The 445663-nt window shown below is 54.2% G+C and overlaps 3 protein-coding genes, 2 long non-coding RNA genes and 2 other non-coding genes across 16 annotated transcripts; 2 read left to right on the forward strand and 5 right to left on the reverse strand.

The window, feature by feature from the left end:
• Positions 1 to 32928: 32928 nt before the first annotated feature.
• RAB26 (RAB26, member RAS oncogene family) lies at positions 32929 to 224097 on the forward strand. 3 transcript variants are annotated; one of them, XM_044979688.1, is made up of 10 exons: positions 32929 to 33350; positions 38790 to 38900; positions 88637 to 88723; positions 160218 to 160259; positions 163837 to 163903; positions 169239 to 169291; positions 215437 to 215502; positions 218889 to 218945; positions 219529 to 219605; positions 220223 to 224097. In XM_044979688.1, exons 1-10 carry the CDS (start codon positions 33117 to 33119, stop codon positions 220323 to 220325), a joined length of 897 nt encoding a protein of 298 aa, XP_044835623.1. In that variant the 5' UTR covers positions 32929 to 33116; the 3' UTR covers positions 220326 to 224097. The 3 variants fall into 3 exon arrangements, with proteins under 3 accessions (XP_044835623.1, XP_044835624.1, XP_044835625.1); XM_044979690.1 differs by lacking the exon at positions 88637 to 88723 and adding an exon at positions 99619 to 99649 and having other exon boundaries at positions 33228 to 33350; positions 220223 to 224095; XM_044979689.1 differs by lacking the exon at positions 88637 to 88723 and having other exon boundaries at positions 32940 to 33350; positions 220223 to 224096.
• On the reverse strand, positions 194680 to 211538 carry LOC123344001. The gene is made up of 3 exons (XR_006572426.1): positions 211367 to 211538; positions 210719 to 210855; positions 194680 to 195466 (listed from the first exon to the last, which is right to left on the reverse strand). It is a non-coding gene; the product is annotated as an uncharacterized LOC123344001 (long non-coding RNA).
• A 2069-nt stretch (positions 224098 to 226166) lies between the features above and the next one.
• LOC123344443 lies at positions 226167 to 227587 on the reverse strand. The gene is made up of 3 exons (XR_006572553.1): positions 227480 to 227587; positions 226678 to 226709; positions 226167 to 226355 (listed from the first exon to the last, which is right to left on the reverse strand). It is a non-coding gene; the product is annotated as an uncharacterized LOC123344443 (long non-coding RNA).
• On the reverse strand, positions 226511 to 226595 carry LOC123344784. The gene has a single exon (XR_006572664.1). It is a non-coding gene; the product is annotated as a small nucleolar RNA SNORD60 (small nucleolar RNA).
• Positions 226776 to 226858, reverse strand: LOC123344785. The gene has a single exon (XR_006572665.1). It is a non-coding gene; the product is annotated as a small nucleolar RNA SNORD60 (small nucleolar RNA).
• A 296-nt stretch (positions 227588 to 227883) lies between the features above and the next one.
• Positions 227884 to 273045, forward strand: TRAF7 (TNF receptor associated factor 7). Of its 4 annotated transcripts, none has more exons than XM_044979335.1 (21): positions 227884 to 228021; positions 243049 to 243167; positions 243412 to 243469; positions 244975 to 245066; positions 252611 to 252727; positions 254615 to 254707; positions 258706 to 258739; positions 260400 to 260583; positions 261315 to 261449; positions 262440 to 262657; positions 263428 to 263501; positions 264780 to 264828; positions 265070 to 265197; positions 266795 to 266877; positions 267385 to 267424; positions 268055 to 268171; positions 269346 to 269468; positions 270328 to 270447; positions 270794 to 270925; positions 271732 to 271851; positions 272214 to 273045. In XM_044979335.1, the coding sequence occupies exons 2-21, from the start codon at positions 243087 to 243089 to the stop codon at positions 272226 to 272228; spliced, it is 2013 nt and encodes a 670-aa protein (XP_044835270.1). In that variant the 5' UTR covers positions 227884 to 228021; positions 243049 to 243086; the 3' UTR covers positions 272229 to 273045. The 4 variants fall into 4 exon arrangements, with proteins under 4 accessions (XP_044835270.1, XP_044835272.1, XP_044835271.1 ...); XM_044979337.1 differs by lacking the exon at positions 227884 to 228021 and adding an exon at positions 234048 to 234194; XM_044979336.1 differs by lacking the exon at positions 227884 to 228021 and adding an exon at positions 234058 to 234206.
• A 4234-nt stretch (positions 273046 to 277279) lies between these two features.
• Positions 277280 to 431867, reverse strand: CASKIN1 (CASK interacting protein 1). 5 transcript variants are annotated; one of them, XM_044979424.1, is made up of 21 exons: positions 431626 to 431867; positions 333525 to 333576; positions 326414 to 326511; positions 325620 to 325765; positions 324305 to 324400; positions 323279 to 323409; positions 317651 to 317759; positions 316428 to 316536; positions 315462 to 315556; positions 314597 to 314714; positions 310758 to 310973; positions 302701 to 302808; positions 302300 to 302400; positions 301189 to 301276; positions 297791 to 297888; positions 294773 to 294883; positions 293153 to 293254; positions 292043 to 292181; positions 287120 to 289315; positions 283853 to 284246; positions 277280 to 282217 (listed from the first exon to the last, which is right to left on the reverse strand). In XM_044979424.1, the coding sequence occupies exons 1-21, from the start codon at positions 431717 to 431719 to the stop codon at positions 282121 to 282123; spliced, it is 4698 nt and encodes a 1565-aa protein (XP_044835359.1). In that variant the 5' UTR covers positions 431720 to 431867; the 3' UTR covers positions 277280 to 282120. The 5 variants fall into 5 exon arrangements, with proteins under 5 accessions (XP_044835359.1, XP_044835358.1, XP_044835361.1 ...); XM_044979423.1 differs by having other exon boundaries at positions 310758 to 310976; XM_044979426.1 differs by lacking the exon at positions 431626 to 431867 and adding an exon at positions 369348 to 369746 and having other exon boundaries at positions 310758 to 310976.
• Between the last annotated feature and the right edge of the window lie 13796 nt (positions 431868 to 445663).

The raw sequence follows: 445663 nt of genomic DNA on the forward strand, positions 1-445663 counted from the left end.
CAGGGGGAGAAGAGCTGAGGCCAGGCTGGAAAAGGTGTCTGGCCTGTGAAAGAAATGCCAAAAACAACATTTAGGGTGAGAAATTTCTACTTGGAACCAGTTTCTTTTGTGTCTTAAGTTTATATTGGGGTTTTTGTTTTATTTGCTGGGTAATATGCTTTGATCTGTTTGCTAACCCTTATAATCACTTAGAATTTACCTTTTGGAGTTAATAAACTTGTTTTTGTTTATTCTAAAACCAGTTTGTGGAATTCAGGACTGTGGGGCAAAAAGCTGTGCATATCTTCCTCCACATCGAGGGAGGGGGCAAATTTCCTTAACTTAGGGTGTATACTTTTCTGTGCAGTGCAACACAATACAATGTTGGGTTTACGCTCCAGAGGGGGAGTGCACTTGAGTGCTGGGCAAATCCTTAGCTGAGTCTTCCCAAGCAAAGCTGATTTCAGGGTCTGTGTCTTTCTGCGGCTGGGTGTGTCCCTACCTGTGTGTGCTGGAGGAGGCTTGAGAGCCTGGCTCAGCAGGGCAGCGTAAGGGAGCCCAGGCTGGTGGAATAGGCGGGCTCAGTGGCACCCCAGTACATCAGTTGGCACCACGGAGTGGGGCATAACATGTCACAATAGGTACTGCAGGCCATTCTCCAGTCATAGAGTACGACCCCCGAGTTTACTGATTCATTAAAAATCTTTGCTATTGGGCTTGCAATTTAAGGTGCCAGTTCCTTTAATATTCCATGGTCACTGCGATGGGACAGGAGAAATCTAATAGGATATAGGCCCAAGGTGCTCCTGGGTTCAAATTCAGACTTTCCCCAGAGTGAAGGGACTGCTCTAGATCTAGGGTTCTGATTCAAGTTTTCCTCTAAATTTCCCCAGAGACAAAATCAGTTTTGCTTGGAGTTCAGACTACGCTCAAACCAGCAGCAATTAACTGGAATTGCATTTGCAGCTGCAAACTTCTCATCACGGCTGGCTCTTGTCTAGAGAACTGCAAATGGTCTGAGACTGCTGATTGTGGTTGCAGGTGGGTTCAGTGGGAGAGGGCACCAGGGGGGCAAGTGACATGATTTGTGGCCACTTGTCCCACTTCTGGTTTCAGCAAACACCACACAGACTTTCATGAATCCAACCAAACTGAGTCTTGCTGCAAGCTCACAAACAAAATCATGCATGAGACAGCTGGGTTCAAACTAGCTGGAATGTCACGAGGGCTCAAGCCCTGAATCCGTTCTGATGCAAAGCATTTGCTAAATGGCTTCAAATCAAACCTGGGAAGAGTTTGCTCGGCTAAATGAGATCCAAACCCTTAGGGGCCACCGAGAGATTGCAAAGCTTCTGGAACTAAGTCAGGGGGACCCATAGCTCCATCTGGGATGTCTCTGGACGCTTCTGTGGCATCCAAGAACATCTACCATGGGCGACAGAATCCTCTTCCTGTGAAGAGAGGGGTTCCCTCAAGCCATTTCAAGAGGCACAGATAGATAAATATTACTCTCTGGGGCGGCAGACTTTTGTCCCGCCAGCTATGTCCACTGAGCCATATCCTGAAATCCCTACGTGAGACTGGTGCCACTGAGGTCAGTGGAGGTTTGATGACTTGGTGGAAGTCCAGGACTCTCAGCTCCTTGTGCGTTGGCCCTGCCTCCGACTCCTTATCAAGACAAGTCTTGCAATGGGATATTTGACTAGATAAGGACGGCAGTGTCTGGCCTACAGTCTCTCTTGGTTGGTGGGATTCCATGGGTTTTATTGTCCTCCCTATTGTATAGTAAATAATTAACATGAGAGCACCAACGAGCCAGTGACTGATGCACAAAGGGTCGAATGTGGGAATGGTCCCATTGACGTCCATGAGACTGCTCATGTGCTCTGCTGGATTGGGGCTTTTCAAGCGCTTTACAGATGCAAACTAAAGGATCCTCCCAACCCTGCTGTGAGGTAGAGAACTGTATCCCCACTGGACAGATGGGTCTGGCAGCAGATCCGCAGGTGGGGTGTGAATGGGCACTTTTCTCAGTCCATGGGAGAAGGGGCCTGAAAGCTGATTGACACTGGTCCCAAGCCCACTGAAGTCAGTTGGAATTTTTCCCCTGGCTGTCGTGGGCTTTGGATCCTCAGGCCAGCTGTGAGCATACTCCTGCCCTCTGCACGGGTCTGTCCGCCTGGCAGGCATCTCCGCAGAAGTATCAGGAGCTGATTAGCAAGGGATGGGGCCCAGTAAGTCTCTCAGGAAATCTGCCTGGCAGCTGTCAAGAAAAAATCACAACAAAAGAGGGAGTGGGAGGAGAGAAATGCGCTGCAAGCATCCGACCAGTGTAAAGAGCAGGCAGACAAAGCAGTTGGCCAGGATGGTACAGGAAGATATACTCAGAGGAATAATAGGACCGATGCTGCCTCTTTCCAGGGGATAAATTGCAGGGGGAGGGGGGAGATTTCAGGGTTTACCTTTCTCCAGGACTAAACTCCCCTAAAATGGTTGTGTCTCTCTAGGTATGGGAGTAGGACATCCCAACTTCAGGTTTCTTGAGTTTCTGTGCGCAGTTTTGTTGCCAACTCATGATTTTATCGCAAGTCCCATGCCGTTTTGTATCTGTCTTAAAACCCCAGCTCCTGGAGTCAGGTGACTGCCTCCGAATTTCAGGTGTCATTTAAAAAAATAAGTTTCTAGTGCCTCTTCCTTGTAGAGAAAAACTTGAAAATGCAACTCTCAATAGCTTAAAAAAAACAAAACAGAAGGCAAATAAAAATAACCTCTGTGTGTTTTATCTCATGATTTTTTGGGGGCGGGGAAGACTCATGATCTTTGAACCGGTGGGGCTGGCATTAGAGTGTGTGCGTGTGTGTCCGTCTGTCATCAAGCCAGGGCCATTTACACTATATTACTTCTATAATCTATCTATTCACTATCTATCTAATCTGCCTGTTGAGACACAGGGCTCGATCCTGTAAAATGCTAAACTCTGCCCGCTCTCCAGCAAAGCATTTAAGCACATGCTTTATCCAATTGAAACCAATGCAATGCCAATTGACACTGACCGAGATGCTGGCTTTCCATGTCTAAAGCACTGTGCAAACCTTAACTAATGTCACAGCACCCAGTGTCACTCCTTGGCAGGATATTCAATGTATGTTACATTTACTCTGTGAAAACATTTGTGCCTTTTGGCACAAATTCTGCCGAAATACACAGCATCCATCAGTGCTAATTGCATGATGAATTGGGCCATACATAACACAGTGTTTACTACTTTCTTATTTGACTGCAAAATATCTCTGTTTTCCCCAGTTGTAAATATTTCTTTCTCCAACCTTTCCTGCTTTAACATCCATATGTTCACTGTCTCTGCTTTCAGATATCAGCAAGGAAAAGAAATCCCCGTATGGAAGGACTGTATCATTATTAACAGATCAGCTAGTTTGCTAATGTGACCCAACAGATGATGGGCTTGCCAGGCAAATATGAGGATTATAAACAAATAACTACTCAGGAGCATGGGCAGGTATATAGGGAGGCTCACAAAAGTTTCAAGCGGGTAACTCTTCACATTGATTTATTAGTTTTGATATTATAGGAAGGTCTCATTACCAAGTCAGAATATATTCAGGAAATAATGCAAAGCACAGAAAAGTATGGAGGGGAAAAATGCATTCTGGGGCTGGGATGTTATTGCCTATTTACTGCCAGGGAACGGGTGGATGTGGGAAAGGAGATTTTTCTGTCTCCTCACCCTCAACAAATTGTGAATTTCTCAACACCGTTTAAACAAACTAAATTAACATCTGGTTAGATGGACACCATGACTGCTCAGAACTTCACAGTGACAGCATAGCTACAACCCAGAATCCTCTGCTCCCAAAGTTTCTAGCACTCAGACTCTCCTGGCTAGTGAGGGCATATGACACTTAGTTGAGCATTTCTTTTCCATCCAGTAGAGGGCAGTGGCGCACTTACACAGCCTATTCATGATGCTGTTTATATTGCATAAGCTGTTTTTCCTGGCATTTCGCAAAATGTTTCTCTATTAGTAAAGAACGCATACCCTAGAACAGATGCTTCAGCTGTGAAAGAAAATAAATCACCTTAATGCAGTAACAGAGAGATGACATGTAAAACGTAATCACTTTTATCACAAACACAATGCGCATCTTCTTTTGCTGTTACGTGAGGCCTCCCAGAGTTGGAGAGTGGGTTATTTGATAATGGTCACATGGCTTAAAGTTTACCAGATTGCCATCGCTCATGATTTTATCACAAGTCTCATGATATTTGTTGTTAAAGGCCTAGATGTTGGAATCGTGTGATTAGCAGAGAACTCAGCTTTCCTTTTTAAAATAAGTTTTTAGCTGGTGTGGTTGCAGAGAAGAGAGAGAGAACGTGACCCCTAAAGGCTCCAAATAAGGGGGCCAGTAAAAAGAACCCCAAATGGGTTGCCAGAAGGGGAGAAGAATCTAGCACCTGCCTAGCCTCTCATTTGTAAGTAGGTATAAAGCAGGCAGCCTTCATTCAGTGGCTGTGTATGCTGAAGCGGCTATTTTTGTAGGGTGTGATTAGCCAGTGTCCCTGCATTTGGAGCACGGCTTTCTCAGATGAGGACAACTGGAGAAATAATAACAAGGCCAGCAAATATTGCTCTTGGAACTGTGGGAGCCACCTTTATTAGGAGCCAGCCCACAGCTCACTCAATCTGTTGATGGTTATTGCTGCAAAGTGGAAATGAGTTCTGGATAAACACAGTTAATCAGTGTTTGTCATTTTGCTCTAATTTGTCTACTGAGAGTGACCGCGTCATATTCAAGAAGCAGAACTGGTTTTCTAATGCCTCGTGCTTGCTCATTAGCTTTGCCTCACTGTGGTCTGTGACACTGATCCTGCACCATTTAAGTCAAAGGGAGTTTTTCCATTGACTTCAGTGGAGGTTGGTTGGTATGGTTCACACAAGCGAGCTGCAGAGACGTCTGCGTACGCATAAGTGGGAGTTGATACATGAGGCCAGAGAGGAGATCCCTAAGGGTACAGTAGAGGATCCATCCCTTCAAAGAAAGCACCCGGGATCTCATCTTTCTTCCATTCCAAACTGTAACCTCATCATTCAGAGAGCTGTGTGGTTACCCCAGAGTTGCTAGGGTGTATCACCCAGATCTGCCTGGAAAGGTGAGAGAAAAGTGCCAAGATGTCAAGGAACGGCAAACGTCGCATTGCATCAGGATGATGTGTTGCGACATGACAGCCCAGCTTTGTTGTCTAACAGTATACGCTGTGACACATGCAGCCTGGGCAGGATGATAACATATCCCCAGGTGAATCTAGCCATGCAGTGCCTTCCTCGTGCTGCACGTCTCAGGGTGCTGGACTGTTGCACAATGAAGGCTGTCGATGCCGCGTTGCAGCAGGATGATGTGATGATCTGCAGTCTCATAAGCAAGACATGGTGACCGAGGGACAAGCTTATGGCACAGTTCCTAAGGATTCACTCTTCCACTTGGAAAGTTGCTGCACCTAGACCCATACAGATCCAAGCCTGAGCCTGACCCGCAGGAATGGGCAGGATGCACAAAAACGACCATGCCGCTGGGCACGTGATAGGGCCACGCTAGGAGCTGGGCACCAGATGCAACGAGTGTAACTGTCCAGCCTTGTGTGTTAGCAGGGCTGTCGGGGGTGGGGGGGAGTGGGGCAATTTGCCCCAGGCCCTGGGCCCCATAGGGGCCCCACAAGCCCTGGCTGAGAATCCCTTCCCTGGCTAGAGGCGCCTTTTTAATTTTTACTCACCCGGTGGCGGTCCGGGTCTTCGGCGGCACTTCGGCGGCGGGCCCTTCCCTCGCTCCGGGTCTTCGGCGGCACTTCGGCAGCGGGCCCTTCACTCAGTCCAGGTCTTTGGCGGGCGGCGGCGGGCCCTTCACTCGCTCCGGGTCTTCGGCGGCACTTTGGCGGCACTTCGGCGGCGGGCCCTTCACTCGCTCCGGGTCTTCGGCGGCACTTTGGCGGCAGGCCCTTCGCTCGCTCCGGGTCTTTGGCGGCACTTCGGCGGCACTTCGGCGGCGGGCCCTTCACTCGCTCCGGGTCTTCGGCGGCACTTCGGCGGCAGGCCCTTCGCTCGCTCCGGGTCTTTGGCGGCACTTCGGCGGCACTTCGGCGGCGGGCCCTTCACTCGCTCTGGGTCTTCGGCGGCACTTTGGCGGCGGGCCCTTCACTCGCTCTGGGTCTTCGGCGGCACTTCGGCAGCGGGCCCTTCACTCAGTCCAGGTCTTTGGCGGGCGGCGGCGGGCCCTTCACTCGCTCCGGGTCTTCGGCGGCACTTTGGCGGCGGGTCCTTCACTCGCTCCGGGTCTTCGGCGGCACTTCGGCGGCAGGCCCTTCGCTCGCTCCGGGTCTTTGGCGGCACTTCGGCGGCACTTCGGCGGCGGGCCCTTCACTCGCTCTGGGTCTTCGGCGGCACTTCGGCGGCGGGCCCTTCCCTCGCTCCGGGTCTTCGGCGGCACTTCGGCAGTGGGCCCTTCCCTCGCTCTGGGTCTTCGGCGGCACTTCGGCAGTGGGCCCTTCACTCAGTCCAGGTCTTTGGCGGGCGGCGGCAGGCCCTTCGCTCGCTCCGGGTCTTTGGCGGCACTTCAGCGGCACTTTGGCGGCGGGCCCTTCACTCGCTCCGGGTCTTCGGCGGCACTTTGGCGGCGGGTCCTTCACTCGCTCCGGGTCTTTGGCGGCACTTCGGTGGCGGGTCCTTCACTCGCTCTGGGTCTTCGGCGGCACTTCGGCGGCGGGTCCTTCACTCGCTCTGGGTCTTCGGCGGCACTTCGGCGGCAGGCCCTTCACTCGCTCCGGGTCTTCGGCGGCACTTCGGCAGCAGGCCCTTCACTCAGTCCAGGTCTTTGGCGGGCGGCGGCGGGCCCTTCACTCGCTCCGGGTCTTCGGCGGCACTTCGGCGGCACTTCGGCGGCGGGCCCTTCCCTCGCTCCGGGTCTTCGGCGGCACTTCGGCGGCACTTTGGCGGCGGGCCCTTCCCTCGCTCCGGGTCTTCGGCGGCACTTCGGCGGCGGGCCCTTCACTTGCTCCGGGTCTTTGGCGGCACTTCGGCGGCAGGTCCTTCAGTGCTGCCAAAGACCCGGAGCGAGTGAAGGACCCGCCGCCGAAGTGCCGCTGAAGACCCGGAGCGAGTGAAGGACCCGCCGCCACCAAAGACTCTGAGCGCCACCCGGTGAGTACAAGCGCCGCAGCGGGTGGTGTCTTTTTTTATGTCCGCTGCCCCGCTTTGCCCCCTGAATCCTCTGAGTGGCCCTGTGTGTTAGTGAAGCCTGACTTTGTTTCCTGGGGAAATAAGAAGAGATTCTTCCTGATGAACATTGGTAGGTTCTGCTCGCTCAGATCCCGCTTTGGGTGAACACATGAAACAAACTAAAAAGGAACTAGAGTCTCTTGTCCCCTGGAACCTTAAGGGAGGCCTTCCCCTACACACAGGCTCCTTTCATCTCACTGCTCGCAGGTCACCGGCCATCGCTCAGTTTATGAATGGACAGCGCCCTCTAGCACTTCATTGATTTACTGTTCGAAAACATTGTTTAAAAGCCTGGGTCTCAGTTGTCTCCCGGCAAGCATGCAACTGCCTCAAACCGCTGCAAAGTGAGAGTTCCAGGTCTAACAGAAAAGGAGGAGTCCCGACCCCAGCTATCGCTGTTACACACAACATACGGTACGTCACATGGGAGAGGAAAGAGACCCTGAGCTTCGGCCCCATAACTGAAGTCACAGAAATACGACCATGTCCGCCTGTGCACACACACAGAGCACCAAAGAATCCAGGAGAAGTGAAGAAATCATTATTAAGTCTATTATGGACAATGCCACACAGCTCTAATAGATCATGATCAGTGATTAGATGCTGCATTGGCATTTTTACAGCACTCACCGAAGATCGACCTCGGGTCCCCCACCATCAGGTTGAGAGAGCAAAGGATTTCACACCATGCCCTGGAGGTCAACAGACTCTCTCTCCATTGGGCGAACTGAGGAAACCAATTCCAAAGTCAAGGATCCTCAGCTGAGATTGCTCTTTCTGGAGCCCTGCAGATGTTCAAATCTAAGGACCACTAGCATGGGACTGTGGATGACCTGAGCTGTCGTAATGGTGCCTGGGGAGAGAGCTGGTGTCTCTGGTAGCTGAGACCCAAATTATATGGGACTTTAGGGCACAATCTAATTTCTGTTGAAGTTAATGGAAAGGCTCCCATAGGAGTTCAAGTCTCATTGACTTCAGAGGGAGCTGGATTGACCCCTTAAAGAGCAAAACATGCCTTGCGTTGCACCCGGACATGCAGTCATTGGCATGCCGGTATGACATGCTCCTTAGGGACCAGGGCTTTCCCCTAACATTAGTCAAATCCACTTTTATTGAAATGTTACAGGAAAGGCAACTCCAGCGGCACATTATCTCTTCCTTCCATGGTGCCTGAAGTTAAACTTCAGCTGGCAAAGGGAGTGGTTGACTTTCAGCATTGACTTTTCAGATGCTCTAGTCAGGGCTGATTCCATAATCCTCTTTCAAGCCCCTGTAGGGACATTTGGCTCTGTCTGAATTATTTCTGCACAAGGCTTCAGCTCAGGAAGGGAATTAATTCATAGCAATTATTTTTAAGCACTTTTATGTTGTACGACTGCAAAAAGGTTATGGGCATTTAGCCATTTCAGGTGATATCTTTTTATACTCAGTAACTAATTGTTCATGTTCCAGTTTCTATTCACCAAACAACCTTTTTTAAGCAAACGAGTTGTCTTTGATGATTTCCCTGGCTACAGTATTTTGAGCAGTCCAAAATATTCTCCAGCCTTTGGTGCTCAGGTCTGAAGTCAGAACTCCTGGGTTCTATTTCTGACTGTGTTGCTGTATGTGACCTGGGCTGAGAGCAAGTCATTTAAATTTGTATTTTCAAAAGTGGCCTCTAACTGATGCCTCAGTGTAGGGGTACCCAATATTCAACACCTCGGTGTCTAAAGTTGGACATTTAAAATCAGAGTCCAATTTGGGCCTTAACCTTTAGGTCTCAATTGCCCATCTGTCCAATGCAGATGGTAATACTTACCTTCCTCCAGCGATGTCATGAGGCTTCCTCAACTATTGGTGATAAATTGCTTTGAGGTCCTCCAGCTTTACTGGCTGGCATCTCAATTTCTGTGGCTAATTCGCATGTGGTGGACTTCTGAAGGTCTCACTCTGTTTTCACTCAGGTTTCACGCCCAGGCTTTGAACACTGTGGGCCAGATTCTCCATCGCCCTATGCCAGCTATGCCATGTAGCATGTCAGGTGTTGACAAGCCCCTTGTCAGTTGCTTAGTGGCCAACTCTTTGAGGCCCTTGGTCAGTTGTGACTCAGGCTTTACCCAGGCAAACCCTCGACTGAAGTCAACAAGGCCTGGCTGGAAGCTTAGCAAGGGCTTCGGGATTTGACTCGTGGTTAAACCCTGTTTCTCTTGCTTTCAAAAGGCTGGTGGCTGCACACTGATCTGACTGGCTGGGAGAGCTCTGGAGAATTCCTGCACTAGCAGCTCCAGTGAGATCAGTCACTGAGATCACCTCCCAAAGCTGCACTCTTGATCTTGAAGTGAGGGGGACCCGCAGCTCATCCGTCGATGCTGTGGAGAGCACTCAAGGCATGGGTTGCTCCTTCAGGGAACCGGAGAAGGGAAGACGGTTCTGATGAGATGAGACGCTACTTGCTGTCCTCCAGGTCAGACAGCCGAGTGGAGAGCCTCACTTCTGTCATTTAGAGGGGAGCGTCTGCAGTGCCGGGAAATAAAAGGCTGGATTTTTTTCAGACCTAAGGAAGTTGTTACTCTGACACACTCCTTGCTCCCTTGCATGGCTTTCCCTAGCTAACCTGCATGGTCCAGTCAGGACTGGCCTAGGTGGGATATTGACTAAGTCTCCCTGGGAGTCTGAGCAGAAGGAGGGGACAGAGGGAGCTCAGAGAGCAGATTCTTTAAAGGCTCCTCTCGCACAAACTAGGACTGTCTGCTGCATTTAGCCCTTCCCTAAGGACGCCTAGGGAAGCCATATGAATTGAAGGAATCAAAGGCTTCAGTTATCAGTTAGGCCCTGACGGTATGTTCAGTGCTATATACGAGACCAAATGGAGACACCTTGAGTCCTTCAGAGCAGGAGCTATGTCTACACTGCAATGTAAGCCCAGGGTTCGAACACAGGCTTAAGCCTAACACCCCCTTTCATCTACACAGAAATCGTGCTACCCCAGGGTTGGACCCAAGGTCCCAGGACCACGTGGGAGTGGAAAGTCCAAGCCTGAGTCAAGCCAGGATCCAGGGTTCGAGCCCTATTTTTTTGCAGTGTAGACCCAGCCCCACTTGACTTGTGCTCTGGGAGTCAGGCAAAAGTATCCCACAATCCCACGGGCTGACTTCCTGTGTCCTCTGGACAGTCCAGTTTTCCAACACTGGACCACAAACAAAGGGCTGAGTGGCCACATTTTGGGAGGGCACTAGGAAGTCTGGGATGGGGTGGCTGGACTTAGGCCCACATAATGCAGTGTAGACACTGGAGCCTCTGGTTGGGACCCAGGGTTCAACAATTCCACACCTGGGGTTACAAATGAGTGTAGATGCTCAAGCCCTAGGTTAGCAAACCCAGGGTCTGCTAACTCGAGTTCTATTCACTCTGGGTTTACACTGCAGTGTAGACAGACCTTTGGCTATGGAGCCTGAGCTCTGAGAAGCTCCCCCCTCATGGGGTCTCAGAACCCAGGCCTGAACATCTACACTGCAGTTTATAACCTTGCAGCCCAAGGCCTGTGAACCGGAGGCGGCTGACATGGGCCAGCAGCATGTGTTTTATTGCAGTCTGGATGTACCTTCCGAGGAATCTGAAAACCCAGCATGCTCTGAGGCGCCCAGCAGAGGGGATGAGTGGGCTTTTGTGTATTTCATGTATTTCTCGGTGTATTCTCATTGTGGGCACCAGGGAAGAAGTACCGGTAAGTCTTCAGGTGGGATTTGAATGAGGGATGGGTTGGCGTGGTGACTGCCAAGGGGGAAGGTATTCCTTGCCTGGGGGTCAGTGGGGATGTTGCCTCATGTCTGATCTTCTCATATCGGCATCCTCCCAACTGCAGCCCTTGTTCCTGCAGGTTTTGGACACAGGACACCTCTCTCAAAACTGGCACAGGGCAGGCAGCAGCAGAGGAAACAGCCCTCACCCCACCCGGATAAGTGCTTCATCCTGAACTGGAGGGACCAGCTCTGGGGGCAGGGCGCAGCTCAGTCTCCATGGCCCATTCAGACTCTGGCTTCTGATGAGGCTGCCCCCAAGGGTGCTAATCCCAGCACTGCTGAGTGTGGGCCGAGACCACTCACTCACGTTGCCTCGGCTCCCCAAAGCTGTCAGCCGTTGACTCCATACAAGTGCCGCTGAACTGGGTCACGTTCAGGCCATAAATGGTTTCTTAGTCTGCTGCCAGGCTCCTGAGTCAGAAGGCCCCCAGACTTCCCTTGGTGTTGTCTCAGCTGGGCCTCGGGTGGGATAAGGCCCCCATCAGCAGATGGCCACCTCCCTGCAGCACTGGGAAGACATCAGCTCCTTCAAGCCCAGCTTCGCCACACCCACAGAGAAGGGACAGCGCAAACATGGTGATGTGGCACACACTCTACTCTGCATCAAGTCCATTATACAACTGCTCCCATTCCCCTCTTGCTGTGTATGAATAATGAGTGCATATGGAAAGAGTTAGATGCCAGATTTTTATCTTCTATCCCCCTTTTGACAACCGTGGCAGAAGATCAGCTGGCACTAGAAAGGTAGCTCATTATACAGGTTGATCTCCTTAGGGGATAATCTTGTCTAATGTGCTGCTAGCTCAATAAGCACATGTCATCCCCCTACACCGAGGGGTTTTATTTTTGAATCGCTATAAATACAGTTGTCACTGCATGCATGCAAAAAAAGTTGCTTCTACTGAATCATTTAGATCCATCTACAATTGATGTTCTGATTTATTCTCTTTAATGGGAGACTGCAGGACACCCGTGGCTTCTCTGCCTCCACTCTTACTTGGCAAGCCAAACAACATAAGTCAGAAGAGTGTCAGCTACCTTTGCATAAGTTCCTCTCCTCTTACAGGGAGGCAGTGTGGCCTGGTGGATAGCGTACCAGGCTGGGAGCAAGGAGCAATGGATTTTAGCTCTTTCTGGACTTGCTGGAAAAGTCTAGAGTGACAGGAGCCCGCACCAGATTCTTCAGAGGAAGATGCAGAAAACCCCATAATAATGGACAGCTGTGTAATAACCTGCCGTTCGTGGAAGTTTCGCCTAATCCCCTGCAGTTAGCGGCTGCTTTATGCACTGAAACATTAGGCTTTATAACACTTATACATTTTTATTCAGGCTTATTACCATCACTTATTATTTTACAGGGCCCCAAGGTGTGCTAGGTGCATTATGGAACTGTGGATGCTCTTAGCCAGATAAATGTCTAATCCTTTATTGGCTCCTGGTAAGCTCTTGGGCATAATGATATCTCCAGATCTGTGTTTTCTGTGCAGTTTCAAATGTGTTGTCCTTTTTATTCTCACTGGCTATCCCCTTGTTCTGGTATTCTGAGGGTAAATAGGAGCGCCCTATCTTCCTAGCTACTGTCTCAATCGCATTCGTTATTCTGCATACATCTAGCACGTCCCCTCTTATCCCTTTATGCGATTTAGCCAAGCGCATGCTTAACGTTAAGCACATGCTTTGCTGAATTGCACATTGCTGTCTAACCCGTGCAATCTCCCCTCATTTGGCAGTCTTTCCAGGACTCTGAGCGCTTCCCTCACCTCTCTCTGGGCCCATTCGGCTTCTGCCATAGCTTTTCTTTTTTTTGTGAATGGAAGCCTGGAACAAAACGCAGCAATCCAGATGAATTGTTATGGCCCTCTAACAATCTCAGTATTGTCTGTTTCATTTCTTGTACATGCGGTTTGCTTTTATTTTGACTGTCTCTGTGCATTAAACGGCTGTCTTCGCTGAGCTATCTTTCCATGGGGCTTACAGTTAATTTAGCGCGAGCCAATCTCATCCCATGTACTATCTCTGCAGCTGAGCTCAGTAGGGGAAGGATAGACCACTGGTTAGGATGTTAGGATGAGAGTCCTTGATTCAATTCCATACTCTGACAGAGTTTCTGGGTAACTTTGAACAAGCCCCTTAGGGTATGTCTACACTACAAAGAGAAACCAAGTCTCAGAGCGGTGACAAGTCTCAGAGCCTGGGTCAATTGAGGGCTCAGGCCGCAGAGCTCAAAAGAGCAGTGTAAACATTCCTTCTTGTGCTGCCATCCACCCAGGCTCTGAGACGCTTCCCCGTGCCCAGGTTTCAGAGCCCCGTGGCCCTATCCTCCCAAGTCAGTTGAGCTGGGCTCTTGAGACTTGATGCCAGGGGTTTTTCTTTGCTGTGTAGCCATACCTTGAGTCTTTCTGTGCCTCAGTTTCCCAGATGTGCAGTGGGGATGAGAGCACTGCCCTGCCTCACAGCGGATGCTGTCAGGATAAATTTATTACAGGTTGGGAGGTGCTCAGATGTGATAGTACTGGGAGCCATATGTACCACTGATAGCTTTGGTCTCCATGGTTACTAGCTTATAAGGCCCGGATTTTTGGTGGGGGATTCTCAGGTCTGAAACACCCTGTTTGTTTTTAAGTTGATATTGGTTCAGTCATTTTTTTTCCTTTAAAAAAGATGCATCTCTGTGGCCAGAGACAACTGTCATGGAAGTGCTTTGGCCTGGGCTTTGCAAAGGGAGTTAGGTACCTAAATGGCCTTGAATTTCAGCAGGATGTGGGTGCCTGAGCACCTGAGACTCCTCTGAATTTCCCAGCGCTGCAGCAGCAGGGCTCGATCCTCACAAGCACATTGACTGCAATGGGAGCTGCGGGAGCTCAGCGCTTCCAAGAGCAGCACAGGGCCTTGCCACGTCAGCCTCTGAACAGGTATTTGGCAGGAGTCAAATCAAGTTTTTGCTCCAGTTAGCACTGCAGATAGCTGGGCAAGAGGCGGCTGTGACAGGGTGTACTTACCCCGCACTGGACAAGGAGGGGTTAACCCCGTACTCTGAGCAGAGGAAACCACGCCCCCTTGCCCCTGCTGGGCATGCTCCATCTAGAGCCTCAGTATAAAAGGGAGCAGCCCAGCTCAGTCAGGATGGCGGATGCATGTTGCAGGCTCCGGGGCAGATACCCGGCTACCTGTGGACACCCAGGAGGTGTTGGAACCATCAGAAGCTTCACAGGCCAGAGACCCAGGGGACCGGTGGACCATGCCATGGCAAGACAGGGTAGGAAGTAGCCCAGGGGGACTAGCCAGTGATCTGGTCATAGGTCCGGGAACTAAGTCAGCGTGTTTCAGTCTGATCCCTGCTGACCCTGTGGTTAGTACACTCGCCGCTGACAGGGTCTGGGCTGGGACCCAGTGGAGTAGGGAGGGCCTGGGTACCCGACCCCAACCACCCCACCTTGGCCATTGGGCCACACAGCCCGCGAGGGAGGGCAGCCCTATTGACTCTGGCCATTGGGCCACACAGCCCCGTGAGGGAGGGCAGCCCTATTGACTCTGGCCAGTGGACCCTACTGCCATGAGGCTGAGGTTGGTCAGGTGGACTCAGTTGTGGGGCTATGATGCTCCTTTCCCTGCCCTAAAGCGGGGACAGGGTGTACTTGGCCTGTGACGGCGGCCATGATCCCTTCTGCCTTGTGTATTGTAAGCCAGCCGGCTAAGGCGTTGACCCGGCAAAGCACTTCAGCACATACATAACTTTTTAAGCACATAACCAGTTCTGTTCATTAACTTCAGTGCGACTGCTCACGTGCTTTGAGCGATACGCGCCTGAGCTGCCAGAGCTGCTGTTCAAAGTGTCTCGGTTTAAGTTTGGTGGATCTGTTTGAGATGGAAGTGGCTGACTTGCCGATAAATATGAAACACGGAGGTGACATTTTTACAGCTGTTTTTATAACTGCAGCCAGTTAATCCTTCTCCATCATGAAAGGTGCCTATATCTTGCTACCAAAAGTCTCCCGACAATTTTAAGCTATGGTTATATATGTAACGTTTGGTGCCACCGAGACACACGGGGAAAAGCACTGAAAATGCCCCAACTCTCCAGAAAATAACTCCAGCCCTTGCATTCAGGGAGCTGAATAGTGTCAGTTTTCCACTTCCCCAGCAGCCAATATTAAAAAATGACACATTTTAAAGACCTTTTAAATCTCATACTCCAAATCTCTTTCCCTTATTACATTTTTGGATGTCTTAGGTCATAAAAGTGGAGGTGTATTGGAACAGAGTAGATCTGAAGGCTAAGTGCTGAAGGGGTTTTATGTGCTAGCTCCTCACTGATGGAAACTTTGACTCACTTTTGTCTCTGTTCATGAGCAAAATTAGTTTGCTGGCCTCCATCTAATCCTGGCCGCGTTACAGTCTGGCAAGATTAGCAGCCTTTGCTGAGGCGAGCACAAGGAATGGGAGGGTAGAGAGACCAGGCCAGGAGCTACAATGTTTGGAAGACATCTGTGGGGAAATGCTATTTGCACAACCTCCCACCCACAGGGGGCAGCACCTCGCAGATCATGGCACATACTGAAGCACAATGGAACTGTTTTCTTTTGAAAAGAAATCAGTAAAAAGTCAAAAATTTCAGGCTGGCGGGAGTCTTATAGATTTGTTCTATATCAGAAACGATATTGGCGTCCACCTCTGTTTCCTTTTCAATCATCCCTAAGTTGCACTCGTTCCTGACTCGGTACCAAGGTGTGGCCTCTTCAACCTGGAGCCCTGTATCTGGCAAATGGTGATGAACGGCACCTACCATCTGCGGCCGCCGTTTATTTCAGGAGCTTCAGGAGGTGTGATGAGAGCATAGGACTGGGAGCCAGGAGCTCCTGATTTCTAGTCTGCTCCTGACACTGACCCACTGTGTTGCCTTGGTCAAGTTATGTCGCCTCTCTGCCCAGTTTCCCCAGTTATAAAGTAGGGAATAGGCCCAGTAATACCTGCCACACCGGTGTATCGTGACGGTTAATCAATGGCTGTATTTTGTATAACAGTAGCCCCGAGCTCAGGGCTCCATTATGCTAGGTGCTGTACATACACACAGTACAAGAGTCCCTGCCCTGAAGTCAGACAATTAGCTGATATTATTGTCTCCATTTTATAGCTAGGGACCTGAAGCACAGAGCAGAAAAGGAAGTTGTTCATGGTCACAAAATAAATCTGTGGCAGAGAATGGAACTGAACCAAGACCTCCAGAATCCCACTGCTTTAACCACAAGACCATCTGTCAAGTGTTAAGTATTGTTATTAGAAGCGTTTTTAAGGTGTTCTGATGAAAATTGCTATGGGCCCAATCCTGCCAGGTGCTGGGTGCTTCCGAGAGTGTTGAGCACTCTGCACCCCCATGAAAGTCATTGTGCGGAGGGTACGCGGCATCTTGCAGGACTCAGCCATCTGTAATATCGTATGCTTCAAGTGCTCACTCACGGCCATTCCATTCCATGGCTACGGCACTAACACCCTGACTTTGACAACTGCTAATGCATCACCTTCTCTGTGCTGCTCGGAAGGAACCATGTTGGGAACCCTATAGAGTAACACTGGTCTATTTTGTAGCCAAAGGAATGAGCAGCCAGCACGGGGACTGCAGGAATAGAGAAACCACCTCCGGTTTCAGAGGAAGCCCAGCATCTGGGAACATGTGCTAATTCAGCAGATTCCACTGTACTTGGGACGCCTGGAGAGTGATGCGTTGGAAGGAGTGAGAGTGCCCACCAGAGCAGGGACGGGAAAGGCAATTTGCAGGAGAAAGGACGGGCTCTGCTGTTGGAGAGCAATTGGAGGGGAAGAGGGCTAGGCGTGGTGTTTGCTTAATACCAAGCTCTGTTACTATTGACTTCCTGAGACTGTGGGTGGATTTCAGACTTAGTCCTCTAGAGAAGTCATCTCAGGGCAAGCACTATACATGGCGTTCTTTCCACTGACTTCAGGGATCTTTGGATAATGTCCTTGGATTGTGAGCAGTTGGGGTCAGGGGCCTCAGGGCTTATCTGTTTGGGATGTTTCACCGCTCATCTGGTGCTGTGTGCCTGACCACTGTGTCAGTGGTAGGTACTAACGATGCACAAGTCGTGCCAGTGCAGAATCTCAGCAGCACTTAGTTGCTAATGTTTTCATTTCCCCTGCCTAAATGGCAAGAGGAGAACCCCAGGGTGGAATCTAGGTGACCTACTAAGGAGCCCATAATGTGCTGTGCATCCTAAAGCGCGCCAGAGAGTAAACGCTTTAGGTACAAGGACTAAAAGCTAGAGGCACGTCACATGTGTAGTTTTCCTGTTGAACATGTTACAACCAGCCATTAAATATTACGGGTGGAGAATGTAAAATATTTCTCTCTTACCTTGGGTTTTAAGAAGGAAACTCAATTATGTCTCATCCCTATCAGCCCTCCTTAACTGGCGACTAACTCGGCTGGCTTACTCAGAGTTTAGCAGTTGCCTTTAATTGGCTTGACCTTGCAGACATTTCAGAAAGCCCTTACCTCAGAGCTGCTGGTAGAGGCTACTTTACCCTTTGCCTTGTGGCTAGCTTGTTTTTCTGTGTCAAAAACACAGACCTACCCTCTGCAACATCATTCCCTGCACCCTTAGGGAATTATGCATTTAGACTGGAACAAAGCTGTGGTCATTTATGATAGGACTTCATGGCTGTTGCTGCGCTTCGTGCCATAGCAGCGTGGAACTTTGACAGCTTGGCTAGAACTCAGCTCCTTCTGATCGGAAAACCCAGCCAGAGCTTCCATTTGCAGTTTGTGGCATTACTAATCTCTAGGCTCTAAGAGCACGAGCATGTGAGATGCTGAGAGCCCCTTGTAGTCACTGAGCACAGAGCACTCAGCTGCATATCCTCCTAGCTGTGAGTGCAGCAGAGCTGGTGTTCCCTGCTGTGAGTGCTGGATCGCCCCCCTACCTTGCACTTCTCACAGACGAGAAGGCCAGAAAGGACCCTTATGATCATGTACTCTGACCTCCTGCCTCACAGGCCAGAGGACCCCACCCAGCGGTTCCTGCCTCCAGCCCAATAACTATTCTCTGAGCCGGAGTGGGTCTTTTACAGCGGGAGACCCTCAGTCTTGATGCAGAGACTCCAAATGTGGGGGGGGCTCTGCCGCACCCCTGTCATCTCCAGTATGCTCCTGCCATTACGTGCAGGATTTCCTGTTGAATGACGAGTCGTTTCTACAGGGGACACAATCTGTGGATAAGATCGTTTGGCCTTTACTCACATGAGTAATCCTTACTCCCCTGAGCGGTCCCTCTGAAATCTAGGCACCTAGATGCTATAGTGATTGACAGGAGGAGTGGATTGCTCAGAGGAGTAATGTCTGCAGTAATCAGGACATGCAACTATTTAATAGGTAGGTCAATATCATCACCACCATTTCACAGAGGGGGAAACCGAGGCACGGGGAGGTGAAATTCTGTGACCACACAGGGAGTCTGTGGCAGAACCAGGGTTAGATCACAGCACATCTGAATCCCAACCCCAGCCCTTGTGACTCTCATCCCACAGTGATAAATATCAAGCAACCGCCTATTTCTTTACACAGGCTGTCACTGGTGGAGATCTAAGCTCCGGCGTCTCGTCGCCTCCCTGACATTTCCTTTCGCTAGATTCTCTTGCAGAATCCTAGGGCGGGGCCCTCCTTGTGCTTGAGTGGCAGCTGGAGACGGTGTTTATCGAGAGAGATGGATGGTTCTTAGGACACATTATAGCAAGGAATGAAGGCCCAGATCACAAGGGACTTGAGCATTGCGACACTAAGCACGGTGGTGCCTACATTTTAGACACTGGTGTGAGTCCAGTTACAGACCAAGGTGCTGTAGCGCCTCCGGTGCAGTTTCCAGTGTAGACGTGCTGCTGTGGTGCAGAATGGGCTGGGGTTGGGGCAGTGTCTTTGCTCCAGTACAAATACACGGCGGTGGTTCCACTGGTGCACATATCCCTAATCCAGACAAGCCCTAAATGGTGGCACAAGACACAGGCCCACGGTTCAGGCAAAGAGTAATGATTCAGGGAACCGTTAATCCAGCTGCAAGCTCTTTCATGGCTCATTAGGACTATTTATGTGAGTAAACATTTTGCAGGATCGGGCCCTATGAGGGGTGGTGTTGCCTAGTGGATACCGCATTGGACTGGAACTCAGGAGATCTGGATTCTATTCCTGGCTCTGTCACTAGCCCTCTGGCTGGCCATGGGTAAATCACGTCATGGCTCCGTGCCTCAGTTTCCCCATCTGTAAAAGGGGGATAATGCCACTGGCCTTCTTTGTAAAGTCCTTTGAGATCAACAGATGAAACGCACTCTAGAAAAGCTAGGGATGGCTAGCTGAGTCCAAGCCATTTTTAGTTTGTTTCAGGGTTGGATGGGACAGGAGTAGTAGGTTTTTCCTTAAGAGCTTGTCTCCACACACGTTAGACTACCGCTCTAGTTAAAGCAATGGAAATCCCTGGAATGGATGCAATTATACTGGTATAAAGGTGCTTTTACCGAGACAGCTTATTCTTCTGAATGTAGGAGAATACGGTACCTGGATAGTGGCATATAGCTGCATCCACACTGGGCGTTGTACCGGTTTAACTATACTGGTAAAAAAATTACCCCCCCAAGTTACATAGCTAAATCAGTGCAACAATTGTAGCCCAGGACTTGGCTGATTCTTCCTGCCGGAGAAGCTTGTCCCACTGCAGTGCAGCTCTGAAAGGGGGAGCTGGTTTAGTGCGGGCAGATTCCACAGCAGCCATGGAGAGCGAGGGCTCTGAGAGTGCTAGGAAGCAGCTGTCGTACTCGCATACCTCCATCCTGAGCTGGGGTGAGGGGAGTTCAGGCTCCATGACCTCGCCAGTCCCCGGCCGCTCTGCAGCCAGGAAGGGGCCAGTTTTGAGGCAGATGCTTTTATCTATTAGGAAGAGGCTGGAGAACCCAGTGATTCATTTCAAAAGCTGCCCAAAGAAGAACTGAATATTGGTCCGAGCAGGAGTGTTGGTTTAATGCTTAGTGCACCCCGTGTGCTCTACCGCCAGGGTCAGAGCAGGTGGCGAAGGGGGAACGAAAACATCCAGACGTGTGCCTGGGGGAAAAAATCTAGCCTGGAAACACAATACCAGGGGCAGGTGAGCGCGACTGGAAGTTGGTGGGTTGAAAGTTTGAAAACCCAAACGTTCCTGGGCTTGGATTCTGTGTACGGCAGGCGAGAAATAATAAAGGGAGGAGACTGGGGTTGGGGAAGAGAGTAACAAAACGCAATGAGTTGGTGGCAGGAGAATCCTCCTGGGAGGACCCAGTCTGCATCCTCCATCTCAGGCAGCCACCTGTGCCAGCCAGCTCTGGCGTGGTTCTGTATTGACACCATAGGCCTGATTCTCAGCGGGGGCCAAGCACCCTCAGCTCCAAGTGAAGTCAGCTGGAGCTGCAGGTGCTCAGCAGAGCTGAAAGCCCTTTCTCCTTGGCTACAGACACATGTTGTTGCTTTTTTAAAATAGAATTTGCCTTGCAAACAAAATATGTGTCTAAATGCCAGGAAAGGAAGACTTGGCAATCAACCCCCCTCTGCTTTCCACCCCAAGTAGTCTGAGATGTTCACTAAACCCCTCTGATTATCCATGTATCCGTGCTCCAAAGATAACCCGGCAGATACTGCTAAGGACAAAGTAGTGGTGGGGGAGCTTGTAGGGAGAAGCTGCCCTTCAAGACTGATGATAGAAATAAGCCAAGGACCCTAAGATCCAAACCACAGGGACCCTGTGTGTATGAGGGAGACAGAAATTAAAACAGAGACAAAGGAAGGAGGCTTGGATTGACCTGACAAAATAGGAAAGGGAATAAACAGGACAGATCTTCCAGCAAAATTTTGGAATTTAAACATTCACAGCTGCAAAAAGAAAACAGTCAATTCCTGCCTGAAAATAATTGATGGGCTGTGCTTGAGGAGCTGATGTTTGAGGAATTTCAATGAAAAACCAGAGTGACACTGACAAAGGAAATGAGATTGAAGTGTGAAAGGGAAGTGAGCAGTGGGATGGAAAGGGGGAGGAACAATCAATGGAGAAGAATAACGGCAGCTCAGAACTGTGTGGGCTGCTGCATTTCCAAGGAGAAGAGACAAAGAACTTTGTATCATCAAGATGCTAGAGTGCTAGAAAACTAACCCCCTTCCCCACCTTACCTCTGCACAGGCACCCTGCTAAATTCATGTCGTCATGCATATGCACTGCTATACACAGGTACCAATGCACATCACCTTACACACATCTCTGGGCATTTATACACCCCTAGACATACACATATATATCAAGGCACATTTAAAAAATTGCTGCATGAGAAGAACATGTTCCTTCTGGAATATGACTTAGCGCTCTCATCCGCCTGGCAGACTCAATGAACTTGCTTGTCTTACAGACCTTGATTCTGATTTATGGAAGCTGCTCCCAATTCATCTTCATCACCACACACTACGGGAGGATGCACCGGTTAGGCCAGCAGAGTTCACTCTGGCTGTTGCTTTGTGAGAGCCAGGTTAGAAAATTAGCTTTTATTTACAAACTCTCCTCAGGCTGGTCCCAGTCCCAGCTCTCATTGAATTTCAATGGGCTCCTTTGCAAAGCTGAACCTAAGTGACGGATGAATAGATCAAGGGCTACATTAACACATTTATTGGGGAACCTAAAGATGCAGAGAGAAGCCGAGAGGGTCTTACAAAAGTGCCTAAGTGACTTAGGCACCTAGCTCCCATTGACCTTAATGACTTTAAGTCCTGCAGCTCAGGGCAGCCTTTTAACCCGTCTCTTACATTTTGGCCAGAAAGTTTCAATTCAATTGCTAATTGCCAGAAGGAAGAGAGCCTGTTCGCTACAGAATGGTCCACGGGTTGCGTTCCTAGCACTTCTCTGAATGACAAGCCTGCTAGCTCTCAAAGCCATTCACAATGGCAGGTAAAACCATTATCCCCATTTCACAGCTGGGGACAGTGAGGCGCAAAGAAATTAATTGACTGGCTAATGTCACAAAGTAAGTGTAGGACAGAGCAGAGAATATAACCCGGGTTTCCTGAGTCCCAGGCCTAGCCATGCTCACTGCCTACCAAAGAGACCTCTGGAAATAGGAGCAGTGGGATGAAATTTTAGGCTTGAAATTATACGAAGGTTTCTAACCATCAGGGGAGTGAAATTCTGGAACAGCCTACCGAGGGAAACAGTGGGGGCGAAGGACCTCTCTGGCTTTAAGATTAAGCTTGATAAATTTATGGAGGGAATGGTTTGATAGGATAACACTATTTAGTCAATAGGTCAATAACGTGCTGCCACTGGTAATTAGTACGGAGAGTCAATGTTGGGATATTGAAAGTCTTTTTCCTGAGTGTCTGGCTGGAGAGTCTTGCCCGCATGCTCGGGGTTCAGCTGATCGCCATATTTGTGGTCAGGAAGGAATTTTCCTCCAGGGTAGATTGGCAGTGGCCCTGGAGGTTTTTCACCTTCCTCCGCAGCATGGGGCAGGGGTCGCTAGCTGGAGGATTACCTGCTACTTGAAGTCTTTAAACCAGGATTTGGGGACTTCAACAGCTGAGTCAAGGGAGAGAATTATTTCAAGAGTGGGTGGGTCAGCTTTTGTGGCCTGCATTTTGCGGGAGGTCAGACTAGATGATCATAATGGTCCCTTCTGATCTTAAGTTCTATGATTCTATGATTCTATGAAATCAAGAAAAGGCTGGTTAGTGGGAAAGAGTCCTGACAATGAGCTGAATTCGGCTATATTTATCCCTGATCTCATTCCAGTGGAGCCAGGGATGCATTTGGCCCTAAGACTGTAGCAGAACAGGATCCCAAGGGAAGTGGTGGACGGGACATGTGCAGTTAGACGGGGCAGAGCACTAGAGATCATAGGGCTGGGCGCTGGCTTACCTCGTCGAGGGGAATGGTCTGGTTTTCTCCTTCCCAACTCTAACTTCTGCAACTCCCGGGTCTAATCTCCCCACTTGTGTGATCAAAAGGAAGTCGTGTCATTTCAGCCCCTTTGGAAGAATTAAATTCCCCTTCCACACTCAGGTTTAACAAAGAAGTTCACATGGTACTTGCTGACACGTGCAAACCCCTTGTAATGTCAGAGGAAATGAAATTGTCAGTGATTCCTCAGCAAATGAGCTTGCAGTCATGTTAACAGCTTGCTGCCGCCAGTTACCAGCTCAGTTCTGTGCAAAGCTTCTGGCCTGCCCCAAAATGCAAAGGATGTAATAGGATGGATTTGTAAAACCCACAAAATCCCTCCCAGATTTTTACAGACGTGAAATTGAACTTGGAAAATGCAGCCTATGAGCAAGAAGCATTGTCAGCAAGTACAAGGTCTTGTGGTTCCAAGAATTGCACCAGAGCTTATAGAAAGGAAATCAGGAGGGAGCAGCGAGAGGAAAACTGGAGTCAGGAATTACATTCACTGGGTGTGTGGGCTCTTGGCAGTGCCTGTGGCATGTTGCAACAAGGTGTATAAACAATGAATTACCTGGAGAGCTGAACTCTCTCTGCAGAGAGGTCAGCTGTGAAAAGGTATCAGGTTTGTTTACAGCCAGAAAATACTCTACTGCATAGAAAGGGGCCCGGGTTTCTTTTTATAAAGCATTTGTTGGACGATGGGGCTAGCATGTAGCATCACTTCTCTGTGTGAAACGCTCGCCAGAAGCTGTAGCGCGTAGGTTCTGCCAAAGGCTTACGGGGCTGATCCAAAGCCTACGGCAGCCAGTGGAAAGTCTGCACTGACCTCAGCGGGGTTTGGATCGGTAAGAGCCCAGCACCGCGAGACCCGTTGACTCACGTGAGCCTGGCTTGCAGGATCTGGCCATGTGAGGCTATCTAGGCGGGCGCGTAGAAATGCAGGGTAATACGGACTGTCTAAGAGGTGACTTGCTCACCTCTAGAGAATACATTTGACAATAACAAGGAATGTGCCAGTAAATCCTTTAATTCTTGTGTGTGGCAGGACTGACTTGCTCTGGGCTGGCAGGATGGGCTATGGGCCCTCTGACCTCTAGGCCACTCGTTCCCAGCTTAGAAAAAGGAAAAGTGAGAGATTGCCCCAGGCTCCAATAGCAAGTGGTGCTGAAGGTCGGGATTGTACAGAACAGCCAGGCCTGGGCTAATAGGGGGAGCGGCAGGTTAGAGGGAGGTTGGGGCGGAGAAGAGTCTGAGAGGGTGGGGGCTGGGCCTGGACTCGCCGAGTGAGAGCAGGTCACTAGCAAAGCAGTGAGAGAATTAAGGACGAGAAGGGAACCTCAGAGCAGGACTGAAGGGTGTTGTTCGAGATCTCGGGGAGAAGCCTGTGTTACGCTTACACCGTGAACGCCGTTACAGCCACCTCTGGTGCCTTGGCCAGCAACCAAGAAAATGAATACGTCTCAAGACTGTGCAGCCAGTGCCGTGTACAGATGTGTTTGATGGGAATAGATTGTCCTTGAAGCTATCCAGCTGGGAAGTACCACACTCCGCAACATCAGGGCGGGAAGGAAGGAGATCGGTTCTCTTTTTCCACACGTCCCTGTGGTCATGGCTCAGAAGAATGGGTATGTGGAGAATTATACACATTAAGGGAAACAATTGGCTTTAAAATCCTTTTGTTTGTGCTTGTGTGTGGACAGAACAGTTGTCCGTTCCCAAAGTATTAATCAGCAGCTCTCCATCCAGTGCATGTCTCTGCTAAAGCTATGTCGGGAGCAGCTCCCCACTTGTGCCAGAGGTGATGGAATGCCACGCAGTCAGCAGGTGGCACTTGCTAATTAACTGTTTAATAAAGGAGCCAATGAATATTTTAGCTCACACGAGAGACTTCGCTGGTACGCTCAATACTGTGATTGTTATGTGCAGCTGGCCTCAAGGGGGCACCCTCACAATGCGATGCGCCTCTGTGCTGGTCAGGAGATGAAGCAGGCAGGAGTGTTGGACTTATCAAAATCTTTGCTTGGGAGCTGTTGTTGCCCCGCTCTCTAGTTTGCCTAAAATCCTGCCTTTTACAAAGGTATTTTGGCAGTGCCCTGCTTTACATTTGAGGGGATGTTGCTGCACCTCAGCCTGGCAAAGGCAAAAATACCAAATATGGGGCGCGACCTTCGAAACGAAAGGAAAAGCCCCAAAGGGGCTGCTGAAAGCTGCTTTTGAGGGCTCAGTCCAAAGCCCACTGCATTTAAAGTCCTTCCAGGAAGATGCATGAAATTTCTTCTTCAGCTTCGTCTTTATTCCAGCATATTTGTTGATTGTTTCCTCTCCTGTTACACTAGAAAGGTGCCATGTGTTTTCCTGAACTAGGCTGCATTTTTGATCCAGTGACACAGAAGTGAAGGCTATCGTAACATGCAACCATTACGGAACGTCTGGCAACTCTGGTGAGGTCCAGCATATGCATCCCTCTAGCCTGGAAGACTGAGCTGCATTTCCCCCCAGGATTTTTCTTGAACAGAATGCTTCACTTTTGCTAGAAGATTGTACTGTCCACCACACACACACTACTAGTTAATTACAGATGGTCAGTTATGTCATAGGTCTTTGTCATCTAGCGAGACCAAGAATGATTGAACAAACACATTGAAAGCTCCCAGCAATCTGCTCTCGTGTCTTGACAACTTTACCAATCCTTGTTTGACCAATGCTTGCAATAGTGGCTTCTAGGAAAAGTTCCAGGTGATCTGTTACATGGCTGGGGTAGCCAGTAATGCACTTAGGCTGCTCCTGGGTTATGAGCCTCAGGCCTGGGCTCCTGATGTGGGAAGTCTGTAACAAAGCCACCCCTGGCTATGGAGCTCCCCACCTCTGGTAAGGGGAAAAGGCAAGAGTAAAACATGAGACGGCTTCAGTGCTTCCACCTTCGCTGCTCTTGCTAACTCACTGCCCCAGTTGCAGGAGTGTTCATCTGATGTGACTGTGAGAAGCTGCTATCTTTGTTTGTTTAAGCTTGTGAAGCCAGTCAGGTAGATTTACATTTTCCTCTCCTGCAGCTGAGACAACAGGAACATGTACTTGCTGGAGTGTGGACCACACAGATATTACAGAGATGAGGCTCCGGACCACTTTTCTCCGTGGGCTGCTGGTGCCGCTAATTTCTACCGATGTGCTTTGCTGTCCTGTGTCCTACCTTCCAGGCTGGGAAGAGACATAGTCTATTGGTCTGATCACAAGCCTGGGAACCAGGAATGCCTGGTTTCTCATCCCAGCTCTATCATAGCATCCGTTGTGGCCTTGGCTAAATGACCTAATTTTCAGTTCCCTCCTGGTATTAGTTATTTTGCTCTCCTCCCGGGGCGTTATGAGTGTTAAAGGGCCTGATCCTGCAATCCTTTGCTCACATAATTCATTTGAGTTCAGTGAGCCTCTGTGAGCAAGGATTACTCAGGTAAGATTTCTGGGTTCAGGCTCAATGTGCTTAAAGGTGAACTGTGCTGTGTATGGTCTAAGGATTTGTATGCATTAACACGACATTGCATTTCCTGCCCCCTCTTTAAGAACTTAGCCCACCGGTGTGCTACCTTGCACACAGATCTCTGAAACATAGGCCATGATCACTCACTTCCCCGCCTGCCCCTTCTCCACTCGCTACCTGCAGCATGGAATCATTCCTCCTGCTGCTTCCTGCTGCACTGGGGCTGAAGCAGGCTGGGGGGGCGGAGCGGAGTGGGGAGTAGCATCCCCATGCTATGGGCCAGCTGGGGTGGAAGCTTCCTGCAGTACCTGATTGTACCCCTGGCTACTTTGCTGTGGGATAGCTGCTGTGCAGAGGAGGCCACACACAGGAACTGTTCCAGAAATACTAAGGCTCCACAGCTAACTCTGGTGCTGCCTTTTCCTTATGGCCTTGACCTCCAGTGACCTCTCACAATCAAATCTTCAGTGTGACCGAGAATTGGATGGGCCAGGGAGGGATCCGTATTAAAAGCTTTTGCTGAGGCTGCTAAGATAAGGGCAGCGAATCCAATACCAAGTACTTCAGTGATGAAACCCTGAACGGGTCAGCTCGTGGCTTTCCTTCTCACCAGAATTAAAGGGGGGTGAGGGTGGGGGTTCATTGCACAGGAATACACAGAGATACGGTGCTCAGAGTTCCCAGTTTCTCTGTCTTGTTTATGATAAATAATTGCAATGAACAAGGAGTGGTCTGCTCCCCATTGGGAAGCCTCCACGTGGAGTGATCTAAGAAACAATTAAACAGAATATGGTTGCTGGAAATGGTCCCACAAAGGGCTGTTTTGGACAGTCAGTTCATCCCTTTCCATCCCAGGATCTTACAGTGCTCTAAACATACCAGTGATTGGAGCCTCACACCAGCTGTGGGCGGTGAGGCTAGTACCATCCTCCACATTTCACAGAGGGAGAAACTGAGGCAACAAGAGAAGTGATTTTCCCAAGGTCACACAGCGGGGCCCTCATCCTGTGATGTGGCAAGCACCCTCAATGCCTGCTGCTGGAGGCAAGATGATCAGAAGGGTTCAGCGTGTCTGGGGCTGAGCCTTCTTGAAAATCTATCCTGTAAAGGCCAGCTCAGGTGTCTGCTCCCACGGCAGCCAGGGACAAACTTCCCATTGATTGCAAGGAGAGCAGGGTCAGCCCCTTTGATGGGGAGATGTCTGGGTTCGGCACTTTGCAGGATCGGGCCCAAAGCTTGCACTAAACTCCAATTCACCTGCCTGCCACTGTTGCTCTTGACCCATCAGCCCCTGGTGGCCTGATCCAGCACTAATGGAAGCTCTGTTGCTTATTTGCATCATCCTTGTCTGTCCAGTCACCCTTTCACTAGAGTAACTGGCTGGCTGCTGCTGGGGATGGGAACGTGCAGCGGGACCAACTGTGCCAACAGCCTCTTTTCCAAGGGCTGGAAATGTGTCAGGAGGGCTGCACACACTGGCTTCAGCAGGGCTCAGCTTGAGTTCTGCAGCTGACAGTTCAGTTGCACTGTCAAAAGGAGAGAGGGAGAGAAACAAGGCTTTACAGGTAATAATCAGAGACCCAGGGCACACTGGACATCGGGCAGGTTGCCATTTGAAAAAGAAATGTCACCCCAAATAATTATTGTCCCTGGAGCAAGAATGGCCTCTCCTCCACCAATATTCACAGGTTACATTTATGGACAGTGAGAATGGCTTAGGAGCCCCAGCTCTGGGACTTTTCCTCCCCCTTCCTGGGTGATATGCTGCCCGCAGCCCCGGCTTGGTCCTAAAATCCCCTCAGCGAATCAGTACAGAAGGCCCCTGCCCCAGTCTGTCCACCCCAGCGCTAGAGCCTGAGCGCGTTTACATTCCAGCGCCCGCCCACAGGGAGGCAGGTGCCAGTGTGAAGCCAAGCGGATCTCAAAGCAGGCTGGGGATTGCAGGGCAATTGCAAACCCGGCTGCCGCTCCCATCCCGTCGGACTCTTGATCCATCTGTCGGACCCGGCGCTGCGGCATCCTTCGCCTGCTGGACTGTAACAGTAAAACAAACACAGCTGCGCCCTTTGGAGACCAAGAGACTCCGGCTCTCTGATTCCGGGCTGTTTCACCTGCAGGACCCCGCCCCCGGGCAGACCAATCCCAGCCCCATCTCTGCAGCCCCCCCGCCCCCCCAGCCGGTGTCTCACCACCCCTGGAGTTGGCTTTAGGAGTGACGTTAGCTAGGGATTGAGTGTTTCCTCGGGAGGATTTGAATGAAGCCCCATGTTGCTCAACCCGTGTGGAAGGACCCACGTGTGCCTGCCGGGGTGGGGTGTTACATGCAGGGGGGAGGCAATCTGGGCTGCTCTCGGCGGCAGGGTGTGGAAGTCAGTGTAGGATGCACTGCTCCCGGGGGCTGCATGCTCTAGTGGTGGAAGGAGATCCGTGTTACTTTCGGGGCGTGGGGGTTAATGTCATTCTATGCCTTGTTTTCCGGAGGGGTGGGGGGTGTCAATGGATCATGCCCTGTTCCCTGGGAGAGTTCAGGCAGCACGTGCGGCTCTCTGGGGGGCGTGGGGGTGCCTAAGAACATAAGAATGGTCGTACCGGGTCAGACCAAAGGTCCATCTAGCCCAGTATCCTGTCTACCGACAGTGGCCAATGCCAGGTGCCCCAGAGGGAGTGAACCTAACAGGCAATGATCAAGTGATCTCTCTCCTGTCATCCATCTCCACCCTCTGACAAACAGAGGCTAGGGACACCATTCTTTACCCATCCTGGCTAATAGCCATTTATGGATTTAGCCACCATGAATTTATCCAGTTCCCTTTTAAACTTTGTTATAGTCCTAGCCTTCACAACCTCCTCAGGTAAGGAGTTCCACAGGTTGACTGTGCGCTGTGTGAAGAAGAACTTCCTTTTATTTGTTTTAAACTTGCTGCCTATTAATTTCATTTGGTGACCCCTAGTTCTTGTATTATGGGAATAAGTAAATAACTTTTCCTTATCCACTTTCTCAACATCACTCATGATTTTATATACCTCTGTCATATCCCCCCTTAGTCTTCTCTTTTCCAAGCTGAAGAGTCCTAGCCTCTTTAATCTTTCCTCATATGGGACCCTCTCCAAACCCCGAATCATTTTAGTTGCCCTTTTCTGAACCTTTTCTAGTGCTAGAATATCTTTTTTGAGGTGAGGAGACCACATCTGTACACAGTATTCGAGATGTGGGCGTACCATGGATTTATATAAGGGCAATAATATATTCTCAGTCTTATTCTCTATCCCCTTTTTAATGATTCCTAACATCCTGTTTGCTTTTTTGACTGCCTCTGCACACTGCGTGGACATCTTCAGAGAACTGTCCACGATGACTCCAAGATCTTTTTCCTGACTTGTTGTAGCTAAATTAGCCCCCATCATATTGTATGTATAGTTGGGGTTATTTTTTCCAAGGTGCATTACTTTACATTTATCCACATTAAATTTCATTTGCCATTTTGTTGCCCAATCGCTTAGTTTTGTGAGATCTTTTTGAAGTTCTTCACAATCTGCTTTGGTCTTAACTATCTTGAGTAGTTTAGTATCATCTGCAAACTTTGCCACCTCACTGTTTACCCCTTTCTCCAGATCATTTATGAATAAATTGAATAGGATTGGTCCTAGGACTGACCCTTGGGGAACACCACTAGTTACCCCTCTCCATTCTGAGAATTTACCATTAATTCCTACCCTTTGTTCCCTGTCCTTTAACCAGTTCTCAATCCATGAAAGGACCTTCCCTTTTATCCCATGACAGCTTAATTTACGTAAGAGCCTTTGGTGAGGGACCTTGTCAAAGGTTTTCTGGAAATCTAAGTACACTATATCCACTGGATCCCCCTTGTCCACATGTTTGTTGACCCCTTCAAAGAACTCTAATAGATTAGTAAGACATGATTTCCCTTTACAGAAACCATGTTGACTATTGCTCAACAGTTTGTTTTTCTGTGTGTCTGACAATTTTATTTTTAACTATTGTTTCGACTAATTTGCCCGGTACCGACGTTAGACTTACCGGTCTGTAATTGCCAGGATCACCTCTAGAGCCCTTTTTAAATATTGGCGTTACATTAGCTAACTTCCAGTCATTGGGTACCGAAGCCGATTTAAAGGACAGGTTACAAACCTTAGTTAATAGTTCAGCAACTTCACATTTGAGTTATTTCAGAACTCTTGGGTGAATGCCATCTTGTCCCGGTGACTTGTTAATGTTGAGTTTATCAATTAATTCCAAAACCTCCTCTAGTGACACTGCAATCTGTGACAGTTCCTCAGATTTGTCCTTTTCTGATGTGCCAGATTATTTTTATGTGACTGTTTATCATCTGATCCGGCCCTTACATTATCCTCTTCCGTCCTCTGCTCCTGACTATAACCTGGAGATTCTCTATCATCAGACTCTCCCCTAAGAGAAGTCTGTGTCCGATCCACATGCTCCTCTGCAGCAGTCGGCTTTCCCCCATCTTCTAGTTTAAAAACTGCTCTACAACCTTTTGAATGTTTAGTGCCAGCAGTCTGGTTCCACTTTGGTTTAGGTGGACCCCATCTCTCCTATATAGGCTCCTCCCATCCCAGAAGTTTCCCCAGTTCCTAATGAACGTAAATCCCTCCTCTCTACACCATCGTCTCATCCACGCGTTGAGACTCTGAAGCTCTGCCTGCCTACCCTGCCCGTGGAACTGGGAACATTTCTGAGAATGCCACCATAGAGGTCCTGAATTTCAGTCTCTTCCCTAGCAGCCTAAATTTGGCTTCCAGGACCTCTCTCCTACCCTTCCCTATCTCATTGGTACGTACATGTACCACGACCACTGGCTCCTCCCCAGCACTACACATAAGTCTATCTAGATGCCTCGAGAGATCCGCAACCTTCGCACCAGGCAGGCAAGTCACCGTACGGTTCTCCCGGTCATCACAAACCCAGCTATCTATGTTTCTAATAATCGAATCTCCCATTACTAACACCTGCCTTTTCCTAGAAACTGGAGTTCCTTCCCCCGGAGAGGCAACCTCAGTGCGAGAGGCAACCCCAGCACCATCTGGAAGGAGGGTCCCAACTACGGGAAGGTTTCCCTCTGCTCCCATTGATTGTTCTGCTTCCCTGGGCCGTTCTTCCTCCTCAACAGCACAGGGGCTGTCTGACCGGAGGTGGGACAATTCTAGTGTCCCGGAAAGCCTCATCAGCATACCTCTCTGCCTCTCTTAGCTCCTCCAGTTCCGCCACCCTGGCCTCCAAAGTCCGTACATGGTCTCTGAGGGCCAGGAGCTCCTTGCACCGACTGCACACATACGCCACCCACCCACAGGGCAGGTAATCATACATGCTACACTCAGCGCAATAAACAGGATAGCCCCCACTCTGCTGCTGGGCTTCTGCCTGCATTGTCTCCTAGTTAATGGAAGGGTGGTTTAAAGAAAAGAGGTTTTGAAATGTGATTTGGATTATAGGTTTTAAGGGGACTACAGGGGAACAGATAGGACTGATAAGGGACCCCCCCTTACAAAACTCCCTGTTAGCAACCCCTGGTCGCTTGTGTGCTGCTTTATAAAGCCCTGGCCTGAGTGAATGCCCCGCCCACTGATTAAGGCTCAGCCAATTACCAGAGGCTTGGAGCTTTCCAACCTTCCTTTGAAGCTCAGGCCTACAACTGCGGTGTGCAAAGGCAGCACGTGCCAAAGCTTGGTTGGGGGGGGCGTGGGGGTGCAAAGGCAGCACGCGCGGCTCGGTGTGGGGGTGCAAAGGCAGCACGCGCGGCTCGGGGGGGGGGTGCACAGGCAGCACCACCGGCTCGGGGGGGTGCACAGGCAGCACGCGCGGCTCGGGGGGGTGCACAGGCAGCACGCGCGGCTCGGGGGGGTGCACAGGCAGCACGCGCGGCTCGGGGGGTGCACAGGCAGCACGCGCGGCTCGGGGGGGGGCGTGGGGGTACACAGGCAGCACGCGCGGCTCGGGGGGGTGCACAGGCAGCACGCGCGGCTGGGGGGGCGTGGGGGTGCACAGGCAGCACGCGCGGCTCGGGGAGGTGCACAGGCAGCACGCGCGGCTGGGGGGGTGCACAGGCAGCACGCGCAGCTCGGGGGGGGGGTGCACAGGCAGCACGCGCGGCTCGGGGGGGGGTGCAAACGCAGCCTCGCTCCACTGCGCCCCCGGGGGGAGCCCGCCCGGACCAGGGGCATTTTCCCCTCCGAGAGGCAGCGCAGCGAGGCGCGCAGTAACTTTTGTCGCCGCGCTCGCAGGCAGAGCCGGAGCGACCGAGCGAGGGAGGGAGGCGGGTCAGCGCGCAGCGACCCCCCCACCCCCAATAGCCGCCCGGCTCCCTGCCCCGGCGGGGCGCGTTGCCGCTGGAGCCCCGGGGCTGGGTCCCGCCCCTGCCCGGCTGCCATTGGACGCCTGCCCGGACTCGGGCGCTCCCAGTGGCTGCCGGAGGTGCCCGTCAGCGGGAGGCTGCCCGGCGCCAGCCGGGGCAGAGCGGCCGCCGGGGGACGCGCCGGGGCTGGGGCCGGGGCCGGGATGCTGCGCCCGCTCCCCGGCAGGTGGCTGCCCCGGGCTGCGCGCTGAACGCGCCGCTCCCGCCGCCCCAGCGCACCCGAGCCGGCCCCGGGAGCTGGCGCTGCCCGGCCGGGGCATGTCCAGGAAGAAAACCCTCAAGAGCAAGGGGGGGAGCAGCCCCCCGCCCGCCTCCGCGCTGCCCCCCGCCGCCGCCGAGAGCGGCCCGGCCGGCGGGGCGGCGGCGGCGGCCGGAGCCAAGGGGGGCAGCCGCCGCCCCCGCCCCCGCCCGGAGCTGCCCCTCAACGGGGCGGTGCTGCCCAGCCGGCCCTCCCTGAGCAGCAGCGGCGAGTTCTACGACGTGGCCTTCAAGGTAAGGGCAGCACCGGGGCAGCGACCCCCGGGCGGGACCCGGCGGCGCCGGGAGGGGCGCGCGGAGCCCGGGGCTGGCGAGGGAGCCAGGCGGATACCGGGAGGGACGCACCGAGCCAGGGGTTGGGGAGGGGACCCCGGGGCGCTGGGCCAGGGCGCGCAGCCCGCAAAGTTTGGGGGGAGGACTAGGATGCTTGGAGGGAACCAGGGTGCCGGGCAGGGGCGCGCCGAGCCCGGGGCTGGCCCGGCTGGGGAGGGTGGCGCCGGGCAGGAGCGCGCCGAGCCCGGGGCTGGGGAGGGGAGCCCGGAGGGCACGGACCCGCTGCTGCGGGGCGGGTCCCGGCGCGCACAGATTCGAAGGGGTCGGAGACCCGAGGGGTCGGAGGGCCCCAGGGCGATATGAGTGGGAGAGTTTGGCCCCGGAGCTTGGAGCGCGCTGGCCCACGGGGAGAGCCCGACGCAAGTCGCGGGGACCGGGCCGCCCCCCCAAGTTTTAAGGCGCAGGGGCCCGGCGTTGGTTGGCGCGGGCTGTTTGGGGGCGCAGGGGGGCTACAGGAACGACCCGGCAGCCCCAGAGACCAGGAGAGGCCAGCGGGGTTGAGGAGTAGGCTGTAGGCAGCCCGAGGCCAGGATGTCCTGGCACACGGCCCAGCCGCGGGGGAGAGCCCTGCGCGGGGTGCCGGAAAGTGGGGTGCACTCGGGGCCGTCCGGGAGTAGCTTGCAGAGGGTCAGGCCGTGGCTGCAGAGAAGGGGAGCGGGGGGAACATCTCCAAGGGGGAATGGCGGCGGGGTGGCTGGACATGTTAAATGAACCACTCCAGAGATCTCTCCCCCCCCACCCGGCGGTCAGGCCCCTGGCGATGGGTCAGGGGAGGCTCGGGGAAAGGGAGGGGATCCGCACGGCTTCCCAGCCCGGAGTCTCCGCGCCAACTTTGCTCCCAGGGAGGCTGGGCAGGGTCGGAGACGGGTGGGAAGGCGAGGCTGGGACCGAGCCCTGCAGCTTCACTCGGTCGGTGGAATAGAGCCCGGGAGCTCGCATTGAGAGCCGTGGAGCTGCACCTTAGCAGCCGCCGGGAAGCGGGGCGGGAGTTGGGCTGGGTACAGAGGAGGGTCTCCCTGGAACCAGGGGGAAAGGGAGTTAGTGGAGAGGGTAAGGGCAGATCTTCGTGTGTCTTCCCCCCAAACCTAACCCCTGGCACCCAGCCTGCCACTGCTATGACTTCCAACTACAAGGCTCCAGGAAAAGTTCCCCTACCCGGCCCAGAACCCTGGCTGCGGTGAGCCCTGCAGGGCAGAGATTTCCCTTGTTTTTCACCTACGCTTTATTTTACTCTGGACATCTGCGCTAGCGTGTGCAGCAACCCCCCTTGGCTGGCACGGGCGGGGCCCCCCCTTTCCCTGTTAGGCAGTTCCCGGAGTGGTGCCCTACTAACTTCCACTCTTCTGCAGCCTCCCTGGCCCCCGCCCCAGTGGGTCTGAAAAATGGGGTTGAAAAGAAACAGCTGAAGATGTTCCTGTCTTAACAGCCCGGTGACAAGATGACTAGTCAGTTATGTGCCATAGGGACCATGGGCATTAAGGGGTGCAGTGTTACCCTTTGTGATCTTGTAGCTTTCACTGGAACGTTAAAAAGTCAGTGTCCCCCTGTGTACAGCAGCTGCTCTTCCTTTGCCTCTGGAGTTCTGGAAGTGAGCTGCATTCTCTGTAGGGCAGTGGTGCCTCTTGTCCCCAGGCACTGGGCTAGGTGTGGTACCAAGAGAGAATTACAAACCTGCCCACGGTCTCTTGTGCAGGCGGCTACTCCAGATACAGTTCCTCTTCGTGCTTGTGGGGGAGAAGCTCCCTGAAAAACGTACTGGGAAGGGGGGCACTGTTCAGATAATCTCGCCTCTAAACCCCCAAACATGCTCATTTCTCTTCTGATTCTTCATCACTGGGCTGCAGCAGTGAAATTAGATTGGTCAGTTTCGCTCTCTGAGTCTCAGGCACAAGTGACTGGGATCCAGCGGGTGGTTTAAATGCAAATCACTTCCCACCCTCCTTAAAAATCCTCCTTTTCTACTGACCTTTTACAATGACGAATACAAAGCTTTCTGTTCCAATTAGGTATTGGAACCCTCTGGTTCCCCCTTAACAACATCTAAACTTGGCTTCTAAACCAAGATGACAGTGTTCCTCTAACCAGCTGCAATGTGCTGATTCTGCCTGCTGCTGATGGAATTTCATTAGTTTGTACCTTTAGCCTGGTCTGTGTCTCCTCCGTATTTCTGGGGCACCTATCACCACTGGATCTAAGTGTCAATTCCAGTGCAGTCACCTTGGAGCCCTCTGTTTGCCCACCTTGGAGCCCTCTGTTTTTGTTTGTCCCGAATCTGTAATTTCACATGACCCAGCCTGCTCTGAGCCTTGCCTTAACCCAGTTCCCTCTGGCGTTGAGGATCAAGCTGTGTGGAAGCCAGTGCGGGTTGCAGCAAGGTACGAACCTTGGCGCAGTGTATAAAGAGACTCGGTGCCTTTGGCACCCTGTGCAGCCAGGAGTCCAGGACATGATTGAAAATCAGTGTGCGGCCTGACAGATCAATTGCCTTTGGCTGAAGTGAATTCAGTGCTCCTGACACATCCGCAGCCCTGGAGCCTGAACGGTTCTGTTTCCTCTCCAGAGAAGGTGCAGCAGAGGCAGCAGCAGCTCAAGCTTCCCTGCCTCAGCTCTAGCTTGCAAGGCTCCTCTCTCGCTGTCCGTCTCTCTGACCCATCCCGTCCTTGGCCTCTGCCGAGATGGCCAGCAAGGGGGCCAGGGACTGTTCACTGCCGTGTTTTTTCCTGACTGGGACACCTGCTCCGTTAGGAACTGGATAGAAAACTCCAAGATGTTTCAAATAAGCCAAAGAGCTGCCAGCAGGAGCTACCAGCCTCTAATTGAATTTGGTCTGGCTTCGTGTTTGAACGAGTGACAGAGATGAATGGCCCCGCAGCCTGTAAAGAGCTGATTTGTAGGACTCTTATTCCCAGTCGCTGGAGGGCTCTAGTCCTCACCAGAGATCATTGCTGTGTACAGAAGCGCAAGGCAGAGGCTACACTCTGACCTTTAATGCACTAGTGTACAACGGGCCTGACTTCAGGTCAACCGAGCGATGTCAGGATATAACCTGAGATCAGACTCTGACTCCGTGGACCTTCCCCATCTCGCATTCTGGCAGCTGCCCAAGATGATGAGAAACTCAGTGCATCTGTCCAAATCCAAGTGACTTGCTAGCGAGTCGGTGTCTGTGAACCTATAAAGATTAAGGCCCTGTCCTGTCCTGTCCCCAGTTAATGAGTGGGACTGGTGCAAGTGAGATTTGTCCTCCTTGGCCTTTTGTTGTGAATAACAGCCCCGTGGGGACGTTGCTGATCCCACTAAACTCCCTGCACTTGGGCAGACTCAGAATTCCAAGGCTGGAGTTGAGAAATGAACTTGGAGCTGGCCCTCTTGCCAGAAATCTAGACCAGAACTCCCTCCTGCCATGCAAGCAGCTATCTTAGCCGGAGAGATGATTGTTTATTACAGGACACCGAGTGAGACTGATTTGCGGAGAGCTAATCTTTGTAAGGGAAGCCATCTGCTGCCTGGCTGGGTTGACAAGCTCCATTTTTAAGGTTATAATGCATATAACATTGGTGTGTGTGTGCGTGTATCAGACCTTGGAGCACAATGCTTTTGGGTACTGTTACAATTTACACACTAAGTAATAAGAGCGGGCTGGGGGTGGGGGTGGATGGGCTGCTGCTCAGGCACAGAACTCCCAGGATGAAATCCTGGCCCGTCAATGGGAGTTTTGCCACTGGAATTGCACCCCTGGTTTCTAGTCCGTCTTTGCCAGTGTCCCCTCAATAAGTCAGTTGGGGCCTGATCCAAAGGCCACTGAAAGCAAAGCTGGTCAATCGGCTCACTTCAGTGGGCTTTGGGGCAGGCCCGCAGAAGTACTGGGCATCCACAAATCCCAGTGAAGCTGATGGAAGATGCAGGTGCTCAGCACCTTTAAAATTAGCCCACTGACTTCTCTGGGCTGCATCCTGCTCCACTGAAGTGAATGAAACCTGAGTGCAACTGTTACCGTTCCCCTGTCTGTAAAACGGAGACGTGGCCCAGATCCTCCAAAGCTTTCGGGCCCCGTTACTGACTTGTGCACATGCTGCTGTTAATGGTGTGTAGCATCTAGGCTTGAGGACAATATCTCCAAACCGTACATACTGGCTGTACGTCGTAAGAGTGCCCTGAGGATCTTCGAGGGTTATTAATGTGTATTTTAAAAATTGCCGGGTTACATGGCATGTCTGGTTAAATAACGTACCTTTGTACATCCAGAATAACTAGGGGTCAGATTCTGATACCCTGTTACCCTTACTCCTCCTGCAGTCCCAGTGACTTGCATGTAACGTAGGAATTGCCATAATGGATCAGACCCAAGGTCCATCTACCCCCGTATCCTGTCTCCAAGAGTGGCCAGTGCCAGATGCTTCAGAGGAAGGTGGAAGAACCGCACAGTAGCAGATATGGGATAATCTGCCACCCACATTAGGTGTCATCCTGGTCTCTAAATGTCAGGGTTTGGCTTAAATCCTGAACTATGAGGTTTAATGTCGCTAACAAAAATTTTGGAAGGATTAACTTGTCAAAATATCACCGGTCCCTTTTGGAATCTTGCTGAATTCTTGGCCTTAGCAGGTGGCAATGAGTTCCAAAGTCTAATTACATGGTGGGTAGAAAAAAATAGTCACTCTTATCAGTTTTGCATTTACCACCGTTCTATTTCATTAAATGGATCACTTGATGATTACCTCCTCTGTTCATTCCCTCTGAAGCACCTGGCACTGGCCACTGTGGGAAGACAGGATACTGAGCTAGATGGACCTTTGGTCTGACCCAGTGTGGCCATTCTTATGTCCCCTTATTTTTGTGTTATGACACAGGGAGAACAGAAGCTCTCAAAGCATCTCTCTCTAATGAAAGCGATTGAGGTTTGTCGCATACTGTCTTTTGCCAGGGTCCTAAAGTTATCTGCTGTAAGCATCATGTGAACAGCAGCATTTGGCCATTGCAAGGCAGATTCGTGGATGTCGTAGCAATCTGTACAGGGGATTTTTCTTCCTTTGGTCAAAGTCAGACACCACGGGGGTGTGTCTCTAATCTCGGACAAGTGATAATTTTTAATAACTTTTTTTAAAAGTAGAAAACTTGTTCTCACTCCTGGCCTTGAGTAAAAGTGAATCTAACTGTAGCCCCAAGCCTGCAAACATGGAGGCATGTGTTTAACTTTGAGTGCATGAGTAATCCCGTTAACATCAGTGGGGTCTTCGGTGCCGGGGGCAGTCTCGGTAGTTAGGTTTCCCCTAAGGAAAACCCTCCTCCTCCTTTTTACAATAATGTCTAACTTGCATTGCGCTTGTTTTTCTGTCATAGGTGATGTTGGTTGGTGACTCTGGGGTTGGCAAAACCTGCCTTCTGGTGCGGTTTAAAGATGGCGCTTTCCTGGCCGGCAGCTTCATTTCTACGGTTGGAATTGACTTCAGGGTAAGGTGCTGTTGAACAGCTTTATACAATGTTGCTTTTTCGTGGTGTCCCTCCCTCCCCCGACCCTCCTTCCTGTATTCAACTATTCCGTGAGTAGCAAATGCCAACCTCCGAGTTCTCAGGGTGAGGAAGATGTCCTCCACAGCTGCTGCTAAAGCACCATCAGGGTTACACACATGTGCTTTGCACAGCCATTGCTTTCTTTATCTGCTCTAGTGGAGTGTCAGAACGTGATGTATTGCCATCTCAGGGTGTGGGGAAACGGGTTTTCTATTGCCATAGGCTAGTAATAGCCTGGGAAATTCGGATGGGAGAAGCAGAAGCTTCATATTTTCTGTTTTAAGATGCTGCTTTGATGTATGTGTATTGTGATGTCATAATCACAGGCATATGACCTCACTGCAGGGTACAGCATGAGTTGAAAACCTCAGCGGGTAGGAGAGAGCTTCATTCAGACCCATATAGCTACGCTGTTAACAATGGGAGCAGTGCTAGATATGTGCCAAGGCTGAGCCCTGGCACCTCTGGGCTTGGCAGTCCATAGCCCCGGCACCTCTGGGCTTCCTGCATCAGTTATGAATGTAAAAAAATTGCTTGAGCTCCAGCACCTCTTCCATTACAAATTAAGCACTGAATGGGACACAGGAAAATACTGGCGAAGGAATGTTTCGTTTAATCTCCACCCTCCCCACTGTTCTTTTTCGAAGCCTGCTTGAGGGGAGTGCTTCCTTTTCAGGCATGCCTTGTTTCTGTGCAGTGCATCAGCCCCGAGCTGTGGGAAGGACTTTCTGACATGCAAGAGGCCGCATCTGAAAGTGTGTTTTGTTTGTCTGTGTTACAGTGTGGGTTACGCTGCAGCAGCCACACCACTTTAGGCGGATCTCAAAAGCAAAGTAGAGTCAGGCCTGTTCCTATGGCATAGGGACCCACCAGCAAAGCAGACCAGGGCACTGCTGGAAGTGATGATGCTGACACCGGGACATACTTGTCCCTCCGAGCCTGTGTGACCCTGGGTCCTAGCACAGTTCTGGGCAGCCCAGGTGCTGATCAGTACTGGCTTCATAGAAGATCAGAAACAGAGGTCCTGATCACGCATGGTTTAAAGGGCCACATAGCATCCTTTGTTCACAAATTTCTGATAGTGTCTTGGGGAACTACATTCTATGTGCCTGCATCCCTCCTGTTGTTTTAACTTAATACAGTAGTTGCACTCCAATGTCCATTGAACAGCACATGACTTCCTGATCAGTGAAATTTGTCCCCAGATTTAGGTTTTATATTATAAGCTTTTTAAAAAGAGAAAAACAGAAAACCAATCAAAATATTTCTCTCAATATTTAAAAAAATAACTTAAATGGAAACTCCTTTTGCAAACAGAAAATTCCCGTGCAGCATTTGCAACCAGAACTTTGCAGCACTGTGCTAGTGCTCGGGAGTGAAAATTAGTGGGAATTGACTGTGATTCTCCAATCTATTTTCTTTGTCTGAGCTGAGAAATGCAAAAAATAAAGAGGCAGCATAAATAGTGCCTAGTTAATGAGATGTGTAACATTCTTTCAGTTTTAGTAATCTAAGGTGGTGAGAGTAAGAGAGAGGAAGAAATTCCATTCCCTTAATAGTATGATTATTATTTTTAGACCTGACTGTCCTTTTAAACAGCTGCTACATTTCTCCTCAGAGGTGCTTGCATTTGTAAGGTGTGTCTATATCGATTGGCAAGAGGTTCCTGGGCAATGTGCAGTGTTTCCTATTGATATAGTACTTCTCATCCCAATCCAGGATATTAAAGAAGGCCTCCTGTTTTATAGTGGGTCTTCCTCGGGTTCGAAATCGGGAGTTCACAACCACCTGCCCGTCCCATGTTGCTACAGGGGAGGGGAGTCCCAGCTAGAGCCTGCTACATGGAGCTGAACGGCGGCTCTGGGGGACCCTCGTATGGAAAAGGTTGCGCGTCACTGGCCCATCACTGTGTCAGTGGGAGCAAAGCCTGCTCCAGCTCCTCCAGCAGGTCAGCATGAATACAGAGTCTTTCAAGGCTGGAGGGGCTGGGAAGGAGCCCGCCTTGGAAAGGCGGCTGGTAGAGCTTTCGCTTCTCAATGTGCACATGTCCCAGTCATCCGTGAGACGCCCAGCACGCAAACGGAGCTGGGATACTTTGCTGTCCTGCAGCCCCACCTCTGGAGCCTGAAAACAAACGCGCTGCGTGAGCCGCTCAGATACCCTCACTGAGCCCATCCGTATTCCAAACCTGTCGTGTCAACAGGCTGCATACGAATGCGAATAATGAGGGAATGAAATGGATTCGTCTCCCCCCATTAGCATCAGACATAGTGTTTACCTGAATATTAAACGTAAATAAACAAGAACCCAGCAAACCGAGAGAACGGCTGATGGCAGCGCGGGCAGCTCGCTTTGGTGAGATGGAGCTGGAGAGCATGTTGCAGCAGATCCTGTGTCGTTGCTTATGGCAGCCTCGTGCTGTTGAGTTGCACGTTTCCTGAGTTCTCTCAGCATTTCAGAGCCCCTCGGCTCCCTGGTGCATTGATGTGGCGTACGCCAGATCTTCAGCTGCCAGCTGCATTCTTCCCGATCAGGACTGAGAACTGCCACCACGGGTAGCCCCGTTTAACTCAGGCTTGCTGCTAAATTTCAAGGAGCCCTTTCAATGTGCCACCGCACAGGCCCAGCTTTCCAAACTGTCAGCCAGAGAAAATATTTCTCTTTAAACGTAATAGTTTTGTGTATGTTTCATGCTGGTGACAGCCCTGGAGACCTCAGTTGATCTGCAGAACAGTTAAACCACGGACAACCACAGCGCACACGTGCCATTGTGTGTCTGCTGTTACCTGGACGTGACCAATTCAGGGAGCAAGGGAGGTCAGCCTCAGTGGCCCACTCAGCCTGTGGCCTCCTGTAGGCGAGTTGCAGCCTGGACAGGTGGTAGCGGATTCTTTCCAAACACTCCATGTTTCTAAGTGGCAATTGTGTCCTGCGAAGACACTCTCTGTTGTGAAGGGCTTGTTCTTTAGGGGTGACCATGTCACGCCGCTGGTGAGCCGGGATCGAGCTCCTGAAGGCTGGATGCCCATCCAGCATGAAGAGGTGAGTAATTCTCTTTGGCATTAGAGATTTGTGCTGCCATTTCTGGGGGCAGCCCCCAGGACGTCAGCTTCTTGCCACCAGGGCCCTGCCTGTCTCGAAAATAACCTGTTTGTATCATTTCATGTTTTATTTAAGGGACAGCAGTCCAGAGAGAGAATACAAGGCCGTGGAACCAGCTTTTTATGAGAGAGTAAATGCCCAAAAGTAGCCATTTAGTGGCGTTTGGCTCCATGAACATCGCAAGGAAAACTGGTTCATGAAAGTTCCTAAGCATGTTTTTATGTCCTGTTGATGTCAATGAAGTAGATCAGTCCCGCGGACAGCAATTCCGGGCCCCAGGCAGACCAGTCAGTGGGCCCCCATGCACATACTAGCCACGACTGCACGGACGTGATCCACCTGGCATTTGGGAGATGCTGCACCTGTGCTGGCTGGTGCCACTTCCGCCTTGATTCATTAGCACTTACCCCTTGCACTTGGTAAGGCAACTCCCATCTTTTCATGTGCTCTAATGCATATACTGCCTACTGTATTTTTCACTCCGTGCATCTGATGAAGTGGGTTTTAGCCCACGAAAGCTTATGCCCAAATAAATTTGTTAGTTTCTAAAGTGCCACGAGGACGACTCCTTGTTTTTGATAATACAGACTAACACAGCTACCCCTCTGAAACCTGTCATGAATGCCTAACCCATGATGGACTACAGTCATTCATGGACTATTCCTGATTTCTGCAGGGGTATTTGTTGTTCATAAGGACTCTCCAGGCTCTGGATTGTTTGAAATTCATGTTTCTTGTTGTGAGATCGGTTCTCAAACTCACATGGTTTTGTGTCTACTCCTTGATTGAGTGAGCCGTTTTTTTTTAAACAGCAGAACAAGATATAATGAGCTGCTGGTTTGAATGTTCAGACATTTGTGTTAAACGTAAATCTGGGATTTGTGAACACTTTCACAACTATGTAGCAGTCTCCTGAATAGCTGATAGCTCTGTGACCAGTAGCATGTTGAAATTGGTGCTTTATCTGTGAATTGGTTGTTTTGCTGCTTGACTAGCTGTACTAACAGCCTGGATTTGGGGTATATTGCACCTTTCATAGCATGATGTCCCTCCTTTTGCATCACTGTAACAGTAGCTTTTGGGCTGGTTTTTCACATTGCTATGCTGACTGATTTATCTCGCTGAATACTGATTGTGACCCTATAATAAATCAGTGACCTGTTCTTTATCTGTTACCATCCTATAACACCTTTCCTGCTGTGCCTGTCTGCTCCTTCCTTTACTTTTTTTGGTAGGCAGTAGCTCAAAATGTGTAAGAATCTTGCCCCAAGTGTAGATAGAAGTGTTAGGTACTTGCTGTGCCTATGATCCAAACCAAGCAAAAATATGTCCTTGTCAGCTTTGTAGTGTCCTTAATGCCTAGATCCAGCACAGAGCATTTAGATTCATTCTGTAGAAAACATGCACTTTTCCTCTAATAACTTCTTTCCCCCCAGGATTCTTTTCAGTAGTTCCTCAGATCTCTTCCATTTCTTGGAGGATTGCCATGAGATCAATGTTCCTTTCAAGTTGCTAGTAAGCAGGTGTATGAACAATATCTTTCTAGTATTTGGCTTTTTCTGGTACAGTGCCTAGGATAAGAGATAAAAGGATTGGTTCGAAATCTCTGTGGAAATACCAGAGGTGGTGCTACCTGCAAATAGAGTAGGCTTTAGGGACAGAGCAGGTGGATGAGTTTTACATAGCTGCCAAGTTACAGCTGGATTTGTAAAACCAAATTTAAAGTTATGGACTCGGTTTTGCTGAAAGTAATTGCTCAATATTTTATTTTAAAATGGAATGTGTTTTACTACCCAATGCAATGCCTAGAACACTGACTTTTGATACTGAAGTCCGATGAATTATTCATTGGAATGCCTTCTGCATTTTCTAGTACCAGTAGACAATCAAATTATGGTTAACTCACTTCTCCAGCATATCAGTTTATGCAACATATATTGAGTAGTCATGTGGCGAAACAATACAAAGAAAACTATGTAACTCTGCTGAAACTTATTACGGATTTTGAAAAGAACTAATGGGTTTTGGACATGGAGATGTACAGCCAGAAGACTCTTATCTGCAGCAACTGTGTAATTGTACATCTCTTACAGTTTGCATCGCAAGGCTGATGAGTCTGTCACTTGATAAGATGGGAGGTTTTTGCTGCATGAGTGGATGTGGTTTTTAATTTGTGTTTTGTCTAATAACAAAACCATCGCATCACAACTTTGTGTAATCTAGGGATTTGGCATCAAATTTTCTGACTAAAGTAAATTAACTATATATTGTTTTCAGTAAGCTATAATTAAGGGACTTTATACTGACAAATGCTGGGCTATTGCTGTTTAATGAAAAGGGAAATTAATTAATTTTCCCTGTCATGGTAAGGCTGTTGTAAAGTATCTTGAGATTCAGCTGCAAACGTAAAATGTTGCTGCTTCAACGGAGGTGCCAAAACTCTTTGCAAAATTAATCCACTCGCCAACCTGTGAGATAAGTACTGTCTCTTTCATTGCACGGATGGGGAAATCTGAGGCACAAGAGGGTAGGGAACTTATCCATGGTCACAGCTGGGGTCATTGGCTGTTGAGAAGAAAACCTGAATCCCCATGATACAGAGCACCATGCTCGCCTCCGCTAAGGTCCAGAAAACCAGACCAGAGGTCTGCTGGCGGCTTGGTTATACCCTCCAAAGCTCGAGATTCCAAGAGAAGGCAGCAGGTCTGCCTAAGCCATGCCGGGGTATCACCCGGGGGGGTTAAGGCCCTTGGGTTTCTGGGGAATTCTGCATCCCTTTTGGATTGTACTAATCCAGGGGTGGCCAGACTGCGGCTCACGAGCCACGTGTGGCCCTTTAAGTGCGGCTCCCTGTTATGTGTCCCGCCCGCCCCAATCTCCGCCTAGCAGACTGGGGGGGAAGAGGCTCAAGGCTTCCACCCTGCGGGGGGGCTTCTGCCAGAGACGACTGGTACCTGCTGAGAAGGGGCGGGGGGCACAACTTGAAGGTTTGCCTCCCCCCACGCCTGCCCCCTCACCTGCTGCTCCCAGGCGTTAGCGCCGCCTGTGGCGAGGCAGCAGCAAGCAGCTGGGCGCTGCAGGGAGGGGCCACTGCTTTAGCTCTCTCTGCAGCTCCCAGCTGTTTGGGGCCGCCCCTCCCCAGGGCCGCAGCTCCCAGCTTGTCAGCTCCAGCAGCTGCCGTGCAAGGACGGGGGCCTGGGGGCACCCTGTGATCGAGTGGGGCCAGCAACCCTGGCAAAAATATGTGGGGGCACGTGACCCCATGTGCCCCCCCCATGCATTGCCTCTGGCTTCTGCCCAGCAGGGAGGGGGGCCTCAGGGCTCCAGCCCCCTGGGACATGCCTGCTGGGGCTCCCAAACCTCTGCAGATCGTTGTATGTGGCTCGGAGGGCCAGTAAGTTTGGCTGCCCCGGTAAATAATCAATGAGTGACGCACTCGTACATACAGATGTCACGGCAGTTAACTCAGCTGCATACAGGGGAGCAAAGTCTGGGACCGGTTGTTCCAGAATTCCAGGCGTACCCCACGGTCGTGTAACTAAAATCTCCTCCTTTAGGTACCAGTACAATTACGGCTTATGTCCACTCTGCAGCCGGCCCATAGTGAATGACAGAATCGCCCAAACACCGGAGTGGGTCTGAATACACCCAGCAGAGGGAAGAGGCCGCAGCCGATTCCTCAATGGGACCTTTGAGTCTGCATCTCTTTGCAAAGTGAGCGCCCAGTGCGGTGGCAGTTCAAGAAAGGCCTAGTGTAGCCGGGTGTGTCTGCGCTGTCGTGACTGCCCAGCCAGTCGTCCTGATTGCTGCCTCTGTACCGTGCAGGAGTGGTGCAAGGCGCGCCAAGAGCAGCTTTGCAGAACTGCTCCGCTCTGAATCGGTGCTCCCCCTTTTCCCCCCCGTAGGAGAGCAGAGATGCAGGGCCGGTCTAGTAAGCACCAGAGAGCTGCTGTTCCTATGCTGAATCGTACAGCCCTGTCCTCGCTGTGCGTGTGCCAGATTGCGTGTCTCTGCTTGATAAAACACGATGAATAAACAGTTTGTTTATGTCTCTGTCTGGCATGCAAGCCCTACAAACATACCCACGGTGTCTTCCTGTACAGCTCACCCTGGCCAGACCAGCAGCTCGCCAACAGAATGGACAGTCTGCAAAGTCCCTGCCGCTTCTCTCTAAGGAGGAGCGATCTGTCCGAGGTGCTTCCGTGTACCCAGGTGGCTGCCTGTAACATTTTTCATGCAGCATCCAAGGCCCTCTCTGGCATCTGATTTCAACACTACATTGAAAGAGAGGCATGTTGATCCTCTCTCCTCCCAAGGAGGATGAGCTAAGGGGCTATGGTCTAGTGGTCCATGCCGGCCAGAGGAGAGGCTATTAATTTCAAGAATGTTAAACCATTAGGTCTCCGCAAAGCTATTTTGTAATGGTTTACATAATACTGAACAAATCTAAATGAATAGAAGCCCATTTAAAATTCATCTGGCATTGTCATTTCTAATGGACTCTTCGTTTTTCATCATTCTGTCATGTGCACAGCCCCTTTCCCAGGTTTGTGTTTTAGAATAGGCTCTGAGAACAATATCCCTTTGAGTTTATATATATTGTGCAAAGTAGAGCTGTGGTGACGTAGAAATACGAGTGGCCCAGCAAGGATTCAGTTTTTCACAAAATGCATCAAACTGTGTCCGTTAATTTTTAGTTTGGGCGTAGAAATTATTTCAGCATCTTTTCTTTTTTAAGCTGATTTTATGGTGGGAGCATTTTGAGTCCATCAGAAAAGACAGCGATCTTCGCCTTTTAGGTGGGAAGTGCCAGAACGCTCCAAGACTCTGTGCACCCTGGGGTAGCCAGCCCAAGGTGTTTGGGTCTGGACGGGGGCTTATGAAAACTGACCCTTTACCCATCGCTATTGCTAATGGTAGAGCTGCATCTGAAACAAATCCAGAGCAGGAGGTTACGTGTGTTTAGCCTGATCATTTGAAAGGACAAAACCCAGTGGCTTTTATAGATGCCATTGACTTTCATTAAGTGACAGAAATGTCTGTCCAAATTCCTGTGCTGTTTTCTTGGTTTCCTTCCAAAGGATAGGCCTCCCATCTTGTATTCTAGTTCATCCCGATAGGCTCCATTGGCGTCTCTTTAAAAAGAAATTAACTCTTTCCATAATTGAATCTACTGTTTCCTCTTTTTAGCTCAAGCATTTAGTTAATTTTGGGGGTCTTTCCACTTGTTTCTGCTAGGAGGAGAAATTGGCGGTGGTGTCAGGTATTTCCGTGGTGTGATCCTGTTTACTTACAAAGAATGTATGAAGTTCTGTTTCCCTGAACACAGTAGGAATCAAACAGGGGGCAGTTTCCTTATGTACCTTTCCAAGCCTGCCTTTCCAGCCACCACTGTGACCAAAAGCTGTCTCTTTGCTTTCTCTGAGTCAGGCTATAAATTCTTCTGTCGTTGTCTCCCGACTTTCTGCTGCTTTCCACCAACTTTCTGGCTGCCTCTGCCTCAGACACACAATCAAATCAGTCCCCAGCCCTGGCATTGGCATTAAGTCTTGTCTGTGGGTGGTAGCTTCCATTTTTTCAGCTATCACTAACCAAAGGGGCGTTCACTAGATCCCTCGTTTGTGGAAATTGGCTAGCAAACCCAACCGCTCGATAGATCCAGACATGCTTGGTGAGGGCCATGCAGCCTCCAACCTAACAATACTATAGGGGGCAAATCATGGATTTGGAAAAATCCTATTAGTTCTGTTGCTCATCCTACAACTGACAAAATCCTACACCAAGCCCCCCTTTTAAAATGTGTACGTGCTGGACTCTTTCTCATGGTAACTGCTGGCGCGAAATCGTGGAAGCAAAACAAAATCCCAGAGTTTAAATTGGAGCTGAGGTGAATTTAATTACTTGCTTATTCAAGATGTGTCCACACCCACATCTCCCCCCTTTTCCCCCTCTGTAAATTGTCCATGAGCTGATCACGTTCCCCCCACCGTGCATATGTTTTAATGGTTAGTTGATGGAATGTTGCTTGGTTGTTCCGAGTATTCACAGTCTGAGCTGTGTGTGCACGTTCTGTTCTCTGGTGGGTTTAACCTGACTCGTGGAATCCAGTCTGCAATGGGCTCCGTGCAGGAAGTGACTATAACATTTGCGTTCTGGGATGAAATTCCCCTCCGTGCAGAAGGCTAGCAGGAGGCCTATGCACCATTTAAGGCCAAATTGGAAGGCTTAAGTTGTGCCTGGACATTGTGCTATTGCTTTGCACAGAGCTGAATTTCACCCTCTCTGCATACTGTCCAACACTGGCTTAAAATCTGCTGTTTCCATGGACATTCTGGCCTGAAAAGCCTGTTCACTAGAATATTCTGAGGATGTGAATATGAGGATACTGAATAGAAATGAAGCAAATTAATTTAAAAACTGGACTGACCGGTCATGGAATTTTTAATTATTTTTCCAGTTTTCACCCAGCTCTAATTGAAACTCAATTTTCTCTTTTCCCACTGCTTGCAACAATGACACCTTCTCTAATTATGGAGCTTAACAAGCATTGTCTGAGGTTGTTTGTACTCCAGTGGTCTCTGAGATAAGATTTTGTGTGCTCTGTTGATTTGAATGGCCCAGTACTTACCTGTTGCATCTGAAATTGCTGGTAACCATCTTCCAGAAAACCTCTGGGCACTCCGCCCTTCCATCTAGAGGCCCTGGTGCCTCCAGCCCAAATGCTGGCGTGTCCATCTGTTTTCTAAACCTTCATTTGTTTGGGGTTTTTAAAACAGATTGTCTTCTTCCAGTTTGCATCATTTTAGTTATAGACGCATCGCTTCAGAGATTCCTTGCCCCACTGTTTGTTCTGTTTCTGATTAGACTGAAAGGGGGAAGAACGTCCCGAGATTCCAGCACCATTTCCCCCCAGACTTGCAAAACAACATGATCCCAACTCTCCTCCCATAAAAGCTCACAGGGCAGGAGACAGTTCTTCCTCTGCCTTAGGCGTTTCTCTGCCTTTGTGATTTTCACTCTGGGGTTTGGAACTCCAGAGCTGTAGAAAGGGTTTCCGCTCAGGATTTCCAGCCTTCTTGGGAATATACCGAGCTCTTCGATTCAGAGCTGACTGCCATTTCTCTGCGCAAAGCCTGTCTGTAGCGCTTCCTTCTCCCCCAGTTCCTGTCGGACCAGGGATTTGTTCCGTTCCTCTGTGATCCCACCGTCTCTCAGTCACGCGATGCTCTGAAGGGAGGGTTGCACCTGTTCGCGCTCTCCCCCTTGCCTGTTTATCTTGAATTTCTCTGAAGCTCCTGGATTTCTGGCTGTCATATTAATGTCCAAACTCCCCCTTCGGAAGGGCCGTAGTTGGCTTGGTCGGGTTCATAGCAATACAGCATTGTCTTTCCTCTCTAGGTGAGTGGTAATAGGAGGATGTGAACATCTCTCAGCTGTTTGTGGGTCTATGCAAATTGCAGGGGGTGGGGGGCGGGTTCTCTCTTCATAGTGTAGAGGTGCATAGTGCATCCTTAAAAACTCTCAGAAATGTCAGTGATTGGCATCATCTGCAGAGCCCACAGACTGGCTGGGCAAAGGAAATAACCTCTCCTCATCCCTAGACACGAGGCATCTTCCAGTCAGTCTTGGCTGACGCTGATGGAGCAATGGGCTTGTGGTGCCACTGCCAGGGCTGCACTTGTTCTGTATCTAAATAAGACTCTGGCCTCCAGTGTTGTCAAGTTGGCAACCTTCCCGGGTCACTTAATATTCTGAGCAGGGCAAGCCTTCGTCCTGGTGATTAAGAGTCCTGAGAAGATGAAATTTAAGTGCCTCGCTGTAAATCAGAGGCAGGCGTCCTGCACCGCACAGTGACACTGCGCAAGCAGCATCGTGGGGTAATTACAAGAACACAGTGAAAACCCTGATTGAAATGAAAGCTCCATGCTTTGCTGTAGTTCTATTTCATTTTCATCGCCAGCTGGAGGAAGAGCATCATACCAAAGCCATAAAGTCAAAGGGCCAGTTAATTCCCAAGTTTATTCCTTTTTAGCTGATGGGAGTGATGCAAACGTTCTAATTTGGCTTTCCATTGTTCTGTCCGATCCTCTGTCCATCCGAGTGGCTGAATCAAGCCCACTAGCATCTCACTTAACCAGTCTTTGAACTGTTGGCTCCTGGATCATGAGGCTCTTCAGAAACTGTATCTTGCTTCTCCCTGTGAATCTCGGTGCTAATTAGAAGCTTACACCTTTGTGTTTTCCTCATGCATTTGCCAAGTTGTGTAAATTAAGATTTTTGTAACTGGACCTGACATTTTTTAAAAAGCTGCATTTCTTTTAAACTTTTCTCCTTGGAATTCACATTGTGATAAGAAGCTTGTCTGTGTCCTTGCATTAGTGGAGGAGATGCTTTCCATATTAATCGGTGTTCTTCGTCAAGAAGGTGGTGCTCTCCTGGCTGAATTTGGAGCAGAGCTCTTTGGAAGCCCTTGGTTTTTTTGAGCTCTGTAACTGGACGCTGTCTCCTGCATCCTCTTAAAATGTTTTTTGTAAACCAGACATGTCCTGGTTCTCTTTGGTTCTGTGGGAGAATGTAGCTGTGATGAGAGCACTCGGGTGGCCAGTGTGAGCTCATGTTGATATATTTCACTGCAAAACCCTGTCCCAGTGGCACCCCTCTGCACCTGATCCCCATTTTGCGTAGGGATTTAAAGTGCAGTGAAGTGCATGGTGCAGGGCTACATAAGGAATCGGCATCAAACCCAGAATTGAGTGCTGGTGATCCTGACTCCCAGTCCTCGGCTCAAGCAACCGGGCCTTGTTTCTTTCCCAAAAGATGCACCCTTTGCTGTTCCACTCTGGGCCTCTCTGACTTCCTCATGGAGCATTCCCACATGTATACCCAGGACAGCTTGTGTAGGTGCCAGTTGACTTTCTGTAGCTAGCCTGCCTTTGCCTAGACCCAGGAATCCATGTGCCTCCTTTCAAGTAAAGCTTCAGCAGAGAAGTCAGCTGTCGGATAGAGGTGATGTTTCCCAAAGGAGCTCCTGCCCGGTGTCCTGAACAGCCAAGCTTGGTGGCTTTAGCAGCCTTCGGACTTTGCAATGACTCGAGTGAAGCCTGATGGGTGCCATGCTGGATGCTGTATCCTGGCTTTTGTGGCATGGCCTTAGTATGCCCAGAACAGATTGTTGCATGTGAATAATAATTCCCATTGAATTGATCTCTACTCCAGCTTTTACAGCGGAGAGTCCTGTGAATTTTAACTGGTTTGCACGGGAAGCATTCCTGCCTGCGTGCACTGTTGCACCTGGGCAGTGTCTGTAGCTCTGAGAGACACAAGCTGTGCTGTCTCTCCGTGTGCACAACACTGAATCTCATTAAGCAGGCATCTCGGGGCTGGTAAGTTGAATTCATAACGAGAGCGCTCTTTGCTTTCGCCTTGGCTGTGCAAGGGAACTGTTGCTGTACACCATAAATAAAAGCGATTGCTTATGACCCTGAACTGTAAAGGCTGTTGATTTTCACTGCCCCCTTCTCCTTCCTAGAGCCAAAAGAGGCTGCATTTAATGTGACTTTGTTTGTGGATTTAAAAAAAAAAAAGGTACAGTATGTATCTTTCCTCAGCAAAATTGCCGATGCAGTGTGGATGTATGACTGTATCAGAGAGAGAGAGACTAGCATTGCGAGGAACATGGTAGTGTTTATTCCAAGCACACAGGCTGTGCAGACTAGGATTACTGACCTCGCATCAACTAGCCAGAGCCTGGATTTACCTGGGATAAGGGGAAGGGACAGTGTTGGCAGATGAATGAGCAGCCCCAGCATGGATCCACCCATTAATATAAATTCTGCACATTGAGCAGAACTTGTACATTTCCATGGCAGGTGACACTGATCTGTAGTGAATGTTGTTTGATTCTCTCTTCAAGGGCCGTGTCAGGTTATGGGGCTAGCTGCACCTCTCTCCCCATTCTGGTCTCTCCAAGTAAACCCCTTCAGGGCCTCTTGTTCTTACTTGTCTCAAGGTGAGATCTCACCGTTCTTCCACTCTGACCGGAGCCTGGGGGCATTATCCTGTGCACAGCAGCCGCTTGCACCCTACAGGTCTGGGTGGGGGCAAATCTACACTTAAAACACTGCTTCGGTCCTGATGCAGCTGCACTGCTGGAGTGCTTTAATAAAGACGCTCTAGGCCGACGGGGGAGTTAATCTGCCTCCCCTAGAGGCGGTAGTTCTGTCTATGGGAGACGCTCTCCTGGTGACATAACCCCCCGGAGAGACGGTGCTAAGGTTGGTATAACGACATCGCTCAGGAGTGTGAAAAATCCACACCCCTGAGCGACGTAGTTATAGCGATATAGGTCTGTAGTGTAGACCAGACCTGCATTTCAGCATCGGAGTTTTTTCCTCCTTTGGAAACCTGAGACCAGTGAGATAATGACCAATGGCCGCCTTCAACCAAACCGTTTTATTTAATGGTTGGAGCAATGTATTAGAGAGAGAGAGGCTAACCACAGCCAAGCCTGCATGCATGGTTAGTCTCCTCTATTCTTGCACTTCTCCATGAGCTAAGTAAGAGAGGATTTCCTCGTGAGCCACTGGAGCAGAACAGAAGCAATTTATTCTCCTGGCAAATGGACTGGGAGCACAATGTAGTAAAATCTCCTTCTGTGAGCAAAGTAGTGATTGAAAGGCCAGGGAGGTGGCATTTGATTCATAAAAATCTACAGAATCAGAGTTTCAGAGGTGTCATCTTCTGCTGTGTGGCGGGGGAGGAGGGGACTCACCCCCCCATCCCTCTGGTTCCCACCTCCAGGTCCTCCAGTTTTGATAATTACAGTGTCATTGGAAATGGGTCGAGTTGGGTATCATTTGAAAACCCTTTCTCCCACGAACACCGTGGTACAAAACGTATACAATTATGAACAACTACATAGCTGTGTTATTTGAAAAAACATTGAAAAATCAATGGCTTTTTAATTCTACTTTAACACAGGGCTGCATTGTGGACATAAAATTGATTGTGGCTGATCCTAGGGACGTTAGTCTTGACATGTGGGACTTAAAACATTTATTCATCAAAGTCATCATCAGGGTTGTCTCTGTCTAGAGCCCTGCTGCTCGAAACATCACATTGATCCTCGTCCACGCCGCGCTCACACATCTCCAAACAAAGCAGACTGTGCTGGCCGAAGGTTGGCTGTTAGCTCTGTAACAGCACCTGCCACCCGCACTCTGACTTTCTTTGCATTTGAGCACAACTTTAGTCTGTTCTTCTTGATTGGAGCCCCCAGATTGATGGACCCTTGGTTAATTCTTTGGGTTTTGAAGGCATCATACAAGTCACAACTCAAAGTATCCATTTGACTGACTCTTGGCTATTTCATCACCGAAGACTGCTTTTGTCATGATATTAATGAACCCGTGGGTTTTACACGTGGCCCCAGACTAAAAGTCCAGATCCTTTTGTGTCTGGGACTCTGACTCTGGGGGTGCAGATAGGTTTGGGTGCTCTGCATGGGAGCAGGCAGGATCACTGAGGGTACGTCTGCAGAGAAGAAAAAAAAAATGCCCCAGCACCAAGTCTTGGAGCTCAGGTCAACTGACTCGGGCTTGCACTGTGGGGCTAAAAATAGGAGTGCGGACGTTCCCGCTCGGGCTCTGAGACCTGCTGAGGGGGGGAGGGTCTCAGCGCCCAAGCTCCAGCTGAGGGGGATGTCTGCATTGCTACGTTAAGCCCCTTAGCGCTAGTCCGAGTCAGTTGACACAGGCTCTGAGTCTTGCTGCAGGTTGGTTGGTTTGCAGTGTAGCCAGACCCTAAGGCGCCTCGCTCTGGCATTGTTTCTTAATGACCTTTTTAAGTGTAAGTCATTAGGCAATGGTTAGAAGGGGGCCTCCTTCTGTCTCCCTAGGTGCAGGGCTCTGCTACCTGCTCTGACTCTCAGGATGAGAGTCAGGCACACTGTGGTGGTGCCAGGTCCAGTTATGGTGGTAAGAATCCCCAAAGAACACTCCCCTGTTTGTGTCAGTCTGGCCCCTTCATACCTAGCCTCACAACTTCCAAGCTAAGCAGAGCTGGAGCTGCTCAGTGCTTAAACGGGAGACCTCCTCCCAGGAAACCTCTTGTGGGGTATTGAGGGTTCTCCCTGGGTTGCCTTTCCCCTGCTGCCTGCCCTGCACAGCAAAGTTCGCTGTCTGTCAGCACGGCCTTGCATTGTGTCCACACTCAATTTTGAGGCCTGCCAACAAAACCTTGAAGTGTTGCCAGTGAAGTCACACCAGTTCCCTGAGTGACATAAACCCTCCGCCGATACAGTCTACAGCACAATGCCTATGTGGACACAGCAGTACCTGTATGGATACAACCAGTCCTCCAGCAGCAATCTCAGAGTGTAGCATTGAGACCTTCTCCATTGGATCATATGAACTGGAACCATAAACTCCCTGATCATTAAATCTCACCAAATGAGGGTCAGTCCATCCATCTCATCATATCCACTCATACTGTACACCCTGGTCCTGCTTTGAGCAGGGGTTTGGACTAGATGACCTCCTGAGGTCCCTTCCAACCCTGATATTCTATGATTCTATATCTCAATGTCTGTACTTTGACCCATCAACCTTTTACTCCCAATCGGGGATATTGCAGATTATGTATTCCTCATGCCACCCGATCTTAAACCAAACTTTGCACCCTCGATAATCTGTATGTTATTCCCGGATAACCAGAAACTTCTATGCTTAAACTCTGTACCGTTCACTTTTTTTTAACATCTTAATAAAATTTTTAAATCTGCTCTGGCTGAATTTTTGAACTCTGCTGCCCAGGGATCACAGGGACCCGACGCCTGCTCCCCAGTTAAAATCTCTAGCATGTTTTGGGAAGGTTTGTTCCAATTAGTCCAGCTTTGCGAGCGCAGCAGATTGACATAATTTGTGTAGTTGGCTTAGGAACAAATGAAGTTGGCTGCCATGTTTGCAACCCGGCCACTGCAGCCTTTGGAGTCCTCTACTCCCGTTAGGTCTAGGAGGTGTTACCGACTCGTCTGTTTCCTTTGCCCAGAGGAGAGCAGTGCACTAGCAGCCTGACAATGGAAAGTGACTGGATCTGTTTAAGCTTTCCCTTGGAACGAGGGAAGGTGCTAGTGGAAACACGGGGGAATATTTCCTGAAATTCTGACTGTTAAGATGACAGAGTCTTTAGCTGCCCCTGCTTCCATTTTCCAGCACCCCATGATGGGCTCTCAAGGGGTGAACAGGAACCATTCTCCCTCAGGGAGGCCGAGCTCCTGCTTTATTTGCAGCTGCCAGCTCCCACTCCCATGAATACCAAAGCCTTTCATTTGCATGCAGGGGCTCAGTTGCCAAGTGATGCTGAGAGTGGAGAGCTGCTTCCTCCCTTGTTCTCATCTGCTAGGATTTTATTCATGTCTCTTTGGAGCTTGCATTTGGAGAATATCAAAGCTTCTGGATGTGTCTGAATTCTGCAGCATGCCGATAACGTGCCAGTGCGTGTGTGCTGCCTGTAATCCCCCCGAAGTCCTAGTGGGCAACAAACTCGCTTCCTGACGCAGGCAAAGAAGGACTTGAATTCATGTCGCCAAAGTCATAACATGCCCAAGTTGTTCTTGCTGGCTGGTGAGAGTGGGTCCGGCCTGGCAGCCCTGGGGCTAGTGCCTTCTCTTTCCCCCACAAGCTATGGAACCACGGGCAGGGCTGTGTGGGGGGGTTGAACCTCAGTCACGCTTCCCCCTGCCAGTGAGCCTCTCCTCTAGGATTGAATCTCCATGGCCCATTCAGTCCTTGGTCTCCTCGCTGACACGTTTCCAGCTGAGATACTAGACTCTCGCCCATTCTGAGAGGAATGGGTCTGAACGCAATCCCACGCGTCACAGGAGTCATCTGCTCATGGAGACTTGATTTTGGCAACTCCCAGGCTGACCAAGACTTAAATCGCTGTCCAGGAAATGAAAAAAGCTCCATATCCCGTTCCTGAGTCCACCGGCCTGTCCAGTCTTAGCAAACACACTGGCAGTGAGGGGCTCAGAGAGGGAACATTTGGCATATCAGCCTGCATAAAATCACACGCAGTCTGCAACTCGCCACTCTGTGTGGCACTTTGCATTATTCATACACTGAGTGCTATAGGAAACCAAATTGTGTTCTCTTCTGTCTGATTGAATGGGATAGATACGGTCACACCAATGCACACTTGGAATAAGTAAGTCACAAAATGCAGAGAAATCTCTGCATAACTAAGAAACCAAACCCAGGGTGAATTAGATACAAGGTGGCTAGATATTGGGACAATCTGGGTTTGATGTGCACTTGTACCATCCCAAAAACTACCCTTTGAGGAAGCTGAAAGTTTTTTCAGAGTTGCTCTCATGGGGGAGTGAATAGCATGTAGCTGTCACATCAGCAAGCCGAGGTTTGGGCTCTACTCAGCGTAAAACCACAGAGTTTTTTATTGTGCATTTTGTAGGATGTATTACTTTGCAAACTGAGCAAATAAAGCTGGGGAGAAAAAGAAAGAGGAACCCCTATCATCCTGCCAAAACCCAGGTGTATCGGTGCATGGGATGGCCAGGGGATTATCTGTATTAACATTCTCTTGGATTCTATTTATTTTAAAGATGGCCACGTTTTAATCTTACTAAGAATGGCAAACGTTAAAGGCCCGTGCCCAGCTGGCAAAGGCTACTGAAGACCCAAGTCTGGCCATGTCATGAAGTGAAACCTGATTAAGGTGGTTATGTGCTGGCTCAAAGACTAGCCACTCCTCCGCTCCCAGTCATACGCTAGTGAAACGTTGAAGTAGAAACTTCCCATCATAATAATTGACTTGGTCAACCTGAAGCAGATTCCCCAGGCCTTCTGTCCTTGGAACCCAGGGCGGTGATTGCCTGGAGCACGTTGGGAACCCATATATAGGGCCCTATCAAATTCACAGTCTGTTTTGGTCAATTTCACAGTCTTAGGATTTTAAAAATAGTAAATGTCATGATTTCCGCTATTTAAATCTGAAATTTCACAGTGTTGTAATTGTAGGGGTCCTAACCCAAAAAGGAGTTTGGGGGGGGGTGGTTGCGCGGTTATTGTAGGGCGGGTTGTGGTACCGCTACCCTTCTGCACTGCTGCTGGCGGTGGCGCTGCCGTCAGAGCTTGGGGCAGCTGGAGAGTGGTGGCTGCTGGCCAGGAGCCCAGCTCTGAAGGCAGAACCGCGATCAAGGCATGGTATGGCATTGCCACCCTTACTTCTGTGCTGCTGCTGGCGGGGTGCTGCCTTCAGAGCTGGGCCCCTGGCCAACAGTTGCTGCTCTCTGGCCGCCCAGCTCTGAAATCAGTGCAGAAGTAAGGGTGGCAATACCGCAACCCCCCTGAAATAATCTTGTGATCCCCTGCAACTCCCTGTTGGGTCAGGACCCCCAATTTGATGCACACTGGTCTCTCCCTTGAAATCTGTACAGTACAGGGTAAAAGCACACGAAAGGCCAGATTTCATGGGAGGAGACCAGATTTCACGGTCCGTGATGTGTTTTTCATGGCCGTGAATTTGGTAGGGCCCTACCCATATATGAACCCTGTTTGTGTATCTCAGAGATAATGTACAGAACACATTCACTATTCAATCTTGGGCTTGAAATCTTGGCCGCACTGCAGCCATCTGCAGAACTTTTAATAACTTTAACGAGGCCAGGATGCTACCTAAGGTGCTTATGAAGTGCTAAATCACTGGGCTCTAATTTCTAGGCCAGCTGGTTTTAGACATGACAGCATATTCTGTGGTGCAGTTTTGTCTGACTGTGGCAGTCTTGAGAAATGTCCCTCTGAAACGGCCTTGTCCTAGGCGATCTTGAATAAAAGGTTTAATTAACTTTGCCACAGGATGGAAGGCCTCAATCACTGATTGTTTTGGACCCCGGAGGAATTTCAGAGTTGGTGCATAAGCATTTTTTAAAAATTACTCAGAAGCTGCTAGCAAAAGCCAGTCAAAAATGAAAGGGATGGGAATATTTAGGAAACCAAAATAGATTATTTCAGTGGGATTTACCGATAATATTGTACATGGGGCTATCTAGCGATTGACTGATGTGCTCATTAAAGCTCTAAGATTGGTCCCCGTCCTTACAATGACTTTTTAAACAATGTGATGGAAACTAAACAGGAAAATATAAAGGAGAAAATGTGTGCTGCCTATTGAGAATAACAAAGTTAATTTGCTGGTGCTGATTATTTTTTTAATTGCTGCTACTGCTTTTTCTCCTGAGCACTAGCCTGATCCTCTCTTCCACTTTGCAACTCATGAATGCCGGCTCACAAGGTGCAGAAGGAAGTAACTTATTTACTGCCCCCCTGTGGCACTGTTCTGCGTCCATGGGACGTGGCCATTCATAATGGCTGAACCCAAGAGCTACTGAGGTGCCTCCTTCACTAGCCGGGGGAGGGGAGACTGCTCAGCACGCTGCAGAGCGGGGTTCGTAGTGCCTGTCTCCCACTCCGGGGCAAAGGTTCGAGAGAGACCCTGGAATTTGCACGCTACGCTTCATCTTGCTGACGATGCCTGGAATATCTAGTCCTTGAGCTTAGCCAATTCCACGTGCTGGACAGAGAACAGAAATTTCATCCCTTGTGACTCATGGGGGCAGATGGTCCAACCCACAACCAGTGCAGGATTTGTCCCAGTAGCACACACTCCAACATTTCATCTGTATATCAGTCCTACACTTCATAGATAATTCTCTGTGTGTGCGCGTGTTTGGGTCTCTAGGAAGATAAGATTTGCCGTATATTTATTTCCCATGGTCTGATAAAAGCCCATTTCCAATAATGCTTCTAAAAATTGTGGGATGATGCACGAGGGGGTGACTGGAGATTTGGGGTTCCTTCTTGACCTTCCCTATTAAACAACATGTTTTCATTCTGAAGCCTGAGATCTGACTTGCTGGGTAACGTTCCCTTCCCTTCCATAGCTAATAGTCATACGTTTTGTCTAGCTCTTCTTGAGTTCTTCTCTTGCTCAGACCTCATGGACCAAATCCTGCACTGACTTTATACCCGGAAGCAGTTCTGTTGCAATCAGTGAACTTGTACAGACTGTCAGAGCGGGAAGCATTCATCCCCGTGTACTAACTGGAGAAACATTAATCTCCGAAACATATTTCACTTCTCCATTTCAGTGGTGGTTCTGTGTGGCTTCTATGTAATAACTCTGTTTTATATTCAGTCTTGTGGGGCTTTCAACTTTTATTTATTCTTCCCTAGTGTGTCGTAACTGCCAAAGAATTGCAAATGAAAACTCTTTACGTAGGGTCTTAAACCCTGCTTACCAGCAGGGTCGGTGTGCCGGCGTGTTGGGTGCTGCTCAGATCTGGATGTATGGTATAAATATCATGGAGGATGCAGCTGTTGAGCTGATTGGCAGAACCTAAACTCCTTGGCGTGATCAGCCGCTCCACGATCTCTTGTGCTGTGGTCTGGGTAAAGTGGCTCTGGTAGGAAGGCTGCTGCAGTCAGGTTGCTGCGGTTGAGGACCTGTCAGCATTTCTCTTGAGCGTTGGGTCCATGGGTTCTGTACTGGTGGGTCAGGCCCTGTGACGGTTCTTGGGGGAGGCAGGTCTGAGTGTCACCTTGTAACCTGGCCTGCCTCCAGCAAGACATAGACTTGCCTATGGTCACCGGGTGTCAGCTCCCTCACACCACCAGCCTGTCACCACTCAAGCACTCACGGCATAGGCCTTGCAGGTTAACAATAGGGATACCCAGTCCCTGAGTTCCTTTGAATCGTTCCTCTGGGATATCCAGCCCGGGCACTAGCTACTCACAGGAATCCCAGCTCCTCTGCCCCCAGAGGAGCAGCATGCCCTAGTTTTACTGGTTTGACCTTAAATCACCACCGAGAGTCCACTAGAAACAAGGGAGCGTGGTGGAAACAAATGGTTACAATAGAAAGCAAAATCTAAAATGTGAACTAGGACCTACCCTTGATTAATAATTACCTTTCCCTCTAATAAAGTGGATTCCCCCCCCCCCCCAAAGTGCAGTCTGTTGCAGGGCTGGCTGGGTTCACAGGAGCCAACCTTTTCTGAGAGCACCCCTGCTCCACAAGGTGTTCCCCCAGTGAATGGATGCAGAGCCTCTCTCCACCCTGTGACAGACTGAAATAATCTTATCCCCTGTCTGGGTTAATGTTCCTCCTGCCTCCAACTGGGTTTGATTGTTCGCAATTGTCTCTTGGTGGTTTTCCATTGACTAGTGTGGGATGGGGCAAGGGAGGGCAGTAGAACTTTGCATCACATCACTGGCTGACCAGGGAGGGGTGACAACGCCCTCCCACTCGACTGGGCCATCACAGACGCATACAATTGCCTGGTAGTGATGACTAACTTTTACTCCAAGATGATGAGGGCACAGTTTTCAGTACTAAATAGTACCCGTACACACATTTCACAATGATTATGAGTATTGATAAGTTACAAGCTTTCAGTAGCGACCTCGCATGCGACCCATCATGAATAAATGCCGTGAGAGTGGTGCATTAGGTGTAGTGAGTTTGTCAGACAGTTGCTTGTAAAGAACACGGACTGGCACCAATGGGCCTCTGTGTCACACCCTCTTTCACCAGGAACGTATAGAGGTAGCTAGAGTGTCTGTCAGTCACTGGCCTGAGGGGGACCCTCTTCTTCTCCAGAACGCCAGCTGCTCAGAGCCCCCCTGCCTCCAGAGCAGCCCATGTCTGGCATCTCTTCAAAGAGTGTGAGGCTGTAGCATGGGCCAGCCTGTGCTGTGCCACCTGGCCTCCTGCCGTGCAGCATTCTGCGCTGGGCTGGCTCCCTCCGTCTCGCAGAGAAAGGCAGAACACAAACAAGTGGCTGGACACAGAAACCAGATAAATTCCTAGTAGCAAAAAGGCACAAATTGTTAACAGTGAGGATGATTAACCATTGGCACAAACAGCCAAGGCATGTGGTGGATTGTCCATCTCTTGATGCCTTCAGATCCAGACAGGAGGCCTTTCTGGAAGTTAAACAGGCTGTTGGACACAGGACCGAGGTAACTGAATGAAATTTAACGGTCTGTGCTGGGCAGGAGGTCAGAGTAGGAGTATGTCTGAACATCAGCAGGGCGCTGTGACTCCCAGCCCATGCAGACCTTCATGCGTACCTCTGCTTGAGCAAGTGGGCTCAACATACCAGTGTGTCAAGTGCAGTCCTGCCCGACCCCCCTGGTGTGGACTCAGCTGGCTAGCTTGAATTATTCTTAGCATACTATGTTTAGCATGGTAGCGCCAACTGGGAACCAGACCTCCCACTGCAGGGTAGATGTACCTCAAATGATCTGATGGTCCCCTCTGACTCTGACCTTAAAATCTCTGACTCTAAACCTCTCTCTGCTGTGGCTCTCCCTCCTTTCACACGGTGTATCACAACCCATCTGGGTGGAATCTGCATACCAGGGCTGAGCCCTCTTCTGCGAGGGCAACGTTGGTTCTTACTGGCCGATTTCTTTTCCCTGAGACGCTGCATTCAGCTTCTTCAACACGCCCTGTTGCAGGACTGTTGACTGCGACCCTCTCTCTGAGTCGTTCATGTCCTCAAGGTAAGATATTTGTTGTTTGAAATTCTAGTGCAAGACAGATTAAGCTAATGGAATTCTTTTGGGGCCCGTGTGCACGGGGGCAGTTTGTACCACTGGAGCTGTCCAGATGTCACCAGGTCATGTTAACCCCCAGCATATATACCCAGCACTGCCATCAGATGGGGTTCCCCCCCCCCCGCAGCACTTCACCCTGGGGGTTTGCAATGGTGTAGCTGCACCAGTCCAGCCATCCCTCAAATAGAGGGTCTCTAGTTCTGCTTTGGAAGCTGAAGGGTTGGGCCCCTTTGTCTGGAGAGCTCCAGTTCCACCTGCCTCCTTACTCTGTGGGGGAAAGGGCAGATTGGTTCGGGAGGAGCAGACCAAGTACATGGAGAGAAATTTAATGTGCAAGAGAAAAATGCTGTTTTTCTTTTACAAATCCCTATTTCAAGGGCCTCTTGCTCTGCCCAGCATTCAAACGGGGCACAGAGAATTTGGTAACCTGGGGGCGCATTAAACACAAGCTGGTTGGTCTCTGGTATCAAAAAGGTTCAGAAACACTGCCCTAGAGGGCTGATGGTTCCTTTTGGACTGGAACGCTGTTTCAGGGGGTGTCGTGAATTGGGAGGGACTCCCTCCTTGGGGAGGTGCCCAGGCTCCAGTGGCCTGAGGAGCGAGAGACCAACTCCTGAATTTGTCTCTCCTGTGCACCTGTTTTCTTATGAAATTCAGTCTCTGAGGTCCACCCCCCGCCCATGAGCCATGGCACGCTGAGTTTTCACTCAGACGTGACTCCTGTAGTGTTTGCAGATGCACAGTGACATTTTTCAGTAGCACAGCACTTACCAACTGAGATTCTTACTGCTCTGCAGCTACTAAGCCTGCCAGCAGCGGCTGGGGTAGGTAAGTTAGCTCCTTTCTAAAAATGAAAGTGAGAGGAACAGAGGCAGGGAGAGGTGAAGTGACTTGCCCAGGGTCATGAGTGACTCGGTAGCTGGGCTGCGGCTTGGGGGCCGAACCCTGAAGATTCACCTTCCCTTGCCCTGCATTGATGACTGGCCCATGTCCCCTCCAATCAACAGTTGCCTTTAAAGCAGAGGCTTTCAGGCACTGCTGATTATTACCAAGTTGTGGACTTGACTATTTCTCTCCCACAGGCTAATGCAAAGAATCCCTCCTCCACCTTGGTGCTAATGGAGGTCATGAGTATGAATAGACCGGAGCATGTGCCATCCAGCAGGCAGGAAAAGGACTTTCTTTAATGGCAGTAAGGACCAGCCCTACTGTGGAATCGAGTGCTTAGCTGGGAGGGCACTAAATTAAAAAACAAAACCAAGCAACCCCTCCCCGCCAGCACCTAAATGGAAGTAAGAGATTCCTGCTTGCGTTCACCCAACCAGACTCGCAGCAATGCAGTGTGGACACTAGCCAGTTCCAGCAGACCCTGAGCTTTGCACCTTCGTGAAATCTTTGTCTCGGGGTGTCTTGTGTGTGTGCACGTTGTTCCCCCCCCTGTCAAGCCGCGACGATCGTATGCCCAAGTGACACATTTGGGAAATGGAGGCTTTTGCTTTTCCAGCATTGCTTACGCCAGTGTCTCTATGGAAACCACTGAGCTACCTTCCCCTCTCGGTAACAGGCTCTTTAATAGAGTTGCTCTAAGTGAAAAGCTTGTCTAACCTGCACCATTTTACAGAGCTGAAGGCATCGTTAGTGAAGCTCTGCCAGGTCTGGTTTTCTTTTTAAACGTTTCTCTTTTCTTTTTCTGTTTTTAACGAAAGAGAAATGATTGAGCTGCTCCTCAGCTAATTCTACTTGTGCTCGTGCCCTGGTCTAGCGCGGGGGTCCGTCCCGTTGTTACCGATTTCCGGTTGTATCACTCTTTGGCGGCACGTCACAGGGTGTTCTACCCCTTTCAGGGTCAGGGGCCTGTGGCCAGCCAGCCCTGGTAATTATCAGTCCCAGCTGGGAAAGGAGTAAGTGATTCTAAAAGCCAGCAAGTGGCTTCCTGGAGGAGCAGTGCAGGGAACGCTTCAGGAAGGGACAGGCTTCTCCAGAGCAACCTGAGGCAGGGAGACTGCAGATGGCAAGCCCTGGGAGTCATGGCTGGGTCGAAAGCCCCACCTGAAAGTCCTGATTTCCTCTTGTCAGTTTGTGGCCATTTGAACAGGCAGTGGAGCCCAGAACCCAGGGCTAAAGACTTATTTGGTGAGGCCAGTAATTCCCCAGGCTTGTAAGGAAGCCAGCACCTCCCGTACGGCGGGGAATGCAGGCATAGCACTTGGCGCAATACAAGGGGAGAGCACAGTCAGTTGTGGGTTTAAACGAGGAAACTGAGGCACAGTGCTGCATAACCACTCCAGGCTATGAGCGGGTGCAGGGATGGTCCACACATTTACTGGCGAAATACTTGGGGTTGAACTAAAACCAGCTCCTAAGGTACTAACGCTTTGGAAATTGCTTCCTGCGCTGTGAATTCCCCAGCTATCCTGCTTGCATTGGCCATGGCCATTAAACACCCCCTGATTACAGGTTCCTTTTGCTGGGCTGTTCTGCCCAGACTCAGCGGATAATGCTCTGCACGTCGGCTCCTAGAGCCTGTCCTCTGGAGGAGCTCAGAACACGAGATCTTTCAAGCCTCTTCAGCTTTGCGTGGCACAGAAGTGACTCCCATTTTAATGGGAGATTCTGATGTGTTTGCTAACTTTGGGTAGTACCTGACCGAATGGGACTAGTCATGGAGGAAGATATTACTCAGTGCCAGGTTCCAACAGTCTAAGTCATTAAGTGACTTGCCCAAGCCTGCCTGGGGAGTCCCTGGCAGAGCCAGTCGTAGAACCCAGGAGTCCTGCCTCCTAGTCTCTTGATCTGACTCTAAGCAGAAGCTCATTCCACAACACCCACTCCTTTGCTAGTGCTCCCCGGGGTTCCCGACGGAACCGTGTCTCTGGAGGATGGGGCAAACTACCCAGGAAGGAATCTTCTCTGGCCTGGGAGGCCGCGGCTTGTGGAATTGAATGGAGATGCCCAGTGTTGGGTGTAACCAAGTGTTGGGTTTCTCTCCCTGTTCTGTTAGAAATCTCACTAGGTTCGCTGTGCCCAGAGCGCCTTGCTGGGGTGCCACTCCCTCCAACAGGAACAAAGTCAAAGGGAGAAAAGGAATTGCTCCCTGGCCAGATGAATAATAAAGGAAGTTGACGCTCCATGGAACCTGTCCAGGGGCTCTCCCTGTGTGGGTCCCCTCCTTGGACAAATGCAGTCCCTGCCTGGAACTCGGATGGTTTGGGGTTAATGCACAGACCCTTGGGGATCCGGTTTCAATTCCTGGCTGTGCCATGGACTCCCTCTGTGTGACCTCAAGGAAGAGCCTGTCCTCTTTCTGGGCCTGTTTCCCCCCCTCTTGTCCTTTGCCTGACTTCTCCAGGTTGTGAGCTTTGCAGGGCGAGGTCTGTGGGGTGTGCGCTGCCCCGCACACGATGCCTTTTCATTTGGGGCTACTAAGCCCTACTGTACACAGACAACAATAGTGAACGTGGGGTCTGTGTCCCGGGGACGTCTCTAGCGTGTAATGGGGAGAGCCTCCCATGGCTGCAAAAGTCAAACTATCCCCATGCAGCGAGGTCTCCACTGGGGTCGGCTAGGATGCTCCATGGCACCTGGAGGCTGGGAATGCAGCCCTGCTCACAGATCAGGGCACAGCGAGAGCGCCTGTGCTGACCTCCCCTTTGTTGCTGTCTTGTTTAAACAAATAATAATCTGATTTCCAAGCTCTTGATCTAATGCTCATCATCAATAGAACTCCAAGTGCCTTGCAAAGGAGTTCAGGGTCATTACCCCCATTTTATAGGTGGGGAAACTGAGGTACAAATCGGGGCAGTGACGTGCCAAAGCTGGAAATAGAACCCCAGTCTCCTGAGTTCTAGTCTTGTGCTCTATCCCCTAGGCCGTGCTGCTTCCCATATTCTCAAATGCCTCTTCTGCGATCCCGGGAAACAGCTTCCTGGAGAGAGGTTATTTCTCTGGTCCTCTCATCGCCGCCATTATTTCATTTGCCCCGTTCTATGGTGAAAGGGGTCAGCTGGGCTTGGGATGGAGGAAGCTTCGGGGTCTGTCCCACCCACCCACTCACGGCTGCCCGTTTGGGAGGGTTGGTGCCAGCACTGCTGTTTGGGGCACTTCCTTCCCAGTTTGCGCGCCAGATGATCCATGGGGCAGGCACAGCACAGGCGGCACCTGGGCCAGCATCCCCTGCACTGCCCAGAGTGCCTCCACCCTGACCTGCTGGGGTCACCCATTGGCATCTAGGAGAGTTCGCTCCTTGTCTCTCTCCAGGGACTGACTGTAGGGGAACCAGGCATGCAAGCTATGGAGGTCGGTTTACTTTTCAAGTGACGCAGGCCCCTGTCCACTGGGAACTGGACTGAAACAGCCGGGCCATTCCCCTGGGGTCCCTGCGTCGGCTCAGCAGCCGAAAACAGCGTTCGCTCTGTACTGGCCTGGATTTGAACAGGGGGCTTGGCAGTTGGCTCTGGTTCCAGTCCCTGAGCCAACCCCTCCCGTTGTCGCTCCTACAGACCCCTTTGTTGTTTAGCCCCGTTGGCCGCAAACCGTGGCCCCTGGCGGAGGGGCTGGGGGCTGCTCCGTGCATCTCGTCTGGGAGCAGAGCGCGAGTTCTGGCAGCAGAGCTGCCATCCCACACACAGCACAAGAGCGCTCGTCGTCTCTCAGGAAGGACTTGTTGCTCTGCCAGCCTCTAAGGAGAGGGGGAAGGAGGCGGCCACGGGCGCTGCGCAGCGAGGTGGCAGTGTGCCGCCAGGATCTCTCCCAGAGGCACCGGGGGTGTGCAGCAGTGACCCTGGCCCAGGCAGCAGCAGCAAGTCTATCGTGTGCTCTCCGCTTACTGCCGTGGAGGCAGAGAGGGACACTTTGAAGGGCTGTGGCAGTGCCCTGCCTGGTTCTGGCACTGGCGTTTTTACGAAAAGCACGACACTGCCTTAGCTTCTCACCCTCCCGCACTCCCTGCTGCAGTGAGCAGCGAGCTACTGCAGAAGCCTCCTTGCCGGTGTCGTTGTGCCTGTCTACACTGCAGTGTACGCCCAGGGCTGGTAGCACTCAGCTTAGCAGACCCTGGGTTTGCTATCATAGGGCGTGAGTGTTTACGCTCCTTTGTAACCCCAGGTGTGGGATTGTTGAACCCTGGGTCCCAGCCAGACGCCAAAGCCCCAACGCTGCATTATGTGGGCCTGAGTCCAGTCACCCCAGCCCTGACGTCCTAGTGCCCTCCCAAAACGTCAGCGCTCAGCCCTTTGTTCCTGGTGCGGTGTGGGAAAACTGGACTCTCCAGAGGACAAAGGAAGTTGGTCCGTGGGATTGTGGGATATTTGTGGTGAACTCCCAGAGCACGAGTCCAGTGGGGCTGCATCTACAGTGCAACACAATAGGGCTTGAACCCTGGGTCCTGGCTTGACTCAGGCTCAGACCCTCCACCCCAGTGGGGTCCTCGGACTGTGGGTCTGAGCCCTGGGTTAGCGAGATTTGTGTGTAGACGGAAGGGAGAGTCAGGCTGGAGCCTGAGTTTGAACCAGGACTTATACTGCAGTGTAGATGTACCCGTCGGGCTTGTGGGAGGGGAGGGAATGGCCTTGCTCGTGTTGTTAGATCCGGCAGCGCTGTTCAACCCCCAGCTGACTCTCCACGAGGACCTGGCAGGGGCATGCGGAGCACAGAGCTGGCTTCCCCTTGGACAGAGCCGCAGGGTTTGTGACAGGCACAGAGTTCTGCTCTATGGCCTTACGCTCCGTCCTAGCCCCATTGTATTGATTGTCTGTATTCAGTCCCCGGGGGAGCCAGCCACGCACAGGCGGTACACAGCTCCACGTCTCCATCGTATCAGCACCGCTCAGCTCTCCAGGGGCCTGAGCGACAGAAGCCCCCGAAGAGCAGCTGAGCGAGAACTGGAGCCCGTGAAGCCCGGAAGCGTTGGCCTCACGCCTTGGTCTTATAGAAGCCCCCCCCCCCCCCCCCCCGGCTGTAAGGAGCTGGGCCTGCAGCTTGTCGCACCTGTATTTCTGCTCTTCCTGTTAGCTGTCAGTGGTGGCTGCGGTGGCTGCTGCATTGTTACAGGGGCTCGCAGGCGGGATAGTCAGTGACTGACCCAGCAGTTCAGTGGCAGAACCACGAAGAGAATCCGGGTCTTCTGAGTCCCACTCCAGTGCCTTGGCCCTGGGCCACGCTGCTCTAGGCAAGCGTCTGGATCGGCTCAATATCTCTGCTAAATTACCCACAATGACTTACGGCTCGGCCTCTGCACTGCGAGGTTCGCTTTCTAACGATGCGCCTTTAGTTACTGCCGTGATGGATCTTTTATATTGACTACATGATATAATGCCTGGGCGGGTTTGGCCTTCGAGTGGGCCAGATTCTCAGCTGGCGTAAATCAGTATAGCTCCATTAAAGTCAGTGGAGTGGTGAAGATTTACGCCTGCTGATGTGCCTGGCCGGGGGAGGGAGCGAGTGTGTGTGTGTGTGTGTGTGTGAGAGAGAGAGAGAGAGAGAGACAGAGCGCGTGAGCAATTTGAAGGTGTCTGAAAGCATTATGCTTCTGGCGTGGGCTTTTCAGACTTGTAACTTAAATGAGTCAATGATTTCTGAAAACTGATTGAAGAAAATCGTTTCCCAGCCAGAGATCATGCAGTGCAAGTTTCAGATGAGTGGGATTTTTCATTTTCCTTTCGGTGCCAAGGCTCACAATCTGACACTGCCTCTGAGCAGCATGATACCGAGCAGAGACCGAGGTGCTGCGCGGCGTCTCCTCTCACCCTTCAGAACCGAGGGAGGGCAGGGCTGGCGTCCCGCTGCTCCTCCCTCCACCTCACGCTGTGTGCCTGCCCGCCCGTCCCGCCATCATCTCTCACCACTTGCAGTTTGCTGACGTTGCTTGTGGAATGAACCGGTGGAAATGTGGCTGCGTTGTGATGTGGTTAGAGCAGAGGACAGAATCAGGCCCTCTTGGGCTCTCTGACCCTGGCGAGCCCTCACTGCACCCATGCACTTGTGTGGGTCTTTGCCCCAGTTCAGCGAGGTGACCAGCATTCTGCTTCCTAGAAGGCCCTTTTGTGGATTTGGGGCAGCAGATTAAAGCAGGCTGCCCCCGGCAAACCTGCTGCTAGACAGGCGATGTAAGGTGTTGCCCTGTGAAGGCAAGAATGGGGGAAGGATGATGCTGAAAAGGCTGGGCTGCCTTTTCCTCTTGGCTGGAAGCCAAAGTTATTTGATGAGGTGGAATAGGGGATTGCAAACCAAGCACTGATTTAGCAAACCCCTTGAAAATGTGACTAAGGTTTGTGATTGCAGAGCCTCAAAGCCGGGCACAGTCTGAGTGGGGATGAGGCTCTTTGCAAAGATCACGAGTCCTCCATCTTTGGGTCTTTCTTTTTTTCCCATGTCTGTTTAGTTCTCACCTCTTTCTTCCTTGCTTTGCATGCAGGGGCTTGGGATAGACATTGGACTGGGTGCTGGACTCCAAATTACTGAGCAATTTGGTGCTCAGCAGTGGATGCTCAGGAAATTGATTTGCAGAGGTAAAGGGGCCTGATTGACTTCAGTGGGGCTCATGAGTATTAGGATCAGGCCCAGAATCCCTTGCCCTGTGTCTGCCTCAGTTCCCCACCCCAAGAAATGTCTAGTGTGTGTGTATCTCCATGAGGATGCTGATCTTCAAGCCCTTTGAGATCCTGGGATGCGGGATGGAAGCACCAAGTGTCTCATACGAGTTCCTGTCTGACAGCCTGGTCAGGAGACCGTTCTGCTTCAGTCCTGTTTACTGGTACGTTTCTAGCACTGGTAGATGCAGGCCTAGCAATGCTGGCGGCAGCAGCCATGCTCCAGGGAATATTTCCTTATTTCAGCAGGTGTGTCTTGCCTAAAAGAATCTGCCAAGGAACAACTGTGTTGGCAGTTTTTGAGCTGAGACTCCCGCATAACTGTCTGAATTTTGTTTCTTCTCAGGGTACGGTTTCTCCCGTGATCAGTGTTTCCTCTGGGGAGTTAGCTCTGGCCTCAGTCAGGCTGCTTTCAGGCATTGCTTGCTGTGTGTGTCAGTCCCAAGGTAGATTTCCCTTTTCTTAAAAGCAACGGAGTGCGAAACCGGCATTGGGTTGAATTATACTATTTGTAGAATTGCTCATTGTCACGGATCCCCTCTAAGAGAGGGGAGCGTTTTAATCCCTGTATTGTGTGCAGAGAAACCAAGACGGAAATGCTGAGTGACTTGCCCAGGGTTGCACAGCGAGTCAGTGTCAGGGTGATCAAAACTGGTAGACTTCAAAACCAGAAGGAACCATCGTGATCATCCAGTCTGACCTTCTGCCCATCGCAGGCCACAGAACCTCACCCACCCACTGCTGTAATAGACCCAGACCTCTGGTTGAGTTACTGACGTCCTCAAATCTTCATTTAAAGACTTCAAGTTACAGAGAATCCACCATTTAATCTAGTTCAAACCAGCAAGTGACCCATACCCCAAGCTGTAGAGGAAGGCAAGCCCCCACCCCCAGGTCTCTGCCAATCTGACCTGGGGGAAAATTCTCTCCCGACCTTAAATATGGCGAACAGCTCCACCCTGAGCATGTGGGTGAGCCCCACCAGTCAGACACCTGGGAAAGAACTCTCTGTAGTAACTCAAAGCCCTCCCCATCTAGGGTCCCGTCTCTGGCCTTTGGAGATATTTGCTAACAGCAGTCACGGATGGGCCTCGTGCCATTGTAAGCAGTCCCATCGCACCATCCCCTCTATAAACGTATCGAGCTCAGTCTTGAAGCCAGTTAGGATTTTCCCCCCACTGCTCCCCTTGGACGGTGTTCCAGAACTTCACTCCTCTGATGGTCAGAAACCTTTGCCTAAGTTCAAGCCTAAACGTGTTGATGGCCAGTTTCTAGCCATTTGTGCTTGTGCCAACACTGGCCCTTAATGTATGTAATTCCTCCTCCTCCCTGGCATTTACCCTTCTGATGTATTTATAGAGAGCAATAAGTGTTGTTATGCTAAACTAGCCAGGCTCCTTGGGAGGTCCTGACTCCCAGACCTATGCTCTGCCCACTTCATCATGCTGTGCTCTTGTGATGCCCGCTTAACCGGGGACTCTGCTGAGGTCTCTGGTTTTGGTTTTTTTGCAGTAAAACCCCCAAGACTGAATGTTTTATTTGCCCGTTAGCTCCGTGTGTTTGTTTGAACTGAGAATGGGGAAGAGAAATGGGTACAGAAAGTTGAGGACAGACAGCTCCACCGGAAGAGCTCCTGGTGGGGTGTTGGGGACACGTTACTGCATGCAGCCCATCTCGAGATCAGCACCTAATATGCTTAATTTAGCTTGTGACAAGCAGCTGAATTTAGACTGTGAGAGGTCACGCTTTAATGTGGGTGTGCAGTGTACCGTTTTCATAGCGGGATGAATCACGGATTTTTACGGAGTGCGTTCAGACCCAGCTATATAACTACTCAATGGCCCTAAACCCCCAGATCACTCAAACTGAGAGAGGCTTGGATCCTGATTTCAAACATCCGAGACTGGGAGTGCTTGGCTCTGGGATTTTGGTTCAGGCTAATCTTTAATAATTACAACCTAAAAGCTTTTGAAATACGTGACCATACAGTATTTATAAATGTGAGTGAATTAAAATGGAAAAGTGTTTGAGAATGCTTAAAATAACTTGTCCTTGCTCCAGGAAGCACTAATGTGTAGCTTAAGTGAGATGATGTGCTCTCCTCTCCTGAAAAATAGTGAGGTCAAGTGACTTAAATAGTGTTCGCAATTGGACCCAGCAGAAGTGTTGAGGGATGGTGAAGGTGGAGCCGGAGAGGTGCGGGGTATAGCTTTCTTCACTGCATTCTGAAACTTGTCTCAGAATTATCAGTTCTCTCCTAAGGTACGGTTGTCCCTTTTGGCCCAAGCGATTTGCCAATATTCAGGGTCTCGCAGGGTTGTGCCTGCGAAGATGAGAAATCCGAGATACCAGTCTGGTCTGTTCTTTGGTACTATCTGGTTTGTGTGTGCACACGGTCCTGTTTCCCTGAACAGAGTAGAAACAAACAGCAGCAGGCAGTTTCCTTTCTCTGAGATCCCCAGGTCTGCTACTCCGATGAGTCCAGTGCCCAAGAAGCCCTGTGTCGCTGCTTCCTCTCAGGGTCGTGCTCACAGCTGCTTCTCCTGGTTTTTCTGCCTCTTAATGCACCCAGGCAGCATAACCAGTCACCTAGCTCCTGGGTTTGCCGTCTGGTAAACCCTTCAGCTCACACAATTTAGCCCTGACCTGTCATGTGCCTTGGCCACTCCCCCGCCAAGGCAAGGAACTTACTTGCTTGTGTTTGGAAGAGCGCTCAGTGCAGCTATTGACTTCAGTAATGAGGCTGGCAGTTGTCTTTGGGTCAAAGACTCACCTGATGGCAGCCATTAGAACCTTTCAACGTGACCATAGGCGCCGACTTATATGGGGCTCTGGGGCTTTAGCCCCAGGAATATTCCCAAGCAGGGGCTCTGCCCCACCAATGTTTTCTCCCCTGCTTGGAGCGCACCCCCCGCCGCCGCCGCCGCCGTCGCCACGGCTGGAGCTTCCCCCCTCCCCGCCCGGCAGGGGCGGCTCTAGGCACCAGCAAAACAAGCTGGTGCCTAGAGCTGGGGCCCCAGCTCATCCTGCCACTGCGAGCCGAGGAGCGGCCCGTCCCCTGCAGCCGGGGCAGGGCCGCGCTACCGGCTCCGCTTGGGGGAGAGGGATGGCCCCTTACCGGTAGCGCGGCCCTGCCTGGCTGCAGAGGACGGGCCGCTCCTCCTCCGCCCGGGTCCTACACAGCGCAGCAGCAGCAGCTTGGCTGGGGGGGGCGGGGCTAAGCTCCGCCCCGCTCAGAGCCGCGTGGTCAGGGGGCGGGGCTGGGAGCTCCGGGCCGAGCGGCTCCTCCCCTGACCACGCGGCTCTGAGCTCAGCCCCCTCCGGGAGCCATGCGGCTGCCGCGCTGTGCAGGGCCGCTTCTCGAGGCGCGCAGTGAGCGGGGGGTAAGCAGCCGGGGCCGGGGGGTTGGCTAAGGGGCAGGGAGTCCCGGGGACACTCAGGGGGCTGGGAGGGGGCACAGGTTCTGTGGGGGGAGGGGCGGTCAGGGGCCAGGGAAGGGGGGTTGGATTGGGGGGGTCTCAGGGAGGTGGTTGTCAGGCACCCCCCGACCCCATTACCCCCCAGGCCCAGCCCTCACCCCCAGCTCCAAGCCCAGCCCCACTGAGATGGGCACCCCCCCAAACCCATCCTCCCCACCCAGCCCTGACCCCCAGCTCCAAGCCCAGCCCCTCGGACCTGGGCACACCCCCGGCCCCATCCCCCTCACAGCCCTGACCCCCAGCTCTGAGCCCAGCCCCTCTGATCCGGACACCCCCTGTACCCATTCCTCCCACAGCCCTGACCCCCAGCTCCGAGCCCAGCCCCTCTGATCCAGACACCCCCCTGACCCCATTCCCCCCACAGCCCTGACCCCCAGCTCCGAGCCCAGCCCCTCTGATCCGGACACCCCCCTGTACCCATTCCCCCCACAGCCCTGACCCCAGCTCCGAGGTGAGCCCCTCTGAGCCAGACAACCTCCGACCCCATCTCCCCACAGTCCTGAGCCCAGCCCCTGTGAGCCAGGCACCCCCCAGAGCCCAGCTCCCCACCCAGCCCTGGGCAACAGCAGCACCACCTCCAGGCAGTGACAGCCCATTGGCACCAACCATCACCCAGCAACAGCCCATTATGTAATTGCAAATGTAGACAGACCAGTAAAGCAGTTAATGTTTTTAAATAATGTATTTGGTGTATTTTCAAATTATTACAAATTAATTTTCACTAGTTATTTTTTACATTTCCAAATACATGTTACTATAGTATTGCAACTTTTTTTTATGGAAGGGGCCCCCAAAATTGCTTTGCCCCAGGCCCCCTGAATCCTCTGGGCGGCCCTACCCAGTGTGTGTGAGGAGCTGGGGAGGGACGGAAACGGGGTCCCCTGGAGCCGAGCCCGGGCTGCGATGGCGGCGAGGGGCTTCTGGAGTGTGTGAGGAGGTGAGCGGCCGGCTGGGTTCGTCGGTGCTGAGCAGGTAGCCCCGCAGCCGGAGATCCTTGCCTTCCCTCCTGCCGGGGCTGGGCCAGGGCACCGTGAGGCTGAAGAGCAGCAGGTCCAGGGGGCTCTCCAGGTCCTCGGCTGCCAGCAGCCAGACAGTAAAACAGAAGGTTTATTAGATGACAGGGATACAGTCTAAAACAGAGCTTGTAGGTACAGAAAACAGGACCCCTCAGTCAGGTCCATCTTGGGGGGTGGGGAGCCCAGACCCAAGTTCTGGGCCTCTCCCGATTTCCCCAGCCAGCTCCAAACTGACATTCCCTCATCTGGCCTTTGTGTCTCTTCCGGACAAGGAGGCCACCTGATCTCTTTGTCCCCAACACCGTCAGTTGGCACTTTGCAGGGGAAACTGAGGCACCCACACAGTATTCAGAGAAAACATTAAGAACATTCCCACTTTGTCACAACAGGTGCAACAAAATTTAATACTGTATATTAAAGCAGGCAAGTGCTGCTTCTGACTTTCCACTTTTAATTGACCCTTGTAATCTTGTAGTGCTGACGCATTGTAGCTTCATTTTATATCAGCTTACAGGGTGAGAGCGGGGGGAGGGGGGGGACACCACCATTTTGGGCCCCACCAAAAATTATACGAACCTGCCGCCTATGAACGTGACAGTATGTTCCAGGCCACTTATTTTATTGTGCGAACCCTTCATAAAGCCTGCAAGCTTTTCTTCCCAGCGGCCCTGTCAGGGAGGTGATTGTTTGTGGAGAATACCCTCACCCCAGGTAGTAACAACGGCTGAGATGATTTAAAAGAAAAGCAGTTTTAAAGTCGTCTTTCTCACCACTCCTCCTGCTTTGCTTACCTCTTGTGCCTCGCTCTCTGGCACCGACCTGCTTAATTGTATGGTCATTTCACTTTCTGGTTCCCTAGCAACAATGTTGTTTGGTTGGGTTTCTGCCAGTGCAGGGGAAGGTTTAAAATCCACAACCAGGTGAGATGTATTTTTAAATCTTGAAAATGTCTCTACTTGTATTGGGGTTTGGCGCCCCTCTCTGCCCCCCCACCTATCGTGGAATCTGCACTCAGGGCTGAAGCTGCGTGACGATGCCCTGCTCATTTCCCCTTCTAAAAGAAACAATGGAAGGATTTTGTCATTTAATTTTCCCTCAAGGCTCGTCCGCCTCGCCCGCTCTCCTCTGCTGTCCAGTCGACCCGGCCAGAGATTTGATGCAACTGATGCAATGGAACCTCACCCGGCTGCTTGAGAGAATGAGCTGTTAGCTTTTATTTAATTGTAATTACATTGTTTCTTTCAAGGACTGGGTCTCACCATCCTATTTATCCTCGTGTGTCATCTGTGTGTTACCGAAATGTCGAGTCCGCCTAGCTGAGAGCCAATGACAGCCAGACAGGGATAAGGAAAGGTTGCTTTATTTTGCAGAAGAAAGGAGAGTTCTGTACCTTGGTACAAAAAACTCGACTCCATACAAAAACCAGGAATCTTTTATACACACTCACACACAGGCTTCGGCCATGTTGGCATTTGACTGGTGGTTAGCAAACCCTGCACTTCTGCAATCTGCTCAGCAAAAACCGGCTTAGGACCAGCTTCAACTGCCTCAAGACCGACAAGGGAAGACAGTTCAAAAGTTCAGGCTACTGTGTCCGTGAGGTGTTCAATTTCCCCTAATGGTTGCCAGCTATTATAAGCTGCCTAACTAGCTGTTAGGGGGAAACTCTACTGACTGTCACATGTGGAAGGGAGCTGGCTTTGGTGAATGCAGAAGTGAGGTAATCAGCTGCTCTCCTGTTTTACACACATTCAGAGATCCTGCTCCGGCACTCTCTTCCAACCGTCTTCCTCATTTTATTATGGCAGGTGCTGGCTTCAAAAGGGAAACTTTGTGCGGACTTAGAAGAGCTCTTTAAGAACATGGTAGAGCATCCCCTCGTGAGGGCTGGCTTAGAGCTGCCTGTGAAAAAAATCACGTGGAGGAACACGGATGTGTTTAGCTTTGGGGTGCTACATGTGGTGTGTGCACCTAGGTGATTGGTTCTGATATGACTCAAACCTGTTGCTTAACCTAACTAGTGCAGCTTTTACCTATCTAAGAATAGACAGAACAGGTAAAAGATGCCAGAGTTTCAGCTCTGGAGACTGAAGTCTTAATGTGCACAGAACAGGTGCAGAATAGGCAGGAGCAGTATAAGCTCTCTAATGCTAGAGTGGATTGATTTAAATCTAAGTGGGAAATTACCGATTTAAATCAACAAGCAGAAAACCGTGATTTAAGTAATTGATTTTAGTCTTGTTTTGCCTTTGTACTTTTTAGCTATTTTCCTAAGGAAAGGTCGATTCTCATTGGTTGGTAACCATTAAAACATGTTGATTTGCAATTAAATAGAGCCTTACACTAGATTTGGTGCGATAAAACAAACGCAACTGGCCCGTGTCAGCTGATTCACGGGGGTCAGACTACGGAGCTATAAAATTGCTGTGTAGATGTTTGGGCCGGCGCCCAGGCTCTTTAGAGCCCTGCAGCGCAAGCCCCACGAGCCAGAGTCAGCGGACACGGGCCAGCCATGGGTGTTTCGTCACGGTGTAGACGTACTGAGAGAACTCCTGGCTGCAGATTCGACCTTTAGTAATCCCTTTTCCGGACTATTAACAACGCAGGCATTGCTGCAGGAACCTCACCCATCTTCACTGGCCATCAGTAAGCCTTTAGCCAGCGTAAAGCTGAGATGCTTGAGCTGTTAACTCGTTAGCAATGTTATTAATCAGTTTTAGTTATTTGTAAGTGCTAGGTGGGCGCTTCCCTATACAGCGGGGGGCGGGGGAGTAGGGTAGGGGCAGGAACTTGTGTCCAGGGCTCCCAGTCTAGATGTTGCAGTAGTAATTAACCCTTTCAGCAGTGCTGTAGTGGGTAAGTGTGCACTGCAGCTCCCCACGCTGTTCCTGTTGCCTTGTATGTGCAGGGTGCTGTGTACCAGTGGCCCAAGGTTTAGGGGAGTAGCCTGGGAATTGCGAGACCTGAGTTCAGTTCTTGCTCTGCTGCAGGTTCCCATCTGACCTGGAGCAGTTTGTTTAGTCTCTGTGTGCATCGGGTCCCCATGTGTGAGTAGGGAGAACAGCGCTGCCCTGCCTCACAGGGTGTTGGGAGGAGAAGGGGTTAGCGCTCAGCTCTCATGGGAATCGACACTCGGATTAGGCTCGTTTACAAAAAGGATCCCCACCGTGGTCACAAATTAAAGCTGTTCCTGTAATCAGATTCATCCGCGTGGAACCCCATCGCAGTCACTGGGGCACTGCACAGACACGTGAGGATCAGGGCCTAAAACCCATCATCGTTTCTTTTAAAGAATAACTTTTAACACAGTCTTGACAGCAAAGGCTCTCGTGATTCATCGCTGAAGCTGACTCAGTATCTGCCACGTTCCTTTCAAAATGATTGACTGGTTTGGGATTGTTAAGGCAGCATTGCTTGAAAGTCGCAAGCGAGTACAGGACGTTTTTAGCATTGTATATTTTGGAGGGCACGCTGAGGTGCTGGATTGGCAGCTTGGGCACAAACTGCAGCGATTGACAAGATCAAAACAAACCCTGTAATTAGAACTTTATTATGATAAATAACAATATCTAGCTCTTGCATGACGCTTTTCATCAGTCGATCTCAAAATGCCTTACAAAGGAGGTTAGTGTCATTTATCTCCATTTTACAAATGGAGAAACTGAGGCAGTGAGATGAAGAGACTTGGCCAAGGTCACCCAGCAGACCAGTGGCAGAACTGGGAATGGAACCAAGTCTCCTGAGTCAGCCTAATGCTCTACCCATTAGACCACAATGCCTCCCTTTATAATTTATAAATAAACATAATTTATTTATTTATTTAAGAAAAGCTTCACCAGGTACTGAATCAGCCTAGGTTTTGTGCAGCTTGAGGACACCCCAGCTCTCTGGGCAAACAAAAGCTTGCAGATATGCCTGAAAATTGGATAATTAAAGACAAGGGGGATAAGTAAAGGAACATAAGAACAGCCAAACTGGGTCAGACCAAAGGTCCATCTAGCTCAGTATCCTGTCTTCTGACAGTGGCCAGTGCCAGGTGCCCCAGAGGAAACGAACAGAACAGGGAATCATCAAGTGATCCATCCCCTGTCGCCCATTTCCAACTTCTGGCAAACAGAGGCCAGGGACACCATCCCTACCCATCCTGGCTAATAGCCATTGATGGACCTGTCCTCCATGAATGTATCTAGTTTTTTTTAATCCTGTTATAGTCGTGGCCTTCACAACGTCCTCTGGCAAAGAGTTCCACAGGTGGACTGTGTGTTGTATGAAGAAATACTTCCTTTTGTTTGTTTTAAACCTGTTGCCTATTAATTTCATGAGGTGATCCCTAGTTCTTGTGTCATGAGAAGGAGTAAATGACACTTCCTTATTTACTTTTCTCCACATCAGTCATGATTTTATAGACCTCTGTCATATCCCCCCTTAGTCGTCTCTTTTCCAAGCTGAAAAGTCCCAGTTTTATTAATCTCTCCCCCTAGCCAAGAGGGGGTTAAAGAGTTGCAGTGGTCACAGTCTCCCCAACCCGCTGCAGCTGTGGGGCTTGGCGGGTCCCTCAAACAGAGGAGCCCAGCCCAGTTAGTGTGGTGTTGTGAACAAAGCAGACCTGGAGCACGGGGTGCTGGGCTGCTCGCTGAGGAACGGCTTGAGAGTGCCTGAGCCCTCTGAGGAAACGGGCTGAGCAGACGGGCTGGGTTTTGTTCTTTTGTTGGACTGCACCACAGGATTAGCCGAGGCTTCCTTCGTTCAGGGGTCTACAGACTGCTTCCCCTCCCAGCATGTGGCTGCGGGGAACTCAGTCTCCTGCGGGTGGTGAACATTGGACTGCCTTGTCTGCTTGTGGACCCTGTCTGTGATGCAGCCCGAGCGCCTCACCTCAGGCCCCGGCACCAGTCCGCAGGACAACTTCCCATCGGACGGGTGAACGAGGTGCCCGTCCTCTCCCCGGGGGACATCTCTTTTGATACCCCCCTCAAGCCTGCTGTGAGGCAGGGAAGGGTTAAAAATAAGTCTTGTGAATTAAAATACTTGTTCATTAAATATTGTGAGGGGAGGAGATGAGCCTGCCAAAGGAGGACTGATCCCCTGTGGTGCTCAGGTGCTCTGAGCGCTTGCCACTGCCTCCTACAGAACAGCAGGGCCTGCTGGGCCTCTGCCCTACCTCGCAAAGTCAGAAAAAAACCCTTTCCCCTTTTATTTATGAGCAGCTGGAGCTTTTCTATCTGAATGTCAGCGCTCAGATGCCTGATAGACAGGATTATAGCTGTTAATTGCCTTGAGGTTTTCAGAGATGCCAAAAATAAGCACCAAGAATAGGTTGTGGGCGCCCGCTGCGCTGGGTGTGGGGTGTGAGCCCAGCAGAGACAGGACAGTCTGGTTTTTAAGAACACTCCTCCTTGTCCCTCTTGGCTCTAGAGTTGTCTCTCATCCGGCCGCCCGTCGGGTTTTGACCCAGCCTGGTTCTGCAGCAGCTCATAGACATGTGGTTTGGTTTTCAGTTTGATCGGCATGTGTACATAATAACAAACTCTCCCGAAAGCGAGGAAATCCAGCTGGCAGCACCTTTGTGAGAGAGCTGTGTCCGGGGAGATGTAAGGACCTCTGACTGTTTGGAGCCATTGCACAATCCATGGTTGGGATGTTGACTCCTATGCACTGTTAATTCTATGTATCTAACCCCCTTCAGTGTCGGTGGCTTGGGGTGGCTCTTTATTTCCTGTCCTATTGTATTCAACAGTTGCCGTGTTCTTCCACAAAGGTGGCCCAGCTCCACCCTTGGCTCGTTGCACTCTGCCAGCTCTGGCCAGTGATGTCCTGTAAAATGTACTCTTGCTTCCGTTCGATGTGGTCCTCTTCTGAGCAGAGTCTTCTGCTGAGTTGCATTGGATTGTCTCTGGTTGCTGCTGACAGAACAGGGTGGTTGTAGATTCTGGATTAGAGCCTAGTGCAAGTGGATAAGGAAACCTGGGTATCTGTTTTGGGATGTTTATATCTCAGTTAAGCAGAGGGTAGGACTGCTTCTCCTTTACACGATGGCATGGGTGTGTGATGCTTCTGAGTGTCAGTGCATTGCCCCTCTTGGCTCACTCCCATCCCAGCAGCTAGAGCAGGATTGTTACAGCTCTCGGCAAGCAGTGGGAAGGCAGGTCCCATCAGTAGCCTGGACGTCCCGCAGGCCTCTTTTTAAAATTAACTCCATCACTTGGTTTCTCTTCCCTTGTTTTTCCTTCAGCCTCCCAGGATCATGGCAAGCTGCACAACTGAACACAGCCATGTGCAAGCTTGTGTCTTCAGGCTCAGTTGAGCTTACCCAGTCCTGCTTGGAGGCATAGAACTGGTGTGTCTTTTATGAGATCAATATCCTGCGGTGTCAGCTGGTCATTGTCTTGAGCTCACTCCGTGTATGAGAGTGTCTAAAACGTCTTTAATCAGCTCTAGTAATCACTGAATGATTTGGAATTCAGTTATCATTCCTCACAAGTCTGCTCATTCCTGTGGTGCCGCATGCCGTCAGCGATGGATAGATGTCACAGTTTGGGATGTGAGCTGTCCTCGGCCACATGCAAAGGGGCCACATTTTAATTTTTGTTTCCAACGTAGCCTGAGCCCAGAAATAGACAGTCAGCACAAAATCCACACAACAGCAATAACACTGTAAAGTGGCAGTTGCAAGTCTGTGAGAATTTGCAAAGCTCATTTCACGAAGAGGAATGGGTTTGCAGACGTGTTGTTCTGAGCCTGAAATCTAGTTAGGCAAGAAAACAAGATTGCGCATAGCACCAGCTCTTTTACAGGTGCCAGGCGGCCCTCTAGCAGATTTCTCTTGTTTCCAAAAACCTGTTTGGGGCTTGGACTAAGATGTTGGGTAGCCTGGTATCACCTGCTAGCTCTTCCGTGTGCTGTAGAGAGAGACATTTTTTTCTCTTACATATTTTTTTCTATTTCAGTTGCTATTTCAAAAGGGGGGGGAGCTAGTTTTATGGAGTTTTTCAGTCATTCTGTAACCTAATAAAGAATTTGCTCCTATTGTGCTATAAACACATGTGAGATGCAGTTTACCGGGAAGGGGGGGGCGGTTTCTAAAAGATCAAAGGCAGCACTTCAATTAAAATATATCCTGACATTTGATAGTGCGCTGCGCTCAGCATTAGCATTCATGAGAATTCATATTTTCAGGCCTTTTCTTTTCTGTATAATCAGGCGCTGGTATTGAATTTCAGCCTCCGTGGCTTGGCGCGCGAAGCCCAAGACACAGGAACTCTTTCTAATATTCTGGGTTTATCCAGAGATCTGTCTGAGTTTTATTTGGGGCTTGCTCCTCTGTTGTGTACATAGATCTAAAGTGTAAATGGTACGGAGAACACGAACACTTTTGTGCCGTCTGTGTTTTGTGAACTGTCTCGAGCGCTTTGTGATGGATTTACTAGACAGCAGCAGAACACACTGTCCATAGTTTGATGATTAGGTGAAAGCTCAAACAAGCTTAGACATAGGAAAGCATGCTCCAAATAAGCATTTCATTCTAGATGGACAACAGTCTCTTATTTATTGGTTTCAGAGTAGCAGCCATGTTAGTCTGTATCCGCAAAAAGAACAGGCGTCCTTGTGGCACCTTAGAGACTAACAAATTTATTTCAGCATAAGCTTTCGTGGGCTACAGCATCCAATGAAGTGGGCTGTAGCCCACGAAAGCTTATGCTGAAATAAATGTGTTAGTCTCTAAGGTGCCACAAGGACTCCTGTTCTTATTTACTGGTGGCTTTCCCCTAGCCGCCACACTGGCCCCTCAATTGGAGTTAGGCGTCTATCGTCTCGTGACTGATCTGGCTAAAACTCTAACAATATTTGGCTGAAATATTTCTACATGCCTTAGAGATGGATCAGGAGCCCAGTGATGCCTTTGGTATACCGAGATGATACATGATGTATCTTTCACAACATTTTGATGGAACTCTCTTCAGGAACTTGCGCAGGATACAGGAAAATATCTGCTTGGAACTGTTTCAGTATCTTTAATTTTCTGCTTCTCTAAATTCTCCCTCTTGTAGATTCACTTGGCATGGAGCTCTTCACTTCCTGTGTTTAACTGTTGCACAGGAGCTGATAAACTGCTGCTGCGTTCCACTCCAGAGCCTTCTGCGTTTTCAGTGGTGGGTGAAGTAATTTTATGTGAGTGTTAAGCATATCTATATAATACCTCATCTGCTGCCATATAGTAATTTGTTAAAGTGCTTTGGGATTTCTTAGGGATGAAAGGTGCTCTGTAAGAGGGTTGCTTTCCAAACTGCAGTATGTTCAGAGAATTTGCTGATTGCCGGAGACCACTGTTTTCTAGCTATTCAAACCCTGATTTTTAGTTGAGGAGTCAGCCTGACCTCCAAAATTGTAGGCACAATTGCACCCATTTAGATACCTAACTACTGATGTGCAGTCAGGCAGCAGCTTGGTTCCGACGCAGTTGTGATGGCAGGCCTGGTTGATTACAACCACACTGGTGAACGTGTAGGTCTCGGCTGGTAGGCTTTGAGAGCTGGATTCCAAGTTCAGTGGCATCTGCGTCAATGCGGGGTGACTCCATTGAATTCAGTGGAGTGACGCTGCTATAAGGGAGATCACTTCCAGGCCATGTGACTGTCTTCCCAAGTGGCTGGCTTCGGAGCTCTGAATAATATTTTTAATCAGTTTCTGACTTCAGCAGGCCAAATGGAAAATGACTAGCAGGGACTGCGCATGACCCCATGAAAAATTAATCCGCGCTAATTACCTCCAGTGCCTGAAAGCCGCTCGCATGTTTGAGTGCTGAGCCAAGAAATGGGCCAGCTTTGGAGCGGTAGAACAAACCAAAGCAGAGCTACTGAGCCGAAGGTTTTCCACAGCAGGCTGCTGCTTGATGGCTCCTTTCTCTTGGCAAACCCAGCCAATCTCCTGCTCTTTCTGATGTGAGCTCAACAAGACTTCGTATGAACTCAGAAAACAGTGTTTGTGTTTATAAATAGTCCAGATGCAAAAACAGTCCAAGTGTCACTTTCAGGTACATTGACGTCTGTCATGGCATAGATGGGCCAAACCCTGCTTCCGTCCCCCAGACCTCCCTCACACGACAAAGAAAACGGGATTATAACTGTGTTGTGCTGTTTTTATAGGAACGTGGGCCTTGCCACCCAGATGAAACCAGTGGTCCATCCACTCCAGTATCCTGTCTCTCTGATGCCAGCCAGACTCCAGTGCCTTAGAGCAGGGGTGGGCAAACTACGGCCCGCGGGCCAGATCCGGCACGTCAGGGCTTTGGATCCAGCCTGTGGGATTGCCATCCCTGTGGTGCCGCAGGCCCCACACCGCTCCTGGAAGTGGCCAACACCACATCCCGAGGGGGCAGGGAGGGGGCTCCCTGTGCTGCCCTCGCCTGCAGGCACCACCCCCCACAGCTCCCATTGGCTGGGAAAGGAGAACCATGGCCAAGGGAGCTTTGTGGGAGGTACCCGCAGGCGAGGGCAGTGCGTGGAGCCCTCTGCCTCCTCCTCCCCTAGGGGCCGTAGGGACGTGGTGCCAGTCGCTTCCCAGAGCAGCGTGGGGCCAGGGCGGGCAGGGAGCCGCTCCAGATAAGCGGCGCTGGGCTGGAGCCCACACCGCAAACCCCTCCTGCACCCCACCCCCAGCCCCCTGCCCTGAGCCCCCAGCCCCCTGCCCTGAGCCCCCAGCCCCCTGCCATGAGTGCCCTTCCACACGCCGCACCCCTCTGGCACCCCTGCCCTGAGCCCCTTCCTGCACACCGCACTCCCTCACGCACCCCCTGCCCCAGCCCTACATTCATGGCTCTGCTTGCAATTTCCCTACCCAGATGTGCCCTTGGGCCAAAACGTTTGCCCACCCCTGCTTTAGAGGAAGGGGCGTGATACCCTGCTGTGGGCAGTTATGGATTGTCTGCTTCTCGGACATCCCATTTGATCTTATTCATCTTTGAAATGTGTTATGAAAACTTTCTGAGGCTGCCTAGGAATGATCAGAGAATGGGGGTGTGGTTGGAGAGGCTAGGAAGGCAGGTTTCAGATCCCTGGCTTTTCTGGTGGACAGACGTTGTTGGCTCGCTCGTCTAAGCACCCACCAGCACACTCTTAAAAATAGCTTTTCTACATTTTTCTTTTGACATCCCTGTGGTTAACTGAATGATCTGTTCGGGGAGTTCTTCGTGTCCCCTGCCTTGTTAGGATTCGTCACCGTGCCAGATGGACTAGGAATGCCGCTGGCAATAGGTAATTATACCTTGTTAGTTTGTTCCTGGTGCCCCTCAGACGCGCTTTCTAGGCATGTGGTTTCCTTCCTCCTGCGGCTTCTTGGTTGGTTGGTAGAGAGTGGAACTTCGTGTAGCCTCTTGGGTGTTCTCCACGGGAATCAGTAGAGCTGGTCTGGTCAGTTATCATGGCAGATGGTGTCTCCCCCGTCCTCCAGCCCTGGTTCACAAATAATTGGAGCAGGAACAGATGACTAGATGGAACTCAGGAGTCCTGTTGCCCAGCCTCAGGCTCTGAGCACTAAGCCATGTGTTTATCAAGGCCGTCCCTGGGCTCTCCTGGGCGGTGCCTTTTCTTCTTAGACAGGTGTTTATATTGACTGCTAGGCCTTAGTGTAACGCTCAGCTGTCTCAGTTCGTGGAGCAGGAGCCATAGCCAGCTGGGTGACAGAAACCAAATCCAGAGGTGGAGCATTCTCGCAACACCCTGGAAGTTAACCCTTGTGAACGAATCATACCAATTGCTGTACTCCAGCCAACAGAAGGAAACGGGGGCCGGCGACACAGCATAGCCGAGTGACGGGCGCCTTTGCCAGCGTTATCTGCTCAGAGAACTTTAAGGTGTCCAGCAGTCAGTTACTGCCGCAGTCCAGAGCTGCTGTTGCAGTGGAGGAAATGGAAGTGCCTTAATGAACAGATGCCGTCTGCCTGGACAGAAAGTGCTTTCACCCGAACTTCTGCTCTAGTCAAACTCCACCAAGTGTACAGGGAATTTGGATACTTTTTAAAATCTTCCTCTATTAAGGATATGGAGCCCTGACAATTCAATAAGTCCCTGCTAGTCATGGGTCTTGCCTCGTGCGTTAAGACACATTGGTATGTTATTGAGGCCCAAATTTAAAAACAAATGTAGCCTTCCCTAGGCCAGCACAGCTGCAAGCATCAGGGCCACCCAGAGGATTCCGGGGGCCCGGGATCTTCGGCGGCGGGGGGCCCCGCTTCGGCGGTAAGTCGGCGGCAGGGGGTCCTTCCGTTCTGGGACCTGCCGCCAAAGTGTCCCAAAGATCCACGGCGGGGACCCCCCTCCGCCGAATTACCGCTGAAGCGGGACCCGCCACTGAAGTGCAGCCCCCACCGCGGGTCTTCGGGGCACTTCAGCGGCGGGTCCTGGAATGGAAGGACCCCCCCCGCCGCCGAATTACCGCCGAAGACCCGGCTGCACTCCGGCGGCGGGTCCCGCTTCGGCTGTAATTCAGCGGCAGGGGGGGTCCTTCTATCCCGGAGAGGAAGGACCCCCCCGCCAGCAAAGACCGGGAGCGAAGAAACTCTGGGGGCCTGGGCCCCGCGAGAATTTTCCGGGGCCCCCGGAGCGAGTGAAGGACCCCGCTCCAGGGCCCCCGAAAAACTCTTGTGGGGGCCCCTGCTGGGCCCGGGGCCTGGGGCAAATTGCCTCACTTGCCCCCCCCCTCCTCTGGGCGGCCCTGGCAAGCATCAGCGAGTAAAATCGTCAGGGTTTCTGCTGTCTGCATTCGTGCTTTGGGTCCCTCGTGAGGATGTTGAACTCTTTGGTCATATCTGAGGGTTGCTGAAGCATGGTCTGCAGGACACATGGCTCAGCAGCTTCAGTGGTGTTCAAAAATTGTCAGCACCCCCCCTCCCCAGTCATGAGACTGGCTTAAAACCCATGAGATTTCGGTAACATCGTACATTCTGGGTTCGTTACTTACCCTTTGGCTTTTGAGTCTTTAGGGGGTCACGTTTTCAAGGTTTTCCCCCACAACCATGAAGGCTAAAAGCTTGAAAGTGGAGATTCTCCCATCATCACATGACTCCAGGAGCTTGGGCTTTAAGATAAACACCAACTATAATGACTCAGCTGCAGCCACCCTCTTCTTCATCAGAGAACTGTGGCCTATGGGGAGAACAAGGCCCAGCATGCTATGCTATTGTGATCTGAGCACCCTGCAGGTGGGACTGTGAGCTGGGAGACTGGGTTTCTATTCCTGGGTCGTCTTGTGTGTTTTTGGGCAAGCCACCTAACTCCTCTGGGCCTCTGTCTTCCCCATCTGTGACATGGGGATAATGTCGATCTTCCCTCACGGGGGACTGAGAGGCTGAACTTGTAATATTTGCCAAGCGCACGTTGGGATCCTGCTAGGGAAAGATCCAAGTTTCCCCAGCCCGAGAGGCAGCGTCGATGGAGTGAACTAGAGAAGATGTCCCTGAGTGCCTTGTACCGCACCAACCACACTGTCAGCGTAACTGATGAAGCAACAGCATGTGCAGCTCGTTTGGTATCAGTTGCATGTTTACAGGATCTTCCAAGGAGGAAAGTAAATAGATGCCATAAGGCAAAGGAACTGTGAAGCAGGTTATATGTTCTAATATGAGACGAAAACCCCGAGAGAGCCCCCAATTCCCCCCATTAGCACCTCCGCCTCATCTTTGTTTCCAACCCTAGGAGCTGTCATTTGCCCAGTGAAGAGATTGAAAGTGGAAGAATAATTCTGGGAAATTCTGAAAGATTGTATTTTGAGTGGGGGGGTGACGTTAATCATAAAAATGATGCAAGATTTTATTTCCCCTACAGGGCTAGTAAATGATTCACTACATCACATTAATTTATGACCTATTTTTTTTCTTTTATGTAGCATTGATAAACACTGTGTGTACGGTAACTGAGAAATTAGATCAGAATAAATATGCTGTAAAGCTCCTTGTTCTGGCTCTCATGACAGTGTGTCCTTGATGAGGAAAATAAATATGTAGATCTCTGAATTATTTATTCTTTGTATTGACAAAAATCAACACAAACATCCCCCCGCCCCCAGTTTCCAAGGCTGCCTCTTTTAGGAACACATCTTCTCTGTATAAAGCAAATAAAAGATTTCATGAGTGAATAACGCAGCTAGAGCGAGTTAAGCCGCGGTGAGCCAGTTCATGTTCTCCATCTCTGGTGAGGGGAGCAAAAAAGGGGCGGGGGGGGGTGTCTGTTGCTGATTTTCAGGTGCGGGGGGGGGAGCCCTTTTGGGCCAGATACAGATCAATTTAAAAAAACCCCCAAATGTCTGTATTTTAAGTCCCGATCCTGCAAAGAGTAAAGCAAGTCAACGGGGTTGACCACTTTTGAAAAGTGAGGCATGTGTGTCGCTGTTTAAGGATCGGGGCCTTATAGAAGATTGTTCGTCAGGATAAGAATGAGAGAGAACTTTGCAGAATCCTCTTCCTTGACTCTGTTACCTGCCCCCCAATTGGGAGTGTGGGGAGGGGGCATCCAACCTGTGTTAATACGTCTAACTAAAAATCCCCCTCAGCGTGGAAATAGCCTCACTCCTTTAGAAGCTAAGGACATTGTAGGGAAAAGCTATTTGCTACTTTTGCAAACTCTTGCTTTTTAACTCAGTGTATGGTTTTAGCGCCTGGCTCTGTGGGGCCCTGCTTTCCATTGGGGCCTCTGGATGCCCTGGTAGCTTGCTGCTGTAATACAGGTTGATAGATTCTAGTCTGACCTCCTGCATAACACAGCCCATTGCATTTCCCCCAGTCCCTCCTCTGCTGAGCCCGAAATGTAAGCCCCGGTGCTGCAAAGACATACACGCTTCCCCATGGACCAGCGTGGCTACTCAACGTGCATAAAGCCAAGCACATGCGAGGGTCCTTGCAGGATCGGGGCCCTAGTGGTCACATTTCAACAAACTAGCTGGAAAACATTGCACAGCTCCTGCTTAGGGCATGTCTGTGGCACGGCATGCCCATGACGGAGCCACGTTCTACAGCAACAGACAGGGTTTTTCCATGGCTATAGGTATTCCACCTCCCTGAGCTAGGCTGACAGAAGAGTTCTTCCATTGACCTAACTGCATCTACCCGGGGTTCGGGTGGCTTAACTCCAGCCCTGTGGAGTTTGAATTTGTTACGCCCCTGAGCGACCTAGCCTAGGTCAGTCTCCATTTTGTTACGCCCCTGAGCGACCTAGCTAGGTCAGGGCTCAGTGCCTGCTTGCTGCGTCCCTTACTGGGCTGGGCTGGGGGTGGGCAGAGCTCTTGCAAACTTCAGTGCACTGCGGTTTTAAAAACGCTCTGATGTCTGCATTGGCTTAGATGAACCATTCCCTTCATCAGGACCGACGATGTTTCAGCCAAACTGCCCTTGGCGTTTCCCAGCAGTGCTGATTAACTCGTTAAACAGAGCAATTCATACTGGGAATGGAAATATTTAATGAACAATAAGCGCTGGGACTCTTAGAAGTTTTATTATTCCTTTTTTTCCACCCTTTCTTGCACCAAACTCAGCTGAAGAGCTGCACAGACTGCTGGGCGAGACCTGCAGTGGGATTTACAGAGGAGCTGAGTATGACTTTATTTTAAAAAATATGATCCTGAACAGATCCTCTTACTCCTAATCCATCAATAACAAGCGATTCTGTATCTGTTGCCAGAGAACCCGTTTATGCACAGACAGATGGGAATAGAAGAAGATAATTCACTAATATCTTAATCTATCCAGCCTAACAAGAGAATTGACTTTTATCGTGGACAGGGCTTGTGGTCCCGGGAGTTATTAATGTTGCTTTAATGCAGCATATATGTCTCTTTGTAAAGACTAACAGACCTACTTGTTTTCCCTAGATTTTGAGTGCTGCAAACACCACTCAAGGATGCTTGCCAGGTGCTAGAAGCTGTCCGGTTTGTTCTTTACTCCTTTTCTCCCTCCAGGTAGGAAGGTTTTGAAAATGGCTGTTTTGAAAATAAGGATATTGGCAAGGGGCCAGGTGCTGTAGGTCTCACAGTGACAAAGGGATTTTATAGACTCCAATTGTACCTATAAAGCTGCCAGTTTGTGATCCGTGCGGCTTATTTGTATTAGGTCTTTTGGGGAGGCTTGTGCAGTTATATCTAGTCTTACGCCCACGTCCTTTATTTCCTATGAAGTTAGGCATGCGCTGGGACTGACCCCTGGGTCTGCGTTTCCCTTTGCAGAGCACAATGGCAGGGATCTCTTGAGTGCTGTTCTGTAGCACGGCTCCCAGCGAGTTCCTTGCAGTGTGCATTGCTCTACTGTCTGTGGAAGGTGCATTGTCCTGATTCTCGTGGTTGTTCAGACCTCTCTTTTGGGCTTCATGAATAGACTCCATAGATGTTAGTGCTGGAGAAGACCTCGCTGATCCACTAGCCAATGCAGGATTGTTCCCTACTCTCTCTCGAGTTCTCCCAACTATGCTCTGACTTTCAAATGTTGCTCTTTAGCTCTGTTGGCACCTTGGGAGCTTCCACGCTGCCATTTTCACAGGTCTGTTATGATTATCGCCAGGCCGAGCCTTCCAAGAATGAAGCTGTCTCTGCATATAAGTGGGCTTGGAAGGATTAGATTTTTATTGGTAAATGTCAATAAATGTCAATTTCACCATACACACAGAGAGAAAGTGTTTCCGTCAGCAATAACTGAACCGTGCAGCTAGGCAAAGTAAGAAAAATGCTGCTTGCGAACTTATTCAGGTTTGGTTTAAGGCTGTTTACTTTGTGCATCTTGACACATGATACTGAGAGTTTGTGTTTTATCGGTTATAAAACTTTCACTTTTTGAAGCCCAACACTTACTGCTATTAAATAGTTATTGTCTGACCCTCATTTCCTGACTCCCCCCATAATTTTGTGCAACTGTGAAAATTTAAATAGATAAAAACTGAAAACAATTCTTAAAAAGAAACATAGATATCACTTGAAATTCTTTAAAAAAAAAAAAATATCAATCAAATTCTGCCACAGCTGCATATAATCCACCCGCTCTGAAAGCCGTCTTTGTCGTTTCACTGGGCAGTCCCTGGAGAGGACTGTGTGGGAGCAGCTCCCCAAAGGGAGCAATGGGGAGTAGCGAACCGGTGGTGTTTTGGTGAATGGGAAGGGGAGTGAGAATTCTAAGGAATTAGTTCGCCCAGGAAATGACTTCATAAGTAGTTGTGTTTGTGCGGCCTGTTGTTGAGTTGGGTAGCAGTTGTTACACACTTGTTTCTGAAAGGCTCTTGGCACTGGGCATTGGTCAGTCTGCTGCTGACAGGAGTGCGTGGGTTTTTAAAAAACAAAGCCTCTATTTTTAGCTGCAGAGTGCAAGTGCACAATCCTGCTGAGAGAATAAATCAACCTGCGCTGGAAAATAAATGATGCTTCTCCCTGCAGAAAGTTTATTGGAAGAATGTGGGAAATTATCTGATTTATATGTGAGCTGAGAGCACCACCAGTGTGCAGTGGGAATCCATCATTGTACCATGTATATTAGGGCTGTCGATTTAATTGCAATTAACTCAAAAAAATTAATCATGATTGATCTCCGTTTTAATCGCACTGTTAAACAATAGAATACCAATTGAAATTTATTAAATATTTTAGATGGTTTTCTACATTTTTGCATATACTGTATTGTGCATTGTAATTGAAATCAGTGTACATTAGTTTTTATTACAAATATTTGCACTGCAAAAATGATAAAAGAAATAGTATTTTTCAATTCACCTCATACAAGTACTGTAGTGCAGTCTCTTGCTCGTGAAAGTGTAACTTACAAATGTAGATTTTTTTAGTTACATACCTGCACTCAAAAACAAAACAATGTAAAACTTCAGAGCCTACAAGTCCACTCAGTCCTTCTTGTTCAGCCAGTCGCTCAGACAAACAAGTTTGTTTCCATTTACAGGAGATAATGCTGCCCTCTTCTTATGTACAATGTCACCAGAAAGTGAGAACAGGCATTCGCATGGCACTTTTGTAGCCAGCATTGCAAGGTATTTATGTGCCAGAAATGCTAAAAATTCATATGCCACTTCATGCTTTGGCCACCTTTCCAGAGGACATGCTTCCATGCTGATGATGCTGGTTAAAAAAATAATGCTTTAATTAAATTTGTGACTGAATTCCTTGGGGGAGAATTGTATGTCCCCTGCTCTGTTTTACCTGCATTCTGCCATATATTTCATGTTCTAGCAGTCTCGGATGATGACCAGCACATGTTGTTAGTTTTAAGAACACTTTCACTGCAGATTTGACAAAACACAAAGAACGTACCCAATGTGAGATTTATAAAAATAGATACAGCTCTTGACACAAGGTTTAAGAATCTGAAGTGCCTTCCAAAATCTGAAAGGGACGAGGTGTGGAGCATGCTTTCAGAAGTCTTAAAAGAGCAACACGCCGATGTGGAAACACAGAACCCGAACCACCAAAAAAGAAAATCAACCTTCTGCTGGTGGCATCTGACTCATGATGAACATGCTTCGGTCCGCACTACTTCAGATTATCGAGCAGAATCCGTCATCAGTATAGAAGCACGTCCTCTGGAATGGTGGTTGAAGCATGAAGGGACATATGAATCTTTAGCGCATCTGGTACATAAATATCTTGCAACGTCTTAATGTCTTAAGCTTGTAAAAATGCCAGAAACAAGGTTGCATGTGCACCCGTAACTCTGTCCCTTGTGCGTGGGCATTCTGACACAGCCTTTAATTCCACATTTACCTGCTGTTGCTCAGCGTGTACCAAGCAGATGGGGGCATTAGACCGATGACCACATACCTTTTAAAAATGTCCTCAAGTTGTGACCCAGAATGTGACCATCAAAATGGCAGTGGGCCCGCTTGGCAAGTGAGGGCTGCTGGTTGTACAGAACTAGCTTTGAGACGTCCAGTCCAAGCACTGGCCGTTCTTGGCCTTTCTAGGCTCCTGTGGATTGGGCAATGGAGCAACACCACCCATTGACCGCAGGTGTAGCCAGTGGAGTGGACGAAGGACATGTGCTCTTCCTCTGTCTCCATGCCCCTCCCCCTTAGAATCCACATGTCTGCAAGGAGGCCATATATAAGCTCCCTGAAGCCTTTATCAATGAGCTTGGTATTTTTCACATAAGCCCAAGAGTTTGCATGCAGCACTAGGATCGTTTGTTTAACAGTCTTGTGGTTTAAAAATGAAGCCGTGACTACAAACCCAAGTAATTGCCGTTTTATTTCCCCCAAAGGCTCAGCAAGATTTCTGCTAAAAGGCGTATCCCCAGAGAGGTGGAGTACCAGTGCCAATGCACACCAGTTTAATAGGGAAAAAAAGCTAGGGAAGTTTACAGAGGAGATAAAAACAAAATAATCCCATCAGTGAAGAACAGAGAAGCATACAAATCTGTGAAACTTCAGCACAACAGCAACATTTGTCATTATTTACAGCTGCACAATCTCTGTCTGAATGGCCACCATGCTTTAAAAAAGACTCTTACCCTCTTGGTTTTTTGGGTTTTTTAAATAATATAGCCAAGGAGAATGAGTAAATGCCAATATGCCCTCAGTCAGTCAAACAAAAGTCACTATCTGCCTGTCTGGGGAGTGCGCAGTTTCCTCTGGGAAGAATGTGTGTATATGTCGGTGGTCCCATCTCTGGTGCTTGGGGAGTGTTCTTTAAACATCAGCTGTCCTGCCAGGTGGACTAGACCTGATGGCCTTCTGGAAGGGAGGTTGCTCAGTCTCTCTTCGTAACTGAATTCCTGTGGGTTTTTTTATATTCCATAAGACTGTTGCTGTAGGATAAATGTGAAATTAAAGAATTAGGGTTCGGTTAAGGAAATATATGTTCTGTAGAGAGAGGCCCTGGCTAGCTAGCCGAAGGAAGGCCTTGAACATGGAGTTGTAGGGCCAGGAGGAATGGAGTAGGGAGGATGTCTGGTTCACAGAATAACCAATGAAATATGGGGAAGTTTCTGAAAAGGCCCCTGACTGATAGGGGTGACTGCAGATGGTTTTAAATCAGACAAAGAATCAGTCTTGAAATGAATCAATATGGTGCTTGCCAGCCCACATACCAGTATAGCTCCTATGTAAACCCAGGTGCAAAGGAAAAACGGTTGGTCGGCCAGAAGGAGGGGAAGAGGCAGGAAGGAAAAGCCTTGGGGAGAAGGGAGGTTGTAAATCTTGTCTGGATTGAGACAGGAAAAAAGGGCGAACTGTCTGAGCCTTGGTTTTTAGCTGAAGTTGGTAATGGGCAATGACATCACCTGTTTGTTAAAGGGCATAAAAAGTAAACTCTTCAAGGTTTCATTGCTCAGACCAGCCTGAGCAGTGGGAGCTGACCAACCCGGGGGCGGGGGGCTAAGCACCACTGGCTTTAGCCTGTTTGTAAGTCTCTTCACTGAATGCTTATAAATGTTTTTTTAGAGTTTGGATGCAGTAAATTGCTTATTGTTTAGGCTTTGGGGGCATGTTTAGGGCAACTGTAAACATACCATTTGGCCTTTAGATTTAATAAAGGAATTGATGGTTAAACTGCTGTCTGGTGGTTTCCCATATTAATAATTTCTAATATTATTAATAATTCCAGCAGTTGGCCCCTGACGCTGCTTCTTGCTGCACGTGCTCCATTTGCTATAGCACTGGTTTCTATCGTCTGAACTCAAGTCTCTGTCCGTTCTTCTGGCTCACTTCCTACCTCAAATGCTCATTCTCATGTATGAATTATTTTGCTGAATGAATTTTGATTCAAACGATACAGTTTCCTTATAAAGTCCCTGCTTCCTGCTCTTCCTTTCCATTCTTCTTAGCATGAATTCATATGTTCTAAATCAGCTCCTGCCTACCCAGAGAGTCTCTCTGAAAACGATGGGGACTGCTCTTTGTTTTAAGGCCAGACGTGCTTCATCAGTTCCTTGGTTGGGCTGATGGCTTCTGAGCAATCCTTCATACTGGGTGTGATGCAAGTGACGGAAAGGAACAATTCTTTAGTCCATTAGCCTGCATGGTCCTGCTCTCTGTCGTGTCAGCTTTCTGCTCCTGGCGAGGTGATGCCTCTTGGCTCTTTGCAGCTCAATTATTAATTGTTCCTGTACCCGAAAGAAGGCACAGAGGAGGGTGGCGGGGTGAAAATCAGGCTGTGATGTTGTATGAGTGGGTTTGGTGCTTCTGTGCTGTACCCGTCTCATCGTTCTCCTTAAGGACACCTTCCTTCTTTGGCTTTCTGGTGGTTTGTGCCAAAATGGGTTACACAGGTGGTCGTGGGAGGTGGTTGGTGAGCACCTAATGGTGCTGTTCCTCTCTCTGGCTTGTGGCATATTTCCCGTGTGTATCTGCTCTGTGGCTGATCTCTCTATGCACCTCGCGCTCTCCCCTTTTTTAAAAGCAGCAAAGAGTCCTGTGGCACCGTATAGACTAACAGACATATTGGAACATGAGCTTTCGTGGGTGAATACCCACTTCGTCAGATGCAGGTTTCTTTTCTCCAGGAGCAATCCCTAGGAGGAGGAGAATTTTGGCTATGGAAACTCACAGCTCAGTATGCGTCTGATCAGGGAGTCGGCCGAATGCTGTCCCCACTAGCAAGCAGATGTCCCAGAACCAACAGGAAACGTTGTCACTGAGCCCAGAAATGGGTCATTTGGAGAGTTTTACTCTGGTTAAAACCGTCTCAGTCTCCAAGGCCTCTGGGTAACACTCCTTCCCGAGCACTGTGGCACCAAGTGAAGTGCTGCTTCAGGTGGCTGAGGGAAAAGGCCACCTTTCCTGGATACATTCAGACACGCGGTCATTAAGAGCACAGGGCATTGATCGTCGTATTCAGCAGGACCGAATAAGCAGCAAGTGGGCGCTGCTGCCCCGTGACTTTGACTTTGAATTCTCAGAGCAGTTGGGAGGCATCGGAGTAGGAGGAATTTTGAACGTGTGCAAAGGGGCCCTGGATTGATAGCACGGTCGCTGCGCACAATATAAGGAAGGGCTGTGCGCACGTGGTAGGGAGAAAGTGGAGCCAAAAGCTAGCCCTGCAAAATGGTCTGCTTCTCTTGTCACTGGGGCAGTAGTCAAGGCTCCATATATACAGCAGGTGGATTTGGAAGCCTCTGATATCTGTGGTATTACCGGGGAAGCTGTTAGCTTCTTAAAATTTGCTTGAAATCCCAGGCTAATTGATTGAGATATTCAGCTTGATGAATTGCAAACTAGGGGGCTTTCATACATGTATGTTTTAACAGCTGCTTATGGGGTGGGAAAGGTTCCCTGATGTATGTATTCTGTGAAATGCACAGGGCATCAATTGGGGTTCAGCCTAGCCTTAGAAACTGGCTAGCACCTCTGGCTAGCCGACAAACTATACAATCAAATTCTGCTCTCAGCAGAACAGCTCAGTTAAGGGCATTTATTGCTGCAACTCAGCAGAGAGGACCAGGACCGAATCACACATGGAGATGGGACTTTACTATGTCTCGTTTTAGTCTTCCCTAACTGCTGCTGTTGCAAACCTGAAACGGGAGACCCAGGTGATCCTGGGCAGGGTGTCCAGTCCGGCGGAAGCCTGTGACTCCGTTGTAGCTGTTGCAGAACACCTCTCCTCCCCTGCCGCCCTGACCCTTTCCTGTTGCTATCGGTGGCCCACAAATCCCCTTCTGCATCAGGTTTATACGCTCCTCCTGCATGTGATCGCAGCTGTCTGCAGCCTCGCCAGCCCCAGTCACTGCGCTTGCTGTCTCCTGCTGCCCCTGCAGACCCGCTCCCCATGGGTTCCGTCTGTCTCCCTCGCCCCCCCTCTACCGCTCACCTCATAGGTTCATGCACCTTCTCCTCCTTTGCGTCTGTCATGAGCCCGCCTGGGGCTGATCTCCCTGCTGACTCCAGTGCTCTGGCCTCCTGCTTGTGGATCCGTTCCCCTGGGTACTGTAGCTGTCTGAATTAGATTCTAAGCTCATTAAGGCAGGGAACTGCATTGCTGCCGTTGTTGTTTAGCTAGCTAGAATAAAGCCACCTCTCCCGGCTGCATTCGCACCTCTGACCCCAGTGTAGGGTACTCTGAACAAAGGGCTAGAGGGGAGGCTGAGCCTGGACGAGGGGAGGGGAACAGGGCCAGACGACGTCTATGGGGCTGGCAGGCGCAAGTCCATGGAGGGATGTAAATAGAGGAGAAGTGGTCTGGGTCATTGTTGGCCGCCTCTACTTCATGCAAGTTGGGCAAAGACTTAAACAAAAGGGATTTGACTCTTCTACTTCCTTTCTGCCTCCTTTCCCAGGATGCCTTGTTTGTTTTGTGGGGGTGTTTTGCCGATGGCCCCTTTACTTCTGTTGCCTTCGTATCCGAAGCTCCGGCACTGCCAGGGTAGCATGTGTACAAAGCTTATTTGCTGCCCATCCCCAGAGGTCTAGGCAAGGCAAAACGCATCTGTAATCCTTGAACCTGCGTCCTAGTCCAGGTGTCTGCCTTGACCGAAGGATTAGTGGTGTCTCTTGAAAAGCCCAGCGGAATGACACCTTACCAGGCCGCAGTGAGAGCAGATGAATAAGCCGCTTGCTTTCCTTGCTTCGTGTTTGGCTGAACGTTTGCATACGATGTGCTGACAGTCAGAGGTCATTTGTGTAATGGTAGTGTCTACGGGTCCCACTTGGTATCGGGCACCCCCGATGAGTGCTGGGTGAGTGACATGCAGTCACTAAGAGCTCAGTCTAAATAGACAAGCAGGCAAAGGGTGAGAGAGGAAAGGTCTCCGCAGGTGGGCAGAGTTAAGGGTAGAACCCAGGCCTTGAGTCTAGTTCAGTCTTCTCTCTGCTAGACCATGCTGCCTCCCCAAGGTCAGATGTTACGAGACAGCTGGGAAAGCTTTGCGGATGAAATGCAAGCGATGACTGGACCCAGGTCAGAGAGCATGGGATGGAAATCTAGAGAGAGGATGAAAATGTCGCCCACTGTGTGTCACCAGGGATGGATCCTTTAGCTTGCAGCGGGCCGTGTTTCAGGTTGCAGCGACACGAGCTTGTGGAACTGCCTGTGCGGTGACTCTGGTTTCAGGCGCTAGCCCTCTTGAGAGTCTAGGGGGTGAGGAGGGATTGGAGGTGTGAACTGAGGCTGACTCTGCTCAGCATGTTTCATCTGCTCCTCTGACTCTGTGAGCAAAGCCCTAGGTTTGGGATCTGGCAGGTTCTGTTCTAGCCACAACATCATCTCCTCTATCCAGCTAGGGTTGCCAGGCGTCCGGTTTTTGACAGGAACGCCCGGTCGAAAAGGGACCCTGGTGGCTCTGGTCGGCACCACTGACCAGGCCATTAAAAGTCTGGTCGGCAGTGTAGCGGGAGCCCCAGGCTAAGGCAGGCTCCCTGCGGCTTCTGGAAGTGGCTGCCAGGTCCCTGCGGCCCCATGGTGCATGGGGAGCCAGAGAGGCTCCGCGTGCTGCCCCTGCCCTAGTGCTGGCTCTGCAGCTCCCATTGGCTGGGAGCTGCGACCAATAGGAGCTGTGGCGGTGGTCCCTGCAGTTGCGAGGGCAGTGTGCGGAGCCTCCCTGGCCACCCATGTGCCTCGGGGCTGCAGGGTCTTTGTGGTCGCTTCCGGGAGCTGCAGTAAGCGCTGCTGGGACCCCGCAGCCCTGCCCCAGCCCTGGGCCCCCTCCTGCACCCTCCTCATCCCCACTCCCACCCTAGAACCTGCACCCCTAGCTGGAGCCTTCACCCTCCCCCTGCACCCCAACCCCCTAGTCCCTTCCTGCATCCCTGGCCCTACCCCAGAGCCCATACCCCCTCCCACACTCCAGAGCCCCCTCTTGCACCCCAAATCCCTCCAGGAGTCCACACCCTGCCCACACCCCAACCCCCTGCCCCAGTCCGGTGAAAGTGAGTGAGGGTGGGGGAGAGTGAGTGATGGAGCGAGCAGGGGGTGGGGCCTCAGAGAAGGGGCGGGGCAGGGGTGTTCGGTTTTGTGTGATTAGAAAGTTGGCAGCCCTATAACCAGCGTATGCCGGGCTGTGCTACAACTCGTTGGCAGGGAGATACTATGACTTCTGGGCACAGATCGCTGGCCTCTCCGCGCAGACAGGCCGGCTGCAGGCAGGGGATAACCTCGAAGGGGACCATATGTTCATGCCGAGTTGTTATCACACTCTCCGCGCTGTACCAACGTGCCAGGTTTCCACATAGATGCTATAAATAATTCAGCATTGGAGGATTAGACAAAAAAACCCTGTCAGTTTCCTGTTTTAATGATACATATTTAATGTCTGACATTTTGGCCATTTTCTACCTTGCTTTGTTCCTCTCCCTCTCTCTCTGCCCCTCCCTGTGTGTCTTGCAATTTCAGTCCCTTTTTACACCTAGTATTTACTAATTGCAGATGGCAAGTCTAGCACGTTCAGATCTGCCAATCCCCAACCAGATTGCGAATCAGCACCTACTGCGCAGTAATTCTTCTTTCCCTAACGCGGGGGGCGGGACACAAAAGGAACTGAATGGATTCAAGGCACTGGAAGTGGGGTACCCAGCCACTGATTTCCCCCCCCCCCCAGCACGGTTACTAGTTTTAACAGAGAATGGCTTTGAGGCTATTTGAGCTGTCTTCGCATCTCCCCATCATTCGGTGGCCTCTATGGAACGAGTTGGTGCACGCGTTCTGCTGAAACAGATGATCGTGTTGTGACTAAACCCCTCGCAGTTGGCAGTCTCGAGCACAAAGGCCAAATGCTGGGACAGATGCACAAATGGAGTTTTACAGGCCAGATCCTCACGGCTGTTAATTGGTGCATCTCAACTGTAGTCAGTGGAGCTCTGCTCCCTTACTCCGGTTAATGATCTGGCCCTGTGTGCCTCATTTGTTCCCAACGTAGAGCTCCAGCTCACATGAGTCAATCCCCAAATTTACACATTCTATATAACATCATCTGTGCTACAAAGCAGGCCTGGTGCCCTGCCAATCAGAAAGGATTTGGCAGCCCGCCTGGCTTCCAAAAGAGAATGGAGTGTTTTTCTATGTGATGGAACAGTTTGTGCTAGATAACTGGAAGGCAGGTATTACACTAAGAATCAATACTGCATGTGGGACGCTTTTCTAAATGAGGTTTGCAATACCCTGGGGCTCTCAGCCTAAATGGATTTTGGGTCATTAATTAGAGTGCTGAGCAAACTGTACACCTGTGTCAGGAAGGAAATGGGCACGTTCCTCTGTCTTTATTTTGCCTTCCGGACCAGGCATTCCTGTAATCATTCTGCAAACCCGCAATCTTGAGAGGAGCACGGCATGATGCAAACCCTGCTCACCTCCTGCTTGATAAACTTGTACAACACTTTAAGATGACCCTGGAGGGGCCTACTGCATACGATCTAATGTCCTGGGAATGATTTCTCAGTGAAAGGCCCCCTTGTATTTTCCAGGGATTCATTTGTCGGATTGGGGTACATCGACAGTTGGAGGGGTTGTTATTATTTATTTAATGTTTCTTTCATCTGAGGTAGTTCTTGGCTAATATTTTTGTGCTCTCTGAGGCAGGCCAGACTTACCCGAGTCCCTTTGAAACCTCAGCTCAACATGCATGGGGGAAAAGGTCACATAGGATTTATTTCTTCCTTGTAACAAGTATTAAAGAGGCATTGGGGTTAGTGAAGGGGTTTGTGATTCTGCTTATTATACAGCTCCAATCAGGATGAAAGGACATAGCCATTGCAAGAGTCCAGACTAGCAAACTCCTCACCTTCTGCTCTTTCCTCCCTCTGGTTTTCTCTGGCTTCAGAGTTGGTGGATCAAATTGAAGTCAATAGGAATTTTGCCATTGACTTGATTTGGTGTAGGACTTCATCAGCATGGGGAGCACAGGTAGGCAGATACTGAATGTGTGTTTAATTGTTCCCCAGGTTACTGGGAGCATGGAGACTCCATAATGAAGTAAGTAATTATGCTGCAAGCTTTACTGGCTGTCTGCTCTGCATGGGTATCCACACTGTGCTTTCTGAACTCCCCAAACTCTGTCCCAGCATGCACTCGGGTCACCAGGATGGATTCTTCACAGGGCAGGTTCTTCAGCTGGTTGTTCCCAAATGCTGGTTAGGAACCTGGAGGGAGTGTTAGATGTTGCACAGCAGCTCAAAGAGGGACCTCTGAAGAGGGAGACACTATTTCAGGATTATTCAGCCCAGGACAAAGTTATTGGGGGAAAGTCCAGATACAGAAGCTAGAATAGCCAGGTGGGTAGTAGAATACACCTTGCAAAGACAGAGTGGTGGTCACTGCGCAGAGAAGACTTATTGATTTAGTCCTAAGTGGAGCACAGGATCTGGTCCAAGAGGTGAATAGAGCTCAACCACTTGGCAATAGCGACCATAATGTAATTAAACTTAACATCCTTGTAGGGGGGAAAATACCAGAGGAACCCACCACAGGAGCATTTAACTTCAAAAAGGGGAACTACACAATAATGAGGAGGCCAGTTAAATGGAAATTAAAAAGAACAGTCACACGAGTGATATGTCAGCAAACTGCATGGAAACCTCTTAAAAGCACTATAAGAGAAGCTCAAATTAAACGTATGCCCCAAATAAAAGAAAAACACTCAGAGGACACCCCCCTCCAAAAAAGGCCCCCTGGCTAAATAGCAGAGTAAAAGAGGCATTTACAGGCAAAAAGGCATCTGTTAAAAATTGGAAGTCAGATCCTACTGTGGGAAATAGAAAGGAACATAAACTCTGGCAAATCAAGTGTAAAAGTACAGTTAGCCAGGCCACAAAAGAATCTGAAGAACAACTAGCTTAAGAGACAAAAACAGCAACAACAAAAAAGACACCCCCCCCCCAAAAACCCCCAAACCCTCTGTTTTTTAAGTACATCAGAAGCAGGAGGGTCTCATCAATCTGTTAGAATTCTTTCGGGGTGCCAACAAACAGGTGGACAAGAGTGATCCAGTGGATATAGTCTGCTTGGACTTTCAGAAAGCCTTTGACAAGGTCCCACACCAACGGTTCTTAAGCAAAGTAAACAGTCATGGGGTAAGAGGGAAGGTCCTCTCATGGATTGGTAGCTGGTTAAAAGATAGGACACAAAGGGTAGGAATAAATGGTCAGTTTTCAGAATGGAGAGAGGTAAATGTTGGTGTCTCTTTGAGGGTCTGTAGTGAGACCAGTCCTATTCAACATATTCATAAATGATCTGGAAAAAGGGGTAAACAGTGAGGTGGCAAAGTTTGCAGATGATACAAAATTACTCAGTATAGTTAAGTCCAACGCGGACTGTGAAGAGTTATAAAGGGATCTCACAAGACTGGGTGACTGGACAAGAGAATGGCAGATGAAATTCAATGTTGATAAATGCAAAGTAATGCACATTGGAAAACATAATCCCAACTATGCATATAGAATGTTGGGGTCTAAATTAGCTGTTGCCACTCAAGAAAGATCTTGGAATCATTATATATAATTCTCTGAAAACATCTGTTCAGTGTGAAGCAGCAGTCAAAAAAAAAAAAAGAAAGGCTAATAGTGTTGGGAACCATTAGGAAAGGGATGGATACTAAGACAGAAAATATCATAAAGATACTATATCAACCCATGGTACGCCCACAAGTGGAAAGCTGTATGCAGTTCTGGTTCCTCCATCCCAGAGAAGATGTATTGGAAGTGGAAAAGGTGCAGAGAAGGGCAATAAAAATGATGAGGGGCATGGAACCACTTCCGTATGAGGAGAGATTAAAAAGACTGGGACTGTTCAGTTTAGAAAAGAGACGACTAACGGGGGGATAAGATGGGGGTCTATAAAATCATGAATGGTGGGCGAAAGTGACTAGGAAAAAGTTACTTACTCCCACATAACACAAGAACCTGGGGACACCCCATGAAATTAACAGGCGGCAGGTTTAAACAAACATCAGGGAGTACTTCACACAACACACCGTCAATCTGCAGAACTCCATTGTCAGGGGATGTTGTGAAGGCCAAAAGTATAACTGGGTTCAAAAGAGAATTAGATAAGTTCATGGAGGATCACTCGAAAATGCCCTGTTCTGTTCATTCCCTCTGGGGCACCTGGCATTGGCCACTGTCGGCAGACAGGATACTGGGTTAGCTGGACCACTGGTCTGACCCAGTGTGGCTGTTCTTATGTCCTAAAACCAAATTAGGACCCTGGCAGAGAGAAGCCATCCACATTGCTGCTATTATGGCTCCCTGCATTTCTAGTAGAAAATTCTATGTTCTCTGGTTTTTTGCTCTGCTATAAAAATGTGCCCCCTGCTGAAACCCGGCCAAATGAGGATCTCAGCCAGGAAGTGAACTCTCTCTTCACTTGATTTTTCTCCACAGTGTTGAAAATAATGTGGTTGGCTATTGTATTGCTTTTATTTTAGGGATTAATGCTCAGAGGACAATGCTGAGTGCTGAGGTAGCAAGGGAGAGGGGGCTTGGGGCAATATTACATACAACTTCCTTTCACTCCTTTTCTCGGTGAGGACTTTTCTGAAAGTTAAGGGCTATTGTCTGTAAAACCCTGATAAACAGGTGCTAACAGTGCCCAGTCAGCTTCAAAGAGAGAGCACCATACTGTTTCCTAGCCAAACATACATTTAATGCACACACAAAACATTATAAATAGCGCAAAACCTTGTAAATAGTATTTGGAATCCTGTGAATAGCTTTGAAACAAAAGGAGTTAGGCAGTAAATCTACTGGTTTCTTTGTACAGATTTCCCCATTTTGTTGCTGTTTCATATATTTGAAGATCTAGTTCCAACGTAACAGTCTATACCTCTCCATTTTAGTGCACACATCCAAACGTGTTCCCTTCGGATCGTCTCGGAGATGATTTCTCAGTCTTGATAGCATGGCCACACCATGTAGTGTGTCTCCGTCCTCGGCACCTGAGACGCATGGCAGCATCTCAGAGCTTTCAAACAGTCTGCGCCCTGTCAGAGAACAGAGAGCTAGCAGCAGGGAGCCCTTGCCTGCAGAGTGGACTGCTCCTCTTGGCTGCTGATGAGACAGCAGTCGGTAGCCTGTATGCGCCCTGGGACAGGAGTTGGGATCCATTCCCTGGCTCCCTAAAAGGTGCTCGCTCTAGAGGGCTTTGTCTTCTCCCGATAAGCCCAGCTGTCAGGCAAGACTTTATAAACCTTTGCTTTGCTGAGCTCTGCCTCAGTTCTCTCTCTAACCGACCGAATCCCAGTGTAAAGCAACTAATTGTTAATTCTGGAACCTCCCAGCTCTCTTGCGAAGGATGAGATGTTATCCTAACTGAGGAATAGCACCAGCCTGTGTCCGACATGGCAGAGGGATTGGGACTCTGCCCTCGTAGCACACACCCCCATCTTATGGCCTTGCCTTAATCACCAGCTCAGTCCACTGCTGTCTTTAACTCCTGCACTTATAACTGTCCCCCCCTCCCCACGTTCGCGCTCTGATTGGCTTAGCTCTTGGAGGGTGGCTGAGTGTGTGACCTGCCAGGGGAATTGCCCACAATAAAATCTTCTCATACAGCTTCAGACTCTCTCTCTGAATGCTTGTAGGGCCTTCTCTGTGGGCTGCCCTGCCTTCCACATGGGTGCAGAGCCAGAGTATCCCCCTAGACTAGAGCCCATGTCTCCTCTCCGGCGTTCTCACCCTTTTGGGGGCCGGATAAAGTCAATTGCAGCAGTGCAAACCAGGTGGGTTACGCGGACCTAACAGAGCAGGGTTTGCTTTTAGGAGCTGGGATTTGGCAGGGAGATTGGCCTGCCTCTGGGTCGGACCGACTTCCTTTTGGCGTTTAAATGAAATTGGGCAGGATATTGAGGTGTGAACATCAGCCCGCTATGAGGGGAGAGGGAGGGTGTGTAATGGAAAACTTCTTCAGGGTTTTTAGCGAGCAGGTTTTGTGCAGAATCCTCTCTTTTGGGGGCTTGCCAGATGACCCAATAGCCCATTCTGGTATTAACTTAAAAGAAGCCATTTTAGGGGAGCTCCCATGTCAGCACTTGCTGTGTGCACTTCCACGGTAAGCTTCTCTCTGGAACAGTCTAACAGGAGATGCACAATAGAAAATATCCCACTTCTCCTGTGCGATCTGCCTTTTGTCAGCACTAGGTGAAAAGGTGCAGCAGCAAACAGTCTTCAGAAGGGCCACTAATACAAACGTGGTTTAGATACCTAGCGAGATGGAATGTCTTGTTCTTTATGGGATCTCCCAGTGCAGGCAGTTGCTGTCACAAGCATTTTATTGGCACCGACTGTATTGGTTGGTACCCGTGCCTGGGGCGAGGCCTTCAGCTCAGCTTGAGCTGGTGTTAACACTGTTTAATATTTATAGAACCGTAGCTTACAGAGCCCCGGTCAGGATTGGGATCCTTGTGTGCTAGGAACTGGACCAAGACCTAGAAGGATCCTCCCCCAAGAGCTGAGTGGTTTCTCCAGGAAGCCACACACGATGCAGCTGACTCCAAAAGGGAACCCCGCCCAGCGTGAGGGTTCCTCCAACGCAGACTTGCCTGCTGCAAACTAGTGGTAAAGGTTTTTCACTTTGTCATCCCCTCCAGGGACTCTGTGATCAGAGAAGCAGCCTGCCCCTCGCTTCCCTGTGCTCTAATCCATGTGCACGTGAAATGCCAACAAACGAAACATGCGGGTTACAGGAACTGCAGTGCTAACTCTCTGCAGGGTCGGAGCTGGGCTGCCCGGCTCGAGCAAGGCTGGTCTATTACTCTTCCCTCCTCTCCCCCAATGTAAACAATGGAACTTGCCTGAAGCATGGCTGCTAAAGTCCCCTGCATTTAATCTGTGCGCCTCTGCCAATAACTCTGGCATAGCGTGGCTGGGGTTGCTGCTATGTCCCCTTCCCTGGGGTGCGCTATGTACGTCTCTCTGTGGCTAATGAGCCTTTGCTGGCAGATGGTGCAGGGCTGGGGCCTGGCCTCCCGGTTTGGTCTGGGGAGGCGCAAACAACCTTAGCCTCTCTTTATGCAGTGGCTGGTTATAATCTGGCCTTTGAGTGTCGGAATCAGTTGTGGCTGCTTCTCTTTCAGAGACCAGGAGCAATCTTCCCGTTCCATTTGTGCGCGCTCGGAGAGAAACTGGCAATGGCAGACCAGCAAATTCATGTGTTCTTCCTTCCCCTGCATTTCCTTTCTCAGTTCAGCACTGTTTCAGGTCACCCGTAGCTGGAGATCTGAGAGTCGGTGTTTCCAATGGGATTGCTCTGCCTGGGGGTTGATTCTCTCACTGATGCTTATCTGCTCTCGGCAAAGCAAATGAGGCCGATGCTTGACATGCTGTTGTTTTCCACCTGGGTTGGTATTTGAAGACTTTTTCTTGTTTTCTAGAAGGATTAGCAGTGTATCTTCCAGGGTTGTGAACGTGCTTGGGTGCCCCCATGCATCTGCTCCACTAGTGCTAAGGGACAGCAAAAACAGTCATTTTCTTGGTTTGCACATAAACTGAAGCAGCCCCTTCTTGATCGTGCTAGATCAGTGACCGCAGAAGTGGGGAAGCATCTGTAAATTACAAATCATCTCCTGGCTTTTTACCTAGAGTCAGTAACACCTGCTGTGCCTACAACTTCAATGGAGAACCAGGAGAGGCAACTCAATCCAGTTGCTTAAAAATGGCTATTAGATCTTGCTCCTCCTGGATCACTGATTGCTTTAATTAGTTTCAGGTTAAATAAATTGTCTCCATATAAATTAATTAGTTTCAGCGCATGCTAAATCGCCCAGGCAGCCTGGTGCTGTCGTGTGCTTTGAGCTAGAGCATTAAAGCAAAATTAATCTTAACTGTTAGCTGAGTGTGTGGCTCCTCCATTGACAGTCATGGGTTCTGCCCACTGGCGAGAGACGATTCACCCTTTGGAACACGGCCCGTTTGCCAGTGTTCTCTTGCGTGGGCATGCGACACTCCTGCTGAAGGACATTAATATGAAAGGAGAGTACTTAGGATGCAGGATCTTTGGGGCAAGGATTGTCTGTTCTGTGAGCAACGCCTCGCACGCTGGAGTCTTGCTCCATGACTGGGGCTCCTAGGGGGCACCACGATACAAATCACAAACCACGATGATGATAATTTCTCCTTCTGCATTGCACGAGGATACTGCTTCTGTGTAGTTTTGCCTGCAAAACAGAACAGCCCCGCCCCACAAAAACGCCCAAATCTAGTGCACGCATAATGTTGCAGTAGTAGTGAGGTTTGCAACCAGATAGAATATTGTCCCTGTGCTGTTACCTCTGGCAGAGGGAGCTATTGTTACTGGTCATTAGCTCAGCAGCTGCCCCAACCCTCCTTAGCCTCTCTCACCTATGCCGTTCGTGCACCTTTTCTTGTTTTCTCCTTCCTTGGGTCTTGCAAACGCACCCACATTTTCATTCATTAACAAGCTGCCAACACAGATGTAGGATACTCAAGGGCTTTAAAGCAAAGTCATGAAATCTGGCATTTTCCCTGCTTCATCCGAAACAGATGCAGCAGCAGCAGCCATAACGCCACCCCCAACTTTTCGCCTGACTGCCCCAGTTCTCATGGACAAGGCACCGCCATGCTAATGGCAGTAGCAGATGTACAGTGGTTGTGCTAACTTCCTTCTTCCCCTGCTGTCCTGGCTCTACTCTGACAGGGAAATCAATCATCCCAGGATAAACTCTGGGTTTCTGTTTGGTGTGTTTTCCTTCTGTTCACTCTGTTCTGACGAGCCAGGAAATAATGGATATCATTGAGGATCTTGCTCACAGCTCTTGAGCCTCCTTGTACCTCAGGCAGCCACGTCTCTCTTCTGATGCCATCCTCAAGAGGTAGGAGATGCCCAGCAGGTGACAGCACTTCAGTGTCGGGGGGTGCCCAGCACCCTGGTGCTGCAAACTTTGGGTGCAACAGGCAGCCTGTAAAGAAGCTGTGTCTGCAGACAGTTGCTGGGTAAATAGCACGTGCATGGGGAGGTGGGATTAGAGCCCTCCTCCACACAGCTTTCTCCCGTTGTAGTTACAGAAGAACGCTGGTAGCTAGCAGTCCTCGCTGGTGCCGTGTTCTCTCTGTGGGCCTCACCACCAGAGCTCACCATCGTCTGCTCATACACAGAAAAGAGGCGTTTGCAGTGTCCATGAGCTGTGGGTCTATTTCCCTTGTGTCTGCTTTTCAACCCTCCCCCCCCAAGCCAGTGCACTTGGAAATGCTGGACAGCACGTTCACACCTGTGCTCTAAACCAGTGGCTGCAGCAGCTCTCGTTTTCAGACAATAGAAATGCCCGCACATCCGAATGCAAATGGCATTAAAATGGGGTGATTTAATGTGCACAGAAATCTGAAAATTCGATGCTGAGCTCCCATGTCTCGTGTAATTGGGCACGTCATACATGTCTACTAAGGCATTAAAGTTAGCAACAGATCCAGAAACACAAAATACCACATATGTGCAAGGGCACCAGGACTTCCTGACCCTGGCTCATGAAGAACCTCAACCAGCTTATTGCATGAACATAACTTTTTTCTTTTTTGCATTTGATGGAATTTAACTGGAAACAGCTTGGACAATGGCCAGGCGGAAGGCTCAGGCCATAGAGTTACCTGGAACATAATGCTGAACATATGTTTGATTAAAGAGAGATGCTGGAGCAGTAATAAAGTTAACGAACAAGGCTTGGTATTCTGATTTAACTGGCAGTCTTCAGATTTGTTGTGAAGCCAGATTTGATTTTTTTGTTGGCGCCTGAATGGGTTTTTCTTAGAAGCTTTTGATTTGTCAATTTAATTATGAGCCGAGTTAATCCATGTATCTGGTTTAATTCTTAAGGCTTTAATTAATGAGCTAATGTGTGAAAAGCTGTGAAGAGATCCAGAGCCATGAATTCTGGGTCTTCTGTGCCGTTGCTTCTTACATCTTTCATTGGAGGCAGATTTGGTTACATGAAGAGTTAATCTACATGTATCTGTCTCTCTAAAGCACCTGCTCCTGGGGTGTGTATGCAGGTTGCAGTGCTATATACCGCACTGAGTTTGGTTTATTGCTAATGTGAGTATTTTGTGGATTTGTAGAGTTAAGATTAACCAATTAAAACCCTTAAAACTAAGTTTAGGAGAACAGCATTTAAAAATTGTCTGGCAGTTGTGATGGGAATTGGAGCCACTCAGCACCAAAGGAATTGTTGGGTGCCTTCAGTAGAAGCTGGTTCCAAAGTCCAGATCTTTGGGGTGAAGTGGGGAGACACACAGACTGCTGTGGTGGGCTGAGGAAAAGGACCAGTTCCCTGGCTGTGGCACGGTGGGCCGTACGCTGCTGCTCCATTCTGAGGTAGAATTTTTAGACTGTCCCTTACCCATTTTCCACTTACACACACAGAGAGGGTGCCCTGTCCGCGCTAGCGGCTCATAAACTAAGGATCTCTCCCTACAGGACACTCACACAGGAGAGACTAACGAGGATGACTGACTCTCCTACACCTCCCTTCAGCAAAGAGCGTCGGCTAGTCTCTGGGATCCAGTGAGATGATCAGACTGTCAGTAGCCCACACGGAAAGGAAGGGGGGGAGGGAAGATGGGTTCACACATTCCTAGACCCAGGCAGCTTCCTCGCCGGACGATGCCAGGCCGAGTCAGCCCACCGTGGGTCGGATCTCCTAAAGATCCACTAGTTACCGGGCTTGCGTTAGAATATTCCTGATCATTAGCAATCGCTTCATAGGGCATTCTGGGCGTCTTCTGGTAACGAACACTCACACTGGTATATACACACAGACACACACACACACACACCAAGGCCATTATTTCCTATTACCACAATGCATCTTATCTTGCTGCACAGTCAATAAGTTCAGATGGCATGAGCCCAACAGAGAGAGACATTCCCACGGACAGTCCTCCTCCCAGTGCAGCTCTGGGGCATATGATGGGGGATTTTTACAAGAGCTCTCTATACAAACAGCTTCAGAAGCTACCCATTCGCTGACAAAACAGAAGTAATTGAAGGATCGTGTTGTAATTAAGTGATCCTTCTGGTGGCCACCTTTCCTGGTCCTCTAACTGATACTGAGGCCAGTCTACTGTACAAAATCTTTTCAGTTTACTCTTAGTCATTGGATCCAAACCAAATACCTTCCAATTTGCTAGAATGCATTCTAGGGGCGTACACCTTGCCCTACTAACCTTACCCTGTCCTTGCCCCATACCACGGGCTTGCCCTTGACCCACTATAGGACGCTCTCTCGTCTAGCGGGAATTACAACGGCTGGGGGTCCCGAGCCTCGGGCAAAAGTCCACACCACTGGACTGTTCCTACCTTATCCACAGGACCGGTTCCTCACCGTCGCCCACAGCTGCTTCTCCACTATCTGAGTGCGTTGTACCGTTGTGTCCTTCAAGGTCGGCCTGACGCATCTCTGCCGAGGCCCCCGGTAAAGGCACCGGTGCGCGCTGGGCGTCGGCTGTGACCATCATCCACCGGCCATTGGAGGAGTCCGGGCAAGGCACAATTTTGCCTCGAGCCCACCCAGGGACGCCAAAACTGTTGCCGGCTCAAAGAGCCCGAGGCGGAGCAACAGCAGGGTTCGTTGCCCGGTGTCCGTAGCACTGATTGACACACCAGGGTGGAGAAGCAAAACAGGTTTATTTGAGCCCAAATAAGGTGCCAGGGAGACATAGCAATCTCAAATCCTGCACACCCACGCGCAGGCGGGGTCCCAGCATTTATACCCCCCTTGTTTGTGTAAGCCTTCTGTTCGGTTTTCCCCCTCACCCCTCCCTTCCCAGCAGCAGCTACATTAGGCATTACATCTCAGCGTGTAAAAAAAGTTCTCATCCGCATGTTTTATCTGTTGTCCTTGTCAGCTTAGGCACATGAAGCCTTCTCCCCCCTTCCTCCCGCCTTCTCACTACTTTTGCTAGTTTAAGTGGAACTGCAGCTGTCTGCTAAAAAGCTGACTCTTACATATTCTGCTTTTAGGCTGTTAGCATGCAGGTTGGTTAAAATTCACAGCATGTAAGAACTTTGGTTCACTTCAGGCCCAAAGTCACAACTTTGGTTTACTCAGGCCTAGTGACACCAACAGTCTCTTCCTCACAACTTGCTGGGAGAATGGGATGTGCTTTTTTTTAAACTAAGACTGCTTTCTGTACCGTGCCTCTGATTGTCCAGCAGGAGGAGCCGATACCCTAGCGTGCCCCCACGCCCTGCAGTCTCAGTACAGAGCGCGCTCGGCAGGGATCCCCTCTGTCCATGCAGACATACACATAACTCCTTACCTAGTCTCTATACATAATGACCGTGGTTGTCATATGAGACCTCACATGACATTCATGTGACTTGGCATGACATTCTTTGGTAAACCGGTATGTACCGACCAGAGTCAGGACATTCCTGTAACCCCCTGGCCAGCTGGCAGGGAGGGGTTCTTGGGTCACACACTGCCATAGTGTTTGCTGCCCAACGTTGTGTATGTTCTGTCTCTTTCCATGTCTGTGTCTATCTTGTCTATTTACATTGTAAGCTCCTTGGGTCAGGGACTCTCTGACTGTCTGTACAGCTGCTAGCACAAAGAGCCCCATTCCCAGTTGATCACTGGGAGCTACCCGGATACAAACAAGACTGATCATTCAAACTAGGCTGAAGTCCTGTTTCTGATTTGGGATGCCAGCCTGCCTGCTGTGCTGGGTGTACCATAGCGTGGATCTCAGATACGGCGTCTCAGCCTGCATCATTGATCAAAGCAACTGTGTGCCTCAGGGCAGAAACTGACCCTGGAAACTGTGCGTCCACCCTAAACAGGAACAGAGGCGTGTGCTGGTGTAAAAATGCATGGCACGTGGCATTCCAGCAGGTTACTGCGTCTGAGGTTAGTCCCAGTGCAATAGCTGTGAATGGCCTGGTATCCTAAGAGGTTCCTTCATTTCGTTTCATGTAGGAATTCAATTTTAAAGTAAATGAAAATAACTTAGCACCATATGGAGTCCAGCATCTATTTCCCTCCACCCCCAGCTCCCCAACTCCCTAATCCATCTTGTTTCTTTCCAGTGCCACCGCAGACAACGTTCAATAGCCCATCTTTTCCCAGTGTGCTCTCTGCTTTGACATCACAGCACTTCAAAGGAGCAGGATGGATGGGACTGCAACTCCAGGGAGGGTTTTGTAAATCTAAAGGGGTCCTTTGAATATTCATCCCACAGCTTAACAGCTCCACTGTGCAAAACACCAAAGTGTTTGATGCCTTCAGTTGGCTAGAAATCCTCCCGAGTTGCTGCCCAAGCCTCTGTCTTGCTCCTTAGAAATGCTGAGGCATTGCAGCAGAGCAGAGAATTCTGGGAGTGATGTTCCCACAATGCGAAATGGCCTCTCGAAAGGCATCCAGCAATTGTTTGGGGCTTCGTGCATCTGCGAGCCCCACGTCTAGGCTGCGTATCCATAGAGGGGGGCAAGGAGGGACTGGATGGCTCCCACAAGTGTTCCTTGGCAAAGCCTCCTGTAAAAGGCAGCACCGGATCTTGACCCAAATATGAAAGCATGCAAACTCCTTACCCGCTGCAGTCGGCATGTGCAGATCATCTAGCGGCGGTTACGCTGACTTGCATGGAGCTACAAAACCCAAAAGCAATGGTGTTTCAAACAGACTTGCAAAAAAAAAGTTTTAAAGAAATTCTACTGCCTGGGGAGTTCAGTTTCTCTGGTTGTGGCAGTTTGCATGAATAATAATAATTTAAAAAAAAAAAGGCTTTGCATCTCTTCCCCAGACCCAGCTGATTTGCATGAAGAGAATTCTGGGCCATGTTGTTGTCTCTGCTATTGATAGTCTGACCATGACTCTGTTTCTGGAAGATTGAAGCTGGCGGGATATGGGTGTGCTGGGAGATCTGCATGTTAATCGGAACTGAGTTGGAAACTCAGTTCAGGAGCTGTGTGTATCATCTCTGCAAAAACAGTCGTAGTGGCACCTGCAAAAACCTACTGATTAGATGTTAGACGCTTGGATGTTTTTAAAAAAGTCTCATTATGAAATACGTGTGTTCGACAAGATGTGTACATCTGCTTGCCATATTCCATGCAAATGCTTGAGTAATGAGCAATTTCCTTTGCTAATTCTCACCTTTGCAAATTTCCTAAAATTCAGCTGTGTCCCATGAGCTTTGGAGAGCGAAAATGGCTTTAAGTAAACTAAGTGCTCCAAGGGTGGTTGCTACAGGGGTCCCAGGTGCTAATCACCACTTAGCAAGAGTGTACGGATTTGAATGGATTCCCAGGTGCGAAGAAATCCATGTTCAGCATGTTCACAAATAGGGAAATTGCATGTTTTCAAGTGTGTATGTGTAGTATGATGGTAATTCCTTATCGTGATCATACAGAACAGGGCATGGCTTGGCTGAGCCGTCATCCAGGGGTCAGAGATGGGGAGTGGAGTTCTCCAGCGCTGCAGTGGCCGGAAGTGCTGCAAGTCGGTGAGGGGTCAGTTATGTGGCATACCAGTTCCTGCCTCACACCAGCCCTACCCCGCCATGTGTAAACATGATCTCTGATCCTGAGGGATCAGGGCTTGGTAGCTGGCGACACTCGGGCTGGATTATATATACATGCTCTGGGATTTTCTTCCCAGGAGCCAGAGACCAAGATGCCCAGAAAGCACCCGGGGCTACGTTTTCAGAAGTGGCCCGTGATTTTAGATGTCTCCATTCTGGGGTAGCCCACTTGGGACACACAAAGGGGACCTGATCTTCAGAAAGTGCTGAGCACTCACCTTCCAAATATCAGGCTCCTTTAAGGCATCTCAAATTGGGCAACCAAAAGCACTGGTCACTTTTTCAGCTGTGGGGCCCTGCTCATCTTCCTTCAAACCATGTCTAGTGTGAAGACCCTTAAAGTAGCATCTGAAAGTAGCCGTCTCTTTCCAGTGCCATTGAGTGACTGCCCAGTTTTGCCCCAGACGCTGGTCTGTGGCTTTGCAGTAACAGCTAGACACAGGGTGCCAGCCACAGCAGCAATGAAAACAACGCGCTCCAGGATCGGGGTGGGACTGATTTTTCTCTATTTCATAAACCTGCAGCAAGCTCTTCTGGGCTCTTTCTGTTCCACCCACAGCAATAACGGCTGCAACATTCTCAGCAGCTAGTGCCCAGTAAATTACACTTAGCACTCCCCCCCCCCCCGCCCAAAAACCCCTGCGTGTGCTAAAAGTTCTGCTTCATTTACCTCTGTTTTAGGGAGGCACCAGACCAGGGGTGGCCAACCTGAGCCTGAGACAGAGCCAGAATTTACCAATGTACATTGCCAAAGAGCCACAGTAATACGTCAGCAGCCCCCATCAGCCCCCCTGCCCCACCAGCGTCTCCCACCCACTGGCACTTCCCCTCCCTCCCTGGACGTCCCAGTCAGCTGTTTTGTGGCATGCAGGAGGCTCTGGGGGGGGAGAGTGAGGGCACGGCAGGCTCAGGGGAGGGGGCGGGAAGGCATGGAGTGGGGGCAGGGCCTGTGGCAGAGCCAGGGGTTGAGCAGTGAGCACCCCCCGGCACACTGGAAAGTTGGCACCTATAGCTCCAGCCCCGGAGTCGGTGCCTATACAAGGAACCGCATAGTAACTTGTGAAGAGCCCCATGTGGCTCCGGAGCCAGAGGTTGGCCACCCCTGCACCAGATGATCAAGGGCTCAGTCCTGCAAAGGGAGCTGCAGGGATTCTCAGTGAATTCTGTCCCTTTGGATTCCTTTGCAGGACCTGAGCCTAGGGAGCACAGCCAAGTTTAACTGGCACCTGCCTTTTGCATTGCCCGAACCTCCCAGCCCACTCCTCTGAGCCTCCTGCTCAGTCGTGCGGGGGAACCCTCCACCCCCAGCTCATTTGGTGAAGCCATTAAAATCAGATTGTGATACAATTTGTAACCATGCGGCTATTTTAAAAGCTGCATGTTGATACTGCCCCTAAATTTGGACCCAGTACCGGTAATTTAATTTTTCTCTGCACCTGAAAGGTTCTGATTTTAATTCTCCAGACACCATAATAATTGTTTAATGTATAAGGCACCTCATTCCCCCTATGAAGGTGCTCAGGCCACTGTATTATAATTCATGCTTAAAAAGTGGCAGAACTGAGGGTATAATGCAGGAGTCCTGATAGCCCAAGTGCCTGTACTGATCATTAGATGACATTGCCTGGTTGTCCGTCCCACATACCAGTTTCAGAAGAGTGCACGGCTTCCTTTGCATTGTGATCCATCTGTGGAAATGTCCCGGTGTTCCCCTCAATAGAGCAGAGTCTTCACATCTTGCACAGAATCTCAGCTCAGATGCTCTGCAGATGTTCTGGGCTTTTTTCCCCCTCTCCTAATTGGAAATACCCACTTACCAGGAGGGTTGCAAAAACAGATGCAACAAAAGGGTGTTTGGGGCTAGCTCCTGGCTTTTGCACAAGCTGGGGCATGGGCACATGGTGGAGCCATGTTGCAGAAGGGATTGCTGGATTCTCTTCTGGGATCTCCAGAGAGGAGTGCACTCTGCAAGCAGTGTAGAGTCAGCACCGGCTGGTGTGGAGCCCAAACATGTTCTCATTTTGGGGGGCTGGCATCTGGGGGTGCTAGCGGAGGTCAGTGCCTGAATTGTGGAGGAGCACTTGCATCACGTCACTCTCTGCTGAGCAGGGCTGGCTGCCACCTTGGCATTTCAGAACTTTGACGCCATTAAAGCTACATGGACCAGTAGGATCCTCTCCACTGCCTTGGCTCGACTGGCTTCTGAGTGGCACCAGGACAAGACTGTGCTCCATTGCTCCATGATGAGCTTCCTGGCCTGGCTTCTTGCATTCATGGCATGCCCTCGCACACGCCCGACTTAATCATAATGTCCATAAAATAAAGGAGCAAGAGGACCACGAATGACCCTTCCGGGGAAGGGGCACCTGGATAGGATTTTATGGTCAGGAAGTGCTTAACAAAATATACATTATTGACTTGCAGCTGCTGAGTCCAGCCTCTGACTGCGATTTCCCAGTAGTTCTAGCACGACCCTCTCCTCTAATGTCCACGTCTGTGTGGTCTCAGCGGCATGGGAATGGGATCTTGGTGAGACATGGAAGCCCACAGTCGTTCCACCCCACCCTGCAAGTGCTACGTCCCTGCCCTCCAGTCTCTCTTCTTGGCCGGGGGGTGTTGCTGCCCTCCCGCCCAGATTGACACAGGACCTGGCGTTTGCAGGATTGTGCTGTTTCCTGCTAGGCCGTCTGGAAGGAATCCGAGAACTCCCATGCAGCAGGCAGTCCTTGCGACTCCGTGTGCGCCGTGACACCGCGACGGGTCCTTGGGTCACTCTGAAGTGTTGTGAAAGTCCATTTTTTGCCCTGGGCTGCACTGGAACTCGTAGCGGTGAAAGGCTTTGTGTCCTGTTGCCACTCCCCCTTCTCTTGGTACACGACTGGCCCTCAGTTGAGAGCCTGAGTCACTCTGTGCTCCAGTCTGCTCTGAACTGGACCTGTTGCCCGAGAGTCCCGTTGCCATCCTGTCCCATTGCCGTTTATGTGGCAGAGGCCACACTGCTGTAGCCGGACCAGCTTGGTTTCACCATTCAATATTCTAGGAGACCGCCCAGTGTGAGGTCCCCCTGGTGCCCAAGGCAGTGGGGGAGGAGAAATGAGAAAGTACACTATTCGCAGTAGTGAGAGGTGAAATAATTGTTAAAGGGGGAAGGAGAGGGCGCCAGGAATGAAGGAAGAATGAAAGGGTGATGTGATTGCTGCAGAAACCATTTGCAAAGCTGCTTCAATTTTAGATGCAGCCTCTCTGGATTTCCATTCTGAAATGTCATTTTGCCAATGTGAATGAGAATTCTGTCTGCAGAAGGGGCTCTGAGCTTCTCAGGAAATGTACAAGGAGGAGGGAGAGAAAAGAAGGTCTTATTAACCGTTAAGTGATGAGGGATTGTGCCCGTGAAGTTGTGTTTGAAGGCGGATTAGATTAAAAAGCAGCTGCCTTGATAATGAAGTGGCATTAGCTCTCGCACCCGGTCCGTTACCAGGACCCCAAGCCCAGATTACTAGCCCACTCGACATACAGATCGTAATGTCAGAACTGAGATGAGCAACGCCAGTTATAAAGGGCATGGAATGGTGCTTCCATCGGCTCCAGACATGGTTGGCAGAGTCCATAGTCCCTGTGTGATCCTGGCCAGGGCACAATTCTGGATCCAGGGCCTACAGAAACGGAGCTGCGCTGTTGGAATGGGAAACTCAGAAACCTAAAGTGCCGGGCTGTAATCCTGGCCCCCCTGATGTCAATGGCAAAGCTCCCATTGACTTCACCCCACCCGCCTCTGATGTAGCAAATAAAAGAAACCAGCATGTGGTGTGGGGGGATGAGGTGCCCCAGCTCTGACCGATGCTGGGAAAGGAACGGGCTCCCGGAAGGGCCGGTAGGCTGGGTGGACCTCCCAGCAGAGGTATGGGGGACAGAGAGGGAGAGGAAAATGTCCCTTTGCCGGAGCTGAGTCTGCACAGAGAGGCCCCTGAAGGTGACAGCCGGTTAGCGATGCGGTGCCTAATCTAGCATTGCTAAAAAGCAAAGTCACCCCATGTGCAGGCTGCCTGGTCTCCCCTTACCGAAAACACCAGCTGCGGTATTGTACCGTCGGAGCGCACAGCCCCGGGCTCTTGTCCAGCGCTGGAGAGCGCTCTGGGATTTTCCCTTATAAGGGTGAAGACGGACTCCCCTGGCAGGGCAGTTGCACACCAAGACAAGCTGCACTGAACTCAGAACTCCCATGTGCCTCACGTAACCACTCTCAAGCCGTACCGACCTCGCAGGGGTGCCCGACGTGGAGGTCTGATCCTGCAGCCGTGGGTGCGAGGCGGCCCAGCCATCCCCACAGTGGGAGGGTGTTCAGAGCCCAGGGTGCAGCTTGGTTGTGGCTCAGGAGGATGTGTTCCCATGTGCAGGGCAAGGTGCTTGCAGTAGGTGGTGGTTCTTGTGCAGTTTGGCCCATGGGAGAAGCGTGGGCCCTGTGTGGCTCTTCCTGTGTGTTTTGCAGAGCAGACGTTACCTAGGACAATGCAGCGCTCTGCCCTGTGCATTTCCTTCCCCAGCGATGCCGTCACACAGACAGTGCCTCTGGTTATTGCACCCAAATACCATTTCATGGCTTGAGACCCTTCAGTGCTTTAGCTGCCAGGCAGGTGAGGCCACAGCACCCAGCTTTGAGAGCCGTCATCTCTCACAGGCAGCAGTGCAAGGTCCATCCCCAGAGTCGCTCTGAAGCTGACCCAGGCAAAGCACTGGAGGGACCACTCCTGCACTGGCCAGGAAGCTGGGCTGTTGTGAATGATCTGCTAGGATTCCCCTTTGTCATTTTGGTTTCAGTGGAGAATCTTTTATCCTGCTGGCTGGGCAATGAGACTGGTAATTCACTGGCCTTGCAGAGGGTGGAGATAAGTCTTTGTCACTTTCTCATGTTGCTCAAGACTCCAGTACAAAGGGAACCCATATATGACAGGTGCAGACTTCTATCATCTCCTCCAAAGGCAGGTTAACGTTTCCTCCCGGTGGCACATGGGTATCAATCTCTCCGGAGCTCATCTATGATCTAGAGTCCCATTAGATCTAGAGCAGGGCAGACTGGGATCTGGATTTGGGCTGAAACTTCTGGTCAGACCCAGCAATATACAGAAGCGTAGTCATTAGGGTAGAGCACAGAGCAGATGGCCCTAGGAAGGTGGAGATGCTTCTAGGGGAACTGAGATGTCAAAGGGACAGAGGGAAAAACAGGAATCCAGCCCTGCTTGCCCCAGGGCAGACCTCACCATAGTGAAAACCATAGGCAGGCAGGCAGTAAGGATTCACTCTGTGGAGACATCCCTGCTGAGTGCACACCTTGGCAAGGGGTGTCTGGTATGGTGATAACCTGGGCAAATCCAAGAAAGCTAGAGTCTGACAGAGGTGCCAGTCAGGTCTGCAGGGAACACTTGCCTGGAGGGAAGGGGCATTGTCTGGTATGCTGCCAGGCATATTTTCCTTCTTCCCTGTAATGACATGGGTCATACCGCTCTGAATGACTCTTTGCAGAGTGACAGGTGACGTGTTATGCAGGCGGCTTATTATTTCTTTGGTTTTCGTATGATTTTTTCCCCTGGTTCTCAATTAGTCTTGTTTTTCTACAGCCCATGTGTCAGTGGTCTCTGGTTTGGGAGCATCACAAAAATGTCTCCTTCAATCTCTAGGGGTAGGCAGTGAGGAAAGGTGGCCTGACACCTGTCTCGCTTGGGATTCTCAGACCAGAAGGCCGTGGTCGGGAAATTTGGTCTGTGCACATACACAGTTATGCTGATTTTAACCTGATTCAGGTAAGCTGATTTCAGATCCCATGGGGATATTCTTAAATTGATGTAATCCTGGTTTATGTTGGTTTAGTTTGCTTTGGTAAATTTCCAGAGCTCTAACCAGTTTGAAAGAGAGATAAGCGCATCCCTGAGGGCTTACACCTGTTGAACAAAATCAGTTCTTAAACCAGTTTTAGTATAACTGGTGCAATTCCAGTGTGCAGGCAAGGCCTTAAAGGGCCTTTCCCAGAAGGTGCTTCACTGAGCGACGGTGTGGTCTAGTGGTTGGGGCCCTGGACTGGACCTCAGGAAATCTGGGTTCTGTTTCTCGCTCTGTCATGAAACATCTGGGTGACCTTGGCAAGTGACTCCCTCTCTCCTGGCCTCCATTTCCTGCCCCACCTGTGGGGCTATCCAGAAACTATATAACACACTAGTGGGTGCTCCATAATTTTGCGTGTTGGTTTCAGTGTTCCAAGGGGGCGGCTGGATCTTGAAAATCGTCAAAAAATGTGTGATGTAATGTGTGGACAGCCCCTTTTGTCTGTCTTGTCTATTGAGCCTGGAAGCCGTTCAGGGCAGGGGCTGTCTCTTACTAGGCGTATGCCCAGCACATAGCGCAATGGGACCCAGATCTTTGTTGGAGGCTCTAGGCTGAGACAAATAATGAGTAATAATAACCGTGGGCCACAGTTCTAATCCTGCCTAGGAACGCCTGGTAACTGGGATGAGGACACAGTCTGTGGGGCGTAGGATGGTGGGCTCAGTCTGGTGCCTATTGCTGCCACATGGTGAGTAAACCCAGGGAGACCGCGGTAAAATAAGAGTCTGCAAATATTAGTCCTAAAACGCCAATATACTTAACACTGAAAGCCCAGAGGGTCTAATTTTTCATGTCATGGTCCGGTGGCAATAGGATCACGTGCTGCTCATTGTTCTTTAGGATTGTAATTAGGTTTCAGTATTTTTTTTCTCTGTGCAATGTAGGTCAGTGGTAATTAGCGTAAATCCCATCGCTCCTCGCTTCCCTTTTAACTAAGCATCTCTGGAAGACAAATGCTGCAATAGATATGATGCCACCCTTGTAACTCCCATTTCCTGATCGTGGACCGATGCTTTCCCACTGGACGTGTCTGCCCTGTTTGTCCCGCTGAGACAGACAGGAATGCACGAAGTTCTGCTGACCCGGGTCTCTCATTGATTAATTAAATGTTCAAGCAGTCGAAGCCTGTATTTGGATAGCAGGTTTTGTTCAGCCATCTTGTGAATTGTAATATTCTTATTTTTTTTATTAATTTTTACAGGCCATTACGTCTGCATATTAGCTCAGTTAAGTGAGATAAATTGCATCGTCTCCTTCTCCCCTGAAGCTCGTTGGCTTATGTGACGCTAGAATATCCACTTTTTGAGAGCAAACAGGTGCACAGTTTTGCAATCCCAGACTTTTTCTTTACAAATCTAGGCCTGCTCCTTGGGCTGCAATTCACCCCCCCTCCAGGGGGCCTGTACAGTGCTTAGGTGCTTCTTTTGCCTTCAAAATAGGGCTTAAGTGGAACTTTGTGTGCGTAGGGTCCTTGCACAGGGGTGAATTCCATCCTGGGAGAACAGCATCAGAAAACATCCACCCTGGTGTTGCTCCATTGTATTCAGTGGAACCCCACTAGGGATGAAGTTGTTTTATTGTATTATTGCTCTTAGCTGCAGAACCCAGGGTTCTGTTCTCCCCACTTTGCACAAAACACCCATCAACATTGGCTGGGGGTCACTTGCTCAAAAGTCAATGGGAAATTGATCCTCCTGATACACATGTAGGGGAAACCAGCCCCTGGTTTTTGGATTATCTCTGGGTGTGTCATCTTGGAGTTTAAAGACTCGGTGAATTTTGATGCTAGTCTCCTAGTATCTTGAGTCAAACAGTGACACTTTAAATTGGGGTGAACCTGACACAGGAGATTATTTGGACTCCAGGAATGAGACATGATTCTGATGAAAGAAACATCATGAATCTGGGGGGGGAGAGTGTATTTTAGATTTTGGAGCCGTTCCCTTTGGATACAGGGTTAAATCTTTTGGGGAGGGGGGACAGGGGGATTTGTGTCATGCTTAGTTTTCTTTTTTAACATAAGACAGTAAGTCCCTGTGTTTAGCAGCCCTAAATCACTTGCCGCTCCAGAGCTGGAGTAATTATCCTTGTCATTCTATCTTTGTGGCAGTTTATTTCAGTGATTCATTTTTGGTGACTGTTGAGGTTTCCAGCACAACCCAGAGAGCAGCGCACTCCACCAGCGCCGATCTGTGTCTGCAGCATGGAGTTGCTTAGGGAACATGCTTTCACTTGCCAGTTTCAATCGTCTTGATTTGTATGGTGTCTCTTGGCCGAGAGTCTCTCCCAGCCCCCAATTGATTTCTCCCCCCCCCCAACCCTTTCTGGGCCTGGAATGATGTTGTGTGCAGTTATTAAATTGATGGCCTGTCCTTGGAGAGCAGGCTCTAGGATGGAGAGCTTGTCTCTTCCTGCTGGAAGTGGCCTGTGCTTGAGAGGAGCCAAAGAACAGCGCTCTGCTAGATTGGCGCTCAGCAAGCCGCACTGTATCAAATCATGAAAAGCTCCTGACACCGAGCTGGACAGGCAAAGCGTTTCTCTGAACACCGAAGCGCCGCTGAACAGCCAACAAATGGGAGTGGTGTTTGATCACCACTGATCTGGGGATGGAGTCAAACCAGAGACCTACAGGTGAAAGGCCCTATCAGGCCTCCTATTGTACAACAGGCTTTAGGGCCAATGTCTATGTCCTGCCTCCTTATCCAATCTCCAGAATAAGGCACATGATGGCCAAGAACTCATCAAAGTTTGGAGAGGGATTGGACCGTTCCATGGACAGTCACAGGCTGTGCTGGCCTGTTAAGAGAGTTTGGGCTGAGATTCACCTATGCCAGGGTGAAGGGGGTGAGTCCAGGGGTCATGTGAGGGGAGCATGTGGCTCAGAACCCAGCCAGCTGGGAGACACTGCGGCAGTCTGAGCTCTGAGACGGACTCAAAGGAGCAGGAGAGCTGTGGGAGCAGCTGACTGCCGGCATTGGCCCGGTAAGTCCCCTGCCCCAGAGAACAGGACTAGCCGCACCTGTTAGGCTTAACGCTAATAAGTTTTGAAAGGAGGGTGGGGGACTGTGACAGGGCAGGTTCCCTACTGCCGTCTTCCTGCACAAATGGCTCTAACACCACCTGGCATTTGGAGGCTGCAACGCTACTGGAAACTTGCCCTGCCGTAGATTTCCAGATGCTCGATGAGCTCTGAGTAGTGTTACTAAGATGGACACTGGAAATGGATTTGAAACGGAGGGCGAAGATGAGGGAAGAGTCAGGGGCCATCCAGTTTGTCTTGCAAATTGTCCCTCTTGCTCATCTTGGTTTGACCTTTCTGCCCTGAGCCATCCCGTCAGGGGCAATGGCTGATGGGCTCACTGCTTCCATGGCCTGAGAGGCTGATCCTGGTCGATCTCTAGGTGATTAATAAACAATGCCACACTTATGCACATACGCCCTGCTGCCTTCTCCTCAGCGGGGCTGACGGCTGCTCCCCAGCTCCATTCCAGGCGGCAGAGTTAGTGAAGCGCTGTGGAAGAAACTTTAATTTTCCTGATTTAGCCCTGCTCGTTTAAACCAGGCGGAAATCTGTCCGGCTTCTCCTCTGGAGTGACTGGCCTGCTGGGGAGTAGCCTCAGAGCTCATGCTTGCTTTGAACGAGGATGAGAGAAGATTCCCAAGAGAACCCAAGAAGCCTCTGCATTTATCCGATCAAATTACAATTTGAGCAATTCTGGTTTTGACTGTCTGGATGCAGCATGTTCACTCCCAGCCCGAAGCTGTTACGTTGCGGTGTGCTTATTCCGTGGCTGTGGTGGCTGTGTTCAGGGGACAGTGGAGTAATTCCCTTGGATACAGTTTAGAAAGCGCTTTGGGATCTTTGGGGATGATAAATATTTAATTACCTCGAGTTTTATATGGCCCGTCCCCCCCGCACAAGTATCTGAGCACTTCACGCACGTCAATAGCTCCCGTCGCCCCCGCGAGCTAAGGAAGGGCTGTTTGCCCCGTTCCAGGCACAGGAAGATGATGTAACTTGCCCAAGGGGACACAGGGAATTTATGACAGAGCTGGGAATTGAGCCCAGATCTCCTGAGTCCCCGTGGGGTGCTGTAACCACAAAGCCTTCCTCCACCTGTTGCTGCCTTCGCTTTCCTGCCCACCCGAGTTTTATTGATCTTGTACCAGGTCCATCTCGAGAATATTGGCATACCTGTAACCCTATTGCTTCAGTTATAAACTTCTCTGAATCCCAAGCGCCCCCGGACAGCAGGCTCTGAAATAACCAGAGCCATCCCAGATGGAGTATTGGGCACATTCACCCACCAAGACAGAAGAACGAAGAAGGCAAGAAGCGACGCTTGGTGAAATTGAAATTGCCAGTGGAATGAAACGCAGATGTCAGATTTTGTGTCTCCCAGACGCAGTACCTGCTGGAATGGAGTTAACTCCAGCCAGAGGGCTCCTTTTCCCAGCTAGCAGGAGCAGTGGGAGCTCTCCTATGACGTTAGCTCTCAGCTCTAACATTGAATTGAGGATCTGATAGGTGCCAGTGCTTTGGTTAGGAAGATGCTGATTTTCTGACAGCTCTTCATTAACTATGGGGGGGCAGAGGGGAAGGGGAGAGAGCCTGTCATTGGTTCCTCCTCCTAAATGAAAGCCTGGTGCAAACCACTTCTCAGAAGGGGCATGGCTCCGTCCTGTTTGTTCCCATCATGGAAACGTCCCCTGGGAGCTGAGCCTTCCATCTGTATTTAAGAGGTTCAGTAGGAAAGTGATTGAACAGGCCGTAGACTGAGTCGTTCTTTCATTTCTCAGCACCGAGCCTGCTCCACCCAGGTCCTCTTCTGAAAGTGCATGCCCCTTACGTAAGGGGCTCTTCTGGGACCCATTCATTTTTTTCTGCTGCGGGGGGGTTTTTCACCATAAAATAGCCTGTTGCGGGGTTCATGCTGGGAGCGACAGGAGCTCTGAGCCCTGGAGGGGAAGGAGGTGTGCGGAAAAGAATGGCATCAAAATTTAGTTGCTGATTAAGAAATGTCCAATTTAAAGCCCTGTCTGCAAAGACGAGCATGTGAGTTTGGCGGGGGGTGGGGGGAGCATGGGCAGACTTAGTTTACATTAGCAGAGCAGGACCTTCGCCTGACACATGTATCCACTTTGAGAGCAGCCCTGCACTTTCCCCCGAATTCTTGTGAGGCACAATGCAGATTTTTCTAGCTGCATCGGGCATGCACGTTTGGTGCCAGTCAAGCTTTTCCTCGTAGTTCAGATACTTACCACCAGCTGCAGTCAATAATGTCCACTTGCCATTTATTTTTGAGTTCCCCGATGTACATCTGGCATGAGCCCAGCGTGTGTCTAGGGGCACTGAGGTTGGAAAGCATCGAAGGGCTCTTCGCAGTGCCCTGTAATCATAGGCAGTGTGTCATGCAGAATATGCCTCCCTGACCTGCACAGATAATTTGTGCGATGCACTAGGAAGGAGCTGCCGTGTCTGAGTCATGGATAAAAGGTACAGATAAGTTGTTGGTTCCTCCCCAGTTCCTCTTCCTTGGAGAGGAAGCTGTCGGCTGCATTGACTGAGTGGTCTGTACTGCAGTGTAGAGTGCAGGACCAGTGACTTGTTAGGGGGTCTGAAAATGGCCTGCAGCAGGGGTAGGCAACCTATGGCACTGGTGCCGAAGGCGGCACGGGAGCTGGTTTTCAGTGGCACTCACACTGCCCGGGTCATGGCCACTGGTCCGGGGGCTCTGTATTTTAATTTAATTTTAAATGAAGCTTCTTAAACATTTTAAAAACCTTATTTACTTTACATACAATAATAGTTTAGTTATATATTATAGACTTATAGACAGAGCCCTTCTAAATACGTTACAATGTATGACTGGCACACGAAACCTTCCATTAGCGTGAAGAAAGGAAGACTCGGCACAGCACTGCTGAAAGGTTGCCGACCCCTGGCCTAGGGCATCACTTTTACTGCCTTCCAAGTCTTACTCATGTGCCACGAGAGAGCCGAGATGCAGAGTCAGTACAACCTGCCCCGCACGCTTTTTAGATTCTTGACGGCTTGGCTGCAATAAGCGCTGCAGCGGCACGGCATACAGACAGAAAACCTGGCAGCTTTTCAGCTGGGGAGGTGCTGAGCTGCCTGCTGTCCTGGGGATCCCTAGTGCGATCTGGGACAGATGGACAGCTTCCTTGCTTGTCCTTTCTTTAAAGTTTTCCTACCAGTCCCAGCTTTGACAGGATAACTCTCATCCTGTCAAGTGCCGTGGGCTTGCCTGTTGTGATGAGACACGTTAGGGCTGCATTGGGTACTGCACAGACGCCGTGCTCCTCCCTTTCCTCTTTGTCTCCAAGTTCTTGTTGGCCTGTTCCTCACTGCCGATCTGGTTTGCTTGCTGGTGTCTGCACACGATGCATGTTTAACTCCAAGTCGCCTCTGCCCAAGTCACCAATCACATGGCTTTTGCTCATCACTTGCTCCAGCTTCCCTGCAACAATACAACCTCCTGGGGCAACACTTGTATGTGTAGCCTCACAACAAGGACACGGATGGTTTTATCTCAGTTCCCTTGTGTTTCTAGTATTGGTGATCTATGTCCAGGCAGGCAGGGGGGTGAAAACATGACCACCCTTCTGTCGAAATCAGTCTGGAGCCCTGCAGCTTGCAGCAGGCCATCGAACGCAGTGCCTGCCTGAATGGGCCAGATATCCTGACGCTGGGTGAGCTCAAGCCACCCAAACAATCTGCCCTCTCTAGTCCCTTGTGACAATTCTGTTTGAAAAGGAGATCACCGGACAGGACTGGAAGTTGAGACATGACTTCCACTGCTGGCTCTGCTGCTGGTTCCATCATTCCTCGCTGCCTCCGTTCCCCACCTGCATCGAGGGAATACTGCCTGCCTCACAGCAGCGCTCTGAGGCTGAATTAATTCATGTCCGTAGGACGCTGTGAGATCTCCAGAGGGAAGGCACGAAGGAAGTGCAAAGGGTGTTGATTTGATGATGATTGTTACATTTCTCATTTATTAGTGCAAAAACATAAATAATTCACACTTCTTTCTTCCAAGCTTGCTAGGTCAGAGCACCTCTGTGATCTTTCCTCTGAGCGTCTTCAGATTTTGTTTTTTAGCTGTGAGCTTTTATAGTGAAATCTGCTTCACGGCTGTCTGATATTTATCTACACAGCACTAGCCAGTTTAGTATGGCAGCATACCAGGACCAACCAAGCAGGTGACCCCAGTGTACCAGGTGCTGTACAAAACCAGAGTTGTAGATGGTCCTCGCCCCATAGTGCTTCCAATCTACATGGACGAGACAGATGCAGGGTGGGGGACGGGGCATCACATACAAAAATCTTCTCACTGTTCCTAATGACTTTTTTAATGTGTGTTTTCATAGTGTTTCCGCTGTCAGAAAAATTCACTCCACAACTTCATTAACGGATAGTTAGGGTAATAAACACGGACTCTCAAAGCCGGTTAGAGGGATCGGCTAGAAAAAGAGTCTGTCTAGACTAGAGCATCCTTCCTGTTTGCCCGCAGGGTTGCCTTTCTGTTCCTCCAGGAGTCCAGCTCCCTGGGAGAGGCCTGATCTCTGAGTACAATTAATTCTGGTCTCTCGGTGTCGGCATCACGGCAGGTTCTGCTCCGTAATGCCCAGAAGGTAAAACGGCATTCATAGGAGGCGTGTGTATCACTTTTGGGAAGAGCAGGTGTGCAGTGGATACACTGACTCATCTCGGCCATAGACCCACACCTGAGGCTGCCTTTAATCCAGATCCAGTTGCTTCAAAAATGTCTTAATTTCAGTCGTTTCAAGTCAGTGCCTCTCCCTGCATTTTGTCCAAGTGAGGATGGAGCCAGAGTTAAACTGACAGGAAGTCTTTTCTCCAGGAACCAAGTGTGTGATTTACAGTTTAAATATGCAAATGGCCTTTCCTACAACACAGTGTGGGTTAGTTCTAGGTAGCTCCGTGGCCTGAGAGCCAGATCCCCCTCTCACTTACACGGCAGCCGGGTGATGGAGTAACTCAGGGGAGTTGCACTGGTGCCGGTGAGTGAGATTTGTCCTGTTGCAGGAATGCTAAAATAAAATGGCCCATCAAGAGGTTGCCTGGGTTGTCAGGAGTTGTTCAACCAAGAGGAACGCTGGGTTAGCTGCATATACTTGCGACTAGGAATTATAGGCTTCGGGGAGTTGGGGAGCGTGTCCAGCGATTGGAATTGGGGGACAGGAGGTATTTATTCCTTTCCTCACTCTCAATATTGGCCTTGACCTTGAAATGAGGCTGCGATGTGACTGTCAGGGAAGGGGGTTTCTTTTACTACATGCCTCAGTTTCCTCTTCTCTACAGATAACAGTACTCATCTGCAGCTGATGCCCTGGCTTCACCACAGGCTGAAAATCCTGGGTGACCAAGGCTGCTGCTGTCGTTACTACTTACGTTACTGTAGCCTCGGTTGGACTCAGGGGTCTACCTTCTAGACCCCACAGGAGGCACATAGGAAGAGACAACCCCTGCCCTAAGAGTTGACAATCTAAAGAGACAAGACAGACTAAAGTCCTGGGTGATGATCCCCCTTGTACAGATGGGGGAATTTGCCAGCGGATTCCACACAGTGGCTGCTGCCGTTTTGTTTACTAACGGGAGAAACAAACTGGCAAGGCAGATATCACTGTCTGGATGCGGATGGCAAATGAGACCCTTTAATACAGCCAATGATTTTCTGCCATCAACAAGCAGTACTTGTGACATCCGAGCACCTTCTGCACCCTGTCTTGTATTGCTCACAGGCTTCCATGTCTAGCAGAACCTCCCGTAACAGTGAAAACCCCGTAGACACTGAAAAGTTGGCTAATTAAATATCCAGGCAGTTGCCCCGAGACCGTGTGCTTTTTACATTTGAACGCACGGGTCAATAATTCAAACACTTACCAGCTTCGTTCCAGAGAAATGCACTTTCCTAAAAAGATCTTTGGGGATATTTTTCTTTTTAGATGTTAAAATACCAATAACTGTGTTCAAAGGGAAATGCTCAACTTGAGCATTGCATTTCTTGCTGAAGATATTATACTTTGCGAATGGCTAGAATGGAAAGAGATTAGAGAATTTAAAACAAAAGACTCTCTCATCAGTTTGCTTATGTGGGCCCCAATTCAGAATACTTAAGTGCGTTCCCAAACTGGGGCCTGGTGCGTTTGACAGCACTCTGTACGTTGTCAGTTTCTGTGTTGGGGATAGAACAGGCTGGTCCCCAGGGGTCTACCAGGATCCCGCCGCAGCAAAACTGAAAGTGACCATGCAGGGGTGCGCACAGGGAGAAACGGGAGGTGGGAGCAGGACCGAGTCAGAAAATGCTTGGTGTTGCCACAGCCCCTATCCAAAAACCCTTTAAAGCATAAACAGGGGACTCATCTTCCTGCTCCTCGGTGCAAACCTGGTGTTTGCATTTAAAACAAATAGCCTTCACAGCCACCGTATGACAGTGATGCTGTTAATGTGGGGAATATTGTTTAAGGGCCCTTGCAATCTGGAGGAAATCTGTGACTTTGTTGTTACAGCCACTCTAGAAAAAAACTTGGAAAAAAAATTCTTTTTGCGTCCCCTGGAGTCTGGAGATGATGAGAATCGTTCCTAACAGTTGTGCTTTTAAAATCTGTTATTTTTAAATGCAAACAAAAAATATATCTCAACCTGCAGTGTGTTTCTGCCAAGCACCAATCTCCTGCTGCTGCTGCCGGCTGGTAGAAAGAAAACCAGGCCTCTGGAACATATAATCAACTTCACTATGTGACTGACTGAGTCACTGCCGAAAGCTACCCTCGCTCGCACAGTCAGTATGCCGGGGTCAACTTCCCCGCAGCACTCAGAATTATATAGCAGTGAGTGCTGATATCAAATCACTGACATTAAATGTGCTGTATCGCTCTTGCGGTTGTTAGTACATTGATTCCTGGATTATGAGGGACGGTGTGATAAAGGTGTAAGTGGCTAAGATTAGTGAGTGGGCACTGAGGAACAAAGAGCTATGTCTCACTGATAGCCGCCTTGCCGTGTTCAGAACAATCTGCTGCTGATGCATTCCCTACTTGGATATCACAACACTGTGTTTCATGTGTTCTTAAGGTTGGATTCCCTCAATCGACAGCGGCGAGAGGTGATGTTGGTTTGGGCTCTGCCTCTCACCTGGGGGGTGGGTTGAGTCTGACTCCCGGGCTGCGTGAAATCGATAACTTTCTTTTGCTGGGAGTTTGTGGAGAGGGGAGTTTATTCCTGAGAACACACAAACGTCAGTATAGGGACAGACTTCCTAGCTTCTGCTGGGGAGCAGAGCCTTTGATTGGACGTCTCTCCAAAAGATCTGCCCAAGCGAGTTATGGGCTGGAAGCAGGAGTCACTGTTCAGCTTGGAAAAGAGGCGACTTGGAGGAGATCTGGCAGAGGTTTATAAAATCATGCATGGAGTGGAGAAAGTGAATGAGTAAATACAGCACAAGAAGTGTGTGTGTTTTGAAAAGTGCTGCCTCCTGCCCATGGCCTTTGCCTAGATCTGAAGGGACCATGAGGCCTGAAAGAGAATTTTTTCCATAGCCCACTGCTTTGTACTGCCAAGATGGAACAAGAGGAAGCATGGCCCAATGGTTAGGGCACTAGCCTAGGAGCCCCGAGTTCAAGTCCTTCCTCTGGCACTGATTTCCTGTGTGTCATTGGGCCTCTGCGCACCTCAGTTCCCCATGTACAGCCCCGCCTCAGGGTGTGTTGAGAGGGTAACTACGTTAAAGATTTGGATATTATTTTTTAAAAGGGGGCGGGGGGCTCAGATGGTGGCTTTAATAAAGTGGACACTGGCTGACCCCATGTGGCTGGACTGTGACCCCCCCATTCTCATTCGACAGAACCCTGGGGATAGCCACCGCCTGGTGGGACTATGCGGCATTGAACCTGAGCGGCGACAGTTTCCCCCTCCACTTAGGCAGCTTTCAAGGATGCTTTGAGGCCCCTCTAGGGTGGGCGCAGCCACGTCTGGCTTCTCCTGCCACGTCTAGCTTGTAAGGCTTTAGGCCACGTGCCGCCCAGTCAGGCATCCACGCAGGGAGAAAACGAGCAGACCATTTTTCCCCCTGTAACATCAGCAAGCGCACGGATGACGGGGCTCGTGCTTGGGGGCGCTTGTCCTTGGGTTCTGTTCCATCTGTGTTAACAGCAGCAGGTTGGCAGCTGGTGTGTGGCCACAGGTCTAGCGTGCTGAATTGGAGCTGCAGAGAGCGACAGGCGCTATCCCCTGTATTTCCCGGGGAAATGCACCTGCTGTACGTTTGACAGGGCCGGGCGGGACGGGATGGAACCACTGACACAGACAGGGTTTCCTCCGAGACTTACAGAAGAGGAGTTAGGCCCCAGTTCAGCAAAGCCCTCAAACACATGCTGAATCGGGGCTTGAGAGAGACCCTCTGGGATTAGTGAAACTGCTGTCAGAGGAGATGGATGTAGGTAGGACCAAGTGTGTCACCTCCCACAGTGTCAGCGAGTCCGTGATGGTTTGGGCTGTGCAGAGCAGCTACAGGTGGGGTTGACCAGATGTCCCAATTTTATAGGAACAGTCGTGATATCCGGGGCTTTGCCTTATATGCATGCCTGTTACCCCCCCCCCCCCCACTCCCTGCTCTGATTTTTCACACTTGCTGGTGTGACTGGTCACGCTAGCTACAGGGTCCCGGTCACGTTGGCCAGTGCAAACCTGGGCCTCCTTTTGTTTATTCCTTTGTCTCTTTTTGCAAAGTTTGTGTCGCTGCTGAATGGAGAATGAGCAGAAAACATTCGATTTGGGGAGGAAGAGTAAGATTCGCCCACAGCCCTGCCTAGCAAAGCGGGTTTGACGCCCCCTCGGCGCTGTATGATGGCCCTAGAGAGTTAAATTCTTTATCCACGGATCACCTGGTCTTGAGCAGCAACCGTAATGCAAGTGGCCTGCAAACGTGCTTCCGCCCTCCTGTGCAGTAAGATCCTTCTCGAGGGATGAGGAAGGGAGTCCAGCCTCTTTGTACGCTCAGTGTGGGCCTCTCAGGTGAGACTGCCAGCAAAGGGCCCCCTTGTGCTGATGGCTTTCGGAGTGAGCCATCTGTCTCCTTGGCAGTGGTCTGACACAGCCAGCACATTTTGCACAGGCCACCAAACAGCCATCAGATGATGATCATTTTAGGCTGCTTCCAAACTGGGCTAGAGTTGAAAATGAGCCTCCGATGTAAAAGATGCCAATGCCCAGAGTTGCCCCCTTCCCTGGCACCTGGCGCGTACGGGGGTCCTTTGCTGATGCTGAACAGGGGTCCAGAAGGCAAGAGGGTTGCAGCTGCCTAGAGAGGCTTCTGCTGTGCTCAGGAAAAAATAACGGCATAGCAGCAAGCATCCCTCTTCTGAGAAATTATGTTCAAGTGCCAATAAAGATTTTCTTCTCTTCATCGAGCAATTAGGTTTGTGTTGTGAAATATTTAGCGGGAATCAGCTGTCCTTTGTAATTTGTTTACAGCCGTAGTTTTGTTTTGTTACAGATCTGTCTATCTTTTCGTTATTGTTGCAATGACTAAAGTAATTAAAGAGAATACTGGCTGGAATGGATTCAGCAGGGTAATGATTTGTAGGGAGAGAGCCCATTCTTGTCTGGGAACTACATGTTCGTCTGTAAGTAGATTGCAAGTAGTCTGCTCCTGATTCTTCTGGGACTGACTCCTGTAGGCCACCCTAGCTGGCACATTGGTTTTTGTGTATTAGGAGTACGGTAATTCACTAAATACAATGTATATGCTCTGTACAACTGTGCATTGTCATCTCTTGCAGTAGTGCTCATTTAAAAAAAAAAAATCCTTATGGATCCAGACAACAAACTTGCTGCTGATTGTTCCTTCCGGTAAAGGATTTTAAAATAAACAACAATGGTTTGGGTAAAAATGATGCTAAAAAGTAGTGATGGGGCCTAGGTGGAAACTCAAATCCAAAAGCCTTTGAAATGTGCGTGGGGTTGTTAGCGTTCAAATCGCTCTACAGATATAAAATTGCTATAAACGTTGTAATTTTAAAATAAATGTATGTACTAAGACAGGGTGGGAATTTTGTGTGCATGCCTGTTCGTGCTTATTCCCGGAATTCATGAGCGTGAAATGTAAACAGACCGATCTGTAAAGCTCATCAGGTGTTGATGAAATCCCAAAGCTAGGGAGCGGATCATGTATTGGGTTAACGAACCTCCACAACCCTCCCACTGAATGATTCTCTGAGCCGCGCAGGGTGAGGAATTGAGCCCTCTCTTCCTGGGAGTGCTCCATACGTAGACACACTTTGTGTGTTTCATCCTAACTGATCCCGAGCAGTTAATGAGCTACCTACAGATACTACCCCTGAAACGCACCCACCTCGGGGGAAGAGGCAGCAATCAACACAGACTCATAAGAAGGGGAGATTTTGGCAAAGGCCATCATAGAAGATCAGGGTTGGAAGAGACCTCAGGAGATCCTCTAATCTGACCCCTGCTCAAAGCAGGACCAACCCCAACTAAATTATCCCAGCCAGGGCTTTGTCAAGTCGGGCCTTAAAAACCTCTAAGGATGGAGATTCCACCACCTCCCTAGGGAACCCATTCCAGTGCTTCACCACCTACTAGTGAAATAGTGTTTCCTAATGTCCCACCTAGACCTCCCCCACTGGAACTTGAGACCATTGCTCCTTGTTCTGTCATCTGCCACCAATGAGAGCAGCCGAGCTCCATCCTCTTTGGAACCCCCCTTCAGGTAGTTGAAAGCAGCTCTCAAATCCCCCCCTCATTCTTCTCTTCTGCAGACTAAATAATCCCAGTTCCCTCAGCCTCTCCTCATAAATCATGTGCCCCAGCCCCCTAATCATTTTTGTTGCCCTCCGCTGGACTCTCTCCAATTTGTCCACATCCCTTCTGTAGTGGGGGGCCCAACACTGGAAGCAGTACTCCAGATGGACTGGACTTCCTGGATTTTTCCCTCTCTTAGGAGCGTTCAGATCTGGAATAACTGAGGCTCCTTAAAGCACTCAAAAGCACAGCTCGGCTGCCCTTTATTAAATAGCTTGCCAGGGTTTTCCTGCCGATTTTGTGCCGTGGTCCATCGATTTCCACCACTCATCCTGTGAACTGAGCATTGTGTTGTCCCCAGCATTGTTCATGGGCTCAGTGAAGCCCTAGTGGTAAGCTTTAACTTGCGCTCCCTCTGTGCCTGTTTCCTCTGGAGCAGAGGAGAGTATTGGAGCTGCAGGGCTCATGCTCATGGGGACGACAGCTTTGTTTTGTGCTGTTCTTTGCTGTTCTAATTTCTTGGAGGATGTTCCTGGCCAGATTAGATCAGTTCGGCTCTACACGCCTTGACCAGCGTCTGTCCCTTTTAAATCGTCTGATGTTCTACCAACTCATTGCGGTCTGTCAGCAACTAACTCTTGGCACCTAAGATGACATCTCTGTCATGCACAGACTCCAGCTGTCCATTGCTGTGAAAACACTAGACAATACAGGGTACAGAACAATCCTGTTTCGGCAGGGGAATGCACTGCATGACCCAACAGATGACCAGTTGATCTACTTCTCCATGGCCAGCGCAGGGCTTCTAGGGAGGATCCTGTTGCGAAATGGCTAGTCAGAATGGGTGATAGAAGCTCCCCATCTCTTCGCCTTTGCAGTTGTTGGGCAGTAACTGAAAGGGGTCTCTGTAAGGGCTTATTTCCTTCTCCTTCCTGATTATTGTTTTGTGGTCGTGCCCAGGACACGATTGCGCTGGGTGCTGTACGAAGACAGAACAAAACAATCCTGAGCCCAGACAGTTGACAGACTAGGGCTAGGACAAGAGACTCATTAGTTCAAGAACTGCTGCGAGCTCCTGTGGCATTGGGGGTGGAGACGACTCCTGGGCTGAGATTTTCAAAGCTGCCTAAAGGGATGTGGGTGCCCAATTTCCATTTAATTTTGGGTGTCCAACGCCCTGGGAAATGTTGGGGAAATTACAGCTGCTAGGTACGTGTCAGGGAGGGAGCGGGAGCAATTTTTAGGGCTTTGTGGCCCAGTTGGAATGAGTTCTCTGCGGATGAGTCCTCTGGAGGTGGGACTACTTCCTCAGTCAGTTGGAGGGGACATTTCTTTGTTTGGCTGCCTTGAGACACCCGAGCACACGGAAGCCCGGTGGGTCCCGTGCAAACAAGCAGCAGGCTTGGGAAGCAGTTTTGAAAGGCTGCTTTGCTCCAGCCGTAGTCAGGTCTCTCTTGTTGAATTTAATCAATGCGTACAGAAAATGCTGGGGTTGCAACAGTTTCATGTGACTTTGCCCTTGAATTTATTCCATTTTTAATCAATGGAAAGTACCCGGTGCGGCCTGACACGTGGCTGTCTGCACTGATGGCTGTTTAATTGACTTTGGTTCAAGACTTTTTCTGTGATTCATGAGAAAAGGCATTTAGAAGAAAATACATCAGGATCCTACTTTGTCCTGTAGGAGATGGGAGAACAGTGGGCATTAACTGGTCTGTGCGCCCTGGTCCTAGACACTAGGTGGTTTAAAGACAACATTTTGCATCTTTGGGGAACTCAGACTTGTCAGGGGGGTTATTTGTGCCTGCTGTGTTCTCAGAAACTCTGCTCATTATTAGTAATTCAAGCCACCTACCTGCATTTAATCTGAGCATAGTCATCTTTCTCACGTCCTCAGAGACAAAGCCCCAGCCCCGTCACTGCCTGCATGCCAGCAAAAAACTGGCTCGATTTATTCAGCCACAGAGTTAGTCTTTTGAAAGTTACTTCAGGTAACTTGGAGGGAGTCTTGCTGGGGTTTGAGCTGTCTTGGCTCCTTTCCCTGGATGGGGAAGGGTCAAATCTCTGTTGATAATGGAAACCCATCACTTTGGAGCTAGCGCTGACCTGTGCGGGTCTGATTGCTGGCTTGGGACCCTTGTTCTGCAGCTTTTGGTGGCGGGGAGCCCCAAGTGTTTGAAGGCGTGGCCTCTACTGCCAACTTTCTGGCTTTGCCACATGTTCTGCCTCCTGCCTCCCTCCTGCCCTTCAGCCAGCCTCCACTGCTGCATTTAAATCCTTGTTAGCCTCTGGAGTCTGCACTCGGATGGCCCCACGGCTCCCATGCATGTACAGGTAGTAATGGAGAAAATACTGCGCTCTTGAAAAGTGCCTTCCACAGCACCACTGCGAGGCAGGGACAAGTGGGCATAGGAGAGATTAAGAATTTACTTGAGTGCCTACAGCTGCAGAGCTGGAGTCCTAACACCCATTTCCTTATTCTAACTGCTGCAGCCCTCTTTGCCTGGCTGTATAATCTGTGTGTTCTCTAGCCTCCTGCCTGCCTAGCTCTGAGCACATGGACTCTGGTATCTACACTTGAGGTTTTCTGTAGCTCCCCATTGCTCTAGTATCCAAGTGCTGCACAAGTAAATTCGATCTGAACTGGGATCCAGGGGATTTCTGTGCACTCGCTAGCTAGGAACTGAACAACGATTGTGCATTGTTGCAGCTAATGCTGTAGCTTGCACGATGCCTCTTTAATTTGGCTGGTGGCAGAGGTGCAGGAGAGCTACTAGTGACAAGCATGTACCTTGTAGGCGGATGAAACTGCTATCTTTTCCTCTGGCACCTTGGAATTTTCCTCTGTGTTTAAATGGAAGATGACCATTTCTTAAGAGAAGTCAAATGAGTGGCTTGTGTTTCTTCAATACACCCTACTCAGAGTGTGTCTGTCCTGCGAAGACCAAGCTCCTCTCTCTGGCTGAATGTTCATCTGAGAACCTGGGGCTGCTGGGGATCACAAGGACTCATGGGAGAGAGTCTGCTGTTTCTAGTGTCCCAGACTCCTGCGTGTCGTTCCATGAGCCACCACTGGCCCTTCCCTGTCGGTCTCCATTTTTTTCTAAGCATCATTTTCCCCCCCTTCACCACCACTGCATACTTAATTTATCATCCTCGTTTCAGCAGTGCCTTTAATATTTCTAATGCAGTGAAGTATCTCGCTATACTGGGAACGAAGCTGTATTTAACTAGCTAACATAGGAAGGATTAAGTTCCTGTTTCTTGAGGACCCTTGGTGTCTCTTGGTATGACTTGATGCCCATATAGGCATCACAGCTGCTCCTTATGTGTGTGCGTGTGATATGTTTCTTGCTCATATTTGGCTGAAATTGGGTTTTTTTTCTCTTAGAAATCTCAAGGAATGATAAATTAATCATGATCTCATATGATGGATGTGGTAACGGCTTGAGATTGTATTTATTCTGGCTTGACACTGCAGGCAACAGAGTTTAAGTGAGCATTTGAGATTTTCATCAGGAAATGTTTGCAGATAGAAACATCTGCGCAGGGTTTGGTGAAGACAAACTGCTGTAGTGAGTTCATGAGAACACAAAGGAAAGTCGATTACCCAGGCTACATTATTTTTAATGCTGAACAAAGGAACAGACTTGCTAATCAAGACATGCTGCGATGTTATTGACTCGTTTTTCTGCTCTCACTTTGGGTGCACGTTCATTTTCTCTTCAGCCTGTGGAACGTTGTGGGGGCCCTGGAAGTTCTGCAGATGGCAAATGGGATGCAGAATATTTTACACATACAATAGGTCACTGGATGAAGTGCAGCTCAGGGCAGGGATTGAACATGGCTGTCACCTCACGTGGCTTCGCTGGCCTGCGTGACATGGCCTTGGTGGGGATCAGTCCTGTGAGTCAGAGGTTCAGAATGCCAGGGGGAATTAATTTGCATCTTCCGGTAGTATCAGCAGAGAGGCTAATGGAGAAGGAATTTCCTTTCCACCACCCCTACAGGAGGGTGAGAATTGAGATGTGGCAAGGAGGGCGGGAAGGGCAAGGAAGCTTGCACTGCTGCTGCCTGCAGTTATAATCCAAACCTCTGAGGATGTCAGTCTCCAGGGCTGATGCTCAAATGCTTTTGGACTGCGCTAAATTCATGTATGTTTCCAGGAAGGAGAAAGGGCCTGTCTCTTAGAGACCCAAGTTGCGACCATCCTGTTGCTTTCCATTTCCATGTAAAATTTGAAAGTAAAATAAGAAACGGTCTGTTTAGGGAGATATAAAAGAACTGCTCCCTCTTCTGATGTCAAAGCTTTTCTTGTAGCAGATTTCTCAGTGTTCTAGTCTGCAAAGGGCCCAGTTTTTCCTCCCTTACGTTGATAGAACCATACGCTCACAGTAAGGCCTGGGTACAGGCAGCGGGATTGGCCTTCATGGGGTACCACGGGTTTGAGCCTGCATTTTAAAACGCAGTTTCTGGCTTTGTGGTGCTTCCACTTTTAGATGTCCAGCAGAAGATACCTTGAGTCTTATTTCCAGGGGTGCTCTGGTGTCTGGTGAAAATCAGGCCAGAGGGGTCTGGAGTTATGCAGTTAAAATCAACGGTCACTCTTAAAAATGGTTGCTTAGCTCTTGGGTTTTACAGCTGGAAGTGCTTCCACCCTGACAGACACCGCAGGATTTATCGCTGACCACTTCTCACTAGCTGGCTTGGCTGTCGTAGTGACTCTAAAGAGACAAGCCTGTTGTTAATGTCGGCCTCATTTTTTGGTTTTTGTTTTGTTTCAAGCATATCTTAGTAATGGAGAGAAAGCGCTGATGTTAATTTCCTGCTGTGGAGCCTGTCTTGTTGCTGTGCACTGTGTGTGATGGGAAAGGAAGCAGGAGCCCTGCTTGCTTTAGTATCCATGGGACTTTTAGAACGCTGGGAAACACGCTTCTCCAACCGGCCATCTTAGAGGGGAGTTTCTCGAGGGAATCCGGGGAGGGGGGAATCAGCATTCTGGCAAAAAAGAATTAGCTGATATTTAGGAGACAAGGAGCTGAGCCAAAGGACTGGTCCTTGCAGCCCTACCGAGTGGATGGGTCTCCTGGCATTTCCCCCCGACTTTATCTTTGCACACTCATCGCTGGAAGGGCCTCCCACGCTCTCCCATTGCTGTTCCATTGTTGTGTTGCTCTTGCTTCTGGGAACTTAGCCTCCTCCTTCGTTTTAGTCCATTACGTCTTGAAGAATGCCTGTGATCAAGTGTCCAGAACCGCCCCCATCCTCTCTAAAATTGCTGTTTAGCATTTGCATAGAAACCTCCTCAGCAGCAGCGAGACATGATGACCCTGCAGTGATGCAAGTCTGTTTTAAGCAGTCAGATTAATCAGTGTGCACCAGGCATTCTGGCCTTCATCCTGAGCAGGAAGTGGCTACTAAAGGCATATCATGCCCATGCTCCCACACTCTCCATTTCCTTATCTCCCCATCACTCCTACCTATAAGTCAGGGTCCTGGTCCTGATCTGAAAGGCCTTTAACCAGGTCCTAACCCAATGTGTCTGACCCCGGGAAAAGGGAAATCGATGGCGTTATGCTGTCCAGTGACCTGCTACCGCATCAGGGATGGACAGTAATGACAACTGGACATGGGCCCAGCCCCCAAAGACATACAGCCCTATCCTAGCGAGCCTTACCCTACCCAACTGATACTTGTTGGTATCCTGCACTTTGGCAACTCTTGAATGGCTTGCGTAGCCTGTACAGTCTCTTCTTGGATTGGTTTGCCTATATTTCAGGTTCTAGCTGATTAACGAGCCCAGACTTCAGAGGTGATGCGTGGGTGGGGGGCATGCAGGGTCACGTGCCCCCCTCCCCGCTGTGCTGTTTGGCTTGTACGGATAAAAGAGCATGCTCACACGGGTTCCCACCACTATCCGCTGGCCCAGGTCGTCCCTGCCAGACTGACTGTGAATATGAATGCCTTGGTGTCTGGTGCAGACTGTGAATGTCAAGGCTGCAGCCTTCAGAAGAGCTTTGCTTGTATCTATGTGTTTAAAGAGCCATGTGAGACGTCCTTGTAGCCACCCATGTCTGGCACGTGTCCCTCTTTGTTCTACTCAGACCACAGGCTGAGGTATTCAGAGCAGCCTAAAAGACCCAGGCACTCACTTCCCACACGTTTCAATGGGAATTGTGTCTAAATCCCCTAGTCAGCTTTGAAAATCTCCAATGGAGACTCTGACCCTGCTCTCTTGTCCATCCTTCCACTGGAGAGAACAGCGGGAAAGAGCCTTCCTGGAAGGGGTACATTCCCCCACCCACTCCCATGAGAATCCTCTCTCCTGACCCTTCGGGGGGGCAGAGGGGGGAGAGACAGATAGGGATGGCACCAACTCTCTCAGGAGAGCCGAGCCATCCGAACGTTGCCTAACTGTACTGAGAGTGGCTCTGCCAGCTTTGCAGGAGTCTGCAGACCTCATGCCGTTTGCAAAAAGAGAACAGACCCCGGAGTCTGTTACGCTCGCTCGAACTTGAACATGTGGGTCAGGCTCTCAGCTGTGGCCCCTAGGCTCGAGGTGGAGCATTGCATGCTGGGTGGGGCTGGATGCTCTGTGCTAAAGGTGTGGGTGGCCACACTGTAGGAATTAGAACCCGTCACTATGATATAGAGGCTTGGTCCCATGGAGGGATAAGCCTCTCTCCCAGGGAAATCTCCAAGGTACACCTGGCATCTCATGTTAGCAGTAGTGGCAACACTATCCCAAGCAGACAGCGGCTGATCTGTGTTTCCCTTGCTGATAAACCATCTCTCCGGTCCCTCGTACCCTGCCCTGTCTTGTGGCGTCAGAGGGAAACGAGAATTGCTGCTCATCTGAGACCTCAGCCCCAGGGGCTATTTTCAAAACTGTCCCATGTATAAGCAGCCCTCCCAAAACTCACCTTGGCATTTGGATGAAACCTGCCCTGCTTGTACGTAAGTCTATAAGGGGAAACATCAGCTCTCATCCCTGCACAGCCTGCAATGAGAACCTGTGGCAGTAACGCTGCTGTCCCCCATCAGTAATATGTTTAGAATAAATAAATCGTTTTCTCAACCTGCTTTCAGATAACAGAAACTTCCTCACATTCTCCCTGTGTTTTCCATCTCTTTAGACTATAAATCTATAAATACCTTGGAGCCCCAGGCCGTGTCTTGTACAGGGTTAGGGGAGTGTGTATAGAAGAGATATTATGTGTACAGGCAGCTAGTTAATATAAAGAGCACCGTCTACTGGTGCATAACCAGCATTGTTCATGAGTTCGGAGGTTCAGTAAAGCTGTTGTTACATCTGGCCCGCGAGTGGCTTCCTGAGTCCAGCTCCTACAGCTGCAGGCAAACTATACTGACCCATCCTAAAGCCCTTTCCCCACTCTGATTCCTGAGACGGGAACACATGAGCGTAGGACAGCATGGAGCAGCCCTTCTCTGCAATCCCCGGGCACCACTACTAGCTGGAAGAAACTAACTGGACAAAGCGAGTTCATAGGTTCAGTGATACGGTAGGATCTAAGTAAACCGCCTGAGTGATCACAGGAGTCCAGATGCTACACCATCCCCCCACACCAGGGGTGAAAGAAAGTGAAAGGACTTACCCTTAGGCTGGAGTCCTGAGCAGGGGCGTGGCTTCAACCAGAAGAGGCGGGGCCTTTAAATCCCCAGGCCCTTTGAATCAGGATTTAAAGGCCCCGGGGCTGGGGCTGTGGTAGTTGCAGCTGGGAGCCCCAGGGCCTTTAAATCACCCCCGAGCTACCAGCTGCAGAGGTGGCTGGGAGCCCCGGGGCGATTTAAATGGCCCGAGGTTCTGGATGCCACTACTGCAGCAGAGCTCCAGGCCCTTTAAATCGCCAGCCTGGGGAGGCCGGTCCGGTCTAGCACAGCGTACTGGCTCTTGCCAGTAAGCCGTACCAGCTTACTTTCACCTCTGCCCCACACTAACATCTCACTGTATCAGCCCTGCTGCACCACCCCTGTGCGGCACATCTCCCTTGGGAACTGGTTCCTTTTGCTTTAATAGGATTCAAAACTTTCTCCCAATATCTCCCCCAAACTTTTCCTTCCTTTTTAGCTTCAGACCAGAGCTCCTATTTTAACCAGCTTCCGAGACTGAATCATTCCCTTCCCTCATTCAGATAGCCGCTTTTTGAAGGTATTTATAAACTGTGAACATACTCCCCTGTGTCCTCTTTAGTAGACTCTATAAATTTAGCTCTCTCATTCACTCCTTCTACGACTTCTGCTCCCAAACCTTTCTCTCGCTTTTCTGCGCAGGTGTGTTTGAAATAGAAGATGAGATACCGCTTCTGCTCTAATTAAAAAATCAATTACCCTACCGGGTCATGTTCTAAGGGGAATGGTGTTAAATGCCCAATGTAGGGGTGCCAGGGTATCTGTTATTCACTGTCTCTCTCCACTCACCATTGGTTAGGGTGACTTTTCTGTGTAGGAGACGCGGAAAACGTGAAATCTTTTCCTTGGCCTGTCCTAGTACTGTGAGATGTTTCCCTGCAATGATAGGTTACTTTAATCGATGTTTTATTTATCTGTATGTAAAATGCAGAGAGAGAGAGAGAGAGAGAGACTACAGATCAGAAAAGCACAATGAGCAATTCAGAGCAGGGGTGTGCAGGCCTGCACTGGCAAACTGCCAGGAACCGAAATGCTGTGCCTAATAAGCAATTGGGGTAAGTATAATTTACTGAGCTGTATCAAGAATAAACACAAACAGCCCTGTACTTTGCTAACAGTAGCTTTCAGCATTGCCAGTTCTCTAGATTTTATTGTGAGTCTTGTGATATTTGGTGTTTTTTTTCCTTAAAGCCCCAGCTCCTGGAGTCCTGCGGGTTACATGAGACTCTGCTTTCATTTAAAAAAAAGGAAGTTTCTAGCCCTCATGGTTGGGAAGAACAGCTCAAAAACTTGATCCCCAAAGGCTCAAAACCTAGAAGGCAGATTAGGAATACCAGGGGTGCTGAGAGCCATTGAACCAAATTGTAAACCTTGTCTATGATGGAAACCCCATCAAACCACGGGGTGCGGCAGTACCCCCCAGCCCTCCTAGTTCCAGCACCTATGAACAGAACCCCACATTTGTGAAGTCTGCCAGGACACCCCACAGGGTGAAAGGTGTAGGCAGGCTGAGGGCACAGAGGGCTCTATCTCTGGGTCCCGTAGCAGAGGGGCTGCTGATTCTCAGGCTGTGTTATCCATGGCTGCACAAAGTCCTGGGACATCGTCCAGGCCCTGACAAAGAGAGCCATCCATCTGTTCGGGGGGAGGACGCAGGAGTGGGGATTCGCTGTGACTAGGGCCTTTTCCCACTCCCGGGTCAGTGCCTGCATTCGCACTGACTCCTGGACTCCTCAGAACAATGGGCCTTGTCTAGGGGTCTCTACTCATACCCCCTTCTGGTTCTCTCGCTTTGACCCTGTGACCTGCAGCTCGGCCCCTATTTGTTCATTTTTTTTGGTCCCTCTTACTCCATTGATGTCTGAGTTCTGTGGCCCCGCCCTCTCCTCGGGGGCGGGCCTTCTGTTGTTTTGGTAGGCTCCTCCCACCAATCCCAATCACCATCAAATAGGCTTATACAGCATCTCTCCTCTTCTCAGCTGGGGATAGGGAAAGCCGCAGCTCAGGGCAGTGCCTCTTGTAACATCACGGTTCAAGTCTTCCAGGGCTCTCGCCGAGGGACAAAGGGAGACCTGACCGTATTAATGTGCTGAAACATGGGGAAACACTTCAACAAATACAGGCGTCTCCATGAAGCCTAGAGGAGCAGGGAAGGGCAAAATAGGGGGGTGGGTTTTTTTGCCATTGGGACTCAGAGAGACTTCACAGCCCATGTCATAGTTAAAGAGGGAGAAGTTGGGGGTGGAATAAAAATCAGACCTAAGGAGAAAACGAAAAGGAAGGGAGGACAAAGAGCCCTTTCACATCTGGAGCAAGTACCAAACAATGCCTTAGAAACCCTCTGCCCAGCTCAGTCTGCCCCTGTGGGTTTCCTTGCCCGGCAGGAGCAGTGTACTCATTAGCTGTGTGTCGTGTGTTCGGCCGAGAGATGGTGGTGGGATATCTGTAAAGGCTCGCCCAGAACCGAGAGGATTACTCCGATAGGAGGCTTGACTGCTGGGCTCCCAGATGGTGACAGTATATGATGTTTTTTAACCGGTCAGCTTCACATGCTGCAGTTCAGCAGCCTGAAGCCCACAGTACCTAGGGGGAACACTTCGCATTTAAAGCCTTTCACACCGTGTGTAGAAATCCGTCCTGCCCCTCTGCGCTGGTTCCTGTCACCGTTTGAAACACATGAACTTTTCATTCTATTCCTCTTATGGAAAATGCCAAGTGAGCGGTTTCTGGGGGGCTGACAGTGCCCCTGGGTTCCCAGGGTTCAGCTTACTGCTCCAATGTGTGATGTTGCCTGACTAGAGCTGGGTGGCTAAGATTCATTATCAGAACCCCTCACTATTCCATTCCCGTGGACTCCCCTGCAGGCCCAGGCATATTTCCCAGGACGATTTTTAGAGGCCTAGGAAGACTATATTACGCCAGTTGTTCATTAAATGCCAGATCTCACACTGGTGAAGCCACACCAGCCTAATTCAGCCTCCTCTACAGAACCAATTATTGCATGAAAATTGAATCACGAGATCTATGTTTCCTAACTTGGGATGCCAGCGCGTGGGCTGGGAGGTCAGGACTCCTGGGTTCTATTCCCAGCCAGAGCTTGTCCCAGCTTTATCATTCGTTTGCTACCCTGGGCAAGTCACCGACTCTCACTGGGTCTCTGCCCATCTGTACAATGGGGATTACAGTTTATTTATCTACCTCCTAGTGGGGTTGAGGTTTATTAAAGTTCTGTGGGTAAAGCTCTCCGAGATCCTTAGGTTAGAGCTGTTGTTTTTATAATCCTAGAAGCTTCTTAAAGGAGCCTCCAGGAATTAGGTACCCAAATCCCAATTATATTCACTGGTGATCGGGGGCCCCTTTGAAAATCCTAACTAGAGATGTTAGAGCTGGGGAAAAACCCTACTGGCTTCTAGAGCCTGCTCTAAAGCTCAGAGGTCACTGGAGTTTGGTTCAGGCTCCTGGCCAGGGCAGTACTGAGCCCTACATTACTAGTCTGTTTCCCCCCTAGGGCTTTATCCATTGTTACCCAAGCCAAGGAATGGGGCTGCCATCCTGTCTCTGGGGCGAGAGCGCCCCTCACCTCACACTGAACAAATGACGTTTAAATCATGTCACTAATGCGGCATTAAATTGCTATGCAGAACCATCCAGTCCTGTGTAATGAGGCTGGTTCCTTGAGCCGGTTCCATCTGTGCAGGGGGTGTCTCTGTTTGAAGTCAGCAGGGTTACGCCAGTGCAGATTTAGGGTCCCTTGTCTCTTTCCCTTCTGTATTCAGGACTGTGCCTAGCTGTAAAAGCAATTCCATCAGAGCAGTAATAAGACACCTTGAAGTGCTGGCTCTTGTGGGTTTGTGTTTAAATTGCAACCTTAGAAGGTGGAGCATTAGCATGCATGGAACTGCCTAGCTGCTCTTGCGATATTTAGTCAGAAAGAACAAGCAGACAAGACTGATAGCGGTGGACAAACTGCACATGTTGGTTTTTCGGCTGTCCTCGAACCCAAGATGTGTTCCTGGCCACTCGCATGCTAGGTAGACTTTTTCTAACTCAGAAATGGTGCATCGTGATTGCTTAGAGTTTTTTTAATGACACCGTAATTGTTACTGCTACTAATTTGAGTGGATCTAGTGGGTAAATTAATTTCTTTCTGGCTCTTTCCCTTGGGGCTTTTTAATGTTGTTTAAGATTTTTTGTTTGTTCAGTTTTTAGAGAGATACATTTAGCATGTCACATGACTGTTCACTACAAAAAGTAACTGGTTCAGAATAGACCCTCCCATCCCCACTCTCCTGTGAGATAGGGAGTGACTTTCTGGCCCCAAAGAAGTCAATGGGAATCTTGCCTTTGACTTACTTGGGACCAGGATTTCACATTGGATGCTTATTTGAAGCTTAACCCAACCCCTTGAAGATTCCGTCTCTGCCATCTCTTCCAAACTCAGTCACATCCTCCTCCATTTCCCACAACTTCAGTCTTCTCTCCCTTGCATCCCAGATCTTTCCTTGACTCCAGTTTTGCTGATATCACATCTATGGGTTGGGATCTTTCACTCTCTCCAGCTCTTGAGCAATCTGTTTTACATCTTCCTGGGTTTAAAGGTGCCCCAGAATGCAATGCTTCTGCTCCATTCCCACCAGCCCTAGGTCAACCTAGAGCTCCTGTTGTATGCAGAGAACATCTGGCCCAGCCCAGCTTACTTAGATCCAATGTGACGATGAAATGGACTTCAGGGGAGGCTGGAGACCTCAGGAAGGGAAGTTGGGAGGGAAGAGCGTGAGATGGGGACTCAATTTACCTGAACTTTTCCAAATTACAAACAAAAGCTTGGGCTTAGCTCTAGTCCGATATTTTCCCTGAATCCCTTCACTCAGCCCTATAAGTGGGATTTGCCGAAAACCCCACTAATTTCCTTCTGGCTACTTTATGCTTTTTGCCTAGTGGGTCCATATGTTGACTGGGCTCTCTAATGGTGCTGTAAAACAAATAATTAAACAAAACCTAATATGAACAGGAGGAAAGAAAGAAAAGCTGTGTGCGTGTGTGTATTTGTGTGTGTCTAAGTAATTAGAGCACAGGTAATGAAGTTGTTGGAGCAGAGAATTGAAAATTAAAAAAGTTAAAAATCACTTGATCTCCCCTATCAAATCTAAAGCTTTTCATTGACTCCAGGCTTACTCCATAGATATTGTAGGCGACGCACAGTGAGTTAACTATACTATATCTGTGACCTCAATTTAAAAAACACAAAGAAGTCAGCAAATCCAATTCTTCATAATGGGCATTCTCACGAGTTTCCCCATCAGCTCAGGTTGGGCTTCACACACAGTCATTGTTGCAGGTCAAATTGGCCATGCGGTAGGAACAGACCTTGGTTTTTACTAATCTGTTCACTTTCCATAACGGATGGATGGATGGACAGTGGGTTATTCCCCAGCTGCTCACTTCAACGACTCTTTGTGTGATTGGTAACTTAAATCACATGGTATCGTTTCTACTTCCTGATTGGGTGACTGGAACATGTTTTGAACATAAGAATAGCAAATATTCTTCCTTCCACATGAGCAGAGCTGCTCGTGTGAAGAGAAATCGGTTCCCACTCGTTTGTGCCGAGGGAAACCATTCGTGGGAATGAGCACAACAGCAAGGTACAGGAATATGGTCAAGTCGAATACTCGGGAGTGCTTTTTTACAGTATTTAACCTGCTCTAGGTTTACCTTTCCTCTCCCTGACTTCCTTGTGTGCTCAACATCAGCAACTGCCCAGGCCCCACGGAGACTCTAGTATGGTTTAGTGCCTGTCAGCTACAGCTGCCGTGATTGTCCACCATCAGATCCCATTTCCAGTTTACTCTGAGTGCAAAGCAACCTGCCTGGTTGAAAATAAGTCTTGTGGTCACAGGGCCCTTCGCCCGGTGCTCGGGAAAGGCTCTCCCCTGATTACATAGAGACAAACAGAAATGCCATTTTTGTTTTCCAAGGCTGTTTACATCTTGGCATCCAGTCAGCACCAATAGTTGCAGAGCATCGCTTGAGCCCCGTGCTGCACCCTGATGGGGAATGGGAGAGTCAGGCATCTGGGGTGCACAGTAATGAATTCCCTCATGGACTTGGGTTAGAAGAGACAATTCAGTCAGATGCTCCACAGACCTGAACCCACCTGGGCAAACCAAGCAGGAGCAGCAGCTCCCGGTACGCTTTTATTCAAGCCCCGGCAGTTTGTTTCCAAGAGAGCTGCGTGAACACTCGGTACGCAGCCCTTAGGAGTAGGGTTTTGATCCCCTCAGTCACCACAGTGAATTCAGTTTAGCTCCTTGGTTATCCACCAGTATCTGGGAGGCTCAGATGTCTGATATGTTTTAGCCTGCCACATTAGGGGTCCAGACTGGCAGCAGTAGCTGTGCCACTGTAACCCTGTAGCGTAGACACAGCCTACAGTACTGGAAGGCATTTTTCCCGTTGCCGTAGGAACTCCGCCTCCCTGAGCGATGGTTGCTAGCTTGATGGAAACATTCTCCCGACAACCTAGCTGCGTCTGCACTGGGCATAGCTACGGTGCCGAGGGGGGTGGATTTCTCATACCCCGGAGTGCTGTAGCTATGTCAACCTAAGTTTTAAGAATAGATCAGGCCTCAGTCTCTTCTGCAGAGCTGGAAACCCTCTGCACTGGCCAGCTGGGAGCTTCAGCGTGTAGGTACATATGCTTGGAGTGTGTGTGTGATTTTTCTCTTTGCTGTGCAGAGACCACTTGCGTCTACTAGTTGCCCTGGCCTTCCGCACACAACAGGCTGAAGTGAAGTCCAGCAATCAGTTAATAACGAGCACCGCTGGCCACTTAACGTGGCAGGTTATTTGCTGCTCACAGTTCATTGGAGAGGCTGTGATAGGGCAAATAATTTTGTATTTTGTATTTTTTTTAAATAAGGAAAAAAGGGTGCTTTGTTGCCTGTGTAGCTTGGATTTATTACAGCCTTCTTTGCCAAGTGCAGAGGAATCCTTGCGGAAGAGCAGGAGGAGCGGTAGCATGGCCTAGTGGATAGGCTGCTGGCTTGGAAGTTAGGACTCCTGGGTTCTGTTCCCAGCTCTGCAGCTGGGCAAGGCTTTTCCCCATCTGTGCTTGTTTCTCCCCCTCCCAATGTGGCCTGTCTAGTTTATTTACAGTGCATGCCCTTTGGGGTTAGAGGGACCATCTCTCCCTATGCACAGCACCCACACGACGAGGACCCCATCTCAGCCGGGGCTGCTACACACTCCCACAATATACGTAAGAAAAACAGAGGCAAGTCTGGGTTAGGGTTCAGAATGAAAACTCTTGCCTGGCCCCTTTGGGCAGTGAAATTCCATGTGCTGGGGGTGTCTCCCCCATAAACCTTCCCCAAGCAAGCAAACTGAAGTCAACGGAGCTCTGCCTCTTTGTTCACAGGGGGAGGGACTGGGTGACCTCCTGAGGCTCCTTCCAGCCCTATGTTTCTGTGATCAGCTGAGAATCTGGTCCAAAGGCGTGCCAGTGTAGGCCAAGGCGAGCGGACGGAAAGCCAGGGAGATAAGGCCACAGAAAGTATGACCGTGCCGTTGCTTTGTGGGGCAGTAAACGTGGTTACACTGATTTTTACCATATCAGTTTACAGGACTAGAATTAATTAGCTTCCGTAAGTGACTTGACTTTTGTGTGTGGGGGCATATGTGCATCTAAAGGTTGGTTCCATGCGGCGATCAAGGCGTATCTGAAAAGAGTTCAATGGCAAATAAAAGTTACCTGCCCTCAAAGAGAGAGAGAGAGAAACGCTTTTATCCTTCTCCCTGGGGAGACACCTACCATAATGGGAAGATGCAAGAAACTGCTTGATGTAGCACAGGAAGTTTGGCTTTGAAAAACAAAAGTGAATCCAGTCAGTTACAAATGCTTGACTAACTCTATGAATCTTGTCTGGGGCTATTCATCAGGAAATAAAAATTGAACTTTGTTTTCCATAACCTGCTGCGTCTAATGTCCCAGTGAGAAGCAAACTGGTTTTGGATAAATAACTTTCCTCTCTTTGGAGCATGTTTCATCCAAAGTCCTCAACTTTAGTCGACTAAATGCTCACAGTTCCCATGTGAGGTAGGTAAATATTTCCAATCCCTATTTTAAAGGTGTTGACATGGAGGTTCATTGTCATTATGGGACATGCCGAGGGACACAAGGAGCCAGTGGCAAAGTTTGGGACATGTCCCTGGAGTCCTGGTTACCAGTCTGCTCTGCTAACTGCTAGATGTTACTTCATCGTAGACCTGAACTTTCAACCCAAGATTCTGAGTCAAGCCTGGGGCGTCGTCTGAAGCTCAGACTCACTGGATGCGCGTTTGGGGCCATGCCCAGTCCCCGTGTGACTCGCTGAAGTCAGCGTAGCGGTGCTGGAGGTGAATTAGGATTTTATTCATTTTCAGGCACTTCTCCACTTCCTGCCTTTCAGCAAGACGTGAAGCCACAAGGACCAAACTACCACAGTGGGGTAACTGATGCAGTGTTTGTGACCTGCATGGAATGGGAAGCCAGTAAGAAAGGGAAATCAATAAATCTTTGTAAACTCCACTGGCAATGGTTATAAGAATTCTGAGATCCCAACCCTCAAGATCTTAGTAAGATTTGGCAAAGGGCTGTTTAAATGGGTGAGAACATGCACGGTTACTTCGGTTAGGATGAAAATACAGAGCAGGTATATAAACCCTGCCCCTCTGGGGCGTGAGCCAGCTGCTCACTGTCTGAGGAGAGGAAGAAACTTCCGCTGTGGGCAGATTACTCCATAATTGTCCATTATGGGCCAGATTCTCAAAAGGGCTTAGCATTGGAGCGTGCTGAATGCTGAGCTCCTCTGAACATCTAGCCCTGCAAAGCCATCTTTGTCCAGTTCTGGTACCTTCCCTGCGACATCTGGTGCTGGCCACTACCAGAGACAGGATCCCAGACTAGTGAGGCCACTGGGCCATATTCTGATTCCTTTGTTCGTGTGGGAGAATCCGCACCCATGACCAGGGGCAGCTCTAGGTATTTTGCCGCCCCAAGCACAGCAGGCAGGCTTCCTTCGGCGGCTTGCCTGGGGAAGGTCCCCGGTCCCACGGATTCGGCGGCACGCCTGCGGGAGGTCCGCCGAAGCCGCGGGACCAGCGGACCCTCTGCAGGCAAGCCACCGAAGGAAGCCTGCCTGCCTCCCTCGCGGCGACCGGCAGAGCGCCCCCTGCGGCTTGCCGCCCCAGGCATGCACTCGGCGTGCTGGTGCCTGGAGCCGCCCCTGCCCATGACCCTGATGCACAAGTGACCTTGGACAGTCAGGAGTTCTCCTTTAAGAGAACCCCTGAGGACAGCTGCCTGAGAACTCTGCAAGATTCCCTCCTGGCTAGTGCTTTTGTGGGGGATTGTCAGCAAGAGGCGCAGAGTTACACAACTGCAGAGTAATGAGTGCAATCAGACAGCTGCTTGTTCTCCAAGAGAGAAGTTTGGCATTGTGGGATTGTGAATCTCACTTGGACTTGAATACAGCAAATCTGCGGCGAAATCGCCCTGTGCCAAAGACACAGAACAGGAGTTTGAGGGACTGGTTTCTTTGCCAGACGAATACATTTATTCTCTGTGTCATATAAGAGCAAAACAGTTTCCCTGATTAGAGCCAGGAATTGCTGGGAGGTTACATACAGCCTTGCACATGTTGTTCTGCCATGCCAATATCCACAGTGCAGAGTCCCATAAAGCCAGTGCATGAAAACACTCCCATAACCCCGAGGCATGAAATATACAACTTAGTAACGAATAGCATTTAATCTTCCTGCAGTTGCTGACCCGTTCCCCACAAGCAGAAGCTGTTGGGATAAATTTGAGCCTTTTAAACTGATAAAACTGCAAAAGTTGTGAGGCCAATTGATGGTTAAGGTGGTGGCTGGGCTGCATCTCACATGGATGCTGTTTCCAGTGTGCGGAGGAATCCTCCCACACGAGCAACCTTGCTGTGTGCCAGTTCAAAGCATTGCTCCCAGAGGAGGGATTACTTCGGAGAGCTGCTTGGAGCAATAAGGACTCCTTTGCATGCTTGTTACTCTTGCCTGAAAACATTATCCCAGGCCGTGAACAGAGCAGGATTCTCAAAGGCAGCACATGGCGACAAGCTCCCCCCCAAAGCCGGCACAGCTGCAGATTGCTTGGCGGGCCCTATACAAAATAAAGAGTTGGTGTCAGTGAAGTTCCTAGCATGCAGCAGCCCCTGTCCTACAACCACGTTCCCCGCTGGCTGCTTTGCTGTCAGTCTCAGCAGGGAGGCCAAGGACCAACGCACTCTCCCACCCCTCAGGAAGGTCCGAAGTTGCAGGAAAGGCTGGCAGGGGATGTCATGGGGGAAGCTTGCCCTCTTGCTGGGCCTGCTCTCTGGACCCACACGTCTCGAGTGGCACCAGCCGTCAATTTAAACTAAAATGTGTTTAGTCCTGCAGCACCTCGGCACACTGATGCCTAATTACGGCTTCCTTGGCTTTGCCATCAAGGGGTCTGTAATTAATACCAGCTGGGTTCCAGGCCAGCAGGGAGAGTGGAATTGAATCTCCCAGGTTAGTTCCTTTCGGAGAAGGCTTAGTGTAGTGCAGGGGTTCTCAAACTGGGGGTCCGGACCCCTCAGGGGGTCACGAGATTATTATGGGGGGGGGTCATGGCCTCCATCTCAAACCCCGCTTTGCCTCCAGCATTTAGAATGGTGTTTGTTTTTAATTTAAAAGGGGGGTCGCAGACAGAGGCTTGCTATGTGAATGGGGTCACCAGTATCAAAGTTTGAGAACCGCGGGTGTAGTGCAAGGCTCCGTTCAGCAGAGAACTCCAGGGCTCTGTCTCTCCGGGTTCCCTTTGACCTGCCTTCCCCAGCTCCCGTTAGATCTCTGGGGCACACCCAGCCACGTCAGTGCACGGAAGGCCGGGTCTGCCTTAGCAGCATGCTGCCCCTCGACTCGCTTCTCCTCTCCGCCCCCCCCCACGCTAAAGCATCCTACTGGTTCCTGCCTGCCCTAAGGGGGCTTTTTAATGGCATGGATAATAGCTGCCTCCCTGCTGCTGATGGAGATGGCGAGGGGTGGTGAGCTGGGATTAACTGCACACTGGATCCGTGGCGTACGGCTTGCAGAAACGATGCCCGTGAGCGAGGCACAGTGAGACGATAGACATTCCTCCAGCTCTCCTAGGGACCGTGGGGAATAGCTCCCAAGACGGGCATTGCCAGGCTAAGCTAATGCTAACTGGCACAGTACGGGCGCTGAGATCCTGTCGTTCTCCGTAGGCCAGGGGCGCTCAATGGCAGGGCACAGTTCTGACCCCTCTGCCCTTCCCATATGGCTAGATGGGAGGGGGGGGTGGTTGCTGGTGGGGGGAGTCTGTTATTGGAAAGGGGGCCCTGGTGTGGAGGAAGCTGAGAACCACAGTCTTACTAAGTATAGAGGAGGAATGTGGCACTGTGGATACCAAATTGGGCCCAATCCGATATCCCCTACTTGTGCCGTAGCCCTGTTGGAATCGTTGGCTCCTGAGCAAGCCTGCAGGATTGGGCCCAGAGTGCCAGCTGTTGCCTTTTGAACGGTCTGCTCGGGTTCTGCATCCTTTGCGGCTGGAGCTCTGCGGCTGGCTCTGAACCGGGCACTTCAGATCGTGGTCCCCATAACCCCAAGCGCCAGCATCAGGGTCAACGATGGGAACCACCGCTATTATTGTTACTTGCAGCGGCATGCAGGTCACCCCGCCATGCCCATCTGGCATGGTGCTGCAGGTGAGCCCCTGCCTCAGTTTCCCCTCACCTGGGGTATAAACAAGTTAAAGCCGGCCTTTCTCGTATTCAGGCGCGCCCTCTTGAGGAGGTCTCATTTATTTATCAGGAGAGGATAACACAAAAACCTAAACAAAAGTGAGACTCAACTACTCCTCTGGATTAATCAGCTTTCTGTCTCTCCCCGGAGCCCTCGCGGGCTGAATGCCCCACCTGCACCGTGGGCCTTTGCTGGGCGGTCGGCCGGACACTAGGCTTCTCTGACAGTGTGTGGCTCTTTGCTGAGCCAGTCCCCAGCACCTCCCCTGGCGGTGCTGTACCCAGTTTATTCTCCTGGGATGCTATAGTCCCTTGCCTGGGTCTGCTCCTCTCGCCATCAGCCTCTGCTTGCCAGGGAGACCTGGCTTCCCTGGGGAGTCTCGCTCCTCAGGCGTTTCCCCTATTTGGGCTTCCTCGCTGCGCTCTCCTAGGCCCAGGGGTTCCCTGACTAACTGCCACCCAGGCATTAACTACTCACCGGTGGGTCTGGGTCGGCTCATTCTCCATCGCGGAGCTTTTCCCAGGTGGGCTGGGTGCCTGAGCCCCTCTCGGCCAGCAACCCTGTACCATTGTTATAAGGCTGACAAAAGGCTCTAGCCAAGATCGGGCACTGCACGTGCTCCCTGCGAGAGGCAGGGACTCGCCCAGCATCACAGAGTCAGGAATGGAACCCAGGTGTCCTGACTCTAGCCCAGAGCTCAGGCCACTAGGCCACACTGCACCTCGACTAATTGTCTTCCTGCTCCTGGGGCTGGGCAGGGTGGTGATGCCCAGGATGTGTGTGGTGTGTGTAGTGACGAGTAACAGGAGCTCTGCTGACCTCTGCTCTTTCAGAAGCTGGGGGACAGGGGCCCACGGTGTGTTTGTCCGTCCAGGATTCTTGCATGATGAAATGCTGACTGGCTGGCAAGGCCGCGCACATGGCGCTGTGCGATTCCTGTACTGCTCTTCTTCTTCTTCCCTGGCAGGCAGCCTGCTGTTGCCAGAGGGCATTTGTCGAAGAGCTGTGCCAGCATCTTGAACATCTGTACGTCCTCCGCCAACATGCAGCCAGCGGCTCTGCTTGTTTATCAGAACAACACGAGGCTCGAGATTATGGTCCACCCTTGCAATCCATCCAGAAAACAATTGTTACTAGAGTCAGTTAATTTGCCGAGTGGTGTGTGATTGCTTTAGCCGACAGAACCTTGTTACCAACCAATTATATTACAAACACACAGAGAGAAAACACCTTCTCTGAGAAATGAGTGAACTTGTCCTCCAGCAATCGCGGGGCCCGGAACAGACTCTTCCAGAGAGCTTTTCACTGAGGCAGCTGTCTCCTCCCCAGCCACCGTGCTCTCTAAGTGCACGCAGGCCTGAAACTGAGTTCCTGCTGGGTATTGTGTGTGACGCCAGCTTATGTAGCCCTTTGCCCACCCCGATAAAGGAGGCTGCGGATTCACAATTTAAATGGGAAACTTGTCATCTGCCTCCCTCCTGTCTTGGCGGCCCACGTCGCGGCTGGAGAGCGAAGTGGCGCCTTTTCAAGGGGATCCGTATGCTAGCAGATTGCTTCGCCTGGCACTTTGCTGTGGAGCCAGGGGGACTGTTAGAAGGGGCACTCTCAAGACACAGCTGATGCCTTACATTATTAACGAGGAAAGATTTTTTTAAAAATCAAAGGCGCTTCTCACTGGAGCTGAGGTTCACCCTGGTTTTCTATTTGCGAATAGTTCACAAACTGTTCCTACTTTCCATAATGGCATGGCTGGTCGCGATGGTCCCTTCTGGCCCTATGAATCAGTTTTAAAAAGGGGGTACCAGTAGGGTGGTATCCACCAGTGCCCTCCACTTTGGATCCTTTTCCTCCCCTTGGGCTGAGCTCGCCCTGGTTTGTTTCCCTTGGGGGCATGCTCTGTAAACTGTGATATGTAACCCCTGTGCCGGACAAAGACTGACTCCTTTTTGGGGGGTTCTTTTGGAGACTGGGGGTAGATAAGCTGCTGGCTTTGGTCCACTGGGTAGTGCACTGGGCTGGGACTCTGCAGGCCTGGTTTCAATTCCTGGCTCTGTTACTGACCTGCTGTGTGACTGTGGGCAAGTCGTGTCTCCTTTGTGCCTCAGTTTCCCCTCCTGAGTCTGTCTGTCTTGTCTTTTTGGAGTGTTGGCTCTTTGGGGCAGGGGCTGTGTTTTGCAATGCCTAGTGCAATGGGACAGCTTCTAGGTGCTGTGCTACCAGCCAAAGGTGCCCAGAGTAATAGAGATGTGGGGGGGTTTGCATGTTTTTATTATAAATTTAAATAAAATCTATTGACAAATCTCAGTCTGTGGGCTGTTCTAACCTTTCGCTTGGATGTGTCTTTAACTTTTCATTATAGATTCATTCGTTCATTGTGGTCAGAGCCATAAAGGGACCATTATGATAATTTAGTCTGCCCTCCTGCATGCCCCAGGCGTAGAATCTCACCCATCAACCTCATAACTTCTGGTTGAGTTTAATGGAACTTTACACAAAAAAATCCATTCTTGATTTAGAGATTTCAACGGACAGAAAGTCCACGCCAGCCCTTGGGAAGTCATTCCAGTAGTCAGTTACCTTCACTGTCAAAAAAATTATGCTTTATCTCTAGTCTGAATTCATCTAGCTTCGGTTTCCAGCCCTTTGATCTCGCTCAGCCTGTGTCTGCTACATTAAAGAACCTTCTGCTAAATCTTCTCCCCGTGTAGGTACTTATGACCTGTGATCCAGTCACCTCTTAGCCGTCTGATGGATAAACTACATAGATTGAGCTTTGCGGTTGTGTGGGTTTTGAATCATTCTTGTAGCTCTTTGCTGATTCTTCCCAATTTTTCAACAAGGAGATATCCCCACCCGCTTTTCTGTGGGCTTAATGGGATTTTAAGGTGCCAGGTCAGTGCAGAGTCATATTGTGGTGACAAAGATTTTCTGAACACGTTTTTCTGGATTCAGTCTCTGGATACTGAAGGAGATTAGTTTTTTTCATAGTGTGTGATTGATATATCCATGACATAGGTAATCTGGACATAGAACATTCTGCTCCTTGGTTCCAACTGGTTCTCCTTAATCAGGAGAATAATGAAGGATCAGTAGTGACTAACGAGCACCCATCTGAGATGAATCCTTCTTTGGACCATTGTTGGCTGAATGCTCCCAAGCACTGAATAATAACAGTGGAGCAAACCAACCACGCTGTGTTCTATCAAAATCACTTTTTCTGCCACCTCTGCTTCTCACTGGTTAGTCTGTTGATTGTACTTGATAATCTCACCCATCTTGAACTGTGCTCTGCCCTGAGGTGGTTTCCATCTTGGACGGGCTGCTCAGGGGGGCTCTGAATTCTAGGCACTGGTCTCTGTGCCGCTCCCCCCACAACCCCGAGATGCTCCTATCTTCTCTGCTCCTCACTCCCTGCAGCATCTGTGACTTGCTCAGCACTGAAAGTGTCCAACTGAACAGCTGGGGCAGGCAGTGCAGAGGCTGGTGCTTCCCCTCCCCAGAGGCAATGGGAGCAGCGTGGGAAGGGAGCAGAGCCAAGGGGAACGCCCGCCAAGCAAGGGAGGGATGTAGAGCAGGGCTTGGGGTGCTTCCTGGCCCCTTCCCGCAGTCGGCCCATCCTCAGCCAGAAGGAAGAGCGTCCTTTTGCTTCTGAAAGCAGCTCATTCCTTTCATACGTGAGAGGCGGTACTTGGGACTCAGCCAGTCACCTCCAGTCATCCTAACCTCTCACCTCCTGGTGCCTCCTCTCCCTGGGGCTCTCAAAGCACTTTACAGACTGAGTCCTGGGGAGGGGGTGACTTTCCCCAGTGAGTCAGAGGCAGAGATGGGACTAGAAGCAGGTGTCCTGGCTCCCAGTCCCCTGCTCAAACCACTAGATACACTCCCTCTTCATAACCGTCAGGCCTCTTCGCCCTCACCCTCTCCCTGTGCAGAAGTGATCTGACAACAGGCACTCGAGGATTTGTCCTCTTGCTGCATAGCAGCCAGGAGAGACGCAGAACTGCACCGCTCGGCTCCCGTGAGCTGCCCCTTCCCAGCAGGCAGTTTAGATGTGGAGATAAAGTTGTTATGGTTTTGTTGATTTGGTTGATCAGCATGGCACAGGGTGGAAGCAGCAGGGACTGCCATAAAAAGGAAATAGGAGCATTAGAGTCTCGTTAATTGCTAGGATGCATCAAAAAAATGGAGAGCGGTGCTGCAGCCTGTCTGCTGTCGTGCGCAGCAATAATGTTTGTGTAAGGGGAGGGTTGGGACGGTGTCGCTAACCTGCGAGTCAGGAGGAGAGTGGAACTGCTGCTCATCAGTGCAGATATAGCACGGCCAGCAGCAATTCCGATCCACCCTCAGCTCAGCACGTTTATCTACCTTGGGTACCGGAGCATCTGTGCACCTCACAATCGTCCTCCCAGCACCCCTGTGCTGTGCTGTTCTCTCCATCCCCTATGCGGGACAGGGTAGATCGCCTGTCTGGTCCCAAGTCTTGCAGGTCTTTCGATTCCCAAGCTTGCACCATAATCTCTGGCCCATCCTTCATCTCCTTAAAGTTCAGTCCAGCACAAGGGCAGCACGGAGAGACAGTGCAGAAAGTCTGACTGCTTCATCTCATTTTCTTATTGATTTTTATGGTCCAAATGAACAAAAAGGAGAGAGAGAGAGTGTGTGTGTGTGTGTGAGAGAGAGAGAGAGAGCATCTCTATGTTTGACGAAGAAGCAAAATTGGCAGGAAAAGAAGTGATTTTTACGTTTCTAAGGGTGGTTACTAACTGGATATTTGTAAGTAATTGGCTGTATCTTTTTTAAGCCATTAACACCGCATACTGTAGCTCATTAATTTATTGCCAGAGGTCCTCCAGTCAGAGCTATGTGCAATAGTATAAATTAGCACCAGTGATACTGGAGTTTAAGTTGCCAAATATGTACCTTGCAGTAGACATTGACATTGAAAATGATCTTCTAGTTGCACCACAATATAAATTGTTTCCACAGGTGATTTTTATATAACAGAGGAAGTTTTTAAACAAGCGCCTGAGAACTTATGAATAAAAAATAACACCTGCAGCTAGGAGAGCAGTTACCAGGACTCCCCATCCTCATGCTTCAGGGCAGACGTTGATCAGCAGCTGGAATCGGAGAAATTCCTTCCCCCATATGGTGCAGTTAGTGCATTTTAGATCGTTGATATCGTTCTCCAAAGCATTTGTCATTGGCCGCTGTTGGATGCAGGTTCCTGGGCTCGTTGGCCCATTGGTCTGCTCTGGCACAATGGAAAGTGAGATACCCGGGCTTGGGATTTTGAACTAGCGGGTGTCAGTCTACTCAGTAAAACTCGGGGAGAGGGCAGGCTCGATGGACTGTCGGCTGTTCTGAAATGGCAGTTGCTAGGTTTTTAAGAGCTCTGATAGGTGTAGGAGATGGATACGAAGAGATGTTTTCTCATTTGTATTCAGACCTCCATGCCTCCCAGTATATCCATCTATTTGAAGAAAGAATCAGATGAGGGCCTGTCACCGTGGGCATTAGACACAAACGATCCTCTGGGTTCGGCCTGTCTGCCAGTCCCTGGTGCAGTGACACCCAGAAACAGACACTAGTGCGGTCTCTGGAGGGCTTCGGTTTGAAGGTGGAATTTTAAAACTCTGGGATGGGCCCTGCCCCTTGAAGGGGGTCACTAAACTTATGAGCAAACTTTCGCTAGCATTGCCCCACCAGGTGGGGGTCTTTTGAGAGGAGCTGGAGATGCGTATACACAAGGGCAGCACGAGTAAAAGAGAATTGTAGGAACACGAGTCTCGTTGGTGAAACATTTGTGCGTCACCTGGCCCGATGGGGTGGGGGGGGGCCTGTCGGCGCTAGCTCAGTGCAAATACAGAGTAGCATCGCTCTAGGTAGACAGGTCTGTGATCACAGCCTTCAGCAGTGAAACCCGTGCTCCCAGTTACAGCCCCCTGCGGACTCCTTACCCAAATAATGATGGGGAATCGCTCTCTCTGCAGTGCTTGTGGGAAAGAGCCACCTGAAGGGCCGTAGGATTTACCAACTTCCCCCCAACCCACAGTCGAGGGGAGGGTGGAGAGCTGACAGTCCGTCCATACCTCGCTGAGAACTTTCCAAGAGTGAGGTCAGGCCAACCCTCCAGCCAGCGGGCTGGCTCTGCCCTCCTTTACGTGGCTCTACCCCATAAACATCGCTCCTGATTTGCACCCTCTCCAGTGTCCTCTGCCTGCCAGCTAGTGCCCCTCAAGGCGTGCAAAGCCTGGCGGCATTGGTATCTCTGGTCACGGGGGGGGCTGTGGCAGCTTTGAGAAGGGCTGTCAGGGAGGAAATCACCAGTTAATTTCCAGAGCCCTAGAGAGTGGGACCAAATGGGCAGGTTGGAAATGGAGGCCTCTGAGCCCACCAAAGCAACATTTTATTTGGGGCGCAACAGCGGCACGGTTAAGGTCGAGCTGCTGCGTGCGGTCACGCTTCAGGCAACTGCCATCCCCGCAGTCCTGGGGAGCCTCTCCAGAGCAGCAGCGCCCCAGGCTGCCACTGGATTTCAGCTGCATTTTGCTAACTTGTGGTCAGGGAAGCTGCAGCTGGAGTCGCACTCGTTTCCCTTTTCCTGCGGCTGGTGCAAAGTGCCTGCTCCTCGGGGACATCCCCAGGGAGAGGCGCTTGCGTCCTGCTGCAAAGCCTCTTCAAAGGGGATGGTCAGAATTAATCTGTCTCAACAACCTGCCCGTCTGCTTTAGCGGCTGCCAGTAGACTGGTTGGGTTTGTCTGTAGGTGCCCAAGACTGGCACGGAGCTGGGGTTGGTTTCCTCTCCGATGTGTGCATGTCCCTGCTGCTGAAAGAAAGTGCCTGCATTCGGGTGGAAAACGATCATTTTTCATATTTATTCTCTTGTTGCAGTACGAATACCCCAAGTGTGACTGTGTCGCTTCTGACACATCTGTCAGGTTTCCTAATCATAACCAAGAGATCTCTCTACACTGGGAGCTGGACGTGACTTTGGAATAGCTCCTAAGATGGGTCTGTTCCATGGGGGAAGTGCTGATGAGCTCTGCCAGGCTTTTGCGCTGCAGAGGCACATTCTGAGCAGGGCTGGGCGAGTTGCAAATCTTGCTCTATGGCAGAGGAAGACGGAGGCCGTGTCTGCCTGCAGTGCAAGGTGTGGGTCAGAACACTCCCAAGGCAGTGAGAGAGGGAGCAGGGCCTAGCACTGTCTATACAGACCCAACATGGATTATATGCAGCCATTAGCTGCACAGTGCACTCTGCACCTACTGTCATCTTAACCACAGCGGTGGTGACCCGCAGAGACTCCAAACCCAGCATGCAGTGCTGTGTCGTGATTTGAGCAGCCAGGCCTCCTGGCATGCTAGGCTCTGTAGGCTGAGGACCCTCATCTCCATATTAAAGACATGGACTTGTTCTACTGACAGATTTCTAATGCATCCATTGCTAAGGCACCACCATACCCCTTCCTTGGGCACGGAGAGAGCATCCATGCTCTATAGGACAGGAGGAGTTCACCTCCAGGATGTCCATGCAGGCCTAGCCGTCCAACCTCTCCTGTTCTTTAAAGGCAGGTGCTGAAGTTTTTGGATTCCTGGCCCATGACTTGGGGGGAGACTCGTGATTGACACTGCTCCTCAGATGGTCACTAGGACATCACAGCTGCAGGTCTGACAAGGTCATGCCAGTCTCTCCTGTGACCAGACGTCTGAAGGTGTCCTGGGCCTGTACTTATGGAGTAAAAGGAACGAGGAGTGCTTGGGGCACCTTAGAGACTAGCAGATTTATTTGGGCATAAGCTTTCGTGGGCTAAAACCCACTTCATCGGATGCATGCAGTGGAAAATACAGTAGGAAGATATATATATACACACAGAAAATATGAAAAAATGTGTGTTGCCATACCAACTCTAACTCTTACGGAGTGTTTTCACTGACACGTCTCATTCGTGCCCACTTCAGCAGCTAAATTGATACATCTCTGGATCTTCCCCCGGTTCAACACCCCAGCAAAGAACATGCAGCCTCTGACGGTCGTGACCTTGTTTGTAGCCTTGCGTTTAATATTATGCGTTAACACCATGGACTGTGCTGTAGGGGCAGTGCTGGGGCAGGCTTACCAGGAATGGAAGAAAAACTTCCTGTTGTGGCCGCAAGGACCTTATTGAGGATCAAATCTGACAGCTCTGTGTTGGCTGAAAGCTGGTGTAATGCAGATGTATTTGCTGGTGGTGCTTTGAATGCCCTCTAGCATGTGTTCTCCAGCACACAAAGCACGGGAGGAATGTGTAATGACTTCTTCCCTCCTGGGAAGAAGTTTGGTACGATCTCCCCTTTGTCGATGGGGAAGCAGAGGTGTGAGAGCAATGGCCCGGTGGCTGAGAACCCAGAACTAACTCCCAGAATGTGCTGGCAGGAACAGTCTTTCTTTCAAAGGGGTTGAAAAATCAAGGTCCTGACTGCTGACTGCCTTCATAAGTGTCAGTAACCCCACTGCCCTGCTAACTTCCACTCTGAACAATTACATTCTGCCTCCCTAAAGTTCTCTCTACCTTATTGTGTGGGGTTGACGTACACTGCTGAACCATTGCTGTGTTCTTCTCCAGCACTGGCTGCAGCGATCTCTCTCCAGGCATTAGTTGGTAAAGTGCTTTGGATGAAAGGGGCTGCATAACTGAAAGGCTGATGTTTAGTCAACACAATACGGAGGTGTGACAGTTACCCAGGAAAATCTTAAGTATTTGTTGGCCAGTTCCGTACAAACTAATAAAATGTCAGTGCAACAAAACAAGATGGGGTAAATCCACTGCTGATGTAACTCTGTCTAAATCTGTTTTGTACAGAGGATACATTTTTCTCATCATTCTTCTGTTTTCTCTTTCAGAATAAAGTCTTAAATGTGGATGCAGTGAAGGTAAAGCTGCAGGTAAGTCCCTGACCCGTGTTCATCTGAACCTGACCTCGTCCATGTCAGCTTGCTGGCTGTGAGACTAGTGCTGCTGGCTATGGTAACTAGAACCCCATAAATTCCCATGGTTGATCGAGGGCTTCATGAAACCCTTCTGCACTTCCAAAAATGTTTAGTGTTGGTTTGGGTTGGGTTTAGTGTGAAAGGATAGCTTGTTTGGGTTGTTAAACATCTTTATTAATTACCTGGATATAGGACTAGAGAACACACTGATCACATTTGCCGAGGACACCCTAACTAAGCTGGGGGTGTTGATAACACTTTGGAGGATAAAGCTAAAATTCAGAGGGATTTTGATACATTGGAGACCTGGGCTGTAGACAACAAAATGAAATTCAACAAAGGCAAATGTAAGGTGCTGCACTTAGGGAAGAAAAACCTTATCACAAATACAGAATGGGAGATAATTGGCTTGGCAGCACGGCTGAGAAGGATCTAGGAGTTGTGGTGGATCAGAACCTCAACATGAGTCTGCAACGTGATGCTGTTGCAAAAAAAGCAAATGCATTTGTAGGTTGCATTAACAGAGGCATAGCATGCAAGTCACAAGAGGTGATAATACCACTCTACTTGGGGCTAGTTAGGCCTCTGTTGTTTAAAAAGGAACACCCCACCTCCCCTGTCGCCACCACAGCATAGACCAGGAGACCATCAACCAATCACAAGTACACTGGTGGAGAAGGACATTGCAGACCTCTGAACTCATGTAGTGGGGCTGAATTCAGATCTGCTCAGGCTGAAGAATTCCCAGCAAGGTTGGCTTTTGTATCTGTTGGGCTTTCTTAACCCGGTTCCCCAGCATATGGTCTCCTCAGGGAATTTGTAAGGAACGTACCAGAGTGCTCTCTCCCGTCTGCAAGCGACTTTCAAACCTGTGCTGCAGGGTAACGAAATCAGCAATATCTAACACCAAACAAAGCCTCAGCCACACGCTGGGGAGCAGCAGTTCGCGGAATAGCTTTGGCAGTTGTGATTTTGCATTAGTTCCTCTCTGTGTCTATATACCTGTTTCTTTATCTTTATAATAGCTTTAGTGGGAATTTCCCTCAGCGCTGCTGAGCGGCAGCTCTGGAGACAGGCCTCTGTGCGCCATTAAACAAGTACAGCGTAGCTGGCTGCAGTGCAAGCTTCCCCTGCCTTCCCCACTAATGCCACTCAAGCCTGATTGTGAGGGGTCCCTTAGGGAAGGGAGGGGAGGCAAGTCTCCATGATCCTTGACCTCCCTGCTGGTTATTCTTGTGCTGGGGACACTGGTCCAAACCCAGCAGCTCTTTTCATGTTGGCGACTGAACCGCCACCAGGTGAGAATGAATTCTGATTGGACACAGCCCCGATTCAAACCAGTTACTTGGATCTTGTCTATACTTGGAATGAGCCTTGCTTTCAGCTGCTGATTTAATTCACCCACGCAGACAAGGAAAGCCACAACCGAAACTGCTAGAGGCGATCCCGACATGAACTTGTATATTTAAAAACAAAAAGCCTACCTTAAAACTCTACCAAAACAAGACACTCCATTGTACCCACCTCTCCCCCAGGGAGAACAAACAACATGTGACAAATGTGTAGTCGTGTTGCTTAATACACTACTGGAAGATGCTCAGATATTATGGTGATAAGCTTTTGGTATAAGAACCTATATAGAACAGAATAGAAACCAGGGTTCCACTGCTCTAGATCATGTCTTTCCTTGTCTGCAATGGCGGTGCATTATGATGGCTGAAATCCAGACTAATTCCTGGTGCAGACAAGACCCTCGAGGTGAAAGGCTCCATGGTGAAAGACACTGTTACCTGGCCCCCTGATCCATCCCGGCCCCATGATATCTCAACTCAACATTTTCAGTTCTAAAAGAATCTGAGCTGCTGGAATGCCACAGGGTCTGGCTGCCTTCTGTGATCTCTGTGCCGGAAGCTAACTAATAACATTAGCTCTCCTTTCCCCCAGCAGGATTGTGTGTTTCTGCACGAACACATCACTACATTAAAAACTGCTAAATTCAATTAGTAGGTCCCCACAAATCCATCCAGCAAATGGATTTTCGATTACGGAGGCATTGTAGGCCATTTGTCAAATGCCATCATTTCAGTATTCAGACATGCTGAGGAATGGTGACGCACCTCTTAAATATTTATTGCGCTTGTCACTTTTTCTATTCTTATCCCTACAAACATCCCCCTGTTGCAAATTAATCATGTGTGAATAGATCAGACCATGAATTGTTGTTGAAATGAAACGTTAAAGTCATTTTCTTAGGAGTGCGCATTGGCACTGGATTTTATATTTATTTTCCGAAAGAATATCTGGTTGGGTCTTAACTTTTCTCCCTTCGTTGCTGAAACCCACAATGCTTCCTCCGTCGCTCTGACAGCTGGTGTTGCTCACATGTGAGCAGACTGCTGAACTCCCAGCTATGAGTCACTTCAGCCTGCGGTCTGTGGCCTGGCAGGACATGAAGCCATGAGGACCTAAGTGGACCATTTTCCACGGTGCTTTTCTTGGAGGGATGGAGACATGGAACAAGTAGCTTGTGGTGGTAGCATGAGTGAACCAGAACCTGCCTGTGGCCAAGACCTAGCAAAGAAGTAATAACAAATAGAACTAACTGGCTAGATCTGCAGAGGGAGGTGGGCTGAAAGGAAAGAGATTCTGATCGCTAAGTACAAAGAACAAATCTCTGAAAAGGTGGCTTCCATACTATTATGGGTTGGGTGTGACCACAGCCCTTCATTGAATAGAGTGGTAAGAAACAATTAAGTTATCAGGTAGCTGAAACAATAACAACCTCCACCGCATACACAGGCCCATGTCACCACCCACAGCAAAGGCACTTGGGCAAAGGGGGTTCACTGGCTATTGTTTTGTGAAGGCACGTGTGTCTGAGAAAGCGTCAGAAAGACCAGAGAAGCTGGGTGATAAGGGGCAGAAAAGCCAAGAGCAGTCACACTGGGAGTGTGGCACTGAGAAAAGTGCAGAGAGCGCTTTTGGGCAGAGTGTTGTCTGAAAGAGGCTTGGAGCGATGTGCAAAGACATGATCTCCTGTGCTTGATTTCTGCTGTGTTCAAAGAAACAGGACTTCAAATCAGGTGCTTCTTTGATGCAATCCTGTTTCTTTACAAAGGATGTGCAGTCATAATTTCTAACTGGACCAATCCACAGGACCCCAACATTTTTGGCTAACCACTTGAGTCAAAAGGGGTAACTTTATAGTAGAATTAAAACAATAATTAGCAGTCCAATCAGAAGGTGCCATTTTGATAGCACACTGCGGCAGGGATGATTTGGGGACTGCAGGTCCCTTTCAACATGTGACTAAGCAGGAGACTTCCAAAATCCTCATTCTATTACTTCTCTGGAGTCCTGGGATCAGCTCCATCCAGCCCCTCCCCCTTAATTCATCTTAAACTTAAAAGAAACGAAACATCTTTAAAAGGAAACCAAAGGAGCCCGGCGTATCCTCCCAGCTCCTAGAGCAGCCTGGGCTGGTTTGAGCATCTGGCATTGTCTGATGGTGTCCTGTCTTTGCCCTTTTCAGATCTGGGACACCGCGGGGCAGGAGAGGTTCCGCAGCGTCACTCACGCCTATTACCGAGACGCCCATGGTAAGAGTTTCTCTGCGCTTGCTTCTTTCGGGGGGGGGAATAGAGTTTAAAGGGACAGTGTCAGGAAAATGTCTGTCGTTCTGTGGGGCTTTAAGGGCCCCCGAGATCATGGATCCACACAGAGCATCATGCACCTTTCTGGTCCCTGTTGCTGCTGTTTGAGTCGGGCGGGGCAGTGAGTCTAGTCAGCTCTGTGTTACCGTCACTTTCCCCTCCTGGTTTCTGTGCCCCAGCCTGCTGCTAGTGTGTCTGGGGCACAACTAAGGTGACCAGATAGCAAGTGTGAAAAACTGGGACAGGGGATGGAGAGTAATCAGCACCTATAGAAGACAAAGTCCCAAATATCAGGACTGTCCCTATAAAGTAGAACATCTGATCATCCTAGGCACAGCACGGCAGGAAGGGAGGCCATCATTTAAACAAAAAATCTCCCAGGGACATTCAAAATGAGCTTCTCTATACTGTCCAGCTCCTCAGTGACTGAGTAAATCTCACCCCCCTCGCACGTCGCTATTTTACGGAGCTGTTGTTGAAAGAGGACGCTGTTAGCACCTGAAAACACGCTTTATTCCTAGTGTTAGCACTAGAAATGCAGGTGATTTTAAATGGAGAGAATTTTAAAAGATCAAATGGATTCATTTTCGGCCTCATCCTGCCTCTGTTGGAGTCAGCGAGGAAATCCAGGGTGCGGGATCAAGCCCTGTCTGCCCTTCTCCCGGGGCAAGGGACGTAGACTGGTTAGCTTCACGTTTAAGATCCTCTGCTGGTGGAAATCGGTGAGGCTCCGTTGAAGCCTGTCAGGGTGAACTGACCCTTTAAGGGAGCTGGGGCCGGATTACCTTGCTCCTCCTCTGAAGGGAATGAGCCCTGGGGGTCATGTCGTGGGAACACATGACTGCTGGGGAATGTATGGGCAGCCAGGGGAGTCCAGAGAGTAGGGGAGGGACCTGCAAAGAACAGGAGTCTGTTGGGAGATAAACTTCAGCTGAGGGACCTGCTGGGTAAGAAGCCCCGGCTGGGAGCCTGGAGGGAGGGTGCTACTGAGAGGAGTAACTGAACCCAGCGGGGAGGCTTGGAAGGTGCTGAGTGTTCATGGTAACATACCGCCCCCAGAAGGGCAGGGAGCAGTGCTGTGGAAACACCAGTTGTGGTTTGCTTGATTAGTGATGGAAGGTAAACTGAGGCAGTGGCCAGGCTTGAAGCCAGGCTGCATCAGCCCTGCTGCAAAGCCTGGAATTCTGAGCGTTACGGGACGGGGCCGTGTTGAGTTATTGACATGCTCTGTACTCACTGCGTTTTGTTTCTTCTAAGTGGTTCCATGTGAGCAGCGGTTGTGAGAGGGAAGCTGTGGCTGGGTCTCTGTCTCAGACGCCCTCCTGCTGGCATTTCTAGAACGGATAAATCAGCAATAAGCAGATCGGGTGTTTCCCAATAGGATGCGGCCAAAAAGTAACAAATAGTTTGTGGAGCAGAAAGAGACTCCACGAGATGATTATTAAATATCTAATGAGCAGTTCGCTGCTCGCTCCAGAGCATCTGCTGAGTCACAGGTAGCAGAAACGTGGCATTCATCTTCCAGGGCGATTGATTATCTGCCTCCTGATGTCCAGCGTAGCCCCAACATGAGCTCTTAGCTGGCTGGGGTATTTTATGGTTTGACCATTAAGCTCTGGTGACTGAAATGGTCCTTGGAAAGACTCCAGTGCAGCCACCATACAAGATTTTGTCTTTCACACTCATAACCCAGCCTTTGCCAATGGGGCTCTGCCCCAACCCGCGCTGGTAGGGGTGGGTGTTTAACAGCTCCAGTCAGTTCTCCGCGCCCTGTGGGCAGGGCTGGTGGAACAATTGGTAGACTTGGGGTGCTGAAAGCCATTGAACAGAACAGTAAACACCCCATAGATGATGGAACCCAGGCATTCAGCTGCCGTTATTCCTTCAAGCCACCCCCCTAGATCCAGCACCCCTGGCTGTGGGTCTCAGAAGCCACATCTCGTACCATTCTGTGGTGATGAAATCTCTGCGGTAACTAATGGCCAATAGGGATAGACCTGGAAGGAGCTATAATGATTTGGTATGTTCTCCCTTTGAGAGATTCCTCTGTCAGAGCATCCCAGCCCTCCATTAAGCAATCTCCAGGCCAACCTCTTCTCTTCTCTTCCAGTTCTGCCAGGGAGCTCCAGGTAAAGTGAATGGAGCTCCATAGATACATCAAGAGAAGATGAGACCCTGGTTGGGTCCCTCCTGGGAAATGGTTACCGAACAGGAGGTTCCTGTAGCTCCACGTGAAATGAGCTGTAATAATGACAAGAGACATTTATGCAGGTCCTTTCCTTGGGGACGACCCAAAAGTGCTCGACAAACGGTATATGCAGGAATCTCCGGGGAGGCTGGGGAGAATGCAGCTGTTGCTCGACATTTCAGGGAAGAGATGAAGGAGAATCCCAGGTCTTTGCAGAGAGATCTAAGACAGGAAAATGGAATCACCCAAGCGGGAATTTGGGCAGTACTCTGGGCTCTCCTGCCAGAGGATGTCTAAAAAAAATCATATTTTTCACATACACCATCTCAGGCAGAATGCTGGCTTGAAATTTTTCAGTGTTTCACAGGAAAATTTCAAAATGCAACAGCTTTTGTCATTAAGAAATTTTGAAAAACTTTTTTCCTTTTTCTTCCCAGTTCTTGTTTTCCTCTGTTGCCGTGAGTGCAATACAGGGAATGCTGGCTAGTATTTCCTTCACCCCTTTTTCCTTTTTCCACTCTGTAACATTTCCAAAGTTGGAGAAATCTTTGGAAAATTCGACTGGAAAATGGGAAACGTGCTGGGGGGAGGGGAGGAGGAAAGCGCTAGCTATTGCCAGCACTCACTGTATTGCACTGAAAGGTGAAAAAGGAAAAAAGTGGAGAGGGGAAAACAAAAGCCTGAAACTTCCAAAGTTTTGGGATGGTTTTTTTTAAATAATGAAACAAAAATTTCAATTCCAAACTATGTTTAATTTCAAAGTTTCCAAAAAGGCTGATTTTCAATGAAACCCCATTTTTCCATGGGAAAACTTTGGCCCCCTCTAACCACAAATAGTTAAGGCCCCGAGTTGTGTGCAAAAGGTAAGAGGGCGAGTCCCCAACAGTGCTGTGCTGGGGCAATGGCTCAGTACCAACTGGGGGCAAAGATTCTATGATTCTCAAGCCAGAAGGGACCATTATGACCCTCTAATTTGACCTCCTGGGTAGCACAGGCCAGAGACCTGCCCCCAAATAATTCCTAGAGCAGATCTGTTAGCAAAACATCCAAGCTTGGTTTCAAAATTGTCAGGGATCGAGAATCCACCGTGACCCTGGGTAAATTGTTCCAATGGTTAATTACTCTCACTGTTAAACATTTATGCCTTATTTCCGGTCTGAATTTGTGTATCTCCAGCTTGCAGCCCTTAGATCATGCTAGGCCTTTCCCTGCTAGACTGAAGAACCCGTTATTAACTATGTGGTCCCCATGTAGGTATCAATCACCCCTTCACCTTCTCTTTGTTAAACGAGATCCGTTGAGCCCCTGGAATCTATCACTATAAGACATGTTTTCTAATTATGCTCATGGCTCTTCTCCGAACCCTCTCCAATTCATCGACCTCCTTCTTGAATTGCGGGCACCAGACCTGGACACAGTATTTCAGCAGCAGTCGCACCAGTGCCAAATGCAGAAGTAAAATAACCTCTCTGCTTCTACTCAAGATTCCCCTGTTGATGCATCCCAGGACCGCGTTCGCTCTTTTGGCCACAGCATCACACTGGGGCCCCGTGATCAGCTGATTATCCACCACAACTCCCAAATCTTTTGTGCAGAAGCACTTATTTACTGAGCCACCGACACCATTTCCTACGGTTCCTGCTGTTTTCCTTGCAGGTCTTCCACCCACATTCTGAACAGGGCTGACTGCTTGGGTTGCGAGAGCCGACAAGTTCACATCCCCAAGCCAGTGTACCCGCAGGCTGTGGGCTTAGTGTTATCTCAATGCCTCTGGCTGTTAGGTGGTATCTCAGGCGTGCTTTCTTTGGAGGGAAAGCCAGCTGGCTTTAAGTGCATTGATCGCAGCAAACTGGAACGCTTCCTTTGCAACCCAGTGATATTTACAGACGCTTTCCTTCTGTGAAATGAAGATTAACCTTCCCCCACTGAGCAATCCATCTGATTCTAAACAGTCCACGTTTAGTCAGTGCCTTTATCCTGTTCGACAGAATGAGAGTACTCTCGGGGGACGGTCTCCGGAATTAACCGGACTCATGTGCAGAGGGTCCCATGCTGGTGAAAGGGCAAGGATCACATGTAGCCAATGGAAGGCCTGCAAAGATCACGGTGCATTGCAAGGAACATGCCGACCTAATATCCCAGGCATCATCCTTGCCTTGGCATATCATGTACCTGTGGTTCTGGTGCTTTGCTGGCATGTGGGTGGTCTTTTCTTGAGAAAACTCCCCGCTGCGGGTCTTCGGGGCACTTCGCTGGCTGGTCCCGGAACGGAAGGGCCCCCCGCCGCCGAATTACTGCCGAAGACCGAGCTGAACTTCGGCGGCACGTCCCGCTCCGTCTTTGGCGGTAATTCGCCAGCGGGGGGTCCTTCCACCCCGGAGCGGAAGGACCCCCCGCCGGCGAAGACCGGGAGCAGAAGAAGCTCCTGCGCCCGGCCCTCAAGAGTTTTCCGGGCCCCCCGGAGCGAGTGAGGGACCCCGCTCCAGGGCCCCCCAAAAACTCTGGTGGGGGCCCCCGTGGGGCTCGGGGCCTGGGGCAACTTGCCCCTCTTGCCCCCCCCTCTGGGCGGCCCTGATCCCCCTGTAGCTGTTTGTTTTCAAAGCTGAACAGTCCCAGTCTTTTTAATCTCTCCTTACGTCCCCTTAATCATTTTTGTGGCCGTTCTCTTTACTTTTTCCAATTCTAATATGTATATTTTTAGCTGGAGTGACCAGACCTGCACGCAGCATGAAATGTGGGGGATGCTGTGGATTTATATAGTGGCATTATGATATTTTATGTCTTATTATTTATCCCTTTCTTAATGGTTCCCAACATTCTGTTCACTCTTTTGGCTGCTGCTGCACGCTGAACAGATGTTTTCAGAGAGCTAGCCATGATGGCTCCAAGATCGTTCCTGAGTGATAACAGCTAACTATAGGCCCATTCTTTTGGGCTTATGTTTTCTAGTGTGCATTACTTTGAATTTCTCAGCATTCAGTTTCATCGCCCTGAAAACACCTTGGTGTAAAAAGCAAAACAAACCAACAAAACCCCTTTGACCATTCAGCGAGCAATTACCCGCATTAACTGTGTCTTTTCCTCTCTCCACAGCTTTGTTACTGCTGTACGATGTTACAAATAGAGCCTCGTTTGACAACATCCAAGTAAGTTGGACCCGGTCAGGTCCCATGTGGAACGTGATGAGAATTTAAGGCAAATACTTTGTGTTCCTTGAGTTGTTGTATGCAGGTTGGTTGGCTGGTGCTGATGGCATCCTAGAATTGTTTTGCAGTGTTTATAAGATCCTATTGGCTGGTCTGTTCTGCCTCATCTTAAGAGCAGGGTTGGTGAACCAGGTCTCATAAACCAGGACAACTCTCACCTCCCTGCAGCTCACACTAAGCTCTTCAGTCCAAACCTTTCTGAAGTCTGATTCATTGTTTTCAGCAGTTATTTTGGCTGCTGCCTCAGCCTTTCAGGGCTCTAGTCTGGCGTGGCAGGGCGAAGTCTGGAATACCCGGGCACAGGCAGCTGTCATGCTAATTCTGGCCAGACACGAAGTAGGAAGTTCTGGGGGGTCTCACAAGACCCTGTTTTGGCATGATCTGTAGGCTGTTTTTGCAGACCCAAGAGACTTCAAGAATTAGAAGATGCTTGAGCAAAAGCTTGAGTTTTGCATACTCCTCTGTACTGCCAAGTCTTCCTGCTATCTGTGAGTGACTGACTCGGCCTTGAGTTCTGAGCACGTGCTTGTTCTGCTCTCTGCACTCTTGTTTCCCGGATTGCATTCCCGAGGCAAGTGCACTTACAGAATAAATTACTGTGAACAATTAGGACCTTGCGAGACACGGAGATTTCTGTGTAACGCTATGGAGCTTGAAAAAGAAATAATCACAGTCTGGTTACCAGGAGACTGATTCTGTTGACACCAAAGACTCGCTAGAGTATTGACACTTGCTGCTGGGTAATGGGAGCAGCAGGGGAGAATGTCTTCCATTCAGATACAGGAGTCTGATGAGAAGGGGTGTATATATATCGCTATCTCCCTAAGAACACTGCATGCTGCTTCTCCTGAGAACTGGCCCTTGCAACCAACGCAAGTAACTTGCATGGTGATACAATACTGGGTATGATGATCCACATCCCCTAATCCTGCTCATTACTGCCCAATTGTCAGTCCCTCCCGCTATTATTTTTACTGATATTATCATATAGGGTGACCAGATGTCCCGATTTTATAGGGACAGTCCTGATTTTTGGGTCTTTTTCTTTATATAGGCTCCTATTACCCACCCCCATCCCGATTTTTCACACTTGCTGTCTGGTCACCCTATTATCATAGCACCTAGGAGCTCTAGTCACGAACCAGGTGAGGACCCCATTGTACAAACACATAACAGAACGACAGTCCCTGCACAAAGAATTTCCAATCTAAGTGTAAGACACAATATACCAGATGGAAACAAACGGACCAACAAGGGAGCACGCAGAAACAATGAGGCCATATTGGTCAGCACAACCGGCTGCGGTCTCAGCCCACCAGTGGCCTGACAGTTGTCAAGTTTTTTTGTTGCCATCCCAGCAGAAGAGATTTGAAGGAGGGATTTGCAGGAGGACAGTGGGGTGGCTTGGCAGATGTGGAGGGAGAGCGCTGCCCAAGCATGAGGACAAGGCTGAGAGAACGCTCGAAGGTGGTGGTTTGAAAATGTAACATGTGGTAACTTAATTACAAAAGGAACTAAACTTTCTGAGCTGGCATTGAGAAGTGGGTTGCTGTAAATTATTTTATATCAATGGTGGAAAGCTTTCATTTCCAAATGCACGTTCCATTACCTTTCACTAAACGGTACAAGAAAACGTCAGGGCTGTGTGCGAAATGCTGTGTTAGTGAAAATCGGACCTATTTTGCATTTGTAATACAGTACAGAAAAACTCAAATGTTGGGTGGATTCCTGTTTCACTACAAGTATTTCACACACCTGTGTTCAGCTCACACACCAGGGTGTGGGTGGGGGGGGGAAGAGATGCACAAAGACCCTTCACCCTTTGCTGTAATGTTGATGAGCTGCTCTCTGTTACACTGTTGTAGCCCGTGTTTTGTGTTCATGTTGGATCTTTCCGATTAGAGCATTTTCAAGTCCACTTCGTTTTTGGCCTCCTATGTGAGAACTGTTTAAAAAACCCATAAAGCATCACCCACCATCCCACTGACTGCTGAAACTAGAACTGGTTCCATTTCTTCTGCAGCAGAGTATGATGCTAAATGGGGATGGCTCTGAATTAGTACAGAGAATTCTTTCCCTGGTGTCTGGCTGGTGGGTCTCACCCACATGCTCAGGGTTTAACTGATCGCCATATTTGGGATTGGGAAGGAATTTTCCTCCAGGTCAGATTGGCTGAGACCCTGGGGAATTTTCACCTTCCTCCGCAGTGTGGGGCACGGGTCACTTGTAGGTTTGAACTAGTGTAAATGGCAGATTCTCTGTAACTTGAAGTCTTTAAACCATGATTTGAGAACATCAGTAACTCAACCAGAGGTCAGGGGTCTATTACAGGAGTGGGTGGGTGAGGTTCTGTGGCCTGCGATGTGCAGGAGGTCAGACTAGATGATCACAACCGTCCCTTCTGGCCTGAAAGCCTATGAGTCTCTGATCGTCATTGGCCAGGCAGCGGAATTTTGGCTTGGTGAAATTGAGACTCTGCTTGGAAGAAGCACTGGGAAGTAGCGACTGTGGTGGCATCTGATTCCTGCCTCTTGCTTCCCTGAAGGTTCGTGTCCTCCATGATCTGCAGCATTGGATGGATGCTCAGAGTGGGCTGACGGCAAAACAATGGTGAATCCCAGCTGGGCAAACTCCGTCTCCCAGGCCTTTCCATTTATAAGCGCTGAGTGTAGGGCATCGCATTAAAGTCCAGGAGTATCCAAAGCTCACATAATAATGAGGTGCGTGGCTCATGGTGATGTTACTACTTTTATCTAATCATCTTGCGCCTCCTGGGATTGTAAGGAGATGACAAAGGATTAAAGTAAGTCTTGCTCTTACCCCTTCCCTGCTCCAGGAGAGGGCTGCATGCGGCGAGGGGCTCGAGTTGTGGAGTTCTGACTGGAATTCCTGCCTAGCACACAGCAACTACACCGCTCCGCGTATCTTCGCCTTTGCAAAGGTCCATCTAGCCCAGAGTCCTGTCTTCCGACAGTGGCTAGTGCCAGGTGCCCCAGAGGGAATGAGCAGAACAGGGAATCAAGTGATCCACCTTGCTCAGGGCATATCCTGACATCGGCGGGTTTGGCCCTGAGTGAATTCCAGGCTTGATTTGATGGTGACTCCATTTGTTTTCCGTCACGTAACGAGGCTGAGTGAATGGGTGGCCGGCACCCGCCACCATTTGGGATGAGAAGGCCCTGCTGTGTGTGAGTCTGTGAGGTTGCCTTCTGTGGTGGCTGCCTGAGCCTGTGTGGATTGGGCCAAAGCATCCCAGCTTGTTGCTAGAACTCCCGGAGATCCCCCCACACGAGCATGAGTTTAACCCTGCCCCCATGCCCCATCCCCTCACACCCCAGGCCGGGCAGTACCAGCAAGGCTCACTAAGCACCGCTGACAGTCTGGCAGGCCCGGAATATCTTTGCATCGTGTTAACCTGCAGGAGCCGAGCTCTAGCTTCCCCGAAGGGCCATGCAGCTGATACCTTCTCTCTCTCCCACTGCTCCTTGGGGATTTCAGAATTTGTCCCCTCTTGGTGCTTGGTTGCCTGGCCCTTCCCTGGAACAGTGCTATGGTCTCCAAACCCTGCGTTGTGTGGGAGAGTCACCTGTGTTTGGGGCCCTCCCTGCAGAGCACGGTCTGTTGTTTATAGGGACCATGTGGGGCTCGGTTGGGCAAAGGGAACTGTGTAGTTGGACCCGTTGCCAAACCAGGGGCCCAGCCCTGTCTCCCGAGCAGTTGTGCCAGGCTCAGAAGTGCTTCCGCTCAGAGGGAGGCTGGCCAGTGGGGACCCTGCCCCAGGATATTCTGTGGGGTCTGTGTGCCTCTACTGCTCTACCCCGCTCCCCGCACCAGCACAGCATGGCCATGACCCATGGGTCTGTGCCCAGTGAGCATCCACTGAAACCAGGGCCAGCGCTAGACATGCTGGGGCCCAAGGCAGGAAGCTGCAGGCCGAACCCTGCTGCCTGGGGCTGAAACCTGAGCCCCACAGAACACCTTAGCCTTGTGGGGGCCACCGTGGTGTGGGGTCCCAGCGCTGGCTGAAACTGGGCCCACAGGGGGTGGACGTGGCCTGAGTGTGCAGGCAGCCTGGTCGCTGTGTGGGCTGAGATGGGAGGGGGCCATTTCTCCCATCCTGGGCCTAGTCCCTGTGGCAGAGCTCTTTGCAGGCCCCTATCGGGGAGAGGTCCCCAGGATGGCTCTCAGCCGTACTTCCAAAGCCCCGGGAAGCAGCGAGGGAGGTTTTCAGGAAGAGGGAGTGAGAGGCCCCCAGAGAGCTGCTGTTAGGCAATCCAGGAAGGTGCCACGGGGCGCGGGCAGCAGTTTAGCATAGAAGTAAATGCAAAGCTAAATAGAGGAGCTTTGTGTCTGTAATTACTGCGGAGCTGGGTGGGTAATTTGCTTTGGAAGCAAGCGTCCTCTCTCCCACGCAGACCTTGCGCTGGCTGCAAGCCGGGGAGCCGATGAGAGGCTGCAGAGAAATGCAGCGACTCGATCTGAACGAGCCCTGGGGTTCCTTTCTGGGGAAATGGAAATCGCTCACTGGTGGGGTCACTGCTTGCGCTGGAACCTCCCTTTGCTGCTCGGGGATCTGGAGATCTGGCCTCTGCCACTGATGCCCTGCGCAGCTGTGAGCATGTCCCACAGGCCAGGCTTCCCCACAGTGTCCTTGAACCCTGGGCTGGGGGCCGAACTCAGACACCCAGCCCCTGATTTTCACACGTGCCAAGCATCTGCAGCTCCAGCTCTTGCCAATGGGATCTGTCCGTAAAGTGTTTTCCATCCGTCTGGCAGAGGGTGAAGCACTTTTGGTTGGTGGTGGTGGGTTTATTTAGTAGTTTGTGAATGGGACCGAGCCCTCCAGGGTTCGGCGTGTTTGCTGTTTGACTCCCTTCGCTCTCCTGCCAGTGCTCGACCATGCTGCGTCCGGTCACGGTCCCAGACCTATGTCTTAAGCAGGTAGCATGAGGCACCTCTAGCCTGCATGATTGTCTCTATACTGCACAGTTCAGGCCAGGCTGCAGGAATCGCCCCTGGGGAATCTTGCCCTCTGGGTAGCATGGGGCTGGCCACTCTCAGGACATGTTCCTTTGGCACAAACAGCCTCGTTCCCAAGCGGAAGCGATTGCTACAAGCAACCCGCTGGTGCCCATGCTTGATGGAGCCTGTCACCTGCTCCGAAAGCAGCTGTGCCCAGAGAAGGAGCCTGGGATCTGCTGCCCTCTGGCATAGCACAGGGTAACATGGAACCCATTGAAATGCAGCCCCTTACCTCAAGGACCGTCTCAGAACGTGGACTTCATTTCCCAGCCTTTCATCTCCTCTCCCTCTGCTTTCATCCCCCTTTGGAGTTGGCCTCAAAATGAGACCTGTGGGGCATGAGTCAGCCCTTGCCGTGTTCTCCCGGCCACCCTGCACCAGCTGAGCCCCCTCTCCCGCCCCAAACGTTTCCTGGGATTTCTTCTTCTGGTGTCGGATCAGAGACATGGCCCAGGCAGGCTCCTGCCTCCTGGTTTTCTTCCTGCGGATAATCCTCATTGGGATGTTGCTCAAAGGCCGGATGTGCAGCCTGACGGGGGCGGTGTGGATCAGACCCGTAGGAGCAGCTGGCTACACACACAGCGAAGGGCCAACGGCAGCAAAACCCCAGGGATGCTCCCCCCCCCAGTCTCTTTCTGTAAGGAGCCACGAAGGGAGTGGTAGTGCGGGGGTGGGGGGGAATAGACCACCCCCTCGGGATTGTGTCCCCCAGCTAGGCCGAATTTCTGACACACGGACTCTGACTGATTCATTTTTGGCCTCTTCGTTTGGACGAATTCAGTTTTCCTTTCTCGCTTTTCTCCTATTGACGAGTTGTCGTCGTCGTAGGTGATTGTGATGCGCTTCTTACGCTCCCTTTTTCCAGCTGAGCTCACAAGTGGGGTACATCTGTCGGCCCGGGCCTGACACCAGCCCTGTCACGTTGGAATCGAGGTCCCTTCAGGTCAGCGTCTCACCTGCCAAACGTATCTCCGGGTGCCTGCGCGGTAGGTGGCACACGTGACACGAACTGGTGGGGGCTGAGTCCTGCTGTTAGCGGGCAGAAGCCACAGCAGCGCCATTTCAGCTGGCACTAACTAGTCCCTCCTTACCCTCTCCCCGTCCTCATTATGAGCCATCTTGGCAGAGAAGCCAGGAACGAACAGGCCCCTGTCTCTTTAGTAAAGGGGGCCCTGCAGATCAGGTCTGGGCTGGTGACAGGGAGGGGGAAATTGCTCCCTGCTGCTGCTCTTCCTGCACCTGCTGGGTCAGCAAAGGGCTCCCGGCTCCAGAGATGTCAGTCCTGCCCCTTTCCCAGAGCTCCACTGCCGTGCTGATGTCTCCAGCAGGAGCAGGGGGTGATGAGATGAAAGAAGAAGGGAGAAGTCTGAGGACAGGCTGCCGGCAGAGCAGGCTCTAACAGACCCCACTGGAAAGCTTTCCGCAAGGCCTTTCAGCTCCCGAGATGAAGAGCTTTCCCCTCTGGAGCCCTGAGCGGGGCCCAGAGCACATGGTGTCGCTTCAGCCCACTTCAAAGGGGAGCCGCACCACATGCAGTGCAAGGGCTTGGCCTTCGCTGTGCACTCAAACGAGGGGCAGGGAGGTCTCCAGGTGCAGCAGTCGGACCAGCAGGTCGTCCTGCCTCCACCCCGCTCCCCCCGGGGTGCAGGAGCTGCTCTGGGGAGAGAATTCAAAGCTGAGCTCCCTGGCTCAGTTCACTGCGTCCACAGCCCTGCGGTGGTTCCAAGCCAGCCCGGCTCGCCCTCCTGTGCCAGGCCAGCTAGAGAGGCAGAAGCGCTCAGCTGGGCTTGCTGTCCTGCGGATCTTCCCGGCGGGACTGTGAGGTGCTGCATTCTCCTCAGACGCCATTTTTGTTCGGCTTTGCCTGCCACACTGTCAGGGAGCGGCCGGTGTGCGTCTCCGGCTCCTGGCTTTGCTGGGATTCTCTGCGGGCGGCTCCTCAGGGCATTACATACCATGGGAAATCTGGTGTGCAGATTCTTGCTCCCCTGGAAGAGGCTCCCTCTGAAACTGATCTGTGTCCCTGGGGCCTGCTCGGTCTCCTGCCGCCTGCACCTTGTTCACAGCAATTATTCAAACAGCTAATGAAGGTGGATTTTAAAAATCCAGGTTCCTGGTCTGTTCAGCGCGCAAGTCTAGGGGCTCCTGCTGCCGGTGGAGAATAGCCCCATATTCAGAACTCCTGATGCTGCACCAGCCCCCTGCTCCTTGCACTGAGTGGCCCCTGGAGCCGGGGCTGATGGGGGGTGCTGTGGATCAGTCATTCTTGTGAGTAATGCACACAGATTTCAGGCTTCTTATCCCTGGAGACTCCCGCTCAGCATGGGACTATGAGGAAAAACAATGCATGGCAGCCAAATCCATCCCTGGAGAATGCGGTTGAACCCAGTGGCATTCGTCCGGGGATGGAATTGGCCCAGTTAGTTTAAAAGACAAAAGACAGGGCTGTGCTGTGACAGGCTCTCAGAGCCAGGACGTGCGCGCTCCCGCAGCGCTGCTTGAACAGTACAGTGAGCACCTGGATCACCCCCATCCCCCATCATGGGCCCTCCACAGGACATGAACCCCGGACCTTCAGCACCAAAGCACAATCTCTGCCGTTTGAACTTAGGCAGTAACTCCATTAGCAGGGAGCAGTAGTAGGTTGTTATCCTCTGAAGTCAGGATGCACGTTTTGAGTGTTACTCTCACAGATACATGCCCCAATGGGATCAGCTCTGCTGACTAGCAAGGAGAGACAACAGGGCCACAGTCTTATTCCTTCTCTGCCCTTTTAGGGGCTGGTGCTCGCAACCCCCGACTTGAGCAGAAGTTGGGGCTGGACAGGGAATAGGGCTAGCAGCTAGACTCTGAATGGGTGCTTGGTTGGGCACAATCTCACCCACCATAGGAGAGCTCCTCCGAAATGCACACTGCCTTTCCCTGCCTCCCTCGGTCCTACTGGGCCCTGAGGCCCCTGCGGTGCAGCTGACGATGTGCTGGCATTTCATTATGAATATATTTTGGCACCATGTGGCTGTGCTGTTTATTAGTAATGTTCGATGTTTGTCAAGGGGCTGATAATTACAGCTCTCTCCCTAGTAACATAAACATATAAAATAGTCATCTGCTGACTTCAATATTTGTCCACTGCAGAATGAAAATGTAATGACTTAATAGCATCTCCGAGAGGCTCTCTTGCTAGTTGGTTGGCTGGCTGTCCTTGCCTTTCCTACCTATTAACTTTAAATGTCACGGCCGCACTTCCCTGTCATTCTTCCGCCCTGGGCTGACTGTGCAATGCTCGTGGGTTTGGGTAGTGAATATAAACGGATGGTGCCCACAACGTTGGGAAAGGCAGGTCTTTGCCATTTGTACCTTTTGAGTGTCTCAGTGAGTTCCTTCCTCTTGAATGCCGATGTCCGCTCCCAAAACACGTAGCTGGGACCGTTGCATCATCTGGCAGCGAAGGAGTTAAAGATAGAAGGGTTCTTTTTCCTTTTTTCTTTTTAAAGAACATGGTCAAGATGAAATTCATGCCAAAGAAAAAGTGTTTCGCCACCCTCGACCCCCCACCCCCATTCCTAGAACCACCTTTGCTTGTTAAAACGGCCAAACGTTGAAACCTCTCCCTAGAGAGGGCTTCCCATTTTCCCCAGCTAACGCAGGCCGGTTCCCCATTTATCCCCAGATTTACTGACTGGTTCCTCCTGCGCTAGCACCATGCTGCTCCGGTATGTGTCCCCAACACTGCAGGGGAGTGGTTCAATCCAAAGGTTTGCTCCACGCTTTATTTTAAAAGAGCGGTTCACGTCTTATTCCAGAAAGCTGGTGTTTTGGGCGTAGAGCCTGAATTCCAGCCCTTGGCTAATTTTGCCCGTTTGAATAAAAAACAACAACAAAGGTTTTTAAAAGTTTGGTTGTTATGTGACGACACCCCCCCCTCCAGGGAGCCACTTGGAACTGGGGTACCAGTGAGCCTGCCTGACCCACCTGCCCGGGCTCCCTTTACACTGTATTGCTGATGCCCTTCCCCAGGCTTCGGACTGCACTTTACCAGCATGCATCCAGGTAGGGACACACCCAGATCCTGAGATGAGCTCTGCATGGGAAGGCTCAGCTGCGGGATTGCCCAGCACCAAGTGTACACCCCCCTCTAGCGGGTAAACCCAAAATTGTACCGTCTTGCACTGCACAGGGAACTGTACAGCGTCAGCTCCTGAAATTCGCCCCCTCCCTCAATGTGGAGAGAGATGTACACAGCTTTCTGCCCCAAGTTATGATTTCCACAGAGACTGGTTTTAGACAAAGCAAACACAAGTTTATTAAGTACAAAAGGTAGATTCTAAGTGATTATAAGGGATAGCAAACAAATCAAAGCAGATTACCCAGCAAATAAAACAAACACGCCAGCTAAGCTTAATATACTAAAGAAACTGGTTATAAGTAGCGAATTCTCTCCCTAAATGATGTTTTAGGCAAATTGCAGAGTCTTGAAGGCAGGCTACACTTGCAGCTTAAAATTCCAGCTGTTCCTTTCACAGGCCAGACACCCTCTAGTCCAGTCTTTCCATTCTCAGGTTTCCAGCAGTCCTCTTTCCTGGACAGGGAGTCAATGAAGAACCAGGCACAATGATGTCACTCCCCTGCCTTAAATAGATTTTGCATAGGGCGGGAACCCTTTTTATCCCAGTGTGGTTCCCACCCCTAGTTAGTGGAAAAATACTAATATTATCGTGGAGTCCAGTACCAGGTGACTTGGTCAGATGACCCTGCAGCCATAATTCGGAGGCTGTTTGTAGCGTCCCCAGGAAGAGTTCCCTGAGATTAGCATCTTCAAAGACCTATTGTTTTCCCTACTGGCCCTTCCCAACCGGCCATCCAGACTGATTGCATTCTGCCTAGTGGGCATTCTCCAGGTGTAAACCCATTTGTAATAGAGGCATAGACAATATTCCTAACTTCAGATACAAAAACGATACATGCATACAAATAGGATAATCATCTTCAGTAAATCATAATCTTTCCAATGAGATCTCACATGACCCATCTTGTAAAAAACACATCTTAGTTATGCCATAATCATATCATAACCATATCTCTCTGAAGAGTATGGGGCACCGTGTCACAGTTAAGTTGAGAAAAATTAACAAAAATACTTGGGGTGTCTCTCTTTCATCTTCAGTCTTATTTACTTTGTGTTCCTCAGCCTGCATAGCCAGGTGCTGGGATCAGGGAAAACATCCCTTTCTGATGTACTGTAGCAAGGCACAGTGCAGCACGATATTGGATTATAGTGATTTTTTTGTTTACCATCCTCTGAAGAGTCCAGCATTTTCCACTGTTAGAGGCAGGGATCTAGATTAATTGGGGATCTGACGTGCTCTGATGTGGCAGGGTACCATACATGCCAGGCTGGTATTCTGCTCCAGTTCTGCAGGAGGCTGTTAACACCTCAGAGGGACCAAATGATCTGATTCTGTACAACAGGAGACTAGAGGGACCCTTGGTCTGCTCCATGGTGTCAATTGCTTTATTCTTGCCTCTCAAGGGACAAGAGAAGGCGCTGCAGCTTTCGCAGGTTTGCTAATCCTGATTACAGGTAACTGTACAGGAGACTTAAGATTTATCACATGCTAGGCTGAAGTTCGATATGTGTATTCATCAGTTCTCTGAATTCCTTGCTATAAATCATTGCTGGTAAAAGGGAAGAAAAGAGGATGGGGATTAGAAAGCACCTCTACAAGACCACCTGGGATGAATCTGTAATTAGGCACAAGGAGAATGGTTTGCCAGAGGCTTTTCTTCCTTTCTTACAGGCTCTGACCTCCCTGCCGACTGGTTGCTGTTGCAGGTATTTCTCAGAGTGGCAGTTTCAGAACTGCTGGGTTAGAACGCTCTCTTCGCTGCCAGTTTACGTTTCTCAGCACCTAGAGTACAGCTGCCCATGTGGCCTTTCACCCTCTATCCTTTAATCACAGGTTATCAGCGAGCAGCATGTGAGTAGAGGACTTTCCCAAACGAGAGACCTATTTCACTCCAGGGAGTTCCTTCCACTTAGGAGTGGGAATGCAGCCGTTCCCGATGGGAGGGTGGAGCAGGGCTTACTCAGCTGCATAAGGTTACTTGTGTGAAAAGTGTTGGCAGGATCAGGCCTGTGCCTGCATTTTTAGTTCTTGGTGTATTCTAGGGGTTTATCTGGCTGCCCATCACCATAAAATCAATAGAAATAGCAAAGTCCCCAGTAGACAACATGGAGTCTCTGGCAATTCCGCCGTTGGGGGCAAAATCTCTGCTTGGGGAAGGAGTTTTGGTTGAGTTTTTTAGATTTTGCTAATTTCTTCTTTGGGTGTTTTTTTTTTTAATTATTTTTTGCTGGTGGGGGCATTGGGGTTTGGAGGTGTCAGTGTTGAGGTTTGGGGGGAGAAGGGTTGCAGGGGAAAAGGTGGGGGTCCGTGACATGAGCCATTCTCCTAGCAGAAAGGCTTTTTTGAAGAAGCTTTGCAGCATTTTGTTGAGAGGGTCATTACTTGTTATTGTGTCGGGGCACTCTGTAATGTGCTCTTTTGGGATCCATTTTAATTCACAGCACAATAAAAGGGCAGATCCACTGTCATTCTCAGAGAAGGGATGTTGACATATGCAGTACTGCCTGTCCCAAGCATTCAGATATCATGAGGCAGGCCTCAGAAAATCATGAGGTTGTCTTACAATTCATGAGATTAAACAAAGTAATAATAAAATAAAAATAAACTGATGGGTTCTTATTTTCCTTCTGGTTTTTTAGCCTTTGGGATGCAGCTTTTCTTTACAACTAGAAGAGCTAGAAACTTTTTCTTTTTTTTTTTAAATGAAAGTTGAGATTCTCACATAATCACAGGACTACGGGAGCTGGAGCATTAAGAAAAATACCAAATGGTGTGAGGCCTTTGCAATATACTAGTGAGAGCTGGCAATGCGGGCAGACTGCTCATGTGTGTCGGTGTTTGCAGGATCAGGCTCCTAATAGGTAATTACATACTAGTGTCTGGGGGAGGAATTTGAAAGACTGAACTTCCCTTGCGCCTGGGGCATGTTTTTGTGGGCTGTGCGGGGTCCCTGCCGGTCTCCTGGAGCATGTGCTTTTGTTTCAAAGTTGTGGCCAGAGGGAAATTTTACCTTGTTGCACCAAACTTTCATCTGGAATCCAAGGGTTTCAAAGTCACTGGGAACTCGCATGTTGTGAGGGGCTGCACCGTTGGATCCAGACCCAGGATCAGGGCCTAAAATGCCATATCTATAGCCCAGATCCTTCTCTCTGATATAGGTTTGCATTGGCCTGGAAGGCACCAGAACTGTGTGGTTGTGCTGTGCAGGGAGGCAGGCCAGAGAAGGCCCAGGTTGGGTGAGTCTGTGTAGCTAAGTGCTGTGAAGCTTTGCTCTGCAGATGTTCTGTGTGTGTGTGGTGCGGGGGTGTCCTGCTGGGGAATTGACCTAAAGCGGAGGATTCTGTGCTGAGCCCCCCACATCCGTCCTCGTGGTTCCACCAAACAAGCCGTGTGTGTGCAAAACCTCATTTGTGCAGGGAGGGAGGGTTTGGTTGCATTAAGTGGTGGCTGTTGCACACCCAGTGACCCTTGCACACCTGCTGATCAGCACAAATACAAGGCCCAGTTTAGGATACGTCTTTTATTCAGTTACAAACCTGCCACCTCTGAACACCGCGATTTGAAGCCATTGATTGGCTGCTGTTAAATCATTTTAATCCCATAATTCAGGGCAAATCTTTGACAACTGTATCTCCCTGCAGGAAAATGACACCAATTGTGTCCCCCTTCACTCCTGCCCTGTATTGTTAATATCAGCACCATCACCATCTGCTGACTCCTGCCATTGAGAGAACACTTCCTCTCCTTCAGTACGTGCTTTGAGCAGATAGTTAACTGTTGACACTCTAAAGCATTGGAGTTAGCACCCATTGAGAGGAAATGGGCAGTTCATACCTCACAGCTATTGTTTCAGGCTCTCTGCAAACTCAGACATCCCGGTATCATTTTCACAGAGGTCACATTTTTTAAGTTTTAATTTGCAACCAAACTAACTAGACTTATTTTTTTTTAATGAAAGCTGAGACTCTGCAGAACAATTGACAGGTCTACCCAACACCCCATGGCTAATATTTTGTGCTTCCTGACACTGGGGAAATGCTGATTTAGGGCTTTAAATGTATTTTCGATTATTAACCAAAAATATACTAGAAAGCAAGGTGTTACTATAACATGAGCTCCAGTCATTTACATATATACAGTTAATCTTGACTGTGTCTCGTTCCAAGTGTTTATATTTATGAAGATGTTAGAGGACTGACAGTTCACATTTTCTCTCAGCACTGAGTGAAAGGGGGTGACAGGTTCACTTGAGCAGCTAATTTATGCGCTGTGTAATTACAACACGGGCTAGGAAACATGTACATGGTAATTTACCGCAGCCAGCTTTATGGGTGAGGCTGTGAACTCTGGAACATGTCTCATTTATTGTCCACTGCCTCCAAATCATCCTGATTGGCAAGATCTGAAATGACAAACAAAAGCTGCCGCTAACAAAGCCCGTTGCAATCTCTTAATGGCCCCACTGTGGTGTTTTTGGTGACTTGCGCTGGTATATTTCACCCACGTGGATTTGAAGTCCAGAGAAACTCAGGCCCATTCATGATTGTAAAATTCCTGAGCGTGATGGAAATATGAAGCCCTTGGTGGCTCTGTGACCTGTCCCTCAGACGCAGAAGGGGAGAGCTGCTGCCAACTTGATCCTCCGGATGGCAGGAGAACGGGAGGGGTGAGTGACTAGAAGCAAGCTCCCTGGGGGAGAGGGAGGCCGCTGGGAGCCCCTAGGAGAGGAGGGATGCTTCCTGCCTTCCCCGTCTGGGCGTAGTTCCCATTGCCCTGAGAATCAGTCCTCATGCTTCGAGGGGGAGGTGATAGCCAGCTGGGGTCAGGAGGGAATCCTCCTCCTTTCCCCTGGGGCCTTGTCGTCAGTGGTTGGGGGATGGCGTGTTCTTACCTCATGGGAGACACCTCACGGTAAAATCACAGTGAAGACAAGGCAGCTCGTTGTGTTCAGGTGAGTTACCAAGGTGAGTTAAAGCGTAGGGTGCCCGCGACCAGGTGTGGGCAGAGTGGCCTCGTGATTCGAGCAGTGGCGAGGATCAGGGCCAGAGTCAGGAACTGAGCACCGGAGCAAGACTGGAGCAGGGCAAGGAACAAGTGGGCACAGGAGCGATCGCTGCTGTGGGCGTAAGCACTGAGCCGCGAGCGAGCTGCTGCTGCTGGGCTTAACATGCTGTCTGCTGGCTCGCCGAAGCCGGTCAGGCGGGTCAGTCAGTCAGGCGGTTCTGCTGTAGCTCCTCTGGGTTCATGAGCCTGCCTGGGGACAGGTCACTACTCCCAGGCTCAGCGGCAGGAATTCGTTCCCGACACAAGGCTGCCTCTCCACAGAAAGCAGCCTTTCCCTTGAGCATGGCGGTGCTCCTGTCTCGAGTTCCTGGCTCACTGGGGTACAGGCCAAAGCTCCAGTTAGCACAACTCGTCGGCGGTTAACACACCCACTGTGTAGTGTGGACGCAGGCTAACTCCACTCGAGCGCTGCTAGTCCTCCAGCGCCTTCCCACAATTCCCCCCACGTGCCCAGAAAGGTCAGCGAAGCTCTCCCACAATTCACTGGGGAAGAATTCATAGAGTGGTTCATAGTACCCCCCAAAGCTCAGTGTGGCTGCAGCAGCTCCAGGGTTATCTCGCAGTGTGGCTGCTCTCACTCGAGCGGGGCTGACCCGAGAGGAGTAGCCGGAGCACCGATAATGGCAGTTAACTGCTCTGTGCAGGCGTGTCCATCGTCAACTCCACCTGCTAACTCGAGTGAAAACTGCCAGCTGCCTTGTCTTCACTAGGCTTTTACCTGGCGTTAGCTAGCTCTAGCTGAGTGCACCTTTCTCCTTAGTGTCGTGTGTGCATTAATTCAGAGTAAGGGGTCACGTTCTCCCCATGATCGGAGTTTGTCCACTGCTGGAGACAGGATTCCGTGGCACGGGGACCACTCGTCTCTTCTCTGTGACACCCCCCTGGATTTTTTTAGCTAGGTCTGGTTTACACTTAAAAGTTTTGCCAGCATAAATCTGTGGGTTAGCAGTGTGCAGGAATCCACCTCCCCCAAACGAACTTAGCTGTGCTGGCAAAAGCCCTAGTGTTGATGCTGTTTCACTAGCAGAAAACTGCTTTTGCGGATTATAGCTTGTTTTGCTTGAGAGCCTGGTATAAGCTGTATTGGCAAAAGCAGCCTTTCCAGTTTAAGCTGCATCTCCACTAGCAGGTTTGCTGCTACAGCTGTACCGGTGGGACTGTGCCAGCAAACACCCTCTAGTGCAGACAAGCCCCCGTCTGTTGATTGCCAGCTGACTCTGAGATGGCTCAGACACTTGTAAAAGCGAGTAGAGATGCTCACCAAACACCTTGTTCTTTGCCCTCGGCAGGCCGCAAGTGTTAAACGCCAGCGTTTGTAGATTGGGGATTCGTAAGTAATTAACTGGAGGTAAAAAAGTCCAGTGCAGGAAAAGCCAGTGAGGCCAGCACATCGTTACCCAGTAAGCGCCCCTCGATTGCAATTGCACGCTTGCTGCGCTCTGCACGACTATAGCAATAACCGTGACATGTCTCTGGTCCCTGCAATGCCACCAGCCTGCGAGCTCCATTTGTACTTCGCGGCAGGGCAAAGAGAGAAGCCTGAGATAATGAAAGCTTCCCCTTGAAATCCTTCCTGCCCCAGCCAAGATAAGGGGAGCAAGGATTGCCCCTTGGGAATGGCTCTCGAAGCCAAGGGCCCCGGCTTATCCTGCTCCTCTGAGCAGAGCTGCTGCGAACAAAACATGTCTCAAGACAGGTGGCTGGCAGGGCTCCTGGCTGGCTGCAGAGCCCCAGGCAAGACAGCCCTCAGAGCACAAGCATGGTCCAGGCCGCCCGCCACGTGATAGGGCAAGAGGCTTGGGAGGAGCGTGTGCATCTGCAGGAATCCCAGGGCTCTGCAGACCCGGAAGGGAGCAGGAAGCGGCCGGTAGCCAGGCTTTGACGGCACAGGACTGACTGTATGGACAAGGCTTTCGCTGTATAGTGGCCCCTGTTGTCTCTGCGGGGGCCCAGCAGCAACGCCTGCCATGGATCCTATGAGGAACCAGCGTCGCTCTGCACTCTCCAGATGTCCCCTCTCTACTCCTGTCCTGACCAGCTCAGACGTGCAATAGCTTTGTTGTGCTGTGATGCTCCCCTGGGCCAGGAAGGGGTTGTGTCACCACCTGCCCTGGGCCCATGGATATCTCTGCTGGGTGCAGCTTGGGCTCAGAGTCCTGACACCAACAGCCTGTGTACAGTAGAGTGACGAACCCCTGGCGTCCACCAGCCGGTTACTCCTCCCGGGGTGACACCAGCAGCCCCCAGTTCTCCCCCCAGCACGTCTTTCTCCACCATGCTCAGCCTCTCTTCTGTAGCACCCATAAACCTGATCCGGCTCGCTGCACCTGGGTAACGTGCTGGTTACAGGGCACAGAACTGAGCAACTTAACGGGGGTTGACAAAACCTCCACACCAAGCAAAGCACTTGCGTGCTTTCTGGTAAAAGACGGAGGTTTAGGTGATACCAAGGGTAAGGAATCGGGATAGAAATGGTTACAAACAAAGAGACATAAACATCCACTTCGAAGACTAAATTCAGCTTAACAAACTAGAGCCTTTTGTTCCAAGAAGGTTTTCTCCCCACGGATCAGAGGGGGAGCCACAAAAATAACGAGGAGTCCGGTGGCACCTTCAAGACTAAGAGATTTATTTAGGCACAAGCTTTCGTGGGTAAAAAACATCTGAAGAAGTGGGGGGGGTTGCACCTGAAGAAGTGGGTTTTTTACCCACAAAAGCTTATGCCCAAATAAATCTCTTAGTCTTTAAGATGCCACTGGACTCCTTGTTGTTTCTCCCCTAGTCATTCTTCCAGCCTGGCTGGTCTGTTCTTTAGCCAGGACCCAGCGCACGCAGCTTAAAGCACTTGGTGTCTTTGACTCCTCAGGTGAAGGATGACTCAGCGCTTCTCCCCTTTCTTGGTAGCCCAGCAAACATGGAAATGTTTCCTCGGCGGTGTATCGCCTGATGGGCTTGGATGCTGTGCTGGCTGCTGTATATGCCATGCAGGCCTTTCCCTGCTTGTGATTTTTACAATGCAAGCGGTCTTCCTGCAGTCAAGCAAATAGCCACTGTCCTTGGCCACACCTGGCTTAAGGTGCTGGCCCCTTTCTTCTGTCTGGGAAAACCTTTAGCAGCTTCCCCTGACGTGCCTGGTGTAAACCCAGCGGAGTCGCATATTTCCAGCACATCTGGATAATTCTTCGTAGGCTAACCATGGCGACGTCATGCAGGAATGTTAATGATCAGTGAGTTATTAGCTCTCCGGAGAGATGTTACATGCCACCGTTTGGGTCTATAGCAGGACAACAGTGTGTGAAATGCACTGAGTATGTCAGGCCTGATGAGAGCGGCTGAGGAGTGAGCCTCTGTCACAAGGTGACCCGTTGTCTAGATGGGCCCTGGCAGGACTCCTGCCCAATACGCTAGCAGCCCCTCAGTGTGAGACACCTGCCCCGGTGAGTGTCTGTAACGGCCCTAGTGAGGAGCTGCCACTTGCTTTCCAGGACAGCCCTGGGCAGGAAAAGCAAGAGGAAGCCACTTGGGAATCTGCCCCTCTTTGTAGGTTACATTTTCATCGCTACAAAACAACACTGCCTGGGTTTTCCACTGGGTGCCTCAGTGAACTGAGGGCAGCTGTCAATGGGAAGGCTCCTCAGAGCCTCGGGAGACGCATCAGATCCTCACAGCTCGGCGCTTCCACGGAGCCTGTTGTTTGAATAACGCCAGTATCCTTGGATGAGCTGCTGCCATGGACACTGATGACAGGCGCAGTCCTGCAACCCCTACTCACGGGAGGAGAACCTGAGGTCAGTGATTCTAGTAAACGTTACTCGTGTAGGGAAGGGTCGGGATAGGTAACAGTGGGGAAAAACCTGCTACCCTCCAGGGGCGCAGTCCCCAGCAGCTCACAACCAATTAGCCTGGGCACAATTCAGTTCTTCTGGCTTTGTACAATGGTCAGAGGTCGTGTTCATGTTTAGCATTTGTTCCGTTTTATTGAGTTAAATTTTCAGAGTTGCACTAAATTAGGGGATTTACACATCTTACATCTTCACAGTTGAGACATGATCGGGGGGGTCAGGCAGCAGGGGAGCAGGCAAATAATCATTTCATGACAGTAGCCACTGAGATTCAGAAAGTTGAAGCTTTCTAATGGGTCAAACACAAACAGTCACCATCGTATGTCAGAATTTGAGCCTGGAATCAACCTGTAATAAGGCCTGAAGCAGCATTGTTTTCACTCGGCCTAGCTGTACATTTCCATTACTGAGAAAACGTTTTTGTCACTTTGGGTGCATACGATGAAATCAACGTTTATCAGCATTTAGGGAGAAAAATCCTCCCCCCTCCAAACCTACCAACTACCCAGATTTGAGGTAAAATCCAGGTCACCCCTGGGGACCTGACTACGTTTTATCTGAATTTTGGGAGTTTGTTAGGCATCCAACTCTCCCAACGAAACTCCCGCCGGCGTGGGTCAGCGAAATACCAGGGGCTGGGCAGCTGGTGGGAGCTGGCTTTGCATTTCCTGTAGGCTGGTGGGGTAGTCTGGGAACCGATCCTGCCTCAGCAGGGTTCAGAGTGTCACGTCCTGCTGCAGCTGTTGTTTAACCTTGGGGTTTCATATCCCCCCCCATGCCTGATGCATTGACCATAGTTCCTTCCCACGCTGGCCCTGGCGTGTCACTCTGACCAGTAAACGATCTCTCTGCTCATTGCACTGTTTGGTTTCCCGTGCTGCTGCAGGTGTTGCTAGCAGTTCGGTGTTTGCTAATTCATAGCAAACATGGCCTTGGAGCCCGGAGCAGCTGATATTTGCTTAGCAACCCCAATGAAGCACATTTATTTGTTTGATTTTCCAAACAGGCTTCTTTTTTTTTCTAGTTGTGGCTGCTAATGGAGCAGAGGAGGGTTGTGTTTTCTCTCCGATGAGCCTTTAAGGCGGTTAGTTTGTGCAGTTTGATTTCGGGGATGACTGAAGAGCAATCGGGGGTTAGCAAGGCTGTCTATAGACTGTGCCCAGGGAAGCATTCAGAGGTCGCAGCCCCATCCTTGTTTTCCAGCTGTGTTGTAATCAGGTTCAGCTGGCTCCTCGTGAGGCCAGACACCCACTGCTGGTTACAGATTTGCCCTCTGCAGGTGGTTGCTATGACATATGTCTCCTCTCCTTTCCCCTGGTCTGGGCACTGCCACCCCCGTCCCTGCATCTCTCCCTTACTGGCAGCCTCCTGTCTGGTGTCTGTGGTGGTTTTCAGGCAGGTTCGACCAGTGACGGAGCCCAGGGTTCTGTCCTGGAGCACAGACCCCCATCAAAGCTGCTACCTTCCTCCCAGCTGATTTCACTTGGCGTGGAAAGTGCCTTTGAAAGCGCCGTAGTGTGTAGTTCTTCCCATCTGGGGCTCCAAAGGGTTCACTGTCGCATTGGCTCTACGCTGTTGTTAGCAGGGAAGGGAGAGGCTCATGGGTGGGGGTGGGGACTCGGGGGTGAGGAAAATCCTGTCCAAATTACACCCGTAGCCACCCCGCCTGAGGCTGCTCAGAACTGCCCTGCTGAGCCAGGAGAGGCAGACGGAGCCAAGATTTGGAGACCTCCAATGGAAATCCAGGGCTTTCAGGAGCCTGATCCGGGAGGAGGTGCTTTCCCCTGAATCAGTGCTGCCCGGCATGGTGCTAGAGGGCACTATGCCAACCCTCCAGGATTGTACTGGAGTCTCCAGGAATTAAAGATTAATCTTTGTCATATGATGAAACCTCCAGGAATACATCCAACCAAAACTGGCAACCTTACCCTACGCTGTGCTGTCTGTCAGAAACTCCATGAAACTGAAGTGCCAGCTCTCTCTGGCCGTTAAAGGTCCGGAGCCTGTCGGTTAAGAGTATGGATGTTACTGTTGACTTCGGTAACTCGTTCCATCCCTCTGAACTGAATACAGCTTTCCTCCCTTCCTGGCCCAGTCTTGCTGTGTGCTGCCTAAACAGCTGCGGCCGTCCCACCTGAGGTGGCTGCATTTGGATGGGGTGTGACTCGACGGACAGCATAGAAAGGGGGTTTCAGATTCAGCGGGAGGAAAGGTGTTTAGATAGCAGTACAAAATCTGAGCCAATTCTTGGTTTAAACATTGGAACAGAAAGTCGCTACTTCTCTTTGGGAATTAAGCTGAGTGTGAGTCAGCCCAGCAGAGATAATCCTGGTTTCAACCTTCACGGCCAGCTTTGACTTTTTCTTTACTGGATTAGGATAAATCCGAGTAGTTGAGGCATTTGCGGGTGATGTTTTTGAAGCTGAAATTGTACATTTTGTTAATCTGGGCACCTGTGATGCCTCCAGTAACTCGAGGAACAAATCGTAATGTGTAGCTTTGCAGCACCTACGCTTTTCCTGATTAAACTCGTTAAAGTCTCTGCCTCTTTGAGAAATGCAGTTTTCATATCTCTTGACCCCACAGTCATCCTGGCTGTCACTTTGCTACAAATGGTAAATCGCAACATTTACAACCACAGGTGGCAAAATAAAACCTCAAGAGCCCAGCTGAAAGGGAGACGGGCTGGAGAGTGGCAAGCCCAAAGTTTGACCCTGTCCTAAAGTTTGTGTTTTAAAATGTTGCCCTGATGAAAGGGGAAAAGTTAAGAGCCCTTCCAGACCAGGTGGTGGGAGCAGTATAGAAAGCCCAGCTGTACAGATCTGCACCCACCACAGACAGCCCGAGGCATCCTGGCACGTTGGGTTCCTTCACCATACACCCATCGTTAGCGTTTGTATTCCAGGAGCACGGCCAGGTCCCACCATGCGTAGGCCTGGTCTACACCTAAAACTTAGGTTGACTGATCTGCGTCACTAAGGGATGTGAAAAAGGAGATTGCCGTTAAGCTGAGCTATGCCTCAGTGCAGCCACTGCTAGGTCGATGGAAGAATTATTCCGTCAGCCTAGCTGCTGCCTCTTGAGGGCATGGATTTACTACAGCGATGGGGAAAACCTCTTCCGTCACTGCTGCAAGTGAGGCAGACGCAGTGCTGCAGCTCCGCTGCCGTAGTGCTTGTACCGTAGATGTACCCAAAGCAGGAGACGACAGCCCCTGCCCCCACGAGCTCACACTCCAAATGAGCAAGACAAAAAAATGGTAGAAGGAGGGGTGTATTAGATCCCCATTTCATGGGCAGGATCTGGGGCACAGAGGTCTCAGCTCAGCAAAGCACTTGAGCGTGTGCGTTATCACTTTAAGCAAGGGATGGACAATTCTTAATTGCTCTGCTGACTTGGGATGAGCACAGTTAAGTGACTTGTCCGAAACCATACAGAGAGTCAGTGGCAAAGCCGGTTTCTTCCAGTGCACCACTCGTTCAGCCTTGCTTTCCAGCATCAGGCTGCCCTGCGCCAGCTCCCATTTTGCAAAGCTGGCAGGGACTTGGAACTGATGAAATTCCTGCTCTCCCGAGAGCTAGAGTTACCCAGCCATGGGTGTCGCTATGTATCAAAGTCGCTTGGGCGGTTGTGCTGATGCCAGCACTCTGGCATGGGAACCAGCTTCCTCACCTTCATCTCTCCACTGGTTGCATCTTCTCCTGCCCCTCGGTACAAAACTCAGTTTGGCTCAAACCAATCTCTTGCCAATGTCCTTTTAAAAACTAAAATGGAAAGCTCCTTTTCCTAGTGGGGGGCCGCACTTCCCATGAGCAAACCGATGGCCAGCTCCAGTGAACCAGTTGCGAAATGACCATTTTGACAGTGCTCCCTGGGCCAGACCGTACTATAAACAGAGTTTCAGTCCAGAGCAAAAAACGATTTACACCCGACACGTGAATCCCCTTCGTAGCTTTCTAATGGAAGTGCTGAGCTGCATTGGTGCAGAAAGAGGCGCTCGCATTAAAATCGCTAGAGAGGATAACAGCAGATTGTACCCGGTAGCATGTTCCTCGCTGCGGAGCGGCGCAGGATGCAGCAGTGGCATGTTAAAGCAAGAAGAGCCTTGGGAGATCTGCAAAGAACCATCTCTCTTGTCTGCCTGCCTCTCTCCACACTGATATTTGCTAACAAAACAGTGTCTTAAGTGAGGAGTTAATGGCTAGTCTGAAGCAAAACTATTATGCGTTGGTGGCCTTAAAAGACAGAAGGGGCATTCGGCTTATCTGGCCTGACAAGCCGGAGAACTTCCCCCACTGATTTCTGCATAAGTCCAATGACTTGTGCTTTCAGATAGAGCCATCGGCCTTGATTTAACGACCCCAAGTGAAGGAGATCCCACTGGGTCAATTGCGCCGAAGGTAATTACCCTCAGTGTTGAAAACGTGCAGCCCAGTTCCAGTCTGAATTTGTCTAGCTTCAGCTTCCAGCTGTCGGGTCTCATTCTGCCTCCGGCTGCTAGATGAGAGAGCAATCTGCTATCAGAGATCTGCTCATCGTGTAAGCACTTACAGACCACAGTCGAGGTGCCTCTTAGCCGTCTCTTCGATATGCTAAATAGGTCTGTCAGCTGCGCAAGGCACATTTCCGGTCCGTGATTACTTCCTGGGTGCTGAAGAACACAGGAAGATTTGGCTTCAGTTCATGGCAATGGTTCCATTCCTGTGGGTTTGAAGGGCCTGGGCAGAGAGGTTACCACTAGTGAGGGTGGATCTTTAGCTTCGTTTACATGCTGCTTTGGGATTTGCAGGTCACTGGCTCAGTTGCTCGCCAGGAGAGGTCCCTGTAATGGATAGAGCATCTCACCAATTAGAACTAAAAAAGCCCATTTTACCCACCTCTCCAAGCAATGCAGGAGTGAGTGCTCCCGGCGGTATTTTATCCAGGCCGGTTTCAAACATCTCACACAATGGTGCTTTCACTGTTGCCCTGGCAAGACCATGTCCTGGGATAACAGCCCTGCAGAGCTGGCCCTGAGAAGCAGAGCCGCCCCCGGAGACACACGGATACCCCCACGGTAGGTGCAGTGAGAACCCAGGGAGAGTAGAAAATACCCTTCAGTGTCAGCTGTGGGGCTCTCTCTGGTCCCATTGCAGCTAAAACCACTGCCATGCATGGCCATGACTGGGCACCTTGCTGACAGCCCCAGCAGAGAGGTCAAGGGCTGAACGGGCCCTGAGACCTCAGGCCTGGGGGCAGCTGCAGTGGAGTCCAGCACGAAGTGACCCCGGTCAGGAGGCCTGGCTCATTCACTCCATGGGCGGTTTCCTAGACGCAGAGAGGACGCGGCAGGTTCCCCGGTCTGGGGGAGCGCACTGGGAGCGTTCGGGGCTGTTCCTTTCACAGAGGCTGGCAGCACTCGCTGCTGGAGAGGCGAGCCGTCCCACTGCCATTTCAATAAATACAGTCAGACAGTTTTACGAGGCCCCGCTAAGCAGGAGGCATTAGTCCTGAATAAATAGGACATAATTGCTAATGTTCCAGATGTGGAAGTACATTGTGTACGTCTCTGAGGAGACAAGGAGCCGAGCGCGATCTACTTCTGCAAAAACATTGCCTTTAATAGTCTGCGGCTGACTGAAACGCAGTTAATATTCCCGGCCCCAGTGAACTGTAACCGCTGAGGACCTGCAGAGAGCCCTTAGGAGACAATCCCATTGTAAGTCAAGCCGCAGCCTCCCAGCTTCCAAGAGGGTATTTTTTAGCAGATGGCTTCTGTTTCTCCTCCTTAATGGAGAGATTCATGCCCAGAAGTGGCTGAGATGCAGTCATCTCTACGGGCCATGGTTTGTAGAGCGGGAAGGGTGGGATGAGCTGCAGGTGGGCTGTAAGCAGTGAGACGATGCTGCTTGCACAGAAGACTGTAATTACGCCCTGAAGGGGGTGGAAGGAGGGGTGTGACAGGAGGCTGACAGGTAAAGCAGAGCCTGAGTCTGAGCTTACTCCTAATTTACACCCCTGGGTTATGCAGGGGTAACTGATGGTCTGATCTGGCCTGTAGAACCTGTGCCAGATGCGGGACTGAGACCCAGCGAGATTCAGCGACTTACCAGAAGCCACCCAGGGAGTCTGTGGCAGAGCTGGGATTGGACCCAGACAGGGCGGGGCAATTTTAAATCAAGGTAATTAAATAATGATTTAAATCAATCATCAGGCTGAGACGTCGTAAAACTAATCTGAATATTTGTGCTATTGTAAATTCAGATGAAAAGTCACAACAAACTGAATTCTGAATGTTGGTTTTTTAAATGCCGCTGCTGGCGTGGGATCTTATCTGAATGCTACAAAACTCGTTACAGCAAAAAACAAAAATCGGAGAATGAAGGCCCTGATCCGGCAAACACATAAGTAGGTGCCTGACTGAACTCTCATGGAAGCAGTACACACGTGCGTAAGTGTTTACAGCATCAGGGGCTAAATTGTGTTTTTATTTAAAACTTTTCCCTTAGTGGCTCAATATCTTTGTCATTTCGAAGCAAAATTGCTGCAGTGTTGTTCAGAATTGCAAGATGCAGACGCGATGGTGACCTTTTTATACGTGCTGGGCAACGTTTTCAGAAATGGGAGGCTTAAAGTAGGCTCCTAAACCCGTATTTAGGCACCTAGTGGTGGATTTTTAAAAGCGGAGACTTGGGGACACAGCTCCCATTGCCTTCCAGTGGCAAACCTGTTGGAGAGCGTGTCTGTTTGGAGCACTGTGGCTGTGTGACCTTGTGGAAGTTCAGTGTATTGGAAGGCAGTGTTGGTTGCAGATGAATCGGGGCTATTTGTGTATTGACGAGGTGTTGGAGTTCACAGGGAGGGTGATGTCGAGACCCAGGACTTGTCTTTTTCAGCATTACATGAGCATGTTATGTGTGAAATTTCTTACTTGAAGAAATCTCTTTGTGATCTGAAATTTCACTAGCAATTAGGAAACTAACTAAGCAAGTACAAAACATCTGCTTAGCAACTGAAGGCTATAAAACGTGAAGAGTAAAGAGCTAGAAACGTGGCAATAAACCATTGATCTAAGTTTTAAATCATGATTCAAATGAAATCCATTTTTTAATGTTCTTGTTTAATAAATCCTGATTGTTACCCCTCCTGAACCTCAGATCCCCTGAATTCCAGTCCAGTGCCTTATCTGTTAAACCGTCCTTCCTCCCTTTTGTCAGTGTGTGGCTTAGAAGGGCTAAGTCGGGTTCCTTCTCGTTGAGCTATATATCCATAGCGGCGATCTCAGCTTGCGCCTGCTTAGCCGTTATCAGCTCCCAGTTTGCTTTCCAACAGGTGATGCTGCTGTGGCGTCTGCTCCCTGCTCAGCGGTTTCATTCTCCATTCCAGCTCCAGAGTGACATTTAAAAGGACGTGGGAGAACTCTCTGCGAGGAGCTTGATAAATAAAACCATTCTGTCTTTAAATGGTTTGCTGCAGCTCTGCCTAGTTTATTGAATACAATGACTCCTTGAGGGCTATTGTAAAGGGCTTTTATTGACTTGAGAAATGAACCTGAAACTCCACTCTTCACAATTACCCATTTAACTCTTCGTTTTGCCGGCTGGGTGACTGAAGGCGAGTTTTCTAGCCGTACTGATACGGAACCATGAGGACGCCCCATCTGGTAACACCGCTGCCGTATCTGCTGATGGGAAGACGGCTGTTCGGGCAGACTTGGACAGCACAGGCTGTTTTGTGGCGATTTTGGGTTCCACTCCTGTCTATAATAGTTGGCCGCCTCTCTACACACCTTAGCCAGAGTGCGTAAGATCTATGCCAGGAGCTGGGAGGCACGGCTGTAGTAAATCTCAGACTGTCATTGTCTCGTGAATACTGCAGTGCAATCCTGGTCATGCCTCTCTTCACTTCTCTGTGAATAGGGGGATGCTGCCTGCGCTCCTCTTTGGCTGGTGTTTGAAAATTGACCTGTCACTGTGTTTCTCTTTGGCTACAACTGCATGGGGGCCGTATGGTCTCTCATATTTTTCTCTCCCCTGCCTTTGCTTCATGTTCCTTCGTTGCCGGCAGCCAAATAAATGTCCCTGGGAAAATCAATGGTCAGATTAGATTCATGCACACGATTATCGTCTAATTGCTCCCATTAACCGGGGCTCACACGGCAACATCGTAGAGGTCACCCGATGGAGACTGTACGGAATGAGAGAGGCTTTGGCAGGAAATTAATCTGCCTTGGGATTTCTTAGCCTTCTCGTTTTCCTTGAGCCAGGGCTGAGTTTGTAACTTGCCATTTGCACGGCAGTTTGAACGATGCCCTGGGGACTTGCTTTCTTTTGTGTTAGCGTTTTGGTGGTGGAAGAAGGGGCTGGACTGAGACCTGTGGGGTCTAACACCCGCTCAGGGGCCACCAAGCAGGCCGGCCATAGTGCAAGCTTCCCGCACGCTTCACTGCAAATGTACAACCCCTCAGCAACCTGGCAGCAACAGCGCTAGGGCAGATAGCACCACTCGGGCACTGCGACTCATTAGGCCCTGGCTTCTTTGCTACAACAGCCAAGCAGGCAGAGGTGGTGTTAGTGCCAGAGGTCTTTGCGATGTGCACCCCTGGCCCCAAGAGCTGGCCTGCGATGCACCCAGCGCCTGCCATGCATGTCTCCACCCAGCGCTCTGATGGTGTCCGCTCACTGCTGCTGCCAAACTGGGCTGGATTTCAACAGGTGATGTGGAACCATCATCCCCAGTCCCTTCTGCCCACCCGGCCCCACCCCTTGGGCCTCTAGCCTTTCGGCTCACGTGACCGACCTGCTCCGATATTCTGCTTTTCAGGGGGAGCAGTTGTTTAAATCTTTGCGCTGGATTTGGCAGGCAAGGGGAAGCCATGGCCTGGAGGTAGCAGCTAATCAGTTGGCCTTCAAAGCCAGGATAGTGGAGTGATGAGCGAGGAACTCTGCTGAGCCTGCTGCTCATTCCAGGTCAGGAAGGGCTGCCAGAGATGGGAAGGGGAGGGGCTGAGCAGCAGCGAGGGGTGGAGGTGAAAAGAAAGGGGCAGTGGTGAAAGAACAGGGCTTACAAGCTCCTCGAGCAATGGGAGTATGAAATGCAAACCTCTTATCCATCTTATCCTGAAAGCAGCAAGCTCAGCCCCTGGGTGGATTGGGCAGCAGTGAGTGGAACTGGAAAGCCACGGAGCCCCCCAGAGCACGTGGATCCCACGGCAGCGCCCTCTCCTGGGCCTCTGGCACCCTTTCATTCAAATAGAAATCAAAGGAGCACGGGGAAGAACTACACCCCTGCTTCACACGGACATGTGTGAGTGCCGCTCCTGATCCGACCGGCTGTGCAGGGGAGGTAACCCCATCCCAAGTGGCCTGTGACACCTTTGGCAGCACCGACAATCCATGATGTTAATTTGTCCATTATACACTCCTGCCCGTTGCGGCTTCTCCCTGTTGTATTCGCTGGCAGATGTTCCTCTGTCTTCCAGCGGCTCCCCTCTCGCCGTCTCTTGTTGGTCCTTTATTGCTCCGGCGAACTCATGCGTCCCTCTGCTGGGGGTGAAGTAATAAACACGAACGCTGCTGGCTGCATTCACCTGGAGAAACCTGCCTCCCCACCCGCTGTCCCAGTGCACGAACCGCACTCTGAGCATCACTGCACCTGAGAGGTCAGTGCAAAGGTGCCGGGAACCCACTGCTCGTTGTGCACACGGGGCAGCAGGAAAGGCTCTGTTATGTCAGTGATGTCTCCGATTCTTCCTGGAGCAGCTCCTGCTGGCAGGTGTCTGTCTGATTTGGCGCACCAACATCTGTCTGGCTCGGCTTAAGCCCCAGTCCGAATACCACCAGCCTTACTGCAGTCCAGTGAGACCAGTTCTGCCTCCCAGAGCGTCCAGAAGAAACGGTGGACAGGAGCTTTTTGTGCACGCAGGTGGCAGAGCATGAACAGGGCAAGTCGGACCTGGAGTGAATGAACAGTGGGGGTGGGAATGTCCCCTGAATCCATTCAGCTGTGTCCATGGGAGGGGCCGTGCCAGGGGCAGTGCTCGCTACTGCAGCCAGACACCCTCAGAGACCCATGTGCGCCTTTCCTCCTGTCATGTCTCTTGGTGTTGTGGTTAGATGTTGATGGATGTTTGGCTGCATGGGTGTGTGTTCCCTCTGTGTGCTGCCCCAGCCCTCCGCATACAGCTGGCACGGCAGACATCCCAAGTGAACCACCCAATGACCACAAGATCTGTTAAGGGACAAAGGCACCCAGCCAGGTTTATAGTCGACAAAGCATGGTACTAGAATCCCACAAACTCTACCGAATCACTAATACATGTATGTCTATAAGAATGGACTAGCTCAGTGAATGGTGGGACTTTCCATTCCTCCCTAAGGCCAGACAAAGATATTCCCTCTGAGATGCATCTTTATACCCCGATACAAACAAGTTAGTACTGCCCCTCTGACATAGTTACTGCCCCATGACCCATTATCTTGTACATGTTGGTTTGATCAAAACATCTCTATTACGTACTGTTATCCTGACCCTGTCTTTTAGGAGGGGTCGGTATGTTCCTGTTGTTCTTTGGGAATGTCTATGTACCATTTTTGATGTGGGGATGTTCTGGTACCACATGATAGCGGGATGTGTTTGCGTGAGTGCTCTGTGACTAGCACTTCTTAGGAATGTGAATTTCTGCATTATCAGCCCTGTTCTGTGAGCAGGTCCTGCCTCATACCAGGCCTTTGATACAAGGGCTTATGTCTCAAGCTCTCTTCCTACTCCAGGTGTCTCTTCGGAGATGGGCTTGCCTGGAACCCCAGCTGCAGCTCCCTTCACCCTGGCTTTGGGAAACCGGATCCCAGCCCCTCTCTGCTGGACGCAAACAGGAAGAGCTGCCGTATGGAGATGGGTTGGATCAGGGTCCGAGCCAGGTTGGATTGGGGTCAGAGCCGGTGACTTGGGCCCATCTCTTGGTTAAAAGAATGAACTTACATTTCCCATGTCAATTTCACTTCTCGCTAAGAACCCTCCAGCTCATTCAAAGTCTTCGTTTTAGCTAGTAATCACTTTCTGAGAGGGGTTTGTCCAGCGTTTTCCCCGCTGTGTCTAGTTATCCCAGTGTTCAAGTAATTATTAGCCTCTTCTTCAAATTTCTGAGTTTCAGCAAACGTCTGAGTGAATTTAACATGAATCAGTGCGAGAGCCAGGCACTGTGTGCAGACACCAGGCAAACACACACCTCTCCCGACACTCCTCAAACCCGACCTGCAGCCCCTCAGCCCTGACTCCCCCAATCCACGGCTCTGCTGCTGGATCTCACGCCTGAGCTGCATCATCCCTGCTCTTTCTTCCCTAACGCCCCCGGCTCTGCCGATGCCCTTCTCCGCAGCCCTGCACCCTCCCCTCCCCTCCCCAGTGGTGGGCCACACACAGTTTGTCTTTTTACTTTTGTAAAATGTGCCCATCCAGCTCCCAGAGCACCTGCAGCCTGGCTCTGTAGGGCAGATTTTGCTCCTGGTTGCCCCCTCTCCCCCCAACAATCTGGCTTTTCTCTCCCATTTGAGAAACGAAGAGGAGCCTCCAACTTTAGTTTTGTCGCTTTAAAGCAGGAAAGTAACCTCTCCCCAGCTCCTACGGCTCAGGGGTCCCGCCCCGCTGCACAGGGCCCATCTCTCTATGCTCCCCCCACTCGAGGCAGGACCCCCGTCAGCTGGTGCTTGCAGCCGGCAGCCTTGGCTGTAGCAAACACCCTGAGAAACCTCCTCAAAGCCCGTGTCTGGGCTAGGCTGAGGTTGGCAGGTTTGCCACCAGCTAGCATTAGCGAGTGTCTGCGGAAGGAGAGTGGCGTGTTCCCTGCGAGAAGGGGACAGGGCACCTGAGCAGACGGATTGGGAGCCAGGTGCTCCTTGTGGAGGAGCAGACGCCAGGCCCACCAGCTGGTCTTGAGTGCCTGGTGATGGAGCATCCGTGCCTCCTTCTTAGTCTGCGCGTCCATGTGCCCCATCTGCTCTGCTGCTCCGGGCTGCTGATTTCACAGCCTGTGCTCTCACCGGCGTCCCTGGTCGGGACAAAGTGTTCCCACGGCTGGCTTGTAAAGCCTGCAGCGTGGTGAATTAGAGATGAGCCTTTCGCGCTGAGCTGAGCGGGCGGCAAGGGGCCTTCGGGGGGCACAGAGGGAGGCTGCGATAGGGATGGAGGCGCTCGAGTGTTCTCTCGTTTCCATCCTCTCTCCGCCTCTTGACAAGTGTTTGCAAACAGCATCTGCCGCGGCCTTGGCGTGTCTAGGGGTTTAGGCCTCACCATATTCTCCGCTTCGGCGTGCTGCTGACAGGGTCTGTTTAAAAATAGATTCGCTGCTAATGCTCTGGCTGTGGTGTCAGATGGGCATGGGTACGATCCCCCCACCCCTCTGAGGGGTGTGATTTGCCCAGCCCCCTGGAGGGAGGAGGCAAGTGCTGGCTTCGGCACCTCACAGCCATGTCTCCTCTGTCCCTGAGAGCCCTTTGCGGCGCTGGTCATCCCAGAGTGCCTTCTTCACAGTACACACTCAGCAGCACTGAAATGCAGCCACTGCTGGGGTGGGAGAATGGGAGTCGGCTGGTACACAGCACACTGGGAAACTTTGTCTGAGGACGCAGGGGAGAGCTCTTTTGGAAAGCAGCCAGAGATCTCTGAAGCCGCTGGCTTGGCTGGTTGCATGTGTCTTTGCTCTCTGCGGAGGGCAGTTTTATCTGGGTTCTGTTCTGTGTTCTCGCTCGGTGCCCTGGGCCCCTGCAGAGCAGGGCAGGGCAGGCACGTCCCTTACCCACACAGCTACGTCCAAACTGCCCCCTGGCACAGGCAGCCCTGAGCCCTGCCTCATGCCCCACCTCCAGGTCTCTCACGGCCCCCTGAGGCTGTGGTGCCTCTGCTGAGGCTGTCAGGAAAAGGCAAAGGAGACGCCCGCGCTGGGGTGGTCTTTGGCCTTGGCTTCCCCAGGATAAAGGGGCATTCTGAACTCGAGTTAGCCCTGCTCTCCCCAGGGATTGGCCCCCACCAGCTGGAAAACACACCTGTTTCTCCTACTCCGGTGTGGCCTTTGCAGGGTTGGCATCTTCTCTTCAGGAAGTGGACAGACCTTTGGGTCCCTCAGCCTTCTCCAGACGTTTGGGGTTTCTCCCGCCTTTGGCTGGAAGGCTACCCACCCTGGCCCCGGGCAGAGGCCACCTGGGTTGCAAATCCTGTCTGAATCTCTGAGGCCTTTCAGCCCCATTATCCTCCATGACCCTCGCTCCTGCTGGTAATTTCTGTAAGCTGGGATGAAGAGGCCCTGGAGGGCGGGGCTCCGGCGAACATGGCGCTGAGTTACACACCCTGATGGGTTAGGTTGTGGTTGGTAACGCTGGTGTTTTGTCCCGTTGCTCGTGTGACGTTCCATTTTCCAGCTGCAGTGCAAGTTCGGCACCTGACTATGTCAGAGACTCCTCTCTCTCCCCATATCCTGCCGTGGGAGCTACCAGGGGACTGGCGGAGACGCTGGTACCAGCTCCTGGAATGTGCAGCCTGTGCCCACCCACCGAGGCCAGGTCTGGGGCGGGAAAGGGAGAATTTGGGGGCATCAGGCTTTCTACCTTGGCCCAGCTGGGCTTTAGGATGGGCTTGGAATTCCTGTCTGGCCTGCCCCCCGGAGCTATGGATGGTGATCTCTGCCTCTGGCACAAAGTCGGACAGTGTTTGCAATGAAGGTTATACTACATCTCCCTGGCCGGCTGACCACTCAGCAGGTCTCTGCGTACCGCCCCTCCCATCCCCCGGCTCCAGAGGGCAGGAATCACTTCTCTTGATCCTTCAGTTTTTGCTGTGAGGCCTGGGCTTAGCGCCGCCCTCCTGAAAAGGCCCAGTGGGTGCAGCAGAGCGAAGAGCATCAGGAGCCAGCAGGGCCACGTGCTTTGCAGTGACCCTGGATGGCTCTGGCCAGGCCTGCGGCCTTGCTCCTCTGAGGAGGGAATCCAGGAGAGTAGCTGGCCCGTGACAGGGGGACCCTCATGGGTCTGTCTCAGGAGCGGGCTCTTGGCAGAGATGCAATCAGCAGCCACTGGCATTTCACCTGCTGCGTGACGCACTCTCCAAGCCGGTGCCAGGTCTGGGTGCATTTACTTCTAATTTTCGATACTGTCACTTACTTTGTCCCATTTCCTGAGGCGGCAGCAGCTGGAGCTATTTATGCCTCTCTAGTGCCTTTCATCCAAGCAACTCGAAACACTTAACGAATCTTAATTAAGCCTCACCTAGAAACCCTGTGGCATAGGTGAGCGTTCGCTCCTGCCGCTAATGAAGTGCAGCCACCTCTGGGGTGGGACGCTGCAGTTGTACGTGCAGGTTAGAGCAGACACAGACGAACACCCTGGCCAGTGGAAACAGCGCTGGGAGTGTAAGGAGCAGAGCTGGTGGGAAAACTTTTCAGCCTTTGACATTTTTCAACAAAAAAAAAGGAACAGTTTTCTTTGGTGAAAGCTTTTGGGGAAATGTCCCGTTCGTTGACGAGCTCTGAGGAGGAGGGATCTGGGTGGGTTAGCAGCCCAGCTCGGAGAGAGGGGCGTGGACTGTACAACAGCGCCTCTCCCTTAGCACGAGATCTGCAGGAGCCATTGAGCACAGGCAGGACTCTTTCTTAAGGGAATTCCAGTGGATGGGGAGGAAATGTTTTCATTACCCCTGGGTCCTTTTTATCTGCACAAGAAGCAAAAATGGTGCAAAGGTCTGTGAACCCCCCCCAAGGAAAGCAGCCCTGCCGTTTGCACATCACTGTTCAGAGAGGCGGCGTGATTGTCAGTGTAGTTCTGTGAAATCACAACCAGACGTCAGTGCGAGAGGAGACTGGAGAATCATTTAACTTCCCTCCTTTGCACTCCCTTTTTCTAAACCATCAGTGCCGTGTAGCAGCAGCGATGGGCTGGTCCCGGGAAGGCGGGAGGACGGAGAAATGAGCTTGTGTCCATGCATAAATCTGGACCGAAAGCGAACGAGGAGAGAGCCCTGTGGGAGCTGTTCAGTTCTGTGCGATTGGCGCAGCTCCTGGCGAAGAGGCTTGCTTCAGAGCTGAGCGTAATGAAGCGTCTAGAAGGCTCCATGTGCCCAGTTAGCATCTTGCTCTTGATGATGGGTTGTGGCTGGATTTTCCCCATTGCTCCCCAAAAAGCGAGAGCTGTGTTGGCCCCTCTCTTCTCAGGCTGCCACTTGCTGTGGTGGTTTGGATGATTTTTGGAACCTGGCTACGAGGAAATGGAGTGAGACCCGACAACTCATTCCACAGAAAGCCACTAGCCAGGAGCAGCTTCACCTTACTGCTGAGCTGGGTTGGATTAAAATCTGTTACCTGTAACAACCCCTCGCTCTTATACCGAGCTCCTTAGCGGCAGCTTTCAGAGTGCTTCACAATCTCTAAAGATCACCTAGACTGAGCAGGATCTGGATTCAACCCCAGGGCTTCCCAAGTCCCATGCTGGGTTCTAGCCACTGGACCATCCTTTCTCCCTAGCGGAGTAAAGTGCCAGCGTCCCCTGAGCCATTTGCTCCGGCACTGTCCCTTGTTTAATTTCCTTTTCCGATCTACTCATTGCTCACCATTTCTCTTGACCAAAGTGAGGGGAGAGAAAAAACATAGAAAATTAATAAGAGAATCGATGGCCCATCTCGTGCCGAGACTGTGTAGAAATGAAATCGCATTCAGGCTAATGGCCCTAATCAAAGACGTTATTACACAGAGGAAATAAAGAGGAACCAGCGATTAGTGGCAGTGTTTCCTACCCTCGTTAAATTGTCCATTCGCCTGGTTTGTTTGTGAATGAGGGTTTCGAAGGCCCATGACTGGCCTGGGGAGACGCTGTGTAGGAAGTGGCCTGCAGGTGCGGCTGTGTCAGGAGAGCACAGTGGATTTGGGTGAGGGGTCTCCACCCAGAGGGGATGTGGTGAGGAAGCACACACTGGCATTAGCATCTCCTTGGGCTGTGTGATGGTGGGCTGGGATGCGATCCCAAGGTCCTGGCCATTGGTGGTTGCACTGCCACTGTCTGGGGTGTACGTGCTTCTCCCCTCCCCCATTTACTGGACTGGGAGCGGGTGGGGTGGGGTCTAGGTCAGCCCCCAATGGAGCACCTACCTCAGCGAGGGAGATCTTCAGCTCTAATAACAGACACACAACCGAGGGGAAAAGCCACCCCTTCACCTTCCCTGCTGCCCTGTCCTCTCCTGTTTGGCCATAACTAAGCTCCCCGCCCTCGGTAGCAAAGGCCCCAACGGCAGAGTTTGCATTTTTGCCGTTTCCCAGGTTTTTGTTCTCTAAAATCCCCCGATCCTCAATATTCATGGTTTTAAAAGAGAAACGTGGGTCGCGTTCTTCCCCACAGCTTGATCCCGCCCTTAGAGCTGGGAGCGCCGTCTCTTTGAGCTAGCGAGGAGTGTTGTTTATGAGCGGCCTGCACATCTCTGACACGCTTTGGCTTCTGTCAGATCTGGGAGAACTATTCCAGACACTCCCTTGATAACGCCAGCCTTGGCAGTGAGGCGTCAGGTGTTTTTATCCTTTCGGTTCTTTGTTTCCAGCTTTGAGAGCTGACAAAACCTTTTGTAAGTCAGGTTCCTTGTTTTCCTCAAGTGCTGCTGGATGGGCTCCAGCTTAACCACTTCCGTGCATTCAGAACTCCCTTCCCTGGAGGGGGTGATGGCTGACTCTAGAGCCAGTCCTTTTAAGGGGGTGCCTAAGCGGGAAACAACCGGATTTGGGGAACTTGTGCCCCTCAGCTATTCTCCCACCGATGTGCTTGAGGAGATGGTGGTGTTAGTCCAGCAGCCTGGACCCTAGTTGGTGGGTGCGGGCTCTGAGACTCCCTGCAGTGGGTCCTAACATCCCACGGACTAAGCATCGTTAACGTTCCCATTAAGAAGAAGACCAGCTCCAAGCATCTGTGCTCATTCTTCCCAATCCTGGGCATTACGATAGAGCCTAGGGACCTGCCACAACAGAGGAGTAGGTGGTCCCGACCCCAAAGTGCTTCCAGTGTAAATCATTCACGTTTTCTCTCCACTCCAGCCTCCCCTCATCACTCTGAGCACTTCTCCTCCCACTGGCCTGCTCCTGGCAATCACAGAGCAGGGCGCGGTGCTCCTGTGCGAAGTGGCCTGTCTTGGTCGGACATCTTGTAGTTATAATTTTAAAAAAAGAAACCACCACCAGCGGGCTTAGCATGTTTTGTAGAAATCTCCATTGTTTCGCGCTCAGTCGTTTCCTGGCTCAGAACCGTCGCTTCGTGCAAAATTCCACTCTCAGATCTGAAAGGTTTGCCTGTATGTAGAGTGAATCCATTTAATCTGAAAGGAACCAGACAAATCCAGGCCAAGGAAATCTTTGTGCCAACTGTGTTTGCTCTTCTCCAAGCGGAAGGATTCCCGCCTCCAGCAAACACACGCTAACCTTTGCTCTTCCTTCAGGTTTCCTAGAGCAGCGTGTTCACACTCGCTGCAGCTTTGCTAGACGCATCAAGGCCCCTTCTGCTGTGACAAATTGGGTGCAGCGACTGAGCCTCTCTTCCCAGTGCTTGGGATGAAATGTTTCTCCCACCCTCCCCCGGAAAGCCTTGATTGGAAGGGACACATCCACGTGTAGCCCCCCACGCAGGCTTTTCTTTGGGCTGATTGAGAAGGAGCATAGTGTAGCGACAACATTGTGCAGCCAGCCTGAAAGCGACGTGGAGAAGCAGGCTTGTTAGAGCCGTTTTTGCAACGACTCGCCCCGGCCGCAGTTAATGTCCTGGAGATGGTGGAGCCTCTCGGTAGCCTGCTTTCTTTGGCTTGCATCTGTAACACTGCTGCAGTTCAGATCCTGCGGCATTTAGTGGCAGAATAGGGGGTTTCCTGGTAAAACATCAGCCCAGTGACTCCCATCTGCCCTGCCTGCGTTCCCACTTCACCTAGTCTCTGTGTTCTCACCTGCAAAATGGGGTTCATGGCACTCACCTGCCTCCCGGGCCCCTTGGCTTGTGCAGCCTGTTGTGAATACACGGGTGAGCTGAGTCTCATCAGCATCACAGGCTCGTCCTGGAGTTTCACAGCTTGTCCAAGTGGAGCCGGCACTGCCCATCTAGTGCCCGCGTGCCAAGTGCCCTCCTTTAAACCCCACTGCTCCAGCGCTGCCTCACCTCCTCTTTGCAGCAGCAGGGTGTCCCGGCCCCTGGCCTCCCAGTTGTCGGGGATGTGGCTGGGACGCTCCTGGGGCGGGGACCTGGCCATCAGATGGGTTTGGTCAAATGCCACAAGGTCTGTCGCTGATCATAAAGTAACAGGCCCAGAATAGTTCTGCACTATTCATGGTTAAAGCCCCCACTTCCTGCTTAGAAATAACGCACTTGCCAAGCAGCGACTTCCGTTACCTTGTCTCCCTCCGCAGCAGCTTTGCTGCCGAGTCAGTGACATGGGGCGAAAGACCTTTGCTCCCATCAGTTTTGCAAACGTGGTAACTTCTCACCACTCCAAAGCATGCTACAGAAGGGGCAATCCAGCTGCAGTTCACTCCCACAGCTGCTGGGCCAGAGAAACCAGTCTCGGGGCAGCATCTTTTCATTCTGCTCCTCACCTCCTAGGGGGAAGATCCTGTCTCCAGCCCAGCCCCGGGACATTTCTGCTGAGTAGGTTGGGCCTGCTTCATTGGCTTCTGTTGCTCAAAAGGCTAAAGACTTGGCTTTAGGCTGGGTCCATTGTGGACTCATTCCGAGATTTTAATTAAGGCCAGAAGGTACCATTAAGCCTGCATAACGTAGGCTAGAGAAGAGAGAGGATGCTGATGTGAATCTAAAGGTTGCTGGGAAGATCCCAAGATCTCAGTACCTCTCCCATGTCTGCTGCCTGGCTACAAAGATCTGTGGGGCGTCCTCACCTGTGGTCTTCATAAAGTCTGCCCTGTGGTGGCTGGCCAGCCACGGAGTGGACTCTGGGCTGCACGGTCGAGCCCACAGATGGCTAAAATTGTAATTATTCTATTCAAGTACGTTGTTAGCGCTCAGCCTAATGCACTGCAGCCAAACCCTGAGACTCTCCTCTGAGCCAAGAGCAGCAGCGGATTGTGCTGAATACTTGAGAAAAAACCTTTTTGGTGGAGGTGGCAAATGGATTGCTTGGCGGGGGGGTAGTAAAACCAAGCGCCGCGTGCAAAGGAGTTTGACAGGCATGACTAAATTCCTCCTCAGAAAAATCCCTTTTTTAGAATGCAGTGTAATGCTGCATCCTTCCCGGCACTGGAATACACCGATTCCCCCTTTCCCCAGGGTTTATCATCCACGCACGCAGCCCATTTCTAGCCTGCAAAATTGGCACTGACTCTAAATCGTCATTTTGTCCTTAAATTGTTGTGTTCCAATTAAAGACTGTTGATTCAGGAGCTCCCTCAGAGAGTTAATCACTTGGCTTTTCCTGTCGCCTTTTAAAACGTTCCTTGACACAGAATTATCCCTTGGCCCAGTCCCTTCAATCAGCGATTCTCAGCCTTTCCGGCCTAGTGTACCCCCTCCAAAGCCCAGCAGTCCTTGGCGGCCCACCTCGGTGACTGTACTCACTGGATTTCTAATGAATTGCCGGCAGTGGCACAGCTTGAGAACGGCTGCCGTAAGCAGTATGTGTGCATCGTGTGCATTGCCGGGTTCGGTGAATGATGACTTTAGCAGACGGTTGTATTTGTATATAGTTTTGCACACACAAAACTCAGTGACCATCTCTCTGAGAAAGGGGCTGAGTGTTGCATTTAACGGCACCTTGCCTTGTGCCGTCTCTCCCTGCGTCAAGGGGTCATCGCTCATGCTGTGTGTTACAGACTTGGCAGCTGACAACCTGATGTATCTGCCTTTGCTTTTGAGTCACACTCTAAAGCTCCTGTCAACCAGTCCCTCTGGGTCACACCCTGACCCTGGTGGTAATGAGGCTGTCGGATTCAGACAAGCGTGGCATCAGTTTCCTGTCCGTTCCTCTCCCGCCTGTCAGCGTGCGGCTCGGGGAGCACATTGGCCGGGCTCCGTATGATGACCGGGCCTTTCCCTTCCCACCAGGGCAATTCACCAATTCATTAAAAACGCTGCTGGACTCTAGACCGTGAGCGTACAAGTAGCAGTGCCTGAGGGAGCGAATCGTGAATTTGTGCTGGTGAAAGGGGCTGCACTGGCTGTCCCGTCCTCCCCCCCCCCGGCTCTCCCCCCAGGTTGAAGGATTCAGTGTCGCTGCAGCATGGGCAATAACACACTGAATGTCTCCCCCACAGCCCCCTGCCAGCCTGTCTCGGCCCTGCAAGGCGGGGGAGAGAATTCCATCTCTGTGGCCCACTTGCTCCTTGGCCGGCCCACTGAGGCTGCAGCGTGTAGTGAGGAGCCCCTGAGATGCACCAAGGAGAGGGATTGGCAAACGAGGAGCCTGCTGCGTCCCATTCCACGCGCTCAGGAAAGGGAGTCAGTGATCCGGTGAGCTGGGACCCAGGGGGTGGAGGACCAGAGGGCAGAGAATGGGAGCTGCCCCCCTGGCAGGCGAGGGGGGCAAAGACCCAGCCCTTCCCCTTCTAGGAGCTCTGCACCGAGGAGAGGGGAGACAAGGCTGGCCAGGCGGGAGTGGAGCCGGTGAGCTGCGGGGTGTTGGTGGGTGCAGAAGGCTGGGGAAGGCAGGAGAGGGCAGACGGAGGGGAAGGGGTAGTGGCGGGTAGAGAGGGTGCTCTGGTGGGGGCACATGGTGTCCGGGACCATCCGTGTTCGTTAAGCCCTGCAATGTCCCCCCCAGCCCCCCATAATTCGAGCACTGCCTAGCAGCTGAGTCTATTGTCTAGTCCAGCGGGGGAAAAGTCTTTCGCAGGCCAAACCCATGCCCTGCCACACCACTCCCGCAGGGCTTGCTTTCTGGGTCGAGCTCAGGGCCCCCAGGACGTACAGCACCAGGCACACCTGAGTTGGAACAGCTCAGCCAAGGGCACTTGCTGGCTATTGGCCTTTCCTCCTGACTCCAACACCAGGGCGCTAATAGCTCCACGCTGCTGTAGGCCAAATGCAGGAGTGACACCAAATCGGTTCCATTTTTTCCAATTCAATTCGCCACTTTGGCCGTCTGTCTAGAGCCGTTTGTCCAGGTTCTTAGATGGCACCCACCACTGTGCTATCCTGTCCCCTGGCCTGGGCCCCAGTCCCCTGGCCTGCCTCCCCCAGGCCTGGGTCTAGCCCCACTCCCCTGATCTGCCCCCCCCCCCGGCCTGTCTCTAGCCTCCCTTTCCTAGCCTGCCCCCCTGCCTGTCTCCCACCGTTTGGGGTTTGGCGGGAACTGCTCTTCTTTGAGGCTGAGCTCAGACCAAAGTCCTGCTTCCAAATGGCCCCAAACTCAGAACTGAACTTGGAAGCTCTAGGTGGCAGGTTCCCCAGCCTGCCCCCCCTGCAGCCGGGGGTTACCCTAGACTGACGCAGGAGACGGTCGTGCTCCAGCCCCAGGGGGGCGGGAAGCCCCCAGCTCCTGAGAGCGATCAGCCCGGATCACTTCAGCCTGGGCAACGACAAAGGAAGGGCTTTTAGCAGAAAAGGCTGGGTGCGAACGGGCTCAGGGCCTGCTCCCCGCTCCCCAGACGGACACGACATTGACCCCAGCCCTTGGGGTTTGGAAGCCTTTGCCTGCTGTGGGCCCATGACATGGATGGGTGACCTCTGGGGAACTTCCAGGGGCTCTGTGTTTCTGTGGCAGGCTTTGACCGTGGGGAGAAGGGTGCTTGTTCGCAGGAGCTGTTGGGGTAACGTGTAACTGCTGGCAATGCACCACCGTAGCCCTGGGAGAGAGAACGACGCGCAGGCGCTGGCCGTCTGGGGAGATCAGGGGACGGCAGGGAGCTGGGCAGAGGGGAGTGTGACATGGGCCCCTGCCCAGAGACAGGTGATGGCTGGAGAGCTGACTGGGGCAGACCCCGGACGCTGACACTGGGACAGGGGCCGTGGCTGCTGGTTCGGGTTTCCCGGGGTCGCTTCAAAGGGGCTGGCCTTGGGGCCGTGCTGTATTGATCCGGCCGCCGCTCCGTGTGCTTGCTGAGGCTCCAGCAGGGGACGGGGTGTCAGCGTCTGGCGGTGCAGCTGCCGGGAGAGGACTGATGCCCTTTCCCCACTCGGCTCTGCCAGGCCTCGCAGGACAGTCACAGGGTGATTCCTCCCCAGTGCGTCCTCCGCGAGGTCTCCCATGTCTCCAGCTCCATCTCGTGTCCAAAAGAGGCATTGCTGATCATACGAGCCGGGTGCCCCATAAGCAGGGCTCTCCAACCCTTTTACGCCCAAGATCACTTTTTGAATTTAAGGGTGACCCAGGATCTATCCTGCCCCTTCCTTGAGGTTCTGTCCCAGTCACTCCATCCCCCCTTTCTCCATCGCTTGCTCTCCCCCATCCTCATTCACTTTCACCGGGCTGGGACAGGGGGTTGGGTTCGGGGGGGGGGGGTGCAGGCTCTGGGCTGGGGCCGAGGGGTTCGCAATGTGGGAGGGGGCTCTGGGATGAGCCTGGGCCAGGGGGTTGGGGTGCAGGGTGTGGGCTCTGGGAGGGTGTTTGGGTGCAGGAGGGGGCTCCGGGCTGGAGTAGAGTGTTGGGGTGCAGGAGGGGGCTCCGGGCTGGAGTAGAGTGTTGGGGTGCAGGAGGGGGTACAGGGTGCTGGCTCCAGGAGGGGGGCACTTACCTCGGGCGACAGCGCAGCGGGGCTGGGCACCACTCCGGCACATCGGCACCTCCTCCCCATCCCGGGCTGGGCCCCCTGCCAGCCAGCAGTGCACCACGTGGCTCCGCGTGCTGCCCCTCTCTGCAGGCATTGCCCCCATAGGCTGGAAACGGGGAGCTGTGGCCCAGGGGAGCTGCGGGGGGAGTGGCGTGGGGCCGTGGCAGGCAGGGAGCCTGCCTTGGCAGCATGCAGCCCTGCTGCACCAGCGCGGCCGGAGTTGGTGACCACTGCCCTAAAGAGAAGATGGTCTTTCTTGTCCACCAAGTATTTTCAATAGCACTCGAGTTGTTTTTCTTTATAAAGAGCCCAGTTCATCTCTGGCGATTCTAGTGGATTTACACCAGGGATTAAACTGGCCCGAGGTGCTTTAACCACCTGTTTTGATACAGAGAATGGGAGTCGCTTTAGAATCTGAAAAAGAAAATAGCGACAGCACTCCGGTTCGGCGCTCCCTGGCTAGATTTCGCGTTTCACTTTCCATGCACCTCGTCTTGTCCAGGCCTGCAGCAGCGACCTCCGAGGGGTCACTGGGCTCTGGAACATACTGGGGGTGGCTGTGCGCCCAAGTGATCTGGCTGAGCCTGGCGTCACACAGCTTCAGAACGCTTACCTGAGCCAAGGTGCTGAGCCTCCGCTGTCACAGGCTGTGCAATGCGCCTCTGGGACCTCTCCTCCGCCGTCCAGAGAGAACAGAAGAGGAAGTCATGTCGTCCCACTGGCAAGTCTCCCTGTGGTGTTTCTGGTTCCCTGTAGTGTTGACGAGGGAGAGAGTCACTCGGAGGTGGGATTTTGCCAGGCCACAGAGTGGCTGATCAGACTATGTGCGAGGCTCCTCCAGCGAGTCAGCCCCAGAGACGGGTGCCGTATTCTTGTGCTGTTCTTTTCCTTTGGGGGTGTTTGTCTGGGTTTGTCTTCCAGATCCGACTCTAAACCAGCTCCGAAAGGACCGTCTGCCAGCCTGTCAAACTGGAGCTCCCCCTATAAGACTCCCTCCAGCTAAAGGGGAAAGGAATAAGGGGGTTGGATACCATTGCAAAGGCTTGAGTTGTTTTTCCCTTGTTTTCTGGATGGGGTGGTTGTTGCGATGGGAGTCTCAGCACAGAACCCTGAGCCACACGAACTGGTTGAGGCTGTAATAGTGAGCAAGGGCTTCACTAACATTGGGTCCATAAGACCCCCCACCCCCGCCCTGTGTCCACCCAGCCCAAAGCCTACCATGGCTGCTTGGAGCACTCTGCATTCCCTAGCCAGAATTCACCTGGGATTCCTGTCCTGTGCTTGTGCTCCCACTTCTCATCCTCAAACGCTCGTCGCCTCGTACCCGTTAAGACATCATTTCTTCACTGGCGAGTCGGGGGCGGCGGCTCCGTCAAAGGCCTTTTTGAAAGTCATTTCAAACGTGAACCCTCCACAGCTCAGCAAGGGAAGAGTTTGAGGGGTCGGGCTCTGAGACAGCTCCTGTGTGTAAGAAGCAAGAGGTCGCACCGAAATCTCCAGAATGAAAGCTGCAGCTCTCCTTCCCTGCAGCTGCCTCTCTCATGGGACTGCACTCAGGGCTTGCTTAGCAGTAATGGACAGACAGAGTATTCAAGGCTGCTGGATACAGACAGACCCTGTGGTTGACTCTGGCTCCAAGACTAATGGACGCACCCTAGGATCACCCTACAGCGTCTCCCTTGCTCTTGGCATGGACGCCCTATTGACTGTTCCACACCACCTGCTGGGAAACGTGGTAGCATGGGGAGGCCAGGCCCTCCGCTGCTATGTGAAGGGAGCACCTCTGAACACACCAGCACAGTGGCTCAGCTTTGCAGCCAGTGCACGGAGCATTGAGAAGGCATGTGCACTTGGGAAGGGCAGGGTCGCATCTGCTTGCACTGCTCAAGTCAATCAGTAAATGACAAGAGTGTTGTCTTTAGCGCATGCAGGGAAGTTGGCATGTTGTGTTCCTTGCACCAAATCCCCCGACTTGTCTGTTTAACCTAAAAACGGAATCAGGCTGCACAGACTAATGACCCAGGGAGGAGGGTCTACAGGTCTGTTTATCATATAAATTGTTATGGGGGCCCTGAAACAGGCATTGTTAGAGGGGACGGAGTGCGTCATGCCACACAGCGTTAGAAAGAGAGGCTCCCAGCCTATTACCATGGAAGATGCAAGTTGTATGGCTGATCTGAACGATTATGCGGAGGGATTTAGGGATTTTAAACAACAGTGTAGCAAATGCATTTCCGAAACAGCTGCATCAGGCAGTGCTGAGCTGCTAATAATGTGTTGATTCTCCCGCGGTCTCCGGGCCATATTGGAGAGTGATGGGCACACGCTGGGAGGAATCACTTATTGAAGCATGGTCTGGGAGAGAGACACTTTAAACAAGATCTGAAATTAAAGTCTGCAGGAAAATTAGAGGCCTTGAGGGGGTTTTTTTCTTTTTGATTTGGATGGTGACTTTTTTCCCTAACAAAGCTGTATTCATGGACACAAGACGTTAATTTCAGCCTTTAAGAAAAAAGCACAGGAAGACCAGCAGGGTAATAAGCATGTGACGCAAATGGCCACCAAGGTAGAAATTGATCAATTTAGTTTTAAAAAGGGGCAATTCTTGTTACGTGGCTATGGGGTCCCTAGTTCTGAGGGACTGTTGTTAGACTGCATCAGAGGCAGGCTCAGAGAAGCAATCATCTTGGCGTTAGGGCTGCACCCAGAGAGGAACAACCAGCCAGAGATTGTGTTCACTAACCTTTAGTAGGTTCTGTTAATACATCAGTGACGGGCCCCACTCCACTGGGAATCCAGCCCAGCTGCTCTGCCCTCTCCTTAACAGAGGTTCGAGCAAAGGGCATAGAGAGACTTAGCCTGGTACAGAGCTGAGGGACCATGACGTGCAGAGAGGTATGAGTCCTGGCCTGCCAGGGCCGGCTGTCTGAAGGCACAGTTGCCCAATGGTCAGCACAGGGGCTTGTGAGTCAGGACTCCTGGTTCTGTTCCTGGCTGTGATGCTGCCGGTGTGTGAGATCTTGGGCAAGGCGACAGAAGTACTTAGATGGCAAATGCCTGTGCTCGGTTGCTGGCTGACCCGTCGGTAACACTGGCAGAGGCAGGCGTGGCACTTGAGGTCCCTCGGATGGAAGGTGCCTGTATGTGACCCGCTCCCAGAGGTGCTGGAACAGTTTTCGCAGTGCGGGTGCTGAAGGCGGGAACCACGTATTTGGGTTGTTAGCACTACAGGGGAGTCGCATCTTACGCGGGGGTTAGGTTCTAAAGTCAGCGCGTAAGGCGAAAATCGCGTCTAGTCAAACGCTCGTTGAGTGCAATGGCGGGCGGAATCACCCACTCTACAGGGACAGTATTGAAATGGTTGTTTTTCTCTCTCTTGTTTTGTTTTGCCGAGCGCATATAGTTAAAATTGTGTACGTTAAATGCGCCTATGATGTGACTCTACTGTACTTCACACCGGGGGTGCGGCAGACCCCTACTTCCAGCACCTGCGTCCCCTGCTGCTGTTGCCTTATCTAGTCAGCGTGCAGGGGAGGAGGGTGAAGGCTGCCCTCCATATCCCTAAGAGGGAGGAGGCAGCTGCTCTTTGCAAGCCCTCTCCCGAGGGCCGTTACCCGTAACGGGACGCTGGCTGCATCGCAGGAAGGTTGTATGAGCTCTGCCGTTTTCCCCTGCAAATCCTTCGGGTGCGAAGGCATTGGGAATCCTGCTCCAATCACTCATTTCACCTTTTAAACAAACCAACCCCAAAGCCGCCTCCTCCATGGGTTATTGATGGGAAATGCAACTAGATGGAGCTATTATAAGGGGGGCGTGGTGCATAACTGGTTGGAAACCCATTCCCAGAGAGTAGATATCAGTGGTTCACAGTCATGCTGGAAGGGCATATTGAGTGGGGTCCCCCAGGGATCAGTTCTGGGTCTGGTTCTGTTCAATATTTTCATCAATGATATAGATAATGCCATAGAATGTACATTTATAAAGTTTGCAGATGATACCAAGCTGGAAGGGGTTGCAAGTGCTTTGGAGGATACCATTAAAATTCAAAATGATCTGAAGAAATGGTCTGAAGTAAACAGGATGAAATTCAATAAGGACAAATGCAAAGTGCTCCACTTAGGAAGGAACAATCAGTTGCACATGTACAAAATGGGCAATGACTGCCTAGGAAGGAGCACTGCGAAAGGGATCTGGGGGTCATAGTGATTCACAAGCTAAATATGAGTTAACAGTGTAACACTGTTGCAAAAAAAGCAAACATCATTCTGGGATGTATGAGGAGTGTCCCGAGTCCCGGAGGCCAGGACGCGGGCACATTAAGATGCCCCTGCGGGCGCCATGGCACCCGCGGGCATCGCGTTGGGGACCCCTGGTCTAGATAATATTTAGTCCTGCCATGAGTGCAGGAGGCTGGACTAGAGACCTCTCGAGGTACCTTCCAATCCTATGTTTCTATGGAAATTGTTCCTAGACACCCTCCCCCTCAACCCTGCCTCTCCACCCCGCAGGGTAAGTGTGCTGAGTGTGTCCCTGCTCTCGGCAGCACTGGGCCTTAATGGCAGGGCCCAGCAGGGTCTATCTTGTTAGCGTTCCTGGTGTCTGCAGTCAAAGAGCTGCTCTCCCAGCAACAACAACGCACCCTTGTTGGTCTGTCTTTCCTGTAATGATGTAATCAGTCCCCTAGCTGTCCTGCCCCTTTAAATGTGTGGGGAGGGATAGCTCAGTGGTTTGAGCATTGGCCTGCTAAACCCAGGGTTGTGAGTTCAGCCCTTGAGGGGGCCATTTAGGGATCTGGGGCAAAAATCTGTCTGGGGATTGGTCCTGCTTTGGGCAGGGGGTTGGACTAGATACCTCCTGAGGTCCCTTCCAGCCCTGATAGTCTATGAATCAGAGGCTGCACTCCAGGGGATGCTCAGCTCCACAGGACTGTGTTACATCACAGAGGGGGATGCTGAGACCGACCCAGTCTCCTTCCAGCAGGGTGTGTAGCCGCCTCCATCCTGGCTCTAGGCAATGCAGGCGCCATAGGGGACTGAGTCCGTCTCCCTGCAGGCCCCCCGATAAGATGTTACAGGGAGGCTGTATTTGATCTTAGAGGAAAGGCCACCGTTATGTGAACAGCAAAACACGGCAATCAGGTAGCAGGTGTGTAAGAAGTGATTGGATCAGACGTCTCCCACTGCTAGAGCTGGGCGTGTCCCCGAGGTGGCAGGCCTGGGAAGGGGGTAGCTTTGTGAACTGGCCCCACTGCGGCCTGCTCCCTCTCGGAGCTCCTCTGTCCGGAACTGTCTCTACCCATGTTGTGCAGCCGCTGTTCTGTTTCCCTCCTAGGCATGGCTGACCGAGATCCATGAATACGCACAGCAAGATGTGGTCCTCATGCTGCTGGGAAATAAGGTGAGTTGGGCCCGGCCACAAAGCCAAGCTAGTTCCCGGACAGCCACCCTGTCTCATTGCCAGTCAGGTCCAGAACGCCCCCACCTATGGGAGCTCCGCAGTAGTGGGCATTAGCCATCTGCAGACATAGTTTCAAAGCCTAACATTGGCATGAAATGTTGGGAGCTCTCGGGAGCCCAGGGATGCCTCCATCATGAGTTGGCAGGAAATCCGCTTTGTTCCTTATGCTCCCTGAAGCAGGCATCTCTCAAAGCTGGGGAACCTCCCCAGGAGGCTTCCGCTGCTGCTGGGCCCTCAGCAAGGTCTCTGAGCAAATGTAATCAGGAGAATTAGGCTATAATGGGATGCAGACTGGGCTAATTGTCTGGCAGTGCCCTGCCCTCGCTGTGCTGCGGCATTTGCTGATCCCTGAGCCTGACCCTTACAAGCAATTTGGGCTCCCTTTCTGAGTATCCAAATTACCAGCTGCATGAGTGACCCTGGAGCAGGGCACCCGGTTACTGACATGGAGGTGGGCGGGGTCCTGTGTCTGGGGAGGTTTGTGTTGGCAGAGCCCTGCTCCTCTGACTCAGCCCGTTTGCAGAATTGGGGTGTGTGATACTTCTTGGGGGAAACTCCCATTTCTTCACTTTGTTACATTGTTGCCTGATGTCAGCATGCCCGGAACCTACTGTACAGCGTTAGTGATGCGTAGGGCATCTATCACCTCTTCTCTCCAAAAGCAGCAGAGAGTCCTGTGGCACCTTATAGACTAACAGACATTTTGGAGCATGAGCTTTCATGGGTGAATACCCACTTCGTCAGATGCACGTCAGATCCTTTTACAGATCCAGACTAACACGGCCACCCCTCTGATACTCTTCTCTCCAAGGCTCTTGAGGCACTTTCAATCCACTAACAGATTTTGCTGGCTTCCACTGGGGGAGAATGTGGGCTGAGAGCCCCTGTACGCCACTGTAGTGCAGGCCCTTACTACAGTGGCAGAGGAGGGTTTCCGTCGCTGTAGTAAATCCACCCCCTGGTCAATGGAAGAATTCTTCCGTTGATCTAACTGTGTCTACAGTGAGGTGAGGTTGACCTAATTACATCACATAGGTGCAAAATTCTTCACAGCCCTGAGCAATGTAGCTACTTGACCTAAGCTGAGACTCCTAGACCTCACAGAACCATCATCTAACCCACTGCCAAGATGCAGGATTTGTTGGGCCTCAACCTCCCAAGACAGACGGGCTCCAGCTTCCTTTTGAAAACCTCTAGTGAAGGAGCTTTCATGACCCCCCACGGCGTCTGTTCCATTGGCCGACAGTTTGTACAGTTAGGGAGTTTTTCCGGAGATTTAATCTAAATACTGTAGTTTGAACCCGTTACCTCTTGTCCTGCCCTCTGTGGCAAGAGAGAACAACTTTTCTCCATCTTTTTTATAGCAGCCTTTCAGGTATCTGAAGAGCACGATAGATGTCCCCCCTTAATGTTCTCTTTTCTAGGTTGGGTCTGTGGGTTATTACTTGGCCAGTGTTTGATTCTTGGGTGGCCATGAGAGGTGCTTTCCATCGCTAGGCTCCGGAGGAACAGGGGCGTGTTCGGTATGGAAGACGCAGGCCTGTCTGGAGATCTGCTTTACTGAGCTGCATGGGGGCAGGTTTCTTCCCCAGTCTACAAAGCAGGTCCTTAGTGGGAGGAATGAAGAGGTGTCCGTAGAGTCTGGATATATGTCAGTCCCTGCCTGTGGGGATCTAGCAATGATCATGCTTCTCTGAGGGTTCGTTCAGCATGTGCTTTCCTTCCTGAGAAGCAGAGATCAGGACGGACAGATCCTTGCCTTCTCTCTCCTTAGTGATAAACACTGGGACACCTAAACCGTGACCGCCCACCTGGCCAGGTGTCAAAGGGCCGGACCCAAGTCGCTCGTAAACTAGCGTGGATCCCAACCAGCTGCATCCTCAACCTGGGCAGCTCCCAGTAAGGCCAGGTGCCCTCTGGATCCAAGCAGCATGGCGTTTCTCTGGCTGCCCTGCCCATGCTCCCATGGGTTTGAGAGTGGGAGCTGCGCTAGCCAGAGCCAGGCATGCTTGTCAGATTCTTCTGATACCAGACTCCGATTTTGTCGGCCTGAGACTGCTCTCGCCTTGGTGCTGTAAGAGCTGATTTGCAAGAACATTACAGAAGCCCTCCCGGGAATTGTGACTTGGAGCAAAGCTTTGGGAATGAACAGAATCGCTCTTGTCTTCATTCAGACCAGACCTCCTCACCTACAAATCCCACCTTAGCCTTTCCGTTTCCCGTTACCGGGGAGGGAACGAGAGGCCAACTCCGACGCAGTGCTGGTTGTTTCTGCTAATCTAGGCGAATTACAAACACTTCTTGTTTATTGCATCGTGCCAGCTGCTGGATGCTGAGTCTGATCGGGCCCTGCATGCGTCTGCCTGGGTGTGCATGGACCAGTGGTCTATTGAAGGGCCTCTCTTGTTCGTTCCGGGGTGTCTCTGGGAACTTCTTTGAAGTGAATGCCTTGGTGAGCCCATCTGGAACTTGCTGAATTTAATTTCCATTCCAGCCTACTCTTCCACACCCTCAGGGTACATTGCTCTGCACCCCTGACCCCCGCGCATGGCTCCTTCCCTTTCTCCAGAGAGCAGTGACCCGGCGGTTGACCTGGGCTGATTGTATCTTTGCTGGGTAGAGAGAGAACATCAGATGTGTGCTTGTTTCCCTGTCGACTCGGTTTAGGGCAGCCCTCCCACTCCATCCATTCATTGCAGGAGACTCCTTGGACAAATGCAGCTTTAATCTCTCTCCGGGGCTGAAGCCAAGTGTGTGTTGATTCATTGCTTAGTTCTCCAACTCGATAATTCTAGACTTTCTGCCTTCTATTGAGCCATCATTCAAGGATCTCAGAGCATTCAACATCCATAAGTTAATGCTGCCTCCCATCCCCCCTGCCACACAGGGAAGTATTCGTCTCTCCCTGTTATAGATGGGAAATTGAGGCACAGAGTAGCCAAGAGGATTATTTCAAGGTTAAGTTAATGACAGAGCCATGGATGGAACCCAGGAGTCCCAATTCTCTCTCTTGCTCTGAGCATTAGAACATATGCCCTCTTTCATAGAGCAACAAATTATGGCACAGAAATTGCCCTCCTTGTGCCTTCCCGGCTCCAGCAACTCAAGCTGGTCTCCCCAGCACGTGTATGGGAGAAAAGACGCCTCCTCCTTTGGCCCAGCTCTCTGGTAGAGGAAGTGAAATGTGATTTACTGGTGAAGCGGCGTGGGGCGGGGATGCTGAGTGACTGTACTAGTCATGTCCGTGTCAGCCCGCACTGCATAGCTTTGCCTGACATTGCTCTGCGGATCCATTGCAAATTGCTCTTTGTTGTTATCGCTGCTAGGTGGATTCGACCCAGGACAGAGTGGTAAAAAGGGAAGATGGAGAGAAATTAGCCAAGGTACGTGTCCCCTTGCAGCCCGACTTCGCTCAGCTAAATTAGCTGCTGCTTGCACTTGCTTGGGAAAGTTGCATTTACGGTTAAGCTGTGAGGCTCTACCAGCGAAACAGTGAGCCCCCGGCGCTGAAGGGTGGGGCAGGGGCCAGTCTGCAGTGGGAAGGAGCCTGCGCCGTGCTGCCTTGGATTGGTTGACGTTTTCATTTCTTGTGTTTCTTTCCCCTGCCTCTCCTGCTCTCTGCCTCTCCTTGTGCTTTCCCAGCTCCTCCTCACCCCTCACGCTGCCCTCGCTTTGCCACCTCGCTGCTGTTTTCAGTGCTTTGCAGCATAACCCTCCTCCTGGTACTTTTCCCAGCAAACCCTCCTGTCCTCCCTGAGTTTCCCCTAAACGCCACATTCCCCTCGAGAACCCTCTCTGGCAGGGTCAGGTTCCAAAGCCTCTGTCACTTTGCACAGCCAGAGTCGGATGGGTTTGTTAGAGACTGTGTCTGGAGCTGGGCTCTCTTGTACCAGGCAGACAGCAGGAACCCGTGGCCTGCTCTGGGCCACTGATGGTTCTTGTACTCAGCCGTGTCTTGTCTTGCAGGAGTACGGCGTGCCCTTTATGGAGACCAGCGCGAAAAGCGGCTTGAATGTCGACTTGGCCTTTACAGCCATTGCAAAGTAAGTTAACTGTCCTACCGCTGCCTCTCCTGTTGGAATGCAACCTGCACCGCACCCAGATCTCCGCGCCCTTCCCTCACTGCCACAAAACGAGTTCACTGAACGTTAACCAGTGAAACAAAAACTACCGCCTGCCATTGCCATGGTACGGTGTGGGTCAGCTAGCTTCACCCCCAGCCCTCCCCGGCCACCAAGACAGAATCACGGCCCCCATCTTTAAACCAGCCTCTCTCTTGTATAACTGGAGGGAAAGTTCTTAGAAATGGCCATTTAAAAACCATTGAAGTTGACTCTGAATTCCATTAATTTTTGGTACCAGTTGTATCTGAGGAGCAAGATGAGTTGATTCGAAGGCTCTCTCTTACATTGTCTTGCATCTAGAACTCTGATTTAGGGCAGCACTTAAACGTGCTTAACTTGATGTCTGAAACATAACTTCAGTGGGACTTTAACCACGTGGTTAAGTGCTTTCCTGAGTAGAGACGCTTTCCTGAACCACAGCCTAAGTACCTAGCCCAGGGGAAGATCGCATCGGTAAAGGCTTTTCCTGCCTGTGATTTGCTCCCGGGGTTCCTTTTACAGGCAAAGCGATAACCTCGCGTCTGTCTCTCCTGCAGGGAGCTGAAACACAGGTCCATGAAGCTGCCCAATGAGCCCAAATTCAAGCTCCATGACTATGTGAAGAAGGAAGTCAGAGGCTCGGGATGCTGCAGATCCTAAAGTGCAGGCTCCAGGAGCCAGGGCAGCTGTACAGAGACTCATGCCAAGTGTTCATGTGCCACACTCCCTCCTCGTGGACAGTTTATGTGCATGTGTGTTCATTGTCTGTGTATTCTCGTAAAGGTGAGCTCAGATGTGGAGTGAAAGGAGCAGAAGAAAAGGGTCTTTCTTGGTAGCTCCGACACTGGCTCTGGTGCAGCCACGACATTCCAGGCATCACGGCCCAACACCCCATTGTAGTAGTATTCGTTAATTCCACGCTGTGATCGCTTCAGGTGGGTTGTAAAACTTCAAGTTCCTCCCAGGGGGATTGTCTGTCCCACATCAGTCATTGGGGACCTGTCCATTCCTACGAGCTAACGGTTGCTAATCCTGACATGGGTTTGATGCAGACTTTCTCTAACGTGTCCAGAGAGGAGTTTGGTATTGGTCCACATGCACACCTAGACATCAAGAACTTATCATCATGGTGGCTCTTGACACTTACTCCCTCTGTGGCCTTGGGCAAGTCATTTTGACCTCCTTGTGCCTTGGTTTTCCCACCTGTACAATGGGGATGGTAATACCTACCCAGCAGCAGAGGGCACTGAGAGGATTAATGTTGGAAAGGCACTATAGACGTGCTAGGTATTATTATACAACTGAGGGAAACTCCACCCTCCTACCCCCCACCCCACCATACCTTTGTTTCTGGGCTACCCCGCTCCATTCCATTTTTCTTTTCCCACTCAGAATTCAATTATGAAAACATTTTGGGGCAGGGGACATTTTGTGTGTATTAGAGATCTATAAACATGCCCAAGAAAGATCCCTGTTTTCAAGGCAAACATTTTTGTAGTCTCTCCCTTCTTACATATGTCAGTTTTACCATGTTGTGTAACATACATTCCTTGCTAGAGGCTTCTCCTGCTCTGCCCTGCAAAAGACAAGAGCTTATCTGTCTGGTTTTGAGTAAGCTCCTGCAAACATACCTGTTGTACAGAGAAACCCTGACTGTTTACATGTTTGATAAAGGCTTTTGCTCTCCATTATTGCTGTTTCTAGTATTCGGAGTAAGTAAAAAATCCCAATGTATTGCAGCTTATTCTAACTATCTTAATGTGGGTGATAGCGTTTTCAGACTGCAATGCTGCTTTGATTTCTTTAAAACTCTCTTGGGATAGATCTTGCTTTCAGCTAAAGAAAACCAAGGAGAATGCTATAGGTTTTAACTGTACAGGTTTGTTAAAAGCCTTTTGCTAGCACTGTTCATTGGAATCTGTTATTTTTGTAATGCACTTCTAAATGCAATGTTTGGGGGAGTTCAGAGACATTGTTGCCAAAAGGGGATTTTTAACTGCGGATAGTTGCAAATTTCATATTTACGACTGTCAGGGTTAACTGCACTGAATTCCCAACACCACTTTAATTGTGAAATAAACAGTTACTTTAGTCAGCAAATCAAACCCCCACCAGCTGCAAGCAGGTTGGGGATTTACTTAGCTGATTAAAATCCACCCCCTTGTTCTGTTCAGCTGAACTGAGTTGAGTTGTGATGCTGCATTCTGTCCACACCTGCAACTTGCTCCTGCCAAAGGGAGTGTGGAGTTTGAAAGGAATGCAAGATTCAGGCACAGCCACTGAAGCAGTGGCCTCAGAGTTACTTTTCCTCAATGAGCTGCTTTAAAGGTGAGTGCTGTACAAAGAATTGCAACTTTAACAATAGAGGTACTCTGTTAAGGTCAGTCTGATGCATTTTTAGTAGCAGCAGCAGGGCAAGGAAGAGTCATAAAAACAAAAGCTGCAATCCCGCCCTAGTCAAAACACGGCAATTATTTTTTCCTGGAATTTTTTTCAGATTTTTGCTTACAAATTGTAAACTTTTTTTATTTTAATAAACATTTTTCTTCAAAAAAATTTACCAAAAATTTTGATTTGTTGCCAAAAAAAAGGTCAAAATATTTTGATGAAAATCTTTGGACAGCTGTACAGTACTGCAGCAGATACCTACTCTACCTTCTAGTGCAATAACATATGAACCTTGGCCTGAAGAGGGAGATGCTGATAAATCCCAGCTCTGTGCTATAAATAACTGACCCCCCGCCCAAGACATGCTATTGGATAGGACTCAGTGTGCTGTTCTGCCAGTGTTTGCAGGCAATGAAATGCATCATGCGGACTGCACGTCCTGGCAGTTGTCTCTATGAAGCTAGTGTGCCCTGTAGCAGGGACCCGTGAAGTGCAACGACTGCACTCGATTCAGCAAACTCATCTGATCCCCACCCTCTCGGCCTCAGAGCTGTGTCTGGTAGATCACAGAAGCCACATGCAGGGAGCAGAGTGGATTTTAGAAAAGATGCAAGTGGACAGCATGTTTTAACTGGCATTTGTTCAAGCAGAGCAAAGATGGTTTAAGATCTCTCCTATGAGCAGCTGCTGCCTATTCTCTGGGAAACTATTTTGTTAGTAACTGCAGCACAAACATTGTTTCCTCACAAGAGGCTACCTTCTACATATAAGGTACTTGCTCTCTGGGTAAAGAGCCACGTGTTTGCAATAACAACCATGTGAGTCACACATTAGACCACAGAACTATACACCCTAAAATTGTCCAATTCATGGCGGTTTTCACTTTTTGCAAGCTTGTAAGCAGCAGCAAGGGCAGAGTGGGAGTTGAAGATTAAGGAGATAATGAGTCTGGACAATGGCATTACAGTGTGCAAGTGAGCTTTGCTGTGCTTCCCTTGCTGCTATCATCAGTATCTCTGTCCTGCCCACATAGCTGGCAACAGAGTTTTTTTTAGCTAGCCAGCCTCAACCTCTTTGGCTGAATATGAATGGAGATACCAGTAAGTGGCACTCCTATTTATTGATTCTACTGCTACTGCCTGTGTACCAATATTCTGAGTCAGTACAGTATTTTCAGAACTCATAGGCAGAGGTAGACAGAGGGGGACATTAGAGCATCACTATGATTCATTTGGGCAGTGACAGTCTGGATCTGGCCAAAATTTGCTTCTGGAGCACTTCCTCCTCCTTTTGATCTGCACAGCGAAGTCCTTCAAGGAGCTTTCTGGTGGCTCCTAAATAAAGTACTGCCCCCTGCCTACTACTGAACGAGTACCAACTTAGGGAAATCACCCATAAACCAAAACTTGTTAATTAGAGTCTGCTTTTAAAAGAACTGAGAAGCATATGGGGATCCCCCACTGCAAGACACCAGTCTCATTCACTGTATGGAGAGGCCCAATAGTGACAACTAATTGCAAAGTCCTTCCACAGGATACTTAATCCTAAAGTTCTGGCAGATTGCTGCCATTCTCCTAGCAGGGCATAATCCTTTGAGCTTTGCTGTCTTTGATAAACCTGAAAAGAACCCCCACCTCCATTCTTTACAATCTGCAAGCAGGAACAGAACTATTTAAAAATCAGATATTTAAGTGTGCTTTCCTGCCTTCCTCCCCAATTAAATCCCCCTGGTGTGACGCAAACATTGTTTTAATAGCAGAAATTTAACCACCAGTATCAAAAAACTAAAAATAAGACTAACTGTCCCACTGCACCTGATTCAAGCCCTCTTTCTGCTGCTTGACTTCTGCAGTCTATTTCTCAAAACTACTCTACTGCAGCACTTCCTGGGATTTGTATAAGTTCTTGGCATCTATTTTTACACAGGCTTTTACTGCCCCCAAGCGAGGAAGAATTATTCAGTACAATCATAAACAAGCCTAAGAACCCTGTGTTGTGTGCACTAACAACTTGCTGTCACTTGTTTTACAGTTTTTATGTTCTGTTCCTCTTAATAAATTTTTTTTTAAATGAGCCTGTCTTCACAATGGTATCTTGTTTACAACATTGAGAGCACCCAGCTGAGTAGAAACAAAAATAAAACCCAACACCCTCAACTGTTCAGTTACCCCAACCACAAAAAGCCCCCTCCATTGCTGTAGGAAGCGTCTACTATTTCTGATCTCTCCCTTCCATCTGAAGCACTTAAATTGACTTCACTGCTGGATTGAATTGAATCAGGGAAGATCACATACCTACCCAGGCAGGAACAGCTTTGCCAGGTAAACTGCATTGCAGATCTCCCCAACTGCTCTGGACAGAGTCCAATGTTCTGAGCAGAAATACAGGAGTGAACATCTACACTGTCTACTGCTGTAGGCTTTATGGTAGGTATCTAAAAAAACCTGGAGTTTTCTGCATAATTCCAAGTCAAGTTAAATCTAAGGTTTAACCCTTCCACTCTTCTCTTTGGACATGCACCTCACCAACTGTAGTGAATTTACTATTAAATCCTGCTAGTAACAGACTGGACAGTTCAGCTTAATCCCAGTGATGTGAATAGACTATTCCAGGGGTCAGCAACCTTTCAGAAGCTGTGTGCTGAGTCTTCATTTATTCACACTAATTTAAGGTTTTGCATGCCAGTAATAGTTTTAATGTTTTTAGAAGGTCTCTTTCTAGAAGTCTATAATATATAACTAAACTATTGTATGTAAAGTAAATAAGGCTTTTAAAATGTTTAAGAAGCTTCATTTAAAATTAAATTAAAATGCAGAGCCCTCCTGGACCAGTGGCCAGGACCCAGGCAGCATGAGTGCCACTGAAAATCAGCTTGCATGCCACCTTCGGCACCTGTGCCATAGGTTGCCTACCCCGGGACTATTCAACAATCTGCTTTCTCTCCTTCTAGAGCCTACACTGTCACCTTCCACCAAGGAAGGCTGTGAAAAGCATTGCATCTTACACCACTACTCCTGAACTGCTAGCAGAGCTTTTATATTGGATGTCCTGACATCCCATGGCTACCATGTTCAGGATACCATCAAATACCCACACTGACTTAGCATTAGATACTTGTCAAATGCAGAATGAAAATTTGAGTGCCATTCGCTTAATTTTCAATATGAGTATCCAGCTCAAAGGCCATTCTTAGATTCTCTTTGACTAACAAGATAGGTTGTTTGGTATTGCCACAAATTTGCCATTATCCAATATAATCTCCCTGCTATTACTGAACTGTTTCCAGTTTTCTCCAGCTTTCTCTCTTTGCAGTTTAGTTTTTTCCAAGTATCAAGACAGCTTTCTGTCCATTACTGAAGGCCATAGTAGTAAACCAAAGAATTCCTCATTGCATCAACTATTGTAGAATCAAACATCTGGCCAAAATGTGTCATCTAGCTTTTGTTAATAGGGAGTTTCTTGTTTAGACTGTATCTACCAAGGCCATCTTTGAAAACAGAAGAATTGCTAGCTTTAGCTGTTACTTCAGGGGAACAGTGTACTGAGATTTAGGACAGCTTGATTCTTACTCTACTAGTGCCTAGCTGTGTGCTCTAGGCACATCACTTGTTATAGTTTTCCAATAAGACTAAATGGGGATAAATCTTCCCCCACCTCACAGAATAAGGCTGAGGGCTAGGGTTGTTAAACCTTGGGCCAAAGCCACATGCTATAGAGCAGCATGGAATTAAGGACAGTCTTTGCCAGATAAATGTTTATTCTTGCTTCCACACCGCAGTGTTTTAACAGCATATTCTGCTGCTGCTCTTGTTCCCCCGCACAGGCACTTTTCTAATAAGCAATACAACTACCAGTGGTGGTAATATCACAAAGGCAAAACTTGAAGTTCCTGTTTTAACCATTTAATGTATTATGTTCTATATATTTTTATTTGTAAAGATAAAGCCAAAGAAATGCCCCCTGCCCTTGAAACAATACTGAGTTTTATGGCAGTTTAGACTAGCACCCCAGAAAGTTCTATCTGCACAAACAACCTTCACCCAGGAGTGAACACTTATCTTTGACATGTATGTGAATCAATAGGCAAGTCTCATACATTAAAACAGCAGCAAATTGTTTCACTTCTTTTAATAGCTTACATTTCACTAATACAATATACCTTTCATGTTTCATTCAAAATGCATAACAGGTCACACGTGCTTTAAAGTAAATCCAAATTAAAGCCTCTGCATTTGAATTAATAAGCTTTACAGCTGTTTTGATGCCAACAATGGAAGTGAGCTCTTCTGGTCCATTTCATTCCTACAAAGGGAGACAGCAGCATTAAACTCCAACCAGTAAATACAAAGTATTAAGACAGGTTGCAAACTGACTCCCCCGCCCATAGATTACAAACATCTCTATTCCAGTCCTTGTCAGAGGATTTTCACCTTACCTGAACAAGATTTAAAGCTTCTGAGCCTCAGCCAAAAAAGCATAATCAAATACTGCAGGTACAGTTTTCAGACGAGGTGTCAGAAATAAAGTAGCTCATCACTGGCTCAAGTTTAGTGTTTGCTGGCCCCACTGAAACATGCAGGTCATTTTGGCCTCATTTTAACAAGAATCACTGGTCTAGACTCACCTCAACTTGCGTTGACCAGAGCATCAAGTAACCTAAAAAAACACAACACCCCACTTAACACATCTCAAACAAGTAATGATAGTTACAAGTACAATGTGCAGCCTCAGACATCAAGTGTAATCAAGTACTGCTTGGGCAATACTCATACGAGGTGTCAGAAATGGAAAGCTCATCACAGGCTACCCGCGACAGGCCACGTACTGCAATGTGGAGGTTGCTGCAACAGCAGCTTGTGTGCCCTCTAAGTTGGGCAACCATTCATCAGTCACAGACCCCACGGTTAAGTTTACAGTAGGAAAAACAGGTGCATTAAAACCATGATGGCTCTGAAGTGAGAACCAGCGCACCCAGGGCAGCCGTGACACATTAGCCGGCCCTGCAGCTTCGGCCTGCACTTGGCATGGGGGGGATGCGAGTCCCAGTTACACAGATGCACTTGCACTAAGCTACGTCTACATGAGCCGAGGACTCGACCCCTGCCCTCAGCGCCCAGCGCAGCCCTACCCAGCTGGCCCCGCCTTGCGCACACGAGGAATCAGCCTCGAGCCCAAGGCAGGAGGCGGGTAACACGTGCCAGGCGGAGGAGGGGGGCTGGGCTGGGCTGCGTGGCCACGCCCAGCTAACACGGGTTACAGCCGCCGCCGGCCCGTCCACACTAGCGCTGGAGCGCGTGTTAGCGGCCCCGCGTCCAAACCCTTCCCCACCGGGCGGCCCCGCCGCGCGCAGCCCACACCGGGGACTCCGGGGCTCCGGCGCCGCTCACCAGGGAGCGGCCCTCGCGCGCCCCACTGACCCCCCTCACCTCAGCTACCGCCGCGCGGAGAGAATGCGCCCGCCTCCTCCCGCGACCTTTATAGCCACAGCCGCCGGGCTGCCATTGGGCAGGCTCCCTCCTCACGCACAGCCAGTCACAAATACGCTTTTCGGTTAAGCTCCGCCTCCCCCGGCCCTAATTGGTAGCTGCTCCCCTCACGCGCCCGTCCTACGAGAGACTCGTCTTTAGCCGCGCGATTGGGCAGTAGGTGTGAAGAACGTACACGAGTGACCAATAGTGACATGGATTGTAGCAGAGACTGAGCAGATGAGCACCAATCAGGGAAAGGCGGCCTAGGGCTGCTGGGATTTGTAGTCCATACGGCCCGGGGTTCTCTGTACAGCCGAATGGCAGGGGGCGGGGGGCTGGCGATGAGGGACTACAACTCCCAAGGAGCCCTAGGACCTGCGCTTCCGGCCTGGCTAGGCAGGCCCAGCAAGCGCCGGGGCAGCAGCTGGAGGAGGCGGAGAGGCAGGAGATCACTATGGGCCGGTACCGGCCAGCCGCGGTCGGGCCGCCGCCGCCGACCGGTGAGTGCGGGGCGGGGGCCGGGTGGCTGAGGGCGGGGAATGGAGGGGGAGGGGCAGTGGGGGGCTGGATCACGAGGGGAGCTGTAGGGCAGGGAGGGGCATGGGGAGGCGTCTGGGGTAAAGGATCTGTGTCTGGGGGGGCTGTGTGTGTCTGGGGGGGCTCTGTGGGGCAGGCTGCAGGTGAGGAGAATGGGGAGGGGAGCTGTCAGGGGTGGGGGGAGGCTGTGGGGAGGGGGCTCTGTGGGGCAGGCTGCAGGTGAGGAGAATGGGGAGGGGAGCTATCAGGGGTGGGGGGAGGCTGTGGGGAGGGGGCTGTGTGTGTCTGGGGGGGATCTGTGGGGCAGGCTGCAGGTGAGGAGAATGGGGAGGGGAGCTGTCAGGGGTGGGGGGAGGCTGTGGGGAGGGGGCTCTGTGGGGCAGGCTGCAGGTGAGGAGAATGGGGAGGGGAGCTATCAGGGGTGGGGGGAGGCTGTGGGGAGGTGTCACTGTGTGTCTGGTGGGCTCTGTGGGGCAGGCTGCAGGTGAGGAGAATGGGGAGGGGAGCTATCAGGGGTGGGGGGAGGCTGTGGGGAGGGGGCTGTGTGTGTCTGGGGGGGCTCTGTGGGGCAGGCTGCAGGTGAGGAGAATGGGGAGGGGAGCTGTCAGGGGTGGGGGGAGGCTGTGGGGAGGGGGCTCTGTGGGGCAGGCTGCAGGTGAGGAGAATGGGGAGGGGAGCTATCAGGGGTGGGGGGAGGCTGTGGGGAGGGGGCTCTGTGTGTCTGGGGGGCTCTGTGGGGCAGGCTGCAGGTGAGGAGAATGGGGAGGGGAGCTATCAGGGGTGGGGGGAGGCTGTGGGGAGGGGGCTCTGTGTGTCTGGGGGGCTCTGTGGGGCAGGCTGCAGGTGAGGAGAATGGGGAGGGGAGCTATCAGGGGTGGGGGGAGGCTGTGGGGAGGGGGCTGTGTGTGTCTGGGGGGGCTCTGTGGGGCAGGCTGCAGGTGAGGAGAATGGGGAGGGGAGCTATCAGGGGTGGGGGGAGGCTGTGGGGAGGGGGCTCTGTGTGTCTGGGGGGCTCTGTGGGGCAGGCTGCAGGTGAGGAGAATGGGGAGGGGAGCTGTCAGGGGTGGGGGGAGGCTGTGGCTGGTTGGGTGACCGGGCACTGGTGTGATCTGTCCCCAGCGCTGCAACAGGGGCGCAGTTTGATCTCCCCTGCACGGGGATGGTCGGGCCTGCTGCTCAGTGCTGGTTCTAGAAGCTCAGCACCTCAGGGGTTAAGAGGCTGTTGGCCTCTCTGCGTGGGGGCACTCTTATTGGTTAGCCTTGCCTGGGATTGACAAGTGTGACACATTATTGCGACAGCTGTTCTGTGCTGCACCTGTGTTTAGCTAAGTGGTTGACAGCTGTGTGGAGGTGCTGAGCGCTGCAGTTGGCCGCTGGATAAAGCTATGCACACGGTTCTCTGGGATGGCTCTCTTGATTGTTGTTTCCTTGTCTTTTATTAAAAGTTAAATAATGTATTAAATTCCAATATGGGGGTTGTGACTGTCCTGTGCACATCAGAGCCAGGTCTCCTTATGGGACACAGGCCTCAATAAGTCTTGGCTGCCTCTCGCTCTCCATATCTCTTATCTCAATACCTTCTCTCTGCTAGGTGCTATTTTATGTACTACTTTATCATACAGTACATTTCAAATCTATATTGGCTAGTTGTGTTGCATGTCCTGCCCGGGGCATGTGCTGCTGATTATCCTCTATTTCTCTTGATCACCTTAAAAACCACATTTCCTCCAGGTTTGTGCCCTTAGCTTTCCTAATACTGGCCTTTGTGTTCATTTAGTAGTAAGATTCTGCAATTGCCTCAAACATATTTTGGTTACAGATCTTCCTCTTTGGGGCAGAGTAGAAAATTGCTCTTTGAATCTTTCATCTCAGATTGGCTCTTCAGTTCAGCTTGATTTTCATGCCAACCTCTAGCATGTGACCAGAGCCACTTTTTCCTGCTTGATCAGATTTCAACCCACTGATCTTTTTTGTTCTGTGGAGCTGTGAAGCGTGGGCTCTCTTTCAATTCAGCTTGCCTTCGTGCTGGGATCCCATTGTAAGCCACTAATCGGGAACCTGTCTGCTGTATGCTGATAGACATGAAAGGAAAGATCAGTGTAGACATCAACAACTTTTGATGCACATGTAACAAGTAAGGAGCAGGTTACCGTGTTCTCCCTGTGGAGATTAACTACTCTGTAAAGAACCCCTGTGTGGCAGTAATGTATTTTCTGAACTTTGAAAATGGTACTAAATCATTCCTTTCTGCTCTGGTAATTTCAGTTTTTCTCCTTAAAGTCCCTGTGCAGTTTCAATTCACCTCTGTCCTAACCTGATTAGGTAAGTACCTGTTGTGTTTCAGCATAGAATGGCTGCTGGGTGAGCAATCTAGATAGAGCTGGAGTATCTATGTGCTCTGGGTTGGAAGGGCTGTATAAGTGGGTGAGGGCCGGACTGTGCCCTGGTTACCCTCGCCATGCAGAATGGGGGCAAGCAGGTCAGCCATCTCCATGGCAGCATCCCTGCCTGCTTCTCTGTCTGTGCATTGCCCTTCTTCCCCTCCCCACTGGCTCTGGAGACTTTCCCACTGACACTGCCAAGGGCACTGAGCACTGAGTTGTGTTGCCAGGTAATGGTGAGGGGGCACACAAAGCCTCCATGCCCATAGACCAGTGTCCCTGCAGGATCCTTGCTTCATTCTGCAGTTTCTCCCCAGCAGAAGAATGCAGAGAGATTCTCTCAGGGTTTCCTGGCCCTCTGTGGGTATTACTGCCCGGAGGCACAGCTGTGCCAAAATCTCTCTCACGCATCAGGTGAGATGAAGGAATGGAAATATGTGCCAACTACCTGCCTCTCTGTGCATGCATGCCCAAGTGAGTTAGGAATTGATTTGTAGCCATATGTGTGACAATGAATATTTATATATATTTACATACATAACTGCATAGGGTTGTTCGGTTGGCTGACTATGTTCCTGATGCTGCTCATAGCAGAGCGATGAAGTGATGCTGGTTTCAGACAGGGCCTTGTGGGATTCTGCAGGGAATCAAGGAAGTGTGGGCTGCAAGACATTGCTTCCTATACCGGGTCTACCTGACATCATTACTGCACTAGTCAGCACTTGTCACTTACAAGTTTCAGTTTAAATCCTATGCCCAGAAACCTGTTTTGCATCCGTGTTGCTCTCCCATTTGTCCAGCCTTGGCATTCTCCCAGTCAGAGGAAGATGAACGGTTCAGGAATGTAGAGGCAGCTGAACCTAGCCAACGCATGAAGGGCTCACTGATGTAAGTGTCAGCAACTGGGACAAGCTTGAACGTTTAAAAATAAATTCAGCTCCAAGTTCCTCCATTGTCAAAATAATTGCTGTTCAAATCCCCCTTAGCAAATCGCAACGGAGGGTTCCTGCATCCACGGGCAGGAGCTGGGAGTTTTGTTCCCATTAGTTAGCGTTCGTGCAGCTCTTGGAACATGCCAAGGTTGCTATTATGTGAGCTGCCAGGACTAGCGGAAGCCTGGATACACTTTCTTTAAATAGGAGATTGCAGCCACACACGGTAACTTGCTAAAGAATCTCTTTCTGTTACGGGTTCCTCATCTGCCCAGTTTGTCCCCAGCAGGAATTCTGCTGGGTTTGGGAGCAGACTGTGGCTCTCTGTGACAGTCAGGGGATATGGGGGGAGAGGAACATCTCACACCTTTGGAGCTCTGAGGAAGGGAGACAAAGGGTTCCTTGTAGCCAAGGCTTGCTGGGCACAGTCTAAAGGGCTCCGCATTGCCGGAGTCCGAGTGCAGACCCTCAGTCAGCACCGCAGAAAAGGAGTTTGCTCCTTTGTAGCCCAGCCCTATTCTGCTCTGTAACAATCCCTACAGTGAAGGCAAAGATCTAGGCAGAGCGGGATTAACCCTTTCCTTAGCAATCCATCCCATTCCATTTGTTTAACCTATCTGTAGCTATACCATTGCTCATCATTGGAGAAGCACTGAGGTGAGTGCATGGTGCAGTCAGCTCTTTGGAACACATTCAGCAGTTACCACTTAAAGAAATCTGCAGTTATCATTATTCATGGTATTACCGTAGTGGCTAGAGGCCTCAACTGAAAATGGGTCTCCATTTTGGTAGGTGCTGCATATGTACATAGTAAGCACTGGGCCCTGCCCCAGAGATTTTAGAACCTAAATGAACAAGGTGGGAGAAAGGGCTTGGTATTTGACAGTGAGGAACTGAGGCCCAGAGAGATGAAGTGACTTGCCCAAGGACACATGGGAAATCTGTGGCAGAGGAAATAGATCCCAGCTCTCCAATCCCAGTGCCTTCACTCCCATGCAGTGGGGATGGAGCTTACTGCACTATTTCCCAGAATCAGACTGAGGAATGCCACAGTAAACTCAAATATGACAATCTGGAAAGGGCTGGATTCACTTTCTGGAGTGCTCTACACTGTGGCTGATCTTGCTCAGCTGCAAATAAAATGCCCCAGCAGGGTGCGGCTAGGAAAAGGTGAAGATCAGTTTCTCTCTGGTGAAATATTCCTAAGTGGTGTTGGGCAACCAAGGCCAAACCCATGCACAAAGGGGTAGGTGTAAGCATTCAGTGAGTGAAAATAGCTCCAGGAAGGAAGCCTAAGAGATGTGGTGTGGTGTTAGGTAACAGTAGTACCTGTATTAACCCCTCCACAGCCACGCTGGACAGCCATCAACGCTGCATTCGTGCTGCCGGGGTGAGAAACCCAGAGGCAAGAGGTCTGGGAGTTTGTTCAGTTCAGTTTGTTGTTCTTGCTTGTGCAACTCCCCGTGGCTAGGACATGGTCTGCAGGAAGCTGTGTCATGTGACGAGCTGGAGGGGAATTACAGCGAAAGGGATTGTGAAGTAAATATGTTTATCTGGGACTGATTCTGAGTGGTGCTGAGCATCCTGCAACTTCCAGTTGACTTTAGGGTGTGCTATGGGTGCCCAGCACCCTCAGGATCAAGACTTTTTTTTATTATGTATGATCTTAACTCTCCCTTCTGGCTTTAAAATCTATACATCTTCCACTGTGATGTTAGTCCTTCAGACTGCTTATGGCCCCGGTCAAACAAACACATCTCCTCCAGCCAGGTCATCCAAAGGATGCAGAGAAGATCCTTCCCAGTCTTCAAATATGAAAACAAGCAGATTTTAAAAATCCTGTTTGCTTTTCACCCTTTTACGCTGCTTCCCACGCACTCAGACGTCACTTTGTTCTCGTTGGGCAAAGGATCTGGGCCTGCTCGGTTTCCCAAACAGGCACAGTCCCATCACTGCGGCGTTAGGGGTCTCCGTGGTGTATAAGTGCATTAGAAGGTTTGAGTGAGGAATTTTCACCCCCTCCCTCCCGGCCTAACTCGGCTCCCACTGAAGTAAAGGGTAAAATTCCCATTGATTTAAATGGGAGCTGTGTTAGGCCAGTGCAGGGCACATCTGAAAATCCCACCACCAATTTAAAAAGCAAAGCCAAAAAATGCGTGTTTGTCCCAATGTCACTGACAGAGTTTTGGTTCATTTTGGATGTTGCAAACTGTCCTCTTCCCCATAACGCAGCCTCCGGTGGGCTTCAGCTGAGTCAACAGTGACTCTTAGGAGCTAGGATAAAACATAACTAGGGGGTTGATTTGAAAGTGATGGAGAAAGGGCCGCATGTGTTTCCCCTTGGAGATCACTGGCTGCAGCAGGGACAAACCTAAAATCCTACAACCTGATGCTTATCTCATTGGAGCAGGTTTCACAGGCCTGTAACTCCAGCGAGCCTTCTCCTGATCTACATCAGCGTTAGCTAGTCAGACAGGCTCTCCACTCAGTAAGGTTCCCTGGGGCAGGCCAGAGTAAATCTGCGTGGGGAGGGTTTTCCTTGCTAGTCTAATCTCTTTGGACTAGAGAACAACCCAGACAAAGCCGAAATGAAGAGTTGGGATTGGCTGAGCTGTGGGATTTTCCAGCTGAATTTACATATCACCCACTTCTCTGCATGCCTTTCTGTTTACATCACTTAAGAGCCAGCGCACACAGATAGTGGACGAGACATTTTGAAAGAGTAAAAGTCTGCCTGGAGCTGGAGCGCTTTGTCCTGGGAGCTACTTGGCCAGCTTTGCTTCTTGCTTCCAGCTTGACTAGCCCCAGTGAATTTCGTGCAAGGTAAAGCCCCGGGTAAGGAGTGTCCTGTGCATGTGGGCAGAGTTTCTGTTTGAAGCACAAGCGGAAGGTGGCTGTTGTTTTTTAGTAATCAGTGACAAGTGAGGGAAGTGTTATGCGTGTTCATAACTGTGTGCAAAGCTGAGTAAGGAAGCTGAATGGAGCTAAAATTCAAGGCTCGGGGGATTCTACATTTCCAAAATGTGTCACAAACGCTAACTAAGGAGGTCTTGTCTGTCAGCTACTCTTAAAAATGCCACTGCATTGTAAAGTGCTCTGTGTTATTAAAGGAAACGTTTGAATGGTTCATTAGTATGGGATTTGGTACATTTTCTATCTAAAAGCTGCTACTAGTTTTCTGCGCTTACATTTGGAAATCACCATTGTCACATTTATCTGAAGGAATCAAGGGTCTGTTCTCAAGTGTCAAAGTGCACGGGGTTCCTAGGTCCGTTCATGGCTATCTTTTGCAACCCGTTCCAGTCCCTGCTATCAGTAGTATCTATTTCCTTTGCTCTGATGCTAGTTGAAAGTTTCTCTAGCAGTAGTGTTGCCTGGCTTGCATTGCAACTGATTGTTTCTGTTTTAAGCAGCAAAGTTCAGGGAGATGGAGTAATAGGAGCAGACAGCTGAAACACACTGAAATTTTTCTCTTATTGCTTTTGTGACATTTCTAGTAGGGGGGCAATGGTTGGCATATTTCAGATGAGTCTTTAAAGCAAACCAGTTAAACCCAGAACATGCGTTAAGCAAGTCATCCAATTTCAAAGCAGTGTAAAAAAAAATGTACGCTACATATGCTTGGGTAGAGATTATGGCTTGTGTTTCTCGGAATGCCTTTCAGCCAGAAGAATCCCCATAGGGTGCTTTAAAAAATGGAATTGCTGGACCCTGCCAGAGGAATGCAGCCACCATTAGGATGGAACATAGTGGCTGTTTAACAGCGGACAATAGCAGTACACAGCAGTTTAGGACAGGAGGTAAAGAAGAAAAAGTCATCCAACTGGGGTGAGTTTTAGGGAGGCAGAATGTAATGTGCTGATTTTAGTGTGGAGGGTGAGGCAGGTTTTTTACCACTTGGCAACAGTTCCCTTGATATTGACAGGGATTTCTTCGATCACTTATTAATCTTTACCACTGGGTATTTGGTGGTGTTTAAATCCCCTCACATTTCAAGTGAAAGATGGCATTGAAATCCACTGCAACCAATGTGAGTCAAACACCAAAGGTTTGATTGATTGAGGACAGATTAGTTTCTGTTCAGCTGCTGCTTTTTCACAGGCAAATTCCTCTGCCACAGAATATTTGAGGAGCCTGTGTATGAATTATGGGAGCTGTGGAAATGAGATCAGGGTCTGTGTTTGCACAGTAATTTCCTGGGTCTGTTATCACTACTTCTGGGTTGGGCAGCTAATTCTGACATCCTGCCCAGAGTAGACAGTTGTGCTTTGTTTCAGATGTGTATTTCTTGTGCACATAAACACCACCACCAGGGCTGAGGTTGGGGTGGATTCCTCCACACCCTGGCTCTGCTGCTGACTTGCTGCATGATCTTGTGCCGAAAGCACTTCCCCATTCTGTGCCTCAGTTTAACCCACCTGTGAAATGGGAAGAATACTTACCTACATCTCTGGGGTATGGCGAGGCTTAGCTAGTACATCTGCAGAACTCTGAACATGGAAAATGCTGTGTACATGTTCTGTGTTATTAGGTAAAGTACTAAATTGAGCATTAGGGTTTATTTAATTATGGTAGCGCTGGGACTGGTCTGCAATCGGTAACGGCCTGTCGGACGTATCTCTGGAGAGCCCTTGGTAACTGAAAATGGCTTCAGATTTCACAAAGTGAATTGTGGGACCAATTAGTGCCAATTGTGATGTGATTTTTAATGTCATCGCTCATGGTCATGCTCTGATTTTGAAGCCCTGACTTCCATTGAAGCTGGGGTCATTGTCTCTCAATAATGAGAGCTGCAAGACTGGGCCCTTAGGATGTAACTCAATAAAAATGCACACCTCCAAAAAAGGGTCTAGATGTGATATAGGATACAACCCAAAAGAGTCCTGCAGCAAGCTGATCTCCTCTGACCATCTGACCACTTAGTCAAGCTGAACTCTTGAAAATGTGGCCCCAGCTGTAGGTGCCGGACCCTTCTGAAAGTCTAGCCCTTTGACTTTTATGCAATCAGAAAAGTCTGTTTACTAGGGGAATTCCCCCCCCCCCCCCCCCAGTCAGGGGAAAACATCGTGAAGCAGAGTTTTTGTTTTCGATGCTCCAAGATTGATTGTGACCTTTGACCTCTGATCTAAGCTGTGATGTGCACTTCAGAGGGGCTCAGAGAAGAAGCATGTCTGAGGCCAGCAAAAGAACATACATAGACTAGAACAGAATCAGCCTTTCCTGAAGAACAGATACCAGTGCTACAAAGCCTGCCGTTCTGAATGGCAGTGACTGGGGCCCCCTTTATTGTACCTCTGTTAACAATATTTTGCATTTCTCCAGCACAGTCTGTTGGCGAGTCTCAGTGTGGTTTCTAGACTCTCTAAAAGACTTGCAGTAGCTCAGCTAGAAGTTACGGGCTGCTGCGGGAATCACTTGGTGAATTCTCTGGCCTGCTTTGTACAGGTCAGATTAGATCATCATCATGGTCTCCTCTGGACTTTGCAATCTATTAATTCAGCTTCACAGCCCCTGTGAGGTGGGTATTGCAGGAGGGTGGGAATGCTGGGGGATTCCTTCCCTCTGCCTAGACCTGGCCTCCCCAGTGAAAGGGAGGGGACCGAAAAGAGGGACATCCCTGGAAATGAGCAGATTCACCTTTCCCGCTGCCTTGTAGGCAGGTGCATGAGAGAGGCCAAAGGCTGGACTGGCCGTAGGGAGCACGCTCCCCTCTTACACAGAGGTGCTCCTCCTGAGCCGGGTGGAGGCATCTTGGCTTGGGAAGGGCACAGTGGGAAATTCTCACCGCTGCTGACTCTGCGGAGAGGGTCGCAGTCCCTGGGAGCTGTCAGCCAGACCCAGATGTTTTGGCTGGGTCACGTAGGCAGGAATTCTGGCACCTAACAGTTCAGGGTGAGTACTTGAATCCAGCCCACCTCCCTCACCGCATCTGCTTCCTGGCAGTCGTGTGATTTAGTGACAGGCTGGCCCTACTGCTTCCTCTTTTTTATATTTTCTCTCGGCAAAAACAGGGAAGCTGCTTTAAAAAAGAAGCTGCACGGCAGAGGAGCTCTTCGGATATCTGGATCTGGCCAGGCTGGCCTCTGGGCCTGCCCCTTTCCTAAGGTGTGACCCCAAGGCCTTGGCCCCTGGCCACATTGATACCTGCTTGGTTTTCTGGTGCAAAATGGAGATGTCCCTTTCCCTACAGCAGTTGGTTGGATACCCCCTGCCCTTGTGGGAGCTGACCCTATAAAGTCCTGGATTGGAAAACTCAGAGAGGGTCTCTAAAAATGAGGATTCTGGGGCCTTCTCTGAGGAGATGTGAGGGGGCTGCTTGAGTGGACATCTAAGGCCACTTGCTTTTCTAAGCAGCTGAGAAGGACATCGCAGTCCCAAGGATATTGTTATTCCGTGTACATCTTTTATTCTGAAGGCTTCCTTCGGGATCCCGGTGTGCACGTATTTTGTATAACACAGAATCCGTAATGGCATTAATGCGTCATTGGGGCAGCCGGCACTCACACCTCCTCAGGATGCGATTTTTGTCCTCCTCAACTGTGCTGCGTGCTGTAGGGAAGTGCTGCAGCTTCATCAGGGGGTGCTCTTCCTTCTGGCTAGAGTTGATTCACTGCCCCTGCTTGGCGTGAGGAGGATGTGGCTTCGGATGTAAAATCAAAGTCCTGCCCGCTTATGGCCATCTAAGATCCCAGGATAATTTCTGCAAGAGTCCAAAGGTGCTAACCCTAGTGGCCTCAGCAAATTCCAGCTCGAGTCTTTGACATTCGGACTCCCTGGAATTCCTCTGGTGCCGTTGGCTGGGATATTCTTTGTTGTCAGCCCAGCAACTGTTCTGTAAGGTGGCTGCTTTTCAGAGGTGGCTGCATTTCAGGACTTGGTGAAGTGATTCCTAGGTATGGTGGTTAACGTAGTCTGCGATGAAAGATGATATAAATATAAATCTGAGTTGTGGCTGCTGCTGTTCTGTAGCAGCCGATATTCCACTCAGCATCCTGCCCATTGCTTGCATTGCGCTGCTTTGCTGGTCAGGGAAGACCTGAAGCCAACTCCCGTCTGCCTAGCTCAGGGGGCTGCTCAGCCAAGGAGATGTGTAGGAAGAAGAGTGGAAAATCCCCATCTTCTGGCTAACATTCCCTTATTTAGGGTTGGAGCTAAAGGCGTCTTTCCGTCGATTTGAAGGGGCTTTGGTCAGCCCCCAAGAGGGTGAGCACTTTCCCCATCCTTAAAGTACCTGCTCGGCTCCCTTTAGAATTAAACACTTACACGCTCCCATCTGGAGAGGACAGGGAACCGCGACCCCACATGTCATGCAATTACAGGACTGCACAGCTTGCCCCTAATTGTCCCTCCTTTGACTAGTCCATCCCTGTTCCCCAGAACCAGAGCTTCCCTTTCCTTTGTGAAGTCTCCATCCCGTATGGTGGCAAAGAAACCCTTCCAAGGGAGAGAGCGTGAAATGGAGTCCCCTGAGTCTGCACACAGCCGGAAACATTCCCTGAAGAGGCAAATTGCCTCTCTTCATCTCCGGGGGGTGTTTGTTCACTCTGAGCCGAACGAGAACACTGTCAATGTCAGCTCTCTTCACTCCACTCGCCGGGGGAGTGCTGCTTCCCTGCTGCAGGATGACGTGGAGGGAGAGGGCAGGGAGCAGGGAGATGCTGCCAAGGTTTCCTAGGATGAGGAATCACAAGTTCAACCCCTTTTCCCCAAATTTAAGTCCCCTCTGCTCCTGCCCTAAAGGGTGGGAGAAAGGAGAAACCTCCCTCCCCAACAGCAAGAATCTCAACTGCTTCCTGCTTGCCAAAACACCTCACCAACTGCCGCACATCCTGGGTGCCCGAGCCTCTACCCAGCTCCCCGGTAACCACTCCAATGGGCAGTCGCCCTGCAGAATCCTTGCCCTCTCTGCTGGGGCTCATGCAATGCGCTGGGACTCTGGGGGGCTGCGCAAACGCACCTGAGCCGAACCTAAATCACGGGGTGCTCAGCTGTCTGCACTAGGGCTGGCACCTGGCTGCCAGTGGGGCTGAGGTGGCGATGGGAACGGTTGGAAATGGGCATGGCGGTATCCTGGCCTGGGCAGTGGGGTCGGGCCATGCGTTTTAGGAGAGTAAGTGGTTTGCCCAAGGGCACACAGAGTGTCGGTAGCAGAGCTGGGAATTGAGCTCTGGTCTGCTGAGTCCCAGCCCAGTGCCCTAACCACAAGCCCATATTATTTATTCCCAGTCTTTGTTCTCTACAAAGATACTCATGACCAGTTGCCAGGCTCTTCGTGCTGTGCAGCACGGCTTTGACTCTGCTCATCTCTGGATTGAAGCAGCGTCGGGCTGTTCTCGAAACCGCTCTAGTAACTCTTAACATCTCCTACGGGATGTGGCATTTGAACGTGGCCAGTGCACTGCTTCCAAAGAAATGGAAAATATTCTCCCACGATGGCTTTTTAAAACAGTCTCCGGTTTCTTGCTTTCTCTGACCACAGCCTGTTCCAAAAGTTTAGTTCTAGGGAACAGTTCTTTTCCCAGGACCGAACTATTGTGCTGTGAATATTGGACAGTTGTGTAACATGGAACCTAAAAATTTGTACAGTGTGTCCTGTCAGGCGGGCCTGAGGGGTGTCCTTTTGGCTCACCCGCAGAATGTTTAATATAAAACATGGCCCAGCATGATTGTCATGCTCGTGAGGCCTGATCTACACTTAACAGTTAGGATGCCACAGTTACCTAGGCGAGGGGCGTGAAGAAACCAACCCCCTGACTGACACAGTTGTCCCAACTTAACCCCAAGTGTAGATGCAGCTGTGTTAACCGAAGAGTCATTCGGAGAGGTGATGTTCCTGCACCGATGGGAACCCCTTTCCACGGGTGCAGACTGCCTCTGCACTGCGCAGTTATGCCGGCGTAGCTACGGGGACATAGCTTTGCCGGTGTAGTCTCAGTCACGTAGAGAAATCTGTAAGCGCGAATTTCGACTCGGTTGTTGGGCGTGTTGTGGTAGCACGCGAGGCAGTCTGTACAAACCCAGCACAGAGACAGCTCCTGCCCCAAAGGGCTTTAATTGACATAGTGCAGAGGCTGCATTGGGAGCCCTAGAAACTGAAGTCCTGAATGGAAGGAGCTGCCAGGGCAGGGGTCTGTCTAGTCCAGTCTCATCTTCAGTGGTTAGCACCAGCTGCTTGGCAGAAATGGACCAGAAACACTGTGCTGGCCAAATATGCAATAGCTGGCCACAGCAGATGTCTCTCCCTATCTGTTAGTGTTGGCTTGTGCCTGAAATAGGAGGGTTCGGCTCCCTGTGTAGTTTAATTGTTTTTGTCCTGTCTAGTTGAACTGCAGATGTTCTTCTCTGTACAAATGTCTGATCATGCACTGAATCCTCTTACGCTCTTGGACTCTGTTATCCAGTGGCAGTGAGTTCCAAAGGATAACTATGCCTTGTACAACAGTTGGGTAAGCGTCTTGCCTTTCAAATTCAGCGGTCCCCTCTTTATCCACTGAGCAGATACAGGAATGCAAGCTGCTCTGCGTGGTCCATCCCCAAAGCGCCTCAGCCTTGACAAGGAAGGGGAAGCTCAAGAGGGATCTCTGGGCCCTGGGAATCCCTGTCTGCTCTCCTGAAATTGCTGTGATGTAAAACTGGACTGAGTGACCCCTATGGGTGTTCCATGGTATTGCTCTGTAATGGCCCCACACGCTGCAGTTTCCATCATTGGAGCAATTAACGTCCAATACTGCAGGGTTTCTCTGTAGTCTGGGAAGCCTCCAAATAGCCGTCAGATGGGTAACTAAAGTTCTCCACAAGCACTGCTCTGAATCTGAACTGTGAGCTAGAGATGGCAGGCTCTGCGTCTCCTTCCCAATGGCCTGAGACACCCAGTTCATGTCATGCACTTGTGTTTCCTACTTAACGTGCGTCTGTTCCACACCAGTCAGTTGATTTGAATAGAATTTGGGATGGGGGTCTTGTAGGAACTTGGTGTGCCTCTTTATACTGCGAGACTGTGGGCCTGGAGAGCCTTGCACCCTTTCACCTGGAAGCTGTCGCCTCCCCTAGGCCGAGAGAGGAACTGCTGCATTACTTTAGGTGAGGAGATTCGATATCATTGTGATCGTTCCGGACAGCAGGCTCAGAAATAACAGCTAGGGAGGACTCCCTCTTCATTTGCTCCACCCTCTCCCTATCTCTGTCACCAGACGTGTTCATGCATTTCTTTACATGAACCCGCCAAAGAAACAGCTCAGGGTCTGGTGGTTGTTGGCTGGGCTTTGCTGTTTAAACAAAAACCCACACCTGAGTTGCCCTACTGTTATAAACCAAGGCCTGATGTGTGCAGGGTGAGAACCACGCCCACATGGAGTCCACGGAAGTCAGTAGGCGTGCAGCTGAGCATCAGGATCTGCTCACAAGAGTCTCATCCCAGGATTGGGACCCAGGACTCCTAGCTGACCCTACAATAACAAACCAGGGCTCCAGCCCTACATTAAGAAGCCTGGTGATTGTGTACTATGGAGCCAAAACCATGAGGGCACTGCTGTGAGTTGTAAGCTCCCAAAGAGGTTGTTTGGGTCAAACCTGTCAGAAATAATGATACTAAAAAGATGGACAAATACCTTCATAACATTCTCGTTTTACCATGGCATTTGCTAAAACAATGAATTGGTTCCATGCCATCAAACATGTGATTCAGAGTGATGTGGCCATGTTGCCGAGGGAACTGTGGCCAGCCCTTGTTTAGACATTGGGTGGCCTTGAAGGAAGGAAATGGGAGAACTGACCCCTCACCTATAAAAGCTCTTGGCTGTGATTGAATATGGAGTTTTTGCCACGTGCTGGATAGGTGGCTTGGGAGGTTGTGACGGGACCCCTGGGGTGCAGCCTGGGACTGTGGGAATGCTGTGCCCCCTTAACTCTCCAGCCTGGGCTGTCTCTCTCAATGCTTTGCCAGTGCCAAGCAGCAAGCCCCTCCAGGCGCTGGGATCACTCAGCCACCAGCAGGCAGAGACACACCCAGCTAAGGTGTGGGAATGCTCTCTTGAACAGTACATAGGGAAACACCAGCAAGCCTCTCAAGTCCTTCTCCGGAGCAGGGCAAATGTATTCATTAGCTCACCACTTCATCAAAGGAAAGTGAGCATGCACCAGCCCTTGTAACCTGAGCAGATTCCCCACGCACTTGAGACAAACTCCCTGGCTAAGAGAAAACATTACAATAAGTGCCTAGCTACAGAAAGAGAGGTTTTCAGTTATTATAAGTGGTAGGTAGTTACCAAAGACAAGAAAAGGTAAGCTCGCAGTCTAAATCCTAAACCTTATCCGACTAACCAGGATTTGGATCAAGCAGTTTTTCTCACCCCACTGGATGTTGCAGGTAGGTTAGAGTCCTTAATACACAGGCTTCCCCTGTAAGCCTGGGACCAGTCTCCTCCGTTCAAGCCTTTGTCTTCCCAGTGTTTTTGTTGCTTTCACCATAGGTGAGGGAGGAGAAAGGGGATCGCATGGTGCCACTGTCCCTTATTTTACACGCTCAGTCCATGTGTCTGGAAAATACTAGTCCAGACATGTCCTGGTGGGCCTTGCTGAGTCACAGAGTTGAACGATGTAGGACTCAGGGGGACGTTCTTCTGACCTCCTCTGCCCCTGCAAAAATAACCAACCCTCCAACTCTTTGTTGTTCCTCCAGAGCAAACTCCCCATGACTAATAAATACTGGTCTAGATTATGAGCTCAAACAAGAACGCTCGCTACAATCGCTTCTCCAGTGGCGCAGCAAACATCACTACTCCTGAGAACACTAACGGGGTAAGGAGCAGAGCAGGGGCGAGAAATGGGCGGGGGAAGGGGTATTTCTGGCCTTTTACGCCCTCCTCTTTGTTTGGACAAAATAAAGATGATGAATGAAAATGTGGGGCCGCAACTGGGGCTGTGATCTCCACAGATAAAATCTTCGCAATCTTCTCATGCATTTTACCAACCTTGGCTGAGCAGCACCCCCCAATCTGTGCCAGATCGACATGTGGTGACGTTAATTCTGCCTTCCTTTCAGACGAGAATGGAAACGACTTTTGGGCCTGCCTATTCCGCCGTGACCACCATCACGAAAGGTGAGCGTCTCGCTGCCCCGGAGCACGGCAGCCCTGCCGGAAGGGCTACTTACTCCTCCGACTGAATTCGTCCTTCCCTGCACAGATGGCAGTGAACCAAAGCTAGTCACTGCGTGTTCGCTGAGGGACAAGCGACAAGTCACGTGCGGTCCCAGCCCAGCTTATTGTAGGGCTGTGATCGCCAGGCAGGACAGAGATAAGTGTCCGTGGAGGTGCTTTCCAATCAGTCAGAGTTCCCAGTGCTGTGGGGGAGCCCCTGCTCTGTCCGTTATCTCCCCAGTTCCAGTTAAGGTCCCCTCCTCCTGACCCGCCCAAGCGCTTGCTGTTAGGGCTGATACCTTCCATCTTTGGTCTCTGCCCGAATGTGAATTATTTTGGACAGCTTGAGCAAAATCCCCTCCAGTAGTTTTGAGTTCAGCAAGGGGGGGACTGCACTTTTCCCATTTAAAAAAAATAAATCCTTGCCCTTTTTCCTTCATTTAAAAAAAAATGTGCACAGGATCCTACAAAGGGAGTCCACAACCACCCAACCAAAAGTCCCCTTTAAGAAGGCCCCCCAACCTACCCCAGCTGGCAGAATTGCTAGTTCTCACTGCTCTGGGAAGCAGGCAGGCTCGCTCCCTTTTCCGTGGGCATCAGGTCGGGGAAGGAGCAGCTTGCTGGGGCGCAGAAGGCCCTTCTCTCAGAGCCGTGAGTCAGAGCAACCAAACTTACGGTCAGCAAACAAAAGTCTAGGCCAGGCTGGTGTCCAGGGGCCTGCAACCCCCAGCATCCATCATGACTTCTGGTCCCCTGAGTGCTCAGCTTCCCTTTTCCTCCTTAAAAAGCCCATTGCAGGGGGCTCCTTGATTGCTCCCATGCTATCTTGGCTGTAAGCGCCAGACTGTCCCTTAAAGGAGTCGTACACCCCACCTCACAGAGCTCCAGCCAAACAGGGAGGGGCATGGCATGAACAGAGACCTCACAGAGGACCAGTGACTTTGGTTGCCTTGACAACATTGCTTTTGGTTTAGCAAAGCTAAGACTCTCCTACAGGCGAAAGTGACATAGTAAAAGGAACACTCACGTTATAATGCATACTCACAAAGGGGCGGAGTTAAGGTTATGCTTGCCGCTGTACCTGTCGCATTTCTGGAATTTTGAGTATTTAGTGTAAAGTAGTAACAAGCTGGTCTTTATATAAGCATCTCCACTTTGGCTATAGCAGCCTTCCCTGGCGCCCAAGGAATATCCAGACCTCCCCGATATAAAAATGCACAAGGGGGGGGAGGCTCCCTTTAAGAATATTTGAAGCCTGTAGCTCTAGCAGAATGTCGGTTTATCTTTCTTGCTGGGCCAGCTCCCCTCAAGGAAGCCCTGGTGATAAGGTATTGATTGCGCTGCCCTTCCTGGGGCCTCCAGGGGAGAGTGGGGAAATCCCTATTCCTTTTCTTTCGCTCCTCCTCGAGAGCCCTCTCTCGCTAAAGGCGCAGCGAAAAACCTGAAATGTTTCTTTTGCTTTAAAGCTGACGGGACCAATACCTTTAAGCAGCACCGTAGGACTCCCTCCTCATCCAGCACGCTCACCTACTCCCCGCGAGACGAGGACGATGGCATGGTACGTATTGCCCCGGAGTGACCTTCTGCCCCCACTCGCAGGGACTTACAGGAGAAGTGCGTTGTCCGATTATCCCCTTTGAGAGCACTCTGCCAGGCACGTCTGAAGCAGGGTACGTGCAGTGCCTGGCCAGGACGGTAGGCACAGCTCGACCTGTCTGGCTTTGCTTGGTTTCATGGGGATACAGAGTGGTGCGACGGGCGCCTGTGGGATGGGCAGGTGAGTGTCGCTGTCCCTGTTTGGCAGGCAGAGAGGTGACGGTCGAGATCAGAGTCCGGATTAGGCCACCGCGTTCATGGCAGCTGCTCAGAGCGTGAGGCTGTGTCTGTCGGGCTCTAGCCGTTCGTAGCTGGGGTTCGATGTCTGCGTGGGACTCTTCACGCTGCAGCCTTAGCTTTGGAGGCAATGGGCCTAATTCTTAAAAGCAGGTGCCAAAGTTGTGCCTCCCAAATGTCCCTGTAGACCAGCTGCAAAGCCCACAGGCAGCAGCTCCCTGTGTGGGAACATTCTGCCCCGAGAGTCACTTGTTACCCAGGGTGGAGAAGGGCTTGAAACAAACCTGGTTTTCAAGGTTTTGGGGTCACAGGTGAGGCCTGCCAGTCTGAACCAGGCCCCGTTTCTATGACGCCAGCAGCACCAGTTGGATAAGTAGCTACTTCCACAGAATCTTTTTCCTATTTGCACCTCTAGAGGGGGCCTCTCACCACAGAATGAAAATCTGGAACCAGAATCAGAGCTAGACATGCCATATTCATCCCGGCCACTGGAGTCAGCCACGGGTGACCCAGTGTGAAGTTCTTAAAACATTCCCGAGGCTCCAGGTAGCCTCGCAAAAGGACACCTTCTTGTTTGTATCTGGCTGGCTGACTCGTCACACGCATCTCGGAGTAACTTCCTCCTCAAGGATCAGGTGTTATCACAGGGTCTGGTTACAGGGCAGTTAAATCAGACTTAGATTGAGGGCTTTTTGAAACAAACAAACAAAACACCCACTTTAGTCTGAGTAGACTTTGTCAGACTTCGATAATGCTCGGTCCTGCCACGAGTTTAGGGGACTGGGCTAGATGACCTCTCGGGGACTGTCCAGTCCCGCGATTTTATGATTCTTCATTCCGATGCAGATAGTTCTGGGAGGGATTTAGGGCTTGATCGTTCACGGTGCTGAGGATGCTGGTGCTGTTCCTCCAAAGTGCTAAGCACATGCTTAACTTGGCGCATGAGAGTAGTCCCTTAAAGTTAAGCATGTGCTTCAGTGTTGTGCTGGGCTGGGGCCAGACTGCTCAGCAATTTGCAAGATCAAGCTGCTAAACCTTCCCCTCCATTGTTGTGTCATTGCCTGAGTCATGGGCCACGGTGCTTTTCTGAAAACCTCCACACCCTCTTGTCATTCAGTTTTTTAAAAAACACACACGAGAGAATAGTTATTAATATGAGGCCAGATCCTCATCTGGGTTAAATCTGCATAGCTCCCCTGGTTCCCTGGATCTGGTCCATTATGCCTGCTCCACTGCCCTGCTCTTGAATCCTACGTTCCGAGCATTGATTTGACATGTTCCTCTAACATCTAGTGCTTTAAAAATCCTAACAATACACAGACAGAGGAAAAAGATCCCAGCTGGGATTTTCAGAGGAGACTAAGGGAGTTAGTTGCCTAGGTCCCCTTGCACGTAGCTCCAAACTCCAATCAAAAACAAAATAGATCTCTCGTAGCTAGCCCTGGTCCTCACCGAAATGTGCAACCCGTCTTCCCTACAGTGCTACACATCAGTCAGCAAAAATAGCAATAAACATAACGAACACAGGAAGCCACCTAGTTGGTGAAGAGCTCTGGACGAGGAGAACGGCAGAGCCACGACTGCCTGAAATCCCAGACTGACTCTCGCTAACCCTTGGGAAAAGCGTCCTTTCCCTTCCCCAGAAGGTGCCAGAGTCTCATCACCCATCACGGAGGCAGCTGGAGGCAAACCGGAGCTCTCTTGGGAATAGGATCGTTTTCTTTTAATTGCTGATAACGAAACCAAAAGTAGCCAAGTGCTGTCTTCATGTGGAGCGATTACTGCTGGTTGCCCTGCTGGGTGATGACCAAATGCTGGAAAACTGCACAGCATGTTCCTAGCCTTGTTGGGCCCTGCGGGAATGTGACTAGGGTACAAGCTCTGGGCCCAATTTTCATTTATACCACGGCTGCTCTACACCGCTCTAGCAGTGGGTGAGTGTGCGAAATGTACCCTCTGTTAAGGCTTCCTCACCCTCCCAGCACAGTGTGAAGTGGCCTTAGTGTAAATGCTAATGGCTAACGCGGGGTATGAGGAAACACTTGCCTATTAGGGTAGGCCTATTTCTGCCCTGGGAGATGGATTCTCAGCTCCCACTCTGTTCGGGCATTGAGGGTTTCACTGGTGTGCCTGAGGGCGGAATAATGCCTGTGAAATGTGCTAGGTTGTTAATTCTCCACCAAGGGCAGTTGTGGAAGCTCCATCACTTGTGTTATCTGAAGATGGAATGGACAGAATTTCGGAGGATCTTGGCTGAGGAGGGAGAGACTAAACAGCACCTCTGCTAACAGACCTCGTCCCTCCCAAAGCTCTGGGAGAACCAATCTGTGCCAAATCGTCACTAATGATGGGCAGCTGGTCACCAAGCTCCTGGGCCAGGCAGTCCCTAGGGGTCATCAGCCTGCTCGTTAAAGCCTTGCTCTGTGTAGATCTGTGTCCGTGTGCTTCCAGGAGACAGACGTTCTCGTTGTGTGGCACGTGAAGCTCTTCTGTCGCCCTGGGCCCTGAGTTGTTTCCGTTTTATTGCAGCAGCGGCTCAAGGCTCCACCGGAGCCCGGCCCCATGGTGCTCTGTGCTGCACATACACGTAGTGAAAGATATTCCTGCTCTGGGACGCTCACAGTCGGAATAGCCCAGAGCAGGGTTGGGAGGGGAACCTGCCCGGGGTGGTGCAGCAGGGAATAAAGCCCAGGTCTCCTGAGTGTTAGGCCAGTGCCTCCATGCTTTTGTATCGGCAAAACCGAGGGCGATATTTACCTTGAGGGGTCACCTCCCCAAACAGCCGATTTTGCTCACTGTCGTTTTCCTTTCAAAAATTCTAAGTTAACTCATCGATTTCTTGTCATTTCCATTTACACCACTGCTGAGCTGCATAGCCCCGAGTCTTCCGCTAGGAAAACTTTATTTCCCTACCTAATTACCCCACGTGCCCTCCTTCCCCCAATAAATCAGTGCAGGTATATTTTAGCCACACCCATCTAAATCTCAGCCATGCAGAGTAGCACTGTTCACAGAACTGCCCCTTCTAGCGTGTGTTGTCTGACTACTGAGGTCTTACAGAAAGCTCCTGCAGTGACTTTCTTCGTTTAATAACGTTTTATTATCTTCCCACCGGTAGCACATTCATGGCTGAGTGCATAAACCTGATGTAACCCACTGGAACCACTCAGCCTTGGGTTTATATATTTACCTAACAGTACATTTGCCTACTCCAGGGGTCTCAAACTCAAATGACCCCGAGGGCCGCATGAGGACTAGTGCATTGGCCCGAGGGCCGCATCACTGACACGCCCCCTTGCTGCCCCTGGCCCCACCCCCAATCCACCCCTTCCATGAGGCCCCGCCCCTGCCCTGTCTCTTCTCCACCTCCTCCCCTAAGCGCGCGCAGTTTTAATAAATATATACACTCAGTAATGCACCTCACTCAAAGGACAAAACACGCACTTAGATTTACTGCCTAAGGCTCTGGGAGGGAGTTTGGGTGGGGGAGGGGGTCTGGATGCAGGCTCTGTGCTCGATGCAGGCTCCAGGCTGCGGCAGGGGGTGGGGGTGCAGGCTTTGGGACGGAATTTGGGGATAGGAGGGAGTGCAGGGGTGAGGGCTGTGGGGCTGAGGGCGAGGGGTACATGATGCAGGAGGGGGCTCAGGGCTAGGGAAGAGGGTTGGGCTGTGGGGTGAGGGCTGTGGATGAGGGGTTCATGATGCGAGGGGGCTCAGGGCTAGGGAAGAGGGTTGGGCTGTGGGGTGAGGGCTGTGGATGAGGGGTTCATGATGCGAGGGGGCTCAGGGCTAGGGAAGAGGGTTGGGCTGTGGGGTGAGGGCTGTGGATGAGGGGTTCATGATGCGAGGGGGCTCAGGGCTAGGGAAGAGGGTTGGAGTGTGGGGTGAGGGCTGTGGATGAGGGGTTCATGATGATGGGGCGCTCAGGGCTGGGGCAGAGGATTAGGGTGCGGGGGGATGAGGGGTTCATGATGTGGGGGCGCTCAGGGCTGGGGCAGAGGATTAGGGTGTGGGGGGATGAGGGCTCTGGCTGGGGCTGAGGATTAGGGTGCAGGGGGATGAGGGGTTCATGATGTGGGGGTGCTCAGGGCTGGGGCTGAGGATTAGGGTGCGGGGGGAATGAGGGCTCTGGCTGGGGCTGAGGGTTTGGGGTTGGAGAGGCTCAGGGTAAGGGAAGCCTGCCTTGCCAGTACTGGCGGAGGGCAGGCACTAGGACCCTGCACCCTAATCCTCAGCCCCAGCCAGAGCCCTCATCCCCCCACACCCTAATCCTCTGCCCCAGCCCTGAGCGCCCCCACATCATGAACCCCTCATCCCCCCGCACCCTAATCCTCTGCCCCAGCCCTGAGCGCTTCCCTTCCCCCCCCCCCCCGCCCAGCCCCGCCCCGGCGGGTCCCGCTTCCCTCCCCCGGCCCGGCCCGGCCCGGCCCCGGCGGGTCCCGCTTTCCCCCCCCCCCCTTCCCCGAGCGCGTCTCCGGCGGTCCCGCTCAGAGCCGCGTGGTGAGGGGGCGGGGCTGGGAGCTCCACGCCGAGCGCAGCGCTCAGCCCAGAGCTCCCAGCCCCGCCCCCTCCCCACGCGGCTCTGAGCGGGGCGGGGCTCAGGCGCTCGGACGGAGACTCGGCGCTCTATGCGCCGAGGCTCCAGGAGAGGGGTGGAGGCGGGAGCCTCCGCTTTTCTCTTGGGGGCCCCTGCGGAGCTCCCCTGGGGAGCTCCGCGGGCCGCAGGGAAGAGCTCCGCGGGCCGCATGCGGCCCGCGGGCCGCATGTTTGAGACCCCTGGCCTACTCTATTTAAAAGAACTCTGAGCTTTGGCTTTCAAGCGGTGCAGTAACGATAAGAACTCGAATTCTAGTGTCATTAAGCTCCGGAGACGATAAAAGCAGAAGACCAGTTGGTCCTACTTGCTGGTCTTCTTCGGCCCAGTTCAGACTCTTTCCCGTCCTGCAGTACGTGGTGTTGTGGCTTGGCCACTTTACTTCTAAAATCCCAACGCACTTGGTTTTCCCTGCACTTCCCTTGGGGAGCCCATTTTACAGCCTGCTACATCTTGCTGGCACAGATGTTCCCTGATGCTCAGCCTCAATTTTCTCCCATTTATTTTCTGGTCATGCACTCGTTGAGGCCCCTCTGAACCCATTCCTGTCTGGCCTGGGGCCTGAGCCTATACACCCTGACGTGAGAATGCTTGTTGGGATTACTCGTGGGAGTGAGGGTTTGTAGAATCAGCCTTTGGTGCAACCTCTCCTTGTCCCTTCTGAGTCATTGTTGAGCCAAGCTAGGCATGGGAATGTGGGTCTGGAAGGGACCTCGAGAGGCCATCTAATCCAGCCCCCTGTGCAGGGCAGGACCAAGTAACCTAGACCATCCCTGACAAGTGTTTATCCAGCCTGTTTTTAAAAACCTCTAGTGATGGGGATTCCACAACCTCCCTTGGAAGCCTAGACCAGTGCTTAGCTACCTTGAGACTTTAAAAGGTTTTAATTCTGTCTAACCTAAATCTCCTTTGCTGCAGATTAAGACCGTTAGTACTTGCCGGGCCTCCAGTGGCCATGGAGAACAATCGATCACTCTTTATAACAGCCCTTAACAGATTTGAAGACCATTATCAGGTCCTCCCGCAGTCGTCTTTTCTCAAAACCAAACATGCCCAGTTATTTTAATCTTTCCTCATAGCTCAGGTTTTCTAAACATTTTAGCATTTTTGTTGCTCTCTTCTGGACTCTTTCCAATTTGACCACATCTTTCCTAAATAGTGGTGCCCAGAACTGGACACAGGACACAGCTGGGGTCTCACCAGTGCGAAGTAGACCAGGACAATTACCTCCCATGGCTTACATATGACACTCCTGTTAATACATCCCAGAATGATATTAGCCTTTTTCGCAGCTGCATCACGTAGTTGACTCATGCAATTTGTGACCCACTATAACCCCCAGATCCTCTTCCACAGAACTACTGCCTAACCAGTTATTCCCCATTTTGTAGTTGTGCAGTTGATTTTTTCCTTCCTAAATGTAGTACTTTGCATCCGACGAAGTGGGTATTCACCCACGAAAGCTCATGCTCCAAAACGTCTGTTAGTCTATAAGGTGCCACAGGATTCTTTGCTGCTTTTACTTTGCACTTGTCTTTATTAAATTTTATCTTGTTAATTTCAAACCAGTTCTCTGATTTGTAACACTCATTTTGAATTCTAAACCTGTTATCCAAAGTGCTTGCAACCCCTCCCAGCTTGGTATCCTCTGCAGATTTTATGAGCATACTCTCCACTTCATTATCCAAGTCATTGCTGAAAATGTTGACCAGTGCCGGAGCCAGGACAGAGCCCTGGGAGAACACCCTAGATATGGCCTTGCAGGCTGACAGCCAACCATTGGGAACAGCTCTTTGAGTACCTGCTTTCAACGCATTGTGCACCCACCTTAGAGTCATTTCACCTAGAGCAGCGTTCCCTAGTTTGCATGCAAACACTTTCAGTCGTTCCTCCATCAGTCCATCCCTCCTGCTCCCTGCAGGGTTTTGTTGCTCCTCTCCAAACTCTTTCCAGTTTGTCAGTATCGCTCTTGTGCACGACAGGCTGTTCATTCCCCCTCCCCCTTGCTGGACTGAAGAGTTTTCTCCATTGTTGCTTTAAGGCTGACTTGGAAACACTAAGGACCATGCTGTTGGTTAATATTCCAGTGGCAACATCCCCTGCAAAGCCAATCCCAAAGAGCCCTGCAGCCAGAGCGACCTCCTTGATTGGTGCATGCAAAGCCCAGTTCGCTCTCCCCTCCCAAACAGGAAGCAACAAAGCCAGGCTGTTCTTGAATTGAATTGGAGGAAGTCTCCACACTTACGCAAAGCAATTTGGCAGAAGTTAGATAGCAGGGAAACAACAAGTGCTACTGCAGAGCTTATAGGAACGGCAGAGCCTGGGAGCTGTCTCGGGGGCAGATTTACTAAGCGTTCTGCGAAGGGTTCATTCTTAGCTCCTGCACTGCAGGGACGCGCAGTAAGTAACTGCACAAATGAACCGTGGCCTTTGAATGTACTGGGCCTGACTGAGGGGGAGTGAGGTGACCCATATTGTGCTGGCGATGAGATACCTACGGCCTCAGTCCTGGTTTACACTTGGCTAGGCCAAGCAGCCTGGCGTGCAAGATTTGGCAGGGCATGTGGGCCCCTGGAGCCGCTAAGTTGCACGGAGGAGGATGGGAGTTGGAAGCTCCATGGGAGGGGGGGGGTTACTTGTAATAACTGGGTTGTTTTTTGTCTTTACTTCGGAAGCCTCCGATCAGTACCCCACGCCGTTCCGACTCCGCCATCTCCGTTCGCTCGTTACACTCCGAGTCCAACATGTCCTTGCGCTCGACGTTCTCGCTCCACGAGGAAGAGGAGGAACCAGTAGGTATTTTGATGTCTTCTTTAGAAACAAAACGAGGACATTCAGTGTCAAAACAGCTTCTTTGTGTAACCTGCAGTGTGTGCATGTGGCCTTCAAATGGAAGAGCCCTTGTTTGGAGGGAATGTTGTCTAGTGGGTTGGTCAGGAAACTGGCAGGCAGGACTCCTGGGTTCCAGTCCCAGCTCTGCCACTGACTTGCTCTGTCACCTTGGACAAGTCACCTCATCTTGCTGTGCCTTAGTTTCCCCATTCGTAAAATGGGGGTGATGATAATCCTGACTGGAGAGCTGTGAGGTTTCACAGATTAGCATCTGTGAAGTGTGTGGAGATCCTAGCTGTGATGAAGGGTGCTACAGAGAGGAAAGGGCTATGTTCTCATTCTCTCTGCGGGTGGCAGTGCCCGTGTAGGTCATCCCTGGCTTAGGCCCCCATCTGCAGTTAGCTCTATGCAGAGTCCCATTGATTTCACTGCAGCTTCGCTACCTGTTTGGAGTTAGTACGCGATTGGGGCCTTACTCTTAGAAGTGTTAACAAGAGCTGAGCTTGTGTCACAGAGACTGCATCCAGACTTAAACGTCCCCCAGGCCAGGCCACGTCTGGTTCATGGGTTGGGCAAATGTGTGAGTGACTCATCCTTACCACAATCCATGGGGTGTTCGGGCTGAGTTTCACTCTTAGAGCGATTCTTAAGTGACTGATCTGAAATGTTAATCAATACTTACCCCTTGGTCTGCTTTGAGCTCAGAGGGTGTACTCCAGATAGCCAGGGAATACTGCTTCTGAGCCCTGAACTTCCCGTCTAACTGGAAAACTAAAGCAGAGCTCCCGGCCCATAGTGACAGAAGCCAAGTCCCATGGATTGCATGAGGCAGAGAAATCTTTCCTTTAGGACATCTCAGCTACACAGGGGGATGTAGATATTGTTTCTAAATCACTTTCGAATGTCAGGCTTCAGATCAATAATTCAGAGGCCTTTTTACCCAGAAGGTTTAAGCTGTCACTCACTGCTTCAGTATGGCCATGATTCGGCAAGGTACTCCCGCCGAGCTGAGCAGTCCCTAAGGACTCAGCCAGCCTCCTAAGCTAGGGGCCAGATTCTCTGCTGGGCTAAACTGGCACAGCTCCACGGACTTCAGTTGAAACTAGCTGACCCCATTAGGGTCCTGATCTTGCCGTATGCCGAGTACCCCCGGTTCCCAGTGAACGGAGTGGTGGGTGAGGGCCCCTGGCTGTTTCTAGGCTCAGCCCCTAGAAGCTGGCCTATCGAAATTAAATTTCAGCTGGAGATAAGGAAAGTTGAGTCCTGGCAGCCCTGGCAGTTGGTTAGGAAGTTTTGTTCTTTTGTCTCCTTGGTAGCCTTGGGCTGCATTGGTGGTGGTTGGCATCACAGCTGCAGACCATCTACACTACAGAGTTAGGTCAACACAAGGCAGTTTACGTCGACCGAACTTCAGAAGTGTCTACACTGAAACGTTGCTCCCACTGATGTAACCGCCGCACTATGCCGACTTAATAACTCCACCTCCCCGAGCGGCGCAGAGTCGTTGTCAATGCGGTGTCAGTGTAGACACTGCAGTACTTACATCCACTGTTACTGGTTTTCAGGAGTCACCTCATAATGCCCCACTCTGACAGTACAATGGATGCAAGCTCTTCTGGGGAAAGCCGTGCACCACCAACACAAGGACACCCAGGAGCAATGTAACTACTGCGGCATCTGTATGCCAGCCTAAGTTAGGTTGACATAATAATTTTGTAGTGTGGCCTCAAAACTCTTCACTGTACAAGCTGCTTCCTTACACTCTGCTCCCTGCAGTGTGGAAAGGGGGTTGCACTGGAATTGTAGAGAAGCTCCTGACTTCACCCTTGGTCTTTCTTTGTATTCAGGAGCCCTTGGTGTTTGCCGAACAGCCATCAGTGAAACTCTGCTGCCAGTTGTGTTGTAGTGTGTTTAAAGATCCAGTCATCACAACCTGTGGGGTAAGGAAGTTCTCTTTCCACATCACTACCGTGGGCTTTGTGAATTAACAGTGTGGCTACCAGCTATGCCGCCTCGACTGGTGACCATTAGATCTTGCAAGCCAAGCTGCCTCTGTGCTTAGATGAGAGGAGACCTGCCAGGAAAACCCAGGGTGCTCCATGAAAGATGTTGATGATTAGTAGGTGGCTTTGTCACCTGAGAGTCTATTTTGAACCAGTGCCCCAGTGAGGTGGTAGGGGGCGCTGTGCTGCCAGCCGTGCTAGCTGTCAAATGAGATTAAAGATGGTTAAAGATCCCATGACACTTTCTGTATTGCATGTTCCAATCTTATTTCAGTTGGGTTTGTAACCCTTCACTTCCAGTCTTGAAGAGCTTTGCTGTGCAGCGTTTCTGCATTCTGCTGTGTTCCACCCCAGAGGTGGCTGCATTTTAGTGGTGGATAGACTGTTCCCTATCTACCAAGTGTGGCGTGAGGCTTAATTTAGTTAATGCTTTTAAAAGTCTCTAAGACCCTTAGATGAAAGGAACAGTGGAAGGGCAAAGTATTATTAATTACTTTTATATACTCCATTTTATTAGTATTTTAATAGTACCTGTATAATATTCCTGCTTCTGTGCCACCTGCAGAAGGAATAGGTCTTTATGGTAGTGTTGGGTGTATAATTCTCGAATGCTTGTAAAGTGCTGTGGGATCCTCGGTTGGATCTATAACTGGAGAAGCACAAGGCAGGATGATTATTGAGGTAAGGGTGCTATCTCTCATTAGTTGAAGCTTGTTCCTTTTCAGGCAGCCAGAAAGCCTGCCTCTCTGTACACAATATCCGTGCGACTGTTCCAGCCAGAAACCTTTCATGTAGACTCTGAGATTTACTGGTTAATATGGAAAATAACCCTCTGCAGCAGGAAACCAACTGGTTTCATTTGCAGCTCTTGTTTGGCAGCTCTGGAGGGAGCACGCAGCTGTGTGAGGCAGGAAAGGGAGGCCACAGCAGAGTTGCAGATAATGTATTGCTGTAATAATAACATTGCAATTCTCAAGTGACGATGCCAAGTTGTGGCCTTGTCGCAGACTCCGGAGAACCTACTGAGTCAGATTAGAATCCTGTGAAACGCTGCAGTGTTCATCTTGCTCTTTTTCTGTCTCTGAGCTTTGGCCTGAGAGTGAGTGTGACGGGTTGAATCACAGAAACCCCCTTGGGAGCTGCCAACTGATGTGCCAAGACTACTCCTGCCCCTGCTTTCCTGCCCTGGCAGCCTGGGATGTCAGTGCCCTGCCTGGTTTGAGCCAGACCCGCCAGCCTGCTGCAAACCCAGACCCAGGGTCTGAACCACGTCCCCAACAGCTGGAGGCGTAACTGAAAGCAACGTACAGACGTGTTCCTGCCTTTAACACTCAGATGTCCAACTCCCAGTGGGGTTCAAACCCCAAATAAATCCGTTTTACCCTGTGTAAAGCTTATACAGGGTAAACACATAAATTGTTCACCCTCTGTAACACTGATAGAGAGGGATGCACAGCTGTTCCCCCCCCATCCCCCCATATTAATACACACTCTGGGTTAATTAATAAGTAAAAAGTGATTTTATTAAATGCAGAACGTAGGATTTAAATGGTTCCAAGTAATAGCAGACAGAACAAAGTGAATTACCAAGTGAAATAAAATCAAACACGCAAATCTAAGCCTAATACAGTAATACAACTAAATACAGGTAAAATCTCACCTTGAGAGATGTTTCAATAAGTCTCTTTCACAGACTGGACACCTTCCTACAGGGGCAGCTCCAGGCCCCAGCACGCCAAGCACGTGCTTGGGGCGGCACGCCGCGGGGGGCGCTCTGCCGGTCACTGGGAGGGCGGCAGGCGGCTCCGGTGGACCTCCCACAGGCTTCGGAGGAGCCGTGGGACCAGTGGACCCTCCATAGGCACGCCTGCGGGAGTTCCACTGGAGCCGCGGGACCAGCGGACCCTCCATAGGCACGCCTGCGGGAGTTCCACCGGAGCCGCGGGACCAGCGGACCCTCCACAGGCACGCCTGCGGGAGTTCCACCGGAGCCGCGGGACCAGCGGACCCTCCATAGGCATGCCTGCGGGAGTTCCACCGGAGCCGCGGGACCAGCGGACCCTCCACAGGCACGCCTGCGGGAGTTCCACCGGAGCCGCGGGACCAGCGGACCCTCCATAGGCACGCCTGCGGGAGTTCCACCGGAGCCGCGGGACCAGCGGACCCTCCATAGGCACGCCTGCGGGAGTTCCACCGGAGCCGCGGGACCAGCGGACCCTCCATAGGCGTGCCTGCGGGAGTTCCACCGGAGCCGCGGGACCAGCGGACCCTCCACAGGCACGCCTGCGGGAGTTCCACCGGAGCCGCGGGACCAGTGGACCCTCCATAGGCACGCCTGCGGGAGTTCCACCGGAGCCGCGGGACCAGTGGACCCTCCATAAGCACGCCTGTGGGAGTTCCACCGGAGCCGCGGGACCAGCGGACCCTCCATAGGCACGCCTGCGGGAGTTCCACCGGAGCCGCGGGACCAGCGGACCCTCCACAGGCACGCCTGCGGGAGTTCCACCGGAGCCGCGGGACCAGCGGACCCTCCATAGGCACGCCTGCGGGAGTTCCACCGGAGCCGCGGGACCAGCGGACCCTCCATAGGCACGCCTGCGGGAGTTCCACCGGAGCCGCGGGACCAGCGGACCCTCCACAGGCACGCCTGCGGGAGTTCCACCGGAGCCGCGGGACCAGCGACCGGCAGAGCGCCCCCCGCGGCTTGGGGCGGCAAAATGTCTAGAGCCGCCCCTGCCTTCCTAGTCTGGGCACAATCCTTTCCCCTGGTACAGTCCTTGTTCCAGCTCTGGTGGTAGCTAGGGGATGTCTCATGATGGCTGCCCCTTTGTTCTGTTCCACCCCTTTATCTCTCTTTTGCATAAGGCGGGAATCCTTTGTCCCTCTCTGGGTTCCCACCCCCCCTTCTCAATGGAAAAGCACCAGGTGACAGACGGATTCCAGTTCAGGTGACATGATCACATGTCACTGCAAGACTTCACTACCCACTTGCCAGCACACGTGTAGACTTACAGACAGTTGTAGACACAGGGAGACTTACAGACAATTGTCCTGGTTAATGGGAGTCATCAAGATTCCAAACCACCATTAATTGCCCACACTTCGCATAATTACAGTAGGCCCTCAGAGTTTTATTTCATATTTCTAGTTTCAGATACAAGAGTGGTACATTTATAGAAATAGGCTGATCACACTCAGTAGATTATAAGCTTTGTAATGATACCTTACAAGAGACCTTTTGCATGAAGCATATTCCGGTGACATTATATTAACTCATTAGCATATTTTCATAGTGAGTCGGTTGCTTTAGTTACTACAGGTTTCTGTTGCACGAGGAGAAAGGTAGACGCTGTGGCTTTTAACATGGCTGGTTACAAGCCACCTTTCCATTCTTCTACCTGCACAGCTGTGCTTGGGACAGCCCTAAAGCTCTCCGGGTGGGGGGGATGTATGTGGACAATTTGCCAAGTAGCACAGTCCAAGGGGGAAAAGGCTAAACTGTATTTTTCACCTTTGGATGCTTCTTTCATAAATTGTTACTTGTGTCATTTCTGTTTTGTAATGGGGGTGGCTGGCAGGGAAACCTGGGTTGGTCTTTGTAGGTCGAGAAATCAGCCCAGAGGATTCAGAGAGGTGCAGAGCAAGTCCCACTGGATTCACTGCAGGTGCTCAGAGCCCCTGGTGTGTTTTTTTGGCTGCTTGAACTAGATATGTCTCTTTTCACACAGCTTCATTTCTCATGGTATGTGTCTGAGTGGTCACAGGGGTATGTTACAGTACCGAACAGGGAGCGTATCTGCTGTGGCCCACAATCCACGGGGCTCTGGCCTCTGACAGCCTGACCCCCTCCTCCTTCCCTCCCCCCCACCCCGACCCCGGAATTATTTGTCTGATCGTGGGGAGTCTGACAGTGCTATTCCTCTTTGCCTCCACAGCACACGTTTTGCAGAAGATGTGCCTTAACATCTGGTAAGTACAGAACCATCCTTGTGCAATGCTCACCGCTCCCCACGCGTCTCTGGGCTGGTCAGCCTAGCAATCTGTTCCTCTCTCCCTCCTGGAGAAACTGCAGTGCATCAATCTGAAAGTCTGCTAGGGTCTAGAATGGACCCCCCAGGCCCACCCCATGTGACCTGTTGTGCCCCAGGCTTCTGGTAGTGCCTCAGATCAAGGCCCATAGCTGTGAGCATTCTTGATCGGATCTCTGCTGCCTTGGCATCCCCACTGAGCTCCCACACCCCATTGCAGCATGTCCTGGATCCAGTGCAGGCTGGAGTGGATTCCCTAGGAGCAAAGTGTTCCAAAGTCCTGGTCAGGAATATGGAGTGGATAATCTGCAGGACAGTAAATGACCCAAGCACCAGCAGTGCCGGACTAGTGCTCCCAGCCCCTCTGCTGGGGATAAGTGACATGAGTTTTGACATGAGTCCTTTCCTCCTATTGTTGTGTGCAGTGTTGTAGCCGTGTTGGTCCCAGGCTATTAGAGAAGCAGGGTGGGGAAGGTCATGTCTTTTACTGGACCAACTCCTGTGGCTCGAAAGCTTGTCTCTCACCAGCAGAAGTTGGTCCAATAAGAGGTATTACTGCAGCCAACTTGTGTCTCCTTTCCTCCTGGCATCCTGTTCATGCCAGCTCTTCTAGCCGCTGATTTCCAGCCAACCCAAAAGTTCAGCAACACGTCGCCTCTTTTCTTCACTGAACTCCAGTTCAGAAAGCCAGGAGAGGCTCTCTGAGATGGAGTAGCCAGCACCTCTCTCACTTGCACGCCATGCTGTTAAACCATCTCTCTCTTTGCTTGGCACATGAACCCGAAGGGCACTGTTCAGCCCAAGGCCCAGCCATGCTGATTGCTGGCCTTCCCCCTCTTCCAGGGGTTGAGTAAACAGCAGCTCATTCTGCCTACAGATGTTTGGCTTTCGAGTGAGAAGGCTCCCCCCATTGTCCTTGTTTGCTCCTTCCCACCCCAGGGCACTGCAGCAGGAGGTTTCCTAGGTGTGATTTGGGCTCTTTGCTCTGGGGTCAGAGCAGTGTGTGGAAAGGCGTCTGTTCCCTTTTCATCAGAGCTGGGTGGGGGGCAGATGTTTGTATTCTGTGCACACAGAGAGAGAAAAGAAACCTCCCCTCTGCCCGCTGAGACAGCAGAGAGGTGGCTGGGGCTGAGGTGGGAAAGATGCCTAGCACAAAGCAGTCGGGTTCAAGGCTCTGTTGGCTCAGTGACTTTGGAAAGCCCCCCCACCCCACCCCACCCCGCCCCAAATAACTGGGATTTGTGCTCTGGAGTCATGAGGCTCTTTGCAGATCTCTCCCTCGAGCCCTGCGTGTGCCCGGGGTTAGCGGTGATCACAGCCAGCCGTGCCCTAGGCTGTGTGACAACTTAAGCAAACGGCACTGGTGCAAATGGCTACGCTCGAGGCTTCCCCTGTGTACATTACAGGCTTGCACTGATGCAGCTGGTCCAGGAGCTGGCTCTGAGGGCTGCAGTCGGCTAACTCCCAGCATAGATGAGGCCTTAGAGAAAAGAACCTGCACAAACCCCACTGAAAACAGGCCCTCCGGGGCCCAGCTGCCCTCTCTGCGCTTGGAGTGTCTTAACGAACACCTCTCTCTCCCCTCCCTCCCTCCCTCTCAGAGAAGTGCCCAGTGGACAACGCCAAACTGACTGTGGTTGTTAACAATATTGCCGTGGCCGAGCAGATAGGGGAGCTGTTCATTCACTGTAAATATGGCTGCCGGCCCGCCGCCAGCAGCAAGCCCGCTGCCTTCGAGGTGGACCCCCACGGATGCCCCTTTACCATTAAACTGAGCGCCCGGAAGTAAGTGCTTGTGAGCAGGGGATGAGCTCTCCGGGGCGGGGCCGCTAGTGCCCGTTTATTGCTCTGCGTTTACAACGTTACATGGCTCCTTGCAACAGTTCTGCTCCCGCGGTCCTGTCCAGCCCTGTGCTGCTGGGAACTGGGTGGGTGCAGGAGGGGACGCCCTCTCCTGTCTTAGTGAGCCGCTAGGGGTGCTGTGTTGCAGTAGCACGTCCCTGCACCGGAGTGTTGTACTGCTGAATGTGATGCCTTTCAGCTGAGCTCTAAATCTGAGGCTCTGGCCACCTGTGACAAGGACCACAGGCTCTCCAAGAGATGGGGCATTAAATCCACTCTCCTACCTCCATCCCCTGCTGAAAAATTCCCATCCTGCCTCCCTAATCCGTCCCCTGCCCCCTGCAGCATTTCATCTGCTTCATGTCCTCAGCTGTTGATCAGCTGCCATTTCATCTGTCTGTGGAAGGACTGACGCAATTGGAGAAGTTGGTGCTGTCCACATGTATGTGGCCTGTGTATCCTCCAGCAATTGCAGCCATAACATTACTGCAAACCTGGTTAAATGGCGGTTCGAAGATAGCTTCCAGCATCAGAACAAGAGAGGGGGAAGGTTTTGATTAGCTGGAGTTCTCGTAAGGGCTGCTTTGCTCCACGCCCTGTCACGCCACGTGGTTTCCCATCCTCTCTGCCTGTCAGTGACTTTCTCTCCTTTGTGCCTTTCCCTGTGTGCACAGAGATCACGAAAGCAGCTGTGATTACAGACCAGTTCGCTGTCCCAATAACCCCAGCTGCCCACCTCTCTTGAAAATGAACCTGGAGGCGCATCTCAAAGAGTGCGAACACATCAAGTGCCCTCATTCCAAATACGGGTAAGCAGTGGGCTCCAGGGACTGGCACCGGGAGAGCTGGCTGGGCCCTGCACTGCTAGGGGTGGTTGGACTCCATTTCTGGGCTGTATTTCAGACACCGGGTTCTTCAGCTGTGCCGGGCAGGGCCCTGAGACTGAATCTGGTGCTCGGTGTCACTCTCCGGGGCCAAGAAGTTCTGCAGAAGCGAGCACGTTGAGCTCCCCCTGAGGAGAGCTATCAGGTGTGACCACTGCTGGCCCTTCGGGAGTGTCCTGAGGAGACTTCGACGGGAGAGCCTGCTAGAGAGAGTGGCAGGATCTGTCCAGGGCAGGACTGATAAAGGATTAGGGAAGTGCAGCTGGGGCCGCTGCTCTCTGTGCTGGAATCCCTGACTGGGAAACGCCCTGCCTGCAGGACACGAGGCCTGAGGGCACTGGCATGGCCAGGACCCAGGGCCAGAGGTGGAGGCTGGAAGGTGGCTGTTGTGTGAGGAGACTTCCCTCTGATGTATGACTGCAGAGCTCGGCTCTGCTAGAACAGCTGTAATGCACAGACCAGCCTCGGCAGTTTGCCAGGAGCCTGGGTGCATGCGTGAGGCCCAAGCCAGCACCCACTGTGCCAGCTGGAGCTTGTCCCTTGACTTTAACGGCAGCTGCACAGGGTCTTCACGGAGCACATGCACTAACATAATACTTTGGATCCTGCCTGGGAGCTGCTTGTTCTTGGAACTTCCTGGAGAGAGGGATCGGAAGAGCCTACTTGGGCAAGTTCCCCAGCAGGACCAGGTGCAGCTGCTCAGCCTCAGCCTTCTTCTGTGGTTACAGGGGATGGGTGGCTGCAGCCACGATTGGCCTTTGGGCACTGCAGCACCATAGAGATCCCTCCAGAGGGGAGGGGGGCGGGAGAGCCTTCACCCTGTATCTGTCTAAATGCCCAGCGCAGGAGCCAGTGAGCACTAGGCTCTCCCGACAGAGCCTGGCTCCAGCTTCCATCTCTCCCCCTTCCCTCCAGGTGCACGTTCATAGGAAATCAAGACACCTACGAGACTCACTTGGAGATGTGTAAGTTTGAGGGGCTGAAGGAGTTCCTGCAGCAGACAGACGACCGCTTCCACGAGATGCAGGTGGCAATGGCTCAGAAGGACCAAGAAATCGCCTTCCTGCGCTCAATGCTGGGCAAGCTCTCAGAGAAGATTGACCAGTTGGAGAAGAACCTGGAACTCAAGTTTGGTGAGTCTCCGGGCCAAGGGCATGGCTCCTCCTTCAGGGCTTTACAGCTAGGTGGTCACGTTTGTCAAGTGTTTAAACTTCCCATTCACACCATAGTGAAAACCAGCTGTGGGCAAACCTCAGGAGGGTCAGGGATTCCCTTTAGCTGATCTTCAGAGCTACCTGGATTTCTTGGGTCTGCAGGTTTGGGGCCTGATCCAACAGCTCTTATGCTGGAAATAATTTCCCTTGGGAATTTTAAAATCCCTTATTAAGGTTTACCGTGACTCAGCTTCCACACAAGTGTTCCTTTATTAGTCTAAAGGCCACTGGTCTTAATTACATCAGTACAGGCAGATATATGCATGCGCATGCACGCGCACACACACACACATTTTATATCCTAACAGCAATGGCCAAAATACTCAGCACAACCAGGCCTGGGAGGTTCCTTCCCTTGGGTTAGGAAAAGGCTCTGCTAGAGAAACATCTGCAAGCCTTGCTTTTTATACCCCAGACCAAACAAGTGATGTTCTTGCTGGTTAGTGAACGTTAGCCAAAGACACACTAGGGAGTCGGACCTGAACCCTGCACCTGGGGCCCAATTAACCAGGGTGTTTATGTTTCTGTTAGTTTAGCCCCAGCCTTCAGTAAGGTAACTGCAGGTATTTCCAGGGTCACGACAAATGTAACACAAACAACCCGTATCTGTGCAAATACCCTGGGATAGCAAGTGAGTTTCCTGGCCAGGCGAACCTGGGGTTGACGGACCTGCCGTTCTGTCGCCCTAGATGTGCTGGATGAGAACCAGAGCAAGCTGAGCGAGGACCTGATGGAGTTCCGCAGGGATGCCTCCATGCTAAATGTGAGTCCTTTGCATGATACAGCGCGTTGGGGAGGAGCCTGTCCCTTGTATTCATCAGTGGTTCTGATCAGCAGGGGTTTCTGGGGAAGAAAGGGTTAACAGCATGTACTTGTAAAGCTGCTCTTCCCATGGGCGGGGGAGACCCCGGTTAGGGGTTCAAAATGGCCGAGACCTAGTTCCCTCCGCACAGGCTCTGTTCGCCCCCCGTTTTGTTTTTGCCATAGCCAGGCAGGGATCCCGGTGTGTACGAGGTGCAAAGGGCTTCAGAGCACATCTGGAATCTGGCCCGGTGGGCAGCCGGCTGCCTGCAGAAACCCTTGGGATTGGCTTGGAGGCCTTCGGGTGCCTTAGCCTCTCTGCAGGCTGGAGTCAGGCTGTGGTGCAGCAGCCAGCAGGACACTTGTTGCAAATAGCCAGGGCTTTGCCTGGAACTCTAGCCCTCCTGCGCCTTTCGTTACAGCCAGGGATCGGCCCAGGGCCTGCACAAGGGTGGCTGGTTCTTCGGGTCTTTATGGCAGTTCTCTCTTACCACTGGCAAGGGAATTGTGCAGAGCCACAGTCATTATCTAGTACTAACATGTGGCAGCCCCTTCTGGCACGTCTCAGGGCATTGATAAGATCACCTTCCAGCCCGGGTTCAGGTGGGACGCGTCCCGCCAGCAGCGCACACCCCAGCTCTGGGCATGCTGCTCAGGACTGAATGTGGAGCGCGCTAGCCCTGACTGACACAGCTACAGCCAGCAAAGCGGCTGCGTTGGGGATGGCAAGGCCCGGGCCCCAGAGCACTGTGTCGAGTGACACCTGCAGTATTGTCAGGCAAAGTGGATTTCGAAGACACTGCAGGATGAGTAGCTCCTCGTGACTGCCTGGCCCTGCCCGGTGTCGGGTTTAGGAAGAGGAAGGATCATGCATTTTGAAAGGTGTACGAGTGTCCACGTCCAGACCCCGATCCCAGGGAGACCCGGGCTCAGCCCCATACCCACAGGAGGGTGAAAGCAGGTGCCTGCTCCCCTCTGCAGAGACAACATGCGTGGCTATAAGGAAGGTGCTGCCAGGCCTCCACTTCCCCCGGGCCAGAGAACGAACCCCCTGGGTGGGCACTGCCAGGCGCTCCTGTCCTCAGTCCGGAGGATGCTGGCTGGAGCGCTCCGTGTTTGTAGGGCGGTATTAGAGCAGTGCTCAGACTCCGTGGGAAGCCTAGCAGAGGGCCTGCCAGTGCCCGGGCTCCGGATTGACTCCAGTTGCTCTGCTTCTAACCCTGCTTGGTTTGTTTTTCAGGATGAACTGTCCCACATCAACGCCCGCCTCAACATGGGCATCTTAGGATGTGAGTACACGCGTCAGGCCCTCTCCCTCAGCTTGCCCCAGAATGCTACGATTTCTCAGCAGATCCCTCTCGGAGCACAGCATCAGCTGACTCGTATTTCCCATAATGCATTTCAGGCTAGTGTAACACACCAGCTCTTGTCAGTAGAACCCTCCCCTCTGAGTTCCATGGCCGGTTCTGCGCTGGCAGGGCTTAGTGTCATGGTTCCCCTAACCCCCTCCTGCCTCTCCTCACTCCACAGCGTACGACCCTCAGCAGATCTTCAAATGCAAGGGGACCTTTGTCGGGCACCAGGGCCCTGTCTGGTGTCTGTGTGTTTACTCCATAGGAGACTTGCTTTTCAGTGGCTCCTCAGACAAAACCATTAAGGTAAGAGCCCCGCAGCATGTGCGCACTTTAGGCAGGACCATCCACCCTCAGCTGGGCTCAGAGTGTAGCTCCATATCCGAGTTTATCTGCTCAGCCCCAGGTTTGAGCTGAAACTCCACCTGGGCCGGAAGCATTGTTCAGTTATCTGCATGAAGATGCCAGACCTGCGTGTCTCATCTCAGGGACAGTCTTTATGAAACCCTGATCCTGATCTCACGCCTGCTGTTCGTGTTTTCACCTTGTCCCAATTCAGCCTTTAGAGAGTTTCAGCTGCTAATTCTTTATTTTCCATGGTGGCTAAAGCCCTTTTAGAAGCTGGAAACCAAAATAGATTTTCCCTACAAAATGTGTCCATTTTACAAACATTGTTTGCTTTTCCTTGTCCTGCTTTTGAATAGAGCAAATTGACAGTCCGACCAAACAACAGTTTCAAATGTTATCCTGGCCAGATCAGTGTCACGGATGGATGGATGTCAGCAAAGCTCTGGGAATTGTGAATTTCACTGATTACTAGAAAACGGGGTGCCTATAGACCCTACATAAACAGAGACTGTCATGGTTTAATCTTGGTTCTTTTTGGTTTATTTATTCAAGGGCTGGGAGCCAGGACTTCTGGGTTCCAATCCTGCTTGAGCTGCTGATGCTCAGATCTGGGGCAAGTCACTTGAGGCCTGATTGATTGGATTTTCTCCCCAGGGAGCTGAGCTCTCTCTGCTCCTATTGACATCAGTGAATGCTGTGCGTATTCAGCACCAATGGCAATTGGCCTGGTCATCTAGCTGGGCCTCATTTACCCATCCATACACTGGGAGTAATTCTTAACTACCTCCGGCCAAGGGGCATTGGAAGTCTTAATGCATGGGACGTGGCAAGTGCTTAAAGATCTGAGGCTGGCAAAGCGTAACTCTTAGGGTTCCATTTGTCTGCATTTTTCTCCCAATGCTTTGAATTCTGAGAGGAAGGACCTGGTTTCCATTGGCTGGAGCCACAAATGCCAACATGTAGGCATGATGGGGTATCTAGTCAGGGAGGCCCGATCTTAGTTAGCGGGAACCTCCCTCTTCTCTCTACCCGTGTCCTGCTCTCCCAGTATGGAAAACTGTTGCTGTACGGTTGGTTTTGTGGTCACTTGTACTAAGAGCACATAATACTCAGCAGCTGAAATCTCCGTGCAGCAGGAATGATAATGGGGAACACACATTCTTCATGCTCAAACACTGGGAGTGGTGAGAAAAGAAGCAGGAGAAGCTAGCGCTGTGGTGACTAGCACTCACTGCCCATGTGTTTGCCTGATTCCTGGCATTTTCTTACTACGGGTTTTAGGAAAGTTTGTTGTCTGCCCTAGTGCTGTGGAGCTGCTGTGGCTGCATTTCAGTGTTTGGTGTCCCTTGGAAATTCAGTCTGACCCTGCTTGCGAAATTTCCTTTCCTAGATGTGCTCATCTCTGCCGGTCAGACAGGAAAACAGGTGCACAGAGGACACAGGAAACAGCTGACTGATTTCCCTGCTCTCCTGGCTCAGCTGACTTCCTGCTCTGATCCCCAGCTGCTCTCTAGTGCAGGCATGTGATCTCCTGCTAACTTGTCTTTCCTGTTAGGTGTGGGATACCTGCACCACATACAAGTGCCAAAAGACCTTGGAGGGCCACGATGGGATTGTCCTCGCTCTCTGCATTCAGGGGTGAGTGGAGCAGATGATTTTTGTGCCAATGGTGGGGGAAACGGGGAATGGCGACGAGAGGCTTGTGGTCTGTTCTCTGGCCTCTCCTAATTAGTGAATTATTAGAAGAGGGACTAAGATGGTAATTTCCTTCCTAATTCTGGCGTGCGCACGTGCACCAGGCTTTTACACACGTGCGCAGGTGAATTGGAGGGGTCAGAATCCCACATCTCTCCGTTTAATAAGCCAGAGGGACAGATGGGTCAAGTTATCAGAGTGAAAAGCCCCTTGGTCCCACCCCTGCTCACCACAGCTGTGCCAGCCCTGTGCATCTGGGAGATGATGAGCAGAGTGTTTTGTTTGGGAACGGGGGGTGTCGCCCTGGCTCCTGTCCTCTGAGCAGGCAGGGGCGGGGCGAGGAGGGTCTGAAAGGTGCGAGAATCCCGTGAGCAGAGCCCCAGGGACAGCTGGAATCCCACAGCTGGCTCTCCCTTGCTGACGCTCTTTCATTGTCTTGTGATGTTACAGGAACAAGCTGTACAGCGGCTCTGCTGACTGCACCATCATTGTGAGTATCCGGCGTTGCCCTGGTTATAAGGCGGCACATGGGAGGTTACAGGGCACAACAGCTTGTGAAAGCAGCACCTCCAATGTCCTCTTGGCGGGGAATGGCCGGAGAGCACGAGAGAACGAATGACTCCCTTGCGTGTGGTTTCCCCATCCTGGGGATGAGTTTGTTTGGGTTTTATAATAATAAAAGGGGGGCGTTTGTCTCCTTCAAGTGACCTAGACTTGACTAGACGCCCCAGTGCAGCGTGGGAAGCCAGGGCATTGAACTGGCGCTGGGCTGCCCATATGTAGCTTGGAGTAAATGACAAGTTCTAATCCAGCAGTGACTTCCCAGGAAGGCTCTGTCCTGTCCTCAAGCTTCTGTGGCCCACAGCCACTGAATCCTCGCCCCCTCTTCTTGCTGATTAACAGGAGGCTGTGTTAGTGTCTGGGATGAGAGTCCCACTCAGGAGCCCCCCAGTTGAACCTCCGCCAATCCTCTGGCCACAGCTGCCGTCTGTCCTATGTCACAGCTGCCCTTGCTGCGTTTTCCTGCTGGGGGTATTTCCAGGGCAGATAGGCGAGGGGGGAACTGCAGGGGGTTTCCAGAGCAGGCCAGTCCCTAACCGATTTTGTCTTCCTTTTTGAGGTCTGGGATATTCAAACCTTGCAGAAGGTGAACACGATCCGAGCGCATGACAATCCTGTTTGCACTTTGGTCTCCTCACACAACATGCTGTTCAGTGGCTCCCTTAAAGCCATTAAGGTAGAGGGCTGAGAAGGCACCTGTTGGGGTTGGGTGGCCATTTGGGGAGAAGTTCGCTGGCAAGAAAAGGCTCTTTTGGGCCTGCGTGGGTATGTCTGCATGTGGTCTGGTTAGCGTTGCGGCGTGAGCTTAGGGGGAGACAGACACTAGGAGGGACGGCTAGTGCTCCCTGCAGCCGAGGCTGCAAGATTGCCAAGATCGCCACAAGGGAGCAGTGATTTCAGGTGCCTCTGGTTTTGGATGTCCAACCTGAGAGCCCTTCAAAGGGGCCGGTTTCCAGAGGGTGCGTGCCACACAGTCTGGCCATTGGGGGTCATTCAAGGTGTCTCTGGTTGGGCACCCACAATTGCAAGTCCTTTGGACAATCTCGGCCAGCTCTCTTGGGTTCTGTTTCCAGCTCTGCTGGCAAGTCACCACGTGATCTTGGGTGAGCTGCTTAGCTTGGCTGTGCCTCCATTTCCTCATCGGTTGGGGTGTCGTGTGGCTCAAGTGCTTTGGGACTTGGAAGGCACCAGAGAGCTGTAATTCAAACAACCGGAGTTTTTAGTAAACATGCATTTAAAAAATAAAGCTGGCTCCATGTGTGCCAGGTGAGTGGAGCAGAGATCTAACACCTGCTTCTAAAGCTGCTCCAGTGTCCTCTCCTCCTGACGCACGTGCGTCAGTGCTGTGCCCCTGCATTGCTCCCTGGCTTCGCAGCTGCTGCTGGATTGCTCGGTCGAGGGTTCTGGGGACGCTGTATGTATGTTGTATTGCAGCCCCCTAGCACAGGGCGGGCAAGTCCCAGGCAGAAAACGTTCTCCACTGCAGTTGCTTCTGTTTAAACTCGCAGGCACATGGCTCATGTTAGTGACGGGCTGTAGTGTGAATTTATCTGTAGATCAGCAGCTCCAGTGGATCTTCCCAGGGCTGGACACGGCCGCTCTCACTTCTCCCCTCACATGCAAGGGCCAATATGTGATCGAGGCCCCGCTTCCACCCTCGTTGGGGACCTTGTGTTGTGTCTCTGCACAGAGGTGGATTTTGTGCAGGAAGCAACCCTGCAGAGTTAGTCGCAGCCATTTGGACTGGTCTTTCTGACCACAATGGCCCTGCTTAGCAGTGTGCAAGCTGAGCGGTCATGTCCCTTTCTGATCCCTGTGTGTGTGTGTGTGTGTGTGTGTGCCTGCCACAGGTCTGGGACATCGTGGGCACCGAACTCAAGCTGAAAAAGGAACTGACAGGTCTCAATCACTGGGTGCGAGCGCTTGTGGCTTCTCAAAACTATCTCTACAGTGGGTCTTACCAAACAATCAAGGTAAGTACACTGATGACGTGTGTGAGTAAAGCACCTTCCAACCTCCAGCACTAACTTCCTATCTGTGCAAAACCAAAGGCAGCCAGGAGCACTCTGCAGCGTGCTTCACAGCTGTTGTGTCCCTGTCACATTGGAGTTTACTCAGGCGATTGTGGCTGGTGGGTTCCCATCTTTGCAGTAATATCAGAGTTTGGTAGGTCCAAGCTGCTGTTTGGCATTAGCCAAGACCAGCACTGCCATGTAGCCGTGGCCCTTCTCCAGCTGCTGGGACGTTGTCATCCATTCTCCAGCACTGACCCTGCTGCTGCTAAGAGAAGAGGGGCAGTGTCTGGGCTGCAGAATCACCATCAGTCTGCATTTGGTTCCTGTAAGAGTCTCGTCTTTGTTGGCCCAGTCCCTGCTGGTTAACTTAGCAGCTGGTGTCTGGACTGTGGTGGAAAGTTGGGGTACGTTGTGCCCGGCACCCCCTGCTCCTGCCTGGCTCTGCTATAGCACCCTCTCCCCTCCTGTGACATTGGGGCCACCTCCCCTCCCCTTCCCTTCCTGGGACAGGACCAGGCTGGGGCCTGGTTCTGCTGGGCCCAGCTCTGTATTTTGCTGCCCGTCAGACGCTGGCTATGGGAGTGGTGTGGCTCATGCCCTGATAGGAACTTGGTCGAGAGCCTTTCCGCCTGTTGCCGGCCCATTGGCCGTGCCTGGGACAGAGCCACGGGCCCAACAGGCCCTCCAGCCAGTCTGGAAAGGCACCCCCGGCTACGCACTGAGAGGAGTCCAGTGTATCGCTCCGGGGCTCACTCATTCCTCTTGAACCTGGGCTGCTGCACCGGGGCGACGCTGACCTGGATGGGGGCTGTTTCAGATCTGGGACATCCGGAACCTGGAGTGTGTCCATGTGCTGCAGACGTCAGGGGGCAGCGTGTACTCCATCGCCGTGACCAACCATCACATTGTGTGTGGCACCTACGAGAACCTCATCCATGTAAGAACACGGAGTCCGTGCCAGGGCCGGAGGTGCAGCCCTGCCGCTCCCTCCCTGCAGAACAGGGCACAGCATGGCTAGCCATGCCGGGATATCCCCAGCATCTGCTGTGCCAAAGGGCCCACCTCCCTCCTGCCCAGTGGGGATAAGAGATGGACTCCATTGAGGCTATCCAGGCAGCGTGCTTTCCCATTCTCTAGCGGCTGGCCTGAGACCCACCCTCTCGGTGCTGGGGGTGCCAGGCAGTCAGAGGGTGCTGTTACCCTCTCTGGTCCTGCTCTGCTCCGCAACCTTGTATGTTGGCTCGGTCACTCTGAGCCGTGTCTCTCCTGTTCTCCTCGCTCAGGTCTGGGATATCGAGTCGAAGGAGCAGGTACGCACGCTGACCGGGCACGTGGGGACAGTGTACGCCCTGGCTGTCATCTCCACGCCGGATCAAACCAAAGTCTTCAGTGCGTCGTACGATCGCTCTCTCAGGGTACGTGCTGCCATGGGCTGGCCTAGCTGTGGGAGAGGCTCCCGAGGCTGAGGGGAAGCAGCGTTGGGAGGCTAATCCCCACCTAGACCTCGCACCCTTCCCTTCACCTGCAGCCCGTGGGGCTTACGGCTCTCCGCTGCTTTTCGCTTCTCAGTGTCAGGTAAGGAGGGGGCCACTGGCTGCTGCAGGGGACTGGGAGGCCAAGTCCAGACCCCTTGTGCCCTTCCCCTGTGTGTTCCTCAGTCCCGTCAGCTGTAAATCAGGGCTAGGTGTGACGGGAGCGCCGTAGTGTCTTCGTGTTTGGAGAGCTGCCGACGCAAGGCTGCAGAGCTGCCGTTCCCGGTGGCGGTGACTCGTGCTGCCACAGTGCAGAGTCTTGCCAGAACCTGTTCGCTATGGACCAGTCTGGCGCTGGCCTGGGAGGGGAGAGCTGGGGTTAGTTAGTACCGGCCTGTGGGGCACTGTGCCGCTGAACTGAAGGAGTGAGAGGCAGGCAGATGTGGTGGTGCTGGGACCATGTCCATATCCAGACAGCTGGGACGTGGTGACGCAGAGAGACTCTCAGTTCAGCGCCCCGGGCCTGGCTCCTGTAACTAACCCGGGTCCCCAGGAGAGTAACATGGTCCCCGAAGGGCAAGGGAGGCCTCTAGGCTGGGGGTGGAGAATTCTTTGGTCTTTGTTCGCACTCCCAGGTTGTTTCCTTCCCTTCATGCCCAGAGCCCTCTCCTCTGAGCCCCCTTGGTGCCTGGGCAGACAGGCCTTGCGGTCCCCAGCTTTGCATTCACACACCCCTGCTGTGCTTCCAGGTGTGGAGCATGGACAACATGATCTGCACTCAGACGCTGCTGCGGCACCAGGGCAGTGTGACGGCGCTCGCGGTCTCCAGGGGCCGCCTCTTCTCCGGCGCTGTGGACAGCACTGTTAAGGTCGGTCGCCCCTGGGCTTCCCCTGCAGAGAGACCCCAGAGCCCAGCAGCTTGGCCTGGCGGGAGGGGGCAGAAGCACCAGCTGAGATTAGCCTCGTGAGCCCTGCCCCAGGGGGGCTGCAGCTTGGGCCAGCAGCTGTTGCCCACGACGTGCCCACTCTTGGGGGGCTGTGGCTGCAGGGCTGGGGTTCCTGGGCAGGCCAAGAGCTCCCCTTTCCTCCTGGGTCACTAGAGCAGCAGCCGCGGGTCGGGGAGCCAGCAGGGATCGCTATGGGCTCAGCTTTGAGAAGGGTGAGGAAGGAACCAGCTGTGTTCCCTTGACTGACCTGGATCCTGGTCACCCGTCCCTCCCTGCCTCCACAGGTCTGGACGTGCTAACGGCAGCAGCTCCACCAGTCCTGCACCCCGAGCTACCGGAATCTCCTTCTCCTCTGCCGGCCTGTTGGATGACTGACACCGCTCTGAAATCGCTGCTGCCGCCCTCTGCTCACCACCACCACCTGCTGCCTTCCATCGGCCACAGCAGCTACGCCCTCAGCATCGCTAGTCCTGCCGTCGCCCAGGGACGCCTCAGAAGTCAGCCCTGTCCCATGAACTACGTGGGAGACCTGGCCTGCTGCGAGGGCCGGTGGGTCAGTGCTGTTCTCCGTGCTGCACACACCACCAGGCAGGGGCTTGTTACTGTAGTGTCACCACAGCAGAGCCTGGCCCGAAGGCTCGGCGCGCCAAACGGGACACGTGCTGGCTGGGCTGGTCGGGTCAAGCACGGCGCAGGTGGCAATGGGACAGCACAACTCCAGTGGTTGCAGCGGAGCCTGTCGAGGAAGCGAAGAACCAGGAGCGAGGTCACTTTGCAAACAGGAGAACTGAGCTTCGGCCTTGTCCTCCGCTCGGGTTCGCACGGGCCCCTCTCGGTCGCTCTTGTATTTAATGTGACTGCCCAGACGACAGCAAGGTCTTGTTTGGCCTTTCAAGAGGAATCTTCCTTGTGGAGCCAGGTACGATTTTTACACCACAAGCTAGTTCTCTGATCAAGTAACACAAGCGATTGGTTCACCCTCCCTGTAATTACAGTCTCCACATTAAAGAGAAAAAGCCTCTGTTGCATTTTTACTCACATTTTCTACGGTTTTTAAGATTGTAATATAACTGGATTATTTCTTCATTGACAATAAAAGTGGAAAGAGCTGTTCCAGGCACGTGTGAGTTACTTGGGGGGGCTTGCTGGGGGAGGGCCAGCTGCCACCCGCCTGGCCTTCCACGGGCACGCACTTCCCAACCCTGCGCCCCTGGGCAGGGGAGCTCGTCCCTGCGTCAGGCCCAGCAGGTGTCTACACAGCCGCTAGACACCCGCAGCTGGCCCGAGCCCCGGGAGCCCCAGTCAGCCAGGGGCTGGTTCATTGCTGTGTGGACTGCTGGGCTTTGCTGGCTCCCGGCCGAGGGTCCCAGAGCTCGGGCTGCAGCCTGAGCCCCGAAGTCTACACAGCCACGAACCAGCCCCACGGCCAGCCAGGGGTCTTCCCTCGCAGTGCAGACCTAGGAGAAGGGAAGGGTGTGGCACCCGCGGGCGTGCATCGAGTTCTCCCATAGGTGCTTTCCCCTCCGGACGCTCGCTCCATAACTGCTGCAGCAGCTCCGGGCCACGCACGGGGGGAGAATCGGGGTGTCTCTGAGCCAAGGTGCAGATCGGCTCCTGGCAGCAGGAATCACGTGCAGGCCAAGCAAATCCCTGTCTCCCCCCGTTACCTTCACTGGGTATCAGCCCGGCGCTATCAAAGCAGAGCGCTAAGCTTAGGCCTAGGTCTGCCCCACGGCTGCGGGGGCCCGGCTGGGGCCACTATCAACAGGGCTTTGAGCTGCTCGGGGCCCAGAGGTGTTAGAGCCTCTTAGCTGAGGGCAAAAGCCCTGGAAAAGCGCGTCTCCTACCAGGGCTAGAGCTGCACCCCCGGCCTGGCACAGCAACAGCCCTGGCGGGGGGGCTGAGGAAGAGAGGCCGTGGGGTGTTTGGAAGCAAAGGGGGGGGTTCCTATGGGACTAGCACTGCAGCTGCTCCTGGGGCCCCAGAACGAGGCTGGCCCCTGAGGAAGGAGCAGGGCTCCAAGCAGACTGTGCAGCAGGGGTAGGTTACACCCATAGCGGGGGGGGGGGGGCAAAAGCTGCCCCGGGAGGCGCTGACCCCTGGTAGCTGAGCAGCGCCTGAGACGGCAAAGTGAGGCAGCTTCTCGGTCCGCTGGCTTGTTCCCTGCCCCTGCCAGACTGGCTGAGCTCGTGCTGCTGGGTGCCTGCCACCCTTGCCAGCAGGCCTTGCCCTAACCCTGGGGAAGGGCACCCGCAGGGCAGTTACACAAAACGGGTGCCCCGCAGTCTGGGGGCCTCCAGAGGCTGGGAGGGCGCTAACCCCACTGTTCGAAAGCAGCTCAGAGTCAATCTTTCATTCAGAACCTACGCGGCCAGCAACACGCACCTACAGAGCCATTCACACACCTGCTGGCGCCGAAGAGCGAGCAGCCCCCAGTGCCACAGCCACACGGGGGGGTGGAAGAACCGGCACGTTCATTCTGCTTTAAATCTCCCACTGAACATACAGATTAAGTGGCTGCTGGGTGTGGCCGCCCCATTATCCAGCTGGCCAGGGCTCAGCCCCCGGCGCTGACTTTAGTCAACCAAAAGGTTTTTCCCACTATGCTTAAACGCCGCCACCACCTTTGCTCGCTGGCTAAGCTAAGTGAAAGCGGGGGAATGGGCCCACTATGGGGGCAACTTGCCTGGCTTAGCCGCTACCCTGGTGACGTGGGCTAGCAAAAGGATCTGAGCCCCCGCGCCCACTCCCTTTACCCAGAGCCCTGCCTGAGGGGTGCAGCAGGGGCCTAGGGGGCTCAGGGCACGGGGTGCCTGGCCAATGGGAGCTGCGGGGGAGCAGTGCCTGGAGGTGAGGGCAGCACATGGAGCTCTGCACGCCCCCACCCCGCCAGCGGCCGCAGGGACCTGGTGCCAGCTGCTGCTGGGCGTGGCACGGGGCCAGGGCAGGCAGGGAGCCTGCTTTCGCCCTGCTGCTCCATGGGGCCGGCAATCCTGCGGGCTGGCTCCAAGTCTCGCCTGCAGGGCTTCTTGGCTGGGGGTGTCTCCCTGCACTGGGCCCGCTGCCCAGGGTCCCCCTCGCTCAGCCCCGCCCTGCTGCTCCGCCTCCAGCTCAGCTCAAGCTCCCCCCCGGCTCTCCTCTTAGCTCTGCCCCAGCTCAGCTGGGCCCACCTGACTCCCTGATTGTCAATCAGGCTGATCTGGCACGTTGGCTTCGCCTCATTGGCTCGGCGGGGGGGGGGCCTGTCCATCACAGGGGACCTGAGGGCTCATTGCCCCTTGCCCTTTGGGACTGGGCGCTAGCCAGCCCAATAGGCCCCTTACCTAAGCTTGCTAGGGGGGGTGCCAATTTTCTAATAGCAGAAAACTGAACACCCTAGCCCCACCCCTTCCCGAAGCCCCGCCCCCCCCATTCACTCCAGTTCCCTCTCCTTGCCGTGCTCGCTGACCCCCACTCTCGCTCCCTTTCACTGGGCTGGGGCAGGAGGGTGGGGTCCAGGGCTGATGGGCTCAGCGTGTGGGATGTGGCTGGGGCAGAGGTACATGAGGGGTTGGGGCGCCAGGCGGCGCTTATCTCAGGCAGCCCCCGGGAAGGCAGGCAGCAGCCGGCATGTCCGGCTCCTAGGCCGCAGCACATCCCGGGGGCTCCACGTGTTGCACCCTGCAGTCACCACCCCCACAGATCCCATTGGCTGGGACCCACAGCCAATGGGAGTGCAGAGCCTGCACTTGGGGCAGGGACAGTGCACCGAGCATCCCCCTCCCTCCGCCCACAGACATGCTGGCCACTGCCTGTCTTCCCAGGAGCCTTAACCCCACCAGACTTTTAGTGGCCTGGTCCCTGGTGCTGACCAGAGCCGCGAGGGGCCTTTCTGACCAGGTGGTCCAGTCACAAACCGGATCCCTGGCAGCCCTAAAGCATGGCCGGGACAAGCCCAGCTGCAGCAATTCCGCGCCCCGCACACACACACGGTGTGTTGTGGCTAGTGGGAGGGGCCCTGCCCCGCCAGGCCATGGGTGTTGCCTTAGTGCCCAAGAAGGGCAGCACCACCGCCTCTGCGTGCACGTCCCCTCTCCCCTCACACACACTCCGGGACACCCTCCCAGCCCTCGCTTTCTGCTGCCTCGGGCAGTTTCCCCCTTTCTGCCCCGTGTGAGTGCAGGGCCCAGAAGGAGCCCGTCCCCTGCTCCAGCTGTCCTGGGGCCCCTCCTCTGAGCCCAGCCCAGGCATGGGGCTGCAGCAGCTGCTGAGCAGTGGGAAGGGGGGTCTGCTCCTGGGCCCAAGCAGCCAGGTGGCCCCGGCCCCTGGAACTCCAGGCTGGGCCCTTGGCCGTGCACAGGCTGGAGTTACATGTTTGATACCCCCTGATTCCCGTCCATAGCGCAGCCCCATCGCCCGCCCAGACTGCCTGCAGCATCCAGTGATGACGTGGGCGCTAGCTCCTGCTCATACCGGCAGCGAGCAGCTTGGCTAAACCCTGAGCCAGCCCCACGGCCAGGGAATCTGACCCACTGCGCTCCGGAGGGGTTTCACATTCTTGCTAAGCCTTTCGTACAGCACCTGCAGCAAATGGGCGGAGGCAGGGGGGGGCACAGCTGCTGCTATTACACGGGCATCCTTAAGAAGCGAATCCTGGGAGCTTTGCTCTCTCCGGTAACAAGGACTTCGAGCCGGCTGACACCAGCCCGCCGCTTGAGCCTTTTCCTCGCCCACGCTTTCAATCAGGGAGATTTTTTTTTAGGAGTAACAGGGTCAAGTTTAGCATCAAAAGCCTTCAAGTGTCTTGCTGGAGCCAGAGCCGCAGGAAAGGGGGTGACCTCAGCCCCAGCTCCCTCACCTGGTGCCAAAGCCATTTACCGTGTCTGGGCCAGGCCAACGCTTCGAGCCGTGGGCACGCCCCTGGTGAACACAGCGCAGCCAGGGGCCAGGCGCTCTGCCCAAGCCCCCCAGCTACAGGACCAGCTCTGGGCGTTCTGCTTAGGGCAGTGCCAGTTCCATCCTAATTTGCCAATTTGCAAAAGGTGTCAGCATTGCGGGTGCTCGAGCTGAGCCAGGCAGCAGCCGGGCTGGGGATTTCACACCCTGGCAGGCCCAGCAGCTGCGAAGCTAGCAGGGAGGGTTTGGTTTAATTGTCCCGCAGCACGGTGACCGTGTCAGTCCCCACGTGGCTGCCCCAGTTTGCCGTGCTACTTGGTCACCCCTATGCTCCTGGGAGGGTTAGGAACACCTGCTCCTCCACGCCACAGTCACTTCTGCCAGGGTTGTAGTAAACACCCAGGCCCTGTCTGGCCGCACCCCCATTAGCCACAGCAGCCAGGCCTAGCGAAACAAGAGGGGCACCCACCTTGAGTTTTCAGACATTTATTGAGAGCCGATGGCAGTAAATGCAGTCAGTCGAGCATACCACTGCCACATGCCTGACAAAAAATTACAGTATGAGTCAGTCCATCGCAGGGGACCAGAAGGACATATACACACACTGTACAACCTGGTGCTTTAGGAATGGTTTGTACCATGGAATTTGTTTGGTTGGAGTTAATTCCCAACAATAAAAATAACATTTGTCTCTTTTACAATTAAGGTTGATAAGGGTTTGTTTTTTTCCTTTAAATATTTGTTGCCAGACTTTTTATAGGAGCAAACGTCTTCAAAGCACCACGAGCCATTTAATATTCAGAATAGTCATAATAATATAGGTGGAACCGAAGCACAGAAGAGCAGGGAAAAGCACCAAGATGCATAGCTTTGACAGAATGGGAATACAATACAGATTCCATAACTTAATCATAAAAAATATATATATATGTATATATCCATCATGTAGAACTTTATGGATTTTTTTTTAAGATACATTTTTTTTCTTTACAACAGATAGTTCTAGGCTTTTTTTTAAAGAAATTTCAAAGTTGTGCCAAACACATCTGGATCAGCAAACACAATGGGAGAGAGAGAGCAGTTTGTACTTCTCAGAAAAAAATTACATCAACACTTTGTTTTGAAACCACAAGCAAAATGCATTCATCAGAATTCAAGCGATAAACCAGACTCCAAATCCTGTTTATACATGAATATACAGCTGTGTATTCTCGAGAATACACACACACACACACACACACACACACATATATAAAAAAGAAAAACCAATCCTGAAGACACCTAAGAAAAATAAAACAACCTCCAGATCAGAGTTAACAAAAACCTTCATGAAACAAGGCACATCCTTTGAGTTTCTTAAACTGTGTACAAATAAAGGAAGAACACTGAATTCCAACAGAAAAACAAACCGAAAGCTGTTTGCACAGACCTTCTAACGAGATAAAAGGTATCTTATGCTTGTGCTACTCTTAATATGATCTTGCCACAAAGACATAGTTTATTGTAATCTAATAGATTTTCTCAAGCTAAAATCCAGTTCTCTTGATTGTTTAAAAACTTTTATTATATAATTGATACTATTTTTAATATTTTAAATATATATTTGTTAAAGTTTATTCTTTTTTTTAATTTCTGGGGGAAAATATCTGTCTTAAATCTTTTTTTCCCAATAAATTAATACTTCTGTATATAGCTTATTATTTCTTCATCCCTTATCACCCTCCACAGAAAGAGTTTTTGTTCCCCAACTAGGAAGTGTTCACAACACTTCACTGCAGCAGGCATTGTCCTAAATCCAGGCCTCGCTCAGCCATGTGCACCACTGCTCTGCTTGCTTCGGCTCAGGCCCTCTTTCCTCTGCAATGAGCTCAGCGCATGTAAGAAACCTACGGGGGGACAGAGCGCGCTAACAACCTTCTTGGACCAGGAGGCTCCAGCCAGAAGCGAAGGAGCTGAGCCCGTGGGCTTGGCTGAATGCCTCTAGCCCAATTTTGGGTCCCCAAGGTCATTGGTTTGACAAAGGAGCAGACGTACTGGGATGTGACGGGGGAAAATCACTGGCTCTTGCAAGAAGCAGGGAAGCTGATCCCAGCCCCCTCACTCACACATGGTGCCACTGACATCCATCGGCCCAGGCCTGCGAGTAACAGCTACCTACCTGGGCACAGGCTGCAGGATGGGAGGTCTCGGAACTGGAGCCCTTGGAGACGGGAAATGCTGGTCTGTCAAGCATTTGGAGGAAAAGCCCTGACAACACATCAGCTGCGCGGCCTCGGCCCTGCTGGCCGACCCCAGGCATTGATGCTTGAGCCCAACTCACAGTTCCACGGCTGTTAGTTCTGGTCCGGGTGTCACCCCTGCTTGTTCAGACACAGCAAGGGGCAGGGAGGAGGGAGCCAGGGTCTAGACATGGGGCAGGACATTGAGACTTTAGAAACCGATGCCCCCCTGCCCCAGTCCCTTGGGCCAGCATCGCAGCGCAGGGGTCACCTGCCCCTTGGAGACTGGACATTTCTAGGGGGAATCCAGCAGAACCGGAGTTAGCGTAACTAATGGCAACACACACATGGGCAGGGACATTAAATCTCCTGCCTCAGGGCTGTAGCCAAATGCTGCCGGGTAGGGCTTGTCTCCATGGCCCTGCGGTGCAAGCCAGAGGGGTGGGAATGGCTGAGCACGAGCTAAAAGGTACACGGTGCATCGTAACAGAACGGCCACGCTGGCTCAGACCAACGGTCCATCCAGCCCAGTGTCCTGGCTTCTGGCAGCGGCTGGCACCACATGGTTCAGAAGGAATGAAGAGAACAGGGCAATTTTTGACTGATCCATCCCCTGCTGTCCAGCCATCGAAGGACCAATCCTCCATGAACTGATCTAATTCTTTTTGGAAGCCAGTTATACTTTGGCTTCACCACACCGCCTGGCAATGAGTTCCCCAGGTTAACGGTGTGCTGTGTGAAGAAGTCCTTCCTTCTGTTTGTCTTAAACCTGCTCCCTCTTCCTTTCAGCTCTACAATTCCCGGCGGTGCCCTGCAGACAAGCCCTAAGAGACCAGGAGGAGGCCTAATGAGAGTGGAGGGGAGTTATCCTACATCTGCCACTGCGGCATTCTTACACCCGCCCGCCTCTGCTGCATCTGGAACTGGTCCCTCGCGGAGAAGGGACACTGGACTAGCAGGAGCCCATGGGCCTGGACTGGAAACTGGCAGCACATTTCTAGGGAGAGCGGCTCCCGCCCAGGGCTGGGCTCCCCACGGATGGCGGGGTGTTCAGAACACCGCCCGGAGCAGCGGGATTAACCAGCAGGGTGCGGCACCTGCTCTGTCAGTCAGTGGCGCAGGGAGGAACTGTCTGCCACAGCTGTCGTTCCAGCAGGGCTTAGCCGTGAGGCTAACCTGCCCAGGCCGCGTGCTACGGGGTTATACACGTGTTAGCTACTGCGGCTCTCCAAGGTCACGCTCTGACACAAGCTGGTCTCCCAGACGGCAGGCAGGGCTGGGGCGCAGGGTGGGGGACGAGTGAGCCCCACGTAACAGAGCAGTACCAGGAAATGCTGCTGGCCCCCCATGCAGGGCTGACTGGGACAAGGAAAGGGATTTGTTCCCTGAGCTCCCTCTGCTCCAGAGGCATTAGCGCGGCCCCAGCCCTGCCCTCTGGGCTGGTGGGGGGAAGGAGCAACAGCACTGGAGCAGTGAGGCCTGACCGGCTACTTGGGAATCCAGCACTAGGGACTCCTGTATTGTGCTTGTATGAGGGGTGCTGCAGCCCCATCCCTGGCTCTGAATACCCACAGCCTGGCGCCCACGGCCCTCAGGGCGCTGACAAGCCCCTAGGCCCCTGCCCTCAAGCAGCATCTGCAGGAGGAGTCTCTGCCCCGCCCCCAGCACAACGTTCCGGCCCTGCCACCGCTCACCCCCTCCACAGCCCAGCTCACGCCATCCCCGAAGGGTGAGCCCCAGATCCCCACTCGCACCGAGTCCCCCGCAGCCCCACTGCTCCGGGGACACCGCACGCACGCAAGCATCCCTTTCAATGGAGACCTCCCTCTGGGGCCCCCAGTCTGCTGCCACGAGCGTCCACCGAGCACAACCAGGCCCCTGCGGCCAGCAAGCCTGTGCAGAGGAGCGGGGTGAGGACAGGCATTAAAGGCTGAACAGTCCGTGTCAAGGACAAAGTCTTTGGAAGCCAAGCGGCTGAGCGTGGAGAACGGGGCAGGTGGTGGGGCTGTGCTCAGATTTCCAACAGCCCTTTCTGTGCAGTGAAAGCCACCCGGGAACCACCTCCTCGGGCAGCCGCCAGGAGCCGCCCCCAGCAGGGAGTGGTACGTGGGGGGGGGTCTTTTCTATATTTTTCTTTTCTTGTCATAACACTGTCTCGAGCATGCAAACCTACAAAGCGTTCTCACGGTGCCGGCGCAGAGCGCTGCTTCCCCGGCAAGACGGCCCCCAAAATAACCAGAACACAGAAAAAATAATCGTTTTTAAAAAATGAAAGAGCTAATTGGTCAAACCGGACTTGTCACCAGAACAACGTCTCACGGTCACAGCTTCTCAGCACCAGGAAAGAACAAACAAACACCTTCCGAATAAAACAAAGCATGCAGCTAACCGAACGCCAGCGGGCAAGCCCCCACCCTGGCACCCACTCCTAGCGTCTCCCAACATCAGCAGACGGGGACATGGGAATGCAGACGGCGGCATACGGGCCAATGGCAGTGCTCGGTCGAGACACGATAGCAACACGGCGTCACCAGAACAAGAGTCTAACCCAAACCGAACGGGGAGGAAAGCAGACGGATCAATACTGATTCGGGCCACGTTTGGCTACACACAGAGTTGTCACATCTGGGAGTCCGGCGAGAGAGAGGACGACTGGTTCAAACTAAAAAAGGCGGAAGTTCAGCTAGACGGCACAACCGGAACAGAACCGTTCTCGCTGGGGTTCGGGTTTGGCCTGGAGAGGCGAGTCAGGGGACGAGCCCCACCCCACTGCGTTCTCGGCCTGGCAGTTGGGTTTCGATGGCATTACGGGCGCCTTTATCCCACAGTCGCTTGCTACTTAGGTAGGGAAAAAAACATAACAGGGCTTTTTGTTTTTTTGCTTCTGCAAACCCACTCCCGCCAAAAGCCTGCCCCGAGCGCCGCAGGCCGCGGTCTGTGTGAGCACAATCCTGAGGTAATCTTTTCTTCTTTGTGCAAACCCCGAAGGATGGGCTAGTCGCCGAGGGGGGACAGGGAGGGGGGCTGGGAGTCAGGGGAGCGTTGTGCCCTTGTACCCACGGTAAATCCTGAGGTTAGCTGGGGTTCTCCTCGGGCCTCATTCCAGCATGGCGTCCAGCTGGTCGGCCAGGTCGTCGAACATGCTGCCGATGTCGTCCAGGATGCTGACTGTGCTCTTCGCTTCTGTGGCAGAGCTGCGGGTGCAGAGAGCGTCCGTTAGCATGGGCAGAGGGGCGTGGGGCTGGGCTGCGCCCCACACGACCGCTCCCCGGCCCGGGGCTGAAGTGGGTCTCGCCCAGAGGGCAGAGGCAGCGGGCACGTGGAGGCGGGAGGGGTGTCACACTGAGCAGTGGGGTAACTTTCCACCCAAGCTGCAGGGAGGGGACACAGGCTCTCAGAGCCCAGCAAGCCCTTCCACCCCCCCAGCCCCTGGCAAGGTAATGTCCCGCCTGTCCCCCCCCCGTACAGTTCTGCTCCTCAAACACCCCTCCCCAAACACTCCTCGTCCTGCCCGGGGTGCCCCTCAAGCCTGTGGCCCACCCGAACTCTCCTCCGTAAGGGCCCCCTCAAGCCTGGATCTCCCCAAGAAGCCCCCAATACTGCCCCGTGCCCCCCACACCTGTGTCCCTCTCCCAGCTCGCCTTGCGTCCCCCTCAGAACTGAGCCTCCTTCCTGGGGGAAACAAGGAGCGGGAGCCGCAAGGGAGCGGGGCTCTTGTCTCCCCTCCTAGCTGTGGGGTAACTGGGGGTCTCAGCCAGCTCCATGAGGAGCATTGTCCTTCAAAAGCTGAAAGGGGGGTAACCTGGGGTGGGGGGCAGGAGTCTGTATGGATTAGCGCATACGTCCCTAAAGAACCCGGACCTGACCCCAGGAGTCCTGCAGGCTTGTCGGCATGGGAGCTTTTCCAGTGATCCCAGTACAACTCTACGGGTACAGCTAAACCCCGACAGTTATCCCGGGCTAACCCTAACCCTGGGGCTTGTCCACACTAGAAACACTACAGCTGCGCCGCTGCCGGCGACGGGCGTGTCCGCCTCCCCGAGAGGCCGGAGCTAGGTCGACCTAGTGCAGTCTTCACAGGGACTTGGATTTTTCCACCCCCCACCCCCAGTGACGCTGCTTGGCCGATCCTAAGAGTAGGTTTTCTCAGCTTAGTTTAAATCATTTCCCGAGCATAAGCTAAACTGGAAGTAGGGCCTCTTGGACCAGAATAAGAGTGTCCACACAGGGAGTTATAACTGCAGGGCTCTGAATTCACACCCCACCTTATTCTGCTATCACTTCCCTAGGTGCACATGCCCTGCGTCTCACCATTCATTCCTTCACGGCCTAGCAATCAGCTGTGAAACCCACTGGCCGAGTGCGCATCCCCATCCCCTCTGGGAGCAGGGCCACATAGAAGATAACAGCCTTCTACTGCTACCGGTTATTTGTTAGCTTACATGGCTGAGCCCTGCTGATGACCCACATGGAGGGTCAAGACGGTTTAAAAAACCTAGGGAATTACCTAAAACCCCTCCTTTACAAGCACGTGAAGGGCTGCAAAGCTAAGCACCAGCAGTACCTGAATTAAGGTTGTCTGCAGTAAGCGCTGTCACACTGGGCTCTGTAGAAGGGAGCCCCTGCCCTGAGGAACTTAGAAAGACTGACCCAGCAGAGACCAGACTCCCAGAAGACCCGCAGGAATGGGGACAGCTGAGCCTTGTCTACACTAGGTGAGAAGGGACTTTTTCCAATGGAGCTAGCCTGGCTCAGCAAACAGCTCCCGCCTGACACCGACAGGGAGTACCGTATCCCTGAAGTATGAGGAGCAACAGCGGGATCCTTACTCTGCTGCCTGCCCGTCCTCCTGCTTGATCTTCTCCTCCACGGCCTGCAGGGCAGCTGCCAGCGAGGCGCTGGTCTCCTCCAGCTTCTGGTGGGCCATCTCGGGGCTGGCGCTCTCCGTCGAGGGCCCGGCGATGGAGGAGCGCGGCGGCTTGACGGGCACCTGCTGGGGCTGCCCGCCGGGCGACAAGGGCTTGGCGGGGCTCGAGCAGAGCGAAGGCGGTGTGCTTGAAGGCTTGATCGTGGTGGTGAGCTGCTTGGCAGGGGATGGGCTGGGCGTGGAGCCCGCGCTCACTGACTGAATGGCAGCGTGGAGCTTGGGGGGCTTGGGTGCCGTCGGGGGCGGTGGGGGCTTGGGCGACACCGGGGGTGGGGTGCCATGGACTCGCTTCACCTCTGCAGGAGAGAAAAGTGAGGAGAGGGGCTGTGAGGGTCATAGCCATTGCTGTTAACATGGGGAGGCTGGGATCTGGGGGGGGGGGGTCACCCCTGCCCCCTGGATGAGAGGGGCTGGGATTGGGGGGGGTCACCCCTGCCCGGGGTGAGAGGGGCTGGGATTGGGGGGGAGTCGCCCCTGCACTGGGTGAGAGGGGCTGGGATTGGGGGGGGGTCGCCCCTGCTCTGGGTGAGAGGGGCTGGGATTGGGGGAGGGTCGCCCCTGCCCTGGGTGAGAGGGGCTGGGATTGGGGGGGAGTCGCCCCTGCTCTGGGTGAGAGGGGCTGGGATTGGGGGGGGGGGTCGCCCCTGCCCTGGGTGAGAGGGGCTGGGATTGGGGGGGAGTCGCCCCTGCCCTGGGTGAGAGGGGCTGGGATTGGGGGGGAGTCGCCCCTGCTCTGGGTGAGAGGGGCTGGGATTGGGGGGGAGTCGCCCCTGCTCTGGGTGAGAGGGGCTGGGATTGGGGGGGGGGTCGCCCCTGCTCTGGGTGAGAGGGGCTGGGATTGGGGGAGGGTCGCCCCTGCTCTGGGTGAGAGGGGCTGGGATTGGGGGGGAGTCGCCCCTGCTCTGGGTGAGAGGGGCTGGGATTGGGGGGGGTCACCCCTGCCCTGGGGGGGGGGCACACTAATGGGAGCCAGCATCAGGCCTTTGGGAGGCTTCCCCACAGTCAGCAGCAGAGCCGGGAATAGAACCCAGGCGTCCTGGCCCTCCCTCAAGGCCAGCCCTCCCCACAATGAACCGCAGTTAATATACAACCCAGCCACCTCATGGGCTAATGAATTTTTGCAATACAATCCAGCTAAAGAAGCAGGCAGCCAGCGGCACAGCCCCCTGACTCAGCTGGGGGGACGGCAGGGCTGCCACAGGCCACGGGGCCCCACACCTCCAGGAGACGGGCGCTGGGGAGCCAGCGGAGAACGGGACACCCCCGAACAGCGCTAGGCCAGCCGCCGAGCTCAGCAGAACGTGCCCCATGGGGAGCTCTTCCCCACGGGCCTGGATGAGCACAGGGACGGGGAGCCGCCCCACCCTGCGGATCACGCAGCCAGGCAGGGGTATGGCCCAGAGGGGCTCCCGCTGTGCCCAGAGCCCTGGAGAACGAGGCACTTGGCCAGGCAGAGACCTGGGGCCCTACAGCTGTAATGATGCTTCCAGGCCCATTACAGGCAGCGCTGTGCCTGTAACACCCACGGGATCCCTGATGGGTTGTAAAACCTGGCAAGTGGCCTCTCAAAAGGCTCCCAGAGAGCACTCCTCCCACGCCAGGGGGAAGGGAATGTCAAACCACCCCTAGCTGGGGGGCTCATTCCACAGAGCTCCTAAACCCCAAGTGGCAAAGCCTGTTCCCAGGCGCTGAGCATTAAAAACCACCTGCCAATGGAGGCTCACCCGCACGCATGCACCCAGCCTCAAACACTTCTCCGGCTCCAGCTCACACCCGGGCCCTGGGCAAGGATTATTTCACTGGGCTGTCGCCCAGTGGGCCCCTGAGTTCTGCCTGCAGATCAGCCCTGCGTTAGGAAGAGCCAGCATCCACGACCCGCGGACATGGAGACCGGGGCTGCAGAAATAGTCCTGTTAGCGCTCCTCCCTGGACGCCTGTAATCCAGCATCTGGAGACCAGTTAGTGCCACCAGCTCGCAGGACCAGGCCACAGCAGTGCTGGGCAACCAGTGGCCACCACGTCCCGCAGCCCCCATTGGCCGGGAACGGCGAACCACGGCCACTGGGCGCTGCGGGCGTCCGTGCGAATGTAACAAGCGGTCTGGTGGCCGCCAGTGGCTTACCTGGACGGGCCCCCCTGCCATAGAAGCTTTCACTCCTAGCTCCAGAGCTCCTACAGTCGGGCCCCAGACGTGCCACGTTAGGACTCTGTCGTGGACTCCAGCGAACGTGCCACTCCCCTCCCAGGAGTGTTAGGAATTATGGGGCCTGGCTGATTGCTGGGACAAGCCGCCTAACGCTGCACAGAATCCCAGCGGCTGTTCCCAGAGGGGTCGTTTCACTTCCCACTCATCCAAGGGGGTGATGCGCAGCAGCTGCTGGCCAGGACCCGGGACCCGGCCCAGCTGCGCAGGATGGGGTGTGGGGGAGGCGGCGCGTCCAAGGGAGGCTGGCTGGAGGCAGGATGCACGTGAGACTGGAAGCTCTCTGGGGCAGGGACTGTCTTGTGTTCTGCCTGTACAGCACCTGGTGCCACGGGGCCCTGGGCCACAAGTGGACTCCTCGGTGCTACCACAATCCAAGCCATAAACGACAACGGGCAAGGCTGGAATGGAGCTGATCTCTCACTGTTCTGCCCCAGTGGAAGGGGTCCCACTCCGCCCGCGGAGCTCCTGTCACATCCCTCTGGGGCAGTGCTCTCCGAGCACAGGCTCACGCTACAGAGGGAGGCCCAGAGAGGCTCCGCTGGGCAGCAGGAGGGCAGGCAGGGGCAGAGGAGATGTCCTGGCCCAGCTGCCAGCCGCCGTGAGGAACGGCTTCCCTCTGCGCGAGCCATGAGGCTCGCCCCTCGTCAAGCCGTGTGGAGGGAGCCCGGCCTGGTGCTGGGAGAACTGCCAGAGATGGAGATGGGCTGCAGAGCTACCTGCCGCAGGCAAAGGGGATTAAACCCAAAACGCCCTCAGCAGACACTTGGCTGGCACGGAGCCCCCCATCCCCGCACTCCGCTGCTGCCGTACGGACCACGAGGCAGGGCCCTGCACCAGCACCGGCCGGCGTCGGCCCTAGCACTCTCCCAGGCAAGAGCGAACCGACTCTGACCCCGCTGAGCTTGTGGGCTCTCAGGAGCAGAGCTGGACTCCTGCCAGCTCCCTCGGCAGGACACCACCTACCTGGGCTGCCGGGGCTGGGGATCGGTGCCTTTTTGGAAGTGGGTGTGGGCGGCCCGGGGACCTTCTGTGCTTGTGGGGTTAACACGGGCTTGGGAGAGACCGGCGGCTTGAAGGGCTTTTTGGGCTCCCCGCCCACAGCCTGCGGCACATGTTCCAGCCTGTCCTGCCTGTGGCCTGCAGCAGGGCCCAGCGGGGGCGTCTCCGCGCCGCTCATCTCAGACGCCGGCCTCCGCTTGATGGTGCCGGTGCCGTTCTGGTAGACGGAGAGGGGGGCCGGCTCCAGCCCCTGCTCCTTGTCTTTGGACTTGGGCCGTCGCTTGACCGTGTCCGACTCGGTCAGGATGAACTTGACGCTGTCCTGCTGGCTCTGTTTGGCCCGGATCCTCCTCTTGAGTGTGGCGCTGGCCTCCACCTTGGCCAGGTCCCCGTGCCGGTGAGCAGGCGACAGCCCCTCCCCTGCCTCGCCCTTGGCCAGCCCCATCTGCCGGGGCCGCTGCTTGATGGTCAGGGTCCCGTCCTCGGCAAAGGGGATGTTCTCAGCCGAGCTGTTCTGGGGGGAGCCCCCGGGCTCCGCCCGCAGCCGCTCCACCGGGCCACCGTCCTTGCCCGTGTCCGACCGGATGCTGTCAGAGCGCTCCCGGCGGGCGGCCGCGATGAGGCCGGTCACGGGGCCGCTGATGGTTCTGCGCCGGTTCACCACCTCCCCGTCCAGGCCGATGGCGTCTTTGTGCTTCGCAGTGGCCAGGACGGCGGCCACGCGGGAATGCTCCGGGCTGGCCAGGTGCATGGCGCCAGCAGGGTGCAGGTAGTAGCCGTCGGGTCCCTTCCCTCCTCCTCCTGGGTGAGGCTTCTGCAGGGCCAGCCCCCGGGCGCCCCCGCCAATAGAGGACATCTCCAGCATGGCGGCGATGCTCTTCACGCTGCCCGCGCTGCCTGTGTCCACGCTGCCCCCCACGTCGCTCGCGCGCCGCTGCTCCCGGTAACTCTCCTGCGCCTCCTCCTCCTCCTCCCCGCCGGGCGCGGCCCCTTCCCCCTCCTTGCTGAAGTCGTCGGCCATGTTGGTGCTGGAGATGGCGGAGCTGGAGCGCTTGGGGGGCGGCGGGGGCGGCCCCTTCTTCTTGGGCCTGACAGCAAAAGACTGGCTGCGGTTGACGTTCTTGTCTCCACCAGACTGTGCCCGCACCGAATGGCTCCTGCCCACCCGCCGCTGCACTGTGGCGTAGGGCCCGGCGTCCGGCACCAGCAGCTCGTCCCGCTCCTGCTCGCTGTCGGACATGGCGTAGCGGTTCAGGCTGTGCGCGCGCTTCTTCGGCCTGCCCAGCTCCTCCTCCGCCTCCCCACTCTGCGGCGGCAGGCAGAGCACGGGCACCGAGACCGGCAGGACTGGGACTCCTTGTGCCACGGGGCCCGGGGGGTGCCGGGCGAGGCTTTCGCCCTCCACGGGCTGTGGCATGACGTAGGCAAAGCCCCTGTGGGTGGGGGACTGGGGCAGGGACCGGGGCGACATGGGGCGGTCAGCCTGCTGGAGGAGCTGCGGCGTGGGCTTGACCTTGGCCGTGGCATGGGCCACGATGAGCGTCTGGGGCGAGGACGGCCGCGGCTTGGTGGGCGTCTGCGGTGGGGTGAAGCGCCCTCCGGCCGGGGGGAATGACTGCCTGGGCTTGCCTGGCACCGGGGGCACGCTGGCTCTCTTGACGGGGTGCCCGTGCCGCACGGGCCTGACCTCCTTGGGCACGCTGGGGGGCCCCTCCTTCACCTCCTCCGTCAGGAACTCCTGGCTCTTGGACATGGCTGCGCTCGGCCCCTTGGGCCCGTCCCCCAGCAGCTCCTGGGAGCTGCTTATGTGCTTGGCCCGGCCGCTCAGGCTGTTCTCATGCACGTGCCTGGAGGAGGGGCCCCGGTAGCCTGCTCCGTCCCGGATGTGTGCCACATGGTTCGCCTGCTTCTCCTGGCCCTCGGAGGCCTCGCCCGTGCCCGTGAGGGCCACCTGCAGCTCGTTGCTCAGCTCGCTGTCCTGGAAGGTGGTCATCTTGGGAGACTGGCACTCGGCGTTCTCCTGCTGGGGGGACTCGATGGCCAGCACGTCCAGAGACTGGGGCGCCTTCTTCTTCAGGGTCCCCGACTCGTACTTGACGTACTCGGCCTTCTGGATTTCTGCCAGCTTCTTCACCGCCAGCATCAGCTTCTTCTGGTGGCCTGGAAGGGGGGAAGGGACACATGGCACAAGGGGGCATTAACCAAGGAGGAGCAACTCGTCCCACCAGCAAACCCACAGGCCCTGGTGCCGGCCTGTGAATAGTGATGCTTGTTCCCCCGGCACGGCTGTCTCACCCCAACCCAGCCATGCCCACACCCTGAGTGAGCGCTCGTCTCCCACGGAGCATCGGGGGGGCTTGGCAGCTTAACCGGGGCTGTGTGTTTTAGGGTGTTTTCACTAAAAGGAGGCTGCCAGGTTAGAGACACATTGCGGGGGGCCTGACTGGTGTCAGCCGAGTTCTCTGGAGTTCCACTGGTGACAGGAAAGCAGATTTGACCCAGGTGGCCAGATTTGAGCCAATACTTCCAGCCCTTTAACCGTTTTGTTTGTTTCCCGGCTGCGTGGGGCCTATTCCTGCTGGGAATCACTGCGCAGCACCCAGCGGCTAGGCAGGGGGAGATCTGGGGCGAAGCAACAACCCCCCTAACTGAAGCAACTGGTGGTTCTGGTGAGCAGGAAGGCAGGAGAATCTCTCCTAGCAGAGGGGAGGCTGATGGGTTTTCTAGCTCCCATCTGAGCTTACAGTGCTGCTATTAGCTGGCTTCTCAGTCTCCGGGAGCTACACACATCTGCTATCTCCAGGCATTGCTCCTTTACGTGCTCCAAGCGCCGTTATGAATCCTGATCCCTCCTCCGCTCAACCCCCGGCGTCTCTCCTCACCTGAAAACCCACCTCGGCTGCCTTGCTCAGTTTGTTTGTTCCTGGCCTCGGCCGTCCCATCGCCACGTGGGTGCAGAGCGTAGCGATCCGCCCAGAGCCGGCCAGGACCAGAGACCGCGCTCACTACAGACGGCATCGCTACCTTACTTCCTAAACCTGACGTTACTTGCATGAATATGTCAAAAACCCAGAGACTGACTCAGGGACTTAACCCGCCACCAATTTCCACTAACAACCAGCTGCACGTGCTCTCTGCACTGGTGGCTTTAATGTCACCTTTAACGTTAGAGAATCCACCACTTCCCTGCTTAATCGCCCTCACTCTGCCTTATTTCTAACGGGAACTTGCCTGGCTTCCAGCCACTGGTTCTTGCTCTGCCTTTCTCTGCTAAACTGAAGGCCCTTTAGCAGCCGGAATATTGTCCCTGTGAAGACACTGAGCTGATGCTATAACCAAATCACCTCGTGACCGTCCTGCTGTAAGCTAGAGATTGAGCTCCTGGAGTCTCTCGCTGTCCGGCATTCTCTCCGCCCCACCAATCCGTTTGGTGGCTTTTTTCAGCCCCCTCTCCCATTGGTCAACATCCTTTTTAAATTGGGGACGCCCGACCTGGGCTCAGCATGCCGAGATGGGTCTCCCCAATGCCGCCCACGGGGGTAAAATCACCTCCCTGCTCCCGGGTTTCTCTAGTCAAGCGTCACACCAGCCCGTTTGGCCACGGCATCGCACTGGGAGCTCACGTGGCGTCTTGTGCGTTATCTAGGAGCCAGCAGTGTACGATCTGGGGCTTGTCTACATAGGGAAACCGACCAGCATTGCGATAGCGGTGTAAACACATGGCTACGCAGCTCTGGGCCAAGTTCCCCGGGTGACTTCAATGGAATTGTGCCCAAGCTGCGCTGGGATGTCGGCCAAGTGGTAACCAAGATACAAGGGCATCTGTCTGTTTTCCTCCCTCTACAGCAAGGGGCCCCATTCTCCAGGTCCCCTGGAGGCACAGCAAATATGCTGCAATAGCATCCACCATCCCCGATCTTCACTGGACATTCGTGTTCTGACCGTGCACCTCTCACTGACACGGGCACCTGGGGCAGGGCAGGAATCAGTCACCGCATGCAGAAATGTCAGGCTGCAAAAGTAACCACGACGGGAGGGGTGATTCCTGCATGTCACCGCAGCTGCAGGCGGCTCCTGATTCATGGCACCGGGAGCAGTGAAATCCAGGCACCGGCTCACGGCACACAAGACCCCCAGGAGGTCGGAAGGATGCCAGAGCTAGGGAACGTCCTTACGTGGCCAAGCGGGAAGTGCTGCGAGCCCTGCAGCTGCTCTAAGAGACAGCCTGGCCCTGCTTTGGACGCTGCAGGCTTTGGATGTGAAGTGAGGTACGGCACACCAGGGGTTAACAGAGCACAGCACAGGGTGGCAGAGGCGAGGCCGACGTGCACCCCAGGGTGCCACAGCACCCTCTGAGCCTAGCTTCTGGCATGAGAATCCCCTCCCCACCTGGGGGAGCCCTTCCGTTCCGGGGCAGTGCTGACGTCATGGCAGCCCTGCCCTGTCACAGGCGCCATCAGGCCGAACCGGCCCATCTGGTCCCAAATGCCCAAAGGCTCTGACCAAGACAGAGGCCTAGGACTGGGGGAGCCGGCGGGGGAGCCCAGGTTTGGGACCGGAAGGGGCTATGGATCAGAAGTGTGCGGCGTGCCGTGGGCTGCGTGCCGTGGGCAGGTCTGGAACCGGAGGGCCCCAGGACTGAGGTGGGGGCATGCTGAGTACGGGCACAGTCAATGGGAGCCGTGGGTGCGCCATTAATGTCCCTTTACAGCCAGCGGCAGAGCGGCGCCTTGCGCAGCCTCACAGCGCCGGCACCACGCGGCGGCTGGCGGTGCCCACGGGCGTTACCACGGCGCCGCTTTCTCCTCCTGGCCAGGAGGATGCCACGAAGACCCGCCACCCCGTGCAGCGGGCGCTGCCCCGTGCCAATGCCCGGCCCCGCGTTACCCAGCTTCGTGACCCCGATCTCCTGCAGATCCTCCCACGTGATGTCCGTGATGAAGTCGATGTTCTCGTAGCCGTTCTCCACCAGGAGTTTGTAGTACTGGGCCAGGCCGATCATGGAGAGCCAGAGAGCCAGGTTGGCCTACGGGGGCAGGAGGCAAAGGGAGAACGGTGCTTTGGCCCTGACCCAGCACCATTTAAAGGGACAGCGTGGGGGTAAAACCTATGCCATGGCCTGGCATTAACGCCGCCCGTCCCCTGAGGTGACTGCAGCCGAGAGCTTTATAATCTAGCCAATGGCGTTCCTGCCCCTGGCGCCCGAGTCTCCTGCGCATCCCTGTGCACCGGCACCACGTGCCAGCGTTCAGGTCTGTGCACCGCGCCCCAGGTGCCAGGCAGTGGCGAATCGGGCCCCTGGCCTCTCAGGATACCCTGAGCCAAAGCAGCGAACTGGGCCCAACACGCTCAGCCTTGCTGCAGGTCCCTGCCCAGGTGCCGTTCTCCAGCACGTTCTTCAGTCTAGTTCAGGGGCTCCCACCCCTTCCCGTGGGAAAGGACTGCACCACGAGGGGCTTTCCTCAGCCTCTGCCGAAACTCTCCCTCTCCTCCCAGTCCCAGCCGCGTGCTCCATCCCCCTCCCTTGGAGATGGCTTAGCCCCTGGGCTCCCCCTCCCTTGGCATCCTGACCAACCCAGCACCCCGCAGCCATTTCCCCTGCATTTCTCAGGGTCCCCTCCAGGACAGGGCACCCAGAGCTGTGCTCAGAGCTCGGAGGAGATCCAGGCACAGCTCCTCTTTTGGGTGGACAGCATCCACTGCTCTCTGGGAGAGGACTGGAGCCTCCGAATGCGCCGGGAGAGGGCCCTTCCCACGCTGCACCGGGACGCAGTCCCAAACGAAACAGGCTGCAACACGGGGGCCAGTCCCCACAGGGCAAGGAGATGGGGTCCAGGCCTCACCTATCTCCAGCAGCTAAAGAGCCACAGGCCAGCCCCGGGTGGGAGAGGCGAGGCCTAGGTACAGCCTGGGGTGGTTTGCCCGGCGACAGGGAAACCTGCCAAGGGGGAACGCTGACAGGCAGGGAGCGCTCCAGGGGAGCCGGGGGAGCCTTACCGGCTTGTACTCCGGAAGCCACTCGGGGATGTTCAGGCTGTTGATCTCCGAGGTGATCTTCTTCCTGTGCCCGGGTTTCGTCACGCCGATGGCTGTGAGGTCCTAGGGCAGAGACAGACACCGTCACCTTCACCGCACAAGCAGGGCCCCACTGCGCGGCGCTGGCAGCCCCCACAGAAGATCGCAGGCCGCCAGCCGCCGCAGGCCGCCAGCCCCGTTCCAAGGGGTGTGGGAGCAGGCTCGGAAGGGTGAGGTTTTGAATCGGCAAATCGCTGTACAAACTACTTCCAGTGACCCCCCCGGAGAGCAGCAGACAGGAGAAGTGAGAACAATGCGGCTTGAGAACTCGTTAAGAGCGCGAGGCTAATGACTTTGTGCACGTGGACATGCGACGTGTTGGCGTTTTAACAATTACAAAGTTTTAACTTTTTGGGTCTCAACAGCTATTGCCATTCAATAATTACGGTCTGAGCCCCGCCTCCATTGCCTGACCTCCACAACCCCCCCCCCCCGATAATTCCCCCCAACTGCGAAAACTTAACATCGATACAAATGAAAAAATGCTTCTCAATAAACACTGATCTTCTCCGTGGAGATGAGAAACCAACCCAAACGGCATTCTGCTAGTGTGTGTGAGAGTGTGTGTGTGTATGTGTGTGTGTGTGTGTGTGTGTGTACGCCACACCCAGAGCAGAGGAGCCCCACCCACAAGAGGTCACTGGATGCTACCGCACTGCTAGGAGTGAACGGATTGGGCCCCGTGGCATCCCCCAACATCACACACAGGTGGACTCTGGCTCCCTTGGAGCCAGGACACACAGCGTCAGCCTCTCCAAAGCTGCTCCAGGTCCGGAGACCAGGGGAGGAGGGCTAGTTCCCTCGCCCCCGTGTTCTCAGAGCAGGCTGCGGGGTCCCTGCCCAGTCCCCCCCGGGATCATGCCCCAGGTTCTGGCGAGAACGGGGAAACGTCCCCAGAGCTGCGGCTGGAGCAGCCCTGCCATGTGCCATCCCACATCTCCAGGCCGCTAGGGGAGCGCGGCGGAGCTGGGAGCCTCAGGATGGGGCTTGGGCCCAGCCGCTCAGAGCTCTCCCCGGGGCCAGTCCCAGCCCCCCGCCCCCCATGGAGAGTGCCCTTGGCCCCTCCCAGCACTCCCCACACGCCAGCTCCCCGCCTGGCCACAGGCCTGTGCCGAGGGGGGGAGAGACACGGGCCTGTCCCAGCAGCTCGGGGGGCTAAGCGCCGAAGTGAGGATCTTAACTCGTCTGCAAAGATGGTAGCTCAGCATGGATTTGCCCATGAGCGCCACACCCACCCCAGGCCCGGCACGGCTCCCAGCCTCCCGTACCACTCCGCTGGGTCTGGAACGATCCCCATTCCCCTTCCCCGTCTAGAACGCCGGGAGCCAGCAAAGCGCCACTCCTCGCCGTTCGATCCAGCCCTACGTCCCACCCCACATCGCTGAGCCTCGGCAGCTCAGGGCAGGGGCCTCCCAGCCTGTCCTGCAGCCCCCCCTCCGCCCTGCACCTCAGGGGGCTATGCTCTCTCTGGGGCCGATCCGTGCCACTGCAAGGAGCGCTCAGGATCGGGCCCCTCACCCTTCAGCTCCCCCCCGGCCTCACCTCTGGCGTCATGCGGCTGATGGTGGGGATGTCGTACCCGGCGTTGATGAAGTTGGCCGCGTACAGCTGCAGCTGGAACTTGCAGAGCCACTGGTAGACGGCCTCGGAGCTCTGGGGGCGAGGCAGAACGGGGGTCGCTGGCACTGCCACACCATACGGCAGCACGCGCAGTCAGTGCCCAGGCAACCCTCCCCACCCGCCCATGGACTGCCCCCCTAGACCCAGCAGTCAGGCAAAGCCCAGAGGCTCCTGGCTGTCACCCCCGCCCCGTGGGTAGGAGAGGCGAGAGCCCAACCAACTGCAGGATTTAGCAGGGAAAGACCCTCCAGGCTGAGTCTGTGACAGGTGCCTAACCCCAGCTTTTCCCGTGGGCTGCAGCCCTTTGTATGGAAGAGGAACAGGAGCCTGGGGAACTCCCTGGGACTTGGAGGAGCCTGTAGGAGATTTGCCAGATGGTCCCCTTCTGCCCTGGGGCCTCACAGCAAGAGGCAGGCGAGTCATTCACCCCGTCACCAGCCCCGAGAATCACCCCACCAGGGAGACAGACCGAGCAGCATTTCCTCCCGTCACTCAGCCCAGCCCGGCGAGGCCCTTTGGAACCGCACAATTCCCCAGCGCGCCCGAGGTCCCCGCCCGCCCACGCGCTCTCTGCACCCCAGCGCGCCCGAGGTCCCCGCCCGCCCACGCGCTCTCTGCACCCCGCCGCGCCCGAGGTCCCCGCCCGCCCACGCGCTCTCTGCACCCCGCCGCGCCCGAGGTCCCCGCCCGCCCACGCGCTCTCTGCACCCCGCCGCGCCCGAGGTCCCCGCCCGCCCACGCGCTCTCTGCACCCCGCCGCGCCCGAGGTCCCCGCCCGCCCACGCGCTCTCTGCACCCCGCCGCGCCCGAGGTCCCCGCCCGCCCACGCGCTCTCTGCACCCCGCCGCGCCCGAGGTCCCCGCCCGCCCACGCGCTCTCTGCACCCCGCCGCGCCCGAGGTCCCCGCCCGCCCACGCGCTCTCTGCACCCCGCCGCGCCCGAGGTCCCCGCCCGCCCACGCGCTCTCTGCACCCCGCCGCGCCCGAGGTCCCCGCCCGCCCACGCGCTCTCTGCACCCCGCCGCGCCCGAGGGCCCGGCCCGCCCTCGCGCTCTCTGCACCCCGCCGCGCCCGAGGTCCCCGCCCGCCCACGCGCTCTCTGCACCCCGCCGCGCCCGAGGTCCCTGCCCGCCCACGCGCTCTCTGCACCCCGCCGCGCCCGAGGTCCCCGCCCGCCCACGCGCTCTCTGCACCCCGCCGCGCCCGAGGTCCCTGCCCGCCCACGCGCTCTCTGCACCCCGCCGCGCCCGAGGTCCCTGCCCGCCCACGCGCTCTCTGCACCCCAGCGCGCCCGAGGTCCCTGCCCGCCCACGCGCTCTCTGCACCCCGCCGCGCCCGAGGTCCCTGCCCGCCCACGCGCTCTCTGCACCCCGCCGCGCCTGAGGTCCCTGCCCGCCCACGCGCTCTCGCACCCCGCCGCGCCAGGCTCCTCGCAGCCTGCTCCCGTGCAGCTGGCAGCGTCCCGCCGCACCGGGAAGCTGTGAAGCGCAGGTGGCAGCACAATGAGGGAAGCTGTCTGAGGTGCTCAGCCAACGTGCGACTCTCGCCCTGGGGGCCGGAACGGTGGTTCCGGGGAGGGGACCCGCCGTGCCGCTGCCGAGATGTGACGGCTGAGCCGAGGGCTGCAGACAACGGAGTCCAACGCGCTGCAAGCTCGGGGTCCGGAGCACACAGACGCAGTCAGCACATGGCATCCCCCTGCCCTGCGCAGAGCCAGCCCCGACCCCCACCTACACTCCCACACTGACAGCCGCTCGCAGGGCCCACTGCCTCTCCAGAGCCCCCTCGCCATGAGCAGTGGGTCAAACTGCCCCCCCTCCCTGCAACACCAGAACCTCTGGAGCTGCCAGTGGGGCAGAGGTAGGGATTGGGGGGCAGAATTGCTGGGCTGGGGGAAGGATAGATGTGGGGCTGGGCACATAATGAATTAAGATGTGGGGCTGGGGAGAAGCTGGGAGCTCTGCACCCCCAGGCGGCGATTGATAAAGGTCTGTGTGATTTGATCTGAGCTGGGCTCCCCAGCGAGAACCCACCCCTGGGAGAGGGGGCAGTGCTGCGACCGCCCCACACCCCTGAAAGGGGGGTGGTGGCAATCAGACGACAGACCCCAACACAATGTCATTTTGCAATCTCATGATTTGGGAATTTGGGGGTTGGCCACGCTGTGTGGGTTCTGCCCGGTGACCCCTGACCTCAGTGGGGTCACCTGTGCAGGGGATGGGGGAGCCACTGCCATTAGTAATAAATAACTCCAAGGTGAGAGTCGACGATAAGCCACTCTCCTGTGACGCCCGAACAGCATCTAGAGCTGCCCGCTGGGCAGCCGCCAAACCGCACGTGAACTCGAGTGGGGAGAACGCAGCAGGAGTGGCCCACGGGACCTTTGATTTTTTGCAGCCCTCACTAGCTCCCACTGCACCGTTCCCCAGCTGAGGTCACGGTCCTGGGCGTGGGCCACTGCAGAGAGAGGACCCTGCTTCCAGGAAAAGGGAGGAGGTGAACGCTGGGCAAGTACAGGTCCTGCTTCGGAAAACTAAGCTCCATGTGGCTCCTGGAAGCAACCGGCAAGTCTGGTAGGTGCAGGGGCAGCCAGGGGGTCTCTGCGCACTGCCCCCGCCCTGAGCACCGACTCTACAGCTCCCATTGGCCAGGACCCGTGGCCAATGGGAGCTGCGGGGGAGGCGCCTGCAGGCAGGTTCGCTCCCCCTGTCCCAGCCCGGTGAAAGTGAGTGCGGGTGGGGGAGAGCAAGTGACGGAGGGAGGGGGGTGGCGTGAGCAGGGGCGGGCGAGCTGAGCTGTGACACTGGGCTGCCAGTCCCTTCCCTCGCACCGAGCGAGCCTGGCAGATGGGGGCTGCCTCGTTTGAAAGGCCCGTTCCCCCTTCCAGCTGGATTCAATCAGCTGCCAGGGGGCTCCTGCCAGGGCCCCTCCCTCTTCTTACCTTCCCTTCTGACATTGGCTCGATCTTCTTCAGCTGCTGCTCGGCGGGTGGCTGCCCGGCGTAGGGAGAGCTGGCCAGGCTCTGGGTCCGAGACGACCCTGTCGCAAAGCAGGCAAAGGGAGCGGTCAGAGCAGCTGGGAACGCGGCACTGGCAGGCCCTGCAGAGGCCTCGCAGGATGTAGACATTAAAGACCCCACGGCACTTCTGTCTGGGGTGTCAGCCTGGGCGTCCTGGCCCCAGGACAGTACGGGGGACCCAAAGCCCCTGTGGGTCCCACTGGGTGAGGAACACGCTCTCTCACTTGTCCTAAACTGTTGTGCAGCCTGGCTGCCAAGCTTCTCCCCATTTCAGCAGTGGGTGTCGGTGGGATTCCTGGGGCTCCTCCCATGAATGGGGAGATCTAGAGGGAGAGCAGAGAGCGGCTTTTCCGTGTGATGCACCCTCCTCTGGGCGCCGGGCGGGATGTCCGTATGCACGCCGGGGCCGTCCCCCTTCGGGGCTCTCGGGCTCGCTTCCTGCCACCGGGGCGCTGGCATTCCTAGTCCCTGGGGCTGCCCCACAGCAGCACTTGCAGCCTTCGTGGCTTTCGCTGTGGCAGCCCTCAGGACTCAAGTGGAACAGAGGCCAGGCGACCACCAGCGTGACGCGGCCTGGGGCAGCCACGCCGTATCCTGGGGGGGGCAGCGATGCTCAGACCTCGGTGGGGCAGGAGCCAAATAAGCCCCCAACATCCCCAAAAGAGCCTCAGTGGTGTGAATTCGGTGTGTCACTTCCGCCGGGGCTGCAGATTCTCACAGCGTAACCGCTGCCCAAGGCTGATCATTTTATCCACTACAATTGGTTGATCACACAGTAAAAGCCTCCTGACTGACTGATGAACCAATCGAGGTTATTAACCAATCACACAGCGGTTTACCGTCACGTGCCACTTGCCTCAGTGTCCTAGGCCATGTCAGGACAAGACATTAACCCTACAAGAGCCAGGGTGCCGGCCTGCCACGGGTGCAGTGCACCGCCCCCCGCCCTGGGGACAGCCGGGTCTCAGACCCTAGAACGGCCCCGGGTCCCTGGGTCTGATGCTGCTCTTTGGACACCGGCCCTGGACCAGAGCTCGAGGGCCAGGACGTTCCGACCGGAAACCGGCCCCTCTACAGCACCGTTACCACGGCGGTGCCCTGCTGGGGGGCTCTCCTCAGACCCCCAGCCTGGCCCTTTCCTCAGCTCGGCTCCCTTCGGGGAGCTCCAGGCCCAGAGGGAGCGGCTCTGACCCACAAGGATTACGGCACTGGGCTTAGGGCTGTTCTCCCCTCCCCTGCGTGCCAGCAGCCAGACGGGGGAGCTCCCAGGGCCTGGCTGAGAACTCACACCGCTCGTTCGAGCAGTGCCGAGGGGCCAGCAGCCAGACGGGGGAGCTCCCGGGGCCCGGCTGAGAACTCACACCGCTCGTTCGAGCAGTGCCGAGGGGCGGCAGCCAGGGCAGGGGAGCGCCCGGGGCCCGGCTGAGAACTCACACCGCTCGGTCTAGCAGTGCCGAGGGGCGGCAGCCAGGGCAGGGGAGCACCCGGGGCCCGGCTGAGAACTCACACCGCTCGGTCGAGCAGTGCCGAGGGGCGGCAGCCAGGGCAGGGGAGCGCCCGGGGCCCGGCTGAGAACTCACACCGCTCGTTCGAGCAGTGCCGAGGGGCGGCAGCCAGGGCAGGGGAGCGCCCGGGGCCCGGCTGAGAACTCACACCGCTCGTTCGAGCAGTGCCGAGGGGCCGGCAGCCAGGGCAGGGGAGCGCCCGGGGCCCGGCTGAGAACTCACACCGCTCGGTCTAGCAGTGCCGAGGGGCCGGCAGCCAGGGCAGGGGAGCGCCCGGGGCCCGGCTGAGAACTCACACCGCTCGTTCGAGCAGTGCCGAGGGGCGGCAGCCAGGGCAGGGGAGCGCCCAGGGCCCGGCTGAGAACTCACACCGCTCAGTCTAGCAGTGCCGAGGGGCCGGCAGCCAGGGCACGGGAAGGAGGCCACAGGGTTTAGTGACGGGCGCGAGCTGCCGGCTCGGCCGAGTTCCCAGCCCTTGGGGAACCTGCAGCCCAAGTTAAGCACTTTGCAATCAGGCTGGTAAAATGGCTGGATGCTTCCAGCATGGAGGTGAGCAGCAACACCCCACCCCCGCCTCCCCCACCCACACACCCCAACCCCCACCACCGCCCCAACTATACACACACACACACACACGCACACCAGACGCACACTTCCCAACCACACACATACCCCAACCCCCACACCCACACGAATCAAATACACACGCACACACCATACCACCATACACCCAACCCCACCATCCACACCAATCGTATATACACACACCACCGTGCCACATACACACCAATCACACTCATATGCACACACCAATCACACACACCACCACGGCACACACGCACCAATCACACACACATGCACACTCCAACCATGCACACCTCCAACCTCCCCACACATCAATCACACACACACACACCGATCATACACACCTCCAACCCCCGCCACATCAATCATACACACACCACCCCCCAGTCCCACATACCAATCATACACACATCACCCCCCAACCCCGCATACACACACACACACACACACACACACCAATCACACATGCACCTCAATCACGCACACCTCCAACCCCCCCCCCGCATCAATCATACACACACCACCCCGCACACATACACACACACACCAATCACACATGCACCTCAATCACGCACACCTCCAACCCCCCCCTCCGCATCAATCATACACACACCACCACCCCGGCCCTGCACACACACACACACACACACCAATCATACACACACCACCACCCCAACCCCGCACACATACACACACACACCAATCACACATGCACCTCAATCACGCACACCTCCAACCCCCCCCTCCGCATCAATCATACACACACCACCCCCCCAACCCCGCACACACACACACACACCAATCATACACACACCACCCCGCACACATACACACACACACACCAATCACACATGCACCTCAATCGTGCACGCACACACACCAGTCATAGACACACACCACACACGATGCTGCTTGGCACGCAGGGACCGGCGACCAACAGACGGCTCTGGCAGCAGTGCCGAGCCTGCGGGCCGCCGGCGGGCTGCCCCTCGCTCCCTTGGTGGGCCTGGAGATGGAGCACACACCAGGACACCCCCTCGCCCTCCCCAGCCCCCCGGCCCCCGACTAACCGAAGCAGGAGAAGGCCTGGCAGCAGCAGAAAGGCGAGAGCGTCATTTTACCCACACGCTTTCCTCTTGGGCAACAGGAGCAAAAAAATCAAGGCCAAGCCCTCGTAGGTACCCAGGGTCAGCCCTGCTCCGAGCGGCCAGGCAGCCGCCAGCCACGCACCTGCAGGAGCCTCCAGGGCCTTGCCCGGCCCATCACCCACCACAGACTCTTGCACCGACGCCTTCTGGGACAGGACCGTCGCCAGCAGCTGAAAAAACACACCACCCAAGGGTAAAAAACGGGGCGGGGGAGGGGGGCTGGGGAAGGGGGCCTCTCAGGAGCCAGAGACTCGGTGTTGCTAACGCTGCGGCAGCCGGAGCCGGAGGCGCGGGCGGGCAGGGAGGGGCGCAGCAGATTTTGGATGCAGCAGGGAGTGTGTGAGAACACTGCTCACAGCACAGATGGTGCTTCGCCTCCTGCAAGTGATGGCAGGAGCTGCAGCTCCATCCGGGACACCCCAAGTCCAGCCTCCCACACACCTAGCCCCAGCCCCTGCAGCCACGGGGAGCAGGGAGAGGCCCCCTCGGCCCAGGAAGAGACAGAGCATGGCCCCCTTGCCTGGTGGTTCCAGGGTACTGAGGGGAGGGCAGGCGTCTGGAGCCAGGGGCCGAGTGGCTAAGTAGAGGCAGCAGCAGCCTGGGGACCCGGTGCCCCATGGAGGAGGTGTGGGGAAGGGAAGGACAGAGCACCCCACAAAGGTAGAGGATCTCCTACCCCCAAAGTCAGCCCCGGTGCCACTCCCAATGGACAGGCTCAGAGAGGGGCAGGCCAGGGGGATGGAGGGCCAGGATGATGCTGGAGTGCACAGGGCCCGTTAGTGCACCGGAGTGCAGCTGGCGGGGTGCCCGGCCCCCAGGCCCAGAGAAGGCTGCAGGAGCCCGGCGGGGATGGGCAGGGCTGTGTCTGCCCCCGCTGGGCTGGGGACCCAAACACAGAAGCCCCGTGCAGGCCTGCCTGGGCTCGCCATCCAAACCGAGCGAAGAGCAGGGACGTGCCCAGCGCACATGGGGCAGGCCAGCGGGCTGGAGCGCTCTGGCCACCTGGCACCCAGGCAGGGAGTGGGTGCCTGGCGAAGGACAGGCTGTTCTCGTTACATCAGGTGCATACACTGAGAGCGTCTCCAGGGTGGGGGAGGATGGGAGAGCACCTCACTCTGCTGCCAGCTCCCCACCAGGCAGGGCTCCCTGGGGAGCCAGGGGTCGAGGGTTACCGCATACCCGGCTGCCTTTACCTTGACCCCTTCGGAGCCAGCGTGCAGGGCATGGCTGCCACTTCCCGAGCTCCGGGCACTGGCCACGCTTCCCGTGCTCCCCAGGCTGCTGCGGTCCCCACCTGCCAACGCAGAGGGAGAATTAGATGGCAGGCACCGGCCGTCTGTCACCGGCTGGCAGGGCACGTCTCCGCACACCGCGGGGACCCCCTGCTGCTGGGCGTGGCCTGGCTTTGGGCCCCAGCACCAGCCGGGGTTTCGGAGCCTCCTGTTGGCATGGCTCAGCCTGCTGACGAGCACCACCGCAGGGGAGTCCAGCCCAACGCCAGCCTGCCACTGGGCAGCAGCAGCAGCAGTCCGCATCGGGCCGACGCAGCGGTTCCCAAGGTGCGGGGGCCAGAGGGATGCACAGGCAGCTGTACCTGCAAAGGGTTTGCGCAGCACCCAGATCTCTTCCACTGGAGCCGGCGTGGCAGCGGATCCGCCCTGCGACGGCGACAGATGCGACGGGCTGTCGGACCCCCGGGAACCTTCGGGGCAGAGCGGAGAGAGTGGCGGTGAGAAGGGGGGTAGCAGTGCGGACCAGTGCAGTCTTACGCAGACGCGCACCCGGGGCGGGCTGGGGGGGGCACTTGCTGGGAACGCAGGCTAGTGACAAGGGAACAATCTCAGGCTGGCGACAGCTGCGTGACCAAGGGGGTCTGGCTGGGCATAGCACGGAACCACTGCACCGCCCCACCCCGAGTGACCAGCCCCACTGGCCTCCTGGGGCGGCCTCCCAGCGTACTTACTGCCAGGCACGGCGCCCACGGGCATCACAGGCCCAGGGAGGAGACGCTGCCTTGGCATGAAGTTCCAGGGCAGCTGGGCCCTGCAACAGCTCCTCTCCCTGCCCCGCAGCACTGGCGCCCTCCCCGCCGACCGGAGGGCAGGCGTCCCCGGCTCGCAGAGCAGCACGGCAACCAGCCTCCCTGGTTATTTCAAGTCCGTTGCCCAGGCCTGGCGGCGGAGCGGGTACAAGAGCCTCCATCGCACCTTGGCCAACGCGCAGGGAACACATTTGTAAGGACCCCTTGGGGGCTCTCCACACACAACAGCCCCCGGTAAAGCTAACCCTTCACTCGGCCAGGGGTGCGCGACCAAACTCCGCCGAGAATGGCTGCAGCGGGGAGCAGACGGGCAGCTGGTAACGCACCGCTGAGTCTACGCTCCCAGAGGTTAGTTCCTCAGTCGCCGCGGGCCCCACTCTGAGCTCAGCACAGGGTGCACGAGGGAGAACCGCGCGGAGGACAGGCTTCTCCAGGGCTGTGGTGAGCACGGCGTGGTGCAGCCGGCGGCAATGGGGCTGCACAGAGACAATGCAGCGCAGCCCCCAGCCCCGGCACTGCCTCTCAGTGCCATGGGAAAGGTGCTGCCGCTGCCCGCACGGGGAGAGGCTGAGGAGCAGTGGGTGAAGGGCAGTTTAGCCTGACTAGCAGGAATCAGACCGAAGGCAGGCGCCTCCCGGGCCGGGCCTGCTCCAGAACATTTCATACCCGGTTCTCCGCCACGGGGCAGCTGCCACAGCCAGCCCCACAACGTATGTTCGGGGGAGGGGGCACAGGCATTTGGAACTGGCAATGACGCTAGCTGGATGAAAGGGGCCACCAGGGGCCCGAGAGCTCTGTCCCATCCCTAGAATTCACCAGCCGCAGCTCTGCGGCGACCGGGGCTGAAATGGCCCAGCCCTAGCCCGGCTCCCTGGCCCACATGACCCTGGAGCAGCAAACACCTGCTAAAGTCGGGCTCTCCCCACCTTCGGGCATTCACCGGTCACCCCGGAGCGAGAGCCCGTGTCCCCCACAGCCAGTGGGAAGCTGCTGCCAGGTCGGATTTGGGAGACGGCAGCTCAGAGTCGCTGTGGGGACGACGGAGGTTAACGGTCTCACCAAGGAGACAGGATGGGGGGAGAGACAGACATCGAAGGCTGGAGTCTCTCGCGAACTGGATCCTGACTAGCGCAGAGCCAGGGGCCAGGCCGTCGCTCGGGGACGCGCAGCCCCGGGAGGACAGATTCTCTTTTTCCAGAATTGGGAACCGTGGGCCAGGGGCCAGGCTTGGTCTGCACTGGGGGCTCCAGGCTTGGCCGGGGGCTGCGCTGAGCCCCACACCCTTTGCCTAGAGGGGAAGAGCCCTGCGTGCTCTCGGGGTGCGGCTCAGCACCACTGGGCGAGGCCTTGGAGAGGAGCCGGGGAGCCCTGCTGGGCCCTGACCCCTCCATCACACACAGCGGGCGCTCAGCGAACAGAAGCAAAGCCCATTGCCCTGGCGAGCCCGACGCCTGCCCGGGGAGGCTCAGAACTTCTGCGTCCCCCATACAGAGTCTGGGAGGGCGGCTGCGATGGGCCGAGGGAGGGTGACACCTGGGACATCTCCGCAGGGCAGCTGCCAGAGCTCCTCCCAACGCTCTGATCTGCTCGACTTTGCTTATGGGATGGGGGGCCAGTGCCCCCAAAGTAAAGGGGGGGCTGGACCCACAGTGCTTGTGGTTGGCCAGGGCAGCAGGGCCCCGATGCCCCCGGGATGGGCTCTGAATAAGAACAGACGAGTCACGACCCAGAGACATCAATGCTGTCACGCCCTCCCGCCAGCTCCAGGGCTGGCCCCCGACTCACATGGAGCAGCCCCTCCCTGACTGCATGTGTAACTCACACAGCGTCTGGGGGTGGGGTGCTGTGCCGTCCAGTGGCACCGCGACCACTTAAAGAGAGAGAGTTAAATGAGTCCGCTCTGCAGCGCTGGCTAATAGCCACGCTGTAGCAGCTCCTGCACTAAGCTCCAGAGGTCCCTGCTTTGATCCTGCCCACTGCTGACCGGGGTCTGTCCGTGTTACCCAGGGGCTGTCCATGGAGGCAGGCACACGCCTGTGTGCATAGGGGGGAGCTGAAGCCAGCCCTGGGGGGAGCATCTGGGGTTACAGGGACCTAGGAGCCACTGGGAAGTGACAACACAAGGCCCAAGCTCCTCATGCGCTGGCCTTCCCTGAGACCTGGGTCTGTTTTGTCTGAGGAGTCGCGCGCTGTGCTTTCCAAGGCCCAGTCAGTGACTCGCTCAGCAGTTCCTTGCTCTTCGAAGCCTGGAAGGAGGAAACCCGCTTCTCTAGCTCTGAGCCTGAGGGAGCGGAAGGGAAGGCAGCTCCCTTTGCACAGATGATGTCAAAGCGCCCAGCTCCGGGCACCACGCTGTGATGTGTGCTGAAGAGCCGGCAGGGGAGAGCCCACTTGTGTTATGGAAAGCGAGCCCCACTTGCGGCTGCAAACAGATCTCTCAGCAGCGAGGGAACAGATCTAACAAATGGGTCACCATGGAGCAGGGAGGTTCAAAGTGGGTCACACCGGTGGCGTGCAGAGCGCAGGCGGCGTTCGGCTGTCAGACAGACAGGAGGGCTGAAACAAGCAGAGCCATTGCCCCGTGTGCAGGGCGACACAACGAGGGGTGTGCAGATTACAGCAGAGAAACAACTCAACCCAACTGCACAGTTCCCCGGGGATTCCTGCAAACAAACATGCATTTCTTATCCCCCTGCCAACCCCCGCGCCAGGAAAACCAGTTAAAGGGAAGTGGCTCGGCAAACTCTTTCCTTGCACCTGAAAGAGAAACAGAAAAGCTGGTTGAAAAAGGAAACGGAGAAAACTGGAGATTACTCAGCATGTCCCTGGCCTGGCAATGCTCTGAACCAGCTGGAGAGAGACTGCCGGCTCCCACGGGGAAGGGGAAGGTTTGTTAAGAGACCCACAGGTACGATGCTGATGCACCAGAATTTAAACCTTTTATCTGCTCCTGTCTCTATTAGCCCTCTGAGAGGAACAAACATCTCTGTCATTTGTTTCCAGGTGGGGTCAGTGGCCCGATATCCTGCTTCTTGGAATGCCCGGGACCTGGAAAACCCAACTGTGGCTAGCTATAGCCATAGCCAGGGCTCTGCCAGACCCATGGACTAACTGCACGGGACCAGAAGCAATCAAGTCGGCAGCCCGGGCCGGGCCGGGGGGAGTTTCCTGCCTGACCCCAGCAGCAGAGCCCTGGTGCATTTCATCCTAGCTGGGGTCGCTGCAGATGCTATCTGAACGCATTAAACCACTCCTGCAGTTTGCGCCCAGGCTGCAGCGCAGGGCAGATTGTGCAGGCTGACAAAGCCATGGCAAGGGCTGGAAGCTGAAAAGAGAGGCCCATCAGGGCCGTGCGGAGTAATGCCCAGGGGAAGGAGAAGGCAAAGAGGGAAGTGCAATCTTCCTGAGATTAAACAGAGGGAAAACGACAGCCGGCCGCCTAGGCATGCACCCACCCAGCCAAGGGGCGGCACACGGACCTTTCCTCCACAGGGTTTTATGGCGAGTTCTTTCGGCATTTCCTCCCTCCATACAAAGCAGCATCGCAGCCTCCTCGCCTTGGTTCTTCCCCGATGAATTCAGTGACAGACTAACAGACGTCCTCCGTGCACAGAGCCGACACGGCCTGGGTAGCAGGGCACCCTCCCACCCACGGCACCCCCCCTCCCTGGGCACAGTCCGTCCTGGAGCTCTCTGTGGCTTAATGTTCAACCAGAGGGTGAATTTCTGGAGTCATCTCAGCACTGGCCAGAGACATGACATGTAAGGCGCCGACAGCTGCCAGCATCCCTGCCACCCTGGCGCAGGCACAGCGTCGGTAACGGAGCAGGCGGGGGACATCCAGTGATGGGGAAATGACCAATGAGCAGTGAGGACAGGGTGGCTGGGCCGCAATATTAAATATTTGTTCCCCTGGTAGGTGCTTACAGACTGTAATCGAGTCACCCCGTAACCCTCCCCTGGCTGCGCTAGACGGAGCTCCTGGAGTGCCCACCGGGCACTACCAGGCAGGTTTTCGAATCCTTTAAACGTTCTCGTGGCTCTTCTCTGAGCCCTCTCCAATTGATCAGCCACCTCCTCGAACCGTGGCCTCCAGAACTGGACACGGGATTCCAGCCGCCGTCGCCCCAGTGCTGAACACAGGGAGCAAACGACCTCTGCCAGGTGCAGCCACAACCAACCCAGCTGGGAATCCGGCCTGGGCCAGCAGCAGGGAGCTCGCACCCGGGAACATCCCCGAGAGCGGCAGGGAGAGGGTCCAACAGGCAGAGGGTCCAGCCCCAGGTTCCCCGCTGAGCACGGCACGTTGCCTGCAGAGAGAAGAGGCTCTTCCCGTGCTGCCATCTCACAAACCAACCAGGCAGATTAGATGCCCGTAAAGAGCTTACCTGGCCAAAGAGAAGGGACATGAATACACGGCTACTGCGCCCGACAGCCACGCTGCCTCCCGGGGAGCCAGCCAGAGAGGGCCCTGGAAGTGCTCGCAGGGGAGTCCCGTGTGGCGGTGCCCTGGCATGGCGCTAGGGGGCGCTCTTCTGCTGGAATAGCTACTTTAAGGAGCCATAAGAATGAGGTCTGGACCCTCCGTGTGTATCAAAGATCCCATGGCACAAGTGCTAGACTCATGCCCCGGGCACGCTCCAGCTGGGGAAATGGCACGTGCCCTGCCTAGAACTGAGGGGGGAGTCTCCATTTCCTCTCCTCACTGTCTGCAGGGCTGCTGAGTGCTGGCGGTCAGAGGTACGCGGCGAGCTCGCCGCAGCCACCACCACCGGGGGACACAAGGGCACGGCCCAGCTTGCAGAGAGACGCAAGAGCCACCAGCCCAGGGGGAATTTCGCTCTGCGGGAGACCGACACGCTGGAGCGGGATCAGCGCTCGCCAGCACAGCTTTCGGGGAACCCTCCTAACCTCGGAGAGCATCTCCAGCAACCCAGCACTGCCTGCCAAGGGGAAAGTGCAACCTACCACCCGGAGCCTCCCATGCAAGAGCTAGCCCGACCCAGCCCGGCTTAGCCAGTGGGCCCCGGCTTAGCGAGCGGGCCCCGGCTCCCAGCACTAGGTGATGCAAACAGGGCAGCTGGAGCCTTGTGTTCTGGATCCGTACAGCGCCGGGCACAGCGGGACCCTGGTCCGCGATGGGGGCTCTAGGCGCTACGGTGATACAAATATTAAGTACTGGAATCCTCCCAAGATAGCCACAGACCTGGGCGGCGACTGGCGTAAGAGGCAAACCCAGAATCCAACTCATGAGCATGCCAGCCAAACGCTGCACCTTACTCCACTGCCCACAGCTCCTACCGGCCTGTCGGGCCCGGAGGAATTGCTCCAGTGCAGCATTGACCCCCCCAGCTACACAATGGTTCTACCCCACACACCCCCACCACGTCCTCACTGCCACGGCATCCCCATGCCACGCCAACCCGCAGCTGCAGCTACTTGGGCCCAACTAGCCCTAGTCAATGCTGCTCTAAGCGGGTACCAAGCCGCCTCCAGATCAGGAGAGTATCAAGGTACGTTTCCGGTCACCTTTGCACCCCACTCCCCCAGTTTCGGGCCCCTTAGATCTCAAATTACTTCACCGGACTGTTGAGAGTTGCTTCCTGCTTCGCTGTTAAAACACACACTTGAAGGCTCTCTGAAAAAAGAACTAGCAGCCCATTGGTAACCAGGAGAGATCCCACAGGCCAGTTGGCTTTCCCTTTACTGCTGCCACATCCCCTGTCATGCACCCTACAGTGCAGCCAGGACATTGCTGGGTGAGTCCCCACACATGCTGTCCTGGCAGCAATGCGGAGAGCGGGGAGCTGTGGAGCGCAGGAGGGGCATGACAATGGCCTCAGAGCAGCAATGCAGACCCTGTGACGTTATCACACACTTGCAGTGCGTCAATTCTTGCAGTATTTGGTGTCTATCTTAAAGCCCCAGCTCCTGGAGTCATGGGATTCTGGGAGAGTTTCAGCTTCCGTTTTTAAAAAGAAAAAGTTTCTAGCCCTTGTGGTTGCAGCCTGGAATTGTGACCTGAGTGCACCCTGAGGCCTCTGAAACCAGAAAGCAAAGAAACCCCCCCCCATTAATTATCAGCATTGTTCAATCTCCCGATTGCAAGCCAATCCGGTGATTGGGGGACCTGCCTCCGGATTCTTAACACTAGTGGTTAGCTGCATTACTCATTTATTCTTGTGTCTCAGGGCAGGCTGTCAGCAGAGAACTCCCCATTCCCTCCCCGGGTCACTAGTGACCCTGCAGATTGTTCCAGCCTGAAGGGTCAGAACAGCCCCCATTGTGTATGTCCCTCTTGTTGTGCGTTTCTGTGACTCCGTGTGCTTCCTCGGCCAGAGCGGTGAAAGCGGAAGGTCAGTTTCACCACCTGGCTCTCCTGCTGAGCTAGCCCAGTGCTGGTGCCTTCGGCTTCCCGGCACTGAAAACAGAAGGGTTTGGACTGATCTTTGTTTTGTTTTCAGCCACAACATCATGTCTAGAACTTGGCTTCCGCAACACCCCTCACAGTTCCAAGAGCTGCACCTTGGGGCCGCTTCTTGCTGGCGATGGGCCGCATTCTCCACTGCCGGGCCCCTCGTGCGTCCTCTACACCGCAGTGCAAGGTGGGTGCAGAACAGAGGGGCAGTGCCCGACACTGGTTTGGCACAAGGAGCAGGAGGATGGCACGCCAGGCCCAACGGCAGCAATGCAGAAATCTCCAGGGCTCGGTGGTTTTGGTTGTAATTAGACAAGCTCTTTAAACGTTTAGCATAGCTCTTAATTAGGAGAAGCTCCAGGAGCCCAAGTATTTGCTGTGCTGGGCAGCCCGTGACACACACCGATGCCGTCTAGTCGAGGGGCTGCCTGCCTGGCATTCAGATGAGTGGCTGGCACTGCATGTACTGGGGAGCTGCTGTGGTATTAGACAGCGCTAGGCTGCAGCTGGTCCCACTGAGCCAGCGGACCCATGGCAGAAGACAGCCCCACCAGCTTGGTTGCTGGGTCATCAAACGGGCTCAGAACAAGAGCCCTGCCCAGGACCCCCTGCGCCCCATGGCCCTCTCCCCAAAACGACTCCCCGTGACCCTGCTGCATCTGGGCAGCATCTTGACAGGGAACCCCAGCAGCTGTACCTAAGACCTCAACTGTACCAGGCAGTGCATGCCAGCGCCTCCAGCTGGCCACAGAGAGCTGTTGGCCCCCATGGCGCTTTGACCGTCCATTGCAAGCCGGGGGGTTGGCGCCTGGTGGAGACAGAAGGAGGAGAGTGTTCTGCGGGGATCCCCCCTCTCAGGCCCTGCCTGCAGAAGCGTGTCGGGGTTCTTTGTCGGGCAGAGCGGCGACGACTGAATGGCCCGAGGGTGGAGACCACTCACAGAGGCCACCCTCCCGCTAGGGAGATCTGCAGCCTGAAGGACCATTGGGGACGTGCCCCCCACCTGGGCGGGGAATGACCATCTCACACCCATCGCGCCACACTCACGCCACAACGGCTCTGGAGAGGAAAGGGGGGGTTGGGCAGACACACCTGCTCGCACACGCACCAGAGCAAGCCGAGGGGGAGGGGAAGGCAACCCAAAAACTGAACACAAACCAAATGAAACCCCCTGAAGCAAGCGGCGAACTACCTGGTCCAAAAGGCAGCTCCTCTGCAGCGCTATGGGAGAGCCTGTGATAGCCAAAGGAACTGAAAAGAGGCTGATGGGAATGTGGTGGAGGAGGTGGAGGTGGAGGCAAGAAATGGAACGGATGGGACGAGGAGTCACCGTTAAGCACAGCCGCCCTGGGCGCTGGGAGCGGGATCGTTTGGTAGTGGTGGGGAATGGTGACTGCGCCCCACGGACCTGCTAAGAAAAACATAACAAGAGACAAAATGAAAAAGAAGCAAATAATCAAGAGACACGTAAAGCCACCAAAACCAACCGGCCAAAACGAAAGCAAAACCAAGGCAGGAAGGAGCCTGAGCGCAGCGCCGCATCGCCCCCGGGCCCCTCGGAATCCAGCCCCTCCGGCTGCAGGGACTGGACCCAACCCCAGAGAGCAGATTCCAGCTCCCCACCTGGCTGGAAACCAACAGGCCACAGAACTTCCCGGCAGCCTCTCTCCAAACCCCAATGGAGCAGCAGGGCCGGGACCACACGGGCGCCAGGTGGCAGAGACCAGAACCCGCTGTGCCGAGCCCTCTGCCCCTGGCTACAGGATGGGCCACGAGCGCCAGCAGGGCCCGAGGCTCGGGGGACCCTCGACCTGCCCTGACGCGTGCATGGCCTTGCAACCAGCGGGGGCCGCGGCGTGCGGACTCCCAGCCGGAGCCGGGCTGGCAAATCGCTCCCCGAGCCCAGCACCGTCCCTGGGAGTGACACCCACCCACCCTCCAGAGCGGGGCACGGCCGTCACCACGGGCCAAGGGGCTTGCACCCCCCCACCCTCCCGCTGGGTACACCCAGGGACAGCCAGCGACTGGGGCAGGTGAGACTCCAGATCCCGCACAAGCAGGCGGCAGCCTGGCCCGTCACAGCCCAACACACACTCGGGGGCCACCTGATCACCCCCCCCATTCACACCCCAGGAAGAACTCCCCCCCCCTGCTCCCTGCACAAACGCCCCAGCCCCTGGCCTCCTGGGCCAGCCATTAAAGCTGGTGTGTTTTCCATCCTTTGGGAGCAGGGCTCAGTGCTCCAGGTGTGCTGGGGAGCCGGGGAAGGGCCCCCGTCTGCCTCTTTCGGCAAGGCCTGGGGAGGCACCTGGAGGACCCCGACGGCCCTTTGATCAGCGGGGCATGAAGGCTCCAGCACTGCGTGGAGCGCCGAGGCCTTGACCTCGCCGTAAACATGCAGCCCCCAAAGCTACCGTAGGACCCTGGCAGCTGCCACTCCAAGGCCCTGGCCGGCCCCAAGGCTCGAGCCCAGCACGGAACGGCGAGAGGACAAAGATTTACAGAGCGAACGAACAGGATGACTTTCCTCGCAGTGCCAAATGAAAAACACCCACGATGGCCACAGCTCTCCGCGCTGAGCGGGACGGATCTGCGTCTCTGCCAGGGAAACAGCCCCCCGAGCCATGGCTGGGGGGTCTCACTGCCTCGAGGAACCCGCCTGCTTTCTGCAGCTTGTCAAACTAGAGACAAATCTCCTGTCCAGCCGCCGGAGGGACCGGGGTCTCCCCGATCTGCACTGATAACCACACCTCTGCACAAGCTGATGTTCCATCGGCGCATTTCTGTGCCCGGGTGCCATCAGCCAGTGTTGGAAAAATCGGCCCATCCCTGCCTTCCTCTCTTCAGATGCCCAACGAACGAAAGGGGACCCATGTCTGGCTTGTTTCAGCTCTAACGTGAAGGCTGCCGCCCCCTGGGCTAAGACCCCACAGTGACCGTGGAGCCAGGTTAGAACTCGACGGCAGATGGGATCCAGTCAACACGTCGCTGGACGCTGCCCCCATGACCATGTCACTGCGCCGAGCCTGGGCCTGCTCCCTGCAGCAATCCTGGATCCCGCTCCCAGGACAGTGCAGGACGCTGATGGCATGACCCTGGCCCTGCTGCTCCATGCTCGGGACAGAACTAACTGCTAGAGGGGGCCAGCGAAGCCCCCAAAGCCGGAGGCATCAGCCTAGTGCCCGAAATCGATCCCAGCACAGGAGGAGTCGGAGAATGCACAATCGCCGAGATAACCAGAGCCTTGGCCAATAAAGCCTTCAGAGAGCCCGTCGTCCAGCGGCTCCTCGTCTAACACACCACGTCACCGCGGCTCAGCCAAAGGCCATGCCGTGAGCAAGGGGACAACCCTGGCTGAATCGCTCCCTCCCGTTCCTTGGCAGGGTGCCCAGAAGGGCTTTCAAGTGTGGCTGTCTGAACAGCGACCCGGAGTTGGCAGCACCGGGCGCTTTGTCTCCAAGGACTCCAGGGCAGAGGCATTCGGGTTACAAATCAGGAGATGGCTCTTCCAGCCGTCAGCCCTGCAAACAGCCTGGGATCTGAGAGCCAAGCTGGGCTGTGCCTGCAGCGCTCATCATCCCCAAGAACAGAGGTCTGCCGCGCAGCCCCGTGCCCGTGCCCGGGTTTGCCCTGGTGTAGCCAGTCAGGACTTGACTCTACCGGCAATGCGCAAGAAGGAATGGCTCCAGCTCATCCCCCCAGGGCCGCGCTTCCTCCCCTCCCCACCTTGCGCTCAGGTGACCCAGGTGGAAAGGACGACAAAAGACACCAGGCGGGGGAGACTGAGGGCCCCAGGGCGGGTTAACAGGGCTGGCAGGTGGGGAAAACATTTCACTTTGTAAGCTGAGCGAGTCGGATCTGACACCCCTGAGGGCAAGGGGACCATGGCAGCCCGTTCCGGAGCACAACAGCCTTCCAGAGCGTGGGAAGGAGGCTCTCTGGGGGCTGGCAGGTCTCCAAGCTCTGAGCCGAACTCCTCCGACACGCTCATTTTCACCCCTGCTGCCCGAGCCAGGAGCCGGCTTCCTCCGCAGGAGCCGCAGGCACGTCAGGACCCCGGTCACACGCCGTCCCGTGGCGAGAGGCAGCAGACGTCCATGTGCGTTCGAAATGACCGAGCACAACCCCAGCCCTCTCTAGGAGCCGGGTCAGAACCAAAGAGCCACCCCAGGAGAACGAGACACGCTCCAGCGCAGAAACCTCCCCTGCCCCCGCCCCTGCCCCCAACCCCTCCCCACCTTGCAGGCGAGCCCCTGGCATCAGGCCCCAAAGACCCACGCCCAGGCCCATGGAGGGCACACAGCCCAGAGGGGAGATCCCCTCCGCTGCCAGCGCGCCCCTGGGAGCGGCCCGTGAGAGCTGAGCTCAGCCGGCAGGCAGAGAGCAAAGGGCCGCATGGCCCAGCCTGGATGGCCGTGGGTGCCAGGCCAGCACAGAGGGTGGGCGCTGTGTGCCCCCATGACAGCCAGGCGGCTGCAGCGCTCAGCATGTGCCGAGCTTTCGGGCCGGTCAGCCAGCAGCCGGGGCAGGTTGCCACAAGCCAGCCGGTTACTGCTCCCCTGCAGGGTTTGCACGGGAACAGGATCGTGGCCCCTTGGCAGCTCAGGTCCTCGGTCGCTGCTGTGACAACCAGCTGCCGTGGAGAGGAGCGAGGCCCTGGGGGCAGGGAGGCCAGATGGGCCCCTAAGAACAGAAATCCAGGGCCAGATTCAGAGCAGCAGTGCAGGGAGGGGGGCAGTCCCCACCCGCCCCATAGGGGCTCTGGCCACGCCCCTTTCCCAGCCAGCCACGCCCACCTTTGAGGCCACGCCTCTCCCCGCAGGCCCCAGGCCACATCCCCACGCTCCCATCTCAGCCGGGGGTCGGAGCAGGGCTCCCGGCGGCTGCTGGCAGGGCCCCTTGTACCCTCCCACGCTACCCGTGGGGCTCGCAGGCCCCTCCGGGAGACCCAGGCCAGGCCCTTTGCCTGGGTGCGGAGGCGGCAGGGCCTGACGTGCGCCGGGCGGGGGCCGGGGAGGGCCGGGTATTTGCCTGTGCGCTTGCTGATGGCTTCCACCAGGCTGGACGGGAAATAGCCCACGCGGTCATTGCCGGTCCGGTTGTCATGGATACAGCCCTTCCACCTGCCGTCCGCGTGCTGCTCCAGAACCTGCACGACAGAAAGGCCCGGAGAGGGCGGCGCTGGCTGGCGGGACGGGGCACGGCCGAGGGGACAGGAACCGCAGGCGAGAGCCAGCCGGCAGGAGAGGAGGGGGCACCGTCCTGTGCCAGCTCCTGCCAGCGAGGGCTGGGACCCCAGGCGGGCGGCTGGTGATCTGCTGCAGCCAGCTCGGCGGCAAGGGGGCAGGGGCACTGGGGCAGGGACTATAGGGAACAGCCCAGTGCCGACCAGATGCTGGGGAGGCAGGGACCGTAGGGAATGGCCCGGCGCTGGCAGGGACCGTAGGGAATGGCCCGGCGCTGGCAGGGACCGTAGGGAATGGCCCGGCGCTGGCAGGGACCGTAGGGAATGGCCCAGCGCTGGCAGGGGGGCAGGACTAGAGGGGCAGGCAGATGGGGCAGCCCATGTCCATCTCGGACCAGGCACGACTTTGAAAGTGGCCAAAAACGCATAACGGGCTGAACTCCGTGACTGCCGGCTCAGATGCGGGGCCCGAGTCTCCTGCCAGCCCACGGGCTCGGGTGGCAGCCCCGTCCCCCCCATTGCTTGTGTGCCAGCGGCTGCCCAGGCAGCTTGGTGCCAGCGGAGGACTCCTGCCTTGGGGCGCTAAGGGGCAGTAGGCTCCTCCCTCCCGTGAGCAGAGGGGGCCGAGGGGCAGGCTGCTGGAGGGAGAGGACTTGGGTCCCGGGAGCCGGGAGCCCAGCCCTGGCCTGGCCCGCCGCGGCCAGCACTCACGGTGATGACGTCCCCGGCTTTCACATTCAGGCTGGTCAGGTCGTAGTTGTTGCAATAATCTTTAACGGCCCTGACCTGCAGCGCCGCCGAGGCATCTGCCGAGAGAGCAGGAGGGAAGCGTCGGAGAGAAAGCCCCAGAAAGTAACCTCCCTCTCCCGCCCCCAGCAAGAGCTCTGGGCTCCCTGGCGAGGAACGGGACAGGAGGTCCCTGTAGCTGGAGCAGCGACGAGAGAGCACCCACTGCTCCAGCAATGAGCCGCGCCAACCAGAACCTGAATGCAGCGCTAGACCGTACTATCCTGTTCCGCCACCAGGAGGCGCCGTGTGTAGCCGGAGCTCAGCCAGGCCCGGCAGAGCGTTACCGGATGAGCCCCGTGGGTGTCCGAGCGAGATCTGTGCCCTGTCCACACCTGGTACCGGGCCCCTGCCAGGGAGCCCACAGCCTTTTGCAGAATCAGAACCAAGTCCCCCGCCACTGACTGGCAGCCACCTCTGGGGCAAAACGTGGCGGCTGTTTAACACCAGTCCCCCTGAAGGGCTGAGGACATGACTGCCCCGGAGAGGGAGCTAGGCCGGGTGCCAGGGCTAACGGCTCTGCGCGTGCGCCCCAAGGAGAAAATGCTCCAAGCAGCTCTTGCGTTGGTGCACTTCACCTTCGTAGGTGGGTCAGAGTCCAAGCCCCAAGCCCGTCAGCTGGCTGGGAGCTCCCTGCGTGCGGCTGGGGTGGAGCATGAGGGGCCGCGGCGTGAGCCCAGGACTCACCCCCCACACAGGCCAGAACTCACCTCCCACCCCAGGGTGACAGAGCGGCTCAGAGCGGCTGGGAGTCATTGCCCTGTCCCGTCAGCACAAATGGCAGCCGGCAGAGCGCCAGCTCCCCATCAGCACCAGCTCCCCCATGCTGCTGGGATGCGAGGGGACCCCAGGCATCCCCAGCACCCGCCCATGGAGGGAACCCCCCCGTACCCCGCAGCATCTGCTTGATCTCCTTGCTGGCTTGGGTGGCGGTGAACTGGTGGACGATGTCCAGCGCCGTCTGGCTGTACGTGTTCCGGATGTGGGCGTTGATCCCGCTCTGAAATACAGAGACACACTGAGGGGAGGGGCGCTCAGGGCTGGCCACGGAGGTGCCCCCCGCCAGCCACGGCAGCCACACCCAGCTTGCAGGCAGCTCAGGGCGCCACAGCGACTCCAGCTGGGACAGACTCCCACGGGCTCCTGGCCTCGTGAGCCCCCCTGCAGGCCAGCACCACCCAGCCAGCTGCATTGTGGGAGCTCAGTGGAGACCTGGGCCCGGGATTGGGCGAGGCCTGGCCAGTGCCCACTGCATGGGCAGCATATGCACTGCGGGAACCAGCGTGAAACCCACAGGGTGATTGGGGCAGGCTGGTTATTGGGGAATCGGAGGGACACAAAGCCAGTGGGAGCCAGACCCTCCCTCCCCTGCAGTCCAGGGTGAGTCGTGCCCACTCCTGGCTCTGCCCACGGGGGAGGAGAGCCCAGGAGGGCCCCACTTCTGCAGGGACGCCCCCCGCACATGACAGCGGCCGAGCGGGTTTGCACATTGGGCTCTCTCTCTCTCAGCCCCCCTCCTTCCCATTCACTTCCTCCCACTCCCCCATCTCAGCGGCTCCCCACTGCAGTGCATCAGGCAGCAGCAGAGCCCTCCAGTCCAGAGGGAAACCCCCTTCCTCGGCACTGGACTGGAACCGAGACCCAGCCAGCTCCCCGGACCTGAGCCCGGACTGCAGCGTTCAGGCTGTGAGCGACAGAGCCGGGACAGGGGGCACAGCTGCCACGCTGGCTGGGTAACGGGCAGGGGGTGAGCAAACACGACACCCAGCGGCGCCCTGGGGACGAGCTGCCAGTCACCTGCCTCCCCCCGAAGGAGGACCCCAGGAGGGTGAGCTCCAGGAATGATGCTGCAGTGCCACTCGCATTGCCCAGCGCCCCAAGGACATAGGGGGCAGCTCATTTCACAGCCCCCTTGCAAGCCAGGCCAAGAGCCCCCTGCACTTGGGGGCCCCCCAATGCCCTGATCCTGCCCTGGGAGAGCTGCCAATGGGGAACAGACCAAGCCCTGCTCCAGCGCCAGCCCTGCTACCCCAGGACAGGAGAGCTCCCCCGGCTAGTTCAGCAGTTCCCTGCCCGCCCCCCCTACACACGCAGCATGAAGCAGGGGCCCTTACGTCCAGCAGGAGGCGCACCACGTCCGTCTTGCCACACAGGGCTGCCTCGTGCAGGGCCGTGCCCGCCTTGGTTTGCCGGTTGATGTCAATGCCAGCCTGCAGCAGGAGCCTGCCAGGAGCATGTCAAACGGGTTAGCGACGCGGGCCAGGGGGGAGAACAGGGGCAGGCGGGTGCAAGCTCCCCACATGCAGCTGTGCCGGCATCCCTCACTCCCGACCCGCAGCCCCCTGCCAGCCCAGCCCTGACCCCCCCCCACCGGTGCCCCTCACTCCCGACCCGCAGCCCCCTGCCAGCCCAGCCCTGACCCTGCCCACCAGTGCCCCTCACTCCCGACCCGCAGCCCCCTGCCAGCCCAGCCCTGACCCCCCCCCCCCACCGGTGCCCCTCACTCCCGACCCGCAGCCCCCTGCCAGCCCAGCCCTGACCCCCCCCCACCGGTGCCCCTCACTCCCAACCCGCAGCCTCCTGCCAGCCCAGCCCTGACCCCGCCCACCAGTGCCCCTCACTCCCGACCTGCAGCCCCCTGCCAGCCCAGCCCTGACCCCCCCCACCGGTGCCCCTCACTCCCAACCCGCAGCCCCCTGCCAGCCCAGCCCTGACCCCCCCCACCGGTGCCCCTCACTCCCGACCCGCAGCCCCCTGCCAGCCCAGCCCTGACCCCCCCCACCGGTGCCCCTCACTCCCCACCCGCAGCCCCCTGCCAGCCCAGCCCTGACCCACCCCACCGGTGCCCCTCACTCCCGACCCGCAGCCCCCTGCCAGCCCAGCCCTGACCCCGCCCACCGGTGCCCCTCACTCCCGACCCGCTGCCCCCTGCCAGCCCAGCCCAATCCTGCCCCCAGCTCTGGAGCTGCCCCTCACTCCCGACCCGCAGATCCAGGGCAGAGGCTGCTGCTTGTGCCAGATTCTGTGGCGATTTCGTCCCGCACCCCAGCCCCTCTTGTGGGGGGGGGGTTCCCTAGAGCCCGAGTTGCCGAAGCAGGAGACTTGCTGCGCTCGTCCCATTGGTGCCCACGATGGGCGGGACCCAGCTCGGAGGGGCACAGCCCCGCCCCACCCAGATTCTAATGCAACAACGACTAACATCCAAAGGCCCCTCCCCTGTGGGGCCTGCAGCGGGGCTCTGTCCCCCCCCTGCACCCCTGGCAGCCGGCTGGGAGATACCCCGCAGCCCCCCCGCCCACAGACACCCCGGGGACTGACGAGCGTGTGACTCCAGCCCTCCCCTCCACGCTGCAGGGCCCGGGGCAGCAGAGGGCAGGGGCTGGGGGTGAACAGAGGCAGCTGCCTCCATCCCGGCCACATCTGCAGCAGCTGGGAGCACACCTGGCCGAGGTCACGGCACTGCCGCGAGCCAGTGCTGCAGGCGGGTGGCTGCGAGGTGCCGCGCCCAGGGGCTGGGGGAGGGGGTCCTGTCTCAGCTGCACTGCCCAGCACCACGTGCCTGAGCCACCTGGGCAGAGCAGCACCCACCGCCGGATCCCACCCGGGCACCACCCCACAGGACTCTGCCAACTGCCTGGCCCTGCAGCCTGGCCAGGAACGATCACCAAGGAGGGGCAATGCTGAGCCACGGGGCCAACGCGCAGCGGGCAGCCAGACGCAGGGCACGGCCCTGCGCTCAGTGGGAGCAGAGCACGCTCAGAACATCACAGGAGTGGGCCCACGATGCCAGTTCTCCCAGACTGGGTCCCTTTTCCCCTTCCTCTGAGGCCCGGGCAGGCCAGCACCACACACACACACACTTCCTGGGGCCGTGGGCCGTGCCAGCGCTGCGATGGGCGGGCACCCGCCCCCAGCCCTCGGACCAGCCTGGCTCCCTGCACGTGCTCAGAGTCTCGTCTGCTGCCAGACGCTGGGAGCCTCGCCCTGGTCTGTTCGCTCCCTCGGAAGCACCTGGCACAAGACAGGACACGGGGCTGGCAGGCCCATCGGTCTGACCCTGTGCAGCTGCTCGTTCGCTCCGACGGCAGAAATCCACGTGTGCTGCGTCCGGCCCCTCCTGCCTGGGAACCGGGAGACAGACTCCAACCTGGCTCGTGCAGCACGAATATCGTGCCCAGTCCTGGAGGCCGCGTTTTAAAGGGGGCGAAGAACGACAGGGGAGAGCCACAAAAGTGCTTCAAGTGCTGGAGAAAACAGCGGAGAGAGACTGAAAGGGCTCGGCCTGTCCAGCCTGGGAAACCCGCCTGAGTGTCTAGGCCGGGCCCTTGGTGGGGAGGCGCTAGGGGGCGCTAAGGGGCTCTGGGACCCACCGGAGACGGGTAGAACAAGCGCCAGTGCCTGGACGCTGAGCCAGACGAATTCCAGCTGGAAATGAGGCACAAATGGTTACCGGGCAGGGTGGGACGAGCTGCCCAGGGGCGTGGTGGATTGTCCATCCCATGAGGGCTTCAGATCGAGCCTGGGAGTCAAACCCGAACTCTTGGACTCGGTGCCGGGGAAACTGGTGACGTTTTTTGACCTGGGCGAGGTTCAGACGATGCTTCTTTCCAGCCTTCAACTCTATGCAACAGCAGCTGGCTCCAGCCCCTGTCACTTCTCTCCACCTCACCAAGAACCCCACGGGTGGCCCCGAGGCTAGAACTGGGTGGCAGGACCTCGTCCCGGCTATGCCGTCAGCCCAGCACGACTCTCTGAGCTCCGGGGAGAGTTGGCGAAGACGCCAGGGAGTGAAACCCATTGTTCGTCCCTTGGAGAATGCGCCCAGCTAGCCAGGAACCCCTGAGCTCCAGCCACCCTCGGGCTGGTGGCTTTAGCAGAGGACGCTAGAGAAACGTACATGGGGAATCCATGCTCGATTTGCTGGAGACACAAGAACACCCAGCGCGGGAAGCGGAGCAGCCTCGTTGCAGTGAGTGAGACGCAGGAAGCAAAGGGCCAGAGAGCTCTGCCGGTGGAGCGATGGAAGGGGCTGGCGGTGAGGAAGGGAGTTATTTACCCCTTCCCTTAACACATGAACCAGGGGACACCCATGAAATGAACAGGCAGCGGGTTTAAGACCAACAGAAGGAAGTGCTTCTTCACACAACGCACCATCAACCGGTGGCACTCCCTGACGGGATGCTGTGAAGGCCAAAAGTATAACTGAGTTGAAACCGTAATTAGACACGTTCATGGAGAATAGGTCCATCAATGGCTATTAGCCAAGACGGTCCAGGACACAACCCCACGCTCCGGGTGTCGCTAAACCTGCCAGAAGCTGGGAATGGGCGACAGGGGATGGATCACTTGATGATTCCCTGATCTGTTCATCTCCTCTGGGGCACCTGGCATTGGCCACTGTCGGAAGACAGGACGCTGGGCTGGATGGACCATTGGTCTGACCCAATGTGGCCACCTGTATGCAGCAGCCCAGAGGAGAAGGTTCCTGGGACAGCGTGTACCAGACCTGCCCCGCTGAGCAGTAACTTGACGAGCCGCCCCGAGGGCGTACGCTCCAGGGTTTTGTGACCAGCGCAGCGCCCCGGGCCAAACCTCTCTGTGGGGCGGAACACAGGCTCTATCCGAAACGGGGCCTGGGACAGCTCCACCCTAGAACAGGGAGTTACCATGGGGGAGGCACTGACTCAACTCCACCAGCAGCCCTGGGGGGCTCTGCTTTCCAAAGTGCCGTATCGCCGCCAGGGGAGCCAGACGGGCCAGTGGTGGAGTGGAGGTGGGACACAGCTGCCTCCCTTAGGTCACAGCCCACGCCCCGACTCTCAGCGGGGTCAGACCTGCTGCGGTACCTGGGCCGTGTCTCCCCTGGGCTGCCTAGGAGTGGGGTGCTTAGTGCCTTTGCAGAGCCCATGCACCAGGCTGCACCAAAGCACCGACAGGATACGATGCCAGGGGCTGCTGCTGGCGCCCCTGGGCCGCCCCTGCAGGGACTCAGGACATCTCCCCTGCCCATGGCCTGGTTGGACCAGCTCCCCCCAGACCACAGACGCTGCCCTTTTCCCTCCAACCCCCCCCCCGCCCCCCGGCTCAGCTCGCCCGCCCCGGCAGGCAGCAGGCTGCACCCGGCCCCCAGGTGTGGGAGTCAGGGCTCCACCCAGTGACTGGCAAGGGGCACAGGTTTGCTGGAGTGGGTTATTTTCAGTGAGCTGCCCACCCCATGGAGCTGGTGAGCACCAGGCCGCGCTGCCTGCGATCTCTGCAGAGTAGGCGAAGGAAGAGGGGACGGCCAGGCCTTGGAGCGAAAGAAACTCTCCCCAGAGGACGCTGACAGCTGCTCGCCCTCCCGCAGCCCCGGCCTGGCATGCCTGAGCTGCACTGCACCTCCGCAGGCTAATGCCGTCCGGAGACGCCCAGCAGGGTGGGGAGCTCGGCATTACCACTGCTGAGCTCAGGAGTCAGATCCAGCAGGACAGCTGCTGCCAGGCTCAGAGATTAGCCCCGCGGAGACCTAACCCCTGATGAGAGGGCGCCAAGCCACAGGCAATTTGCTAAGTGACTCCAGCCGCCAGGAGAGGCCTTGCCCCGTTCTGCTGCCCCAGGGGGGTGCTGGGCATCAGGGACGCATCCCCCAGCCCCTCCTCACGCTACCACCTCCACTGCAATGCCGCAGCTTCTCCAGCAGGTGGCACCCGTTCAATGAGAAACCTGCACCCACGAACCCACTGCAGGGCCCCCAAGTGCCCAGCCCTGGGGCCAGGCGTTCTGCCCCCCCGACACCCCCCCACCAAGGGCCAAGAGCCCCGAGCCCAGCGCCCCGAGCCGGGCGTCCCCGGGGGATGGCAGGGGAGCTCAGCCCCGAGCCCCGAGCCCCGGGCCGGGCGTCCCTGGGGGATGGCAGGGGAGCTCAGCCCCTCACCCCGAGCCCCGGGCCGGGCGTCCCCGGGGGACAGCAGGGAGCTCAGCCCCTCACCCCGAGCCCGGCGCCGGGCGTCCCCGGGGGATGGCAGGGAGCTCAGCCCCTCACCCCGAGCCCGGCGCCCCGGGCCAGGCGTCCCCGGGGGATGGCAGGGAGCTCAGCCCCTCACCCCGAGCCCGGCGCCCCGGGCCAGGCGTCCCCGGGGGACGGCAGGGAGCTCAGCCCCTCACCCCGAGCCCCGGGCCGGGCGTCCCCGGGGGACGGGGGGGAGCTCAGCCCCTCACCCCGAGCCCGGCGCCCCAGGCCGGGCGTCCCCGGGGGATGGCAGGGAGCTCAGCCCCTCACCCTGAGCCCAGAGCCCCGGGCTGGGTGTCCCTGAGGGAGGGGACACGTGAACTCAGCCTCTGACTGCACCGGGAGCGGGTGCCAGGCTGCCTGCAACAGCCCAGCTTGGGGGCCCCACAGTCACGGACCTTGTCTCCAGCCACTGCGGCCAAGGCAAAGTGAGCATCGTCCTGGCACGCAGCCCCCAGAGCTCTTGCCTGCCGCTGCCTGCCGGGGTGGGCGGCTCGTACGCCATTCGCCTGCGCACACGCCAGCGCCTGAAATCTGCCAGAGGAGGGGTGCCAAAGGGACCGGAGGGGGCAGCGCACCCCAGGACGGGGAGCCCAGGGCACCACAACCAAACACCACCAGCCCCATCAGAGCAGGGACTAGCCGGGGCCGGAGAGTGGAGTCACCAGCTGCCAAGGGGGCGTCTCTCTCCAGCAAACCCCCCCCTCCCCCCCACGGCAGCAGGGGCCCTCCCCCGGGCGGGGCTGGCGCTCACCTGATGATGTCGATGTGCCCGTTCTTGGCTGCCAGGTGCAGGGGGCTGGTGCCGTTGGGGTCGGTGGCGTCTCCCGGCTTGGGCTCCAGCAGGGCTGTGCACATGTTGCTGCTCAGGAGCAGCTGGACCACCTGGGGCACCGGAGGCAGAAGGGACACGGCTGGAGAGAGCTCAGCTCCACCGGAGACGCAGATCCCAGCCCGAGCGAGGACGGGACACGGCCCAGCTACACAGTGCAGAGAGCACAGGCTGGGCCACCCACCCCGGCACCACACCCAGCCACGGACCCTTGGGGTACGGAGACGCCTTGTACCGGACCCCTGGGCAGGGCACGCTCTGGACCGCAGGACAGGGCAGCCGTTTACGCTGTGGTCCAGGGCCGGGGCTGCTGACCACAGACAGGCCGGCGTTTTTCAGCGAGCCGGAGAACGTTCTGCCCTGGCCAGGAGAGCCCGGGCAGGAAGGTTTGTAAAGCATCAAACTACCCCCCGTTTCTTCTGAGCCCCTGGGGCCGTTTGCCAGGCGGCCTGGCCCACTGCCCCCAACCGAACGCTGCCCCTGCCAGGGGAGCAGACCCGCAGCCTGTAGCCAGCCTGCCCTGCGGCTCCTGGGCACTGGTCTGGGATGCCCTGAGCTCCACCCTGCCTTCGGGAGCAACTCACCTCCCCCCGCTCTCTGCTCCGAATGGCAGGCTGGGCTCTGGGGGTGTCCCAGCCCCCGGCTCCCTGTGCCCCCCGCCCCAGGTGCTACATGCTGGGTGCAGGAATGCAAGGGGGTATTTTCCCAGTCTCAGCCAATGTGGAGCAGGAGGGAGAGCGGATCCTGCCCTCCGTCTCCCTAGTGTGACCAGGGCAGCCGGGGAGTGAATCCAGATTTCCCCTGCTGGAAGTGAGAGCAGGATCCCGGGAGTGGAGTGGGATCCTGGGCAGGGGCAGGGTTGCCAGGCCAGCTGAGGCCTGCAGCAGGTTCCACTGGTGCTGCCGACTGCGTCGTCGAAAGGGGGTTCAGGCGTCTGGACAGACTTACCCCGACCCGGCCAAACTCACACGCCAAGTCCAGGGGCGTCTTCCCGCAAATGTCCACGATGCACGGATTGGACTGGTGCTGGAGCAGCATCTCCGACTGCGGGGCGGACAGAGAGGGCAGAGCTCAGCACGACACCCCACGGAGCTGGCACAGCACACGGAGCCCGGCCCACCCCTCGGAGCAGGGGCATCAGGGCAGCCTCAGCCAGAGCAGGAACCCATCCAGAGTACGTGGCACCATCCCGGGCTGCCAGCTGGAGACTGCAGTCTGACACTGGCTCGGCCGGTGCCCCTCAATCCCTGCCCACGGCCCCCTGCTAGCCCAGCTCTGGGCCCCACACAGCTCCGTCAGAGCCCCTCACTCCCGACCCGCAGCCCCAGTCTCGCCCCCCACAGCTCTGCCAGTGCCCCTCAACCCTGACCCAGAGCCCCAGTCTCGCCCCCCCCAGCTCTGTCAGTGCCCCTCAATCCCTGCCCGCAGCCCCAGTCTCGCCCCCTCCAGCTCTGTCAGTGCCCCTCAATCCCTGCCCGCAGCCCCCTGCTAGCCCAGCTCTGGGCCCCCCCCAGCTCTGCCAGTGCCCCTCAATCCTGACCCAGAGCCCCAGTCTCGCCCCCCCCAGCTCTGTCAGTGCCCCTCAATCCCTGCCCGCAGCCCCAGTCTCGCCCCCTCCAGCTCTGCCAGTGCCCCTCAATCCTGACCCACAGCGCCAGTCTCGCCCCCCCACAGCTCTGCCAGTGCCCCTCAATCCCGACCCGCAGCCCCCTGCTAGCCCAGACTTCTTGAAATGCCAGTTATGCCAAACCGAAGGGTGATTCTGTGATAGGGAGAAATGTCCCCCCAGGACGAGAATGAGACCTACCAAGCTCCCGATGGGTGACCAGCCGCCATACACATGGCCAGGCCTCCAGCCCCAGCTGCTATCCCAGCTCAGCCTTCAGACCCCTGCCGTCTGGCGGGGGCACACGCCCTCTGCCCCTCGCACACAGCGCGCCAGCCAGCCAGCGCCCACTGCCCACGTGAACAGGCAGATCCAGGAGCCTGGGCCGGGCTCCGAATGCCCAAGGGAAGAAAGCCGGCTCAGGGCGGGCGGCTGAGCACATGGGCCTGGCCAGTCCCCAGGTGCAGGGTCCCCTCCCAAGATGCTCCCCATCCTCCCCCGCCCTCCAGCCTCCCCCATGCTGCGGAGCCGCTGTCGGCTGACCCCGCTGTCAGCAACGCCAGGCCAGTGCCGGCCCACCAGGTCCTGAGCCGGTGCCCAGCTCCCAGCTCGCAGCTCTGGCCCCCGGGAGTGCTCGGCGAGCCCGGCCCCCCTTACCACGTCATAGTGCCCGTGCTGCGCCGCCAGGTGCAGGGGGATCTGCCCCTCGTCTGACTGGACGTTCACGGCCGACCCGGCTTTCAGCACCATTTTCATGGGCTCCTTCTTGCCTTGCCAGGCGGCGTAGTGCAGGGGCCGCATCCCTGCAGGGGCGGAAGGGGAACGGCCGGCTGAGCAAGAGGTGCCCCCCCAGCCAGCAACCCGGCCACAGCCCGCACAGGGGCCTGGCTGAGTGGGCGTCTCCCACCTCCAGCCCTGTCCAGGGAGGAACCGACAGAGCGGCTGCCCGGAGCCGTGCGTGGCCCCGGGCTAGGGCCAGGAGTGGAAGTGACCCGCTGGGGGGTTGACCCGGCAGGGAGAGGAGGGGGCGGGGTAAGGGGGCAGGATGGGGCAGCCGAGGAGACAGGTTCTGGGCAGTATCCCCTCTCGGGCTGGGGGTGCCTAAGCTGCAGGGGGGAGCCCGGGAACTGCTCACAGCCAGGGCAGAGTCAGGCTTCCCGGCTTAATGGTGCCGCTCAGGCCTGCGCGTGCGCTGGGGTGAGGGTGCTGGCACCGGACGAGCCCTGAGCTCCCTACCCAGCCCCAGCGGTGGGTCCCGCCAGCACGCTGGCTGCCCGGCTCTGTGGCTAGGGGTCTCCAGGGCACCAGGCTGGCAGCATGGAGAGCCTTGGCCCCTGCTGGGAGCAGCCAGACGGGCACGGCCCAGGCACCGCTGCTGTCACCAGCCCAGGTACGGAGCCCACTGGGGTCACACTGAGCTCCCAGCCCCCGGCAGGGACCCCGGCACTTGCCTTTATTGTCCTTGATGTCCACAGCGGCCTGAGCCTCCAGCAGCAGTGAGATGAGCTCTGTGTTCCCATTGAGAGCAGCGTGGTGCAGCGCCGAGAACCTGGGGAGACAAGGCTCAGGGTGAGGCCACGACCCTCCCGCCGGGGGTCCCAGCCAGGGCAGGAGGGTCCCAGCACCTCAGGTGCAGATTAGCACGTTAGCACCAAGAGGATGTTTCTGAGGGTCGGGGACCCCCCCCGCCCTCGCAGTCAGCCCCTTCCCCACAGAGCGCAGGCAGCGCGCAGGAGAACCCCGCAGAGGGCGCAGCACGACCCACGCCGCAGCCCAGGCCTGCAACGGGGGCTGGGAGATGTGGGATTCACTCTTCGGTGCGGAACTCGAGTGAGATTCCCCCGGGTTATAGCAGCAGGGCCCCGCCTGGGGAGACCCTCCCCAGCTCAGCTGGAAGGCAGTGCTGGGTTTCTGGGGAGACCCTGGCGAGTCCAGGGGACAGGCAGTGGGATCCCAGGCAGTCAGTGACCCAGGCAATCGCTGTCACCACAGGGCAGGGAATCTGCTTTTTAACCAAACTCTCCTCCCCCCCACTCACGGTTTGGCACCTGATTCTCCAGCCAGGCCTGCACTTGACCATATGTCTTGGATCAAGAACCCACTGTGAAAATGGGACCGAAAAGCAGTGCAGCCTAGTGCACTGGATTGGGATCTAGGGGCCCTGGGTTCTCTTCCAAGCACCAGCCTGCTGGGTGACCTTGGGCAAAGCTCTTCATTGCTCAGTGCCTCAGTTTCCCTTTCACTCTTTGCCTGTTTGGCCCCTCAGGGCAGGGGCTGTGTGTTCGTGCACAACGGAGGCCCCATCTTGGCTGCCCTCTAGCTGCTACTGAAATCTAAACAAGAAACCAGACGGAGCAGCCAGGACCCTTCCTGGGTCCTCGGCCAGAGTCCTGCAGCCTCTCCGGCGATGGGAGCGTGGTGCCGGGTCGTGAGCTGTGCCGCCGGACGCTGAGCCGAGCAATCCAGGCTGCCAGGGGCCACGGGCCAGGCCTTGCTGAGCCCCTCCCAGCCAGGCTCCTCAGGAGACAGCAGGACAGGCGCTGACCTACTTGCTGCGGTAACAACCCAGAAGCCTCTGCGCCACGACCATGTTCTCCGGCTGCCTGCGTCCCACAGCGCACAGCTCCCTACCCGGGAGGAGGGTCTGGCAACCGGCTGCCCGGGGTGCTGCTCCCTGGAGGGAGAGGCGGGGGAAACCATTCGCTAGAGCGCGAGGGCTTGATCTGAGCTGCTGGCTGGAGCAGGGACTGTGCGGGCTCCCCGGGGGCTCTGGCTGCACTAACACTAGCAGGTCCCGGCTCAGCCCCCGTGCTGCCTCTAACAGCCTGAACGTGCTCATGGGACGTGCCTGGCAGGCCTAGCCTAGAGAACCAGATCAGGAGCGCTCGCTATCTCCGGACACGCGGGAGATTGTGTCTGTGGCCATCGTGTTTGTGGCTCTCTCTCCGCAGCCTGCAGGGCTGGCCGGGGTGACAGGCTTCGCATACCACGCTGAGCCCTCCCAGCGCTGCAGCAAGCAAACAGCCCTGCCTGGCCACGCTGGGGATCTGTGGGGCGAGCCAAGCCAGCACCCCACGCAGTGCACGGCTCCCTCGCCCCACGCTGCACGAGTGGCTGGATGCCGGGTCAGAGGTAACCAGCACAGCGAGTCCCGGTGACGGCTGGGTTTCGCGTTGTTCCCAGGAACGCAGGGGACAATCCCACGGTAACACCAGGGTGCCGTCAGCACACCCCAGCTGTGGGCCAATGGGCCGGGCACGCCATGTGGGAAATACTGCCTGCCCCACTGGCCAGGGCTATCGTGGGTCGGCTGCCTGGTACTGCACCCTGCATCCCATTGCAATGGTGCTGCCATTGTCCATCACCACCCGGAGGGCAAGAACCCCCCCGGCTTTCTCTCCCCTTGCCACTGTCTGTGGCACACAATTTTAACAGTCAGGTTAGCCACCGGAGCACTTCGGGGGCGGGGGGACGGCTCCGTCTCTCAGTCAAGGCTGGACGTCGGTCTCTCTCGACGGGATCTACCCGCACAGAAGTTCTGAGCTCAAAGCGGGACTCACTGGGGGAGATCTAGAGCCGTTTGAACATAGGGGCCCCCTCTGGCCTTCCCGCCACTGAGTCTATTCTCCCTGCTGTCCCCCTGCAGAAGGGAGACGGGCACGGGGCACGGGGCGGGGGCACCACAGAACTGGGCTGTAACCAGCAACACGGGCGCCCCTGCGGCTGGACTAGCGGGTCCCAACAGTGACCGTGCTCAGCTGCATGATTCCAGATACATCCCCCAGAGATGGCGGCCGCTCCCACCCTGGAAACCTCCACCATGGAGCCTTCCTTCTCCTGCAGCCCAGCCCCACCGCAGCAGGAAGCTACTGGGCTCATGCCGTGCAGGGGAAAGCCGGGCCCCCCCGGCAGGTGAGCAGGGCCGACGTTCCCCTTCTCATCTGGAGGTGTCTCTCCCTCCCCCACCCTGGAGCATCCCACCTAATCCAGCCTGGCTGGTTTTTTATTTCATTTTCAGTGAAAATGCCTGTAACTTCTGCAGGGAGCACGGGCGCTAATCCTGCCAGCTTGGGAGCGTCCCAGAGCAGGGCGGCTTCGAGCGAGGAGGGCCCCCCACAGGAAGGAGCAGGGCGGTGCTGCCCAATAGCGCCGGCAGACAGGAACTCATCTACGAACGTGAAAAACCTGCCGCCCGCCCCCAGTGCCTGTCGTCGCGGCATGCTGGGCACTGCAGCTGGGCAGTACTGTCGCCTCCATTTCACAGCTGGCAACACCCACGTACAGAAAGGGGGGGTGACCTGCCTAGGGTCACACAGCCAGTCTGCAGGAGAGCTGGGAAAGAACCCAGGAGTCCTGACCTCCAGCCCCGGCTCTAACCACTAGACAACGGTGCATTCGACAAGAACCCTGCTCCTCTCCTCTCTGCCATGCATTACAGCAAAGGGAGGATCTCAAACCTCCCGTCCATACCAAGCCAGCCCCTGCCCTAGCCCCCAGTCCGACCCGTGCGCCGGCCCATTAGCAGGGAGCGCGGCAGGCGCTCGGACACAGCGGTGACAAGGATGGTGCGACGCGAGAGCTGGACATGACATTTCCCATTCACCTCCCGCTGCCAGCCCAGCTGGGGGAGAGCCCTGGGGACGGAGCTCCCTTGGGTGCCTGTCTCTGCATATCCCTACAGCAGCTGCTTGCGGGAGTGCTGCCCTCCCCTCCGACACAGAGAACTGCCCCGGGGGCCCTGGCCAAAGCTCCCTGCCCGTTCATTGCAGCCCAGGCTGGCCCTCGGATCTGCCTCCAACCCCAGCCAAGCCCAGGGTCTGGGTGTCCCATGGCACCGACGAGGGGCCCCTTCTGTCTGAATCCCTCTGGAGAGCCACCCAGCACCTGAGCCCCTGGCTCCCCCGACCAGACAGGCAGCAAAGCACGGTGGTGGGCACAGGGCGGGGCAGTCAGCTGGGATCCGTGACCACGCGAACACCGGGGGGGGGGGGCGCTGGCTCCTCTGGGGGCTGGAACATAGAGGCTCAGGGGTTCAATCCCCTGCTACTGCCGACCCACCGAGGGTTAGTCTGTAGGACTAACAATCCAGAGGCCACGAGAGACCCGGATAGCAACACCTGGCAGGGTCATTTACATGGGAGGCAGGTGCTGTGCCGCCACAGCAGACTGCTCTAGGGAGGGGATCGTGCCCGGGGGTGCAGGGGAGCTGCCCATCAGGCCAGTCACTAGGAAGAGGCAAAGGGAATCAACAGGCAGGAACCCCTGCCTGGAACCCACCCAACTCCCCGCTTGAGTTCTCCAGCGGTGCCTGCCCACGCCCCCAGCACTGCAGCTGGGCCCAGATCTGCCTCGGAGCCCTCCCCGCCCTGCTGCCCCCCAGCAGCCATTTGCTCATCCCACGCGGCTCAGGCAGGCTGCAGCGCCTCCCATGCAGAGCCGGCTCATTCGTCTGCACCGCTGGATGCTGCAGCCAGCCTGCTCCTTCCCCAGCCAGGCCAGGCTGCCTCGGCATCTCTCCTGCCTCTCGGCTGCCAGCTTCTGATCCAGAGCACGGCAGGATGGGAAAGCCCCGCACGGTCCTGCAGCCTCCAGGGAGCCAGCCCAGGGCCGTTGCTGCCAGCAGAGCCCACAGCCAAAGGCAGGGGGAGGGGGCAGCTATTCATGTTCTTTTCCGCTCCGGCTTCCCAGCATCTCTGTTGGCCCTGCCTGCCCCAGGCAGAGCTGTGTGCGCGGCTCTCAGAGGGGTAGGAGTTACCTGGCAAAGGCAGAACAGATGGTGTCTGTTCAGCTCCAAGGGATGAGAGAAAAACCCAATGTACCAGCTTCTGCGCTGCTGTTAGGGTGACCAGACAGCAAATGTGAAAAATTGGGATGGGGGTGGGGGTAATAGGAGCCTATATAAGAAAAAGACCCAAAGATCGGGACTGTCCCTATAAAATTGGGACATCTGGTCACCCTAGCTGCTGTCAGGGCAGGCCTGCCTCTCGGAGCCGCTCGCTGGCCATCTTTCAGGGCTGGGGCTGGCCCACCGGGCTGGGGAAGATGGCCGACAGCCACGGCCATGAGATCTGTGCCGGCTGCATGAAGCCCACACTCATGCAGAAACCACCGTTTGTCCCTAGGGAGCTCACTGCAGGAGGCTTGGGGCAGATCCCAGAGCGACCCGGCCTGTCGAGAGCTTTGGAGGATGGGGCGAGCGTCTCTCTGTGCCGTGGGGCTGGTGTTCAGCTGGCTGTGCCTGTGCCTCGGAGTTTGTTTCTAGAAAAAAAATAGCTCTGAAAGGTGGTTTTGGAAACGGCTGCCGCCCCCCCCGGGCTCCAGCTCCCCGGCACATGCCGCCATCCCAGGCCCGAGAGCCACTCGTGCTACCTCCCGGCAGGTCCTCTGCCCCGCCAGGGCACTGTGATCTCAGAGAGGTATATGGGGGAGGAAGCAGAGTCCAGGCTGCTACTGATGCTGCAGAGAGCAGGAGACGGGAAGATTCTGCTGTGAAGGAGAGAACAGAGGCAACAGGCAGCCCTGAGCACTGGCCTTCGAGCCTCTGGATTTACGTGCCCCTGCCCGGCAGCGCTGCCGAGGACCGGGCGCGCACACCGTGGCCTGGCACTGGCAGTGGGAGCGCCCCGGCCGGCAGCACCGCCGAGGACCGGGCATGCGCACCGCGGCCTGGCACCGGCTGTGGGAGCGCCCTGCCCGGCAGCGCCGCCTAGGACCGGGCGTGCGCGCCGCTGCCTGGCACTGGCCGTGGGAGCGCCCCGCCCGGCAGCGCCGCCTAGGACGGCACGTGCGCACCACAGCCTGGCACTGGCCGTGGGAGCGCCCCGCCCGGCAGCGCCGCCTAGGACGGCACGTGCGCACCACAGCCTGGCACTGGCCGTGGGAGCACCCCGCCCGGCAGCGCCGTCGAGTCCTGGGCGCGCGCGCGCCGCGGCCTGGCACTGGCCGTGGGAGCGCCCCGCCCGGCAGCGCCGCCGAGGACCGGGCCTGCGCGCCGCGGCCTGGCACTGGCCGTGGGAGCGCCCCGCCCAGCAGCGCCGCCGAGGACCAGGTGTGCGCGCCGCGGCCTGGCACTGGCCGTGGGAGCGGCCCGCCCGGCAGCACCGCCGAGGACCAGGTGTGCGCGCCACGGCCTGGCACTGGCCGTGGGAGCGCCCCGCCCGGCAGCGCCGCCTAGGATGGCACGTGCGCGCCGCGGCCTGGCACTGGCCATGGGAGTGTCCCACCTGGCAGCGCCGCCTAGGACGGCACGCGCGCGCCGCGGCCCGGCACTGGCCGTGGGAGCACCCCACCCGGCAGCGCCGCCGAGGACCAGGTGTGCGCGCCGCGGCCTGGCACTGGCCGTGGGAGCGCCCCCCCGGCAGCGCCGCCGAGGACCAGGTGTGCGCGCCGCGGCCTGGCACTGGCCGTGGGAGCGCCCCGCCCGGCAGCGCCGCCTAGGATGGCACGTGCGCACCGCAGCCTGGCACTGGCTGTGGGAGCGCCCCGCCCGGCAGCGCTGCCCACGCCTGCGTGATGTGGCCGAAGATCCAGCTCAGGAGCTGCCGGGACTCAAACGGAGCCAGTCCAGAAGCTGCTAATTGAAAGGAATCCGTGTCCTGTGGAGGCGTCTCTCTGTCCCCGCAGCCACTCAGCCGCCGCTCTGAGCGGGAACAGCAGGGCCCATGTTTGTACTGCAGCGTAATGAGACCGAGCCAGGAGCGCGGGGGAGAGTGTCTCCTCCCCACGCCCACAGGTCCAGAGCGCCCGCAAGCCAGCCTGGCGCAGTCAGCCAGGGGCCCAGCCTGGCCCTTCCCCTGGCCTGAGCTCCGGGCTCTGCACTCCCCCTTTCCTCTAACATCTGGGGCGGAGCATCCCCCCGCTAGCTGGGTCCCGGAAGGCTGCGGGTGGAACGCAGACCCCTGCCGGTCCCTTTCCGATGGAGTTACTGGTGAGGGTGCAGCTGGCCTCGGGCTGACTGCGAGGCCAGGCGGGTTTGCGCCGTTATTTACAGGGAACCTTTAATCCTGAAAACTGTCTTGGAGCATCGGCGCCGACTCTGCGGGTGCTCCGGTGCTGGAGCACCCATGGGGAAAAATTAGTGGGTGCTCTTCACCCACCGGCGGCCAAGCTCCCCGCACCCCACCTCACCTCCTCCCCTGGGCGCACCAGGCCCACCTCCCAGCACTTGCCCTCGCCAAACAGCTGTAGCAAGCTCCAGGAGAGGGGGCGAGGAGCAGGAACGTGGGGCTCAGGAGAGGAGGTGGGGCTGGGGCGGGGATTTGGGGAAGGGATTAGAATGGGGGGGGCAGGGGTGGAGTCAGGGCGGGGACTTTGGGGAAGGGGTTAGAACCAGATAGAGTCTGTTCCCTCTCCCGAACTCCAAGACGTCTCAGAGCTGGGCTTGGCAAAAGGGGGGAAAATGCAGGTGCCCACAGACCATAGAGAGCAATTCACTGACAGAGCAGCCCAATTTCATCATGGAGCTTGGCGGGCTCTCAGACACCTGAGATACTCTTCTGCTAGCTCCATCCAAGCGGCAAGCACCCCCCAGTCACACACTCAGCTGGGGTGGCACCTACTTACCCATCAGTGTCTTGGAAGTTGACATTGACTTTCTTTGCGGACCCGAGGAGCTCTGGGGGAGAGAGAAAGCAGGTGTTAAACAAGTGACAAACAGGGACATTCCCGGAGCGTGGGGGAGTGAGGGCCCTGCACCCCTCTGCCTGGGATTTACCATGACTCTCACCCAGCCAGTGAAACAGACGGTTTAATGGACACTGGGAACGCAGGCTACAATAGAGCTTGTAGGTACAACCAGGACGCCTCAGTCAAGTCCTTCTTGGGGGCAGGGAGCTTAGACCCCAGCCGTGGGGTTCCCTGCGTTCCACCACCCAGCACACAACTGAAACTAAAAACTCCTCCAGCAGCTCTCTCCCCTCCCCCCAGCTCCTCCTCGCCTTTGGCCAGTCTCCCGGCCAGGTGCCACTTCTCCCAACCCCCCTCCTGGCTCAGGTTACAGCTCAGGGATCTTCCTTCAAGGGAAGTCCCCCATCATCCCCAGTGTATCTCCCCTGCAACATTCCCAGGTCACATCCGCCCCACGCCCTGTTGCCCCCAAGCTCTGACAAATGCCACTTTGTCCCTTGCTTTGCAAAAGCCGTTTTACGCTAATTTAGGGGCCCCTGCAGAACCACGGAACGGGGCAGCCCTGAAAGCAGCAGGGGAGCCTCGATCCTGCCTTGGAGGGACCCCACCCTGGGCTGGGACAGGAGCTCATTCACTTCATGGTCCATGCAGAGAATCCCAGCAAAGGGCCTAGCCATGGCCAGCTGTGGGGGGGATTTCAGGCCATGGGCACTTTGCCACCAGGAACTGAGCCGAGATGCCCAGTTCATCTGCTGTGCGCCACCAGCCTGGGCAGGATTCGAATCAGCAGCTCACCAGAGAGAAGCACCATAGCTCAGGCCTCTAGGCCAGCCAGACTTCGGTGGGCTCTGGCTCAGGCCCTGCACTTCCTACAGCCTCCATTGCCTTCACGTCAGGGCACAGGGAATTGGGGACATTACAGCCCAGAGGCCTGGCTGGGCATCTCCCCCTGCTCTGACAGTCTCAGGGTTCCCAGGCAGCCCAGGCTGGGGCCCATGCAGATGAGGGCTGGCAGGGTTTCGCACTGGGCCGCCGCATGGAAGCGGGGATCCTGTCAGAACCCTTCCTTTCCCACCGCAGCCAGGTCTCCTCAAGCCCAGGAAAGAGCAGAGGGACACCAAGGCCTCGGATGGCAAAGCACAGGCCCCCCTGAATAATCCCATCGCATGGCTTGGGGTTATTCACAGAGTCAGAGTTTAGAAAAGTGGGTTAAACCCACATAAAATAAGAGGCACAGCAATCTGCGATGAGTGCCACTGGCGAGGGGTGGCCACGCTCCCAGCAGTGCTGGGACGAGGAGCGAGACATGCTGATGGTTCTCCACCAGACGTGGCCATGGTGATAGCAGCACACACAGGGCAGGTGTTTTAACCAGGGTCAGACGACATGATGGTGAAGACCCCGGCGCCCTGCCCACACTGCAGCATGCTGCCCCACGCCCCAGGGGAGAATCCCAGCTCTAACGTATCAGCCCCGTGAGCTATGGGGCAGGGCCCCCAGGGAGCACAAGAGCTCTGCCCTGCTTTGAAAGCGTCTCCAGCAAACCTCTTTGCTCCTTCTCCAATCAGGTCTGTTTGAAGCATGGAGGGGGTGACCAGGCCGGGCCGAGAGCAGTGGTAGTTATAGCAGTCTGCACCTGGAAGGCATTGGCAGTCCACCTATCCTGCAAAGCATTGCTAGCCGGGCACAGCTGCACCCGCAAAGCTGGGCTTTCGCTGGCATTGTGTATTTCAGCCCCCTCACCCCTCCCTGCCCTGGGGAAATAAACTCGACTGGTAAAAGCACAGCTCCGCCAGGATAACTGTGTCTGCACTAGGGGCTTCTGCCGGCACCGCTGTCGCTCAGGGTCTCACCTCTGCACATGCCTAGCCGGGATAAGTGTATCACAGCCCCTTACATCTCTGGAGAGGAGAATAAAGCACCTTCCCCCAGGAATTTCTAACTTCATTCTCCCCTGAAATGCAACTACCTCTGGGCGAGACACAGCACGGCCAGCTCTTGGGATTATCTCGTGGTGCACGGTGTTTCTTTCTTACAGCCCCAGCTCCTGGAGTCATGTTATTTTGACAGAATTTCAGCTTTAATTATTAACAACAAAAGTTACGTTTCTGGCATGGTCACCAAGGAAGCCAGAAAACATGATCCCTAAAGGCTCAATGCCCAGAAAAAACGAGAACCCCAAACGGTATTTTTTAAAAGCACGCGCCCCCTACTGAGTTATCAACACCATGCCCCCAGTGCCCTGGCCCCTGCTCGGAGCTCTCCCGCTGAGCCGCCCCGAGCCCGCCGAGCGAGCGGGAGGGCGGAGAGCCCGACTGAAGGATCGCTGTTAACAAGCTGCAGAGTCAGAGCCTCCTCTGGCCAAAGAGCCTGGAGAAATCAAGGCGAGATGCTGGAGGAAGGGAAAGGAGGGGAGCGAACTGCGACTCTATCGCCTTCTTCGGCTGTTCCTGCCCTGGCCTGGCCGGCTGACAGGATCCTGCCAAGCCCAGTTCAGCCTCACTCCTTACCCTTGGGGTCAGCGACAGGGGGCAGCCAGACCTCATCCCCTCTGAACCGTCCCCCGAACACACATGCATGCACCAACCATGGCTTGTGCTCCGGCAGCGAGTGCTGCGCTGTTTCCAGCAGGAGAGGCAGGGAAGGCCGCTGTGCTCTGGCAGTCTTGCCCCTGCTTCTCCCAGGATGCCCCTCGTGCCCCAGGCCGTTCTGTGCAGGACTTTCCCACAGGCACCTTCTCCAGCCTCTCCTCGCACTGTCAGGGTGCAGGGGCCTCCCCCACCTCCCTGGGGCCTCCCTCGGTGCCGAGCTGCTCTGCGGGCTCAGGAGGCCGAGGCCGCTCGGTGGAGCGCACATCTGCAGCATGTCCCTTTGGAGAAAGACGGGGCAGCTCAGTGTGACACCCGGCAGGCAGCCACAGATTATACGGGGAGGGCAGGGGAGCTCCAGAGGACCCAGGAATTCGGTTCCTTCCCTCAGTGCAGGTCCCCAAAGCCCAGCGGCTGGGCTGCTCCGTGCTCTGCCGTCACTCATCGCCCCAGTGGGATCGCAGCAGCGCGTTAATGCGCCTGGGCGAAGGAAGCGGGGGAGGGGGGAGATTACGCTCCACTTGCTGGAGTTGGGCCCAAGTGCCAGGAAAGCAGCACAGATCATATCAGGACAAAGAGAACGGAGCTTTCCAGCAACCTGACTCTGTCCCTCTGTCTGCCACCTAAGACGCTCCATGCCAAATCCCTGCCCCCGCCAGGCCACTGGCCCCTAGCAGCCAGGAGACCTGGGCAGCCACTGCGGCAGCCTCCAGAGCCCAGGGCTTGGCAAGCAACCCTGCAGTACACAGGCATGAAACCGGGCGCCATCTTCCTCCCGCCCCCCCCATCGGCATGCTGACCTGGCTGCACCGCCAGTGGGCCCATGCACACCCTCCCTGCCCCAGATCCCTGCCCCGATCTCGGCAAGGGCCCTGCCTCTGTGGCTGGCAGCTACCTGATGCTTCAGAGCGAGGTGAGAAAATCTCTGACACCCCGATCCAACTGTGCGAGGGGCAGGGTGTTCTTCCCAACGCCTGCAGGAGCCCTAGCTCAGATCCATGAGACATGCAGCCCATATAGCAGAGACAATGCCGGAGACAGCTCCCTATTAGGGCTTTGCTAGGGGCGATTCTGCTCTGCGGCCACCACTGCCGATGCCCTGTTTGTTGACCTTTCCCATTCACCACGAGTGACACCGGAGTAGATGGCCCAATAGTGTCCTCTGACATGGGAGGAGGCCGGATCCTGGAGCAGGCCAACTATGGCATTGGCATGGTCCCATCACGGAGGTGGGATGCTGGACTCCAGGGTCCCTCTAGGCCAGCAGCCCTACCAGAGTCTGTGACCCAGCTCAGCAGGAAGCGTGACGCTGCCCTAGCCAGGGAAACAATCTGGCAATCCTCATCTGCCTCCATTGGACACACGCTTCCAGCCATTACCAGACCTTTCCCAGTCCGTGATCTGAATCTGTGTCTCTCAGCTGCAGAGCATCACATCTGCTAACCCCTCTCATTTCCTATGCCCAGAGGCCTGGCCCACCTTCACCCGAGTGCTGTCAACCAATAAAGGGTCCTGGCTGATGCGCATTCATCTCCCCAGTATCAGAGCCCAGCGCACAGATGAAATCCCCCGGAGATCCACATACATCCGAGAAAGCGTCTCCTTCGACAGAGCCACTGCCACCCCTTGCTCTGCAGCTCAGGCAGAAAAGGAGCAAATGCTCCTCCTGATGCTGAGAAATACTCCAAGCACCAGAACGACTGCAGAGCCCCGAAATCCTGCTCCTCCTGGTCTCCTCAGCAGGGCCGGCTCCAGACCCCAGCGCGCCAAGTGCGCGCGTGGGGCGGCATTTTAACTGGAGGGCGGCAGGCGGGTCCGGCGGACCTTCCGCAGTCATGCCTGCGGCGGGTGCGCTGGTCCCGCGGCTCGTGTGGACCTCCCGCAGGCATGACTGCGGAAGCTCCACCGTAGGCGCGGGACCAGCGGCACGTCTGCGGGACCGGCGCCCAGCAGCGCGAGCGGTGCGGCGCGCTGCCCTGCTTGGGGTGGTGGAATTCGTAGAGTCGCCCCTGCTCCTCAGCCAGTGCTGGCCTCCCCTATGCACTGTCCCCAGTTCCAGCTCAGTAACAGAGGTATTGCTTCATCCGTTCCCACTGGGGGATGCAGCCTAGGCCGCAGCTCCTCGGGACGGAAGGCTACGTCCAGCCACGCCGGGGCAGTGCTGGTAAGGCCTTTCACACGGTGATCCAGTGCCGGGGGACGTGCGGACCGTAGCAGCCTACAGTGGGCCAGGTAAAACATCAGGCCATCCAGCTCATGGTCTGAAACATCACAAAAGTGCGACGCACACACACAAGGCATCAGCTCTCCAAGGAGAGACGGAGCCGCCTGCAGCCCAGCTCCAGGGCTCGCGCCTGCAAAGGACTTCGGAGAGATGCTAGACAAGGGGTTCATAGCTCCAGAACAAGGGTAAGAAGCAGTGACTGATCGGGGTGGGGGCATGTAGCTGGTCATCACTGTTATTCCCTGGGGGCAGGGGAGGAAATGCCCCTTCACACAGACTCCTGGTGGCGTGGAACCCCAGAGCAGAACAGTCCCCGTCAGCGAGTGACAGCAAACCCGGCTGCGTGCTCAGAGGGTTAAAGGGGCCTCATCCCGGAAGGGCTAAATGGATCCAGTGAGGGGACCACCTGCTCAGCTGGACACCGCCACCACCCAACCACCTGCAGCCCCCAGCCACTCCCGCTCCGGCACACGCCAGAGCCCTGTGCGATCAACACCCACCACTGCAGCTTCCACCGTGCTCCCCACATCTGGGCCGGCCTCGCCCCCACTAGGGCAGGACAGTTCCCTGTGGCAGATTCTCCCCAGCGCTCTCTCCAGCCCAGCATCACTCGGTTCCAGCGACGAACCCTCCCCGGCGAACACAGCCGACAGCTGGCCCTGCCTGACCCGAGAGCGTGGGCCCTGCCCAACGCGTCTGTGCCCAAGCCAACGCCAAGCCCCCTGCTCTCCCCAGGGCACAGCGGCTGCCCGGGGCAGCTCCTTCCCGCTTCTCCAGAGCCGCAGCCTTTGATGGTGCTTGGCGACTGCTCTCCCTTCGGCAGCACCCAGCCCCTGCTCCTGCCGGCTGAGAAGACACACGGCCCCTTCTGCAGGTAGTGGTGCGCCCCTCCCCAGTGCCACTCTTTATTCCAGCTGGAAACAAGGCAGCCGCAGGTCGCAGGCGGGATGTGGAGCTGTTTTTACACCAGGCTGGGAAGTTGGCAGCGCACTGCTGGCTGCGTCCCAAAGGTGAGCGGCTCCCTGCATCCCAGCACCCGAGCGCTGAGCAAGCCGACAGGCTAAGGAAGGCCAGGGGCTCGCCTGGAGATGCCCTCTCCCCCAGTAGCCACCTAGGCCCTACGCGCCCATCGTATGCCTAGATGGCTGTGGGAGCTCCCTGCGGCCAGCCCCGTCCCACCCAGGAACCAGGGGACAAGGAGCAAGAGAGGTCGGGTCTCTCCTGGTCCTGAATCCACTAATGTTTTGCCCAGCCCCAGACACTGGAGCACCTCTCAGCTGCTGACTGGCCACAGCCCCCCAGATACCCTGCACCTGTAGGGCGAGGGTGCATCTCCTCCATCCTGGGTGCAGGCAGACAGCCGTCTCTGCTGCTGACGGAGGGTCCCCTAGGGTCCTAGGCCCCAGATCTCAAGGCTCTCCAGCACTGGAGGAGATATCAAAGAGGGGCAGAGAGGAACCCTTTGAACTGGATGCCTTGGCAGGCAGCCCAGCATCTGCACGAAGTGTCTGTTCTGACTTGGAGAAGAAGTGACTTTAAAAACTAAATTCGGGCTGAAAAAGCACATGCAAGAGTGGCTGGAGCCAAGGGAAATGATCACAAAGGCGGCTCAATCTCCTTCATCTTTGTTTCTTCTTTTTTTTTTTTTGGTTTGGTTTTGGCAAATTCTGTATGAAAAGACCAAACTATGGAGAGTTTCACCCGTATGTCACACTCGGTTAGAAGTCATGTAGCTCCTCGGCACGACCTAAGGAGAACGTTTGCTGATGCTGACCGGCCCAAACAGAGCTCAGTGGGATTCCCTGCGGTTGGGCTAAACAGTTCCCTGGGAGACATCCCAGCTAAACAAAGCTCCAAGCGAAGTGAGTCCCCGACAAAGCGGTGCACACAGTAAACAGTGACGCCAGCTGGGCTCTTCTTTACGCCATCCGTTGACACGCAGACCGGGGAGAACACAACAGCCTTGAAAGGTGACAAGTACAAAGATGGATAAAACACATTATCACTGAAAAAAATCTGTGATTAGCCTGCAGAACTCTCTGCTGCATAATACTATTGAGGCAAGTAGGTTTAGATATTTATACTGATAAGATCAGCATCTGTAACACACTAAGAAGGGTACCAATTTTAAGAGCTCACTCCTCATACTGCAGGGTGAAGATGATCAACAGCCAAGTACAGGAAGCAATCTCCTGCCTAGTGCAGGACTGCACAATTAGCTGGACTGGGGGATTTTTATCCTTCCTCAGAAGCATCAGGAACTGGCCCCCGCTGGAGAGTGGTTTTTGACGAGATGGCCCATCGGCCTGTGCTGGCAGAGAGGAAGGAGGCTGGAGCATACGGACCATTGCTCTGTTCCGGTACAGGAACTCTTATGATCCTAACAGCTGCGTCTGTTTTTCAGCAGAGACCAGAATGCAGCTGAAATTGACAATGAAGAATTAAGAGACTCTTTGAGCAGGCAGAGAAGGCAGGAGACAGGATAAATGGAAGCAACAGTGAGGGATTTGGTACCGTCAGAGCAACTGAGTTAAAACCAGTGGCTGTAATGGATGCATGGCCATCACAGGATGCCTGGCCCGTGTGATTAAAGCAGGTTCAGCTCCCCTGCACCAGAGCACGGGCTCCCAGTGGGGTTAGTTAAGAGGGAAGGGCAGCACCTGGACACCATAAAAGATCTGAAAGAGACCCAGTGAGAGCCAGGGTGGGAATGGGGAGATGTTTGGGGATTTCAATTTTCAACCGCTAACTAAAGGGAATGAACATCACTAGAAGCAAGATGAAAGATGAGTGTAATTCAGATCTTTATGGAGAACAGGTGCATGTCATTAACGGTTTTAAATGTCTGGGCACACTGTTTGACAATAAACTTACTTGGAAGGGCCACACAGAAAAGTTTTACAAACAAATGTAAGGGTAGGCTTAATCTATTTACAAGCATTGCTGGGATTAACCAGGGAGCAGATAAGAAAGTACTGATGATGCTGTATAGAGTGTTAATAAGATCAGGCGTAGATTATGAGTGTCAAGCCTTTAATTCTGCATCCAGACCAGGGCTTTAGAAGTTTGAGTCAATTCAAGACCCAAGCACTAGGAATTGCATGTGGTGCATTATGACACCACTGTGTGTAACGCAGGGAGCTATGTGAGAAATGCCTATCAGTTTAAGAATGGAAATGTTAGGTCTGGCATGTTGGGTTAACTCAAGGGAAACACGGCAGATAAGAATTATGGACAAACATATGATGAATGTTGGGAATTATGCAGCAGGAATGTAGGCTGACACAATAAACTCCCTCATGCTCTTTGGGTTAAAATGTGAGTAAAAGACTGAAGCGAAAAGGAAAGTCTAGAAGAGATTAAGATCGATAGCTCTGCAGCTGTAATTTATACCTGGCAAATCATCTTTCTGGATGTGGATTTAGAATTGTAGAATAAAGTAAAGAGAAAGACAGAGTCATTCTATATGACAGATAAGGTTTAACGAGACCGGGTGGATGAGGTAATATCTTTTATTGGACCAATTTAAGATAAAGTTGATGAGTTTATATATGGTAAATGGAGTCACCATTGCACAATATATTCTGACAGATCTAAAGATGGGGAAGAAAAGGTAAGTGGGAGCAGCCTTTTCACCCCTGAGACTGGAGTTAAGAAATCTAAAAGAATATCTAATTTTGCAGCCACGCTAACTGGCGAATTGGTGGGAATCACGTTAGCGTTAAACTGGATATGGGACGTACGGCCTACCACAGCTGTTCTCTTTTTGGATTCATCATCAGGTATACTGCTGGCAAGGAAAAGGGGAATAACAAAAAGCCAGAGTGATCTAATAAATGAAATATTGTGTTTGGCCACAGAGTTAGCACGCTCAGGTAGGGTGACCCGATGTCCCGATTTTATAGGGACAGTCCCGATTTTTGGGTCTTTTTATAGATAGATAGATAGATAGATGCTCCTATTCTCCCCCACCCCCCTGTCCCAATTTTTCACACTTGCTGTCTGGTCACCCTACGCTCAGGTGCAAACAGAGCACTAGCATGGATTCCAGCACCTGCTGGACCACCTGGCAATGAAATGGTGGATGAGAAGCGAACAACGTTTTAAAACATGGAAAAACTGAGTAAAGATTCCTTTGAGTAAGTAGGAATTTCAAAGTTTCGTTAAAAGGGATTGAAAGAGGAACAGCAGGAATTGTGGGCCATGGAGAAACGCGGAAAAACATTCTATGAAGTGTGCCCCAAAGTAGAAGATAACGAGGTACTCGTATTTAGAATAAGTGGTCACTGTGGTTTGAATAATACTTTGTGTTTATTGAAGAGACACAGAGTTGGGGTGGGGAACAGCCATAAGGATAAAGAGACAGCTGACCACCCAACATGGGAATATTCCCAGGAAAAACAGGCCCTTTAGGAAGCAGACAGACACATTCAGATGACAGACTATACTAGGAGGGGGTTACTGAGAGGGATGGGAACGAGGGGGATCATTAAAAAAGCTCAACTACGTTTTTCTAAGGCGCTAGAGCAGGGAATGCAGTGCAGTGCCATGAATGCATGAGGAATATAGTAGGTGGTGGTTACGGACTCAGTAGATGAGTCTGCTTCGCCATAAAGCAGCAGCAGCAGCAGCAGCAGCGAGAGCCAGTCAGGAAAAGTCTGGAGACTGGGGGAGGCTGTCTCTGGGGAAAGCTGTAGAGAACAGGACGTTCACCGCAGGCCTGCCCAGGGAATAGGGAGGCATTGGCTAGGAAATGTTGGGACCAGGGAGAAGCCTGAAGACAGGAGAGCAACAAGAGGGGTTGGCTGGCTGGCATCCCCAAGCCAGAAAGCCACTCCAAGAGCCAGAGAGGGCTGCAGGCAGAGGAGCAGCAGAGAAGCTCACCCACTGACAGCTCCAGGGCTGGAGAGAAGGACCCAGGGGCACAGTGAGGCGGCCAGGGAGCATGAGGACTCAGAAGGGGGGAAACTGAGGCAAGTGTGCCTTTCACGCTGCAGCCAGCTGCAGGAGGGTGCTCCAGGCAGGGCCACTCGACCACAGCGCCAGAGAACCCATAAAGTCCCTCTAAGAACCCCACCCCCTTCTCTGCTAGAGGGCACACCCCGCCTCTGATCAACCCACCGCCGAGCTGACGTAGAAATACACATGAGTAACCAATACATTCGTAGATGCTGCACCCAACTGCTTTGAGCCTCCCAAAGGCCTTTTCAAAGACGGGTAAATATTATCCCAACCTTAGAGAGAGAGAGAGAGAGTGCACGCATGAGGGCTTTGCAGAGTCAGGAGTAGAACGGCCACTGGACCACACTGCTTTGATAGCATCTTTGATCCCAAAGGAGCCCTATGTGCTTTACAAACTATAGAATCCCTATGCCTACCACTGGATGGCAGCTACCTCTGGAGTGGAACATGGCTGCTGTTTAACAGCGCACAGCAACACGTTGGCAAAGTAGCTTTCAAGCCAGTGACGGAACCGCAGCTGGTTTCGAGGCAGGGCTTGTTCTCCTTTGGGGTTGGCTCTCACTCTGGCTGTGCAGAGGCCTCCCCGCTCCCCCAAGGCCACTGGGTTTGGCAGGGCGGCCCACGCCTGGCGTCACTACAGTTCATGCTGCGCTAGCAGAATGCAAAATGGAGCCTGGCTGTGCTCAGAACCCAAACTGTGCCTGGCAGAGGGTAGGACTTTCCTCCCACCAAACGGCGGAGAAAATAAAATACTGGGAATCAATCCAATTACCAAAATTACGACAGATTTTGTAAGATTTACATAAGATTTACTCACTAATACAGCTAAGGCTTTCAGTTAAAGGGATCTTCATCCCAGCCCTGGCACGGCCGCAGCATGGGAGCAGGGGAAGCCACAGCACAAAGGCGCAGGGCCAATGCAAACAGAGCCGCCTGGGTTTGAATTACAAGCCCGTTCTTTGCCACCCTTCGGCGGGGGCAGAGGGTACTTGAGTAGGGACCAGATGTTTGTCCTACCCTGCTCTAACCACCGGTCTGATTCTCCCCTGCTCCTAGCCCCAGTGGCGAATTATGGGTCTGAATTTTCCCAGCATAGCCAACCCCAGTGTCCCTCCCTGGGACAGTCCTGAGCAGAGCCATGGTCGAGCCGCTGGGCTGGGACTCAGCGCAGCTGGATTCCACCCCCAGCTCTGCTCCCCACGGCCTGCATGCGTGCCCCTGGGCACGTCACCGAATCTCGTCCCCTTCGTGCTGTGGGAGGCAGGTCAGCTCCCCGGATCTCTGCGTGACTCAGGCTCCTTGCTCATTTGGGACGTTTCCCCAGAGTCTCCTGGCAACGACCATGCTGCTGGCCTGGCAAGAGCGAACATCTGCGCTGGCGTCGTGGGGCTGAGCCGTGTGCCCTAGAGCGGCCTGATAACCGGGTCTCACAGGTACTTAGGGACTTCCCTTCCGAAGGGCCCCACTGCACCTATAGACTACAGCATCCCTGGGGGGCGCATGGCCATCAGCTCACCAGCCGCACATGGAGCGAAAACGCTGGCCAGGACGGTGATTGCCTGGCAGAGCCATGGGGCTCACCGGCCCTGGAGGACAAGACAGGACCTCAGTTTCTGAAAGCCCTCTCCGAACAACCCCCACGTGGCTCGGGGCAGGGAGTTCACACTAGCCACCACCTCGGAAGAAGGGAGGCTGAGCCGACACTGCGGGGGTCCCTGCGGCTAGCTCTCGAAGGAGGCTAACGGCACCCGGCTGGGAGCAGGCTCTGGTCCAGTCTCCCCACTGGTAACAAAGGGATAACACCCCTGCCCTGCCCCACATCCGCTCGGCTGAGCCCCCGCTCTCTTGGCGTTCCTCAGCGTTACTGGTAACACAGCTGGGCAGGGTGACCACCTAGGCCAAGGGGCCACACCACTAGCCCCACGGCAATCTCACTGGGTTGCCTGCCTAAGAGCAGGCACCAGCCGGCACCACGCCAGGCAGTGACTGATGGCAACCGGCAGAGCAAGGGGAGGGCGGGTGAAACCGCTCTTTGCAAGGAGCATCCTCCCAGAGCCAGAAGCGCTCCATGCACACATCTGGCAGTTACCATGGCAACGCCAGGTCTGTCTTGCAGGGACGAGGCAGAGCGGAGGCTGCTGCTGCTGGCAAGGGCCTGGGCCTTGTGGCTCTGGGCCCAGACAGAGGTTCCCAAGCGGGGAGGAGGGCAGGATGGGAGACACGGATGAGGAGCGCTTCTGCCAGCGAGCCACTCGCCGCTCCGGCTCAGCCGCCTGTCTCAGAGCTACTGACAAGACAACGCTGTTCGGAGGGAACAACCGGGGCGAGGCGAACGCCCCAGCCCGCGCAGAGCCCCGCGGGCAGACAGGAGAGCCAGGAGTCACTGCGTGCCGGACAGCGGAGGCGGGGCCTGCATGGTTAGAGAGCCCAGCGCTGGGGAGGGGGGAGTCCTTCTGCCTGCCGCCTCCCCAGCACAGCCTCTAAAGCACTTCAGAGCCCCTTCCACTCAGCAGGCTGTCCGCTCCTCGGCTCAGTTCCCTGGCCTCCGCTGAGGGCAGTCACCTGAGAGTAGGCAGCTCTCATCTAGCCCATTCCAGCAGCAGGGCCGTATCATTACCCACACCGTACAGGAGGGGAAACTGAGGCACAGAGAGGGACGGCGCTCCCAGCCAGCCACTGGCAGAACCGAATAGACCCAGGTCTCCTGAGTCCCAGTCCACTGCTCTATCATGTAGGGCAACTGCCTCTCTCTTTCTGTTAATTTCCTTCTGTCACGGAGTCCCCGGGCGATGCTCTGGAACTGCTCCCCACAAAGCCAGTCAGGACTTTGGGGAGACTCCTCTCCCTTGGGGCAGACTGTTTTCAGCCTTTGAGGAGGGACCCCAGGGTGCAGCCTGAGCAAGGCTGTAAGACACAGCCTATAGCTGGGCCTTCCGTCTCTTCCACCCCCCTGGGGTGGTGCTGGCCTTTTCCGCAGGGAGAGCTCCCCTCCCCTCGAGTGCCAACCCTGCCCCCGCATCTCTCTGTGCCCCCCTTGGAGCTCTAGTCACGCTCAGCGAGCCATCCTTTCCGCAGCCATCTCTGCTCAGGGCTGGTCTCGAAGGCAGTGGAGTGGGGGAATCGTCCTGGGCTTTCCACAGAGGGTCTCCGGGAGCTTTACCGAGAGCCCCCCTTGTAGGAATGCGGTGCCCAGAGGGATTTCCTTACCCATTGCTGAAATGCAGCCACCTCTGGGGTGGCCTGAGACAGCAAGGTAAGAGCGTACAGTCCTGCAGGAGACCAGTCCAGGGCAGGCCGGGAAGTGAAGGAGGCAGAACACAGCGTGCCGGATTTGGGATGGGACCAGGGCACCCAAACTAGCACCCAGGCTCTAGTGAGAGGGGCCATGACACGGTCAGGAGCTCCCGTGTACGTGTCTTTAAGCATAGCACCCCCCCCCCCAACATACACCCCCTTCCACCACCCTGGGGCAACGGTGAACATGACCCAGAGGGGAGAGGGCTCCCTGCAGAGCAACCCACCCCAGAGACTGCAGGAGGTGTACGGCTTTGCTGCCTTTTGGGCTTGGTCCTGCTCCCACTGAAATCAATCCGGAGGGTCCCCGGGACTCGCAGGCCTAGTCTGGGATCTCAGACTGGCTCTAAAGAAAGCGTTTTTGTTCCACTTCAAAGATCTATTTTAAACCTCCAAGGGAAAAAATAAACCTAGTTGGGGGAAAGAACAGTGGCTGGGAAAACGTCAGAGGAGATGGATGGATCTGGGAGACCGGGGGAAGCTTCCTGGATCTGAACCCAATGCTAGAAAATAAATCCATCACTCCTGCAACCACAGTGCCAAGCAGCTGAGATCTGGGCCCCACTATGCGCACATAGTCAGAGGCAGTCCCGGCTCCAGAGACCTCACAACCGAAACAAAGGGTGGGAGGGGGAACCGAGGCACAGAGCGGGGAGGGGCTTGCCCAAGGATGTACAGCAGATGAGCGGCAGCGCAGGGAGTACCAGGCCAATGTGCTGGCCACTAGCCCCTGGGCGTCCACAGGGGCTGTTCGACCCCTCTCCTGCCAGCAGATCTGCAGAGCAAGACTCTCAGATCCTGTGCCCATGCGGTCAGGGCTCTGCCGGGCCCAGCAGCCCACAGGCCCATCGGCAGCACCCAGGGCCTTAACCTTGTACCCTCGGGGGGGAGCTTTGGTCGTTTAAAAAGACTCCAGCCCCTGCATGTGCATCTGCCACCAGGGCCTGCATGCAGGGGACGTTCTCCAAAGCCATTCGCTGTTCGCACGTGCCCACGCCAGCCGCGAGCGGAGCAATACCTGCCCAGACCACATGGGAAATCATTTAATCAAGGCCAGAAAACGTGGTTAGACGTGAGGAGCGGCGATCAATCTTCCTGACAGCCTGGGTGCAGAATGCGATTTGGGGCCTGGCAGCCGCTCGCTACAGACCCGGCAAAAGGGAAGACGTGAAAATGGGCAAAAAGAAAAGAAAAATCTCCAAGGCCATGAGGGCGTCTTGTCTAATCCAGCTGCTCTTCCTTCGCCGCTCCTGCGGGGAGTATTCAGTTAGATGCCACATGGGGCTGCCTCGGCCAAACCGACGGGCCGGCCCCGGGGTGCAGAGAACGTGGTTTCACTCCAAGAGGGAGGGCGTCTCTGCCTAGAGCGGGTGCGGTGCCTGCTTCGCCACCGACTCACTGGGCAAACCCCTCGATCCCGCAGCGCGCCGGAGCGCACACTTCGCTTGCAGCATGTGCCCCCAGGCTCACTGGGGCCAACGGGGCCACTCACACATTTAGCGCGAACCACACCCGGGTGCGCAGGGCCCACGGCGCTCACCTTGCCTGTGCCAACCCTTCCCCAGCTGGGCAGAGCCCGCAGCCCTGACCGACCTCCCCAGGGGGCACAGGGGGCGGGGGCTTGGGGCTTCATTACGAATACATTTGGGAATGCAGCTGAAAGCCATGACTGGCACAAAGTGGTGATGGCAAACGCCTGTGCCAGGGAACGAAAAGCTGACACTGATTCGCTGCCTTTCCCTGCAGCGCATGGGAGCGCCAAAAGACGCAGTTCCCACAATACCCGGCCACACGCGCTCCCCTTCCAGGGATCTGCTGCACTCCGCCTGTGGCCAAAAGGAGCCTCTCCTGCGTACATCACAGCAGCTTGCCATGCGGCGTGCCTCACGCAGCCCCCTGCCAGCCTGCCCGGTCCCTCCCCAGCATGCACCGCCATGCCTTGCAGCCGCGCAGCAGCCAGATTTAATTTGATCCACCGGCTTGTCACTGTGATGACATTAAACAAGAGCAAAGGAGGAAGCAAACAGCGAATGCAATCTGGTCTCAGGCCAGCCGGCAGGGGCTAGTTCCTGGCGGATCGGGGTCAGCAGAGCTGCTCACGCCCAAAATACAACAAAATGCCTGTCACGTTCACAAGGTGTTATCATAGCTGTAGAGATTCGGATGATCTCCTTCTCCTCACACCCGCCACACTGCTCGCCTTCCAACAGCACGAGCACCTGGGGCAGGCAGCGCTTCCCTCTCTCTGCAAACAGCACCCAATCCAGCCGGCTGCGAGGGCTGCCAGAATACAAGGGGCCCCATATTTCCATCCCCTCCAGAGGATCCCCTTCCTTTCTACTGCACAGCAGGGCTGCAGGCTGCTCGCCCACCCTTCCAGAGTCCCTTTCAGCCAGAGAGATCTGGCATAAAACCACATACCCAGAAGTCGCTTCCCCAGGCCCCTGAAACGCAGCCACCTCTGAGGTGCGAGGGACGTGCAGGGCAAATCAGCTCCCTGCCCCGAAATGCTGTGAAGGCTCCAGCATCTCGCTGAAACGGGAGAAGGTCTGTGGGAAGCAGAGCATCAGGCAGGCTGGAGCACAGCCAGGACAGCTGTACCACCACCCTGGCTCTTGCAAGGACCACGTGACCTTTAATGACTCTGGCTAGCCAGAGAGTTGCCAGATGTTCAGTTTTCGATGCAGCTCAGTGCCCTGTGTGCCAAGGGGCAGCCGCTCGTTTTGGGAGAGGGCTGGAGGATTGAGGGGATTCCGGCTGTGGTACCTTTGACCAGCCCCGGTGAGGAAGGGCTGAAAAGCGTTACAGCCTAGTGTGCCGCCGGCGGCTGTCACTGCGCTGGGAGGTGTCTGTCTGGGTCCGCCCCAGTCACCGGCGCCAGCACCTATCGCACTCACAAGGGAGCGGCTGCAACGGCCTCGTGGGAGCAGTGGGGAGGAAGCCCGGACAGCTGCCCCTCCACACCACTGAGCCGCCTGCTGGCTAGCGATGGACTCGGTCCCAGTGCCTCCAGCAGCTCCTGGCAAACGGAGCCAGGGCGCTCCCCTCAGCATGCATGACCTCACCTCGCTCAGCCAGGCAAGCCCTTAGTACTAGCCCACAATCAACCGCCACACCAGGGAATGGTCACCAGACCCAGGGATCCCATTGTCTCACCACGGCATCAGAGACCCACCCACAAATGAACTTGGGGTCTGAAATACTCCCAACAAGCCTGAGCTCAATGAGAGCGGCTCGGCGCACACTGCACCCCGAAGGAACGCCGAACACCGGCCCTGGGCGGGAAGGAAGGACAGCTGGCACACGAGATGGTACCAGCTGCATACAAATGAGAGCAACAATACAAGACAGCTCCACAGGTCAGCAGCAGAGGCCCAAGTAGGCAGGCCCAGAGACCGACCCTTCTAAAGCCCCAATGTTCCCGGCTGGGGGTTGTGACCAGCCCAACGCCTCCCTAGAAATCAGCAGGGACAGCAGCGTTCTGTGCGGCGCGGCGGTAGGATGGGGTGGGAGCCGGGGTGGCAGCGGATGGGGGATATTCCCCACGGCTTGCCAGCCTGTGCTGATGGGACACGGCTGCTGGAGAGTGGGAGGGGCCATGTTCCGCGAGACTGGCTCCTGTCCATCCCAGACCCACTCAGCCACGCAGCCGCAGAGAGGCTAATGTCACAGGCCATTTGGGGTTCTGCTGAAGAGACCCATCGGGGGGGGGGGGAGCCAGCACCCTGCCCTGTTAACCCATGTTGGGAGCAGCACCCGCAGATTACACGCACGTCTCATTCAAAACCAGGGAGATGGAGCCCTCTTCCTTTCCCCTGCTGAGACGTGAATGCACGAGGCCGAGCGCCTGCTGTCACGGCGGAGGGCATCGCAGACGGCTAGAGGAGGGTGTTTTTCTGCCCTTAGGAGATGCAGGCAGCGGGAGCACAAGGATACTTGCTGGCAACACCTGGAGCATGCCTTGTCAGTGGCTCTCCACCTTTCCAGACGACGGTACCCCTTTCAGGAGTCTGATTTGTCCTGTGTACCCCCAAGTTTCACCTCAATTAAAAACAAACTTGCCTACACAATCAGACATAAAAATACAAAAGTGTCACAGCACACTCTTACTGAAACATTGCTGACTTTCTCATTTTTACCACCTAATTACAAAATAAATCAACTGGAAGATAAACATTGTACTTACATTTCAGTGTGTACGATATAGAGCAGTATAAACAAGTCACTGTCTGTATGAAATTTTAGTTTGTACTGACTCCGCTAGTGCTTTTTATGTGTAGCCTGTTGTAAAACTAGGCAAATCTCTAGATGAGTTGATGTACCCCCTGGAAGGCCTCTGCCTACCCCCAGGGGTACATGGACTTGGTGGAGAACCACTGTCCTAGAGACACAAACTGGGTAATTACTGGGAAAGGCCTGAAACACCAGCAAAGCGACACTCACAGGGAGCTGAGATCCCCAGTTCTGGGGATGGTGGGACAGCTCCCATGTCACCCGACGGCACAGCAAGCGCAGCGCTCTGCCAGGTACCTGCTCCTTGGTCTGTACCTGGAGCACATCAGACACAATTGCTTCTTCACCACGGAATCAGATCGGGCAGGAAGAGAACGTATCAGAAAGGTGTGGGGGTGGGGGGAGATCGGCTTTCCTCTGAACTGAGCCCACATGGAGCCTTTTGTTTCTTTAACATATTAACAAAGGACGTCAGCAACAAATTAGCAGCACAGCTGAGAAGGCGCATGCTGGAGATCAGCGCCTGATGCAGCAGCCAGGCTGCCGCCCAGGCAGCGCCTGCCCCAGGAAACGCTCTGATGCTGGACACGTGGGAACATTCCAGCTCCAAACAGGAGCAGACCAGTGACCCCAGGACTGAGCACCCTGCCTCTAACCCAGGGGTAGGCAACCTGCGGCACGCGAGCTGGTTTTCAGTGGCACTCACACTGCCCGGGTCCTGGCCACCGGCCCAGGGGGCTCTGCATTTTAATTTAATTTTAAATGAAGCTTTTTAAACATTTTTAAAACCTTATTTACTTTACCTACAACAATAGTTTAGTTATACATTATAGACAGAGCCCTTCTAAAAACATTAAAACTATTACTGGCCCGCAAAACCTTAAATCAGAGTGAATAATAAATGCAGACTCGGCACAGCACTTCTGAAAGGCTGCCAACCCCTGATCTAACCAGATACTAGGCAGGGGGCAGAAACCCCTCCTACGGCACGGTACTGGAAGGGAGCGTCTGCCCAAACCTGGCCACGCTCAGTGCGTGCCCCCGTGCCAGCCCAGAGCCGGTGTCACTGCCGGGATGTAATCCCTTTGGCGGTGAAAGGTGCTGGACTGACAGCCCCACACGGAAGGAAGCCTGTATCCACAGGACTGGCACCGGCTTCCTTCACCCGTCCCCAGCCAACACACCTCAGAACTGAGCTGGACACCCCCCCCACACACTCCAGAAGCAAGAGGGACATCAGGTTTCCATGGCGCAGTCTTTAGCCTCCCTGCTGAGACCGCGACACCCAGAGCAAGAATTATTGGCCCTGGTGATTTATGGGTATGACGTGGCCAAGCATTCACGAGCACCTGTCCCGAGACCTGCCCGACTCGCGTCACTCTAGCACTAATGGCCGTGAGGGTGGGGAACTTGGGGTCACCACTGGCCTGTACAGAATTTAGAGACGCTCCAGACTCTGTTCCCATTCCCAGAGCCAGCCAGTCCCACAGAGCGGTTTAAAGGGAACAACACATCCGTGCAGAGAAATCCAAGCTGCCAGCACAGGCCAACCCCATGGGAAGTCCCCCCAACTCTGGGCTCATAATAAACTCCCAGCCAGCTAGCCAGGCAAGAACGGGGGAGCTGTCCCTAAGCCGCGCGCTTGCGGGAGCTCAGCCGGTGACCAAGGCGCGACCTGCTGCATGCGGCTTTGCCCGAGGATGGCCCTGTAATTAAACCCTGGGGAACGGGAGAATTCACACAGAGCCTGCGGCCACTCTGCCCCCTCTCGGGCAGGTGGAACCTTAGTGTTCGCTCCTGTTCCTTCCAAAGGATCCGGCCAGCCAGACATTTCACAGCATCTGCAACAAAACTGCTGCTTCCCAGCAGGAATAAAACCTGCCTCCTGCCAGAGCCCAGAGCGTGTTTTTATTGGACACAAAGAAACGCTGCAGGTGCCCCAGCCTCGGGGGGAGCTCATTAGAGCAGCACCCCGTGAACAGCAACAAGGCCCCCGGAGCACGGTCTGCCCCAGGAATCCAGCTCAGCAAGGCAGGGGGTGTCTGGATTCAGGACCCTGGCAGGCCGCATGCAATGCAGACATGGCATCCCTTGGCAGGCGCGCATGCTCCGCAGCACTCCCCCGGGACCTGGGAACTCCCCCTCGGCCCTCAGGGATCACCCACCAGCCATGCCACCCTGCTGGTGCTGCGGGTCTCCAAAGGACAGAGAGCTCTGAACTCACAGCTTCCACACAGCTCACGGACCCGAACGCACCAGGGCGCTGCCTAACCCTATGCTGCATCCCATTACCCAGAGTCCCCCAGACGCCTGCCCAGCATCCTCCGTTACCCAAGATCCCCCAGGGGTCTGTCCAGCCCCACGCACCCCCTACTCTGCATAGCTAAAAGGAGCAGGCCCGGTCGGCCACCTTTGGAGCAGTCGGCTCCCAGCAGCACTGTCCTGCTAGTGGGTGGCTCAAAAGAAAAAGGCTCCTTTCCTTTGAGGGGCTAACTGGATTTAGTGATTTGCAGGGATCAGAGCTATCTACAATCTGTCAATGGGCTTTGCGGTGTTCACATTAGCATCTCTTGTTCCCGTGGCAGCCGCCTGGAGATCTAAGCCCCAAGCGCTGGACTGCGGTAACAAGATGCTGCTGCTGGATCCTTCCCCTTTTGGGGACACCACAGCCGATCCCCGCCCCCCCCCCCCCCCGGCAATCAGGCCAGCCGCAGAACCTTCTTGGCTAGGTTTGCATTTGAACCGGGGGCAGGAGCCAGCAGGGAGCTGCAGGAAAAGCCCCAGCTCTAGGGGGTGGCTGGGCAGTGGCTTTGTGGGCCGTGCACAGGACAGAGCGGATCACAGCAGGATCAGAGGAATAAACACCTGTGGTGAGTTTGCTGCCTTGAGTTTGTGAGGGAGCTGTGGGACAGGGCTCCATCCTGCCTGCCCATGGGGCACTGCCCCATCCCCCCAGGCGACCGCTGGGAAAGCGCAGGGAGGACATCCCCTCTCTGCAGGAGCGCAGGGATCGGAACAAGAGAGCAGCCGCGAGCAGTGAAGAGCAGCCAGGGGATGACCATGGAGTACAGCCTGCCTGGCCCCAGAGCCATGGACTCATCGGGCATTGACCGAATGATTAACCAACTCTGGGCCAGGCAGGGATGATCTCCAGGAGGTCGCCCTGCCCCTCTCCCCAGCGCCGGGAGCACGCCTGCAGGCTATCAGCCTAGTACTGAACACCCCAAGGGACGGAGCTGGAGCATCGAGGCCGCGCTGGACTAGGATCTCAGAGCCACGTACAGTCATCCGGGAACCCCGGAGCCCGTCCCGGGAGGGGGCGTCATCCCCACTGCAGAGAGCCCTGAGTCACAGACAGAGCAGGAACACTCCCCCAGCAGCCCTGGGCTATAACCCACCCACCACGGCCCCTGCCCCGAGACAGCAGCTTCCCTGTGCTTTGCTAAGCCTCCAGCACAGCCGCCTGGCAGCAAGGGCTGTGCCTGGCCATGGGGCAGGGGGGATCTGTTCCCACTGCAGCCCCCCAGCCGCTCCTCCGGCTCCTAAAGGAGACGTCACCTCCGCTGCTGACAGCCAGCAAGCTGCTCCTTGGCTGGGGCCAGCCCCACGTGATGGGGCCACGCTGGTCCCTTGGGGGCCCTGGCCATGCCTCAGGACTGAGAATAATGCCGCCTTTCACTACCCACAGAGACGCCCCCAAAGCCGCCTCCACCCCGCCCCCCAGCTCCTTTTAGCTGATCCCATGAGATGGGCAGAGCTCGCCTGAGACAATGCCATTGCCAATCACATGCTGACAAAGAGCCAGGCTGGCACCGACTCCTGAACGTTGGCACTCCACACGGGCACAGTGCTTCAGTCCTCAGCACTGGCCGAGGGACAGGGGTTTGGTACCACTACCTCTCCCCTCGCACCCAGGGCTCCTCCAGGTCCCTGCTACCTTCTCCTACCCACAGCTCCCCCTCTTCCAACTCCAGCTGCAAGCCCCCTTCCTCTGACAACAGGGGCACTGCCGGGCAGCCCCACACCCCCCTTTCCCTAGCGACTGACCCTGCTCCTACTGCAAACATCCTAGACTTCCCCAGCCCAGGAGCGGGCACCCAAACGGTGCCGACTGCTCACCGCCAGCCCTGCCCACGCTGGCATCAGGGCAGGGCCTAGAGCTCCCAACAGCACCTTCTCAGAGTTCCCAGCGAGAGGCAGCCCGAGGACTGGCACCGACGTAGACAGAACTGTCTGCTCAGGCTACGCCCGCACCAGCACAGAATGCAGGCACCGTGCCCTCGGCCAGAGGAGACTCTCCGAAGGTTTTCAATGCTGGGCTGGGACTATCTGCAAAGTAACAAGAAATCCCCACCAGTTTCCTACCCTTCGCAATCCGGGTGAATTATTTCCCACTCTCCTTTATAAAGCGATGGGGCCCCTCGCTCGCCAGGCGTGAACTCAGCCCCACGAGCAGCCCCTCAGCCCACGGCTGGGATAGGAATGCAGCGGCAGCCCGAGCGTTCTGCTCCTGGTTAGCTTCACTGAAGGAAGCTCTTGGCCAGACAGTCTTTGGGCCTCTCCTGTGCATTGCCTTTGGCAAGGGCTTGGCTATGAGATGGTGGATTTAGAGAAGCAGCCCCAGGGGCCTGTCTGACCAAGAACAGGGGCTACACCGAGGCCCCACGTTTCCAAAGGTCCCATTTACAGAGTGCTGGGGTTAATTCCCACTTCAGTCAGGTTTTACTCAATGATTCAGCAACCGTCAGAGAGTCCAAAGAGCTGGTGATCCCCACCCAGAACGCCTTCTGCGGACGTATCGATAACCTGATAGCACCAGACCACCTCCGGCCCACTCACTAGCCAGCTATAAGCCACTGGTGAATGGACCCTTCCGACAAAGTGGAGGCCCAGATCAGCCAGGCTGCTCGGCTTCTCTCCCCGGACATCCAGCACACGTGGATGCCGCGCTGCACCCAAGGGGCTGGATACCCCAAGGAACTTGCAAACGTGCATCTAATGCAGGTGGGCAGGTGCAAGCGCTGTTCTTGGGCCACTAGGGGGTGAGGGAGGGCCCTGGGGTGGGAGGGGTGCGCCATGCTCGCTGACCAAGCTGCCCCCACCCACGGCCCAGTGGTCACTGCAGACAAATCAGTGTCCCAGCAGCTCCTCGGGGTAATCGCACTTCACCCTCCTGGGCAACAGCTGTTCACCCACGGGATCAGGGGAGAGAAACACACAGGTCACATACCCCCCACCCACGCCAGGGGCTAGCAGCTCAGATCATATGGTGTTCCCTAGGCTTCCCCCACCCCCGACACCTGCCTTTTGACCAGGGGATGACTGTGAAATGGACCCTGTGGATCAGCAATCACTGGCCCCAGAAACACAGAGCACAGGCAGCTCGCATGCACCTGCGGCTCAGAGAGGCCTCCCAGGGGCCAGGTCACTCGCGAAGGGAAGGGGGCTCGAGGAGGGCAGCACAGCCCGGGAGGCACTTGAAAGGGCTGAGTTCAAAACGCTCCTGCCAGTGCCGTGTGCAAGGCAGAGATAGGGACGCCGGGCCCGGATACTGGCTGTAAAAAGGAGAGAGCATCAGAGCAAGCAAAACAAACGCAGAAGCAGAAAACAGGCACAGCCGCGGCAGCAACGTGCAATATTTCACAGGAATACTCTCATATATGCTGACGCAACAACTTCCAGCCCAAAGGATCCAAAGGTATGTGGCACCACTCATGGGCAGCCACCTCTGGGGTGGAGGGCAGCAGCTGATGCACAAGATACAGTACAACAGTGGGCGGAGGGAGAATGCTGGCCAAAGACACCAGGGCAACCCTCTTCCACAAGCTCATAGAAATACCAGGGGCCCTCTCAGAGATAACCCTCCCAGAGAGCACACAGGGGAGCCCAAAGGACTCACATGCCATTCAATCTATCTCCCTCCAAAGGACACCGCTCTCCGTGCAGGGGCTGGCACCCGGATTCCAGGGCCTCTGGGCGCTTCCCCTGCCTGCAGCAGGAGGACAGCCTGAACCTTACGCAGCGTAACATACCAGAGCCATGAACTGGACACAAAGCTGCAGCGTTGTAGGATCGAGCAAACCCCGTACAAAGCAGCAAAGCCCTCCTGCCACCCTGAAAGAGGGAGCTGCCCCCCCACACTGCCACGTCACATGCAGCGGTGCCTTTGCGCAGACAGCTGGAGAGAGCTGTTAGTGTTCCCCAACTCACCCTGCCCGCCCGACTCTTGGGGCTGGTCTACTTACACCTCTACAGTGTAGACACCTCCAAAGCCACCAGTTGGGGGGTTCTCCTACTGGTGCAGGTCAGCATTTCTCAAACTGGGGGTCCCGACCCAAAAGGGGGTCACAAGACTACTGTAAAGGGGGGGCCTGGGATTAGCACCCTTACTTCTGTGCTGCCTTCCGAGCTGGGTGGCTGCAGAGCAGCAGCTGCTGGCCGGGCACCCAGCTCTGAAGGCAGCTCTGCCTCCAGCAGCAACGCAGAAGTAAGGGTGGCCTGGTATGGGGGGAGGGAGTGTCACAGCCTGAAATATTCTCAAAGGGGCCCAGCAAAAAAGGTTTGAGAACCCCTGGGGTAGGAAATCCACCTCCCCAGCAGATGGTAGCTGAACAGAAGGATTCTTCCGTCCACCTAGCGCTGTGTACACGGGAACGGAGGTCTGCTGAACTACGTCACTGCACGGTCCTTTAGGAGTGACAGGTGCTCCCCAAACATATAGTGTCTTTCCCCTGCTGCCACCAGCCAGCATTTAGGAGGGCACCTAAAAATAGGCCTGGTTAGCAATTGCCACTGGAATTATTCATTGTGTACTTTGCAAATTTGACAGACCTGCCATTGATGTGCTGCTGGTGAATGAATGAAGCCACGTCTCTGTGGCTGAACAATGAGCCACACTCCGCTACCTGATCTCATCAAAGGCAAAATGTCTAATAAAAATTAATGCTTTAAAAGAAAAAAACCCCACCACGGTGACAGCGAGTAATAGATTATTATGCACTGGATTTAATTTCCAACCAGCAGCTACTAATTATCCCCCATTTAAAACCCAAAGTGGCTTTTTTCAAACCGAATCAGGGACGTCAGTTCCCTGGAGAATCAACAGTTCATTCCGCCTTTGTTCTAAGCACGGGGCTGCAGCATTGTTATTCCCAGCCAGTGCAAAGCCGGATTACACGCGGCAGCAGCACGCTGGGGAGTCACAGCTGGGCGAGGAGAGGGTCTCGTTACTTCACCCGCACAGCTCGAGTGTCAGGTAGCGCTGCTGCTGGAGAAGGGCCACAGGCCCCCTTCCAAGGGGCGTTATTTCGGGGTCTCCAGGTGTGATGGTCTGAAATTGAGAAGGGAACATTTCGGCTGACGATCAGAAACAACAGTGTGCTGCAGCGGGCTGGGGATCCTCTCCCGGGGAAGGGGGTGTCCCAGCCCCTTTCTGGGGTCTTTTGACTAGCCTGGGCTGGATGGCAGAAAACGGGAGTAGAGCAGAGCCAGTGGGGCTCTGCCATTGCCCATCTCTCAGGATCGTTAATGACTGGCAAGGTGGCTCATCATTCTACTGATTGGGATGCTGCTGTTGGGCACTGCAGGCTGTCGCCCCGACCTGCTGAGCTACGCCTTTGAAATGGTCACTGTTCACCCGGGGACAGGCTGGCTCCTAGGCCGGGGGGGTGAGGGTCTAAGTTCAAATCCAGTCCGGCTCCGTAGTGACCCAAGGCTGTCACCGTCTGCTGGGTGTTAAAGGGTTCGCCCACACGGGGATAAAAGACCCACGGCACAGCCACAGCTGGCCAGGTCAGCGGGCTCAGGCTGTGGGGCTAAAAATCACAGTGCAGATTCTCAGGCTGGGGCTGGAGCCTGAGCCCTGGGACCCTCCACACTCACAGGGTCCCAGAGCCTGGGTTCCAGCCCAAGTCCGAGAGCCTAGACCGTGGTTTTCCAGCCCTGGAGTCTGAGCCAGTGGACCCAGGCCAGCCACATGCTTTTATCCTCTGTAGACATAGCCTGAGGGACACAGACAGTTTAGTTCCCAGGAGGAGGTGTTCATTAATCCCCAGCCCCGCGGCTCCTCCCCGCAGAGAGCCCAAGATCTGAATGGGCCACATAGGGTTAAACTCAACCCCAGTGAAGTGGGATCAGCACCCCCTTGACCTCCCTGCTGCCCCCTAGCTGTGGGACAAGGTGTGCAGGGCTCACACCCAATGAGGGGCGGGGAGCTGCCCTGCCGCTGCCCACGCTGTGCCTGGCCCAGGGGTCTCCTCCCTCCAGGGCTGCCAGGCAGTAAACCCCCCCCCATCACTGGGCCCAGAGTCTCTATAGGGAGACTGCCACAGGGCGCCTTGGCAGGCCGGGCATCGGGGTTTACAGCCGTACAGCTTCCGCGAGCGGTAATGGGCACCGCAGCTGCCAATCGACTCACACATCGTTACCGCTCGCACACAGCCAGGCACGGGGCTCCGCCTTGGCCCTCTCCACCTGAGCCCAGCACCCCCACACCACCTTTCCCAGAGCCGGAAGAGTGGGGTAATCCAGACCTGGAAAGCCAACGGGGATTGGCTGGGTCAGGATGGGTTCCAGAGCCTCCCCCCTGTGCGGCAAGTGCCACCACAACCGCTGGTGCTGGCTGGTGTTAAACGCAGGCCCCTCTGCCGCAGTTCGTACTAACTAGCCCCGCTCCCAGCAGCTTTACTGACGAGGTCAAGTGCTCAGCAGGCCGGGAACAGGCTCTCGCCAAGTCGGGAACGGGGTTCAGGGCTGTCAGAGATGCCCCACCACCCATCCAGCCCACGGCCCGGGAGCCAGGACAGCAAATGTACCAGCCGGACGTTTCCACTTCAACACCCCAAGCAACAAGGCTCCTTCTCGCAGCCGGGTTTTTCTTTTCTTAATTTCACCCCCCTGATCCTGGCCATGGCCCTTCCTCCCTATCCTGGGAGCTTCACCCTCCAGAGATCTTCAGAGCACCCCCGTGCCCGCTCCGGACTATACCTCAGCCCAGCTAGCGAGACGTCGTTCTGTCACACCCCCTCCTGCCCGCGGCTCATTGCCGATGCTCTTCTCTGATCCCTTCCAGTTTGTCCATATCTGTCCGGTGCCACCAGGACCAGCAATGGCCACGACCCATCAGGTGCAGGCGCACACGGGGCCTGCGGCCGCGCAGCCCCAAGTCACAGCAACAACCTTGGCTGCAAAACTGACTTTGGACTGGCTGCCCCCAGGTCTCCACCAGCCGTTGCAATTCCCCAGATTTCTCCAGCCCAGGGAATATCCGTGTTCCCGGTTAGTTCCTCCCGCCCCGCCCCCAATGCACTGAGCTTGCCACGTCCTAAGCTGAGTCTGAGCGAGTCTGTTGGTTCCTGAGCACATCCTGTACCTGTCCAGCTCCCTGATATTAGTGCTCATTGTCTCGCCTGCCCTACCATCAGCTGCCTGCGTGTAACTGAAAGCCAGGCTCGATGCTTTACAACCATGGAACTGGCTGCTTGGCTTGCTCACGTTAAAGCTGGCGGTCACACTGTTTGTCCAGCCGCCTCCATTACCGCCTGGCAATCCTGTCACCTGAACACCAGCAGAGGATCATTTCTGGCCTCTGGCAGTCACACATCTGGTCTCATGTTTTTAGCTGAAATCCTGCATGTGCTCAGCTAGGCAGCGGCATGCGTCCTCCTCAGACAGAGCTCACACGCTCTTTAATCGCCTCGCCTCGTCTTTCAGACACAACAGCTAGGTCACAGGTGGAGGGGCTGGCTGGCTTGGGAGCACTACAGCCAGACTAGCATGTGGCCAAGTGCACAGATGGTCACAGAGTGGTGGGGATGTGTAGTTCCCTTGCATCCCTGCTCTACGCATGCGCTACGATGGGAAGCTCGCTGGCTGGAGGCCAGCTCTCAGCAGGGGCCAGATAGAACCAAACAGGACTTGGAACCACGCTGCAGCCAGACCCACAGAAACAAGGGGCCACAGTCACACGTGCTGTCACTTAGTTTGCTTCAACAGGCTTACAGCAGGGATTCGTCTCAGAGAGGCGTGCACTAGACCTTATTCCGCTGGAGGTGTTGACTCTGAAACCTAATGACACGGATTCAGAATAGTGAGTGTTGGCCATAGGTCTGTCTGGGAGGAGTGGGGGGCTTCCCTGCTACCCTCTGATCCCTACGCCAGAGCCGAAGCAGTCACAGCTTCCCCGCTCTGCTTTCCGTGTCTGTGGCTTACAGCTACGGAGATGCAGAGCCCCGAGTTCAGCCATGCGAAGGCGGGGGTCGGATGAGTGGCTGCAGGTTGGTTTGTTCTCTTTAGGCCGGCACGGAACGTCAGTCACGGACTGAAGGGCCTGGCGCCTTCCATGCCAGGGCCCCTGGAAGTCACTCCAGCTTCACCTGCTTGGGCAAGCGTGGCTCTCAGCTCAGAGCCCCCAGCACCAGGTGGGAACGATCACAGCGTTGGCTACGATTGCTCTAGCAGCCAGCACGGCTGCAGAGTGCTTATCCCTGCCAGCACAGAGCAAGGGCCGTAGCGAGTTTGCAGCAGGCATACAGCATTGGCAGCGCAGCCGTGTTTAGGTACAGCTCAGACCTTCCCTCCAGCACAGGGAGTCAGGTGCTGGTCATTGCACCACTAAGGAGTCTGCAACACCCTTCAGAAACCCCCAGCACAGCTTTCTGGTGCATCGGGAGGTCACAACTGTATAGTGTGGAATTCCCCGACCAGTGACTAGGAGACAGGATCACAGGGTGTTGACCTGGCCTTACAAACAGAGGGACACAAGACAGACAAACAGCACCAGGAAAATGATGCTAAACACATGTCTAGAACCAAACACCTCTCTAAGGAGCTGCAGAGCGGCTAGGAGACAGGATGGGAGAGAGGCGTTCCCAGGGTTTGGATAGGAACGCCCCGCATCGTCTGCCCATCACAACTTCAACACCACAAGGAAAGCAGCCAACACTAAGGGAAGCTTCACACCAGCGCATTACGGGGCCTATCTATAGATCATATACGCTAATAAATAAATGCTAGCTAGACACAGAAGACGCACTCCCAGCTGAGTGATCGGTAAGCAGCACAGAGCCCTCTGGACAGACAGAGACACACACCCATCACCCGCGGACGAGAACAGATTCACTGTTTGCCTCTGTAATGTGCCCCCACTCTGCCCGAAAACCAAAGCGACCGAGAGATCAGCAGCAGAGCAGACCTTGTTACATGTCCATGACGGGGACCCGTGGCCTGCACAGGAAGACGCCTGCTGCGATGGATTTCCCATGGCCGTTTTCAGGGGTGGGGGAAAGGCAGTACAAGTACAAGCCAATTTCCTGTCTCCCTTTCCGAAGCAGCACTAATTCCAGGGTTGCGACTAACATGGGCTTCAACGGTGTGTAAATCCTACACGCTGGCGCCCGGCCCTGCACGCTGCCGATAAAGAGGCCTATGAGGAACACAGCCGCTGCAGCGTACGCGAGTGGGGACAAGGAAGGCCGAGAGGGAGCACCACTGGGAGCCCGCGGCAGGCAGCTCGTCAGCGGTTAACAAACCCCCTTATTAGACTGGGCTGCGGGGCCCCACCTCCTGGAACTTAACAAAGGCTCGTGTGGAGAGTTGTCTGGATGGACAATAGAGCCCAGGCCCCGGCCCCCGGCCCACACACAGACTCACGCCCACTGCTCCCTACAGCAAGGCGGAGCTGACCAGATGAGGTGGAAGGGGGAGCCCCTGGGCTGGCATGGAGCTGTAAGAGCCCCGACAGAGCAGGCTGCAGGATCGGGGCCCGAGCCTAGAGGTGACCTGTTGCCAGTGCCCAGGGTGTCCCTAGGTGCTCCCGGCACCCTGAGAGCAGTGTTGTTAGATGCTCCGCACCTCCCCATCATCTCCAGGTTCATCCTCACACCATCCTGACTCCCCCCCATCTACTCATCCTTCCCCAGCTCTCAGATCTCCTCTCCTCTCCCGGCGGAGCTCCTAGCGCCCGGGCCAGCCTGGCGGCAGAAGGGTTAACACAGCGTGCCGGCAGGACAGGTCTGCCCGCCAGAGACAGCAGCGCAGCTGGATTCTGGCAGAGACTCTAGTGACCTGATTCCACTGAAATCCCAGAGCCAATGGTCTGTCGCAGGGTTTCCAAGAACTGGCTCATGCATTCTGGAGACGCCTGCGGCTGGATTTAGGACTCTCCGTATCCCTCCCCCCGGTACTTATCGCCCACCCCAGCATGGCTGGACCAAGTGCTGGGGCAGCACGCCGAGGCTGAGCCCTGCACAGCGCTGGCAGCCTGGGGTGCCCGCTCCGCCAGGGGCAGCGAGGTCTCCCTTGACGCTCGCTGCACGAAGATCAGAGGAGCGAGCGGAACGGCTGCGCTGATTTTGGCCGAAGATGCCACCCTCCCTGTGCCCTGGCTGGAGCTGGAGATTTGCATAGAGCCAAGAGCCTCCCGCACTTTAAAGCCGCACTGAGGTGTGGGGGGTGGAGGGAGAAGGAATGGGGGGAGGGGTGACAGCAACAAGGAAAATGCTGCTCCCTTGGCAAGCCCCAGGGTCTCCTTCACTCGCCCAGAAGGAGGGGCTGGGCCGGGAAGTCTGAGCACCACAGCGATGGGCTGCGGGTCGGTTCATCAATACTTGGAAGGCAGGACGCCTTCTCTGGACCGGCCAGCCAGGCTGGCAGCCTCGGGCACCACCAGCTCACAGACAGCAGAGAGACACAAGCCGAGTCCCACCACAGCTAGGGGCAGGGACTGGGTCTGCAGGGGCAGTGCCCTGCATGCCACGGAGACAAACAGCAGCACGCAGCTGCACAGGGACCAGTGCAGTAACCTCGCCTGCCTGCGTCTAATAACCCAATGAGGCCTCTACCTAGAGCGACTCTTCCCTCGCTGCCCGAACAGAACCCACCCAGCTAGTCCAGCGCAGCACCTGCAGTCGGGGGGGGGCTCCTCCCGGACCCCAGCAGCTGATTCTCCAACACATCCCTGGCCCCCGTCTCCAGCCAGACCCCGTTTTCCCAGCCCATCCTTCGCACCCAGCAGCAGCTGACACTCTTTACCATGCAAGTCTCCTCCCCTTCACACCAGCAGAACACCACCTGCATGCCAGGCAGTCAGAAACACTGACACTGAACCAGCCATCAGAGGCACCTAGCTTTGAGGAAAAGGCTGCAGAGGTGCGCGCCAGCACCCTGCCGCCAGCGAATTCCCCTGCTCCGGCGTACGGGCTCCCCAACCTCTGAGCCAGGAGGACGACACAGACCCACCCTCAGAGCCGTCCTGGGGACAGGGGCGAGGAGCAGTGCAGGGGTCTGCCAACCACCACCAGCGAGGGATGCACTGCAAGATCCCAGCATGCCACCACTCTCCCAACGGGTGACCTTACCCAGCCTCTCTCTCCAGCCACGGGGGATTTGTCTGGGCTCCACGGAGTCCCTATGGGGCCAAGCCACACAGGCCGTTCCCTCGGGTGGTTGACACACAGGTGAGCCTAGCACTGGGGCGGGCTGCCATGACTTACCTGACTCACCGCGCACCTTCCCCCGCCCCCACAGTGTTGCTAGCCCTGCCGCGGCCACATCCGCTGCAGGAAGCTCAGCTACTCTGGGGGTGGTGGGAGAGCTTGTCCGGGGCAGAGGGGATTGTGGGAAGGAAGGTGATGGAGGATTATCGACACTGGAGGGTCTAGCAAAGGGAGCACGTTACCAACCTCAGTGACAATGGCAGCCGGCGGGTGGGTTGTGTCTGTGCGTGGGAGCGGGGCTAGGAGAACGCCTGGGGGGAAGGCCAGGGTAACTCTGCGGTGAAGCTGGGGGCTGGAGGAGGGGACTTACAGCCTATCACGTGGTCAGATTTCGCACAGGAACGTGGGAGGGAATGATGCAGCAGCAGCCAGCTCCCATGCTATTGTGATCCCAGCGTGCGACAGCACGGACGCCAGCCAGGCAGTCCCAGCGCTGCCCCCATTCCCACCCCGTACCGCAGCAGCGGCTAAGAACGGGGGTCGCTGCTCCCCAAAGCTGGGCCCCCGCCCTCGGGTGGGACTTTGGAAGGTCCAAGCGTGTCTGGAGCCAGGGAGGTTGCCAACGACTGGTGGAGGCCAGGCTCTGAGGACTAAGCCAGACGTACGCATGGGCCTGACGAGCGCCTGCAGACCTTGCAATACAAGGCGAGCTGGTGGCTCTCACTGCTTCTCAGAGAGCACCCGAAGGAGATGCAGTCAGCGTACTACCCAAGCTACCCAGCCTCTCCGCCTGCGTCCCAGCCACAAGAGACTGGACATGGGGTGTCGCTCCCCCACATGCACACGCTTCCCGACAAAACAAGAGCTCGTTAACGGGACTGAAACAAGAGCAAAATTCCCTCCGATTAATGAGGAGACAGTCAGACGAGGGGAGCTAGGCACTGGACTAATTGCAAAGGAAATTAACAGCACGGCGAGGGCAGCACAGCTAACTGTGCTGGAAGCGGAGCCGGGCGCTAACTAGCAGCGTCTTGCTGCTGCTCTGGCTAATTACCCAGAGACTCTGTGTACCCTGCTTCTTCTGCCTGCCGTTAATTAAAGACATGTGAAGGAGATCACTCTGAGCCGCTCCGCTGCGCCCACATGGTGACAACGCAGCATATGCCACCGCTCAGAACAGTCAGGAGTCGTCACAACCAGCCCCCACGGCTGTTCCCCAGGGGATGGCAGGCGGCCGCTAGCGTTGGCGGGGTTACGGCTAGCCCAAACGCGAGTGGTGGGGGATCCTTCCCATGGCTCAGACGATGCCGGGAGCTTCGCTATGACAACAGCAGGGATCCAGACACAGGCGTGCACATCTGTATCTACCAGAGCCAGGAAGGCTGCTAGCCAAACTAGCTTCCCTCCACATAGCAACGTAGCTCTTTATTCTGGGGTTCTGTTTTCTTGCTCGCTTCCCTGGTATCCAAAGGCAGAGCCCCCCCAGCCTGCAGCCAGCGCTATCGCTGCTCCCCAGCCCATCTGCATTAGAGACGTCTGCCCAGCACTGTACCTCTCCCATGCGCCATCCCCTTGGCGTCAGCAAGGCCGCGCTGTGCTCGAGTTCGCATGCTCCAGAGCCAGGGGAAGGGCAGTTTTGGGGGGCAAAGGAGTGGGGCTTTGGCTTCTGGCCTAGGTACAAGCTGACGAGTATTCCGCATGTCCCCACATTGGGGCTGGTTTGTGCCGAGACCCAGCTCCAACCCACAGCCATGGCAGGCCCCAGACAGTGAGACCTGGCGTGGGAGAGTTCGGACATCCCTGATCTGGTCAGTGTCCCCAGCTGGCAAAGATCTGGTGCTTTTCCGGCCTGCTCAGGGAACATGTCACCATGGAAACACCCGGTCCAAAGAGTGCTCCCAGGGCCATCTCACCAACACCAGGCCCTCCCGCCGTGCCCAGCCAAGGCCTGACCTCTTTATGGATTGCAGGCTTCTCCTCCTCCATCAGACACCTCCCCCCACCCCGGGAAGTCCCCAATCCCACCACCCTCGCCCAGCCATACAGCCCTGCTTTCCCTGCCCCCGCAGAGGTGCCTGATGCTCCCCCCGGGCCCTGCTGTCGTTCACAGAAGCCACTGCAACTGCCAGGCTCCGCCTGCTGGGAAACCAATCCCGCCAGGGAGCTGCTGTGTCCCTAGCCGACTGCAGCAGCTGGGGAGGGTTGGGGGCAGGAAGTCGAAGCGATTTACTGTCTCAGCAGCATGGAGGGCAGGTTACTTACACACAGCGCAGCGTGTGCCAGAGTGCCTCGCACCTGCAGGCCGCCTGCTCGGGGCGGCGCTGATCCGTGCAGAGAGCCCCAGAGCTCAGGGCTGGTTGTCCAGACCTGCCGCACACATGTCCCCAGCCTCGCTGCATGGGAGAGTCCAGCCGGAACAAAGTCTGGCCCACTGGTGCCCGAGAGCCTGGAAAGAAGCAACAACGCCCTCGTACAGCAAGGGAGAGCTCCTGGAGTCCAAGGCTGCTGCTTTGAAATCCACAGGCCTCTGCTGCAGCTTCACCTGGGGCTGATTCCTCCCATCTTCGGGGTCACAGGCCTCCCTCAGCCAGAGCTCCCTTGGAGGAGCCGCCGTGCTGCGCAATTGCCAGCTAACGAAGGTACCTGCATCAGCTCCCCCAACCATGGGCAGTTCTCCTGGCTTGGGGCGCTCTGGCTGCAGAGGAGCTGCCGGTCAGATCCTTGTGCTGCTCTCTCCTGCTGCGGAAGGCAGTCCTTGGTCTCCCTGGAGAGCGTGAGGCTGGGCTGGTGGCTTGTGCCGTGCGGACACCGGCCTGCTAGAAGGACTGAAGCCTGAACTCCTTTCATAGCCCTGGGCCGGGAGCAGCGCTGGGCCACTGGCAACAGGCAGTGGGACTGGAACGCCCAGAGGGGCAGCCCCACGGCTCAGCCCCCCCGGCGCAGCAGGGAAAACACCCCATTAGCAAAGGTGCAGGTTAAGAGAGCACAAGAACATGAACCAAGCCACCTTGGCTCCCGGCCAGCCGGAGCCACACTGGGCTGCGTGACCAGGGCCGGGGTGCTGGAGCGAGGGGGGCTGGCGCACCCCCTGGCTTGAAGTGGTTTCCAGCATATCCAGGGTTTACAGTTTGGTTCAATAGCTCTCAGCACCCCCAGCTACACATTGTTCCAGCACCCCTGGATCAGGGCATATCCGCTGTGCAGATGCTTCACCCCTTTAATTTTCGGTACAGCCTTTTGTTCACCCAGAGACCATCTCTTCGCCCCAGAAGCCCGGGCATCCCCGTGTCCAGCAGCTGCCCCTGGGCTCTTCCCAAGAGTGTGGCCGCAAAGGCCATGCTAGGGCCAGCTGACCACAGAACAGCTTGTTAAGAGTCTGGGGTTTTTTTCTCCCCGTTTCATCCTGCATCTGTCCTACTTTAGCATTAACCGCAGCTAAAGTGCTGCTGACTCCACAACATCCGCGCCGGCCGGCTCAGAGCCGCTTGCTAAGCTAAAGAATGTGTATTTATTTATTTAATTCCCCCACCAAAACCGTCTGGAGGAGGAGGTTACCTGATCCTTAGAAATGTCCCCTGACAGCAGAGGAGTGAGGAAGTCTGTACTTCTGCCTTAGCCAGGCAGCAAAAAGTTCCCTCCACGATGACCCTGCATGCCAGGCCCTGCGCTGAGAACCCAGCAAGGGCGAGATCGGTTACTTCAGCACCAGCCTGTGCGTGACTGGGGATCAGGCCTGGTGTCACCTCCTCTCAGAAGCCAGAGCCCAACCCGGTTTTACTGGTAACTGAGACAGGCAGTTCCTAGGGCACAGGGTGCCTTGCCCATGCAAAATGGAGCTTCCTTTCCCAGTGCCCAGGGTCAGGAGCCTGTGAGGACTAGGGCAGGCTGCCGTGGGGCCATACTGAGAGTTCCCTGGGGGCAGGGCAAAGCCAACGAACCCGCCTGTTCTGTCAGTTATTGCTGAACCTGCCACCAGACGCTGCCGGCCCCAGATTCCCATGGCCACATACGGCCTGCTGGAGGGCCCTGGCCACCGGCGTCACTCCCTGGAGATCCCAGAGGCCATTCTGAAAGAGAAGGAGGGAAATCGCCGCATCCTGGCCCAGCGCCAGGTAACCGAGGGCCCCACGGGAGCCGTGCCAACCCCAGGCATCCTACGAGGGAAGAACCAGCTCGAGCTGCTTTCCAGTCTTCATTCCCAAAGAGAGGGGCGGGACCAGCTCTCCCCACGCCACTCCATGCCCAGCCTGGAGCTGGGACAGACGAGACCCCCGAGATGCTGACACCCTCGTCTCTACAAGTCCTGGCCAAAGGCTCATTCGGATGCCCTCCATTCCAGCTGGACATTGCAATCTTCTCTTCCTGCCCCAAACCGCCCAACAGCTGCCTTGAGACCCACTCCCGGCCAGCGAGGGGAACCCCGAGAGCCTCCGAGCACTCCCAGGGACAGGGGCCACAGCGCACACCTCCCACTGCTCCGTGGCGCCCCCTCGTGGCCGACCCCGATGACGCGACACTGCCGTAGAACAGGGAAGGGACCTTTTACTAGCGCTTACGTCCAGAATGGAGGCGGAACACGCCACGCACACCCTGGCCAGCACCAGGCACCGGACACTACAAACTGCCCTGCAATTAGCAACCCAGAAATTACGTCTGACCCCACCTGGGCTGTTCCAGTATATTGTGCACATGCATCTACCAACCCCCGCCCTCCCCAAGCCGGGATAGCCACTCACACACAGCACCAGGACAGCCCCTTGTACATGTGCGCAGGACACAGAGTACAATGTCTTGTTAGACTTCACTGGAGCATCTTTCCCAAACCATAGACCCAAAGGCCCGATAGGGATCAATAGGAGGCGAGAGAAATTAACAGCTCCAGGGAAAGGAAGGAAAAAGTCCCATCCCGCTCGGTGTAATGCTCATCCCCGCCCCACTCCGAGATTAGTGTACATGTGCAAGAGAGACACAGACGTCTGCTAGAGACAGCAACTATAAACAGAGTCTGGTGGGCATAAACACTTACCGAGAGATCCAATCCCAATTACTACTGTCAAAAACGCCTTCGCTCACATTCACACCTACGCGTGGCTCCCGGGATCGGGGATTTGAACCAGAACGTCTCACTGCAGGGGCCGGAACGTGCTCTTCTAATGGCTGCTCTGCCCAGCTGTCACCTAGAGAGGTTCTTCACACAGCTGCACGGCCCTGGACTCCACTAAGGCTAGAATGTGTCCCCTGGGCGGGAGGGTAATGGACAACCCTGGCATCTCCTCCAAGGCACAGCTCTCAGCTCTGGCTTCCTTTGCTACCCTCCCAAACGGGGATCCAGCCACCACGAGTGACTCCCAGCAACTTCCCTACAAGATGAGCTCTGACGTCTGTCAGCCCAGGACGTTATGTCGCGCTCAGGTGGATTCGCAGCCCGCAGCGGGCGCTCCTCACTCCAGCCAGCTGGGATTAGATTGAGAACGGAAACTAAACACAGACAAGCCGAGTGAGAGTTTTGTGTCTGAAGCTCTGGCCAAGCAGAACCACCCAGTCCCTGGGCACCATTTCTGAAGGTGCTGGGATCAGCAGGGCCACTGTCTGCGAGAGGGCACATGAAGCAAGAGATGTAGGTGCATGAAATTGCCTGGGTAAAAGATTAAACTTACAAATTTCTTTTGTGCAACTGAAGCACCAGATGGAAAGTAAAACAACTCAGCTCCCCTAACAGCCCAGGGGAGCGCCAGATGGCCAGTACTTGAGTAAGGGAGAAGTCTCCTAGCTGTCCGATTCCCTTCTACCCAGAATCTCTGATCCAGCTGAAGGCCCCAGCAAGCCAGAGTAAACCACCGACTGGGGGTTCCAAGCCAGACCAGAACAAGGGCCAGACGTGAAATCACTACATGCTTTAAGCCTTCCGGCGCCTCTGCAGCTGCGCTAAGCGCTCTCTACACACAGATCTCATGACCAAGGGAAGGAGCCAAAGGGAGCAGCTCGGGCCAGCTGCACTGGGCACACCTGTAATGGCTGCGTGCAGGGTGGGGGGAGGAGGGCACGTGCCAACCGCTTTGGATGGGGGAACAATTCCTTTGCATGCTGCCATGCTCTGTGTGTGATGGGGGAGCTCCTACTCAACACAACACACAAGCCTGGACGGGAAGGTGCAGCATAGGGCTGACCCCCACCATACAGAAGCGTGGGCACAGCAGCACCAGCTGGGGTCACCACGCTTTGCTGCTGCCAAGGCAGCTCCGGCACTTTGGTTGTAAGCTCCTTGAAGCAGGGACCGTCTCACCCTCTGTCTTGTACAGAACTGAGCAAACCATCAAGGCTTGAATAAAAACAGCCAGGGCCTGACTTTCAGGAGGGCTGAGGACCTGCTTCCCCAGTCAGAAAGCTGCTCAGCACCTCTGACAATCAGACCCTAACGATCCCGCCCCAATGGCTGCAGTTACTGAGAGCTGCTCTCACATGGGAACCAAGCACCTGCCGTCAGAGCGCCCTGAGGAGGAATTCAGCATCTGTTCAATGTCTGCCCCTGCCGGGTGCCGCGGCCGGCGCACTAGGATTGGTTGCTGCGGGGAGGAGCCTCGTACACAGTTGTTCTCATTCTGCCCTCTGTACGTCAGACTCCCCCTTGTTCTGAGCAATGACCCTCTCCTCCAGGGCGCAGGCCACACAGAGCATCATGCTGCCCCCCGCCTGGAACCAAGCCACGTCACCATGGCCAATCACTCGCCCCGCGACAGGCACTGCACATCTACCAGTGAACACTGGTCATTTGCAGCTGCTTCAGATCAGGAGCCAGCACTGGTGCCACCTCACCCAGGGCTCCTCTCCACCGTGCCACTCACGCCACCCGCACCAGCCATCACACGTCGGCTCTTCCCAAGTGCCCAGCGACTGAGTCCCAGTGAGGACTGGTGCCCCGAAGGCGGAGCGAAAGATGGGCCTTTGTGTAAGAAGTGCTGAGGATGGGTGCTTCTCATAGATCAGCTGTTGGGCCATGAAATGCCCATTAATGTCTATGAGAAAAATCCACTAATCAAGGGTTTTTCATTTGCAGGGAAGGTGAGAGCCAGCAGAGATCGATCCCAGTCCCTGGGTCTCCAGAGGATTTTCTGCCCCTCTCCACTGATCCACCAAGCTCATCCTGATGAAGCAGCTATTGATCCCACGCCTGGGAGAGTCTGTGAAAGTACTGCAGATGGGGCTGAAAGCGACGAGACAGCCTCCGAGCTGACCCGCAGCCCCGGCCCCGTCACTGCAGTGCTGCCTGGAGCCCTCGTACTCTGCACCCACCTTTGCATTTTGCTTCCCGTGCACGTTCCGATGCCAGTCCATTGCACGGGGGGGGGGGGGGGGGGGGGGGGGGGGGGGGGGGGGGGGGGGGGGGGGGGGGGGGGGGGGGGGGGGGGGGGGGGGGGGGGGGGGGGGGGGGGCGGGCTCATTGTCAGGGAACCAGCTTCTGAGCAGAGCAGATGGTTTCAACTTCAGCTAAATCAACATTCATCTGGGGAAAAGCAATTCCCTTCCTCCCCCTGTCCCCCACTCAACTAAACCATCTAGTTACCTTGCTAAAGGCTGTTTATAAGAGGGAGACTCTTAAAGGAACAATCCCAGTTAGTCCCAGGATGATCCCCTAAGGGACTTAACAGCAGGCGTCATCAAACCTCACCTCTTCCTAGGACTGGACTCCTGGACAGCTGGTGCCCATTCCAACATTTGGGACCTACCACGTGTGACGAAGTGGGACTGTTCTTAATGTTTCCTCTGAATACTGTAGGGGTGCCTCAGTTTCCCCTATGCATTTCTTAAGTCTCTAGGTGGTGGGATAAGGGGGTGTGATTGGTGCAGAGCAAAGGGCCGGTGCACATAAATGGCCGACACTCTGTCTCCTGGCAGCTGATGGCCGGGGCCCTTCCCCCGTGCAAGGAGGTAGCTAAAGGTGTTGGAGAACAAAGGAATCAGGTGACCTCCTGGCCTGGGAAAGGGACAAAGCCCAGAGGAGGAGGGGCTGGAGAGTTTCAGTTTGGGGCTGGCTGGGGACAGGGAGTGAAGTGCAGACGTGAGGGTCTGGCTCTCTGCCCCCCAAAATGGACCCAGCTGAGGAGTCCTGTTCGCGGTACCTACAAGCTCTGTGTTAGCCCGTGTTCCTGTCATCTAATAAACCTCTGTGTTACTGGCTGGCTGAGAGTCACGTCTGACTGTGAAGTGGGGGTGCAGGACCCTCTGGCTTCCCCAGGGCCCTGCTGGGGCAGACTCGCTGTGGGAAGCGCACGGAGGGGCAGAGGATGCTGAATGCTCCAAGGAGAGACCCAGGAGGTGAAGCCGTGTGAGCTTCTTGCCCTGCAGACAGGCTGCTCCGAGGGAGAGGAGGCTCCCCAGAGTCCTGCCTGGCTTTGTGGGGAGCAGTTCCAGAGCATCGCCCGGGGACTCCATGACACCCTGCAGCATTGGGCCAGTGCAGGAGAGTCACGGGTGAAACTAACAGATGCTTGGAGGCCATTTCAGTTCTCGTTAGTTCCGGTGATATGAGTGAGATGGGGGAGAGCGAGGGGGAGGGAAGGGGCCAAGGTTTCCAAGGCCGACTAGAATGTCTCCTGTTTGGGGGCTCCCCACCCGACACACCTCGGAGGGCCCGATTCAGCATTTTCTGAAAATCAGGGCCCTTGGTGGGATCTCAAAGTGGGTCCCCAAACTCCGTCACCAGCACTGTTCACTTGATTGCGCTCTTGGGTGCCAGACTCCATTCACGGCAGTCCTGCTGCCCCAGCGAGTCACGGAGAGCAGGAGTGAGTGACGGAGAGAGAGGAAAGTTCCACTCTGGCTTGTTACGGACTCAGGGAACTGTCCCTGCAACAGGGCCACATTACTGAGATGCCAGTGGCCCCCTGCTCTGACAGGGGTGCGGACTTCAGCCCCAGTCGCCATCGGTGTTTGGACAGCTCCTGCAGCCCGGCGAGGACAGACTTCGCCCCAGAAACATAGGATCAGAGAGGATCCCATATGACCGCCGCCACCGGGGACTGAGCTGCGGCCCTCCAGAGCTAACGGCACACGTCCCTACGGCAGGCGCTGTAGCTAAGGGCAGAAGCAGGGTCACACCCTCTATGGATCCGGGGCGGAGGGGGACGCGGAGCACGTGCTGGCCACTGGGTTCCACTTCAACAAGTTCTTTAAATGAAGCATTCCGCCGTCACCTGGTCTCTCTACCCATTAATGCTGGGTTGTTATAAAGGCAGGAACCGGTCCGAGCTCGCTCCAGCAGCTGCGTTTCCATCTGCTATCTCCCCTCGGCGTGTGCTCAGCAGAGAAGAGCGCGGGGGATCAGAACGCTCCTCGGTGCTGAGCCCCTGGCAGCTTTTACCTGTCGGAGGGAGCTCATGGACACTTCCATAGTGATGTGCCCTACCCGGGCCAAGCTGCTCACCCCTGCAATGCACAGCGTGGCCTGCTGCCCCGAACCCCTGCCAAAGGCACCGGGCACTTGGGAAAAACTGGCTCCAGCACAGCCCTGGCAGAGTGGGAAATAGAACCCCTGAGTCCTGACTTCCTGCTCCAGCCACACCCCACTGGCTCCCCCACTCCTCGGATGAGCATTACGCTCTCGCCGCCGCCCCCCCGGACCATCTGTGCTAGTGAGTCTGTGCGCGCACCAATCAATGCCGTGAAGGTCTCTGACGGGCCAGCAGGAACCAGCCTGGCTTGCTGGCCTGGATTTGAGTGGAGAAAACCAAGCGTAGGGACACACCTGCCCCACTGCAGAGTCCTCTCCTCCCGCACTGCTGTAGCTAGCACCAGGAGAAAGGTCTCTGGGCCTTCTTTATGCCCCAGCCGCTGCAGGGGGGCGGGGCTGATCGCTGTTTAAGCTGCATTTTGTGGTGTCATCAGCAATCACCAATAGCGCATCAAGACTAGGCTAACCATTGTTCAGCTGCTTTGGTAATTCTGTTGCTCCGAGGAGCAGGTCGATACTACGCCATCCCACGGTTCAGCAGCGCTCAGCCATCTCCGGTTAGCTCAGAACATCTACCAGCCGGCACACAGCAAGGGGCCAGCAGTGTGGGCACACGCCCCCAGAACCGCCACCTCAAATCACCCCTCACCAGGTGCAGGGCCTGCCTCGTGTCCTCTCCCATCCCCCCGCTACGTAGCCCAGCTCCTGCAATGCCAGACAGGCCAGTCAGGGAGCTGGAACTAGGGCTCTGAGATCACCAGACCCATTGGTGCGTGTGTGTGTGGCTCTCCCTATGGAGCTGCTTGCATCCGAAGAAGTGGGTATTCACCCCCGAAAGCTCATGCTGCAAAACGTCTGTTAGTCTATAAGGTGCCACAGGATTCTTTGCTGCTTCTACAGAACCAGACTAACACGGCTACCCCTCTGATACCTATGGAGCTGGGGATTTCCCAAGCATGCTGGGCTCAGAGATTTGCAAGCACCCTGAGGAACAAAACCTGAGGGGACCCCATCCGGAATAGACGTCCCACCAGAGAGCCCAGGCAGGGGATGAGGAGCAGGCGAGGGAGGCCAGAGAAGCGAGTCCAGCATCCCCTGCCCCGGCATCCATTGACTCAGTGAGAATTGACCCCCTCACAGAGATACACGTTCGGAGCCGGGTGCGGCCGGTGCTCGCCCCCTCGGACACATGAGCTGAGCTGTGCTGCCCGTGCCTGTAGGGTGACCAGACAGCAAGTGTGAAAAATCAGGACGGGGGTGGGGGGGTAATAGGAGCCTGTATAAGAAAAAGACCCAAAAATCGGGACTGTCCCTATAACATTGGGACATCTGGTCACCCTACGTGCCTGCAGCCCCACTCGCTGGCAGTAGCTCCTGCCTCACCTTCCCCAGCTCTGCCCATGCAAATCGGCTACAAAGGAGGGAGCAGGGGAAATGGGAGCCAGGACTCCTGGGTCCTGTCCCTGGCAGCGCTGTGTCTTTGCCTTCTAGGGCATCTGTAAAGCCACAGAGAGCGGCAGCATGGGCTGGAAAGACCAGGCTATGCAGATAGCTCCCCCCGCGGCAGCACAGTCCCCAAACCAGGACAGGCGGAGCGCCCCCCCACCCCCACCCCCACCCCGCCTTTGGACCTGTTAACGCTGGACTGTGCAAAGCACTATGCCGGGTGCTCTAGGGAACAGCCATGCGCTGGCGGGGGAACCCAAAGGCCTCTGCCTGCTCCCGGCGCAATAACGGCCTCGTCTCACAGGGAACTGCCTGCCTGGGGCTTGTCACTGGCAGGAGCTTCGTGGGGTGTTGAAAGAAAATCCTTTGCAGGTGCAAAGGGCCCAGCTAGGGTTGCCAACTTTCTACTGGCACAAACCCGAACACTCCTTGCCCCACCCTCTGCCCCACCCTCCTCAGGGGCCTCGCCCATGCCCCGCCCCTTCTCCAAGGCCCCGCCCCCACCGACTCCATTCCCCCACTCCCTCGCTCGCTCGTTTTCACCGGGCTGGCTCAGGAGGCTGGGGTGGGGGCAGGGGTGAGGGATTTGGTTGGCGGTGTGGGCTCCAGGGTTGGGCCAGAAATTAGTTCAGAGTGTGGGAGGGGGCTCTGGGCTGAGGCAGGGGGTTGGGGTGCAGGGGTTGTGAGGGCTCTGGCTGGGGGTGCGGGCTCCAGGGTGGGGCCAGAAATGGTTTGGAGGGCAGGAGGGGAATCAGGGCTGGGGCAGAGGGTTGGGGGCGGGGGGTGAGGGCCAGCCCCACTACACAGCGCCACCAACTGGACAGTCAATGGCCCGGTCGGCAGTGCTGACCGGAGCTGCCAGGATCCCTTTTCGACCAGATGTTCCAGTCGAAAACCGGACACCTGGTCACCCCAAGCCCGGCAGGCCTTGGCCAAGATTGGCAGCAGGGGGCAGTGGTGTGTTTGGATACCCGTTCATTAGGCAACGGCCATACGCTCATTTTGCAGAGGGCCCAGAACCACCATCGCCACCTCCACAGGCTGGCACGGGAGCACGGATCTGAAGCCTCCCGTTATGCCTGCAGCTCCTGCCTTCCTCCTGCCGCACGCTGTGTTTTGGTTCCCGACGCCCACGGGATGTTAGCGAGGAATATTTTTATGAAGGAAATGAAGTGCATATTTCATTGGGTGAGGGGAGGTTTCGTAACAGCAAATGCTGTGAATTGGCAGATAAAGGAAGTGTCAGAAATAGCTGCTCTTAATTATATTCCGGCTGACGAGCAGCTCACAAATAACCGGCGCTGAAAGCTTTTGTTGCATTAGCTGGGCCTTATCAAGTGCCGTTAAGAGAACAATGATACTTTCCAGTCCAGCTTCCTGGGCTGATCAAGGCAGGTTAAAAGGAGAGCGTGAGCCAGGCAGCTCCCAGAAACACGCTGCAGGAGCGCTGCCAACGCAGCAGGAAGGCTCCTGAAGGGGATTCCATGGTGTCCCCGGGCATAGCAGTCGAGGGCAAAGGGCCTATCAGCCTTGCACAGGGTCCCACACTTCAGAAGTCAGCCCCAACGTGCACCAGGTGAACGGTTCAGCGAAGATGGGCCGAGCACACCCGTTGTGCCTGGCTCCCAACACAAGGACACTCAATGAAACTGGGAGATGGCCAATTCAAAACCGATCAAAGAAAACCGATCTTCACACAACACATAAGCAGTCAGTGGAACTCACTGCCACAAGATGTGGTTGAAGCCAAGGTTAGAAGACAGACTGGACACTTGTTTGGATAACATAGAAACCCTCATGCTCTGGGGCTCCACCAATTTCTATTAGGGCTGGAAGGAGGCTCCCTGGGGGCAGATTATCCCACATTGGCCTACTGTGGAGCTCTTGCACCTTTCCAGCAAGGCCCCTGGTGCTGGGCACCGTCAGACAGACCACTGGGCCAGATGGACATCAGGTGTGATCTCACCTGGCAGTCCCAGTGTACGGTGCCATGCCCAGGTCGGATCTTTACCTTGCAGCGCCGCACTACAGCACAGGGGTCTCATGCTTTTCCCTCGAGGGTCCGACCCTCCAGGTGTTCCAAAGACAGTGGACAGCCCCAGGCAGACTCCCCCTTCTTTACATGGGCTGGGGTGTGTGGGGGGGTGACTGCCTTCCCTGCAACAGCCCCCCACCCCCACCCCAGGATCACTGGCAAATGCCCTGCTGAGAGATCGTCACCAGCAGCAGCTGCAGCGACCCTTACGTGTGGGGCTGGCTTTAATTAATAGGATTCAGGCTTGGCATTAACACTTCATCGCGGAAGGCTGATGGATAAAGACAAAGCACTGCACAGAGGCAGCTGGGCTCCAAGCACTTATGTAACAGCTCAGCTTATTACCCCGACCTGTCAGGCTTCCTAGGTGTCATCGCTAACTGGGAAGAGCCTTCCCAGGCTGGGCTGGCAGCAAGATGGGGCTGCAGGGCCCCCAGAGCAGGGATCTCAGCAGCACGTGGCTCTAGGCCCCTGTGACGGAGCGATTCTGGCGGGACCCAACTGAGAGTGCCAAATCAGGACCAATTGCTTAAACAGGGCAGTTACAGCCCTAGGCTGGGGTTTTTCCACCTCTAAGGCAAACCAAACCAGCCAGACAAAAAGGACTTTGGTCTCACCCCACTGGCTGACCACAAGTCACACAAGCAATTTCCTTAGACACTCCAGTCTCCCAGTATCACCACCAGTGCACTCGTCCTGGGGATGAATGGTTATGAAAACCAACACCCCAATAAAAGAAAACGGTTCCCTCGATCCCAAAGGACCAAGCCCCAGACCCAGGTCAATATACACATCAGATCTTACCCACAAATCACGCTGTTGCCAATCCTTTAGAATCTAAAATCTAAAGGTTTATTTACAAAGGGAAAAAGGTAGAGATGAGAAGTAGAATTGGTTAAATGGAATCAATTACATACAGTAATGGCAAAGTTCTTAGTTCAGGCTTGCAGCAGTGCTGGAGTAAACTGCAGGTTCAGATTAAGTCTCTGGAACATCCCCCGCTGGGATGGGTCAACAGTCCTTCGTGCAGAGCTTCAGTTTGTAGCAAAGTCCTTCCAGAGGTCAGAAGCAGGATTGAAGACCAGATGGAGATGCAGCATCAGCCTTATATAGGCTTTTCCAGGTGTAAGAATCTCTTTGTTCTCACTGTGGAAAATCCCAGCAAAATGGAGCCTGGAGTCACATGGGCCAGTCCCTGCATACTTTGCTGAGTCACACGGCGTGTCTGCCTTCTCTCCATGGGTCAATTGTGTAGCCGATGGCCCTTTAATGGGCCATCAAGCCAGCTATGCCGGGCTAACATCAGCTTTGTCTGGGACACTTCCCAGAGGCAGAGCATAATACAGAATACAGACATTACAGAGCCAATACTTATAACTTCAACTACAAAATGATACGCAGACATACAGACAGCATAATCATAACCAGCAACCCAGAACCTGGTCTTAGACACCTTAGATGACCCCCTTTACCCAAGGTTTGGTGCCACTACAGGACCTTGGTTGCAACCCATGTTCTATATGGTCCCCATTTATATCAATAACGTCACAGCCCCAAGCCAGGCTGGGATCATGCAGCCAGGAGACCTTCCTCTCCCTCTCCCACCTCTCTCTGGGGGAGTGGCTGCAGGGCAGAGAGAGACCCCCTCTAGCCAGCCACAGCACTGAGGGGATGGACTAGAAACACAGGCCTCCTTAGTACCTACCCCAAGCCAGGCCTCGCACCAGGCACCCCGTCCCCAGTCTCTGCACCCTTGGGGGCCGGGAGAGCTGGCTGCCAGGTCCCGTGGTGACGGCAGCCCCTGAAGCAGACTGAAGGGGAACATTCGGGTGCTGTCACCTCTCACTCTGGGGATTAATCTGCCCTCGTTTCACTACATTAACCCACTGCCGGTCAGCAGGGTTTGCAGACCCCCGGGAAGTGAGGTGAAGGGATGGGGGGCTGGTAGAGCTGGATCGAATAGCGGGCGTGGGGAGAGGGGCTGCAGTCAGGCTCAGCACGCGGGGAGGCCAGGCCCGGCCTAGCAGGGGGTGCTGTGAATCAGGGCTGTGGGGCATTAGCGGGACGTGTGTAGGAGTTTGCACAGCTTCTGCTTGGCTCTAATCAGCAATCTCATCTCCTTGTTTCTAGAAGCAGCAGCTTCCCCATCTCAGCTGAAAAAGGCAGAGGAGGTTTGAGCTCACAGCCAACTTTGAGCCCAGTTAAAAATGGGGGGTTGCAATATACTCTCCTGGACCAGACAGGCCTCATGGCCACGGCTCCCATCCCCCTCACTGCAAGCCAGCTGCACACCAAGCCCAAAAGCCGCAGCCCGCTTGTTCAAACAATTGGCTGATCTCGTCTGAGGCAGAGGGAGAGCAAGAAACCCAGCTTCCCTCAAACCTTTGCCTTGGCAGGTGAGTCACTGGCAAGCGAACTGACTATAAAGCCCAGGGCCAGCGTGCCAGAGGTCAAGCAGACCAGGGCGTGGGGGCGCCTTGGAATCTGGCAGCAGGTCAGGCCCGTCTGAACACTGCCCATCCAGATCAGGTGGCACATGCCAGTGGGCAGCTGGGTACGCGGCCTATGGGCCCCACATTGCCCAGGGAGAGCCTACATAGGACAGCTGGGAAGAGAACCCAGGAGTCCGAGCTCCCCATTCTCTGCTCCAATGTCTAGTCAATAATCACGAACAGTTACTTCGGCAGCCGCACAAACGCAAAGTTACAACGTACAACTGGGGCCATTCAAAGCCCCCAGAACCGAAAGGTGGCCACAATGCCCAGTACTGAGCACTAGATGCACAAGCAGTAAACAACAGACCCATTTATCACTCTGCCTTGCAAAGATCCTTTTGCAGGTGCTACTGCTCCATCTGCCAGTTCCGCCTCCTCCCTGCCAGCAACGCTCCAGACAAACCCCATGAGGCCTCAGACAGACGGACAGACAGCGCTTGTCAGCCTGCGCATGTGGGCAGATGGATTTCCGAGCCATGGGGCGGGAATGCGCCTGATACTCGATCGGGGTAGGGAGGCAGCCTGCAGATGCCGCATGGAGGCAGAGGCCTTGCCAAGGCAGGGAGCAGTTCCTAGCGCTTGTAAAACAGGGAAACGCTTGTATTTCTGCAGCCAAGGTCATGTCAAGTAACCAGCCCCACACTCCGTTAAGATGCTAATGAAGCCATTATCAGCTTATGATCAATTCGGACTGTATAAATAATGCACTGGGAAGCTCGCCGGATGCTGCAGAAGCACATTAATAATGGAACTTTGCATTTGCTGACTGCAAAAGGCTGGAGAAATCCCCAGGGGCTCAATCCCATAGGGGGATGAAACCCACAGCCTTCCCCTAGCAGCGGCGGCAGGCACAGATCAACTGGCATTTGCTACCCACACATAAGGACGTATCTCCCTCTGTTCTGCAAGGCCTGACCCTCGTTCCCAGCCAGGAAAAGAGGAACAGGCCTAATGAGCAACCTGAGCAATCCCAGAGTTTTCCTATAGGGGAAGCAGGCACCCAGCCTTGCTGCAGAGAGCCCCTGCCGGCTGGCGCTCAACCCTGCCCTCCGTAGCCCAGCAAGGATACTTCGCACCTGTGCTATGGAGTGGGAGCAGCTGCTCCATTGCTAAGGCTGAAAGAGTTTCCACCACAAGCCCAGTTTGCCTCTAAACCACCATGAAAAAACAAACACACTTACAAAGAGCTGGAGAACCTACTTTGCTGGCCTCCCCGAGCCAAGACCAGGTTATAATTTGTATGACAGTGGATGCACCGAGCCAGATCTGGGCCACATCACACGCGGTACTGTGTACATAGAAACATAGGACTGGAAGGGACCTCGAGAGGTTACCTAGTCCAGTCCCCTCCACTCATGGCAGGATCAAGGATTACCTAGAGCAGTGGTTCTCAAACTTTTGTACTGGTGACCCCTTTCACATAGCAAGCTTCTGAGTACGACCCCCACCCCCGTCCCTATAATTAAAAACATTTTTTAATATATTTAACACCATTATAAAAACTGGAGGCAAAATACGGTTTGGGGTGGAAGCTGACAGATCATGACCCCCCATGTAAGAACCCCACGACCTCCTGAGGGGTCCTGGTTTGAGAACCCCTGACCTAGACCATCTCTGACAGGTGTTTGTCTAACCTGCTCTTAAAAATCTCCAGTGATGGAGATTCCACAACCTCCCTGGGCAATTTATTCCAGTGCTTAACCACCCTGACAGTTAGGAAGTTTTTCCTAATGTCCAACCTAAACCGTCCTTACTGCAATTTAAGCCCTTTGCTTCTTGTCCTATCCTCAGAGAATAATTTTTCTCTCTCTTCCTTGTAACAACCTTTTATGTACTTGAAAAGAGTTATCATGTCCCCTTCTCAGTCTTCTCTTCTCCAGACTAAACAAACCCAATTTTTCAATCTTCCCTCATAGGTCGTGATTTCTAGACCTTTCATCATTTTTGTTGCTCTTCTCTGGACTTGCTCCAATTTGTCCACATCTTTCCTGAAAAATGGCACCCAGAACTGGACACAAACACTCCAATTGAGGCCTATTCAAGGCAGAGTAGAGCAGAAGAATTACTTCTCCTGTCTTGCTTACAACACTCCTACTATCCCAGAATGATGTTTGCTTTTTGCAACAGTGTTACACTGTTGACTCATATTTAGCTTGTGATCCACTACGACCCCCAGATCCCTTTCGCAGTGCTCCTTCCTAGGCAGTCATTGCCCATTTTGTACATGTGCAACTGATTGTTCCTTCCTACATGGAGTACTTTGCATTTGTCCTTATCGTATGTCACCCTTTTTACTTCAGACCATTTCTCCAGTTTGTCCAGATCATTTTAAATTTTAATCCTATCTCCCAAAGCACTTGCAACCCATCCCAGCTTGGTATCATCTGCAAACTTTATAAGTGTACTCTCCATGGCATTATCTAAATCACTGATGAAAATATTGAACAGAACCAGACCCAGAACTGATCCCTACAGGACCCCACTCGATATGCCCTTCCAGCTTGACTGCGAACCACTAATAACTACTCTCTGGGAATGGTTTTCAAACCAGTTATGCACCACACCCCCCTTATAATAGCTCCATCTAGTTTGTATTTCCCTAGTTTGTTTATGAGACGGTCATGCAAGACAGTATCAAAAGCCTTATTAAAGCCAAGATATACCATGTCTACTGCTTCCCCCATCCATAAGAACATAAGAATGGCCCTACTGGGTCAGACCAAGGGTCCATCTAGCCCAATATCCTGTCCTCTGACAGTGGCCAGTGCCAGGTGCCCCAGAGGGAATGAACAGAACAGGGAATCATCAAGTGATCCATCCCCTGTCGCTCATTCCCAGCTTCTGGCAAACAGAGGCTAGGGACACCATCCCTGCCCATCCTGGCTAATAGCCATTGATAGACCTATCCTCCATGAATTTATCTAGTTCTTTTTTTAACCTTGTTATGGTCTTGGCCTTAACAACATCCTCTAGCAAGGAGTTCCACAGGTTGACTGTGCATTGTGTGAAGAAATACTTCCCTTTATTTGTTTTAAACCTGCTGCCTATTAATTTCGTTTGGTGACCCCTAGTTCTTGTGTTATAAGAAGTAGTAAACAACACTTCCTTATCTACTTTCTCTACACCAGTCATGATTTTATAGACCTAAATCATATCTCCCCTTAGCCGTCTCTTTTCCAAGCTAAAAAGTCCCAGTCTTATTAATTTCTCCTCATACGGAAGCCTTTCCATACCCCTGATCATTTTTGTTGCCCTTTTCTGAACCTTTTCCAATATATCTTTTTTGAGATGGGGTGACCACATCTGCACACGGTATTCAAGATGTGGGCGTACCATGGATTTATATAGAGGCAACATGATATTTTTTGTCCTATTATCTATCCCTTTCTTAATTATTCCCAGCATTCTGTTCGCTTTTTTGACTGCCGCTGCACACTGAGTGGATGTTTTCAGAGAACTCTCCACAATGACTCCAAGATCTTTCTTGAGTGGTAACAGCTAATTTAGACCCCATCATTTTATATGTATAAGGCTTGTTACCCTGTCAAAGAAAGCTATTAGGTTGGTTTGACACAATTTGTTCTTGACAAATCCATGCTGTTACTTATCACCTTATTATCTTTTAGGTGTTTTCAAATGCGCACACACACACACACACACACACACACACACACACACACACACACACACACACACACACACACACACACACACACACACACGCTCCTGCCCCAGGAGCTTGCAGACTGAATACACAAGACAGACCGGGCGGTAGAGGGGAAGGACCATGATCCCCCTTTTTACAGCTGTGTGCCTCCATTACCCCCAAGGACTCTGTGGCAGAGCTGGGAACTGACCCAGCCCTCCTGAGTCCCAGGCCAATGGGTTAATCACAATAGTTATCACTTCTACAGCACCCTCTGCCTTCAAAGGGCAGCACAAGCACTAACCGATGAGCCCCCGAGAGGGGCTACTGCTCACAGGTGGGGAAACTGAGGCACCTAGAAGGAGAAAAACTTCCCCAAGGCCCCAAGTCGCACGATTAGGATTAGAAGTCAGGAAGCTCCTCTCTTTCGGCTCCCTAAGGATCCTCTGCATGTCTGCTGAGAGTCACTTCTCCCAGCAGTGACGGCAGAGGGGTTTTCTGTCTTGCAGATAAGACATAAATCCTGATACTTATCATCATTCAATCCCAAGACCTGTTTCACGGGGACAGCGGACATCAGCCCCAGCATCCTCATGAAATTCCAGCAGAGGCACATTACAGCTTGGCTCTCTGCAGTTGCAGTCACATGTAGAAAAATCCCTGCCTTCCTGTCCTAAACTGTTGTGCGTTACTAACCAGCTGCCAAATTCCACTGCAGAGGTGGCAGGCCCAGAGATCCAGCTCAGTCCATGGCTGGGAAGGGAGTGGCATTGCTAGGCACAGCTGGCTGCTTGCCCCCTGCCGCTGCAGCTCTCGTTTCCCCTCTGCAGGCGCTGGGCTGTGGGCAGGGTGGATAAAAGTCAGTGACGGGTGAAATGATCCCTAAGATTACAGCATCTGAGAAGCACCTGGTATTGCAAGTCACCAGCACACAGGCCACGAGCTAGCAGCCCCTCCACAGGCTACGAGCACTGAAGAGGCAACCAGTATACGTTGTCCTGGCACCAGATGGGAGCAGCAGCGGACAGAGGAGAGCACAGAGAATTCCCTTTACCGTCGCAGGGTCTCACTGCTGCAGGCGCTGTGTTTGGGGTTAAATGCAACATGAACAATAACTAAGTGATGGGGGGGATGCCAGCCCCGCTTCCCTCCCCCCACACTTGGATGGCTCTGACCGCCCAGGGACCCATGCAGCATGAATCAGACGCTTACAACAGCAACCCCCAGAGAGAAGGGGTTTGGAGAGGGTCCCATATGAGGAGAGATTAAAGATGCTAGGACTCTTCAGCTTGGAAAAGAGGAGACTAAGGGGGGATATGATAGAGGTCTATAAAATTATGAGTGATGTGGAGAAAGTGGATAAGGAAAAGTTATTTACTTATTCCCATAATACAAGAACTAGGGGTCACCAAATTAAATTAATAGGCAGCAGGTTTAAAACAAATAAAAGGAAGTTCTTCTTCACGCAGCACACAGTCAACTTGTGGAACTCCTTGCCTGAGGAGGTTGTGAAGGCTAGGACTATAACAGCGTTTAAAAGAGAACTGGATAAATTCATGGTGGTGAAGTCCATACATGGCTATTAGCCAGGATGGGTAAGGAATGGTGTCCCTAGCCTCTGTTTGTCAGAGGATGGAGATGGATGGCAGGAGAGAGATCACTTGATCATTGCCTGTTAGGTTCACTCCCTCTGGGGCACCTGGCATTGGCCACTGTCGGTAGACAGATACTGGGCTAGATGGACCTTTGGTCTGACCCAGTACGGCCATTCTTATGTTCTTAACTTCCCTCCCAGCTCAGCCCAGGATATACTTCTCGCTCCCAGAGACATTTCTCCTCCCTCCCGTAGAAACACGGCCAATCATTTTAATAGACAAGGCACCTGCCCCACAGCCTGGGTGGATTCATTTAAATCACCCAGTGGAAAGCCACGATTGAAAAAATCAATTTCAACCACTTGTTCTATTTGTACTTTGGTTCTTTTCTCAAGAAAGGTACGTTCCCATTGGTGGAAATAACAACTAAAACATGCTGATTTACAACTAACTGGCGCCTTTACACTAGATATTGGGCCGTATTCAGACTTTTGAGGTCAGGCCATATAATCGGGGGGAAAACATCTTTCTGGACACACAAGAGCTGCCTTGAACTAAAATTTGTGATAAAGGATCACGGATTCAGCATATTCATTTTCTAATTTTAGATGTTTTAAGCCATTATAAGAAATTTAGGCCTTAACATATTTTGTATTAAATTCAAGTTTGATTTTAAGCCGGCTGATTTGTAAATCATAAGTTTCTTTTTAAATAACAAAAATTTTAAAAATCTGATATTTTTATTTAAAAAAAAAATCCCACTGATTTTTATCCACCCCGCCCCCAGCCCAGTGTCTGCAGAGCTGCAGGAGAGGGCAGGCAGCCAGCTGCGCCTGGCAATGCTGCTTTCATCCCCAACACAGATTGATCTGGATCTCTGGGCCTCTGTTTGAGTCTTTCCAAGGGACTTCAAAATCAATCCTCCCCTCACGCCTGCTAGCAGCAAAATGCAGCGCGAGCCTGGCCCCTGGGGCCCAGACGAAGCATCTTAACTGGGCCGTTAGGAAATCAGAGAACTCCTTTCTATTAAAAAAAAAAACTTTTAAAAATCAAGAGACAGAAGGAAAGCGCTTCCCTTCAGCACTGCATATCGACTCGGGGAGGTGTGAAGCCAGGGGACAGTGGAGGGAAGGGGAAATCCCTTACACCAAAACTCGCTACCAATTCAGACGGCTGTCAATGCAGTTTACATCTCCTGTCAGAGGGAGGTGCTGCAGGCAAGTGGCTGGGGAGAGGACAGGTTGCAGAGGTGGGAAATGGAGCATTAAAAAGGTGCAGTGCTACCGGAATCCAGACTCATCCCGCATGGCCTAGACAGGTGCAGCAGGCGGAGGAGCCTTCTTGTGATGTCCTGCCCGCTACAGAGATGCCGCAGCCTTCCCGACAGCCCACGCCATCTCCTAGCGCGCAACAGAAAAATGCTGCAGGGCCACAGCCGAGATGGTCACATGTTTAGTACAAAAGGAGAGTGAGACAGATGGTCAGAATCAGGATGGGGACCAGATGCTTCCAGCTTGTCTCTGGGCCGAGCAACCATCAGACTCACGCATGCAAATTCTTCTGCTGCCTTCGCTTAGTCACCGTGTTCCTCTGCCCCCAGAGCTACAGCTCTGCCTGCCCTGAGAAAAGCAGCTGCCATCTATCACTGCCTCTCCCCTCCCCACAGGGAGCCTCGCATGGAGGTGGGGGGAGGTCATCTCAAGGGACGGGTTTGGCTGAAGGCTGGTGGGAATTTGGTTTATTCCTGATTAAATTTAGCACCAGCGAAAGGTGCTGGATCGATGCCCTGAGACTGAAGTAAAAGCCACGACCCAGTCCCTGGAAGGGCTGCGACCCCCCCCCCACCTCCAGCCAGCGTCTCAATCCTGTCCCAGCAGGGAACCCACCACCACAAGCTGGAGGGCAGCTCGCTCTCCATGACCCATTCAGTGCCTGGCCTCTCTCCCGAGGCTCCCAAAGAGCCTCTGAGGTGCCCATCATTGGTGGATCTGGCGGTGGGGCAGCCTCCCCCCAAAGGGCCCTGTGCCAGGTGATGCTCACATGCACTGCTTGGCTTGGGCACCAGCACGGGCCCCCTTGCCCAACAGGTCATGAAAATTCACGGCAAGAAGAGTAAGAGCAACCACACGATGTGGATTCTGGACGTGACCGGGGTACTGGGTTCCCCAGGCTCTCTCCCCAGGTCCCTGCTGAAGGTAGGTGCAATAGAGGGGCTAAATTCAGTGTCGCTTTAAATCCGCCCCCACCCCATTGTAAAGAACACCGGGATACAGCAGGTCCATTCGTTGGCTTATAAAGCAGGAGTGGACACACTGCACATGCAGACTACACGTCCCAGCATGCAATGCTTCCTTCGCTGGCCCCTTTGCATGCTGGGACTTGTAGTGTCTCTGCATTTTGCCTCACATGAACGGGAAGGTCCACACATTGGGGTGCCAGGTGCAGCCGTCAGTCCCTGGCGTGGCCTCCCCAGCCAGGCTCCCTGCACTGCACCCGAGGAAGAGCTGTGGGGCGCAAGGCAGCTGGCAGAGCCCAGTGAGCCAGGGTTGGACCCTCGTGTCCACAGTAAATACGCAGCCCCGGTGCTCCAGGCCCCGCATGCATGAATGCCCAGCGGGACGTGCTCCGGAGCTGCCTGGGCGCAGCACTCAGGGGGCGGCTGGATGGCGAGCAGGACTGGGCACCACGCTGCTCAGGAAGGGTCTCAACCCCCCAGGGTCTCCTCAGGAGAGCTCAGCCAGGCTCCCAACGCACGTACCACACGGGGCGAGAAGGCAGCTCTGCCCTCAGTCCCTCGGCACCACAGCATCTGATTCACATGCCTGCTGCATGCCTCCCCCTCAACCTTATCCTCACTTGACCTCCCCCCGCCTCGCCTGCTGCAGCTGCTCAGAAGCATGTCTGAACCGATCAGTATCTTTGGCCCAACTAGATCACGCTTGGGCCTGGCCAGTTCCGTGGCACCGTGTGCAGCTCCCCACGGAGCCCAGGGTGTGTGTGGGGGGGGAATGCAGCGCCTTGGGTCCCAGAGCCGGTCGAGTACACGCACGACCCTCTGGAGGTGCCAGAGCCGCCCGAGCCGTGCACACAGAATCCTAGCTGGCAGGGCCTGCCAGGACAGCTCCCTGCCGTCCCCCACCCGGCTCCATCTCACAAGCCCAGCGAACACCCAGCGATGCCGGTAGCTGAGCAGGGCTGGCTGGAGGCAGTAAAGCAGCTAGGGGCTGGGCCAGCTGCCTCAGGCACCTCCTGGGCCTGGGGTCACATGCAGAGCATGGGCTGGAGCAGCACCGGCGAGTCCTCTCCACTAACCCAGCCGAGCCGTCCTCGCACACGATGCAGGGAATCCCCGTCCCTCGGGGACACCCCCCTTCCCCATCCCAAAGGCTGCCTGCCTGCCAGGACTGCACCGCTCCACCCCCAGGCTATGTCCACACAGCAGCCGCTAACAGGGATCCTACCCACGTGGAGCCTATTCCCTCCCTCGGACAGAGGGGCCCCCAGGGAACGGGAGGAGGGGATGTTCCTTGGGGAACCAGCAGCACTCGGAGAAGCTCTCCCCAGCACAGCGCCGCTCCCTGCCCGTCACAGCCACTTGCCTTTGCCCCACACGTGGCACCATCAGGCGGCTGCATGGCACCACACCCGTCACTGGGATGGCCTCCTCCCCCTTTGAAATCCCCCTCTGGCTCCCACCTACCACCCCAAACCCGCGTGGGAGGAAGGTTGGGCCAGTGGCTAGTGCAGCAGCCTAGGCCAGGGTTCAATTCCCTGCTCCGCCATGGAACTCCTGGGTGACCCCAGGCAGGTTACTCTGCCTCCTCGTGCCGCTGATCCCCAGCTGTACCCTGGGGACAACAGCACCGCCCGGCCTCCCGGGGTGCTGGGAGGGTCAGTACGTAATAGAGACGCTGGGAGAGCTACCGCTCGAACATGCTACATGAGAAACAGCCATCGGCATTACTGTGAGCGTCTGGGCCTCACCTCCACGCCCCCCCGTGCCTTCACAACCGGGCCCCTCCTCACTAGCCACCATCTTCTCTTGTGTGGGGGACCCAGCGCCTGCTTCTCGCACAGCCAGCCCCACACCATGGATCCAGCAGGCCCGGCCCTGCCGCAGCATCTGCGGGACACAAGCCAGCAGGCGCCGGCCGGGCAGAGCGGCTCCTGGAGGGATGGCGTTAGCACTAACCAAGGGTTTAGAGTCGCCATCAGAGCCCGGCGCTCGCCAGGTGAACTCAGCAACCTCCCTCGCTGCACTCGTGGCAGCTCGTCTCCAAACTGGACCATGAGCTCTTCAGGCCAGAGACCGTGTCTGCCCAGGTCCTCGTGCCGCGCGACTGGGGCCCCGGGCACCACCACAATACCTCTCTGGGGCTTGCACCCTACACAGCCTCCCGACGAGGCCTCAGCGCCACCGAAGCCAAGCAGAACAAGGGCCTGGGACAGGCCCCGTCACCTGCTCGGCTCCCTTGCAAAGTCCAGCCGCAGGTTTGATTCTGGGTTTCAGTTCTTACGCAGCCCCCGAGCAGCAGGATGACAAGCCCCCTTCTACCCCCACCCTCTGCCCCGGGGCAGCCCAGCTCAGCCAGAGAAGCTCTGCACCTGGGCATGCGAGGGCCTGATCCGGAGAGATGGGGAGTGAGTGCCCACGACGCCCGCAGGAGAGCGTGCCTTTCCGGGCCAGGCCCCACGGGCACGGGCAAGAGGCTGCCCGAGGTGAGGAGGGATGGCTCTGCCAACATCTCCAGAGGCAGCCGCCAAGCCTGCACCATGGACTGCCACCGCCCCCCCCAGACACCATCTGAGGAGCCACACACTCTCCGCTTCACCCCACAGCCAGGACACCAGGCTCTCAGTACCAGACACGGAGGCCCGAACCCACAGCAGCATTTGCCTCTTTGGGGGGCCCAACTCAAGACACTTGGTGCCTCATTTCGAGCACCCCAGAGTCCCACAGTGAGTCAAGAGCCAGAAATAGGACCCAGGAGTCCTAGATCTCACCCCCCCCCCACTCAGCCCACTAGAGCACAGGTGCCCACAGTTAGTGACAGAGCTGGTAACCAGGGGAGCATCAGCTCCATCCTGGCTTAGCCATAGGTGCCAAAGGATGCCACCGGCTGTGTGTCACCGGGCAGTGACCCACTCCCGTGGGTCCTGGACACAAGCCCCCAGCAGCATTAGCAACTGGACAGAGCTCTGGGGGGGGTGTTACTGGGCAAGGAGGATGTTTGGGCACGTGGAGAAGCTCATCGGGAAGGTTTTATGACGCTGGAGTGAGCAGTGCCAGGCAGCGTCCCAGGGAGAACACACCCCACAGGACACACCGCTGCAGAGCTGGGCTCTACACCCCTGGGGGCAGGGCCACCAGCCCGGCTAGGATAGCAGGAGGGGCAGGAAGCACCTCAGCCTGCCTGTTTGCTCCCAGCCAGGGGAACGGCTGGCTCAGAGCCACTGCCCCAGAGAGGGACGCTGCTGTGCCCAGTGACCCAGGGGAGGGGCCGGGGGCATCAGCGTGCCCGGGGGAGGGGCCGGGGGCATCTCTTCTCATACCAATACAACAAACAAAAAACAGCAAAAGCAAATCCCGGAGCCGAGCAGAGACATCGCCGCTGCAGCTAGGGCGACCAGACAGCAAGTGTGAAAAATTGGGACGGGAGGAGGGGGGATAATAGGAGCCAATATAAGAAAAAGACCCAAAAATCGGGACTGTCCCTATAAAATTGGGACATCCGGTCACCCTAGCTGCAGCCTTCCCGGTGCACCCCAGTGCTTCCCTCTGCCCCACTGGCCCCAGGGCCCTCCAAGACTCAGTGGGACAAGGGGTGCTCTTCGATACAGCACTTTGGTTCCCCCCTGGTCTGACTGGAACGCAGAGAACGACAGAGCTGCAAGATCTATGAAGGAGGCGAGAGAGCCCCAGCAGGCCCGCTCCCGAGCCGTGGGGCGTTAGGGAACGCAGCTGGCTGGGACGCCCGGCAGGGCAGCGGGTTGGCAGGAAGGAGCCTCTGGCAGCAGGGTGGCCCATGCCCGCATGGCAGGCAGCAGCTAAGCCATTACCATCTTCTCTGCAATTGCCGTGGCACTGTCCAGATTGGCTGCACTGGTAGCTCACCTGGGACCAAGCCGCCAAGCAGAGCCTGGGTGCCAGCCAAGGTCGGAGCAGGTCCCCAGTGACTCACAGTCCTCGAGGTGTTGATCCCACAGGCCCCAGGAGCTAAGCGGGGCTGTTACCCCAGGGCACAGCTGGACGGCTCAGAGAGACAAGGGCACGAGCAAGCCTGGGTGTGAATCTACAGCTCCCCGGGCTGCTGCACGCTGCGTGGCCACATGGACCCTGCTGCTCTGCCCCAGATGTTCTGTCACCTGTTTGGCCCAGAGCGCGGGGGTCAGCCTGCTTCTCGTGTGAGCACCGTCCATCTCCCCGTGGGGAGGCGTGTGTGCACGCCATGTGCACTAGCAGGAGCGCCCAGCAGCCCTCTTACGAAGCTCTTTCCTTTCACAAACGAACCGTTCTGAAGCCGTTTCTAGAAAATTCATTCTGGACGCGGAAGGGAGGCTGCATCCTGGAGCGCTGGGCATGGGGGAGCTGGGACATGTGCTGCAAAGCCACCAGCCATCTGCTCCAAGCCTTGTGCGTTTCCCGTCTGGGCTGCACTAGGTTCCTCCCCTCCCCAGCCGTGGGGCTCACGGGGCTCTGGCTGGAGTCAGGAGATGCGCACGTGCCCAGGAGTCAGGACTGCCCTGGGCTGGAAATGATCAGCCATCTTGGGAATGTACTGTGCTGCCAGCCCTGGCTCCAAAGCCCGGGGAGTGGAGCCTGGCTGTCTCCAGCTCTGACAGACGCTACTGCTTCCCATCAGCGCCTGGCTCCCAGGGGACGATGGGCCAGAGCTGCCTGGCACACAGCGCCTACTCCACCTGGAGGAAGGGGAACGCCCATGCCAGCTTCCCAGGCAGCAGCCCCCTGCAGCCTGGAGACCAGCCACAAGGCACAGCAAGCCCACTGAGCTTCTGCCAAGGCCCGAGGAGCGAGGGTGGCAGCCCAGACCCCGCCCTGCGGGCACCCAGCCCCAGGCAGTGCCAGAGCAGCAGAGACGCAGTGCCCCCGGGCAGGGGGTCTCAGACAGACACAGCTCAGCCCTTCCATTGCTGATCTCCACCCCCTGCCCGCTGTGCGGCCAGTCACCCCCGGCCCATAGATACCGGCTCTCGGAGCACAGCACCGGGATGCACAGCCTCACAGCCGGGGCACGTGCCATACGGCAACTGGCACATGCGTCCCCCAGACACACCCTGTGGCAGCTGGCTGTGCACACATACACAACCCCCGGACGTACCCCATGGCCCCCCTTTCCCTGGTGAGGCCCACTACACCCCGAGGGCACGCGCCGCTCGGCCTGCTGCTCCTGTCTCTCTCCTGACGCCCAGGCTGTTTCACTGGGTCTTGCTGCCAGGACTGAGGCAGCCACGTACGACCCCCGGGGCGACCCTCCCTCAGACCCGTGCGGCACAGCGCCGCATGTGCTGCCTCCTTCGCTGGCTCCTGGGCTTCTCATCCTGGGACTAGACAGCCGGGTGGGCTGGGGGCAGCGGCTCCATGCAGTGAGCGCTGGCCTGAGGTGCCAGCTCCCAGATGAGGCCGAAGACCCACCTCCTCTCTCTGCCACCCCACCCACCACTCAGGGACAGGGAGGCTGGGTTGCCTAGTATCTTAGCCATCTAATCAAGGTTTCATGCGGCGCTAACCCCGATCTCCTACCCCTGCGGGCCCCGGGGAACACGCCGCTCTTCTGTGCGATTTCTGGGAGATTAAAACACGTCTGTGAGTTCTCAGCCAAGCAGTGAAGTTAAGTGTCACTTAGAGCAATGCCTCCGAAATCTCAGCTCTGCGTAATTTCTGTCCCTCCTGCTGGGTCTCACCGGCCCAGGGAGAGAGCTGGGAGAGCCCATAGCATCCTGCCCTTCTCTCCAGCACCAGCGGGGGACGGTTCCCAAGCGTTTTGTCCAGTCTAGTTAACAAGTGCCCCAGGCAAGGAGGATATGAAACCGGCAGAGAGGTGCAGAGTTCTCTCCCGCATTAGCGGGTTGGACCCAGCCAGCCCTCCCCGTACCGAGTCTCCCCCTATCCGTACCAGCAGAGAGTGCCCCCAGAAATGGCACCTTCACGATGCCCCCCCCACCCAACATATCCCCCATGATTTCTGTGTCTTTCCCATCTGCACAGGAATAGCTCCAATCCCCAGGCACAATCTCTAGTGGAGTCACAGCGCAGAGCGGCTCTCAAGCCGGGGTCACTGGAAGTGCCCTTTCGTGGGGCACTGCTAGGGCCTTTGTTTCAAGTTACGAGAGATGAAGTTCCAGCAGGCGAGAGAATCCCTGCTGCCCAGGGCTCCTTGCAAACCCAGTGACCCTTGAATAACACAAAAGGCCTGGTTTGCTTTTTTAGATCTTTACGTGACTCATCCTAATACAATGAACCACACAGCGCTGCTGCTAAGAACAGGCTGTAAAGACAGAGAGCAGTGAGGGGGCACTCAAAGGAAAGCACCGTCTGTGTTTGAAACCAGAGCAGACGCAGAGCAAGAGGAGACTCAGACTCGCGGAGCGAAGGCTCTGCCTGTGTAACCGACGACACTCCAGACTATTCGAACAGGAAGAGCTTTCGCAAATCCATCGTGCTTCGCCGCGCAGGTAGTTTCTTGCTTTCTGCACACCGCTCGGCTCTAGGTCTGTCACTTTTGCTACCTGGCGCGCATGGCCCAGCCCATCAGGGTGGTATCTGGGTCTCCAGCACTGTAGGGCAAGATTTGAATCCAAAGCCAACTTCACCACATTTCCGGATACACTCCTGTTTATATTGGTTTCTGTTCCCCCACACTCCTTCCGGCCAAACCTACATTTGGGCAACACCATGCCTGACAGCAGGTCCTTAATGCTACTTGTCTACACAGTGACTGCAGGGCTAGAACTCAGATCCTTCTGCTCCAGAAGCACAGACCGGTAACACCTGAGCTAGAAGAGAATCTCCATGAGCTGTTAGCTGTGTGGGGCCTATGACACACAGCTGAGCTGCTCTAATTCCTTCCAGTAGAGGGCAGTGGTGACACACTAGTCATCTTATTACAGTAGAGAGTTATTCTCTGGATACCTCTCTCACCAAGACCTCAAGCTGGACTGATTCACATTCAGTTCTAGGGCAGGATGGAAGGAAGCCGGAGGACACCCTCAGAGTCTGTCAGCTATGGGGGGCAGGCCCATGACCCTTCCTTTCTCCCCAGCCCACCCTAGGAGCTAAGCATGTGCTGCCCCTGCTGTAGGCCTTGAATCCAAACTCAGATCCCTGCCCCCAGGCAGCTGCGCTACTTCAAACTGGTTAGGGCCACACGTCCTGCAAGAGAAATTCCCAGCAAGGTGGAAGCGGCAGGACCTCGGTGCCAGGGGTTACCGATATCGTCAATGCCCTAACTGCAGTCTCTGGAAGTGTGGTGTCTCTGGCCCTTTGGGTCTGTCCACACTGCAATTAAAAACCCACGGCTGGCCCGTGCCCACTGACTCAGGCTCAGGCTACGGGACTGTTTCATTGCGGGGTAGACATTTGGCCTCGGACGCTGCGAGATGGGAGGGTCCCACAGCTTGCCCAAGGCAGCTGGCACAGGCCAGCACGGGTGTCTCATCGCAGCGTATACACACCCTTCGAGACAGCCGGGTTAGCCAGGGGAACAGGTGCTCGTTCCAAGTCCCCTGGTGCATCAGCCCCGACGTGCCCATGGAGTCCAAAAGGTGTGATGAGGAGCAGACAGGCGGCCATAGCCATCGCTCTCTGCAGATCCCACCTCCCCCCGTCCCTCTGCACCCTGCAAAGACAGGGCACTGCTGCTGCACCTGCCTCACCCCAAGTCCTTGGAGCACAACCCAGGAGCCCTGAGCCCACGTCATGTGCTCTAGGTACAGACGCACCCCCCGTACCCAGGACTCCCATGGCGGCGTGTTTCCGGGCAGTGGGTGCAAGGGACACTCCATGCCAGTAACACCAGCAGGCTCGGGAAAGGGCCGGGATAAATGCCTGAGGTTTCTCACACCTTTCCCGGCCCGCCCCAGGACACGGGGCTCCCAGCCTGTTATTGAATACAAGAGAAATCAAAGCTCCCCTGCTTCCATCTGCCCCTCCCAACCACCACATCTCTCCTCATCAATGCCCAGCGTGCCAGAGGCACAGGGGTAGCTTGTATCCCAGCAGGTCGGGGCTGGAGGAAAGTCACGGAATCACACACTGAAATCTCAGGGCCATAGTCTGGCCCCCTCACTTCCACTGACCAGTAACTTACCCCCTGAGTAACCCCACACAAGCCCTTGGGATCCTTCTTGGGGCAGTGAGCTACTCACCGGAGTAAGGGTAATAATATAGCCCTTTAACTGAGACCACCTTGACAGGAGATCGCCATAGACCTGGCCAACGTGAGAAGCCATCCTTCAGCACACGCTGGGTCTCGGGTAAAGTCCGAGATGGGCTCGCTGGGGAACTGTCCCTACTCAGGTTTCTCCAAGTGCTAGGCAGGACCAAGAGGACAAGGCTGGTAGGTTTACACAGAGCTGAGATGTGTTAGCACCAGGTGGCTGGAGAACCAGCTGGTTTCAGGGTACTGGGCTGGGCAGTTTTACACCCCGTGGATCCGGAGAAGTCGATTATGGAGGAGGGAGCTAGCTGCAAAAATCCCCAAACAACCAGTGGATTCATTTGCACGGTTATGTGCCTGGCCTGCACAGAATTCCTCCAAAACCCTCTGCATCTTCGTGTGCATGAGCGGAATCGAGGAGCGCCAGCCACGTGGGTGCAGACAGAGTCTGCTACCCGACATTCCCCATGAGCAGCATGCTGCCTGCATGGGAAAAGCAGGCTCTGCAGTAACACACAGGACCCACTTCCATTCCAACATCGCCACACACAATGCACAGAAGCCAGCTGAACGCTGCAGCACACCCAGGATATCCTGCACCCTGGAAACACCTCCTAAACAAGACAGGCGCCAGCCCTCCAGGTGACTCAGACCTCAGCGTCTCCACAGAGGCGGCAGCAAAAACATTCTCCCGGGCATACCTACAGGACAGGAAGCAGGTAAGCCAGCACAACTCTGCCTGCTGCACACACAGCTATGGCAGGTGGTTGTCCATCTTGGCCTGTCTAGTAGCCATTTCCCTGGCTACAAGTCCTCCTGGCCAGAGCTGCCTGGTTGCTGTGATTACCCACCTGCCCCCATTAGTCCTTGAAGAGGCAGAGGTTGAGGAGACCATGATATCAGCAGGGTCCAGGCAGGAAGCATGTCCCAGACAGGGAATGTCAAGGTTCTCTGCGCTCCTCAAGGACCCTCTGCTGTGGGACAGCTCAGAGGGTCTGGGCATGGGGTTTACGACACCTGTCTGCCTTTGCACAGTATGGATCCCAGTGCCTCTGAACAGAAAGCAAACAAAGGGCCTCCCCCCAGGGCTCCCAGGACACAGACACAGCTCTCCAAACCCAGTGACAACTTTCCTGGCACTACCATGCTGATTGGGGTCAGAGCATCCTCCCTTACGAACATGCGTTACTCACCATGCCAGGCACAGCATCGCTGGCTGGGATGGGAAGGGCAGAGATGAGGAGGCTGAATCATGAGGAGTTCACGCAGTTCAGAAAATTCCTGACCAGGTTTTTACCAGCTGCTCAGAAACCATCACACCCAGAGAGGGAGACTGAATATAGAGATTGTTAACATTAACAATCTGAGATATATCTATCTCAAAGAGCAGGAAGGGACCCTGAAAGGTCATTGAGTCCAGCCTCCTGCCTTCACTAGCAGGACCAAGTACTGATTTTGCCCCAGATCCCTAAGTGGCCCCCTCAAGGATTGAACTCACAGTCCTGGGTTTAGCAGGCCAATGCTCAAACCACTGAGCTCCCCCTCCTCCTCCCCTGATCAGTCACAGCTCACTTCTACAGCACCAGTCCCCAAATGCAGCCATCTCTGGGGTGAGGCATTGCAGAACGGTGTAAGGAGGTGTGGGGCGCAGCCATGGCATCGTTAAGAAAGGCACAGCAGACAGGCCCTCGGCTTCGGCAGCATCGTCCAAAGGATCCATGCTCAGGACTGGCCAGGTGCTCAGTGCGTCCCCCTGGGAAGGAGGGAGGGAAGCAGGGAAAGAGTCTGGCCTCCCCCAGGCGTGTGGATGATGCAGAAGGCCGGGCAGGCTGTGCCGGGAGGCAGAGCTAAGCCAGGGCCTGGCTCTGCCAGCCTGACCCAGATCTGATTGGGACAGTGCCTGGGGCCCTGCAGAACTCTGCAGGAGGGCGCTGCGGTTTAAAGGGACAGTGCTGCAATTTTAGTATCAAAGTCATGAACACGGATACGGGACAGCTGCCATGGGACGGGAGGGCACATCACTCCCAGAGGAGCTAAGGGCTTTGCTCATGGTTCCTGGGGGGAGAGTGGAACCGTGCGAACCCTCCCAAATGGGTCACTGGGGGGAGGCAGCATGTGCCTGTGGTGCTGCCCAGGACACTGGGAGAGCCAGGGCCCCTCTCGCACGTGACAGCCACTGAAACTTGCCGGCCGCTGTGCTATGGTGCATGGGCAGCTAAGGCAGCCTCTGGGTGCCCATGCTGATGGGGTGGTGAAGACACCAGACGCCATGGTGATGGGCACAGTGTAAGGGTCTGAATAGAACAGAGGTCTCGGGAAGCCAGCGATGAAGGCGAGTGTGCGTGGGAAGTCTCCTAGCACTCAGGCCCAACATTCAGAGTCCTCGCTGCTGGGGTAGGGCAGGTTCCCCCCACTTCTACTCCTGCATTGCCTGGTTTAGCAGCATGAAAAGGGTCAGGTTTCCCACGCCGCCTGCTCTGGAGCGATGCAGCACCAGGGTGAGCACACATACACCAGGACCATGGAGCCTCTCCGCTGGCTCCGTGCACTTCCAGGACGAGAGGGTGTGTGACCAAGTGGGAATGTTCTTAATGTTTTCTCTCAATACTGGGTGGGTGCCTCAGTTTCCCCTATGCAGTTCTTAGGTATCTAGGTGGGGGATCAGAGTGTAGAATTGTTGCAGAGCCCAAGAAGGCCCCTGTGATACTGTCTGCACAGAGAATGGCCGGCACTCTGTCTCCTGGCAACGAATGGCCTGGGCCCCTCCTCTGCAAAGGTGCCAACTGAAGGTGTTGGGGAACAAAGAGATCAGGTGACCTCCTGGCCCAAGAAAGGGACAAAGCCCAGAGGAGGAGGGGCTGGAGAGTTTCAGTTTGGGGCTGGCTGGGGACAAGGAGTGAGGGCAGACGGGGGGGTCTGGCTCGCTGCCCCCCAACATGGACCTGGCTGAGGGGTCCTGTTCTCGGTACCTACAAGCTCTGTGTTAGCCCGTGTTCCTGTCATCTGAATAAACCTCTGTGTTACTGGCTGGCTGAGAGTCACGTCTGACTGCGAAGTGGGGGTGCAGGACCCTCTGGCTTCCCAGGACCCCGCTGGGGCGGACTCGCTGTGGGAAGCGCGCGGAGGGGCAGAGGATGCTGAATGCTCCAAGGAGAGACCCAGGAGGTGAAGCCGTGTGAGCTTCTTGCCCTGGAGACAGTCTGCTCCAAGGGAGAGGAGGCTCCCCAGAGTCCTGCCTGGCTTTGTGGGGAGCAGTTCCAGGTCTTCGCCCGGGGACTCCGTGACAGGGTGTGAACAGTAAAGCTCTTTGATCTCCCTTGAAGGACCCTGGGGACCTGTAACTGATGGAGAGAGAAGAGCACCCGCACCAGGCCCCTAGTGCAGATCTGGGGCTGACCTGCTCCACCCCGAGCTGCCAGTTACATCCTACTGATCTTCCCCGAGCTACTGGCCGGGCTGAGCTGGTTCACACACAGCCCGGGGCACAACACAGCCAGCACGGCTTCAACAGGCCTCTCAGCAGCAAAACACCCACCTTCGGCTGGGTGGAAATTCATGCTGGTGCCATTTCGCGGAGCCTTAATTGAAACTCTGTTTTCACAGCTCTGGGGCTAAATTAAACAGGTAATTTCCAGTAATCACAGCAGCTGGAAAGGAGTCACACAGCATAAAAGGGAAAAAGGCAGAAAGGAAAAAGATGGGGTGGGAGAGCGTCTCTCCCCCCACACACACTTTAACTCATTCTTTAGAGACGCACCAGCCCGAAGCTCTCAGAGCTCATTACCCACATTTACCTGGGGAAGCCCCCTAGCACCGCCAGGAGGTAGGTAAAGGATTGTGTCACCCAGGAGGTGCAGACACCTCTGGGGCGGGACGCAGCAGTTGTTTTAACAGCACACAGCAATGCTACACAATAGTCTAGGGCAGGGAGGGGAGACTGGCAGGTGAGCAGGGCACCAGGCACTATGCCTGTGCAAGTGGTGCCACCTAATCAGTACTGACCACAACTGCCCAGGGCTTCAGCTTATTGTCCCAGCTGGAAGACGGGCCCACCCCCAGCTCATGCCACCCAGTGCGGCGTGGGGGCGCTCGGCCTGTCCTGAGCCAACACCCCAAGGGATGTGCTGTCCTGCTGGGGTACTCAGGGAGGGAGTCACCAGCATCACATCCTGCAGCACCTGGCTGGTCCTTGGAGGCAACTCAGCCCAAAGCTGACTGCGGGGGTAGGGGGAAAATCACTCAAACTAGCAAACACTCGGCACCTAGGGACAGCGTCCAGCTCCCTCCCCACCCATGAGAAACTGGTATCCAAGGAGCCGCTGCAGAGCTCCAGTCCAGTTCTGTAGATCCTGGAGGATCCAGGTTGTTGGGTGTGTCTTCATCACGGACGTGACTGCATCCAGCACCTGCACACTGGGCGGCCCTCCAATCCCTGCTATGACACCCACAGAGCCTTGTGGGGGCACTGCTCTGGGGGAAGCCCACAACCTTCCCAGTGCTCCTGCCACCCCCAGGCTGCCAACCTCACCTTCCTCTCCTTCCCATGAGCTCTGTCTCCTTTGAGAGCACGACCCAGGAGCCTTCCCTGCCACCCTTCGCCGTCCAATTCCAGTGAGATTAAGACATGAGTATCCAGTGTCCTTTTACAGAACAGACAAACCCGAGAACTCAGGTCCCTGCCTCAGACTAGGGACCAAGTCTCCCCCCCCCCCACACACACACAGAGTCTTTAGCTGCACCAGGCTGATGCTAAAGGCAATAAAAGCTACCCAGGAGAAGCCTCCCCTTTCTACACCCTGCTAGTCTCTCTTGCTGCCTATCAGTCAGGCTACCGGGAGGGGGACAGGCAGGGGCCCAGCTGGGTTAGACCCCCCGAGGTCTCCGATGGGGAGGGGGTGTTGACACTGTCCGCCCCTGGGAAATCAGGTCAATCCCCAGACCTCTATCCCTGCCCCAGTCCAGCCTGGCGTATAGCTACATCCCCTCGCACAAAGCAGCCCTCTCCGGCCAGTTCACAGACGCTCTTCCACTGGCCTCTACTCAGCTGGGCCCAACTGTCTCCAGGTGTAACGCCTGCACTAGTCACTGGCAGAGAATTTAACCCCATTGAAGCTACCTTCCCTTTCCTATTGCCTCCGTCCGCAGGGGAGCCACCAGCCCCGCATCTCTGCTCCATACGGGCCAGGTCCAGTAACGGGAGCAAGACTCGGGCCGTGGCTGATTGGCACTGACCCAAGATGGTAGCCACTCTCTGCAGCTGGAGTTCACCGCCGCCACTCCAGGCTTCTGTGGTGAGCCCTTCCACCGGCCGAGCATGCCTGTTAGCAGCAAACATCTGACCTGGATTGATGGCAGCAAGCGAGGAGAAGGGACCAGCACTCAGATGCTACCAAACAAAGTTACAAGCGTCCTGACCGCTTAGCTGAGTGATCCCAGAACGAGCTGTGCCTGTCGAGTTACTGGACAGCAGCTCTCTTTTCACACAGCAGTCAGCACAAACCACACGGCTCTGTGCTCTGGCTAGACAGAACAGCCAAGATCCATGCCCAGGAGGGGAGGAACGGGGACAGGGTTCAGCTCCCAGGGACCAAGAGGGAGAGCAATTACAGGACCTATTTGTAATTCAAAGCCCAGAGATGAAGGGGATCTCCCCGCCAAACTGGGAACAGAAGCCTCATTGTATACAGGGGCCCTGTGATGTGCTGCCATGAGGCACAGGCCTCGCCCCACCGCAGGGGAAGCTAACAAGAGTCTCTTTCGTGTATGCAGCAGAATGTTTCGGTGCATGGGCAAAAATGCACTTCTCTCCTGAGAGATCTCCCCAGGCTCCAGAGAGCGCAATGGGCCCTTACATGAGTTCAAACAGCATTCAGCTACACGGGACGCTGCACCGGGTCCTGAACAGGGAGCATGATCTTAAGTGTCTATAGTAGCTTTCATCTCAAGAGGTCCCACAGTACTTCACTAACTGATATCAATATAGGAGTTGCTTCACCCACTGCTGAAATGCAGCCACCTTTGGGTTGGAACATTATAGTTGTTTAGTTGCATAGCACAACATTACGCTACAGGTAAGGCAGAAAGTGAAAAAGGATAATGTATCCAATCGAACTTCGGAGCTGGGGGGAGGAGCTTGGAAGAGGGTGGCTTTAGGGGACAATTTAATCAGGGTGGAATTTGAACAGGACTGAGTTGACACCCGTGACTGGTGCCAAAAGGGTCATGGACTGCACCTTGGGCAGGGTCCAGAGGCAGGGCTGCCCCCATCACTTCCTCCTGCACTTGGGTTTTCCTTGGATAAAGATTCCCATCCATACCACAGCCCAGGTCCCAGCTCAGAGCGGGGTGGCCACCCTGACTGGCTCCTACCCCCAGGGGCTGCCCGGGGCTGTTATCCTGCTCTCTGGGTCACGCCAGTCACTGCAGCTAAACACCCACTTTAAGAGTATTTAAAAACCGGGCGGTAGAGGTTTCACTGCAGGTGGATGTCCCGGCTCATTTAGCTCTGCAGCCCGGCAGAACGAATATGTGACCAGCGCGAGTCCCATCTTCGCAGAACCAAAGCATGGAAGACACCCCACTAGTTGCACTTATTTGTGGGGGGCGGGGGGGGGGGAAGGAAAAATCAAATATTTCCCGTTTCGGGCATCTAACTACACAGGGGTGGGGATCAGTTCTTCACCTGCCTTGCGCGAATGGGGTCTGCTGAGAGGACGGATCAACGTTACAATGTAGTGTCCAAACTAACTGCCAACTCCATGGCAACGGGCAAGTTCTGCATTGCTGATCCTGTGATCGAGCCCTTGTTCCGCGCCGCATTGTGTCAGCCCGCTGGCCTACAACGAGCACAAACGATCCATCATTATCCAGCCGGCAACGACCAAGGTACATCAATCCCAACCACGCCAACCAGCGCGGCAGCAGTACGTCAGCGGGGCACCTTGCACGGCCGCTGCGTGGGCTGCCGGTGACGCAGCCTGGGCCGCCTGGGGGGAGACTGGGTCAGAGACCAGGCAGGCTGGGATATCGCAAGGTGCAGGCAGAGGGACAGGTGGATAAATCTGTCCCCACCAGGGACGAAGGAGATCCCTGGGCCCAGCATAACCAGGAAGAGTGAGGACTAGCCAGGGTCAGCATTAGCATCTCTGGCCTGAGCTCCATCTTGCAAGATTTAAAACAAACCCCAGGGAAAGACAGCCAGGCTCAGTACTGCACCGGGGTCAGCGCCTCTCCTGCAGGTCCTGGCCCGCAGCAGCACTAACAGACACCACACGCATCCCTGCAGCATCCTCCCCTGCGGTCCCTGGATGAGCCTCAGCCCCTCAAATCCAAGCAGACCATGCTACATAGTCAGCAAACAGCCCCACTGTCCTGGCTGCCTGGCCTAGACCTCAGTCACCGGCAGTTTGGAGCCCAAATGAGCCCATCAGGGAAGCTGTGAATTCCTTGGTCCCAGGGCAGAGGGAGAGCACCCCCATGCGCTGGGCATCACAGCCAGCCAGAACCGTGGCTGCCGGCTGGCCCCAGGAGCTCAACTGAAGGCAGCCATAAAGCAACCAGAACGAAAACGTTAACTGTCCCACGGGCCTCGGACACCCGCCGGCAGAGAGACCAGACTAAGAACTGGGCTTTCTCTGCCCCCCAGCCCAACACACATGAATCGCATGTGTGCAGGACACGGGCCGTCAAAGAGCACGGCAACGCCCAGCCCATCTGGGCCATCTTCTCAGGGGCGCACGCTCTGAGGACACGGGCTGAAGGCTGCGCTAGGCAGGCGCAGACCGTGCGTGCGGCAGGGAGATGGGACGTGCGCTCCGGAGAGACAATGGACCTTCCGCTGCACAGAGCCTTGCATTTGGGTCTAGCCCTGAGCAGAAGGATGCCCGTTTTGGAGCTCTCCGATTAAACGCACCCGGGCTCCTGCCCACGAGAAAGATTCTGAGGCAACTCGAAGAGGCAGTGAAGTCTGATGAAACCCCAGTAACGGGTGGCTCCAGCGAGCTGCCACAAACTGACTCAGGGCTGGCAGGAGCAGTAACCCCACGACTGATGGGGCAAGAGGGTGACATTGCCCGATGCCTTGTCAGACGCTCGGCTCCCTCAGTTTCTCCTTCTTCTGCACCTCATGGGTAATCACACACACCCCACGTACTTAGTGTTCCCAACGGAAGCCTCCTTTCTGGGCCCTGGTTTGAGAGAGATTCAGCCCCTCACCCCGGACTCGGGGCTCTCAATCCTTCTGAGCCTACCTCAGTGCAGGAAGGGGTCTCTCTTCCCCATGGATCAGGGCCCTGCCCACAGTCCCTTCTTCCAGGCACCGTTGTCTCCTCTGTGGCCACTTCAGACTTTGAGGGCTTCTGACCAGCTCCTTCTCTTTTTAAACCCCTCTGTCTAAAGTGTAGTGTCGCGGGGCAAGTTCTTGGGACCTTCCCTTCCCCACTCACACTGTGGTTACTGTTACTCAGGCTGGCCTGCACCTAGAACCTAGGGTGACCTATCTATGTGGCTCAGGGCCGTAGGAAACAAACATCCTGCCCTGTGTGATGTGGGGAGCGTGACCCAACCCTGCTGTAGACGCAGCGAGGTGGATGGAAGAAGTCTTTCATTGACCTAGCAATCACCTCGTGAGGGGCTGGGTTTACTGCAGCGAGGGAAACCCCTTCCCTCCCTGCTTTCTGTGTTCCTTGGGCCTAAGCCCAGGGAGCCTCTCCTCCGGTGTGCTGCGGAAGCTGCTCTTCCAGGAATCTCTATAGCCCGGGGCTGGCTCTGGGAGCATGGGCACAGCTGCTACAGGCTCAGCACTGATTGCTGCAAGTCTACACTTCCCTCCGCCCAGAAGGATCCCAAAGTGTTTTCATAGGAATTGCCATAATGGACCAGACCCCCAGTCCAGCTAGCCGCTAGCCTGTCTCTGAAGGCAGCTGGCACCAGATGCCTTGGAAGAAGTTGCAAGAACCTCACAATAGCAGCTGCTGATTAACCTGCCCCCAGGGAAAAGTTCCTTCCCAATCCCAGGCAGGCAGAGGTGGAATTACGCCCTAAAGCACGAGGGGATCTATTCCGGTATTTGTAACCTACAAATGGAGTTGTGGGCATTCTCATTATCCATATCAATGGCCAGTCTTTCCAGAGGTCCTGGCCTCCAACACATATTGCCTTAGTGAGTTCCACAGGTTAATTTCGCTTTGTGTAAAAATATAAATAACTAATACTAATTATAAACAGAAGCACTGCTGTGGCTCCTAGGAGCCCCGGTCCCAGACCAGGACCCCACTATCAGTTTTAAATCTGTCACCTTTCAATTTCCTTACGATGTCCCCTTGTTCTTGTACAATGAAAAGAGGGTAAACAGGCGCACCCAATTTGCCTTCTCTATATCATTAGTTATTGCGTACGCTTCCATCCTGTCCCCTTTCATTCACCACCTTGCTAAACCCACCTCTGAAATGCAGCAGCCTCTTGGGTAGAGTACAGCAGGTGTTTAACAACCCTCAACAACACCAGAGTCACAGTTTGGAGCAGGAAGTGAAGAGGAATCTCAGAACTACTAGAAACTGCTGGGGAAATTTGACAGGATGTAATTACCCGAGTTGGAGCTGGGCCAGGACATTAGAAATAAATGACTCCCAGCCAGCGGTGACACATAACAACAATGCAATGGGACAGGCTCAAAGCACAGGGAGCCTGATGGATCATAAGCACCTAATTAGCTCTGGGTATCTTTCTTCCATTTAAGAGCTAATTAGGGATCCGTGTGAACAGCGAAGCTCTGACTACTGGGTCCAGTAAGGCAGCCTCACTGGTTTCCAGCTCAGTATTAATTGCAGGAAGATAAAGTAGGACAGATTGCCTGAATTCCTGCTGTAGAGCTGTCGATGTAATTGCTTAGTCCACATTATTTGTGTCTGAAACGATCCCAGGATTTGCTATCCCTGGAAATGAGACAGATTTAAGAATAGCTGCTGATGAATCGCGCAGAAGCCTTTGAGGAATACACACTGTAAACAGGCAACTGCAATGCAGGAGCTGCGAGGGCAGCTGCTTAATTCTGTCAAACAGCTCGAACGCTGAAGTACAAAAAACCAAAATCTATTTCTGAATCATTTAGGAGGAGGAGGAAGGCGGCTCCTTGCCAAGCTCCTAACATCCTCATCTGGAACTCATCAGCTGCTCCACTCCATGCCCATTGCTACTGAAATGGGAGACCAGGCCCCAGGCCACAGCTGCACACGGCCATGGACTGGCGAAGGCAGCCTCTCTTAAAGGCACAGAGGCCGAAATCAACTCCTGTTAGGCTAGTGAAGTCACTGGACTCACAGAGACACATGGGAAATGCCTTGAAACATTGGGAAGCATCACTGGGCAAGCTGCAGAGCAGCCACTATGTTCTGCCCCAGGGGCACGGGGGCCGATTTTCAGTGGCACTCACACTGCCCGGGTCCTGGCCACCGGTCCGAGGGGCTCTGCAGTTTAATTTAATTTTAAATGAAGCTTCTTAAACATTTTAAAAACCTTATTTACTTTACATACAACAATAGTTTAGTTCTATATTATAGACATAGAGAGAGACCTTCTAAAAACATTTAAAATGTATGACTGGCATGCGAAACCTTAAATGAGAGTGAATAAATGAAGACTCGGCACAGCACTGCTGAAAGGCTGCCGACCCCTGTTCTACCCGCAGGGTCAGTCGTTCTCCCTACACACAGCAGGTATCAGTCTCCAAAGCACTTGGACAGAAAAAGTGCTGGATAAATGCAAAAGCTGGATTAACTAGGAACATTACAGGGGTCACTATATTGCACCCTGTAGCAACAGTGGGGCTCAGAGCACAGTTCCTCCTGCTCCACAAGGCTGGACTCCTGCCACTCAGGTTCAAGACAAATCTTCACTAGCATTTAGCAGTACAGGGCCTCTGACACACAGCTGAGTCGTTCTGATTCCAGACAGCAGTGATGAGGCAGACACACTGGCCAATTCATTACAATATTACAGAGGGAGAATACCGCACAGAACACTGCAGGGGCGGCTCCTCAGCACCACAGGCTACTGCAAGCACGTCACACCTCCCCTCCGCTCTCCACACTGGCTTCCCAAAGAACTGAATCAAGAGCAGGGCCTCAGGCGTGGTCTTCAAGGCACTCCACAACCAGGGCCCAGGGTCTCCTGAGATCCTGTCAGGGTCTCAGAAGAGCTGAAGACTGTGGTTGGCAGCTACGTCTGTGTGGGAGGCAAGATTTCCTCAGGGGCTGGTCCCAGGCTGTGGAAGGAACTCCCCCCGGAGCAAAGGACCATCCCTAACCTCCCACTCCAAGTGCCACTTGCACATCTCGGCCCTGCCTTCGGCAGCATATACACAGAGCAGCATATACACAGAAAAGACTCCTACCAAAGCAAACCACTCGGCTGCACGCAGAATTCGCCCCCTGGACAGAGGATGAGAGAGAACAAACCACACGTGACAGATGTTAGTCACATGACTAACGCACGACCGGCAGGTGCTCAGACACGGTAGCGATACGGGCGGGATAAGGACCTCCAGAGAACAGAACCGAACCGAAGAGATAGAGCACATCTTGACCCAAAAGCAGCCAGTGAGATCCAGAGTCAGACTAGAAAACCAGATGAGACAGCCCATGCTTTAGACTGGAGCCAGCAGCCTCCACTCTAGCCCAGGGTCCTTATCCTGGAGGAGTTTCCAGAGAGCCGTGCAGGGAGAGACCTCTGCATGCAATGGGGCATGGAAAGGGGCTCCCTTTCGGCTCCCTCCCCTTCCCCTGCACGCTGAGAGTGGAGAATGCCCCACCGTGGCAGCTCTCTCTGCCTCCAGGCTCAAAGGCTGAGGGACGATTCTGAACCTGACTGGAACCAAGCAAAGACAAAACTCACCTCGCTCCCTCCCCACATCCTCTAGCTGCCTGGGGGAGCTAACAGCTACGCCCCCCCACCTGCTCCCCTACCCGAGTGCCTGTCCTGGGAACACTGACTAGTCTGACACTGCGATAAGAGGAAACAATCAGGGACACAAAGCAGAGGACCGGACTCAGCCACCCGGAGAACGGGGATGCTGCCCGGTGACAGGAACCAGGGTGACGGGCTGCGACTGCCCCCTTGCCGAGACTGGTGCAGACGCAGCCAACACACACGGCCTAGAGCATTCTGTGCCGGCACCCGCAGCCAACACCACCAGGCCTACGGGCCTCAGCCAAACAGCCCAGAGATGAGAAAGCCCAGCATGCAATGCTCCATCTCAGCCCATCCTTCCTCGGGGCTGGAGGGCTCCAGGAGGGAATGTACCACCCCACGCTCGGAAGGGAACCAGGCCCGTGCTCCTCCTGGCCCAGAGGGCCACCCTGACACAGGGAGGAGAGGAGAGGAAACGGGCCTCGTACCTGCTATCCTGCATGCATGGGGAGATGCGGAGAGAGCACGCGCCAAGCCACACGGCCCCAGTGCCTCCCTGCACCGTGGCCCCACAACGCACAAGGGCTCTCACGCCAGCCCGGCAGCCACCTGAAATATCTGTTCAAATCACCTGGCCTGGCACCAGGAACGCCAGCACCAACCTTGCTCAGGAGGGACACGGAGAACGCGCTGGGAAAAGCACCCGCCCCACACCCTGCAAGCACCAGCTGCTTGCTCTTTGCGCTGAGCCCTGCGGAAGGGCCAGCCTCGGCCTTTTCCAGCTGGCCACTGCCTTGCTGCTGTTGCGATGTCCCCGCCAGCGAGGGACGCGGACACCTTCCCCTATGGCCACCAAACTGGCAACTGCAACTTAGCAATGGTGGGCAATGCCCGTCCCCCTGCGGCATCAGCCCCTTGTCACTTGCAGGTGGAATTCACTGCTGGCTGATCCGAACGTACCTGCCTAAGGGGCCGGGCACACAATCAAGTGACCATCCCAGCTGGGACGCAGGTACTACACATCAGGGCAACCATCCCACTTCAACTCCACCCAAGGCACCTGGTCTGGCCCCGCAAGGTACATCTACGCTCCAGTAAACCCCCGTACCTGGCCCATGTCAGCTGGCACAGGCTTGGGGGGCTGTTTCATTGTGGTGTTGACTTTGGGGCTCGGGCTGGAGCCCCGGCTCTGGGACCCTCCCCACTTGCGGGGTCCCAGAGCCCAGGCTCCAGTCCGAGCATCTACACTACAAAGAAACAACCTGGTAGCCTGAGCCCCACAAAGCGGGGTGGGGATGGAGGGCAGGCCTGGAGGGGCTTCCAGCTGCAGAGCATCTGTCACAAGGGCGTTAGGGAGGAATGGTAAGGGTGGGTCTCTGGCCCAGAGTGCCACCCACAGTCTGCACTGCTGAAATCCCCCCAGTCCTCAGGCCAGCATCCCCTCTACCTGGGCAGGCATGCGGCCGCTCAGCGAGCTCTGTGCGAGCCCCACACGGCTCCTGCTGCAAGGGCAGGCCCCGGACTGGAGAGGCAGGAGCAACGGCTGCAGGGAGCACATGGCACAGCAGAGCGAGCAGCCGCAGCAAGTGGCAGCAGCTCCTGACCCATCACATTAAAATGCAACTTAAAAGAGGGGGAAATAGAAGCCTTAAATAATCCAGCAAGCGTCTGCCAGGAGCGAGGAGCTCCCACACCAGCCACAAGGTGCACAACCAGGGCGCCTGCCCCTCTCTGCAACCTCCACCCACATGGCCCAGACACCGTTCCCTTAGCTGGGATGGATCAGCTCAGGCGATGGGGTCATGAGGCAGCTGGTTGGAGTGCGATAAGTTTTGGAAAGGGATGTGGGGGAATGGGAACCTGGCTGGGAAAGGGCGGGGATTGAAGGGACGGGAGAGTGTGTGTTAATGGCCATGGGGAGAACTGACGGACTGCAGGGGAGATTCTCTCCGTCTTGGGGTTTTCTCCAGGGCCCAACACCGCAGGACCTAAGCCCCAACGGCTTCAGAGGGTGCTGGAGAGGGGCGTGGACTTTAATATGCATGCAGAGGTCTCTCTGTAAATGTTACGCAAACATTTCCCTCTGGCTTTTTGCTGAGCCAGCGGAGGCAGCTCTGAGAACCGGCCACCCAGGTGGGTCCCACACCCCAGGTCTGGTGCACTGTGCACACCACCTCTCCCTGGCACCCTGCTCCGGCTGAGCCAGTGAACAAAGGCTAAACCCAGCCCCCCTCGGCCAGCAGCAGGGTAGCTATGGCGCAGGGCTGGCCAGGGATTTAGGGGGACGGGTTCGAGCCGCAGCACTGCCAGGAAGGAGCAAGGGCACAGGGAAACAGGCCACTGAGGGCCCGATGATGGGCTCCTTGGGAAAGGAAGAGAAAGCTGGGCCTGAAGCCCCAGATGGACAGGTTTCCACAGAGCTACTCTGGATTTCACACCACTGAGGGGGGGAGGGGAAGGATGCTCCCCTGTCTAGCTGAGGTCACTATAAGCTGCCAGTCACCACAGGGACAGCAGGCAGGTGATAGCTAAGCAACAGGGTTACTACCACCTTTCCAGGCACTCTAACTTCCACAAGCAGCTCTGGATTCACGCTAGAGGTGAATCCCAGTGGCAGGCCCAGTGTAGACAGCTCCCTTCCTGGCTCCTGCCCCTATCTGCTGCAAAGCCTGGCACCCAGCCCCCGCAGCAGCTCCAAACCAGCACAGGGGGTTTCTGGTGGAAACAAGGATAGAATCCAAATCCTGCTGCTCCCAAAGCACAGACTCCTACCACTGGAGGCAACAGAAAATCTCTCATAGGTGTTCGCAGTATGGGGCATATGACACATAGTCGAGCGACTCTCATTCCATCCACTAGAGGGCAATGATGCGCACACACTCCCTAGCCAATTCCTTCCCCTGGAACAGCAGCAAAAAGCTTTCATGCCACGGTATTCATGAGAGGTTAGCGATAGGCATGTGGTGTCAGGCTGAACGTGACCTTATTATTGAGGCGTTTCAGTGCAGAAGCGAAGAGGCTGGTGCTCTGGGGACCGGAGACTCTAATTTTTCAGCCTGATTGCTTCTGTCAATGCGGAGGCTGGCTTTAAACAGATCATTTTCTCTTTCATAGCCGAGTTTGAAAATACTATTAACATTTCATTACTGCTTTAAAGATCCCTTTCATTCAGAGATGTACAGCAAAATCCATACCCATATCACTCCCGCATCGGGCAAGGGATTCGCCGGCCATTCCGTCTCCCTCTGTCTTGAAGAGATAGCGAATAAACCACAGAGAGCGGATTCGGAGCCTGGAGGAGGGGCAGCCAGGAGATATTGCAGTGTAAAAGGGGACCTGGGTGGTAGAGGAATGCTACTTGAGTGCAACACAGGTGTCTAAGGGTTGCCACATTGTGAACCACTGACCTTCCTTTCTGGGATACAATAAGCAATAGCAACGCTTTGCCCAGATAGCATTTTGTGTCAAAGGATCTCACAGCACTTCACAGATGTCACTGAATGAAGGAGGCAGGAGTGCATCATTCCCCTGGGGAAACTGAGGCATAGAGACTGAAGAGTTTGAAGCCTGATCCTGCAGGTAGTCTGGCTCCAGACCTCCTAGTATTTAACCCCCACAGGATCAGGCTGTAAGTGACTTGCCCAAGGTCACATGGAAAATCTGGGGACAGAACCTAGGAGTCCTGACTCCTGAGCTGGTGTTTTAACCACAAGACCATCCTTCCCCTCTCTTGTGTGCATGAAGCAGACATTGCAGCACACTGTATGCAGAAGAGCATTCACAGACTCCATTGACCTCCCCCCGTCCCAGGGGTCCTCTCATCCATCCAGGGCATGCAGGCTGCGAAGGAAACGACGCTGACTGCAGCACTTACTGCCCAGAAACATGAATCCCTCCCATACGCTGCTGGAGTGAACAGCACCGTATCTTTGTGAGCAGACAGAACACACGGGACACTTCCCAAGCAGACAGCAAGAGCAGCTTTTGATTTGTAAACCTTTTCTGCACACCGGATCCAAGTCCAGCCGTAATATAGATCGGCCATTAAATATTAGCAAATTAGCTCTTACTGCTCTCCCAATGGCTTTTAAAACACTTGTGAAAGGCACCTTTAGCTTCCTAGCATGGGGAAGTGGGTGCAGAGCTGGGCTTATAAGAATCTTCAACAATAGGCAAATCAATCTCACCTCTGAACGGAGAAGTGACAGCAGCCAGCACTGACCAGGGTGATGGGCTGAACAGAGCGCTCAGGGAGACGGGGAGTAGAGATGGCCCCTTCCTCACTGCACAGGGCACTGCCAGGTAGATTCAAAGGGTTCAAGCCACCATAAAAAAAAAACAGGAGGGGACAGGGGCTTGATTCGACCCTTTCCCCTGGGAACGCCAATGCAGCAACAATGAGCTCAGGCAGGAAGGGGAAAGTGAAGCCGACCCGAATCAGAGACTGACCCTGACCCATCCAGTAACACGAGCAACTGGGGGAAGAGCTTTACAACACACACGCCCCACTACCCTGAGATTCCTAGGGATGGTCTCTGGGTCGAGACTTCATCCTGCCTCAGTATGTGGCAGGGACTGCATGACCCCTTGAGGTCCCCTCCAGCCCTGCATCACCATGATTCATAGCAAGGGTCCAGCTGACTAAAGTGAATCTTGGCTTCCACAATTCCCCCCCCCCCCCCCCGAATTCCAGACCCTGAAAAGGCCAGACTCACCTGCTCCCTTCAGCAGCGGATATCTCCTCGCCTCCCACCCTCTCCCTACAGCTCCGGCCCAGGCCTCCCCAGGCCATCTATTCCCCTTCCAGTTGACCAAAGGGCTCAAGCAAGCCATGTAAGCTGCTGCCTGCCAGCCCCCACGCCCAGCAACTGAGTGTGCTGCCCCCACCAGCCTGAGAATGAGACACCAGAACCTGCTGCCTTCATAGCGACCTGCAGCAGAGACCTCCGACCACTACAGAGACAAACCTGAGTGACTGCAGGGAAACGGGCAATACTGCCCTCGGCAATACTGCCCTGGCGTTGTGGAAATGGCTTTTGTCCTCTCCCCTCTGCTCTCTCGGTGCCACTGCTAAATTCTGCAGACAGAGAACAGATTAAGGGGACTGCCACTGACACATCCCCTTATGGCATAGCAGGCTCTCCTCCTCCCTGGCACCCTCTGCTGACGGTCACTCCAGGCACCTTCTTCTTCTGCAGCATCTGGTGCTGGCCACTGCTGGAGACAGGAGACTGGCCTGATGGACCTCAGGTCTGACCCCCATCTGGCAATCCTTAAGTTGCTACACATCAGGAGCTAAATGTACAGGCCTTATGACACACAGCTGAGCAGTTTTAATTCAGTCCAGCAGAGGGCAGTGGTGGCATACACCCACAATCGACAGCGGCCAAAGGGACCCCGAAGAGCTGTGCAGACTGTCACTGCAGGGATCCCTCCATCCACTGCTAAGAACGCAGTGGCTAGTCGGCAACCCGCAGCAGCAGCACCACCCAGCAGCTTATGCCAGGAAGTCAGGAATCCTGTATTCAACTGAAACTAACCAGGGGGGAGGGAGTTCCTTAAGGAAACAAATGACTGAGTTCGGCCAGCATTCCGAGGTTACTATTTCCTACTCCTGCAAAAATGCCACAGGATCTTTAGAAACCACAAGCAGAATCGGGATGATGATTAGAGCTTCAACATCCATAGAGAGCACCACAGGGATGCAGAGAGAGTAAAGGCCCGGGGCCCACCCTAGCACAGAGCACAGCAAGGCCTCTGGGTGACTAAGGCATCATGGAACAGGCAGCCTGGAGATACAGCAGCCAGCAATCACCAAACGATTCTTGCTGCCTTTTTGGAGGGACATCAATCAAACCGAACAGCCCCAGGAGCCCTTCGCTCCGCACACGACAGGCCCGTTCCCAGGAAACAATCCAAACCAGGCCCCTGCTCAGCCATCCAAGAAACCACCGGGGCTGCTCTGGAACATGCAAAGCGTGTCTGGTTCACATTGCTGGAGTTCTTTCCAAGCTGGGGAAGCTCAGACATAGAGAAGTGACATGACTTGGCCTGCGAGTGATTGGCAGAGCCAGGAACGGCACCCAGGAGTCCTGGTTCCTAGCCCCCGGCTCTAGCCATTACACCATCATCTCCCCAAGGCACACGTCTTTCGATACTAATGGACTTGCCCTCTGTTATCTCAGCCCCCCACCCCCGCTCCAGCTGATGCCTCAAGGAAAAATTTGCACACGCTGCACGTCCATGAGTGTGTTCAAATGGCTGCAGGCATCACTCTCCGTTCACGTGTCTATGGAGACTAAGCCGTCTTCTCCGGGTACCAAGGCCTTGATCTGCCAGAGCAACCCCTGCGCCGTGTGTCCCAGAGGGCGGCAAGCCGAGCTTCCCGGCCGGTTCTCCGGTGCTTAAAGGGAAAGACACATAGGTGAGAGGGAAGAGGATGGGGGGCCCTGGGGGTTAACACTTCAGATCCATGCAGAACCCCCACCCCAGGGAAGCCTCCAGCAGCCCTGGCATTCACACCTGAGTCACTGAACCTCTTCCCCTGCCCCCACACTGCCTACTGTGCCCCCAGATCTCTATGGGCACGGAGGGGGTGCTCTCCCCACACCTGCCAAGGAAGGGGGACTTTCAGCAGAGGATGGGGGAGAAGTGCTCACTTCACCCCTGTCTTTGGCAGCATGGCTAATGCTTAACAGCCCCTGGCTCAGCATGGAGCGACCCAGCTGAGCCCCGGAAAGGGACAGGCCACGTTTAAACCATTTGCAGAGTGCGGCAAGACGGCACCCGAGGCAGGCGTGAATATGGATTTAAACGATGGGGTGATGGCGAGGAGCCCAGGACTGAGGGCCAAAGTCCCCATGGGCATTTCCACTGGCTGCTCCACCCGGGGCTTTCGTCTGGAAGACATTTAAGCTCAAGGATTGATAGTTCATTGACGTAAAGGACACGGACAGCTCAGTCATTTGCAGGAAACACACAAGCTGGACTGAGAGAATTCCCATGGGCTCAGCTCAGCTCAGCCCAGCAGAGTGTGCCAGCCATTCCCTTGTGCACCTTGGCCCGGGACAACTTTCATGTCCAGGTTCTGCCGGACGCAGCGCTGGGGCTGCAAACCCAGCAGTTGGCTGGGGGCGTTTTAAAGAAAATTGCGGTGGAGGCATTTCTACTGGGCTCTGTCTGTTTTTCCACATCTAAATTCGGAGGCCCAAGTTGAAGTCTCTTTAAAGGGAGATTGTCAGGGCTAGGTTTGGTGAGAACGAAGAGGAAGGGTTTTACACAGCCCAGAGGGTTGAAAATGTTAATCAAAGCAGGTTTTCTGTTTAAAGCTTCGCCTGTAGCTGGAAAGGGAAGGGTTAAACGTGAGTCCCAAGTAAAAGAGCCTTGTGCTGATGCAAAGGAAGCAGGAAGAGAAGCTGGCCACAAGGAGAAAATTAAACTGACCAGTCCCCGTTCCCAGGAGAAGCGAGAACCAAAGAGAAAGCAGCTGCATTCGTCCTCTCAGGTGGATTTAGCAACCCAATAGGTGCAAAGGGGCGTACGGAGCCCCTGGAGATGAGCCCAAGACCCTGCTGCACCTGTCCTGGGTCCTGAGGAGGAGACCCCGCTGAGCCGGCCAACAGCTTGGGGAGTTCGTTCCCAGCCAGGGTTCAGAAGCCCAGGGAGGCACTCCCAGTTGGGATCTGACAAGGTGTCACTGAGCATATTTAGGCTCAACCCCTTAGCCAAGCAGACATTACTCATGCCTGTACCTGGGTGGGAACTGGAGCAAAAAGTTCCCACCTGTCCAGCTGCATTGGTGCAAGCCCTAGTGTAGACAATGTTCCTGCATTGTATCTTAAAACTCCCCCCGCTGCCCTGCTTACAGAACACTCAACAGCAGCTAGGCCACGGTGACCACCGCTCAGCAAAACCACCTGACAGTTCCATTGTTCTCCCTACTCTGCTTGTTGTAGCCACCTGCCTCCTCTCATCATACCTCTGGCTTGTTAGCTCCTTCTGTTGTGCATGTGTACAGCACCTAGCGCTGAGGAGCCCAGCCTCAGACTGAGGCCTGGAGATGCTACCACAATCCAACTATTAAAAATCCTCCTCCTTCTCCTAAAGCAGCACTAGAGACTCTGGGCAAATTGGTGTTGAACTGGGTTCATCCCGAACCCCTGCAATAAAACCTGAGCCAGAAACAGTGATTGCACATTCAGAGCAGCGCCTCCACTGAAATTCCCTCTTCGTTCCACCCTGGTCCTGGGACACCAACAACGGAAACTTGTCTCTAGGTACAGGATTCTTAACATGGCAGAGTCCCTCTACGTTCACCCCTCTGGCAGGGGCAACAATCTCTCCTGCTGAAGGGACTCCAGGAGCCTTTCAAAATGAGCAGTACACATGAGGCGTCTTTAGGGTAGAAACTGGAGTTGCTCTGGGTCAATATCAATTCAGGCTAATTTTATTCCCCAAAGTCACTCTGGCTTATTAAATGTTTGCCTGAGCAGCTTTCCAAACACCTGCTGCTCACCTACCAGGCCTGCATCAGCACAGACATTTCTAAACCTCCCCAATTACCGAAGATCAGCCCCAGACCATCGCGCCGATCCTGGCAGGATTGGACTGATCACGGAACGCACAGTCCCCGTGCTAACACACCTAGGCTTGATTAGTGGCAGGGTCTCCTCTGGGCCAGAAGGGCACATACCCAGGCACATACCCAGCACTGGGGCAGTGTTACCGGGAAGCACTCTGGCCTCTCATAGCAATCTGTGCTCCCTCCCGCCGGCTTCCAAATGCCATTTAAAGATCACCTAGGGCTGCTAAGAGGGACTTGGAGACAACCCAGGTTTCCCGAGCCAACAGGAATAACACTGGACTCAGCGTCCAAACACAGGGTGGGACAGGAGCTTTTACCGAGCACAAGGACAGCTGCTGCAGACCGGGCACCGCCAGCTTTGCACTCAGCAGCAAAGATATTAGGAAACGTGCTTTGAGAAAGCTAATTGAAACTTGGTGTATTTCATGTTTAAAATGCACATGGACAGTGTTGGTTCAGATAGTCAGTAACGCCAAGCAGAGCCCATCACCTGCCAGCTGCTGGTCCAGCCCCAGCAGTGACAGACCAGAGGCAGCACTTTGACTGACCTATGTGCAACAAGCTGGGAAGTCTCAATCCTCTTCTCGGTGGCCATCACAGACGCCACCAGGAGATGCTCCGGTCGTGTGATGGGAGTCATGCAAGTTCCTAGCTAGCTGGACCCCGCATTGGCAATCTCAGCAAAGAGGCCAAGCTCTGAAGGCCCAGGGAGCCTGAATGTGCTGCTCCTAACGGAGAAGCCCTGGCAGGGGCAGTACGGGAAGCAGCCCCTGCTGCACCCGTGTGGTGGAGAGATGGGGCCCAGCTGCAACATTTGAACCTAGAGTTTGCACGATCCAGTTCTTTAGTTCAGCTTGTTACAGAGCTAGCAGGTGGCTGGGATTGGGATCCCCAAAGGTCAGTTTTGCTCAGACCCTTTTGGTTCTGGGGATAACTAACGGGCTTCCGTGTCGAGGGCTGGCACTCGAGCGCTCTCACCCGCACCAGCCTCACGGCTAAGCGCTCGTGCTGATGGATCGGGAAAGACTAGCCAGCCCTTGCCCACGTTCTGACTCCCAGCACTGGCTGGGGCTGCGGCGGGGAAAGCTACTGGAGGGGAGCAGAGGCTTTGTGTTTACAACTTCAGAACGGCCAAATAGAGAAGCAAAAACCGTAAAATAAATACATGTCACCCCAGGCTGAGTAATAATTCCCGGCCAGAATGGAACTTGGCACGCGGGAGTGTTCCCAGCCTGCCAAGCTCCATCTTGGAACAAGACTTCACAGTCAGGTTATAAACCCCACAAAGAGGTTTATAAGGGAAACGTTGACACATCATTAAGTACGGCAGCGAGCTGAGCAGCATCCTTCTGACGAACAGCATGCAGCCCGGACGCAGCCAGCCCGCCGCACTCGCAGGCGGGAGAGATGGAAATGAGTGGCTGGGTTATCTACTGAGCCGGTCCACTGGCAGGGCCGGACTGCTCCAGCCAGCACACGGCCACACCTGTCCTCAGAGATCGCACTGCTGGGGACATTTCCTAAATTTCACTCTGTTCAGTTCCATCCCTTCCCTCCCCTCCCCCCTTCGTGTTTACACCCTTCATCCCTGCCAGCCCTTAGCCGCTAAGAAGCAGACAGCCAATCACATCGAGAAGCCCCGGTCTGCATCTCTACCTGTTTTCAGTGTTGTTTGCTGTTTGCAGTCATCGCACAGCACCTGCCAGGGGAGGGGCGGCATCTTTGTAACCCACCAGCTGTTAACTGGCCAGGCTAGAGACACACTAAACTAAACTATCACAGATTATAAAGCCAAAAGGACCCGTGTGAGTCTCTGCGAATCTCTCCACAGGAGTCAATCCCACCAGCTGGTTCCTCACTTCTGTCGCTCTTCTCCAAATTCCCTGCGGCTTGTTGACCTGACGGCTTTCTAGCACGGAAGTGCCCAGGAGTGGATGCAGGGTTTTCAAATAGACATTGATCCCCCTGGAAAGACCCCTCTGTAAATTTTGAATCAGGTCCCTAGAGATAGGCTGGTCCCTCCCTGTTCTGTGATGGCTCCCCAGCAGCTTGTTGCCGAGAACATTAATGCATCGCTTAGTTCCTCTCATGGGTCAGGTGTTTTTTACTGCCAACCCTGCAGTCAGTCACTAGCCTTGGCACTATGGTAGCGGGAGCCCACCTTGGGCCTGCGCGTTGGTGCTGCGCCTTCCCGGTCAGCCGTACTGTGCTGGAGAGAAGTCTGGAATCCCTGTGACAGACAGGAGGGGGTTGGTTTTCTCTCTCTAGGGTGGGTTGAGGAGCCTCATTAATGTCCTTTTAGATTAGATCTGCTGCACGTGCTTTAAGGTCTCCTATTGGTGGGAGCCCACGGCAGTTAAAAGAGGCGCTTTATCGCATTAACGTTGGTTACGTTTCCAACACCTGCAGAGTGTAGCAGCTTTACAGGGCAAGTAAGAAAAATGGCCCCCGCCCCGGAAAGTTTACCTGAAGGAATGATACCCATGGACGGTCCCTAGTGGTTTTCCTGCACCCTCTCACCCCAGCACGCTCTGAGTGTACCACGCCACGGCTGGATTTGCTGGTGCCCTGCCTTCTACTGCATGAAAATTGAACTGTAAGACATCTGACATTTCCTAACTACGCCACATTAGCCTGGTTTTATTAAATACTGTTATCAGAGGAGATTATTAACGTGATCAAATGCAGGCAAGAAACCTAGAATTAACTGCCAGCCACAAAGGAGAGGAGCTCTCACCAGAGCGACAGAACACGACATATTTCAAAACAGCATCTTCCTTGGAGGAAGGCTCTTTCTCTGAACGTTCTACGTGGAGGAAGGGGCCTGCTCTGAGAACGCTATGGCAAGAACCTGGTCCAAGGTCACACAAGTCAGACACAGAGCCACAAAAGAACCCAGGAATCCTGGCTCCAAGCTCCTTTTAAGGCCAATTTCCCATTAACCTCGACTGCAGAAGCCCAAGCTGCAGAGACCAGGACAGAGTTGGTCTATCTTTCCTTGTCACGTACAAGTGCTTGCCACCGGCCAATGGCTATGGGGCACTGGCTCAGATCTGGCTTCAGGGCAGGGACTGGCTGGCTCAGGGGGTGGGGAATGGGACATGGGGTCTTTCCCCTCCAGGCCTCAGAGAGGTTTGAACCTGGCCCGCAGGAGTGGGGACTAAAAGTCATTCCCATTGGAGCAGGACATGCTAGGAGCCCGTTTTCTCCTGATCCTGGAAGCCTGTACAGAGTGTTTGGGGGCCCTGCTCCAAGACCCTCCTTCCTCCCAATTATAGCATCATCCCCACAGCCCGTCAGGCGGATTTTTTGGCTGTAAGGCAAGAGCCCGTTGTGGAAACCCCCTGTCCATCCCCACCCCAAAGCCCTGCGGCCGCAGAGCAGATGCCTGTGCACTGAAGGTTCACTCAGCGGCCCCACCGCCTCTTCCCCGGCCCTCAGGGCCAGGGCCCAAGCCAGCACTGAGCATCAGTCCGTCTGCTTGGAGGATGCAAACCAGAGATGCAGCGTTAACTCACTCGCAATAAGCCCCCTGGAGCAGCCAATGCAGTCAGCTGGGGGAACCACGCAGCATAAACACAGCAAACACACGCTCCAGGTGCCAGCCACCCCCAGCACGCACTGAAGTCCTGAGGCCCTGCACAGTTCACGTAGGGCAGACACGCACACCACAGCATGGCTGCTCTCAGAAGTCAGGAGCACAGACTTCCTCACAAGAACAACACACACACGAAAGTGTCTTGGAAAGAGCCGCTGGCTTGACCTGCCCTTGGCTCGTTACACAAAGCACAGGCCCTGGAGCCCGTTGGTTCATGAAACAGCAGCTCTGGGCCGCCAGAAATCAAGTACACCTCTACTCCGATATAACGCGACTCGGTATAACACGGTAAAGCAGCACTCCAGGGGGACAGGGCTGCGCACTCCAGCAGGGGGCAGGGATAGCACTGGCCTGCTACACCCAGGGTTGTGAGTTCAATCCTTGAGGGGGCCACTTAGGGGTCGGGGCAAAAATGGGTCCTGCTAGTGAAGGCAGGGGGCTGGACTCCATGACCTTTCAGGGTCCCTTCCAGTTCTAGGAGATTGGTATCTCTCCATATATATCAAAGCAAGTTCGATACAACGCAGTTTCACCTATAACGCGGTAAGATTTTTTGGCTCCTGAGGACAGCATTATATCGGGGCAGAGGTGTACAACCCCTTCGAATATCGGTGCTCCCTGCGGAGACTCCTTCCTCCTGAAGCAGTCAGGATGTGCTGGGCGCCAGCCAAAAACCTGTGACCATCAGAAGTGGCGTTGGGTTTTCAAATCAGGCAACCAGCCGGCAGGACCAACTGGCCAGGCCGTTCTGGGAAGTCAGGCACCAATAAGTGGAGTTTTCCATTGACCCCTTCTTCCCTTTTCCTTGTTTGGGCAGAGCCAGGTAGAATCTCGTGTTCCTCAAAATAACGAAGAGCCGAGGACTTCTGGGAACTGGATACAGAGGGGGTGCAAAGAGACAACAGCAGCAACACCCTAGCTACACATCATCTGACATGCAAAATAACCCAAGCTGGCACTTCCTGGGTGGCTGACATCCCTGTCACACACACAGCCCTTAGCCAGGGCAGCATAAATCCTCTCTCATTTCCCCTGATGCTGAGGTGCAAAGACAGGGAGCAGAAGTGACAAGTGTTTATGTAAAACTGCCAAGTCACTGCAATTATCCGTTAAGTTGATATAGAGGGGAGAAAAATCAACTTGCTGCCAAGTTCTCGGGTTTCCGTCCGCATACCTTTCAGCCAATCTCATTCATTCTGGACACCAGGGAATTACGCCCTGCACTCACCAGCCGTTCGCCGTGCCCCAGACGCGTCACTGAACTAAAGTATTTCACTCTGCACACTAAACCGGGCCCCGGGTCACCATGGCAACCCATGTTAATTCACAAAGGGATTTTTTAAAATCTGATTTATTAGACTCCTTACAAAGACGACATTATCCAGATAACAAAGCTAAGTTATCAAATCTTCCCTGTAAAAAACAGAAGAGGGGCTCTCTGCACATGGGAAATTAGCCCTGAAGATTGCGAAGGGTTGGGGTGGGCAGCGAGGGGAAGGGACAGGGCTGGTTTTCCTTGGGCTGGGACCCAGTGGAAACAGAGCGAGGACGCATGTTCGCAGCGCAGGCAGCTCACGCTTGGCAGCCTCCTTTGGAATAACATTAGCTCGCACCTACTACACTATTTACGTTTCCTCTCGTGGCACAACGCCACCCCCACCCTCTCTCGCTCGTTTAAGTTCTGTGCAAACGACCTTCGAGTCCCTGAGGATGCGGGACACTGAGCCGGCCCTGGACCACTTTACTGAGAGGGGGCCAGTCCAGAGGGGACATGTGGTGATGCTGATCTCACACACATGTCCCCAGGCTGCTTTCCCCATCACAGCTCCCGCCCTGCATCCCTCCCTTCCAGTTAGAGACCCTCCCAGCGGATTACTTACTGAGGCATTGGGCGGATAACCGCAAGGTGCTCGGGTAACGGTCACATGTTGCAAGCCACATGGCCCTATCAGGTGATCTCACCCCGTCTCCCAGGGACCAGTGCAGGACTGGTCCCTACGGCCATGGTCTCCAGGGCTTTGGCCAGCTTCACGTTGACTAACCCGAGCAATGGGGTTCTGGGTCGGTAGCGCTGCGGTCGCTGCATGTCACAGAGTCCCTGGGTGATGCTCTGGAACTGCTCCCTATGAAGCCAGTCAGGACTCTGGTGAAGTCTCCTCTCTGTGAGCAGACTGTCTTCAGGGCAAGAAGCTCACACGGCTTCCACCTTCCTGGGTCTGACCCTGGAGCATTCAGCATCCTCTGCCCCTCCATGCACTTCCCACAGCGAGTCCACCCTGGCGGGGTCCTGGGAAGCCAGAGGGTCTTGCACCCCCACTTCGCAGTCAGACGTGACTCTCAGCCAGCCAGTAACACAGAGGTTTATTCAGATGACAGGAACACGGGCTAACACAGAGCTTGTAGGTACCGAGAACAGGACCCCTCAGCCAGGTCCATGTTGGGAGGCAGTGAGCCAGACCCCCCCGTCTGCCCTCACTCCTTGTCCCCATCCAGCCCCAAACTGAAACTCTCCAGCCCCTCCTCCTCTGGGCTTTGTCCGTTTCCCCGGGCGGGAGGTCACCTGATCTCTTTGTTCCCCGACACCTTCAGTTGGCCATTCGTTGCCAGGAGACAGAGTGCCGGCCATTCTCTGTGCAGACAGTATCACAGGGGGCTTCTTGGGCTCTGCAACAATTATACACTCTGATCCCCTACCTAGATACCTAAGAACTGCATAGGGGAAACTGAGGCACCCACCCAGTATTCAGAGAAAACATTAAGAACATTCCCACTTCGTCACACTGCAGCACTAGGAGGAGCACAGGCTTAACTGAAGCCAAACTCCGTCTCTGTTGGGGATTCCTGACCCTGGGTTGGCAGTTTCTGGGGTAACGAGGAAGTGGCTCAGTAAGTGGGAGGAATGTGGCGAGCTCTGAGGGGGAGCCGGGGCTGAGGACTGCTCTAAGCCTGCAGTGCACTCTGCCATAGAAGAACAAACACCCACGTGGTGACAGGATAACAACCTGCTCCGTGTTTGTGACTAAAAGACCAACAAACAGGCCAGGCAGCGCGGCACGCTGGGGAGTGATGGGGACACCCAGTGACAGGCTCCCTCCCACCACTCTTCTCCCTGTGGCGGGGGCTGTCTCTTGGTTCTGGGGTTGTACGGCCCCTAGCACATCGGGGGCCTGGCCCACGCCTGGGGCTCCTTGGTGCTATCCCCACACAAACAATAAATGCACCTGTGCTCCAGGCTGGCCAAAGGGCTCAGTTCAACACTGAACAGGAAGTCAACCCGGGAGAGTGAATCCTCAGCAACCTGTTGACATGAGTCATCAGAAGACGAGCAAAGGCTTACCCCTGACGCTGGCCAGAGAGGCATCCTGCAGGGAGCTAGACAAGCCAAGATCCATCCACAAGCCTCGGTGCCAAGACTGTCACTATCTCCTGACATTTGCACAAGAGAACTGGACACCCCAATTCTTCCATCAGAAAGATGCTACTGGTGGGGGCGGGTCTTACCACTGAGATCAACAGACTGAAGAGAAAGCATGTGTGTGTGTCTCCAGTTACCTTGGGGCTGCAATACAAGGATTGCTCCACTGCAAAGACCCCTCGCTGAGCACACAAGTGGTTTATGGAAAACATGAACCGGCATATAATTTACCTCCAGTCTTCAGAACTCCTGAGGTCTGGTGGGAAGCCACATGTCTCAGGCTGGGTAAGTACCAGCTGCACATAGGCTCAGCAAGCCACGAATTGGCTGTTTGCAGAAGTGGCCTGCAGACCTGATTAAATGCATAGGCAGGGGCATGGATATCTACCAGGTGACCAGCATGGTCTCTTCAAAAATACAGGTCACTCCCTGACTGAGAAACTGGAGGGCTGAGTTTTCACCAGAGGAGGATTTGGGCGCATTTAAAAAAATACAGGAAGAGAAAGAATCAGTGAGGGGGCGGAGCCTCACTGCAACACACAGCTGGGCATTGCCATGGAAACGCCAGCTGTGCCTGCTTGCCCACAGGAGGGGATCTGATGAGATGAACGCTGGGGGTGGCCACCTGGCTGAGGGCTGCCGGGGTCCCTTGGGAGCACCTCGTCGGCCAAACAGGGCATTGCTCTCCAATCAGCACCCAGGACTGTCTGTGAGCACCGAGGGCACGTCTGCACAGCACTGCGAGGGTGTGATTGCAAGACGTGTGCACAGACCCAAGCTAGCTCCGACCTAGCCAGCTTGCTAAAACTAGCAGTGAAGCCACAGCAGCATAGATGCTGGCACGGGACACCTGAATACAAGCCCACCCTGGACCTGTCCCTGGGTATGTGCTCAGGCCACTACCTGATGCAGTCACCCACACTGCTACAGCTTCATTGCTATAGGTACACCAAGCCAGCTTGAGCAAAGCTAGCGGCTCTGCCTACACGTGCTGCAACCACCCCTCCCGACTGCTGTGTAGACAGAGACTGGTACTCCACCTGCAATACAAGGGGTGGGCTGGACTAGAGAGCCCTGGATGACTTGGGCTCTGGCTAGCAACACTCCCCCTCTCTCCTTGTGGTGCATCACAGCAGGCAAAATGCAGTCCATGGATCGAATCGTGAGCAAGCCAGGGACAGGGAGTTCACAGTGGAGGGACCTGCGTTCTGGAATCTGTCTCAGTTTGGAAGGGAGCTGCAGTGCAAGGCCTATCCCCCCTGCAGGACTGGCCTGGAGGAGGTGCTGCTGCTAGGAGGTTTGAGGATGTAGAAGTGCCCCCAGCTAAGAGGAAGGGGCTTTTATGAACTGGCACAAGGATGGTCTTCCATGCTGGTGCCACCTGGTTGGGTACGTGCACTGAGCTCCTCTCACAGCGTGGGAACTTTCCATTTGCATCCCTGAGATACTCAAAGGCTCTGGGGGAATCTAGGGGCTTGTCCTCTGCAGAGTTTTGTTTTAAACGGAAGGAGCGCCTCCATGCACGGACCGGGCAAAGCACAGCTGGGACTGTGGCAGGCTCCCTCCTCTACACACTGCCCCCTGCCAGCAGAGAGACTCTCACTGGCCTTGGATCGGCCCAAGGTGGCTTTACTCTCCCCCGAAAGGACTCCTGCTAATGGCATGAACTGCTTCTTGCTGCCCAGAGCCCACCAATAATCAGTGCCAACTGCATGGGTGGTTCCTGTCAAGTGGACACCTGCCACACCTGGACTGAGACCCAGTAACTCATTTCACATGGGGCCGAACAGCCATCAGAAGGGGAGTAACTTTCTGCCCCTCTCACCCTGGTCCAGATCGGAGCCAGCATCGCAGGAGGTGGAAAGCTACATAGCCCCTGCCATTCCTAGTCCTGAGACCTGTCGAGACACCCTGCCAAAAGAAACCCATTTCCAGCTGGAGGACTGCAAGGACAGGTCCGATTCCCAAGAGAAGGTCTCGCCTGCTGTCTCACGCGTGGCCCAGCAGAAGCGTTTAGGTTCCAGAAGAGAAATCACTGTTGCAAGGGGAATGGTGCAGGTAAAAGAAAAGTAACAGCAAAGAACCAGGCCACACAAAGCACAGGAAAAAAGCACCCTGGGCACAGGCAGCATTGCCTGTTTCCCTCCCATCTCCACCAGCGATCCAGCAGCAGCATTTGCTTTCATCTCCCTGCAAGGGGAGCATCCGTCACTTCCCTTCGCTACTACAGGTTCTGCCGGGGAAGTGCCGTCTAGCAGGATGTAAGTGCCATATTTATCAGCTATCTGGGTCCCACAGGGAAGGGGAGGGCTGGATGAAAATTTGTATATTTATAAGCCTTCATGAATTATTCAGTTTGGTGGATGAAATGACTTTAACCAGAGCAGTTAAGAAATGCTGTCTCCAGCTTACAAGATACACACTCACCCAGCAAGCGCCCACGCAGACGGATAACTCTGCGCTCTGCTTTCCGTGGCAATCATGACTACTCGCGTGTGGTGCCCTCCCTCCCCCAGGATGTAGTTCAAAGTCACCTACACGTCAGAGTGGCTACTGAACGGGCGACAACAACGTTAGCAGCAGCAGCCAGGGGTGGCCAGAGCACGAGGACACAAGCAGAGGAATTCTTTAGCACACAAGTGCGGCCTGCGGAGACTACATAACCCACAATGCACCGCTCCATCCTGATGCAGCAGCCACACCTTGCTCCGCTCTATGAAAACTAGGCTCCACTAGTAAGCCGCTCTCGGGAGAGGAGCAGGCAGGAAGAAGAGAGAGTTCCCACCTACTGGGATTTGTTTGTATGACAAATCTTGTTTGGCATGACCAGCGGCAAAGCTTTCTCCCGACTCCAGCATGCCCGGGCCCCCTCGGGACGTCCCATCAGCTCTTACCCCAGGTAGGTGCCATCGCTTGCAGAAGCGTAAGGCCTTACTCGCCTGGTTGCCTGCCTATCAGCTCATAGCTCTCCACGGGGGCTGAGTGGGTGGACTGCCGAAATGCCAACGTGGGGCCTACATTTGAAGCACCAATGATAATAATAATAATGCCCATCTCACTTGCCCCTGACACAGCCTGGGCTGCTCCCGTTAGTGATATCACACTTAAGCTGCTTGGGGAAGCTTTAAAGAGATTGCTAGCAGCTTTAAGACAATTAAAGGGGGAGAGTCAGCCAGCATGGTCTGGCAGCAAGAATATTACACAGAGGGGCTCGGCTCCCAGGCACTGACTGTCAGGGCTGGGAGTTGAACAGATTTCTTACAAAACCCACAGGGCTTTACACAAGCAGAAAATGCAAAGGTTCTTTCGGTGTCACAGCCAGGGTAGGTTTAGTTTGGAAAAGAGCAGATTAAGCGGGGATATGAGAGCGGTCTTCAGATACCTGAAAGGCTGCCATAAAAAGGATGGTGAAAAGTTGTTCTCTCTTGCCACGGAGGGCAGGACAAGAGGCGATGGGTTCAAACTACAGCACGGCAGATTTAGATTAAATCTCAGGAAAAACTCCCTAACTGTAAGAACAGTCGGCCTATGGAACAGACGCTTCGGGAGGTCGTGGAAGCTCCTTCACTGGAGGTTTTCCAAAGGAGGCTGGAGCCATCTGTCTTGGGTGGTTTAGACCCAACAAATCCTGCATCTTGGCAGGGGGTGAGACTAGATGACTCTCGTGGTCCCTTCTAGCCCCATGGTTCTAGTATACCACAGTGATGGGTGCAATAGAAGAACCTGAGTACAATGGGGAGAGACTCTCTTTTTCGTTCTGTGTTTTACAGCACCTACCACAACGGGGTCGTGGTCTGTGTCACTAAGTGCTACCACCACAGCATCGTGTAACCTGGCGTGAGGCTCTGCCTCCTGGCTTAGCTGCTCCCTGCACTCATTTGCCCATGTGTTTAACAGAAGGCCAGGGCTTCCTGATGCCTCAAGGAGGAGCAATGCCTCATTACCCTGGTATCTTCCACCCCAGACCTGAGGCAGGGGTTAGTTCTCTGTTTGCCAGTTGCATGGCAGAGCCAACTCACCCTGTCTCAGTGCCGCTAACGAGATATGACACAGGAACAATCATACATGTCCCAGCACCGGCTCATTCCGCACACCCAGCTTTCACGAGGAAAGCCCAAAAAGCCTCTGACCATTACCAGGGGCTTTAGGATCTGTCCCTCTATGCCTGTTGCTTGTGCAAAGCACATGAAATCTCAGCATCTGAAATGGGAATCAATTTCCTGCACTCCGGCTCTGCTGAATACTAGCTGCATGTTAGTGGCTTACAGTAAATCTGCAACCTGCGTATGTGTTTCCCTGAAAAGCGTCTCGAGCCTCGATTTCCAGAGTGGCTCGCTCTACCGAGCCAGCCTGCTGCACAAGCAGTCTGCAGTGCTAAAAATCAGGAGATCCCATAATGGAAAAGCTATTCCTGCTCCAGCGCATCTGCGGGTGACCGCTGGCCACAATCAACTACCCGGAGAGCAGCACAGAGAGAAGGGCAAAGACTTTAGGAGCTAACAGCATATGCTGGGGGTTCTATGCAGTCCACACAGAGTTAGTGCAGGTCGAAGAGGGAACCAAATCAAACACTGCCATAGGAACAGATCCATCTTGCTTGACCCCTAGAGTGACGGGAGCTGTAGAGTATTTGACATGAGACACGGCTGTAACGTCTCACATTTATTACAGTCTCCTTCTGTTGAGACCCCTTATCCCCCATCAAAGAGCGTTGTGAAGCCAAACCTTCCCCCGCAGCGCAGGAGGGTACCATCTGCAACCAAACAAGAACAAATGCCCATCTCTGCTACTGGCTCGGTCAAAACTATTTCACTCTTACCACTACGCCACAAATCAGAGCGTCCCTTCAGGCTGAGATTTTGGCAGAACAATTTCAAAATCCTGTGAGTTTATACAGTATAGTAAACAAACACAGGCACATGTCTTGGCAGCTCCTACTTCAAGAGACCCTTTCAGGCGAGAAAGCATATTGAAAAACACACGATTGCCTCTTCCACCTCCCTCGCCACCTCACAGATGATCACAACAAAACTGTTCTAAAAAAAAATCAAATGTACTTTTCATTCTGTGTCTCATTTATTTACTTTCCGCAGTTTTCCCAGGCGGGGCAACAAAACCAGGCTGGTTAGTTTCACTCTTGTTTCCAATCAATTCTGCAATGTCTGGACCACACACACTACATCAGGAGGGTCGATTTGTGAACACCGCGCTATCCACTGGAATTTCAAACAATCCCCAAACATTCCTGCTGGACTTGGATTCTGTAACAACCCGTCTAAATTTGGGCACCAAGACGGACCTGAGAGTATCTATTTAACCCTTCAGGACCCAGGTTAACACGCCTGGGCCCTCGCCCCTGCTAGGGAATGAGGTGAGTAATATTATGTCCAAAAAAGCCCCTGGGGGACACATTTAATGACACCAAAGAGGAACCCCAGCAACACCCTCTTACTGAGTAACAGCTCCAGTCAGTTCAGTGATCCAGTTAACAATCCCAGAGGAGATGGATTCAGGGAGCAGTGAGAACACATTGCCACTCTTATATTGTTTAAACAGGTGTTATCGTTAGGCTACACACGCATTAAAAAGAACCACCAAACTGAGGAGAGTTACTCTGTGCACTTGATAAGCAAGGGGCAGCCAGGAGTGCCCTTACAGAAGATAACTGCTCTCTGCCATTAAGAGGCAGAGAAGGAACCAGTAAGGGTTGAGTACTTCATAACTACACCTATATGGAGATTGCTGGTAGCTAGTTTAGTTCAGGGAAGAAACAGCTGCACTGTACATGGTGTTGAATACAGTCGATGGTGCTGGGACAGAATGAGCTGCAGAGGTTCATAGTGTAACATGCACCAGGGCCAAATTCTCCTCCACAGTCCAGGCTCCATAAAGTCATTTATTCCATCGCTTAATCTAAACCAAAGCCGTTTGACCTGTGGGCTGACACCTCAGCGCAAGTTCAAAGTGCGTCAAGTGTTCATCAGACGTGTGACCGGGTGAAGTTCAGAATGGATTCTGTCCGTTCAATGGCTTAGTCTGCCCAGCCAAGCGTCCCCTGACCAGCAGAACCGCACCCTGCCATGCGACTCCACCCCCAACACTGACAGGCACCAGGGCATGTCCCATTCAGTGGAGACTGGTGACAAGCCCCTGTTTAGATTCTGGATTCCAAGGTCAGACGGGACCACTGTGATCCTCCAGTCTGACCTCCTGTTATAGGATAGGCCAGAGAACGTCCCCACAAGAATTCCTGGGGCAGAGCTTTTAGAAAATCATCCACCCTTGATTTAAAAATTGTCAGTGATGAAGAATTCACAAAATGTATGCGGTATTTCCAGTCTGAATCTGTCTAGCTTCAACTTCCAGCCATTGGCCCGTGTTATACTTTCCTCTGCTAGACTGAGGAGCCCAGTATTAAATATTTGTTCCCAATGTAGGTACTTACAGACTGTGCTCAAGTCACCCCGTAACCGTCTCTTTTTTTAAATTAAAGCATTGAGCTCTTTGAGTCTATCACGGTAAGAAAGGTTTTCTGAGCATTTTCAAGGTTCAAAGCATTTGCCAAGCAGTGTTCATTATGGCTGAGACATCAGAGTCACTACGGCTAACACTAGGAGACATTTCTACATCACCTTTCATCCCAAAGGATCCCCAATGTGCTTCACAAATGCAAAGAGGCAACGCCCCAGAAATGCAGTCATTTGTGCACCACAGCCAGACCAGCACACAGCAAAACTGTGGGGAAGGGAGCGTGTTGGCCAAGGGACTGAGGCAAACCATGACTTCAGGAACTGAAATGCCCTGAAGAGCAGGCAGAACCTGGCGGGGGGGAGAGGGTTTTTTTTAATCATTTCAGGCTTCTGAAAGACCCACACATAGTTAGCTGCTGCGAGTGAAGTTCCAAGCTGAACCTGTTGGGATTTGAACCTGCTGGTTCAGGGAGCTAAAGCCGAATGCAAACCTGATGCTCACCCCACTCCACTAGAGAGGCCTTGTTCCTCATAAAATAAGGACATGTTCATTCAGCAAGCACCAGGGGCCTGGTTTTCACCTGCACGGAGCTCGCACTGAAAACCATGGGAGCAATAGAGAATCTGCACCTCTGAAAACCTGGCCCCAGGTACCCAACTTGGAAAGGCACCCAGCATTCCAGACTCTCCACCCACCTGCAGCTCCATCTCGGGAAACAATCAAAAGAGGGTTTTCTTTGGTCACAAGTCAAATGGGGGGATGGGAGGCTCAGCTTAACTCCCTGGGGGTGTTTGCACCACAGAGCTATGGCATAAACAGCTGCTGCTCACGAGGGGCCGGACTGGATTAGACGGGGCAAACCACAGATCAGGATTGAGGTGCCTTGGCAGAGCTGGGGCGCCAGGACTGGAGCAGCAAGTCAGGACTGGCAAAGCTATAGTGAGGGATGGGGATGTCAGGATTAAGAAGAATCAGCGGGGTTGCAGCTCGGGCCTGAGGTGCATTGCCAGAGCTCTGCGCCATGGACTAGAACAGGTTGTTGTGGTCAGGACTGGTGTAGGGCGACGGCCACCCAGCACCCGCCTGGCTCCAGCCAGTGCTGCATCCCTCACTTGCATGAACACTAACCCAAATTCAGAGGTTCCCCAAACACTGGGCCCTGCTTGGCCTGGAGCCTATTGCAATCAGCCCCATCCTGAAGAGCTGCTCCTTTGCTGAAAGGCACAAGGTTCATTCTTCCCCTTTTCACTTCAAACTCTCCCTGCCCTCCATTAACTCAGCTCCAACACTAAACCAAGGCTGTTCCATTATTGATACCATCACTGCCTGAAACATCTGAGCCGCCCCATTGCTCTGCTGGACTGGGCTGCACTACAGCTTGAACCTGGGGTCTTGCTTGGGGGTTTAAAGCATGAAAGAAACACCCTCGTCTCCTGCTCCATCACGTTCCCCCCCGCTAGATGCAAGCCTGACGTGCTGGTGGGGGTGTGTACACGAGGCAGAGGCTAGCTGGGGAGGGGGGTGACTGGGCGAGCAGCACTGAATTATTTTCCACGGTACATATCCTGTTCACTTGGCTCCAGTTCTAAGCACCGCTCCCAGGCTCTTTGCAATGCCCGTGTCCATGTTTGGGCAAAACCCAGCCGCAGGGCCACTCGGGGCTGGGTTTCTCAGCTGAGAGCCTGCAGGGCAGGAGTCCCCAAGCCCAGCCGCTCCAAAAGCCAATTGCAATCAAATAAAGGATCCTGCCATCCTGGGTGTGGAAGGCAGGCGAGTGGCTTGGGAAAAGGCCAGAGTGTATCCAACCCAGAGCCACGCTGCTGCACTGGCAGAGGTTTCTGACCATCAGCAAACATGCAGCAGCGGAGGGAGAGGGCGCCTCTGGGATTTAATCACTGTTGCAAGGAGCACCACACACCCTCCCCCCCATCCCAGCAGGATGGAGAGCTGAGCGCCTGCTTTCCCCTCTCTGCACACACACGCACACCCCCAGCCTGACAGCTCCCGCTTGCCAGCTCAGCTGGGTACCCAGGCAGGAAGCAGCAGGGCACAGAAACCCCCGGGCTCCCCCTCCCGCTGCACATTGAGGGGCAAATCCCAACGAGCCTTTATAGACTCCAGGGGCCACCCGAGCCCAGGGGCTGCTCCCCGGCCCAGCCCGATCGGGGAGAGAGGTTCTCCCCGCCCCCTGCGCGCTGGGCTCCCCTGGAAGGTGCACAGCCCCCGCCCCTCCAACCCAATCCCCCGCCCCGAGCCCCGGGGCCACTCACTGGCTTTGCCGGGCTTGGGCCGCTGCAGCAGCTTCTGCACCGTGCCCACGTCCTCCGCCTTCACCGCCTGCATCAGCTCCTGGTCCTTGCCCATGGCGAGCGGCCGGGCGCGGCGGGCAGCGGGCCGCCCTCAGAGGCCGAGCATCCTCCGGCCGGGGCGCGGGGCCCCGAGCCTGCTCCGGGAGGGGCCGCGGCGGCTCACACGCCCTGGAGCCGCAGAGCCCGAGCGCGGCGAGGGGCGAGCCGGGGGGCGCACGGGGGCCGGCGCCCGCGATGCATCCGCTGCAGGAGCCCCCGGCGGCGGGGGGGGGGAGCGCCGGGCCGCAGCCCGGGCAGCAGGGGCGGGGGGCGCGGCTGGTCCCCGCTAGCGGCGCCGCCGCCTTTGTAGGGCTCCTGCCCCCCTGCGCCGCGCCGGCTCCTCCATGGCTGGGGCTGGGGCTGGGGCTGGCCGCCGCCGCTAGCGCGCCGCTCACTGGCTCCCGGTGCCTCCGGAAGGCGGCTCCTCCCTGCCAAGCCGGGCAGCCGCGGCGGCCGCCTGGGAAGCCCCGGTGCAGGGGCTGCTCGGCTCCCCCCTCCCCGGCGCGCCGGGCAGGGGGCGGGGAGGCCGGGACCAGCCCCCGGGCAGGGCAGAGCTGCCCGGCCCAGAGCCGGGGCGCGCTCCGCCGGCGAGTCCCCTCCCCGGGCACCCCTGGGGCGCACGGACACGGACCGATCCCTGGCAGGGCACCTGGATCCCCGCGGCTGGCTGAGGGCTGGTGACAGGGGCGGGTCTGTCGTGTGGGGGGAGGGGTTATGGACTAGGGTGAGCCGAGGAAACGGGGTGTGGATACATTGGGGGGCAGGGACTGGCTGTTCCTTGTAGGTTCCTGCAGCCCCGGCCCCTGGCTGGGCCCCCGGAGGGGGCCCCAGCGCTGCTGCTGCTGCTACTCAAGGAGCAGTGTCTGGCTGCCTGCCGGGGGGGGGGGTGCCCCTCGGCTGCCAGGCAGTGCCTGCCGGGGGGTGCCCCTCGGCTGCCGGGCAGTGCCTGCCGGGGGGTGCCCCTCGGCTGCCGGGCAGTGCCTGCCGGGGGGTGCCCCTCGGCTGCCGGGCAGTGCCTGCCGGGGGGTGCCCCTCGGCTACCGGGCAGTGCCTGCCGGGGGGTGCCCCTCGGCTGCCGGGCAGTGCCTGCCGGGGGGTGCCCCTCGGCTGCCGGGCAGTGCCTGCCGGGGGGGGTGCCCCTCGGCTACCGGGCAGTGCCTGCCGGGGGGGGGTGCCCCTCGGCTACCGGGCAGTGCCTGCCAGGGGGGGGCCCTCGGCTGCCGGGCAGTGCCTGCCGGGGGGGGTTGCCCCTCGGCTACCGGGCAGTGCCTGCCGGGGGGGTGCCCCTCGGCTACCGGGCAGTGCCTGCCGGGGGGGTGCCCCTCGGCTACCGGGCAGTGCCTGCCGGGGGAGGTGCCCCTTGGCTGCCGGGCAGGGTCCCCAGAGTGGGGGAGCAGTCTCCTCACCTAGGATGTTTCAGGATGAGCCTGGGGAAGACCCTACAGAACAATCCTGGCTCCTCCTGGTTCTGCTGCCCATGGCAGCACAGGTGCAGGGGGCCGACCGCAGGGACAGACTCAGGGACTTTAAGGCCAGAAGGGCCCATCGTGATCCTCTTGTCTGACCTCCAGCCCATCGCAGGCCACAGAACCTCACCCACCCACTCCTGTAATAGACCCCTGACCTCTGTCTGAGTTACTGACATCCTCAAATCTTCATTTAAAAACAGAGAATCCACCATTTACACTAGTTCAAACCAGCAAGTGACCCGTGCCCCATGCTGCAGAAGAAGGTGAAAACCCCCCAAGGTCTCTGCCAATCTCACCTGGGGGAAAATTCCTTCTCCATCCCAAATAGGGCAACCAGTTCCACCCTGAGCGTGTGGGTGAGACCCACCAGTCAGACACCTGGGAACGAATTCTCTGTAGTAACTCAAAACCCTCCCCATCTAGGGTCCCGTCTCTGGCCTTTGGAGATATTTGCTAACAGCAGTCACGGATGGGCCTCGTGCCATTGTAAGCAGTCCCAACGCCCCGTCCCCTCCATAAACGTATCGAGCTCAGTCTTGAAGCCAGTTAGGATTTTCCCCCCACTGCTCCCCTTGGACGGTGTTCCAGAACTTCACTCCTCTGATGATCAGAAACCTTCACCTAAGTTCAAGCCTAAACGTGTTGATGGCCAGTTTCTAGCCATTTGTGCTTGTGCCAACGCTGGCCTGTGACTTAAACAACTCCTCTTTTTCTCTGGTGCTTATTAGGGGCTTCATTTGTCCACATGACCAAATCAGCACAGGCTCTGACGCAGTTGTGTCCGGATTAGCCTCAAAGACAGGGGCGGCGTGGGGGTGAGAGCACTACAGGTACTGGAAAAGCTCTGCTCCCCATTAACAAGGTTCTTCTCCAGTAGCCCTTCCTCCCCATGGTCTGTACTGGGTGTTGTGTTTTTATTGAGGATTGAGGGACATCAGCAGATCTCTGAGTGTGAGGAGCACAGGGGTGGAATGCTATGGGGCAGGCAGGGGGCTGCAGGTCAGGATGGAGGGGCATGGGCAGAGCTGGGGGGCACAGGGGTGGAATGCTATGGGGCAGGCAGGGGGCTGCAGGTCAGGATGGAGGGGCATGGGCAGAGCTGGGGGGCACAGGGTTGCAATGCTATGGGGCAGGCAGGGGGCTGCAGGTCAGGATGGAGGGGCATGGGCAGAGCTGGGGGCACAGGGGTGGAATATGACGGGCAGGTCAGGGGGCTGCAGGTCAGGTTGGAGGAAAGTCAGCAGAGCACCGTGCTGGGGTGACCGGGGCTATGGACCAGGCCTGAGGAGCACTGGCAGAGTGGTGTGTGGAGAGCCCACTACTGGCCCAGTGGGGCTACTGTGGGCCGCCCCTGCTGTGCACTGGCAGAGCCGCAGTAGGCATGTGCACTGGGGGTTAGCCCCTGGCTCCCTTTCCCAAGCCCCACACTTGCTCAGATATTTCCCTTTCAAAGCCAAGGCTCTGAAGTGCCCTGTCCGGTCTCCTCTTCCCCTCTCCTTCCTTTGGCCTTGGCAGCCACAACACATCAGGCTTTGGCAGCTAATAACGTGGAAGAAGTGAGCAGGTTCCGTTTCTTTAAATAAAGCCCTGATTACTTTCTAACTTTCCACTTTCGTAGCCACGATGGCCAGGGACATTAGTCCGCCTGCCTTTATGTCATTTTATTTTTTAAATGGGTCAGACATTAAAAGTGTGGAGATGAGAAAACGCTGCCAGGAATGTCTGAGTCTATAATGGGCTAACAAGATGCTGAGAAACCTATTGTTCAACGTGATTGACTAACGTACCAGGCCTTAATGCTCCAGTGAAGCCGCGTAAACAGGGTGATGACATGAACGCCCCACGTGCGTAAAGCTGGGTGGAAACAAAACACAGTTCAACCAAACTTCTTTTCCAGGCCATCTGCCTTGCAGGAGCCTCAGTAGCTGGGGACCCTTCCGGAGTGTTTGCCCCCGGGGCTGCTGAGCTAAGGGGCTAATTGCCAGAGAATGCCCCCATCAACCAAGGCTCCTCCAAGGCAGATGGTCCAGAAAAGAAGTTCGGTTGAACTTTGTTTGTCACAGATTCTGTATTTAATGCAGGCGGCTAATGGCTGCAGTGCAGTGGCCTCGGACTACAGCAGGTATTTGGCTGAGTCCAGACCCAGTGCCTATAACCTCGGCTGGAGCGCACAGAGGGGGCAGCACGGGTGTGAGTCTGAGTTTAAAACAGTGACGACCACCTCTGTAAGCAGGACAAGGAAGCTGGACGCTACCTGGGTGTGCTGCAGCCTCCCTCCCTGGCTGCTGCCCTTCTCCACGCCTGCCCCTTGGCCAGGCTGTGCCTTTGGGCAGTATCCCAAGTACGGTCTCCCAGCACAGCCTTCCAGACAGGTTCCCCCTCTCTGCTGGCCCGTCTACCCCCCAGTGCACCGTGTCTCTTGCCAGGAGCCGAGCATGTCTTCCTGGGCCTCCTCCCCGCCCCCGCCCCCACTTGGCAACCCCTGGATTCCAGGATGAAAACAATGTCTAATCTGCCCTTTAATCCAGCAGCGTAGCGTTACGCCATTGGCTGTGGGATCTCTGGTTGCTCCTTCATGGAGCTCTGCTGACCCAGGAGCTGCCTTCCTGTTCCCAGACAGGGTGTGCCCACAGTGAGGTCCATGTGGAATTCATCAGCAATGATCAGTTTCAGAGGGTCCTCTGTGCTGGCTGTCATCACCTTGTCATAGGGAATCACTGGCATCTTGTAGGTTGTAACAAATCCTTCCTTCACCCTGAGCGTCTCCTCTCAGGCCCCTTGTGTCTAGTTAGCTCCATCCCTGCTAGGGACCTAGATTCAGCAGTGATGGGCACAGGAGAGACACCCATAACATGCACAGAGGGTCTGTCCTGATGTCCTCTCTCTCCATTTGGCAGTGGGACTGGATAGGTCTCCCCACTCCAGATGGTACCGCTATGACCAACTGACTGCGCATCAGCAGGGTTGGCAATGGCAACGCATACGCTCAGGCAGCAAAACTTCCTCCCGGGGGCGCTAGAGGGCAGCGGATCGAGGACCCAGAGCAACATGGTTCTCCATCAGCCAAACAGCGAAACCTCAGTCCTGTCACTGCCCGTTCGCTGCCCTTCTTCCCTGGGTGTGACTGGGCCTTCGCTCCCCAACCCTGCCCTGCACATCTGGGCAAAATTAATCCCCGCGTGGCTAGAAAGCAAGCGGATCCATGGCCCCACCCTGGTCAGGAAACACCCGCCGGCACTTCCAATGCTTCAGTCTCATGCCCTCGGCGATGCTCTGGCCACTCGCTCTGAACGTGATCATTTGCGTGGAGTGGCTCTGCTGGGTTCGCAGAGATCTCTACTGAAAACACACCTCTCTACAGCTTGAGCGATAGGCCCAGGTGTTCCAGCTTGAGCCGGGACAGACTCACCCCCCGCTGTGGGTCGGGCACAGGGTGGGGCACGGAGCACGCACTGACCAATGGGTTAGTTACACAGGCACCGATTCACCTGCCAGGCACCTGGCGCCATCACTGTGCAGTCCTCAGCAGATGCCTCCGCCTGGAACATCTCTAAACCCAGCTCTCCTCCATCACCAGCACTGTTCCCAGGAGCTTTCAGCCTCCCCCTCAAACCCGGGCTGTCTCTGAGGAGAGTCGTTCCCAGCCCGTCTCTGACCTGCCTGCATCTAAGCCCACTCCTTGACTAGCCCTTCGGCAGCAAAGTCTCATCAGTACCTGCCCATGCCTTACCAGGGCGTCGCCTTTGATCAACATTGCAATTGGCTTCGCCTAGACGTAGAAAAGACTCCTCCATGCCCCAATCCTGTGCAGGTGCTGGAGCTGGCCCAGGAACCATGGGATTCCTTAACAGCTTCACCTTGTTCCAGCTCTCCGAAGAGGCAGCATTCGTGTGATGAGTCTTGAGGTGCCTCATCACAACAGAACTGCAGAGATTCGTGGGGCCCTGGTGTCACCCATTGAGCACCACGCTGAAGGGAACTGCCAGCATCACGCCTCACCACGGCATAGCAGAGCCCCCACCACTCGGCAGGGTCCATATCTCGCCTGTCATCCCTGCTATGCGGCATTATCCCCACGGATGGATCACAGTACCAGCATGGAAGGGAAGTAAAGGGGGGGGCGGGGACGGAGGCCGATGATGGGGAGAGCTTGGTGTGGAACAAGGAAGGCAGCCTGGTGCCTCTCCGGTCATGGACTCGTCTGATTAGAGGAATTCCCACACACACTCCAGCTAGCCTTGCTGCGAGCCAGCGTCTCCTGCCCCATGCGGAGACGACTGAGCTGCTGGTACAGTTGTGAGGAAAAGCACCGAGCATGTCACTGCAGTTCGTGGCGTCCCGGCTCCCATCACAAGTACATGGGTGAGCTCTTTGGAAAAACGCTTGTGAAGCCGAGGTTTGCACAAGTTTTCAGATAATGACGATTGGCACCAAGAACTGCATTGTGCGTGAGTCGCTGATCGTTAGCCTCCTAATGTCCCAGTCAGCCAATCAGGGTGGAGACCAACCACCTTACTTGCCTGACTCAACGAATAACCCCCCAGTCGAGACACGATTCACCCACAAGCAGTGAACGGCTAAGGCGGGGGCAGGAAGTCGGGGTAGCCCTGTCCCTCTCTCGTTCAAACAGCCCCAGCCTGAGGCACAAATCGGCCAAATGGAGCCTTCCACCAGTAGAGCTGGTCTGAGGTGGGAGCCACCTCTCCCAGGCCAGTCTGGTAGGAGCTGCACCGTGCTGGGTTCAGCTGTGTCACCAGCCTTGGCCACTGTGGTAGGAGCACCAGTGAGCTGGTGCCTGGGACCCCACTTCCTTGACAGAGCTGGTAGGACCCTTAGTGAGCTCCGCTCACTAGGTGCCACCATCCCAGGCTCAGCTGGTAGGTGCTACAATTAGTTGGGCTCGCATAGCTTCCGTAAACCTGGCTCAGCTGGGTCTGGGAGTTGCCCGGTGCAGGGCCTGGCCGTCGCCCTGCTTCCCAGGCATCGCCTGAAATACAGCAGAGAAACAGCCTCGCAGCAGCTATTCAGCAAGAGCAAACGCTCCAGCAGCTCAGCTAATGCTAGATAAACAACTGAGCAGTAATTACGGAGGGGTGCCAGCCCTGTCTCTGTGCTGCAAAAATCCCTGCTGGGCACAGAGCACCACCGGTTATGCCCTCTGCGGCTGGGGCAAAGGGAAGGAGCGAGGAGGATGGATGGAAGGGGCAGGCCGGAGAGGAATTCTCTTTCACATGCTCTTTCCCAGGGTGAATCAGTCTGTGGACACAGAGGGATTCTGCTCGGTAACTTGCCTGGTTCTGGTGGCAGCCTGGCCTCTGAACTGACAATCCCATGATTGTCAGGGGCTCAGACTGTGGGCTGGCTGCTCACCGAGGCCAGATCCTGCGTGCAGGGTTAAATTAAATGTACAGACTACACTCCATGGGGTTGGAAAGACCCTGGCTGGACCTCTTCTCCCCCCTGCTCCCATGGGTGGAGTTATTTCATAGCCCCAAACCAACCCCAACCCTGGGCTTTCTCTGCTAACACCCACCCCACACCACCCTGCGCCAGTGCTGAGATGTCCCCTCAGGATGTTTTTCCTACTATTTAACCGGGATTGGGCTTGCACCCGTCTCACCCCCTCCTATCTCTTGTGCCCTCGCTGCTTAGTCAGAGTGAGCAGCCCCTGTTCTCTTTAGGCCATTGCTCGCCAAGCTGAAGTCAGTGGGGTTGTGCCAGGGTAACTTGGCTCAGTAACTGGTCTCCCGCAAGCATCCGTTCTCCCCGCTGAACTGAGCCAGTTATTGTTTTAAAGTGTGTTCCAAACCTTCCTGCATGTTTGTGGCTCCCCTGCCAGCTCCCTCCCGGTCCTGTAGGTCTAAACCAAACCAACACTGACTGTAGTGAGGCCCAACCCAGGCCAAGCCGAGAGGGAGTCCGGAGTGAGCGAGACATGGGGGAGATCATTTACATCATACCCATAATTTGTGGGGCACTGAATGGAAGAAATGGCATGTCTGCTCCCAGATCCTCCGGGCTCTGCTGGCAATCAAGCCTTTCCTCAAGGATACCACGAGGGAACCACTGCTCCAGACATGGTCATATCAAACTTGGCCTGTGCTTTTATAAACCCTGACATCAACAGAAAGGTCTTAATCAACAGGGAGAGATTGTGGTGCAGCGGGCAGAGCACTAGACTGGGATTCAGGAGCCCTGGATTCTATTGCCGGCTCTGCCAGTGACCTCAGGCAAGTCCCATGCCGTCTCTGCGCTTGTTTTTCCTCCCCTGGTTTGTGTGCTTAGACTGTAGCCTGTTTGAGAGCAGGACTGTCTCCTCCCAGGGCCCCCACCCACCAGGTATTTGGGATCCTAACGGCCATTGATGTCCCGTGCTCAATGGATAGTAGGAACCTAAATCCCTTGGAGGATGTGGGCCTGTTTGTCTGTACAGCACCTGGCACAAGAGGGCCCTGATCGTGGCTGGGGCCCTCAGGCACTACTCTAACGTTAATCATCATTTTAACAAAGAAAACGTGAACATTTTAAACAAAAGCCATCACGCGGGAGTGGGTGAAAGCTAAACACTGAGCAGCGAGAAGCTGAAGGTGAAAGCCGCTAAGCAGAACTGAAAGGGCCTATAAGTAACAGCGAAACTGACTTACAGCGTTTCCAACTGCAGAGGGTGAGAAAGATGAACCATTAACAGAATAAATAATGGCAGGACGGGGGAACCTGGATTTTAGATACTCGTTTACGTCTAACAATCCAAGGTGTCAGAAGCTGGGAATGGGCAACAGGGGACGGATCATTTGATGATTCCCTGTTCTGTTCATCCCCTCTGGGGCACCTGGCATTGGCCAAAGTTGGAAGACAGGATCCTGGGCTGGATGGACCTTTGGTCTGACCCAGTCTGGCTGTTCTTATGTTCTTAAGGTGGTTTTAGATAACAAAATGTGTAGTCCCAGTACATGCGTTTTTAGCTGACAGTGTGCCTTAAAATACAAATCAGAAATTCATTATAATATTTATTCCACCTCAAAGCTAGATAAATACCAGTGAAGGATGCTGCCTTCATGGAAAGGAAGCAGAGCACATACTGGGTGGGAAGCGTGCCCAGTGCATGGATTATAGATTAAAAGCAGACGAAGGAGGACTAAAGAGGTTTCATTTTCCGTTAGGACATGTTTTTAGTAACATTTGAAATATGAAAATTCACTCCTCATTATCCTGTTTCCTCTGTCTCACACTACGATCAGAGGCTGTTTGAGCGCCAGCTGGCATTTCAGGCTGTAGTCTGGCTTTCAAGCGGCAGGCTTTAATGGGGGACACAGCATGGTCCTTCCCATTGTTAGATACACCTTGCATGACTGGAACAGAAAGAACGCTAACGTTCTCGTTGCCTTTCCCCAGCGATGCTGTGGCACTGGGGGCACATCATCTCCCAGGCTGGCCAGTTCCACCTTCCCATGCACCAGCTCAGCACTGCTTTTGGGGCTGGGCGCTGACGCCTCAGAAGGCAGCTTGGCTAGTGGCCTGTTTTCACTGACAGGTGAACATCATGAAAATCTTTCTCTCCAGCTCACACTTCCAAGTGCCACCTCTAGCCTAGCCGGCCGTATCCCTTTCACGGTTAGCAGTTGCACATGGCTTTGATTTAGGTGCAAGCTGCCTCTCCCAGGAAGAGATTTCCAGCAACAAGATTCATGCTTAAAGGGAAATTTTGCCCACTGGGCTCAGCACAGTGAGTGGGCGAGTCTCTGGCCGCTTCCCACCTGGAAACGGAATTTGTGATCCTACTTGTTCCAGCCGAACCCCCAGCTCCAGGTGACCATCTTGCTGGGAAGCTATAGCTTAGACAACACTGGTGGGGTGGGGAGCCCAGCCAGCATTACCAGGGCCGGATTTAGGGGCAGGTGACCACCTGGGGTGCAGGCTTGGGGGGCCCCTGGCTCAGGGTGCTGTTTGGGTTGTTAGCCACAAAAGGGAAAATAGAATGTTTGAAGTACAATGTTCCCGGCCTTCTGGGTGTGGATTCATTTTTCCATGAACCTCCTAGAATGTTCTGGACCTTTGTAGAATCTCATAGAACCTTCCAGACTTTCTGAGAACTACATTTTCCTCGAACCTCCTAGAACGTTGTCAGCCAGGCCCTCATGGGTACACCAGGGGTGGGGTGTTGCCAGTCAGTCAAGGAAAGGGGCTACAAATGCAATAAAAAAATAAAGTATTCAAAAGTTTAACAAACTGAGGGTGGTAGGAAAGAAGATGCTTCTCACCTGGGGCGCCATTTGGTCTAGGGCTAGGCCTGAGCATCACAGATTGAATGTGAGAATTTCAGACCTAATCAGCCTCCTCCATCTCCCTGGGGCCTCTGCAAGGTTGCTCCTGGCACTAGCCCTCAACCGGTGCTGCTCTTGTGGGGTGGTAACAGATGCATTTGACTGGAAACCCGTCTCCCTTTGGCTTTAACAACCAGAGCAAGGCCGTGACCGTTTGCATTTCCAACACCGTGCTCTCGTGTCAGCAGGACACAGAGCTGGCACAAGCAACAGGATTTTTAGGGGCAATGGGGGTATCTCTGACTCAGCAACTGACGAGGCAGCCCAGCCTCTGCAGCACTGGGGTAGGAGCCGGAGGCAGTTGCCCGGCCCCCATCTTAAGGCAGCCTGGGGGCCTGCAACTCATAAGGGATGGACTCTCTTAACACAGGGCTCCCCCCACCCCCAGGAGCTACTCCCAGCTTTGAGCATGGAGCTATAGAAAAGCACATGGCAGGCTCTGTCCCCCTCCATCTCCAGCTGGGGGATGATGTGAAGGGCCAGTTCATGCACTGCGGCGGGATCGGACAAGCCTCTGCGATACACTATGGGGGCGATGCTCAGAGGGGCCCAGCACCTCAGCTGAAATCAACAGGAGCGACGCGTGCTCAGCACCTTGGGAAGGCAGGCTCTGGCTGTGCGCATCCTGCCAGCCGAGCTGGCACAGCCATGGCTGAGGTCTGCTCCCCCCGCCCCCCCGAGGAGCCTTTTCTAACTCCATTTACAGCCCTAGCAATGCCAATGGAGACGGGCACATGGACGTCTGCCCCCTGCCCCCACTGGGCAGAGCCGTAATCCAGATAGTTCCCAGCATATTAGAGAACAAGGAAAAAGCTTAAGCAGCAGAGCCTTGTTTATTCAGCTCCCTGCCTCAGCTGGCCAGTTTTAAACAGGCTCCTCCCTCTTTAGCTGCAGAATGCAGATTTCCATCCTAGCCCTGGCATGCTGTTGTCCTTAAAGGGCCAGCCAGCCAGGACAGCTGGAAGAGGGCACAGGCCTGGGCGTATGGGGCATTTCACACACACAGCAAAGCAGGCACTTGGAGCAGGTGTGCTGCGTCGAGTCCTCTCCCTGCTGTGGTTGTCACTTCTCCTGCCTCCTTCAGCCCACAGCTGCGCACTGCTGGAACGCTGAACAGCTCCAAGGGCAAGGGGAACGAGGGTACCACTCACAAGGGGGCTGTGCCCCTGGATTAGCACCTCACTCCCCTGCCAGCTGCAGCAATGCCTCTGTTCTGCTGTCTACATGCTTGATGTAGACAGCTCCTGGCAGTGCTTCCAGGTTGGAATGGCCACTGGCCTTAGATGGGGAATACCTGCCTCCTCTAGGTCCCTTCCTTCTTTGACACCTGGACCCCTCCATCCCATGCAAAGCTGCCCTTGGCCCTCTTTTATGACAGGCAGCTACTTCCGTCAGCATCCCTGGGTCATAGGCCAGAGCTAGAGCCACTGGCAGGTTTTCATTGCTCAGTTGCACATCACTCGACACGTCCTGCTCCGCTCCAAACCTTGTGTCCTTCAGAGCTGCAGCAGGGTGGGAGCTGTATCAGCTCAAGCAGATTTCAGGGGCATCGCATGGAGGGCAGAAAGCAGGATTCAGTCGTGATTCCATGTGATCTGCTTCTCTCCAGGTTCTCGGGAAGAGACTGAAATATTCCAAGCAAAAGCAGCAGCAGCTGCTGACTGGGACATCTCACCTTTCCCTGCTACCCACACGCAGACATACATGCACAATACTGGCCCTCGGTCCGATCCTGACCAGCTCCCACGGATCGCAAGGAAAGCCCCTTGGCAGAGGGTGCCTGTGGGATCAATGGCAGTATATGCAGTGTATAGCAGGACTGCATGGGGGGCTACTCCTATTTCTTTTGTCCTTTGCAGCACCCAGTCACTTGAAAGCTCTCTCCCGCCCTGCTCTCTCCAAGTGCACCTCACTGGAGCAGCTGTGCCCTGCTCCGGCACCATCAAAGCCACCTTTGTTTTGGATCCTCCACGCAGCTGGTTTCAGAACCATCCCAACATCCACACTGGTACCTGCAACAAAAGACAAACCTCCCGGCTAATCTGTGTATGCGATGCAGAGCTTTGTAAAACCCACACAGGTTAGGCCGTTCTTCGGGAATCTTAATTTCCAGCCCTAAGCTGCCATACATGGATGCTGGGAGCTGTTCGAGGGCTGTTCCTCCTCCCCAGAAGCAGCTGCATTTCAGTGATGATGCAATCTCTGACCACAGGCTGGGATCCTCGTGACCCAAGAGCTAGGGTTTGTTTGTAACCCATTCTAGCTTTATCCCCTAGACTGGAACTCACTTACAACCCCTCTCTCTCATTAAATACATTGGTTGTACATTTTCTCTCACCCAGCCCGCTGCTTTGACGTGCTTGTTAACTCCAGCCATGATACCAAGCTGCGGGTTCGGTCTCTCTAAAGGAGCAGCAAAGCGAATTATGTCTGTGAGTGTTCCAGGAGAGGCCGTTTTGGGGCAATTTGGGATGGGGTCATTCTGCAAACAGTAACGGGGTGGTGGAAACCGGGGGGTGGGGAAGCACCTGCCTGGCTGTTGGCTACAAGCAGAGCAAGCACACAGTGAATTCTCACCAGCGCCATTGAGTGTGAGAAGAGAGACCAGGCTCTGCTCCCCTCATGGCGGCGTCCCACAGCTGTGGAACCCACCTAGCACTAAGCAGAGAAGGACTCTGCCCCCTTACAAGCCTCCAGGGCCACGGATCCAGGTCAGCGTCTCCCCCATCCTGCTTATTGGCCTTTCCCAGCCCAGCAGCAAAGGCAGGGCTGGCAAGCCAGGGGCAGGCTGGTGCCAGGGGCTGCAGGCTGGGGGGCAGGGAGCTCATCCAGCTCAGCCCAGCATTGCCCTTGCCTGGAAAAAGCAGGAGTCGAGGGGGCTAGGAACACGTCCTTGCTCAGGGCCTCCTGGCAGGGACCCTGGAGCTCAGGGGGCTCCCAGTCCCTCGCTGCTGTTACAGACCTGTTCAGTGCCCAGAACTGACCCATACACATCTGCTGCCCTCCACCACCTCCCAAAAAGTGGGTGCTGGGGAATTTGAGCCTTGGGTTCCCATTTCATGCAGAGTACCATCGTTCTGGAGCAAGGGCTGCTCTCTCCCGCCCCCAGGTGCCAAGCAGGGATGATAAACTGGGAGCGCTCTCCTTGTGACCTTGCACAGAGCGCCCCCAGCTCCCCCTGCTCCTGGCTGCAGCTGTTAAGGCCGGTTTCTGCCCTAGGCTGGATTGCCGCATCCCTCCACTGTCTTCCTATTGTTGCTGTTGGACACGTCCCCTGGCCCCAGAGGCAGGGCATGCTGCCCTTGGAAGGGATTCCCTGCCTGAGAGACGGTTCTCTCCCCCGAGAAGATGACGGCTCCCTCAGCACAGAGGCCTGCACGACCCAGAGTAACAAAGATCTGGCTGGTTTTTGCAGCCCAGGCCTTTACACAAGGCTACACCTACCTCTGCCTCTGGGCGCTTCGACTAAGCAGGGCTCAGGCCTCACGTGGAGGAAAGCGAGCTAAAGCCCACAGGCCAGGGGAGAGGGGCTGGGTCTCTCGTTTCCTACACCCTGACGTGCTGCCAGCCAGGATAGCGCGCGCTGCAGGGAGCCCAGAGATGCTGATCTGCTGCCCCCCCTTTAAATAGGGGCTTTTCTGCACCCCCTCATCCCGAGATGAAACCCCTCCACCCATTCTCTCTAGAGCCAATTCTGCTGATGGCGTTAGCACATGCAGGGCTTTGCAAAACAGGGACTGGGCTCAGCCCCCTGCTCCAGGTCACACCTCCTCTGAGGGGCACCACAGGCATCCCCAGAGCAGTGCCCGAGGCCGGCCCAGGGCAGGCACATTCCCAGGAGCACCCCGGTGTTATCATGGCACAGGCAGGAGGCAGCACCTGAGCAGCAAGGCCGTCAGGCTCCAAAGAGACAGATACGAAGTGCCTGGTCCAGCCCGGAGAGCAGTGGCTGCGTGTCGGCTCTGACACTTCCCAAGCTTTGCCAGGCGGCCACGCTGCAGCCTTTCCAAGCTCCCATTGTGCCGCTGACGCTTGGCAAAGCAGCTCAGAGTCCTCCAGCTTTCAGGCACCTGGGAAGCACCTTGCTGGCATCCATGGAGAGAGAACAGCGCCACCTCCTGGCTGAATAATCCATCCAGCTCATCACACCCAAGACTTGCAGCTTCCCGG

This window comes from Mauremys mutica, chromosome 11 (genome assembly GCF_020497125.1).
Source record: "Mauremys mutica isolate MM-2020 ecotype Southern chromosome 11, ASM2049712v1, whole genome shotgun sequence".
Taxonomy (NCBI): domain Eukaryota; kingdom Metazoa; phylum Chordata; order Testudines; family Geoemydidae; genus Mauremys; species Mauremys mutica.

Excerpts from the sequence above, each read along its gene's own strand:
- RAB26 (XM_044979688.1), top strand. The coding sequence starts at position 33,117 with ATGTCCAGGAAGAAAACCCTCAAGAGCAAGGGGGGGAGCAGCCCCCCG. Across the intron at positions 160,260-163,836 it reads CAGTGAAGGTAAAGCTGCAG|ATCTGGGACACCGCGGGGCA; the intron begins GTAAGTCCCTGA and ends TGCCCTTTTCAG. Across the intron at positions 219,606-220,222 it reads GCCTTTACAGCCATTGCAAA|GGAGCTGAAACACAGGTCCA; the intron begins GTAAGTTAACTG and ends TCTCTCCTGCAG.
- TRAF7 (XM_044979334.1), top strand. The coding sequence starts at position 252,090 with ATGCAAAGCCCAGTTCGCTCTCCCCTCCCAAACAGGAAGCAACAAAGC. Across the intron at positions 252,728-254,614 it reads ACGAGGAAGAGGAGGAACCA|GAGCCCTTGGTGTTTGCCGA; the intron begins GTAGGTATTTTG and ends CTTTGTATTCAG. Across the intron at positions 266,878-267,384 it reads CTCGCTCTCTGCATTCAGGG|GAACAAGCTGTACAGCGGCT; the intron begins GTGAGTGGAGCA and ends GTGATGTTACAG.
- CASKIN1 (XM_044979423.1), bottom strand. The coding sequence starts at position 431,719 with ATGGGCAAGGACCAGGAGCTGATGCAGGCGGTGAAGGCGGAGGACGTG. Across the intron at positions 326,512-333,524 it reads AACTTCCAAGACACTGATGG|GTTCTCGGCGCTGCACCACG; the intron begins GTAAGTAGGTGC and ends TTGTCTCCCCAG. Across the intron at positions 301,277-302,299 it reads CTGGCTCCGAAGGGGTCAAG|CTGCTGGCGACGGTCCTGTC; the intron begins GTAAAGGCAGCC and ends GTGTTTTTTCAG.